The 576,716-nt window shown below is 42.6% G+C and overlaps 8 protein-coding genes, 1 long non-coding RNA gene and 1 pseudogene across 33 annotated transcripts; 4 read left to right on the forward strand and 6 right to left on the reverse strand.

Annotated features, from left to right (window-relative positions):
• Positions 1-3,693: 3,693 nt before the first annotated feature.
• On the reverse strand, positions 3,694-24,911 carry TAFA3 (TAFA chemokine like family member 3). Of its 2 annotated transcripts, none has more exons than XM_070463903.1 (7): positions 24,799-24,911; positions 13,075-13,243; positions 11,887-11,936; positions 10,435-10,550; positions 9,606-9,755; positions 8,554-8,678; positions 3,694-7,230 (listed from the first exon to the last, which is right to left on the reverse strand). In XM_070463903.1, exons 4-7 carry the CDS (start codon positions 10,547-10,549, stop codon positions 7,219-7,221), a joined length of 402 nt encoding a protein of 133 aa, XP_070320004.1. In that variant the 5' UTR covers position 10,550; positions 11,887-11,936; positions 13,075-13,243; positions 24,799-24,911; the 3' UTR covers positions 3,694-7,218. The 2 variants fall into 2 exon arrangements, with proteins under 2 accessions (XP_070320004.1, XP_070320005.1); XM_070463904.1 differs by lacking the exon at positions 24,799-24,911 and adding an exon at positions 12,108-12,170 and having other exon boundaries at positions 11,887-11,940; positions 13,079-16,775.
• Positions 16,529-22,198, forward strand: PPM1J (protein phosphatase, Mg2+/Mn2+ dependent 1J). The gene is made up of 10 exons (XM_020871542.2): positions 16,529-16,872; positions 18,411-18,525; positions 18,988-19,275; positions 19,569-19,681; positions 19,941-20,025; positions 20,809-20,927; positions 21,139-21,202; positions 21,358-21,465; positions 21,582-21,733; positions 21,878-22,198. The coding sequence occupies exons 1-10, from the start codon at positions 16,547-16,549 to the stop codon at positions 22,023-22,025; spliced, it is 1,518 nt and encodes a 505-aa protein (XP_020727201.1). The 5' UTR covers positions 16,529-16,546; the 3' UTR covers positions 22,026-22,198.
• A 307-nt stretch (positions 24,912-25,218) lies between the features above and the next one.
• On the forward strand, positions 25,219-31,402 carry RHOC (ras homolog family member C). 3 transcript variants are annotated; one of them, XM_020871539.2, is made up of 5 exons: positions 25,219-25,301; positions 28,662-28,825; positions 29,372-29,492; positions 29,821-29,951; positions 30,777-31,402. In XM_020871539.2, exons 2-5 carry the CDS (start codon positions 28,670-28,672, stop codon positions 30,948-30,950), a joined length of 582 nt encoding a protein of 193 aa, XP_020727198.1. In that variant the 5' UTR covers positions 25,219-25,301; positions 28,662-28,669; the 3' UTR covers positions 30,951-31,402. The 3 variants fall into 3 exon arrangements, with proteins under 3 accessions (XP_020727198.1, XP_020727200.1, XP_020727199.1); XM_020871541.2 differs by lacking the exon at positions 25,219-25,301 and adding an exon at positions 25,703-25,866; XM_020871540.2 differs by lacking the exon at positions 25,219-25,301 and adding an exon at positions 27,132-27,259.
• A 391-nt stretch (positions 31,403-31,793) lies between these two features.
• MOV10 (Mov10 RNA helicase) lies at positions 31,794-58,491 on the reverse strand. 6 transcript variants are annotated; one of them, XM_020871528.2, is made up of 21 exons: positions 58,412-58,491; positions 58,091-58,292; positions 42,460-42,723; positions 41,950-42,185; positions 41,505-41,763; positions 40,050-40,184; positions 39,259-39,427; positions 38,109-38,263; positions 37,667-37,843; positions 37,413-37,560; positions 36,598-36,756; positions 36,237-36,340; positions 35,970-36,067; positions 35,660-35,876; positions 34,429-34,546; positions 34,026-34,217; positions 33,734-33,808; positions 32,746-32,871; positions 32,574-32,662; positions 32,075-32,196; positions 31,794-31,990 (listed from the first exon to the last, which is right to left on the reverse strand). In XM_020871528.2, exons 2-21 carry the CDS (start codon positions 58,225-58,227, stop codon positions 31,899-31,901), a joined length of 3,072 nt encoding a protein of 1,023 aa, XP_020727187.1. In that variant the 5' UTR covers positions 58,228-58,292; positions 58,412-58,491; the 3' UTR covers positions 31,794-31,898. The 6 variants fall into 6 exon arrangements, with proteins under 6 accessions (XP_020727187.1, XP_020727184.1, XP_020727196.1 ...); XM_020871525.2 differs by having other exon boundaries at positions 58,091-58,322; positions 58,412-58,484; XM_020871537.2 differs by lacking the exon at positions 58,412-58,491 and adding an exon at positions 44,341-44,482 and having other exon boundaries at positions 42,460-42,663; positions 58,091-58,178.
• Positions 58,492-63,475: 4,984 nt separating this feature from the next.
• CAPZA1 (capping actin protein of muscle Z-line subunit alpha 1) lies at positions 63,476-107,565 on the reverse strand. Its single transcript, XM_020871524.2, has 10 exons — positions 107,483-107,565; positions 83,201-83,264; positions 81,197-81,248; positions 79,968-80,031; positions 74,833-75,039; positions 71,528-71,607; positions 70,867-70,945; positions 68,044-68,115; positions 65,942-66,004; positions 63,476-65,009 (listed from the first exon to the last, which is right to left on the reverse strand). Exons 1-10 carry the CDS (start codon positions 107,519-107,521, stop codon positions 64,869-64,871), a joined length of 861 nt encoding a protein of 286 aa, XP_020727183.1. The 5' UTR covers positions 107,522-107,565; the 3' UTR covers positions 63,476-64,868.
• Positions 107,566-107,569: 4 nt separating this feature from the next.
• On the forward strand, positions 107,570-248,805 carry ST7L (suppression of tumorigenicity 7 like). Of its 13 annotated transcripts, none has more exons than XM_070463900.1 (15): positions 107,570-107,693; positions 110,117-110,199; positions 113,295-113,457; positions 118,204-118,258; positions 121,451-121,566; positions 131,758-131,836; positions 144,657-144,811; positions 146,326-146,423; positions 146,806-146,920; positions 149,427-149,499; positions 150,417-150,519; positions 168,363-168,513; positions 171,945-172,037; positions 177,099-177,238; positions 208,393-208,488. In XM_070463900.1, the coding sequence occupies exons 1-15, from the start codon at positions 107,666-107,668 to the stop codon at positions 208,471-208,473; spliced, it is 1,533 nt and encodes a 510-aa protein (XP_070320001.1). In that variant the 5' UTR covers positions 107,570-107,665; the 3' UTR covers positions 208,474-208,488. The 13 variants fall into 13 exon arrangements, with proteins under 13 accessions (XP_070320001.1, XP_070319998.1, XP_070320002.1 ...); XM_070463897.1 differs by lacking the exon at positions 107,570-107,693 and adding an exon at positions 107,702-107,971; XM_070463894.1 differs by lacking the exon at positions 107,570-107,693 and adding an exon at positions 108,211-108,306.
• Positions 191,902-211,134, reverse strand: WNT2B (Wnt family member 2B). Its single transcript, XM_020871523.2, has 5 exons — positions 210,521-211,134; positions 204,408-204,628; positions 203,093-203,370; positions 202,147-202,411; positions 191,902-197,262 (listed from the first exon to the last, which is right to left on the reverse strand). Exons 1-5 carry the CDS (start codon positions 210,709-210,711, stop codon positions 197,033-197,035), a joined length of 1,185 nt encoding a protein of 394 aa, XP_020727182.1. The 5' UTR covers positions 210,712-211,134; the 3' UTR covers positions 191,902-197,032.
• LOC139033910 (uncharacterized) lies at positions 229,319-235,710 on the reverse strand. The gene is made up of 2 exons (XR_011486394.1): positions 235,460-235,710; positions 229,319-229,685 (listed from the first exon to the last, which is right to left on the reverse strand). It is a non-coding gene; the product is annotated as an uncharacterized lncRNA (long non-coding RNA).
• On the reverse strand, positions 237,218-294,327 carry CTTNBP2NL (CTTNBP2 N-terminal like). Of its 5 annotated transcripts, none has more exons than XM_020871504.2 (7): positions 294,244-294,327; positions 293,355-293,462; positions 287,705-287,779; positions 270,353-270,460; positions 246,215-246,445; positions 242,830-242,937; positions 237,218-241,536 (listed from the first exon to the last, which is right to left on the reverse strand). In XM_020871504.2, the coding sequence occupies exons 4-7, from the start codon at positions 270,449-270,451 to the stop codon at positions 240,055-240,057; spliced, it is 1,920 nt and encodes a 639-aa protein (XP_020727163.1). In that variant the 5' UTR covers positions 270,452-270,460; positions 287,705-287,779; positions 293,355-293,462; positions 294,244-294,327; the 3' UTR covers positions 237,218-240,054. The 5 variants fall into 5 exon arrangements, with proteins under 5 accessions (XP_020727163.1, XP_020727160.1, XP_020727159.1 ...); XM_020871501.2 differs by having other exon boundaries at positions 293,355-293,459; positions 294,244-294,294; XM_020871500.2 differs by having other exon boundaries at positions 294,230-294,283.
• LOC110123518 (small kinetochore-associated protein pseudogene) lies at positions 256,911-261,167 on the forward strand (annotated as a pseudogene).
• Positions 294,328-576,716: the final 282,389 nt, after the last annotated feature.

Consider the following 576,716-nt stretch of genomic DNA (forward strand, 5'->3'; position numbering starts at 1 on the left):
CGGCTTACTAGCAAGCAGCTTAATTTTTAAAAAATCAGTGACTAAGAGCAAACAGCATTTGCGCGTCTCATTTACTGGTGGTTGGCTACCCTGCGGGCGCTTCTGTAAACAGTAGGGTAAAATCGACCTTCCTGTTCAGAGCGATGGTGAGAATCTCCACCCTCCAGCCTAGAGAGCTGTCCTGGGTAACACACTCAAGGAGGAAAATTCAGCATCCCATCCTCTCGGTCTTCAGTGCCTCCTGACTTAGTCTTTGGCTAGTCTTTAGGGCAGGGTGGGAGTTGGCTGGTACTGCGCTGCTGCTCCTGCTGGCTTCCCAGGTGGAGTCAGTGGTAAAGAACCCTCCTGCCAACGCAGGAGAGGTAAGAGATGCAAGTTAGATCTTTGAGTGTGGAAGATCCCCTGGAGGAGCGCCTGTGCAACCCAGTCCAATATTCTTGCCTGAAGAATCCCAAGGACACAGGAGCCTGGTGGGCTGCAGTCCATAGGGTCCCACAGAGTTGGACATGACTTAAGTAACTGAGCACCTAGGCATGCACACTGCACCTGCAACTTGGTCTGTTGGCTTGTGGAGCTCTGAGGGGCCCAGGGATGCCTCAAAGGCGCTTGCTAGTCTTAGCCTGCTATGAACAGCTTTTTAACATCCACCTCTCAAGACTTCTCCAAAAAGGCATGAGAGGAGATGTTCCTTCTTGGCTGGGCCTAGTCTCTGGTTGGTACAGACCAACTTAAGCTGGGTCTGGGAGTCCATGTCCATGAAGAGACGTTAACGAGAAACTTGACCTGTGCCAGAACGAAAGGGAAGACCAATGCCCTCACCTCCTGGAAGCTGAAGGGTGGGCATTACTTCTGGCATGGACTCCCTGTACCAACCCAGCAGCCCATCCACCCTGGGCAGCGTGGCCTCCTCTTTTTCCCTAAAATTCCTGGGCATCTGGTCCCCTGGAATTGCCACAGTCCATCTCTAAACTCTTCTTCCAACCTTTCCTTGAAATTAAGTTTCAAATGGTGACTCCTTAAAATGTCATTAACCAAAAGCACCAGTTAGTGCTCTGTAAATGTTTGCTTTTGTATGGATATAGCCCAAAAAAGAGACTCCAGTGAAGGGGCTGCAGACCTGGAGAGGGCAGCATGTTGGTATGCTGGGCTTTTAGTATCTTTCAAGCAGCATATTGGCAATCACTGCCTTGTGCGTGGAATCATTGCTGGCGCTGAGACCTCTATGACAGTAGCAGGAAAGAAAAAAGCAACCATCCATTAGGGAATGGATAAAGATTTCAGAGTTTGAAAATATACTTGTTTTCCACCCTCTTCCCCCTTCTCTGCACACCGAAGCAAACAGCGCTTTTGATTTAAAGCGTTATTATTTCTTACCTGGATTATTGCCAAAACTGCTAACTAGTTTTCCTGTCTGCATATTCACACTGTCATCCGGTTTTACATCTGTCTCGAAGGTGGCAATCTGCCTCTTCCCTTGTCCCTGAGCCCTAGTAAACTCCTCCATTGTCTTGAAATAGAACCCAAACCACACTGTGTCCAGCTTTCTGAGCTTACCCTTGGCCGACCTTCAGCTTTATTTCTCACCATCTCTACTTACCCGCTATATTCCAGCTACAGCTAGCTATTTACCTGAACTTGCCTCCTTTGCAAATACTTTTCTTCAGCCTTTACTTCTCTTTTCCTTCCAACACACACACACATACACACACACACACAGCTTTTACATGGCTGATTCCCACGCAACTCTGAAGACTCGGTCCTCAGGATGCCTTCCCTGTGCTGGACCCAGTTTCTTTTCTAGATAATTCCTCCTGTAGCACAGAGGACACACCTCTATGACAGCACTTACTATCCAGTCCGTCCCCTGGCCCCTTTCATCTTCCCTAAGTATTAATTGTAAAGTATTTGGACTCTGAGCAGCTCAGTCCCTGAGATGATAAGAAAACACTTCATGTGTAGTGAAAGGATATGAGCTTTAGAACTAAGTGGACTTGGGTTCAAACTCTTGATTCTTTTGCTGTGCAATTTTTAGCAATTTACTTAACCTCTCTGAATCTTAAGATTCTTTGTTTGTAAAATCAGAATAATAATATCTACCTCATGGAATTATCGGAGAAGGCAATGGCACCCCACTCCAGTACTCTTGCCTGGAAACTCCCATGGACTGGAGGAGCCTGGTAGGCTGCGGTCCATGGGGTCGCTATGAGTCGGACACGATTGAGCAACTTCACTTACACTTTTCACTTTCACACATTGGAGAAGGAAATGACAGCCCACTCCAGTGTTCTTGCCTGAGAATCCCTGGAGAATCCCAGGGACGGGGGAGCCTGGTGGGCTGCCGTCTATGGGGTCGCATAGAGTCGGACACGACTGAAGTGACTTAGCAGCAGCAGCAGAAGCAGCATGGAATTATTGTGAGCATTAAATGAGACAATTCATATTAAAAATGTCTGCTCCTCAATTCTCACTTAAAGTGCTTTTCCTGGTTCTGACGACCTGGCTAGTGAGACAGCTATTGAAGGTCCTTAGACATTTTTTTCCTCTCTGAGCATCTGCATCTACAGTTGTTGATGACGTTTACCTTACAGGGATTTATGGAGATGAGATGATTCAAGGTATATGAAACCAGTTTATTAAATTAAAATGACATGGTAGGACCCAAGCAGAAAGCACTTTTATTCTTTATCATATCTTCACCTTTAATCTCAACACATGGAGTCAGTTTTTTGTGGTTCTGGATGAAGCTTCAGGCAGTTTCTGTGTATTTTCCTATTTACCTTCAAGTAGTAAATAGTCCCGATCACTTTCATGAGTGGGAAAATTGAAGAAAATAATTGGATAATATTTACATTAATATTCATATTAATGTGAGGAAGAAATACTTATAACTACTAGTCTTCATTTCTATAATGGGTCATGTAGTCAAAGTTGGCATTTTTAACTTCTCTGCTATTCACTCCATATTCATTTTGCTTTCAGCAAATACCTCATCTAATATAGTCACTGAAAGACACATATATATCATATTTTACTTATGTATAACTAATCTAGGCAGACAAATTAATTTCTAAGCTGGCAGAGCCCAAAGTTGTGGGTCTGGGGAGGAAAAATTCCCCTGGGGATCACTAAGAGTAACAATAAAGGAGCCATTCCCATTCCAGCCCCTTAATTTTCAGACTCATGAATCCCAGCTATGCAAGAAACAGCACTATATATTGGTCACTGATTCAGGGCATATACAGCATCCTGGGGACATTACCTAAGCCCTGCCCAGTGTTGGCACTCAGCTTGTGTTGTAACTAAGTCTCAAAAAAAAAAAAAAAAAGAAACCCACCATTCTTTCAGGCCATTTAATTCAAGGTGATCAGACATATAAGACCTGTCCAAGACGGTATTTTTGGCAGAAGCAGGTAAGCAAAGAAGGAAAACTCATGTTCAGATCAATAGCTCATATTAGGTGTCAGAGGATGTCTGCTCCAGTAAAGAAACCATGTCTGGGACAGAAACTGAAAATAGAGCCCGCCTGGTTAAGTTTACGATAACTCATTGTCATTTTCAAGATCTGTCTGTCTTCTGCACAGAACAAGCACAGAACAAAAACAAGTCTTGTTGGCCATATGGTTTCTCTGCAGTGACTTGTTCTGCTATAGCAGGAAAGAGTAGTCACAGACAATAATAAGCAAATGAGCATGGTTATATTCCAATAAAACTTTATTTACAAAGACAGGTGGTGGACCAGATGTGGCCCATGGGCTTTGGTTTGCAGACCCCTGTACTAGGCTCTAAAGAAGCCTAAAGCCATCAAAACTGGGTGCACAGGTCTCCCAAAGACTGATAAGGGCTCCATTCTCTCTCCTCCAAGAAGGACAGAAATCAAGCTTCATTTTAATTATTTTGTATAGTGCTTTGGTGTTTTGATGTTATTCTGAATGAGTGATCTCAATCCCCCCCTTTATCCCATTTCCCCTCTTTCTGTGTAGACATCTCTAAGTGCTTCCCATTCTTCTTCATTCTGTTCTTTTGAACTTACAGGGTCAAGCGATTTTAGAGTGAGGCTCTTTCACATTCATCCTTGCTAATATTCTGGTTTCTTTCCAGATCCCTCATCTATACCAGGGTAAGAGGCAATGTGCAGTAGGATAAAGAGCACTTGTCTGGATCACTGGGCAGGATCTGCCACCAGCTTGCTGTGTGATTTTGAGCAAATTACCTTACCTCTCTGAGCCTTCCTTTTTTCATCTTTCAAATGAGGGTGTTGGTTAATGATCTCTAAAATCCCTCCTAGCTCTAAGACTGTGATTTTAGGAAGTGGTGGCTTCAACTCCAGCCAACTGTCAGGGGCCATTAATTAGGATGTCACTCACAGACCTTAATGAAACTGCCAGGAGGCCACAGAAATTAGCCACATGATCTTCTGCAGTTGGCAACCTTCCTTCCAAAGCTGGGTGGGTAGGGTTACCAGCCAACTTCAGGAAATCTGAGAGCCCATCCCACTTAAGGGAGAAAGGGAACATAAAATGACTCCAGGACCTCTGTACTCCAGGAAAATTCATTTGCATTCCTGTACTTCCATTGAGATAGCTACAAAATGTGCACAAATATTTACTTAGTTGGAAGCAGGATCCAAGGGAGCTTCTGTTGGGAGATGACATGCTTTTCCTTCTCCACCAGATCCTGTTGTATGGGGCTCTCCTGGCCAAATAAAGAATACCCCTCAAAGCCCATCAAATAAACATATGAATGGGTCAAGAGGAAATGGAGGCTTTGAGGAGTTAAAAAAATGAATGAGCAAACTCCAGCATGTGCCAAAGGAAAGCAGTCTTCTCTGAAGCAAGGATGAGGAAGGTCAGGGAGGACCAAGGAGCCTGGATGAGGCAGGGGCTGGTGGTGGTTGGCAGCTCAGGTATAGTATCATCCCCCAGCTCACAGCCCAGTGACTGCAGATGCAGCAAGATGGGCAGGAGACTGGAGTCCTCTCCCTCCCTCCTGGACACAGTCTTGAGGGATGGGAAGGGAGTAGAGAAGCCCACATCCTGGCTTCAAGGAGAGCAGGCTCTTCCTCTCTGACTCAGTTAAAGCTGTCTCATTTGTAGTCTAAATAATTCACTTGCCAATCTCTCAAGGAACATTAGAAGAAAAACAAAACCCTACCCAGCCCTCCAGCTCAGGTTCCCACTGCACTGAAGGCAGGCCGGGAGGCAGACTCAAGCTGCAGAGATGGCCTGCCTTCAAAGGTTCACTGGGGCTGGCAACCTTCCAAAAATTGCCTGGGGCCTGGTTTTGTATAGGCCTTGAACTAAGAATGGTTTTCACATTCTAAAAGGCTTTTTTAAAAAACAACATGAAACAAAATAAACAACAAAGACAAATATGCCACAGAGACTGTCTGTAGCCTGTGAATATTTACTATCCTTTCCAGAAAGTATGCCAATCCCTTAACCCATTCCGAAACCTGAAGGAAGCAATGACCACCTTTGACCTACTCTTCGACTACCCCACCCTATGACCCCACTGTGTGCAGAGAGATTCGAAGTTGTCAGAATTCTGACAGTAACAGTCTAGCGTGAAGCCAGCATCATTGTTCATCCTGTTACCAAAAGCAATGAAAAGGCAAAAACAAGAAGATAAACCCCGGAGTGGGGTGAATGTTCTTGATTTTCCGACATGGGGAGGGAGGGAGAGAGAGGCACAGAGGGGCTGAGACTAAGCCCCAACCCTGATTTGTCTTCTCCGAGAGTCAGAATTTAGCACTGTCCCAGCTGTTCTCCACTGACACCCTTCCCCTCAAGGCCCATCACATCCCGCAGTCCTGGCGATCCCAGTCGATCCCCGTTGATGCCAGTAGTCATTGAGGCTGTCTGTGATTTTCTTACTGATGAGACATGCAAGTAATTTGCATCTCTGAGGCCTGTGTATGTGTCATCTCCAAACTATCTAGGGTGCCAATCTCACTGGCTGACCCTCAGGCCTGGACAGAGTCTCTATCCAGCCCACCAGGGGTTCCCTTGCTGCCCAGAAGGGCCTTAGAAGGAAGAGGACTCTGATGAGCCTACCCTGGATGCTACCCCAGACCCTCTCTTGGAGCCAGAGCTTCTGAGAGGTGTAGACTCCTAAGGACTCCGGAAGAGACAGGTTCGAGAGAACAATGAGGCCACCAGCTCAGAGTGCCCACCTGTAACTGGACTGTCAGGGGACTGTTTGGAAGTTTTGGGGCTGAGGGCAGAGAGGAGATCCAGTGGCCCCACATCCTGGTGAGTAGATGTTCTGGATTATTTCAGAGAGGAGTCACCTTTGTGAAAGTTCTTGCTCAGAATCATTTTGCTGTCCGGCCAGTTTTTTGCAGATTCCTGTTCTTGAGCTAAAAATAGCATGGAAGACCCAGGCTGCAATCCTAATATCCAGGCTAAGCGAAAGGTTAGCAGTCTTAGAGATTTAGGAGCCCAAGCACTAAGACCTTGGGCCAGTCATCTCATCTCTGTGGGAATCAGTTTCGTCATCTGTTAGAATGAGCAAACAAACAAAAACTTGCGGTACCTGGGTGGGGTGGATTTACAGTCCTGTCCAGCCCATACCCAGCATGCCCAAAGCAGGCAAGGCCCCTGCAGAAGCTTTTCGGGAAAGTTGTTCGGCTTCATCTCGGCTTTCCCTTCCCAAGTCAATTCAGTCCCATCCAAATGAGATACAGGTGGTCAAGCATCAGGGGAGAGTTTTCCTTTAGCAGGTCAGCACTTGCAGGGGATTCAGAGGGACGTGAAGTGGGGAAGTAGTGGGTGGTGAATATGACCTCTTGTCTTTGTGCCCTGTGGCTAGGGGGTGGCCGACGAGCTGTGGGAGTCTCCTCCTCAAACCCCAACATGCTCACAGCATATGGTCCAGAAACCACAGCCTGATACCACACACTTTAGTCTAAATTGTCCAGATTGCCTCTCGTCTGCTCTCCAACTTAACTGAACATTCCTTAAAGGGTAGGGATTGTATCTTGACTGTCTTCTGTCTCCCAGGAGAGCCCAGCATCACAGGTATGTGACTGGAGATGGGCCTGGAGATATGAAGTCTGGATCTGCTGAGAAGTTTGACTGCAATGCCCCTGGAAAGAGGACCGTGTACTGGGCACAGGGTATGGGTCAGGTAAGCAAATCCCAATATTTGCCGGCTGATAACTGGCCACCCTTCTCTCGTCCACAGCTCAATCAAGCTGTCAGGTCATGACCCCAAGAGCTATCGTGTCACCTAGAAAGCAAGTGATGCAAGAAGGTTAGAGAAGGGAATGCCTGTGCCATCCCAGCATGCTAGAGATTCCCCTGGATATGCAGGTCATCTAGCGGTCATTGCTGCTGACCCCTTCCCCTGTAGCAGCCCAGACTGGGAAAGCACAGCCTGGTGGCCCAGGCAAACTTAAATCACTCACATGTCACTCCTGTTTGCTTCAGAGTAGCTGACAAATGGCAAGCACAGAGATCTACAGGCTACAAACCCAAACTTATAAACTAGTGACCAACGTCAGAAGCTCTGGGGTGGGTCTCTCCTAGTCTTAAATCTACTCAGCATGACTGTGTCCCTTGCCTGCCTGAAGATAGGAAGCTTGACTCTCAGTCTGGCCACACCTTACTTTGCTGTGGCTCCTGTTCTATGCTCTGTGAAAATGTTGCTCTCTTCAGAACTCCAGAGCCCACCTCTCCTTCTCTGTTGTCTTGTTTGCGTGTTTGTTTGCTGGGTGTGATGGCAAAGGGGGAAGGCAGAAGGCAGGATTCTGGCCTCTCCCGCAGTGTTACTCATCTACTCAAATGGCCATGACAGAGTGATACAGCTAATTAACTGTGACACGCATGGAACTGCTAAGAGTTCAATAAAACTTTAATGACCCTTGCTCTGCGGGGTGGGCAGCAAACCATGAAAATAACCACCCACTCCGGGGGTATCAGCACAGCCATTCAACCAGAGGAAGGCAGGTGTGAGCTGTAAGGAGTGAATCATGGGAGCGTGGGGTGGGGCCTGTGGCAGGGGAGGGTGGGAAGAATGTCCACTGCAGATTCCACTTGGAATTATCTAGATTATTTCCTCGATTCTCTACTTTGTTCCAAGGACGTGACATTTTCTGGGAGGAAAACTCACTCAAGGCAGAGGGGGAAACCAAAGTTTACGGAGCAATGGAATCTGCTCAGAAAACACGCATGCATGCGTGCATGCTAAGTCACTTCAGTCATGTCTAACTCTTTGCAACCTATGGACTGTAGCCTGTCACACTCCTCTGTCCATGGGATTCTCCAGACAAGAGAATCCTGGAGAGGGTTGCCATTCCTCCTCCAGGGGATCTTCCCAACCCAGGGATTGAAACTGTACCAGAAGGACACACTGGATTTCAAACCCAGAAGACCTGACTCCAGCCCCCAGAGTCTAGACAAACCCAGCAGACTGTCTGGGATGAGCCCAGAGGGTCTGCCGCTCTCACTGTGGGAAACCAGCATCCTAGATCCCAGGCCTCTGTGCCCCCTTGTCCCACTGCTGGTGAAGGCAGAAGAGCAGGGGTGGGATGAAGGGTCCACCCCTGGATACCTTGGTGGTTCTGACTTTGTGTCCACTGCTGCAACTCCACCCCGACAGGTCCGGGAGCACTTTACACTCCTCCCCTGGCAGGCAGGGCTCCATGTGACACCACCACTTCTGCAGGACTATGGAGGCTGTGGGAGCAGGAGGCAGTGAGGGCAGATCTAAACACTCTGCATGCAGTGGGGGGGGGGGGGGGCGCGCTGGTCTGTGCAGAATGAAGGGCGTGTTCCCACATACCCTGGCTTTGAGCCCTGCATTTGTCTTGTCTTTTCCTGACTCTGAGCTGCCTGCAAGGCAGTGCTCAGGCTGAGGCCTGGGGACACAACCACACAAACCTCAAGCCTACTGACCTTCCATCTCACCAAAGCCAGGGCAGGGTGATGGGGAAGTGATTTCTAAGGCAACTCTTGACTTGAGCCACCTGGTTAATAGCAGAGAGGCACAGCCTTCGACACACACTTTCAGATAAGTGAGCAAGTGTGCAAGTCATCTGAGGGGGCCACAGGCCAGGAGTGCACAAGTAGGCACGTGTGTGTGAGAGAGGGAGAGAGCACAAGTGGGCGTGTTTGTAGTGCTGCCATGGGAGCATAGAAAAATGAACATGGGCAGGGCTGCGGGAAAGGCATGAATAGGAAGGAATCCACTGCTGAGCGACGTGTGTGGAGGGTAAAGGCGGGCTTGAGGATGAGAGGGGCTGTGAGAGGCCTGGGAAGGAGCCGTGGGTGAAGAAGTCGGCGTCTGGAGGAGTGGGTGTGAAGTAATGAGCCTGCCAGGAGGCTGAGAGGATCCCCCTGAGGAAATGGACCCGCGCCTGTGTCAGGCAGTAGGTGCGGTCTGGAGGGAGGGCGTGTGCATGTGAGGGCACTCTCCTCATTTCTGGGATGGGGATGGTCACATCTGTGCCCCTCCTCCCCAGAAGTGCTCCTTCATTTGAGACTCCCAGGGTGAAAGCCCTGAGATGGGCATGAAATTGCATCCCTAGCAGATGGCGAAGCCCGGACAGACCTTCTTATCTCTCTGACCAGGCCCTCCCCGCTGGGTCCCAGCCTCTCACTCACCATCCACACAGGAGGGCTTTGCCCGGGTGGTGCCGGCCACCTGGCCAGAAAAGCAAGAGCACTTAACGGTCTGGGAGCGCTCCTCGATGTGGTTCCGGTTACAGCAGCGGTGGGTGGCGATCACCTCGCAGGTGCCCTGCTTCACGGGGACTGGAGGGGCCAGCACAGATCCAGATCGGGTGGCCAGCCCAGGCCAGTGACCCTCCTCCCCTTCCCCGCAACTCCATGTCCTCAGCCCCTCCTCCCAGCTCGGGGCAGGGGTAGGTAAGAGATTTCCAATTGTGGGGGAGGAGGAAGTGGATGAAATCTCCCTGCCACGTCCCAGGGCTCCTGTCCTTCCTTCCTCCCCAGCGAGGCCACACTCATCACCCTGGCAGAGTCTAGCCCTTGGGCAGGAGAAAGAAGGAGTCCACACCAACCCCCACCTCCTGGCCTCCTCCGGGTGAGGCCAAGGGCCTCGGGGCTTACAATGCGTGGGGGAGGATGATCCGCTTACACCAGCTTTAGCCATCCCAGAAGGAAAACCACAGAATTAGGCCAGGAGGCTAGACTTAAGCCCTGACCCGGGGGCGCCTCTCCCTGCAGAACACCTTCCTGCCTGGAAGGGAAGATGAGAATGGATCTGCTGGTGCCTTTTCGGACTGGGATAGCAGACAGGGCAGAGTTCCTGGGTGAAGAACAGGTGCCAGAACCCCTAGAATCTGAGGGTTGTACTCTGCCTTAGAGATCTGCCTGCTGTGGAATGGGGTGGGGTGGTTAGCGTCCAGCTTTCCAGGCATCCTGGAAAACCATGTGCCCCCTGGGGTCGGTCCCACCACCTCCCCCAAACCTGTCGGAGTTGGAGGCTGCAAGGAAGCTGAGGCCAGGCGGGTCCACAGCCAGGCCAGGCAAAGTGCCAGCAGCCAGCCGCCCGTGTTCCAGGTCTGCGTGGCCCTCTCACGCATCCTGCAGAAAGAAGCACATGCCCTGCTTGACTCCAGGCAGGAGCCACCCCCCAGCCACCCCAGTGCCCAGTGCCACATGCTCTGGGCAGCACAGAGTGGGGGCAAGGCCCCCACCTTGTTCCCAGGCAGCTCTCAGCCTAGCACACACTCACTGTAGAAAGTGGTGAGTGCCAGAGTAGGATAGGGGGGAAGGAAAGGACACGTTCTGCTGGGAAACGCATGGAAAGCTCTGTGGAAGAGATGACACTTAGGAAGTGTCTTAAAGAATGATGTGGACATGGTCCCATGAAGGGCTGTGACATGGGAGGACTGATAATGCTAACTCCCATGTGTTGAGCACTTGACCCACACACTCTGCAACCACTCTCTTGAATCCTTCACAACTGTCCTACAATGTAGAATTATTTGTACCCATTTTACAGATGAGCAAACTGATACCAAAAAGTCTGGACACAATCTAAACAACCATCAATAAAGGACTGGCTAAATACATTCTGGGGCATCTGTGCAAATGCAGTCCCACAGAGAAAGCTGCAAAAGAAAGAGGAAATGCTGTATGTACTGAGGCACGCAGTGGTCTCCAGGAATAACCCATCATTTAGGGGGAAAAAAAGCGAAGTGCAGGGTGATGTGTATTCAGTGTAAAGGGGAGGGATTATATATGTTGTTCAACTATGAGTAAGCTAGCTCACTCTGGAAAATGTACCAAAAGACCCTAATAACATTGTTTGCCACCAAGAAGAGAAAGTAGTGGTCTGAGAGTGAGAAACTGGTTGGCCAAGAAGCAAAGGGAGAAAAGACATTTTTCTTCCTATTGCTCCTTAATCTTTTGGATTCTGAACCATAGGAATCTGCTAGCAATTCAACTTAAACAAAAATTAAATATAAAAAGGAAGAAGTGGTATGGAGGCTCAGAGAAGTCAAATAACTTGCCCAAGACCAGGCAGCATGTGGGTCGGAGAGCCCTGAGCCCAGAAAGCTGCCCCGTTCCCACCGGACCACTTTGCTTTTGCTCTTTTCCCCTTTCCTTCTCCTCCTTCATCCTGTTGGCTCACATCTCCCAAATCTTTCCCAGACAGTGGAGGGAGTCCCAGGGAAGCAGAGGCACAGAGCAGCTGGGAGCCACCAAGTGCAGAAGAGGCCTGAACCACCCTTTCTGCTGCCCTGCTGGCCCCCTGGGGCATCACTGGGCTCCCTCAGGTGCCAGCTTGGTGCTGGGAACACTAGAGGCCAAACCAGATGCCAGGACTCAGTTGCTCCCCTCTTCCTTTTGGAAACAGTGGTCAATCGATGTCTACCCATGTCCCCGCCGCCCCAACTCCCCCTCTTCAACTCACCTTTTTTGGAATCTTTTAGCTTCTGTCTCTTCATCCACTGGCTTCAGGCTCTACCTAGACAGGCAAGAGAGATTCTTGTGCTTTGCAAGGGACAGAGGGAGCCTGTGGTCCTCCAGGTGGTGGAAGAGGGCCTGGATGAGGGCTAGCGGGTAGACTGGGCACTGAAGTAGAACCTAATTCTAAGACTGTTCCCCAAGGTGCCAGGACAGGGGGTAAGGTACCTCCTCTGCCTTGGGAACTCGCAGAGGGCCTTGCAGACTCTGGGAACATGTAGGGTGGTAAGCCTGAAAAGAGAAGTGGGAGATGGTAGGAGGTGTCTACGAACCAATGCTATCACCTCTCTGGTCTTGGGAAGAGGCTGAAGGCCAGAGAAGTGTTTCTGAGCAGAATCTGAAAGACTCCTGCTAGGGAGAGGCTCCTGAGAATAACAACCCCGAGGTCCTGAATCCTCTTTGCTGCCCCTTCCTCCTCATCCTGCTTCGCACCTGCTTCCTGGACTGCCCAGGAGCCGGCTCAAATCTCCCACCCTCACCCCCATTCCCCCTCAAGGTTTCTGAGCCCCAGAGGCTTCAGCTCCAAAGGTCTCTTTAAGACCTCCCCTCTCTCAGCTTCCAAAGGGAGGTGGAACTGGGGCAGGTCAGATGGTGGGGCTCAAGAAGGACCGAGAGCCTCCTGTTGTGGCTCCCCAAGAGTGAGAGCCCAGAAAGGACTGTGGGGGCAGATGGAGGAAGTGGTGCCAAACCCCCCTGGGATAGGTGTGCTCCAAGAGCAAGGAGATTCCTGAAGCACCTCTTTCCTGAGTTTGTATCTCTTCTCCCCCCCATCTTCGGGAATATCTGCTTTGATGATCACAAAGGCAGCCCCCCCCATCCCATTTCTCTCTGAGCTGCCACATCCTCCAATCTGTTTTCATCTCTCTTAATGAACCTCAAAATCCAAAAGACCTCGGAGTGTATTAGGTGGGTTCTCTGGCATTCTGTTCCCTCCCTTAGAGAGAGCTAGAGAGAGAAGCTTCTGGGATTTGTCCTCGGGCTTCCACACACCTGCCTCAGTTTCCCAGGCTGTTTCCCCCAAACCCCTGCATGCCAGCATAGGGTCGAGAATGTGAACTACAAGATCCACCTTTCCCCACCTCTCCCGCCCCACGACGACTCAGTCCTCCCAATTCTGAGCCCCCAAGTACGGGACCTACCTGTCCCAGGCGGTGCCAGCTGGTTCTACCCGCGGGGCCGAGGTTCTCTTCACCTTTGAACCCAGGATGGAGACCCGAAAGGGGAACTGCGGCCAGATCCGGGGCTGTCCAGTCCGGAGCTCTGTTCCCCTCACCAAGTTGCTGTGTCCCCGAAGCCGTGGGGCTCTGGTCAAAGTGGCATCCCGATCAGGCGGGGCCCGCTCCGGGCACCGGGGAGCTCCGGGCCCGCCCGGCCAGCTCTGCAGAGCTCAGCCGGGGTCCCTCCGAAGCTCCCGCCCGCAGGCTGGGGAAGTACGCGGCCGCCGCCGCCGCCGCCGCCGCCGCCTCCTCGGCCCGGGGCCGCTCTCGCTGCCCCAGCCCAGAGCGGTTGTCGCCTCCGCCTCCCAGACAGCGCTCCGCCCGCCCGGCGGGCACAGCGACCCCTGGCGGTCGAGGCAAGACCAGGGACGAGGGGAAGAGAAGCCAGTCCCGCAATGCGGTGCCTGGTGTAGGCTGGGGTAATTCAGAGAGGTCCCTCAAAACTCTGGACGTCTTAGGGCTTGGGGTGGGGGTGCTGAGTGTGAGGACAGCTCAGACACTCAGAGACTTTGGGCCTTGAAGATTTCCGAACGGCACTGTCTAATAAGGTAACCATTAGTAGTATGTGATTATTTAGATCTAAATAAAATTACGTTTCTCATTTACACTCATGACATTTCAAGTGCTCAGTTGCCACATGTAGCTAGGGACTACTGCATTGGGCAGAAAAGACATAGAACATTCCCACGATGCACAAAATCCTATTTGACAGTGTTTTTCTGGATAGCTATGTTATCACTTCAGTGTTAAAATGTTGAAAATCCAGGAGGAAATAAGAAACGATCTCTACTTCAGGAGTGGTGTCCTTTGGGGCAGGAAGGACCAGGGGAGGTATGCGGGTAGGAGTCCAACTGGCAGGAGTGCTTTGGTAGGCCTCTGGGTGACCTCAACTTGGGAACTCTTGAGACCCAGTTTCTTCATCACCATAAAAACCGCAATGTAATTGCCATTGTACAGTGTATAATTCATTACAGATGATCTGAATGTGAAAGTATTAGACAAATGAGAGAGGGAAGTGGTGGTTGGTGTGTGAATTTGTCTCTTAATTGAAGGCTATTCCTCCTAGTTAAAGAGGGCTTTTGGGTTGGAGTAATGGGGAGGGGAGAGGCAAGGGGAATAAGCCCAGTCTGGACTCTGAGCCACTGCATGTGGCCCAGGAGAGAGGGACTTCTCTTAGGGATGCCCAGTTTCCACCCCTAGCCGAGGCCTTGCACACTCCTGGCAGGACCAGCCTCTGAACAGTTCTCAGCAGAGAAGAATATCCTACAAGACTGCTTCTTCCCACTGCATGCCCGCTTTTCCCTTTCACTCTATGCTGCCTTGGGGATGAGCAGAGGTGGTGACCTTTTCACCAGGTTCTGGGGCAGTCTGAGGATGGAGGAGGTGTGATGATGCCAGGAATAGGTGGTGAGAGGTTCAGAGAGAGGAGATCCTTAGGATTTGGGTATGGTCAGAAGGCTGTTCTGAAGCCCAAGGAAACTGTTGAGATCCCTGTTGACCATCTGGTGCTGAAACTAGGAGGTCTTTGGGCCCTGGCTCTGTAACCCACTTGCAATCACATCATGATGGATGTTGTGAAGAGCAGGAATTACAGAGCTGAGTGACACAGAGAAGTGGTAAGCCAAGTGTCCCAGAAACAATGAATAATAAAAATAGCCAGGATGTTGTATTTTTTTCTTCTGTCTTTGGCCTGCTGTGGCTGTTTATGCCATTTATCTGTGAGCTCGTTTCAGTTTTTCTCAAACAGGAGGAAATATCCTTAGCAGCAGCAAGTCCTTTATCTCCATCTTCCTTGCCACTCTGTGTGCCTTTGGGTCTGACTTTTGCTTTTTCTTTTCTTGTGACTTTTTTCTTTTCTTGTGACTTCTTTTTTCTTTCTCTTTGCCCAGAGTGTAGGTGTAATTATAGAAGTCTACCAACCTGAATGAACATTGTGAGATTTTTATTTGGAAGCTACCAGGAAAGTCACCCCTTCTGGGGCTATAGGCTAACCAGGAACAGAGTCGTGGTCAGGAAGCACCCACGTGACAGAGTCCAGAGGTGGAATACCCATCATGAACTGGGTGCCAGCGATCTCTGAGGACCACCCTAACTTGCATTAGGACCTTAAGGGCCATGTCCTCATTTGAACTGTGCATGTTCAAGGAAGGAGGACACCTCAAGGAAGGAGGTGTCTCTGGAAGCCCAATCAATTCCCAGGCTTAGGGACCATAGCTCTTTCAGCAGCCTGTCAGTACCGCCCGCCCCGCTCAGGTAGGCACTTAGCCTGGCCTCTGTCTCCCCCCGGTGGCAGTTACAGAAGTTGTTCACCTGGATTGCTCTCAGTCTCTGTGTTATGAGAAAGAGGGTGGGAGAGAAGGAACCCCCACTCTTCTGCTCTTCACCTGCCTCTTCTTAACCCTTCTTCTCTGAGCTTGATAAATCAGCTTGATTCGTAAGATAGTATCAGTTTAGGTGGTTGGGAAATGGACATGGGCATAAATTTCACACTGGGTTGTTGACCTCCTGGAACAAGTCATGTAAAATAACAGGAGCGTCCAGACCTGCCTCATCCATAAAAAGAACATAACAAAAACCTACCTTGCAGGGTTAGTGTGCAGTGTAAAGGGCCTGAAGTATAGAAAGCGCTTTGCAGAGGGACCATTATGTAGTTAGTCCTCAATAAACGGTAGTTATTGTTGTTATCTTTACTATCTTATTCTTCTGTGGTCAAGGGAGGTTTAAATATGGAAATATGGGAGGAAATTGGGTCCTGGAAAAAAAAAAGTGGAGTGGCAACCGCTCTGTCGGATCTAGAGGTGGTCTTCACGGGGAACAGTGCCTCTAGGAATCCAGGAACTTACCCAGCTCACCAATTCAGGATGACTAGCTCCAGCCTGCCTTGTTACCACCTCCACAGCATCCCAGCAACAGTTCGCTCGCCCTCATTTTCACTCTGGCAGCCCCAGCCAGAGGTGTTATCACACCAGAGTTTCACACCCAGCGGTCGCTGATGGAAGTCATCAGCTCTATCACCCTCTGGGCAGGCTGGCCACAATGAATCGAGGTCGAGGAGACACCCCCTTCCCGTCACAATGGGGAAGTTCTAGCTGATGTCTAATCTAGAGCAAGGCTGAAGTAAGATTTCCTTCTCTCTGTTCCCTCCCTACAACAGCAGACCCTTCTTCCCCTAAAAAGCGGAGGCGGGAGAAGCCGGAAAGAGGAGGGGTAGAGGCCACTAGCCAGCGGGGTCGGTCCGGGAGCCGGGAAGTTTTGCCGGGGACCTGCCTGGGGGCGGGGAGCCAATAGAGGGACCGAACCGACCGGAGCGAGCACCGCCCCTCGCGAGTCCTAGGGGGCGGGGCCTTTTCTGGGGCGGGGCCACGGCCGAGGGCGGGGCAGGGAGGCAGCATGCTAAACCGGGTGCGCTCGGCCGTGGCGCACCTGGTGAGCTCCGGGGGCGCCCCGCCTTCGCGCCCCAAGTCGCCAGACCTGCCCAACGCGACCTCGGCGCCACCCGCTGCCCCTCCGCAAGCTCCTAGGAGCCCTCCGGCCAGGACTGGGAGCGGGGGTGCGACGCCAGCGAGGACAGTAGAGGCTCGAGCAAGCTTCTCCCGACCGACTTTTCTGCAGCTGAGCCCCGGGGGGCTGAGACGCGCCGACGACCACGCTGGCCGGGCTGTGCAAAGCCCTCCGGACACCGGCCGTCGCCTGCCTTGGAGCACGGGCTACGCCGAGTGAGCGCCCCCGGGGGCACCCTAACCAGGATGGGACTCCCCCTCCCAACCTCCTCCCGACCTCGGCATCCCGGGCCCTGGGATGCATCCCCCTCGCCGCGCTCGGTGCCAGGGGGCTCCCTTTCCCCAGGACCCGCCCCCAGCCTTTTCTCAAGTCGGGAGCAGCTTTTTCTCAGGATCTTCTAGCTCGCTGACTGTCCTCACCCGCGCCGCTTCAGAACCTTGTTCTCTCCCTGAGCCGGGAGGGTGAAGGGCCCGTGAACGATGAGTTGGCCAGTTCTCAGTCGCGGCCCCGTAGTTTAGTGGCCAAGAGAGGGGAGGTGTCACGGGCCGGGGGTCCCTTGTAACATAGGAGATAGAAGCTAGAAAAACTCCTTGGGCTTCCCGACCCCAGCGCCCCAGTTCCCTGTCCCTCTTACCGTTCCCCTCCCCCTCCACACCCAGAAATAGCCCGCGACACCAGGCTGCCGCCGGCTTTCCCAGGGGCGGGAGGTGGGGGGGCGCCCGGAGGAAGCGGGAGGGCCCCCTTGAACACCCTTTGATGGGTGGACTTGCCCTGGCCAGGCAAGGAAGTGGACCCTCGGGCCAGAGCGGTCAGAGTGGCGGGAGCGGCCGGCTTGCTCCAAGGCCGCCTGGATTTTGTTTGTCTCTCTGTATGCCATGAGGGATCTTAGTTCCCTAACCAGGGATCTGGGACTGGCAGTGAGAGGACATAGCCACTGGATCGCCAGGGAATTCCCATAGGGCCCGTGGATTTTTAATGCATCTGCTGGGAAAGCAGAGCACTTAGGAAGCTGAAGGTGCCAAGGGCGGAGGGTGGTGGCTGGTGGACCTGTGGCCCCACTATCAGCTCCTTTAACTTCCTATTTGGAATGAGTTTGGGGTTGTGTGGCTTCAGCACAGTCCATGGGGTCTTCCACTCCTACCTTATTTCAATTCCCTTTCCTGATATGGGCTGGAACACTTACTCATTGCCAAAGCAGCAGAAACTGGGACTTCCATGTTAAGACGCCAAGCTTCCAACACAGGGTACTCGGGTTCCATCCCTGGTTGGGGAACTAAGACCCCACAAGCAGTCAAAAAACAAAACCAAAAAAACAAAGCAGCAGGAACTTTCACTGGATGATTTTAGGATAAAGGTGGGTGTGCTCATGAGGGTAGGGTGGGGTCTTGTGGACACAGCACTAGAACAGTTTGGGGGGAGGCGCACCAGGGTGGATGTAGGATCTTGGCAAGCCAGGAATTAAAACCTCCTCCCCTTCATCCAGGCCCTCCCCCCGTGGCACCATCAGGATGTCCCCTTAGCCAGAGGTGGGAGAACTGAGTGGGAAAGTGCTGCTGCGGAGCCCAGCACCCAGACTGTACTCCTTGTGACTTGCCCTGCCTCCCTTCTCCTCCTCCCTCTGGCCTGGTTCCCAGGTGGCTGTGACCTTTCTCAGCTTGGCCAGCAGGCCAGAAAGGGTATGTGTGTCTAAGGTGGGAGTTATTCCAGGACCTGGTCTGGTATCCAACCTGATGTGGTCACTCTGGCCTGACAGGGTCATCAACGCTGGCAAGAGCCGGCACAATGAGGACCAGGCTTGCTGTGAAGTGGTGTATGTGGAAGGCCGGAGGAGTGTTTCAGGGGCACCTAGGGAGCCTAGCCGAGGCCAGGTAAGCCCCCCCACCCCCTTTCCTGGCCTCCAGAAACATGGGAGACACCTCTCCCCAGGGATTCTAGGCATTTAGTTTTCATCTGAGCCACGCAATACCTCCTAAATCACTAGCTTTCTGCCTTATGGCACAGAACCTTTATCTGGCATTGCTCAGTTAGATTCTACCATGTCAGTATGAATATTTAGTTTTCCACTTAAATGTAGATGCTCATGTATTTATTGATGATTTAAGTAATTACCATTGCTTATGTTTGCATCTTTACCCTTTGAGTTTGACTCTTTTGCTACTTTGCTTTTAGACACATTGTAGGCCCTTGGTGAATGAATGAATAAATCTAATTTGCCTTTAATACCAAACTCAGACTTCCTCTCTGATATTTATATGGATGCCTAGAGTCTTGCTTTTTTCCCAGCACAAAACACACACACACTCACTCACCTCCAACTTTTCCTTCTCCAGGGACTCTGCTTCTACTACTGGGGTCTGTTTGATGGGCATGCAGGGGGCGGGGCTGCTGAAATGGCCTCTAGGCTTCTGCATCGCCACATTCGGGAGCAGCTAAAAGACCTGGTAGAGATACTCCAGGACCCCTTACCGCCTCCCCTCTGCCTCCCGTCCACCCCGGGGGCTCCAGGTTCCTCTGATTCCTCTCAGTTGGTTGGTCCTCAGTCCTGCTGGTCTTCACAGAAGGAAGTGACTCACGAGAGCCTGGTAGTGGGTGCCATTGAGAATGCCTTCCAGCTCATGGTAAGTGGTTGGCCCAGGCCAACGGCCTGCCAGGCAGACACTCTGGTCAACTATGTATAGGAGTCAGGTGGCCTGAGGAGGTGACTCTGAGAACCCACAACAGGTTCGAAAACCTGACCAGAACTTGGCTCAGAGGCGGGGAGGGAGGGTGTGTTATACAGATGTCTTCCCTACTCTCCACCAGTGTGGCTTGCCTGGGCCAGTTTATTTCTGCAGATGTGGGTGGGCTGGGTGGTTGTGTGTATGGAGTCTCTTCCTCATCCACCCCCCTCTGACCCTTCGTCATATGGCAGGATGAGCAGATGGCCCGGGAGCGGCGTGGCCACCAAGTGGAGGGGGGCTGCTGTGCACTGGTTGTGGTCTACTTGCTAGGCAAGGTGTATGTGGCCAACGCAGGTGACAGCAGGTATGGGGTGGGAGCTTTTAAAAAGGCTGTGGGGGGGGATGGAGGAACAGAAGAGAATGAAGTGGTGGGTGTTAAAAATCAAAGACTAGACGGGGTCAGGAGGGATCACAGACATAAGGAATGGCTTGAAATAACTATGAGGGGAAAAAAAAAACAAGGTCTGGGTGAGGGACTCTGAGGGCGGGCCTTGTCTTTTTGGAATTCTTCATGTGAGGGGGCTGAGGAGAGCCAAGTCCAAACCTTTTCTTTCTCTGGGCAGAGCCATCATTGTCCGGAATGGTGAAATCATTCCAATGTCCCGGGAGTTCACCCCGGAGACTGAGCGCCAGCGTCTTCAGCTGCTTGTAAGTAAGAACCAACCCCCCTGCTCCCATTCCTTGTGGAGTTTTGTGCCTCTCTGTACCACCAGGTCCCAGGGACTCGCCCACCCTCACCACACAGACAGAAGGCTCCTTACTGGAGCTTACTGGGAAGGCCCCTTCACAGACTAAGGAGTGCAGGGCTGGGCTGGTGTGGAGGACACAGGAGGAAGGAACATGGGCTGCCCCAAAGCTCCCACTGTGGCCCCCCACTGAGGAAGGAAGTGCAGTCAGAGGTGGGGAAAGGAAACAGCAAAGGCCCCTAAGCAACAGGATGGCTTGATGCTTTAAAGCAATGGCTTAGGAGCTGGGCTGCCAAGGATCAAATCCTGGTTTCAGTACTTTGCTAAGATTGTGTGATCTTCGACAACTCCCTTAGCTTCTCCATGCATCGGGAGTTCCTACCTTAAAGGCTGTTATGAGGATTAAATGAGTTAATACATGTTAATGTGAAAACAGAGCATGTTACAGAGTAAACTCCCCTTAAAGTAAAAAGTGTTAGTCGTTCAGTCATGTCTGACTCTTTGGGACCCCATGGACTGTAGCCCACCAGGCTCCTTCATCCATGGGATTCTCCAGGCAAGAATACTGGAGTGGGTTGCCATTTCTTTCTCCAGGGGATCTTCCCGGACCCAGGGATTGAATCCAGGTTTCCCACCTGAACTCCACTTAAGGGTCTGCTATAATTAACATCATCTGTACACCAGGATGTGCTGTAAACCTAATGCCCTCTGGCCCTCTGCTCTCTCTGGTGACTCCCGACCCCAGGGCTTCCTGAAACCAGAGCTGCTGGGTGGTGAATTCACCCACCTCGAGTTCCCCCGCAGAGTTCAGCCTAAGGAGCTGGGGCAGAGGATGCTGTACCGGGACCAGAACATGACTGGCTGGTAACACTTCCCTCAGAGCTGGGGCCCGTTTCCATGGCAACACAACCAGTCCCTGGCCAGTAGCAAGGTGGAAGCTGGAGGCCGGGCTAGGCTGGGAGTTGGTGGGGGGTGGTGTGTGGCCCTTCTTAAGGGGTTTGTCTAAGGGGTGTGGCTCCTAGGGGAGAGGGGCTTTGATGCCTGGGTGATGCCTCCTCTACTCCCCCCTCCCCAGGGCCTACAAAAAGATCGAGCCGGAGGATCTCAGGTTTCCTCTGGTCTGTGGGGAGGGCAAAAAGGTAAACTCCATGGTAGAGGTGGGAGAGGGCAGGAGGACCCACCACAACTTGTCTAGGGAGGTGGAGGTTCTACCTGAGGGTAGGGGTGGAGAGGGTCCATGGTCCCAGAGACTCGGAATGGGGCTAGAGCAGCACGCCCTCCTCATTTTCTTTAGGCTCGAGTGATGGCCACCATTGGGGTGACCCGGGGCTTGGGGGATCACAACCTCAGGGTCTGCAGTTCTACCCTGCCCATCAAACCCTTCCTCTCCTGTTTCCCTGAGGTGAGCCACACGGGAGCCTCCTTGGCCATACCCTCCCTCCTCTGGGGGTCTCGGGCTAGCTTTCCCCCGAGGTTGCTTTATCTCCACGCTCCCTCTGCGCCCTCTTTCCCCACCAGGTGCAAGTGTATGACCTGACGCAGTATGAGCACTGCCCAGATGACGTGCTGGTCCTGGGGACAGATGGGCTGTGGGATGTCACCAGTGACTGCGAGGTAGCTGCCACTGTGGACAGGGTGCTGTCGGCCTATGAGCCCAATGACCCCAGCAGGTAGGGGCTGTGTGGTGGCAAGGGGATGACGATGGGGAAGGAAGGGACAAAGGGGAGCGATGCTGGGGGACCCACATGCGGGCCTGTGCACCCATCTCCCCGTAGACGTGCTGGTACATGAATGTGCACCTGTGCTCCTGGCAGGTACACCGCTCTGGCCCAAGCTCTGGTCCTGGGGGCCCGGGGCACACCCCGCGACCGTGGTTGGCGTCTCCCCAACAACAAGCTGGGATCCGGGGATGACATCTCAGTCTTCGTCATCCCCCTGGGAGGGCCAGGCAGTTACTCCTGAGAGGCTCAAGCCCTGAACCTCCCACCACCATCCCAGCCTGTTCATACTTACACCTCTCCCAACCCAAATTCCGAAGTTGTTTCCCTGACCTTCTTTAGTGTCAACTTAACTGAAGAAGGGGTGCCAGTTAGATCTAAAGTTATAGCTCTTGGCAAATAAACCAGATGAATAAAGATGTGTGTCTTTATTTACTTTGACTTATAACTGAAAGGTAAGGAAAATCTCCTTGGGGTGGTGGAAAGAACTCCAGAAGAGCCCTAAAAATGTAATGTTCCCAGCCTCTTTCCTCTGCTCTTCCCACTTCATACACTTGCATCCTGTTCTGTGGCTTCATCCTAGAGCTGGTGTCTTCCAAGGCACCATTTCCAGTCCAGACTTTTCCTGAGCCTTAGACCTACATATCCCAGTGGTCTTCCAAACAATCCCCTAGATATCCCACAAGCACTTCAACATTCCTCCAAATGAATCCATCATTTCTCCCACAAATACATCCTTCTCCTGGCTCTATCTCAGGGGTCATTAGCTCAGCTACTCAAATTAGAATTCTTGGAGCTGATCACCTTTGGCTTCTGTTTCTCCCTCATCAAGCTAATCAATTGGCTTCTGTTTCTCCCTCATCAAGCTAATCAATCATAAGTATTGATGATTAAATATTTTACAACATATTTCTATTAGGTGGCCCAGTAGTAAAGAATCCACCTGCCAATACAGGAGACACAAGAGATGTGGGTTCCATCCCTGGGTCCGATACCTGGGTCAAGAAGAGCCCCTGGAGAAGGAAGGAAATGGCAACCCACTCCAGTATTCTTGCCTGGGAAATCCCATGGACAGAGGAGCCTGATGGGCTATAGTCCATGGAGTCGCAGAGTCAGACATGACTGAATGACTGAGCGCGCGCGCGCGCGTGCACACACGCACACACACACACACACACACACACACACAGAGTCACTACTGTAGTCCTTTAGTATATAAGCCTCCTAACTCATCTGCTGATTTTATTTCCAAGCCACTTCTCTGCTTCCCCAGTAAAGATTACACACAGCAGCCAGGAAGCTGTTTCCATCATGTGGATCTAAGTTGGTGATTCCTCTGAGAGACTACTTCAGTGGCTCCTTACTGCACCTGGACCAAACTCTTAAGTGTGGCATACAAGGACCTTCATGATCTGGCCACTGCTTCCTTCTCTAGCCCTGTCTTTCTCCACCACCACCCTCTTGGGATTTCCACAACTCTGTGGGTCTAGAGTAGCTCCAACATGTTTAAAATCAATGCATCACCCCAACTTGAACACTTCTGTTCTTCCACAGCCCATGCATGCCTGCACTATAGCCCTCGCCTCTTGTACTGTAAATGTCTATATGAGGACTTGGTATAGAGTAGCAGTGAAGTTGGAGAAGGAACTGGCAACCCACTCCAGTGTTCTTGCCTGGAGAATCCCAGGGACGGGGGAGCCTGGTGGGCTGCCGTCTGTGGGGTCGCACAGAGTCAGACACGACTGAAGCGACTTAGCAGCAGCAGCAGTGAAGTAGCAGGTTGTTGAAAGTCCTGCTGTTTGGTTCCTGGTGCCAAATCCAACCAAGAAGAAGTCTGCAATCTCTCTGAGCCTCAACTTGCTTTTTGGAAAAATGGGCATTACAGTACTACCTCACGAGGTGGTTACAGGACTAATGTAGTTCATGTATACATAGCCCAGTCTATGTAATAAGGGTTCAATAACTATTACCTATCTTTAATTTGTATTCTGAATTTAGATTGCAAGTTCTTTGAAGATAGAAACTGAGCTGAACTGAATACATAGCTAGGTCTATTGAGCCAGTTAAGAGGATTGGGACCAAACTGCTGTGGACCTGTTTCCTCATTCAGCAGATGTGTGGGTTGCTTGTCAGATCTTCAAAGTCTGTATGACTTGTAACATTCATTCATTCAGCAAACATTTGTTGAAAACCTATTACGTGCCACACATTGTGCCAGAAAGTGCGAAGGGACAGATTGAAGGATCACAGTGGGCAGCAGGGAGAGAGACCAGCTTTGGAGCCAGACAGGCCTGACTCTCTTGAGATTTTTGCTCTGCCATGTACATATGGCAAAATTTGGACAAGTCACTGAACTTGCTGAGCCTCAGTTTCCTTACAGGTAAAAGGATGTGTATACTTAACCCAAAAATCTGTGATGACTATTAAAAGCTATGTAGTGTACCCTGCACAAGCTAATAAAATGTAAGTAGACTTCCTCATCCTCCATTCACTTCCTCCTGTACCTTTCAGGGAAAAAGATAACGTGTTGGTAAATACCCAACACACAACTCAGACCAGGCTAGGTGTCCCTGTGCTGTGTGTGTGCTGTGCTCTGTCCTGTCTGGCTCTTTGTGACCCCATGGACCGTAGCCCACCAGACTCCTCTGTCCATGGGATTTCCCCAGGCAAGAATACTGGAGTGGGTTGCCATTTCCTCCTTCAGGGGATCTTCCTGACCCAGGGATCGAACCGCCTCTCCTGCCTGTGTCTCCCGCATTGGCAGGCGAATTCTTTATCACTTGAGCCACCTGGGAGGTGTCCCTAGAGGCACAGAAATAAGACAGTGAGGGTGCGAACTGAATTCTTAGCTGGGGAATCCAGAAAGATTTCCAAGGATGCCCTTTGAAGGATGGGTAGGAGTAGGAAATTCCGGGTAGGGGGACGGAAGGGAATTGCAAGGTGGAACCAAGTGCCCCTGAATCTCAAAGGTTCTGAAAGGTCTCCGAGGCTGCGGGATGATGGTGGGCTGTACTTACTGCGCAACGATTCTAAGAGGGTGGGGGTTTTCCGCAGCCCCTTCCTCCGGCGTCCCCGAAGCCGTCTTTCCCAGTCCCGCCTCCCACGGGACACCACCCAGGTGGTGTAGGCGCGGGTGGCCGCTCAGCCACGGGAGGGCAGCAGCGGCCTTTTCCTGACCCCACCCCGGGCGCCTCTGAACTTTCCCGACGCTGGTCCGCCCGTAAGAGCTGGAATGTGGCGCTGAGGCAGAGTCTTCCCCGGTCCAGTTCGCCGCGCCTAGCCCCGCCGCCCGCTTCTCCGCAGTCCAGGCATCTCCCGGACCCTGAGGGCCAGCGCTGGGCTACCCGCTGGGGCCGTGGGCGGGGGCCGGGGGCGGGCGGAGCCAAGAGCCGCTCGGCCCACCCCTCCCGGCCAGTCGCCCCTCCCCGCCGCGGCGCTGGGGGAGGGCGGGGCGGCGGGCCCCGCGGGTCAGTCTCTGCCTCCCGCACCCGCAGCGCAGCTGGAAGCGGCGGAGCGGAAGGTACCCTGGGTTGGGGCTGTGGGCGGCGGGGTCCTGGGCATTGGTCCCCGGCAGAGCACTTTCCCTCTTCTCCGCTTGGCTGGAGCTCGGGGCGCCCGCTGGGGAGGGGCTTTGGCCCGAGCGCGGGCCCCTTCCCTCCCCTCGTACGCGGCGTCTGGGCGGCGCGGGGATCCGGACGGCTCGGCCCCTCCCTGCCTTCCTGGGCTACCGTGAGGGGCGCCAGGAATTGTCCCGCAGGGCCTCACGCCTCTAGGTGTCCGAGTCGAAGTCCGTTGCCTTCTCCCGGCTTCCCAGAACCTGCTCGGCAGGGCGAGGAGAAGAGGGGGCAACTTGGGTCTCCTCGAGGGGGCTCCTGCGCAGATGCTTAGCTCTCAGGTCTGGCGGCCCGCAATGGACCTTGGCTGGGGTGTGAGTTGGGGCCCGAGTCCGGCTTGAGGTGGGAATTCCCCCACGCCGGGCCTGTGAAGTGGCAGGAACAAGGGTGGGGTGTGACCGCGGGGGCTGCCACTGCTCCGGGGGTCTGGACCTCGCCCAGCCTGGTTTCTGGAGCAGGCCTGGAGTGGAGGTACGGAAAATTGGGAAGGATCCAAGCTGTGTGTGTGTGTCTGTGTGTGTCTGTGTGTAAGCTCTGTGTGTGTGTGTGTGTGTGTGTGGCTAAAGAGTATCCTGGGGGTTTGGCCTGGGGGACCCGATGCCAACTCACTTCTGGTTTTCAAGTCGAGGAGGAGGTATCTGATTTCTTCCCTAGGCATCAGGGGTGGTCATCAGGGTACATCAGCCCCTGGTTCATCTGGAAAGCTTGAGAACGATTGAGGAGCTGTTTTATCCAAGGGAGGCCCCAGGAGTTCGACTCATACCAGGTCCTGTGGGGTTTGGTTGCCCCTCTTGGAGTCAATGGGGCAGTTCCTTGGGGTTGCCTCTCACAGGGAGCTGTTGTCGTTGCTGTCTTGGCCTTGGGCCTGGTGGCCTGGCCTGGGTCTAGGACTCCTCTGAGCCTGAAGGGAAAGTCTTAATTGAGCTGGGGGAGGGTGTGCTCCAGATCATTCCAGCATGCCCCTGCCCTGGAGTTCTGGCCTCTGACCCGCACCATCTGGTGCTACCTACACTGCCCTGCTGGGGTGGGAGAGCGCAGTGGCAAACTCAGAGCTAGGCAACTGGTATTCACCCCGGTGGTGAATGCCCTCCATCTGTCCATCAACGCTGCCTGTCCCAGATTGGGGCTCCCACAGCCTGTCTTCCCTCAGTTGGATCAATGGAACTTGTGGGAATATGAGAGGGAGTTGGTCACTTGGGTAGAATTTTCAGGAGACCCCCTTTTCTGAAGGATGGTTTCCATTTGTGGAGGAAATCAGCTGGCAGGGTGAACGCCTTCTTGCTTGCCTTTTGGGGTATCAGAGAGCCCCTGCTGTGGTGTTAGAGAGTGGCCGTGTGCTCAACTCCTATAAATTCCGTCTGATTCACATCCGCTTCCCCTCATCCCAGTGTTGTGCATGCGTGTGAGGAGGCGAGGGAGGCCACCCGGGATCCCACTGTTGAGGAGAACTTGCCTTGGGCTGTAATATTCGCTTCCTAAAAGGCAGGGCCAGGCTGTGAGGTGGTGGTGGTGGTGTGTGGGGAGTGCAGGAGCTCAGCCTAGTTTGACAGGATGTGGGACTGAGAGAAAAGGCCAGGTTTGGGGCAGAGATCAGGTTACTGTCCCCTTCTTTCTTAACCACTCCCTGTGTGGCTGGCGCTGGAATTGGCCTTCATTTGTCTCCCTTTTGGAGTTCCTCCCAGCGCCGGCTTCGGCTCCCGCTCCCGCTCCTCCCCACAGCCTCGATTTCATCTCAGGCCCGAAGCCCGCCCTCTCTTCCCCCCAGACTGGGGGCCTGGGAACTCCAGCCGGCTGGAGGTCAGCTCCTCTCCCCAGGGAAGGAGGAAGTGAGGCTCAGCTTCAGGGGCAGAAGCAAACTGGCAAGGTGTGGTGAACTGGGCAGCTGCCCTTCGGCGTGCGTTGGGGGCGGGGGACACATGGAAACCCCGGGAAGCTGACTCCTGGCCCTGAGTCACAGGGAGGGGTGGGCAGGGCCTCAGGGTGAGCTGGACAGAGGGGAGGAAGGGGCCGTCCCAGGGAGTGGGTGGAGGTGATTCCCTAGTGGACTATTCTCAGTCGCTCTGCTGTGGTAGATGTGTGGCTCCCTACAGTGTGGTCATTGTCCCCTGCCTGGGGCTGAGTGACCCAGTGTTGCTGCCAGGCCCAGGAGGAAGGGGGGAGGCAGGCAGCCTGCCCAAGTGTGGGCTGTGGGCACTGCCTGGACTGAGGCTCCTTTGTGTGATGCGGGGCCCTGGGGACTGGGATGGGGTGGGCCAGGGAGGCTGGCTGGCTGCTGCCGCTGCCCTCCGTCTGGGTTCCCCCTGCTCTGCTCTCCTTCCCACCTCTGGGGTGATAACGTAGAAAAGCAACAGACTAGTTACACAGCCCTACTCTGAGTGCCTTCCCTGCGATGACTCCGAATTCCTCTTAGCCTCCATGAATCTCACTTTCCTAGTTTGTCAAAACGGGAAGCTCACTACCTTCCAGGCTTCTGGGGACAGAGGTGATTTTTGTCAAAATGTCCACCATAGAACCTGGCACCTGTTGTTTGGTCGCTATGTATTTGACTATTTTGTGACCCCATGGACTGCCAGCCTCCTCTGTCTACTCCTCCCTCTGGAGTGGGTTGCCATTTCCTTCTCCAGAGGATCTTCCTGACCCAGGGATTGAACCTGAGTCTCCTGCATTGCAGGCAGTTTCTTTACCACTGAGCCACCTGGGAAGCCCTACCTGGCATCTAGGGTATGATAAATAGTCTTTCCTTACCCACCCATATCAGTCGGACTCTTTCAGTGGGCAGGCATGATTTGTGTTGAGGGACAGTGTGTTCAGTGTGTTCCAGATTGGACCTTTGTAATTATTAATCTTTTGAAAGTATTGAAATCCTGGTAACATTTAAGTCTGACTTGAAACTCTGATATGTAGAATAAAAACTGGCTTTTCTGGAGACACCCCTGGTCCCTGAGCACCCTTCAAGGTGTCCAGGGGCCCACAGTTGGTGAGTGGATTAGATTAGAACTCATGCTCTCTTGGCTCCCAAGTGGGTGGTTCTTCTTGTGTATTCTAACCCATGGGGGAGACCTGTCCCTGACCTTGAGATTAGGAATTTCAAGCTCAGTTGCCTGAACAATTGGTTCTTGGCAAGAACATGCCTGAGCAAGCTCTTTTCCCTCCGTCCCCTCCTTTTGTTGGATACCTCGGTTTCCAGGGAGGTCTTGGGGGCCCCAGAGAAGTGTTTTTGGATTCACTGGCTTTTCCCAACATCCCTGCTGCCTCTTCCCTGCCAGCCCTGGCCATGGCTGCCATCCGAAAGAAGCTGGTGATTGTGGGGGATGGGGCCTGTGGGAAGACCTGCCTCCTCATCGTCTTCAGCAAGGATCAGTTCCCAGAGGTCTACGTCCCTACTGTCTTTGAGAACTACATCGCAGACATAGAGGTGGATGGCAAGCAGGTAAAGGCAAACAGCCCCCTTCCCGTCTCACCTTGGAACCCCACCCGCCGCCATCACTTGGGGACCTAGAATGTCCGTCCTTACCACCTACCCATGTCCTGGTTTTACTCTCCGTGCTGGAACCAGTGAGAAAGTTAGGAAGTGAAGTTGCAGTCTTAGAAAATCCGGATAACCTCCTGTTTTTTTTTTTCAACACACTGGCTCTGTAATCGGTCCAATTCCTTTGCCTCTGGGCTTAAGTTCCCCCAAATGTAAAATGGGGAAATGGTAAGGTTGCCTTCGAAGGGTTTTTATGAAGATTAAGTAAAATAGTGGTGCTCACAATGGCAACTCAGACTGCACAAAGATCAGTCTGTCTCAGGATTTAAAAGACTCACCTTGTTTGTGGTGTGTGACAAGGATGAGCACTGTCCCTGGCACACAGTAGTGCTCAATAGGTAGATGCTCCGTGAACCTAAGGGACGGTGATCTCAGGACCTCCGGGTGGCGAGGCTGTGTGTGTGACTGGGGCCCTCAGGCTAGCTAAGCACTGGCCCTGTGTGTCAGGTGGAGCTGGCTCTGTGGGACACAGCAGGGCAGGAAGACTACGACCGCCTGCGGCCTCTCTCCTACCCGGACACTGACGTCATTCTCATGTGCTTCTCCATCGACAGCCCCGACAGTCTGGGTGAGGGTGTTGGAAGGAGGGGGCTGAGAACCTCTTGGAAACAACCAGAGGGAGCGCTTGCCTGGGCTCCTCTCAGTCATCTTCAGAGGCTGTGGGGGTGGGTACTGGGGAGCCCCTTTAGCCTCTGTGGTAGCTCCGGCCCTCAGAGGACTTGGGAACATGTGTACCGTGATGGGGAGGGGTTTTGAGCTGTGAAAGGGACTCTCACGCTGAAGAGCCTCTAAGACTCGGCCGTGGGGAATACAGGACTCAGGGAGAGCCTTCTAGCCTAAGTGCAGGCACAAACTTAGGTTTGTCTATCGTCCACTGTTGGGACATGTCTGTGCAGAAAACATTCCTGAGAAGTGGACCCCGGAAGTGAAGCACTTCTGCCCCAATGTGCCCATCATCCTGGTGGGGAATAAGAAGGACCTGAGGCAAGATGAGCATACCCGGAGAGAGCTGGCCAAGATGAAGCAGGTGGGTGCCACCGCCAGGCTGGGAGCCTTTGGGGAGGGAGGCACCCTCTGAGGGCGTGCAGGCTGGTAAAGGAGCCTCCCTCCTACTGACTGTTAGAGGTGATGGTGGGGTCCACTTCCTACCCCCTTGCACCTTGATGAGAGAGAACCAGTGATATTTGATGAAAGTGACGTGGACAAAGTGACTTGTCTAAGGTCACTTGGCATTTTGTCTGTTGTCCAGTTTGGCATTGGGGCTATTAAGATGAGTAAGAAAACTGCCGCCCTCAGGGAACTGGGTTCCTACAATAGATGTTTTGCTTGGGGTCTCCTGGGTTCACACCAGGAGGTGTGAACTGACATGGACATGGGATGGGGAGGGTATTGGAAGCAGCTGGGGAAAAGGCCCAGGCCCAGACTGAGGGAGCTGGCTCATTTGTGTACCTAGAAGTGGCTTTCCAGCCATAGGATGAGTTAATTAGGGAGAGCTGCCAGGATAGGAGTGTGGACAGTAGAATGAAAAGAATACTTTGAGGATAATTATGGCAAGATTTTAAACTGGGGACATATACGGTCAGGTCAGCACGTGAGAAAAATGATTCTGGCAGCCGTAGAGGATGGATGGGAAGAAGGTGAGAATGGAGTACCGTGGGATATAGGGCTGGCTGATAGAATTTTGAAGGTAAACATGAGTCTTGGGTCTCTTGCTTAGAAGCTGCCCATGGTGGCTGGGGCTTGGGTGCTTTGAGGGAAGGGGGCTGGAGTAATTATTTGTGCTAGTTATAAATACAGATGAGATGCACCTAACCAGCAGCTTCCTCTGACCGCTGTCTGTCTTCCTTCCCAGGAACCTGTTCGATCTGAGGAAGGCCGGGACATGGCGAACCGGATCAGTGCCTTTGGCTACCTTGAGTGCTCAGCCAAGACCAAGGAGGGGGTGCGGGAGGTATTTGAGATGGCCACTAGGGCTGGCCTTCAGGTCCGCAAGAATAAGCGCCGGAGGGGCTGCCCCATTCTCTGAGATCCCTAAGACCTCCCCTCCTTCCTTCAGGAGGTTGCAGAAACTCCCTCTGCCCTCTGTGACCCCACCCTATGAGGGATCCTTGCTGAAGGCTCCCTTTCCCAATTCCCTCCTGCCCAGGACTGCATTGAGTTTCCCCAGCCCTGACACTGGTGGCTGTAGGCACGCCCCCTCCCACCAGCACCCTGGGAACAGAGGGGTATGTCCTGCCCCTCGGAGCACAGGCCCTCCTCCTGTTGCCTCGGTCCTTGGGTGGGGCTCTTGATCCCTTTGGCCTTCCCCAGAGGATCATCACACCAGCACTTTATATACTTCCTGCTCACAACAGATCTGGGGTAGGGGACTTGGCAGGTGTAACCGAACCCCAGGCCCGTGGTGTTTCTGCTTTGGGCAGGAGCCTTGTCTCTGGCTATTCTTGGTGTGGGACATGAATAAAGGTCACAGGCTCCAAAGTGTGTGTGTGTGTGGCTTCCTGACTCTCTTCAGGTCCCTGTCTTAGCTGTGAGCCTGGAGTCCCATCTCTCTGAGATGCTCACCAGGGGGCCAGCCCCAGGTCTGCAAAGGCAGGACTCCCGGCTGGCAGGGTGGAGTCTTGGAGAAAAGGATGAGGTCATTCCTGGCTCTGGGCCTTGGAGGCGGGTGAGGGGAGTGGTCTGGAGGATAGGCTAAACTTAGAAGCCTGTGGGTGGCTTCTGTTGCCTCCCATTGGCTTTCTTCCCCTGGAAGGGGGTTGGGGGGATGGGGGTGGGTTTGGCCTTGGGCAGGGTGTGATAGTTCCACCTTCCCCTCTGGGGTCATCTTGAGAGTTTAGAAAGCCCGGGCCTGGCTGAGGAGACAAGAGACTTTGGCAAAGAATAACATTTTTTTTTCAGTGGTACTTCCTCCCCCTTCCCCCACTTGTTAGCAGCCTGTTGTGAGCAGCAGGGGATGGGGTCAGGTGGGCGGTCTTCAGAGCTCATTCCTCCATTCTGGCTCCACTTGCAGGGACAGGCCCCCTTCACCCTCCCGCTCCTGGGGGAGGTAGTCGTGACTTTTGGGTCCTAGAAAGAGAGGGGGTGAGCTTTGTCTTAGTCACTTACCCCGCAGCACTGCCTCCCTTCTGGCCCACCCTGGCCCAGCCATACCTGAGGTAGAGGGGCTGAGTTTGCTCAGATCTTGGAGTAAGTTCTGCCCCTGCTGCAGGTCCAGTTTGGCAGGGAAGGGGCACCCGGTATACCCCCCATTTTCCTTACAGAACTCCAGGAATCTGTGGGGTACGGGAGCATTCATACACAGCTGCACAGGGCTGGCTGAGTGCCGGCAGCGGCTGGAGGCCCAGCCTGGGTCCTGCACACTGGCCTATGTCTGGGGGCAAGTTGCTTAACCTTGGCAAATGGAGATGTTAAGATAAAACAGATGGGAAGATTACCTGAGCCCCAAGGGTGCTTCATAAAACTACAGCTGTCCTAGGCTAGGGGGTGGCATTACTGACTCAGTGGACATGAATTTGAGCAGACTCTGGGAGATAGTGAAGGACAGGGAAGCCTGGTGTGTTGCAGTTCAGGGGGTCTCAAAGAGTCGGACACGACTTAGTGACTGAACAGGCTTGTAGCCATCAAGAGGGACGGAGGGTGGGATGCTCACACTTTCCAGTCCGGGTCGTGGCCCAGCAGGAGCGGGTTGCCCACCACGATGAGCAAAGCCTTGGCCCGGGTCACTGCCACATTGAACCTCTGGTGAGAAGAGGTGGTGGGGGTCACAGCAGGGAAGGGCCCCCTGGAAGGAGGAGTGCCCACCAGCCCACCAGCCCTCCAACCTTGGGGTTCTTGAGGAAACCCAGGTTAAAGTCCAGATCCAGCTGCACGAAGCTCTGGCTGCTCCGCACGGTGGAGATGAGGATGACGCTGCGTTCCTGGCCTTGAAACTCTTCTACAGAACCCACCTAGAGGGGAGGGAGGCAGGGCCGGAGGCACTCAGCAGGGGACCAGAAACCTGCCCCGCCTACCAGAGCCTGGGGACAATTGTTACAGTGGAGGGAGCCAGCGAAGAGGAAAGGACTATGCTGTGCTAGCTGAAACCTGAAAAGTGAATCCAGTTACAGTGGTGGGAACTGGAAAGGCTTCTAAGCAAAGAGAACAGGATTCCAAAGAATACTAACTCGGCAGAGTTTTTCAGACTTTCCTGAAGATAATCACTCAGTACTTGTTTAAGTAACTCTAGTAACTTGTTAAGTAACTCTAGGCCCCAGAAAGCCTGAATCAGAATTTCCACCGGAAAGGCCTCTAATTCATAAAGTGCCCATTTTCAACCCTGATCACCTGAGGAGCCATAAAGGACCACTGGCCTGGCTCTGCACCCAGATAGCTGTGTTAATTGGTTGGGTGGAACCCTGGCGCTGGCAGCACTAAAAGCTCTCCAGGTGATTCTTATCTCAGAAAGAGTGGAGCTGGCTGTCAGCTGACTCAGGGTGGGACAGGTGAGTGAGGACGTCATCACAGGACAGGTCTGGCTGGATAGGGAGACTGGACTTTATCCTTAGAGCAAAGACTTTAAACCAGCCTGATCCTAAGAATCCTTCAGGGTAATTGCTAAACACACAGGCTTCCTGGCCCCAGCCCAGACCTGTAACTTGGGATCTCCAGCAGGGGAAAGCCCAAGTTGGTCTCAGGCAGTGAGGGTGGGGCAGGGACTGGGGCTGTTCCATCCCAGGAGCAGTAGGGCAGGGACCCAAGCAGGTGTCTGGAAGTGGGGGAGCGAGGGAAACAGAAGTCAGGGAAGGAGTGTGAAACAGTGGTGAGGGTCACCTTCAAGTCCTTGATGTCGTCTAGTCCCCGAAGCTCCTTGTCAAGTTTGGTGATGCAATAACGGATTTTTTCCACCTGGAAGATGGGGACAGGTGCCTTTCTCTCCTGCCATTACCCCAGCACAAGAGGGAGCCAGGCAGGAGGCCAGGGAGCTGGGGGGCAAAGAGGAGGTACAACTGACCTCTGAGCTTGTCTGAGATATGGGGCCAGCAGAGAGGCCTGAGCTGGAGCCCCTGCCTAGTGGTCTGGCTAGGTATGGGCAAGTTCCCTTGATGGGAACTGAGGGCCTGACCTGCTTCCGGTATGGGGAGATGACGCCCACACTTCGGGGGCTCAGACGGGCTTTGCCCTTCTTGGAGGAGGGGGCCAGGAGCTGTTTCAGGTAGGAAGTCACTGTGGCAGCCTCTTCTGGGTTGAAGAAGGACGGGCTGTTGCCCTCACGCTCATCCTTGCCCATTACACCGTGAAAGATGATGGGAAAGTCCTGGACACAGGGTTAGGGGAAACCTTCAGTTGGACCTCCCTGACTCCCTTCCCTTCCACCCCCAAACCCTTCCAGGGAATGGGGGATCCCAGGTAACAAAGGGCAGGGCTTGTGGCCTCCACTCAGAGACTCCTGCTACCCAGACCCTCAGTAAGAGGGAGGCTGGGGTACAGGTGGGAGGAGCCTGAGCCCCAGCCCCGCTCAGCCTCACCTGTCGAGGCAGACCCTCCCAGCGGCAGAAGCGCTCTCGGTCAACGACATCTGCACAGGCCTGCAGCTCCCCATCATAATACAGCCGGTTAGGAACGTCCAGGATGGTGGGGTGAGACCTGGGAGGAGGAGGAGGAGGAGGAAGGAAGAGCAATACCAGACCGGGGCAGGCTCTCCCCTCCACCCACTCACACACTATCCTGTCCTGCCCACTGCATAGCAGACTCATTCAGTTACAGCTTTTGCAACTGGGTACTAAGAGACCTGACTTCGATCCCTGGGTCGGAAGATCCCCTGGAGAAGGAAATGGCAACCCACTCCAGTATTCTTGCCTGGGAAATCCCATGGAGAGAGGAGCCTGGTGGGCTACAGCCCATGGGGTCGCAAAGAGTCGGACATGACTGAGTGGCTAACACACACAGAGTTAAGCAGAGAAAGCAGAACCAAATGTGGCTCCAGAAAGCATCCAGTCCACAGACTTCAAATTTAAAAGAAAACACCAAGAAATCAGGGACCCATTCTCAAAGTCTCAATTTTGCCAAGGAAGGATAACACAAAATCATGCATCACCGACTATCACCATTACTGGATGAGATCATGTGTTTAAATCCAAAAATATGGAGAAGGAAATGGCAACCCACTCCAGTATTCTTGCCTGGAAAAGTCCATGGACAGAGGAGCCTGGCGGGCTACAGTGCATGGGGTCACATGACTGAGCATGTGTGCATGAGGGTGGAGGGAGATGGGTTGGTAGCAATAAACTGGTAGAACTAAAAAAAAAAATCCCCAAATACAAGCAGCACTAACACAACAGCTAACATTTATTGCATTCTTAGTGGACTCATCTAAGGAACTAAAGATTCTTAGAGGACTCAGCTAGGAACTCAACTGATCATTTCAGATGCAAGAACTCACTGACTAAAGGAAGTATACAGCTCTTTAACCTGAATAATCATTGTCTGTATTATTCTCATTTCTCCTTGGATTGCCTAGAAACTTCTCCTGGGACCTGCCTCAGACACATTCCAGTGTCTGGGAACCCTTGACCATCCTCTGATATACAAATAGGCAAACTGCTCTGGAGTGAGGGCACTTGCTAAGTCACACCACCTACAAATAGCAGTGACGGGACTGCGGAGACCTTCCAGTTTACAGCCTTTCTGCACTGTGTAGTCTCTGAGCAACAGGACTGGGATGGAGGCTAAGCTGGGCTGGTGGGGGGTGTGGGCTACCTGTAGTTGCGCAGCAGCTTGGTTATGAACTGGGGGTTATAGCCATCTGGGCCCTTCTTGTACAGGGCGTTGAAGGTGAGCAGCCGCTCCAGCAGTGAGTACCCCAGCCCATGCTTCTGGGTCAGCGGGCAACGCAGCACAGGCCCCAGCTGCCGGGGGTCTCCTGCCAGCACCAGCTGCCCTCCTGGGTTGTCTGCTTCCTTGACTTCCATCAGCCCTGGAAAGTGGGGGGATGATGGGGAGAAAGGTGTGTGGTGGGACCTCTCTGACGCCATGTGGGGCCTACTTGCAGCCCCCTCAAGCCCCTCACCTGCTATGGCCACCAGGCTCTCTGGCTCCATGGCATGGCCAGCCTCGTCGATGAAGATGTGTGTGAAGTGATCGATGGGAAACTGGGCCGAGACCAACCTGGGAGGTGTCAGGCCAGGCAGGGGTCACACCCAGATTGTCAAACCTGAATGCTTACCTAGGCCAGCCCTCTCCGCAACTCCCCAGGAACCATCCTTCCCCATTTTCCCGGCCTGCCACCTCTTTACTTAACACACTATTAAGAGATACACACACACACACTTCCCACCTGCTGGCAGTGATGAGCGTGGTAATTAAGACGCGATATTCCTGCAGCTTCTTCTTTGAAGGAAATACAAAATCTCCCTTCTTTGCATCCCAGTTACAACAGGGCTGAGGGTTGGGCAGGGAAAGGAGTCAGCTTGGCTCCACCACCAATTTCACCCTCACTCTGGCTCTGGGGCCCCCAGGCAATTTTATTTACTTTCTCTCACTTTACACACAACTGAAACTGAAGCCCAGAGAGAGCACCTGACCCACCCAAGGTCACACAGTGAGTATCTCAGAATGCAGGTCTCCTAGTTTCCTGACCCTAGTGTTTACCCAGAGCAGCACCCGCTGGCCCTCGGCTGCTGGCCTTCCCCAGGTACCTTGATGTCCTCAGGGACCAGGTGGATATCCCTGCTGGGCGCCAGGAGGCGGTAGATGGAGCTGGGCAGGTGGACCCGGAGGCGCTGACAGAGGAGATCGGCCCCTGAGTTGGACGGAGCGCAGGCCAGGATGTGGGCTTTGGGCAAGTGCTTCACCACCTGGGGTGGGGATAAGCACAGTGTGGGAAGCAGCTTCTGGTCTCCGGGTGGGGGTTGAGGGGTGGGGGGCGGTGCACAGAAGTGTGGTTGTGACTCAGGCTGGCGCAGTGTGGCATCTCTCTCCCATTGCTAGGGAGGGAGTGACTAAAAAGGCAAGTTCTGATCCCCAACCCACTGCAGTCTAAACAGGACTTTATGCTAGAAAACTGCTGCAGTAAATATAAAAGGCTACCATGACTGATGCTGAAGCTCCAACACTTTGGCCACCTGATGCGAAGAGCTGACTCACTGGAAAAGACCCTGATGCTGGGAAAGATAGAAGGCAGGAGAAGGGGATGACAGAGGACGAGATGGTTGGATGGCATCACTGACTGAATTGACACAAGTTTGAGCAAGCTCTGGAAAATGGTGAAGGCCAGGGAAGCTTGGCGTGCTGCAGTCCGTGGGGTCAGTCCTACACGGCTGAGCGACTGAACACAACAAAGACAGAGACATGAACTGCAGCGTGAGCCGTGCAATATTAAACGTGCACACAGTGCTCAAAGCCACACTGGCCCTTGGTGCCAGCTAGCTGGAGGGAAGCAGAACCTGTGGACAGCTGCTTGGTTCCAGGGGGACTCAGAATGTAGGCCATAGACTGTAGGCTCAGGCCCCACCTGCTTGATGGCTTCCACTAGGGTGACAGTCTTGCCCGTGCCCGGAGGCCCAAAGATGATGTAGGGGGCGGGGCGGGTGGTGCCCATAACGATGTGCTTCATGGCCTGAAACTGCTCTGGGTTTGACTCCAGACTCCGGTCGTACAGCCTGGCAGAGTGCCACAAACATGATGTTGTCAAGTCCCAGAAGCCTCCCTGACCGCATCCCCTACACCCATACTTCAAGTGGCCCTGGAGCCCCTGCCCAGTCTCACTTGAGCTTCACATCTGAGGGCAGCAGCAGGACTCCACGTGAGGCCACCGGGAAGAGCACGGGCTCAAGTGGCCAGCGCCCCGTCAGCTCCAGGGCACGGTGCTGCACCCGCAGGGGCTGGCGGTTGAAAGTGAAGTTCACCTTGAAAGTCAGCCCATCCACAAAGCGGCTCAGGAGGCTTTGGGAAGGGAAAGAGAGGGGGAAGCATTCCAGTAAGGAGGGGTGGGCAATAAAAGGCCAGGACTCTGTCCATCTACCCCAACCCCACTCTCTTTCCTAGACCTCCAAGCAATCCTCTAGGAGAGGAAGCTGCTGAGGCACCTCAGGGTCCCCCCTGCTCTGTCCCTGGGGTCCCGCTCACTCCGGGGAGAAGCACCCTCCTCCCTTGGCCTTTGGGGCCATCTGCAGACCTTCCTATAGCTCAGGGTTCCCTCAACACCTACTTGGTGGAAAAACTCAGCTTGACCCGGTCCAATTCCACCTTGTGCACAAAGCCCTTGTAGGTGACAGGGTCCTCGTGATGTGTCTCGGAGGACAAAACAGCAAATAGGTGGTCACCCCGCAGCACGGAGGGGCGGCTCTCAGCCACCCCAGGAACCTAGGAAGCAAAAGCACCAGCAAGCTTCTAGCCCGAGATGATCAGTGGAAGGCCCACTGAGACCCCCGCTCCTGAGACACAAGGTCTGACGATCCACCTCTACCCTGGGGTTCAGGGAGCTTTGCTTCTTTCCTCTTCCACCAGGCAGGGCAGGAGTCAGGGGAGATGGGGAAGGGACAAGTTTGCCCAAGGCGCTCAGAGATGCTGAGAGGAATCCTGGCAACCCTCCAGGGCACGATTTCAAAACCCAGAGGTCAGCTTCCCAGTAAGTCCACCTGCCCTCTTGGCCAGTTCAGTTTCTACTCTGCCTTTAAAATCTTGTTAAAAAAAAAAAAAATCTTGTTCAAAAGTCAGTTCCTGCAGGAAACTTTCCCTGATCATCCTCACTTGCTATCTCTTCTCACTTGGTGCCTTTCTCAGCACATGGGTGCAGGAATCCGTTCTCATGTGCAATTCTGGACTTATGTATACACACTCAACATCTGAGAGCTGGAGAGGTCTCTAAGAATTATCTTCCGGACTTCCCTGGTGGTCTAGAGGTTAAGAATCCACCTTCCAATGCAGGGGACTCAGGTTCGATCCCCAGTGCGGGGAACGAGGATCCCACATGCTGCAGGGCAACTAAGCCTGCACCCTGCAACAAGAAAAGCCTGCAGACTGCAATGACGATCCAGCGCAGCCAAAAAACCCAAACAAATAAAAAGAACACGAACCATCTAGTTCAGCTCCATGCTTTTCAGGAGAGCGAACTAAGGCCCAGAGATAGCCAAAGACTTGCCTAAGGTCACAGAGCCAAGTGATAGCAAAGTCTGGGCTAAAACCCTAGTCTTCCCTATTACCCTGCTCTGACACCTCTTTCAGGGGTCCAGATGCCTACTCTGCTCCTTGCCAAGCCTTCTGGGACAGGAACAGCGTCATTATCCTTTTGTTCTGCCCACAGTCTGTGGGCTGGCTAACTTGAGTCCATCCTCCCTACTACCGATCCAAGCCCTGACCTCCAACGTGAGCAGACGGGGGTTCCGGTCTATGGGGTCCCAGGTCATGGGCACCGACTCCAGGTCATAGTGCCGGATGTCGTGCTCCATCTGTAGCTCCTCCAGGTGCAGCAGCAGCCGGAGCTTCACCTCGTAGTTCCTCCACTTCAGGGCTGTCTGCAGCTGGGCCCTGGCAGTGATGGGTGGGGAGGTGGGAGGGGAAGGACAGGAACAGGATGGGTCAGGCAAACCCCACGTCCCGGAGCACCTCTCCCTCTGCAGCCCCGAGACTATGAAAACGTCAGGAATCAGGGAAGACTAGAAGAGCAGAGAAGCAGATGGGGGTCAGGGGCCTCTAAGAAGGCAGTCCCTGCCCGCCAACCTCAGACCTGCGTTGTGGATCCTGGAGCCGGAAACATCCTCTCTCAGCGATCCTCCTATGACTCATACCCTCACCTCATTCAAATGTTATTCTCTGCTCAAATGTCACCTCCTTGAAGAGGCCAGGACGAGCTGTCCTCTGCAAAACAGGACAGCCCACCCCTTACTCTGCTTTAACTTTAGTTAGTTCTTCATAGTACTCATCACTACGCAAGATAAGATGAGAAATGCTCACTTTCCCCAGCTACAATGTCAGGGCCACCACGTCAGTGATTCACCTTGAATGCAGCCTGGCACATGGTGTGTTGGCCAGTAAGGGGGTGAATGAACTGAGCATGGGAGGCCGAGGACAGAGGCAAGGGGCAGAAGCAAGAAGTGAGCAGAAAAGAAACGCATAAAGAGTGTGGAGGGTGCAGAGGGATGGTACTTACTTGATCTCAGCAACCTCCTTCGGGGCAGTGAAAATACTTGTTCCCTGAAGGAGGAGGGGGAGCAGCTGTCTGAGGCGGGGGGGCGGGTAGTATGTTCCCAGTGGCAAACTGAACTCCAGGTCATAGTTCTTAGCACTGCAGGAGGGGGACAAGAAAGGCTATTACAAACACAGAGACCCCTCTCCTTCAGAGACTCTGAGAAGGCCCTTCCCTGGGGGATGCACAAAGCACTGCTTCAGTACTATTGCTGAAAGGGGTCAGTAGCCTTTGCCCTGTCTCATGAAGCTGCTCATGCCAAGACTGGACCATTTTCATTTTTAGAAAGCATGATACTTGAAAGCATTAAAAAAAAATTATATATAATATATGGAATTCCCTGGCAGTCTAGTGGTTAGGACCCCACACTTCCATGGCAGAGGAGGGTCTGTCTTTGATCCCTGGTTGGGGAACTAGGGTCCCACAAGCTGTGAAGTTATCTATATACATATACATATATAAACAATACATGTTCATTAGAGAAAAAAAAAATCAGAAAATAGGTAATAAATAAATGGGTAAATAAACAACATGCTCACCATCCAGGGATAACCACTGTTAACTTCTTGATATGTAGCCTTCCAGACATTTTTCTTTGTCAACATGTATTATACAAATATATTTTAAGTTAATTAGCCAATTAATTAACTTCTTGGCTGCACTGCATGGTTTGTGGGATCTTAGTTCCCTAGGACAGATAGAACTTGTGCCCCCTGCAGTAAAAGTGCGAAGTTCTAACCACTGGACCCGCACAGAATTCCCCTATACATGGGGGAATTCTGCTAAAATTCTGCTAAAAGCAGAAAGAGTGCAGTGGTCTCACAGTTTGCTTTTATAGCTCAGTATTTTGTGAACACCTGGACATGTTAAAAAGAGATGTCTACACATATGATTCCATTCATATGACATGTCCAGAAGACGGAAATCTATAGAACGTACATGAGTGGTTGGTGAGGGCTAGGAGGCGGGGTGGTGGCAAAACGGGGGATAACTAAAGGGTATGCGCTCCTTTTGGGGGTGATGAAATGTTCTAAAATGGATTGAGATGATGATAGGACCTATCTGTGAATATGCTAAAGAAATCACAGAATTGTACACTTTAAAGGAATGAATTGTATAGTATGCAAGTTGTTTCAACAAAGCTGTTATGAGGGGGAAGGGGAGAGAGGGAGAGAGAGAGAGAAACATGACCACCCTGGCTGCCTGACAATCCATCATACAGTCAAAAACACTTGGAACTTTTTCACACTGTCCTTGTATCCTTTCCTTCTTAGAAAAGGTCTCTGAGGTCTGGAAGAGTTAAGAACTCACTGTTAGGAAAGGGGGCTCTGTGTTCTTCTCAAATGCCCACACAGTGATGTGGGGAGGGGACCCCCCCCCCCACCCGACCCCGGGGTCTGGGTTGGATGGAGGACTTACCGGTCGGGTCTCTCTCCTTCCTCTATTCGGCTGGTCACCACAGGGTTTCTAGTGACCTGGCGCCGCTTGAAGGGAGTCGTGGGTTTCAGCTGTGCCGCTAGGGGACTGTGGGCCACGGCGGCTAAGAAGCGGGCGATGTAGAAAGTGCCAGCTCCTTCTGAGCCCGGCTCTCCAGGGCCCAGCAGCTCCCAGAGCACTGTGGCTGGGAAGTAGCCCACAAAGCTGGTCTTACAATGAACATGGAGCTCATAGCATTCACCTAGGAGAATACAGCTGAGTGAGGTGGGTTGGGGAGGGAGCTGCCCAGGAGCATCCCAACCCTGACATCCCCGATGGCCCCTACCCCAAGGCAAGCCCCACCAGCCTGCAACAGCACATTCCTGAAGCAACAGACCCTCCTAGGGCAGGCCTCCGCCCACCAGAGGCTCTTTGAGAACCCACTCACCTGGGCCCAGGAGGCAGGGCAGCTCCCGGTCTCCATTGCAGAAGGAAAACTGGGGGGTCCGGCAGAACGGGAAGAGGTGGGTGAGGGTGACAGGCTGGGTTCCTCCATTCCGAAGCCTGAGGGTCAGCACCTCCTTGCGGTTCAAATCCAGGCGGATAAGGAGTTGTCCATCTCGGGCTTCGTGGGGCCCCTGGACTTCCACATTCACCCCATGTTTCCCATGCATATACTCAGCCCTGGGGAGAGCAGGAGTCAAGGGCGGGCAGGGCTGGGGCAGGAGCAGACAGGACTGGGAGTTGCCCTCGGGAAAAATCACAGAATGGGGAGGATGGCCAAGTGCCAGCCATGCTCAGGAAACCCACTCCCCAACTAGCTCCTCCCCTGCCCTCCCCTCAATCCTTGCAGGAGGGAGCCCCCACCCCGCCCCCCACCAAGCCGAGGCAAGCCCCAGTCACACAGTTTCCCACACGCCCAGGCCCCTCTTGCACACCCCATCACACACAAGCACACCTGTCATGAAAGATAGTGGCTAGCAGTGACCTGTGGTGTTTGCTCATTTCCAACCCCGGCTTCATTCTCCTCTTTTCTGGGAACCACACGTCGGCCCAGCGGTCGAGCCCGAAGAACCTGACTCGGGTCTTGGTGACGTAGGCCAGATTGGCAATCTTCATTCCATACAGCATGGAGGAGAAGCCAGGGGCAGGGGTCCCAAAGCTGCCGGGAGCAGAGGAGACTGGGGAGTGAGGGCCAGGGGCGGCAAGCTGGGGAGGGCGTCTGTGTGGGACAGACGGGACAGCAGGACTTTTTAATGTTTTCAGGGAAGGCAAGCGGACCCTCCCCAAGACTAAATGTGATCATTTTAAACAAGCAGCAGGTGGTGGACGTTGCACTTCTGCGGAGAAAAGTCCAATAGTGGGCTGTTGAGATGGAGGACTAAGGGAAGAGAGAGTAAGAAATGAAGATCTGGGGCAGGGTGGGGGCAATTTGGGACAGAAAAGATATAATACTGAAGCAGAAAGAGTTAAGGCAGAGAGGGAAGCCGAAAAAGCTGATTGGTAGGGTGGTGGTGGGGGGTGCATCCCAGGTCCAGCCCGCTGGTGAGGAGTGAGAGGGGCAGAGAGTGCAGGTGTCCAGGGTGTGTGGGCAAGGTGGCTGATCAGACAGCAGTGTCCCCCCGAAGTCAGAGGGTGCAGGTAGAACCCAAGCAGGAAGGGAAAGGATCCTTCTCCAGAGATCAAATAGCTTGTTTGGGCCTAGAGAAGGTGAAGACAGGGAAAACTGGTCAGAAGGACAATAACCCCAAGGTTCAGCGCCTGGAATTCAGTTTAGTCAACTCGACAAACACTTACAGAGACCTGTTATGTGCCAGACACTGTGCTAGATGCTGGGGGTTCAAAGAGGCTTTGAGGAGCATGGAGGGAACACATTAATTCCAGCCCCTGCCTGGAGCTCAGAGGGGAGGAGCTCAGACTTGGCGGCTTCCCAAGGAAACCGCGTCAGAACTGAGTCCTGAAGGATGAATGGGTGTCATTCAAGTACAGGATGGAGCACAGCGTGTGAGCCGAGGTATGGGGGTGCGAGTGGGGTAAGCTGGGGGGACCACCCACTCTGACACTAACTGGGTCACCTTGGGTCACTGTACCTCACAGAGCCTCACTTTGCTCCTCTATAAAATGGGGATAACAGCAGACTTATCTCCCGGGGTGGTTGTGTGGATCACAGGAGAGACAAGCACTGCAGTGTCCACTTAGCCCAGTGCTTGGCACATAAGATCTCAGTAAGGCGCACTATGATTAGTATCACATCCAGTCTGGTTGTACTAGAGTGAAGAGTGCAAGGAGGGATTGGCAGGAGGCAGCAGAGGTGGGCAGGGACCAGGTCTCGCATAGTTTTGCATGCCAAGCCATGAAGCCTGCACCTGACCCTGAAGGCCAGCAGCTCTCCTCCTTTACAGGCAATTAAGGGCCAGAGGACATCCCCACATGTGACACGTCATAGACACATTCACGCTCTGGACAGCTGACCACCCTCCCTCCGTGCTTTGAGGGGAATGAAAGCAAATCCTAGTTCCTAGGAACCATGGCCATCCCTGTTGAACTATTAAGGCTCAACCAGCATGGTCACTCACCAGCATAAAATAAGATCATTTATGGTTATGGACATTTCCCTGGTGCCCCCTGCCTATAACTCTGCCCCTCTCCCTCCCTCCATGCAAGTGAGTGATGCCATTCAGAAAACTTTGAATTGGCTCTGATTTGTCTTACAAAGATAGTAAATCATGTGAAAACACAATAGAAAATGCTCAAGAAATGTTAGCTACTATTATTAGTATCCTATTAGTAGTAATAGTAATACTAGTAGCAGCAGTAGTAGTTAAGAGTAGTAACTTACTTCCAGCCTGCACCAGAGGCTACACTGTGGTTACACAACCACCCCATGTTGGTGGGTTTTAAGCAGGGGAGTGGCAAGATCATATTTGCATTTCAGATCACCCAGGCATCAGGAATGGAGGATGGATTTGCTGGAGGCAAGACTGTAGGCAGGGAGACCAGTTAGAAGAAGGCCATTGCAACCGTCCAATTCAAAGTTGACAAGGGTCCGAACAAGGCAGTGGTCAGGATGGAAGAGGAGACAGATCTGATATTTAGAATAAACAATTAGCAGATTTTGGTTTCAGACAGGAGAGCAAATGTAGGCTGGGAAGAGGGAGGAGTCAAGGACAATACCGAAAGCAGTGTCTTGGCTTCAGGGACTATTCCTGAGATAGGAGGGAGACACAGGAGGAGGAGGAGGCTGGAGGGACATATAGATCTGGAGGACATGGTCAATCTGAGATCCCATGGTCCACAGGCAGCTAGCTCCATGAATCAAAAGCTGAGAACTCGGGTCAAAGTCAAAGCATACCCTAAAAATAGGGAGATGTCAATAGTATTTACAACTATGGAAGTGTTCAGGATCTTCCCAGGGAGTGAGTCGTCTGAGGACCACTGAGGCCAGCACAACCCAGGGAGGAATAGAAAACAGAGCAGGAAGCTCCTGGAGAGGGAAGAGAACCAGGAGGAAGTCTTACAATCAGGTATCAGGCTCAGCTGCTGCTGAGGGGCTGAGGCAAAGGGGCTGAAATTAACCCTGGTAACTTTCACCAGGGCCCCGTGGCCAGTGAGCCATTAAGTTCCATGAATCGGCACACACTCAAATGGCAGCAGACGCCAGACTCCACACCTATCTTTGATACCTGCAGTCATCTCCGGTCCTCGTATAGGACCTGAGTCATTAGCAGAAGGATTACACACGTCCTTCTTAAGTGAATACTCTATGACTCTAACCAGGGGCTTCCCTGGTGGCTCAGGGGGCTTCCCTGGTGGCAAAGAAAGCAGCTGCAATGCAGGAAACATGGGTTTGATCCCCGGATTGGAAAGATCCCCTGAATGAAATGGCAACCCACTCCAGTATTCTTGCCTGGAAAATCCTGTGGACAGAGGAGTCTGGTGGGTCACAGTCCATGGGGTCACAGAAGAGTCAGATGCAACTGAGGGACTAAACAAGTCTAAACAAACAAAAGCTCAGGTGCCCTGAAACACCCTGGAGCTCTCAGCTTAGTGGTAGAGAGAAAACAGGACCCTGAGGGGACTGAGCAAACCCAGGAGCACAAATCCTGTCTAAAAGGAAGAAATGCTACTCATTTCTAGAAAGAGGTTACCAGGCCCAAGATGGCCAGATCTGGCTTTTAAGAGAAGCCCAAAGTACAATTTAAAGGTGAAACCGTCCATCTTTGGAAGCTTCTGCATGGACACATGAGCAGGAGGAACTCTGCAAGTTTTACAGCTTCTATGATAGGTGCTATGCCTGTGTGCTAAGTCACATTAGATGTGTCTGACTCTTTGTAACCCCATGGACTGTAGCCTGCCAGGCTCCTCTCTCCAAGGGATCCTCCAGGCAAATGGGTTGCCATACTCTCCTCCAGGAGAAAGGTATTACCACCTAAGTATTAATAGCTTTCAAATTATTCTTCATGTCTATTACCACTACCCAAGTTCACTTGGTCTAAGGTGACAACCATAAAAATTAAAAAAAAAAAAAAATAATAATTTTTTTTAGAAATCACAAACAGTACATACTTGTTGAAAAAAAGCACCAATTCTTGCATTATAAATCTAGTCATTTGGATTTCAAGGGAAAAAAAGATGAACAATTCAATAGAAAAACAGAATATTCAACTTAAAGAGCAAACTGATGACTCAGGGGTAAGAAAAAATACTCCAAAAATAGAGAGATGCAAATGAAAGTAAAAATGAAGTATCATTTTGTTTCCATGAGACTGACAAAAAAGAAGACAGTCACAACATATCTTACTATGTGGGAAAGAAAACTCTCATACACTGCTGATAGAAAGGGGAAATATTACAACCATTTGGAAAACAATCCAGCAACATCTATCTCCTAACATTTGATATGGAGGTATCCTTTAATTCACGGGAATGTATCCATGCAAAAGAAACATACCAACATATAAGAACATATGTGCAAGGAGGCCCATTCTAAAGTCCTTCATATTGGCCAAGAATTGAAAACAAATGTCCATCCATAGGGAGATAGCTGAATAAGCTGTAAACACTCGTACCACAGAATATCAGACAGCTATTTAAAAGAATGCATCACATCCATTTGAAAGACTAAAACGTAAAAGGTTGTCAACACCAAATGTTGACAAGGATACAAAAATACCAGAATGCTCCTGCATTGTTGGATGGACTATAAAACAGTACATCACTGTAGAAAAAGGTTTGATGGTTTCTTGTAAAGCCCAAACATAATACTCTGATTTTTAATAAAAATATTATTACATTGTTCATGAAATAAAAATTCATAAAAAATGTAACATCTAGTGTAGACCTACCACTGGTATTTATTCAGTAAGGACTTGCCCGGAGAATGGGTGAAAGAAGTATCAAGCAATTCCAGACTGTTATTTTATAGAAGAAACAGGTTAACAATGCAAACACTGAACCTCTGGCTGCCAGCAATACTGTGCGACGGCCTGGAATATCAAGTGTCAGGTTATATGTATTGTCCAAACTTGGACAGTCCAATCGCAGGCAAGGTCACACCAGAAGACCATTCTAAAGAAGACTTTGCTGGCAACTACCAAAAAAAGAGGTTAAGCAATTTGCCCAAGATCATAGTCTCCAGGACATGTATATCTATCAGGGTTTCAAGGTCATTGTTTTCAGTTTGGGGCTATTTTGAATAAAAATGCTATATATATATATATATATATACATATATATACACACACACATATGCTTCCATGTTGGCTTAGCGGTAAAGAATCTGCCTACAATGCATGAGCTATGAGTTTAATCCCTGGGTCAGCATGGCAACCCACTCCAGTATTCTTGCCTGGAGAATCCCATGGACGGAGGAGCCTGACAGGCTATACAGTCCATAGGGTCACAAGAGTCAGACATGATGGAAGTGACTTAGCATGCACGTGTGCATATATATATATATATATATATATTTTTTTTTTTTTTTTTTTCCCCCCACCTTGGCCAAGTGAGCTGCATGTGGGATCTTAATTCCTGGACCAAGGATCTAACCCAAGCCCTTTGCATTGGAAGCATGGAGTCTTAACCACTGGACTGCCAGGGAACTCCCTGTGATTTATATTCATATAAGATATACTGTTGGTGTTTAGTTGCTAAGTCCGACTATTTGCAGCCTCATGGACTGTAGCCCGCCAGACTCCTCTGTCCAGGGGATTCTCCAGGCAAGAATGCTGGAATGGGTTGCCATTTCCTTCTCCAGGGGATCTTACTGACCCAGGGATCGAACCCAAGTCTCCTGCTTGGCAGGCTGATTCTTTACCACTGAGCCACCAGGAAAGCCCATAAGAAATACTGCTGGTAAAAGAATACCAGAAGAATTGGTAGTAAAATATTGGTGATAAAAAGAAACCACTGATACACAGAACAACATGTGTGAATCTCAAACATATTATGCTGAACAAAAGATGCCTTACATAAAAGAGTATATACTATCTGATTCCATTAAATAAAGTTCTAGAATGGATAGTATCTCATAAAAAAGAAAAAAAGATCAGAGCAGTGGATACTGGGTGGGTAAAGGTGAGGACTAAATAGGACAGGAGATGAAGGAACTTTTGGGGGTGATGTTACGATTTATATCTTGATAGGGTGTTGCACGCAGGTATATGAATTCAGGGACCCTTGAAATCTTGCCTATTTCACTGTAGGTAAATTTTACTTTAAAAAAAAAAAAGGTAAACATGTGAATTCCCTGGTGGTCCAGTGGTTAGGATTTTGCCTTCTTACTGCCTACGGAGTGGGTTCAGTCCCTGATTTGGGCACTAAGATCACACAAGCTGTGCAGAGTGGTACAAAAAAAAAACCCCATTGTAAACAAATTTTAAACTCTTAGATCAATAGTTATAATAACAACAATCATGCTGAAGTGCTCAGGAGTGAACTGTACTGGTATCTGTAACTTATTATGAAATGCATCAAACAAATTAAGACAGCTAGATGGGGACATCCCTGTTAGTCCAGTGGTTAAGACTCCACAATTTCACCGCAGGGGGCACTAGTTCACCCCTGGTCAGGGAACTAAGATCCTCACATGGTGCAAGATAAATATAGCAAGACAGATGGATGGGCAGGCATGTGTCAAATACTAATCAAGAAATCTAGGTGAGTGGCCATTGCACCCCCCTGCTCTGCAGGCCCACAGAGTTGGACTCAGAAGCTGACCTCGGACCCTACTGTCCCTGAGTCTTGGCCGCCCTCACTCCGCCACCCGCTTTCAGAACCAGACTTGTTGGAGCAACTATGCCTACTGCCTCTGCCAATGGGTTACAAGGACCAGAAGCTAGCCAAACAGATGTATCAGGGAATTTTCTTTTTTCTGCAATAGTTGGATTTATCTATGGGTACCTGGCTGAACAGTTAGGGCGGACTGTCCACATAGTCATGGCTGGATTTGCTGACACTTCCTCCGTGGCCTATTTATCGCCAGCACCCTCTCAAGTGGGTACCTGCTCAAGACTCGAGCATAGAAGAAAAGAAAAAAGGGGAAAGAAGAGAGGCATGCTAAAGGTAACTGATTGGGGTTTTCATGACTCGGGTTTTACTACTGCATCTGCTGTGTTTCATCTGACAGTCTTATAACCACTGGACTGCCGGGGAACTCACTGTGATTTATATTCATATAAGATGTACTGTTGGTGTTTAGTCGCTAAGTCCGACTCTTTGCAGCCTCATGGACTGTAGCCCGCCAGACTCCTCTGTCCATGGGGATTCACATGTCACATGTGAACTAGTTTTCTGTGAGAAACATGCTCACCAGTCCAAACTCAAGAATGGACTTGGAGGCATGAGGTAGAGCGGAAAGCCAAGCTTTGTGGTGTTGCGAGATCAGGTGTCTGATGGGCAGGCACACCCACAGTCCTTACACAAAGCAAGTTATCCTAACATGGAAGCCCCTCTCCCAGTTCCTCACTGGAGTACTATGCGGTGAACAATATTCCCGGAAGTCACCTAGGTTTGTTCTCTCTCTCTTTATGGGCTGGCTCCTCCTTTCCTGTGCATGTCCTTCCGTTTTATGTTTTGAATTCACCAATAGGGTGAACCTCGGGTGAAAAATCCTAGGCATCCCACCTTCCCAGTTTTGTAACTGTATGGCTATTACACCAGCAATCTGTCACTCAAAGCTAGCTATTTTTGAAAATGGATCACTTTACATTTTTTAGTTCTTACCTTTTCCTATACAAAACATGAGCTAAAAAACACCTATGCTCAGCCGTGTATAGATTTTGTTCTCCCTCTGTTTCATTTCTCTGTTGGGTTTTAATTTATAAATAGTTTGGACCTTGTCTTCACAAACTTCCTCTGAAATGGAGAACTGAAAACAGAAGCATGCAAAGTTTCCTTCAGGTCTACAAAATAATGAAGGATAAAAGCTTCATAAATGACTGTACAATTTAACTATCAAAGTTTTGTAATTCATTATAAGTAGTCAGGCTGTTTTAATGTTTTCAATTAAAATTCAGTGCAATTAAAAACAACAAAAAAAGAAATCCAGGTGAGGTGCCCTCCAGGGCACAAAAGCCTGTGCGGCTTCTTTGTAGAAATAGACTTCTTTCAGCCTCCTTGACCTTCCCAGAGTTCCAAGGGGCAGATTCAAACAGTTGCTAATCAGGGAACAGAGGGAAATGCAGAAACAAGGTGGGGAAGGGGGGTGTAGGGGGATGTGGGGGGTTCCCAGTTTAGAAACAATAGTGCAGCCTCGGGGCAGGGTCCTATTTCCTCCTCAAGGAATACACATAACAATAGCTTTGCAAGCTAGGAACTAAGGCCACCACCCAGGTGGATGACAGTAGCTTCAGGCAGAGCATAATATTCCCGGAGCACCACCCCGTGACCTCACCACCAGCCAACCAGAAGAAAGTCACACACCCTGCAGCCCTCATTCCAAATTTTGCCTGTAACAACTTCTCCCAGAAAACCCTCAGGGAGCTGCCTAAATCACCTGTTTTCTTTTGCTTGGCCCTGTAATAACCCTTTCTCTGCTACGAAAGTTTGGTCTGTTTGGCGTCATATATGCGTGGGGCACACCAATCTGTGTTCAGTAACAAGCGTATATAGTTGTTAAATGTCAAATTATTTTAACTTTTCATTATGTTTGAAATCTGTCATAAGATGTTGAGGAAAAAAACCCAATAATGCAATTATAAGAATATACCAGACAATTAGGAGTCATTTCCATGATGTATTGACGAGTAAGAAAATCGGGAGATGGAAAATGTGTATAACATGATACTTTTAAAATACAACAATAAAAAAATAATAAAATATAACAATAACAAAAATGCCCTAATTGATATGAGTTACCTGAGTGTGGAACAGGATGTGGCAATGTAGGTGGGATGCTGATATCAGAGGTACCTGTGTGCTCAGTTTCAAAGTTGTGTCTGACTCTGCAACCCCATGGACTGCAGCATGCCAGGCTCCCCTGTCCTTCACTATCTCCTGGAGTTTGCTCAGATTCATGTCCACTGAGTTGGTGATGCTATCTAATCATCTCATCCTCTGCCACCCACTTCTCCTTTTGCCTTCATTACCTGACAAAAAACATTAAGGGTTCCCACTCTTTCACTCTCAACTATCTGCTTAACTGTTTGCCAGTAAAGAATCTGCCTGCAATGCGGGAGACCTGGGTTGGGAAGATCTTCTGGAGAAGGGAATGGCTACCCACTCCAGTATTCTTGCCTGGAAAATTCATGGACAGAGGAGCCTGGCAAGCTACAGTCCATGGGGTGGCAAAGAGTCAGACATGATCGAGCGACTAACACTTTAACTGTTTGATGTATACCTCTCCAGGCTCTTTTCCTTGCATTAAAAAAATATATATTTTTAACACATATATTTTGTGTGCTACATATACTATTCTGTAACAGACTTCTTTCACCACCATGGACACCAGGACAACATCTTACCAAGCCACCTGGCTCTTTTGAATGGTGGCAAAGGATAGCACAGTATGAATGCATTGTGGTGGGTTTAACTATTTGTTCAGCAATAGACAGCTAGGCTGCCAACGATTTTTGGCTATTTCAAATGTTACAATAACCATCCTTCTGGGTCAGAGAGAATGAAGCTTTACTTTGATGTGTGTGCGCCCCTGCATTTAAACTGTGGTCAACCACTGGACCACCAGCAAAGTCCTTGAGATTTGTATTCACATAAGAAATACTGTTAATGTTGTTAGTTGCTTAGTTGTGTCCGACTCTTTGGGATCCCATGGATTGTAGCCCACCAGGCTCCTCTGTCTATGGAATTTTCCAAGTCAGAATACTAGTGAATTGCCATTTCTTCCTCCAGAGGATCTTCCGAACCCAGGTATCAGACCCAGGTCTCTGTGGCTCCTGCATTGGCAAGCAGATTCTTTTCCACTGAGACAGCTGGGAAGCCCCCTTTACTTTGATAAGTTCTGCCAAATTGTGCTCTAAACAAGTTGTACAAACTTACATTCTCACTGAAAAGAATTGAGAAAACCCCATTCCTAGACCCTAACATCAGAAACCTTCACTCCTTTAAACTTTTGACAATCTGATAAGCAAATGAATGGTTCAGCTCACTTCAGTTCCTCAGTTGTGTCTGACTCTTTGCGACCCCATGAACTGCAGCACGCCAGGCATCCTCTGTCCATCACCAACTCCCGGAGCTTGCTCAAATGAATGGTACCTTGTTTACATTTTCATTTCCCTGATCACTAGCATAATCAAGTATCTTTCCTTCTGTTTATTAGTTATTTATATTTCTCCTATGAACTGCTTGATCTTATCATTTTCCCAAGCCTTATGAACTATTCCTCCTGCTTCTGACTCCACACCTCTCTAATGGTCTATTCCTTAAGAGTCAGCAGGAAGTGAAAGTGTTAGTCACTCAGTAATGTCAACTCCTTTGCAACCCCATGGACTGTAGCCCACTAGACTTCTCTGTCCATGGGATTTCCTAGGCAAGAATACTGCAGTGGGTTGCCATTCCCCTCTCCAGGGGATCTTCGTGAGCCAGGGATCGCCTCCTGACCCAGGGATCAAGCCTGGATCTCCTGCATTGCAACCAGATTCTTTACCATCAGGTCATTTCCCCCAACTAATGACTCCACAGACTACAGGACTAAGTCTAACCCTTTAATACGGCTCTCCTGAACGCTCCACCATTAACAACAACAACAAACATTTATTAAGCACTTACTACGTGCTGTTCTAAGAAGCAACTTGCATTATCTCATTTACTCCTCACAACAACCCTTTGAGGCAGCAACTATTATCATTCCATTTTAGGGAAGAAACTGAAGAACAGGTCCCCACACCACAACCTTTCTAAATGGCATCTCAGCCATCCCAGCTATTGTACCACCGCACTCCCCCTCCAGACTTTTCTGCTGCAGTTGGATATCCTGGGTGTGTAATGCCCTGCCCCTGGTCCCTGTTGTTTGTTAGGTGGGAGATGACTAATTTTTTAGACCTGGTTCAGGAAAGCCTACTAGCCTGAGGAATGGTATTTCAAAATACAGTATCAGATTGTTACTGGCAGAACAGCCATTCCTCAGTTCTTGTCCTCCTGAGGCAAAGAATTCAACTGAGAGACACAAAGCAGTTTCAAGCAGCTTTTGCTTAGGTGAAGCAAAAGTATACTCTCGAGAAGGTAGAAGAGTCGGCTGTCTGGGAACCAGAAGCAGCCCCGCAGTGAGGGTAGGGTAGATTTTAATAAAAGGGTGGAAAGTCCTTCCTGGTGTCCTGAGTTATCTGACTGAAAAATTGATTGATAGCTTTAGGTTATATAACTTTTCTCATGTGCAGGTGCTTACCCATAAGTACCAAAGCAAAACCTGTGGGGGGGGGGGGGAGGTACACAAAAATTGCAATGCTGATTTATTGTCACCTCTCAGGTCTTGGTGCACCTGAGCCAACTGGTGATGGTGGTTTGAAAAGCCCTACTGTGTTCCTGACATCTTGCTTGGTCCTAAAACTGGCTGGAAACTTAGCAGTTCCTAACGAAAAAAGGGAGGATGTCTGGGTGTGTTCTGGTCATCAGTATCCAGGTGTGGGGGGTGGGGGTGGGGGGGAGATGGCCCTATCCAGAATGGGGCAGGACCTGCTCTTGTCTGACTAGCTACCTAAGAAGTGATCTTAATGGGACTTCTAGTTCTATGTTTTACAAACTGGATTGCAACTCTCATTAATGGGTAAAGACCAGACCAGGGCTTTTGTACAATTGAAGTAAACTAGAATAAAAAATATCAGAAGGTAGGGAATGAGGCTAAGCTTTGTTTTAAGGACACATACTGTTCTGTGAAAGCTGTGTATACCAGACCCCATATTAAAAAGCAGAGACAACTGCTGTGCCAACAAAGGTCCATCTAGTCAAAGCTATGGTTTTGCCAGTAGTCATGTATGGATGTGAGAGTTGGACTATAAAAAAGCTGAGTGCTGAAGAATTGATGCTTTTGAACTGTGGTGTTGGAGAAGACTCTTGAGAGTCCTTTGGACAGCAAGGAGGTCCAACCAGTCAATCTTAAAGGAAATCAGTCCTGAATATTCATCTGAAGAACTGATGCTGAAGCTGCAATACTTTGGCCACCAGATGCTAAGGGCTGACTCATTGGGAAAGACCCTGATGCTGGGAAAGACTGAAAGCAAGGAGAAGGGGATGACAGAGGATGAGATGGTTGGATGACATCACTGACTCAATGGACATGAATTTGAACAAACTCCGGGAGATAGGGAAGTTTGGTGTGCTGCAGTCCATGGGGTCGCAAAGAGTCGGACACGACTGAGCGACTGAACTGACTGAGTGACTAAAAATAAAATGTGAAGTTTTACTGTGGAGAGAGGTCCAGAGTGATCTTTCTGAAAACTGAAAGATCACTGATTCTCTCGGTGTCCTGCTTTGCAACTTTCTGTGCTTTCCTATTTCTGTTAAGATTAAAAACAAAAACCTCGCATCACCTCCCCATGGCCCACAATGGCCTACCCAATCCAGCCCCTGCTGCCTCTGACCTCACGTCACCTGTTCACAGTTCACGCCCAGCCTTGGAGGTGCTACTTCCTCTGCCTGGACTGCTCTCCCCTTGTCTTACACCTGCTAACTCCATTTATCATTCGAGATTCTGCTCAAACATCACCTTCTCCAGAAACTTCTGGTTCTGCATCCTGGGCTTTTTCTCACAAGTACTTATCAGAACAGTAGTTAAATATTTTTTTTTTAAGTATTTGTCTTTAATTGCCTCCTTCTTCCTTAGTTAGGTTCTTTCTGTTTATCTATAGCAACTCACAGTTTTGCTTTGCTCATAGGAGACATTCAGCCAACATTTGTTAAATAAAAGAATGAGCCTCTTGCCCAAGGCAAGAATCGTCTCCTCAGAAACTTTTTCGTGATGCCAGTGCTTATTCCATAACGGACTCCTAACCAGCAATGTTAATGATAGCTGCCACTTCTAAAGCCCATGCACTCTGTTACTAGGGGAAATGCCTTACCTATGATATTTTATTTTGGCCTCACACAACTGAGAGAAAGGCAGTATTTTACACACTTAATAGTTAGGGAAATTTAGATACGTGGTTAAAATCAAATGCAACTAGTAGGTGGCAGAGTCAGAATTTGAACTCCAGCTACGGAAACATGATACTAGCTCCTAAAGCTCGGAATGACATGTTTATCTACACATCTGCCACTCCCTACTAACTAGCCTACACTCTTTAGAGGCAGGAACCAGGACTCAGGCAAATGGTAGAGCCCCCATTAAATATATTTGAGCAGGGTACTTCATAACATTATAAAATAACCTATTAATAGCTGGAAGGGACCTATTCTCAGTGGAGGCAGTGCCCCAGAATTCCTGATACAGGGTGACTTGCTAAAGCTCCCCTACAACCTTTTCTCTTGCAGATTAACTCTACTTACTAGCTCTATTAGATTCTGGAAGCATCTACTGAGCATCTAATACATACAAGGCTCTATGCTGGAGACTGAGGGAAGGCACCAACATGATGAAAGGCCTGTCCCTGTGTTCAGAGGTTCTACAGTCTGGTGGAGAGATGCGAGCTCTAACACAAGGTAGGGTGACATCCAGCTATAACTAAGCTTCGAAGAAGGAGCAATGAGAGCCCAGAGAAGCAATAAATTTCCATTGGGTGGATGAGGGTTGAGGTCACAGCACAAGAAAGTTCTCTCTAGTCAGAACAGAAGTCTCTTCCACCTCGTGGATGGTGGGGGTGGTTTTTTTTTTAGGGGGGGCTATGTGCTATGTTAATTCACTCAGTTTGCAGCATCTCACTTAACCAACCAGGGGCTGAAACTGAGCAAGTGCAGTGAAAGCCCGGAATCCTAACCACTAGGTCACCGAGGAATTCCCCGAGTAGGCCATGTTGAGTGAACTCAGTTCTGTCTTCTGGAATGACACCAAAGTATAATCCTTTCCCCTCAGGACAGTCTTTAAAATATTCACCAATAACTACCTTGTCCTCTCCAACTTTTCTCTTTTCAAGGCCAGCATTTCTCCATTTCTTTGACAGGGTTTCACAAAAAGAATGAATCAACATAGAAGCCTTTCCTCCTCCTCCAAGTACTAAAGTGCTATCTAGCCTTCAAAGCAAAGGACAAGGTCAATGCCACCTTCTCCATTGAATTCCCTAATAACTACAGGGGAGTTGTATCTTACTCGCCTAAAAACAAGTACATACTAAAAAAATTACTTTTGAAATCCCTTAGATTCACTCAAAATGTATGGTATATGTGGTTTCCTATATGCCTGTTTGTGGCTATCTGACAAAGCCGGTTTTCCCTAAGTTTTAGAACATATTGTGTAACTTTGATGTAGAGATGACAAAGACTCTTTCTTTAAGGAACCTTCAGTCAGGCCCCTCTGAACCCTCTTCTGCCTTAGTCTTCACCTTTGCCCCACCCCCACACCCTTAATGCTGTCTCTGAGTGATTCTTCATTCAAGACCCCCTCACTCTGCTTTTGGCTATAAATCCCAGCTGTCTTTGCTGTATTGAGAGATTGAGCAAGAGCTCCTCCCATGGCAGTACCTACTGCAATAGTCTCGAATAGTCTTCCTCACCATTGAAACAAGCATCAGAATGAGAGTCTCTTTAACAGAGCCCAAAGAAGTAGTCAACTTTTGTTCAGTCGCGTTTTACCTATTTTTTTGGACACAGGTAAATTCATGGATGTGAAGTGTTGATGATGTGACTCAATGGTAATTGTTCTCTTTTTATTTTCCTCCAGCATTTTCCTTATTATCTGTATTATAGTCCTCATGCTATTTTATTATTACAGCATACTGTATGTTTCACAGCCCCTCCTGCTCCCCTGGCATTATGTATTTTCCATCTTTATATTCCCCAGTGCCCAGCACAGTGTGGGGACATAAAACAGGTCAGCGTCTTTGCTCCTTTAGGTGCTAGTCAAACCCGTTAAATGTCCCTCTTAAACAAACAAACAAACAAACAAACAAACAAACAATGTCCCTCTTAAAACGTGACACTCATTACTGAAAACAATATTCCAGAAAAGATCCGGTAAACCTGGAGAATCACTTACCTCCTGCCCCCCACCCCAAACCACACTTCTATAAACACAGTCTAACACTTCTTTGGCTCTTTAAGCAGCCATACCCGCCTTTTGGTCTACTGAAACCCAAAGTCTTTTTCAAGAGGTCTGTTAGTAAGCCTAAATTCCCACCACCCAGTATTTATTTAAGTCTTTACATTTATCCCTGTTAAAATGTTTCTTGGTCTTCGGCCCAAGACCCCAAGACTGCAGCCTGTTGCTAGAGATGTTTTTGAAGCACAATTCTGTGGTTTGACAGGGAGAAGTCTCTTTGATTTTCAATTGAATGGGAACAGGAAAGGAGGACCAAACAGCCTTTAGCCACAGGATGAGAAGGGGCCTCGAGGAGACCGGCCCCGCGCGGGTCTCCATGGAGAAGCCACAGGTGCTAATGGAGGTTTGGTACGTACGCACTTGGTGCCCTTTCCTTCTTCCCCGAGCTCCCTGAGACTCTCCCTCCCACACTGGGTCTCTTCAGCTCTTTGGGATAGTGAACCCCCGAGGAAACAGCGCCTCAATGAAGGGGCGGAGGGCTCCGCAAAGCTCGCGCCAGGGCGGGCAGCCCCCAGCAGGCAGCTCGTTCCCCGCTCTTCTGCAAAGCCCGGGCTCCCTCCCGAGCTCCCTTCCCCCACGCCGAGCGCGTCCCACCCTCAGCCTCCAACCCCCGCGGGCGGCGCGTGGGCGCAGCACCCGGCTCCCCCAGACGTGTCCAGCGCCGCCGCCGGGGGAGCAGGCTGTGGGGGAGGTTCTCCGCCCGGACTCGGCGCAGGGGCCCGGCAGGGGCAGAGCGGGTGGGATGCTGGCGGCACGGGCGGCGCGGGCGGCGCGGGCGGGGCGTGGGCACCGCGCAGGAGGGGGCGCTGCGCGGCCCCGGGACCCGCCGGAGCCACTGGGGGAGCTGCCGTTCTGCCGCGCCCCGGGGCGGGAAGGGTGGCCCCGCCGCGGGGGTCGCGGCGGTAAGCTGGGCCCGCGTTTCGGGGCCAGGGAGTGGGCCGGCCCGTACCTGGTCTTGAAGTCCTGGTTATAAATGGTCCTCAGCCGCTCGCGATCTGTCTCCCTGTCCTGTCCCCGATCGACCAGGAAATTCTCGAATCTCTGGCCCGTCTCCCGGAGCTGCCGGCAGCTGAACTTACTGGGCATCGCGGCGGCGACTGCGGCCCAGGCAGGAGGGTTCGTAGAAATGAAACTGAAAGTCGCCGCCGCTGCTGGAAGTTGGCGGTCTTAGGGTGAGGGTGCTGCAGGGGAGAAAGTCCCAACTCCGACCCCAGATCCGGCAGGACCCCTTCTCCCCCCACCAGGTTTCCCTCTTCGGTTCTTTTCCTACCTGAGCCTTCCCTTCGGTCTCTTCGTCCTATCCCCTCCCCCTCTTCCTATTAACTCTTTGCTAAGGAGTCTGACCCCTCCCTCAGGGCCCTCCCCTTACCCCAAGCTCCCTCCCCTGGCTTTCAGCCAGAATCTGAACGTGGCTATCGCCTGGGGCCCCCTGAACAGTCCGGGAGGACTTCCTAGCCTCAGTTTGGACAACTCCCACGCCCATCTCCCAGGGCTTCGCGACTGATTGAAAAGCAGGGGAGCAAAGGGCAGGGGCTGGGACCTGGGTCGGCTGCGGCTGGACTGGGGCAGCTCATCCAACACCTCCCCCAGACGGCCTGGGACACAGGCAAGTACGGAAGCGAGAGGCACGCCCCCCTCCCCCATTTTCCCTTCTCCGGCTTGCAGACGCTAGGAGGAAGGCGTGAGAGAAGTTTGGGGGAAGAACCGAGTGTCTCTGATAAAGGTGTGTACGCGTGGGAGGGAGGAACAGGGGGATTTGCCGGGACGAAGAGTTCATTACTTTTTCTGTCACAAAGGCTTCGTTATGTGGAAAGGCTGGCGATCCCTAGCCTTTAAGCCACATATTTGGGCACTTAATGCACCCCATGCTGCATTACTTTTAATTGTTACTCGTGTTTAGCTAAGGATTGCCCCAGTCATCAAAATATTAGCTTCTGGAGAGCAAGAGACTGTTAGATTAGGCAATAAATGGTTAATAGCTACAGCATCGGTACCAGGAAGAGAAGTATTAATAAAAGAAGCTTCGGAAGAGGGATAGTTAAGACAAACTAAAGGGGGTGGGGGTACAACAACAAACCTAAAAAAAGCCTCATCATCTGCTTATCAACTGGAGTAACAAAAACACACTGACTAGGATCGGACAAAGATCATAAAAGTTACATTTAAAAAACCTTTAAACAAAAATACCGGTTTCCAATATATCCAAGGTGGTGGTGTTCTCCAAAGTCATTCCCTGTAGGAGGCCACACACTATCTAACCTAGTGTGAAGAATGCTCAGAACCCAGGTCATACTCCAGCTGGGCTACCCCTGTACCTTTTCTGAGGCCAACAACCAACTAAAGCCAAGAAAAACAGGCTTTAGCAACAGGAAATTCAGTGTCAGTGGGAACCAAAGCTACAGGGAGAGGGGGAGAACAGAACAGGGAATATGTTCTTAGAAATTGCTTATGCAAAGTGGAGGGAAAAACTAGGAATGTGGCCAAAGATTTTATCTTTTTTCTCCTCCAATTATCCAGTGAGGCCTGATACTAAAGAGAGTGAACTCCTCAGAATTGCACTATTACTTAACCACTACAAAAACCTACCACCCACCGCACCCAAACTGAACATCTGGCTCAATTCTGATCAGAAATCTAAGCTTCCATTATTCCTGGATACATAACCTCCCCCTTCTCGAATTATGCTTATTTCCTGGATGTTCTCAAAACATACACAAATAGCTATAGTAAAAACATGGGTGAAAATGTGATCTTATGTGGCTTTTGTGACAAGGGAACCTCTCTAAACCAGTTTCATCTGGAAAAATCCATTTCCCTTAGTTCAGTTCAGTTCAGTTGCTCAGTTGTGTCTGACTCTTTGTGACCCCATGGACTGCAGCACACCAGGCTTCCCTGTCTATCACCAACTCCTGGAGCTTGCTCAAACTCATGTCCATTGAGTCGGTGATGCCATCCAACCATCTCATCCTCTGTTGTCCCCTTCTCCTGCCTTCAATCTTTCCCAGCATCAGGGTCTTTTCCAGTGAGTCAGTTCTTCACATCAGATGGCCAAAGTACTGGAGTTTCAGCTTCAGCATCAGTCATTTCAATGAATATTCAGGACTGATTTCCTTTGACTGGTTGGATCTCCTTGCAGTCCAAGGGACTCTCAAGAGTCTTCTCCAACACCACAGTTCAGAAGCATCAGTTCTTCGGTGCTCAGCTTTTACAGTCCAACTCTCACAGCCATACATGACTGCTGGCAAAACCATAGCTTTGACTAGACAGACCTTTGTTGGCAAAGTAATGTCTCTGCTTGTTAATATGCTGTCTATGTTGGTCACAGCTTTTCTTCCAAGGAATAAGCGTCTTTTAATTTCACAGCCATAGTCACCATCTGCAGTGATTTTGAAGCCCCCAAAATTAAGTCTCACTGTTGCCATTGTTTCCCCCTCTATTTGCCATGAAGTGATGGGACCGGATGCCATGATCTTAATTTTTTTGAATGTTGAGTTTTAAGCCAGCCTTTTCACTCTCCTCTTTCCCTAGGAGTTTGTTATTTTCAGTCTTAGTTTTCCACTAAGACTGTACTCCCCAAGGCAACAGCGCTGAAACTGACTGAAATGCTTTAATTGGTCAGCCTACCGTTGACCAAAGGAATGTCTGTGGCAGGTAGAGTTGATCCTCATTATTTGCAGATTCTGTATTTGCAAATTCACCTACTCACTAAAATCAGTAACCCCCAAATCAACCCTTGCAGTACTTTTGTAGTCATCCATGGATGTGCAGAGTGGCAAAAAGAAAAATCTGAGTTACCCAATGTGCCTGTCCCAGCTAAAGTAGAACAAGGCCATGTCCTTCCTGCTTTGTTTCAGCTCATGTAATAAAAATCCTTTTTGTGGTCTATTTTGTGTGCTTTTTTTTTTTTTTGGTCACTGCTTAAAATGGCCCCCAAACCTATGTAGTCCTGAAATGCTGTCTAGTGTTCCTAAGTACAAGAAGACTGATGTCCCTTATAGAGAAAATTCCCATGTTAGATAAGCTTTGTTAACTTAGGCATGAATTATAGTGCTGTCAGCTAAGAGTTCAATGTTAAAGAATAAAAAATGAGTATTAAATAGTGATTTAAATAAAAATATATAAACCAAGATTGTGTATTGATCGGTTGACAATAATGTTATGACCAGAAGCATGCAGGAACCTAACCCTGGAGCAATGTTTCAATATGTGCTAATTCAATGTTTGCTGGCAGTTTTACAGAACATAACCACAGTAAATGAGGATTAACATCCATAACAGAATGCTTTTGGACACATTTGGTTTCTGCTCTCAGCGGGCTTAGATCAACTCTGTTTTGTTTTTGACTGTGCTGTGCAGCTTGCAGGATCTTAATTTCCCAACCAGGGAATGAACCCATGCATGCCCCCTGCAATGGCAGTGAGGAGTCCTAACAGCTGGACTGCCTGGGAATTCCCTACCCTGTTTTTTAACATATACTCTGTTCAAGGGAGAATTTTAGTTAGCTCAGTTTATTGTATGGGATTAGCCAGTTTTCTATATTCAGTCTTTTCTTTCTTTGATTTTCTAAGAAGTGGCTTGGTAGTTATATTTAAATTATAAATTCACATATTGGCATTCAAATTGTATCAGTCTTTTGTGAGTTTGGAGAGAATGTGCCAAGGCTTGCTATGTATCTCATGAACCAAGATGAATCTAGTGTCAACATTCTAGATTATAAAACAGAACAGGCACTAGAACTAGGCCAACTAACAGAAGCACAACCACCCAGGCACAAATGAAACAGTCTTCAGTAGTGTAATTTCAACTACAGGAGTGAGGCCTCAGAGGAAACTCCTTTTGGTTGGGAAACCATTGTCCTAGGATAGGCTGATTTCAGCAGTGTGATAAGAGTCACAATTCAAGCAAATATTCTGCTGAAGGAGGTTAAGGAAGTCTCTGCAGGACTTGGCAAGGAGGGTTGACTTTTGCCCAATTATATAAGAAACCAAGGGCTTTAGATGGCCAAGAGTCTTTACGAAAGTTTGTATGAGCTAAGGAAATCAATGAGGCAGGCTGATGGGGTTAATAAGCTAAAGGCAAAGGCCAGAATGCTTGAATCTGTACTACAAGGACATAGTGTAGCATACCTAAATGTCCCTCAAAAGGGTGGGAATGTGAACTGGCCATGAATGGAAGATGAAGCACTGAAACTCCTCTGAGGGCTTAGATCAACTGGGAAATAGGATAAAAGCCCTACCCCTATGTCTGTAAGTCAGACTCATACAGAAGGAAAGCAGTCTTTACAATTGATGTGAAATAGTACCCATGTTCATGGTACAGGGATTCTTTCACTTCTAAAGACTATGGCAAACCTAGACAGCATATTAAAAAGCAGAGACATCACTTTGCTGACAAAGGTCTGTATAGTCAAAGCTATGGTTTTTCCAGTAGTCATATATGGATGTGAGAGTTGGACCATAAAGAAGGCTGAAGAATTGATGCTTTTGAACTGTGGTGCTGGAAAACTCTGAGAGTCCCTTGGACAGCAAGATCAAACCAGTCAATCCTAAAGGAACTCATCCCTGAATACAGCTGAAGCTCCAATCCTTTGGCCACCTGATGCAAAGAGCCGACTCACTGGAAAAGACCTTGATGCTGGGAGAGATTGAAGGCAGGGGGAGAAGGGGACAACGAAGGATGAGATGGTGGGATGGCATCACCAATTCAATGGACATGAATTTGAGCAAACTCCAGGAGACAATGAAGGACAGGGAAGCCTGGCATGTTGCAGTCCATGGGGTCGCAAAGAGTCGGACACAACTGAGCAACTGAACAACAACCTAGTAACTAACTACTTGGGCCTTGCTTTCTGAATGACAGGTAGAGAAGCTAACTAGATTTTTCTGACAGAAATGGAAAACTCTAAATAAAACCTTTGAAAACACCAATAGCCACTGACGGTAAAGCAGTATGATCCATAGAGAAATTCCTGAAATTAAAAAAAAAAGGGGGGGGGGATACTTCTCTGGTGGTCCAGTGGTTAAGACTGCTTGTTCCCAACACGGGGGGCACAGGTTCAATCCCTGCTGGGGGAACTAAGGTTCGAAAGTCATGGCCACAAAAAAAAAAAAAAAAAAAAAGCTGGTCTTTGAATAGTCACTGAATCTACACTAGTTGAAACCCTGAACATTCTCATCAAATAAGAGCAATTCCACATCTTACCCTGAGAACAAAGGCTGAAGAGATGGCTCAAAAAGGAGAGACTCAGACAATTTAAGAACAAAACAGGTGTATTTCTATTGGACTACCTGATACAGAGGATAGTGTAGTATGGATGGATAGTATGAATGACAAGTTATACAAATATATTTTATTTGAAATAAACAAAAATGCTTACACAAATCAACGGGTCACTTAAAAATAAACTCTTGCTTGACTGTATTACTCAGCAAAAACAAAGCCGAAACACAAACACCCTTCTTTTTTGACGTGTATTTGGAGGAAGACACTACTTGGTTTTTAAAAAACTGACCTTCCCTTAAGGCCTGGTCGTAGAAGTGTAAACAATGTAAATGAATCCACCATTACCAGTTGTCATATCATATCTATGTCACCTGTGTATTCTGAGATCACACCTGTACCTGCCAATAAACCTGGGAAGGGTTGCTATATCACAGTTATATTTGAGTTGGCAGGCAGGACTGAGGAAGAGTAATTTGGAATAAGTTTTACATCCTATTTAGAACAAATCACTAGTATTCCCTTAAATAACAGGTTACAATAGAAAGATACTGCCTGAAAGTTATCCTTTTCACTTTGGTTCATTTTTAGTTTTTTGTTTGTGATGAACATAGTTGTTTGATTCATTCGCTTATAGTACAATCCTGCCACAAAGTATTAAAGCACAAGATACCTATTATTCCTTCAACATCTGCATTTCTTCAAGTTTTATACTCTACTATACCCCTAGTATGTCAGCAGTTTTCGAATATTAAAAAAACAGTAATAAAAATGGATAACACTCTTCTAAAAATGCACATGTCTATAATGGTACTAGGTGGGAAGGAGACAATGAGGGAAGGGGGGAAAAAGCAAACATGTTCATGTAGGGAATGTGGTTCAAGTCTTTGGATTTAAAAACAACTTCCCCAGAGAAGCTGGCTATGACGGAATTTCCAGAAAACTTCCTTGGCCTCCAAAATGGACCTGAAAAGCCCCAATCCAAACATATGAAACTACAGTTATGAGATGTTATAAATGATGATCAAAGCAACTGGAGGGAGAAGGATGAATGTGTCTTCCATTCAGCTACAGTTTGCAGCATAGCCTCTTTAGCTGTTGGTCAACCAGTAAAAACCACTGAACACCAGAAGTACTTTGAAGGATGGGGTAGAAAAGTACTGAATATATTACCTGTCTATGTCAGTAACAGGGCTTCATGGCTAGGAAAATTTTCTAAACAGTAAAATGACTCCAGGGTAGATATCTCTCTCCATCATTAAATGTGGCAGAATTAAAAAAAAAAAAAAGATTTACAAGTAGATATAGTGAAAACAAAATTACAAGGCAGAAAACACAAAAGAATCAAGACAATGCTCTAGGTTCAACAGTATTCCATTAGGCTAGAAAACCTGTTAACTTTGAAAGCCCTAGCAAAATATCACTCTTGTTTATAAATCACTTATTTATCATATGACCATACGTTGAATCCTTTCTTTCCATGTACTGAAGAATCCTACATTCAGCCTTTAAGCATTCTGCATTTCTTTGCCAATCTTGTAGCTGAGTATCTTGTTCCAGTCGACTTTGGTGCGAGTAACAGGAAGTTGCCGGCGCAAGGCTTTGAATGTGGTGTCTGACATTGTTTGATAGTTTTCACTAATTGCTGTCTGTAATAGATAATTGAAAATAAGTTGAACAAAAACTAGATGTAGTGAAAGGGCATGCTTGAGTCCCCTAAGGACTTACAGGCTAGAAGATTTCTAGTGAGCACCTCTCCAATCTCTGAAGCAGGTTAAAAAGCCCACCTGTATTATTTCTAAAACTGGGGCTATACAGGTAATCCCCTGCTTTTCCAAAGTTTGCTATACTTCACTTTGCTTCCCTGGTAGCTCAGATGGTAGAAAGGTAGCAAATCTGCCTGCAAAGAAGGAGACCTGGGTTCAGTCCCTAGGCTGGAAAGATCCCCTGGAGAAGGGAATGGCAACCCACTCCAGTATTCTTGCCTGGAGAATCCCATGGATGGAGAAGCCTGGCAGGCTGTAGTCCATGGGGTTGCAGAGTCGGTCACGACTGAGCAACTACTACTTTCACTTTGCTTTTAGCAAAGCAAAAAAAAAAAAAAAGCATTTTCAGCATTTGTTTGGCAGTGAGGCTGCTATAGGGACAGGGTACACCCTGAGCAGTAACAGTGGTCCCACCAAGCTCCTTCCTTGGGAACTACACTCAGCATTTCAGCATCAAGCAAGCCAGAGCTGTGAACTGTGTCTGTGAGGATCTGAGGAGTATCTCAATCATTCTGTGCATCTGATAGCAAGATGTGTTCTAAGGTAATTGCTTCTCTGCTTTACACCACTTGGCCTTGGAAAGGTTTCATAGGAATGCTTTACTTTGGGGTAATGGGGGATATATTTGCAGTACCTTCCAATGCCAAAACCTTGACTGTAAGCAGAATGCAAAGTTGCAAGGTCTGCAAAGTCTCCATACTTAGTATCACTGAATAATTATGTATATATATGTTCAAAGGATAGAGAAGTGTAACAGAACGTGTTAAAAGCAAAATCTATATAGATCTATAAATAACAGTTTCAAGTCATCTTACCTGATACTCATTTTCTGCATGCTCTATGATTTTAATAAACTCCTTGGCAGTCTGGGCTTCATTCTAATGGAGGGAAAAATAAGAATTTTTAAAAAAACCAGTGAATAAAATAAGCAGTGAATAAAAAAGATACTAAAAAGTAAGTCCATCTTAACTAACATTTGTATAACAATTTAGTTTTTCAAGTTTTCCTGTGCACATTATCTTCTTTGATTTTCAAAACAACCCTGTGAAGTAGATGTTATTATTGCCACCTCCATTTTGCAGATAAGAAAACAGAATTCTTTCAAATAATGACCAAAATTATACAGCCTTTGAATCATAAAGATGGGATCTAAATCCAGGTCCTCATCAAAACAAACCATATTTCTTTCCAATCTACCATAGTATGCCCAAAAGACAACAAAATGTCTTGACATTTTTATGCCTTGACAATATCTCTGGTTTAAGATGATATAAACAATACCCTCAGACACATCAATCATATCTTCTAAGTTCATGAGCTCCTCTATTTGCTACTTATGATGATAACACAACCAATCACATTTTGCTTTACATGATTTTGGTACAAAAGGAATTTAATCTCACTCTTCCTTTCACAATTTTAAGTAAATGGAATTAGAGAGGGTGAGATTTAATTTCTAGGGCAGCGTCCCAAGATTCTTTCAAAAGAGTCAAAACTACTTTTTATTTGTAATAATACTAAGACCTAGTTACTTGCCTTTTTTACTCATGTAGTTTCATAGAAGCTACGTAATGTGTGACAACTTCATTACTTTTTGAGGGCTAATGTGTGAAGCACATATGAGAATCCAGTTGTCTTTTATCAGTTAGACATTACACACTTTGTGAAAATGTAAATTAATGATATTCTTTTCACTAACTTTTTTTAACTCAGAAAAATACAGCTGTTTTTCATGAAAGTGAAGTTAAGAAGTAATGGGTTTGTTAATGCTATATTTTGCTTTAGATTTTTTTTGTCCACACCAGGGATCTCAGTTCCCCAACCAGGGATTGAACTCAGGCCTCCTGCAGTGGAAGCATGGAGTCTTAACCACTGGAGCACCAGGGAAATCCCTGTTATTTTTAAGTTAATAAATATATATTTTTAATATTCCACAGTTTTAATTTCTACTAAGGCAGACAGATATAACACACATAAACAAAAGCTATTGGAGAGCGCTCAGTAATTTCTAGGAATATTAAGAAGTACTATAAATGCATAAAAAATTATGCCCCTTTTTTCCAGATATAGTGCACAATACTACTATTGAACATTCCTAAAAATGTTGAGTTTCTCTAATGATATGAATGTATGATGATAAATCCTATAGGGTTTAGTTTGGCAAACTTTCCTTCCTCCTGGTATTTATCGATTGAAGGTATTACTGTCCTTGAGCAAATCTCACAAGAGAGAAAGAAAAAGCAGCATGAATTCTTTAAAGCCATTATCACTATTCTCAGTCAAGGTCTGTGAACTATCATCAACTAACCAACAAAACTGGTTGGTTATATACTAACAATTATAAGCTGCCAAAAATAAGGACCTACTGAGTAGCACAGGAAATTATACTCAGTATCTTTTAATAACCTATAATGGAAAAGAATCTAAAAAAGAATATATGTAGGTATGTATATGTGTGTGTGTGTGTGTGTCCACCAGGCTCCTCCGTCCATGGGATTCTCCAAGCAAGAATACTGGAGTGGGGTGCCATTTCCTTCTCCAGGGGATCTTCCCAACCCAGGGATCGAACCTAGGTCTCCCGCATTGCAGGCAGACGCTTTAACCTCTGAGCTGACACAGAAATCCATACACACACACACACACACACACACACACACATACATATGTGTGTGTGTATATGAAAAACTTTGCTATATACCTGAAACACATTATAAATCAACTATATTCAATAAAAATTTTTTTTAAAAAAGTCTTTTATAAAGTTCTTAAAAAAAAAAAATCTGCCAAAATCAAAGCAATGAAAACAACCTACATTTCTAGTGGCAGAATCAGTACTCAGGATCAAAAGATCTAATTTTTTTTTTTTTAAAGAAAAACAAGACACAACTGAGACATATATTAAATATTCCACACTCACCGAAACAGTTACTGCATCCTGTACATCTTTATGACTAACCAGCTGAACATTGCCATCTTCATAATAGTGAACCTGTGTGAGAAAGTTAAGAAATGTAAGTGCTTAGAGCACATAGAAACTTACTGCTTAGAGCACAAATCCATGCCTTTAGCCACCCCCAATCTCACCAACTCTGAGCAAACAATTAATATGGCCAATGGTAATTTATAATGGTGCTTAAAATTCACAGGACACTTAAATTTAAGAACTCTCTTTACTTAGCAGGAAGAACTGATTATTAGTTAATAAACATTTACTATGTGCTTATTGCATTCCAGACACTGTACTTGGCATTGTGAACAGAAAGATCATAAATAAGATTACGCTCTGAAAAGTATTAAAATAATTAAAATAAAGTCATTTAACATTAGTTTTTCTCTGTGAAAACCAAGAAATTTTAATGGGTCCTAATCTTTTACACATCTCTCCATTTATAATATCATCAGTTTTGATTAAGCAGATCTGACCAGGTGCAGGAAACTGAGGATTAAAGAGAGGATTGAAAAACAAATATTCTATTGGTAAATCAGGCTATAAAAGTAAGTAAGACAAAAGCAGTCCTGAATCTACTGTATAACAGAGGGAACTCTGTTCAATGTTATGTGGCAGCCTGGATGGAAGGGGAGTTTGGGGGAGAATGGATACATGTATATGTATGGCTGAGTCCCTTTGCTGTTCACCTGAAACTATCACAACATTGTTAATCAGCTATACTCCAATATAAAATTAAAAGTTTTTTTTTTCCCCTTTAAAAAGGCAGTCCTGAGGAGGTAAGGCAAAGTGGATACTACAATTATAACAATTAGCAAGAAAGAGGGTTATCCAAGAGACAGACTAACCATTCAACTAGATGTAAGACTAGGAAAGTTTTAGCAATTTACAAGACAAGTTCAGTCACAGTCACCAAAATTAACAAAATCTTTTCTAGGTTTCATCTGCTAATAAAAATTTCAACATGACTATCATCAACTTTAATCCTTAGAAACTGTCTTCCTGGAGCTATCCTTTTGCTTATAGAATAACCAAGGGTTAAATATCCTAATGACATGTCCAAGTAACTCTCACTCTGATTTTTAAAAGACATAAATGAAATAATAAGCCTTTCCTCAAAGTGTGATCAGAGAGCCTGTGGTTAAAAGGTATAGATGAAGTCCTGGACTTCCCTGGTGGTCCAGTGGTTAAGACTCTATGCTCCTAGTACAGGGGGCATGAGCATGATCCCTGGTCAGGGAACTTAAGTCCCACCTGTGGCACGGTGTGGCCAAAAAATAAATACAATAAAATGCACAGACTCATTCATTAAAGAAAAAGAAAAAGGGAAAAAAAAAAAGATTTAAATGAGGTCTGGGTACTGGGTCCTATTGTAAATGTTTCATCAGAAACTTGTGATGTGTTCTCTTAGTTTACAGGTTTGCCTTGGCAAAACTGAAACACACGTAATTTATTTCCTTCTAGAAGGAAAATAAATTTCCTTGTGTAAATTTATAGTAAGCTGCCAGGTTAATAATGCTGATGCCATACTTACAGGAAGTCTAGAGCATAGACATAGTCAACAGATATAGAACAATATATTATCTTAGGTTGGGTTCCCCCAGCAGCAGACCCCAGGATAAAGATCTGAGAGTTAACAGTTTATTTCGGAGGTCGTCTCAGGAAGCACTAGTAAGGACTGAGGAAGTGAGATACAGAAGGCAAGAAGTATCAGGTGCACTAATGAGCACATCACAGCTACCAGGCACGGGATTTTGGAAGACTGCAGAGCGTGCTTTAGAGCTGTCCCACCTGAACGGTGAAGAAGCTGGCATATTTCCTGACAACTTTTGAATGGCACTAAGGGCTGTGCCAGAGCTGTGGAGGTAACACTTCCAGCTTGCCTTAGCTGAGCTGGGCATGCTCCTGCGGTTAGGAAAATCTCCCGAGAGGTGCAGCTACTTGTAGCAGGAAATAATAGGTACGTAGGAAAAAAGTGATTATAGATGACATCTACCATGTATATTTTGATTAAATTATACCACTGAAAAAGGCAACACTTGCTAACTGTTATTAAAGCAAGAGTTGTAATACAGCTAAATTAGGTATTGACCTTCTTAGTTATCAGTAACTGTTTAATCTAACTTTAGAGTTAGTTGGGCTCAAGAATTAAATCACCATGAGTTTTGAAAATCAAATTTGTTAGGATCAGAAGACTTCAGTCTAGCTAGGTATCAAATGAGGTAATAAGTTCCTTATTCATCTGCATGTCCCGACACCAGCATTAGAACCATACTCTGCTTGGTTAATCACACTTGGCCATTCTCTCTATTCCTATTTATTTGGTTGAAAATCTATCATAACTATAAATGTAAATAAATAAATAAGTCCATTTATGAAGCTTTCTTCAGAGCTAAGAGTTAGCAAATATATGTAGACATTTAAATGAACTACATTAAAAACTCTAAGTAAGTTACAGTAGCCGCTCTATAGTCATTTCTTAATAACTAGTTATTTTCTTCTTTTCTATAACTGCTATTTGGTTAATTCCTGGGAAGATCTTAGGTTATTTTTGAAAGAGAAAAATAACAAGCAAACAGTATATGTCACATTACTGTCCTTTATCAACCCAGAAGAGCTGTTTAACTACAGTACTTCCCCAGGAAGGAGACCTCTGTTTCTATTTACCATCTAGCTCCCTTTCCCCTACATATAGTTGCTCCTTATTTCTAATGTCAGAGCAAATATCAACTTGCATGTTTGCTTTAAAGATGTGATGTTTTAACATGGCCTACTAACATACTGGGATCTCACCTGAATCTTAAGTACTCCAACGACCTGGGCTGTAGGTGGTGTGATGGTGAACTTCCATTCTGATCTCCAGCGACCATTCCTATGAAAACACACACACAACTGTAGAATTAGCAGTAAGAAAGAGGTGGTCTGACACTGAGGCAGAAAATTTGGGAAAGAAGAAAAAAAGAAACCAGTCATTTCCAGTTTGATAAATCCAAGGCTCTATCCACTCAAGTATAAGTTTTGTATCCAAGTGGCCTAATCATAAGCTTTCCCTAAGTTATTTGACTTTTACTTTTCATTGTTTTTATCTTGGAGTAGAAAACCACGCCTATTCTGCTCATGGGAAGCTCTTCCACAAACACATGCATAGGCCACTGAGTTATGCAATAACTCAAGTATTATTAAACAAACCCAAGTAAAACTCAGACTTTCCACAGGGTACTTTATTAATCACTTATTTTCACTCAATGTAACAGCAATATTGAAAAGATAAGTTATAAAATCTTAGAATTAAAAGAAATCTCAATGATGACATCCAAATGCCTCACTCTGCAGTAGGGAACAAATAACTTATTCTAATCTAGTTAGATTAGAAAACCAAGTCTCATCTGTTGGTTTGGTTTCTTTTCTATATAAACATATAGATTAAAAAAGAAGAGACTATCTACTTTCTTACCAGAAGTTTTTAGGCTGAAACTGGTGGCTTTCAATACATGCAATAATGGTCTGTTGCCCATCTATAGTTTTAGCATAAACCTATTATTAAAAAAAAAAGAAGTTAGATTCTTGAAAATATATTTAAGCAACGAACACTATACAAAAGCAATGTGCTAAATCCTTGGGGGCGATGAAGAGTCAAACAGGATGAGCTTACACACTCACAAGAATCCACGGAATAGGAACACAAACCACGTGGTAAGGTCTAGGGCAGACAGTGGTATAATGAATACAGAAGGAAATACTGCTCCTGGTTTAGGGTACAACAGAGGTGCCAGTTAGAATGGGCCTTACAAGACAGATGAGATTGTGATAAGGAGAGATGGAGAATAAAGATGAATAAGCAGTTCAGGAAGGAAATAGAGGGCTGATCCATGAATGACTAAATGGTAATTAGTTCTGTCAGGTCAGAGGATGTGTGTGAAGTCGAACTGTGGGAGATAACACAGGATTAGACTTAAGTCATGTGGTAGTAGATGTAAGGTTAAGAAGACTGGACTTTATTCTACATGCAGTGGACAGAAACCAAAACAACATGACCAGAACTGTTATTTTGGGAGAATAATCAATATTGGCATACAGGGTAAAATCTGAGAAAAGTTCAAAGTTAGGACGTCACAGAATTAATTTGGCAGTAAATTAGGATCCTATCAATGAATATAAGGATGCAGAAGTACAGTCAAAATTCTGGCAATATATTGCAAATGAAGAGCAAGAGAAAGGAAGACAGGCTTGGATGACTAGAAAGACTGGTGTCATTAACAGACTGGAAAGTTCAGATGGAGATGTCCAGCTAGGAGTTAGAAACACCAACTGTTCCTTAATGTAGGAGAAACGAACAAAAATGTGATCACCAAGGAAAAGAAACAACAGAAGCCTTTTTTACAGTCTACAAAACATTTTTATATTTATTTTCCTTTTGCTCCAATAAATACAGTGAAACACATTGTTATTATGTTTAAATGATAAAATTGAAGTTCACAGAGCTTCTTGCCCAAGGTCATGCAGAAAGTGGCTAAGGTAGAGCCCAAACTCTCAGGTTGTCTGACACCAAATTCTATAACTTCCCCTACATTAAATAAACTGTTAAGTTTTTGAGAAAGAGAAATACAGTGATGGGGAATGCCTACATTTACAAAAGTAAGGGGGAGGACAAGAAATAAGTAGAGACAGAATAAGAATAATTATAGGGAGACTTCCCTGGCGGACCAGTGGCTAAGACTTCTGCTCCCAATACAGGGGGCCTGGGTCCAATCCTTTGTCAGAGAACTAGATCCCACATGCCGCAACTAAAGATCCTGTGTACCACAACTAGGACCCAGTGTAGCCAGAAAATAAATAAATGGAAACTTAAAAAAAAAAAAAAGGAATAATTAGAAGGTACTGACATAGCAGTCTAAGGAAAGATAATTTCTAGAAGTAGCTGACTGGCCTCAGTGTGAAATGCCATACAAAAGTCAAGGACCAAAAAAAGGACACTGGGTCAGGTAATTCAGGAACCATTAGTTAACCTCAGAGAGCAGTTTCTGTAGAGTAGGGACTGAAGTAAAAATTCATAGAGTTAAGAAGTGGCTAAGTAATGAGGAAGGCACTAGTAGGAGCAGAACGCTCCCTGGTTTGCTTGGACAGCAGAGAGAGAGAGATGAGGGAAGGGAGAGGTAGAGGAAAGGGAGGAAGGGGAAAGTGGAAAGAGAAGGAAGAGAAGTAACTTGTAGGAATTACTATTTTGACTGAATAAATGTCCTCCCTCCCACCCTACTTAAGCACAGGAGAAATAAAAATATTTCTAGGTAAAGAGAACTATTTATCAAAAGAGAAAATGAAGTCACAATTAGACATCTTGAAGTAGCTAGGACTCTATGAAATCAAGAACATGGATCCTTCTTCCTCAGATGGAAGTACCTGAAAGAAAGAAGATTTCTGAGTGTGGAAAGAAGAGAAATAAAAAGATTTCATGTCATTCTTAATCCTATTAAAACGTGAGGGAGGAGATGCCTAAGGACAACAGGAAAGTTCTGGAACATAGTACCACTGATCCTTGAACAACACGGGTTTGAGCTACTATTTTATTCAACAGTAAATACTACAGTGCTACATAATCCACCATTGGTTAAATCTGTGGTGGGAAGAATAACTGTGGATACAAAAGGACCTTGGACATGGAGGGCCTCCTATAAATTATATTCAAATTTTCAACTGCACAATAGGTTGGTTATCCCAACCACTGCACTCTTCAAGGGTCAACTGAATACAGAAAAATACAAGGATTATTGAGATAAAATTAAGAATTATTAAGCAGAACAGCTGAGGATCTAAAACAGCAGACACTGTTAGAATACTTTCTGTAGCTTATTTATTAGCTAAGAGAAGTGAGAAGAGGACACGGTAGGGTTACTCAGTGTGGAAGCTCTCCAAATTAAGAAATGAGTAGTGAAAATTTTGAATAGGTAACAAACGATAAGTTGAAAGTATATTTAAGAACGAATAGTCAATTTCTAAAAAAGTGTGTATGTCATGTCTCTCCTTGCCATACTAGGTTCCAAAACTGAGTTCTGTGCTTATCTATCATAATGTGTTTTTTCTATTATTTAAAAACAAAAAAAATAAGAAAAAAACATAATGATAACCAGCATTTATGTACAGCATTATGCATTAATAATCTAACCAACATTTTTCTTAAAAATGTCACAATTTTACAAAGGGAAAATTGTTAGAACCAAAGTTTATCTTTTTTTCCCATCAAAAGATATTAAAATAAAGTTAAAATTACCTTTGATTTCTAAACAGCTGTTTGGTTCAAATAGTTTTGACTATCCAATTAAATCACTTATGCAGAAGTAGCTTTGTAAAAAGTTCTTTTCAATGAGTGTAAGGCCATTTCTTAAATAAGACAAATTTGAAATAGGATTCACTGAGATTTAAAATTTTTATGCACTAGGGAAGTCCCTGGTGGTCCAGTGGTTAGGACTTGTTGCTTTCACTGGCATGGTCTGGGTTCAATCCCTGGTGGGAGAACTAAGATCTTGCAAGTATTGTAGCATGGCCAAAAAAATTAAAAATAAATAAAATTTTTTGCACTGGGATTTTAAGAAAGAATTTTCCATGTAAAATGTCCCTTTTATACTCCTTTCAAAAACAATTTAGGGAATAAAATGCAGAAGAAACTGTAACTAAGAAGAGATGTCTGTGGCTGGCCAAAGCCTCCAAATGATAAGGTAAATATAAGAAATAAAACTCTAATAATGAAGCAGGCAGATACTTAACAGTACAGAAGCCGTTGGAATAATGATCTTTCACATAGGCCCTTAAAGCACTGTCACAGGATTCTCTCCAAGACTTCAGACCTCCGTCTACTTCTTCTGGCTGGGGGTCACTTGCTTCTTTTCGTAAGTGATCAAACTTAAAGGAAATTTTGTTTCTTGGATCTAAAAATCTGCTATTACCCAGGTCACCGTGTTCTGTAATTAAGACCTTCCAAAGAATAATTACAGAATTAAGTAACTGTAAAAAAAGACAGTTGTCACATTTTACAAAAGAAACAAAAATTCTAGAGGCGATTAACTCTTCATTTAGTCAGATGATGCTCTTTCATAAATTTTTTAATCAACCTGTATTTTTATAAAAATATGATCTTTGGGGTAAGTCAACTCTAAAGTGACATTTCCCCCATCCTAACAATATCCTTCATATTTTGGTTTCTATAATATACAACCTATACAATTAATATACAACCTATGCATACACACATAGCTGTAATAAAAACTTAAAAGTATACTTCTGCATTTCTTTTTCACATATTTCATGAATTTCTTCCAGTCATTACACTTAGCATTTAAAATAGGTAATACAATCAATCATATGATTCAAAAGTAAAAAAAAATTAATATACAGTGAAATCTTTTTCTCACCTTTATCTACCATTCACCAAATTCCCTACATATTCCCCCTTCCCCACAAAGGTAAGTGATTTTATTAATTTAGAGCAAGAGTTGTCTTTGGCAAACTATGTATGAAGTGCCATTTGTTTTTGTAAATAAAGTTTGTTGAATACATCCCCGCTTGATTTTTTTTTTTTTTTTGTATTGTCTATGGCTGCTTCCTGCTGCAGTAGCAGTGCTGAGTAGTCTAGGCTGACTCTTTCCCACAAGGCTGAAATATTTACTCTAACTCTTTACAGAAAAAATTTGCCAATTTCTGATTTAGATGATTCTTTTGGTGTTTCTTTTCTTTTTTAATGAATACAAATGTATTCTAATTCTCTATCCCTTTCTTTTAAACAAAAACTAGAAAACTATACTGTACTTTCTCTTTTTAAATTTGCTGTATCTAGGCAATCTTTCCATATTAGTGCTTATGGAACTTCCTTGTTTTTTTGTTACAGCCATGTATGATTCCATTGTATAGATATACAAAAATATATTCAACCAGTCTCCTATTAATGGATAGCTTGGGTAGTTTCTAATCTTTTGCTGTTATAAACAATACTGCGACAAATGTCCTTTTATGTACAAGTTATGTACATGTGCCAAGCAAAGCTGTGCTATAAATTCCCTGAAACAGGACAACTGGGTCAAGGGTAAACACATTCATAATTTTGATAAAGACTGACAAACTGCCCTCTATCACAGAATGTTGTACTAAGTTACAAGCTCATCATCAGTAGAAATCTTAACCTGTGTTTCTTTTCCCCTTAAAAAAAAAAAGAGGTCTTTTGTATTTCCACTTTGGTGAACTATTTGTACCTAAACTTTGCCCACTTTTCTACTGAGTCTTTTTCTAGTTGAACTATAGGGAGATTATCCTTTTGCCTGGGTTTTGAATTCCACATATTTCCCCCTAACTTACATTTGTCTTCTGACACAGTCACTATTTAAAAATAAAGTTTCCTTTAAAAAAAGAAAATTATTTGAAAAGAATTCCTACTCTTGAGATTTCTATCCTTATCACCAGCCTATCTTTAAAAAACCTTGATATAGAACAGACTTGTGGATTCTGTGGGAGAAGGCGAGGGCGGGATGTTTCAAGAGAACAGCATCGAAACATGTATATCTAGGGTGAAACAGATCACCAGCCCAGGTTGGATGCATGAGACAAGTGCTCAGGCCTGGTGCACTGGGAAGACCCAGAGGGATGGGGTGGAGAGGGAGGTGGGAGGGGGGACCGGGATGGGGAATACATGTAAATCCATGGCTAATTCATTTCAATGTATGACAAAAACCACTGCAATGTTGTAAAGTAATTAGCCTCCAACAAATAAAAATAAATGGAAGAAAAAAAAAATAAAAATTAAAAAAAAAAATAATAATAATAATGACAGTAGGAACCATACGTAAAACAATTTCCTTAGTCTTACCTTCATAAAGCTTTCTTATTATAATTTTACAACTTTTGTAACTCAAAGGCAAGCACATTCATATTAAAATTTTAATTTGTACTTCCTTAATTACTATTAGTAGGTGATCTAACACTTTTTAAAGTTTGCTTTGTATTTTCCAGTTGAGTTCAGCTGGTTCATATTTGTTGCTCATTTATCTACTGAACTCTTGACATCATCCTAGCGTACTTGAATAACCTTTTTATTATGTTTAAGACATGTTATTTTTTCCCTTTTACATTTTATTTTTAAAACTTTTTTATTTTGTAGAAGTAAAAAATACTTTCTTTTATGACTTTTTAAATGTTTCATCATTACTCAAGTTATGAATCTCTTGTCATTTCCTACTAAATTTTTATGTTTAAAAATTAGTTAACCTTTAGGATTCCCTAGTGGTCTAGTGGTCCAGGAAGATCCCACATGCCTCAGGGCAACTAAGCCTGTGTGCCACAACTACTGAAGCCCAAGTGCCTAGAGCCTGTGCTCCAAAACCCAGAGAAGCCACCACAAGAAGCCGGCACACTGCAACTAGACAGCAGTCCCCACTTGCTGCAACTAGAGAAAGCCCTGGCACAGCAATGACGACCCATTACAGCCAAAAATAAACAAATAAACATTCAAAAAACTACATTTGGAATTAATCTAGGTATACAGCTGGCTTTGGAAATCAAAGTTAAGGTTAATTTTATACATTTAATCAATTATTTCCTTTTCTGTTTTACAGTACTTCGATTAAGGCTCTACTATAATTTATGTTTTTATGTTTGCTGGCATTAATCTACCTTCGTTGTTGTTCTTGATCAGAACAATCCTGTATGGTCTATTACAATTTTCATAGGAATTGTATGGAATCTATTTGAAAAAGCTTCCCATATTATTTATATTTCTTATTCAGATAAACTTTCCATATTATTTTTTTCTGAAATGTGGCATTTAAGTCTATTTAATTTTCCATTTATTTCTCTGATTAAAATGTGTGGGGGTAGGTACATATAAACTGTATGACAGACTCTTGCTAGTTTCTATCCAATATCCATTCTTCTCCCTTTTCCTTACTAACAGAACCTTAAAGGTTTTTCAAGGCAATGAGTCCAACTAAAAAGAAAACACTTCTCAAAATGATAAAGTGATACGCATTCTGGCAATAATTTATCAGTGGAAGTTGCTTCTGGAACAGCCAATAGCACCTCTTGCACCTTCCTCCTTCTTCCTTCCTGGAACTTGGATTCAGAGTGCAGAGACGGATCAGCTATCTTGAGAACACAATAATGAAAACCATACATAAGGATGGCACAAGAGAGAGCTAGAAGCAACTTGGGTCTCTGATGACATGGAGCTGCCATGTGTGTCTGCATGCATGCTAAGTTGCTTCAGTCATATCCAACTCTGTGCGACCTATGGACTATAGCCTACCAGGCTCTTCTGTCCATGAGGATTCTCCAGGCAAGAATACTGGAGTGGGTTGCCATGCCCTCCTCCAGGAGGGAGCTGCCTTAACATTCCTAAATATTACCTCTGGACTTCTTATGTGACAAAAAGGCTCTATTAAGTTAACCCACTGCAGCCGATTTCCTATTATATGCAGTAATGGCATCTACTTTATTAACTCAAATGTCTTTCCATATTTTCCTTTTAAGTCTAGGTAATGTGTTGTTGTGGCTAAGAATGTGATCTCTTTTTGACTACATTTTTAAGCTGGCTACCACATGTATATGGGAATGTTCTTATATCATGTATCTGCAAACAAACCTTATTTATTATTTCAATAATCCTGCCATTATTAGTAAAGTATACAATATCAACTGTAAGAAATATTAATCATTTATTTTTCTTGTCTTTATACTTGTAAAGTATAAAGTAAATACTTGTAAACTAAAAAAACTTGTAAACTATACTTGTAAAGTAAAAAAAACAGTATTTTCTTGTCTTTTATACTTGTAATTAATCTATTTTCATTGAAAAAGATAAGCACAAATATAAACCAAAACAAACAACAAACAAAACAAATTACAGTAATCCTGTGATCCCAACATAGAGAGTTAACATTTTGGTATGTATTTTCCCACATTTCAATTTCTATGCACATCTATATACTACTTTATTTCTTTTCTTTCTTATTACTTTTATTTCTGAGTCTTAAGATGCATACATTCCCCTCATGATTTAACATCTCATAAAACGGGATGCATCGTATAGTGACAGCATCTTAAAACTGTTATAATTTAATTGACAGTATTTTCACTTTCTTAATGGCACATAAAGTAAGATGTACCTTTCACAGAATTTAAGATGCAAATTCTAATACAACTGTTCATTTAAATACTTATTTAAAAAATAAACTAGCACAACACTACATGATGCTTCATGTTTTAGCTTAATATATCATAAACATATTCCCAGTTCAATATTTCTATCAGTTTTTAATGGTTACATAGGATTTTGGCCTACAGATATTTAATTTAATGTTGGACATTTAGACTGCTCCCAATTTTTCACTATCATAACCTTGCTTCAAATAATCTTTTTTACACTTATATGCTTATTTCCTAAGATAAATTCTTTGGACTTGTGGGTTCAAAGGGGATTGACTGTGAAAAGGCATCTGCTATTTGATGCCATACTACCTTTGAAGTGTACATTAATGAATCTAAAAAGCCCTGTCATGTAATGTTAATAACTGTGGGGGAAAAGGGGGAATATGTATTTACTTTGTTCCTGTATCTGAACAGGAATCCTTGTTTTCCTATTAAATATAATGTCTTCTGTTATTCTTACCAAGGAGAATTAGGGACAGCTGGAAAGCTTGTGTAAAACTTAATTCCTTTTACTTGCATCGTTCTTTTGTTAGGGACAATTCTCTCTTCAAATAAACTCCTATTTTCAGAGGGAGGAAGAATTTCCTAGTATGTAGAATATTTACAAAAGCTAAGACATGAAGTTACTCAGCATCTTATCTTCAGACATCTGTTTTACAGTATTTCTACTACCTTCCAGGCACAGTATATCTAACAGAAATAACTATTACCTGATCTTCATATCCTTCTATCTTCACAGGTGTGAACTGATCCATGTTATACTGGGCAAACGCACTGTTTTTTTTTAAAAGGAAGAAGAGGGAGAGAACAGAATTATATATAAATAAGTATAACAGGTAGTTCAGGGAATTCCCTGGCAGTCCAGTGGTTAGGACCCCATGCTTCCACTGCAGGGGGCACGGGTTCGATCCCTTGGGGAACTACAATCCTGCATGCCATATGCCACAACGGGGGGTGGGGGGAGGTAGTTCACAAAACAGTGAAAGAGAATATGTAACTGGGGCATCATTCATTATAGAAATTATAGTGGTTCTGTGCAAATTTTAGGTTTGCAGAATCTGGTCCCAAAATGAATTAAAAAAAAAAAAACACAACAGTATTGGACAGGGCAGAAGATTATTTCACAAGCAGCAGTTCTTAAAATATTTTCTACAGCTAAAATCCAAACCAATTATATATCACACCAAATGCCTTTATAACAATTATTTGTTGCTCTGCATCAAAAAAAAAAGAAAAATAAAAAACTTGTTCCAGCTCCCCACCCCACCTCTGCTCAGTCATTATCCAACTCTGGTTTCCTATTTACAAAGGAATTGTGGGCCAGGTGGATAGACAGTAACTGAAAGAGTACTTTGTACTGAAGAGTAAAGCAGATAAAACCAGAGAACTGGAGGCCCTAATAGCTAGACAGTGTTTAAGATTTAAAACAGACAAGAAAATCAACCAACCAACCACAAATTTAATGTTTTTGAGGACAAGGACAATGATTGGATAGAATAATCATGTAATTATTCTTTGGTTAACTCTATTAAGGTACCTTCTCAGTATCTGCTATTCTTGGCAATGTGAGAAACATCATCACTTCTCAGTACCAGCCTAATTTTTCTACAACTGACAGTTATAAAAAAAAAAATATGCAGCATGAACAAAAAGAACTACAGAAGAAAGTGTAATAGCTAACATTAAATTCTGTTGAACAGAGAAAAAATATCTGAGTAAAAATAAAAATAAGACCATACATAATAAACTAAAGAAATAATGTTTGGAGGGAACAAGCTTTCTCCAAGGGGGGAAAAAAACAACTAAAAAAAAAAAAAAAACCATAATAAAACTGCTTTATTTTGAAGTATTTTAAACTGTTTTCAGGGTACTAGTTTATTATCAACATGGTTTACCCAATATTACAATAACAAGTAAGTGGGTTTAGAAAGATACGTACTGTGCCGCCCCTTCCCTGAGGAGATTATCATTATTAAGTAGTAGCCGGACATCTGAGGAAACAATGTTAAAGATGTTAAAATTCAAATGTTCAATAGAAGGCAAACTTGAGAAATTTTAGCAGAATTCTAAATTAGATTTCTAGAAAATCAGGCTTTGCAAGATTAGGTATGGATATACTATATATGTTGAAATTCTAAAAATGTACATACACAAACAGATGCTAATAATGTTCACAGATTTGCATAGATTTGTGATATAATAAAACAATAAATTCTCAAGGAGTTTGATATAGCAAATGAAAAACATGGTTTATAGAAACTTAAAGTTAGGACTGATAACTTATATCTAAAGAATCCTTGTAAAATAAATTGTAGGCTTTTCTGTAACAGATCAAAAGAGCTGGGCACAATTCAGTCAGTGGCAGCGAAATTGCTAAACATACTTTCCTCGGAGCATCTAGTGCAGGGCCTATAATCTTTTCAAAAGGCTGTGTGTCAAGAGTCCAGTCACTTTTCCTTTGGAAGAGGAGGGTCCCTGTTACTAAGAAACTACCAAGAATTAACTCCAAGTGTGTGTGTGTTCAATATGACTCTTTGTGAACACATGCACTGTAGTCTGCCAAGAGAGAAGGCTGATGATAAGGAAAAGGCAATTGACTCTTAGAGCTTCTGAAAGAAGGGGCTGGCAGACCTCAATGTGTAGCATACCAATAAAAACCAGCCGTCATGTCATAAGTAGCTTGCCAATTCTTAATCTAATGCTTTGGTATCAACTATTCTCATGATATTCCTATAAAGTACATTCAATTGTCAGAAATAAAACAAGGTACTTGTTTTAAAAAGGCCACTAATTAATAAGTCAAGAATTTATTTGAGCTAATCAGCTGTATAAAGTTCAAGTTGCAGGAGAATTTCTAAAAGCTCTGTTGTTGAAAATTTATACTTGGTCAATATGGAAGACAGACTAGGCAAAGAAAGGCTGCATTTGTTTTCCTTGTTAGTGCTCAAATAGTCAAAACAAGTCTATAAAGAAGAATGTCTTGATTTACTTCTTTTGTGTTATTTTACTCCTTGTAAATAACATTCATATTTCTCCTAGTTGTTTTTCCTCTGCATCATTAATTTTATCAGTGGAGATTATTGATTGTTCCACAATTTGTGGAGCTCTGAGCCAGGTGCAAATGAACATCATACAGTTCCCCTAACTAAGGAGGTAACCTTTTAATGTAAAAGTAGAATTTCAAAATAAATGTTTGCTAAACTGAACCAAGATGCACAAAGATTATGATTTTACTTAAGGGGAATTTTAAGATAAAATCGGTTTACAACTTAAAATGGGATTATGATGATAGACATTAATATAGTTATATTGCCTCATTTACATTTTTTTATTCTGTAAGCTATGTTAAGACAGTAAATAGTATGGAAGGTTGTAAATATATTGGAATAGTGGTTTTCAAAATGGCTGTGACTCAGAATCACCTGAAGGACCCGATAAAGCAGATTACCCATTCCAACCCAGATCTAACGAATCTTAGGAGGATGACAACACTAGAATCTGTGTATTTAACAAGCTCCCTGGATACAGTCAGTTCTGCCCCAGTGGCTCTAGAAAGTGTCCTGAACTATGGCACTTCTTGAGTAAAAGCACTGAAGAGATTTAAGCTATGATTTATAATGATAGATAACTATGAAATTTAATATTATTTCTACATTGATCAATACTGAACTACTTTAAATCTTTTCTCACATAAGATAGGTATCCTAATGTATTGGGGTCTTAAGAGCATGCTTTTGATGCAGACCTGGGTTTAAATCCCTGCTCTGACACTTACCAGCTGGGTGATAGGGTGATATTGGGTAAGTTATGTTAACCTCTGAATTCTGATTTCCTTAGCTATAGCTATAATGTTCTAAGGATTAAGAGAGACGGCAAACATTCAATAAGTGCTTGTAAGTGATTAAAGAGGGTCTGAAATAACTAAGTACTAATCTTTACTCACCATTGAACACTTCATTGAATTCTCCTGGGGGTGCATGAGTGATAAATTTAGCAGCTATGCGTACCTAAAGAGAAATAAAATTTACATTAAAAGAATTATGAAGAGTAGCATATAAGATGGGAAGGAATTAACAGACAACAAAATTTTTATCACATCCCTTGAAATATAATTTCGTTTAAATCTTACTGGTTAGCAGCCTTCAGATTCTCCTTTCACAAGACATCTCAAAGTGTTTATTATCCATACAGGTATGTTCTAATTTGGGGATATACATGCTGCTTTACTTCTTTTTAAAAAGCTGAAAGATCAATTTTGGTCAAGATATACTATAGTCACAAAAAGAGAAAGCTACAATCCTATTTATAAACCCTCAAGCAAAACTAAATTAAATTGGTTTTATACCAATTTATGTTTATGGTGTTTATCCCAATACAAGGATGATTCAATACTAATAAATCAATGTAACTTACAAATTAAAGAAGCAAAACCCTGTGATCATCTTACCTTACGCTGGAAAAAAAATTCAATACCCGTTCAAATATCATAATACAACAACAAAACTACTAGTTTTTAGTAGGAATAGAATAAACTTACTTAACTTTATAAAGGGTTATCTACCAAAGCTCTATAGCATACTCAATAATTATGAAACATAAGCAGTGTCACTAATTTTATAAGCAAGACAAAGATGATTCTTGTCACCTAGACTATTCAACACTAAACGTCCTAAAGAATGCTGTGGAAAATATTTATTCTATTATTTATTCTAAATTTCTCTCCTTCCCACTACTGCCAGTCTGTTACTGGGACTCTGATTAGAGATGGATGCTGAAATGTTAGGATCTAACCTGCGTATCTAATTGTTTCTCCTATGTTTTATCTTTTCTGTCATTTTATGCCTGGTGTAGGGAGAATTCCTCAGCTGCATTTTCCACCTCATTAGCATGCTCTTCAGTTGTGCCCATTTTGCTATTCAATTCTATTTTAACTTCCAAGACTTGTGTGTGTGTGTGTTGTGCGCGCGCGCGTGCAATAATCTCTGGTGTCTCCTTGAGGATATTAACTATACTTAAAGTCTTGTTCTATGGACTGTTTCCTAAGAATTTAGATATACTGTTGATTTTTGTACTTCTCTTTCATGGTACTGTTGCTTCTCTTTGAATTTATTTTAGTTTGCCTGTTCTGTTTAGCTGCAGTTTATCTCCTTGATTGTAGGGGAGGCAAACAGTAGACTTGCTGCTGAGAACGTGTGAGCAGATTATCTTCTGAGTGAGCATTCTATGGTCATAGGCTACCTGGGGCACTGCCCTGACTCTATGCTCCCAAAGCTCCTTCTCAATGCTATATTCTGAGGGCTAATGCTATTGTCTGCTGCTGCTGCTGCTGCTAAGTCGCTTCAGTCGTGCCCAACTCTGTGCGACCCCATAGACGGCAACCCACCAGGCTCCCCCGTCCCTGGGATTCTCCAGGCAAGAACACTGGAGTGGGTTGCCATTTCCTTCTCCAATGCATGAAAGTGAAAAGTGAAAGCAAAGTCGCTCAGTCGTGTCTGACTCTTCGCTACCCCATGGACTGCAGCCTACCAGGCTCCTCCATCCACGGGGTTTTCCAGGCAAGAGTACTGCAGTGCGTTGCCATTGCCTTCTCCGGCTACTGTCTGCAGCTTAGCCCAAATGGGAATGAGAGGAGTCGCCATGTGGTCCAGAAAGCTTAGAGACCAATTCTGCAACTAATCCATTCCAAAGTTGTTCTGAGTTCTTCCCTTCTTTCTCCTTAAATTGATGTTCTCCAGAAAAGCCCCTACTTCCACAACAGTTTTCTTCTTCAATGGGTTTTGGGTTTCCTCTGATCTTATTTTTTTCATGTTTTTGAACCATTTCACTTTTTATCAAGAACTGCTTAAGAAGAATCTGCCTGCCAATGTAGGGGACAAGGGTTCAATCCCTGGCCCTGGAAGATTCCCCATGCCACAGGGCAACTAAGCCTATGCACCACAACTACTGAGCCCGTGCCCCAGTCTGTCTTTTGCATCAAGAGAAGCCACTGCAATGTGAAGCCTGCACACTGCAACTGGAGAGTAGCCCCCTACCCTGCTTACTGCAAGCAGAGAAATCCTGCGAGCAGCAATGAAGACCCAGCACAAATAAAATAAACAAAATTTTAAAAATAATATGAATAAAAAATTAACGTTGTATTATTTTTAAAAATTGCTAAAGAAAAAAACCAAACAAACTTTGGTCCACTGATGACACGCTTACTAATTTAAACTATTACTAATTTATGCCTCTTCCCATTCCATTTTTTCCCTACACTTTCATAAAAAGTTTTGGCATAAAAGGTAAGGTAAAAACCGTGTATTTAATCTGCTATAGAAATCAACCTCTCATCTCTCAACAAGTAAAACATAAAATACAAGGAATGTAAGAACCTATATAATAGAAAGAAAACCATCCAACAATCTGGAGTATCATTTAATTATATCTATATATGTGTAAGTGTGTAATAATGTGTAAGTATAACAATGATGTTAGCAATGAAATACGACTGACCTCAAAGGGTCTCTCATATAATTCCCACACACTATGAGGCTACTAAAAATTCCCTAATATCTCATGTGATGAATATAAAGCTGATTCAAGTTACTGACAAGGGGCAAAGAGGAACATGTATACCTAACAATAAACTGAGCTCTACTTTCCAGTTAGGCATGCTCTGTTGATTTCTTCCATTTCCTTCAAACAACTTTAAGTTCCTGTTGACTAAAATAAAATTAAAGTTACCAAAGTCAAATCATTCTTAAGGCAGAGAAAAAAAGACACTGAGTCTTTGGAAAATAAAGCTGGGGTTGAGAATTTGAAAAAGAGGGAAATAGTTTACAACTTTGGCATCCCTAGGTTTATATGGAAGATCTTATATGATTTTGCCCTTATTTTAAAAGGAGTAAAAGAAAAGCTGCTTCATAACTAAACTTATCTTTTCAGGCAAGAAAGGCTGACTGACTCATGCAGCAAGGCCGAATGAAAACCCTTGATTCTAATTACTAGGATCTGTTGGTCCGTTAACTAACTAGATTTGTGATTCTGGAAGCTTTGCTAACTTTTTTTGATTCTGAATTTCCTCAAAATAATCCAACTCCTAAAAGAGATTAGGAGATCTGCAAAACTTCTCTGAGCTATAAAACTCTCTGTATCTTTAAGACTTAGAAGACAAACTTGTATATAGACCATCTGGAAGCAGGGTTGAGGAATCCATAATACAAACACCTTCAGGTATTCTTATGCACGTACAGTTTCAGAACTCTGATGTTGCAGGGTAATGGTAGATACCCTGTGACGAAAACTGATGAAAACTGGTGGAGATTAAGAGGAAATACTCCATAAAGCTCTTATATTAACTAAGCAACAACAATAAAAAGATATGAGTTTCTAATAAGGAAGTAAGAAGTGCTTCTCAACTCATGAGAATTACACTATACAGGACTACAGTTCTAATATGGATTTCCAATTGTGTATATATGCTTTGCAAGTGCACTTAATCATATTACTGTACTTGTTAACTGTTGTTATCAATCACTTATTTAAGAAATTAGCAAACCAAAAAAAAAAGAAATTAGCAAACCTATTTTGAAAAGCAAACCTATTTTTTTAGCCTATTTGTGGTAAGTCTGTTGAGCAGCTATGGTCTTTCTGTCAAGGTGCATTTCCCATAATGCTTACATAATTAAGAAACTCCCCAGTCAAGAAAAATTAAGTGCATGCAATTCAAAAATATATTCATATGCTACCCCAAAAGCAACTTCCCTTAAAAGAATAAAGCTACAGCCATATTTTACATACTACGTATTAATGTTTGAATATATAACAATAGAAGTTACCAAACTGAAAATTCACATTACTCATATTTCTGAAGTTACCCACAAATTTTCAAGTTACAAAATTTGATGGAAATGCCATAATTGAAAAAGTAATTTGGATAATGGAGAAACTGACACTGCATGTAAAAAAGCAGCAGTTTATCCATTCAACATTTACTGAAGAGCTAGGAAGAGTCAGTAAATAAAGATTAAATACTGAATAAGACACTGTCGCTGTCCTCAAGGAATCTGTCACCTAGACAGTAATATAGCAAGCATTAAAAGGCACACTGAAGCACAAAGGAAGATGCTGTCAATGCTGTCAACTCTACATATGTATTTAAGGAGGGCCTGGGGTGACTTTCAAAGGCAATGATGTTTCAGCTGGATTGGAGGATGAGTAGATACCAAGGAGAGCATTCCATGCAGAGGGAACAGTAGGTACAAACTAAGACAACATAGCTCGACAAACTGAATGGAGATATTTTAAAGATATGTATAATGTAAAACAACATTATTTTTTTCCACAGATTCTTTTTGCATTTTCAAAAATACAGGTTTTTAAAACTACATATGTATACCAATCATTTATGTCAAAATGCAATAAATTTTTATTATCATTATGATAAACTGAGTTGCTTGAAAAACTCTTTTAAGTTTTAATATCTAATACAATACATATAAGGGCTTCCCTAGTGGCTCAGCAGTAAAAAATCTGCCTGCAATGCAGGAGACGTGGCAGATGCAGCTTGGATCCCTGGGTCGGGAAGATCCCCTGGAGAAAGGCATGGCAACCCACTACAGTATTCTCACCTGGAGAATCCCACGGACAAATGAGCCAGTGGGCTACAGTCCATAGGGTCGCAGAGAGACACTACTGAAGTGACTGAGCACATACACACAATACTCAGAAGCCAAATAAATAAAAATTCAATTTTGGGAAATTCTCTGGAGATCCAATGGTTAGGACTCTGTGTTTCCACTGCACGGGACAGGGTTTGATTCCTGGTCAGGGAAGTAAGATCTGACATGCCACATGGTGCAGTCAGAAACAAACAAAAAAAAGAAATAACCAAAACGCCCTCAATTTCTATGTAAACATGAATAAAGATAAATGCGCCTCTATATTCACTGCAGCATTATTTACAACAGTCAAGATATGGAAATAACCTAAATGAATGGATAAAGAAGTGATGTGGAGTATGTGTGTACACATATAAACACAACAGAATATTAGACTTATGGACATGCAGAGAGGGGAGGAGAGGGTGAGATGTATGGAGAGAGTAACATGGAAACTTATATTACCATATGTAAAATAGATAGCCAATGGGAATTTGCTGTATGTCTCAGGAAACTCAAACAGGGGCTCTGTATCAACCTAGAGGGGTGGGATGGGGCAGGAGATGGGAAGGAGGTTCAAAAAGGAGGGGACATATGTATAACTATGGCTGATTCATGTTGAGGTTTGAAAGAAACAACAAAATTCTGTAAAGCAATTATCCTTCAATTGAAAAAATAAAATTACCAGGACTAAGTGCCACAAAGTAAATGCTCAAGTCATTAAAAAGCACTGGTACTCTGAACAAACATACAAGACATAAACCAAACTGATATACTACTTGGAAAAAAAAAGAATGAAAATCTGCCATCTGCAACATGAATGGACATAGAGGGCATTATGCTAAGTGAAGTAAGTCAGAAGAAGACAAATACTATATAATTTCACTCACACGTGGAATCTAAAAACACTCAGGGTAACGGAGCAGAGGAACAAAAAGGCAGTTGCCAGAGGGAGAGGGCTGGGTGGAGGAAAGAAATAAGTCAGGGAAATTAAGAGGTAAAATCTCTAGTTGCAAAATAAATTAAGTGACTAGTATGAAACGTACAGTGTGGGGAATATAGTCAATAACTATGTATCATCTTTGTGACATACCTTAACTAGACTTACTGTGGTAATTATTTTGAAATGTATAGAATATCAAATCACTATGTTGTATAACAGGAACTAACATAGTGTTATAGGTCAACTATACTTCAAAAACAAACTCATAGAAAAAGAATTTAGGGGTAGGGACAGATAGTCAAAAGGTACAAACTTCCTGTTAACAAGATAAGTACATACTAGGGATGTAATGTACAAGATAATACATATAATTAACTGCTATATATATGAAAGCTGTTAGTTAAAGAGAATAGGTCCTAAGAGTTCTCATCATAGGCAAACTTTTTTTTAAAAACTATTTCTTTACTTTTGTATATGTCAGATGGATATTCATGAAACTTACTGTAATAATCATTTCATGATGTATATGAGTCAAATCATACACTGTACACCTTAAACTTATAGTGCTATACAGTCAATTATATCTCAATAAAACTGGGGGACAACAACTTGATTTTTAAGAGTGTAAATGAGCTCTGCAAGCAAAAATGTTTGAGAAGTGTTCTGTTGATAACATGAGTTGACTTTTACCATGCTGTTGAGTGAATAGGGTTGCAAAATGTTGCATGCCTATCTTTTTTTTGAAGTATATATATATTTACATAAATGTACAGCTACTAACTTGTAACTGGGACCACCTCTGACAGTAGTATTATAAAAGCTTTTTTTCTTCCAATTTTAAGCTCATTTCTATGTTCAAAAAATTGTATACTAGAAATTATTTGTATGAAAAAATATTTTTTAAAAGGAAAAAAAGGGGCATGTCAACATTTCCTATACAGTAAATAATTTTTTAAAAATTATCTGAGAATATCAAGAACAGGAGAAATGTCCAATTAAAGAAAACAAGACATCTCCTAATTTTTAAACTGACGTGGGGAGACTTGAAGATATATATGCTATGGTAAGGTGAAGTTTTTTTTTTTTTTTTAAGGTGAAGTTTTAAATGAGCAGTTAAAAGAAATGTAATTATCATTAGATGCCAACATGGGGTCCTATCACTGTCATGGTACACGACCTCCTTTTTTTACTTCTGAGAGTTAGTAAAAAAGACAGATTAGTCAACTCTCTGTATTTGTGGGTTCTGCATATAAGGATCGAAAATATTTTGGGGAAAAAAATTCCAGAAAGTTCCAAAACTCAAAGCTTGAATCTGCAACACACTAACTATTTACATAGTATTTATATTATATTAGACATTACAAGTAATCTAGAGACGATTTAAAATATATGGCAAGATGTAAGTTATACACAAATCCTACACCATTTCACATAAAGAACTTGAGCATTCTTGTATTTTGTGATCTGTGGGGGTCCTTGAACCAATCCGCCTACATGAGATGACCATACTCAGTATTAGATAAACATCTGACAGTCTTTGAAGACAGGCTTTGAAGTGTTGAGCTGTTCTGTCAATATAACAATACCATAAAAACACCTTGAAGGAATACATGTAATATAAGTAGTAGTGATACATTCATATAATCACTATAAAATCTAAAGTGTGCTTGATGGGTCTCTTTTACAATTTCACCCCCTCTCATTCTTCTACTGTTTAGTTCCTAGACCTACGACTACACTCCCACCTTAGGGCTATTGCAATTTTTATTTCTTTTTCCAGAAATGCTTTTCTATCAGAGTTCACTTCCCTCTTCATTCAAGTTCAAATACCACCCACTAAAGCACCCTTCTCTGACTTCCTGACTTCTATAAATTACCTACTGTACCCCCCATACCCTTCATAATTCTTGTCCCTTTACTTGCTTTAAATTTCTTCAAAGAACTTGCCACTGAACATATGGTTATTGCTCAAGACCTCCAAAAGAATTCCAAGAGTGTAGAGCAGAGGCCTGCAAAGTGCTAAAGGTCCAGACAATAAATGTTTCAGAGCTGTGTGGACCACATGATCTCTGTCCCAATTGTAAACTAAAGGAGCCTGCATTCCAGTAAGACTTTTTTAACTGAGGTACAACTGACAAATAAAGCATAAAATAATTAAAGGGTACAATACGAGTGTTTTTGACATACACACACACATCTATAGTGTGAAAGGTTTACCCCTACTGAGTTAACATTATTTTAGATACTGCTATTTGTATTTCATGTAATTTTCACATCATGAAATATTCTTTTGATTTTTTCCCCCAGCAGGCCTTAAAAAAGCAGGCAACGGGTGAGATTTTCCAACTCTTGGCACAGGGCGTAAGAATTTGTTGTCTGTTAATTGCTGTATACCTAGGACTAAGACCTGGCACATACAAGGAATGTAAATGAATGAATACTATTTTACTGTTTACAAAACTCTTTCATAACCTCTCTTTTGATCTTAAAATAGTTTGTTAAAATAGGCAGGGAAGAGACTATTATTTCCATTGTAAATGAAGGAACAGGTTCAGAAGTTCCCTGTCCAAGGTCACATACTTAACAAAGGGGCGGCAATGCACTAGACAATCGACTACATTATGCAATACTAACAGGTATTAAAATTCAGGAGAATTTTATATAAAGTGGGATCTTGTGAGTTTGGCCTAATCCTTTTAGAATTTCTTTAAACCAAGAATTGAGACAAAACTTTGCGCATGAAAGCTGCAGTTGTCACAAAGTTGGGAGGGATAAATAGAATGAAAAACAACTTTAAAAGCCCAAATTTTATCATCCAGTCTCAAAACTAAGTCAAAACTAACAAGATGAAATTTAAGAGAGAGAAACAAAATCATGGGAACAAGCGAAAGGAGAAAGAGAAATGGCAGAGCAGCTGGCAATTGCAAAAATATTTTTGTTGCAATACAGATGAGGGATGGGACCTCCCTGGTGGTCCAGTGGTTAAGAATCTGCCTGCCAATGCAGGGGACGTGGGTTTGATCCCTGGTCCAGGAAGATCCTGAATGCCATGGAGCAACTAAGCCTACGCACCACAACTACTGAGCCCAGGAACAGCAGTTACTGAGCACACGCGCTGCAACTACTGAAGCCCAGATGCCCAGAGCCGGAGCTCTGTGACAAGAGCAGCCCAGGCAACGAGAAGCCTGTGCATTCAACTAGAGTAGCCCCCACTCACAACTAGAGAAAAGCCCATGCAGCAACAAAGACCCAGCACAGCCAAAACTAAGTAAAAACAAATTTTTAAAAAGCCCTTGTTTCATAAAGTAAGTTTCACTGTATATAACATTCATATGATAGTATCTGCAGTAAAGTGTGTATTTTAAAGGGGTAGAAGCTCAAGTCTCATATACAATGCCATCCCTTCATGTATTTAAAGATTCTAATAATGTTAATTCCATGGAATGCACTGTACTATATTTCTAACCTTAACGGGGAATTTAAAGTCTGTAAGTATCAATCAAAGATAAGTTTTCTTATATTTCAGTTTCTTCTCATTTTCCTTATCATCTTACTTTTCCAAAAAGGAAAATAAAGCAAAACATTCAATCCTGGCAAGATTCAAAATTTCATTTTTATATTGCTAATATCTGTACTGAAGTTTAACAATCAAACCAAGAAGGTAATATATCCTATTGTTTCCCAGAAGCTGCTAGTTTTAATTTTAGTAAGAAACTTTAGAAAATTATTAGAAAAATAAATTTATGAAAATTTTATAAAACTCAAATTTTTAGCTTACTAAATAATCTTTTTTTCCCTTGGCTCTGCCATACAGTTTGTGGGACCTTAGTTCCCTGACCAGGGATTGCACCCAGACCCTCAGCAGTAAAAGCAGACTCCTAACCACTGGACTGCTGGGGAATTCCCCCAAAACAATCTTTTAATAACAGACCTCATATATTTCAACACTGGGGGCTTCCCTGGTGGCTCAGAGGTAAAGCATCTGCCTGCAATGCGGGAGACCTGGGTTCGATCCCTGGGTCAGGAAGATCCCCTGGAGAAGAAATGGCAACCCACTCCAGTATTCTTGCCTGGAAAATCCCATGGACGGAGAAGCCTGGTGGGCTACAGTTCACGGGGTCGCAAAGAGTCAGACACGACTGAGCAATTACATGTATTCATAATCACCTTTTAAGATAATTTCCTTAACAAAAGAATTTCAAGTTGAATATTTAACAACTGTCAATGTTGGGAAAGTAATTCCAGACAGGCAATGAAGAAATTTTTCCCTAGATAATATCCATATTCCAATTATCCACAAGGCCCAGGTCAGTTTATACTGCCCAAGTTTCATATACTTCAGCAACGAAATCACTGCCAGCGAGTAACCTTTATCTCCTTCATTAGTCTATTAAGTGTATTAACAACTTTGTTTCTGGGCCTTTGCTCACACCGTCCTTGTGCCTCTCTTTTCATTTTTCATCTCTGTCTAAATCAGTCCTACTTTTTAAAGCTGGGCTATCTGTTTCTTTCAAAGATATCTTCTCCGTTACTAAAGCCTCAAGAATCCTGTTCCTTCTACCATACTTTTCAACATTTATCACAGCACCTGTGTCAAGACTGTGGCAAAACATTTAAAATATAACATGGATGCTCAGTAAATGTCACCTAGACAAGACTGCTAGCAAGACAACTATGCTTTAAGTTAACAAACTGAACAAACCCTTCAAATTCTGAGAAAATCATTCCTCTCTTTCAGAAGTTCTTTGGGTCCTACTCATCTAGTGTTCCCCATGACTACAATCTTCATCAGCACTGATAAACAGAAACAACTTTTTCTTGACCAAAAGTTTTTCAAAGTGATTATTCTGCTTCCCTTTAAACTGATAATACATCTTTCAAAGTTTACTCATGTTCTCAACTAGACTATACTTCAAAAAAGAGTAGTAAATTGTGCTTTCGTAAATGTTTACTCATTTTTATTCTACAACATTCCAGAACTATTGAAGGATAAGTAGCTGTATTCCCCCTCCAGAAAGAGATTTTACTTTATCTTAGTAAGAACTATCTGTACAGAATTCAATGTTATTTCTTAAGAGTTTTCCTATTTGAAGATACTTAGGATGTCACTGCTGTTGTTATTATTTTGTAAGACTATTTTTTCTAAGGGCAGTTTCAGGTTCACTGCAACACTGACAGGAACATACAGGGATTTCCCATAATCCTGTCTGACTCTTGCAACCCCATGGACTGTAGCCCACCAGGTTCCTCTGTCCATGGAATTCTCCAGGCAAGAATACTGGAGTGGGTTGTCATTCCCTTCTCCAGGGGATCTTCCCAACCCAGGTCTCCTGCATTGCCAGAAGATTCTTTATTGCCTGAGCCACCAGGAAGTCCAACACTGTCCCCCCATGTGCACAGTCTTCCCCATTATTAAGATCCCCACCAGAGTGGTATATTTGCTACAACTGATGAATATACATTGACACATCATTATCACCCAAAACCCATAGCCTACATTAGGGTTCACTTTTGTGGTGCACACTCTATGGATGTGTACAAACATATCCACCATTATAGTATCATACAGAGTATTTCCTAAAAAGCCTCTGCACTTTAAAACAAAACAAAACAAACATAAAACACCTCTGCGCTTTGCCTATTCATTCCTCTTTCCCCCAGGATGTTATCTGTTCTTGCTTTTTTTTTTTTATACACCTTGCCTCAGTGTAGTTCATTTTCTGGGTCTGGTTCTAAGGTTTTCAGAATATCAACAATAAACTCACTGGGGCAATTATTTAATAGATGCAAGTTTCAAGCTGTTGACATGCATGTATTTCAGTAACAAACTAGCTCCAGAATTCCAGTTTCACTGGCTTTATCAAACAAATCCCTGCTAGCTAAGAGTCCCCTGCTGCTGCTATAAGTCGCTTCAGTTATGTCTGCCTCTGTGCGAACCCACAGATGGCAGCCCACCAGGCTCCCGCGTCCCTGGGATTCTCCAGGCAAGAACACTGGAGTGGGCTGCCATTTCCTTCTCCAATGCATGAAAGTGAAAAGTGAAAGTGAAGTCGCTCAGTCGTGTCCAACTCTTCGAGACCCCATGGACTGCAGCCTACCAGGCTCCTCTGTCCATGGGATTTTCCAGGCAAGAGTACTGGAGTGGGTTGCCATTGCCTTCTCCACCCCAGAGGCTAGTGAGAATTTAATTTGGGGTATAAGTTGAGGGAAAAAAACACATTTTCAGTGATCTCCAGGAACTGGAATAAAGATTTCACTAAATCCCAAATAAGCTAAATGTTATCTTTCCAGTTTAGATCTGGAGATACTACAAAGATTCAGAGTGCAATTAGGGGAATTCCCTGGCAGTCAAGTGGTTAGGACTCTGTGCTCTCATTATCAGGGGCCTGGGAACTATCCCTGGTTGGGCAATTAAGATCTCACAAGCTGTGCGCCATACCCCCCCACCAAAAAAAGAGAAAATTTTTGACATATATAGTTGATTTTGATTTATCATTATCCATAAGGGCTAAGGTTTAAAAAGGATAGACAGGTCTAAATTATAATCAACATTATAAAAAATAGATCGTGACACTTTCAAATAATTTGTTCCATGCTTACTCTTTAAAAAGTCATTTCAAGTATTTCTTAGAAACTGTTCTAGTAGTACCAATTATAAGTTTGGGTATATGTAGACAAATAGGTAGGGAAGGCAGACACGTTTAAAGAAATTTCATTTTTTAAAAAAATTCTACTAACCCTAAAGAAAACTGCTTGAAGATTTACTAAAGTAATAATATAACACACATGAGAGTGCCAAAGACCTCCTCCTTGTCCAAACTAGTCAGGCTCCTCTGAGCCCTCTTTCAACTCAAGCCTTTCTCTTGGCCCTGTCGTGTCTATGGCCTGCCTAGCCCACTCTTAGCAAGAATCCTACTGTCAGTTTAAAGAGAATTCTCCAAACAAACAAGCAAAAAAACAAAGAATTCTCCAGCTCTGAATATCTGATCAAGTTCTATATCCCCAGCCTCTGATGTGTAAGTCCTTGAAATGCCAGTGAGCAAGAATCCTATAGGTCTCCTATTAGTACTTTTCCATTTATGCCCCCTCACCCCCGCCCCAGCCATGCACTTGCTTGTTGGCTATAAATCTCCATTAGCCTTTGCTTATTTGGAGCTGATCTCAATCTCTCTCCCCTAATACAAAAGTGTAAAATTAAGGCCTCTTATCATTCTAGCAAGTATCAGATTGGTTTTCCTTAACAGAAGTCAGCACTGTATTTTACACTGTATAATAGTAAGTAAAACATACTTCACCATAAAATTTACATTTAAAAACCAAAAAATAGCTATTTTATTTTCTAGTTATCTTTCCCATCCATTCCCTTTTAATTTACAACTTCTCTACGCACCAAATTAGAAGGATATCCTTATTCCCTAGTCCTCATTCTGGACTCTCCTAATAAAAGACACCCAAAATGTCAATAAAAAGATTTCCAAGTATATACCTTAATTGGTCATTTAGATGTTCAGTGTAAGTGATAAAGCCTTAAGTCACCATTAAAAAAAAAAAAAAAAAAGAATTGGCCCAATCTTAGTCAAGATTAAAAAACTATCTTATCTAAAATCCAAAACAACATTGATATATATATGAAAGGAGGGGAAGAACTCTATTTGGCTTAATTAGAGATCTGCCTGAATGTCTAGATCAATAACTGAAGAAATATAGAAGTCTGAGATATAATATTCTAATCAGTTAGGAAGAAAGATTAAAGAGAGTGAAAAGATCACATGAGCAACATGTTGCTGAGAAGCTTAAGTTTGTTAAAACCCCCAGACTGGGGAGATAGGTAAAAATTTCCAAGTACAATGGCCAGATACAACGAGCACTGTTTTCGAAATAATCAGGACCAAATTAAGAAATGCCAGGAAAATCCACACCGAACGCCTTGAGTTTCACGTGCCAGAAAGCAATGATGCAAATACCAAGTCCAAAACGGTAGAGTTCAGCAGTGAGAGACCACACTGGCTTGGAAACAGATGCAGTCAGAAGCAAGAAGCATTTCTCCTTTAAGAGCTGGTGCAGCTGGTATTTTAGTGTATTTCTATCCTAAAGGTGTATCTTTTTTTTTAACCAATTTTAACTTTTTTAAAAAAAAAATCACTGGGAGTCAGACATGGTTTCACATGCCGGCTTTAGCACTTAATTACTTGGGTCTTAGTCTCTTCATCTGTGAGTATAATACCTGCTCATATATATAGCACTACTTTGCCTGGAGAATCCCATGGACAAAGGAGCCTGGCTGGCTGTGGTCCATGGTGTCGCAGAAAAGTTGGTGGGACATGACTTAAGTGACTGAGCATGCATGCACTTTAAGAATCCAATGAAGTAACATGAGACAAACATAGCAGATACTAAACTTTCTTTCACTAAGCAAATGCCTAGATATTATCAAATCTTTGTGTTTACCAATTTGTTCATTCACTTGGACAAAAAGAATGGCAAAAGAAGTAAGCCAACAAATTCCCTTTTGCCTTAATCCTTGGTTGTGAACAACAGCTATACAATTAGAATCACCTGGGGAAGTTTTAAAATAACTGATGCCTGGGTTCCATTCACAGACCTTCTAATGTAATAGATCTGGAGGACAGCTTGGACACCGGAGTTTTTTAAAGATTCTTCGGGTGATTCTCAGGTCCTGTCAAGGTTGAAAGCCACTACCTTAGCTAATATTAAGTGTACATCTCCATGGTGGACACAAATAATGTAAGATATGCACATAGGCAGCATCCTGGCTTTTCAATTTTTGTAAATTTTACCAGTGTTAGCAAAACAACTTATACAAACAATAGACCTCAACAAAGATGTCAATCATTTAAAAATAACTATAATTCAAAGCAGCAAAACTGCCAAGTCAGTATTACAGACAATATACAGCACAGAATTTGAGAAGGAGATGGATATGGGTTGGGTTGGTTAAAGACAACTACAAGGAAGGGGAAGGCGAGATCTAAGCTGTGCTCTACAAAGTGCTTTAAATAGTAGGGGGAGAAAGAAAGACGGTATTACAAATAAGGGAACTGGTTAAGAATGAAAAAGGGTAGGAGAAAAAACTGTTTTGTCAGTTTGGCAGAAACACATTTATCTGTGGATAATAAAAGAGAAAGGAAGAGTAAGATGAGTCAGATGGCAGCAGTTATGTTAACATCAAATCTGGTTTTATTCTGTAGGTAATGGAGAACTGCCAAAGCCTTCTGAGTGGGAAGCTCCATTAACAAAAATTAATCTGGAAGTACAGGAATCCTCAATAGAGCTTCACAAAACTTGGAAATCAGTCTGCCCTCTAAGAATTAGTTAACTGTGAAATTAAGACAGATACTATCAAAGCAGTCATTTCTTTATCCACCAAATATCTGAAGGACTACTATGAAGGCACTATTTTAGGTAATGGTGATTCAACAGTACATGGTCCTTACAGAGCTACATTCTAGTGGGTAAAGAGACAACAGATAAGATTAAACAACTAAACTACACGGTATGCTAGCTAGTGATAAAAGCTAAGAAATAATTATAAAGCAGGGAAAGGGGATGTGAAAAGGTGGACTGGAATTGGACAGGGTGATCACAGAGGGCTTCACTGAGAAGGTAACTTTTGATTAAATATCTGAAGTGAGGGATAAAGGAAGAGAACTCCAAAGAACAGAGCAAACGCAAAGACGCATTAAGTCAGGGTGTTTGGCCAGAAGAGAACAGGTAGGAGATAAAGTCAGAGAAGCAAGCACTGAAGAGGTCTGTAGGGACTCGCAGTCAGAGTAAGAACTTTCATTCCGAAGAACATGGGAAGCAACTGGAGGATTTTGAGCAGAGGAGTGACACATTCTGCCTTACATTTTTTTAACCAGATCACTCTGAGTGCCTCCTTGAGGACACACTGCCTACAGAGAGACAAAAGCAGAAGCGGACGAGAGAGAAGGCCACTGCAATCAACTATTTGGGAAATCACAGTGTGTCCTTTGAGGCTCAGCTGGTAAAGAATTTGCCGGCAATGCGGGAGACCTGGGTTCGATCCTGGGTTGGGAAGATCCCCTGGAGAAGGGAAAGGCTACCCATTCCAGTATTCTTGCCTGGAGAATTCCATGGACTGTATAGTCCACGGGGTCGCAAAGAGTCAGACATGACTGAGCGACTCCGACTTTTCTTCCGGAGTGGTTGAAATAAGGGTATGGTAAAAAACTGTCAAGTTCTAGCTATGTTTTGAAGGTATAGCCTAAAGGATTTGCTAATGGACCTATGTGTACTGTGACACAAACAGGAATCAAAGACACTAAACTTTTTGGCCTGAGCAACTAAAGAATGAAATGCCATTAAATAAGAAGGGATTCCAACTGCAGGAGAAATTGTGACATGAAAAATTTTGAAATATAAGGGCTTCCTTCCAGTCTTGTAAAATCTGTCAAGAGAAAGTCCACTGCTGTTAAAAGTCAGAAGGTACCCTACAAAAAGATCAGACATGGTCTGGGTGTTGGGTATATATCCCTACAATGAGAGAAAATGCCATTAAAATGTTAGACTGTATAGTTAACTTCCCTGGCTCTGACTCCATGCTTAAATTGAAAAAATTGTAATTTGATTTCTTATGTACCTGATCTACCTGAAAAAAAATCTAGCCCCTCCTATATATTAAATTAGTTGCTACCCTCTTCTTAAACACTAGTTTCATCAGCCTAGCTAATAAAAGTTTATTCTTACTATCCTGACGAATCAAGCTTCTGAACTTAACCGGCAAAGGATTAAGATATGGATAGTGGCTCTCGAGTTGCACACTTATTATTGGGAAGCTTATTAAAAATAGATTCCCAAAAAGTTATCCCTCCAAATTCTGATGCAGTTGGTCTGAAAAGAATCCAGAAATCTTGCTTTTGAAAGAAACACGTTTAGCGTTGCAGTTGGAGGCAATAATGTTGAGGTTCTGAGACAGTGCCCTCGGCCTTGTCATGAGGACTTTTAAGATCTTTAAACTTCTAAAGTTATGTTTCTCGACACCTTGTTTTTTTTTTTTTAACACCTTGGTTTTATAACACATTTTAAACACTAGAATTCTTAGTGGCATATTTGTAGACGCTCAAAAGAGCACTATGCAAATGTGGTAGTAATTTTTTTTTTTTTTTGGCTGTGCCACGCACTTGCAGGATCTTAGTTTCCGGACCAGGGATTGAACTTGGGCCCACAGTAGTGAAAGCACAGAGTCCTAACCACTGGTAAATAAAACTGAAATAAATAAATTAAATTAAATAGAAAAGAGACTGGTAATATTGGCTGCCGCTCAGGGGAACTTGGTAGCTGGAAAGCGGGTGGGAGGGGACTTTTTACTCATGGAAAAAGTCTACTATTTTAATTCTATGCATCTGATTATAGCTCCTATATACTCAAAATAATTTTAAAAAGACTCATGGAAATAGAAGAATAAAGTCTAATGACAGAAGAATTTACAAGACTGAAATACTGAGCATGAGAGGAGAGGTTATGGGTCAAAAAGATGACGACAACGTTCTGAGTCTACGTGACTAAACAAGAATAATGGTGGAAAGAACAGAAATGCAGAGGATGGCAGGAGGTTCTGATAAAGGGAGAAGGGGAAATAACAGCAAGTATATATTCAAATCATCACCTAGTTCAGAAATCCCCAAGTAGTAAAACTGGTTTATCAAAAAATTATCCTGACTAGTTTCCCCTGTCCAAGGTTTTTACTTTCAGGAATCACTCTACATAAGGACTTTAATTTTTTTTTTTTTTTTCACAAAAAGATGAAGTAATTCGTGCACTTGAGACAGACAAGAGTAATGACACCTGATCCTATGTGTTTTTCTGAGCTCTAAAGGAAAGGACTTATGAAGGAAATACTTTTATTAGGGGTTTTGCAAGGTATACATAGTCAGCCCTTTGTATCCATGAGTGTAGAAACAGAGAACTAACCGTACTACTTCATATATAAGGGACTTGAACATCTGCAGATTTTGGCATGGGGTGGGGGGGTTCCTGAAACCACTCCTCCATAGATACCTAGGGACAACTGTATAGACACTAATTTTGATGTGCAATAAGGCTTCAAAACTTTATTGAATTTACTAGGGAAATGCTCCCAGGGGGATCAAAGATTCTTAGCAGTGCCATGACAGAGCACCAGTAATGGCAGTAGATGCTTAGACACTATGTATACTCAAAGAGGCACCCATGGTGTGGACATATTCCTGAACACAAGAAATACCTACAGATTACCAGAAATAATTGGGGAAGGGGAATGAGGGATCATGAGCTGGGGAACTACAAAAATGAATGAAGCTGTGACTGATTGGTGTCTTTCATACCAATAGCTTGGGCCTACACTATGTACCTGGTACTCTGCTAGGCACTAGATAAATCCTTGCAGTAACCAAGGATTTCACAGCTTCGTTATCAGGGCAAATGTGCCAAAGCAGATAATAACAGAAACTCCTGGAACATTTTAACATTTCAGTTTTTAAAAGAGTTTTTTTTTGTCGAAGATAAGGTGACCATAGGTTCGTGGATTTATCTCTGGGCTTTCTATTCTGTTCCATTGATCTATATTTCTGTCTTTGTGCCAGTACCATACTGTCTTGATGACTGTGGCTTTGTAGTAGAGTCTGAAGTCAGGCAGATTGATTCCTCCAGTTCCATTCTTCTTTCTCAGGATTACTTTGGCTATTCGAGGTTTTTTGTATTTCCATACAAATTGTGAAATTATTTGTTCTAGTTCTGTGAAAAATACTGTTGGTAGTTTGATAGGGATTGCATTGAATCTATAGATTGCTTTGGGTAGTATAGCCATTTTGACAATATTGATTCTTCCAATCCATGAACACGGTATATTTCTCCATCTGTTTGTGTCCTCTTTGATTTCTTTCATCAGTGTTTTATAGTTTTCTATGTATAGGTCTTTTGTTTCTTTAGGTAGATATACTCCTAAGTATTTTATTCTTTTTGTTGTAATGGTGAATGGTATTGTTTCCTTAATTTCTCTTTCTGTTTTCTCATTGTTAGTGTATAGGAATGCAAGAGATTTCTGTGTGTTAATTTTATATCCTGCAACTTTACTGTATTCATTGATTAGCTCTAGTAATTTTCTGGTAGAGTCTTTAGGGTTTTCTATGTAGAGGATCAGAGGCAAGGATATACAATGGAAAAAAGATAACCTCTTTAACAAGTGGTGCTGGGAAAACTGGTCAACCACCTGTAAAAGAAGGAAACTAGAACACTTTCTAACACCATACACAAAAATAAACTCAAAATGGATTAAAGATCTAAATGTAAGACCAGAAACTATAAAACTCCTAGAGGAGAACATAGGCAAAACACTCTCCGACATAAATCACAGCAGGATCCTCTATGACCCACATCCCAGAATTTTAGAAATAAAAGCAAAAATAAACAAATGGGACCTAATGAAACTTAAAAGCTTTTGCACAACAAAGGAAACTATAAGCAAGGTGAAAAGACAGCCCTCAGATTGGGAGAAAATAATAGCAAACGAAGCAAAAGACAAAGGATTAATCTCAAAAATATACAAGCAACTCCTCCAGCTCAACTCCAGAAAAATAAATGACCCAATCAAAAAATGGGCCAAAGAACTCAACAGACATTTCTCCAAGGAAGACATACAGATGGCTAACAAACACATGAAAAGATGCTCAACATCACTCATTATCAGAGAAATGCAAATCAAAACCACAATGAGGTACCATTATACGCCAGTCAGGATGGCTGCTATCCAAAAGTCTACAAGCAATAAATGCTGGAGAGGGTGTGGAGAAAAGGGAACCCATCTTACACTGTTGGTGGGAATGCAAATTAGTACAGCCACTATGGAAAACAGTGTGGAGATTTCTTAAAAAGCTGGAAATAGAATTGCCATATGACCCAGCAATCCCACTTCTGGGCATACACACCAAGGAAACCAGATCTGAAAGAGACACCTGCACCCCAATGTTCATCGCAGCACTGTTTATCATAGCCAGGACATGGAAGCAACCTAGATGCCCATCAGCAGACAAATGGATGAGGAAGCTGTGGTACATATACACCATGGAATATTACTCAGCCATTAAAAAGAATTCATTTGAATCAGTTCTAATGAGATGGATGAAACTGGAGCCCATTATACAGAGCGAAGTAAGCCAGAAAGATAAAGACCATTACAGTATACTAACGCATATATATGGAATTTAGAAAGATGGTAACGATAACCCTATATGCAAAACAGAAAAAGAGACTCAGATGTATAGAACTGACTTGTGGACTCTGGGAGAAGGCGAGGGTGGGATGTTTCAAGAGAACAGCATTGAAACATGTATATTATCTAGGGTGAAACAGATCACCAGCGCAGGTTGGGTGCATGAGACAAGTGCTCGGGGCCTGGTGCACTGGGAAGACCCAGAGGGACCGGGTGGAGAGGGAGGTGGGAGGGGGGACCGGGATGGGGAATACATGTAAATCCATGGCTAATTCATTTCAATGTATGACAGAAACTACTGTAATGATGTAAAGTAATTAGCCTCCAACTAATAAAAATAAATGGAAAAAAAAAAAGAAATTAAAAAAAAAAAGTTTTTTTTTTTTAAGAGTTTGAAAACGTTCATTAAACTTTGTTCAATCAGTTTGATCCAATTCCCCTTACCTATATTAAAAGAAAACTTTCGAGGTCCATTTATTTTAGAAGAAAACTTTCAAGGCTCAGAGACAAGTGATTTTTCGAAAATCACACTGTTAGCAAACAGCACAGCAAGAAGAGACCAAATATTCTGAGGCTTTTTCTTTCCCACTACCCCACAATACCTCATTTATAATTCATTAAATAGATGACTTCCCTGGTGGTCCAGTGGTTAAGGATCTGCCTTCCAATGCAGGGGACTCAGGTTTGATCCCTAGTTGGGGAACTAAGATCCCACATGCTGCAGGGCAACTAAACCTCTGTGCCACAACTAGAGAAGGCTATGTGCTGCAACAAAGACCCAGGACACACACCCCCCCACACACACACAAAAAAAAGAATCTAATATAATTCATTAAAAGAATTACTCTGATTTTTTTCATTCATGGATATGTTAAAAATAGTATAGTGAAAAAAGCAAGGCTTCTGAACCAGACTAACCTGGGGTCCGAATTTTTTGACAAATGCTTTGCTTAGTTTTAAGGCTGGTCCTAATAAAACAGCTAGATGTTCTTCAAGAAATTATAATAAACCTACACTCTTCACCAGAAATGGGCGCCTGAATTTGTACCTGCTTAGGCTTTGTGCTCCTGTCCAAGATTTTGTAACAGATTATATGAATACTACTCAGCAAACCCAACAGAAGATTTAAAAAGTGTAGTATTAATTCTAATGAATGACTTGTTACAAAATAGCCATGGCCATTAAGCTTCAGGGTTTACTTTATAAGAGTAATAACTCACCTAGTAAATTAAGGAGGTAACACATAATCAAGGAAATCCACAAGTATAAATATCTTCATGATCTCTAACAAAGCCTTCAAATTTCAGCGTCTATTTACAACATTTTCCACACCTCCCCTATATAATTTTGATAAACCCATTTCTCAAGAAGTGTCTTAAAAACGGTTTTATCTAAACTTAAAGCATAGAGATCCAATTTTCAGTTATGGTACTTTTGAAGCTGTACACAAATATTACACTTGTTAGGTTGAAAGAAAAAAATGTACCAGTGGCACTTTTTTCAATCCTAAAATTCTGTGTGCATTTATGTGTTTAAAATGTTGAATTATGAAATAAAGGAAACAGTCGGTGCAAAAGAATCCAAACAAGTAGTTTATCTCATACCTTAAATTTCCTAATTATGGCATCTTTTCATTTTGTTATTGTAAAGCATTTGGAACCATGTAACTGAAGACTCTAAGTACTAGATAAGTAGAGCTCATTCTCAGAAACTGAACTCTAGGATACAACTAAAAGTATTTATTTTTGCAAGTTATTACACTTTCAACTTCCTGTTTTATTTAGGCAGCTCATCATGACCATTTCAGGTAACAATGCAGAAGTTAAAAAACCCAACTTCCTCTTTATAAAGTGACAAAAACTTCAGCAGTTAGTTATGAGAATGGTTGATCTTACTAGCTTTTACAGAAACATTTGCAAGGACATCTCAGGCCATCACCACCAAATTCACCTCTGGGCTCACTGTTTTCAGAAAGTGTAACAAAGATAAAAAGCAGTATTAAAATATATTTGGCATCATGACACACGTGTGCTACAAAAAATAAAATCAAATGCAGTTGAGATCTTAGTTAAAAAAAGAAAAAAATGAAAACTATACAGCACCCTCAAGGAAGAATCAATATAGAAACTAAGGCTGAAAATATCTTTTTTGTAATAGTGCCTTGGTTGTGAAAGTTTTGTACAAGCATCTTGCTTAAAGGTAACTTTTTGTTTATGAATGCTAATGTATTCATATCAACAAGTCTTTTCGAAAAATACTTTTTCAGTTCATGAATTCAGTTAAAAGGCATCAGAAGCCTTGAGAAAAAGAGGTCAAATATAACGTTGAAGGAAAATGGAAGTAATCTTTCAAGTCAAAGCCCTTTATTTTTATCTACTGATCCACAACAGAGAAATACATATCAGTTCATCTCTAGGAATAAAAAATCTAACAAAATTTCAGTAATCTCAGTCATATGGATTTATTACATGAGATTTTTTAAAATATCAGCTATTCTTAATTATCTACTCTAATGAAGACAATGCAGTTAATCTAAAACCTGTTTACTGAATATAAAATTCATCAACATTTTTTGGGCAGATTTACCTTACTAATTATGATTTGCTTGCTATGTCATTATTAAAATTAGCAAAAGAAGTATGCTGGGAGATAAGAGAAAACTGGTCACAGATCTGCTGCTATAAAATTAAGGCTATTTTTTTAATGTTACTAATTTCAACACTGTCAATATCCAGAGACATCTTAATTTACACTTTGAAGTATGTATTTCTCCTCTAAGTTCAATTAAAAAGGCATTCTAAAAAAAAAAGGGGCATTCTAATCCTGTGTCAAAAACAAAAACCCAACACTGGTAAACTTCAAAGTTTATCATCTTAAATTCCTAGTGAAATTTTGCTTAAGTGGACCATCAGTTGGGCTAACAAATGCTTTGCTATCCCATGATTTTCATTATAATTTAACTTCATCTTAATTATAACTTTTTGCCTTTAGAATAAACACTTTATTATATTAATAGTTTTCTCTCTAGCATAAGTTCACATACAGTATAAAATGCCCTTGCCCCGCTAAATCTTATACATTTACGAGAATCAATTTCCAAGTAAGAGAAAATCTAATTCTGAAGTGTTGTTCAATGGCTTGTGAATGTTCAGCGCTTTCTTCAGCATTTCAAGATGGCATGGCTTATATGATATACCAAGTTATTCCATACAGAGGACTCTTGGATCATAAACAGTCCAAGAAAACCCAAATACATTAACAGAGAATTCAGAGGTGTACATTTTGTAAGAGTCACTGTGGGAAACAAGACATAATTCCTTGTCCTACTATGAATCATGTTGTGAAGTCATTGTAATGTTCTCAAGTTCTAAAATCTTTAACCTATTTACTGAAAAGCCTGACAAACTTATAAAAATTTGCAGTTGTCAGGAAAAAAATTATTCCACCTAAGGTGGAATATTCTCTTGTACTTAAGACACTTTTAAAGAAATAAGCATACAAATTACACACTGACAAGTTCAACTATAATCAGAGACATCACAGTGGAGCACCAAAGAAGGCAGGAAGCTTTGTCCAGACTTGCATATGTTAACATTAAGTTTATGTGCGACAGAAAACCTTTCTGGAGTTAAAAAAGAAAGAATTCGTTGGCTAATCTTAAGAAAAAAAATGGAAAACTGTTTTTCAAAAATTATTGTTGAAAGGCTGTAAGACCTAAGGGACAGAGTCACCGAGGGGGCCGTATACAAACAGTCGAAGGAGTGTTACAGAGAAAAGCGTGTTCAGATTCTGAAGCCAATCTCCCTGAGGCTCACACATTTATTATCGCGAGTTCGTTTAGCCGGTAGTATGTGGGAAAAGAGGTGTAGGAGGATAGGCGGCCAAGACATTAGAGACCTCTCCCTGTCGAGGAGTCGTGACACCAAAATCACTTCCTGAGGAAGGAGGAGCAAAAGGGAAGTTAAGAGGCCACCCTGACCAGGAAGTGACTCGCCCTAAAGTAGCCCCAATCATATCTAAAAATGGGGGGATGGGGTGAGCCCCAACAGCTAAAGGCGGTAAAATAATTGCTTCTTGATTCGTCACGACATCATCATCGCCCCCTTTCTCAAATACAAAATGGGTCCACAGTCACAATTCAATAACGGAAGGTCTCTTCTTTCGCAGGAAGACCACTGGGTAGTGCCTCAGGCCCAAGAGTAAAAGAGAGTTGAGGAATGGGGAACTGGGGCCACCGTGAGGCAGAGGAAAGCCCCTCAAGAGGGCAGCGGAGCGTCCCGACTGCGGAGACCGTATGCCGGCACAGGCCGAGAAGCTTCCTTCTCCTGGGGGCACTGCCGGGGTTCCCACCGCAGTCAGGTCGGGCCTCCCTTCCCTGTCCCGGGAAGAGGCAAGAGAGAGAGGCGAACCCCTTACCTTCTCCTCATCCGACACCCGATCCTCGAAGTCGGCCATCTTGGGCTGCTCTGGCCCAGCCCGGCCCCGGCGCGAGGGAGGCCGGGAAGAAAGCCGAATGATGGAATCATAGTGAGGGCCGTCGGAAGGACCCGCCCGGAAACGCCGACCGCGAGAGCGCCATGTCAGTTACGGGCGGGGGTGATGGCCCCGGGTCTCGGCGCCCAAGGAAGTAGGCTAACTTTAAATCTAATATCTTTCTCACTGAGTTACATTCATTTCCCCACTCATTTTTGGGACATTGGGAGCGTGTTTCGACTGGTATTGGCGCCCGGGCTCCAGCCATTTCCCTATTCATCTATGGGACGTTGGGAGAGTTTTTCGACTGGTATTGGCGCCCGAGCTCCAGCCGACCAAACTGCTGTCGCTACTCCTGTAGATTTTCCCAGTACCAGTGCTCTCCATGACAGCCGAGCCCAAAGGCCGTAGTGCTGGTCGGACTCTGGAACGGTTGGTGGCTTTTTAATCCTAGGAATGGGGTGGAAGGCGACCCTCACTCGTCTGGAGGCTAAAACACTTCACTCCGGGGTCACAGTTCAGTTCCTCCAGAACAGGTGCCGCCATCTGCCCTTTCCCTCCTTCGGAAGGAATAGGTAGCTCAGTCCTGGGGCACTCCTCCACTTTCCAGATCTCCGTCCCCGTTCCCTGGGGCTATCAGTTTTCACGGAGGCCAACTTTAAGTCTGCCACTATCCCAGGATTCCCGACTCCCGCTTTCTAGCCTTTCTCCCCTCCCAACTCCCGGCGCCAGCGGGAGCGGCAAGATGGCGGACAGTGACGGCTTAGGTGAAGCAGCGACTGCTGCGGCGTCTCCTTCTGCCCCTGCTCCCGGCCTAAGCCCGCCGCTGGGCTGGAGGGAGCGGCTGCGGGCTGGTCTGGCGGGCATTGGGGCCTCACTGTGGTTCGTGGCGGGTCTGGGGCTGCTTTACGCTCTGAGGGTCCCGCTGAGGCTGTGTGAGAATTTGGCAGCGGGTGAGAGGCCCAGAGCTCCCCGGGGACGGGCGGCGGTGCGGGGTAGGGGGCAGTTAGGGGTGCCTGGGGCAAAGGCCAAAGGGCAGAGATTTCCTTATCACTGGAGGGCCTCGGAGAATGAGTTAGTTTAAGCGACCGAGTGGATTCTTTTTCTCTGAGGCCGCAGCTGATTGTCAAACTTGAGCTGCAGCCGCCGGCTCCTCCCCGAACTCTTAAGATCCGCCCTCTCTCGTGTGCCCTCTTGCGCCCTAAGAGAAACCACCTGACAAGCTGTAAGCTTCAGGTGATAGGGCCGATGAGAGCAATTTCAGAACTGGATGCAGAATTTATACACACCCTTTGAGTCTCCCGCCACTCAGCTGAGAGAACCCACACTGAAACAACAAAACATCTAAGAGAAAACACCACGATCTTTGCCAACTATTCTCATGTTTTAAAATAGCTTTGTCAAGAAACGGTTTCCTATATTTTTGTCCGTTCTCTGTTTTAGGCTTTATCTTGAGTCATACAATAGAACAGTACAGGAAGTAAAGAGAAAGAGAGCCACAAACAGTAGTGGGTACTTTCCTTAGTTCGTTCTTTCAACATTCGTAGAGAGCTTGCTGTGTAGTGTGGGCTGAAGACCCAAAGACATCTACGAGGTGACGATCCCTTAGATTCTGCAAATATTCTTTAGCTGTAGCGGGGTCAGAGTGGATGGAAGCCAGGGCCTCTTGCTATTTCATTACAAATCGGCAACCTCAGATTAAAATGGAAGTATTTCTGTTGGGTGACGATTTTGACTGTCAGTGCTGTGTTATTTTTCTGTAGAAAGAGAAGGCAAGTGTTCCGTTTTCTATTCTGTGAGATAACATGAAAGACTGAGATAATGTTCTGAAATACTTTGGGCTTTTTAAGAACTGAGTACGTAAATCCAGATACTACTAACACACTAAAACAAGCTAGATGAATTGACCTTCTTATACTGTTTGAAAAAGCTAATTTGGTGTTTCTGTTACAGGTTAATGAAGTGCTTACTAGTGGTTGTACGCTCAGTGAAATGTTACTCATTGAGTTTATCTTTTTTTTACATATATAAACTATGCCATTCAGATGAGAGTCAATGACTTTACAGATTTTTATTTCTTTCTAAAACCCAAACTAGTTATGAGACTGTTATTTGAAGTGAAGAGTCTTATCCAGGTTTTCAGGGAATCAAATATAGAAAGCACTTAGTTTGCTGTTCTCTTTGGGCTATTTTGCCTCTCTAGGTGACCTGTCAAATACATACACTATTTCCTTCCTTCTAACTTGAAACACTGGTTTGGATCTCACCAAAATAATTAGGAAATAGTTTTAATCGGCCTTGGTAATATATGTGAAGGAACTGCAAAAGTTCTTGTCTAAATTATGATGTTCTTGGTTTTATTCTCAACAGCAAGCTGAATGATCTCCTTACATGTGTGAAGGCATTTTTAAGATATGATACAATGAGAATGCAAAGTAACTTTTTAAAAAATTACAACTTTCTCAAATGAATCTCATACTAGATATTAATCTACTTATGTTCCTTCACTCATAAAGACACCTACATATTTGTAACTTCAGTACTTTTAAAATTTGATTTGTTTTTTCTTTTTGGCAGTGACGGTATTTTTAAATTCATTGACACCCAAATTCTATGTGGCACTTACAGGGACGTCTTCTTTGATATCAGGACTAATATTTGTAAGTAGTTTCCATTTCCTTCATGCTTTGGTGTTTATCTAAAAATCAAATCTCTTTGAATTATTATAATAATTATAAATACTTATAGATTAGCATTCTTAAAATGTGAAAAAGCATTTTAAAAAACACTGCAACTTCCTCGCTACTTTTAGAGATTGGTAGTATCATTTGCCTATAATAGAGTGTATGTCGTGGGGAGTGTAGTGGGAGGTGAGTTCCCCAACTAAGTGCTCGTAAGCTTGGCTTAGTAACAAAAATGAGTAAAATGGGCAGAGTGTAAAAAATAACATTTTTATTTACTTTGAAGACTGGATAATCTGGACAGTACATGTTCCTTCTAGAAAAGGCTATGTTCCTTCTAGAGAAGGCTAAAGATAATTGTTGCCATGTAGATTTGCAGACCAGTATTACTAGAACTTCCAATTTTTTCAAATGATTTCAAGAAAACCTGGATATAAAGTTTTTATCTTAAGTCTTCCAGTACTTTAATGCTGGCAACATTGAGCAGACTAAAAATTTATGTGTCTTGAATTGGGCTTATAGTCTACCTGCCGTTTACCTCTCTAGAGTGTTTAAGAGTAGAGTAGACTAACCATCACTTTAGTTGTGTGACTTTGAGCAAATGAATTAACTTTTCTAAAGCTCCAATTTCCTCATCTGTACACTAGGGATTATAACAGTATCACCTTGGTAATTCCCTGGTGGTCCATTGGTTTAGGGCTCCCTGGTTTGACTGCTGAAGGCCCTGTTGGATCCCTGGTCCAGAACCTTAAGATCCCATGAGCTGCCTGACTTGGCAAAAAAAAGAAAAAATAGTATCAGTTTCATAGTTATGAGGATTAACTGAGATAATGTGTGTGAAAACTTGCAACAACATAGTAGCACTTGTTGAATTTTGGCCATGTTATTCTAAGAAGTTACACAAAAAAGAAACCTGTTTAATTCAGTTTTCTCTTGCTTTATTTAACCATGCTATCATTTTTAATTTAAAAAGATTTTTTAAAAGTTTGTAATCTTTATTAACATCCCTAGGAGCCAGTGTTTCCTAGTATAAACTTTGGAAAAAATACTGCTAAAGATAAAAATCTTAGGAAGTATTATAGCATGCATGGCGAATGAAATTTTTCTGAATTTTTTTCTCATCTCTAGGTGGTGCTCTGTAACTATAGTAGAAATGTAAAAATAATAACATTTGTATTGGAGTTGTGTTTTTTTTTTCCTATAGAGACACTTGACCATTTTGTTAAAGAGAAATGCCAGATGAAAAAGACTTTTCTCTCGACTTAAAAAAAATTGTTGAGGAATTCTGGATGAGAACTCTGTTTTTATTTTTATTTTTTAAATTTTTTATTGAAAACTCTGTTTTTAAAAGCCTAAAAATTTATTGATTTATAAATCCTTTTCATAGTTTAGCATATTTTTCCATAGAATAGACTGCAAGGAGATCTAACCAGTCTATCCTAAAGGAAATCAGTCCTGAATATTTATTGGAAGGACTGATGTTGAAGCTGAAACTCCAATACTTTGGCCACCTGATGCGAAGAACTGACTCATTTGAAAAGATCCTGATGCTGGGAAAGATTGAAGGCGGGAGGAGAAGGGGATGACAGAGGATGAAATGGTTGGATGACATCACTGACTCAATGGACATGAGTTTGAGTAAACTCTGGGAGTTGGTGATGGACAGGGTGGCCTGGCATGCTGCAGTCCATGGGGTCGAAAAGAGTTGGACACGACTGAGTGACTGAACTGAATTGATAAAAATCTAAATAAAGGAGATAAACTATCTTTAAACAGCTAATATAGTGGAAAAAGCATTGCTCTTGCAACCAGCAGATGAAGTTTTGAGTCTTGACTCTGCCATTTGGGCAAGTAACATGAATTGAGTCCTAATTTTCTTGTTTATAAGGAGGGGAGAAAACTTACACACACACACACACACATACACACACATATAATATTGATTCATAACATATAATATGTAAAACAGTTTTTAAAATTTGTTGCTTTTTTCAAATCAGTTTTAAATTTATAAAAATTAGGAATTCAAGTAACATTTTAAAGATTGAACTGTGTCATTACCCTTGAACTATTGATGAGTTTTTATTAGTAGAGTTTATCTATAATTTCTTTTACCACCTGAAATGAGGAAGCTCGTTGTGCTGTGTTATTTCTACCTGAAGAGGTTGTGTGCTTGGGAGCTTGAAGAATAGCAGCAAAGCCAGTTGTTTAGTTATTATGAGTACAAAGTTTATTTTGAAAGGAAAAAAAGAGCCTATGGGAGTACATAAAATAGTTTTTCATTCTGTGGAATCAGGAAAAATTCCTTTCGGATATGTCGTTTAAGCTCACACCCAGAGAAGCCAGCAAAGGGAGCTGAAAAGGCCAGAGTATCCAAATATGAAACACTCTGCTAATTCAGCACAGAGAGCGGCTTTTGATTTCCTCTTACAACAGTGATAAACCGTGGAAACAGAAAGAAAGGAATATCCTGATTTTTGAATGGTTCAATATGGGAATCAACCTGACTCTTAACCTACATTAACAGTACTGCCAAATACTGGATTAGTACTTTATTGTTCAGAAGAACTTCTAATTCTTGTCAACCATATTTGCTCAATAGGGCATTGAGGCTCTGAGAATTTAAGTGACTTACACAAAACACACAGGTAAAGTATGGCTGAATTGGGAGTCAGTGTGGGCATTCTAACCCTAGTGTAGTGGTTAAGCACATCATACTAGTTGTTTGAAAATTATTTTTCTTTTAATTGCACTACAGATAGACTAAAATGACATTGTAACGTACATATTATTTATAGCTTAAATACTTATTGTTTTTTAAATGCTTTATTTACAGACATATTTCTTCTAGTGTTGCCTAAGCTTGTCTGAATTTTATGACAAAGCTATAAAAAGGCATTTACCTCGGCTTGATATGTGTTATCAGGGAATCTTGTGTTTGGCTTGTTTTTTGGAAGGAAAGTACATTTAGAAGACTGAATTAAACAGGAACATCTTGAGAGAATGTTTTGATTTGAACTCATATCTGCTGATCAGTTCTGTTTTAAATGAAAGATGTTTTCTCTTTGTCACAGATATTTGAATGGTGGTACTTTCATAAGCATGGTACATCTTTTATTGAGCAAGTTTCTGTAAGCCATTTGCGACCATTGATGGGAGGAACAGAAAGCAGCATTTCAGAGCCAGGTTCTTCTTCCAACAACAGAGAAAGCGAAACCAGCAGGCAGAATTTGTCAGGTGAAATGAAATGTTTTCAGAGCTGTATAGTTAAGATTGTGTTTGACTGTGGCAGATAGAAAACATTTAACAATAGAAGTTTGTCTTTCCTTTAAATACAGATTTAATGGCTGATGTGGAGAGCAATGATCGTCAGAGACCTAGACTCCTTCTATTTTTTTTTTTTTTGACTCCTTCTGTTTTATTAGCCTGCCATCTCCTGTGCAGTTTTTCCTTGTGTTCCAAGACAGTTGCTCTGGGTGCAGCCATCATGCCCACATTCTAGTCAGCTGGAAGGAGAATAGGCCAGGAGAAAGACACTTTCCCCACAGCAGTCAAGGATACTTCGCAGAAGCGTTACATACTATTTTGACTTACTTTCTATTGGTCAGATCTTTATCAAATGGTTAGAACTAGCTGTAAGGGAGGTTAGAAATTGTAATCATTTTCTCAATGTACATGTGCCTAGGTGAAAAGGGGATCTTATTACTGATAAAGGAGAGAACAGAGACAATTAGCCATCTCTGCCAAGAGAGCAAAGTTAGGAAAAATATTTTTTCTTGTCAGTATATTTACAAAGACATCAAAATCTGTTGTCAATGTATGAATATTCTGTTGTCATACTTAAATTGTAGGCCATTCTTCTATATGTATCTGGTAATTATACAATTAGGAAAGTAAAATCTTTGAAGCCAAATAGAAATGACATTTTTGGATTATTGTTCCTTTCATTTGGTACGAAAATCTCATGGACAGAGGAGCCTGGTAGGCTACAGTCCATGGGGTCTCAGAGAGTTGGACAGGACTGAGTGGCTTCACTTTCACTTTCATTTGGTGTAGGTTATAATCATACAATAATAATACAAATGAGTTAATTCTGTAGAATGCCATAATGTCTCATTTGTTCAGTAAACTAAACTTGAAATTTATATTAGTTTAGTAGAAGAATACTACCTGAGTGAAATTGATGGCACTTTTATGTGTGGTCAGGGAAGTTCTCTGAGAAAGAACCATTTAAACTGAGCCATAAAGCTTGAGTGGGAGTTGACCAGGATTAGTAGGGATGGGGTTGACAGCCATTCAGGAAGTACGGGAAGGAATAATGGTAATTTTCTTTCCTCTTCTCCTTTCTCCCCTTTCATAAAATAATTATAGAACTCTTAAGAATAAGGCATATTGGATGTGAGGGCGATCTGGCTGCAACATCTGTCACCCCATTGATCATCAGGGTTGATTCGGCTTATCTGGCTGGCTAGGCAGGTGTCCCCTTTCTTCCTAACCACTCCATGTGCATCCCTTCCAAAGCTGCGTGCTTGGTGGAGGAGTATGACCATCCCCAAGAGAGAAGGACCAGTCAGTCTTCGGTCAAGGGTATACGAGTAGCTGCGCTCCCCTGCTAGAACCTCCAAACAAGCTCTCAAGAATAAGTCATGTTAAAATGAATATGACATAGATCTGTCATCAGGAAGCTCACAGTCCAGTTGTAAATAATTATAACAATAATGCATTATATAGTCTTACACCCTATTGTGAGATTGAGTCAAAGTTCTTTGGTTCCACTTTCTCTCCCTAGGTATCTGCATCTTATTCTATAATATTGTCATCCATAGACTTATATATTGGGAGAGCCAATTTTAAATTTCTGCCCTCAAGCTTTTATGTTCTAGACCCACAATTCTAACTCTGCTAGAAATCTTCACCTTTGATGGCCCTCAGCAATCCTAAGCTTACAGTCCAAAGTGAAGCTGCTAATTATCTTCTTTCAATAGATACTCTCCATAATCCTAAAATTTATTAGTTTCCATAAGAGAAATCTTTGAGTTGTTTTAGATAATATCTCTTTTATTTCCCCTTCCTTCTCTAGACTAGTGACCCTCATTGTTTTCCCCTCAAAAATTACCTGGACTCTGCTCTGCCTTCTTTTAGTTCAGCATTCATTGCCCCATATCTGGGCCTTAGATATCTCTTTCCTGGATTATTGCTGTGCATCCTAACTAGTTTCCTTGCCTATGATACTTCTCCTTTTAGCACATTTTCTCCCTTTACTTTAAGAAAGTGGTTCTCAAACTTTTTAGATCCAGGAATCTTTATACTCTTCAAAATTATTGAGTACCTCACAGAGCTTTTGTTTAAATATTGATTATATGCCCAGTATTTATCATATTAGAAATTGAAACAAATTTAAACAATATTTATCAATTGTTTTAAAAATAACAGAAACCCATTGCATGTTAACATATTTCTATGAACTGAACTGTATCTCTCCTCCACCTCAAATTCATGTGTTGAAGCTCTAACCTCTAATATAACTATGCCCAATCTATGGTGTTTAGTTATGGCAGCCTGAGCTAAGACACATATCATGAAAAATAATTATATTTCCCCAAATAGGAAATTTTAATCAGAAGACTGTCATTGCTTTACATTCATTTAAATCTCTTTATTATCTAGCTTAATAAAGAAAAATAGCTTATTCTCATATCTGCTTCTGGCATTGCCTGTTGTGAAATGTTGTTCTGGTTGACATCTGTGAAGAAAATCTGTTCTCACAGAGATGTGTAGTTGGAAAAGGAAAGAATAGCTTAATAACCTTTTCAGAAAGTTGTGGATATTCTTTTTTAATACAACAGCAAAATTTACTGAGAGATACTTTTTTTTTTAGATACTTCCTTAAAGTTTAGTTGCAGTATGAAATCTGACGCTATACCAATTAACTCTTCATGTTCTGTTACATTAAAATCCCTTGGTGTCCCATTTTGAATGGGTCTTTCATTGTTCATTTAGAAAATACTCATTCACTGAGGTAGGCATGTCTTCCAAATATTGATACATTGTTAGTTTTTTAAAATGAGATTTATTAATATCACCACTAATTTCACAGAAAAGCCTGTAAGTATTGGGAAATTGTCAAGTTCATGGTAACTAATATAAGGTTTTAAAAATTCTAATTGTACTTGAAAGTTCAAATTCTGTCATCAGCAGCGAGTACTGTTTTTTTTCTTCCTTGAATTTGACAGACCTACTTTGTTCACCATTGAGAAAAATGTCTGCCAGATATTTATCTGAATAATTATAAATTTGTCTTTTGGTGATTCTTTCAGATAAAAGTGATACTCCATGGGAAAAAAAAGTTCAGCTCAAAAAACAATTGCTTATATTGAAGACAACTTTCATATTTGGTTGCCTGTTTACTAGATTAGGGGTGAGGAATCCAATGACTACTAGTTTAAAATACCCGCAGTTTTACAAACCATTGATTTTGTACCATCAGCCCAACTTTGCAGGACTGGCACTAGTGTGAGGCAGTCAGATGCTTGGGGCACAAAATTTAAGGATGCCCTCACTCTCAGGGTGTCTCAGACGGTAAAGCATCTACCTACAGTGCGGGAGACCTGGGTTCAATCCCTTGGTTGGGAAGATTGAGAAGAGTCGGACGTGACTGAGCGACTTTACTCACTCAAAAAGTTAAAAAGGCAAATAATGCCTTCTCATTTATTATGGAATGTGTTGTTACTTTGCAGTTCCATGAATGGTAGTTTGACAACTACTGATCTAAACAAAGACCTGATATTTGTCATCTTTCTATTTATAAACATTTGATGGCTTCTTACGAAGAATAATATCTAAGCTCTTTATGTAGTATATAAGCTCCTTCATCAGTTTCCCCCAGTCTGTTCTGTAGCCTCATTTACAGCTCTCCTCACCTTCTTAGGTGTTAGTTACTCAGTCATCTCCAACTCTTTGCAACCTGTGGACTATAGCCTGCCAGGCTTCTCTGTCCATGAAATTCTCCAGGCAAGACTACCGAAGTGGGTTGGCTTTCCATTCTCCAGGGGATCTTCCCAACCCAGGGACTGAACTCAGGTCTCCCACATCGCAGGCAGGTTCTTTACCATCTGAGCCATCAGGGAAGCCCTCTCACCTTCTACCGTGCACTTTAATCTTCCACCATGTACTCTAATTGAACTATGCTTGTGGTTTTTTAATACTACTTCTGTTTAGAATGTTCTTCATCTGGCAACCTTCTACTCATTTTTTACAGTGGTTCAAGTTTAAAGGATTCAAGTTTAAAGCCTGGTGCACTGCAGTCCATGAGGTTGCAAGGAGTCTGACATGACTTAGTGACTAAGTTCAGTTCAGTCGCTCAGTCATATCCAACTCTTTGTGACCCCATGGACTGCAGCACGCCAGGCTTCCCTGTCCATCACCAACTCCTGAAGCTTGCTCAAACTCATGTCCATCGAATGACTAAACAACAAAAACAATGTTTAAATGTCACCTCCTTTCTAAAGTCTCCCCTTATTTCTCCAGAGCAAACTTAATCACTTCCTTTTTATTCTTAGAACAAAACATCTCTCTACCATGGCACTTTTCACACAGTTTGGGTGATAGTTTACATAACTGATTCTCAAGCCACATGTAATTCATTTAAACAAGTTAGTTCAGATTCTTTGGTAAGTTCTAGAAATACAAAAATGAGCAAAGTTTTGAAAGCTGGTATTTTAAAGGGAGAAACTGAAAACCAAACAGATAGTCACTTTGTAATATGGTAAGTGCTGTACTTCAATTGTGGACGAAAGGCTACAGAGGCAGAAATAAGGGAATAACTAGATTTGATTATATGCTGTGTGACAGCAGGGATGATCCATGCCTTATTCATCTTTGTGTTATACATGGCCAGCATTGTGCTTAGCATGTTGGCTGAATTAGTGTTTAACTACATTAAACTGTCTTAATTCCCCCTTTTTTCTCTTTGCTTTTTTTTAGAATGTAAAGTGTGGAGAAATCCTCTAAATCTTTTCAGAGGAGCAGAATATAGAAGGTATTACATTTTGCTTTCAGTATAATTATGACATTGGTTTTAGAGTAAAAGTATTATGGAAACATTATTTTTACAGATATATCATATCTCTTCTAGTTGGAGTTACGGATATATAATAAGGTAAAATGGTTAGCCCAGAGTTTAATTTTCTGCGTCTTGAATATGTTTACTTTTATCATGAGAAACATTGCTTCAAGCCATGTTTGTGATATATAATAAGTGTACATTTGCTCCTTGGTTTATGACAGAAAGCCTTTTCAAAGAATTCATGAGGTTAAAAAAAATTATAAATGTCAGTATATTCCTGTGCATATGTGCTCAATTTAAAGTTTGACAGTTATTTGACAGTTTACTAGACGATATCAATCTGAATGTGAATATAAATTTCATTTGTGCAATAGTACAGGGTATGCTATTTTTATATTGCATTTTATATTACCATTTCCTAGCTACACTACTGTGTCCATTGCTCTTTTGGTTCTTACTCTAAATGAGAAAACTGTTGAAACTTATGAAAAAAGATAACTTTATTTGTTTGGAAAGGGGCTTGTGTTTTACCTGGGGATAGCATGGGGTATGTTACTTAATTCACTGAACAAGAAATAGTTTATGTCTACTGTTTGTGGACATTGTACAAAATGACAGGGATACAAAATGATTAAGCAATAATCCTTGTGCATAAGTACTTGATAGTGTAGGACAGTCACATCCTGGGAAGTCAAAGCTAGCCTTTTCTGATAGATGCAATTGCCCTATATTAAGGGATTCTGCAAGAAACAGGTCCTTGAACTTCTCACTGTTTATTAAAAAGCTTTTAGGCTGTTATTCTTGTTATCTTATAGTATATATTTCATGAAAATCTTAAGAGAAATTTCTTATCTTAGTATAAGAAACTCTTTTTTTATAATTTTACTTATTTATTTTTGGCTGTGCTGGGTCTTTGTTGCTGCGTGGGCTTTTCTCTAGTTGTGGTGTGCTAGCTTCTCATTGTCATGGCTTCTCTCGTTGTGGAACACAGGCTCTAGGTGCACAAGCTTCAGTAATTGTGGCACATGGGCTCAATAGTTGTGGTTCCTGAGATCTAGAACAGAGGCTCAACTGTTGTGCTACACAGGGTTTATTGCTCTGGGGCATGTGGGATCTTCCTGGATCAGGGATTGAACCCATGCCTGCATTGGCAGGCGGATTCTTAACCAGCGAGCCACATGGGAAGCCCAGGATAAGGAACTCTTAGTGCTTCTGTTTGAATGATTAGTTTGTCTTAATGTGAAAGTCTAAAATGCATTGGTAATTATTGTGTGGTTCTGGGAAGCTTAGACTTGTATTATAGTCAACCATTAGCAAGTTTATAGAACTCTTTGCTATGGGCCATTTTATGGCCCAATCCTTGTTTTACTTTATTGAGTCTTTTAAAATTTGCTTCTAATTTAGGTTATTGATTTGTTGTTTTGTTGTGTAGTTGCTAAGTTGTGTCTGATTTTTGTGACCCCATGGACTGTAGCCGCCAGGCTCCTCTGTCCCTGAGATTTCCCAGGCAAGAATACTGGAGTGGGTTGCCATTTCCTTCTCCAGGGGATCTTCCTGACCCAGGGATTGAATCCACATCTCCTGCACTACAAGTAGATTCTTTACCGCTGAGCAACCAGGGAAGCCCTGAGTTATTGATACTATACATATATTTTTTAACTGCTTCAAATCATTTTGGGATTAATATAGAATGTTAAATTTTTTTATGATTTTAGAATGTGTACCAAACTTTGCTAAGTGAACAAGGACTTGCTTTTTCTTTTTTCTTCATGATAGTTTCTTGCAAAATAGCTGAAAACTTTAAATAGCAAGACAACTTATTAAATAACTTAAAATCTTTGATCATGTATATATAATGTGCTTTTAAAATGCCTTTTCTGATTGCAAAATATATACCTATTCACTGTAGAAAGTTGGAAAATAAAGAGATGTATGAAAGAAAGTAAAAAAAATCACCTTTTTGTCCCATGAAGAGATAACTACTATTAGTGTTTCCATCCAGTCTCTCTTCTATATAGGCATATATAGAAACAAAACTTGAACATCATTAATATATGAAATTTACCATATGTGAATTTCCCACAGAATTACTTTAAAACATGAATTTTAACAGTTGTACTATATTTTATTATAGAGGCACTATATATAACTTACCTACTGCTCCCCTCTCCAGATCACAGATTATAGATCACTGTTAACATTTACTCTAGAAGGATATCTTTATATATAAATATTTATTCACATATATGATTATTTTCTTAGAGTTGATTTGTAGCACTAGGATTACCGAATCAAAAAGTGTGAAGTTTTTTTCTTCCCTTTTAATTTTTTCTTCTTTTAAAGTTGAAAAAATTCAAAAATAAACAAAAGTAGAGTGGCAAAATGGAATTCCATTTGCCCATCCTCTAAGTAGGTATGAATGTTTTTAAGCCTCTTTTTAAAATAATTAATTTTGGTTACTCTGAATCTTCATAGCTGCGTCCAGGCTTTTCTCTAATTGTGGCAAGTAGGGGCTACTCTTCCTTGCAGCGCACAGGCTGTTCATGGTCGTAGCTTCTCTTGTTGTGGAGCATAGGCTCTAGGCATGTGGGCTTCAGTAGTTGTGGTACTAAGGCTCTTGATACTATATAATTGATTTCTGGAAAGAGAAATGTAAATACCAATTTATAACAGGAATATGTGTGAATTGATATCCCACCTCACTCTTGATGACATATATTTGCCAATTTTATAGATGAAACGTAAAAATTAGTTATTTTAATTTATTAGTCAGCTTGTTATCTGCTATTAGTTCCTGAGGGTTTTAGGGTGTTTTCTTCTAGCTTCTTTATAGTTTTACTTTTCATATTTAATTCTAATTCACTGAGCATTTAAGTACACTTAATGAGGTATATGTTGCAGTCAAATTGTTTTATCCCTTCAGATTCAGTGTGAAGCACTGTTTGATGAATAATCTAGCCTTTTCCCTTTTGGTTTTATATGTTTTATTATTGTACTGTAAGTAGTTTATGTAGGTTATCTCTTTTGTTTTATTGATTACAATAAGTTTTTGAAATGTCCTTAAATAAAATGTAGTAGTAAATTTTGAGTTTTAAGTAGTGTCTATTGTAACTGACTGATGCTCTCTCACGTTCAATTTACATATTTTCTTGTGTTTTGGTAAAGATACACTTGGGTGACTGGTAAAGAGCCACTTACATACTATGACATGAATTTGTCAGCTCAGGACCATCAGACCTTTTTCACCTGTGACACAGACTTTTTACGTCCTTCAGACACAGGTATGTGTCATATCTGTTCTTGGGGTAAATAGTAGTCATTACAATTATTTTTGAAGTTTTTTAGTGTAATTTATTATACAGAGTTATTTGGCTTGGAGTTGTTTGTATCATTGATAAGAAACCCAGAATAAATTGATTCTAATCAATTAAATCATTTAATCATTAGTATTAAATCATAATACTAATTATGACTGTAAACTAGGTTATTATACTATTTTGTCTTATACAGAATTTAAATTATTTTATACAAATTAATTTAGTTGCTTTTTTTTACAACTTAAAAAACCTTTTAGATCAAATCCAACAATTGCTTATGCAGAGAATAGTGTACCCAGTTTTGCTTGGGGAAATTAACACCTGAAATCATACATTAAAAAAAAAAAGAGTAAGGCAGAGTTAAACATTGGGGCACAGCATATGGAGAAAAATTGGGTGTATTTTATTCCAGTCATAATTCAGAGAAACATGTAAAGTTGTGGAAGATCATAGAAATGTCTGAGTTAGTTCTCTAATCTTTTCTGTAGAAGTGAGTATGGAGACTCTTAAATGTTTGGCTTAAAGTTGTTGTTTTGTTGCTGAATCATGTCGGACTGATTGACAGGGATCTTTATCACAGCTATTTTGAATGCCCTTTTCCACCTTATCTATGCTTCTACTTTTATCCTTCAAAATTAAAAGTCTTATTCTCTGGGAAGCCTTCTCTGATCTTCTCTGCAGTTCAACAGTACTTAGTCCAAACCTCAGTAAAATAATTTTAGTTAGTTTATTCAACTGTGAACACTTATTTGTTAATATTATGATGTTGCTTAAATGTTTGTCCTCCCTAATAATGTGTGAAACTTTGGATATAAGGGACTATACTTGTCATCTTTGAATCCTTATCATCTAACACACTGCCTGGTATACTGTAAATATATTTATTCTTTGATGGAAATATAAATGATTGAATAGCTTTGATGTTGCAGATGTCTTAAGCAGTTTCATTGATAATAGCTAACTCTTGTATAACACTTATTATATATGAAGCACCGTTCTAAGCAATTTATGTAAAGATACTAACTTTATCTTCCCAATCACTTTATGTTGTTTAGTTGCTAAGTCATGTCCAACTCTTTGTGACCCCACAGACTGCACCATGCCAGGCTTCCCTGTCCTTTACTATCTTCTGGAGTTTGCTCAAACTACGTCCATTGAGTCAGTGATGCTGTCCAACCATCTTATCCTTTGTTGCCCCCTTCTCTTCTTGCCCGGGATCTTTCCCAGCTTCGGGGTCTTTTCCAGTGAGTTGACACTTTCATGCTCCAGAATGTCTGGCTCTAGGTGAGTGACCACACCATCGTGGTTATCTGAGTCATTAAGATCTTGCCACCTCTTCTTTATCTCTTCTGCTTTTTGTTGTGCTTATCTTTGCATGAAATGTTCCCTTGCTATCTCCAATTTCCATGAAGAGATCGCTTGTCTTTCCCATCCTATTGTTTTCCTCTATTTCTTTGAGTTGTTCACTTAAGGCTTTCTCATCTCTCTTTGCTATTCTCTGGAATTCTGCATTCGGTTGGATATATCTTTCCTTTTCTCTTTTCCACTTTTCCACTCCCTTTTTTCTTTTCTCTTTCCACTTCTTTTTCTTGGCTATTTGTAAGGCCCCATATTTGTAAGACCTCATCAGACAACCACTTTGCCTTTTTGCATTTCTTTTTCTTGGGGATTGGTTTTGGTCACCACGTCCTGTACAGTGTTATGAACCTCTGTCCGTAGTTCTTCAGGTATTATTGTCTACCAGATCTAATCCCTTGGCTCTGTTTGTCACTTTCACTGGGGCTTCCCCTCTGGCTCAGAGGTAAAGTATCCATCTGCAATGCAGCAGACACAAGAGACCCAGGTTCGACACCAGGATTGGGAAGATCCAGGTGGAGAAGGAAATGGCAATCCACTCCAGTATTCTTGCCTGGAAGATCCCATGGACAGAGGAGCCTGGAAGGTTACAGTCCATGAGGTAGCAAAGAGTCAGACATGACTGAGCATTGTATCTGATCATAACCTGAATGGTTATGTGGTTTCCCTATTTTCTTCAATGTAAGCCTGAATTTTGCAATAAGGAGCTGATGATCTGAGCCACAGTTAGCTCCAGGTCTTGTTTTGCTGACTGTATAGAGCTTCTCCACCTTTGGTTGCAAAGAATATAATCAGTCTAATTTCGGTATTGACCATCTGATGATATGCATGTGTAGAGTTGTCTTTTGTGTTGTTGAAAGACTGTTTGCTATGACCAGTGCATTTTCTTGACAAAACCCTGTTAACCTTTGCTCTGCTTCATTTTATGCTCAAGACCACACTTGCCAGTTACTCCAGATATCTCTTGACTTTCTACTTTTGTATTCCAATCCCTATAATGAAAAGGACATTTTTTTTTTTGGTGTTAGTTCTAGAAGGTCTTGTAGGTCTTCATAGAACCAGTCAACTTCAGCTTCTTCATCATTAGTGTTTAAGGCATAGACTTGGATTACTGTGATGTGAATGGTTTGCCTTGGAAATGAACCAAGATCATTCTGTCATTTTTGAGATTGCACCCAAATATAGCATTTCGGACTCTTGTTGATTTTGATGCCTACTCCATTTTTTCTAAGAGGTTCTTGCACACAGTAGTAGATATAATGGTCATCTGAATTAAATTTGCCCATTCTTGTCCATTTTAGTTCACTGATTTCTAAGATGTTGATGTTCACTTTGTCATTACCTTCTTGACTATGTCTCATTTACCTTGATTCATGAACCTAATCTTCCACGCTCCTATGCAATATTGTTCTTTACAGAATCAGACTTTACTTTCACCACTAGACACATCCACAGTTGCACGTCATTTCCACTTTGGCCCAGTCTCTTCTTTCTTTCTGGAGCTGTTATTCTGCTCTTCCCCAGTAGCATATTGGACACCTTCCGACCTGGGGGCTCATCTTCTGGTGTCATATCTTTTTGCCTTTTCATGATGTTAATGGGATTCTCAAGGCAAGAATGCTGAAGTAGTTTGCCATTCCCTTCTCCAGTGGACCACATTTTGTCAGAACTCTTCACCATGACCTGTCTATCTTGGGTGGCCCTGCATGGCATGGCTCATAGCTTCATTGAGTTATACAAGGCTGTGATCCATATGATCATTTTGGTTAGCTTTCTGTGATTGTGGTTTTTACTTTGGAGACTATGGGATTGTAGTTCTTGTTTCTTCTGTCTGCCCTCTGATGGATGAAGATAAGAGGCTTGTGCAAGCTTCCTGATGGGAGGGACTAGCTGTGGGGAAAACTGGGTCTTGCTCTAGTGGGCAGGGCCATGCTCAGTAAATCTTTAATCCAATTTTCTGCTGGTGGGAGCCTGGCAGGCTACAGTCCATGAGGTAGCAAAGAAGTCAGACATGACTGAGCATTGTATAATCATAAGGGATTTGATTTAGATCATACCTGAATGGCCTAGTGGTTTTCCCTATTTTTTTTTCAATTTAAGCCTGAATTTTGCAATAAGGAGCTGCTCCCTCCCTGTTAGTTGTTTGGCCTGAGGCAACCAATTCCTGAAGTCAACAGGCTCTATGGTAGGGCTACTCAGTTCAGTTAAGTTTAGTCGCTCATTCGTGTCTGACTCTTTGAGACCCCATGGACTGCAGCATGCCAGGCCTCCCTGTCTGTCACCAACTCCCGGAGTTTACTCAAACTCATGTCCATTGAGTCGGTGATGCCATCCAACCATCTCATCCTCTGTCGTCCCCTTCTCCTTCCGCCTTCAATCTTTCCCAGCATCAGGGTCTTTCAAATGAGTCAGTTCTTTGCATCAGGTGGCCAAAGTATTGTAGTTTCAGCTTCAACATCAGACCTTCCAATGAATATTCAGGACTGATTTCCTTTAGGATGGACTGGTTGGATCTCCTTGCAGTCCAGAGGACTCTCAAGAGTCTTCTCCAACACCACAGTTTGAAAGCATCAATTCTTTGACACTCAACTTTCTTTATAGTCCAACTCTCACATCCATACATGACTAATGGAAAAACCATAGCCTTGACTAGATGGACCTTTGTCGGCAAAGTAATGTCTCTGCTTTTTAACATGCTGTCTAGGTTGGTCATAACTTTTCTTCCAAGGAGTAAGCGTCTTTTAATTTCATGGCTGCAGTCACAATCTGCAGTGATTTTGCAGACCAAAAAAATAAAGTCTGACACTGTTTCCATTGTTTCCCCATCTATTTGCCATGAAGTGATGGGACCAGATGCCATGATCTTAGTTTTCTGAATGTTGAGCTTTAAGCCAACTTTTTCACTTTCCTCTTTCACTTTCATCAAGAGGCTCTTCAGTTCTTCTTCACTTTCTGCCATAAGGGTGGTGTCATCTGCATATCTGAGGTTATTGATATTTCTCCTGGCAATCTTGATTCCAGCTTGTGCTTCATCCAGCCCAGCGTTTTTCATGATGTACTCTGCATATAAGTTAAATAAGCAGGGTGACAATATACAGTCTTGACATACTCCTTTCCTATTTGGATCCAGTCTGTTGTTCCATGTCCCGTTCTAACTGTTGTTTCCTGACTTGCGTATAGATTTCTCAAGAGGCAGGTCAGGTGGTCTGGTATTCCCATCTCTTTCAGAATTTTCTACAGTTTGTGGTGATTCACACAGTCAAAGGCTTTGGCACCGTCAGTAAAGCAGAAATAGATGGTTTTCTGGAACTCTCTTGCTTTTTTGATGATCCAGCGGATATTGGCAATTTGATCTCTGGTTCCTCTGCCTTTTCTAAAACCATCTTGAACAACTGGAAGTTCACGATTCACATATTGCTGAAGCCTGTCTTGAAGCATTACTTTACTAGTGTGTGAGATGAGTGCAATTGTGTGGTAGTTTGAGCATTCTTTGGCATTGCCTTTCTTTGGGATTGGAATGAAAACTGACCTTTTCCAGTCCCGTGGCCACTGCTGAGTTTTCCAAATTTGCTGGCATATTGAGTGCAGCACTTTCACAGCATCATCTTTTAGGATTTGAAATAGCTCAACTGGAATTCCATTACCTCCACTAGCTTTGTTCGTAGTGATGCTTCCTAAGGCCCACTTGATTTTGCATTCCAGGATATCTGGCTCTAGGTGAGTGAGCACACCATCGTGATTATCTGGGTCGTGAAGATCTTTTTTGTATAGTTCTCTGTATTCTTGCCACCTCTTCTTAATATCTCTTGCTTCTGTTATGTCCATATCATTTCTGTCCTTTTTGTGCCCATCTTCAAATGAAAAGTTCCCTACGTATCTCTAATTTTCTTGAAGAGATCTCTAGTCTTTCCCATTCTATTGTTTTCCTCTATTTCTTTGCATTGATGACTGAGAAAAGCTTTCTTATCTCTCCTTGCTGTTCTTTGGAATGCTGCATTCAAGTGGGTAAAGCTTTCTATTTCTCCTTTGCTTTTCACTTCAGTTCTTTTCACAGCTGTTTGTAAGGCCTCCTCAGACAGCCATTTTGCTTTTTTGCATTTCTTTTTCTTGGAGATGGTCTTGATCCCTGTCTCCTGTACAATGTCATGAACCTCCATCCATAGTTCATCAGGCACTCTGTCTATCAGATCTAGTCCCTTAAATCTATTCATCACTTCCATTGTATAATCATAAGGGATTTGATTTAGGTCGTACCTGAATGGTCTAGTGGTTTTCCTTACTTTCTTCAAAAGTAGGGCTACTGGCAACCTTCAAAAAGGACTTATGCCAACACACCCCTCCCAGAGCTGCTGCCGCCAGTGCCCCATCCCCTCAGTGGGCCACTCTGACCTGCGCCTCTGCCGGAGACTCTCAAACTCTGACAGGCAGGTCTGCCTCAGTCTTGTGAGGTCACTGCTCCTTTCCCCTGGGTCCTGGTGTGCACAAGATTTTGTTTGTGCCCTCCAAGAGTCTCTGTTTCCCCCAGTCTTGAACAGTTTTGTGTAATTTTTTGTTAAAAATGTAAGTTTCTTTTGCCCATATAGTTCTAAATGGAATCTTGTACTTTATATTTTTGTCAAATCCTTAGAGCTACATATTTGGCTCTTCCAGCTTTGAAAAAGGTCCTCCATATAACCTATTTGGCTGGGTGAGTTCTCATTGTTATTCCTGTCAACCAAATCAGACATACTTTGTGACAGAGAAGTTTGACTTCATTTTTTTTTTTTTTACTTCATTTTTTAAATTCAAATAGCCATGTTAGCATTCATCCCTATGACAACCATCTCTCTTCTGAATTCAGATTCTAAGATGAAAAGATAGGTAAGTCTTGGAGCCTTGCCTTAAGCTTATCACTTGGCCAAAACAAGATTCCACTGCCTTTACTATCCCTTACTAATGCTTTCTTTTGGAGAAGGAAATGGCAACCCACTCCAGTACCCTTGCCTGGAAAATCCCATGGATGGAGAAGCCTGGTAGGCTACAGCCCATGGGGTCGCAAAGAGTCAGACACGACTGAGCAATTTCACTTTCACTCACAGTGTGAGGAGGAAATGGCAACCCACTCCAGTACTCTTGCCTGGAAAATCCCATGGACGGAGGAGCCTAGTAGGCTGCAGTCCATGGGGTCGCTAAGAGTTGGACACGGCTGAGCGACTTCACTTTCACTTTTCACTTTCATGCCTTGGAGAAGGAAATGGCAACCCACTCCAGTGTTCTTGCCTGGGGAATCCCAGGGACGGGGGAGCCTGGTGGGCTGCCGTCTATGGGGTCGCACAGAGTCGGACACGACTGAAGTGACTTAGCAGCAGCAGCAGCAATGCTTTCTTTGCCTTATTATGAGACAACCTTCCCTTAGGGACAGTGCATGCTTGATAGTAAGGGGAGAACTGGTGCTGATAAATGGAACTGGCAAAAATTATTACTCCCTCTCCACTCTACAATATACTTGAATTCAGAACTTCCAGCAGCCAGAGTACTCTATTTCTGCATTGGCAGGTGGGTTCTTTACCAGCTGAGCCATGAGGGTCAAAGAAAGTGAAAGTGAAGTCTCTCAGTCGTGTCCGACTCTTTGCGACCCCATGGACACCAGGCTCCTCCGTCCATGGGATTTTCTAGGCAAGAGTACTGGAGTGGGTTGCCACCATGAGGGTAGCCCCTTGTATTTCTAATACTGAACTTTCCTGTTAAATAAGAGAATGGCACAAATCTCTATTATAGGTTTCTTGATTAAAAACGGTTGCTCCAAAACCCAGACTTTAACTTGTTCCTGAGGCACCTGACATTTTTACCCTCTAGGGCAATGCACCTTGATGATTCAAGATGGGTGAAAAGTAAGCTTTTCTATTATGAAGTAGGAATAGGTAATATATCTTTAAGGGAGCAGGGTGAGGCAAGGAGCCTGTGTTGAGTAGGAAAGAGAAACCAGTGTAACACAGACTAATCAGAGCAACATTCTTCAATTAGATCAAACACAGGAAAGAGTCATATAAAGTTGAAGCTTTAGAGGTTGATTCTCTTAGAATTAAGTGTCCCATTTTGGTCATTGCAGAGTTTTATGTAGTACTTCTAGAGGTATGCAAAATCCCAGTTTAAGACTGAACTAGACTTTATCCATGAATGATAATCCAGAAATGGACTATTGGTTCCACATTGATCTTTACAGATACTCGTATAAATATAAGATTTATGTCTGTAGTTTTATATTAAAAATAGAAAAGTGTGTCTATATGTGTGATGTGACAAATTTAACTGTTGTCATTAGTAATTACTAAATTAGTAGATTTTTGTTCTTACTCTATTGATTTGTTTATTTAGGATAGTGAACAGACATAATCAAAAGATTATTTAACATTAAACTCCAGATTTACAATTTAAGTTGGAAAATGTGGACTCACGTTTCCACTTGGCAGTAATCAGTTAGACCTGAACTGTGATTCTCTCTTTTAGACAGTGCATGTGCTTTTAGTTCTGCAAGGTCTCAAGGCATTTATATTTCTGACCTCTGGTCTTAGATTGAATGGTAATTAGTTCCTTCTGCTTGTTAGCATATTAGAATAGCATTTACCTTGAAAAATAGATAAATTTGATTGAATTGTTAACTGCTTATGTTATTCTTAAGCAAATCATGAATTCTTACAGAGAACCTTTGAAGACTATAATAAATCATCAGTTAAATACTCAATCAACTGTTGAATACTAAATGATTTCTAAACCTTGTTTTAGAGGGAAGTAAATATTTTCCTTCCTCTACTTTATTTCCCATTTCCTCTTTAGCTTAGAAGTGCATTGGTTATGAGGGATAATAAGGCTGGATAGAGCATTTGAAAACATATGAATAACAAAAAATGCTTAATGGTAGATTAGATGACTTTACTAGAAATAGAAGAAATACAAATGAAAGTGAGATAGTTTTCATGTATTAAATTAGCAAAGATTGACACTGCTCAGTGTTGTTAAGGAAATGGGGAAATAGTCACTCTCCTGCACTGCCTGAAAAAATATGAATTAATACAATCTCATTGAGAGGAATTTGGGAATATATATCCAAAGTCTTTTAAAAGATGCATATGTTATGGACTTTAGAAAGATGGTAACGATAACCCTATATGCAAAACAGAAAAAGAGACTCAGATATATAGAACAGACTTGTGGACTCTGGGAGAAGGCGAGGGTGGGATGTTTCAAGAGAACAGCGTTGAAACATGTATATTATCTAGGGTGGAACAGATAACCAGCCCGGGTTGGGTACATGAGACAGGTGCTCGGGCCTGGTGCACTGGGAAGACCCGGAGGGATCGGGTGGAGAGGGAGGTGGGAGGGGGGACTGGGATGGGGAATGCATGTAAATCCATGGCTGATTCATTTCAATGTATGACAAAAACTACTGTAATGATGTAAAGTAATTAGCCTCCAACTAATAAAAATAAATGGAAAAAAAAATAAAAATAAATAAATAAATAAAAATTAAAAAAAAAAAAGATGCATATGTTTTTAACCATTCCACTTCTAAAAATTGAATATTTGGACAGGTATACAAAGATAGATGTTAAAAGATGGTTATCATAGTATTTTTATATTAGCAAAAAATTAATTATCCATCAAAAGAGAACTGGTTAAATAAATTACTATGCATACTTAATATGCTAGAGTACCAGATAACCATTTAAATTGTTAATAAAATTCGGTGTCAGAATTGGAGCTGAAAATATCATGTAACTTATGGAAGAGAGCCTCATCATCAAAAATGGGCAAGTTAAGTATTATATTTTATTTTTAGGTAATATTTTAATGTTTTAGCAAAATGCTATTCTTTACCTGGTTATTATCATATGGGTGCTGACTTGCATCAATTTGTCAAGTTCAGGAAGCATTAGCTGTCAGCTAGCTAGTGACATGTTTGATATGAGAGTTGTATTTTTGTTACACAAGTAGAATATATTGTCTCCTTTTCTAAGCCAAGACTAATATTTTGTTTCCGAAGGAAAACTCAAACGTTTTCCACATTATTCTTTCTGGACAGTTGTAGGTTTCCTTCCAAAAGCAACAGTCATAGATTCTCTATTTTTGTTATCAAACTTGAAATAGGCCAGATAGTTTCATGGATCTTCTTTGTTTATTTGTTTAATTTTAAAGAAACTTTGCTTAATGTGAAATTTTCAATTTGGTATAGTAAATGATAACAAAACTAATATTGTTATTTCAGAGAGATCCTAATTCAGGCTTTTCTTGACTCTTAGTAGAGACTCATATTTTCCATAAATGTACTATATCCTAAATTAATTCCTTCCCCCCTTTAATATAAAATACAAATTCAAGCATTCTTTGTGGACTGAATCTCTGATTAGATAAAAACTTTGATTTCTAAGGTTTTCATGTATTTTTAACAGTTCCATAGAACCTTTCCAAGAGGATAAAAGAACAAGAATATTTCATTAATTATAATCTGATGTCAATTTTAATATATATTTAGATGTATAACTGTTCATGTATAATAATGATATAGTTAACTTGATTGAGTATCAACTATGTTATTATTCATATAAATCAGAGAAATAATATTTTAATTTCTATTTTATGTGAAGCTTCCAAATTTAGTGTAAACTTTTCATAAGGTTAATGTGAGCCATCACCCCAGTTTGTTGTTTATGTTTAAGAATATGTTATTTAAATCTTTGTTTATTCTTCTAAATCATTGTATGTTTTGCATAAGATAATTTATGTTTGCCATCTCATCTGCTTTTTGAAATGTTTTTCCTACAGTTATGCAGAAGGCATGGAGAGAAAGGAATCCTCCAGCTCGAATCAAAGCAGCCTATCAAGCTTTAGAATTAAACAATGAGTAAGTTTGAACTATAATATATGGCAAATAAGTTTGTTTTGAAGGAAACCCAGGCAAATGATTTGTTTCCTTTTTTCTATCCCTAAGACATTTGGAGTCATTAGTAGTCACCTTTCTCTTTTTGCATACTAGAGACAAAATTTGCAGTGCTCATTGACATTTGTTTTTTGCTTCTGAAATTGTAAACTTATCTTCTATGCTTTGGAATAGAAATTATGTGGAAATATTTTTCAAAAGGGAGAGTACTGATCTAATTGATGATAATACTTGATAGTTAGAGTACTAAAACACTATGCCACCCATTTTAATTTTGTTTTTCATTTATGTCATTCACTGAAAGCATTCATTCAGTCCTGAGACCTGTAGTTGCTAGTAGGATTGGAGGATTGGGAAGGGAATTCAAAATAAGAAAAACATGGCTCTAACCTTATTATTTTTAATGTTAGCAGCATATATTTTTTTAAAGTTCCTTCTATCAACTTTATATTTTAAAAAGTGTAAGTGAACTTAATATTTAAATAATACAGATCAATAAATATTGATCTAATATTAAATAAATGCCAAGAGTAAAAAATGGGCCTAGTTGGGATTAATCAAGGAATGCCTCCTGAATAATATGAATTTAGCATTGTCCCCATACTCCTCCTTTCTCCCCTACCACAGGTATATTAGTTCTTATTAAGAAGACTTACCCAAGGTAGAACAAAAATGGCAGTGTAGGGAACTCAACAAGCAGTGAATCAAGTTTATTGAGACTCTGAAAACTAATCAAAAGTTTATTGCAACCTGGAGAATGCTTAATCAATTTTAAGAAATAACTGAATTTCTTTAAGAGAGCTTTATTTATTTATTTTTCGTGTTTTAACTTACACTAACCCCATCCTCCACCCGCTAACTCAGTGGTAGCGTTAAAGACAACAGTCACGCTTCTGGGTATAATTGTCTATCAAAGGATGCAGACTGGATCATATTCTCAAAGAACTGTGGTTTGATGATCTGACTGGTCTGATGAACCCATGAAGGACCAGCTCTAAGGGCTTGCTTTTTTTACTTTGGTTAATCTGAAACTCTCCTAGCACTGACACAGCTATCCTGGGTGGAGGGGGTGCAGTTAGTGGGGTGCGTGGGCTGGCATTTGTTGAAAATATTTAAAGGCAAATGTACTAGGGCCTGCTGCCAGGAGCAAGGGGTAACAACAGACAAGCAATAGACAAACTAGAAAGCTTGGGAGGAAAGGCTGAGGATTGAGAAACTGGGAAATAAAGGTTTTTAAAAGCTTCCACGTATTCCTAGGAATCTCAGCAGCTACACACATGCCCAAGTGTAGGCACTTGATAAGAAAAGACTTAAGGCCCTAAGTTTTCACATCTGTCTAACTTTCAGGTTCTGCACAAACAGAAAGTGAAAGCTAAGGCAGAGTTGTAAACTGCCTGACTGAATGTTTAAGGTATGCCCCCATACACACACAGAACCCATCTACAAAGACTTGTTTTTTGGTTTCAGGGGTTTAGGGCAATCTCTATCAAGTCACTAACCTAACCATTATGCTAAAAGAGCAGAGACTTCACTAGTCACTCATGATAGAGAATATAAACTACAAAATCAGTTTAGAAGTTATTAAACAAATGACTATAAACAGCAACAACAGTCCCTGGGGAGGAGAGGAAATCTGATTTCTAGAGTTGCTAGATTATAATATTTTAAATTTCCAGTTTTCAACAAAAAAATTATAAGACATACAAAGCAGCAAAATATGCCTTTCACAGAGACAAGAAGGAAATGAGTAGAAACTGTCCTTGAGGAAGCCCAGACTTTGGACTTTCTAGACAAAAACTTTAAATCAGCTATTTAAAATGTGCTCAAGGAGGTAAAGGAAGCCATATACGAAGAACTAAAGGAAACTATGAGAATCTGTCTCAGATTAGAGAATATCAGTAAAGAGTTAGAAATAATAAAAGCTAAATAGAAATTCTAGAGCTGAAAAATTTAACTGAAATTTAAAATTTCCTATTGGGGTTCAGCAGCAGATCTAAACAGGCAGAAGAAGGAATCAGCAAACTTGATTTTGGTCAAAAATAAAAGAATGAAGCAAAGAGAACAGAGCCTAAGAAACCTGTGGGACACTGTTAAACATACTTACCTATGCATAATGGAATCCCAGAATGGTAGAAAGAGGCAAAAAAGACTATTTGAAGAAATACTGGCTGAAAAGATCCAAAATTTGATGAAACGTATGGATCTACATATCAAAGAAGCTCAATGCACTCCACAGAAGACATACTCAAAGATACCCACATGAGATACATTATAATCAAGCTTTCAAAAGCCAGAGATAAGGGCAGATACCTGAAAGAAGCAAGAGAGAAGCAACTCATCACGTATAAGTAATCCTAAAAAAGATTAACAGCTGATTTCTCATCAGAAACCATATAAGGCAGTGGGATAATATGGTTAAAGTTCAGGAAGAAAAAACCTGTTAGCTCAGGATTCTGTGTCCAGCAACCCATTCCTTCAAAAAAAAAAAAAGGAGAAGACATTCCCAGATAAACAAAAACAGAGTTTAGTGCTAGTAGCCTTGAGCTTCTCCTACAGGAGATGCTACAAGGAGGCCTTCAGGCTGAAATAAAACGATACTAGATAGTCTTGAGTCTACACAAAGCAGTAAAGAACACCAGAAGTGTAACTACATAGGCAAATAAAGTCAATATTAATTTTTTTTTGGTTCAAAGTTCCTTTTATCTATATGATTTAAAAGACAGCTGTGTAAAACAGTCTTTGTAAATCTATGTTGATGGATGTACAGTTTATATAGTTGCAATTTGTGACCATAACAACATAAGGGGGGAGGAGCTATATAGGAGCAAAGTTCTGTGTACTATTGAAACTAAATTATTATTAATTCATTCTTGGTTTTTGTAAGTTGTTAAATGTAATTGTTAACTGTTAACCACTAAAATAAAAAATATGATAAAAAGAAATATGGGAATCAAAATGATATACTAGAAAATATCTAACATGAAAGAAGGCAATAATGCAGGGAAAGAGAACAATAATAACAAAAAAGGCAGAATATATAGAAAACAAATAGGAAAATGGAGAAAACAGTTTCTTCCTTATCGCAAATTACTTAAAGGTAAATAGATTAAGCTCTTCAGTTAAGAGGCATTGATTAGCAGAATGGATAGGGAAAAAAAGTAGTCCAACTATATGCTATCTACAAGAGGTTCTTTAGATTCAAAGACACAAGTACAAAGTGAAAGTGAGGAAAAAAATATTCCATGCAAACAGTAACAAAAGAGAGATGGAGTGGTTAAACTAATACCAGACAAAATAGACTTTAAGACAAAAATTTTTACAAGACAAAGTTTGACATTATATAATGACAAAAGTTCAATTTATCAAGAAGATATAACAATTATAAACATGTACATCTAATAAGAGAGCCCCAAAGTGTATGAACCAAAAACACAGAATTGAGGGAGAAATAAAGAGTTCAACAATAATAGTTGAAGACATCAACACTTCATTTTCAATAATGGATAGAATAACTAGACAAAAGATACACAAAGAAATAGAAGACTTGAATGAACAACACTGTAAACCAATTGTATCTAACAGATATCTACCCAACAGCATTTCCATATACCCAAAGTGTACATGGAACATTCTCCAGGATACATCATAGTTAGGACATAAATAATTCTCAATAAACTTAAAATGATTGAAATCATATAAACTATCTACCCTCACTACAGTGAAATGAAACTATAAGTCAGTAACAGAAGGAAATTCAGAAATTTCACCATATTGGAATGTGTGGAAATTAAACAACGAACTCTATAGACAAATAATGTCAAAGGAGAAATCACAAGATAAATTAGAAAAATGCTTTGGGTCTTGAGAAAGAAGAATGGAACTGGAGGAATCAACCTGCCTGACTTCAGGCTCTACCACAAAGCCACAGTCATCAAGACAGTATGGTACTGGCACAAAGACAGAAATATAGATCAATGGAACAAAATGGAAAGCCCAGAGATAAATCCACCCACCTATGGACACCTTGTCTTTGACAAAGGAGGCAAGAGTATACAATGGAGAAAAGACAACCTCTTTAACAAGTGGTCCTGGAAAAACTGGTCAACCACTTGTAAAAGAATGAAATTAGAACATTCTCTAACACCACATACAAAAATAAACTCAAAATGGATTAAAGATCTAAATGTAAGACCAGAAACTACAAAACTCCTAGAGGAGAACATAGGCAAAACACTCTCTGACATAAATCACAGCAGGATCCTCTATATCCACCTCCCAGAATATTGGAAATAAAAGCAAAAATAAACAAATGGGACCTAATGAAACTTAAAAGCTTTTGCACAACAAAGGAAACTATAAGCAAGGTGAAAAGACAGCCTTCAGAATGGGAGAAAATAATAGCAAACGAAGCAACAGACAAAGGATTAATCTCAAAAATATACAAGCAACTCCTGCAACTCAATTCCAGAAAAATAAATGACCCAATCAAAAAATGGGCCAAAGAACTAAACAGACATTTCTCCAAAGAAGACATACAGATGGCTAACAAACACATGAAAAGATGCTCAACATCACTCATTATCAGAGAAATGCAAATCAAAACCACAATGAGGTACTATTACACGCCAGTCAGGATGGCTGCTATCCAAAAGTCTACAAGCAATAAATGCTGGAGAGGGTGTGGAGAAAGGGAACCCTCTTACACTGTTGGTGGGAATGCAAACTAGTACAGCCGCTGTGGAGAACAGTGTGGAGATTTCTTAATAAACTGGAAATAGAACTGCCATATGACCCAGAAATCCCACTCCTGGGCATATACACTGAGGAAACCAGATCTGAAAGAGACACGTGTACCCCAATGTTCATCTCAGCACTATTTATAATAGCCAGGACATGGAAGCAACCTAGATGCCCATCAGCAGACGAATGGATAAGGAAGCTATGGTACATATACACCATGGAATATCACTCAGCCATTAAAAAGAATTCATTTGAATCAGTTCTAATGAGATGGATGAAACTGGAGCCCATTATACAGAGTGAAGTAAGCCAGAAAGATAAAGACCAATACAGTATACTAATGCATATATATGGAATTTAGAAAGATGGTAACGATAGCCCTATATGCAAAACAGAGAAAGAGACACAGATGTACAGAACAGACTTTTGGACTCTGTGGGAGAAGGCGAGGGTGGGATGTTTTGAGAGAACAGCATCAAAACATGTATATTATCAAGGGTGAAACAGATCACCAGCCCAGGTTGGATGCATGAGACAAGTGCTCGGGGCTGGTGCACTGGGAAGACCCAGAGGGATGGGGTGGGGAGGGAGGTGGGAGGGGGGATTGGGATGGGGAATACATGTAAATCCATGACTGATTCATGTCAATGTATGGCAAAAACCACTACAGTATTGTAAAGTAATTAGCCTCCAACTAATAAAAATAAATGGGAAAAAAAAAGAAATATTCATTGAATGAGTGAAAATGAAAACATAATGTATCAAAAATAATGAAATACAACAAAAGCAGTACATGCTCAGAGAAAAATTTACAGCTGTAAATACCTACATTAATAAAGAAAAAAGATCTTAAATCAAGGACTTAGCTTTATACCTTAAGGAGTTAGAAAATGAAGAGCCAGCTAAACTCGAGGCAGAAGGGAGGGAGTAATAAAGATTCAGTTCAGTTCAGTCACTCAGTTGTGTCTGACTCTTTGCGACCCCATGGACTGCAGCACACCAGGCTTCCCTGTCCATTACCAACTCCTGGAGCTTACTCAAACTCATGTCCATTGAGTCAGTGATGCCATCCAACCATCTCATCCTCTGTCATCCCCTTCTCCTCCTGCCTTCAGTCTTTCCCAGCATCAAGGTCTTTTCCAAGGAGTCAGTTCTTCGAATCAGGTGGCCAAAGTATTGGAGTTTCAGCTTCAGCATCAGTTTTTCCAGTGAATATTCAGGATTGATTTCCTTTAAGATTGACTGGTTTGATCTTGCAGTCCAAGGGACTCTCAAGAGTCTTCTCCAACACCACAGTTCAAAGGCATCAATTCTTCAGCACTCAGCCTTCTTTATAGTCCAACTCTCACATCTGTACATGACTACTGGAAAAACTATAGCTTTGACTAGATGGACCTTTGCTGGTAAAGTAATGTCTCTGCTTTTTAATATGCTGTCTAGGTTGATCATAGCTTTTCTTTCAAGGAGCAAGCGTCTTTTAATTTCATGGCTGCAGTCACCATCTGCAGTGATTTTGGAGCCCAAGAAAATAAAGTCTCTCACTGGTTTCCGTTGTTTCCCCATTATTTGCCATGAAGTGATGGGACCAGATGTCATGATCTTAGTTTTTTGAATGCTGAGTTTTAAGACAACTTTTCCACCCTCCTCTTTCACTTTCATCACGAGGTTGTTTAGGTCTTTGCTTTCTACCATAAGGGTAGTGTCATCTGTGTTATCTGAGGTTATTGATATTTCTCCTGGCAATCTTGATTCCAGCTTGTGCTTCATCCAGCCTGGCATTTTGCATGATGTACTCTGCATATAAGTTAAATAAGCAGGGTGACAGTATACAGCCTTGATGTACTCCTTTCCCAATTTGGAACCAGTCTGTTGTTCCATGTCCAGTCTTCTTGGCCTTTTGGCTAAGATCAAGTGTAATACATATTAGATATAAACAAAACAGAGAATAAAAAACAATAAAATCAATAAAACTAAACTTTTTTTTTAAAGAGATCAACAGACCTGACAAACTTTAAGCTAGATGACCGGTTAAAAGAGGGAAGACTCAGCTTACTTAAAATCAAGAGTGAAACTGGGGACATTACTACTAATCTTAAAGAAATTAAAAATATTGTGAGAGAATGCTATGAACAGTTGTGTGCCAAATTGGATAACTTGAATGGAATGGACAAATGAAATGCACAAACTACCAAAACTGACTCCAGAAGAAATAGAAAATCTGGATATACCTGTAACCAAGGAAGAGATTTCAGTTAAAACTTCCAAAGAAATCCTAGAACTAGATTACTTCACCAGTGATTTCTACCAAACTTTTAAAGAGGAATTAATACCTATCCTTAATCTCTTCAAAGAAATAGAAGAGGATGTAAGTCTTCCTAACTTACTCTGTGAGGCCAGTACTATTCTTACACCAAAAGCAAAGAAAGACATCGTTAGAAACAAAAGCTACAGACTACATTCACTATTAATAAAGATGCAGAAAATTTCAACAAAATACTATCACAGCAGCAGCAAATTAAAAGAATTATACAAAAGAATTATGTGACCAAGTGGGATTATGTCAGGGAGGCAAGGGTGGTTTAATATGTGAAAGTCATTCAATGTAAGACACCACATTGATAAACAAGAACCATGCAGTCATCTCTGTTGATGCTAAAAAAGTATTTGACAAAATCCAACACCATTTTATTATAAAGACAAGGCATGTGAGGAAACTTCCTCAGACTGTTAAGGACATCTCTGAAAAACCTATAGCTAACTACATACTTAAGACTGAAAGGCTGAAAGCTTGCCCTCTAAGATCAAGAATAAGGCAAGAATGCCTGCTCTTGCCAGGCTTCCAGGTGTCTCAGTGGTAAAGAATCTACCTTCCAATGCAGAAGACATAGGAGATGATCCCTGGGTTGGGAACAGTCCCTGGGGTAGGAAATGGCAACCCTCTCCAGTATTCTTGCCTGGAGAATTCTATGGACAGAGGAGCTTGGCAGGTTACAGTCCATGGGGTTGCAAAGAGTTGGATGTGACTGAGCCCATATGCATGTCTGCTCTTGCCACTTTGATTTAACATTGTACTGGAAGTGCTAACCAATGCATTTAGGTAATAAGGGGGAAAATGGCTTTTGTATTTCTGTTCAAAGAGGACATGATCTTATATGTAGAAAATTTTAAAAAATTCACCATAGGAGAAGGAAATGGCAACCCACTCCAGTATTCTTGCCTGGAGAATCCCATGGACGGAGGAGCCTGGTGGGCTACAGTCCACGGGGTCGCAAAGAGTTGGATATGACTGAGTGACTTCACTTTCACTTTCAACCCTCAGCTGAGACTTTCAGCTCTTGTGTTTGCTATTGATTGTTTTCTTGAGTTCTCAAAGACCTGTGACCATATTTTTTTTTAAGTTGCCTGTTTTCTAATTGCATCACTTTACACACTGTTGTCTAATAATATGTGGTATTTAGAATGCCTTCTTAATTATTTTGAGCAGCCATTGCCTGTATTTTCTTAGCACCTCCTTGATTTTCTCACGTGATCTCATCTGACAGGGAAATGCAGCTTTTTTGTTTGCCCTGTCTGCTTACTGGACCGTCTGAGTCAGTGTTCTAACTAATCCCTGATGGTCTCTGAGCTACTGTTCTACCAGACTCAGTAGTTATGTGCTTCAGGAATTTTTTGGTAGAATTGGTCCTATTAGGAGACTCTTGGTGTCACCTTTGTTATCTTAAAAGCTGGTCCCTTCACTGAGGCTCTTAATTTTTTGAAAACTTGATGCTATTTCAGCTGAAAAAAATTGGCAAGGCTATTTAAAAAATTGAGGGAAGCCATTTAAGAAATTGAAAAGTAATCGCAAACAACATTGGGTAGTTGTGACTTTCAGTTCTGTATCAGTTGAATTTTTGTGCTCTTTTCCCTGTGTACATGGTGGTTCTATTTTTCTCCAATAAAACTTTTTATTAAAAAAAAAAAATCCACCATAGAACTATTGGAGCTACTAAAAGACTTCAAAAAAGTTGCAGGAAACAAAATCAACATAAAATCAGTTGTATTTTTATACAATAGCAATGAACAATCTGAAGAGGAATTAAGAAAACAGTTCCATTTATAGTAGCATCAAACATATTAAAGCATTTAAGAGTAAATTTAACCAAGGAAGTGTAAGACTTGTACACTGAAAACTACAAAGTACTATCAAAAGAGGTTAAAGAAGACCTAAATAAATGAAAAGACATCTCATGTTTATGGGTTGGAACACTTATTATTGTTAAGTTGCTAGTATTTGTCAAGTTGATGGACAAATTCATTGCAATCTCTATCAAAATTTCAATTGCTGGTTTTGCAGAAATGGACAAAATATCTTAAAATATGATCTTAAAAATATGGAATTACAAGAGACTTCAAGTAGATGAAACATGAAACAATCTTGAAAAAGAACAAAGTTGGAGGACTCATTTCCTGATTTCAAAACTTATTATGAAGTTACAATAACTAAATCATAAGGATAGTCTTCTAGATTAATGGAATCAAACTGAGAGCTCAGAAATAAACTCATACATCTATGGTCAATTGATTTTGTTTAAAAAATCCAATGTGTGTTCTCTCTTTTTTTAAAAGAAAAAAATTTATTTATTTGGCTGCCTCAGGTCTTAGTTGTGGCATGCAAGGTCTTTGTTGCAGCATGCAGGATCTTTGTTGCAGCAGGCAGGCTCAGTGACTCTGCAGTATGTGGGGTTCATGTTCCCTGACCAGGGATTGAACCTGCATCCCCTGAACTGCAAGGGAGATGCTCAATCACTGGTCCACCAGGGAAGTCCCAATGGTCAATTGATTTTTGAAAAGGTTCCAAGACCATTCAATGGGGGAAAGAATAGTTTTCAACAAACAGTAACAGCTTGATAACCACATAACAAACGTATGAAGTTAGACCCTTGCCTCACACTGTATACAATTAATTAATTGGTAAACAAAGAGCTAAACTTAAAAGATAAAACTATAAAACTTTTAGAATGTTCATCACTATCAATTTGGCAGTGGTTTCTTAGACATGACAGCAGAAGCACAAGCCACAAGAGGAAAATTCAGTTCAGTCTCTCAGTCATGTCAGACTCTTTGCGACCCCATGGACTGCAGCACGCCAAGCTTCCCATCCATCACCAGCTCCCAGAGCTTGCTCAAACTCATGTCCATTGAGTTGGTGATACCATCCAACCATCTCATCCTCTGTCATCCCCTTCTCCTCCTGCCTTCAATCTTTCCCAGCATCAGGGTCTTTTCCAAGGAGTCAGTTCTTTGCATCAGGTGGCCAAAGTATTGGAATTTCAGCTTCAGCATCAGTCCTTCCAATGAATATTCAGGACTGATTTCCTTTAGGATGGACTGGTTGGATCTCCTTGCAGTCCAAGGGACTCTCAAGAGTCTTCTCCAACACCACAGTTCAAAAGCATCAATTCTTCAACACTCAGCTTTCTTTATAGTCCAACTCTCACATCCATACGTGACTACTGGAAAAACATAGCTTTGACTAGATGGACCTTTGTTGGTAAAGTACTGTCTCTGCTTTTTAATATGCTGTCTAGGTTGAGCATTGGAGAAGGAAATGGCAGCCCACTCCAGTATTCTTGCCTGGAGAATCCCAGGGACAGAGGAGCCTGGTGGGCTGCCGTCTATGGGATCGCACAGAGTCAGACACGACTGAAGCGACTTAGCAGCAGTAGCAGCAGCAGGTTGGTCATAGCTTTTCTTCCAAGGAGCAAGCGTCTTTTAATTTCATGGCTGCAGTCACCATTTGCAGTGATTTTGGAGCCCAAGAAAATAAAGTCTCTCACTGTTTCCATTGTTTCCCTATCTATTTGCCATGAAGTGATGGGACCAGATGTCATGATCTTAGTTTTTTGAATGTTGTTTTAAGCCAGCTTTTTCACTCTCTTCTTTCACTTTCATCAGGAGGCTCTTCAGTTCCTCTTCACTTTCTGCCATAAGGGTGGTGTCATCTGTGTATCTGAGGTTATTGATATTTCTCCCGGCAATCTTGATTCCAGCTTGTGCTTCATCCTAGCCTGGCATTTTGCATGATGTACTCTGCATATAAGTTAAATAAGCAGGGTGACAATATACAGCCTTGACATACTCCTTTTCCTATTTGGAACCAGTCTGTTGTTCCATGTCCAGTTCTAACTGTTGCTTCTTGCCTGCCTACAGACTTCTCAGGAGGCAGGTCAGATGGTCTGATATTTCCATCTCTAGAAGGATTTTTCCAGTTTGTTGTGATCTACACAGTCAAAGGCTTTGGCAAATCAATAAAGCAGAAATAGATGTTTTTCTGGAATTCTCTTGCTTTTTCCAGCAGGTGGCAATTTGATCTCTGGTTCCTCTGCCTTTTCTAAATCCAGCTTGAACATCTGGTAGCTCATGGTTCACGTATTATTGAAGCCTGACTTGGAGAATTTTGAGCATTACTTTGCTAGCATGTGAGATGAGTGCAATTGTGTGGTAGTTTGAACATTCTTTGGCATTGCCTTTCTTTTGGATTGGAATGAAAACTGACCTTTTCCAGGTCCTGTGGCCACTGCTGAGTTTTCCAAATTTGCTGGCATATTGAGTGCAGCAGTTTCACAGCATCATCTTTTAGGATTTGAAAGAGCTCAACTGGAATTCCATCACCTCCACTAGCTTTGTTCATAGTGATGCTTCCTAAGGCCCACTTGACTTCACATTCCAGGATGTCTGGCTCTAGGTGAGTGATCACATCATCATGGTTATCTGGGTCATGAAGATCTTTTTTGTATAGTTCTGTGTATTCTTGCCACCTCTTCTTAATATCTTCTGCTTCTGTTAGGTCCATACATTTCTGTCCTTTATTGTGCCCATCTTTGCATGAAATGTTCCCTTAATATCTCTAATTTTCTTGAAGAGATCTCTAGTCTTTCCCATTCTATTGTTTTCCTCTATTTCTTTGCATTGATCACTGAGGAAGGCTTTCTTATCTCTCCTTGCTATATTATTTGGAACTCTGCATTCAAATGGGTATATCTTTCCTTTTCTCCTTTGTCTTTCACTTCTCTTCTTTTCTCAGCTAATTGTAATGCTTCCTCAGACAGCTGTTTTGCCTTTGCATTTCTTTTTCTTGGGGATGGTTAGATAAATTAGATTTCATCAAAATTAAAAGTTTTTGTGCAGTCAAAGGATATTGTCAAAAAAGTGAAAATGCAACCCACAGGTTGAGAGAAAATATTTGCAGGTCATATTTGATAAGGGCCTAGTATTTAGAACATAGAAAGAACTCTTATAACTCAGTAACAAAGACAACCCAATTAAAAATGGGCAAAGGATTTGAATTGACATTTTTTCAAGGAAGATATATGAATGACCAAAAAGTACATAAAAAAGGTGCTCAATACCACTCATCATAAGAGAAATAAAAATGAAAAACACAATTTGATACCCCTTCACAAGAGGGGTATAACAACAGTAATAGAACAAAAACGAAAAATAGAAAGTGTTTATGAATAACCAAAATTTGTTACCAAGTTCGACCTTGTAGTGAGTGCTTGCCATATGACAGGCCAATAATTGAGCAATGAGTTGTTGGGGCAAGGAATAACAGCTTTATTCTGAAAGCCAGAAAATCAAGAAGATGGTGCATTTATGCTTACAAAGAACTCTCTTGCCTAAGTTATAATTCAATCTTCTTTTATACTAAAAGGGGAAGAAGTGAAGTCAAACAAGGTTCCCTTCCACCTCTGGAGGAGTGTGTTAATTTCTTCCTCCCAGGTGGGTCTGGCCAAGATGTTTCCTATGAGCTAAATAAAAGTCTTTTAGCATAATGCTCATTACCTGGGAGGCAGAGTTCTGAGAGTTGGATTATTATGTATAATTTAAGTTTATAGGCAACATCCCTTTAGTGATTAATTTGTAATAGAATAAAAAATGTTCTTCCCTATTACAGAAAGTTTAGGTAAAGATAGGGAAATGTTATGTAAATAGACAGACCCCAAAGAAACTACTTGCTTTACCATTTTACTTAAAATCGCCTTGCTTGCTTTCTTTAAAGCTGTGCCACTGCATATGTTCTACTGGCTGAGGAAGAAGCAACAACTATTGTCGATGCTGAAAGGTTATTTAAGCAGGCACTCAAGGCAGGAGAAACAATTTATAGGCGGTCACAACAGTGCCAGCACCAAAGTCCTCAGCATGAAGCTCAACTGAGTAAGTGAATATGAACTAATTTTCACCTGTCTTTTCGTTCCTGCAGTTGCCTCTTTTATGTGTAAAACACAGAACAACAATAAATTTTAAAAAGCTTAATACTTAAAAGTTAGCTGCTCTTCATGAGATATAATAAATCTGTTCAAGTCAGCAAGACAGAAATGTGTATTAGCTAGAGAATGTTTGTGGAAGAGAATAGATCTGCTCTGGTTATTGAGAGATATGCTGCTCTGAAACTTAACAGTAATTTATTTCACGCAAGAATTGGGCTGGTCATTGGAGAAACACAACTCAAAAATATTCAAGATTCAAGAGAACCTTCTAGTAATGATAAACAGCTGTTACTTTTATCCACCCTTACCCAAGCAGTAGTAGAGGTATATGTATCATTTGGTTTGCTCTTCAGGCTGTAAAAATATCTTCATGTAGTGCCAGGGAGTGGCCCTTTAGCACAAAAACCAGACTTACACTTGGTATTGACTCTTTCTTTGGTGGTTTTTTTCTCTACAGTATGTTTGGGATCATACGGGCCATAGCAACTGACATCCTTTCTTTCCACTCTTAGGCATACTCTCCCAGTTGTGATTGAGACAGTTTTACCAAAGATGTTAGGATCTGTAATGTTGTTGCTTCCTGCTATATTGCGTGGCCAGAGGGTTTAATTTCATGATTTTGGCAGAGAACGGGCAATAAATTGAAGTATGTTTATATAATGCATTATCTGCTGGGAGTTAAGTTCTAAATCTTTTGTTTGTGGAAATTAAAATTTGGATAATGTTTTCTCTCTAAACTAAATATTGATGTATATAGGATGTTTCATTAATGCATGTTGTTATAACACACAACTGTGGGAATATATAATCTTGTAGTCTGGAACTAATGAAACTACATCTGTAAAAAAGTCATGCCATTTGTCCTTGTATAATCTCAAATTTAGTTATGGGTTAGGTTCAGAAATATTTGTTAGCCCTTTCTAGAAGTAGTTTTTCCCTTGAGCATAAATTTACACTAGTATATAAATTTTGTTTTGAATATCTTTTGTCAGTTAAGATAATAGATGATATTAAAATAGTAGATTGTTAATACAGAAATTTAATAGATTCATGTTATTTCTACCTATTAATGTATGTCTTTTATTTTAATAGTAATATCTACTTGCCTAGTGTACACAAGTTACTTTATATATGCTGTACTCAGATTACTTAGAATCAAAAGTAATCGTATATGTATATATATACATATATATTTTTTAAGCTTTTAATATAAAAAACTTCACCAAACAGCTATTAAAATAGAGCAATATAATTAACTTTCATTCATTGTTCATTACCCAAATGCAACAATTATTAATATTCTTCCATTCTGACACAATTTAATTTTAATTGAACCTTCCAGGGTGTATAAAATTATTTGCCTTCTAGGCTAATAAAATTGATAGATAAATATATTAATGAAATAGCTGGTCATAATATAAAAGTGATAGTTTTGGGTCATTTGTTGTTTTTTTTAAATAGGGAGAGATACCAATGTACTGGTGTATATTAAAAGAAGACTGGCAATGTGTGCAAGAAAATTGGGAAGAATAAGAGAGGCAGTAAAAATAATGAGAGATGTAAGTAAATTTGATGACTTAACCTTTATCTTTATTCTTTCAAAACTGAAAATATGTTTTAAGTTGCTGGTTAAGTTAATGCAAAATCACTCTGTGGCTTTTTATTTTGTAACATTTATTTATTGGTGGTACGATATGGCTTGTTGCATCTTAGCTCCCCAACCAGGGATCAAACCTCAGGCCCTGGCAGAGAAAGCGCCAACCACTGGACCACTAGGGAATTCCCCAGAATCTTTTTTTTTAGTTGATAGTTTTGTAACAAGATACTTAATATACACAAATTTCTTAGAGGTTGAGTCTCCAAAGTTTTAATAAAGAATTTATACTTCTGTATTGAGTTCATTTGCTATCATTTTAATCTTTTTTTCCTTTTAATATACAGTTAATGAAAGAATTTCCTCCTCTTACCATGTTGAACATCCATGAAAATCTCCTAGAATCACTTTTAGAATTACAAGCCTATGCAGATGTCCAAGCAGTTCTAGCAAAATATGATGGTGAGTGATAGTTCTCTTAGTTGATTCTTTACCAGCTGAGCTACCAGGGAAGCCCCTCTTAGTTGATAGCATAGTTAAAGTGGTTTTTTTTTTTTTTTTTCAATATAAAGTGGTCACAAATGGTATCCTACTCTAGTATTTTGACTTTCTCTTTGCATTCTTTCCAGTCAGTATTTAGAATCTGTGGACACAAGTTGCTGTTAAGTATCTTCTTCTTTTTGTAAATATTTGTTTATTTGGCTCTGTCAGGTCTTAGTGGCTGCATGAGGGGTCTTTGTTGCATCACGCCCGTCTTTTGCTGCAGTGCACAGACTCTCCAGCTGTGGTCTGAGGGCTCAGTAGTTGTGCTGCACAGGTTTAGTTGCTTCTTAGCATGTGGAATCTTAGTTCCCTGGCCAGGGGTTGAACCCACGTCCCCTTAAATTGCAAGGCAGATCCTTAACCACTCGACCATCAGGGAAGCCCCTAAGTATCTTCTTTATCAATACTTTTGATAGCGAAAGTCTGCAAGGATAAATTTTCCTTCTGTCAAAGTATATTCATTTGTTTTAGTGCCTGTGTGAGGCACTTGGAATACAGTGGGAAACAAAAATACATGGGCTTAACTCTTATAGGATTTGCAGTTTGGTAGAACATACAGACAAATGAATAATAGTTATACTGAAGCATAGTATGTTAGGTGAGGTAATTGGAAAAGTATGGAGTGCTATACACTTCATTTCTTTTGGAGTGATGGGGAAGGCTAACAGAAGTTGCTTAGCAGTATATATAAGAGTTAACTCAGAACAACATTTTACAATGCTTTTTAGTTACAAAATATAATTTATTATCTTATCTGATGCTTACAACAATCTTGAGAGATGGTAAGACAAGTTTTTTACTATTTCCAGTTAATAAATAAGGAAACTGGAGTTGAAGAAGGCGAAGTAATTGGGTAAGGTTAAGTGGCAAGCCTGAACTTAAATTTAGGTATTCGATTTCTGTACTAGTCTCCCCAAAGTAAAAAGTCATTATATATGGGCTGTTTTTATTATTGCACTGTAACAGTGCCAGTTTATCACAAATGGAGTTGAGATCATTTTTAAGAAGCAGAGTCTTTCTCCTCATTCTGAGTGAGGCATCGGCTTTTAACCTGAAACTGAGAACATCCTAGCTAGCGTAATATTTCTTGTCATATCTTTTACTATATCAGAACACATATAAGTCACTTATTCACACTGTCCTGTTGTAAGCTCCAACCCATTAGCTTAGGAATCCCCGTGACTTAGAAAGTTTGAAATGTATTACACTTGGAAGGAGAAGTTTATTTCTTTTAAACATCTGGAATTCTTAGGAAGTGCTTTAGAGTAGTATAGGCTCATGGAGAAATTTGTGAGAAATTCTTTCCATATGTTACTTATCAGATGTATAGCCTGCTTATGATACGTATGATGAACAAGCTTAAGGACTGAATATGAAAAATCAGAAAGGACTTATTCATTAAAAATAAAATAAAACTAGCAACTTGGATATGCCTCTGTGTTTTCAGTTATTTTTATGAGTCCCCAGTTTTTACTCTTCTAGAGTCCTGAAAAAGTTAAAAGCAAGTTTACTTCTTTAGTTCTCCATTTGCTAGTATCACTCTGGAGTCTGGAAAGAAAGTCCTGTAGTCTTACTCTCCTGATAACATTATATGGGGCATTCTTTAAGATAATTTCATTATAGTTCTCAATTTCTTTTTATTTTATAAAAGAGTATCACTTAAAATGTAGAAAATGCAAAAACATAGGAAGAAGAAAATGAAAATCACCCATGGTTATATCACTTAGATTCAACTACTATTAATTTTTTTTTAATCTTAGTTTTTCTCTGTGAATAGGTGGAGGTTTTATGTAGTTCTATCTATACAGTGCCCTTTTCCCTGGATGGTATTATTGTAAGCAGCCTTATTTGGAGAAGGAAATGGCAACCCACTCCATATTCTTGCCTGGAGAATCCCGTGGACAGAGGAGCCTGGTGGGCTGCTGTCCATGGGGTTGCACAGAGTTGGACACGACTGAAGCAACTTAGCATGCATGCATGCATTGGAGAAGGAAATGGCAACCCACTCCAGTATTCTTGCCTGGAGAATCCCAGGGACAGAGGAGCCTGGTGGGCTGCCATCTATGGGGTCACACAGAGTCGGACACAACTGATGCAACTTAGCAGCAGCAGCAAGCAGCCTATTATAAATATTTGTTGAGTACTTTCTAACATTGTGTGAGGACTTTCACAGACATCTCTACTAGAAAATTATCATTTCTCTATTTTGAGAAAACTGAGGTTAAAGAAGTTGTGGCTACTTCAAGGATATATAGTTGGTAAATAATAGAATCAAGATTTCAAACTCAGGTCTTCCAATTTCATGTCCATGTGTTTTTACTGCTTTATTATCAATATATCTGTTGAATTGAACTATGAATATTCTTACTAAAAATTCTTAAGATATTTTTGTGTTTCTTACCTAAATTAAAAATTATTATTATAGATATAAGCCTTCCAAAGTCAGCAGCCATCTGTTATACAGCAGCACTATTGAAGACAAGGACTGTTTCAGATAAGTAAGTAGTTATGAAAACTACAAGTTTAGAAAGACTGCTAAAATCAACATTATGTTTTTCATTCACTGACTTTAAAAATGCTTTTTTCCCCCGACTTCCTGCTGAATAACCCTTAGCTTACAGGGCTTTGAAGATTCTTACTATCTATAACTGTGGAAACAGCAAGGTTTTTAGAGCTAAGTAAACTTCGGTGCAAATTCAAAGTCTACAACATACCAGCTGTGGAACTTTGGTCAAGTTAATCACTTTGAGTTTCTTCCTCATCTATAAAATAAGAATAATACTATAGGATGGTTGTGTAAAGATTATGTGTGTTAAATGCCCAAAGCATTACTAGGTAGAAAGTATATTCAGTACATAGTAGCTGTGATGGTAATAATGATAAGGTTGTATGGAAGGGAAATAGGTTTCATGTTAATCTGTTCTGAGATTATAATTCTGAATTATTGTGATTTCCTTGTATTTTTGGCTGCCATTAATGAATTTCTCTTTATTCCACAGGTAAGATACTCAGGAACCAACCAAATGGCAAATGGTTTCTTTCACCTTAGATTACTATGCCTTAATGTGAATTAGAATGAAATGTTCACAGACTTTTTCCTCTCCATGAATATTTGCTAAGAATGTAATACTTTCATGAGATCTTCTAGATGTCCCTGTGTAGCATTTCTTATTTCATTACTTTGCCCAAAGTGTGACTCTGATGGACTTCTGAAGGCTTTCTTCACCTTAACTTGAAGATTTCTATCTCTTACGCTGCCTTCTTTTATATGTTGAACCAAAGTGTAGTAGCTATTTGACTTTGACTTTTGCCATCACCAGAAACCTCTGATTCAGGGGCTAGATGACCTTAATTAATTAATTAAAATATTTATGTATTTAAATATTTATTTATTCATTTTGTTCTGTTCTTATAGATTCTCTCCAGAAACAGCCTCCAGAAGAGGGTTAAGCACAGCAGAAATTAATGCTGTGGAAGCAATTCATAGAGCTGTGGAATTTAATCCTCATGTTCCAAAAGTAAGAAATTTTATGATGAAAATACTACTTTTATTTAAGTTAATCAGATTCATAACAGTGTATAGACCAAATTTTGGGTCTCCATAATTTGAGGCAGAATTGTTTTAGTCTGCTATATTTTGATGTTTGCCTTAAAGGGGATGTTTAAAAGTATTTAGAAAGGTGGATAGGAGCAGTACTTCACTATAGGGTTTATAATTGCTGTCAAAATAAAATTTGAGATATGTTCACTTAGCTGTTCCTTTTACTATAGTTACAGAGAAGAAATAAAATGACTTGGCCCTATGAAAGATCATTCATATTTCAGATCATTAAATCAGATTTCCTGTTACTTTAAAAGCTTTTTACATCTAGGCAGATGCCTGGGTTTTAAATGAGGCCTAGGTAGACAAAAACTGAAGACAAATAGATTAAAATAATCAGTGTTAGGAAACAGATGTGGAAGTTTCCGGAAAATTGCTGAATTGATGTTTACTTAGTCCCAGACGAAACTGTACTCATCTCATTTGTCTTTATTTTGTACACCTTGCAAACATATAGATTATTGGTTAATCTATGTGTGTTATCACTCAAGGTGAAATTTTGGGTTTTAAAAACCATGTTCCGAATTAGGAAGTATAGCATATTCAAGAATATGATTTTATTTAAAAATGTAATTGTAGATTCCAGGATAATGTGTTAGTGGAATTTGGAAGCTAGCAAATATTAAAGGATTAACCTCTAAAAGATAATCTCCAAGAAATATGAGTTGTAAGTCTGTTTAGAGTAAATAAAGACAGAGTCAAGAATACTACTGAAATCTAAGAATGAAAGTCAACAATATTTATGCCATTCTCTCATTAAGTGAAACTGGTTCCATAAATTTAAATAAAAATTTTGGTATAAATTGTAATACATAAAAAGCAAAGTGTAAAAAAACAGAATGTGCATCTTAATGATTTATTACAAAGCAAATAAGTGGTAACTACCACTGAAGTCAAGAAACAACATTGTGATTCCCCAGAAACCCACCTACCCTTTTCCAATTACAGCTTCTTCTCTCCTGCCTAAAGGCAACAACTGTTCTTTTTTCTTTATTTTAACTTTTTATCGTGTATTGAGGTTCAATTCAGTTCAGTTCAGTCGCTCAGTTGTGTCCATCTCTTTGTGACCCTATGGACTGCAGCACACCAGGCCTCCCCGTCCATCGCCAGCTCCCGTAATTTACTCAAACTCATGTCCATCGAGTCAGTGATGCCATGCAACCATCTTGTCCTCTGTCATCCCCTTTCCCTCCTGCCTTCAATCTTTCCCAGCGTCGGGGTCTTTTCAAATGAGTCAGTTCTTCGCATCAGGTGGCCAAAGTATTGGAGTTTCAGCTTCAGCATCAGTCCTTCCAATGAATATTCAGGACTGATTTCCTTTAGGATGGACTGGTTGGATCTCCTTGCAGTCCAAGGGACTCTCAAGAATCTTCTCCAACACCACAGTTCAAAAGCATCAATTCTTCAGCGCTCAGCTTTCTTTATAGTCCAACTCTCACATCCATACATGACTACTGGAAAAACCATAGCTTTGACTAGATGGACCTTTGTTGGTAAAGTAATGTCTCTGCTTTTTAATATGCTGTCTATGTTGGTCATAGCTTTTCTTCCAAGGACGCAAGTGTCTTTTAATTTCATGGCTGCAATCACCATCTGCAGTGATTTTGGAGCCCCCCAAAATAAAGTCTGTCACTGTTTCCACTGTTTCCCCATCTATTTGCCATGAAGTGAGGTATTGAGGTATAGCCAGTCAACAATGTTGTGATAGTTTTAGGTGAACAGCAAGGGGACTCAGCTACACATATCCATTCTCCCTCTCTGTCTTTATTTACTCTCATCTAGGCTGCCACATAACATTGAGTAGAGTTCCATGTGCTATATAGTAGGTCCTTGTTGGTTATCCATTTCAAATATAGCAGTGTGTACATGTCCATCCCAAACACCCTAACTATCCCTTCCTTCCATTCCTCCCACCACAACCACAAGTTCATTCTCTTAAGTCTGTGAATCTCTCTGTTTTGTAAGTAAGTTTATTTGTATCATTTCCTTTTAGATTCCACATATAAAGGATGTCATATGATATTTCTCCTCTGTCTGACTTACTTCACTCAGTATGATGATCTCTAGGTCCATCCATGTTGCTGCAAATGGCATTATTTCATTCTTTTTAATGGCTGAGTAATATTCTATTGTATATGTGTACCACATCTTTTTTATCCATTCCTCTGTCAATGGACATTTAAGTTGCTTCCATGTCTTGGCTATAGTGAACAGTACTGTGGTGAATATTGGTGGTGAATATATGTGGTAAATATGTATCCTTTCAGATCATATTTTTCTACATATACACCCAGGAGTGGATTTCAGGGTCATATGATAACTCTATTTTTAGTTTTTTAAGGAACCTCCATACTATTCTCCGTAGTGCCTGTACCAGTTTGTTGTTCAGTTGCTCAGTCATGTCCAACTGTTTGTTACCCCATGGACTGCAGCACGCTAGGCTTCCTTGTCCTTCACTATCTCCTGGAACTTGCTCAAACTCATGTCCATTGAGTCGGTGATGCCATCCAACCATCTCATCCTCTGTTGTCCCCTTCTCCTCCTGCCTTCAATCTTGTCTCCCAGCATCAGTCTTTTCCAGTGAGTCGGCTCTTCGCATCAGGTGGCCAAAGTATTGGAGCTTCAGCTTCAGTATCAGTCCTTCCAGTGTACTCAGTATTCAGGATTGATTTCCTTTAGGTTTGACTGGTTTGATCTTCTTGCAGTCTAAGGGACTCTCAAGAGTCTTCTCCAACACCTCAGTTCAAAGGCATCAAAATGTACCAATTTACATTCCCATTAATAGTGTATGAGGGTGACACCATCCTGACATTAATTATGTTCACTTCCTTCTTTTATTTTTGATCAATACTTTTCCTTTACTGATGGCTTTATAAACCAAATTAAGGAGTGAAAGTGAAAGAAGAAAGTGAAGTCACTCAGTCGTGTCCGACTCTTTGCGACCCCAATGGACTGTAGCCTACAGGCTTCTCTGTCCATGGGATTTTCCAGGCAAGAATCCTGGAGTGGGTTGCCATTTCCTTCTCCAGGGGATCTTCCCGACCCAGGGATCGAACCCAGGTCTCCCACATTGCAGGCAGACACTTTACCCTCTGAGCCACCAGGGAAGCCCAAATTAAGGAGTGGTCACTGTTATCATTCTCAGGAATAATTTGTGTAAAAATTAGAATTATTTCTGCCTTCAGTGATTGGTAGAATTTGCTGATAAAGCCATCTGATTCTGTATTTTTCTTTGTTAGAAGGATTTCCTTTACAAATTTCCTATTAATTACAAATTCAACTACTTAACCATTCCATCTGCTGCTAAGTCACCTCAGTCGTGTCCGACTCTGTGTGACCCCATAGACGGCAGCCCACCAGGCTCCCCCATCCCTGGGATTCTCCAGGCAAGAACACTGGAGTGGGGTGCCATTTCCTTCTCCAATGCATGAAAGTGAAAAGTGAAAGTGAAGTCGCTCAGTCGTGTCTGACTCTTAGTGACCCCATGGACTGCAGCCTACCAGGCTCCTCCATCCATGGGATTTGCCAGGCAAGAATACCATAGCTATTCACATTTTTAATTTTTTCTTATGTTAGTTTTTGGTAAGATATATTTTTCCAGGAATTTATTTCATAATTTTCAAATTTACTGGCATAAAGATTTCAACTTTGTTTGGCCCCATTTTATTTTTTTTATTTCATGTATCTTATTAAAGATACTTAACTCGTTAATTTTTAGTCTGTCTTTCTTCTAGTATATCCAGTTAAGTCTATTATCCTCTAATATTAATGTAATTTTAACTGCATTGTATAGCATTACTTTTTATATTATTTAGTTCAAAGTATTTTCTAATTTCCTCTATGACTTCCTCTTTGATTAGAGGTATATTTATTCCATTTAAAGATGTATTTAACTTCCAAACATATGAAGATCATCTTCTTATGAATGTTTTCTGGCATAATTGTGTTTTGGCCAGAAAACGTACTCTGTGTGATTTCACCTCTTTAAAACATTTTTTGATTCTTGAATTTCTGTTTATTTTTCACATTTCTTACATTATTTGTAGTTTTGAATTCTCTGCCAAAATTTTTAATGTAATCTACTATCTCTTTGAAAATAGTTTAAAGTAGTTATCTTAAATTCTTTCTCTGATAATCCTGATATGGAGAACTTTTCTGTATCTCTTTTTATTGTCTGCCTTTTTCTGTTGCATCATATTCATATTGTCTTTTCCCTTATGCCTTATTTTATTTGAAAAATTGTAGAAATAGCTTAAAACCTCGTAATACTATATTTCTTCAGAGAGAATTTTCTTTGCCCTTAGATGCCTGGAAGAATCACTAGCAGGTCATGATCACCTTAATTCATTTTCAGGGATTGATATTTTATGGTCTACCTGGATGACTAAACTGACTTCAGTAATGAAATATTTAGTTTATTTCTGGTTCATTCTTACTCCTAAGATGCAGCCTTCAGAGCCCAGTCTAATCCTGAGGGTTCTGCCAGGGCCCTCACTCTTGACAGGCCTTGAACTGCGAATTTTGTTCTTTAGTCTTATGAAACTGATAAAAAAAAAGGCTGAATAGCCTCCTCAGCATCTTTTCCAGAGTTGTCTAATGTCCCTATATTTTGTAAAAGAAGCCCCAGGTGTGGCTTACTTCTCTGATTTCTGCCTTCGCTGGACTGTGGGGTCATAATTGTTTACCCTTTGTTAATTCTCTAATGTATTTAATTCAACTTTTTAAAATCAACAGCTTTTCTAGTTATCTGGGAGATTTGATTTGAGTTACCCAGTCTTCCATTACTGGAAGCAGAGGTCTAAAAATCCTTTTCTATGAAATGCTCTGCTCTCTCATTCTGCAGAGTGGTTAAGAATGGTTTATAATTTCTATACATTTGTGCCAACAGTTATTGTCTGTCTTTTAACTATAGTTGTCCTAGTAGGTATGAAATGGCATCTCATTGTGATTTTGATTTGCATTTCCTTAATGACTAATGATGTTGAACATCTTTTAATGTGCTTATTGGCTGTTTTTGAAAATTTTTTCAAATAATCTTTCTTGGAATATAACTGTTTTACAGTGTTGTGTTAATTTCAGCTGTACAGCAAAGTGAATCAGTTACACATATATCCACTCTTCTTTAGATTCTTTTCCCATACAAGCCATTACAGAACATTGGGTAGAGTACCCCATGCTATACAGTAGGTCCTTATTAGTTACTTATTTTATATATAGTATATAGTAGTGTATATGTCTCATCCAAATCTCTGAATTTATCCCTCCTCCCTATTTCCCCCGGTAGCAATCAGTTTGATTTCCACATCTGTGATTCTTATTTCTGTTTTATAAATAAGTTCATCTGTATCATTTCTTTTTAGATTTTACATATAAGTAATATCATATGATATTTGTCTTTCTCTGTCTGACTTACTTCACTTAGTATGACAATCTCTAGGTTCATCCATGTTGCTGCAAATGGCATTATTTCATTCTTTTTTATGGCTGAATATTCCATTGTGTATGTGTACCACATCTTCTTTATCCATTCATCTGTCAATGGACATTTAGGTTGCTTTCATGTCTTAGCTATTGTAACTAGTGCTGCAGTGAACATTGGGATGCATGTATCTTTTCTAATTATGGTTTTCTCCAGATCCCAAGAATGGGATTGTGTATCTTCTTTGGGTAAATATTCAAGTCCTTTGCACATTTTTAAATTCACTCATAAAAAGTATTCTTTAACATTTTTCTGCCATTGACATTCTTGATTAACATGATCTAAAACCATTGTGAATCTCCATAGTTGAGAAATACCAGTGTAACATAATTTTACCCATGAAATGAAATCATGAGATTGGTCATGAACCTTACTGAGATGTGGATACTGCAGAGTCAGCTAGGGTTATCCCTTTGGTAAATTACTTACATGTAAACAAGCCTCAGAGCACATGATTCAGATTGTGCCTTAACAAAATTATGGCTTTATACATCATGGCTGTTTAGAGATTCCACAGATGATTGAAACCATAAATATTAAATCCCTAAATATCAGTGATTTACTGTAGATGTAATTGTTTTTAGTAAGACACTTTACACATCAGTTAGAATAGTATTGGCTAATTTAGGATGTAGCAATAGTTGGCTGTAATATTTCACTGAGTTTTTATTAGCATACTACCACAAAATTCTTCTAAATTTTATTATGTTTAGATTTAAATTTGAAATAGTTGCCTTAAAAAGTCCAGAAATATATCTATATGTATTTTGTGATTTCATTTTTGAGAAAAGCACCAGTGCAATTGGGTGGGGAAAGGAAACGCTTTTCAACAAATGGTGATGGAACATCTGAATGTCTGAATGGGGAAAAAATCATGAAATATTCTCATTGCATGCATAACCATTAATTTGAGATGGATCATTTACCTAAGTGTAAAAGCTAAAACTATACATTTAGAAAAAAATTCTAAGAATATCTTTGAAATTTTCAGGTACACAAAAATTTCCTAGGACAGTATAGGCACTTAACTGTAAGAGGAAAAAAAATTCTATATTGGCCTTTTCAAAACTTTAAAATTCTTCTCACTGATGACAGTGTTAAAAATGAAAAGGCAGGGAATTCCCCAGTGATCAAGTGGTTAGAACTATGTGCTTTCACTGCTGAGTGTTCAAGTTCTATCCCTGGTCAGAGAACTAAGATCCCATAAGTTGTGCAGTGTGGCCAAAATAAATAAATAAAATCTTCACCATCATTCTTTTTAAATGAAAATGCAAACTGCAAACAGGAAAATAGTATCTCCAGTTTGCTTGTTTGCCAAAGGACTCATATTCAGAATATATAAATATAAAATGACAACTTTAATCAAAAGCCTTAAACAAATACTTCAGCAAAGAAGATATTAGAATGTCCAATAAACACGTAAAGAGGTGCTCACCATCTTTGGTTATCAGGGAAATGCATTATAAAATTACAATAAGGTATTATGCCTGTAAGAATGGCTGTAATTAAAAATACTATAAAATATTGGTAAGAGTGTGGAATATTTAGAACTCTAATACATTACTGCCTTAGTGTATAAAATGATATAACCACTTTGGCAATTTCTTATAAAATTAGACATATATCTCATCCTGTCACCCAGAAGTTCTACACCAAGGTATGTATCCAAGAGAATGAAAATTTATTTAGCAATAAAAAGAAAAGAACAACTGATACAGCAAAATATGGATGAATCTTAAAAATACATTATTGTGCAAAGGAGTATATACTGAATGATTCCATTTATGTGCTACTCAAGAAAAGATAAAAGTGATCTATTGTGGTAGAAATTAGGACAGTAGCTTACCTCAGGTGGTCAGGGTAGAGGTATTAACTGGAAAGGAAACTTTCTGGGGTGATGGTGTTGTTTGTCTGTGTTTTTTAAAAGTCATTGAATTACATACTTCAAGCCTGTGCATTTTACTGTTTTTAAATTATACCTCAATAAAGAAAAAAAAAAAGATATGATTCAACGTGGAAAACACTGTCATGCCTCCTAATAAAATGAGATGATATTTGTGAAGTTCTTAAAGTTTGATCCCTGGGTTGGGGAGATGCTCTGGAGAAGGAAAGGGCAACCCACTCCAGTTTTCTTGCCTGGAGACTCCCATGGACCGAGGAGCCTGGTGAGCTGTATAGCTGTATAGTCTGTGGGGTTGCCAAGAGTCGGGGTTGCAAAGAGTCGGACACGACTGAGTGACTGACACTACTGCTACTAACAATGTCTGAATATCAGGTAACAGTATTGATTATTACAGCTATCATTGCTTTATTATGCTCTGTTACCATTTTCTCTTCCTGTTTAAGCTGTTCCAGTTTGTCCTCTTTCCGTGTAAATATTATTTTAGTACTTTAGAATGCATGAGATTTGGGGATTCCTTTGTTGAGAAGATGTGAAGGTGAAGATAGTTGGGTGAGACAGGAATTAACTAATTTGAATTACTTAATACCCTGAGGACAATTTATTTTATCTTATAAAAGAAGCCCTTGAGAGAAGAGTGATAATAGAACATTTAAAAACAAAACAATGACAAAAACTTGTTTAGTAAATCTCTACACATTGAGTACATATTTAAGAATATGTAATCTGTAGCTTTTAAAAGTTATTATTTCTTACTTTATATTAAAACTAGTTTTGGCATTGTGCTGCTAAGAAAGTAGACCATGCCAGGTGGCCTTTATAAGTATAAGGGGAATTTTAAAAATAAATTAATACGTAAAAGGTAAAACCCATTCTGGTTGGTCAGAAATTGAAGCTTGTAGGATGAGTCCCATCCATCAGAGAAGCTACTGGGTCTTTAGCAGCAGGCTTACATTTCTTTGGCCATACTACCTATATTATAGCAGCATGTGTAAAAGAGGAGGGGAAGGGGCACTTGATTGAGATTCTGAGTGGCATAGCAGGAGTACAGAGAGAAAAAGGAAGTGGTATTAAAGTCTGTGACCCATTCCTAGAGCACAGTGAACCTTTTGCTTTCCATTATATTGTACTGTGGACAGGCTGGCAGGATTGAGATATCAAATGCTTATTTCTTGAGGTGTTGCTCCATAGGATGATGCGCTGTTTAGCCCCCAATCCTTCTCTTTTTAATGTAAGATCACTTTCACTTTTCTCCTGAGGCTGTTAGGTAGTATCATGTTTTTTTCAGTTTATCCAGATAGCAGTTGTTTTTACTTTCTATCTTGGAACTTTCTTTAGTCTCTCCTATAATACATCTCTGTGTGGAATCTTTGCATTCAGCCTGCCTGTCCAATCTCATAGAATGTGCACTGAGAAAACTAATTGCAGAGATAAATTGGTTCTTGATGTGCATGACTGATCAAGAGCAAAGTACCTTAACTTCAGATGCCTTCAGAGAGATTTTTCTTTAACCTCTGCTTTTAAGAGGAAGATTATAAAGCATTATCATTACTTCAGGTCAGAATTATATTGCTTTTGGTCAAAAGCTGTTGTAAGATTTGCAGAGTAATAGAAACAAAGTAATCTAGAGATAAATTATAAAGATCAAAGCAATTCAAAATTAAAGTGAATTTGAGTGTAAGCATAGGTATAGAGTTATGAAAGAAACCATCCGACCATACATCATTATGTCTTTTTAACTATAGCTCTCAAAGTAGCTTTAATTTTTATTATTTTTAGTGAAAAGCAAGAGACTTGAGTGATTATTTGAGTATATTGTCCATAGTTGAGTACTAGTTAAAATTGGCCCCAGCAATTTCTGATTTATTCCCTATATATTGAGAAGGTGATTTGAAGGTAATCTGGAAAGCCCTGTAACACATACTAGGTGTTAGCTCTGGTTTATGTCTTTGACTGTATTTTATTTGCTGGTAATTTCCAAATATATTTCTTTTAACTCTGGCCTTCTTCCTTGTCTAAGAGACTTGCATTTCTATCTAGTTGTGGAAATTTTTACCTGGATAGGTACCTCAGACATTTCAATGTGTCTCAAAGTAGATTTTTTAAAAAAAATTTTTAGTTTCTTCTCCAACTTGCCTCTCCTTTCTATTTCTATATTTTGATTTATGACTTTATTATTCTCTTCTCTAATAAACCTTTACGCTGTCCTTTCCAAATTACCGACTCATATCCTTTGAAATGTCTTTCAGATCTAACCATATACTCCATCCCTACTGTCACTGCTTATTGTGCACCTTCACTGCTTGTTCATCAAAGTAATGAATTTTTTAAAAAAAAATTCACACTCTTTAGAAGTTATAAAGTAACATAATCCCCTGTTTTTCCTCTCTCAGTTCTACTTCTCTCACGTAACCACTGTTTCTGTCTGGTGTATTTGTTGCCAGACATTCTCTGCATTTTTTAAATTAATTTTTATTGGAGTATAGTTGCTTTACAATGTTGTGTTAGTTTTCACTGTACAGCAAAATGAATCATCTGTCTGCATATCCCCTAATTTTGCTTGGACTATTTAAACAAGATTCCTCAGTGGTCTCCATACCATCCATTGCTCTCTACTCTGGCTATTGCCAGAGTTATCAATCTAAATAGCAAATCTTACTCTGCCAAAGAGCTCTGTTTGTTCTGTTTTGCCTATAGGATAAGGACCAACCCCTTAGTATTGGGTGTATAGAAGCCCTTCATAGTCTGGGCCCAGTACCTGTCTCCAATCTTGCTCCTTGCCACTTCTGCTTTGTTGCTTACTTCTAGCACTGCTATTCCCTGAATTAGTTAGGTCTCATTATGACTCCCTACCATTATATATATGCTCAGTCTCTTCTCTGCTTGGCAAGTGTCATTCTTTGAGATCCTGCTCATCTGATGCCTCCTTTGTAGAGATGTCTTTTCCACTTTTTCCAAGCAGAGTTAATGTTCTTTCTTCTATTTGTTTAGTGCCTTAATCATATATATATATATGATTAAATATATATATATATTTGGTTTGTTTATATATCTCTCCCTTAGTTATTTGTGAGCTTTTAAAAAAAGCAGGACTTTTGTCTTAGCATCATTTTATGTCTGATATTCTACTTAGCACATAATGGGCATTCAGTAAATGTTTGGTGAATAGATATGTTTGTAATTTAGATTTGTACTACTATAAAGACCTATAGCTGAGGTAAAGAATATAAAATTTTAGATCCCATCATATTTTTAAGCCATTTAATATTTTGTGAATTTTGCTACATTATGTCACTTTTGGCCTTTTAATGACAGAGGTACAATTTCAGCATGACCTTATTTCTTATAAAAGAACTCAACTTTTAATGAAATATTGTACTATATTTTAAAATAATGAGTTAGAGCTATATACAGAAAAAGATACACAAGATATATTGTGAAGTAGAAAGTGAGTTGCATAACAATTTGATACTATATTTAAGAAAAGTAATGTTTTATGTTATGCTTAAAGAAATCCAGACAAATATAAATCAGATTATTATCTTTGTTTTCTTTAATCACCAATCTTGTAATATATTCTTTTCCATGTGACTCTGGAGTGTTTGCATTTTTGTACTGTAAATATGTCCTTTCATAAGCAAAAAAAAAAAAAAAAAAAAACAAATTACCCCTCAGTTTTTAACCTTTCATATTCTTCATTCTTCAAACACAAATAGTCTTGAATTTATTTTCACTTTGTTTTAAGTTTGCCCAGAGAGTTAGAAAATATCTTTAAGTAAAAACTGAAATACAGGTATGAGTTTGAAGACATTTTTGCTATATTTTTATATATATATATTTATATATATTTATATATATCAGATCCAGTCAGTTAATAATTGTTTTAGGGTCTGCCTTGGGTGGATAGTGTAGTATGCTAGATGCTGAAGTAGAATATAAAGGATATGATTCTATTGTGTAATAACTTACAGCTTTTTCTGGGTAGCAAAAATTCCTGAGTAGCACTTTGTGGAGGATATAAAATAAGTAATAATCCTATAATTGGCTTTTTAAAAAAATAATTGGCTATTTTAAGTATATTTCCTTTAAGCTGAAAGTTTTTCTTTATATTTTGAGGGTGAAATTTTATTTCAATGTCCTATTGGAAATTAAAAAGTAAGAATTGCTTTGCTTTAAAGTCAAATTGTAAAGGACATTTGCTGGTAGGTAAGATGTGATAGTAAAAAATAAGGTAACATAAGGAAACAATTTTTTCGTGATTAAATAATAAAGATTTTTAATACAAAATCCTAAAGTATCATTTTCTAATAAAGGTATCATATCTATTTGATTACTATCTGAATTGTCACTTAGGATATTGCTCAGTGTGAAGTATAGATATATATTAATAATTGCTAAAAGTATTTTTATGTATATTAAATTGAAACTTTTTATAAGTTTTACTGAATAATTGTTAATATAATTGCTGAGTGGCTTAACAAAGATAGGCATTACTCTAAAGCTTCAGAATTCTAAAACTGATTGAAAATAATTAGAAATGTTTTTATCTGTAAAATAAAGCAAAATTCTAATAGAAAGGACTTGGTTTAAGTATTGAACCTCTGTGAAAATAAGATATTCTTTTTATGATGGAGATTCCACTATGATTGCCTCATTTTCTTTGCTTCCTACCGAAGAAGCTCTTAGTGCACTTGCAAAGAGCATAAGGAGTCATGTCAGAGGTCAGGTATTTGAGTCCATTTTCCCACAGCCGCCTGGTGTGAGTGATCTTTTACTGTGTTTTAAAAAAAATGGGCAAGGATTAAAGAGGATTAGAAAGAATATTACCCTCCTGAATATAGGTCCAAGGCACTAAGGGTAGAGAACCCAGCCAGGCAGCAAATGGGCTTTGCTTGACCAGGACACAACCTCTGCTGCATTCCTTTAAGAAACTGAATGGGAAATGTTAAGTCCCCAAACTGGATTAGTAAATAATCTCATAGCTTGTGACATTTGCTAAAATAAATTGATGAGCAGACTGCATTCTTACACTTTGAGGAGAGAGCCAGAGACATCAAGACTAAGAGTAATTATTCTTTTATCTTTTTTGCTTTTTAATTTCAGCTTTATTGAGTTATAGGAATAAAGAGTAATTAAAAATGAGCACTAAGCCCAGTAAGTGTTGGAAAGGCACATTGCATAAACAAAAAAGAAAAATTACTTTATATGTATTAATGCCATGAGTCCATATGTATAGATTAATAATCTAAGTCTATAAATTTGAAAGCACTACACATTTTTAGTTTTATAATTCTTCCTGTTTCTAGTAGTTTTACAAAGTATTTCACAAATTCAACTGTTGAATTTATGCTGTTTATCTCATTATTGAAATGTAAGGATATATCTTTTAAGACACCTTTGGAATGTCTCTCTTTTTATATTTTATAATAGACATTAATGTGGTTTGCACCGTATGACACATAATTCGGTATCAAATTATTGAGACCCAAAAAGGTGATTTCAAACTTATTCTAGTACGGGAGGTGTACTCTGGTCTCAGTCTTTGGAAGAAGAAGCTAGCTATTTTTAAAAGATTTTAAGTTGACTAATAATAAAGGTGGTGTACAAGTTGGCTTCCCTGGTAGCTCAGTCAGTAAAGAATCTGCCTTCAGTGCAGGAGAGTGGGGTTTGATCCCTTGGATGGTAATATCCACTGGAGAAGGAAATGACAACCCACTCCAGTATTCTTTCTCGGAAAATCCCATGAACAGAGGAGCCTGGAGGGCTAAAGTCCATGGGGTTGCAAGAATTGGACACGACTTAGCAACTAACCCACCACTGTGCATGCGTGCTAGGTTGTTTCAGTCATGTCCAATTCTTTGCGATCCTATGGGCTGTAGCCCTCTAGGCCCCTTTGTCCATGGGATTATCCAGGCAAGAATACTGGAGTGGGTTGCCATGCCCTTCTCCAGGGGGTCTTCCCGACCCAGGGATTGAACCCGCACTAGCGCCACCTGGGAAGACCCCACCACAAGTAGTTAATTGTGCATCTTTCTTCATCTAATTAGTATATTTGAATAGTGCAATAACTGTGATTATGCTGCTTTTGATATGGATTATAATATTAAGGGAAGCATTTCTTCAAGAGTTTAAGATAGAATTTCATTTCATATGTGAATAAGAATTGATAGGTTATAACTTTAACAGGGAGAAGGAAATGGCAACCCACTCCAGTGTTCTTGCCTGGAGAATCCCAGAGACGGGGGAGCCTGGTGGGCTGCCGTCTATGAGGTCGCACAGAGTCTGACACAACTGAAGTGACTTAGCAGCAGCAGCAACTTTAACAGTCATGCTCACTTACTTGAATGCATCTTGTACTATGCTCTTTAGTCTCAAGAATTCAAGTTGGCCCTATACAATGAATATGTCTTCCTATTCTCCCCACCACACCTCTCAATATGCTATCCACTTTCCACCTTTCCATCACTTTCTGCCACTTCCTCAAAGCGAAAGTGAAAGTTGCTCAGTTGTGTCCAACTCTTTGCAACCCCATGGACTATACAGTCTATGGAATTCTCCAGGCCAGAATACTGGAGTGGGTAGCCTTTCCCTTCTCCAGGGGATCTTCCCAACCCAGGGATCAAACCCAGGTCTCCCACATTGCAGGCGGATTCTTTACCAGCTGAGCCACCAGGGAAGCCCATCAGTGGTTTAAAACATAATTATTGCCTCTTAAACATAGAATTACCATATGACATAGCAATTCCACTCCTAGTAACCCAAGAGAAATGAAAACCTTTGCTCACATAAAAATCCATACACAATGGTTCAGTTCAGTTCAGTCACTCAGTCATGTCCCACTCTTTGTGACCCCATGAACCGCAGCACTCCAGGCCTCCCTGTCCATCACCAGCTCCCGGAGTTTACCCAAACTCATGTCCATAGAGTTGGTGATGCCATCCAACCATCTTGTCCTCTCTCGCCCCCTTGTCCTCCTGCCGTCAATCTTTCCCAGCATCAGAGTCTTTTCAAATGAGTCAGCTCTTTGCATCAGGTGGCCAAAGTATTGGAGTTTTAGCTTCAACATCAGTCCTTCCAATGAATATTCAGGACTGATTTCCTTTAGGATGGACTGGTTGGATCTCCTTGCAGTCCAAGGGACTCTCAAGAGTCTTCTCCAACACCACAGTTCAAAGGCATCAATTCTTTGGCACTCAGCTTTCTTTAGTCCAACTCTCACATCCATACGTAACTACTGGAAAAACCATAGCCTTGACTAGATGGACCTTTGTTGACAAAGTAATGTCTCTGCATTTTAATATGCTGTCTAGGTTGGTCATAACTTTCCTTCCAAGAAGTAAGCGTCTTTTAATTTCATGGCTGCAGTCACCATCTGCAGTGATTTTGGAGACCAAAAAAATAAAGTCAGCCACTGTTTCCATTGTTTCCCCATCTATTTGCCATGAAGTGATGGGACTGGATGCCATGATCTTAGTTTTCTGAATGTTGAACTTTAAGCCAACTTTTTCACTCTCCTCTTTCACTTTCATCAAGAGGCTCTTTAGTTCTTCACTTTCTGCCATAAGGGTGGTGTCATCTGCATATCTGAGGTTATTGATATTTCTCCTGGCAATCTTGATTCCAGCTTGTGCTTCATCCAGCCCAGTGTTTCTCATGATGTACTCTGCATATAAGTTAAATAACTACAGTCACAATATACAGCCTTAACATACTACTTTTCCTATTTGGAACCAGTGTGTTGTTCCATGTCCAGTTCTAACTGTTGCTTCCTGACCTGCATACAGGTTTCTCAAGAGGCAGGTCAGGTGGTCTGGTATCCCCATCTCTTTCAGAATTTTCCACAGTTTATTGTGATCCACACAGTCAAAGGCTTTGGCATAGTCAATAATGTTTCAGATGTTTTTCTGGAACTCTTGCTTTTTCGATATCCAGCGGATGTTGGCAATTTGATCTCTGGTTCCTCTGCCTTTTCTAAAACCAGCTTGAACATCTGGAAGTTCATGGTTCACGTATCACTGAAGCCTGGCTTGGAGCATTTTGAGCATTACTTTACTAGCGTGTGAGAGGAATTCAACTGTGTGGTAGTTTGAGCATTCTTTGGCATTGCCTTTCTTTGGGATTGGAATGAAAAGTGACCTTTTCCAGTCCTGTGGCCACTGCTGAGTTTTCTGAATTTGCTGACATACTGAGTGTAGCACTTTGACAGCATCAATGTTTATTGTAGTACTATTCACAATAGCCAGAAGGTGAAGACCAAATATCCATCAAATGATGAATGGACAAATAAATGTGGTCTATCCATATAATGGAATATTATTTATACTATTATTTATATTTATAATATTATTTATATTATACAATGGAATATTATTTTGTATAATATTGTTCCACAAAAAGAATGGTGTCCTGATACATGCTACAACATGGATATATGCCAAGTGAATTAAACCAGTCACAAAAGACCATATATTAAATGATTCTGTTTGTATCAAATATCTGGAATGGGCAAATCTATAGAGACAGAAAGTATATTAGTGGTTGCTTAGAGCTGAGGGAGATTGGGAATGGAGAGGGTGATAACTAAAGAGTATGGTGTTTCTTTTTTTTTAAATTTATTGAAGTATAGTTAATTTACATTGTTGCGTTAATTTCTACTGTAGAGCAAAGTGATTTCATTATACGTATATATACATTCTTCTTCATATTCTTTTCCATTATGATTTATCACAGGATATTAAATATATTTACCTGTGCTAAATGGAACTCTGTTGTTTGTCCATTCTCTCTATAATCTTTTGCATCTGCTGATCTCAAACTCTCAATTCATCCCTCTCCCACCTCCCTTCCCCTGGCTTCCATAAGTCTGTTCTCTGTGTCTGTGAGTCTGTTTCTGTTTCATAAAAGTTCATTTGTGTCATATTTTAGACTCCACATACAAGTGATATCATATGATATTTGTCTTTCTGACTTAGTTCACTAAGTATGATCATCTCTAGGTCCATCCATGTTGCTACATTATTTCATTCTTTCTTATGGCTGAGTAGTATTCCATTATATATATATATATATTATATATATATACATATATATATATAATATATATATACATATATATATTTTATATATATACACAACATCTTTATCCATTCATCTGTCAGTGGACATTTAGATTGGCTATTGTACATATTGCCACAATGAACATTGAGGTCTGTGAATCTTTTCAAATTATAGTTTACTCCAGATATATGCCCAGGAGCAGGATTGCCAGATCATATAGTAACTCTATTTTTAGTTTCTTGAGGAATCTCTTACTGTTTTCTGTAGTGGCTACACTAATATACATTTGGGTTTCCTTTTGAAGTGATGATAATATTCTGAAATTGTGGTAATGGTTGCACATATCTGTTAATGTACTAAAAAGTATTGAATTGTGTACTTTAAGTGGGTGAACTGTAAAGTAAGTAAATTACATCTCAATAAAGCTGTTATTAAAAGCTAAATTAAAAAATAATACCTCCTATCCATATGCCTGTATGTATCTGTACCTATAGTAAAGCACATAGTCTGATTATAATTAATTTAAGGAATCTGTCTTTCTTGGGAATTCCCTGGTGATCCATTGGTTGGGAATCTGTGCTTTCAACTGCCAAGGGGCCAGATTTGATCCCAGGTTGGGGAACAAAGATCCCAGAAGCTGCATAGCACGCCCCCCGCCCCCCCCCCCACCAAAAAAAAATCTGTGTTTCTCAATACATTAGGAAGCTCCAGAGAATAGTGTCTTGGCATTCCCTAACAAGCATAGTGCTTTGCCGTGTGTTTAAGAATTGAACTTCTTAACAATTGAATTCCTTCACTGTAAAAGGACAACCCACTCCAGTATTCTTGCCTGGAGAATTCCATGGACAGAGGAGCTTGGCAGGCCATAGTCCATGGGGTTACAAAGAGTTGGACACAACTGAGTGACTAACACACACACATACAGTAAAAGAGAAACAAAGAAAAAAATGTTGCCACAACATGTTGTTCCAAAATTGTGTTTTATAATTTTTTACATTTATTCTTTTTTGGAAAAATAAATAATTTTCTCACACATTATTTCTTCAGCTTAGTTTCCATTTTGTATTTAAAGTTGCACATAAGTCATTTATTACCTTATTTTTACCTTTAGGCATATTCTGATCTTTGGGATTTGCATATATACAAGCATTTTATACACATTATCAGTAAGACCTTCTTGTCATTTCAACTAGCTTAATGTTTGTTTTTTAAATCTAGTTAACTTTATTAAATTTGAATCTACACTTTTGTGGATGTTTGAATTTAACATAATTTTCTTTTTGTGTGTGTGTGGTGTGTCTATGTGTGTATGTTATTTCTCTAGTATTTATTAGAGATGAAAAGCCTCATTTTACCTCCAGAACACATTCTGAAGCGGGGTGACAGTGAAGCAGTTGCCTACGCGTTCTTTCACCTTCAACACTGGAAGAGGATAGAAGGCGCTCTTAACCTGCTGCAGTGCACGTGGGAAGGCAGTGAGTGCTCTCTTCCAGATGCAGTGCTAGTCTTCCTGACTATTCATTGCATTCACAGGCAGTCTTTTTTTAATGAGATTATCTGGGTTTCCTTAAGGATTTATTGTTCAGATTGGTTTGAAAGTGAACTCCATGGTGTTTATTGGTTTATTGGTAGAAGAAATGTGTAATGTGCTTATATTAAAACCACATTTAGGAAAAGCAGAATGAAAAACTGTTTGGGTATTCTGCTGTATGTTCATGTGAGTTAAATATTTATAAGGAAAGAAAATGAAAATTTATATCCCTTCATTTATTTTTTAATGTGGCTTGCTATTCTAATATTTTTTAAATTGGACTTCTTTTGGTTTTGTTTTGAGATGTGTACAGTATGAAACTTTTTTTCATTACTGAAATCAACTTAGTTCTTTAAAAAAATTTTTTTTTAATATTTATTTTTTTTAAATGTATATGATGACTGTGCCAGGTCTTAGTTGTGGCATGTAGGATCTAGTTCCCTGACCAGGGATTGAACCCATGCCCCCTGCATTGAGAGCTGGAGTCTTAGCTACTGAACCAGCAGGGAAATCCCCCCCAGATTTTTTAATTGTGGTAAAATGTATATAACATAAAAGCATTTTAAATGTTTTAAAATGCTCAGTTCTGTGAAATACATATACATTGTTGTGCAACCATCACCATCATCCATCCTGAGTGTTTTCATCACCCCAAACTGAAATTCTGTACCAATTGAAATATAACTCCTCATTCTTTCCTCCTTCCCAGCCCCCTGGTAACCATTCTATTTTTTGTCTCTATGAGTTTGACTACTCTAGGTGTCTCATATAAGTGAAATCATACATTTGTGCTTTTATATGTGGCTTATTTCATTTACCATATTGTTGAAGTATGTGTAAGAGTTCTTTTCTTTTTAAGGATGAATAATATTCCATTATAAGTATATACAAAGTTTTGTTTATCCATTCATCCATCAGTGGACATTTGGGCTGTTTCCACCTTTTGGCTATTGTGGATAATGCTGCTGTGAACATCGGTGCATAAATACCTGTTTAAGTTCTTGCTTTCAGTTCTTTTCAGTGTACTCCTAGAAGTGGAATTGCTAGATCATATAATTTTGTGTTTAATTGTTTGAGGAACAACTGTACTATTTTCTATAGCAGCTGAACCATTTTACATTCCACTTGCAATGCACAGGGGTTTCACTTTCTTTATATCCTTGCCAGTACTTGTTATTTTCTGGTTTTTGGTAATAGCACCCTAATGGGTATGAAATAGTACCTCATTTTGATTTGCATTTCCCTAATAATTAATAATTTTGAACATATTTTATGTGTTAATTGGCCATTTGTATATTTCTTTGGAAAATTGAATTATTTTCCACTAACTACCGGATCTCTCATTTGTAACTTCTTAAAATTAGCTATAGATGAAAATTTAAAAATAAATTCAGTGCACATTCTAAATAACAACTAAAACTTGTTAACCTCCTCAGTTCTCAAACGTTGCACTGAGGTACTTTTGGATATTTTGGTAAATTCACAACAGTGCCATGAGATTTTAAATTTTTCATAGAAATGCAGCAATACACCATTCAAACTGTAGCTCTAGATAGTTAAAGATTTCAACAGTATTCTCTGTTTTCTTTCAGTGTTGTCACAGCTTTGCAAAGCTGGATTCTTGTTAGTTGTATGATTAAAGGAAGTATCACACAAAACTCAGTGTAGAACAGGAAATGAGGATGGTATTATTCAAAGTGATTCTGAGGTTTGAGAAATTGTGTGCTGTCCAACAGGATCATATATCCCATTAGGGAGAAATGATGGTTATTTAAAAATGAAATAACTTTTTTCCTTTAATTTATGTGTATTTTTTTCAACTTGCTGCTAAGCTGTTAGAACAAAAACTTTTGAAATTGATCAGAACCACTACTTAATAAGTGGAATTGTTAAATACTTCTTAAAGCGTTGGGGCATCATAGCAAATTACTGAGACATGAAGGGCACCATGTGTCCTTGAATCAAGAAAATTTGGGAACCTCTGTATAAAGTTTTGCTGAGCATTAGGCACTGTGCTTGATACTGACAATATACAGATTAGTGAAAGCGGAACTACTAAAACTGAGGAGTTCAATGTTTTGGGATACTTAGATTTTCTTTTGTTTTTTTTCTCCAATAGTTTGCAAGCTTCTCAAAACTACATAGTCTATCTTATTCACTTTGTATGTGTCGTCAATGCCTAGCCTACTTGGCACATAGGAAGTTCTCCATAAGTAGATGATTGATTCTATGTTTCATGAATAATCATCTTAATGAATGATTTCCTAGTGTCACTGATTTAATTTGCTCTGTGACTTTGGAAAAGTTGCCGTATTTTATTGCAGCAAAACAAAAATCTGTATTTTGACAAAAGTTCCTAGATCCAAGCACTAAAGGAAAAACAAAAACCTTATAATTTTGATAGTTGAATAGATCAATAAAGATTTCTTCTTTAAGAAGTCTGTAGGGATGGATGATAATCTAGATAAGGGATGCATAAACTTTTTCTGTAAAGGACCAGTTGGTAAGTATTTAGTCATTGTGGGCCATAGTCTTTGTCACAATTACCCAACTCTTACAGCATGAAAGCAGCCTTTTATAATATATAGTATATAAATGAGAAGACATGGCTATATTCTAATATAATTTTATTTACAAAAACAGATAGTGGTCCAGGTCTGACCAAAGCCGACCCCATTAGATACTTAATTTAGGTACTTTGGTGACCCCTGATCTAAATTAAGCTCTGCTTACAGAAAACTTTGGTAACAGCTCAAATATGAAGTTAGGATCCATTGAAAACTCTTAGGTTGACAGAAGTTATAACTACAACAGTTGTGTGATTTCCCTAAGAAGTGGAATTCTCATGTGGAGAGTTAAGTATTTTATGTTTTTAATGAGGAGACTGAGGCAAGAAGGACACAGCCAGCCTTATCTTGCACTACTCCCTTTAGTTTTATTTCAGTTAGAACATTCACTATTCTCTAAATAAATTTTATTCTTCTTATTTGTTCCTCTGCATATTTTGTTTCTTTCATGTAAAATGCGTCTCTAAAAAAGAAAACAAAATGCTGTGTGGGGGACTTCCCTGGCGGTCCAGTGTCTAAGACTCCATGCTCCCAATGCGGGGGGCCCAGGTTCCACCTGTAGTCCAGGAACTAGATTCCACATGCCGCTAAAAAAAAAAAAAGGTCCCCCATGCTGCCTTGAAGATTGAAGATCCCATATGCTGCAGTTAAGACCGGGCACAACTGACCAAATATTTTTTTAAAATAAATTTTTTAAATGCTGTGAGACATTTTAATAAAAATACATCTCCAAAATAGCTTTGATTGTAGTAGATGATGAAAGTGAGATTGAATTGCATGTCAACAGATGTATATTTTTTTCCCTCAGCTTTTAGAATGATTCCATACCCATTAGAGAAAGGCCATCTATTTTATCCTTATCCCAGCTGCACAGAGACTGCTGATAGAGAGCTATTACCTCGTAAGTAAATATTCACATTTTTCTAAACTTAAAATTAGTTGTGAGATTATTTTTCATAGTATTTATTCTCCCATTTTAAAAGTACCTCTGGTTGAAGTTCAGGATGCTGTTTAAATACTGTTTTAGCCAGTTCTTAGATATAGTTGCATTATTTAGTTCATTTTTTATATTTTTGTGGTTAAAACCTTGTACTTGGTGCAATGAAGGACACACAGATGAAAGTTTTTGTTTTTCTTTTCTTACAAGCAGTCATCTTAAAGAAGAAATAACACCAATCCTTCACAAACTTTTCAGCAAATGAAGAAGGAGCACTCTCCAGCTCATTCTGTGAGACTGACACTATCCTGACAACACAGTCAGACGAAACATTACAAGAAAGCTATAGAACAATATCTCTCATGAACATAGACACAAATGTCTTCAACAACATGTTAGCAAACCGAATCCACCAACATGTAAAAAGGATTATGCTCCATGACCAATTGGGATTTACCTCACAAAGCGAGGTTGCTTTAACATCTGAAAGTGTAAAGGACAATAGATGGAGAATAGCATTTGACAAAAATCCTATACCCATTCATGATAAAAATTCTGAACAAACTGGGAATAAAAGGGAACTTCCTCAACCTGATAAAGAGCATCTACAAAAAACCCACAGTTAACATCATACTTAATGGTGAAAGATTGAATGCTTTCCCCCTAAGATCAGGAACAAGACAAGAATGTCTGCACTCTTCTCTTCAGCATTGTACTAAAGGTTCTAGTTAATGCCATCAAGCAAGAAAAAGAAATAAAAAGCATTCATGTTCGAAAGAAAGAAGAAAAACTGTTTTTATTCACAGATGACATAATCTTCATGTCCTAAGAATTCCATAAAAATATTATTAGAACTAATAAACTAGTTCAGCAAGGTTGCAGGATATAATATTGATATATAAATATATAACTCAGTCATATTTATATACCAGCAATGAATAATCCAAAATGTAAACTAGAAAACAGACCCAATGAGAATAGCATCAAAGAGAACAAACAATTTAGGAATAAATTAAAAGAAGTATGAGATTTTTAAAATCCACTAAATACTGCTTAGAAGAATTAAAGAAAATCTAAATAAATAAAAAGCGATAGTTCATGTTTATGGATTGGAAGCCCCAATATTATTTTTATGACAATTCTCTTCTAATTGATCTATTAATTCAATACAATTCTTACAAATTGATAAGCTGATCCCAAAATGTACATGGCATGTTAAAGGACCCAGAACAGTCAAAATTATCTTTATAAAGTAGAGTGAAATTGGAGGGACTGTACTTCCCAATTAAAAAAAAAACAAAAAACAGTCCAAGAGTCAAGAGGAGAACCAGAAATACACAGGGTTATGACTGCTGAAAGTGTTTTTGTCTAGTTCCTGCTTTTAGGAAGCTAAACTTTTGAAAGAATAGTCTGTGCTTTTTGTCTCAGCTGCCTTATCATCCACTCACTCTTTTTCTCTATGAGCTGGTAAATTTCTGTCTAATTATCCTTTTTATGACTTAACTGATACATAAGGATGCTGACAGTTATAAACACTAGTTTCCTCTTATAAATCTATACCACAGTTTTTACAGTTCTGGGTCCGTTAGAACTAAAGTCTAGGAAGGAAAGTTGCAGTTTTACAGCCATCAGACTTAAGGACTGAAAAGTTCAAACAGATAGATAAAAACTTAGGAGAGCTTATGGAAGTTGAGTATGCTGATATTTTTCTCCCACAATTTTTATTTTTGAGTATGTTGCATATGTGACATGTCAGCCATACACACACATCCATGTGTGTGTTATATGTTTAAATATTTTATTATGTAATCTATTTAACATATACATACATTGCCTTTATATTTTATATCTCTACATACATGGGGTTAAGATATGTTTGCAAGTTATATATAATATGTATATTATTAAATAAATGTTTTATAAGTAGTAAATATTGTAAGCCCTCTTTGGGTATAAGAGAGCCACTTCAGGTTAGCTTAAAAATAAAGAGAATTTGTTGGAAGAAGGCTGAGTTCTCTCAAAGAACACAAAGGCAACAATTATAATTGCACCATGGAAGAGACCAGAACCAGAAGGCTATCAGGATTTCCAGGAGTCAGTTTTCTGTGTATCTCTGTCTCTGACTGCCTTTTTCAGTCTCTCCTATTCTCACTTTTCCTTTTCATTCCCCACCTCCATCTTTTCTTTGTATGAGCTTTCACTTCTGCTTTTCTCAGTGTATCTGCGTTATTTTTATCTTTCTCTTTGCAGTTTGGCTCTCCCTTTCTTAGACACTCATATAGCCAGACTTGATACCCCTGTGCAGCTCTGAATTTACATGTCATCGATTCATGAGGATAATATAGAATGAAGAATATCTCAGTCCTGCTTCTAAAACTTCTGGGAGAGTAAATCAGATTTACCCAGGTGTTCATCCCTAATCCAATCTGCTGTGGCCTAGCAGCAGGACTACAGGATCAGGTCATGTAAACAAAATTACCAAAATATCTCTTTCCCTCTACATCACAAAACTGACTTAGGGGTCATTATTTCCTAGGAGTGAATGAGATCACTAAGGGAAACTGTATAGAGTGTGAGATGTAAATTAAGGGTGAACCATGATGAAAATTTCTAAGGAATGGGTGGCCGATAAGGAGTCAGAAGATTCAGTGAAGGAATGGTGTGAGACAGGACAAGAACCAGAACTAGATATCCTAGAAACTAAAAGGAGAAAAAAAATTCCAAGTGAGGAGGAGTATCCAAGGTATTAAGTAAGGTAATTACTGAGAAGAATCCATTGACTTCGGCAATTAGAAGGTCATTAGTGTTAGAAATATTTTCTTTCCTCAGGAGAAGGTGATGATAGTAGGTGTTGTTTTTCTGTTTTAATGGGAACAAGGATATTTAAGGCAAAGGAATGAATCTTTAATTGTGGAACATCAGTATGCAAGAGTGTATTACATTAGGCTAATACATTTAACCTAAAACAATGCCCCCCAAATCATTACAGAGGTTGCCTGATAATATAAGGCAAGCTTTCATAGTAATGTGAATAAAATCATCACGTTATTATTTTGTATTGTCAGAGCCATAGCCTTTAAGAACAGAGACTTTATGTTTTGACAGGACTTTGTTATTTCTAGGGGTCTACTCATTTGCAAATTCTAGGAGCTGTGAGAGGAGGGATATTCTGGGGGGTTTAGTTTGATTATATTGTATATTCTTAGAGTATTTTTTCTGTCTTTATGATAAAATGAACAAATTTTTATTAATGTGGAGCTTTAATACCCAAGAGTACTTAAGGTTTTTTGCTTTCAATTCCCCTTCAACCTTGATATGACTTAAGGCATTCTGGAATTTGCTTATGAACCTCATAAGTTCAGACTTGAACTATTCCCTTAGTTCACATAGCTGTTTAGTTGTCTTTTATGCCTCCTGATAAATTTTCTCTACAAGCCAGTGATGAAATTTGAACTTTACTTCTAAGGGAGTGTTTCTGTACTAGTCATCCATTATTTTGATATATTAGCCAAACATTGACTAACAAATGAATCTACAGAAAGCAATCCAAAAAGAAACAATTGGATCTCTCCTACAGTATAAAAATTTCTTATTTTAGAAAATTATCCTATTAACACTATACAGTTTTCTACCTCATAAAGTAGGAATAATACTATCTATCTCCTAGGATTATTGAAAAAAATAATATAAATAAAAGCACTTTGTAAACCACAAAATGCTATAGTTTAATTAATAATATTAATTTTGCTGTCTTACACAAAAACAACTATAGTAACATTGGCATATGTAAGTATTTGTTCCCTGTCTTTGCGAATACCATGGTTTTTATCTTTTGATTTGCTAGAAGAAGTTGTCCTCTCATGGCTGAGCGACAGAGCAAAGGGGACTGATTTTTTTGGGGTGCTGAAAGCACAATGTTGTTCACAGCTTCTAATGTTTCCAACTTTAAAAAATTTCAGATTTGGTGTGCTTTTACTTTAAACATGACACAAGGCTCTGGGAATTTTCTGCAGTTTTAATGAGTTTGCTTTTTGGTATGTACTTTCTAAAGATAGTATATAATACATAAAAAATATCCTGTCTACTGAAGGAAACTTAGGTGTAATCTTCTCTGTGAATCATTATGTTTTAAAACATTAAATTTATAGCTGAACTTGATTCAGCACTGAATTAGTCATTCCTTACCTATTCAGGATATTACATCAGGAATTCTTAGGTCTGTATCCAACCCTGTGAGCAGCCAACTGAAGTCCCAGAATAGCTCTCAGTTTAACAGACATTTATTGAGCACCTACTGTGTACCAATCATTGTAATAGGCTCCTGTCATCATTGTTATTCAAGTAGTTTCACATTTCAAATAAGAAAAATACTTGAATACTATTGGTAATTAGATATTTAATCACTAGAAAAATAATACCTGAGTAAATGTGTAAATGTAAAAATAAGACAATAGACTCCATTTATGTTCAGAATCTAGGACTTTGATGTTCTGGTTAGATTTTTACAGTGCTTAATGAAATGCCACATATAGGACACTTATTAATAATTGGGTAAAATTATTAACTGATTGTTCTAGGAAATCTCCAACCACATGTCTATTTCTTTATCTCTGTACTCATGTCTGAGCTCCCCAAGATCAAAAATTAAAACAACACCTTTATAAAGTGCTTACAGTGTTCATCATAACAACTCCATGGCAACTGCTAGAGGGTTTAGCAACTTATTCAAGATCACACAGCTAGTAAGTGACAAAGCTCTTTTTCAAAACCACCTCAGCATGACTACAATTGCTGCTCTTTCCCACAGTGCCATCCTTTTCCCAGTTCCCAACAGTCATCTAACTAGATGTGCTGTTGATGCTATAAATAATGGATAACTTCTTTCTACCTTGCTTGGCCAGAGACTTCATGTTCTTTTTTTTTTTTCCTTTTTAGTTTTTAGAAATGGATTTCACTTGAAAATATTAAAACTGGCTTACACTATATTCTGAAATAACATCTATTTCTATCTTTTCTCTCTTGCAGCGTTTCATCATGTTTCTGTTTACCCAAAGAAGGAGATTCCTTTTTTCATCCATTTCACAGCAGGACTATGTTCTTCTACAGCAGTGATAGCTTTGCTTACACACCAGTTTCCTGAGATCATGGGTGTTTTTGCTAAAGCTGTAAGTATGATCTCAAGGACTTGTGTAGAATATTTGTAAAACACACAAGAAACCATCTCTGATCTGTTTGTGCTAAACCAGTTGAGCAGTGGAAGATATTTGTTATAAAGTAAATTACAGGAATTGATTTGTAAAGTTGCTGCCATAAATATGTCAAACATAAGTTTTTGGTGATTTGAGCTATATTTTTGTTGCTTAGAAGTTTTCAAAATACAATGTCATAAATTATAAAGCTGGTCTTTGTGGATCACTTTTGGTGGTAAACACAACCCTTGTTACTAGTTAAAGAATAATCCAGCCCTTTTAAATGCATTTTCTTTGGCATTTAAAAAAAAATTCCTTGTTTTGTACAAAAGCCTTTTGGTTTTTCCATTTAAATGAAATCATTAATTCTAAGGATTTGCTGAATGTTATATTCAAGAGTGCAGCTAGGATAGGGAATAAGTAGGTAAGATAGGACAGTTGAGACATTTGTCCTGGGTTCAGAATGTGCCCCTTCACTCAGAAGTCCTCATTATTATTATATGTGCATATTCTTATTGATCTTCCCAACCTTGGGTGTAGAACCATCTTCAGACCTTTATTTTCCTTTTTACCCTTTAGTTTTGAACTGCTTCCCCATTTCCTGTCCCAGGTCCAGAAAGTACTTGAGGACTGATTTTAAAGAGTATCTTGTGATTATTAATTTTTCTACATAAACCTATTAATTAATGTCACTGACTCAAAGCAAAATTACCAAAAAGAAGTCCCTTTTAAGTCTCTGAGCCTAATAAAAAAGACATGTCTTGTACATCTTTGCATTTTTACCAAGTAATGAGTTCAAACCCAAAAAGAAAATGTTAATTCATTATACTCCCAAATAGAAAAGCACTGAGAACCATAGAAATATTAGCCTTTATTTGGTAATGCAGTTTCTTTATTTTTCTCTATGTGCCTCCATTATAACTCCCTGTGTCCTCACACTTTCTTTTCCTGCCTTAAGAATAGTTTATTTTGTGCCTTAAAGATTAGCTGGTTTTCTTCTGGCACCAGTAGTGAGAGCACTGGTTTCTCTTTTTCCCTGAAGGTCAACTATTATAATGTGTTAAGTTGCCACTGGCTGTAGGCCTAAGAGTTTGAGACTCCAGTTGATTCTGGGTCCGGCTGCAAGAAGGATGACTTTTTACTGCTGCTCAGGGAGTATAGACATTCGGGTTGGAAGCTGACTCTTCTGCTTCCTCTCAGTATAAAAAGAAAGCTTACTAAGATAAAAAAATAAAAAAAAAAAAGAAAGAAAGCTTGCTGATCACACCATAACTCTGTTGCTTGCAGTGGTGCTGATTGGCAAGTGTGTGTCTCAAACTGAAATGACGTCACTGTGTAATCTGGCATGGAAAAAAGTGGACTAAACAGAGAATCCTGTCCATTTAACAAGCAGAAAAAAATACACCGCTGTGTATTTGAGATCATAGAAAAGCAGTGGGAGAAATGGTCTCTCAGGGCAGTGGGAAGGAAGTAAAATAGAGAGAGGAGGGAGGTCTAGAATCTGGAGTAGAGAGATAGTAATTGTTAGCAGTGTCCTTCCATGAGGTACTGGCTAAAATTAATGTGGAGTGCACTCACTGTCTGCTGTATCCATGTGTTGGTATATCGTGTCTGCCTTTACCTAAGCGATCTCTGATGCACCAAAAGAGCCTTTAGGATTACATAACACAAGCTCCTAGCAGTATCTGAGAATAAATAATTATCCATTTGAAAGTTGAAGCTCCTTCTTTAGGTCAAAAGTTATTAATTTACTGTGATTCTAGTTGATGAACAATAAACAGACATTTGTTTACTATCTTTTGGTATGTGTTGCTGGTATGTAGTATTTAAAATGTGCCTGACAGCAAACTTCTATAGCTAGATTTTATCCCTATGGCCTTTACATGTGCAGTTTAAATTCCTAAAAGTTAAGTATTTACTGAAAGTACCTGCAAATCAACATTCGGTATGCAGCAGTTCCAAGGGCTGTTTCCATTTAAGAATTAATGGGAAATGAAAGCAATATAGGCAGACTCCAGTTTATAAACTCAATGAACAATTACCCTAGTAGACAGACAGCAAGAGAACTAAAGGCTCACATGCTTCTTACCACTTAATATTGTGTGGTCTCTGCCCCAGGAGCATTACCATCACCCAGGACATTGTTAGAAGCAAGATCCCCAGAGGATTCTATATACATTTAAAGCTTAAGAAGCCCTTGCTCTACTCTACCCCCAGTAGAGGAATTTATAATTCCTGGATGGTGCCACCATGTCAAGGTGGAGAAGGGACAAGATTGTAGAGTCATTATGAGCAGAGGCTCTGGAGCCAGACTATTTTGCTTTGGATTTCAGTTGTGACACTTACTGGCTGTGCAACCTTGGGTAAGTTGCTTAACCTTCCCCACCCCCCAGTTGTAAAATGAGAATAGTATTACCTCTTGGATTTTTGTGAGGGCTAAATGAGTTTAAAATTTATCAAGAGTGTCTGCCCACAGTAAAAAGTAGGTGTTAGCTGTTGTTATCATCATTGTCATCATCATCACCAAAGTGCAGCTGTAGTGAGAAACCCTACCCTCTTCATGTTTGGAAGAGCTATGTCCTACTAATAAACCAAAAATGCATTTTTCCATAAAAATAGTAGTAGAAATGGCTGTTAGGTATCATTTAATCAATACTTTTAGTACTATACTTCTGGTCCATTATGTGCACCAGAAAGTGAAGAAATGTTTCAAATTCTAGGCACTAGCAAACTGCCTTATAGAGCAAAACTCATTGGTAAGTTGCAAACTGCATGTGTTAAAAATTTTTAGTTAAGTCAGATATTTGATAGCCAAGTACAATTAAATGTAGAAATCAATGAAGAATCTTTGAAACATATTTATTCTAATATTAAGTAAGGCAAAGAGGTTTAAGAAAATTTCCTAGTTCCTTCCATTGTTGCCATTGTCTCTCCTTCATCTAATAACTTCTTGTATTATTTCACATGCTAGAGGAAATTCAGTCTGAATTTGTTAAAATGCACTTGTTACAAAGATTGCTTTTTCGTGAAGCAAGGCGCTAGGGATTAGTAATTTGTAGTAATCCTCACTGGACATCAGATTTACATAAATGGAAGGGAACGAACTAGAATGGCTAGTGTTTTAGTGCCCCTTCTTTTGCATGATATAAAGCTATGGAAAAAGATTTCATCTTCAGCACATTAGGACTTTTTCTCCTGATTTTTCTCCTGGCTGAGATGAAAACTTAGCCTGACAGTAGACATAGAGCAATGGGAAGAAAAATTGCATAAATCCCTGGAGATGTGGAATGTGCTGATATCAGAGCTGATAGTCTCTTAAGGCCAGAATTCCTGAAAAAGGAAAAATTGCTTTTAAGTGGTAGGTCATTTTCTCACCTGCTTTGAAGCCTGCTGGGTTAAATATGAGAGTTCAAAGTAAGGGTAGCCAGCAAACCAATGAACTGGAATCTGATTCTGCTTATCTGAAAGGCGCTTCTTTATTTAAGAGCAGCACTGCCCTCTCCTTACAGAACCAATCTTCATCTACTCTGACTCCTTTCATTCCTCTCTTGCAAGAAAAGCTTTCTTCTTAGTAAGCCTTGGGAGGGCGTTATTACAACAGTGAAAAGACTGAAGATGGTGTTTGGAAATTTCATTAACTTACAGATAAATTCAGGCTTGTGGCATGTGACTTTAGTGCTTTTGTGTTTGAATATAAAAATCCCTAGTTGGGTTTTAACTTAACGGGGCAGCATTTGCAATGTTGGCAGATAAGGTGTTATGGGTAAAGACAGAAATTAAAAAGACTTCCAGATAAATTATTTGTTTCACTAAGGCAAAACTTGGTTAAAATTTTTTTCACCGAACACATATTGTAGCTGTGCTAGGGTGGGAATGGGCCCCGTTTCCACATATTTCTACTAATCTTTATGTGGGAAAATGTGGTTGGACATGCCAGTGATGAATTTCTGAGCAACTCATAATTGGCTGGCTTCACTGTAACTAGGGCCTAACAATCTGCTTGATTAATTCTTTAAGGACTACATTAGCCAAGTTGCATGATTTCCAAAGATATAGAAGGTCAGATGTTACACTAACAAAAGACCTCTCTACAGAATGTCTCACTGGGATTTCTTCAGTCCCTTCCCCAAAATAATTAACATTTCTCTCCCTAAAGTACATTTTAAAAAGTAATAAGCAGATATAAATGCCAAGTGTCTTTTACTGAATAGTAACGAGAACTTTTGAGAAGGTTTGTCCATTATTATAATTTTTTCCAGGACAAAGATTGTCTTTATAACTAGGGGAATAGATAGACAATTATAACCATGTATTGATAGACATCAGTTTAAAGGTTCCTAATTTTCTGTTGTCATAACCAGTGACATGAAATCTGTCTACAGGTGAAAGGTTTTTTATATTCTTCATCTGACTTTACTAAAACCCTAAGAGAGTTGCATTCTAAATACCTAGGGCCCCATTCAGAAATTAAACTGAAATTAAAATGTTTCTTCACTTTGAAAATGAATTATTTTCAAGAACTAATACAGTTTTAAAAACGTTTTGAATTGTAACTAAGCATAAATTCTGGGAAAATACTCTTCTATAACATGCTGTTTCCATAGTAATATATATGAGGTATTTCCCAGAGAATATCCTGATAACAAAGTAAATCTATTGTAATAGGTCAAAAATTTTAAATGTTTACACTTTTGTTCCACTGTTGGTACCACGAAAGTCTTTATTTGGGCAGTCTGGCATATTCCAATTTTGATTTTCTTAATTAACTGGGATATTTGTAGCAAGAGAAAAGTTGTTCTCCTCTTTTTACAAGGGTAATACTCATACTTCATCCTCATTGTTCTCCTTCAAAAAGAACCAGAATGAGAAATTTATGGAATTGCTAATGTTCTTCTTCATCCAAATTTTCTGAGTACTGAACTCTTCAAAGACAAAAGAGAAAGAATAAAAGTTAGGGCAATGTACTTTTTAATGCATGTCTATATCCTTTCACCAGGATTTAATTCAGTTTTGAAGTTTGTGGAAAGCACCCTGTTTCCCTAATAACACATGCTTAACAAGTATGAAATTCATAAAAGCTCTCCCTGAATTCATTTGGCAGAATATTTTAATCATCTTCGCCCCCCTCAAAGTGAAAGCCTCAGTGCCAAAGTCTAAGTTACTCTATCACTAACTGCTGTGAATATATTTATTATTATTCATTAGCACTTGAGGCAAATGGACTGCATAGCAGGTAGAAGAATTGTGCCCGGATATTGATGTAAATCACTCATTCCAAATTTGTAACACTAGTGGTATTAGAATTCATATTAGGAAACCTGCTGATTTTTGTTTTAGAAAAGATTTTTTGTAGACCCAGCATAGTCCTCTAAATGGAAAGAATTAATGGGGTACAGAGGAAAATTAAAATCTTGAGGAATAGTTATTTTAGCTTTTTTCGAGTGGAATTTTGCTCCTTCCCCCACAAATCAAATTTTTAATGCTCAAAAGAACTAAATTAGTACAACTAATTAATGTGTTATAATTCTATACCAGGAGTAATGTGGACTTCATTAGTTTTCTTTTTTAAAAGTTTATACTTAAACTCTCATTAGTTCTTACCAGAGGCATTGGAGGACAGATTGTGGTCTTCCAATGTAATAGATGAGGAAGTTTGAGCCAATCAAGTTAAGAATTCCTTGAAATCACACAACAGATAGTCCTTTAGTCACATATATATTTGGTTTCAAAAATATGTCACCTCTCAAGTTATACCAAAACAACTACAGAAGAATAAATTTCAAACCAAATATAGTAATCCTGAAGGAATTATAGACTGATGGAGTGATGACAGTAAAGTGGTCTTACTAGTGTCTTCCTATAGGAGATGAATTTGGAGAAGAATTTTAAACAAAGAGGCCAGTATGGATTGTCAGAAAGTAGAAAGGGCCCTTAGATTGCAGAAATGCTTACTGAAAAGATCTAAGTAGACAAATAAACTACCTGGAAATGTTCTTTCTTGTATAAGCCTATTTGATGAAGTCTGATGTTTTAAAATAAAGAATGCCCATTTGCTTTTTTGTCTTTAAACTGGTTCACTTTAATTTCATTCCTATTCTGGTTAGTAAATCACTTAAAGTACACTGATCGTTTATATCACATACTCATACAACCATATAAAGAATTTCAGCCTTTCTAATTGTCTAAAATGTGCAGTAATACTGAAGAAATAGTAGGCACTCATTTGTAGTGATTCAGAGGGAATTTAATTAACTCTTTGAAACAGTAAAAAAAAGAAAAAGAAGCTTAATATAAACTAAAAGCTATATCTTATGTTCCAGCATCACTCTACTTTCAAAATCAAAGGTGAAGTTTGTCAAGGATTGTGTGGGGAAGTTTAACTGAACAGAATAAACTTTTTGTCTAAAATAACATAACTCATGGGGCTTTTTTGTTTTGTTTTTCTAAAGTGGGATTTTTAGGTAACAGATGTACTTCTAGCAGTTGTAACAATACATTGGAAACTTCAATGTGTTCCTTAATGCTGATAAGGCCTCAGTGAAAGATTTGCTATTAATGGTATTCTATCTGAATTTGAGAAAAAAATAATCTCTCTTAGTTCTCTAATTAATATTAAGATTGCCTTATGTCTGTCTCGACTGCCAGCTTCAAGAAAAGAAATTATTTGGGCTTCAGGTGATGTTCAACAAAACTAAGAGAACTGATATTCAGAGAATTCAGACCACATAATCACCCTTTAACCTCATCCTGTAATTTCAAGCATTCTGGAAATGAAATGTATATGTACTATTCAAAGTGTAGAAAAGGGCTATATTCCTTTTGAGCACTCTTGCATATTATAAATAGGATATGCAGAGAAAGAAGCAGTTTGGGGAAGAATTTAAGAAGGGAACATACTCTCATAGTCTTTGTTAGGCACTTGCCAGCTCTTGTTTTCATCTATTCAGCATGCTGAAGTCCCTATTTCTTTCTGATGCCAGAGTTCAAGCTTTTACTCCTAGGTAGCAGCAGCTTTACTATTAAATTTTAATCCCTCAGTGTTGTTAAACTTCTATCTAGAGTATACCCACAACTATTCTTGGCAGGCAAATACACTGCTGCTTTTCCTTCAGTCACAGTGAGATAGAAGAATGTTCTCTGGCTGGGGTGTGGATGAAGGCACTTTACTAATCTTATACATAATTCATCCTTGGTTGCTGGGGTATTCAAAGTTGAAACTTTGCCCTCTGATAAAATTCAGATGGATTTTTTATTTACTTGACTCTGATCCCTTTGGGATTTAGCCCTTATTGGGAGCCCAGGAATTCTAATTCAACAAAGCTCTAGCTGTGTAGATTTTTCTTATTAATTTACTCTTGGTGTATTTTAGCTTTGTAATACTGACTCTTAAAAAAAAAACAAAAAAACAAAAAACAGCACTAGAACATGCAGTTCAGAGTCCTGGATACTCTGAAAAGATTCTTCTTTCAGTATTGGCTTATTGAATGAAAAGATTCCAGTAGGGCTTATCTTATTTTCAAAGTTTAGTTTTTAAAGAGTCTCAGCATTTAAAAATATGTTAACTATTGCTCTTTAACATGCTATAATATGGTGCTGATTATCTTGTAACATACCATAAGTTTTTAATGTTGAATTCATTGTATTAAGATGTTACTAATAATAAATTGGTTTGTTCATTCATTCAGTGAGCAGATATTTATTGGGCACCTTTATGAAATATAAAATGCAACCCATGTTCACAAGTAACTCATAGTCTAGTGGTAGGGGTTAGAGGTAGGCAAGAGATGTATAAGATAGAGGCTACTGCTGCACGAGTAAATTAGTTCATCCTTGCATATTCATTCATTTGACTGGAAGTGACTGATGAGTTATTAATATCTTCACATGCCTCACATAAGATTTAGTGACCCAAAAAGTAGATCTAGGCTGATAGAGGCTTTTTCCTTTTAGAAGATTTTATTTGGTTAGGATTCCTTTCAGTCAAACAAGAGTAAATAGAAGGAGGTCTCTCTCTTTATTATTTTTCAAATATCAGACATGAAAGACTTTTGTCTTTACACCCAACTGATGAAGTTCATGTTTTTGTAAACTGTGGTATTCATTATGTTCATTTAAGCAGTTTAGAATTTATTAAAAAATGAAGTGCTCCACAACTCAAGATTGAAATAAGAAATGTCACTCCTCAGATTCATATATAGTGGCTGCCGTAAGATTAAAGCCTACTATCAGTTCAGTTCAGTTCAGTCGCTCAGTTGTGTCCCACTCTTTGTGACCCCATGGAATGCAGCACGCCAGGCCTTCCTGTCCATCACCAGCTCCCAGAGTTTACTCAAACTCATGTCCACTGAGTCGGTGATGTCATCCAACCATCTAATCCTCTGTTGTCCCCTTCTCCTCCCACCTTCTCCTTCCCAGCATCAGGGTCTCTTCAAATGAGTCAATTCTTCGAATCAGGTGGCCAAAGTATTGGAGTTTCAGCTTCAGCATCAGTCCTTCCAATGAACACCCAGGACTGATCTCCTTTAGGATGAACTGGTTGGATCTCCTTGCAGTCCAAGGGACTCTCAAGAGTCTTCTCCAACACCACAGTTCAAAAGCATCAATTCTTTGGCACTCAGCTTTCTTTATAGTCCAACTCTCACATCCATACATAACTACTGGAAAAACCATAGCTTTGACTAGACCTTTGTCTAGTTTGATGGACCTTTGTTTGCAAAGTAATGTCTCTGCTTTTTAATATGCTGTCTAGGTTAGTCATGGACTTTCTTCCAAGGAGTGAGTGTCTTTTAATTTCATGGCTGCAGTCACCATCTGCAGTGATTTTGGAGCCCCCCCCAAAAAAGTCCGTCACTGTTTCCCCATCTGTTTGCCATGAAATATTGGGACCAGATGCCATGATCTTAGTTTTCTGAATGTTGAGCTTTAAGCCAACTTTTTCACTCTCCTCTTTCACTTTCATCAAGAGGCTCTTTAGTTTTTCTTTGCTTTCTGCCATAAGGGTGGTGTCATCTGCATATCTGAGGTTATTGATATTTCTCCCAGCAGTCTTGATTCCAGCTTGTGCTTCATCCAGCCCAGCATTTCTCATGATGTACTCTGCATATAAGTTAAATAAGCAGGGTGACAATATACAGCCTTGATGTACTCCTTTCCCAATTTGAAACCAGTCTGTTGTTCCATGTCCGGTTCTAACTGTTGCTTCCTGACCTGCATACAGATTTCTGAAGACGTAGGTCAGATGGTCTGGTATTCCCATTTCTTTCAGAATTTTCCACAGTTTGTGGTGATCCACACAAAGACTTTGGCATAGTCAATAAAGCAGAAATAGATGTTTTTCCGGAACTCCCTTGTTTTTTCCATGATCCAACGGATGTTGGCAATTTGATCTCTGGTTCCTCTGCCTCTTCTAAAACCAGCTTGAACATCTGGAAGTCACGGTTCACATACTGTTGAAAGCCTATCATACTCATTAATTTTTATCTTTGTTTTCTATAGCCTCTCATTCCTAATAATGACAGATTAATAAGAGCTAAGGGCCATCCTGGTTTAGAAAATGAAACAATATGATGCCATTGTGAAACAGAATGGGACAGCGAAGAGTCAGGACTAAAATTATGTGCCTCTGTGGACATGTGAGAAAGAAAGGGAAAGAACCACTCAGAACTTCCCAGAGCCCACTGTTCATGTCAAAGCTGCACCCTGCAGTGACTGCTTCTCAAACTGTATCAGGCTAATTAAGAAAAATAAAAATATATTGGGTTAAAGTACTAAAATAAGCTGCCTTTTCCCTCTCTTCCAAGCTAAATTTTGCTGCTCAATTCTGAATCCTGGACAATTCTACATTTTAATAAGGGGAACTGTCAAAAGATTTTCTAAGCAACTGAAAAAGCTTTCCTATCTTTATTGGGTTCAGTCAGTATATGTACTAACTGGACAAATGGAGATAGAACCCTGGAATACATATTAAAATATTCTTAAAAACAGGCACAGAACCTGTTCTTGGGGAGTTTATACTGTTAGGCATGTAATCATTAGATGTGGTAAAATGATGACAGTCTTTTGAGGAGAAGAGGAGGCCTAAGGTTGTACTGGAGGGTCGAGGAGTATACTGACTTAACTCAGTGGGGCAGCAGGAGGAAGTGGAATGATTTGAACAGACTTACAGGCAGAAGACTGAAGATCCAGCTTTGAGTTTACTTGTAATTGTTACTTCTCTAGTAATTTATCTGTTTGCTATATTTGTGGGAATAGGTGGAAATTATTATTCTTTGGGTAGGTGAACAAAACGTACATCTCCAAATATTGAGTTAAATGCCTGATGGCATTTTCCAATTCAGAAGTCTGATTTGTAACCTGCTGGTAAGGAGGTGTATTCATGTTTCTGGGTTGTAAGGAGCCCACTGTTATCCATTCATCTGTGTTCCCATTTATACTAGGCTGTGCTAACATTAGGTCTCTAGAGAAAGACTTAAGTAGACTTAAGGCCCCTTGAATTCCTATGGACTACCTCCTACTCCCATAGGACTTCAACAAACATAATGAACACTTAAAAAAAAAAACTTTTATCTTTTTCATAGTATTGAGAGTAATAATATCTCATTTGGTCTCAAGTTCCATATTGGATTATTTTTTTAAACATTGCTTTTGAGCAGTAACTTTTCCCTGGTTGCTTAGCCAGTCATACAAGTTGAGACTTCTGTTTCTATGCCTGTTTTATAATAGCTGCTCTGGGAGAACAGATGAAAAATAATAAGTTAGATATTTTATGAGTATTGAAATCCCTTCCATTCAGAAATGTAAATAAAATAACCAGCATGAGCAATCAGCTTATGTCAGATTCCATGGGTTTATGTTACATAGGGAAATTATAGTGCAACCTGAAACATGCTTCTTAATGAATTCATAGTGGTGTCACAGTTGAATGTAAACCCTTTAGCTTTTCTATTGTGAAGAATTTCAGAAATCACCTTTTATAAACTGTTTAGGGGAGGAGGAAAAAACAAAGATGATACCAACAAATGCTATCACTGTTAAGTGGTTGCTTCCCTTCCAGCACTAAATTATGCCAGTTAAGTAAAGCAGAAACTTAATATATTGCTCACCTTTTGGCTTATTCAGTGTTATAAAAATATTATATATATATATATATATATATATATACACACACACATACACACAAATGTATATATGTATACACATACACATTTCAATATTATGTTTTTGAAAGTGGCACCAGAAAAGTGCTTTGGAAGAACAGGGTTGCCTTTGTGGTTTTTATCCTCAGAGTTTAGGAAAGTTCAGTTAAAAAATGGCAGAAACCCAATAAATAGCTCTGTTTTTACCTTCAACAAGTGCAAGAAGCCAGAGACCTAATTTGAAGATTATGAAATGAGAATTTGTATCTTATCTTTGGTTGTTGCTCTAGCAGCCTGTTGCTGTCGTTTTCCAGTCTCTTAAGTTGTGTACGACTCTGCGACCCCATGGAGTGCAGCATGCCGGGTTACTCTGTCCTCCACTGTTTTCTGGAGTTGGCTCAAATTCACGTCCATTGAAGCAGTGATGCCATACAACCGTCTCATCCTCTACCACCCCCTTCTCCTCCTGCTCTCAGTCTTTCCCAGCAACAGGGTCTTTTCCACTGAGTCAGCTCTTCTTATCAGGTGACCAAAGTATTGGATCTTCAGGATCAGCCCTTCCAATGAATATTCAGGGTTGATCTCCTTTAGGATTGACTGGTTTGATATCTTTGCAGTCCAAGGGACTCTCAAGAGTCTTCTCTAGCACCACAGTTTGAAAGCTCCAGTTCTTCAGCGCTCAGCCTTCTTCATGGTCCAGCTCTCACCAGAACCGTCCTGTCACTCAGTGAATTGATTTTGTAGTCCCTAAAATTCTTTCCTAGCTCTTCTCCTTTTCACTGTGGCCTCAGCTCACTCAGCTCTGATGAGTGTGCTAGCCTCAAAAGCCCAATGTGCCAAATGTGGTATAGGAGACCAGTCAAGTTTAAGTTTGAGAGTCAGGGAAAGAAGCATGTATTTTCTATTTTTAAAGAACTTTTTTTTTTACATTCTAATTTCATAAGTGTTTGGCTTGATTTACACCAAGTTCTAGGCCTGTAAGCGGCACATTAATGCATCACAGTTCTAGATAGGATATTTGATAGCTCTTATTTAGCCTAGAATCTCAAATGATAGGGAGCTAGAGTGAACAATATTTAGCATTTTGTTGGGCTTCACAGTGTAGCTCTCTTCTAGTCCCTCTGTATGTAACAAATGGACTCATCCTTGTGTTTTCCCATAGCTGCCCTGGTATTTACTGACATAGATCAAGATGCTGTGTGGCTCTGTAGGGAACTCTGAGCCATTTGACAATCTGGGCACATGTAGTCACCTCACATTATTTAAGCCCTGATCTCAGCATTCTAATTTCTCTGTATTCCCCAGTGTATATAATATGTACTTGCTTGAAATTCCTTATATATTGCTTGCACATTCTTGCTTCTGAGTTTCAGCATAAACCAATTCCTTTTAGTTAGAATGCTTTCCTTTGTCTGTTCTCAACCAAAACATACTGTATCTTTTAAAAATCCTGCTCAAAAGCCACCTCCTATAGAAAGTCAGATTAAATCTCATTCACCTGATTCTTTATTCTGAGAATTCTGTTTCTCAGTATGTTGCTTAAACTGTTTTGTCCCTTTGTAGTTATTGATTCCATACATTGTCACCCAGTAAGCCTAATGGTTCTAGGAATGATGAGCCTCCTGCATCCCCATCCTTGTGTACATTATATTAATACACAGAGACTTTAAAGGCCTACTGACAACCTTTCAATTTCCCCTGAGTTCTAGTCCACTTTCCATACCCTTTCCCTTTCTTCATAGTTACAGTCCTAGAGAAACAGGGCACATGTTCAGGGTTTGGCCTCCACTTTACCATGTGTGTGGCAACCTGTTGAATAGGTTCCTACAGTTGAGCAAGATTTAACCCTTTGGTTTGACAGTCCCTGCATTCTATTCAAACACATTCAAGAAGTAGATGTGACACCAGGAATAGAGAAATTTCCACTGAAAGCTCAGTTAGCTCTTTATACAAGACTTCTGAAGCTGCTGTCGTCAGCAGCTCACTCGACACTCTCCTGCTCTGCCTCTTTTCCAGGAGTCAGGGTTAGTTTAAGAAAAAGCCTCTTGCTAGAAGCCATGACCTCGTACTTTTATCCCCTCCATCTGGTGTGTGGCCTCATGGGGCTGTGCTGCTATGCAGGAGGTGAGCAATGGAATTCTTTAGATGATGACTTCTGAGCCCACATGCAGAGGCAGTGGGGGTGGGAAGCAGGGAGAACAGTGAGCGCCAAGATCGATGGACCAAAAAGTAAGGTTTGCCCTGGAAGGAATCCTAACTATAGGTAGATTGTTTTCATGAGGTGTTCTTCCCCTAGCTCAAGTGGGGCCCGGGTCAGGGAGCTGCAGCATCCCAGATCTATGATTGATGAATGTTGTGTTCCTGCAGTTTTCCCTTCTGCCTTCACAGTTGGGGTACAGGAGTGGGATAGGTAGGGTATGTAAGGGCTTATGCTGTCTCTAATGGAATGCATTCCAGGGTTGAACAGGGAAGGGTTCCTCTTGCACACATTATCTCTTAGAGCTGCTTTGTCTCACAGTCTCGGACCTAAACAAGTCTGATTTTGAATAAGTGTGGGAGGAGCAGTTGAGGGCAGCAAAAGTTTTTGATCAAGTGAAAATCTGTTTTCTGCCTGGTCTTTTAAGGGTTTTTCTGCACGGTAGATACTCCTTGCCTTGGTATAGGTAAATAGCTTATCTTGGTTCGAGGTCTCAGGAGTTTTACTAGGCTGTGAGTAGGCATCTGATCTGGGATAAGACCATTTGTGTGTGTGTGTGTGTGTGTGTGTGTGTGTGGTTTTTGTTTGTTTAGCACTCTCATTCCCTGTTCTTACTTACCTAAGCCCAGGAGTTAACAGTAGTTTAAAAAAGATTGAAGTCTCAAAGGAAATTCTAATACATACTTTAAAAGCCCAAAGCCTTAATAACTTCCTCTCATGACTTCTCGTGACTGCTGCTCTGTCTATACATTTAGCATCTTTAAAAGGACTAGATTAAACTAAAACAAAAGATGAACTGTTAATCTGTAAAAGGAAAACAGAAAGAATTAGAAACCAGAGCTGATTATACATGGGCCGCTAAATGTAGTATAGTGGTCATTTGGTGGTGGTGGTGTTAGTGACAGAAATGGCAAAAAAGGGATTCATTGATGAGATTAAGGAAGGCCTAAGCTGTTGCTTTTGTAAATTCTGCTCATGTATACTCTCCTAGGATAATTTTTGTCCTAAAGGTGCTGGGATTCTCCTGCCTCCAGCCTAGGCACTCTCAGTTTCTGAGCAGAACACATAAGATTTGAAGTCAGAAGCCCTCAGTGTGAGTTCTTGCTGAGCCACTCAGTATCCACAGGACTTTGGACAAATCACAGAGCCTCTCTGAACAGCACCTGCACAATGAGCATAACTCCTATCACAGGGTTGGTGAGACAATTATATATAAGCAAAAGCGTTTATACATAAGAAACCTTTTTATAAACATCACAGTTATTCTTGGGGAAGCCCCACCTTGAAAGTTGTCAAAAAAGAACAGCTGTGGATTAAACTCTTTTTATTCAGTCAGTTGAGCTTTTTGGTTTGGTCAAGTCTGCTTACTGGGGTTGATGGGGTTGAAGTAAAGTCATCCTATTTCTGCTTGTTCTAGCCAAAGAAAGAGAACTCCAATGCCAAGCTGATCCATCTGTAGACTAGTAGGCAGAATGAAAGTGAGCAAAGGCAAATTATAAGACAGAACAGTTCAGAGTTAGAGGACAAAAGGGAGAGTGCTTCCCTTGCTTTCTCAAATCCAGGATGACTAAAACATCTCAAGTAACAGGGATAACCACAGTGATGTTCAGAGATCATTTAAGCCATAAAAATGTGCTCAGTTGTGTCTGACTCTTTGTGATTTCATGGACTGTAGACCGATAGGCTCCTGTCCATGGGATTTCCCAGGCAAGAATACTGGAGTGGGTTGCTGTTTCCTTCTCCAGGGGATCTTCCTGACCCAGGGATTGAACCCAAGTCTCCTGCATTGGCAGGCAGATTCTTTACCACTATGCTATCTGGGAGACCCTAAGCCAAAAGTGAAAAGTGGGAAAACACACCTATAGACTCCCTCTCTTCTATCCCTTTGACCTTTGGGGGCAGGGACAGGAATATTACTGACACCTCACTGGCCTCTGCCTGAAACCAGCCAATCACTAGCTTCTGGGAAAGCTCAGTCTAGTGCAGCAACTGTGACATATTTACCCTAGTAAAGCCACAGTTTGCTCCCCTCTAGTGCCTTTCTCTTGTGGTAATCATCTCTGGAACCCAATGTTATTCTGTTTTCTAATCCAGTAAGAATTAAAAACAATGACAACAAAAGCTCATGAGCAGCAGGCTTAGTAATCATACCTCATGCAGTCATAGAAGACTGCCCTCTCATGCACAGCACAGAGGACACAAATTGCACTCTCTCAAGTGTGAAACAGCCATAGGAAGTTCTACAGTCTCAGGCACACTGCCTGGGTGGGAACTGTCCACTCTTGATCTCTTCTTTCCATGCCCTTTCTATATCCTTCCCCTGCCATCTCCCAGAGGGGTACCAGTCCCCAAACCAACAGCTGCTTGCATGTTGATAATTTTAAAATGTTCCTTGGTTACAGCTGAACACCCTGTTGTTGTTATAATTTTTGACGTGTTTGATTGAAATCTAGTTGCCTTTTTTTTATTGTTGGCGAGAAGGAGGATGATGAAAACCCGAATGTAGCCTAAGAAAAGCTTTGTGTATGTGCTATATCTGTGCATATTTGTGTGTAAATACCTTCATGATTGTGCGCAGGCTGATACGGCAAAGAGAGAAAAGGAAACATCTCTTTCTTGTTTTCCAACACTGCTTCAAAGACGCCCAACCCCCATAGTAGCAGGCAGTTCCCAAGTGGAGGGCGGAGGCAGAGGGCTCACCAAGGCCATCAATAACCAGGTGTGAGCTACAGGTCTCTGTGTAATGTGAAGCTCTCCCGTATTTCATTTCTGCACCCAGGGGGCAGCTCTGCAGGATTGCTTACGGAGAGCTCTGTGTCTGGCACCTCTCTCCACAAGGCCCAGGCGCCCAGGGTCCCACCGACCTGTCCAGGAATGTATTACATTGTTCACTAGTGCTGTAATTTGGCTGCAGGAGCTAGGCCTCCCAGGGATAAGAAACATACTCTCTCTGGCTTCCTCCCTTGGGCTTCTGCCCTATGACCACTGAGGGCATTTAAATAAAACCTCAGAAAGGCTGAGAAAAAAAAAAAAATTCCTTGTTATCTTTCTTATAATCGGGTCCTGAGTGGGTCTGAGAATTTGGCGAAGAACTTAGTGGTTGATGTGCTTACTAAGGGGAGGTGAGAGAACTGAGAAGAAACTACTCTCTGTAACAGGGAGGAAGAGAAATGAGGCCGTGAGTGGTCATGAATCAGACCTACAAGACTTGCAAGCAGATCCTCAGGGCCAGGATATGTTTGATTCTTTGAAATAATCTGAAGTTCCTGATTTCATTTTTCTAGCATCACTCTCAATAAGAGTATGGATTCATGCTATTATTCAAGCCCAGCAATAATACACGTTGGCTTTTATCTGCAAGACTATGTTAAGGCTGGCATTCTTACTTTTACATAAGAGAAAGTGGCTTCAGGCTGTGCAAGTGAGGTGTTAAGGCATGTGCCTTCTCTAAAAGATTCTAAGATCCTTAAAGGATAATGTCTTTTAAGTTAACTTTGTATCCAAATAGCATTTTCTACAATGCATTATGCCTAAATATTAAAAGCCAAAAGAAATGAAGACCAACAGGAAGGAGTGAAAGACAGGAGGCAGGCTAAGAGACTGCTGATCTGAGGGACAGGCCCCTATTAAACAGAAGAGAGATGGGCAGGGGGTGGCGGTGGGGGACGGGATTAAAGGCAGTGAGTAAGTACCAGCAGGACTAATTGAGGCTCGGACTGCATCAAATAAAGTTCTCATTTTGCTGCTTGTTCCAAATAAATTTGTTTGTATAGTGCAGAATGAATGCCAGTTGTATAAAGCCAGTCAGAATGCAGAGGCAAGCTAAGGAATAAGAGGAAAAATTAATTGCTTGGCCATCATTCTTTTCTGGAGCCACATTAGCCTCTGTAATAGGGCTTACATGGGCCTTTTTCCCTCACTATCCACCTCACTTTTCAGCCCCCTCACTGTCTGGACAGCTTGCTCTTCTCAACCATTTATAGGAAATTGCAAAACTTGGTCTTTAGGAACTAGAACTAGGAGCCCAGGGAAAAGCACATAGCAGTACGAGATGCCAGAGAGGTCCACTTCCTTCCACAGGGTAAGAGCAAAGAGAGAATAAGGTAACAGCACAGGCAGATTTAGCTCAGGTTGGTTTCCCATGGAAGGCCGAGGCTATCATTTATGTGGAAACCTGGATATTCTTACGAGAGCTGAAGCTGCCTGGGACCTGAGAGCTCTTCCCAGTGGCCCAGCAGACCAGATGGCACCCCTTTATAATTCATTCAGCTCTGTCCTTGAGTCCAGCCTGTCTGTGACCCTTACCTTTCCACTACCTTAAAGCTTTCTTCCTCTTAATCCCAGCTCAAGATGTCAGAAACTCTTCTTTTCCCCTCCCTCTTCCCCCTCCCTAATCCCACCATTGGCTCATCAGTTATCCAGTTGACTCCATTCTGCAAGGAAGACATTCCCCTGGCCTGACTCACTCAGTCCTATTTCTCCACAGGAATCCCCTCACCACAGACCACAAGGGCCCTGACTAGCTCATGTTTTGTGTTAATGGATGTGAAACCGGAGCAAACCCCCTCACCAAAAGAAAAACCACCCTCAACTCTCCCACACAGGTCTCAGCAGGTTACACAAATATTAGTCCTATCATCCAAATAAATCTGCCCCCACGGCCCAGAGCTATGGCTCCCCCATCCTCTTGCTGCCTGTGCAGAGAAAGCTGCTCCACAAACATGTGAGGACCCCAAGGGGTGCCAGAGAGGAATTAAGGGAAAGGGGTGTGCGCGCGCTGTATTCAGAATTCCCTGTGTAGTCTCCTTAATCTGCAGCCTGCTGTCAATACCTTACAGTCCTGAACTGAAGGTTCTGAGAAGTCAGGATGTGCTAGACCAATTAGGGGCTTTGGTAAGAGGGTCTATTGGCTGGATTTGGGGGAAGAATTAAAACTCAATATCTGAGATAAGTTTATATCCTCATTTTAGAGATAAGAAAATAGAGGCTCAGAGAATTTGGGACTCTTGCTCAAAATATCATAACTGGTACAGCTGAGATTTTAGCCTAGATATGTCATAAGTGCAAATTTCTACACCACTCTGCTCCTTTAAAATACCAACAGGCAAGAGACAACCACTGTCCAAGTCACATAAAAATAGGACATCATGATTTTGGGGACTCTCTGTCCTACCCTCCTCTGGCTTACTAAGCCTGCTATCTCTGGAGATGCCACTTCGGCAAGCTTAGTTAGGCAGCGGGTAGTAGCTTAGAAGGAACTGTGCTATTTAAGCCAAATGTGGATTGAAGGATAATAATCACCAAGACTTGGAGAGTCACTAAATAAAGATTTGTTGAATAAATGAGGAAAGGCTGCTTTCTCAGCTATATACCCCTTTGGCCCCAAGCCTCAGCTCCCCTTCCCTCTGTAACCACTGGATTCTGCTCCCAGCTTCAAACGCTAGGATCCTCTCCTAAAAATTGCCAAAGCCAGGGATCTTTACCTACCTAGTATACACTGATGCCTCATGTGGCCCTTGAGATCAGTTTTGTTACCCTCTCTCACCCTCCATGAGTCACATATCTTTTACTTAAGAGTTTCCCAAACCTGGATGACCACGAGAATAATGCATGGAAAGTTTTAAAAAAAGTAACAATCCCAAGAATAACCAAATTACTCCTTCTTAGGAGTGCTCTAGGGTGTTCTAATGACCTGTTAGGCTGACACTGCATGCCACTCAGTTTACACAGGCAGCAAGGGAGCAAAAGAGGCAGTGCTGGCTGATACAGGTTGAAAAGGAGAGATTGGAAGAGAATGTATGTTTGTATAGTTGTATAATTTTTTTTCTCCTACAAAACACAGCAGTTTACAAACATATGAGCATGAGAATGGAACCTTGTCCACTATGGCTAACTCATATCTAGCAATCCCAGGGTCTTGATAATGGAAGAATTTGCAGAGTTTCTTTTGGGGTACCAGGCAGTTAGCTCACACTGACCCAGGGAAGAGATACGTGGTTTCATCTCTGTCCCATCTACCCTTGGCCAGGTAGGAAAAGAAGTTCTCTCCAGGCACCCTTTCTCTTGCACACACAAGAAGTATCAGGAAGCCAATGCAAGGGAAGGGGAGAATGAGCCTTGACCATGTGCTTTAGTGCAACTCATATCACTCTGAAGACTCCTACCTCTTCCACTCTCCCTTCTAGCCTCCAGAGTGGGGAGTCAGGGAGCCGCTCAGTTTTTTTTTTTTTTTTTTTTTTATAATACATCCCCTGTCAACTCCTTCCCAGGGCTAAGAAACCAGCTAGGACACCAGGGTCCCTCTGGAGTGTTCTCCAAGTCCTTAAATAGAAGCTGTAGCAGCCCAGGGTGGAGGGTGGAGGAAGGTGTGCATGCAAAGATCTTGTGCTTTTGAATCAGGAGGTTTGAAGTGGAGGGATGAGTGAGGTATTTTTATGTTCAGGTCTGATCCAGCCACTCTGCCTTCTTGGGGGCCTTGCAAGTATGGACGTCCACAGTGTTTCTGCACTCCTTGCACCGCACAGCACAGCACCAGTGGAATTTGCACTCACACTGGGTGACGCGGGTAACTCGGGTTGTGTCATACCCTCGGCCGCAGCACATGATTTCACAACCATCTGTCCCTTTAGATGTCTTGCTACAGACTCGGCCTGCAGTGCCTAGGGAACCTGGGTTGGGGAAGAGAGAGTGAGAACCAAGTTACCTCTTACTTCAGCTGCTCTGGGTTCCCTTACCCACATCCTCATGAGGAAACCATAAAGAATCTCGTTTCCTGAAAATATACCCACTAGCCAAAATGACCATCTCATTGCCCTCTGCACCAGGCCTATTTCCTCCCACCATCAAGGCTCCCCAAAGACCACTGACTTTTCCTGCAGTGCATTCCCTACCAATACATATCTCCATATCCCCTGCAAAACTTAGCCTGAAAATGTAACTGTTAAAGCTGGGTGAAGGTTCTCTACTTGATGTGTGAAATTTTATATAATAAAAAGTTAAAATAAAAAACGTAACCTATAATTTATCTTTTCTAAGAAATCTTGGTACAACTTAGTTTATATTTCATTAAGTTGTACTATACGAGAAAGTAAAATTAAAAGCATAGGCCTGATGTCAAATTGTCTAGGATTAAAACCCGATTCTACACTTCTTAGCTATGAGGTCTAGCAAGTTAGTTAATAGCACCTAACTCAGTAGATGAAGTGTGTGTGTAAAAGTTGCTCAGTTGTGTCCGACTCTTTGTGACCCCATGGACTATACAGTCCATGGAATTCTCCAGGCCAGAATACTGGAGTGGGTAGCCTTTTCCTTCTCCAGGGGATCTTCCCAACCCAGGGATCAAACCCAGGTCTCCTGCATTACAGGCAGTTTCTTTACAGGCTGAGCCACAAGGAAAACCCAAGAATATCTGATCATCTGAGGGACAAACTGATAAGCATTCCTGGGAGGAGGCTTCTCCCTAAGGAACTCCTAAAGACTGTCCCTTGCCTTACCCCTTGTGGTACCCCTTATGGTAGGACTCTTGAAGGGTATGGATGGTGTTACTCCCCCTGCAGAGAATGCTCACAACCTCATTCTGACTGATTTTTGCCAGAGATCCTGCCAACAGATCACAAAATCCTAGAATTTTGGATAGGATGGATCCTAGAGAATATCTACTTTAGCCCTTTCCTGGAGATGGGAAAGTGACTAACCTGGGGGTTCAAAAAGGGTATAATAAATTAACTGGTTTCTATTAGTAGTCTCCACATTCCACTGAATATGGATAGAAAATACTAGTACTTCTATATTTTTTTAAATATTTAAAATATCTGCTTTGTATCTTTTATGATGTACATGTTAGTACAGTGAAACAGACATAATTCATAAGTAAATATACATGTATTGGAGGTACACACTCAAATTTTTGTAATCATAGGAGTATACAAACCAAAACACTAGGGACCACTGCTCTAGAGTATGGAGTGACTAGATCTACTTTATACGTTTTCTAAGTAACTCCAGGAGTTAGGTCCTAATGCTCTTGTACACCAGAAGCCTCTTCAATATTCTGGAGCTGAGCTGGCCTATGTAGTAGCCATTAGCCAATTGTGATCATTTAGATTTAAGTTAAAATTAGGGCTTCCCCAACCTAGATGTCCATCGGCAGACGAATGGATAAGAAAGCTGTAGTACATATACACAATGGAATAATACTCAGCAATTAAAAAGAATGCATTTGATTCAGTTCTAATGAGGTGGATGAAATTGGAGCCTATTATACAGAGCGAAGTAGTCAGAAAAACACCAATACAGTATATTAATGCATATCAATACAGTATATCAATGCATATATATGGAATTTAGAAAGATGGTAACGATGACCCTATATGCGAGATAGTGAAAGAGATGTATGTAAAGAACAGACTTTTGGACTCTGTGGGAGAAGGTGAGGGTGGGATGATTTGAAAGAATAGCATTGAAACATGTATATTATCATATGTGAAATAGATCGCCAGTCCAGGTTCAATGCATGAGACAGGGCGCTCAGGGCTGGTGCACTGGGATGACCCTGAGGGATGGGGATGGGGAGGGAGGTGGGAGAGAGGTTCAGGATGGGGAACACATGTACACCCATGGCTGATTCATGTCAATGTATGGCAAAACCCACTACAACATTGTAAAGTAATTAGCCTCCAATTAAAAAAAAAAACACTCATGGAACTAAAAAAAAAATTAGGGCTTCCCTGGTGACGCAGTCGGTAAAGAATCTGCAATTCAGTAGACCAGGGTTCGATCCCTGGGTCGAGAAGGTCCCCTGAAGAAGGAAATGGCAACCCACTCCAGTATTCTTATCTGGAAAATCCCATGGACAGAGGAGCCTAGCTGGCTAAGTTCATGGGGTCACAAAGAGTTGGGATATGATGTAGCGACTAAACCACAACTAAAAGTACATAAATTTTAATACTTAGTTCCTCAGTCACACTAGCTATATTTCAAGTGCTCAGTAATCACACATTACTAAATGGCTATTGTACTGAAGAGCACAGATGTCGAGCATTTCTATCACAAAAAGTTCAATAGGACTGTATTGCTTTAGAGGGAAATCCTGGATCCATACTCCCTTCTAGGATGACTTGTACCCTTTAGATTCCAGGCCCCACTCGGGTTTTATAAGATGTAATTTTATGCCTCTGAGAACACCCCACACACATATGAGTCACCTTTCCTCCTGACGCCGAAGATCCTTCTCTAAAGGTGCATTTTAGGATGATAGCATAGGCTTACACCTGGGTGATGTGTAACTATTTCTAGGCATTTAGAGAGTAACTCTCTGAATTATACCACATGGGAAGAAAACAAACTTGGTGATAGGAAATCACGACAGATGACACCACCCTTATGGCAGAAAGCAAAGAAGAACTAAAGAGCCTCTTGATGAATGTGAAAGAGGACAGTGAAAAAGTTGGCTTAAAACTCAACATTCAAAAAACTAAGATCATGGCATCCGGTCCCATCACTTCATGGCAAATAGATGGGAAACAATGGAAACAGTGACAGACTTTATTTTGGGGGGCTCCATAAATCACTGCAGATGGTGACTGCAGCCATGAAATTAAAAGATGCTTGCTCCTTGGAAGAAAAGCTATGACCAACCTAGACAGCATATTAAAAAGCAGAGACATTACTTTGCCAACAAAGGTCCATCTAGTCAAAGCTATGGTTTTTTCAGTAGTCATGTATGGATGTGAGAGTTGGACCATAAAGAAAGCTGAGTGCCAAAGAATTGATGCTTTTGAACTGTGGTGTTGGAGAAGACTCTTGAGAGTCCCTTGGACTGCAAGGAGATCCAACCAGTCCATCCTAAAGGAAATCAGTCCTGAATATTCATTGGAAGGACTGATGCTGAAGCTGAAACTCCAATACTTTGGCCACCTGATGCAAAGAACTGACTCCTTGGAAAAGACCCTGATGCTGGGAAAGATTGAAGGCGGGAGGAGAAGGGGACGACAGAGGATGAGATGGTTGGATGGCATCACCAACTCGATGGACATGAGTTTGAGCAAACTCCAGGAGTTGGTGAATGGACAGGGAAGCCTGGCATGCTGCAGTCCATGGGGTCGCAAAGAGTTGGACATGACTGAGTAACTGAACTGAACTGACAGGAAATCACTAGGAGAATCAGAAGTGCTTCCTTAACCTTTTTTCTCCTGAAAATGAAAGTGTTAGTCACTCAGTCATTTCTGATGCTTTGCAACCCCATGGGCTATAGCCTGCCAGGCTCCTGTGTCCAAGGGATTCTCCAGTCAAGAATACTGGAGTGGATAGCCATTCCCTTCTCCAGTGGATTTTCCCAACCCAGGGATCAAAGCTGGGTCTCCTACATTGCAGGCAGATTCGTTACAGTCTGAGTCAACAGGGAAGCCCCTAGCACCCTTCAGAGTACACAGGCTACTTTTCTCTGTGACTTGGGTAGAGCTCCACCCTGCTTCTCTGCCCAGTTTTGCTCCTAGCCAATTGCCTGTCCAGGAATGACAGTGATAGGTGAAACAAATAGTGTGGGAGACAGCCAAGGTTTCGGCTTCCCCTTACTGAAATCCTGACTGCTGATACTACAGAGATGAGCCCAAGAGCCGTAAGAATAACCAGGGAAGAGTGGCTCTGTTACACTGCAGGTTGTACTTAGTTTAATCCATCTGAGCCTGAAATACAAGCCATGATGGTGACTTCCATTTTTCTAGGGAAATACTACATCACCTCCCAGCATTCCCAAGAATTCCACCACAAATATATGGAACAGATTCAAAAATGACTTGCTGCTTTCTGCTGACGGTCAGCCATTGGTAGGGATCTCCTCTCCCCTTGCTTCCCCAGTTCCACTTTAGAATTTTCAGTGGCAGCACACTGGATAAGCTTTCTCAGGGTCACTCATGGTCTATTTCCAGCCTATCTTTCTACCTTTAATCTCCCCTACCCCAAACCTTACTCAGTCAGGTTAACCTGCGTTCTGCTTGTGGAACAGATCATGTGCTTTTCTACCTACCAGTCTACTCACGTGTAGAGAATATCTGCCTGTCCTGCTCTCTAGCTATCCAGATAATCTCCACACTTCAAGAAACAACTTAAATGCGACACTTTCAAATAAACTTTATTTGATCTCTTTTGCAGTTGCATTGTCTACCTGTTATCTCTCATTTCTTTAGCTAGATTGTAAAGAGCCAAAACTCAGTCTGCATCTTATGCCTCTGCATAGCCCATACATTAGCTTGGTACTGAAATGGGTGAATTATTCAAACATTCACCAAGCAGTAACTATTGTATCCCAGATGCTGGGAATATAAATGATAGATGACCTCAGGTCTCAGGGAGCTAAGTGTCCTCTCCTCTCTAGGCAGCTTTGGGCCTGGCAGACTGAGGCATAAATCAATAATCTTATTATAAGATTATTCTCACATCTGACTGACTCCTCCAATTTCCATCCCTAACTCCTGATGCTGAATGGACCATGATTAGCTAGAGGTGCCTGCACTAAGACCTGGGGCTCCATGTCCCTACCTGCTTTCCTTACTCACCTGCAGCCTTGTCCAAGACACAGTAGTCTGGGGAGTTGTCAAAGTAGACCAGGTCAGTCCGGGTAGCACGGCGATAGCCTTGGCGAGCCGCTGTGAAGTTTGCACCATCCTGGGTGGCCGTGACTTGCACAGCCCCGTCATAGCGCCGCCGCAGGTAATCACCTGTGCGGCGGAAATCGGACAGCGCCCGCCAGCAGGTGCGCAGAGTACAGGAGCCACTCACGCCATGGCACTTACACTCCAGCTTCAGAAACCGCCGCACAGCCTGGAAGGTGGGGACGCAGTGAGGGGAAGAGCAGTCAGGATACTTTGTGGTCATCCCTGGGACCAAAATGAGGGCCCTGAGCTCTGCTGGCCCTGGTTGGCTGGTGGAGCCATCGGTGGTTCTGTTCTCTCCCCAGTCAGGTCACACCCATTCTTCCTGACCAGATTCTTCCAGGAAACCTTCCTAGAGCAACAGTGCTTTTATTTTCATGAAAGCCCATTTGAACTTTCAAGCCCCAGGATTCTGTTCATAGCTATGGGACATCCTCTATTTTTCTTATGTTTCAGAGTTCAAGGTACCAAGCCTTCTGCTTTTGTGGCATGTCATTTTCCAGCACAGTGCTAGGCATATAGGTGGTGCTCAAAGGCCAGTGCACTGACTGGAATAAGCTCTAATCCTCCTCAGACTTGAGGAGATGATTCTTTTCTTTCTTTAGAAGTTATTTCCCTTCTTTTCTCCACCTTTCCTTAATTCCCACCTATGTAAAGACTCTTTATGCTCCAGGTTGAACCTTGGCATTCCCAAAGGTCCCTTGCATTTACTGCTCCTCTTCCAAGGGTTGGGGCTTTTGGAGGTAATCTAGAAGCCTTCAGCCCTTCTACCTTCACATTCACTCCATGATCATAGATACTGGCCATCCCCAGCAAATACGAATGTACATGCAGAGACATGAGTACTGACCGTGCGACCACAGCGATTGTTATGTAAGTTCATGAGAGCCCGGGCATCCTTAAGCCTCTTCTCCTTGGCATCCACGAAGGCTTTGGCAAAGCGAACACCATAGTGGATGTTGTCACTGCAGCCACCCCAGTCAAAGTCCCCACGCTGGTCATGGTGTCGGCCACGGGTATAGGGGTCACAGCTGCACACACTCAGCTCACCCTGGCTACAGGCACGAGTGATAGCATGGACCACGCCTGCTGATGAGATGGCATATACAAATGCTGCCTCCCGGCTACCTAGAGAGAGAAAAGGAGAAGTGTATTTCAGGAAAGAGGCCGACGTCTGTCCCCTTCTTCAGCCCACACACCCTCCAACTCTAAAACCTCTTTTCCTTTTCTTTACCAGGGAAACCCCTATACTTCCTTTATTCAGAGTACCCTTCCCTTCTGAGAACATTCCCCAGAGTGTCTGACCTCTTCTCCTCAGCCCTCACAACTCTCTATCTGCTTCTTTGTACATGTGACCTCTTGGGCTGACCTGTACTCCTGCATCCTTCCAAACTCCCTGGGTCCAGCCATTGAAAACTTTCACAGTGAATCATTCCCTCCCACTGAGTGCCAACCCCTGCTTAGTAAAGTCAGCCTCAGTCCACATTCCAGGCCTTTTCAGGCCCACTCTGCTGGACAGTTCCCCTACAATGGAGCCCCCAGCCCAGGGGTCATCCTATTTGAAGAGATAGGCTACTTTCTCCAGCCAGCTTTCTTCCTTCCCTCCTCTTGGGGATTGATGAATCATCACTCTTGTCCCTCTGACACGTCCAGAGTCTCATCTCATTCCCTTTCTCCTAGTTTACTGTTTAGCTCTGCTTAGCTCTTTTGCTGAGCCAAGTCCAAGCCGCTGACTTCCCAAATATTTACATATCACCTTTCTGTTTATCTCTTGCTCCCATTACTATAATGTTGGGAGTGTTGGGCTGAGGGCAGTGATGGTGTTGGTAAGAACAGAGCAGCCATTTCTAGTCCTCAGTCTTACAGTTCATGGGTGGAGGTCTGAAGGCTGGGGGTTTGGGGAGGGAAGGAAAAGGGAGGATGAAGGACGGAGGTACCAGGGAATGCTATTGCTCTGACCCGTCATCCCAGAACCCTGGGATTTAGAAGGGCCACTGACTTCATATCTAAGGTACTGAGGGTCTGTTTCCAACTGTATCCTGGACTCTGCCCACAGTTTTTACTCTTAATTATGAGGTAGAATGTAGGAAAGAGGCATTCCACCCACTACCCACTCACCACCCCAACCAATCACAGGAAGAGAGGGAACGGGAAGAAGCCCCTACTTCTGAGCATGACGCGGCCAAAGACAGTGTGGTCCCGGTCCAGGGTAGTACAGTTCCAGCGATGGTGGCGGAACTGGTGCTGACACTCTCGGATCCATTCTCGGGCACCCTCGCCCACGGAGCGCATGATGTCTGGGTAACGCTGGCACAACTGCCGCTGCCGGCTCACCAGCCCAGGGATATTGTCACAGATCACACGGGCCCCTAGTGCCCCGATGTACCTGCAAGGTGGAGATGGCCCTGTCAGAGCATCCGGCTTTATTCTGCAATCCGGGGGCCGGAGGTGGGGGAGTAACGAGGGGAAAGGTTTGGCATTCAGACCTTTAGAGGTTCCTTCCCCCTCCTCTAACCCATATTCCCCAAGGCCTCAGGGAAGAACCAATCCCCACAAGCCTTCAAGCAATAATCTGTTGCAGAGAGAGTAATTGAGTGGTCTCCCACCATCACCAGTTCCCCAGCCAAAAACCAAAGGGACACACACTCCCAAAACACAGGCCAGGCATGTGTCACGTACACAGAAGCTATGGGCATGTCACACAAACCCCATTGCCTGTTTATCTAATCAACATTAAGAGCCTCATAGAGAAAGAACAGAATTAGCGTCTGAGACAGCATTGTTACACCCACATGTCAGAGGCATGTCCTACATAGCTGGCTCATAAAGCATGGTTTGGGGGAAGAAGAATGGAGGTGGGGGGGGGGGTCAATGGGAAGACAGATAAGTGGGCAGTTCTGAGTGATGTTTATAGCTCCAGTCAGACCCATATAGCTAAAAGTCCTCATTCCCAATGGTGAGGTCTGGGAAGGAAGACCCCCATCCCACTCTCTTCCCCATACCCTTTACTTCTATGTCCCATGACCTTTCTTAACTAATGAGTCTTTCAAAATCATCCTTCCCATTTTATAGGGCATAAGGTCCTGGATGAATTTGCATGGGCAGAGGGCTATTTGCAGTGGGAAACCAAAGGCCAAGATTAAGCAACAGAGTGACACTCCCCATATTCCAGTCCCCAGTCTGCCTCAGTGAACAATTATAAGAAGATCAATTAGATCAGGAGAGCTACTAAAAGATATGTAGGTTGCTAGAGTTGTTCTTAATTTTCTCCAGGAAGTGTCTTTTCTTCATTCAAACACAGTTAGCCCTAGACTCCACCACAAGCCTCAGGAAGAACTTTTCAGAGAGAAGACAGGAGTTCATCATCACCTTTTCTCCCCACAAGGCCATTAAATGAGATCTGACCCATACACTCATTCCCCACTCCCTTTCTCTGTTTTCAGCGCCCAGCACCGCCCTTGATTTGCTGGGAATTCTTTATTCTCCTGTCCTAACACATCAAGGGGTGCCTTCATGCTCCTTTTCTGCACAGGTGGGGGCCCTGGAGGGTTGTTGCTGCTACAGACAGAAAAGATTTGATTTGAGCCGTGAATGAGCCTGTGGTTTGGGAAAGGCCCCAGAATGGGCCTAGAAGTGGGTGAGGAGAAGGGACGGCAGCCAGAGGGGAGAGGGAAAAGCTGGACTGCCCTGGGCTCTGTCCTCTGCAACACTTCCCCCTCCCCCTGCACTCGCAAACCCAGCCCTCACCCACAGACTGGATCACCACTGGTGACACCAACTCAAACAAACACTAGGAGGGCTGATGCTTGCCTCTTCTGGAACTCAGCAGAGCTGACGGGGCCCATCTGTCCCGGGGAGGGGTGAGAGGGCTGGTCCACCACTAGCAAATCCCATGGAATCAGCGTCCCCAGCGCTGTCCATCAGGGCAACAGCTTCCAGGAACAAACAAAATAAACACCCTGGTCTGGGCCAGGCCGGAAAGGGCTGCCTGACGCACAGCCGGGAGTTACACCCACTGCCGCGGTGCTTTGTTTGGAGAATCAAGACCGTTGGAGTTGGAGCCTGTCCCTGTCTCACCACCATTCTGCTTTCCCAGTTCAGCCCTGAGTACTGCTCTAGGCAATGGGTGTTTGTTTTTTTAACTGGGGCTTGGGAAGAGGGGGGGTTGGACGGGAATGGGAGACCAGTAATCCAGCCCTCATGAGACAGTCTGGAGTAGGGCAGGCCAAACTCTGGTAAAAAGTCCTTCCTGTGGTCTAACTTAACTCCACTCTGCTGCAGCCCACATCGGTTCTTCCTTGTTACATCCTCGCTGAGCGTGGGAACATCTGCTCAGTATCTCCTATGGGAAGATAATTTCCTTTACTACCACTCTTACCCCACCAAGTAGCTGCTTTGAGAGTCTGCAGACCAGGGCTTCCAATGGTCAACACCTGTAGTCAGTGTGGGGGCCTCCAACAAAGCAGCCTGAGGCTCACCCACCCCTATCTTCCTCTAAATTCAGCGCGTGCCTACAAGATGCCAACCATGTGCCAAGCACTGAGCTCAGCTGTTAGGGGCACAAAGATATTTAAGGCATCTCCCAGCTGATGGGCCAGCAGAAATGCCCCTGACTCTCTAGCTCCGTTCCCCTTCCACAAGTTTTTACTTTCTTCTCAGCTTCCTGCTCCAGAATGCTCTCTTTGCCTGCCTTTGACCAGCTCCTATCCCTTCTTTTGACAAAGTGACTCATACCCTACTCTAGCTCCTTGCTACTCAGAGTGTGGTCCCCAGAACAGCAGCATCAGCATCTCCTGGGAACCTGTTAGAAATGCAGTGCCTCAGGCCCCATTCCAGGCCTACTGAACTGACATTTTACTAACATCCCCAGGTGATTAGGACACGCTGCTCTTTGAAGGCAGGGATGTGTTTTGTTCACTTCAGTATCTCTAGTACCTTGAACAATGTCTGGCACAAAGCAGGTACTCAATAACTTTTCGTTGAATAAAATAAAACCTGACTGCTCTGATTTATTCCCCAACTCCATACATAAGCATCATTTCAATTACAGCTTTACTCCTTGTTGACACTGGAGATGTTTTAAGTTTGTATCTTTTTAATGAGGCCAGAGATCCTCTTTTTGTTTACTGCCTTTCTTTTACAGTCCTTAGCGTATGTACATGGTTTAACCCAACCCATATTGGACTTTGAAGACAAGGATACAACTATTATCCTCCATGAATATCTTAAGACAGTACTTGACAGTTCACAAAACATTTTTCTCCACAAAAATCCTATGAGAGAGCTCCATTTTACAGGTGAAGAAACTAAGGTCAGGGAGATGAACAATACTCAGCGCTGTTCATCAGGGCTAGTCAAAGGAGAACTGGGGTGAACCAAGGACATCTGACTCCAAAGTCCAAGTTTATTTTCAATTCCAAGCATAAGAGAAGCACACGATGCTTAACCAGGCGTAGACCAATCAGGGTCCAAAATTGGTGTGAACTTGAATTTCTTACTATGCCCCTCCTATCCTTCAGTTTCTTCGTGTGTGAAATGGGGATAATATCTGTCTTGCTGGGTTATTTTAGGAATTGAAGAAGATTGTGCTTATAGGCGTTTGGCCATACTATCAAGAACTTAGGAAGGGCTCATTAAATAGCAGTTGTTGATAACTAATGTTAATGTTAGGGAATTCCCCAGGGGTGGGGAGGGTGCAGGTTGGGGAACTGAGATCCCAAAAGCTTGGTGGCAAGGCCAAAAAAAAAAAAAAAACCAATAATATTAATGTCACGATACCATTTTGTTCCTCTTTCTGTGAACCACAGTCCTGAATGTAGTCCTACTCTTGTGATTCCCGACATCCAAGCCCCTTTAGAATACAGAATAGTACAGGGAGGCACATGCCAGGAGACCCCCATTTCTCGTTCTGTTTTTCTTGGTTAGAAGAGATCATCCTCCACTTAAGTTTCCTCCTCCACTTAAAGATCAGAAGAGGAAGGGAGGTTGGAGAATAAGGGGAAGGGCTGTAAGGAAGATCAGATTGTTAACGGGTGATAGTGATGACATTCTGCTCCTGAGTGGAACATGGATACACACAGAGTCAACAGGCATCTATCTCTTCAGGGGGTTGTACAGAATATCAATCTAGCTAATTTTTTTTTTCCTAAGGGAAAGAGAGAATCACCTTGGGGGCCTGACCTGCCTTTGGAAAGCAGCTTTCTACTTTATCCCAGAAGTGATGACCACTGAGGCAGGCATCTGGGGCCTGCAGCTATGACCCCTATGAGGCAAGCAGAATGAAATGACCTTGCACTCACTGCCCATCCTGGCCCTGTTGCTGCCTTCCTCCATTTCACAGGGACTGCTGAATCCCTCCGTATCACCCACTCATCTGCTTCCCTCCCTCCCTAGCTAGCTCTTTCACCCAGGAGTTTTTCCAAAATCTTTAATATGAACCACATGGGGGGAGAGTAATAGAGGGAGAAGGGAAAAGAGAGGATAGCCAGTGGGACAAAATGGGGACTCTGAAGAGCCCCAGTTAGGTGTTTAGGAACTGCTTAAACAGGATGCTGAAATTACCAGAGTGACACTCTCTCACCTAAACAGCAAGTGGACCAAGGCTGCCTCCCAAATTGGTAGGAAGCAATCAAGAGTCCCTAAAAGCAAACTGTTATCCGGGATAGATAAAGATGCACAGTGATCACTTCATTGTCTGACTACAAGGCCACTGAAGGCACAAGTCTCCAGCCAAAACCGAGCCCATGAAAGTAAAGGGTGGCTTTGATCTCACACAGAACTTTGAAGGGCTTTTCTCCTCATCCCCTTCTTCCTTTTCCCTTTCTAAAAGAATGTTTCAAGCCAGATGTAAGATATGGGCCTCCCTGCTCCCCCATCCAGAACCCCCCTCCTTGCCTTCCCCAACACTGTAGAGATAAAAAAGATCCCAAGGAGAGATTTTTCTGAAACAGGAAAACAGGGAGAGGGGGGCAGGGCGGGGGAAGATGGAGATGGAGAAAGACGCATCTTGAAATGATAGGAATCTGCGGCCCAAGCTCGCTAGCCCTTCAGCCAGCTACCCCTCACCCTTCTTCAGCCAAGATTCCAAATCCAGAGAGAAGCCACAGGGTGCAAGGGGGAAAGAGACCACACTCTGTGGAGGAGGTGGAGGTCTGGGGGGAGGGGCGGAGTAAAGAAAGGAAGGTGGGCACTGCATGGGTAGAAAGGGGTAGCAGCCCAGTCCAAGAGGCCAGTTTAACTGGGGGGTGAAGTGGAAAGACAAGACTACTGAGTCATTTCTCAGTCCCACTCTCCCCCTGCTCAGCCCCTAGGAGGTGGGGGAGCAGAGAGAGCAGCTCGGTTCTGGGAGAAAAAGATGGGTGCCATCTAGACTGGGGGCGGTGGGGGTGGGGGGCAGGGGTGAAGAGAAAAAAAAAGATACCCAGTGGATTTGTAATTCCTTCTGCCTCATTTGCCCTCATGTGAAATGCCTGGCGTCTAAGGCCTGCAAGAAATCTGAGAAGAGGATCTCTTAACGCTTTGAGACTCTAGAAGCCTCTAGTTCTTAGAGGGGAAAAGATGGGAGATGGGCCCATCTAGAGAAGAAAAAGGAAGCAGAGAGGGAGATAAAGGTTCGATGTGATATCCTCAAAACAGAGGCTGAAGACAAAATGTCTAAAGTATGCAAACCCAAGTAATCTGTTTGTTTCAGTTGTGAGAGTTAATGGGGTAGTTTTTGCCTTAATTCCATTTCTAAACCTTGCACTGGGTACCGCTGCCTCACCCGAGCCTTACTGCGTGGTGGGGTGAGGGTCGACCAACGACCAACGAGAGGCTCGTCCGAGCTTGCCAGCTGCCTCTTTCTCTACCTCCCGAGGGCAGGCGGGGGACAACCTCAGGGGATCAGAGAGTTCTCTTGGACGGCCACCGCGGCCCCAGATGGGCGACTGGTCCCTTGAATCCATCCTGAGAGAAACTCGTAAGGTAGCTTTTGCCCTACGAGAACCGAGCTGAAATAGAGGAGGTCTGAGAAGCCTCGATTACCCCGCGTCCCTGCTCCAAACACCTAGCGCCCTCATCGCCGGACGGGGAAGGAGCGGCGCCGCCTTACCCACTCCCCATGCCCCTGCGCCCCTTGGCGACTTCAGTGACAGTCGAGCCCGGATCGTCTCTAATTCCCGTTACAGTGACAACCTGGTCTCCTGAGCAGCGGGGGGCCGGGAGCTGTATCTTCCCTTTGCGCGCGTCTGGCCTCTCTAACCCGGTACCTCACCCTCCCGAGCCCGAGGGCCACACTCACCACCAGGACGTGTCTACGCGGGCCGGCAGCGTCAGCAGCAGTAGCAGCAACAGAAGGCAGGCAAGACTTAGGGGGGCCGAAGCCCGAGAGCCGTCGGGGGCCGTGGATCTGGGAGCGGACTCGGGGACAGGGGCGCGGACGCGTCGAAGGGGTAGCTGCGCGGCTTCCTCCGCACCACCCGGCCTCAGCATAGCTCCCCGAAGACTCCCGCCACGCGGCCCGGAGGGGCGTGGACGGGGCACCGGCTGAGGGTACTCAGGCTGCTCCTACTTCACCCCCCTGGGGGGCCATAAGTCTCGCCGCCGGCCGGGGACCTAAGGGCACCTAGAGTCCAGAAGCCGGGGCGCCAGGTCCCGGAGAGGGGCGCAGGGAACGGTGTCTGGAAGCCGATGACACCGCGCCGAGCTCGGGATCTGGGGCGAGCTGCCCGGGCAGGGATGCGGTGTCAAGGGGTCGGCGGCGCGGAGTGGGGCTGCGGACAGAGTGTGCGGACAGCCCCTCCGGCCGCGGGCTCTCATTGGACGGCGCGGGGCGGGGCCGAAGCCCCGGACACGCGCGGCCCTCAGGGCGGCTCCGCCCGCGCCAGCTCCCGGCGCTCGGCGGCGCCCTAGGTGTGGCGGCCGCCTCCGCCCCTCGGCGCCCCTAACACCGCGCCGCGCCCCCACCTGCTCGGGACTCGACTGGGCGCAGTGGCGCCCTTCTGCGCCCCGAGCACCCAGCCCCTGCCCACGCCGCGCCACCGGGTCCTAGCGCCCTGCATTCGGCAACCCCAGCCTCCGTGGGTGATGGCCAGGGGGCCCGGGGGAGGGGAGCTGCAGACACTTTCCCCTACAGTCATCTAACCTACAGTGACCCTGGAGTGAGCCACAGAGGACTTCTGGTCCTCGGTTCCTCGGTTCTTGCGCTTCTGTGAAATGGGTAGAATCTCTGCCGCGGGGAGTTGAGGGAGAATCTTGATTCCCTTTTCCAACGCCGCCAACGCGGGCGCCACCGGCAGCCGACCTTAGGTAGGGGCTTCTTTCATCGACCACCCACTGCCCCCGTACGCACACACACACACGACCTCAGGTAGGGGCTTCTTTCGTCTACTACCCGCTGCCCCTGGTACACACACACAGCGTTTAGACGCGGGTTCCCCCCCCCAAACCCCCACACCCCGTTTAGACCCAGATCCCGCCTGCCGGCCGGCGATAACCAAAGCCAAGAAGCACACGAGCGGGCCGGACGCGAACCCCTAGCCCTGTGCTGCCCGGGTTCAGCGCAGCTCAGTCTCCCCCAGCTCTCCCGAAACTTCGGTCCCCCACCCCTTCGGGCGGGGCTGCGAGTACGAGAGAATCAGAAACAGCTGGGCGGCTTTCCCGAACCAGAGGCCAGGGTGGGGGTCCTGCTGAGAGAGTGGGAGCCCCGGAGCCATTTCTCTCCTTCGCCTTTCCACCCTTCCTCCTCCCCACTGCTCCCCTCCTCCCTCCCCCCACCGCCCCCCGCCCCCACCGCCAGCCCCCCAGCAGCCTGGAGGCGTGGTAAATTGTGAAGGGGTTGGGGGGCTGGCAGCTGTAGAAACTGACCCCCTTCTTCCCTCCGCACTTCTTAGGTTGGCAGGTAGAGCTTCTGGAGACAGGGTGGCCCTTACTGAGACCTAAAAATTCTTTTTGAAAAACCCTGGATCTTCCCGACTTCCAGAGTACACCTGGGGTCTGGCCCCAGCGGCTTCTCCAGCCTCAGTTTCTCCTGCCTAGCCCCTCTTTCCCAGGTGTCTTTCATGCCTCTCCCCGTGATTTATCTAAACTATAAAGCCCTGGTGTAAACAACGCGCTGGAAACTGCCCAGCCCCTTCAACCCCAAACTCATTGTCAGTTCTTGGTTGGGGGGGAAGGGGGGTCGGCGTTAGAGACTCCGGAGTGTGAGTCGACAGGGCGCAGCTGGCTGCAGAGAGGCTGCAGGCGTCCCAGAGGCAGACAGGAGGGAGAAGGGCTCAGGGAGACCTTTATCCCCTCTCCACATCTCTCACCCCTTCACCTCACTTTCTGTGGCAGGGGGCGGAGTGGGTTCATTAATTCAACAAATATTTATTCCCTACCATGTGCCAGACTGTGCTAGGCACATCAGTGAAACAAAGCAAAATGGACAATGTCTGCCTGTATGGAGTTTCACTTATACTGGAAGAAGATCGACAATAACCAGTAAACATCATAAGTAAAACACATGGCATGTTAGAAAGTGATAAGTAGAGGGGGAAACAAGAGTTGTTCAAGGTAGGCCCCATTAAGGGGACATTCAAAGCCTCATGCAACAGAGAAGGTGCCCACCCTTGGAGGAGGTAGGAAATGGGGGCTGGACAGGAATTGGATGGGAGTGGCAAGGGGTGAATACAGAGACCATGTTAGCATGCTAGCCACATTCTTCCCTGCCAACCGGACCCTTCCCCTCTCTTCTCTCTCTCAGTCTGGGAAGCTCCAGTCCATCCTTCTGTTTCCCCGAAAAGCAGCCAACTCTATACTGAGCTTCCCTGAGAGGGGCAGGTGAAAGAGGAGTAGGCCCAGGCTCTTTCCTGTCCAGACCCCTTTCCTTCCACCCTTCTTTCACCTCCTCCCAGCCCAGCCCCACCCTGATGCTGGGCAGCAGTCTGCAAGCTCTGCGAGCTCTGGCAGCCTCTCCTAGACTCCCCTGTGTGCGGAGGCCTGGGTGTGACTCTGGCCTTGTGTTTATTTCTACATATGGGCCTGAGGTTGTGGGGTGGGGAACTGGAGATGACCACATCAGCCCTAACCTTGGGTGGACTCGCCCACATGGGCCCCAAACTCACTTACGAGGCCCCTTCTTTGGCTTCAGCTGTCTTCATAGTCAAGTGGGACCGTGTCTTGGCACAACATAGATGCTCAACTATTAAAGCATATTGCTGAACTGAGGGGGGCCCCAGAAACATCAGCAGCTCCAAGAGGGAGGGAAGTGGGTGAGGGGACAAGACTTTTCCCCAATGCTTACAGGCTACCTCTGCCCTAGAGTGGACAACCAGGATGGGGCTTCGCTCCTTCTTCTCCCCCCTCCCCTCTGAGCCCCTAACTCCCCAGGAGGAACCCCAGGCTGCAGGAGCCAGCTGACTGCAAGAGCTGCACTCAGCCACTTAACTAGAGAACAAATACGGAGTCAGAGAAGAGGTTTTCTGGGATCTGCCACTTTGCAGTTCAAATCTCAAAATAAACTTCCAGTCTCAAGGTCCTAGACTCTACTGGAGAGCTCAGCTCCTCACGCAAGGGCCTGTTGTGGGGCTTCCAGGCAGAGGGTCAAGGCCAGAGGCTCAGGCTAGCGCCTGACCTGCTCCTCCCTCCCACCCCCCACCGCTACTCCACCATAATGGGAGCCAGGGGAGGAGTCACCGGCTTGAGAGTCAAGTTCTGCTCTGCAGGGTCCTGCCTGGAGTCAGGTCACTCACTGAGGTCCTGCTGTGCCCAGCCTGGCCAGGGCCTCCTAAATGACACTGAAGGAGTGAAAGGGTCTTACCCCCAGGGTATTTTCATGCAAATACAATAAAGTCATCTGAGGCCTTGGATGCTGGGCTTTCACTGCAGACCTCCCCTTCCCCCAGGCCTCTAGATTCCCTGGGGCCTCCAACAGGCCTGGTTCCACCCGACTGGCAGAGCCAAACTTTCCTCCTCCATCAAGGTGCACCAGAGCCTCCTGCCCTCTCTAAAGTGAGTGCCCCATAGAAAAGGGTCTCCCTCACCCCTGGACCTTACCCCCTGCTCCACTTCCCCCAGGGGGCCACTCAGAGCTAAGGGAGTAGCCACTATTCTCAGCTGTGTGTGGCTGAATTATTTTAAATTTTGACTGGCCCTTGGATGGGAGAGGAGATGAGCTAAGGGGAGCTAGGGTGTGAGTAAACAGCTCTTTCTCCACCCAGGCCTGCCCCCCTTAAAGGCCCCCCTTCCCTGGGCCCCTTTGGCGATGACCTTCTCTCTTTCCCCGTGGGTGGGAGGTGGTGTGGATGGTAACGAGCAGAGAGAAAGGCCGAGAAGGGGCTGGGGGGAGGTTTGGATAGGAGTCAAGGAATTCCTGAGCCTGCTGCTTGCACAAGGGGCCCTGAGACGCCTTTCCTGAGATTTCTTTGCAAACCTAGGCAAATCTCATTTGAAATGGGGCCAGGTTCACCCAGGCCCCTGGTGCACCCCCCCCACACACACACACTCCCATTTCTTTCTCTCCAGCCACCCCAGGCAGGTGTCTGGGGAACAGTGGGGAGCTTGGGAAGAACCCAGGGGCTATTAAGGGGTGTGGGGTGGGGATCTATGCTTTGTACACAGCCTGACCCGGCCTCTCCTTGGTATTTATGAGCTCCCAGGCGAGGCATGGAACATGTCTCAAAGAGGCCAGGCCAAGAGGGCTTTGGAGGAAGGAGCATCCGGCCCCAAACCAGGGAAGGGGGCTTGGTGGGACAGGGCTGGAGACCCTCTTCTTCCCAGCTGGTGATCAAACAGGGGAGTAGACAGCTCCCCTAGGGGGCCTGGAGAAAGGCAAAGAGAGAGCTAAGGGAGAAGGGGGAAGAGGAGGCCTGGGGAGGCGGAGCCATGGGGCAGGCCATGGGGGGGTGGCTGGGGCCTTGTAGCACTTTGGCTGTAATCAGACTGGAGCCAGGCAGTGGGCGGGCTGCCGGCCATCCTGGGCGGGTGGCCCAGGTTCTGTGTGAGGCCACTGGGTGTGCTGCTGGGATCCTGGGTGGTCACTGACCAGCCTAACCCCAAGGGAGGGTGGTCCCACATTGCCTCCCGCGCCTCCCACCCCCATCTCCCTGGATCAGATAGGCTACACTGAGCTCTCTTTCTCACCCGACCACCTGTTCTTGGCCCCAGAACAATCTGGAAGTGAGATTTGCTTCCAGTAGAACAATTTGCAGAGCCTGCTCTCTGCCTCCCTCCCACTCTGCCTTCCTCGGTTCACTCTGCCTCTCTTTCCCAGCCTCTTTTCTGAGCCTCCATCTCTGGGTCTGTCTCTCTCTGGCTCATACTTCCGTCATTCTGTGTCTGTTCCTCTTGGTGTTTATCTTCATTTGTCTGTGTGTCTATATCTAACAGTCTTCCCTCTTCTGCCGGAAGCTGTCTCCCTATCAATCTCTGTCACTCACCTCTTGATATCTCTGTCTCTCCATCTTTCTAAGAATCTGTATAACTGTCTCTTTCTTAAGGTTCTTTCTCTTACCTCATCTCTCTATGTCTTTTCTGATTCTCTCTTTCGCTCTGTGTCTGCATTCCTCTCTGTTTTTCTCGGTGTGTATCTTTATTTCTCTTTGTGTCTGTCTCTGTCTCGCCCTCTGCTTCACACCTTCTTCTGCAGTCCCTCCAACATAGTCAGTGCCAAGAGCACTGAAAGAAATCGGAGATTTTCCCCCCAGCTCAACAATTCGCATGACTCTGTAAGCCACTTGGCCACTCCGGGCCTCAGCTTCCTCACTGGTGAAACAAGGACAGTAGATATCTAGTTCCCCTCTGTCAGTCTTTATCTTTCCGCCTTTATCTCTGGTTTCTTGTAGCATGGCCCATCCTGTCTTCTGAGAGCTCTGCCTCTCTGCTATCTGAACTTCGCCCTGAAGTTAGGACTCCAGCCGCCTCAGATCCTGTCAGCCAGCAGGCCCCCAGAGGCCCCCAGCAGATCCCTCACTTCTTCACCCTCTTGAACATCAGGGTAGACAAGGCCCTTTCTGGGGCCATGTCTGGGATACAAACCAGATTAGCTCATCTCTCTAATCCTCTTTGTGCTGGGGCCTCTGCCAGGCAGGGACACCCACAGCGAAGAGCAAGTGTGTGTGTGTGTGTGTGTGTGTGTGTGTGTGTGTGTGTGTTCGTGTTCTTGCACACGCGCAGATTCTTGGAGAAGGCAGAACCAAGGTTCTCCTACTTCTATTACTCCCTCCTGCCTGAAAAGCCCAAATTAAGCCCTCATTGTATAAGAATCTCATCTGGCTTGAACCATATCAGGGTTTTCATAATCCCAGTCGGTTCCTCTTCTTCCCTGCCCCCATCTCTTTTTTCTTTTACAGCCTCTCTAGGGCTTGAGAAATCATTCCAGCCATCCCCCTGTTCCTGAACAGCCCAGAACCCACCCCTTCTACACATATATATTCTTCTCCAGTCATTTTCTGAGAAGGGTCTTTCCATCCCTTCTGTGAAAGTCTGGGTGTCTGGGCAGGGAGCAGGGTGTATGGGGGAGGAGGGGAGGCAAGCAGGTAGTCCTTGGATTTCACACTTGAAGTCAGAGGCCTCCAGCCCCCTCTCTGAAATTTCATTTGGAGAGGTCTTTCTTGGCTGATAAGATCAAAGCATTCCCTCTGCCAAATCATTACCTTATTCTCGAGGCAATTATAGAACTTATTGTATCAATTAGTCTGGTCTCCAGCTGCAGCCGTTTATCTCTGTCTCTCGTGCGCTTGCCGAGGAAAGGGTCTGCCAGCCGCGCGCAGCCAGCCTGGCCGGCGAGGGGAGGGCGGCCAGTAGGGCCGCGGCCCCGGGAGCTGTCCGGCTGCTTTCAGCGGGGCTGGGGTAGGTGGAGAACCTAGCGGGTGCGCTTTTGAGGTTTGGAGATCCGGCCAGCTCCTCCTTGCGCGCCCAGCCGCTGCCGCAGGCGCGCTCTTTCCCGCGGGCGCCACACCTGCACGCCCGATGTGGCCCTGGAGGACGCGCCAACACAGCCCGGCGCGGGGCTGAGAGCCATCAGGCCAGACCAGGGCGCGGGCTCCGCGGAGGGAAATACTGAGCCGGAGCCAAGATGCAGGCCCCTTCCTGACTCTCGGGTGGGTGACTCATTCTGTGAGCCGTGCGCCCCGCAGCGGCGTCTTCTGGAAAGGCGTGGTGGCGCGAGTTTCGCCTCCGTGGAGACTCGTGCCTTTCAGACTGGAAGAAAACCTTAGGAGGGGCTGGGTGGCACGGAGAAGTGGGTGCCCCATGGGTGTGGGGCCCGTGGCCTGCTTTGCCTCGGCCTCGGCTGCAGCCTCTTCCTAAAGAAGAACCGTGCCCACACCCCGGTGCTGGGGTCAGGCGGGGGTCCGTTAGGAAAGTGTTTCTTTGAAACCTTTTGAGTCTCAGCATCCCTTTACACTCTTCAAAATTATCCAGGACCCCAAAGAGATTTTATTTATGTGAGTTCTATCTATTCGTATCAAAAATTAAAATGAATGCAAGAGCCAAATTGAAGGTGATACCAGTGGCCAAGTGTTTCACTTGCGTCTCAGTTGGTAAAGAATCCGCCTGCAATGAGGGTTTTTAGACCCGGTTTTGATCCCTGGATTCCCAGGACGATTCCCGTGGAGAAGGGAACGGCTACCCACTCCAGTATTCTGGCCTGGAGAATTCCATGGACTGTATATGGTCCATGGACATGACTGAGCGACTTTCACCAGTGGCCAGAGCGGGATAATTTGAGCAACAGAATAGTTTTAGATTATAACCCAAAGTATAAAATAAATATGGATGAGTCCATATTGATATAAATAAATGATTGAATAAATAAATATATTGGGAGAAGAGACAGATCTCCCACAGAGAAGAATTCCAAATAATTTACTTTGCTTCCTTAAGGGAGGTGGTGTCCCTGGTGGCTCAGATGGTAAAGAATCTGCCTGCAATTCAGGAGACCCAGGTTCCATCCCTGGGGTTGGGAAGATCCCCTGGAGAAGGAAATGGCAACCCACTCCAGTATTCTTGCCTGGAGAATTCCATGGAGAGAGGAGCCTGGCGGGCTACAGTCCATGGGGTGGCAAAGACTGGGATAGGACTGAGCGACTAACACCTTCACTTTTTTCACTTTAAGGAGGTGAAGTATAACTCCCCATTCCTATGTGTGGGCTGCAGGTTGTGACTTCCTTCCAGAGTACAGAACAAAAAAAGAGGGGGTGTGGGGTTAGGGGACAGGGAGTGGAGGAGGGAGTAGCTTTACAGTGGAGAAGCCCTACGAACCTCAGTCAGGTACCAAGGTCAGCATCAGCAGTTGTATTGTTGTTGTGTTGTTAGTTGTATCCTTGATACATGTGATGAAAATGACACCACCTCTGTGGTTTTCCTCCCCATAACCCACACTTTCTTGTTTGTTTATTTATTTGGCATGTGGGATCTTTAGTTGCAGCATGTGTGAGATCTAGTTCTCTGACCAGGGATGGAACCCGGGCCCCCTGCATTGGGAGCACAGAGTTTTAGCCACTGGACCACCAGGGAAGTCCCCACACTTTCTAAGAAAAACATCAGACCAGTTCCATCAGAGGGACAGTCTACGACGTACCTGACCAGTCAGTACTCCCCAGCTGTCAAGGTCATTCGGAAATAGGGAAAGTCTCCCGACTTCCCTGGTGGTCCAGTGGTTAAGACTTGGAGCTTCCAGTGCAGGGGGCAGGGAAGTTCCATCCGTTGAAGGGGGACTAAAATTCCACATGTCTCATGGCCGAAAAATGTAAACAAACAAACAAAAACCAAGGCACATCCGACAAACTGTCATGGCCAAGAGGTACCTAAGAAGTCATGACAACTAGGTATAATGTTGTATCCTGGTTGGGATCCTGGAAAAGATAAAGGACATTAGGGGAAAACTGAAGAAATCTGAATACGGTATAAGGTATGGATTTGAGTAAATAATGATAATGTGTTGATACTAGTTCATTAATTTTGACAAATGCATCACACATTTGTAATGTAAGATGTTAATAATAGGGGAATCTGAGTGTGAGGTATATGGGCACTCTGTACTATCTTTGTAATTTTTCTACAACTATAAAACTTCTAAAAATAAAGTTTATTTTAAATGATTACAATATTTATATATTTTAATTAATTTAAAATTAATAATAAACCCAATACTTGCTAATATTAATGTCATGTTTTTATGAAAAATAACTATTGGGTTGGCCCAAAAATTTCATTTGGGATTTTCCGTAAGATGTTACGGAAAAACCCGAATGAACTTTGGGCCAACCCAATATAATTTTCAAAACAAAAACAGTTATAAGAATGGTATTATGTAACATTTCTGCAGCTATCTTTAAGATCTGGCTTAATAGCAGCATTCTCATATTTGCTTCTACATTCAAGCAGTTGTGACATTGCGTGTCTTATAGCCTCTGGAAAACTCCACTGTACACTCAAGACAGAATGAGTGTGAGAAGGTCAAATAACATCTTAGTATTATTATGAACCTCTTTGCCACCGTAGTGAGTTCATCCATTACTGTGATTCAAGATTCCCAATTCAAAATCCCTAACTCAATCTCTATTGAGTTCTCTGGTCACATTTGTCACCATACCCTTGTCTTCCCCTCACCCTCAATCATCTACCCTTTCGACCCTTCACAGTCCATGTCAGCGTGATCACATCATTCCTCTGGTCATTGTAGCTCTGTGAAGTTAATGTGCAAAACACTGTGATCCCATCCCATGGTGCAGAATCACTGAGTAATGGGACAGTTGCCTCTCTCATTTTTCCTAGACAGCTAAGTGTCACAAACCCTGAAATACCAAATGCATAGTAAATGATTGTTGGATGACTGTAGATGATTCCAGAATCAGAGCTCTTTCTTTCTGATGAAGTCTCCCTCTTGCCCCTGCATATCAGCCCGAGTTTCCCCTGTGAATAACAGTCTGTGATTTAGTAAGTTTGATATCCACTTTGATTTCTCTCATTGCCATAGTCAGGCCAAAATACCCAATTTGGACAAGGGATACACCTTGAGGGCAGATTCCTGACTTCAGAAATTAGGTTTGGGGCATTCAGTTTCAGTAGAGAGGTTTCCATCCACAGAATGCTATGCAAACCACAAAGGCTGCCGTCCTGTCACCCAAATAATAAGCATTGTTGGTCCGCTCGACAAATAGCTTTTGGGCTTCAGTCTCCCAAATGACCCAGATACCACTGTCATTTTTTGAGTCATCCTGTATACTTTTGTGCCTCAGATTTTATTACGTGGTTTTCTTTCAATGTCTCTCCCACATGCTGTTCTGTTCCTAGAGCCTCTGCCCTCTTAGCTAGCAGTCCTTAGATCCTCTTCCCTGAGCTGTCAGAGAAAGCCACACTGGATATGCTCAGGAGTTTCTGTGTCACCATTCAGGCAGTGGGAAACTAATGAAGGTTATTAATTATGGAGCAGTGTGATAAAGGCAGACATCTGGGAAGAAGAGTCTGACTGCAGGATGAGTTCAGTTATATTCTTACTGATTTTCTGCCTGCTATATTTGGCCATTTTCTGGTAGAGAGGTGTTTGAAGTCTTCCGTAATGGTGGATCCATCTCCATCTATTTCTCTTTGCAGTTCTATCCATTTTTCCTGCATGCATATTTCCCTTTCCCCTGTTCACTTAGGCTTCGAAAAACACCAATAGTTTAGGCTCAAGTGAAACAGTTTCTCCCCAGGGCAGGCATTGTTAAAAATGCTCTGAGGGGTGTAGACCAGATGGTAAAGTAGGAAGACCCTAAGCTCACCTCTTCCTCTGGGCACACCAAAATTAAAACTATTTACAGAACAACTGTTGATGAGAATGACCTGAAGACTGGCAAAAAAGATCTTCTGCAACTAACGGTATAAAGAAGGAACCACAACCAGATGGGTAGAAGGGGCAGAGACACAGTATAGTCAACACCCACAACCCCAGGTTGGTGACCCACAAGTAGGAAGATAATCACAACTGCAGAGTTTCTCTCTAAGGAATGAGGGGTCCAAGCACAGGATCAGGCTCCTCAGCCGGGGGTCCTGCACTGGGAAGATGACCCCCCAGAACATTTGGCTTTGAATGTCAGTGGGGCTTGCTTTGGGGCGAGCCAGCGGGTAACAGAGAATTCTCTCTTAAAGAGCACACACAATGTCTCACACACTCTGAGACCAAAAGCAGAAGAGGTCATTTGAAAGAAGCCTGAGTTAGACACACTTGCTGGTCTCGGAGAGCCTCCTACTGAGCCTCCCTCCTGGAGAGGCAGGAGGGAGCTGGAGCTCCCTCTGGGGACACAGACACTGTGGCAGGCGTTTGGGGGAGCTCAGTCTATTGCAAGGACACTGGAGCTGGCAAGCACCATTTTGGAATTCTCCTTCTAGCTTATTAGTGCTGGGACCTGCCGCCACCCAGCAGCCTGTTGGCTCCAGACTTGGATGAAAAAGAAGTGAAAGTGTTAGCCACTCAGTCATGTCTGACTCTTTGTGACCCCATGGACTGTAGCCCACCAGGCTCCTCTGTCCATGGGATTCTCCAGGCAAGAATATTGGAGTGGGTTGCCATGCCCTCCTCCAGGGGATCTTCCCAACCCAGGAATCAAACCTGCGTCTCTTACATCTTCTGCCTTGGCAGGCAGGTTCTTTACCACTAGCGCCACCTGGGAAGCCCAAATTTGATCCATATTTCACACCATATATAAAAATTCCAGTTTTATTGAGATATAATTGACATACAGCACTGTATAAGTTTAAGGTGTACAGCATAATGATTTGACTTACATACATCATGAAATGATTACCACAGTAAGTTTAGTGAACATCCATCATCTCATACAGATACAAAATTAAAGAAATAGAGAAAAAAATTTTTTTCCTAGTGATGAGACCTCTTAGTACTTACTCTGTAAACAACTTGCATATATAACATACCACAGTATTAATTTATTATGTTGTATATTACACCTCTAGTATTTATTGGAAGTTTGTACTTTTTTACCACCTGATCTAATTCCTTCCACCATCCACCCCTGGTAGCCACAAGTCTGATCTCTTTTTCTATGGATTTGTTTGTTTTTGAAGTACAGTTGACCTACAATACTGTATTAGTTCCTGGTGCACAACATAGTGATTCAGTATTTCTATGCATTGGAAAATGGTCACCATGGTAAGTCTAGTTAGCATCTGTCACCATATAAAGATATGGCATAATTATTGACTATATTTCCAACTGTACGTTTCATATCCACACTTGTTTATGTTGTAACTGAACGTTGATGCCTCTTAATCTCCCTCACCTATTTCTCCCCTTCCCCTGTTCCTCTCCCCTTTGGCAACCACCCAGTTGTTCTCTGTACCGGTGACTCTGTTTCAGTTTTCTTGTGTTTATTCATTAGTTTTGATTTTAGATTCCACATATAAGTGAGATCATACAGTATTTGGCTATTGTAACTAATGCTGCAACAAATACAGAGAATCATATGTCTTCGATTTCTTTTTCAGTTTCTCCCAACAATGTTTTGTCATTTTCAGTGTGTGAGTATTGCACATTTTTTGGTCAGATTTATCCTTAAGTATTTCATATTGTTGATGCTATTATAAATGGTACTATTTATTCATTACTATCTCCATTGCTAGTATAAAGACAAAGGATCAATTTTGTAATCTTGCTGAATTCACTTATTAGTTCTGGTAGCTTTTTAGGCAGTGGGATTGCACGTCATGTGTGATCTTAGTTTCCTGACCAGGGATCAAACTCACACCCCCTGCAGTGGAAGCAGAGTCTTAACCACTGGACCACCAGGAAAGTCCCTCTGGTAACTTTTTAAAGAAAAATAGAATTCATTAGATTTTCTACTTAGACAATTACGTTTTCTACAAGTAAATACAGTTTTACTCCTTCCTTTCTAAGTTGGATGCATTTATGTCTTTTTCTTGCTTTACTGCACTGGCTAATACCTCCAATATAATATTTGAATAGAAAAGTGGTAAAAGGAGGCACTCTTGCCCTATTCCTAATCTTGAAAAAGTTAAAGTGAAAATGTTAGTCACTCAGTTGTGTCTGACTCTTTGCGACCCCGTGGACTGTAGCCCACCAGGCTCCTCTGTCCATGGAATTCTCCAACTAAGAATACTGGAGTGAGTAGCCTATTCCTTCTCCAGGGGATCTTCCTGACCCAGGGATTGAACCCAGGTCTCCCGCATCGCAGGCAGATTCTTTACCACCTGAGCCTAAAGGTCTAGACATATTCCTAATCTTGGGGAAAAGTATTTAGTCTTTTATGATTAAATTTTATGTAAGTTGTAGGCTTTTTCTTTGATGTCCACTATTAGATTAAGGAAGTTCCCTTCTATTTCTAGTTTGCTGAGTTTTTATCTCAAATGGGTGTTGGGTTTTGTTAGATGCTTTTTTCTGAATCTATTTTTCACTAAAAATCTGCATTTATTTTCCTCAAAACCAAATGCTTTGACATGATTACATTTAAACAGTAACCAATTGCATCAGACATTGGATTTATTTATTTATAATTATCAATACAACAGATACATTTCAAAAATTTGTTTTTTTTATTGAGAGTAAACTGTATTAAACTTACGTTTCCAGAAGATACATTCAATAAATATATTCAGCAACAAACTTGGGCTCATAAGCCTTTGAAAATTTTAAGTAATCTTCAATGATATTGATCAGGAAATTCTTTCATTAGTGGAATCAGTTATCACCAGAATTGTACCACATGGGAATATTGACATTGATCATATAGTTTTTATTTTTTGAACTGTTAATATGGTGAATTACATTGCTTGGTTTTGAAATGTTAAACCAATCTTACATTTCTGAGATAAACCTCATTATGGTTGTTTGGTTATTATGTATTATATTTGTATACACTATTAGATTTGATTTGATAAAATTTTATTAAGTTTTTTTTGAATGTTTGTTCATGAGGGAAGTTGGTTTGTAGCTTTCTTTGTCATGTTATTGCTTGGTCTCGTAGAATGAGTTGGAAAGTGGTTTATCTCATCAATATTTTGGAGAAATTTCTGTACAATTAGTATTTTGTCTCTTTAAATGTTTGTAGGATTCATAAAATGAAACTATCTGGGCCTTGAGTTTCTTTTGAAGAAAAGCTTTAAATTAAGAAATCAGTTTCATTCATAGGTGTGGGTAATTTGTGTCTAATTTGTGTCTTTCAAGAGATTTGGTCATTTCATATAAGTTATTAAATTTATTGATATAAAATTTGTAATATACCTTATTCTCCTTTTAAAATCTGTGCAGTCTGTAATGATGGCACCTCTCTTTCCTGACGTTGGCCATTTGTGTCTTTTCTATTTTATTCCCAATTACTCTGGTTAGAGTTTTGTCAATTTATGGCTCTTAAAGAACCAGCTTTTGGTTTCATTGATTTTTCTCTATTGTTTTTGTTTTCCATTTCATTGATTTCTGCAATTCCTTTTCCTCTGCTTATGTATTTCTACTTAACTGACTTGAATCCTTTTTTTAAATGTAGACATTTAATATTATAAATTTCTCTCTACATATTGCCTTATCTGTATCCCACAAGAATTGATATGTTGTGTTTTCATTTTCATTTATGTACAAATATTTTCTAATTCTCTCCGATTTCCTTATTGACTCATGGGTTATTTAGAATTGTGTTATCTTCCAAATATTTGGGGATTCTCCAGAGATCTTTCTGTTGTTATTATTATTATTATTATTGCCATGCTGCCTGGCACGTGATCAGTTCCCCAACCAGGGACTGAACCCAGACACAGCAGTGAAATCCCAGAATCCTAACCACTAGGTCACCAAGGAACTCCCTCTGTTATTAACTTCTAATTTAATTCCATCATAGTCAGAAAATATGCTCTGTATGATTTAAATTCTTTTAAACGCATTGAGACATTTTAATGGTCTATCATAATACATGTTCTGTGTGCACTAAAAATAAAACATGGATTCTGCTCCATTTGGTTGGAGACTCCTGTAACAATTTACCTTATTTTTTGTCTGTATACTTAAAGCGGATTTCTTGTAGGCAGCATATATTTGGGTCTTGCTCTTTTATAGGCAATCTCTTCCTTTAATTAGATTGTTTAGATAATTTCCATTTCATGTGGTTGTTGAGATGGTTGGTTTTCAATCAACAATCTTACTATTTGTCTATCATCTCTTCTTTTCTCTCCTCTCCCCTTTTTCTTTTTGGGTTATTTTTTATAATTACCTTTTTTTTCACTGATGACAAGTTATTATAATCTGTTGGCAGCACAGAGAAAGATATTAATGAGACCAGAACTATGTCTACATAGAAGCGGGCAGTGATGTGTAGCCATTTCGTGGGGAACTGTGTGTTCTTCCTCCTCCTCCTCATTGTGTTTTAGTCTCTTTATTCCTTGCTTGTGCTGCTCAGTCTCTGCAGGTGCTCAGTCTCCCTTATGTGATGAGTGATCTCATCTTCACGGTGTTCTTCACGGCCGTCAGTTGTTCTTTAGTCTTGGTTCGGATTTATCCTTCCTCTTCAGCCTGTTCTCCCTTTCCAAAGGCCCAAAGTTCTGGATGACATCCTCGCTGGGGTGGAAATTTTCTGATCCCCTGGGACTGAGACCATTGGTAATGGAAGTCTAGGGCTTGCATGGTTCTGAGTCCCACATGCCGAGCAGCATCTGTGCCCGTACCTCCATGACTGATCTTGTCAGCGCAGTGCCTCTCCAGTTGCTATGATGCCACTTTTATCTTGTTCATCTTGTTTTGCTTCTTAGAGATTGCTTTAACTTATCACGTACTTCCTCCATGTCACACATCGCATAAGAATCCTACTTTCTCCTCTCAGTCTTTGTGCTATTGCTGTTACACATTTTACTTCTGCATGTTTTATACACCCTACAATGCATTGCTATAAATTTTAAAGAGATTTAAAGAATAATAAGAAGAATATTTCAAATTTACCCACATAGTTACCATTTCTAGTGCTCTTCATTTCCCTTTTGCCTTGTATAGCTAAAGGAATTTGTATTTCTGTATTGCAGATTTGCTGGTGATGAGTTTTTTCAGATTGTGCATATTTGAGAAAAGTTTCTTATTTTGCCTTTGTTTTCAAAGGTATTTTTTTTTTTAACCAGGTATAGAATTCTAGGTTGACAGTTTTTCCTCAGTACTCTAAAGCTATCACTCCACTGTCTTCAGGATTGTATTGTTATCGAAGAGAATTCTGCTGTAATTCTTATCCTTGTTCATCTGCATAGAATATGGTCTTTTCCTTCTCCTTGTTTTGAAGATTTTTTCTTTGTTTTAAACAATTTGATATGATGTTCTTGTGTGTAGTTTCCTTCATGTATCCTGTGCTTGGGGTTCTCATTTTTATCATAGTTGAAAAAACTTGGCTATTATTTGTTAATATATTTTCCTTCAGGGGCTTCAATTACATTTATATTAGGTAACTTTAATTTGTACCAAAACACACTAATGTTCTGTTCATTGTTAAAAATCTTTTTTTATGTTTTATGTTTCATTATTAATTTTTTATTGCTATTTTTTCCAAGTATTTCTTCCATAGTGTGTAATCTGCTATTACTACCATGCAGTGTTGTTTTTTTTTTCATCTTAGTGTGGTTTTCATTTCTAGAAGTTTGAGGTAGGCCTTTTCTTTATCTTTCATGTCTCAAATTAACAAACTCAATCTTTCCTCTATCTTCTTAAACATAAGGAATACAGTAATAATAGCTGTTTTATATGATAAGTGTGCTCACTCAATTGTGTCTGACTCTTTGCAACCCCATGGACTTTGGTTTGCAGCAGGCTGCAAAGCCAGCCTGCTGGGTTTCTCTGTCCATGAGATTATTCAAGCAAGAATATTGGATTGGGTTGCCATTTCCTTCTCCAGGGGGTCTTCCCGACCCAGAGATTGAACCCATGTCTCCTGCATCTCCTGCATTGGCGGGCAGATTCTTTACCACTGAGCCACCAGGGAAGCCCAGAATTTTTTGGCTGCCTCTTGCAGCATGCGGGATCTTAGTTCCCTGACCAGGGATTGAAACTGTGCCCTTTGCTGTGGAAGCTCAGAGTCCAAATCACAGGACTACCAGGGCTACCATCATGTCATTTTTGATTAATTTCCAGTTGATTGTTTTTTCTTGTAGTTATGGTCCGAATTTTTCTGTTTCTTTGTGTGCCTGGTAATTTTTGATTAGATGCTTTTTTATTGTGATTTTAGCTTTTTGGGTGCAGGTATTTTTGCTTTCCTATACAAATTCTTGAGCTTTGTTCTGGAACATAGTTGTTTAGAAATAGTTTACCCTTTTGAGTCTTTCTTGTAAACTTTTAAGGCAGGAGCAGAACAGCATTTAGTCTAGGGCTAATTTTGGCCCACTATAGAGATGAAAACCTTCTAATTGAATACTCTATCTCATGTTCCATGAATTATGAGATTTGTCATTCTGGTTAGTGAGAACAAAAACTACTCACAGTCTCTTGAGAGCTCTGAGTATTGTTCCCTCTGATCCTTTGGGTGGTTCTCTTATTGGCTTTTGGTCCTTTCCTCACATCCATATATTGAGTAGTACTCAGTTGAAGATCCAGAGAAAGCCTTTGAAGATCTCTGGACATCCCTCTCTCCCAGCGATCAGCTTCATCTCATCTACTTAGGGAGATTGCCAGGCATACCTTGATCCCCTTTTCACTGCTCAGTCAATCAGAGGACTCACTTCATTTGTTTTCCATCTCTATTCTTTGTCACCTGATAGCCAATCTCTTGAAAATTGTTTTTTGATATATTTTGCCCAGTGTTTAGTTGTTTTAGATGGAAAATAATTAATAGTTGCTATTATTCCATCTTGGTCAGAAGCAGAATTCTCTAAAAATTTAAAAAACATATTTTGTTTCCATACTCTAATTATGTCTTCATATTTATGATGTATTTTTATTTGTATATACTGCATTATTGAATATTTTCCTGACAAAAGGGAAATTTTGTTTTGACTAGCATTGATGAGATACTAACTTCCCATCATAATTTTACATATCCAATAACTGGAGGAATTTTCTAGAGACCAACTCTGACTTCATACATTTAAAACATAGTCCTCCATTTCAGATTTTACTTTTAGAGTCAGGTGCTTTAAGATATGGGCTTTCCTGGTGGCACAGACGGTAAAGAATCTGCCGACAATGTGGCAGACCCACAGCAATATAACCTTTGATGCTCCTCCTTCATGTCATTATGCATGCAAGGTGAGGAAGCACAGTGATAGGACCACTCCTGGAAGCCATTCCTACACTGGGAAAACTAGCAAAAACTTAACCATACATGAAAGTGACTGCAAACCACATAAATATATTTTACTCAAACATAACCCGTTATTCAACTTACTTTTAGCTGAATTCCCAAAATGCTTTGATTACCACTCCAAGATTACCCAATATACAGGAAAGTGTGATATAGATGCCAGTGTAAAAAGAGACAGCAGTCTTAACTGACTACAATTAAAATATCTTACTTTAGCAAATTTTATAAAAACATTTGACCATATGAACACATCGCTTGGGCTCTTTAGGTCTGGAGGGGGCTGTACCCTGATAGTCCTTGAAGCTTCACTTCATGGTAAATCTGCCTCTGCTCAAGATGCTGCTTCAGTTCAGCCTCCCTGTGGCCGACCAAAGTGAAGTGAAGTCACTCAGTTGTGTCTGACTCTTTGCGACCCCATGGACTGTAGCCTACCAGGCTCCTCCATCCATGGGATTTTCCAGGCAAGAGTACTGGAGTGGGTTGCCATTTCCTTCTCCAGAGGATCTTCCGACCCAGGGATCAAACCCGGGTCTCCCGCACTGTAGGCAGATGCTTTACTGTCTGAGTCACCAGGGAAATCCCAAACAGAGTCGAAATTCTTTCCCTTGGCAGATCTTGCCTTTCCTGAACTCATTTACTTTTCCAGATCCGCACTCCTACCCCAGAGTTTCCACCATGCAGGCTGGCAACTTGGTGCATTGTGTATGTTGTTCTCATTACCTGGAATACTCTTCACTGACTTCTGCTGGGAGCAGCTACCCCTCCTTCAAGACCAGGACAAATGTCATTTCCTCTATGAGTCCATTCCTGACTTCCCTGGGGATTAATTGTGTCAACACAGCCTATCGTATTTTTATTTTATTTATTTTTCAAGCTTTATTCTTTAAACAAAGAATGGAGAGTTGTGAGCTAGTGCTCCTGGGTACAAGATCTTCCTGAGAGGCCTTCAGCAGGGCTGTTTTGTAAGGATCTTGTCAGGAGAGAGGGGAGAGTTCTCGCAAGTCTGGTGCAGCTGTGCTCTCCCAGAACCCACCGGGGATCTCGCAGTGCCGGGGTGCACGTCTCTGCATGTGGCCTGCTGCCGCCATCTTGCATCATGGCGTGTGTGTGGCGGGAGGCGTCCCTGCACCTGGGCCACGGAGCTGAAGTGTTGAGCGCAGCATTTCACAGGAGTGCAGGTCTGAAGTGCCAGCCAGTGGCAGGGTCAGCACTCTAGGAGCAAGTGAAACCAGTGTCAGGACTTCCTGAAGTTCAGATTCTTTATTTCTCATACAGAAGAAATTCGGCAAGAGGCAAAGTGAGAGGTAAGACATAGATTTACTGAGAGACACACTCCGTAGAAGAGCGTGTGCCATCTCAGAAGGTGAGAGGCCTTGGGAGATACACATTCCATGGAATGTGGTCCCTCTGGAAAGACTCGAGAGCGGCTTCCTATTTTTATCATAGTCCGCATGATACCATGTTTTGTACTGTCTCTCCCACCATCATTTTTTTAAAAAAATCACTTTTTGAAATATATGTTTGTTTATTTGGCTACACCGGGTCTTAGTTGCAGCACATGGGGTCTTCGATCTTGGCTATGGCATGCGGGATCTGTAGTTACAGCACACACACTCTCAGTTGTGGCATGTGGGATCGACTTCTCCCATCAGGGATTGAACCCAGGGCCCCTGCACTGGAGAGCAGAGTCTTAGCCACTGGACCACCGGAGAAGTCCCCCACCATCATTTTAAACCTCTAAGGCCTGTAAACGCCATTACTTCTCTATCCCAGTGCCTAAGTCAGTGAGTTCTACCTAGTAGGAGCTAGTGTGCAGATGTTTGAACAAATGAAATCTCTTTGTTTTCCTCCCGCAGAGTGCTGGCTTTTGCTCACTTGTTTGGCTTAATAAGGTTTATCCCCCCCCCCCCCCCCCCCACCCCCAGCATAAACTGTATAGAGGAACAAGACATTTCTGAAGCATAATTAAATGGATGAATGAACATACAAATATGTATTGATAGAGTCATCCTGACCCCTGTGTAACAAATAGTTATGGATCACCTACTATTAGGAGGTATTATTAGTATTATTAGGAGGTAATTAGGAGTAGGAAATCACCTACTATTAGGAGCCACCTTGGTCACTCAGATTGTAAAGAGTCTGCCCACAATGTAGGAGACCCAGATTCCATCCCTGGGTGGGAAGATCCCCTGGAGAAGGGACTGGCAACCCACTCCAGTATTTCTGCCTGGAGAATCCTGTGGACAGAGGAGCCTGGTGGGCTACAGTCCATGGGGTCACACGGAGTAACACATGACTGAGCAACTAACACGTGTATATGTACTATTAGGAGCTACATAATACTGGGAACTTTTCTGAGTGCTTTGTGTGTTGGTGGGTCGCTAAGTTGTGTCCACCTCTTTTGCAACCCCATGGACTGTAACCTGCCAAGCTCCTCTGTCCATGGGATTTTCTAGGCAAGAATACTGGAGTGGGTTGCCATTGCCTTCTCTAGGGGATCTTCCTTACCTAGGGATCAAACGCGCGTCGCCTGCATGGGCATGCAGGTTCTTTACTACTGAGCCCTTTCGAGTGCTTTCTTATTCCTTAACTGGTTTGGAGTCTTAAGAGTTTCTCAGTTAAGGCACACAGCAACCCTAGGAGGCAATTTCTGTTGTTGGCTACCCTTCTAGGAATTTGGGCTTCCACGCCTAAGGCGGGGACTGGTGATTGAGCTGCAGGAGGCGGCAGGGCGCGCACGGGGGCCCGGGACACAACCCTGCCCACGCCAGCCAGTCTGAAGTGTCGCTTCCAGACCGCTGACCCGTCCTTTCCTAGGGAAGTGGGTGTGCGGCCAGACTTGGGTGCAGAGAGAATCTTAGCGACTGAAACACCAGGGGGCGCCAGCGATTCAGCTTCCCGATGTAGAGCCAGGCTGCCCGTGGCAACCTCTCAGCTTCCCTTCTAGGCCCTTTCGCCGGTTGCTCAGTCGTGTCCGACTCTGTGACCCCATGAACTGTAGCCTACCAGGCTCCTCCGTCCATGGGATTTTCCAGGCAAGAGCACTGGAGTGGGTTGCCATTTCCTTCTCCAGAGGATCTCCCACCCAGGGATCGAACCTGGGCCTCCCGCATTGTAGGCAGACGCTTTACTGTCTGAGCCACCAGGGAAATCCATACCCCAACGGTTGCAGATAATCTGCCTGCACTCACCATGTCCTACGTACTTTCGCGCTTTATCTCATTTAATTGTCAGAAAACCTCAAAGGAAGTTTCTCATAGCTTCATTACAGTGATGCTGAAATAAAGGCTAGCAATGTTAATTCTTGCTCAAGGTTACACAGAGGATGGCAAATCCTTGTTCTGAACTTTTCCTGCTGCTCCTATCTTCCCATCCCTAGGTCCTACATACCTATACCTCTACCGCTATCAGTACAACCCTGTATCCCTCTGCCTTCTGTTTATTTAAATCCTGAACTTCCTTAGGCACTTGAGGCCCAGCCACCCATTTGGGGAACTTGCTGCCTGACAGTGCCCTGGGATGTCACATGGGCAAGGCTTGTTCCCTCATCAGAGTGTAAATTCCAGCCTTTAGCATGAGGCTTCACACAGAGTCAGTGCTTAATAAACATAGGCTGTGTCAGTGACAGGCAGGCACAGCAAATGTCCAGGGGATTTGTGTGTGTGTGTGTGTGTGTGTGTGTGTGTGTGTGTGCGCCTGCGCGTGCGTGTGTATCTCCTCAGTATAGCTCAGGGTCTGCATAGAGCCAGCAACAACAAACACCCGTTAAAAATACGTGAATGAGGATTTAATAGTTTAACATTTCTACTTTGTTCTGCCTCATGTTGGTACCCAGCTGGGACTGACAACTCCCAGAAGGTGAGGATGAGGAATGTGGGTGTGTGTGTTGGGGGGGGAGGGGGCGGTATTGGGAGAAACGGAAGAGACACAGGGCAGGGAGCAGAGCTTTCCCATGCTGAGAATAAGGCTCACACAGAGAATGAGAGGGGGAGAGAGAGAGATGCCAAGATCTAAGTCAGAGCAGAAGGAAAATGAGCCCTGAATAGGAGCCTTGTGTGTGGCCCTGTGGTGCTGACTCACCAAGACTTGGGAGAGGAGAAAACACTAGGGTTGAAGAAGCGGCTTGTGTGCTGTGGCCACAGTCTGCCACCCCAAGGACACGCTGTCTGCCCTGAGGCCCAAATGGTCTTGAGAGGTTTTGATTTGGGTCAGGTGGGCTGGGGGTTGGGGGTGGCCACTGCAAGAAGGGAGATGGGGAAGTCTTTGGAGAATACAGAAGACCCTTCCTGGGAGAGCTGTGGGTCTGAGTTCAGATGGGCAGGCGGAGCAGGGGAAGGAGGTGTCTCTCCCCAAATATTCAGCTGCAGTCTCCTCCACAGGCAGGTGTGGCGGGTCAGACTCACAAGCTGGGAGAGGCAGGTGCTCATGGCTTCAGTGGCTTCTTGTCCATACCGGAAGAAGTCATGCCTTGTGAGTAACTGCTTCCCAGAGTGGATGCTACAGATGAAGGCATGGCCTGGGAGTAGAAGCTCTGAGATCCTTCCCACTCCTAGCCTCACCTCGGCTGTCAAACCGCTTCACAGACTTGAGGACAGGATTTTTGTGGCAACCAGGATGGCAGGTGGCCCTAGGCCAGCAGGCAGATGGCAAGCCCGGGTGGACGGGATCACAGGTCAGATGTTGTAGAGAAACAGGCAAGAGGAGGAAAGAGTGTCTGATGGAGTAGCCGAGCCTGGGCTAGGAACTCTGGTCCCAGGTCGGCTCAAGAAGGCGCAGGTGGCTGAAGCAGAAAGAGGGAGCCAGACTGACTCTTTAGAGCTAGGCTTATTCTCCCCATCTGCAGTGTAAGGGAGCTAGAGTCACGGGGCTCTAAGCTTCCTTTCACTCTAACATCTGATGACTCCCTGTGTTACCCCTCTCTCTTCTCCCTACCAAAGCCCCCTCTCTTTCAGTGTCCTGTTCCTAGCTCAAAGTCTCAAAAGAAAGCTAACAAACCAGTGGATTCATACTGAAATGTATTATTTTCCACAAACTAATATTCTGAACTTCCCAAATGTATTACATATTTTTTAAAAAAATTATTTACTTATTATTTACCTTATTACTGCATTGGGTCTTAGTTGCAGGATCTTCAGTCTTCCTTGTGGCATGCAGGATCTAGTTCCCTAAGGATTGAAACCGGGCGCCTGCACTGGGAGTGCAGTCTTAAGTCACTAGAAATCCCAAATGCACTAGATACTTTCTACTATAGTATGGCCACTGGAAGGAGAGTGGACTTGAAGGACTAATGAATGAAGGTTTGAATCCCAGCTGTGCCCCTGACTCTCAGCCCGGCTGACTTGTAGGACCTTGAGCAATGCCCTGGGCCTCAGTAGGCCTTCATTACTTTATGTGTCAAGCAGGAATAACCTGCCTCTTTCAGTAGTTGTGTTGATGAAGTAACACATGTAATATACATGATTGACAGCTTGGTACCAAATAAAATACTCAGAAAATGTGTCCACCCACATTTAGGGGACTTAATCACGCCCAGAAAGAACAGAGTCTGAGAGATTAAGGTGCAGGAGGCTTACCAGGAGCTTCCCTGGTGGCTCAGAAGGTCAAGAATCTGCCTGCAATGCGGGAGACCTGGGTTTGATCCCTGGGTTGGGAAGATCCCCTGGAGAAGGGCGTGGCAACCCACTCCAGTGTTCTTGCCCAGAGAATTGAGAATCCCCATGGACAGAGGAGCCTGGCAATGTACAGTCCTTGGGGGTCGCAGAGTCTGACGCGACTGAGCGACTGAACACGCACAGGCTCATCAGGGAGAACCCTTGGGGATCCACATGAAGGAAGAGGGGAGGGAGGAAAAAGAAGAGGTGGGGACAGCTGAGCTGCAGCAGTCTCAACGGAGGTTCAGTCAACCCTACAGGGAGTTTAGAAGCTCAGATGACCCTTCAGAGCTCTCTTGATTTGGGACTAGGGGGCCAGGTCTTTATGCTCCATATCAGCAGTCTTTGGATGTGGACTGCCCATGAAAGGAGATGTGACCTTGGTGTCAAATTGCTTTCCAAAGGGCTTACAGCCAAGAGCTGTTTCCTGTCAGCATTTCCTGCAGCTAGGAAAATAAATCCTTCATTCCTGAAGGGGGACCTGCGTGTTTGCCATGCTGAGTTAATTAGTAGGACTCTTGTCAGATTAAGTAGGTGACTCCCCAGGGATAAGGCCAGTCTGCTGCTACACTTCCCAGTAATTTTTCCAAGCCAGCCATTTCACAGTGGTGTGGGCAGAGCATGCGACCTTCCCAGTGCCCCTCCAGCCCAACAGCAGCACAGACATTCACACCACTGGGAGAAAAGGAGAAACTGCTTTCACATCCCTCCAAGGGAATCAGTCGCTTGCAGGTATCCCAGGACCCACTGGATTCTTTTCAAACCTTGTCATTCCCCTTTTGCTTATGGAGACTTAGGGGGTAGGAGGGGACATTTATGGGTAATGTGGTATTTTGGCAGAAGGTCCTTTCTCAGCTTGGCTTTTACACGTTCCTAGGTCTCCTCTACAGGTTACTTGAGAATGTTTTTGCAGACTGCTGTGGCCTGGGAGCTCTGTCAGTCTCCTTGAGACAGGACTCAGCTTTCATCCGAAGACCAAGCCAAGCCAACCGAAACATATTGGAAACACAGGGAGATAGTGTGGAAGTCCAGGTAAATAATGCTTTGGAGAGAGGAGAAAAGACATTTTGCTTCTTCTCTAGTTACCTTTTTCCACCCACAAGGAGCTGTTTTTGCTAGGACCACCTTTAGTGACCCTATATGGCATTTTCACCCCACCTGCATTATTCAGTTGTCTATAGTAACTTTTTACATTAATGTTGTGTCCCCCCCAACTGGATTGTGAGTACCTTGAGGTTTTTCTCTAATAGCTATGTTGGTTTCAGTCTCTATCCTAATTATCTAAGAGATCACAGTTGCTTGAGGGGAATTAATGTTTTTTGTTCCACTTACCTGAGCTGATAAATGCCTCTAGGTTAGGGTGGTGAAGCAGCAGCATGGTGTCCGGCAAGGTGTAAACCTGCCTCATGCCAAGCAGCAGCCCAGACACTTATCTTGAGCTCCACCTTGGTTCACTGATTGGAATCTCTATGGGGAGGGGCGTGGAACTGGCATAATGAGTGACTCAGGAGATTCTCATTTGGGAAACAGGTAGTGTGAAGGAGCAAAGCACTGGGTTTTCAATCCAGGCCCTGTCACCTACTAAGATCCCCAGTACGAATCTCTGGTCTTCAACTACTACCTCATGTGTACACCGGGGATAACACTTTAAAGCACCCTTGTGCAAATTACTAAGGGAAGATGTGAGTGAAATCATTAACATGGTCCTTGGAATCCAAATAGGCACTCCTGACTTCGAATACCACTGACATTCTTGCAAAACAGATTCCAGAGCTTTAAGTCATCTCCTTATGTTAGAGGCAAGTAAGTTCTTGTGAAAGAACAAGTGAGGGTTATGAGGAACTATTTCTCAAAATGTGATCTTCAAATCACCTACATCAGCTGGCCTTCAGGCCCAATCCCCAGGAATCTTTTTTTTTTAAGCAGGATTCCTGTAAGTATAACAAAGTTTAAGAACCATTACCCCAGTGTCCTTTCTCCTCTTTTGCTTTTATCAGTAAACTGGCCATTGATATGTGAGCAAATGGGTGGACAGGCTCTCAGGTTTTCTCAACTAGTTTTATAGCAACTAAATTAAAATTATTCTTGGGGAACAAATGATGCTCATTTCCTACCTCTGATGCATTATGAAAACATGAACTATTTTGAAGTAGGATTTTTCAAAAGACATTTGAAATTCTGTTTCAAGAGCCAAGCATCAGAAGTACTCTTTATAAATTACATATGCCTGCTAAGTTGCTTCAGTCATGTCTGACTCTTTGCGACCCTATGGACTGTAGCCTGCCAGGCTCCCTGTCCATTGGATTCTCCAGGCAAGAATACAGGAGGGAGCCGTCATGTCCTCTTCCAGGGGATCTTCCCGACCCAGGGATCGAACCAGCGTCTCTTACATATATATACACACACAAATTGACAAGGAAGCATTGCTGACAGTGAGCGCAGGCCATTATGAAAAAAATGGCTATAAGAAGTACTTGTTGAAAAATGGATATAACCAGTAATTGGCTTAAATGCTAGGAATGTAGATATGTAAACAACCACACTGTGTGAACATCTTTTGTACATCAAAGGATTTTAAAGTGCTTTTATCTGGCTACACTTGCATTTGCTAACAGTGTAGCAGCAATAGCACTGGACTGACAGACAAGAGATGCATATGAGTCATCTGTAAAATGAGAGGGCTGGACAAGATCAGGCATTCTTATCTTACAGTACATGATTTATGGATGGCTTTCAGGGTCTCTGGACACCATGAAGCCATCAACTGAATTTTGCACATGAGCATATACATTTTTATGGGGACAGTGTCTAGCTATTCTTAAGATTCTCAAAAGGTCCAGAACCCCCAAAATGATTTAAAAATTATGGACTGGACTATTGTGAAGGCTTCTCTCAGCTCTAAGAGTCTAAGGAAAACCAATGTCCCATGTCCTTTTCGGGTCTAACCTGGATGGGTCGTGTTATCTTTGTTTTTTTTAAAGCCAGGAGCCAGTGGTCCCTTTTTACCAACCTGCTCCTTCCCTAACAAAATGGGCCCCATTGTGCAACATTCTTCACTTGGTACAAACAAGACTATTTTTGCCCAGACAGTATGATTTAAGTTGTTTTAATGTAGTCTGCTATAAAAGTGGATGAAGACTTCTGCACGGTACATTTGGTTTTACAGATGTTAATAACTAGTTAGTGCTTGTGCTATGTGCTGCACATCATTATGACCTGTTGACCAGGAACAGCTCTCACAACATGGGTTAAGACTGGAACTGTGAATCATGGAACTTCCACTTAGCACACACACACAGTCTACAGCAAACTTAAATACTAATCTATAATACCTAACTGGATTATTTGATCCATTGCAGTATTGTGCTTGTTTATCTCAGAAGATAGGCAACTAGCAAAAATACACATTTCTTTTGCGCTTCCCCCACCCCCATATTACACTGTAAAAGTAATACATTATTCAGTGCACTTTCTAAGAAATAAACTTCCTTATAGTATCTCTCTCTATATATATATCTATGCCAAAACAAAAGAAGAGCACAATGCAACTTGTAAGATTACCATTTAAAGCAAGAGAGGTAACAATACTCTGGGATTATAGCCCCCTTTCCTGTTTAGAAAAGTTCCAGTTCATGTGACAATGCATGGGAATAAAATTTAATGCATGATTGCTCTGGGAAGTTTAAGATAACCTCTTTATCATTTGGTAGACATGCTAGGGCATTAACAGTATTTTCTTTTTTTTTTTTGATGTATTGGCTTTAGTCAAACCATAAGCTGTGCAGACACCAGTGTACTCCAGAGTGATTTATCTTGATTTCCGTCACCTGCTTTTCTCCCATCAACTCATACTGGGTTATGAGGAAGTAGGTTTAAATCGTAACAGGAGGTCATGCTGTGTTCTTCGTCACTCAGTTGAGTCCGACTCTTTGTGACCCCATGGACTGTAGCCCGCCAGGCTCCTCTGTCCAGGGGGATTCTCCAGGCAAGAATACTGGAGTGGGTTGCCATGCCCTCCTCCAGGGGATCTTCCCAACCCAGGGATCGAACCCAGGTCTCCCATATTGCAGGCAGATTCTTTACCAACTGAGCCACCAAGGAAGCCCTGCCTGCTGGGTAAAGTGTTGACTAGAAGAATGTATGTGAGACCTCTCCATCCTTGTGGACACAGAATCAGGTAACCACCATGTCTGAGGTGGACAGTCATACTCTAGGAAGTTTGTTGGTTGTGCTAGCCAACAAGTTGGAAAGCTTGGAGGCTTCTGTCCGCACAAACTCACTGTGATGGAAATGACAGAAGTTTCTAGAATGAAAGAGGCTGCAGTTCGGCAGCTTGTGAGCTAAATCCAGCTGCAGAATTGTTTAGCAGTATTTAAAAATATTTTGATCAGTTCTTGATATTTAAAAATGAGAATGTTTCTCATGAAAATTTGGATTTCATAAAAATCTTAGGAGCTGGTAATCCTGGTCCAGCATTCTTGCATAGCAGCAAGCAGCTGAAGCGGCACAGGAGGTGCCCTTTTCAGCAGGGCATGAGCACTTCACTTTGCTAGGGCTCTCACTGCTCCCAGCTGTTATATGTCATTTGAGTGAGTGACTGATTTGTTTTTCTCATTTATATAACCAGTTGAGCTTTGTGACACTGGGTTGGTTTGGCCTTGTCTTCATGATGCTAAAGACCTGATGTCATGTGAAATTTCCCCCTCCCCATGACAAGATTCCTTCTTTGATTGGGTCCCAGCTACGTCTAGTTGCTTTGGTAGGTAATCTTAACATGCATTTCTACTCATCCTTTACACTATATTGCAAACTCCAAAGATACAATCACACTAATATTTATGTGTTTAAGTGTGTGTATGTTAAACACGTAAAGGGGTGTGTATCTATACAGATATATGTATACTTTCATTTAGGTAAAAGTTAATTTGGTTCCACAGATACGGACACCAAGTGCTGGCAGCTTGGAGAATAAGTGTGTAACAATTTGCTAAAACCTGTTTAATTCTGACTTATAATATTACAAAGAGGGTGAACTTTAAGTTATTGCTTTTTGATTACAGAATAAAGATCTCATTCTGTTGCAAAACTTTTATACAGAATGAGTAACCATTTCCTATTCAAGTAATAGCAATTGGAATCAGAAATTCCTTACACAACAGTAGATGCCTGAAGACATTTTTGAAGGAGATGTGATTTCATTCTATTCAAGAACTTATGCAGGAAACTGGGAGTGATGAGGTTTTTCCAAAGTACAAGAAAATCAGCACCCCAACTGCTTAATGTTCAGGAGGGTTTCTCAAGGGCTCTATAAAGCTCACTTTGTGGTCAGTTTTCATTCACCTTTAGCATTCCCATTCTACTTATGCAGCCTTATTTCTGAACACAAAGCTTGTATTAAAACAGTAAAAGAGGATTAAAAGCAGTGTTGGTTTTTAACATTCAGAATTCACAGAGGATCTCATTTTTTTTTTCAGTTAAATGATCCATTCTGTGCTTTTGCTGCAGAATCACATTCATATGGCAGTCTAATTTCAGGCACTTTTAAAACATGTTCATCTGGAATAAAAAAATCTGCATGAACCACTTCCGCATAATTCAAAATGAGTGTTGAGTGATTCGAGTCCCCAGACAGCAAATCACAACCTGGTACTGAAGTTAGCTTTCTCCATCATAACGTGATGGTGACTGTGAAGCTTAGGTGTCTTTGAGGTGCCCTTCTAGCTTTAGCACAAAGATGGGAATCATAAAATTCCAAACTACTTAGTTTCTACTTATAAAATACAAAAAGGTGAAACACACTAAATGTATTATACAGACGGTTTCAGCTAAGATCAAAATAAATAACATGATCTGACTCAATGGTTTGACTCTTGAGCTCCTGGACAAAATCTGATGGAATGTCAAACGCAGAGACTCCCTCCTAGGCACTAGCTGCTGGTAGGCAAAAGTATCTCAACATCCTTGCCATTGGTGACAATAGCATTAGAAGAGCAGCTGCTGCCAAGGTCTTCTGCAGTGGCCAAAGAGGATGCCTGGGAGTGAGTTTTGGTCAGGGGCGTGGTAGTGGATGGAGAGGGAGTGAGGCCAGGCTTTTTGGGTGGGATGGGTGGAGGGTTTCCTCTCTCAGCTCTGGGGATGGTAGGGGACTTGATCCCTGGAGACAGGGGGCTCAGAGGACTGGACACCTTTCCTGGAGTAGGTGAATGGCTGGTGTCACCTCTCGCGTTGGCAGTGCTGGCCAGATTTCGGTAGTCTGTGCCAAAGGGAGAGCTGTTAGGAGACACGGGCTTGATTGGTCCTTGTTGGTTAGTAAATCTGGAGAGCACCTGAGTGACCGTGTTCCGGGCCAGCTGCTTGGCAGCAGAGTTGTCTATGAGGGTGGGGGACAGATCCCTGGATGGAGGGCTCTGCAGACCACTGGCTTGTTGGTCCTGATCTGCTTGGGACTGAAATTTGTGCCGAGCTGCATGGAACCGCTGGTTGATCCCTACTTGGTAGGATGACTGGTAGCCAGGGCTGCTGGCTGATGACCCCAATAAACGCTTAGTTAGTACTGGTGAAGAGCAAGGAGAGGATGTGAGAGAGGAAGAGGCAGTGCTGCTGGGAGATGGGGAGCTCCCACTGGAAGGCAGATGACTAGGCGCTGGGACTGGTGTCTCTATTCCCACAGGACACCCGCCATTCTCTACTGCTTTTTCTTGCGCCAATTCCACAGGCTTCTCTCGTGGAGGCACTTGGTTTTCTACATTGCTGCCTGCAATCAACTCCTTGGTAGTCTGCATTTCTGGGTCAAAATGTCCATTGGTTTTTGCATAAGAGTAAGTGGGAGTGGTGGGCCCAGGCAGCTCGGTGGTTGTCACCTTGGTCGTGCTGCTCCCATGTGTCTTCTCTGCCTGAAAACTCTCTGTTTGGCAAAATACAGACACTAGCACGGGCGGCTCAGTTACCGTGCCTTTAGACACAGTTACTGGTTTCTTCACTTGCTCGCTGGGGCCACTTTGCTGGTGCAAAGCCTCTAGATCCTTCACTACCTTCCTCAAACTCTCCATTTCTTCCTTCAGAGTTCTGGTCCGGTTCTCTTCTCGGTTCAGCTTTGCTCTCAGCTGTTCCCTTTCAATGTCAAACTCCGACAACTGCTTCTCCACCTGGGCCTCCGTCTGCAAGCCCCGCTTCCGCTCGGCGGCCAGCTCTTCCTCCAGCTTGCTCACTCGGCTCTTCTCCTTCTCCAGTTTCAGGCTCAGCTCTCCCGCCTTCTGGCCCTCCTCCGCCGCCTTGCTGGTGGCCTTCTTGCACTCACGGACCAGCATGGAGGAGAGCTGCTTGTGGCGGGAGCGCTCCTCTTCCAGCTGACTGGAGAGTTTCTTCTGCTCTTTTTCAAACTTTTTCACTTGGGACTTTTCAAATTCCAGCTACAAAAGAATGGCACCACACATCTTGATTAGAGTAAGGAAACAAAGAGACACTGACAACTGTTATCAAGTAGTGTATCAGGTTTGCTGCTCTCTGCAGGCACATGGGATTACCACACATGCCATGTGCTCACATCAAATATTTCTTAAGTATTACAACACCTAACATAAAAATGTACACATGACGACTTAATCTTGCTTTGATGATTTAGGAGGCACTTCTAGTTCTTACTGTCTAAGGGTTATTAGTGGGAATCTGAATCGTCATTGTGTTCTAGGTCTATGGAAAGTTCAGAGGATTAGAACCAATCAAAACAGAAAGCAGAAAGCCATATAAACTGGATTTTGTGATGAATGCTGATGAAAACAAAACCTTTAAAGCTTCAGTAATAATTCTTTCTGGTCTTAAAAACAAACAAACATAAGTAGCTGCATATGAATCATTCTTCTGCACAAATGCCATTGGCTTTAATCATCATCCCAACCCTACTTAAAGCACAAAATGAGAGGGAAAGGGTTTAAGGAACCCTTTTAGTCAGTGTTTTTCAAACTCTGAGACCCATTAATGGATGCAGAAACCATTTAGTGAGCCATTAAGAATTTGAACAAATGAAATAGAAGTGAAAATATCAATGTGTATTATAAGCAGTAAGGGTTATGTATGATTTCATGAGATTTTTGTTTCAAGCATATGATATATGTATATGTATTTGTGATGTAAAATGTATTTTTTACTAGGAGTCCTAAGTCAAAAAAAGTTTTGAAATCTCAAAGTTAGTATTGCCCAAAGTGTGTTCTATGGAACGAAGGTCCATAGCTGAATGATCTATGTTAACAGATTTTATGATTTGCTAAACACAGAATACCCTATATTGATCTAGAAGACTCACAGCATGCTTTGGCATACTACAAAGTCTAAATAGTTGAAGTTAGAAACCTCTTTGTGTGTTAGTCGCTCAGTCGTGTCTGACTCTCTGTGACTCCATAGATTGTAGCCTGTCCATGGAATTCTCCAGGCAAGAACACTGGAGTGGGTTGCCATTTCCTTCTCCAGGGGATCTTCCCGACCCAGGGATCAAACCCAGGTCTCCTGCATTGCAGGCAGGTTCTTTACCATCTGAGTCACCAGGGAAGCCTCTTTAACTTTGTTTAATACAGTAACTCCTAGAGTTATCTGACCACAAAGACCTTTTTTTTTTTTTTTTGAGTAACACCAATTTATACCCTGCAGAATAATCTTCAGGAAATGCTACTATAGGTAAATGCTGCTCCGAGCCCTTCCACCTTAATTACCTGTTGAGTCAGTCGCTCTCGCTCCTTCTCCAGCATGTAGGTGACATCATCGCCTTCAGCTGTGTCCTGTGCATGCCTTTGCCTTTCTTCTTCAAGGTCTAGGATTACCTTTAAGGAATTAAAAAAAAATCATTTCCAAATATAGGGAGTCACACTTAGAATACAATTTAACAGTAAGTGCCTATCTAGGCATCCAAGATCACATTCCATAGATACGTAAATAAGTAAGTAAATCTCAGTCAGGGCCATCAAGAGCACACTGTCTAGAAGGGTGAAAGATATGTGCTAGAAAAAAATACGTATGTACTTTACCTCACACAAAGTGGCATGGAAACAGAAAAGAGGAACTCATTAGCTGCAGGGACTGAAAAGGTTTCAGAGAATTAGTAAGTTTGGTGGGATTAGGGGACAGGTGTAGGTGATGAAGTAAGGCAGATTCATGGAAAGCTGAAAGCTGAGGCTTTCCCTGTGATGCTCAAATCACTGGAGGTACCAGAGAGTGAAGCCTGAAATTTAACATTTCAAAAAGGTGACATCCTAACTGTGCCTTGCTTAATTAATATATCCATCTTGTATACAGTTAGATAAGAAGTAAAAAGATTCTCTAGACTTCATCCTGCATACGAGAAGGCTCAATTATTGAGATCTGAAGTGGAGATTTTTCATAAGGCCTTTTAATTAACTGTCTACCCATTCCACTTACCCTGGTGGCAAGCAGTTAAGCCCAACTTTAAGGAGAGTACAGATTTAAAGGGGCACTTCCCCACATAACCCTGCCTACCACTGCATAATATTCCAATAATTATGGATTTCTTTGTAGCTTCTGCTCATGATTCAGAGGCGAGTTGGCCCAGACCTCCTCGAGCCAGAGCACTGTCATCCCCATGGCCATTTCTCATTGTTTCTCTTCACTAACAACTGTTATGAATGGAGAAAGAAGACTTTCTGGGACTCCTCTTTAAATACAAAAATGAAAACATTCTGGTGTATTTCCTTCTGGTTAAAAAAAGATTTTGGCTTCTCTCCAGCAAGTCTTCTAAAATTATAGAAATGGGATGAAAAGGAAAAAAACCCTAAAAAGAGAGACTTTGGCAGACAAATTTTAATATTCTGAAGAAAGAGTCTGGAGGGATGGTAACTACTTGGTACAAGGGAGGAAGCTGTTTTGCCCTGTAGGACCCCAAAGACATAGGGTACCTGCAGATGGCAGATACTGCAGAGAAGAGGTAAGGTGTAGGATGGAAGGCAAGGGAACTAGTTCCAGGTATATATTTTCAAGAGTTATCTGTCCCTTCAACCTGATTCCTGTACACAAAATGCCCAGCCAGGCATCTACTGCCCAGGAATACACCAGATGTTTATACTCTGAAGAAACAGAATGTGACAGCCTCCAGATTTGGTAATAACAGATATGACAGAGAATAAAGGTGAGGAAAGGGGATTATTTTTATTTTGGGAAGATGGCAGGGTGAAGAGGAAAGGAAAGTGGGGTGCTAATAAAATCCACATCTATAATAAAAGGAAGTAAATATAAGTGTCTAAAATTGATAAAGTGAGAGAGCAATATATTAGTTAGAAATATGGAAAAAATATATGGAAGTTAGCTAACAAAATAAACATTAAAAGAAGAAAAGTGGTTGTCTCTAATGTTGAAGAGGAGAGGGAATGGGAAGAGGTAGACTAGGGAACCCTATTTTTCATAATAAGCACAGTAACCATGTAACTGACTGTTTAAATCACTAATATGTCTAATAGCCAAAGTAGGTATTGTTAACAGCCCTGCCAAGGCACCAGGCTTAAACTGGCAATCTCTCAGGCAAACTGGGACTATATGCATGTTAATTATAAGTCTCTAGGTAGTATGTGATGTCTAATGAAGTCAATGTTCTACTTTGATAAAACACTTAAGAATAGACAGGCAGTGATTTAAAACATTTAATGCTATCTTACATTGCAATATAGTATTAGGAAATCTTGAAATTTTTAACTCTTCTTCTCCCCAATCACCTAGGACCATAAATAATTCCAACACTATTTCAACAGTGATAGCCAGTCAGCCCTTTAGTATCACTCAATTACTTTATGTATGAAATGGAAAACAGGCTTGCCTATTAAATAAAGAGATGTTGTATAGATTTTCTTATAATATTATGTAAAAGCCCCCAAATTTAGGCAACTAACCCTAACTCATTGACATCTTTTAAACTGGAGCATAAATGTCTTCATATTACTTCAGTCTAAACCAGAGGTTAAACTTTTCTGGGTCTTGGTCTTGGAGCAACTCTGAGAATTCTAGTAAGGATAGGGGAAAAAAAATTCATTTTCTATAAAATGCATAAACTTTTGCATTCATTGTATTTTCTGGGGGGTCACGGAACATCTGAGACCTGTTCGTGGTTAAGAACTCCCGTTCTGGCTTTTTGTTTGGACTCTGTGAAGGGAAAGAAAAATTGTGGGCAAGACCTAAGACCTTAAGCACTTTGTCAGATGCACTTTAAGCAGAGGACTCTCTAAAGCAGGTAACCATAAAGTAAACAAAGATCTATCAGACTGCAGCTGCTAACCCAAAATTTTTCTGAATAAAACACTTCCTACTAAATGCACTGATGTCCTCCCACCTTGTTGATATAAATCTAAACCAACAGTCCTTAAAAATGCATATTCTAGCCAAGCATCTTTTCCAGGCCAAATGTGAGCTATAAATGACGAGTCGGGGAATGAAATCACAAGCACTAGAAGAATTCCAATGAGATGAGGTAGAGGAAAGCACAGGTCCTATCTTAGATGCTGTAAGACCTGGAGACAGACAGACAGACACACACACATACACACACATTCCTAATACAGAACAGCTTTAAGGTAAACAACTGTAGGGACTGTTTATGGTTTCAGATGAGGTAAAATGCAATGAAACTCAAAACCAGAAATAAATAAAAATAATCCATTGGCTTGTATGTTTATAGTCAGGTAAATTCTCTCTCTGATACAGCATTCCCCAAATACCCAAATACCTATTAATCTTTCTATTTATCACTTAAGTAAGCAAATAGAGAACATTCTGTTCAGCTACAAGGCATGGTCAAGCCCCAGTTTGTTGCCAAAGTTTGGGTGATCAAGAGTTGAAAAAACATACCAAGTGTTTTAGAGTGTCATATCAAGAAGGAATGTCATCTAAAATAATGTGTCTGACATACTCCCTAAATTTAACATTTGGAATAAGCTTCATTTTTATCTCCTGGATCCTAGGTAAGCTACTTTTTTTTTGGACACCTGTGAGACCTCCCAGTTGAACTACCATGAGACCTGGCAGCTGACAGAGAAGTATCAGGCACTATTTAGAAAGCTGTCACAGGAGCCTGCGGGCTCGTGTCAGCCAGTCACCCACCTTGCGGTGTCGGCTCTCAGCAGCAGCCAGCTGCGACAGCATGCGCTCCTGCATGTTCTTGCACTGTTTCATCACCACCTTAAGAATTGAGAGCGGGTTGGTGCACACTGGCTGCTTCTCGCCATCATTCTTCTCTTTTAGGGTTTCAAAGTCTCTCTGGAGTGCCATTAAAGGATCACTGATGTTGTATTTTCCATAGCGTTCTTCAATGAAAGTATCTCTGTGTTGGGCCTGGGAAAAAAGGAAAAATAAGCATTTTGCTTTCAAACATTACTTAAGAGGGGATTTGCTAGCAGTTAGACATCAAAGGTGGTGGCGTTAGTGTGAAGTAACCTGTGGACTACAAATCAGACGGGCCATCTAAGTACAGACACAGCATCAGGACAGGGGCACAGCATACTAACGAGAACAAATACTCATACAGTGCTAATTACATGTTAGATGCTGCTCCAAGTGTTTAGATTCAGATTACCTTATTTAGGTTTTACTCTGACTTTTAAAGTAGTGCTATCATTTCCATTTTGCAGATGAGAAAATTACTATGCAGAGGTCAAGTGACTTGTTTCAGGTCACTCGGCTAGCAAGCTGTCAGAACTGGGACTTAAACCCAGGCAGCCTGGCTCTAAAGTCTGTGACCTGAACTGCCATGCTTACTGCCTCAGCTTATGAATGCTTATATTACCAACGGGTATAGCTTATCGTTCCTTGCTGAGTTGTGGCATTTGCATTTCTAAAATATGGTAAAGATAATATCTTTATGAGTTTACAGATTTAGAGACCTAACAAAGTGGCCACAGATAAGTAAAGGATGCTAAAAATAATTCTACATTATAACAGAGGACTGGTTGTGATTTCTCCACATAGAACTTCACTTGACTGCTGATGGGTCAAGAGGATGGAGGCTCTCAGCGCTAGGGGTGCAGACAGAATCCCTCCCTCTACCCCCTCTTCCAGCCTCCGTTTAGCTGCTATCTTTCATCTCCATTCTGTCCCCTTCAGGGCTCAGGGAACTTGAGCAGGGAATGTGGGCTGGTGCTTGGGGTCTGGCTGAGGGCTTTGGGCCTGGGCACCCAGTCAGATCAAACCATCAGGAAGGCAGTCGAAGGAGATTCTTAGGCTACTGTCTTGTCTCTGCTAGGAAAAATCTGAAGTACTGTTTCATTTGAGCATCATATATTACATAGAGGTGAACAAAGGACATTAATAATCACTTTAGTAAACAGACATTTAAATGTTTCCTAAGACATTTTACAAAAAAAAAAATGAAGTGTTCATAGAGGATTGAGGAAACTTCCTTAAAAGTCACAGCAAAGTACTGTATAATTTAAGCTTTCAAATGAAATCTAGTTACAAAAACTACTGTCATTTCTCAATTAAAAAAATTATTTTATCAGGAGCTATATATATATTTTTACTACCACTACCCACAAACGGGAACCCATTTGAAAAGAAAAATACACAATTCAATGACCATGCTTAAAAAACAGAACAAAAACCCTCAAGAAAATAAAGCAAACATGGGTTTCTTTGACACAGAAATAGGTTTCAGTGCTGAACATTTGATGCCTCCTCCTTCATTACAGACTGTCAAAGTTCAAGACTCAGTAATTAGCCTTGTGTTACAAATTTGTGTTGGTATTGGTTGGCAAATGCTTAAAGCAGAGTTAGAAGCCCTGGGTTTTACTTCTGGCTTGACTACAACCATATTAAGCAATGATGTTATTGGAGTATTTGGATAATATCTGTATACTAGAAGTTTGAAATTCATTTGTTGCTGTAAGTTACTGTTAACTAACCCCCTAACCTTATTATAAATATATATGTGTGCACATGTGAGCATGTAAATTAAAAGACAGAATCCTATTTTGAGGTCCAAATTAAAAAGAAAATTCTCAGTAAAATTTCAAAAATTTCAAAATCAAGTCCATTTAGGATGGAGAAAGACAAGACCAATTCCAAAACTGACTATCATCATCATCATTTTGGTTGTACCTTGTGGCATGCTGGGATATTAGTTCCCTGACCAGGGATTGAACCCATGCCCCCTGCATTGGGAGTTGGAGTCTTAACTACTGGACTGCCAGGGAAGTCCTATTATTTTTTAAAAAATCATAGCAAGAGTTGACAAAAAAGCTAATTTTAATTACATATATAAGAGCATTAATGTCAAACAAATGTGACTCATCAATGTTTTCATGAAGAATATCTTTTTCTTTTAAGTTTAGGTATAAAAACATGAGATTGATAACCCAGGATTCAATGAAAGTATCTATTTGTAGCTATTAATGTCCTACGGCAAATTCTTATTTAGCAAAACAGACAAAGGAAGCAAGAGAAAAAAGGGAAAAAAAAGTCTTTAAGGAGTTGAAATCCCACTTTTCTGTAACATCTTTTATTCATGATTACTATTTCTGTAAGATTAGCTATGGAAAAGAAACGATTATTGGCACTGAAATTGGTTTAGTAGGGCAAAAAGGAAAAAGCAAACTTGAATATTTTTATGACCTTTTCCTTTTCAGAACACCATGGAGAAAGCGGTATGGGAGAGCAGAGCTGGGAGTACAATTCAAGATTGATATGAGATCTGCTGAGAAGCTCCTCTCAGGTTTGAGTACATATTTAACTCACCCTTAAAAATATGACTTTTTAAAACCCACACCATTATTATCCTGTAGAATTAATAAGCATCACAGAGTTACAAGTAATGGATGCGGAGCTTCTGTGGTGAGGTCTCAGACTTCTCTGAGAATAGTTGTCAAGCTGTCTGTTTTCTCTTGAAGTATTTCACTGTAATACATAGTCACTTGCATAGTAATTACAAGTTATATAAAATTGGTAGCTTCAATATAAGTGAAAAGAATCTGTGAAATAATCGAAAAAAGGTGCCTTATCATTAAACAATTCTCTTAAGTACATTCTAACAAGGGCCCGAATATAGGAAAAGTGAATTCTGTATTTATTATACCAAACAGTAGATTGGAAAATGAGATGGAATATAGTATTTTCCAACCAACTTAATGTGTCAGTGAGGTGAACTGGATGGGTTACACACTTAACAACCTAAATAATAACAACAGAAATAAACAAAAATAGATGTTACGATTTGATAAATGAAAGAAGAGGTTTAGTGGAAGTATGTATGGTTATTTGGGCTTCCCTGGTGGCTCAGATGGTAAAGAGTCTGCCTGCAGTGTGGGAGACCTGGGTTCGATCCCTGGGTCGGGAAGATCCCCTGGAGAAGGAAATGGCAACCCACTCTAGTATTCTTGCCTGGAAAATCCCATGGATGGAGAAGCCTGGCAGGCTACAGTCCATAGACTTGCATAGTCAGACATGACTGAGCAACTTCACTTCACATGGATATTTATTCCTGTTTAACAAATTACCCCCAATTTAAATGTTTAGTGAACCATTTTTAATCTCATACAGTTTCTGAGGGTCAGGAATCTTGGAGGGGTTGAGGGCTGAGCTGGGTGGTTCTGGCTCAGTGTCTCATGAAGTTGCAGTCAAGATGCTGGCCAGGACTGCAGGCATCTGAAGGCACAACTAGGGCTGAAGGATCTACTTCCAAGCTTGGTTGTTGGGTTAGGCTTTGTCTCCTAGCATGTGCTGGCTTCCCACAGAGCAAGTGATGTGCGAAAGTGAGAGACAGATAGACAAAGACACATCAAGATGGAAGTCCCACTGTCTTATAACCTAATCTCAGAAGTGACTCCCCATCATTTCTGATGTGTTTTAGCAACCACACAGACCAACCCTGGTAAATGTGGCCAGTGGGGACTACATAATGGTGTGAATATCAGGAGCAGGATCACTGAGGGCCATCTTTGAAGCTGGCTATCAAGGTGAATGACTAGACATGCTACCATACCATTCACATTTCAGGTTAAAATTTAGACTTAAATACCTATTCTAAAAACTGTCAAGGCTGAGCTTTAATATTTTAATGATATCTCAGCTATTTTATAAGAACTTTAAAATGATCTAGATTTCACTTTTGGGGGGAAAAGATGAGGAGTGCTGCTAAAACCAGTCAGTTGCTTGCAATTTCATTATTTTCACTTTAGTGACAATATGTATTTTAACTGAACACAAATTCCTACATTGTCAGAAAACACAATGGTCTTTAATTCCAGACAACAATAAGTAATTGGCTTATCAGACAGATTCAATAATAGAGGATATTACTACAGCAGACAAAACATACTAGTCATCTATTACTCATTTATTTTTACTGTTACAGGCTGAATGAAACATGCCACTACTGAAAACTTGACACAAAGTAAGTACAATAAACATGAATTGATTTTTTCAATAGCTAAATTTAGAATACAGATTTTCCTTTATTTTACAGTCAGTGACTTAAACTCAACTCCACAGATTTAAGATTCTGTAAAACTGGATCAGGCTAGGAAATCTTCATTAAAAGCAAAACAAAATTCACCAATCCCAGATAACTCAAAAGTAACACATCACTAAAAATATATCAGGAACCTGGATAATCAATAACACTCTATTTACTTAGCAACCAATCTTCAACTAGTTTTGACATAATTATATAATGTGGTCAACTGGTATGTAACTCTTGTGTTGTTATAAACATTTCTCACTTTCCTGTCTTTATTTCATCCTCACTAGATTTTAAGTTATTTGAAGGAAAAAGCACTTATCATACATCTTTCTTCCTACATTCTGTATTTTGCCTTAAGCCTAAGACATACAATAGATGTTTATTTTCTAGCCTCTTTCCTGATGTCTTATCCTCTCTGTACTCTCATCATTTTAGTGAGGTCAAAATTTCTTTTTTTTTTTTCTGTTAGTAAAATCTAGACTAGTTCCAAATAGGAAAAGGAGTATGTCAAGGCTGTATATTGTCATCCTGCTTATTTAACTTATATGTACAGTAAATCATGAGAAACGCTGGGCTGGAGGAAGCACAAGCTGGAATCAAGACTGCCGGGAGAAATATCAATAACCTCAGATATGCAGATGACACCACCCTTATGGCAGAAAGTAAAGAACTAAAGAACCTCTTGATGAAAGTGAAAGAGGAGAGTGAAAGGTTGGCTTAAAGCCCAACATTCAGAAAACTAAGATAATGGCATCTGGTCCCATCACTTCATGGCAACTAGATGGGGAAACAGTGGCTGATTTTATTTTTTTGGGCTCCAAATCACCGCAGATGGTGATTGCAGCCATGAAATTAAAAGACACTTACTCCTTGGAAGGAAAGTTATGACCAACCTAGACAGCATATTAAAAAGCAGAGACATTACTTTGTCAACAAAGGTCCAGTCTAATCAAGGCTACAGTTTTTCCAGTAGTCATGTATGGATGTGAGAGTTGAGAGTTGGATTATAAAGAAAGCTGAGTGCCAAAGAATTGATGCTTTTGAACTGTGGTGTTGGAGGAGACTCTTCAGAATTCCTTGGACTGCAAGGAGATCCAACCAGTCCATCCTAAAGGAGATCAGTCCTGGGTGTTCATTGGAAGGACTGACGTTGAAGCTGAAATTCCAATACTTTGGTCACCTGATGCGAAGAGCTGACTCATTTGAAAAGACCCTGATGCTGGGAAAGATTGAAGGCAGGAGGAGAAGGGGGTGACAGAGGATGAGATGGCTGGATGGCATCACCGACTCAATGGACATGAGTTTGGGTAAACTCTGGGAGTTGGTGATGGACAGGGAGGCCTGGCATGCTGTGGTTCATGGGGTCACAAAGAGTTGGACACGACTGAGTGACTGAACTGAACTGGAAATCTAGGATTTACTGAGTATAATCACTTGAGCTAACACTGATCTATATATTTAGCAAATTGACTTTGAAGTAGAATGAGCTTCAAAGATTCCCCTTGTCTTTTCAATAAAACGTTCATCATGCTGGTTAAAAAAAAAAAAAGATCCTCCTTGGAGTCAGTTTTCATCCACAGATATTTATAAAAGCAATTACTTACATAAGTTCAGAGGATCATATTATTATCTGACTCCAGTGTAATAAATTCTTTTGAAGACTGAAAATGGTAAGTTTAGTACAAATAACTACTAGTACTTCTAGCTAGTAGACTACTTATTGATAGAATAAGAATATGGGTAAACAGAATAATGTAGCTGCTTCAACATTCAAATTCCAGAGAGTCCTGAGAAAACTAACAAAATTGAAATAAGTGTGTTGAGTTTTTTGTCTTTGTTCTGTTTTATTATTATAGACTATGTATGGGACTGAAACAAGTAACATATACATTCTGGACTGGGTCTACAGAAACAATTTTTTCAGGTGGGGAAGAAAATGTGTAAGGAGTTCTATAAGATCTGAACAAATTAATGGTCTAAATATAAATTAAGGATTTGAAAGTATAATTTTTAATGCCATATTAGAGCGTAATCTCTTTTATTTAGGGAACCATATATCTCTTAAAATATGAGAGTGAACACCTACCTCATACCATACAAAGCAGGAATGGATTACAGACCTAAAGATAAAATATGAATGACCAAAAAGCACATGAATACATGCTCAACTCATTAGTGATCAGGGAGATGTAAATTAAAACAATAAGATACTGCTATACAACCATAAGAAAAGCTAAAATTAAAGACTAACAACATTAAATACTGAAAAGGTATGGAGTAACTAGAATACTCGCACATTGCTGGTGGGCATATAGATGGTATAATTATTTTGGAAATTAACCTGGAAGTTTCTCATAAAGTTAGAAAATGCCTACCTCCAATTCCACTTCTAAGTATTTGTCTAAAAGAAATGAAAACATATTCACAAAGACTTCTACACAGTTACCCAGAGTAGCTTTATTCAAAATAGCCCTAAACTGGAAACAAATATCAATCACTAGTAGAAAGATAAAAATAAAATGTGATGCATTCAGACAATGGAACACTATTCTGGGACCTCCCTTGTGAAATCTGCCTGGTAACGCAGGGGACATGGGTTTGATCCCTGGTCTGGGAAGATCCCACATGCCGCAGAACAACTCCGTCCATGAACCACAACTGCTGAGCCTGCGTGCGGGAACTACCGAAGCCCAGGCGCTCAGAGCCCGTGCTCTGCAATGAAGCACAGCCCCCACTCCCCACAACCCATGCGCGGCAACACAGACCCCCAACGACCCCCCAGAAGAAATACTATTCAGAAATAAACAGGAACAAATTACTGATACATACAATGACACTGACGAACCTGAAAATCATTCTATCAAACAAAAAAAGTGCCAGACAAAAAACACATTCTGTGTGACTGTTCTAATGGGCAAAACTAATCTACAGTGAAGAAAATCAGAACAGTGGTTACATCTGGATATAGGGAGGACAAATGACCAGGGAGGGGCATATGATAACTTTTTGGTGTGATTAGAATGTTTATGTCTTGATAGGAGTATAGGTCAAATGGAGTGGAATTTGTCAAAACTTACTGAACTCAACACTTAACATCGATGCATTTCACTAGATCTAAAATATACATCTAGTTTAAAAGTATAAATATATATAATGAAAATTAAAGGGAAAATTAAGTTATATATAATATATACAGTGTTTCAGAAACATGGGAAGTTCAAACCAAAGTAACTGTAACAGTAATAACAGCAGAAACAAGAGAGGTGCTCACACTGGAGAGCTCATTAACCTGCGGAGCAGCGTGCTCAGCGCTTCACACAGCTCACCTCATCCTGACAGCCTTCCTCCACAGGAGACAGCACTGTATCTCTACTGTGCAGAAGAAACTGACCATTAACATGTGATTTTCCCAAGGCTTCAAAGCCAGTTAAGTAGTGGAGAAGAACAGAGTAAATGGTATATAGTAAGTACTGTGTATGTTAACTGAAAGAGTAATACACATAAACAGATATTCCCCAGTCCTTCATAGGAATGAATTGCAATTTAGTAGGTCATGATCAGCAGCTAAAAAATCAACTGGAACAGAACTAAAAACATCGCAGAGCGCTAAACATTATGGGCACTATTTCAAGAAACTTTTCTTTTGGCATAAGAATATAGAGGTGTGTATGAGGGCATGTGTGTGTTGGTATATCCTGTGGCTCATGATGCAAAGTCTATTTTTGACTAGGTGTCCCTGTCAAAAAAGTCTGAAAAACACTAGAACAGAAAGAAGAACGTAAGAACTATAACTCCTAAATCTATAATTTTAAGCAGTTTAAGCTATAATAAATATGTAAATTCTAAAAGAAATGATAAGGAATCAGCATTACTGTTTTAAATTGATGAATGTTATAAAAACTTACAAAGCAGGAGAAGTTTCACCTAATATCAAATATACAAAATGTGAAAAAAAAAAAGTCTGTGTTACTAGGGTTAGACAATCAAAAATGGCATTGGAGAAATCTGAGAAAATTTTCTGGACATATGGTTGGTTCACAGGCACATGCTTTGAATCCTTACATTGAATGCTTAATGTCTGCTGGGTACTTTTATGCTAAGTGATGTGGGTGATGTTAGGGGGATGTAGATTGGATTAAGCCCCTGCTTTCAAGAGCTTAAAATTTGCCAGACAAGTTGAAGGCCTGACAGCAGAAATAAACAAGCTGTTTCTGCTTATTTGAATGCTTTCTAAACAATACCATTAATGTTTAAAGGAACACCAAGTGCAATTTGTTTGATCAGAACTTTCTAAGACTCAGACCTTACACTCAAGGAGTAGGAAGGAAAAGGCCAACCCTGGAAGTGGGTGGGTTCTGGCAGATAAATGGGACTATCAGCAATTTAATGAATCACAGGAAACACCATGAGGTTGGGGCGGGGGATGGGGGTGTCACACTATCCAAAAATTGTCTCTAAAGTATTACGTAAGGAGACCCAGACCACACACTATAACTGTGTGCTACTTTAAGTAACTATGAACTTTAAAAGCATCTTTATTGGAGATGTGCTCTGGCTCTTTTACTCACTATGTATTAACAGACAATGTAGAAACTAACTTCAGTGATAAAATACTAAAAAAAGAGTTCATAAATAACATGTGAAAGGGTGTCTTCTTTCTCTAGTTGGGGGATTCTGAGGCGGAAGGATTTAAAGATGGATAACTGTGGGAGAGGTCTTAACTATCAATTTGATTTGAAGCAAGATTCTTCAATTACAAACACAGACTAATACTACAGGGAAACATGACAGGAAACAAGCTGCTCAAATGTAAGGCTTTGGGAAAGGCGTTCTTGCTTGGCTGAGAAGTAAAAGTGTTCACAATTAAGTCTATCAAGTAAATAGGAGTTAGAGGATGGTCAAAGGGAGTGCAGAGACAGGGAAGAATGAAAAAAGGGGACCAGTATGGTTTGTGAACCACACCTCAGTGAGAACAAGATGTCAGGGCAGGCAGACAGAAGCAAGGACAGTGCTAACTATACATTCTAATAAGCTCTGCATCACAAGTCAGAGGACGGGAAGATGGCAACTTCTATTGTCACTGAAGCCTTATGCAGAGGGAGGTAGCTAGTTACTAAGTTTCAACCAGCTGGCTTAGGACTCCAGTCAAAAAAGGATTGTATTTTAGAGAACAGGATGAGGAAAGGGGTAAAGAAGCCAGGAATGAAAAGTAAAAACTGGGCTCTAAGTGCATCTTGGGGTGTTTAATGATAATTTAAAATGTGAACTGGTAATGTTCATCACTAAAGTAAGGCACTGAATATATGGTGAAACCAAGCATGTATGTGGAAGTTGATCACTGCTACTATTAATTCCAAGTGATTCTGACCCAAGACTACTTTTATCTTCATGATAAAAGTGCACAGAAGGGGATTAGAGTATGCCTGGATCAGAAGAACAGGAAATCTTTGTTTGGAGATACATAAGCCCTTCCTTTTTGTTTTTATTTTAAAGAGTGCTGATACCATTAGGAAACTTTAAATGTTACTGAAGACAAGAATGATAAGCTAGACCCTTTCTCCATTTTAATCCACAAGGAACAGGAAAACCGGCTCTATTCTTAACCTAGAAACTTAGTTCTCTTTTCCTTTAATAATTTCTAGGATGAAAGATACTGTCAGGAAAGGAAGGACAGGAGACTGAAAGGAAGATTTTAAAGAGAAAGGAACTCACAGCTATCGATTTGGAAAGTAACTAAAGGAGGAATAATGAATGTTTTGTGAAAGCCAAAAACAAAAACCCTGGAGAAATGGGGGATAAAGAAATATATTCCAAAAGATAAAGGACATGTGTAATTTAGACAGATGCCCACAGGGGTCCTTAGTTGAAAAGTGTAGGAAACATTATTTTTTTAAAATATATCCAGACAGATGAAGAAAGACAAGCAATGCTGTACCCTTAAAAAAGTACTGTACTCTTTTCTTCAATCCTCTCAAAACTCCCATTACTAACCACTTAGGGGATGCAGATCTCAATTTGATAGGAAGGGACATGGAGGTAAAATGTCAGTTGACTTTTAAAATTTTTTAGTTGAATACAGATACACAGTGAACAAAGGTGCATATCCTAATTATTTGGTATCCTTTACTAAAAATATGGAAACAAAGCAATAATTTCCTGTCTGAAGAACAAATTGTTCTTTCTTTGTACAGGGGTGAGATGTAAATAATGTCCCTAAGTGGAAATTATCAGCAATAGTGAAATTATGAAACTTGTCAGCTGAAAAAAATGCACAAAGTGAGAATTGTGAGTTAAATTTTATTTGGGTGCAAACTGGGAGAGAGCCTCTCAGATAGCCCTGAGGAAATGCTCCAAAGAGGTAAGATTATATATGTGTAATTCTGGTATATATGCATGTATACATTCTGTATATATGATTCTGGTGATGAGGAAAACACAATCAGGCACACATTTTGGCAGAGGCTGCTGCTAGTCATAAGGAGCGGAAGTCTCCATTAATGATCTCAGTGGTTTTCTACATGAGAAGGTGCAAGAAATTGGGCTCATAAAACCTTCTCTTGACAATATCTACCTGAAGTTCTACTTTGCCAGTTTCTCCCAGGGCACAGAGTGCCTCAATCCTGATCTCTGTCTGCCTTGAACTCTCTTCAGGGTGTGTTGAAGGTCAGTGGCTGCAGTGGTTAGTGACTTGCAGAACCAGATGGCGAGTGACAATTTATAGCTGGCAAACTATATTACTATAGGTAAATCTCTTTTCTCAAAAATATGAATTAGTAAAGTGGCAACTTATTTTTTGAGGCTTGAATACATTCAAGTTAAACTTAAAGGGCCTTAACTTATCTTCTCAGATGACAAATATTTCTGAAGAACTTTCTAGGGTCTATTCTAGGGTCTATCAATAGATATGCGGCATGCAGTGCAGCAAGATAAAGTGCAAAGAAAAAGAGAAAAAAGTATGCTTTAACTGTACAAAAATTTATTAGGTACACTTACCTGAGAAGTTCTGTATATGAAGTTTCAAATCAAACAAGAGACTTCTGAATCAAATAATAATCTCGTACGCATGTCTACCAGTGAATTCAGTCTTTTGTTGAACAGACAACACATTAGGTATTGAATTAGATTAAAACTTTTTTTTTTTAACTTATGCATATCTTAGCACTGACTGGTGAAGTTGACTTTTTGAGGCAGAATATACTTTTTGTTGTTGTTAAATGACAAAATATTATGAACTACACATAATGGAACTGAAGACAGGAAAAATACTTTGAAGGGCAGTAGGTCTTTTGTTATGATATTAAAATTTCTTGGCTTCACATACATATGTTGTTAGCTTTACGTAATTTGAATCCATGACCTCTGAAAGAAACTGCTCTGGAAGAATAACTTTTAGGTATCCCACACAAAGGCAGAATTTGAAAATCAGTCAGAAATTTAGTCTGCTTTTTGGGGAGAAAATCAGGGATATAGAGGTAGCAAGCTCATGCTTGCCCCAGGCATGGTATACTTCTCTACTCTCTTAACTATATTTTTGAGTTAATACAGATTTCTGTGAGAAGTATAAATTACCTGAAGTTTAAAAAGTAAATGTTGTTCTTAACTCCTGGCCATCCCACTGCTCACACTGTATTTCTTAGAAATACAACTTTCATTTTAATTTCACCATTAGCAAATGACTATTTTTTCATAAAATTTTAACTCCGTAGATAAAGCTGAAGTCCTTCCTAAATATGACCCAATTTCTCTTTCTTTTTGAAGGTTCTTAGTATGATAGGCATCCTTCCAGACATTTTTCGGTCATGTACATGTGTGTAGGGTGTGTGTGTGTGTAATTACATAGATATTATTTTCTGTGAAACTATTCTGCAACTTGTTTTCACTTAGTTTGTTTTAGAGAGCTTTTGACGACAGTAAATACATAGCTTTTGCTTTCTATTAAAAAACATGTGATTATATAATATTCCATAATAAGGATGTATCAGTTATGTACCCATATTTTTACCTATATTTTTACTGATGGATATTTTAGGCTGTTTATATTTTTCAAATACTGTATTAAACAACACTGCAATGAGCATCCTTGTGCACACACAAGAATGGTTTCGTGGAATAGATTTATTGCTGTGCTTTTCTAAGGAAATAATTTCCTATATAATAAAATTCTCAGCTTGATTCTATACATACTTCTCTTCCATAAGGATTTTCAGCAAATACACAAGATAGTTTCCTTCTATCTTTCAAATTATTCCTACAACTGGTTGAACTGAAATACTAAGTGATGGACCACAGGCTTTAACTTTAGAAGCAACCTCTTCGTCTTTCTTTCTCTTTTCCTTATGGGGGCAACTAGAAATAACCTCTGATTAATCACAAATCACAAGGCTAACGCATGCAAGGAAGACACAATAAGAGGAAGTAAAAATAACAGGAATAAGCTGTTTCCCTTTTTTATTTGTTTTAGTTTCAGGCTGAAAAATGCAATGAAATTCCCCACTGTTGTAATCTTTTCTGAAGCTTTCTCCAACTACTAGACAACTGTCTTCTTTAAATAGGTAGGATTTTACAAACTGAATTCCCCCTTTCTTTCCTCAAAGACATAAGAAAAACAGCCCACAGGAAGATGTCAGTTAAATGGTAAATGGGCTTATTTTCCTGGTACCTTTATGCTTAAACATCCTAAATGCCACAATGTGTAATGTAAATGATGATATATGATTAAAAGGCTTTATCTTTTTTTACTTTTTTCTTAGAAAATAGCAAATCGTTGGTATCAGACAATGATAAATATATATTTATACATACTTTTTCAGATTCTTTTCCATGACAGGTTATTATGAGATACTGAACATAGTTCCCTGTGCTATATAGTAGGTCCTTGTTTATTTTTTAATCTATTTATCTATTTCATATACAATATTGTATATCTGATAATCCCCAATTCCCAATTTATCCTTCCCTCCCTTCCTCTTTGATAACTGTAAATTTGTTTTCTATGTCTATGAGTCTATTTCTGTTTTGTAAATAAGTTCACTTGTATCATTTTGATGTCTATTTCCTGTGATATGACATACTAAAATACAATTTAAATGATTTAACTTAAAAAGATAATCATTAAATTTCTTTCAAATAGATAAACTGCTTTTGTTACTCCTCAGAAAGAGGTAATAACATTCTGTCAGAAGGTAAAAAAATGTACATATTGTTTTTTCTGTTTGATAAAAGTATCATAAGAAACCAATAAACTATTAAAACTATTAAAGTCAAAGGATAAAAGTTGCTTTAAAGGACAGCAGTTCATTAAAGTAGCAGAGGGTTTTTTTTTTTTTTTTTTTTTTGGTTTGTTTCTCTTTTGGAAATGTTTATGATTTGATTTTTAAATTAAAATTAACTTTTGCCATTGGGGAAAATAATTTGATTGCTAAACTCTACTGCAGAAAATTTGAAGTTAAAGAATTCTAGTTTCTAAAATGCCATGTGAGTGAAAGTTGCTCAGTCATGTCTGACTCTTTGTGACCCCATGGAATTCTCCAGGCCAGAATACTGGGTAGCCTTTCCCTTCTCCAGGGGATCTTCCCAACTCCAGGGATCGATCGAACCCAGGTCTCCCACATTGCAGGTGGATTCTTTACCAGCTGAGCCACAAGGGAAGCCCAAGAATACTGGAGTGGGTAGCCTATCCCTTCTCCAGCAGATCTTCCTGACCCAGGAATTGAACCAGGGTCTCCTGCATTGCAGGCAGATTCTTTACCAACTGAGCTATCAGGGAAGCCCAGAAAAGTCATAGGACAAAGCTAAAAAAGCTACTCCACATCAATCTACTTGATTTAAGAGAAAGTCAGTAAGAAAGGGGATGAAATTCTTTTTCACACAATATTTCAGAAACATAGCAAGGACATAAAAACAATTAAGTGCTTGGATGAGGCGTCTGGGTGGAAGCAGCAGGCGCCTGGGCCCCAGCCACGCCACCTTGTTACAATGCCAGCATGGTTAAGATGGCATACACTTGGCAGCCCTCCTCGGTGTTAAGTAGTGGCCTGCCCACATACGCACAAACTCTAGACAGTTCTGAGAGCCTACTGTCTGTTCAGTCCAAAGAAGTTGATGTTTCCAGACCTTGTTCAGTAGGTTTGGAGAATGATGTTAGAAAAATCATCAGACCAAGACGAGAGAATGGGCAGGTGAAGGCTACAGACACTGCCAACAGGAGGAACATCAGCAAGAGCCACAAATCACTGAGTAAACTAAAATCAGAAGAAGAGCTCAAGGACAAGAACCAGCTTTTAAAGGCCATCAACAAGCAGTTACACCAGAAGGTGACTGAAACTCAGGGAGAGCTGAAGGACCTGACCCAGAAGGTGGAGCTAATGGAGAAGTTTTAGAACAACTGTTGGGCAGTTTTGGGGGTCAAGGGCCTCAACCCAGGCATTGAGACCCTGGTATCATACATACCTAGACTCCACTACGGATCACATGGACTCTACATTGCTGTTAGAAACTTTGCAAGATGAGCTGAAGCTTTTTAACGAAACAGTCAGAAAACAGATGGAGGAGTCGTAGGTCTTAAAGGTAAGGCTGAAGATGAAAGGAGACAAGAGGGCCCAGTTCAAAGAACAACAGACCTTACATAACAGTCAAGTAAATGATTTCACAACAGCCCTTGAGGAAATGGAACAGCTATTAGAAATATGATAAAAAGCAGGTGGCCACATGGCTCTCTCTTGGGGATAGACTCTCAGAGCAAGTCCCTTAGGAGCATCTGCTTCTTGGCCATCCTCTTCTAGGACTCACCACCCCCAGAGTGAAAGCAGTTTCTGCAGTGTGATTAAGGGCATTACATGCTGCCATGGCAGCTCCCCCTTCAGGCCTTCAAACTGGCGAGCTCTCCTGAACCTCACAGCATGTATCTGAGGCCTAATAAGAGATGGGGCCAGGAAGCGTGGATCAGTCTTCTAGACAACAAAGTGGCAGAGCACTAGAATCGGGAGATTAAACGGCCACAGCCAGAGAAAGGTCACATTCAGATGTGCAGGAACAAACAGCGGAGGACAGGTGCTCCCCAGGAGATATCACTGAGGAACTATGCAGTCCCCTCCAAACTTGGAATACATTCTGTCCCATCCTGGTTGGGCTCTATAGTGAAAGTGAAAGTTGCCCAGTCGTATCTGTCTCTTGCGACCCCATGGACTATACAGTCCATGGAATTCTCCAGGCCAGAATACTGGAGTGGGTAGCCTTTCCCTTCTCCAGGGGATCTTCCCAATCCAGGGATTGAACCCAGGTCTCCCACATTGCAGGTGGATTCTTTACCAGCTGAGCCACAAAGGAAACCCAAGAATACTGGAGTGGGTAGCCTATCCCTTCTCCAGCAGATCTTCCCAACCCAGGAATCGAACTGGGGTCTCCTGCACTGCAGGCGGATTCTTTACCAACTGAGCCATCAAGGAAGCCTGGGCTCTATAACCTCATTGTAAATTTATGAACTTGAAGTTATCTGAAATGGCTTAATAAGTGGGATGAAGATCTAACAGTAACATCTATGAAACAATACATGTTGGAGCTTTTAATCTAAAAACGAACCAACCAAAAAACAGACACAGAGAAAGCACATGACAAAATCTAAGTCTCAGCAAACTAGAAACAGAAGGACATTTCCTCAACTTGATAAAGAACATCTATGAAGACCTACAGCTAGCATATTTAATGATGAAAGGCTGAGTGTTTCCTAAGTTCAGGAACAAAATGAAGATATCCACACTACTTCTACTTAACTTTGTACTGGAGGTTCTAACTAATACAATAGGGCAATAAACGGATGGAAATCAGATTAGAAAAAAATAAGTAAAATTGTCTTTATCTGCAAACATGATTATAGAAAATTCAATGAAATTTATAAAAAAGCTATTAGAACTAATATGAGATTAGTAAGGTTGCAGGATAAACGATCAATATACAAAATCAATTTCATGTCTGTATAACAGCAGTAAACAATCATAAATTAACATTAAAAAACAATGCCAGTTATAATAATCATAAAACAATGAAACAGTGATAAATCTGACAAAAGATATTAAAGACTTATACAATGAGGACTATAAAGCACTGCTGAGTAAATGAAGAGAAATATCATGTTCATGGATTAGCAATTAGCTGATTCTAAAGTTCATATGGAAATGCCAAGACCCATGCATAAGCAAAACAATGTTCAAAAAGAATAGAAATTGGAGGATTAACATTACCTAATCCAGTACTCTTGCCTGGAAAATCCCATGGACGGAGGAGCCTGGTAGGCTGCAGTCCATGGGGCTGCGAAGAGTTGGACATGACTGAGTGACTTCACTTTTCATATTCATGAATTGGAGAAGGAAATGGCAACCCACTCCAGTGTTCTTGCCTGGAGAATCCCAGGGATGGTGGAGCCTGGTGGGCTGCCGTCTATGGGGTTGCACAGAGTCAGACACGACTGAGGTGACTTAGCAGCAGCAGCAGCAGCAAAAGGCCACAGTAATCAAGAAAATATGGTATGGGCATCAAGGTAGACAAGGGGAGCAATGGAACAGAACAGAAAATCCAGAAATAAGCTCAAAAATATATGGAAAATGGATTGTGACAAATGGGCCAAAGCCATCTACAAAGGAAGGATAGTCTTTTTAACAAATGAGGCTAGAACAATTGTCTATCCATGAGCAAAAAAATTTATTACTTGATCCATATATTTTACCATATAACAAAATGAAGTTGTATCATAGACCCAAGTGTAAAACTTAAACTATAAAATTATAGAAACACAAGAGAAAACATTTCTGACATCAGTTTAGGCAAAGATTTCTTATATGACACTAAATATTAGTTATGTGATACTAGAAGCAAAATCTATAAAAGAAACATTGATAAAATGGACTTCATCAAAATGAAAAACTTACGCTCTTCAAAAGATACAGTTAAGAGTATGAAATGATAAGCCACAGACAGGGAGAAAATATTTGCAAGGCATATATATATTAAAGTACTTGAATCCAGATATACAAGGAATGTTCAAAATGCAATAAGGAAAAAATCAACTCAATTTAAAAATGGGCAAAAGATTTGAACAAATATTTTACTGAAGAAAAACAACATAGATGGCAAATAAGCAGGAAAAGATGCTCAACATCATTAGTCAGCAGGGAAATTCAAATTAAAACTGCAATGGCATATTATATACCTATCAGAAAGACTAAAACTAAAAGGACTGGCCATATTAGGTACTGGTAAGGATATGGAGCAAATGGAACTCTTATACATGCTGGTGGGAATGAAAATGGTAAAACTACTTTAGACAACAGTTTGACCATTTCTTAAAAAGTTAAACATACATTTACCATGTGACATAGCCATTCTATTCCTAGGTATTCATCAGAAAGAAATATAAGAGCATGTCAATACAAAGCCTTGTGTATGAATGTTCATGGGAACTTTATTTGCAATAGACCAAAACTGGAAACAGTGTAAATGTTCACTATCATGAACTGACAAAACAAACTGTGATACATACATACAGTGGACACTATGCTGTGCTGTGCTTAGTCGCTCAGTTGTGTCCACTCTTTGTGACCCCATGGACTGTAGCCCGCCAGGCTCCTCTGTCCATGGGGATTCTCCAGGCAAGAATACTGAAGTGGGTTGCCATGCCCTCCTCCAGGGGATCTTCCCAACCCAGGGATCGAACCCAGGTCTCCTGCACTGCAGGTGGATTCTTTACTGTCTGAGCTGCCAGGGAAGCCCAAGAACACTGGAGTGAGTAGCCTATCTGTTCCCCAACAGATCTTCCCGATCTAGGAACTGAACAGGGGTCTCCTGCATTGCAGATGGATTCTTTACCAGCTGAGCTACTGGGGAAGCCCACAAGCCCACAATGGACACTTCTTGGTAATGAAAGAAATGAACTGTCAATACAACATCAACATGGATCTCAAGATAATTATACTGAGTCAAAGAACCAGGCCAAATAAAAGATTACATTCTGTATGATTATTCCACTTACATAAAATTCCAGAAAATATAAACTAACCTCTAGAGGATTGGTGGTTTTGAGGTGGGAGTTATGGGGAGGAGTTGGGAAGGTTAAGTTAAGGGGTTGCAAAGGGGCATGAGGAAAATTTGAGAGGTGATGGATATGTACACTATCTTGATGGTAGTAAAGGTTTCATGGCAGATACATATATCAAAACATCAATTTATATACATTAAATATATGCATGTCAATTTTATCTCAATAAAGCAAAATAAAAAGCCAAAATACAACAAATATGTCAAATCAATCCGTAGAGAAATAAGCAAAGAAATCAATGGAAAAAAATCAATTTGAAAAATGTTTGCACACTGTCTCTGTATTTCCTGTTTTCATTATAAAGGAAGATAGAAGGGAATGCAGTGTAACATCTGTTCCATGCCCTACAGTACACCCTTAACCCTTGCCAACTGCATCAAAATACATGTGTTAGGTTGTGAGGGTGGGCGTGGATCAGCTCAAAACCATCAATTCCCATAAGAAAAACAAGCTACAGAACAAGCCCTTCTGATAACAAAGATTTTAATTGAAAATGCTCATCTTTCTTATGAAGGACAGCATGCTATCAGTATATCTTGCTTTATGGAGTGTATCTTTATTCCTAAATAGATGAACTTTAAAACTTATGTTCTAATAATAACAACTAACAGTAAATGAGTACTGAGTACCTTGATCCATTTGCTGTCTCATTTAATTCTTGAGATAACCATGGCATTTTATTGATACAGGTTAACAGGGTAAGTAAATGGTCTAAGATCATACAGTTAAATGTCAGAATTCAAACTTATGTCTGTCTAATATGAAAGCTCATGCTCTTAACAGCTATACTTAACTGAAGGTTCTAGTTGATAATTTAGTAGAATGCCTAATAATTACACCTTTATGCCTCTTTTTTGAAAGCCAGGATTTTATATACGCACATTATTCAGACACTAGGAATAAAAACTATTAGCTATATAAATTCCAACTATATAAAACACATAAAAAACGTGTTTTTTGGAGGGCCAGTCGCCATGGCCCCAAATGGCGACTAATTCTCTTCTAAAATATATTTCATAGTAAAGGTTATGAATGTACATCTAAAAACCTCACAATTCAATTCCCTAAATAAAGTTCTGCTTGCTTCTTAATACCCTAATTCTTATATGGGCAGTAACTGGACTTCTCTCAGTTATAAGCTTATGTTCATGTGATCTTTTAGCAATGATTTAAATTACCTGCTCCAATTCTAAAATCTCTTCCTAAAAATCATTTATCCAAATGGGATCATTTTTGGTCAAAGAACTGTTAGGTCCAGGCTTATGGGTGACAAAGAATGCTTCAACTTTGAGTACATTTAAATATATTCACAGATCTGTTATTAAGCGAGTATATATCTGATTTTTTTTTCAAGGCAAACACACTTGACAAGCTTACTAGTATAGGACAATGAATGTTTTTTGCCAAATTCAACTTTACTTTCCTCATCTCAGACCAGCCTTCATAATAATCTGCTTCCATAAAAAGCACAAGGCCATGACCAAAAGCAGATGTCAGACTCAACTTACAGTGAACTTGTATTTGTGATTTTCTTAAGCCACAGCACCTTCCATGATAGCTTTTGTTTGTTCTATATTTTTGGCACTGCCATAAGATCCTTATTATTATTTTAAGAATATTTTTGGAAAAAGTAAATAATTTAATGTTAACAGACATATATGTAACATCAAATTTTTTATTTTTAACTCTGGCAGTTAAAAAAACTCCCAATAGTTAAATGTTACAGTCTCAAACTCTAAATATATTTCTAACTTTGTCCTGTCTACAACATTTTTGTCTGTAAATTTTCTTGCTTGGGGAATTCTGCAATGGCTTTTGGCCAAAACCAACAAAGTTATATCCTAGATGTTAGAAGAGTTATACCTGTTTTATGACTGAGGCATCAGTGGAAAGGAATTCAAGACTCTTAAAGCTTATTCTATGTGAAAGTTGTAATACTTCACCATTTATTATTGCAAAAGCAATTTAAAGAATGCTTTAAAATAAAATGATACTAATCAGGGTAGATTCTACTTAATCACAGTTAAGGGTGTCTTTGCATCAGATCTGAGACACGTAGATATAATATACACAACATGGAAGATTCAAACTATTTAACTTTTATTGACAGTCAAATCTATTTTCCAAATTTTAAAAATGAATGTTCCCTCTTCCTTCTCTAGAGTAATCAGACCCTTTTGGGAGGCTTTTCCTAGATTTTCTTAGAATTAATGAACTGAGCCTCTCCTGCTGAACTGTGTGGTTCCAATCCAACCTCTCCTGAACAGTTCATGAGCTCTGTCATCTGCTTTCACTGTGGAAGGGATTCCCATAGTGTTCTCATTCATGTAAATGAAGTGGGCAAATCAAAGGGAGAGATTTTCATTAAGAAGGCTTTTCTCTGACGTAATGCCTTCTAAAACAGAAAATCATTTTATATAAAGTTCATTTAGGATCAAATATGGTATAAATGGCCTCTAACAATTAGAGTTCAAATACAGAAGAGCTGAATATTACATTATTTTCTATTGAATTCCCTGGTTCTATGCCAAACATGTCTTGGCTGCAACAGAAGAGTGAGGAGGCTTTTATATTTTGGGGGAAAAAAGAACTATGAAGGCTCTGCAAGGGTGTAGTTGCAATCTGAAACTCTGCAGAAATTCTGGAAAATGAATGAAGCTCTTTTACAATTATAACTTTATAGATAGGATTTACTTACAAACTACAGGAACTTTTATAATACATCCCTATATAAATCTAACCCTTGCCAATGGGACTTACTATTTATTTAACAGCAACAGTGAACCATATGGTTTTGTTCAGACATGCAAGGTTAAAGAATAGATTTTATATCCAGGAAAAATCTCTCTTAAAGAGAAAAAAAAAAGCTTTAAAAACAAACAAAAAAAACAAACTTAAAACATAAAGGAAAAACCAATCATAGCTATTTAAGAACAAAGACCAAAACCTTTTCAACCAACTAAGCATGAATTAAGACAGAATACTAAATCAAAGAAAATTAGTGAGCTGTCACATTAGTTCAAGAGCAACAGTGTTTGTTGCTAAGCAAGAGCTATACAGAAAGAATGCAGTAAAATCTTGACATACTACAGAACCAAGAACAACAACAACAACAGAAAAGCCCAAGCAAAAAATCACTTCACAAATAAAACAAGATTTCATTTTAACTTTAAGAATCTGATAGGGCAGTTGCTTTTCTCAAAGGAATGAAACAATTTTGACCCCCCCGCTGCTACTTAACTTTATCTAACAATAGACCATTTAAAGATATATCACTTCTGGTGAAGCTATTCATTTCACCTAAACTACATATAGTTTAAATCTCAGAAGAGAACTTTACCACCTACAGGCTGTATGCACAGACTAAATACAACACTTGTGCCTGATTCTGAATGGTATCTTATTTCAAAATGCTCTCTTAACTATAGCTCTTGCTTCTCAAGCTGTGCTTTCAACTTGTCAGAAGCTGCCTACAGTAACTAAAATTGGATTCACACAGAAAAAAAAAATTTCTTTTAGGAAAACATATGCAGTAAGCACCTTAGCATCTGTTAATATTAAAACCAGAAGGCAGTATGTTACATAGGACAGGCTGTAAAATCTAATAATTCACAACATTCATTTTGAAATATTACAGCAATCTTTTAAAACAATGGCATACATTTCCTCTGTTCAACAAATATCTATTCAGAATCTATATGCCAGGTGCTGAGGATATAAGGATTAGCAAAACAATCATAAAGCTCCACAGGTTTTTAAAGCTAGAAAGCAAAGAGGTCATCTTCCAATTTTTCTATTAGAGGAAGCCATTCCTCAACCCCTATCCCAATTAGGAGAGGGCTGAGGCCCACAAGTGTTTGTGTAAGTCAGTTGCGATATTTATGGGAAACTTCTTCCTGGAATCCAGTGCAGCTAGCACAGATCCTCAGGTGAGCCTTTTTAACACGTTGCCAAACTATTGTAGTTTTCCAAATTCTGATTGCTATTTATAGTAATGCTGCTCTTGGGAAACGCTTTCTGAGTCCTAAGACGACATGAACAAAGCACTTTCTGGTTCAGCCCAGGCAGTGGAACCCTTCCAGGTCTAAGCTGGTAATTCCTATGGAGAGGAGAGCCAGAAGTCTCAGATGAGAACAAGGGAAGGAAGCAGGAAAAACAGCACACTTTAGGAGTAAGGATAGGGAATGAACTCAAACTTTCTTCAATCCTTCTTTTTCTTTTCTCTTCATTGATCAGATAAATATGTGATAATAAGTGGAAAGGTGTCCTGGGTATAATCAGGTTAGGAGGGGGTTATGAGAAATAGTTTTCAGGGACGTACAGGGAAAGGATGAGAAATCCCCAAGAGTAACAAAAGGGGAAGACCTGTGGATGTGGCAGAAATGAGTCACTAACCAGAGTAAACATTTATATGTAATATATGTTGGCGGGGGAGTCATTAAAAAGTTAGCCTGATGAGGGCACACTAGAAACATCCATTCGAATGATTAGCAACCATTGACTGTTTCTTGGATATGGGGTACATGATATCTGAGAGAATACAAATAAAGGGAAAAGAAATGAATCCTACACCACTGGAGCACTTATAATGCCATGCAAATTACAGTGTTACACAGAAATACTAGTTATTAATCATTTATTCTTATTACAGACAAGGAAGCTTTGTTTCAGACAGACTGAATGACTTGACCAAGGTCATACAGTCATGCTTAGTGGCAGAACAGGGAGACTTGAGCAATGAACTTTATATTTGACTAACATGTGTCAAAGCCATAAATATGTGATCTTCAGGTACACCATGTAAAATAAGACTGAAATAAGCGGGGAAAGGAAAATAAGTCAGAGTCCACCCCACAATCAGTGCCTCATGCACTTTGGAGAAATTAAACCACTGGAAACCACTCATCACACATTACAGAGCTACAAGAAAAAAAAAAGCAATAGTTTTCAGCAGAGACTATGCTTTTTTCAGCATGCCCAAGTCTCATCTTCTTTGGCCACTTCTCCCCTTTTGGTGTATCATCCTCCTACTACTCACACAGATACCCTTAAGGTCTTTTCTTCCCCTCTCCCAATGTGATTTCAGGACAGGTTGGAAAACATCCTTCCCAAGGTGTAGAAGATTCATGACACTTTAAAGAAATTATGCCCTTATATATTTTTAAAATTAGACTTTTAGATTAATTTTGGGTTCACAGCAAAACTGAAAAGAAAGTAGATTTCCCATAACCATCTCCTCCCCACTCCTGGGTATTTTACTAGATATCAAATACTGAAACAAAAGTAAGAATTTTTAATCTGGGGTCTAGGGAATCTATTCATGGTCTTAATGGAGTCCTTGATCTATCAGATATTATATCATGAATTATGGAATATGGGTGTATACAGATTTTTAAGAAAGCAGGTTTCATCAAGTTCTCAAGGGGCTGGCATTCAGAAACAGCTAAAGGCACTAAGGTAAAGAATAAAGTCCAAGTCCAGACATCAGGTAGGGAGACTAAAGGAATTATTTGGAGGCAGAAAGGGTTCATCACAGTCCCAAAATCATATCATATGGGTGGCTGCTATAGCAGCATAGTATCAATGTGTATATACCAAGGCCTCTTAACTTCAACTACGAATATAGAAATATCCTAGTTAACCAAAGAAATGCTTTCAAACATAAGATGGCCACTCTCTCTCTCTCTTTTTAAAAACATACCTTTAAAGCTTCTATAACGAGGTCCCTTGCTTCAAGTTCTCCTTCAAGAATACTGAATAGTGTTAGGAGTTCTGGCTTGCTGAGTTTTTCCAGATTCATCCTGAAAGCCTAAAACAAGGACAATAATCAGATAATCTCCAGAAGACAGAGGTAATCCGATACTATTTAAGAAAAAATAAAGTGAGATAAGAGCAAGAATCATAGTAGAAAATACTTTTAAGAAAGGAAATGGTTAACTAGGAATAAAACTACCATATGACTCAGAAATCCCACTACTGGGCATATACCCTGAGAAAACCATAATTGAAAATGACACATGTACCCAATGTTCGTTGTAGCACTATTTATAATAGCTAGGACAACGAAGCAGCCTAGATGTCTACTGACAGATGAGTGGATAAATAAGCTGTGGGACATATATACAATGAAATATTACTCAGCCATTAAAAGGAACACATTTGAGTCAGTTCTAATGAGGCAGATGAACCTAGAGCCAATTTATACAGAGAGAACTAAGTCAGAAAGAGAAAACAAGTGTCATATATTAACGCACATATACGGAGTCTAGACAGGTGGTACTGATGAACTTATCTGCAGGGCAGCAATGGAGACAGACATAGAGAACAGGCCTGTGAACACAGTGGCGGATGAAGAGGGTGGGACGAACTGAGGTAGCATGGAACATACACATTGCCGTATGTACAACAGACAGCTGGTGGGAATTTGCTGTGTGACACAGGGAGCTCAACCCAGTGCTCTGTGACAACCTAGAGGGGTGGGATGGGGTAGCAGTGGGAGGGAGGTTCAAGAGGGAGTAGACACATGTATACCTAAGGTGATTCATGTTGATGTATGCAGAAACCAACACAGTATTGTAAAGCAATTATCCTCCAATTAAAAATAAATTTTAAAAAAGAAAGGAAATGGTTGTAACTAAATGTAAAAATAAGAACTTTCCATAAACTGAGCAGTAAAAGAAAATAAAATTCATTTTAATTATTGACTTTATCACCATTTACAAAGATCAGATTTTCATTATTTTTCCCTCCTGGCATATAGTCAAACATCCTAGAAGGTCTCAGAAAGAATTGTTATTGTTCAGTAGCTAAGTTGTGTCTACTCTTTTGCAACTCCATAAACTATAACCTGCCAGAGTTCTCTGAAACAATTAGTCACTAGTTTTATTCACTAGAAGTTCAGGTAAAATTTTGTTATAATGAATACTATTTCACTGAAAAACTGTTATACCATAAAAAGATATTCTAGTTTTAGACAACCAAACTCTAAAACTGTATATAAAACACTCTGGGATCCCTCTGATATTGGTTGAAATCAATTTGAGCAAAGATAATGTTTGGTGGGAGTGCAGGAGAAATTTTTCTTTTAAATTGTCTACTTTCACAGGTAACATCTATCACAATATTTATATTTCACAGTAAAACAAGACTTAAGTGCAACCATGTACAAGTGTACTTTTAAATAAGTGCTTAAAATATATTGTTTAAACATCTTAATTGGCCAGGCTATTATAAACTGAATTTATTCAACTTAACAAGTTCACATTTCTATGAAGTCTTGCATCTTTTAAAATACGTTAAATGGCAAATTGCATGGCACAAATTCAACCCTTTAGATAAGATTAATTTCTCACAAACCACACATAGATAGAAGTTAGACTATGACACAATCTCTGAAGGCTCTTTGGCTAGTGTGTATGGTAAGACACATTTGATAACTTACAAAGTAGAACAAACACTGTTTTCCCTCTCCCACTCTCTACTTTTAAATTGCCACTCTCATGTACTTTTTTTTTTTCCCTAAGTGAATCACAACATGACTAGTTCACACACCCTCTAGTAACTCCCAATTCCTATGAGCACATTAAATTTTAGGAGGCACACAAAAGAGTCATTGATTCCTTCTAGAACTACTGCCTTTAAGCGAATGAGGGCATGTAGAAAATACATACTTCACTGTGTTGTTAGATATCCTTCCAGAACATGCTGTACGAATCTTTTGCCACATGGTAAAATATGTTCAATGTAACTTCAGCTCTAACTGCTAAATTTCTAACTGGTGAGGGTTAGCCACTAGTAAATAATTCTCACATAGGTATTAGATACTTCACAACAGTTACTTTAAAAATAAAAACTAAAAAACAAACAAACAAAAAACCCCAAACCCACAAACCTAATAAAGCTACACTTAAAGATAGTATATTGGAAAAACACATTACTTTGCAGTCAGATAGATGCCAGGTTGACATCTTCCTAGTTGTGTGACTGGGCAAGTGTTCTGATTCCCAGTTTTCCTATCTGTTAAAATTAAATGATATCTAACTCATAGGACTGCTGTAAAGATTGACTTAATAAATACAAAACATCTTGCCAAGCTCCTGATACAAGCTGATCAATGCTTTCATTATTAAGAACTACTATCCTCTCTCATTTTCCAAAAGCATTCTGAGAAAGGCATTACTAAAACTAGGGACAGTCAAGATCAGTTACTTTAGAAATAAGTGACTCTGGCTACCCTTTTGTAGTTGGGAACCACAGATAAAGAAGGATGATAGATAGCATCCTGGAGTGAAGAATTGTGAGGAATTTAAACTACCATTTGAGTCATTTAATGTTTCTTAGATGAAATCCTTCCCCCATTTCCTGATGGTTTCATGCTTTAAATCTCTCTTAAGGATATTATAAAGCAGAGGAATCATTTTATATCTTTCTTCACCTCTCCCCTGATGTTAAGTAGAATAATGAGCACTTGGTAAAGGGACTTTATAAATACTAACTGCACTAGTTGAGTAAATCAACTAGGAATGGAGCCAAAATGTATTTCCTTCAATATTTTTTTATTCCTTAAATATTCTCATTAAGAAATCTAAAACTGTGGTTTAAGGAAGCAGTGTGACAAGTGAAGAATGTAGAATTTCAGTCTCAGCTCTGATACTAACCAGCTATATAGTTTTGAGGGAAAAAAAAATTATCTAGCTGCTCTGGCAGTGAGTTTCCTCACAGATGAACTAAAATACACTAGATAATCTCTAAAGTCCTTCATGGTTCCATTCTAAGCTTTCATGAGTGAAAATCAAGAATTATTTGTTAGAGAAGTCAAGTAATTATAGGTAAATATACAAAAGGAACTCAAACAGACTATCCCTAAATCAAAGTTTTTGATTTGTTATGATAAATATACATCCTCAAAAAAGAGTGAAATTGAAACAGTCTTTAGTCCCTTTAATTACTGGGTTGGCGAAAAAGTTCGTTTAGGATTTTCTGTGAGATATTATGGAAAAACCTGATTAAACTTTTGGGCAACCCAATATAAAACAGTCTAGTCTAAGCAAGAAAAAATTCTGTTCTTTGTCAATGGCATAAAGAACAATATTCATGTTACATCTGCACTAGGAAATAACTTCTGCACACAAATTTTAATATCAGGAACATTTTGCTAATATGTACCAATTATTTAACTTGGTGTCTACAGGAAGTGAATGTAATACAAACATGACACAAGAGAGAAAGAAGGGCCCCAGCTGTGTAATTCAAACCCAAGAGATCTGTTTTTTGCATATTCCCACAACCATTCTTTGTAAATATTAAAATTTTCCAGGTTTTTTGTTGTCCTTTACATTTGAATCTAATTTCAACACACGACATACTGCAGTAACTTTTTGTCTGAAATATAAATGCATGATAGTAAAACTGCATTGAGTTTTAGTATGGCAGAGATATTCCTGGGGGTGGTACAAGGTGGGGGATGGGGTGGGGTGATACTGACCTGATAACTTATGGTCACACTTTAGTCCTCAAGTATGATCAAGTATAAATTCTTAAAGTTTTCTCCAGTTAAAATTTGGGAAAACTGACAAATACATTTAAAGTGTCATCAACATGGTGGAAAAATGTTCAGTGCTGCCAAATAATAGATTTATTGTCTACGTGACCACACTATGAACAATTAGTAAATCCTCAGAATGTCAACTGCCATCGTAGCTGCAGAGGCCTGACAGCTGTAGGCTGATACAGACAAGAAATGAGAAAGCAGCCGCCTCAAGATGAGGCTGAGCAACAGTGGAGAGACCACCAGGAGCCTGCCTTCCCTTTTGCAATTATAATTAGGGCAAGTGAGGCCTGTCCAAGTCTTTTTTGCTTTAAGATGTCCACTGCCATTTCCAGGACATCTTATGAATGTCACTAGAAGAAACTGACTTTCTCTACCTGAACTGACAAAAGCCTATCTGCTTGAATCACTATGACTTACGCGCAATGCACTCAGATTTAAAAAATAACGTGATTACAAATGAACTTTTCAAACTGCCAAATTCCGGTAAGGAAAATTCTCATCCCTTTATCTTCTGCCAATCAATAAACAAATCAATCTGTCACTTTGAAGGGCTTACTAATCATCCCAGCTCTACTTTTTCCCACTTATTTTCAAATATTAAATGCTGAATTATATGTAATTTTTGGTTTATGCTTTTCTAATAGTGTATTAGACACGGCAAACTTTTAAAAAAGATAGGCCCTAAATTTTATTTGATAGAACTTAATTTCCATCTTGCATTTTAAGCTTCTGAGTTCATCTGACTCCAATTTCTGCCTAATATGTAAATAATTTGGTCTGAGATTTTCAGAAAAAGGCTGTTTCTAACTCTATATTCATTATCAGAAATATGACTGCCAGATTTTTGGCATGTCACATCGTAGTCTACAGACTCATTCTCCACTTATTTTCTAAAAGACTTGTTACTTGTCATTGTCACTGTCCATTAAGTAACTGAGAAAAACAAGATCATTTCAACCAGATGCTCAGCTTGTTCCTTCCAGCAGAATCTCTCCAAGACCCAACTTTCCTTAGAGTTTAGATGCAGATATTTCTGCCTAAGGAATTTCTATAAATTTGAAATAAAAACCACTTGTGGACAAGTTGTCTGTATATATTATCATACACTGGGGTATAGCTAGCTGTAGCTATATTAAGCTTTATCGTTTTTCTCAATGAAAAAATACATATAAATATATACAGTAAAAAGATAAAGTTATACATACTACGATACCCTGGAAACATAAGCCTATTTATAGACTAAATATGAAGCTTAATTTAAGTTACTAATAAGTGATTTCAAACTGAGTTTGCCCGGCTTACCATGTGGTGCATTTATATGCTACTTCTCACCAAGTCAGGGCTAAGAGCCAGGAGCGCATGAAGGTGTTCTGCGTAAACTTTCAGGTGCCAGCAGCCGCGAGAACAGAATTACGGTGTCGAGGACGCTGGCCCCACCCCCGCACCTCCCCAACCCCGGTGCCGACTCTGTCACGGAGGTGTGCTGCTGCGGCTTGGCTCGGTTCGCTGCACTTTGAACTCCGCTCATGTCGCTTTTTACTTTGGGTAAAGGCCTTTTCCCTTTACCCAGCCTCCACTCATTGTGGTTCTGGCTCTGCCTTTTCCTTCTTGCTCTGGAACTCATTCTAGATGATAGCAGGCGTTGTTGCCTTTTTACCACAGAGAGACTGGGTGGCAGAAAAAGAAACACCCCAAACAGCTTCTATAGGTAAGTAAGCAGTAAGGCAGGGCAGGGTGGAGTGCGAGTAAGATGTTTTTCTATCTAGTATCTGGGTGTGTGTATGTCTTTATGTGGAGCTGAAGGCTTTATTTCTAAGTGGTGGGTGATATGGGACATGTAAGAGAAAACATTTTTAAGATGAGTCTTAGATATTCCCAGATATAGAAGCACCTAAAAAAAAAACACCACAAAACTACGTAAATCTTTTTTTTTCAAATCCACTTGTTTTTTTTTTTTAATTAGTTGGAGGCTAATTGCTTTACAATATTGTAGTGGGTTTTGTCATACATTGACATGAATCAGCCATGGATTCACATATCAAATTTAAGAAATTTACACTTAGGCTACAACTGACTGATACACAGGCCATTCAGTAAGTTTTCAATTATAAGTAATAGGATAATAGCAAATATGTAAAGCAAACTTGCTCCAATTATGTAAAGACTCTTTAGTACATATAAGCAAAACCAAATTTCAGGCCAGTGAATTCTAAAAATTCAAAAAATCAACACTGACATACAAAGTGGGTGTTTTGACAGCTTTCTACTAGATAATGTATTTCCTTAAAAACCCAGTATATATGAAATTTAAAAAAAAGTCACATTTATAAATACCAAGTCTAAAATAGATAAAAGTACACTGCTGTTTAAAAAGAAAATGTATCCAAAGCAACCTTCTATCTGAGGGTGGAAGGTGTTGACACATTACCTTGACTATCTCAAGATTTAAGTTTCCCCACCCTCTGGCACTTCTGGCTTTTCATAAAGGTTATTCATGCATTTGGGGGTGAGAGAGTGACAGCATCCCATATGCTGCTTTTGGCATTTTAGGATTAGGCTAGTAAAGAAAAACATGTCAAAATATTATCAGAAAATACTTTTCTAATTACGAAAGCAGATCTTTTGTACATTTACTAAAGAGAGTTGTTTTTGCTATTATTATTTACAAAGATTCTAAAATCAAGGTAGAAAAACAAATCTTCTTACTAAATTCTACAATAGTATGCGATAAAAGCTTTACTATAAAGTCAAGTCAATCTTCTTTCAGTTGAAGGTAAAAGATATTACTAAACTATTTGTATTCTTTGTACTTGTGTGTTATGATATGTTATAGGTTAATTGTGTCCTCTAACCCAAATTTATATGCTGAAGTCCTAATTCCTAATACCTCAGAATGTGATATATTTGAAAATAGGGTCTTTAAAGAGTGATTAAGTTAAAAATGAGGTCATGGGACTTCCCTGGTGGTCCAGTGGTTAAGACTCTGAGCTTCCACTGCAGGGGGCACAGGTTCAATCCCTGGTCAGGGAACTAAGATCCCACATGTCACATGGTGCAGCCAAAAAATAAATGAGGATATTAGGGTAGGCCCTTATCTAATATGCCTGGTGTCCTTGTAAGAAGAGAGATTTGAATAAAAACACAGGACAGGAAGAGACCATGTGAAGACACAGGGAGAAGATGTCTCCCATTTAATAAGTCAAAGAGACAGAGGCCTCAGAAGAGACCAGTGCTGCCGACACATTGATTTCTGATTTCTGGCCTCCAGGATTGTGAGAAAATAAATTTCTGTTGTTTAAGCAGCCCAGTTTGTGGTACTTGTTATGCCAGCTCTAGCAAACTAACACAACATTGTAATCATTTCCTACTGAAATTTTTAAACATTATTACTGCAATTAGATAAAAATCTTCCCCTTACTGTGAGAGTGCCTGAACAGAGAATGCCTTGCTTTGTCTTATCAGTCTGATGATCGGATTATGCAAAACGGAATGGTTTTGTAACAGTTTCGGAGAGTATAAATTTCAGGATACTGAAATATAAATATAATATACAACAGTGCTAAGGGATTGAGAAGCTTGTTTATCCAATACTTTCAATGTGTAACTTTGAAGTAGGCCTCAAGAAACCAGCTCTGTAATAATGCTAATACTTGTTAAGGTCAATACTTAAAATGCTTTCAGAATTCTACTCAAAGCTGATTCTAGGTTACCAGATTTTTTAGATTTATACTTAGGGCAGAAATTAATAATGATATAATTAAGCTTACCAATATTAGTCACCACTTCCTCAGAGTTTTATTTTTTAATCAGAGTTTTTTTTTTAGAATTCAAGCCATAGTAGTAATAATAAAACACACACACACACACACACACACACACACACACACTTACTGAGCTAAACTTTAATGTGTTCCAGGCAGTGTTCTAAGTACCTGATATGTATTAATTCAGTCCTTACAACCTTAGGTGATAGATGTTATAACCATGAACCAGGCAGTTCATCATAACTATCACCTCCATTTTAAAGATAGGAAAAGTGAGGTATAAAGACTAAATAACTTGCTCAGTCTTACATGTAGTATGTGACAGAAATAGAATTTGAACCTAAGTAATTTAACTCGAGGCTTCCTTAGTAACTACTGCTACTTGTATCAACTGCTTACATCTGATTTTCCCATTTTACCAGCTACAATGTGAGTCACAGAGCTGGAAGCAACCTCAGAAATAATCTAATTTAGGACTCTTATTTTACAGATGAAAATTGAGACCAGAGTTGTTAAGTGAATTACTGAAGATTACAGTTAAATAGTAAAACTATTAAGGTATAGTCTAACCTACTTTCTGCGACACCATGATGGATATCAGTCTTTTGCTTTGGTTAGCTCTGTTTTAAGACTCATGTATCTCCAGCATATCTGTGTGTGTGTGTGAATGTCTGTCTCTCTCAATAGGTGTGTACATCTGTTTCCACCACTGTCTCTCCTACATGTTGCCAACAACATTTATACAGATACAGAAGAAAAGGAGGAAGTGGCCTCATGGCCATAAACAAACATTCAAACATCTCTCCCCCAAAATGAGGATGTTTGGCACAATGCTATTAAAAACAGATCTGTCTACCTGGAGATCTTGTTTATACCTTTTCAAGTATTCTCACCTGGGACAAGACCAAACCAGAAGAGCTACATTAGTTAAGCTACTGGAATGTACATTAATGAAAATGAATAACAGTTTTTACATTAAAAATTTTGTCATTAAAATTAAACATATGTTTTCTATTGTTATTATCAGGAAATTACCAGGAGTATTGACTATTTCAGGTATATCTGTCAGTGGCTTTATTTCAATGAAATTATTAGCATTATTTCAGAGAAGTAAAAGTTTAGGGGATAGATGATATAGACAGATATATATATTTCAATGAAATTATAACATGATTTCACTGAAATACGTATATCTGTCTATATCATCTAGCTGTCCATCATCCCCCTAAATTTTTGTTTCTCTGAAATAATGCCACCATGATTTGCAAAATACTACAATGAAGGAACAATATGTAGACTGATTTTATTTCCAGTAAAATGATTCATGGGCCTCAATTCTACAGGCAGGCTGGGATACAAGAACGTTTCAAGTATTAGTGTTGGATGAAGTTGTTGACTCCATCAAGATTTCAAATCAGGAAGAAACAAGAGCATGTGGTATGGAGGACAAACCCTAATACAGTCCAGATATCTGTGTTTTAGCTATGCCCATGTCCCGACTCTTCCTGAACTGTATAAAAATTTCCCAAAGGACTGTAATGGAAAATTATAACTGATGATGCTTTTGCCTTTTAAATTTTGTCTTTTAAACCAGACCACTTATTTTTTTAAAAAAGTTTAACAATTTGATATCAGTTGAAAACGACCAAGAGACCTTGCTCCCAGGTTCTTTGGGGACGGTAACTCTTCTGAGAGGATGTATCTAAGTAACTCTTCTAAGAGGATGTTGCAGTGGAAAGGGCTTGGACATCTGAGTCCTACAGACCTAGGTTTATATCCTGGCTCTACAACTTCATACTTCCTTGATCCACTTAACCTTTGAGCTTTCCCTTCTTCTATAAAGTGGGGATGACAATACATACTCTTAACAGGATACAGAAGGGTTTAACAGGGTTAGTGACTGGTCAGCTCTCTCACTTGTTATCTCTGGAGAGCATATATTTGGTTGCATCTGCAAGGATGATGAAATTTTCCTTTTTCCAATGAGTAGTCATTTTCTACCATTCATGGGTGTAATTTAGAAATCAAAAGAAGTTTACTCTTAACCTGGCAGGTGGATCTGTTCCAGGAAGGTGATCGCCTGGCCAGTTCCTGGGGAAAATGGCTTAGAAACACACACAACATTTATTTAAGCCAATGGTATTTGCACACCACTTGGGAAAGAAAAAGGACAATCTTCTGTCTAGGCTAGTTTTTTGTTGTGACTTTAGGATATAAATGAAAAGCATGACTTTGCTTCTGCTGCATTTCTATACCTTTTAATCATAATTTTGACTTGTAATACTTATAAATGGGTTTTCTAAAAACATCAGAACTATTTTTAATATTAAATGCATAATGATATGTATCTATATTCATAACCCAGCAGCAGTTATTCTATTCTATTCTATCAATTCATCTATTTACATAGCTGTCTTTTGTCTCATAAGACTGCTCTTCCAGACGAATACTTTGTCTTATTCTACTTGATAAACTTAGTACCCAGCAGTCTCCGGTTCAAATGGGTATTCAAAACATGCTGGTTGCATAGAAATGTACCATGCAGTACCGTGAACTACATTCAACAAAACTGGACTTTATCTTTTAGGAAATAAGAAGCCATTAAACATTTTCAACAAGGTGAATCTCATAATAAAAGTATAGTTTTAAGAAGGCTAAAGCTTGAAGTACAGAGCTGATTTGACTGAAGAGAAACTGGAAGCAGAAAAAGCACTTGGGAGAATAACAGCACAGGTGTAAGGTTAAAATGTGTGAACGAGGACGGTGGCAGTTAAGAATGGAAAAAAAAGACGGATGTGAGAGACTGTACAAAATGTACAGTAACTTAGTACTGGTTCTATTTAAGGAGATAAGAGGAGAAATAATCCCAGATCAGCTGAGGTTTTAAGGCTGGGTGACTAGAATGATGATGCCTTTAACAGAAACAGGGATGTTAGAAAAGGAACTGGTTTTTCGGGGGAAATGATGACTGTGATGTGAGACAGACACTGAATGAGAAGTAATTAGCTCCCCCAAGAGGAACATGATCAGAGTCAGTGAGTGTGGTGAAGGCTAAAGGTTTAGAAGCAAGGAAGTCTTTAGGGGTGGAGCCTTTTCAGAAAATTTCCTCTGTGCCTTCAGTTTAGGAACAAGAGGCAATAAGAAGCTGATACACAGGACTGGACCAGATCTTGTTTGTACGGTCAAATATTAAACCGGTTAAGAACCAGATTGGTTCTGTTCTTACTCTAGTTCCACTGCTACAACAGAAAGGCCTACTTAGCAGAAACCAAGGAATGGGAACCTCTTCCTCCCCAAACCCCCCAAACTTAGTGCTTCTTTTCTCTGTAACTTACCCATCAGGTCATTCTCCTCCCCGTTATAATTTATAGCTCTTATCTCATTGAAACAACTCATCCCCGCTTGCTTCTCCCTGTGTACCCCTTCCTCCCTGGCAGACCCAGAGCACACTTCAGCCTCGCCTTCCCCAGTGGCTTTGCACAAAGGATCCATGCAGATGCTCCCAAGGCTCAGGGTCAGAAGCCTTTTTTGTCTGTAAGCCCCATCATCCTGTGCTCTTTTTGTTTTCCTTCCTAGTTTCTATTTGAACTCAGTAACAATTAAGGATTACATTCTTTGTGGCTCCAAAAGATAGAAAGGATTCATTTAGCAGCAAAGCATAATTTAGAGTGAAAGCTCTGGCTCTGGACCTGAAATGCAGAGCTTGGAAATAGCTGGCAGGGAGAAGTCATACTGCTACACTCTTTACGTCAAAGCCCGTTTGTAATCCTGTTTCTCTCAACCCACAAACCCCTGTCCTCCACTCCCCCGTCCATGGTTTCTTCTCATCTGTTTTGATTGTTCCTATGAACTGCTCCTTACATTGGAGGCAGCAGAAGAGCTGTCTTCAAAAGGCAAAAAATCACTATTAATCAAAATTACCATGGAAAATCCCTTAAATCTCACAGAAGGTACAACCCGGCACCATGATCACACTATCCATGAAACCATTTATATGACACTGAGAGTGAAGGTACTTGAGACAATTTGGAGTGGAATAACTGACAATTCAGAGAGAAAACATCAGATGGTTGAATCCCTTGCCTTTCTTTTTCCAGGGCCAGAAAGTTTAAGGAAGATAACGCACATGACAAAATTATGAAACACACACTGTAAGACACACACACTGTCCTAAAAATTCTTCTGTCCAGATGTCTGAGATCATGACATACACAAGCTCTGTCTCCCTCTACTTAGGAAACGTAGCTAAGTAGTCAAATATTTAAAACCAAACCAACCCATAGCTAAAATCAGATACTAATTCTTTACCTTTGTTTAAATAATAAAGGAGTAAAAGAATATTTAATATTAATTAACTCATGTGCAGTGCTAATAATGTCAATAATACCTACCAATTACTGAGTGCTTCCTACATGCCATGTTTCTGTAATCCTTTTTTTAAAAAAAGCCTCTAAAAGTCATTTTTAAGTCACAGCTGAGGAAACTAAGATATGGTGAAGACAGAAAACTCAGCCCTTCTCCTGGGTCATACAGCAAAAGAGCAACAGAGTTGGGATTTGAACTCAGGTTTGCCTTTAAAGTCTGTGCTGTAAATTAGCACACTTTATCGCCTCACCATAAATAACCTATTTCCTCACTGAAATGCTTTGAACTAAAACTAGGAAGATTCAATTTTTAGCTATTAGCGGCAAACATTCAGGAAATAAGAAAAAAATGGCCTTTGATAACAGGCTGACGCGTTATCCCTGGGGTCAACCACCACAGACTGGACAAACTTCCTCTAAAAATATCTCAGCTTCTTGTATCATGCCACTAAACACCAATTCAGTGGCCTAAAAATCCTTGTGTCAGGTATCTGAGATCATAACATGTACAAACTTTGTTTTCCCCTACTTATGCATCTTAGCTCTATGTTGAAATATTTAAAATTAAACCAACCAGTAACTAAAATCAGACATGAATTCTTCACTGGTGTGAAGAATTTAGCAAATTAGCATTTGCTAAAGGTGTAGAAGAATATTTAATATTAAATTATTTAATTCACATAAAAAATGAAACACCATGTCACTAAAAACACCCAAGAAACACCATTCTGCTCCACTCAGAAAAGTCAAGAATTCTAATCTTGTTCTGCAGATTAACTGGTAGTACTGGAAACCTGATTCTGCCAAGACACAAATCCACTGTAGACTGAGTGCATTATGCCCACCATAGTCAGTCTGTATGACCCATTCAGGGACCCAGTACAGTGTGTATCCTTGATCATGTACTTGGTCCTAGTTTAGAAAAGTATAAAGTAAATTAGAAACTCATTTTTTAAAAAAAATCCCAAAGTAGATCAGAAATTTGCCAAAACCAAACTCTCAGAAACCATTTTAAAAGAAAAAACAGTTCCTAGTGTGTTCTCCTAAATTCACTTCATTCCTCTTAGGTCAGATTTTTAGAAAAATAAAATCCTAAAAAGACTAGAACTGATTACATTCATAAGTCTGGTTCAAATTTCACTCATTACTGCAAAATTATACATCTAACCAGCAGACATCTTCTAATATAAAATTCAGTATTTTAGAGTCATTAAAGATACTGGAGCACCAAAAGACATCAGATCGGGAAAATAAGGCAAAAAGAAATGGACTGTTTATACCAACAAGATATGCCACATCTTATCAGTAAATTATCTTTCTAGTCTACCCGAAGGTGTCAGCTTCAAATGAAGTTCAACACTCATTAAGTCAAACTATATACTAGTGAAGTAGCTCAGTTGTGTCTGACTCTACAGACTGGTGGGCTGTAGCCTACCAGGCTCCTCCCTCCATGGGATTCTCCAAGGAAGAATACTGGAGTGGGTTGCCATTTCTTTCTCCAAAACTATATATTAGGCACTGTGAAAGGTATAAAGCTGAAACAAAACATACTAATACCTCCTGAAGATTTTATAATTTAATGAGATAGACTACACGTACATTAAAAAATCTCTGCATACGATGCTTTTCTTCATCTAACACTACTAAGAAGGTGTTGAAAAAGTTAAAGATTTCTAAGATTCAAATGTGTATCAAACAAATCTCGCTTATTGTGCCAAGGAATCAAAGAGCATTATTTGCTTTTTCCTTTCTGCTCATAAAGGCCTTGGCAGTCACCACAACTTTGTTTTCCTTAGTGTCTTACGTTGGTTTATTTTCTTTTCTCTCTTCATATAATAAGATATATCTTTGGGGGATTTCCTGTTCTGCTCTTAGTTTTTTTCTGCTGCTATTGCTGGGGGGCCCTTCCCAACCTATGGCAGTATGCTTCGTGTTTGCTGGAGAGACCCTCCAGTTTCTTCTCTGTGCCTTTTTATCAGAGATCTGGAAACAATCACTGAGTGCATCTCTGCAGAGGGAGACTGGCTCTGAAAATTTCCAACCTAACTATTCAAAATTAATTACCTTCATGACGTCTACCTTCAGAGACGCTTATCAGGAAAGTAAAAGACAGCCCTTATGATTGCCCCTCATGATTCCAACTCCTCCAATCCCATTGTTACTATCTTTGAGTACAGAAAACAGTAGTAAGACAGACTTTGGATTGAAAGCAAAAGAAACAACGCTAAAAAATACGGCAGATTTTAAGGCATGAAAGTGCTATGCGAAGGCCCGCGGCGGGTGTTGACGCGATGTGATTTCTGCCCAGTGCTCTGAATGTCAAAGTGAAGAAATTCAATGAAGCGCGGGTAAACGGCGGGAGTAACTATGACTCTCTTAAGGTAGCCAAATGCCTCGTCATCTAATTAGTGACGCGCATGAATGGATGAATGACGGGATGGGGAATACATGTAAATCCATGGCTGATTCATGTCAATGTATGACAAAAACCACTACAATATTGTAAAGTAATTAGCCTCCAACTAATAAAAATAAATGAAGAAAAAAAGTGCTAGCAATAGATGATTAATGGGGAGTCAATGGCATTAACATTAGGACAAAATTATCAACATTTTGCACCAGCTGAAATGAAGGTCTTTATGAGCACCCTATAGAGACTCTCCTTGGTAGTCACATGTGTCTGAATAGCTAGAGTTTACTTTGCTTTTATTAATCCTTGTCTCTGAAATTTAAAATGTGCTTTTAATTTTTATCTCCTGAATTTTGGTAGATGATACCGGTCTTGTAGAGCCAATCAACATCATCTATCTATCTACATATATATACACATCAGTTTCTCCTGGAGGAAAAAACCCACCATAAAATAGGGGCTAGAGAGTAACCAAAGGCTACCTGACCAGATTAATCATAAACCTAGACCACTGAACCTGAATTTTCTTCAAACACTTCCTGCCTTTTGTTTCAACAGAACTACACCTTCAAGGTTAACTGCAGTCTCCCTGAGCAACAGACCAGCCCACCCAGACTGGAAGTCACTCATTCCTAATCTAAAGCTCTTTATTTAGTTATCTGTACTGCTTCACTTGAGAGCATGCTGTTATAGACAGTCCAACAATACACAATGCATTCCTACAACGACAACTCTGTAGATATACAACACGCTCAATTCACTGTGAAATTCTAAAAGGGGATTTTTCATCAAATTTTCAGGAAGAAATAGGATGGAAAGCAAAAATGAAACGCAACTCAAACCTTAAAAAAATCCTTAGAGGTTGGGTTCTCCTTCAAAGAATAAAGGTACAAAGCGAGGTGGGGAAGGTTACTGTTTCTCCGCCTCCAGAGTCAAAAATTTCCGAAGCAGGGAACTCTCGACATTGTCCCCCCCTGCCCCCCAGCTCGAGGGGAACGGAGCATCCAGGGAAGGCTCAGGGTCACAGAGTGGGGGATGGGAGGAACCCGAGTTGGGGAAGGCCGATTCGAATCGTCCGTAGAGCTGGCTGTCTAGGTTGGGTCTTTGATTTTTGCATCGTCCCATCTCTCTTATTTTTGAAAACACTGATTTTTATCTTATGGGTGAAATTATCTCTGGTCCCTCCCTTGCGAGCAAGGACAGGTGTTGGAAGAGATGTCTGGCCTCCTAGGGGTACAAAATGGGGGTGGGGGCAGCAGTCTAAAGAATGGGAGCCTGTACGCCTTCTCGCAAGGTTGAGGGGCTAGGTGAGGGACCTTTTAAATGAGGGGCATCAGGAAATCGGCCCCTTCTGGGAAGCTGGGCTTGACGGGGGACAATAAGTAGCTGCGAGCACCCTCGAAGGATGAGGAGCCGCCTCCTCAGGGAATACCGGGAGGTAGAAGAGACGGCCCCGCCCCCTCAGGGGATGGGCGCGAGTGGCAGTTGGGACGGTGGCGGGAGGACACCGGTGGTTCTACCCCTGTTTTTCTTTCGAGAACCTGGCCTCCCATTCGCCGTCAAGCCCCGGCGCCAACGGCTCCTACCTTTTCCCGGCGCTCAAGGTTCCTCTCCCTGCCGCCTCCGCCACCCTCTCCATCCACAGCCCCTCGAGGCCCCGCCCCTCAACAGCCAGGCGGGGGCACTGGCATTCGGCAGAGCCAATGGCCTCCTCGCCTCTCCAGGCCAGCCACCAATCCGCGCCGGCTGGAGGAGGGGCTTCTCCAATGTCATTTAGGCTCCTCCCGGGGCCCCAAGATCCCTTTTGTTTGGGGAGAGCCAAGCTGGGATTGAGCTCGCGTCACTTCCGGGAGGAAACGCAGTTCTGCCCGGGCTCGGGGGTGGGCTTGCGCCCCTCCGGGCCCGGATTCTGCAACTTTCCACCTTCTATGGGCTTTCTGGACCAGATGGTGGCGAGTGCTTCGTGTGTACCCTCGTGGTACTGCAAGCTCAGGAATGGGTTTCGGGGGTCCTGACTGATTGGGCGCATTAACGTTTCATCCAAAATGTTAAATGAAGTGCGCTCTGGTGTTTAGAAAACCTGTTGTCGAAAACCTGGTAACGTGGCTTGCCTGCTTCCCGCCCCTCCTTTTTTTTTTTGGCGGGGGCGGGGGCGGGGGACCAAGCGTATGCTAGAGACAAGGGAGCAAAGATGAAAAACCCAGAGACCCCTCTTTTCACATTATATTTGGAAGAGAATAGTAGCTTCTGGAGTCCCTGGAACCCCTGGAGTGGGGACTCCGTCTAGCTTTCCAACCCGACTTCCTTCCCAGGTAGAAATCGAATGAATAAAATTTCTGTGTGTCAATGTCTTTTACGCTGTTTTCCAAATGAGAATTTTTGTGTCTTTGGCCCCATTGTACTGGAGCTGCCGCAGCACCGCTGGGACAAAGGACAGCGGAGGATGCAAGGAATGTCTGTACCTCGTGAACACAGGAATGCAGATCTCGCTGGCGGCAGCAAGCCCTTGTTAGTCGCTAAGTCATGTCCGACTCTTCTGCGACTCAATGGGCCCGCCAGGCATTTTTGTCCAGGGACTTTTCCAGGCAAGAATGCTGGAGTGGGTTGCCATTTCCTTCTCCAAGGCATCTTCCTGACCCAGGGATGGAACCTGCATCTCCTGCAGTGCAGGTGGATTCTTTACCGCTGAGCCACCTGGGAAGCCCCGCAGCAAGCCCTCCAGCACCAAATAACCCAGAGAAGGGAGAGGGCATATCCCTTCCTGAGGTCAAAGTTTCTGGATATCTTTTCCCAGTTCACATGTTCCAGTTCAACTGGTTAAAAGAACAATAATCACACTGTTTTAAATAAAATATAATACATGCTTACAATTGTTTATAATACATAATATGAATTAATTTCAATATATTATTTCCAATATTAACAATTATTATTAAGCAAGGCAGTACTGGGGGCTCCTACTCACCTAGGCAGACTGTCTCAAGACAGATCCAGCTCTGTCCTCATGCCGTTTGCAGCCAGGTGGAGGGATGCAGTCAGTCTGCAAACATAGGGAAGTTCGAAAGAAGTAAACTAGTGTTAATGTCATTTTGTTGTGTAAGTGCTCAGTCAGCTCTGACGCTTTTCCAACTGCATGGATTGTAGCCCACCAGGCTCCTTTGTCCATGGGATTTTCCGGGCAAGAATACTGGAGTGGGTTGCCATTTCCTCCTCCAGGGGATCTTCCTGACCCAGGGATCAAACCCATGTCTCTTGCATTGGCAGGTGGATTCTTTACCACTGAGACACCTGGGAAGCCCTATTAATGCCATTCAGTTCAGTCACTCAGTTGTGTCCCACTCTTTGTGACCCCATGGACTGCAGCATGCCAGGCTTCCCTGCCCATCACCAACTCCTGGAGCTGCTCAAACTCATGTCCATCGAGTTGGTGATGCCATCCAACCATCTCATCTTCTGTCGTCCCCTTTCCCTGCCTTCACTCTTTCCCAGCATCAGGGTCTTTTCAAATGAGTCAGTTCTTTGCATCAGGTGGCCAAAGTATTGGAGTTTCAGCTTCAGCATCAGTCCTGCCAATGAATATTCAGGACTGATTTCCTTTAGGATGGACTGGTTTGATCTCCTTGCAATCCAAGGGACTCTCAAGAGTCTTCTCCAACACCACAGTTCAAAAGCATCAATTCTTTGGCGCTCAGCTTTCTTTATAGTCCAACTCTCACATCCATACATGACTACTGGAAAAAAACATAGCTTTGACTAGATGGACCTTTGTTGGCAAAGTAATGTCTCTGTTTTTTAATAAGATGTCTAGGTTGCCATTCCTGCAAGTTATTTCCATATAATGATATTTAATCTTCACACAGGAGACATGAATTTGATTCCTGGGTCGGGAAGATCCCCCAGAGAAGGGAACAACTACCCACTCCAGTATTCTTGCCTGGAGAATTTCATGGACAGAGAAGCCTGGTGGGCTACAGTCCATGAGGTCGCAAAGAGTCGAACACAACTGAGCAGGCACGCACACATACATACCAAATGTAAAACCTTTCCTAACCTGTAAGATAGACCATTGGTGCCTATTTACAGAGAAGAGAGAAATTCAGAAAAATCAAGTAAAGCCATAGAACGAGTAAATGGAAAACAAAGAACTTCCGACAAGGATGTGGATTCCAACTCTGTGCTATATTCTGCTCCCTATGCGCTCGGCTCTCAAGAGGAGGGCTGGTTCAGAGTGGGTCTGGATGACTTCAAACCAGCATCAGAAACAGAAATGGGCTCCATGTCTCCCTCTATTGACTGCTGGCTTGAGAATGTCCTCTGTACGTATATATGAAGGACCAGAGAACTGTACCGAAGGGCTCAACAGCAGCTCAGGTGCTTCTGAAGTAACAAATAGGAAATACAGAACTTCAGAAAGACATCATTTCCTGTGTCCTGAAAGGCAAGATGAAGGGCCAGGGACATAGTAGGTGTTCAACAAATACTGACTTCACTTGAAAAAAAAAGTCTGGAATGGTTAAAAACACAGAGTTTAAGTGCTGGACTAGGTCCACGAATTTGAAACATTCCATTTCCTCCTCCGCCCTTTTGCCCTGCCTTATGGGTGTGCAATGAGGAAGTGCCTCATTGCCCGACAGTGAGGCAGATGTAGGAGAACAGGCTATTTTCTGCTGGCTTCTGAGTCACTCTAAGAGTTGTCCCAGTGAATCAGCTCGCCCCTCCTCCCCTCCTTCCCTTTGTTAACCCACCACTACCCATTCTACTCCCAGGCTGACCTGGCACCTACTTCCTTCATAGCAACTGGCGGCTCCCCAGATTTTCTGAGCTCCTGCTGACTTTCCTCTGAGTGTGGGAGGACCCAGCAAGAATGAGATCATCCCTGCCTTGTAGGATTGAGTCCTGAGGGTATTCAGATTATTATCCCTTTAATTCATCACCCCTGGAGCTAGTGCATGGCCGGAGCCTGTGAATTTGAAGTTCAGTGATTCTTCAACTGGATAAAATGTGTAAATAAATTTAGAGTCAGGCACACAGGTGTACAAAGAGGTAGAAAGTGGGTTTGTAATAATTTCCTAAAGTTGCATAACACAACATACAATTTTTATATCTATTATTGTATCAACTTGCCAGTAGTATTTATTAAAAGCCTACTGTGTGTCAGGTAACAATTTAGTAAGAAGCACTAAAGATTATAGTGTGTGTTAATTTTTCTCCAAATGAGTAAACCTCCTAGGTAGGTGTACTATGAATGTTTATTGCTGGTTTGGGGGAGGCAATGATAGAGTAAAAGAGGGAGAAACTGGAAATTTAAAAGAAAAATTTGTGACTTCTGCTGGAGTTCTCCGTCACAAACTGTAGTTTCTTAGGGCTGCTGTAACAAACTGACCTATAAACGGGGTGATTTAAAATAACAGAGATGTATCTCTCTCAGTCAGGAGGCTAGGAGTCTGAAATTAAGGTTTTGACAAGGTTGGTTCCTTGGTGAGGGGTGTTGGTGGGAGTGGGCTTATGGAGGGTCACACTGCTCTCCTAGCTTATGAGGGTTCCTGGCAATCCTTGGCTTGTAGCTGAATCGCGTTATTCTCTGCCTCTATCTTCACATGGCATTTTCCCCTCCGTGACTTAATGTCTCTATATGTCTTCTCCTCTTCTAAGGATAACAGTCATACTGGATTTAGAACTCATCCTAATCTAGGATCCTAACCTCATCTTACCTCATTATATCTGCAAATATCTCATTTCAAAGAAAGTTCACATTCTGAGGATTTGAGAGGGCAGGGATGGGAAACATTCAAACGGGTATGCAAAACTACTTCACAAAGTAACACCCCCCACTTATCTCCATTTAGCTTCACTGGTAATAGCATGAAATTAGCGACCTAATTCCTAAAGATCTTTCAGTTCTATAATTATATGATAATTATATATGCTAGAAGCATTTCTCAAGCCTTTACTATATGGCAGGCACTATGAAATTGCTTCAGAGTACATCTCATTTAACCCTTAAAAGAATTCCAGGAACGAGAAGTGAATATTCCTATTTTACAGATAAGGAAATTGAGGCACAAAGAGGTCCATGGTCATGGAATTCATAAGAGATGAACATGGAATATTTACTCAGACCTGACTCCTAAGTCCACCCTCATAATTACTATGCTCTATCATCTCTCTGTCATACTAGATGGGTTAGGAAGACAGGGAATGCAATGAATATTTTAAAATTTGATTTTTAGAATACTTGGAGCTGAACAGCAATCTTCTGGGGAAGGCAAGAGAGAAGAGAACAGTGGGTGGCAAGTGAAAACTTAGTAGGGAAGAGGCAAGATATTGGCACTTACCTGAGCCTTAGTTTCCTCATTTCTTAAATGGAATCATAGTTCCTTCAAGTGGTTGTGACTATCCAAGTGAGATGATGGGCATGAAAGTATTTGGTAAATTCTATGAGGGATGGTAAACTATTTGGAGATCTTGCTCAAGCTCTTTCTCCTCTCTGGGCCCCAAGCCCTGCAGCTGAACATCTAAGGGTTGGTTGACCATCTGGGGCTCTATAAGTCTCCTTCTAGCTGTGACCCACTGAGACTTACTAAGATGCTGGGTGAGCTAGATGTGAAAGTTGGAGTGACTGGGAAAAGTGACCTGGCGTGTCTCTTCCTACCTGCTGGTTCCTTATGAGCCCCCATCTGGCTTCTCCAGGAGGGGATCCTGAGGTTGCAGAATAGAAGCCTGAGAGAGCTCTTTCTGCCGGGACCAGGCTTAAGTGGGAAGGCTGGTGTGCTGTCTCCACGACTCCCTACGTTTTCTCCCATTACTTGTTCCCACAAAGGCCTTTCTGAGTAGTCCTTAGGGTTGCCTTCCACCTAGGATCGCCCGACCCGCTAGAGCGCAGGAGAAGCGGAGAAGTTTCCGGGCGTGGCCCTCACTGTCTTCTCGATCTTATTGTGCCCCCTAGTGCTGGGCGACGAGTCCTGCAGTTGTCGGCTTCCCTCTCGGCCGTCCGCGCGCACTCCGCGGAGCGCCTCCCTCGATGGTTTTTCCTTCCAAGGGCGTGGGCTGAGAGCGCAGCAGGTGGGGGGCTCCAAGGGCCAGCAGTCGGGAAAAACCCCCTTCAGGGGCAGATTCTTCTGGTTTTTAGCTAAGTGTTGGGGCCAGCTTGACTGTGCGAGAGCCAGGAAACTCTTACCTTGGACTTCACAGGGGGAGGTTGGGAAAGAAAAAGAATCTAATATTCTGGGTCTCCTATGTACCAGGCACTGTACCAGGTGCTTCACATATATTACATGTAATATAAAGTAATCCTTACATATATAATCCATCTATTCCTTTGAGACCATTTTAGGAGGTAATTATTATTACTTCTCATGTTTCACGTGAAAGCAAGTTTAGGCACTTCCTTGGTGGTCCAGTGGTTAAGAATCCACCTTCCGACACAGGTTTGATCCCCGGTCAGGGAACCAAGAGCCCACGCACATGACGTGGGGCAACTAAGCCCATGTCACAACCACGGAGTCCGGGCGCCGCAACAAAAGATCCTGTGTGCTGCAACTAAGACCCGACACAGCCAAAAATAAATTCATCTTAAAAAAGAGAAAGAAAGCAAGTTCAGGGAAGTTACGTGTCTTGCCAAAGGTCACATAACAATATGATGATAATGACATCAACCGGTTATTTAGTGCCTACTTCACACCAGGCACATTATTTCTTTTCATCCTCCCAGCAAATCTTAAAAAAAAAAATCATGATAACTTATTGATGAGATCACTGAGATTTAGGTAGTTTAAGAAAGGGGTCACTGAGGAGCTTGCCTGAGACCAAATAGTAGGTCCTCTGGTCTTCAATGCCAGCTCTTTCCATTCCACCATTGCCTCATGGAGCTGTGGGTGGTAGAAGTGGACTGAGCCCAGCACCATGTGATTCACCGTTCTTTCCATTACTGGCACTGCCTCAGCCCTTCCCCAGGACCAGGAAACTAGGGCCATGTGGTGTTTTTGGATCTCCAGATCCATAGATAGGCTCCTGACATAGGATGGCAATGAAAAATCCAAGGCCATAGGCCGTTGGATCCTAGGACAGTTTGCTTGGAGAGACACATAACAGGGCAGCTCCCTGGGAACCACACAACAGTATTGCTGTTAGGGGCCTTGGGAAGAGCACCCAGAGGACCCTGAGTCCTGTCTCCCTCATCCTCTGTGGAATTCACATGTTCCCCTAAAGCTGAAGGGCCTAGATGGGGTATACACAGCTCACTGAGGGGTAAAAAGGGAAGGTAAATGGGGTACAATCTAGCCCGGATAGAAAATTCCTGGAAATAGATGAGAAAAATCATGGAGTTCCCAAATCACCCACCAAATTTCCCAAAGATCTGAGTCAATTTAAACCCCTCCCCAGTGTTCTTGCCTGGAGAATCCCAGGGACGGCGGAGCCTGGTGGGCTGCCGTCTGTGGGGTCGCACAGAGTCGGACACGACTGAAGCGACTCAGCAGCAGCAGCAGCTTCACCCCCAAAACACAGATTAGTCATAGGTCCCTGGAAGAATACTGTGTGTCCCTTTGGATAAATCTCAAGTTTTCATTTTCATTCTAATCTTTGAAATTATTAAATTATAATTGAGAAGCACATACCTGATGATGAGTTGATGTTATGTATGATGAGATTCATGTTTTGGTTGTTATTTCCAAGTGTTCATGCAGACTCATGGTGGGCAGCGGGCAGGAGCTATCAACTGGCTACTGATTTTTATTGGTAAGTTGACTTATTTCATTAACGGTTAACTTCCCCCACCCCCCACCCCCTTCCAACCGTTCCCTTTTCTGTCTCCCTTCCTGTTTCTCCTCTGCCCCAGGTAACTTCTTCCCTAATAGTCTGGGGCCAGACCCCCTTCTGTCTCTTTTGGCTCCTCAGACAAAGCACTGGGCTGAGTAGCCTTGCCAGAGGGACTGAAGCTGGCTGGAAGGCTGGTCTTCCTTCCTGTCCTCCTTGTTCCCCCTTCTTCCTCACACATGGCCCGACATTAAGCAGTAAATAATTTCTGTGCTATGCTATAAACAGAGCTTCGGCTCAGCCGGGCTTCTCTCTGGTTTCAATCTGATGAAAGCCAATTACACATTCCCTTTCGTCTGTTATTTCAGCTGAGGCACCACAGAGTTGGCTGAATGGGTTCTTGTTGCTTACAAAAGGGAGAAATATGTGTAGGAAAAGTAATGACCTGGTTATGGCTGCACCATCATTTCTAGGCAATTTCCTAGAGGAGCCCTTTGGGGGAACCTGGTGCTAGAAGCTTCTATGCCCTGGTTTCTTGCTTCATGACATCTGCTGGTCCCTGGCAGGGTCTAGTCTGCCCTGAAAAAAGTGACCAGGAGATCCAGGGTACCTGCCCCATTGGGAGGAATCTGTACATTTCTCATCTCCTTTTCTTTTTCTGCCTTCCCCTTTATTTCTAAAACTATCCTTGAGTACCTGTTGTCATTACCACAAGAAATAACACACCATTCCAGACCTCAGGGCACTCACAGTCTTGAGGGGAGGTAGATTTGTATAACTAGTTGACTCAAGTTCTTCTTTCCATTGCCACACTTTCCAAATAAAATAACTCAACCCACTGTATTACATCATAATCAGGACTTCTCCAGATGTAAAGGACAGAAGTTCCATCCAAACTAGCAAAGGTAGTTTTTATTGGCTCATGTGATAAAAACATCCAGAATTAGACTGCCTTCACGTGAGGCTTGATCTGGCTCCTCAAAAGCGTCACCAGAACCAGGCTGCTCTCTTGGGAGTGTTCAACTTTACTTTTGTAGAGTTGGTTCTGTTTTCAGACATGCCTTTTTCCTCAACTGGCAATAAACATAGGAGTTCCAGCTTCATATCCAGTCATATTCAATAGGAAAGAGCATCTCCTTTGTCCTCAGAAGTCTGAGGAAAGTCCCACTCTGTCTTCTTGGTTCTGCTTAGACCATGTATTCAACTCTGAATCCGATCACTGTGGGCAGGGCATGTGCTGCTTTGGTTGGCTAGATGTGCTCTGTGTAGAACCACGCATTAAGTGTGGGGGAAAGCTATAACCACAGGCGAACATGCATTCATTCATCCATTTATTACCAAAAAAAATGGGCATGAATATTTCAGAAGCAAATCGTGTTTATTACACATTTGAGCATTTGTCTCACATTTGCTCTTGGGACCTTTTGAGCTGCAGCTGATTCTCTAACCTTGGCCTGGACTTTCCTTGCTGCTGATCATTGTCAGAAAGTCTGGAATGGCTGTCCTTTGTTGTCCAAAGCATTACTAACAAAAGATTGTTGTGTGCAGCAGCTGTTCACTGAGGATTTGGGGGCCTTGTGTGGTATGGGCAGTGTTAAAAAGGTTTTTAAAGATTTGAGGTTCTCAGATTTGAAGGTATATCAGAAATACCTGAGGGTCTTGATAAACCACAGATTGCTGGGCCCTAACTCAAGAGTGTCGACAAAAATATACACTGGCTCTGGTATGCCAGGTGCTAAGGTTACAATGATGGCCAAACTACCTGCTGTAAAATTCTTCTTTCTTATGCAGAGTGATTTAATTACTTACTGCAAGCCTTTCTCATCTCAGTTCTATCCAGGGGACCCTCAATTTTCATAGTCAGATAAGCCCATGAAGATATTTTCTCTAACAGAGGAATCTATTTGTACTGTCCTTGGAGGTCAACTGATTCAAACTGCAGCAGCTTCTGTGATAATATTTCATTTATTTTCCTACTGCTTAGGCAAATAGGGAATGTTGTGAGTGAAGTATGATGCTCAAGGTACTAACTAGGTGTAGCTTTCAAGGCACAAAAGGGAGTAGAACCTTCCACAAGGTTGACTCCCGGGTAGCATTGTGGAAAGTGAATAACTTGAGAGCCAGACACACTAGCTGTGTGGCCTGGGCATGTCATTAACTACTTTGAGTTTCAAATCCCTTATTATAAATTGAGAAATAATATTGTGTTTCACAGGGTTGTAGTAAAGAAGAAGCCAGATAACGGGAGTTTTATTGATAATTTTTCTCCTTGCCACCTATCTATCACCAAGACCTGTCAAATTTTTTTTTTAAAGACCTGTCAATTTTTCCTCCTGAATACTTCAACTTCATAACTTCTATTCCTACCTCCATCACCATCTTGGTCTGTCCATCACCTTGTTTCTTCAGGGCAGTGGCAGTCTTCTATGTGGTCTTCTAGCCTTCATTCTTGCCCCCTCCAGTCCATTCTCCACACAGCATGCTGTGCAGATCTTAGGAAAACATAATCTGATCATGTCACAACCCTTCCTCTCAATGAAAACTATTCAGTGATCTTAGGATAGCTCTGTTCACAAAGCCCTCATTACTTGGCTTCTGCTTCTCTCTCCAGAATCATCTAGATCCTCTAGATATATAATGTGTATAATTACACATTCTAGATGAATCATCTAGAATCCTCATTGCTCTCTATGCCCTGGACAACTGGGGACAAAAACTCTCCTTGAGCAAACTTTGGTCAGGCTTTAGTTTAAGTCTTGACATTGGTCACTCACTCTCACCCTTTGGCCATGCTGGGCCTGCACAGCCCAGTTTTAGCAAGAATCCTGCTAAGTGAGTCCATATCCTTCGTATCTGATGAAATGCTTCATCCTTCACCTTTGATCTTTAGTCCTTGGCCTGCCTTCAGCAGGAATCCTGTTAAGTCAGTTTAGCAAGAATCCCCCATCCTTGATGTCTCTGCTTAGTGATTTTCTAACCACTGAGTCCCTCACTCTGCTTTGGGGCTATAAATCCCTTTTCCTCCGTTTGATTTTGGAGTTGAAACTGATCTCTCTTCCCTGTTGCCGTAGCCTTGACACTTTCCTAGTAGTCCTGAGGGAAGTCTTCTCTACCATTTTAACAAGTGTCAGAGTTAATTTTTTTCTTCAGTGATGGCCGCTTTTCTGTTCCTCAGAGTCTTCACTAATGTTACTGTGTGTTCTTGGACTGTTCTTTCAACCCTCTACCTCTTTCAATCCTCAGACCTTATCTCAATGCCACCTTATCAGGAAAGTTTCCTTAGCCCAACAGAGTAAGTTCTAATGTTTTGCCTTCGTAGCATGTGTTATGATTTGTAATTATACACTTGAGCAGTTATTTTGATTAGTGTGGCTTTTCACAAGCCTTTTGTATGCTCCATGAGGACAGAACTCACCTCTATTTTGCTCATGATTCTTATCTCCAATATCTCAACACAGTACCTGGTACACAGTAGGTGTGTTCTATGAATGTTTATTGATTGAATGAATGAATGAATGAATGAAAGTGCACTGTTTATAAAAAGTGCTCTATAAATCAGTTTCTCCTAGTATCCAACTGTGGTAATAATCCTGAGTTCCTTGGTGGAAAATAAAGGCTTTTATGACCTATTTCAACCCACTGCAAACCCTCTTAGGGAAAACCTAGGTTCATACCCTTGGAGGTACCTGGAAAGTCCAGAAACTTCAGGTGAACCTCCTGAAAAGTCCACTTAGGATGATTACCCAGTAAGTAAAATGATTTACTCACTTTTTAATCCTTAATTCCTGGAACAGTGCCTGGGCCCTGGGAATTAATCAAATAAATGATCTTGAAGTTGAGGAAGTATCCAAAAGGGACTCACTGACCCATTTGGGTGGTCTCAGGAATACTAATAATCCACTTGAGACAGATGGTCTCCTACATGGATGCTAATGGAGATGAATGCTAGTTCTGCCCTGATGGCTGCCAGCCAAGCAGAAAATGCCATCAGGAATGAAGCCCATGAGGGGCTTCTTTAGGTGATTTTAGTACCATAAAACAGGAAAATGGTAATATAAACTTAGTGAGATTTCTTAACTATTTCTATTACAGCCATCTGTTTTCCTATAATATTTAAAAATTTAAAAATTTTATTTATTTTTGGCTGCCCTGGGTCTTCGTTGCTGCTCGAGAGCTTTCTCCAGTTGCGGTGAGTGGGGGATACTCTCTAGTTATGGTCTGTGAGCTTCTCATTGTGGTGGCTTCTCTTGTTGAAGAGCGTGGGCTCTAGAGCGTGTGGGCTTCAGTAGTTGCAGTGCATGGGCTTGATTGCCCCGCTGCACGTGGAGTCTTCCCAGGCCAGGGATCGAACCTGGGTCCCCTGCACTGTCAGGAGGATTCTTAACCACCGGACCACCAGGGAGGTCCTCTCCTCTAGCATTTATCAGCAGAACCGGGCAGGATTAGGGAGGGAGAGGACTCAGTAAGAAAGCAGGGAATTGGGTCTCTGATCTGGAACCTGACCCCACTCCCACCTCCCCCACTCTCTGCTTTCCTTTAATGCCAGGCTTTTTGAGACCCATCCTCACTTTCTATCCTTCCATCAATCATTATAGTCTCACTCATGCCTCACTGTGCAACTGCTCCGCTAAGATTTCCAATGACCATCTTGTTGACGAACCATGTGGTTGTGTCCGGGCCTTAACTGTGCTCCCTGCAGACGCCGTTCTCCTTCCCTTGGTGTCTATGATGACATCATCCTTTCTTCATTGGTTTCCTACCTCTCCTTCCCATTCTTTTTATGGCCATTTCTTTCTCTTCCCACGTTATACACTGACCTCGGTGAGCCATCTAATCTGATGTTTCAGTTACCACCTCTGCTTGGAGGAGTCTCAAATAAATGCATGACTCAAGCTCCAGACTCAGATAGAATAGGTCACCTCCATGGCATTCACCCTCCCTTCCTCCCAGTCACCTCATCCTACTAACCATGAAGTGTTGTCCGTTCTGCTTCCCTAATCCACCCTGTCTCTCCGCATTTCCTATCACTACCTTAGTTCAAGCTGCCTTCACCTCTGCTATGGATCCTGGAAGCAGCCTTCTGTCTGGGTTTCCTGCGTCTGCTCTGCCTCTTCCTCCTTCAATTCGTTTCTACATGGCAACCATAGTAATTTTTTTCTAAAGTGAAAGTTTGAACGGGTCACTTCTCTGCTTAAGTTCCTCTAGTATTCTTGCCTGGGAAATCCCATGGACAGAGAAACCTGGTGGGCTACAGTCTATGGGGTCGTAAGAGTCGGACATGACTGAGTGAGCAAACCACCCCTGCTTGAGTTCCTAGAAAGTCAAGAGTTTCCCATTACCTTCATGATAAAGTGTAAATGTGAGTATGACATCCCTTTTTGGTCCAGCCTCTGCTTACTTGCATTTTCAGCTCCAACTTTTGCTGCTGCCCTGGCCCCAGGCAGTATTAGACCTCTGTTGAACTATTTGAATTCTCTTACTTTATCTCTTTGGCCTTAGGCCTCTTTGCTGTGCTGTCTGCCTGCATTGCCTTTTCTTGGTTCTTCCAGTCCAGCTAACTTACTCTTTCTTTAGGACTCTTCTCAGATGTCACTTCCTCCAGGAAGCTTTCTGTGATCTCTTAAGGCCAGATTTAGATGCCGTGTACCGCGCCCACCTACTCCCTTCTATTTGTTCTCAATACACTCTGTACTCCCATCCTTTTATTTGTGTCTGTGTTTCCCATTACTAACAGTTCCTTGAAAGCAGGGAGTCTGCCTGGTGCATGGGGTATTTGTAGTTTGTCACATAGTGTCTGCACATAGTTGGCATGAATAATATTTATCAAATGAAAGAGCAAGTGATTTCTTAAAGCTTTGTCATAGCTTGCCTACTATTGTGGTTAAGAACAAGGACATTGATGCCAGCCTGGATGGGAGGGGACTTGGGGGAGAAAGGATGCATATGTATGTATAGCTGAGTCTCGTCACTATTCACTGGAACTACCACAACATTGTTAATCGGCTATACCCCAATACAGAATAAAAAGTTTTGTTTTAAAAAATAAGTAAAAGAAGCCAAACATCTCTAGAACAACAACAGAAAAAGGACATTGAAGCCAGACTGCCTCGGTTCAAATCCTGGCTCAGACACTGACTCTCTGTGCGACCTTGGGCAAGTTACTCAACCTCACTATGTCTTGGCTTCATTATTTTAAAAATGTTTCTTAGCTCATAGAATTGCTTTCAGAGTTAAATATGGTAACGTTTATATGCTTGATAAAAAGTAAGTAAATACCATATCAATAGAATAGCTTATTCTACTATATGACCGCACATGGATAATTTTGAGAGTAAAAAAGATACTATTAATCATGATATTAGGACAGGTGTAAACAGGACTGTCCTATGCAAACAGGGATGTTTAGTCACCTTACATACAAGGGCTCATTAGATAAGTAAACGATGTCTTCATTTTTGTTGGTTTTGTTTCTCTCTGTCCGTTGTCTTCTAGTGATGAGCAAACTCTTCCCACCATAAAAGCCCTGTGTTTATCTTCAGGGACAACAGGGAAAGGAAGGAGCGGCACAGTGTCCTAGGGGATTGAGTTTGTAGCGCAGCATTAAAGAAATGGAAATGAAGTGAAATTCTTAGGGTGGGGGTGCAGGAGTAAAAGAGAGCCTCCCCATACCCCACTGAGGCCTGTGGACTTGACAGAGGGTCCGTGTGCTCTCCTGATGCTGGTGTGATTTGACGGGGTCCAGCCTTTCCCAGAGCCTTGTCTGTGAGTGAGGCACTCTGCGCTGACCCTGCTTGACATGCATTTGCTGTTTGCTCCCTGAGTTTGCCGTTTCCTCTCAAAATGTTTCAGAAGCATGTGGTTCCATTTGCTTCCCCAGCAGGGAGGTTTTTTTTTTTTTTTTTTTTTTTATTACCTTGAAGTAGTGGTTTTTATGAACTGGGATAAACACCTGGTGGGCAGGAGTTTTATCTCATGGTCCTTCCAATTTGAATTCCATTATTTCTCCTGATTACCTGGGGAGGGGAAAAATATATTTTCTAAACACAGTGTTCCTTTTTCTAGTTTCCCTGACAGATGCATCATCAGATAAGAGCACCTCTGCAGATGAGTGCATTTGCCTGGAATACCAATGGCACACAGTTCTCTGGGTGACTGTGGCACTCGAGGAAGCGGGGAGGGGAGAACATGTTTCCTTATCTTGATATAAAGCCTGTCAGTCTGAGGAGGTGCCATTCAGAAATGCATGCCACCTCCGTTGTCCCTCCCTCTCCCTCTAGGGAGAGTGGAGGTGGGAGTGGGGAGTGGGAGGAGAAGGCACTCACGTTTAGTGACACTTCCTATGTTCCAGGCAGTGGTAACCTTCCATTCCATTAATACTCAGAGCAACCTTAAAATAGATATTAGTCTTTCTCCTTCATGGAAAAGGAAAGTGAAATTCAAAGACTAAAAAGAACATGCTAAAGATATATCAGCAGTAGGCAGGGATTTGAATCTGCCTCTATCTGGTTCCAAATGCATGCCTTTTCTATTTAATGCCTATGAGGCCCCGAGAGCATGAGAATTCGCTTAGTGTCTCACAGTCAGCCAAGAAGAAGGTTATATCTTTCTAGCTTCCCAGTGGGAGGGAAAGGCAGGATTAGGCAAAGCATGTTGGTTGTGTGCTTAATTAATATAGAAGAGGGAGATCTAAAGGAGTTTTTGACTGTTAGTAATTCCATCTTTCATTCATTCAACATACGCAGTGCTTACTGTGTGTCTAGCAGTGTATCAACTTATTTGAAGAATATAGTAGAACTGCCCAGGTGGCGCTAGTGGTCAAGAACCCGCCTCCCAATGCAGGAGATAGAAGAGATGTGGGTTTGATCCCTGGGTCGAGAAGATTTCCCTGGAGGAGGGCATGGCAACCTACTCCATTATTCTTGCCTGGAGAATCCCATCATCAGAGGAGCCTCATGGGCTACAGTCCATAGGTTCACAAAGAGTTGGCTACAACTGAAATAAATTAGCATGAAGCAGAACACAGCATTGTAAATCAACTATATGTCAATAAAATAAATTAAAAAAGGATATAGTAGAAAAGGCAGTCTTGAGGTTGTGTGTAGCAATCTTAGTTTTGGACATGGTGAGCTTAAGATATAGGTTTTTTATTATTTGGATATACCTGTCTGGTGTTCTAGGGGGAGGTCTGTGCAAGAAATATAGATTTGAGAATGATGGTAAAATAAGTGGTAGTTATACCATTAGCAGTGAGGGAACTACCTAGGGTTATAAGAGAGACAAGTGCATGGAATGGAGGATGGAAACCTGAGGGAATCTGTGTTTCAAAGGCAAACCAAATGAAGAGTTCACAAAGAAGATTCAGTAGGGCTATTCAGAAATGTAAACAGAGGATCAGGAGAGAGATGAATTGATTTTGTTTTTCTATTTCCTTTTAAAAAGAAACTACCTATTGAGGTGTAATTTACATATGACCAATGCACTCATTTAGAGTGTACAGTTCCCAGAGATACGCCACCATCAGATGCTACCACGTCAGCAAACAGCAGGGAGTTCTGGTGAAATTTTGACAAATGTAAACACTCATGGGACCTCTACCCCAGCCAGGATATAGAATATTCCCATCTTATTAAGATTCCCTTGTGTCCCTCGCCAGGTATTCCCCTGCACTCCCTGTCCTAAGCGACCACTGGTCTGATTTCTATCATCATAGATTAGTTTTGCCTATTTTAGAATTTCATTCAATGTAGTCATGCAGTATTTACTTAAAAAAATTTTTTTTTAATTTTAAAATTATTTATTTATTTAGCTGTGCCGAGTCTTAGTTGTGGCATAAGGGGTCTTTAATTTTCACTTGCCATGGCGTGGGTGATCTTTAGTTGTCGTTTGTGGGATCCAGTTCCTTGACCAGGGATTGAACCCCAGTCCCCTCCCTGCCTTGGGACCCTGGAGTCAGCCTCTGGACCACCAGAAAAGTCCCAGTACCTACTTTTTTGTATCCTGTTTCATCAGTGTTGCTGCAGTAACTTGTTCCTGTTTATTTCTAAAGTAAGATTTCACTGTATGAATATACCATGATTTGCTTTTCCACTCACCTGTTGGTGGATATTTGAGTTATTTCTAGTTAGGGACTATTAGGAATGAAGTGCTATGAATATTTGTGTACAAATTTTTGTGTGTAAATATATATATATATGTATATATATTTTTCACTTGCATATATATATATATATTTCACTGTCAAGTGTTTAGTGTATGTTTAAGAGAAATTACCTACTTCTTTCCAGAGTGGTTATATAATTTTACTCTCTAATCAGTAATATATGAGATTTCTACATGCTCCATATTCTTACCACAATTGGTATTGTTACTATATTTAATTTTTAGCAACACTATTAAGTGTGTAGTAGTATCTAACTGTGGTTTTAATTTGCACTTTTCTGACAACTAATGATTGAACATTTTATGTGCTTCTTGGTCATCCTTTGGGTCTATTTCTGGTCTATTTCATTTGTGTATTTGTCTATTTTAATGCCAATATCATATTATATTGATTTTTATACTTATAATAAATCTTCAAGCCAAGTTATTTAAGTCTTCCAACTTCTTTTTAAGTAATGGTTTGGCTACTTTAGATCCTTTGAACCTTCACATAAAATTTAAAATCACTTATTAATTTCTACAAAATAGAGCCTCCTGGAATTTTTATTTGAATTATATTGAATCTATCATTTTGGAGAGAGTTGACAGTGATATTATACCTTTCAGTCCATTTCTTTAGGTATTAATTTCTCTCAATAGTGTTTTCTAGTTTTCCGTGTATGAATTTTACATATATTTTGTTAAATTTATCCCTTCTCACTTTATGCTTTGATGAAATTTTATGAAGTGTTTTAGATTCATGTTTCTTGTGCTTGAGGTTCACTGAGATTTTTGAGTCTGTGGACTTATTTCCATAAATTTTTGAAAGATTTTGGTTATTATTTCTTCAATTTTTTTTCTGACTTCTCTTGTCTTTTTTCCTTTGGGGTCCAACTGCATATATAATAGGTTATTTGAAGTTGTCTCACTAATACTCTGGTGGTTTTTTAAAATCTATTTTCTTTTTGTGTTTATTTTGTAAATTTTCTGTTGCTCTCTCTTGAAGTTCACTAATCTTTAATTTTCCAGTGTCTAATGTGATGTTATTCATCTAAATGATTTTCATTTTTATCTTTGGAAGTTCTATTTGAGTCTTTTATATCTTTCATGTTTTCACTTAATATGCTTAATCTTTCCTTTACCTTGCTTAACATATGGAATATAGTTTTACCAACTGTAATGTCTTTGTCTACTAATTCTATCATCTATGTCAGTTTTCATTGATTATTTTTTCTCTTTATTATGGATTGAATTTTCCTGCTTATTTGTGTCTTATAATTTTTTATTGGATTCCAGACATTGTGTATTTTACCTTGTTGGGTACTGGATGTTTTTGTATTTCTACAACTATAATTGAGCTTTATTCTGTGATGTAGTTTTTTGGAAATTATTTGGTCCTTTTTAGGCTTGCTTTGTTAGGCATGACCAGAACTGTTTTTAATCCACAGCTAATACTGCCCACAAATGAAGCAATACCCTTGTGAATATTCTACCTGATGACCTGTAAATTAGGAAGTTTTCCATTCTTTTTGGGAGATGAATCCTGAGGATTGCCCCCACCCTCACTCCTTTCAGGTGTTTTCTTTTCCTTCAGCTTTGAGTGGTTTTCTCATATGAACGTACTGATCAGCACTAGGCCAAAGACTTGAGGGAGACCCTTTATGGATCTCTGGGGGTCTCTTTCAATGCAGCTCCCTCATCTCTGATGCTTTCCCTTGTGAATTCTAGCTGCATTGATCTTCTTGGATTCCTAGCATGATCTCCTAAACTGAGGGAGACTTTTGAGCTACGTCTGGGTTTCCCCTTCTAGCGCTCAAACTTGGAGACCCATTCCTGTCGCTGAGGACATCATAGGGCTCATTTTGGTTTTTTTTCTCTCTCTTATGGACCACTGCCTGTGCTGTCTGATCCCTAGTGTCTGAAAACTGTTGTTACATATATTTTGTCTAATGTTTTAGTTATTTCAGGTAGGAGAATAAATGTTGTCTTTGTTACTCCATCTTGATCAGAATTAGAAGTCTTGATGCTAATTTAAATGGCATTAAAATTAGAAAAATTTTTTTCAATTTTTTTATAGTCTAGAGAAAAACAATTGATTTCTTATATTTGACCTTGTGTCATGTAATCTTGCTCAATTCACTTATTAGTTTTCACATTTTGAAGTGTAGATTCCATAAGAATTTCTATATACACAATCATGTCATCTGTGAATAGAGAAAATTTTACTTTCTCCTTTGCAGACTGTATGTGTTCTTTCTCTTCCCCCACACCAACCTTCTACTGCTATCCTAGGAATTCTATTACAATGAGTATGACTGGTATAATTTCTTCCTTCTGTGAAGCTGTTTGACCTGGTGCTTTCTTTGTGGAAAGTTTTTAAACTAAAAATTCAATTTATTTAATAGATAAAGGACTATTTAGATTTTCTATTTCTTTTGTGTCACCTTCAGTAATTTGTCTCTCAAATAGTTTGCATACTTCATATCCCCCCTTTTCAGATTTATTGAGGTTAAAGATATTTCATATCATTTTAGTATCTATAAAATTTTCAGTGGTTTCCTCTATTATTCTTGAAATTAGCAATTTGTGCTTCTTTTTATCTTAATTTATCTAGATAGAGATTAATTTGCTATATTGCCAAATTCTACAATCTCAGTGACTTACAGCAACATACATTTATTTCATGTTTATGGCTTTGTAAATTGGCTCTGGCATCTCAGATCCAGGCTGTGAATTGTGTTAATGTCTATTCCATGTGTTTCTCATTCTGGGCTCAAGTTGATGGAGAAAAGGCTACCTTGGGCATTTTCTTTGTATGGTTGAGGGCTGGAGTGCAAGAAGGCAAATAGAAGAGTCTCTCTTGGGAACTGACCAATTGTCAGTTCAATTCACATGTCATTGGCCAGTGCAAGGCCCCGGCTAAGCCCAAAGTAAAGCGGAGCAGGGAAGTGTACTCTACCCACAGTGAACCATGGCAAAGTTGGAAGCGGGGAAAATTTTGAGCCAATAATATAATCTACCATAAAGAATGTCACAGAATGGAAGGAAAGAGGGAATTGTAACCAGTGTAAAGTGCTTAAATGTTAAATTAGAAAGGATAAGAAAAAACAATATCCTCTCAGTTTCATCCATGAGTCTGGCTATAGCAATTTCTGTGGATAGTGGTAGTTAGAGCCAGGTCAGTATTCTTGCCTGGAGAATCCCATGGACAGAGCCTGGTTGGCTATGTTCCACAGGGTTGCAAAGAGTCGGACACGACTGAAGCAATTCAGCATGCACGCATGTAGTAGAAAAATGAGTGAAAGGAATACGAAAGAGAGAAAACAATGAGTGCGGACTATATTTTCTAGAAGCTTTGCTTAGAAGGAAAGGAGAAAGATTGTCATAACTAGTGGGGAGCACAGTGATTGGAGATGTGCGTGTGTATGTTTAGTTGGTAATACTTGCACATATTCATAGGTTGAGTGATAGAAGATGGTAAAGCAAGGGAAGTGGAAGATACCAGTTATTAATATGTCACTTACCAAACTATTGCTTCTCTGCTCCAAATACACTCTTCATTGCCTGCTCTGTAGAAATGGAGCTGGACCTTATCATGAATGTAAGCCTTTCTCCTTTGTCAGCTGGCATAAGGTTAAGATATGTCAGTGCAGGGCATGGAGGGCATACCTGGAGGAAAGGGCTTCTCTACCTGCTTCCTGTGAGCTCTTTGCAGGCTCTTGGGGCAGAGCACAGCAGCATAAGGTGACCGGCTACGAGAGTGGTCTCCAGCCACATACATAGGGTAGCCAGTAGTACATGGTTCCTCCCCGTGGGCAGCTTCCTCAGCATACCAGAGTGTGGCTTTCTAGTACACCATCCTTACAGGTATTTTCCTAGCAAGCTTTGCAGGGCAGCACCTTCCTAGGGATGTCCTTTTGCATTGTAGATGACTTCCTGGGCAGTGTGTGGTGGGTGGCCTCGCAAGCGCTACAGCACAGACCTTCTATGTTGATGGCTTTCTTAGGTACCCCAGAGTGTGGCTTCTTGGTGAGTTCTGTTGGCACAACATCTCTGCCGTCCAGTGGGTCAAGGCCTCACCCTTTCCAACATAGGTTAGATATCAGCTGAGAGGGCAGAGCCTCTTCGGATTTTCTGTCTCAGTCCTAGAGGTAGAGGCTGCTCCCTATATTGGGTATTTATGTATCTTTTTGAGTTCTTTCTTTCTCTTTAGAAGATAAACCCTTGTTATAGCTAGTAATTCTTTAAGTTAAAATCCCTCTGTTTAAATTAGGGTTTGTATTCTGTCTCCAGTAGTCATGTATAGATGTGAGAGTTGGACCATAAAGAAGGCTGAGTGCTGAAGAATTGATGCTTTCAAACTGTGGTGTTGAAGAAGAACTCTTGAGAGTCCTTTGGACAGCAAGGAGATCAAACCAGTCAATCCTAAAGGAAATTAACCCTGAATATTCATTGGAAGGATTGATGCTGAAGCTGAAGCTCCAATACTTTGGCCACCTGATGCGAAGAGCCAACTCATTGGAAAAGACCCTGATGCTGGGAAAGATTGAGGGCAGGAGGAGAAGAGGGTGACAGAGGATGAGATGGTTGGATGGCATCACCGACTCAATGGATGTGAGTTTGAGCAAACTCTGGGAGATGGTGAAGGACAGGGAAGCCTGGTGTGCTGCAGTCCATGGGGTCGCAAAGAGCCGGACACGACTGAGCAACTGAACCACAAGTCTCCTCGACTCTGACTGAGATGCTGATAAAAGAAGGGAATAGAAACTTCAGAGGTGTGGTGGGGCGGGGGACAGAAGAGAATTTAGGCCCAGCCAGAAAGGCTGACTCTGAACAGGGAGAGGGGCCACCTCTGACCTGGAGACCCTAAGGAAGGCTATGTGGCAGGTAATCAGAATTCATTTATGAGAGAAGGGTGCGAACCTGAGGAAATTTTTGGCTTTAATTTTTCAGTGAAATAGGAAGAGAGACTATCTGCTGAGGCCTTGGGGAGAGTGAGACAGATTTGTAATGGTCCTTGAAGAACCTTCCAGAAGACCAATGTGTGCCAGAGTAGACAATTTTCCTCACCAGGACCCAGAAGTCCAGGCTTAAGGGCAGAACAGGCAGCTGTGGGATTGACTCAGGGTCAGGCCTTGGGAGTAGAAGGAAAAGGGAGTAAGGGGGCTTAAGAAGCTGACGAGAAATCACTCAGCTTATTGACCAGAGACCTAGCTTGGTTTTCCAAGTACTGAGCCCTGGGCTTGATGGAGGAGGGAAGATAAACTGTGAGGCAATAAAGGGGTTAAAGTGCTAGAACTCAGTGAGGTCAGGGAGTTGCAAAGTGGGAGGAACAGAATAAAGTTGGAGGGGTTGTGGTCCAAATGGGACACTGAAGTTTAAATTTTGAGAGATGGAGCATGCTAGTAATGGTCCAATTGTGGCCTTGAAACGCATGGCTGAGAGCAGCGCAGAAAGGTGTCTGAAGTGATTAGGATAAAGTTAGGGGGAGGTTAGCGTGTCGAGTGCATGGGTGTGAGCGATTTGTCTCAGGACCTTGGTGGAAGCTGATGTGTAGGGGTAAGTAGACAGAGCCCTCAGCGGGCATGGGCCGGGGTCAGTGACAGCAAGGGAAGAAGTAGGGGGCAATGAGCCATTCAGTCTGATGAAGGCTTTAAATGAGGGTAGAAAAGTCAGTGTGAAACTGCCGGCAAGGCGATGGCAGCTGGAAGACTGCTGACCCCAAGTGCACCCTTCTTGGCTGGAAAATGGAACTCATGCAGGGGCGGGGGACCTGCCTCCACTCAAGAGGGCTGCAAGGGAACTAATGTCCTTGGGGAAAGGCCAGGTTTTAGTTACAATGAGGGGGAGGATATAGTGAAAGTTCTTGGAGGGTGTTATGGATGTGGAATTTGTTTTCAGCAGAATGAGGGTTACCGAGAACACAGGTTAAAATATTCAGAAAGAAAACAGAGACAGGGAGGAGGAAAAGAAGAAGGTGATGAGTGGCTCAGCAAAGAGACTTAAAGTACAGTGACTGGGTTTTCATCCCTGTTTCACAGTACCAGGTACATTGTAGGGGACTCAACTAATATATCTGAGTGAGTAACCGAATAAATGAATGAATAAAGTCTGTTCCCTGCAGCTGCTTACTTTGATTTTCTGGGACTTAGTTCCTTCATTTGTTTACTGGGAATGCTGCTGCTTTTATCCTCGGAGTTCTCAGATTTGTAGCAGTTTCCTCTCCAAAGTCCCAGTTCTTTCCATCTGGCAGAGTGGGTGTCTTACGCTATTCCATTTCACCCTGGGAGGGCGGGAAGTCAGGCTGAATCCTCCTCTGATTACAACTTGGGAGAAACTGAAGTTTAGAGAGAATAAAGAGTATCCTAGATGAAGATTTACAGTAAGACTGGGAAAGAGATGCTTCCCTGGTGGCTCAGCTGGTAAGGAATCCACCTGCAATGTGGCAGACCAGGGTTTGATTCCTGGGTTGGGAAGATATCCTGGAGAAGGGAATGGCAAACCCACCCCAGTACTCTTGTCTGGAGAATTCCATGGAGAGAGGAGTCTGGCAGGCTACAGTTCATGGAGTCGCAAAGAGTTGGGTATGACTGAGCAACTAATACTAGGTGGGAAAGAAATAGGGGTACTTCCCCTCATTCCAGCCTGTTCTGTGGCCCTCAAGGTAGACCTGGGTGGAGGGGCTGGCGTACAGGATTCCCAAAGAACGGTATCCTGTGGATGGTCAGGATCTGTGCAAGGCAGTGTCCAGCAGGTGGGGGTGTGGAGCTGCAGAAGGCTGCCAGCCTTGAGCTGGAGAGGCTTGGACTGGGAGAGGCTTTTCCAGGTTGTCCTTGCAGTCTGTGCAGCCAAGCTTGAGAGAGCATCTTTGGCTGCCCTCTCACTCTCCAACCAGTAGTCCAGAGGTTAGGAGCAGGAAGCAACAGGAGATACAAACGTCCTATCTCTTTTTCCTCTTTGCCCTCAAAAGCAAAAGGTCTTGATGATGGTGAATGTAACCTAATGGAGAGTGCACAGCATTGGGGAGTTCGAAGTTGCAGCACACCCACATTCTAGCCATGTACTCAGCCCACTTGCCAGAAATCTACAAGTGAGTGATCATGGGGTCTGTTCCACCTCCTTCTTGAGCTTTTGTCCTAAAATATATGTGGCAGTCTTGGTAGAGACTTAAAATACAAAGATTTATTATTCATGGTTAGTTAACAGGTGGTACTAGTGGTAAACAGCTCACTGGTCAATGCAGGAGACAAAAGAGATGAGCAGTTAGATCCCTAGGTTGGGAAGATTCCCTGGAGGAGGGCATGGCAACCCACTTCAGTATTCTTGCCTGGAGAATCCCATGGACAGAGGAGCCTGATGGGCTATAGTCCATAGGGTCAGCACAAAGAGTCGGACATGACTGAAGTGACTTAGCATGCATGCAGTGGGTAGTTAAGAGTGAAAATATGCTCCTTAATCTATTCTAGAGAAGGGAAGAGGAATTCTGGGGAAGGTATGGGCTGAAGATTTTACTATATGCAGAAGAACTGGCCCTTTTGACGATATGTTTTCACCTCTGTGAGGTCGTGGAATAGAGGGGTAAGCATATTACGTATGTTCCAAGCATATTACATGTGTTGTGATTTAATCATCACAACAGTGCAGTTGGGATAGATGTAATTATCAACTCTAACTAGACTTGTAACTTCAGGATCTGAGAGGTTAAATGATAGCAGAAGGTTACACATGCTAAGCAGTGATGGCAGGACTTGAACCCAGGTCTGCTTGGCTGTGAGAGCCCATGGCTTTCCCACTGTAAATGTATGGCCTTGAACTTCACTAAATCTCCAAATGCCTTCTAAGGACCTGTCTTAAGCTGGTTACTTATGAACCACTCAGGGGAATTATTAAAATGTATATTCTTGTGTCCCACCTCAGGAAGAACATCATCAATAATTCATGTTTTTCCTTTTCTTTCTCCTTTCTGTCTCTGTCCCCCTCCATTTCTATAGTTGTTAATGGATCACAGTAATCAGTACTTCTGTCTCTTTAACACCTTATACTTTATACCTTCTCTTGAAAACGCTAGCAAAGACAAATCACCTTGTCCAGTCAGGGACCACTAAGTCTCTTCACCAACCAACATCTCCCTTTTCTACCAGTAGTACACTTTAATGCAACCTTATTCTGCAGGAGGGGTGCATAGAAGTCTCCTGGGGAGAGACTTCTTTGTGGGGAGGATCAAGCTCTGGGAGGGAAACTGAAGCAGAAAGCAGGTGGATTCCTGGGGTTTTCTTCACCCAATAGTAAGTATTTATTGAGTACTGTGTGATAGGCACTGAACAAGGTGTTGGGGATGGAGCAATGCTGCAAACAGATGAAGTCTCTGATTTCATGACTTTTACTCATTTGTGTTTGTGCCATGCAGCATGAGGATCCTAGATCCCTGTCCAGGGCTCAAACCTGTACCCTCTGCAGTGGAAGCGTAGAATCCTAACCACTGGACCACCAGGGAAGTCCCGCATGAGTTTTAGATAGGTGGAGAGAGAAGATCTCTCTTAAGAGGTGGCATTCGAGCTGAGGCCTATATAAAGTAAGAGTGAACCATGAATTTCTGAGGAAAAGCATACCAAGCAGAGGGAACAGAGAGTGCAAAGACCACAAACAGCGGTCCTTTGGATGTGCTTGAAGGACTGCCAGAAAGCCAGTATCCAGCAAGAAGCCTGGAGTGGAGTTTGCAGAGAGGAGCAAGGTAGGAGATTAGATGGGAGAGAGAGCGCAGATTGGAGTATGTATGGCCTTGTAGGCCATTGTGGGAGTTTTGGGTTTTGTTCCAAATAAGCTGGGGAGCCATTGGAGGGTTTTGTGCAGGAGTGTGACATGATTTAATTTAGGTTTTAATAGGGTCACTTGGGGTGCTGGGTTGAGAATAAACTCTAGAGGGGCAAGGGTGCTAGGTGAATCCCAAGGCATCACTGTTCTCACTGAAGACCGTTTGATTCCTGGTCTCATCTTTCTACCATTTCCTACCTTCCCCATGTCAAATGGGGAACACAGGCCCGCTAGGGTCCTCTACCATCCTTTCTGTTCCTCCTGCCCCTTCCCAGTCATAGCACCAGGATCCTCATGGTTACAAACTGATAACAGTAGAGAACATGACTGTGGTGGGGATACCGACCAAATTAGTGCTGGATACTGGATACATCCATCACAAGCTGGATACTGGATAAGCCAACCAAACACCTCCATTATACCAGAAAGAATTTTGGCTTCAGGAACAAAGTGGCAGAACCATAACTCACCTGCTTGCTGAGTCATCCACTCATTCTTTTAACTCTTGCTGAGTGCACACTGGAGACTTAGAAAAATTTTAAAAAGTCCCTAATAAACTGCTCCAGAGAAAACCCTCAAATTAATTATTAACATTTATTGAACACTTTTTGATGGGTCAGATACTGACTTGTGTTTTTTATATATTGTGTGTTTTATATAATGCTGAATCATTTAAATCAACTCTATTAGGCAGGTACTATTTTACTTGCCAATTAGAGATGAAGAAATCGAGGCACACAGAGTTTAAGTAAACTGTTCAAGGTCACCCAGCTATGAGGTGAACTGAGGTTTGAGCCCAGACAATCCAGTTCTAAACTCCAGACTACTGTACTTCTCAGACTAGAGGGGAGGTAGCTAAACTCATAATTGTAATGCAGTGTGATGAGTACTCAGCAGAGCTACTGGGAGCTTTTGATATCATTGAGGGACAAGGCCCAAAGCCTTTTCAAATTTCCAATCCTGTTAATGCCACTGTCGTGTGTAACTTCTTCCCATAAAATGCTGTAAAGTACAACTAAGAATTTTAAGTGATGCTTCCAGATTCTTAATAAAAGATTAAAGTAATTTATAAAGCCATTTTCTGGCTAAGAACCATGCCTTTCTTGGACTGCTTCACTCAGTCATCATTTCCATCAGAAGCTAATAGCTTTTTTTTTTTTTTTTTTTCAGGCAGTCCATTCTACATAAAGGGAAAATAAGCTTTTATAAAAAGCAGTGGCCAGCCAAGCTGGGTTGGGCTGTGAAGGCCTGGAGGTGGGTGGGGGTTTGGCTTAGCCATTATCTCTTCCTCTGTAGGGACATCACAACTGGCTGGAATTAAATTTGTGTCTCAGTAAAATGACCAATCAGTGCAAGTGGTGGACATTTAAGATTTGGGGGGAAGAGTTGAAACCACGAATCTTACATCCTAGACCAAGGGGATATATTATTGGATTCTCAGGTGCTAGGAGAGTGCAGACTGGAGAAGACAAGGAAAGCTTCAAGGAGTAGATGAGATTTTAGCTGGGCTTGAAAAATGTGTTGATGTTCATGGTGAGGGAAGGGTGTTCTAAGGGAACATTTTGTATAAAGGGTCTGAGAAAGGGTCAGCTTTCTGGGCTTTCTGGGGTCACTCCATCCTAAGGCACTTAAAGTCTTGGGGGCAGAATCTAAATGGGACTTTTCCCACTTGTAGGATATTGTACAATAAGTTATATATTCATTCATGAATGCTGTTTCTTTCTCTAGCTTTACTGAGTTATAATCAACTTAAGATAAACTGCACATACTTAAAGTTTACAATTTATACATTTTTTAAAAGACTAATAATTATTTTCTTGAAGTATAGTTGATTTACAATGTTGTGTAAGTTTCAGATGTACAACAAAGTGATTCAGTTTTACATATGCATATATCTATTTTTCCAGATTCTTTCCCCTTATATGTTCCTATTAATATAAAATTTTGAGTGAGTGTGCTATACAGTAGGTCCTTATTGGTTATATGTTTTATATATGGGAGTGTATATATGTTAATTCATGCTAATTCCAACCTCCTAGTTTATCTCTCCCACACCTTTATAAGCTTTAACATACCTTTGAAACCATCACGACAGTCGAGATAGTGGACACATCCGTCACTGAAAGTTTCCTTGTGCCCTTCATGTTCTCTCTTTTCCACCCTCTCTTGCCTCTTTCTCTTCTTGCTTCTGGCAGCCACTAATCTGCTTTCTGTTATTATAGGTCAGTCTGATATTATAGATCAATTTCTAAAATTTTATGTAGATAGAGTCATACAGTGTGTATCCCTTTTTGTCTGACTTCTTTCACTGAATATAAGTATTGGGTTGGCTAAGATGTTATGGAAAAACCCAAATGAACTTTTTGGTGCACTCAGTTTTTGAGATTCATCCATACTGTTTTGTGTATCAATAGCTCATGCTTTTTCACTGCCAAGTAATACTCCATTGTATGAAGAGACACCATTTATTTCTACATTCTACTAATGATAAGCATATGGGTTGTTTCTGATTTGGGGCTATTACAAATAAAGTCGCTATGAACATTTTTAAACAAGTCTTTTATGGACTTATTCTGTCTTCTCTTGGAGAAATATCTTAAAGTATGGTAGGAATATATTTAATTAAAAAAAACAAAAACCTGACAGGCAGACTTCTAAAATGGTTGAACCATGAAAGTTTCAGCTATTATGCATCCTTGTCAACACTTGTATGGCCATCTTTTACATTTTAGCCTTTCTAATAGATACATGGTGGTACCCTTATGCTTTTTAAATTTGCATTTCCCTAATGGTTAATTATGTTGAACATCTTTTCATGTACTTATTTTCCATCTGCCTATTTTTTTTTGTTTTTGTTGAAGTTGTGTTCAAATATTCAATCTATTTAAAAAGTTTGTTGTTTGCTTCCTTATTGTCGAGTTTTTAGAGTTTGTTACATATTCTGGACACGAGTCCTTTATTAGATACATGTTCTACAAAGAGTTTCTCCAAGTATGTGACTTGTTATTTTACTCTCAGCAATATCTCTCATATATCAAAAAATTTAATTTGATAAAGTCCAATTTATCAATTTTTAAAAAAATGGATTGTGCTTTTGGTGCCATTTCTAAAAACCTTTTCCAGGTTCATAAAAGTTTTTTTTTCTGTTTTCTTTTTGTTTTTCATTTTTACAGTTTTTAATCTCAAACAGTTTTAGGGTTCTTCTGGAGTTAAAATTCACATATGGTAAAGCTTTCTCTTTAAAAGTACACATTTCAGTGGTTTTTAGTATATATATAGAGTTACGCAGCCATTGCCACTATCTAATTCCAGAACATTTTCATCACCCCAAAAAGAAACCCTGTACTTGTTAAGCAGTCACTCTCCATTTTTCAACCCCCACCCCCTCAGCCCCTGGCAAACACTAATCTACTTTCTGTCTCTATAAATTTGCTTATCCTGAATATATAAATTGATATACAATATAAGTCTGTTTATGACTTCTTCACATAGCACATTTTCAAGGTTCATCCATGTTGTAGCTCATATCAATACCTCAGTCATTTTCACAGCTAAATAATATTCCATTGTATGGATATACTACAGTTAGTTTATTCATTTTTCAATTGATGTGCATGTGGGTTCTTTTTGGCTACAATGCTGCTATGAACATTTGTGTATGAGTTTTTTTTTTTTTTTGGCCTTGCTATGCAACATATGGGATCTTAGTTCCCCAACCAGGGATGGAACCTGCAACCCCTGCAGTGGAAGCTCAAAGTCTTAACCACTGGACCGCTGGGGAAGTCCCAAGGTTTTGTATGTTTTCCATTCTCTTGGATATATACTGAGGAGGTTAATTGCTCAGTTATCTGGTAATTTTATGTTTAACTATCTAAGAAACTGACAAACATTTTCCAAAATGGCTCTACTATTTTACACTCTTAGCAGCAATGCATAAGAGTTCCAATTTCTCAACATCCTCTCCAGTGATTGTTCTTCCTTCCTTCCTGTTCTTCCTTTCTTCCTTCCTTTCCTGTTCTTTCCTTCCTTTCTTCTTTTCTTCCTCCCTTCCTCCTTCCTTCCTTCCTTTATTTCTCTCTCTCTCTTTCTTTTTAAATTATAACCATTCTAGTGAAGTAGTATGCCATTGGGGTTTTGGTTTGCATTTTCTTAATGACTAATGACGTTGAACACTTTCATATACTTATCAACTATTTATATAATTTTGTTGGAGAAATATCTATTCAGATCTTATGCCAATTTTAATTGGATTATGTGTCTTTTTACTGTTGAGCTGTTAGAGTTCTAGTATCTTATCCATTATCTGCTTGCAAATATCTCTTCCATTTTGTGGGTTGTATTTTCATTTTCATAGTGATAGTGTCCCTTGAAGCACAGAAGTTTTAAATTAAAAAAAAATACTTCATTTTTATTCAGAGCAGTTTTAGGTTCACAGAAAAATTGAGAGGAAGATACAGAGTTCTCATATATTCCCCACCCCTCCAAAAATGCACTATGCCCCCATTATCAACATCCCTCACCAGAGTGGTACATTTGTTATAATTGAGGAACCTATACTGATACATCATGATCACCAGAGTCCATAGTTTACATTAGGGTTAACAGTTGACATTGTATGTTCCGTGCAAACATATAATGATGCTATCATATGGAGTACTTTTGCTACCCTAAAAATCCTTTATTCATCCCTCCTCACCTCTCACCCCTGGCAACCACTAATCTTTTTACTGTCTCCATCAGTTCAGTTCAGTTCAATTCAGTTGCTCAGTCATGTCTGACTCTTGCGACCCCATGGACTGCAGCATGCCAGGCCTCCCTGTCCATCACCAACTCCTGGAGTTTACTCAAACTCATGTCCATTGAGTCAGTGATGCCATCCAACCATCTCATCCTCTGTCGTCCCCTTCTCCTCCACCTTCAATCTTTCCCAGCATCAGGGTCTTTTCCAATGAGTCAGTTCTTCACATCAGGTGGCCAAAGTATTGGAGTTTCAGCTTCAGCATCAGTCCTTCCAATGAATATTCAGGACTGATTTCCTTTAGGATGGACTGGTTGATCTCCTTGCGGCAGTCCAAGGGACTCTCAAGAGTCTTCTCCAACACCACAGTTCAAAAGCATCAATTCTTCAGTGCTCAGCTTTCTTTATAGTCCAACTCTTATATCCATACATGACTACTGGAAAAACCATAGCCTTGACTAGATGGACCTTTGTTGGCAAAGTAATGTCTCTGCTTTTTAATATGCTAAGTTGGTCATAACTTTCCTTTCAAGGAGTAAGCGTCTTTTAATTTCATGACTGCGGTCACCATCTGCAGTGATTTTGGAGCCCCCCAGAATAAAGTTTGTCACTGTTTTCGCTGTTTCCCCATCTATTTCCCATGAAGTGATGGGACCAGATGCTATGATCTTAGTTTTCTGAATGCTGAGTTTTAAGCCAACTTTTTCACTCTCCTCTTTCACTTTCATCAAGAGGCTCTTTAGTTCTTCTTCACTTTCTGCCATAAGGGTGGTGTCATCTGCATAGTTCTGCCTTTTCTATGATGTCATATAGTTGGAATTGTATAGTATGTAGCTTTTTCATATTGGTTTATTTCGTTTAGTAATATGAATTTAAAGTTTCTTCATGTGTTTTTTCATGGTTTGATAACTCATTTCTTTTTAGCATTGAAAACGATTTCATTGTCTGGCTGCACTACAGTTTATTTATCCGTTCACCTACTGAGAGACATTTTGGTTACTTCTAAGTGTTGGCAATTATGGATAAAGATACTATAAACATCTGTATGAAGCTTTTTTTGTATGGACATAAGTTTTCAACTCCTTTGAGTAAATCCTAAGGAGCACAATTGATAAACTGTATGGCAGTAGCATGTTTAGTTTTGTGAGGACCACCAAACTGTCTTCCAATGTGGTAGGACCTTTTTGAATTTCCACCAGCAGTGAAAGAGAGTTGCTGTTGTCCTGCATCCTTGACAGTGTTTGGTGGTGTCAATGTTTTGGTTTTTTGTTGTTTTAATTTGCATTTTCTTGATGATATATCATGAGCATCTTTACTTATGCTTATTTTTCAGCTGTATATCTTCTTTGTAGGGTGTGTGTTCTGGTCTTTGGACCATTTTGTAATCAAGTTATTTGTTTTCCTGTTGAGTTTTAAGAGTTCTTTGTATGTTTGGATAGCAGTTCTTAATATATTTTTTCTAGACATTTTCTCCTAGGCTGTGACTTATCTTCTTATTTTTTTGACATTGTCTTTCATAGGACAGATATTTTCATTTTGAATTAAGTTCAACTTGTATATTATTTCTTTCATGGATCGTGCCTTTTATGCTGTATCTAAAAAGTCATTGGTATATCCAAGGTCATCTAGGTTTTCTCCTATGTTATCTTCTAGGAGTTTCTTAGTTTTTTGCTTTACATTTAGATCTATGATCCTTTTCTTTTTGGCCACACAACTCTGTGTGTGGGATCCTAGTTCCCCGACCAAGGATTGAGCCCACACTCCCTGCATTTGAAGTGCAGAGTCTTAACCACTGGAGTGCCAGGGACATTCCTATGATCCATTTTTGTTAATTTCTGTGAAGGGTGTAAAGTCTATGTCTAGATTATTATTATTTTTGCCGATGAATACTTATTGTCTCAGCATCATTTGTTGAAAAGACTTCATTTGCTCCATTGTATTGCCTCTACTTTATGACAGATTAGTTGACTATATTTTTGTGGGTGTATTTCTGGGCTTTTCATTGTGTTCCATGGATTTGTTTGTCTTTCTTTTTTTTTTGTCAGGGCCACATTGTCTTGGTTAGTGTAGCTTTGAGAAGTCTTGAAGTCAGGTAATATTAGTCCTTTGATTTCCTTCTTCTCCTTCAGTGTTGTGTTGGCTGTTCTGGGTCTTTTGCCTCTCCATATAGCTTTTGTGATTAGTTTGTCAACACCACAAAATAATTGCTAGGATTATGATTGGGATCGCACTGAATCAGTAGATCCAATTGGAAAGCACTAATATCCTGACAGTATTGTCTTCCTACTCATGAGAATGGAATTTATTAAGTAAATGGAACTCTCCATTTATTCGATTTTTCTTCCATATTTTTCATCTGAGTTTTGTGGTTTTCCTTTTATAGATCTTGTATGCTCTTGTGGAACGGAGCAGCACCCTGTTGTCCCCCCACCCCATGTCCTCTGCCTGCCTTTTGTCTGCGGAAAACTTTAGTCAAAGAATAAGTTTAATTAGAGAAGTGAGAAATGGGAAAACAGTCAAGGAGACTAAATAATAATGATGTAACCTTTAAGCACAGCCAAGGATCTGTAGCTCTTTCTCAAGGGCTAAAGATAATATTCTGAGCCATATCCTGTGAGCTGTCTTACAGACACCAAAACACCAGGTGGAGAAGTTAACTACATGATGACAATGCTGTACCCAGGACATGAGGTGCCACATTTACAAGAATTGGATGCAAAGCCCTGCTACTGAAGGTTAACTGCACCTAAAACAATCAAGATGCTGCTGCTCAGACCACTGATGACAGATGTGAAGATGACTGTCAGAGATGACTATGCTTTTTCTGCATATAACCGTCCTCCCCCCCCAACTCTGTCTATAAATGCTCTCATTCCCTGCTTGGTCTCTGGACAGATGTCCACCACCCTCCCCACCCCAGTTGCCAGCATCTGAAATAAAGCAAACTTTCCTTTCCACCAACCTGGCCTGTTTTTTGACTTTTGAGTGGCAAGCAATGAGATCCCACACATACACTTTTGGTAACGCTTATATACCTAATTATCTCATTTTTGGGTGGTGCTAATGTAAATACATCATGTTTTTAATTTCAAATTCTACTTGTTCATTCCTGGGGTATAGGAAGGTGGCTGACTCTTACATATGAACTTTGTATCCTGCAACCTTGCTGTAACTACTAATTAGTTCCAGAAGGGTTTTTTTTTTTTTTTTTTTTGGCCAGATCTTTCAGATTTTCTACATAGATGATCATGCTTTCTGTGAACAGGAACAGTTTTATTTCTTCCTTCCCCAAATGTATACCTTTTCTTCTCTTACTGCATTAAGCAGTACTTCCCTACATAGTGTTGAAAAGCAATGGTGAGAGGGGTCTCCTTACTTTCTGATTTTAGTGGAAAGAGTTCAAGTTTCTCATAATTAAATATAATGGGTAATGTCTTTGTCTGTTTTGGTATATATATATACACACATATATATATAATTTGACGAGGTACATTTTTTCTTTTTGCTTGTGCTCACCTGTTTTTTAAATGAAACATAGGAATCATAAAACATTCTCATTAAGCACAACATATAATAATATTGTATCTCAACCCCAATTTGTGGCAAATGAAGGGTTGGAATTGATATGGGAGAAATAGAGAAAGTGAGGGCAACTGTTTACTTGGACTTAAGAGTTCAAAGAATGGTTGAATGTTAGTCGCCGATTTGATTGAATACCTTAGTCGAGGGTAACTAACTGTTTGGGAACTCCTCTAATCCTTAAACCTTAGTAGCTTTCCTCTGAAATGGGTGAAACAAAGCTACCAATAGGAAGTTATTTTCTGGGCTGCAGCAATGTTACCTCAAGGTTGAGTGCAAGTGAGGATAAGGTGTTAGAATGAGCAGGAGCTTAAGAGTCAGATTGTTGGGAGTTCCAGTTGGGTTCTCCAGGAACCAGATGCTAAAATGGAGTTAATTGTACAAAAGGGGAATAAGACCTATTTAAAGGAAAAGACAGAAAGCAGGTTTGGCCGGGAGGAGGTCCCAGTCTGTGAAGCAAAACTGATAATGCCTCTGTAATGGGGCACCGTGGAGCAAAATTGTTTGTTAGCGGAGTTCCATGTTGGCAGAAAGGGCTAGGCTTGTGTACCACCATCTTGCTCACCCATTGGCTGGTGGCCGTACTTGAGAAAAGCATGACTGTGGCTTAACTGCTGGGGCAACTAGAACCAACAGTCTTGGCATCAGAACAGCAAACCCTTTACTGAAGGGGTGATAAAGGCAGTAAATTTCCATGTATGCTATACAGACAGACCTGGTGTTCAAATCCCAGCAACATGCAAACTTAGGCAACCATTCTGCCTCGTTTTCCTCAGCTGCAAGATGGAGAGAAGGCCTTCCTTACATGGCTGTGGATATGGGGGGATCAAACAAGATAAGGATGAACCTGGTGCCTGATACAGCCCAGGCATTCAGTAATGTTCCTCCCTTTCCCCTAGATGGAAATTAGCCAAGGGAACATCCTGTTCCATGAATCAGTTCCCACTCTCTTTATAAACTTCGTTTCCTTTTATTTTTCACTAGGGAATCAAGCCCCCTCTGGTAGACTTCTGCCCCTCTGGAGGTGTTGTCTCTGTGTCCCAGGGCTGGTTGTGTCCCTTGACTTGTTCCTCTCCTGTCTTTCTCATCCTGGAAAGTGAAAGACCTCTGTGGCTGTTGACTGTGCCAGGCGGGGGCCACTGGAGGATGCTAGTGTGAGGTAGAGGTAATGCTTCCTGGAAATAAGCAAATTGCACCATCTTTTTCAGCTGCCCGTGAGCACATTCCATTGATGGTTCCTCTAAGAAGAAACCATCATGCTCCTCTGTCTAAGAGCCTCATTAAAAGCCTGAGGACAGATTTCCCCTTCTTCACTTACGGTCTCTGCCCTGGGAGGTGGGACAGCACCTGCATGGGAAAGAGCAGGATGTGTTCTGTGGGAGTCAGTATCCTTCCTCAGGGTGTCCTGACCACAGGGACACAGATCTCCCATGTCCGTTTACTTCCTCTGCGCAGGTAATTGGGCCTGATTTACTGGGGAGTCTCAACTTGTTGGAGTATAAACACAAAGCAATTTTATTTCTTCCAGTAACTGCCCCTGGCTTTACCCTGCCAGATCTCTCTTTCCTGCTGGGGAGCAGCTCCTTTAATGATGTCTTGGTCTGGTTCCATAACTTTCCAGCCACTTTCGGTTACTAACAGTCTCATTCTGGTAATTAAGATTCAGTCTTTTAAATATTTAAAACTTTCATGGCAACCTTGATTCAAAACTTGATTCTTCTTTCTCCTCCCATTTAGCGTCAGTTAGAGCTGGGTGGGCCCTGATTGTTTGGTCAGAGGAGGGAAAGTGGGGACTGGCTTGATGGCACTCATTCTTGCCCTTTTCAAGGCCTCAGCAACTCTGTTTGAGGCTGGGAGGAGGGATGGGGAGGAAGAGGCCTTTTGATATGACTTATGGGGACAGAGGTTGAGATTCCCGGGTGGCGCAATGGTAAAGAATCCGTCTGCCATTGCAGGCGGTGCCAGAGATGTGGGTTCAATCCTTGGGTCAGGAAGATCCCCTGGAGCAGGAAATGGCAACTCACTCCAGTATTCTTGCCTGGAAAATTCCATGGACCGAGGAGCCTGGCAGGCTACAGTCCAGGGGGTCTGAAAGAGTCAGACACGACTGAGCGCACAGCACGTGGGGACGGGGAGGTGTGATGCTTCCTTCACTCCTTCTGGGTTCTTTCTGGTTCTGCCGGATGCTGAAGCTCCCACCCCAGCCCTCCCCCATCTCTGAGGACCACCCTCTCCTCCCAGCCCCACCCCCTCAGTTGCGCCTTCCTTTGGTGTCCCTAGTGATATAGGCCTGCTATGACTCCATCCTCTGGCTTAGAACTCCAACTTGTGATTCAGCCAAACCTGGGTAAACCTTTGGTTTCTGCCCTAGAACTGACTTTTGTGCATTTCCATGTGCAGTTACAGGGCCTGCTGGGGTGGCTGTTGTCTTCAAGGGCCACCTGGGCCTAGGATGGGAAAGCTGCCCGCCCTCTTCTTCCCATTCATGCTGTACCGAGTCTGCTGGGTAGGCTACTGCAGTGGGCCTCCTGCTTTCATAATCTACAGGTACCAGTCTTTACCTTCAAGTATAATCCTAGACCTCAGGGTGTGAATGTCAAGAGCTCTGCTCTTTTTCTTACAGTGGAGGGGTGGAAAAAAATAGAGCATTAGGCTGCAGTGCTTGGCTCCTGGAATCAAAGGACTCTGGCAATGCTCTGAGCCTGTGAGGCACGGTGGGCTCTGTGCATCCTCTTTACATTTGCACTGGGGGCAGGAAAGCCATCTCCTCTCCACAGGGGAGAGGAAGGCCTAACCTGTCCCCACGGGCCCTCTCTCCTTGTCTCTTGGTCTTTTTCTATCCTGACTGGAGGTGAGCTGGGTTGATTTGAGGGCTTCTGGTGCCTCCATCTGGAGAAGAAAATGGCAACCCACTCCAGTATTCTTGCCTGGAGAATTCCATTGATAGAGAAGTCTGGCTGGCTACAGTCCATGGGGTTGCAAAGAGTCGGACACGACTGAAGTGACTTAGCACGCACACCGTGCCTCCATCAGCTCCATGTGGAGGTGGCTGGCTCCATCTGCTGGCGGCTTGCTGGTAGCTGTCTGTGGGTGACTCGGCTCTCATAACCTTGGCTAGGGTTCAAGCATTAATGGGAAAATACATGAGGATCTGCCCAGCAGTACACAAGAATATCCTGTCTCTTCTCCTTTTAACTGTGTTGAAATTACTCTTCTTGGAAGCATTCCTTGATTAAACCTCATCAGACTGAAATTTTGTATTGTGTACCCAGGTTCTCAACTGGTAAAAATAAGCTCATACACGTTTGAGTGAATAGATCAGTTATCTGTGTCTTGCCTAATTTTATGTGTTATAAGAGTAGTTAGTGTTTATTGAACCCTTGCCATGTGCCATCTACTATCCTAAGCATGTCACCTACTTCATCTCATTCAGTCTTCACACCACAATCCAAGGAGCTAGATGCTATTATTATGCCCATTTTATAGATGAGAGAACTAAAAGGAGGTAAAAATGTTAAATAGCTTGCCTAAGGTTTATAGGCTTACAGTGATATAAATAGTTTACTTAAATCCCAAGTTAATACCCTCTATTAATATTCTGTTCTGCCTAATTGGTTTTATACTGTGGTTCTTCTGTCCCCTTCCCCCTGTGTCACCCCTAAAGTCCTACATAAGTACTTGTAGATCAGTGTGAAGTATTTCCCATGGTAATTTTGTTTGGATTAACAGAATTTGCCCAGTTGGGGCTTGTGCAAGAGCTGAACTAGCCACAGTAAGATTTCAGTCAAATTGTAAATGGGCCAAACTCTGTGGTCATGTTGAAGTCATCAGCACAGATCCTTTGGACAGAAGACTGAAACTCCCTCATCAAATCCCTTCTCTAACATTTTCAGATTAATTTTTTCCCAGGGAGGCCTAGGGTTCTGAACACACACTCCAAGGCTGTCTACCTGAGCAATTCTTTTCATCTAAAAAAAAGAATCCCCTTTGTTTGTGGAGCACATTTACTTCCACTGTCTCCTAGGTATTTGTAACCACTCTGAGTAGAAAGTTTATTATTATCCTTCTCATTTTAAGGGTGAGGAAACTGAACCATGGAGATTAGACACTTGCCTGAGTTCACACAGGTCGCAGGTGCCGGAACTGGGGCCTGGAACCAAATCACTTTCCTCCACTCTGCCATGAGGCATGCCCATCCTCACTGTCTTTCACCTGAGACCTTCAGGCCCCTGCTCCCTTGCTGAGGGCTCTGCTCACCGGTGGTGTCTCTTCTTCACCTGTAGCCCTGTCCACGCCCCTTGGCTCTGCCTCTTCCTCTAGCCTTCTCTCACTGGCCTTACCCATATCCTCCCTGCCTCTCCAAGGGCCTGGAAACACCTCCAGGTAGGGGGACTGGGCCTTGCAGTCTTCTGACTGTGACCCCTCCAACCCCTGGAGGAGTTGCTCACTGCATTTATCGTCCTTAGTCATGGCGGATGTTATTTATTGTCAGATGAACGCTTTTCCAAATAAAACAGAAGATGAACAAATAACCACAGTGACAGAGCTATAAAAAACTCTGCCGGCTTGCTCACTCGAAGAAAAGCCTGCACAACTAATTAACCTGGGCAGGCCTCTGTGGTGTTTGGAAACAAGCTTGGAATTAATACCACCCTTCTCAGCTGCTGGAGCCAGCCTCTAAATCTTCTTTGGGCGGTAGCAGTAGAGAGACACAGAACGATAGAGACAGTGAGAGGCCAAGATGGGTGAAGGCAGAGACAGAGTGAGATAAACCCAGTTAGCCATCTGCCTCCATACCCATACAGAGCATCTTAGCTAGACTCCAGCTTCTAGAAAGGAAGACAGACAGACAGACGGCAGCTTTTCTCAAAGCGAGAGGTAAGGGGAGAAAATGGAGACTGTCTAGCTCAGAGTACATCTTGTTTCTATACTACTAAAGTCAGAGAATCAGAAGCTTCTGGTCTGGAAGGGGCTTAGCAGAGATCATCTAATTCGGTGATTTAAAATTATTTTTAGCAGCAAAACCCTTTCCTGGAATGAAATCACACCCAGAAGCACAATGAAAGGAGCAGATGAAAGTGGGGCTCCATTTGGAGCTTACTGAGCCTCGGGCCCACCTGTGCCCCCTAAGGCGGCTGCATGCTCAGGATCCTCAGGGCTCTGGAGACTTTAGTTGGGAAACTAAAGCTGCCTGATCTCCATGTGACAAGGTTTGGGGAGCATCCCTATTTCTTCACTGGGTTCAGGCTTGCCAGATGGGGGATTGTGGCAGAGAGGATTCACCAGCTGAAGGGGGTGGGTTTCCTAAGGGTACACCTATTCTCTTGTCCCTGGACTGATGGGTTCTTGAATTCTGGTTACCCCCCTGAGGACCTTTGTTGGTAGGTGCAGAGGAGCAGGCTTGTTAGCCTTCAATGATGGAGTCTCAGTGGGTGAGCTTTGCCAAGTCATCATCTGACCCTGACTTTGCCTCAGGGAGACTCTGTGTATCTCCACATAAAGTTCAGGAGGGGGAGCCAAGAGTACAAGAAAGGTGCCTCCTTCTGGGAGAACATGGAGGGTGGTCATCTAGGAATGTCCTGTAGGGACACTGACAATCTATAGAAAAATTGTGTTGCATACACACACACACACACACACACGCACACACACACACATATGTGTGTGTGTATATATAGTTATTTTTTTTCCTCATAGAGGAGAAGGAGACAGTGGCCTAAGCCTGGAAACAATCCAACCAAGTGGTCCTGTAGGGATTTGCCTGGTTTTCTCTGAGGAGGCTGTCGCTTTTTCTGGAGGCCCTGTTCTCAGCATTAAGGGCAATGTTGGGTGAAGGCCCTCTTCTGAAGTCAGCAGTGGGTGGGAGCGAAGGATGGAGACCAGGCACTGTGTTTGGAGCCTTCCCATCTCCGATTAACCCTGAGTGTCCTTGGCTCAGGCCTAGAAAACAGCGGGGCACAGTAAGGAGGGAAAAATACAAATCAAGAAGTAAGGCTTTTTTTGAAGGAGAAATTATAAATTGCAATTTAATCACATAATCACTTTGACACTCTCAAGCAAGCTAATTTCTTCCCTTGCCTCATTTCATCCATTCGGTGAGATGAATCTTAATGAATAATGTCCTATGAATATTTAAATTTTTGATCAATTTGAATTTTCTCTAGCATACCTGCTGGAGACATAAATCAGTTCCTCTTCTGCCTAACCGAGTGGATTTGGACAGTGGCCTGGGTGGATCTCTGCCCACAACTGCAGAAGTGGTCTGCCTGAAGGTTTTGGGGTTCTGCCACCATCTCAATATTGTGACTTGGACCTTCCTGGATGCCTTCCCTAAGCTTCTCTAATACTGCCCCTCCAGTGGATGCCTGAAGCCAGGGAGTGTCCAGCCAGATGAGATGCATCTGGAAATGACTTTCCACAGGTGCCGCCTCTTGCTCCATCCTTTCTAATCAGTGATTTAAAGAAGCCTCACTCCTAATACTGACTTGATCCTTCCTGGCCCTGGGACAAGTGTCATCATTCAAAAGACTATCTAGAGGCAACATTAGAAGAAGTACTCTTTGCAGTTGTTTAAGAAGTCTTCCATCATGAGATAATACTTGATATTTTTACAGTGCTTTACAGTTGACAAAGTGACTTCACATCTATCTTTTCTTTTCATGTCTTAAAAATCCTTGTGTTTGATCTCTCTTTCCTGACTGTGAGGTAAGACAATGGCACTTGCGAGACCTCTTCTTATTCTGGGTCAAAGGGGTAAGTATAGGAACTCACATCCTGGAAGGACTGCTGAGTTTAAAACCAGGGAAATGAGTCCATACTGAGCTGCCTATAAAGGGGAGAAGATCGAGTGTTTGGAGTGGGAGGTAGAGGAAGAAGAGGAGTGTCTTTTTAAAAAATTCTTTTCCATGATAATTTACTACAGGATTTTCAATATAGTTCTGTGTACTGTAAGTAGATCTTTGTTATATATCCATTTCATATATAGTAGTTTGTATCTGCTAATTCCACACTCCTAATTTATCCCTGCCCCCTTCCCCTTTGGTAACCATAATTTGTTTTCTATGTCTGTGAGTCTGTTTCTGTTTTGTAAATAAGTTCATTTGTATAATTTTTTTTAGATTCCACATGTAAGTGATATCATATGATATTTATCTTTCTCTGTCTGACTTCACTTAGTGTGATAATCTCTAGGTCCATCCATGTTGCTGCAAATGGCATTATTTCATTCTTTTTATGGCTGAGTAGTATTCCATTGTGTATATGTACCACATCTTCTTTATCCATTCAGCCATCAATAGACTTTTAGGTTGCTTCCATGGCTTGGCTATTGTACATAGTGCTGCTGTGAACACTGAGGTGAGTATATCTTTGCAAGCTATGGTTTTCTCTGGATATAGGCCCAGAATTGGAGTTGCAGGATCATATATAGCTCTATATTTAGGGTTTTTTTTTTTTTTTCTTTTTGAGGGACCTCCATACTGTTTTCCAGAGCAGCTGTACCAATATACATTCCCACCAACAGTGTAGGAAGGTTCCCTTTTGTCTCCAGCCTTTATTATTTGTAGAAAATGATGGCCATGCTGACTGTATGAGGTGCTATTTCATTGTAGTTTTTTCTTTTATAGTTTTATTTATTCTGACCATGCTGGGTCTTCGTTGCTGGGGGCTCTCTCTAGTTGCGGTGCATGGGCTTCCCATTGCAGTGGCTTCTCTTGTTGCGGAGCACGGGCTCTGGGGAGTGCGGGCTTCAGTAGTTGTGGTTCCCACGCTCTAGAGCGCAGGTTCAATAGTTGTGGTGCATGGGCTTAGCTGCTCTGTGGCATGTGGGATCTTCCTGGACCAGGGATTGAACCTGTGTCTCCTGCATTGGCAGGCAGATTCTTTACCACTGAGCCACCAGGGAAGACCCCTCATTGTAGTTTTGATTTATGTTTAATGATTAGCGATGTTGAGCATCTTTTCATGTACCTGTCAGTTATCTGTATGTATTCTTGTGGAGAAATGTCTATTTAGGTCTTCGGTCCATTTTTTGATTGGGTTGTTTTTTTTTTTTTGTTATTGAGTTGTATGAGCTGTTTGTATATTTTGGAAATTAAGCCCTTGTCAGTTGCATCATTTGCAAATATTTTCTCCCAGTCTGTAGGTTGTTTGGTTTTGTTTATGGTTTCCTTTGCTGTGCAAAAGCTTATAAGTTTGATTAGGTTCAATTTGTTTGAGAAGCGATGAAGAGGGGTATCCTTAAAGGCAAGCTAGAGATGGGCTCGATAATGAATCAATGACAGTACTTTTTGAAAAAACACTTTAATTGCTTAAGAGGGATAGATAATATGTTTAACATGTGTTTTAAGTGAATATCTGTATATTGTAAATTTGTTTTCCTGGAGTTCGCCACCCAGGAAAGCAATGAGTTTTAGTTCTTCAGGAAAGGCAGGAACCATCCAGAATAAAGAGGTCATTTTTAGCTTTATGTCCCAAAGGCAACTTCCTGTTTTTGAGTCCATCAGGACAGAATCGTCTTCCAAGTAAGGCTTTTTTATGGAAAGAAAAAAAATTTCTAAATTCACTACCTCCTTTTCCCCAATAATATGATCGTGACATTTTCTTGCAAACAGTGCGGTAGAGATAATTCAGGCTATGGTGTGATGGAAATCATTCTTATTTGTTGGGATGCTGAGAGTTTGTAGTTGAGTAGAGGTCTGGGATTGGAACAAAGAATTCGCAGAGCAGAGAACTTTGCAATTGGAGGAAAAGGACCGGAATCGTGGTTTTTGGCTGTGTCATCCTGACAAGTCAGTCGGAGAAGTCTAGAAACCAGATTAGATAAACAGCCCAGTGGCAGAGGTCAGTTTTGACCATGCGTTAGTTCACCTTTCCCATTACTACAAATTATGTACGTGTCACTGTCTACTTAGCCATCATTAAGGAAGAATCAGGGTGGTGGTGGAGCATGGCAGGAGGGAAGCTGGACATCTGAACGTTTACTCTGAAGAGACTGAACCATTCACAGAAATGTTTATGTTGAGATCTTGACTTGACTGAAGTTTCTAGAACATAGAACTTGAGACAAAGCTTACATGTTAAAGCTTTACTCAGTAGTGCTGTCCTAGGGTAGCAAAGATAAAGGAGAAAAGGAGAGTGAGGCTGGGAAGGAGAGAAGGCATACTGATTACTGATTGTTGAGACACATGAGACTTCTTTCAGATGAGCTGCGAGGAACCATTGCATCTCGAGTCAGTGGATGGTTTGTTTGTTTACTGTTTTTAATTCTTTCCTGTATTTTAGTGGTCAACATTTGTCTCACTGGACTACAATATTTTGTTAACTGGTCCTTCTGGGAAGATTCTGAGGAGGTAGGAGATCTTGTGTCTTGCTGTGGTCCTTTGTTGTAGTTTAAAAAGGTCTTCACAAATGCTTTCATACTCTGCTCAGGTGATACGACCAATTCCTCTCCCAGTGTGCACTAGTCTTAGTGACTTGCTTCTGACAAAGAGAATAAAGTGAAAATGACAGTGTGTGATTTCAAAGAGTAGGTCATTGTGTCTTCCTCCTTGCTGTTACTTGTTCTTGGAGAATCCAGCTTCCATGTTGTGAGGATAATCAAGCAGCTTATGAAGAGACCTACATGGTGAGGATCCAAAGCCTCCTGCCAATATCCAGGAGAGTAAGCCATCTTGGAAACAGACCTCTAATTCCAACTTCACTGAAGTCCAGTCAAGCCTTCAATAACTGCAATTCCTGTCATCATCTTGACTACTATCTCATGACAGACTCTTGGCCAGAACCACTTAGCTAAGCCACTCGAAGATTCTTGACCTACAGAAAAATGTATGATAATAAGTTGCTTTAAGCCCCAAGCTTTTGAGTAGTTTGTTACTAAGCACTAAGTCAAAACACACCCTTTATCTGAGTCTGGAAGAGATGAGAAGAATCAGAATCTTCATGGGTCTTGTTGAGTCAGACCTCGGCACCAGAACTGCTGTGGTTCCTGCCATGGCAGGTACGAAGGAGCATCTGCTAAAGCCCTTACTTTGGAGAAGGCTGAGACAGCAGGCAGTTTTAGGATATGAGACAGTGGTGGTTAGAGCTATCCACTGAATACATGGTACATGGGAGAGGCAAATAGGACCAAGCAAATCTCGGGAGACCCATATACTGGGTCTGGTTCATCAGACTCCTAATCCTCTAATTCCCACTAAGATAGAGTTTCTAGAAGCACAGTTAAGCATGTTATAGAGAAATAAAGAATCCATAAATGTTTTGCATATCTGCATAATAGTGTGAGTAACATTGAGACAATTGTTTTGTTAACATAATAAATTCCGATCGCAAAAAAATTAAAACAGTATAGAAAGACAAAGCAAGGATCACCCAACAACCTATGATCCAAAAAGAACACTATGATATAACTTAATTTTCATCATCAGTCCTTATGCTGACATTTTCCCTTGTCAGTAAGTATAATTACAGTTATATTTTCATTAAATATATTAGAGTAGATGTTCCTTCAATCTTAGAAAATAAAAAAGTATAATCATACAAATGAACCACTCAATTATGTGATAGTAAACTAGACACAATTGAATTAAGAAGAATTAGTGACCTGGAAGTTTCTCTGAAGAATGACCTAGAATACAGTAGGAAGACAAAGAGATGAAAGAGTGAAGAGATATGGAGAACTGAGTGGGGAGACACAACATAGATATAATTGGAACATTAAAAGATGACAGAGGAAAGGAGAGAAGTATTAAAAAAGACAATGACTGAACAATTTCCAGTCCTGACAAAAGACATTATTTCTCAGCTTAGCAAGCCCAGTGAATCCAAAACAGGATAAAGAAAAAGAAACTCACATTTTGTAGAAAAATAGAAGAACACTAAAGGAAAAGAGAGGATCCTAAAAGTAGTCAGAGAGAAAAGATAGATTACCTACAGAGCAATGGGAATTCCACCCACAGGTTATTTATCAACAGCAACAACAGAATCCAGAAGACTAAAGTGCTAAGTGAAAATATTATGCTAAATTTCTATCACCACTAAATTTTCTCTTAAACATGAGGGTAAAATAAAAGAAAATTAAAAATGTTTTAAAAAGAAAAAATGATACAATTGATTACCTAGAGACAGTTGCTAAAAGAACTTATAAATATATGCACATGGAAGAAGAAGAATGATCCCAGGAGGAGATTTGGAGTACAAGAATGAATGGTGAAGAAAGAAAGTGAAAAATATATAAATAAATACTGATGGTATAAAACAATGCTAAACATCATAATCACTGTCATCATCATCTAATTTGTGGAGTTTAAAATCAAGTTAAAACTAAGATCATGGACCAATGTATACAAATTGACTATGTTTGAATAGAGATCAGAAATAGGAAAAATGAAACTTTTCTTAAGAGATACAAAGATGTATGCCAAAACTATAAAGAGAAGGAAAGAAAGGGAATAGTTAGCACAAAATTTTGGGTAGTGAGTTACTGAAGTGGGAGGAGAGAGATGCATGAGGTGGGACAGGGCATGTATGAGGCTTAAAGATATGGTGAATATTAAGATAGGTGTTTGGTACTTGACTTCCCAGGTGGTTTAGCGGTAAAGAATTCACCCACAATGCAGGAGATGCTGCAGGAGCGGTGGGTTTGATCCCTGGTTTGGGAAGATCCCCTGGAGAAGGAAATGGCAACCTGCTCCAGAATTCTTGCCTGGAAATCCCATGGACAAGGAGCCTGGCGGGCTACAGTTCGTGGGGTTGCAAAGAGTTGGACATGACTTAGTGACTGAGCATGCATGCATGGGTACTGGCTACGTATTTTTTATTATGGCAGTTTTTTAAAATGTAAATATCTATTCTTTTTTTTTTTTTACTGAAGTATAGTTGATTTACAATGTTGCATTAATTTCTGTTGTACAGTAAAGTGATTCAGTTATATATATTCCTTTTTTATATTCTTTTCCATTATGGTTTATCACAGGGTATTGACTATAGTTCCCTGTGCTATGCAGTGGGACCTTGTTGTTTATCCATCCCATATATAATAGTTTCCGTCTGCTAATCCAAAACTCCACATCCATCCCTCTCCTACGCCTCACCCCTCGGCAGCCGTAGCCTGTGAGTCTGTTTCTGTCTCATAGGTAGGTTTATTTGTGTCATGTTTTATATTTCACATGTAAGTTATATCATATGGCATTTGCCTTTCTCTTTCTGACTTACTTCACTTAGTTTAATAATCTCTGGGTCCATCCACATTTCATTCTTTTCTAGGGCTGAGCAATATTCCATTGCGCCTGCTCAGTCGCCTCAGTCATGTCCAACTCTTTGCAGCTCTATGGACTATAGTGCACCAGGCTCCTCTGTCTCTGGGATTCTCCAGGCAAGAATACTGGAGTGGGTTGCCATGCCCTCTCCAGGGGATCTTCCCCACCCAGGAATCAAACCTGCATCTCCTGTGTCTCCTGCATTGCAGGCAGATTCTTTACCCACTGAGCCACCTGGGAAGCCCATTCCATTGCATGTGTGTATACACACACACACACATATACCACATCTTTTTTATTCATCTTTTGATGGACATTTAGGTTGCTTGCCTGTCTTGCCTATTGTGAATAATGCTGCTATGAACACAGAAGTGCATGTTTCTATCTGAATTACAGTTTTCTTTGAGTACATGCCCAAGAACGGGATGGCTGGATCACATGCTAACTCTACTTCTAGTTTTTTAAGGAACCTCCATATTGTTTTCCACAGTGGCTGTACCAATTTACGTTCTCGTGAATTGTGTAGGAGGGTTCCCTGTGAACATCTATTGTACATACTTTTTGTAGGTAGGAAGTGATAAAGTGTTGTTGTAATGACCATTGTTATGCTGTGTATCTTATCACATACCTTAAGGTAAATTCCTGTAATGAAGATTTTGAGGAAAAGGATGAGTATAACGTTTTTTCTTTCAAACTTATTGCCCCCCTCTCACCCACACTAAAAATGATGTACCAGCTTGTACTCCTACCAGCAATGCACAAAAGGGCCCATTTCCCCACACCCTGGGAATACCTTTTTTGTGCATTTTTTTCTAAAATGTGCTCTTATCATGTATGCCGGTGTGGTGAGCTATACTTCTTTAAAGAGATTGGAATGCGTGAATAATTTAAGAAATAGGTGGTTTAAGTAATCCCATTATACAGATAACACTACTAAAAATCACCAGGGCTGAGTGACTGTTCCAGGGTCACACTGTGACCCAGCTAGTGAACTTCTCACTGTACCCACTGCTGGCCAAACTCCACCAAACCTTTGTTTCAGAGCAGTCTGTTGCTGCACAAGAAAATCTCTCCCAGAAAAAGAAAGCCAGCAAAGAAGGCAGAAGGAATGTGTTTTGTAAGGTGCTGGTGGATTTGGTGGGGTAGGTAGGGGCGATAGGAAAAGTTTTCAGTATTTATATCCTCAAATCTAAGCACTACTCCCTTTCTTGGTCCTTAAGTCCCTGATGATAAACTTTGGAGACAGAGGATTGGAGCCCAATTTAATCAGACCAGTGTCTGGCACATGGGACAATATTTACTAAATATTAGTTGGCTCTCAGATAAGCCCTGGTTGATATTTTTGTTACCTAATATGGAGGGAGAACTGTCCCTTTGGCTGGGCCAGATTTCTTTCTCTGCATGAAGCGAGTCTGGGCCAGGTTAGGAAGAGGGATGTACTGACCTTCCAAGGTCCCTGCCTGCTGGAGAGACAAGGACGGTCAGCAGGCGGTGATGCAGCGAACATCCGCCACCCTCTGCTCCCTCTAGTGAGCATTGGCTTTCTTTGCTCCAAGTGATTAGCAGGGAGATTGGCAAGCAGCAGTGGCAGTGGAAGTTTAATGTTCTGGAAACCCAGTCTTTTTTCCTTTTCTTCTGAGGTTTTCCCTGGTGAGTCAGGGAAAGGTCTTGCCACTTAATAGGCAGACAGGAATGGGGCCTGGGAGTTTTGCCATCAGAGACTGGAATTTATCACTGTGACACCAAACCCAGGCATGCCTGCATTTGTAGGGGGAAAGTGGCAGGTTGGAGGAGGGAACTGTTGTCCTACCTTGGGGACATTGTCCCTGTAAAGTCACTGGGACCTACGCCCTTGAAATTTGACCCATTTAGCCCAGGGTCAAAGGCAGGCCAGGAAGCCTTTGGACCATCACCTGGTTATAGGAAGAAGAATCAATTGTTTCTGCTGTTAATTCTCTGGCAGGTCCTAAATCCTTGTGCCTGTTAAACACAAGATTATGTGTAATTGCAGGAGCTGGCAGACCTGTGTTAATATCCTACCTCAGTTCTCTTCTTGCTGTTTGATATGGAGGAAGCTTCTCTGTTCCTCTGAGCTTCTGTTTTCCTCCTCTGAAAATAGAGGCAATAATCAATACCTTTAAAATAAGTGTGGCACAGGGGTGAAAACCCACCTGCAATGCAGGAGCCACCAAAGAATTGGGTTCAATTCCTGGGTCAGGAAGATCCCCTGGATTAGGAAATGGCAACCCACTCCAGTATTCTTGCCTAGAAAATTCCATGGACAGAGAAGCCTGGTGGGCTACAGTCCATGGGGTCACAAAGAGTTGGACACGACTGAATATGCGTACACTTAAAATTAAGTGGTGTATGCACCTGGACAGGCATAAGAACAGAGTGGTAAAGATCAGAGCACTGGAACCAGCTTTCCTGGGTTCAAACCTGGTTCTGACAGCTTCTACCTATGGAGACTTAGGCAACTAACAGCCTCTCTATATCTTGGTTTCCTCACTTGTAAGACGGGAATAATAATAATAACACATATCTTATAGGATCATTGTGATGTTTAGGTGAGTTAACATTCACGGCATGTTTAAAACCATGCCTGGCACATAGTGAGTGCTGTACATATTGTTTATTTTTTCAAGTTCCCCCTTTCCCCCTTTCCTTCCCTACCTTCTCTTTCCCCTATGTTGTTTGCCAGTCTATGTAAGACCTGATTTCCATCTTGGTTTCCTATTTTTTAATCTGTGCTTCTGGGCTTCCTTTGTGGCTCAAGTGGTAGAGAATCTGCCTGCAACACAGGAGACCTGGGTTTGATCCCTGGGTTGGGAAGATCCCTGAGTGAAAGAAATGGAAACCCACTCCAGTACTCTCGCCTGGAAAACTCCATGGACAGAGGAGCCTGGCAGGCTACAGTCCATGGGGACACAACTGAGCAACTAACATGAAGGTCACCCTTGTTGTCTGGGGCCCCAGCTCCTAACATTCTTACCATATCCTGCTCCTCGGGATTATAGACTTCCCAGGAGGCCTGGCTAGGTGGATCTGGCCTAGGCAGTTTTCAGAACCCACTGGTATCTTTCTGATTCTGTCACTGCCTTTGCACAAAGACCTCTGCTACCTCTAGCTGGGTGTGTCTCAGGGATCCTGGGTGCCTTCTTAGCTCAATACCTTCCTGGTTTCCCCTTGTTCTCTCCTAGATAGTGCTACCAGGGTGCCAGCAGGCCCCAAGGCTAAGTCCATCCAAGGGACAGTGAGGTCTCCCTGGGTTGGCCTTCATTTCCAGTGAGCCCAAGGTAGGCAAAGGCCCAGAGCTTCCTTGCTTTTAGTCCAACATTCCATCCAGATACTCCACATTGCCACGTATAAAAATCCTTTCTGGGACCTTGTGTTTTACGAGGCAGCCAATCTCATTGTTGAAGAGCTCTAATGAATAACAATGACAACAATAATAAAAATAGCAGCTATTATTTACTGAGTAATTACTGTATGTTAGGTTACTTTATATATATCATCTTTAATTTTTACAGCAACCCTGTAAGATAGGTTTTATTACTTCCATTTTACAGATGTGGAAAATGAGGCCTAGAGAAGATAAGTGATTTACCTAAGAGGTACAGTCAGCAGGTAACCCAAACCAGTAAGTTTCCAAAGCCAGCGCTCTGTCGTCTGCACTGAACTGGATTCTGCCTCCCTGTCTTCCTTCACTGGGGAAGGCAAGACACAATCTGTCTTCCTTCTTCCACATGTTCGTCTTCAGTGGATTTGAGAAAGCTATCATGTCACTTTTAAGTTTCATCTTCTTCAGGCTAAATCTCCTCAAATCTTTGTTAAATCATATGTCACTGTTTCTGGGCATCTTAGCATCGGGGCTTCCCTCTTCTGGACACCCTGTTCATTAATGTCTTCGTGATGTCTTGTATTCTGTATCCCAGACTCAGAGCTTGAGGCATTTTGACTCTCTCTCTGCAGCACACTGTTATTGTTTATGATGAGCACAGGCTTTGCATGTATGTAGGCTGAGCTGGGTTCAAATACTGACTCTACCCAATACACTAGCTGTGTAATTGTGGCAGACCACAATTTCCAAAGATGGTTGACACTACGTATCCCATCCCACACGTTCTTGCAGTGTGGTGACACTCTTCTTGTCAAGTAGTGGGGTCTGTATTCCTTCCGCTTGAACCTGGGCAGAACTTTGTGACTGCCATGACCAGTGAAAGGAGACAGAAGTGACGCTGTGTGAGGTGAGGTTATCAAAATACCATGCACTTCCATCTTGTTCTGTTCGGAATTTTCCACTTTGTAAAAAAGCCTAAACTGACCTAAGTGAAAGACCATATGGAGAGGCCAAGTGTGGGTGTTTGACTGACAGCCCAGCTGAAATCTCCGCCTATAGCCAGCATCAGCCACATGCAGGTAGTGAGGAAATCCTTTCAAATGGCTGCCTCTCCAGCTACCTCCTGACTTCAGCCCGAAGAACCATCCAGATGAGCCCAGTAAACACCCAGAATAAAACTGTTGTCTTAGGACACTAAGCTCAGAGATGATATTATTGACAATAATCAGAATGGTGATCTTAAACTTTACTCAAGCACCCTGAGTCTTAGTTTCTTTACTTGTGATGTAAGGACTGTGAAATGTACCTTAGGGGACATCACCAGATAGTCAATACTGAAATCAGATTGATTATGTTCTTTGTAGCCAAAGATGGAGAAGCTCAATACAATCTGCAAAAACAAGTTGACTGTGACTCAGATCATGAGCACCTTATTGCAAAATTCAGTCTTAAATCGAAGAAAGTAGGGAAGACCACTAGGCCATTCAGGTAGGACTTAAATCAAAACCCTTATAATTATACAATGGAGGTGATGAATAGATTGAAGGGATTAGATCTGGTAGACAGAATGCTGGAAGAACTATGATGTTACAGACATTTGTAACATTGTATAGGAAGCAGTGACCAAAACCATCCCAAAGAAAAAGAAATGCAAGAAGGCAAAGTGGTTGTCTGAGGAGGCTTTACAAATAGCTGAGGAAAGAAGAGAAGTGAAAGGCAAAGGAGAAAGCAAAGATATACCCAACTGAATGCAGAGTTCCAGAGAATAGCAAGGAGAGATAAGAAGGCCTTCTTAAATGAACAATGCAAAGAAATAGAGGAAAACAATAGAATGGGAAAGACTAGAGATCTCTTCAAGAAAACTGGAGCTATCAAGGGAACATTTCATGCAAGGATGGGCATGATAAAGGACAGAAATGGTAAGGACCTAACAGAAGCAGAAGAGGTTAAGAAGAGGTGGCAAGAATACACAGAAGAACTATGTAAAAAAGGTTTTAATGACCCAGATAACCACGATGGTATGGTCACTCACCTGGAGCCAGACATCCTGGAGTGTGACATCAAGTGGGCCTTAGGAAGCATTACTAGTAACAAAGCTAGTGGAGGTGATGGAATTCCAGCTGAGCTATTTAAAATCTAAAATATGATGCTGTTAAAGTGCTGCACTCAATATGTCAGCAAATTTGGAAAACTCAGCAGTGGCCACAGGACTGGAAAAGATCAATTTTCATTCCAGTCCCAAAGAAGGGCAATGCCAAAGAATGTTCAAACTACTATACAATTGCGCTCATTTCACATGCTAAGCATGTTGCAGTTCTTGGGGATGCAGAGTCAGACACGACTTAGGGACTGAACAGCAGCAACAAATGAGATTTAAAAGATAACAGATATAAATGGATATCCATTATGCACTTGCCACATAATAATTGTGTAATAAATAATTAATCATGATTAATGACATTATGAATGAGATAGGAAGGGGACCTTAGTACAAAGTAGAGACTGAAGACTAGGAAATTGAACTTGCAGTGGGGCAACCTGTGGGAAAATGCTGAGAACCGAGTCACAGGTTCCAAATGTGCAGTGAGTTGTGAGCCAGCAACATTAAGACTGGAGGTGAGAAGGCGGGAGCTGATTGTTGGGAGGTGTGAGCGGGACACAGAACCATTTTGCTGTAGGATGAAGCAGAGTTGGGATTGACCACACGGAGTGACCCACAACAAACCTCAGAGGTGAGAGGAACTTGCGTGAGCATCCTAGACATTCAAGGTTGCTGCTGGTAAAATTAACAAAGAACAAGGTGAGGCCCCAGGGAAGATGTCTGGTTAAGCTTGTGTGTGTGGTGTTTTGTTCTACTTGGCTCCCTTGCTTCAGAAGGCAAAGATCTCAGGGTCTGAAAGGCACAGCTTACTGAAGCAAGCGTCTGAAACATGCAGGCAATCATGAACTCTTAAATCTTGAAAACACAAACTAATTACCCCCTTGCCTTGGAAAAAAAAAACCCACCACCACAAAACCTCATACTCCACGCCCACAGATAATAATCTGCTTATTATAGAAAACTTATGTAAGAAGCAAAAAGGCAAGATAAAAATCACCCATATTCTTACAACACAGAGGTAACATTTTAGAGTACAGGTAGCCTTCTAGAGGGGATACAAAAATAAAATCATACTGTGCATACTGTGTAGTAACCTCTTATCACCTTTGATACACCTTGGACATCTTTCCTTGTTATGAAGTATGTGTCTGTAGGTCTGAATTTTTCAGATTGGGGACATGTACCAGTGGTCATGTATGGATGTGAGAGTTGGACTGTGAAGAAAGCTGAGCGCCGAAAAATTGATGCTTTTGAACTATGGTGTTGGAGAAGACTCTTGAGAGTCCCTTGGACTGCAAGGAGATCCAACCAGTCCATCCTAAAGGAGATCAGTCCTGGGTGTTCATTGGAAGGACTGATGCTGAAGCTGAAACTCCAGTACTTTGGCCACCTCATGCGAAGAGTTGACTCACTGGAAAAGACCCTGATGCTGGGAGGGATTGGGGGCAGGAGGAGAAGGGGACGACAGAGGATGAGATGGCTGGATGGCATCACCGACTCAATGGACATGAGTTTGAGTAAACTCCGGGAGTTGGTGATGGACAGGGAGGCCCGGCGTGCTGCGGGTCATGGGGTCGCAAAGAGTCGGACACGACTGAGCGATTGAACTGAATGAACTGAACTGAACTGTGTGTCAGGGGTTCTATGAAAACTGGTTCATCACACCAGAGCATCAGTTTTACTCAGTGGTAAACAGTTAAAAAATCTGGGTGCAGTACAGGAGACCTGGGTTGGATCCCTGGGTTAGGAAGATCCATTGGAGAAGGGAACGACTACCTACTTCAGTATTCTAGACTGGAAAATCTCATGGACAGAGGAGCCTGGTGGGCTGCATTCCATAGGGTGGCAAAGAGTTGGATGCGACGGAGCGACTAACACTTCCAATTTTTTCCAGCAGAGTGCCAGGGGTTCTGTGAAAACTGTGGTTCATCACTTCAGAGCATTAATTTTACTCAGTGGTAAGTTGCCTAAAATATTAATTTTATATTAAAACAAACCTAGAAATAGTATGAAAGAGAGTGCGAAATTTGCATGAATTTTTAGAGGGCACGAGACTTAAAGAAATATCTAGCTTGCCTCGTTTTCTGGTACCATCATTTTTGATTGGCAGATAGCCATCAACTTGTGAGGCTCAGTCAAATGGACTGAGAGAGAAGAGAGGGGAAAGAGATGTGACAGTTCTGGGCCAAGACCTCAAGGCCCTTCCATGAAGCACAGGGTCCCTTGTCTGATAAGCAGTAAGATGATCTGAAGGGCGATGTGAACATCTTGATGTCATGGCTTGGCCTTTAGAGCCTGGGTCTAGGTGGGTGACTTAATTTTAAGTTATGCCATCCCTAACCTCTCCCTCCTAACCTGTTGACAGAACAGTTGAAGGCTGAGGTGGCATACGGTTAGGGGCAATGTGGCTGTATTTGACATGGTACTCAGAACTAACCCAGTAACTCCAAATGTGGTCTGTAGTGTGCTCAGCTCTGCTATTTCTACCCCAGCTCTGCTAGTAATAAGCTCTGTGACTACAGGCAATTTACTTAACTTCTCTCTGCTTCAGTTTTGCCATCTATAAATTGGTGATAGAAGTAGCAGCTAATGGAGTCATTGGTGGCATTAAATGAGTAAAGTACAATACTTATAGTATCTCTTGGACATAGTAAATTTCAATATATGTTAATTATTATCATTATGTAATCTACAATTGCATAAGCTCCTCACGGTAACTATGTCCCACGCTTGCTTCAAACTGAGCTTGTGGCTAATTAAAACTCTTGGGTCTTTTTCATTGGAATTGTTATCAAGTTTGCATTCTCTGTGCTGTTATTAGTTTTTAATTGCATGGCTTATTAATGTACATTTACTTGATTCTGGTCTAATGTGCGGTAGCTATGCAACAGCTAAGTTTTCCTTTCCAGAGTCAATTGGGTTTCACATTTAATGACATTTATTACTTTGTAGTCCCCATTTTGCAGATGACATAACTAAGGGAAGGAAATTATTACTATTTACTGTGCCCTTTGTGCCAGCCATTGGGATAGTTGCTTTTCATAGGGCATCTCAGTTAATCCTCAGAACAAATTAAAGACTCAGGATTTATTACATGTCATCTTACATGTGTGAAAACTACAGTTCAGTGTGGTTAAGCAAATTGCCCAAGGTTAGCTGGCTGGCTCTGTAGTTTTTCCCTACCTCACACCACCCCCTAGTTTTGGGCTCAATTGTAAACTTTAATGGTGTGTTTCTGTTCAAGCTGATGAAGTAGATGTTTTATAGGACAAAGCCAAGGACATAGACAAATCACTGGAGAACCCCTTCTAGGTAGATCTTTGACTCTCACGTCAATTCATAAATCAATACTCTTTGTAGAGGATCATTCAACCACTGAAACTGGAATTAGATGCCGCTGTTGGAAAATGGGGTCCGGTGCTTTTTAAGAAATCATAAAGAAACCTCCTTCCATCACATCTTTGAGGGAAGAACCCCCTTGTCCCAGCTCTTTCCTTGTCCTTTCTCAGCTGGAATCCTGATGCTTATAGAGTCACATGTCCGGAATCAATCCCAGAAAATGTTCCTTTTCAAGCTGAGTATGAGAAGCTTTCAGAGCACCCTGGGAACAGCCGGCATCTGCCTGTGTTTACTCTTGCTGTCGATTAATGCCACCAGCTGGAGCATTGGGAGGCCAGACTACACATAAAGGACTTCTGACAGAGGAGGGAGAATCAATAGCAGTGGCCAGATGCAAAGAAACCCAGCCTCTTCTTTCCCACTGTCGCCACCCTTGACTGGACAAAGAGCAATCAGGTCAGGAAAAGAGGAGAAGGATCTGTCCATTGGACATTTCTCTCAGGATGGTCTTTGCCCCATTTTGACTTAACAGAAGCAGTGGAGTAGGTGGTGGCATGGAGGCTGGGCCAGCAGGTTCCAGGACTCTGCCCCAGGGTCTGCGCGCTGCAGTGTTAACTGCACTTTTCCTTAAGGGAGGAGGAAGTAGGGGTTACCTGGACCCTGGGCACTCTGATTAACTCTCTAACCCCCACTGATTAGAAGGAGAAAGGGGAGATGGGAGAGGAGGCTCTAACCCCTGCACATAAGATGATGGTCTCATCTGTAGTGGTTCCCCAAGCTCCCCAGGCTATCCAGCAGGTATAGCATATTAGGACACTGAGACCTGGGCTAAGCTTGATTTTCAACCTCCTGTTTGACCGTTCTGGAGGGAGGATGATTAAGGTAGCGACTCTGGGTCTTCTCTTCCTACCGTTTACACAGCTGCTCAAAATCCAAAAGGTCTCCCATTCCACTTAGAATAAAATCTGAGCTGCTCACTGGGGCCTCTGCATCCCTGCCCGCTCTGGCCTCTGCCTCCCTCTCCAGCCTCGCCTTGCCTCACCTGCCTCACAGGAGCCTCCATGCTGGGCTTTGAATATGCCAAGCCTTCTCCAACCTCGTGGTCTTCACACTTTCTGTTCCCTCTGTCTTATAGTTGCCAGCTTTAGCGAATAAAGATATAGGACGCCCAGTTGACATTGAGTACCAGATGAAAAATAAATAATTTTTAGTATGAGTGTGCCCTGTGCAATATTTATTTATCTGAATTTCTAAAGTAACTGGATGTCCTGTACTTTATCTGGCAGCCCTAAGAGCTTTCTGGATGCCAGCCCCTCGACACTTCCATAGTTCATCCCTTCACCTGCTCAAATCTCTGCTCCCCACACCAGGGGCCCTGCTTTCCCATCCTGTCTACAATTGCGTGTGTGTATTAAGCTGTTCAGTTGTGTCCGACTCTTTGAGACCCAATGGACTGTAGCCTGCCAGGCTCCTCTGTCCATGGGATTCTCCAGGCAATACTGGAGTGGGTTGCCATGCCCTCCTCCAGGGGATCTTCCTGACCCAGGGATCGAACCCATGTCTCTTATGTCTCCTGCATTGGCAGGTGAGTTCTTTACCACTAGCGCCACCTGGGATAGCAGCCCCATCTGTCTACTCTGGAATACTCTGCTCCATTGTGTTCAGCACTCTTACCATTGCCTGATGTGATGTTGTCCGTTTGTCTGTTGGCTTTATGTCTCCCCTGGCGTGTGTGGCCTCTATAAGGGCAGGGAGCCGCATCTTCGCTGTGGTTGTCTTCAGTCTCCAGGTGCACGGATGCTCAGTGAACATTTGCTGAGTAATTGAATGGCCTCTTGCCATTATGCATCCTTTGTTTTATGGCTCCATTGACCTCTTTGATTGATCTCAGCTCAGGCCGTTCACCTTCCCACAGGGCACCAATCATACGGACCTTCCCGTAGGTCCTCAGGCATGGCAAGCCCGTTCCTGACAACGGCCTTGGGGCTTTCTGCCCAGTACAACTTACCCTGCTATCCATAAGGCTGTTCTTCCTTGCCTCTTTGGGCTTCTCTGACCTCTCTATCCAAAGTAGCCCTCTGACCCTAGACCTTTCACTCATATGACTCTGTTTTATTTCCTTTAAAACTCTTACTGTTCTAGGAAAGCATGTGTTTAATGATTGGCTGATTTTTCCTGTTTGTCCCCAGTACAGAGGAATGTAAGTTCCTTGGAGACCTCAACCATGGATGGTTCATACAGCACTGTGTCCCTGGTACTGGTGTGGAATATGAAATTGATCAATCCCTGCTGACTTAGTAAGTGACAGAGTGATTTGGGGTGGGCAATGACCCCCAGCTCTGCTGCGCTTTGGGAACTGCAGTGAGGGGGGGATGACTGGCAGCCGAGGAGGACGGAGCCCCGGATCCAGCCTGGAGAGAGTGGTGGCTCCACTGTGACCGAGTGTCCATCAGTAGGGCTGGCAGAGGGTGAGGACGGCTGGCGGGGGCTTCTCACCTTCCTGCTTCCCTCGGCCTCCCTGGCAGCTGGGAGAGGCTGTCTCCTTCCCACTGGGATGTGTCATTCAGGCCCAGAGACTGAGAGTACCTCCCCCCATGCCACCTTGACGGTGATGGCATGGTGACCTTGGAGGCTGCCCCATGACGGGGGTGAAACTGAACATTTTCCTGAGCTGTCACATGAGAAGGAAGTCAGCTTCTCATGTTTCCAGTTACTGAAGTTTGGGGATTCCTTACCCATCTGTAGCCTTGCTAACTAATACATGGCCGTCTCCACTATGTCTGTTACACAGAAAGTGCTTGATGAGTGTGTCGTTGAGCTCCCTAGTGAAGAAGACCTGTTTATTCCTGAAAACATAAAGGGAACTGGCTATGTTCCTTATTTTCCCAGATAGTGCTAACATCCTTCTTAACCTACTCAGGTCATCACCTCTTGTGTGGGGGTCCCTTGCCCTGTATTTTGTTGTTTTGTTTAGTCACTAAATTGTGTTTGACTCTGGGCAACCCCATGGATTGTAGCCTGCCAGCTCCTCTGTCCCTGGGATTCTCCAGGCAACAATACTGGTGTGGGTTGCCATTTCCTTTTCCAGGGAATCTTCCCTACCTGGGGATCGAACCCGCATCTCAGGCACTGGATTTTACTGCTGAGCCACCAGGGAAGTGCTCCCTGCATTTAGCAGGGGACAAACAGGTGAAGAGGTGAGTTTTGAGACATATGCCAGAAAGAGTTTCTGAGGGCTCCCTACAGTAACAAACAGGTCGCTACAATGGTCTCTCCCTCTATCTGTGTCACCGGTAAGATGCCCTGGAGGTAGGTGTCACAGCCTGATGGGCTGCACCTGTAAAAGATCCCTGTGATGAATTTCCAAGGACTCTTTTAATAGAAATTCTCCTTAGCATTTTATTGCTAGATCTTCTGGGATCAACCATCTGCGTTCTTGACTCTCACTCTCAGACTGGTTTCTTGGCTATGTATTGAATAGCTTTTTTTTCCCTCAGTAGTCATGAATGGATGTGAGGGTTGGACCATAAAGAAAGCTGAGTGCCGAAGAATTGATGCTTTTGAACTGTGGTGTTGGAGAAGACTCTTGAGAGTCCCTTGGACTGCAAGGAGATCCAACCAGTCAATCCTAAAGGAAATCAGTCCTGAATATTCATTGGAAGGACTGAAGCTCCAATACTTTGGCCACCTGATGTGAAGAACCAACAACTCATTGGAAAAGACCCTGATGCTGGGAAAGATTGAAGGCAGGAGGAGAAGGGGACGACAGAGGATGAGATGGTTGGATGGCATCATTGACTTGATGGACATGAGTTTGAGCAAGCTCCGGGAGTTGGTAATGGACAGGGAAGCCTGGCGTGCTGCAGTCCATAGGGTCTCAAAGAGTTGGACATGACTAAGAGACTGAACTGAACTGAATTGAATAGCTCTTGGAATTTCTATAGCCTGAGGCTTAGTTGCACTCTCTTAACTAAGTTTTTCTTAAAGAGTTTTTGCGGGAAGCTCAGCAGTTTTTCTCGTGCAGCGTTCATCTCCCCTTACGATGGACCTTGGTCTTGCTTTCACTACTATCACTATACTTACCCTTGCACAAATCCCTTTCTCTATGGTTCAACAGAGAGAGGTTTTCTTTTTTTTTTTTTAAAGAAATTTTGCTTTGAAATTAAGTAAATAAGAAAAATGAAAGAACACAGACTGCTAAGTTTAGAAATCCTTGACTTCCTGGTGGGCACAACCTACAGTCTCCCAGTTCACAGATGAATCACTCAACAAATATTTATGGGGCTCCTCTCAGCCTAGCACCAGACACAGGGGATTCAAAGATAAATAGTGTGCAGGCTTTGGCTTCAAAGAACTCCTGATACATAAAAAAAATGAATGGGAAATTGTTTTAAAATACAATGTGATAAACGCAACAGTGGAGGAACACAGTGGATGGGATTTTTCAGTACAGTTAAGAGCGTCCCAGATCCCTTCCTTTACAAAGTGCTTTCTGAAGAGCTCTGTCCCAAAGTCTCCCTCTTCCGTTGTGGCTACCACATTCTTCTCTATTGAATAAAGGCATAACGCCATGTGATTTAATTTGCATATCTTTATAAGACTTTGCATATGAACAAATATAATACATCAGAAAAAGATCCTTTGAGTAGACTACGTTCCCCTTTTCTTGACTTGAGAAATATGCCTGCTCCTTTGAGTGAACAATAGGTGAAGAGTAGCCTCTACTCTGGGGCATCTACTTACTTCTGGAAGAATCTGTTCCGCAGGTTGTAACTAGTAGTCCCCAAGGTCTTCTGGGGGAGCACCGAGTTCTCTTGGGCCCCATGTTCCCTCCTGCTGGTTGTTCTCTGGCAGGAGAGAAGGAAGCCTGGTCAGTTCCAGAAAGGACACCTCCCCTCTGACCACCCTACAGAGAGGTCAGAGAACCTCACTGCAAATGTCATCTTTGGTCTTTGCTCTCTTGATCCAATCCTAGGTTGAAAGGAAGAATGGAACAGGGCCTGGTGCTGAGGAGGAGGAAGGTGAGGTGATGCTGTGGAGAAGGTGGCTGCTGCCCCAGTGCCTTCTGGGTCCCACGTGGACTTGTGGCTGGGGAAGATTGCACTCTCTGGGTCGTCTGCATCTGTCTCTGCTTCTGCCACTTCTTCTGTCTTCTGGTGGCTTCCTGAAGAGAACTACAGATGACCTGGGAGTGGGGAAGGTAGGAACTCTCCAGAACCAAGGAAGGTCCCTTTATTCCTCAAGTTGGGGTCCCCTAGGAACAGATGCTTAGAATTAGCTCTCAACTCCTTGTGTGAAAAGAGGAAAGAAAAAGAAGGGACTGTAAGTTACTGCTATCCATTTTAGAGAGGACCCTGATAGGGACACAGGAAAGACTCCTGAAGTGCCCCTCCCCACCATGCCCCTTTCCGCCAATAATTGAAAAAGCCCTAGTGTAAATGTCTGAGTTTTAGAGGACAGGGTCTGGGCTTGAGTTCTAGCCCTGCTGCTAACCTCTCAGATTTGTTTTCCTTGTATGCAAAATGAGGAGTGAAAGGAGCTAATGTGTGAAAAGTGCCTCTAAATAGCAGAGTGTTGTGCAAACGACAGCTAATTCTACTATAGGTAGGTAACAACCTTGACCTAGATGGAAACCCTGCCCTTTGGTTTTGTGGCATAAAAATCTTGGAACTCTCTCCAGATCATGACCCCATCTTCCTGGGGCCCCAGAAGAGGAAGGTAAGAGGGACTTTCCACAGCCACATGGGTTTGGATTTCCCTGTCTCCTGCGGAAGACTCCCCTGGGCATCTCCTTTCTCCTGCTCATGTCTGTTCACATGCTCCTGTCTGGCTTTGGGGCCTCCCTGACTCGTGACCCAGGACACATGTTACTGCTCTCTGACTGCCTGAGAAGATAAATTTCTGGCTCATCTGTGTTCCTTTAGCTCTTTGCAGAGAGCTCTGTTACTGTCTGATCATGTCTAGTTACAGCTGTTGCTTACATTTCTGTCTCTGTCATTAGATGGTGAACTCCTCCAAGTCAAGGACTGTGTTTCCTTGTGTGCGTGTGTGCTCTGATGCTCAGTTGTGTTCGACTCTTTGCAAACCTGTGGACTGTAGCCCACCAGGCTCCTCTGTCCAAGGACTTTTTCCCTAAAGAATACTGGAGTAGGTTGCCATTTCCTCCTCCAAGGGATCTTCCTGACCCAGGGATCGAACCTGCGTCTCCTTTGTTGGCAGGTAAATTCTTTACCACTGAGCCATCTGGGAAGCCCCCATGTTTCCTTACTCAGGACCGAAGATATAGGTGTGCTAAGGGGTCCTTATTTTCATGGCTGAGCCCCTAGAGGAGGGTTCAGTTCCACTTCCATGGTGTGGAAGGTGGAAGGGTTGATTGGGAAGAGATGTGTAGTAATGTTTCCCTCTGGTTTCTCAAATATTAAGGAGAAGAGGAGGGGGCATGGGTAGGACCTGGGTCTTTCTTAAGACACAGTAGCTTGCTCAGCAACTGGGGAGGGAGAAATTCTCCGTGAGATAAAGAATGAACTAGAATTAGAAGACTTGGATTCAAATCTTGCTTCTTCTGTACACTTACTAACAGTAATATGTCCACTGTCATTTACTTGAGTGCATCAACCATTCCAAACCTCATTTTATGCTCTGAGGAAAAGGTCTTTATCTTGTGGCTTTGTAGCCATGAAAGTGCAGTGCTCTTCAGCAAATCCTGTCTCCTTCCCCCCAAGCACCCAGCCTCCCTTGGAATTAGGTGGTCAGTGTGACTAAGTTCTGGCCAATGAGAGTAGGTGGAACTGATGCCCCTCACCTGCAGGCCTGGCCCATGGAAACCTCCCCTGTCTGAGCCCTAAAGTGAAGGATTTGGAGATTCTGTGGAATGCCACAGGATGAAAGGAGCTTGGATCCCCAGTGTCTATGTGGGATAGAGTTTTTCTCCTTTCTGCCCACTTGCATTGATCTGTGATGAGAACAAGAAATTATTTCATTATGTTAAGCTGTGGAATCATTTGTTGCAGCAGTTAGCCTTCTTTGACAGAGTTTAAATGGGCAAAAGTTCTGCAGAAACTTCAAAGTGCTGTAACATTACTGGTTATTATTGTGGCTTTTATTCTAGAAAATCTTTTGAGTGCACAGTTACAGATTTTTCCAGGCTCTATATAAAGCCTATATTTTCTCAAGGATACAGAGGGGACAGGGGAAACCCTTGGAAAATATCCAGTGGTCTGACTATATGGAGGTGTGTGTGCCCGGGTGCCAGGGAAAAGACCTCTTCTGGAAGGGGAGCCCTAGTTGCCCCTCATGCCTGGAGGAGCAGGCCTATTTCAGGATAGACTCTGGGCAGTGGTACCCAGCGCAGGGGCTGTCCTGTGGGCCTAAAGCTGGCTGTCTGAACGTCAGCTGCTTGAGGGGTAAAAAAGGGTGGTGAAATGAAATCAGTTGTTAACAGGCTCTAGGAGACCTTACTGACCATGTGAGCCATGCAGAACTCTGTTCCCTTTTTATGTGGATGCTCTCAGCATCTGGTTGCACTTGACCCTTAACCATAGTCTCCTGACCAGGAGAGGCCTGACTTACCCTTGATCTGGGCAGGGAGTGGGGTGTAACATGGATGGATCCAGACACAGTCTCCTGTGCTATTTCTCCAAGGAAGCCACAAATAACCTGGAAGCCACTCTCCTGGCTCACAGAAGGAGAGAGTAGGAAGAAGGATGGGACTCACTTTATTGATCAGCAGTCATGGGCAAGATACTTTATCACCATTAAGTCTTTGAATGCTTACAACAACTCTGGGATAGCTATTATTATTCCCACTTTTACAGATAAAGTAACTGAGGTCCAAGGAAGTGGAGTGAATTGCCCAGGATCACACAGCTAGTAAATGCTCAAATTCAGTCTCTCTGACTTAAAGCCTGTGTTCTTGACATGGTACCTTGTAGCTTTCCCAACAGGGTAGAGGTACAGTCCTGTCCCTCAGGACGGGCTGAGAAAAGTGACCCCCGGGCTCTGTCCTGGGAGTCCTCTTGGTGCTGGCCCCTCTCACTAGCAGTTCTGTCTCCTGAGTTTGTGAGGAACTCCTTCTGTGAACTTGCGAAGCCTTGGGTCAATAGGTAGAGGACCTATTCCAGGTCCAGGACCTATTCCAGGACCTATTCCTCCTCACCTCTTCCAGGTAGAGGAGATGGGGAGGCAGCGGGCTGGGTGTTGGGGAGAAGGGTGGGGAGGAGCGGGGGGAGAGGAGGAAAAAGAGAAGCTGGAAAGGTCAAACGCAGGATGGAGGGGAAGGCAGAGGGGAGCAGGAGGGAGCTGCTCCCCCTCCCCCTGGAGGGAGGAGCTGGGCGCGCCCACTGAGTGTCTTCATGTCCTTCAGCATCCGAGAGCCCGTGAGGACCTGATGCCTTCCTGGTACCTGGCTCGTTCTAATTTAGCCTTGCCCAGAAATTGAGAAGAATCTTAACTATTTTTCAGTTGAGCAACAGCTCATTCAAAACCCATCCTCATTTGAATCTCCATTGTGCCTTCAGCAGAACTTCTTGGGGTATGTGTGGATGGGCTGGCCTGGGAGGCCTGGATGGATACCACCACGTGGTTTTCTGGCAGCTCTGCTGGGGCCATCTAGCCAGCTCCCCCTCAGAGATGCCTGACATAATAATGCTATATTTGTCTTTTCCAACCGTCATTCTGTTATTGTTTGTGTCTAACCTCCCAAGCTTTCAGCAACAGCCAGCACCACTCCTCTGATCCTGATGGGGACGGAAAAAAAATGCCTTAAAAAGCAAATTGCTTCCCTGGTTGCTGGCCTCTGGCTCAGGAGGCTGCGGGCTGGACTTTCCCTGGAGTTCCTCAATGCTGCAGCCTGCCTGCCGGCTTTCCAGTACCTTTCCAAGGGGCTGAGCTCCAGGGAGGGTAATGAGGAATCTGGCTAGTGGTTTGAGGAGAAGTTGAATGTTCTCTATTTTTCTCAGACTTGGAGTGAAGCAGGAGGCATGAGCAGGGGCTGGGGCTCTAGAAATATACCCTGGTGACCTGAAGATATGCTCACATATTGGTATTAGAGAGGGAGAAAAATCTCTGAGCAGAGTCTCATTAAGCCTCCTTACAAGAGAATTCCCCAGTTGTGGAAAATCGAGATTCTGCATGGTATTTTGAAGTTAATCTGTTAGAACCACATATTTATTTTACTTTCAAAATAACCCTTTTTTTTTTTTTTTTTGGAGGAAAGGAATGCCTTTAGTCATGTTCCTAATTTTAAGAGGCTCTGCCGAGTCTTTTTCACTGGTTGAATTATAACAAGACCAGTGAGGTCATTGTCGGTGGATTAATTATAGCAAGGCTGGTGAGAAAATTCAACCTTCTTTGATAAACACAGCTTAGCTACTTTAAGTGAACAATTTTCTACAGCAAACATTTCAACACATGTTGTCTCCTATAACAAATATTAGTGGTCTCATGGTGACAAGTCTTTAGAATTCTAAACTAGTCAATATTTAGAAGAAAGTTCTTTGCCTTTTTTCATGAACAGACTTAAATGGAAACTCAACTTTATGATGATAATATGCAGAAAAAGTGTGAATTTAACCTAAATTTTGTATCTGATATGTAAATATTTTCTAACCTTTTTCACTTTGTCTAAGCAAAGGCCATGCCAACTCCAGGTTTTGCATCCTCAAGACACTTGTGTCAATAGTTTCTTTTTTAAAAAAGTTTATTTATTTTTTTAATTGAAAGATAATTACTTTACAGAATTTTGTTGTTTTCTGTCAAACTTCAACATGAATCAGCCACAGATATACATGTGTCCCCTCCCACTTGAACCTCCCTCCCATCTCCCTCCCCATCCCACCCCTCTAGTTTTTGTTTTTTTTTTTTTTGTGGAATATGCATTCAGTGGAATTTTATTTTTTTTTATTTATTTATTTTTCCATTTATTTTTATTAGTTGGAGGCTAATTACTTTACAACATTGCAGCGGTTTTTGTCATACATTGAAATGAATTAGCCATGGATTTACATGTATTCCCCATCCCGGTCCCCCCTCCCACCTCCCTCTCCACCCGATCCCTCTGGGTCTTCCCAGTGCACCAGGCCCGAGCACTTGTCTCATGTACCCAACCTGGGCTGGTTATCTGTTTCACCCTAGATAATATACATGTTTCGATGCTGTTCTCTTGAAACATCCCACCCTCGCCTTCTCCCACAGAGTCCACAAGTCTGTTCTATACATCTGAGTCTCTTTTTCTGTTTTGCATATAGGGTTATCATTACCATCTTTCTAAATTCCATATATATGTGTTAGTACACTGTAATAGTCTTTATCTTTCTGGCTTACTTCACTCTGTATAATGGGCTCCAGTTTCATCCATCTCATTAGAACTGATTCAAATGAATTCTTTTTAATGGCTGAGTAATATTCCATGGTGTATATGTACCACAGCTTCCTCATCCATTCGTCTGCTGATGGGCATCTAGGTTGCTTCCATGTCCTGGCTATTATAAACAGTGCTGCGATGAACATTGGCCACCTCTCTAGTTTGATACAGAGCCCTTGTTTGAGTTTCCTGAGTCATTTAGCAAATTCCCATCAGCTATCTGTTTTACATATGGTAATGTAAGTTTCCATGTTACTCCCTCCATACACCTCACCCTCTCCTCCCCTCTTCTCTGTGTCCATAAGTCTATTCTCTATGTTTGTTTCTCCACTGCTGCCTTGCAGGCAAATTCATCATTACCATGCTTCTAGATTCCATATATTTGTATTAGTATACAATCTGTATCTTTCTCTTTCTGACTTACTTCACTCTGTATAACAGGCTCTAGGTTCATCCACCTCATTAGAACTGACTCAAATGTGTTCCTTTTTATGGCTGAGTAATATTCCACTGTGTATATGTACCACAGCTTCTTTATCCATTCATCTGTTGATGGACATCTAGGTTGCTTCCATGTTCTAGCTGTTGTAAATAGTGCTGCAATGAACATTGGGGGTACATTGTCTTCTTCAATTTTGGTTTTCTCAGGGTATGTGCCTGGGAGTGGGATTGCTGGGTCATATGTTGGCTTTATTCCTAGTTTTTTAAGTAATCTCCATGCCATCTTCCATAGTGGCTGTATCAATTTACATTCCCACCAACAGTGCAAGAGGGTTCCCTTTTCTCCACACCCTCTTCAGCATTTATTGTATTCTTTTGATGATGGCCATTCTGACCAGTGTGAGGTGATATCTCATTGTAGTTTTGATTTGCATTTCTCTAATAATGAGCAATGTTGAGCATCTTTTCATGTGTTTGTTAGCCATCTGTATGTCTTCTTTGGAGAAATGTCTGTTTAGGTCTTTTCCCCACTTTTTGATTGGGTTGTTTGTTTTTCTGGTATTGAGTTGTATGAGCTGCTTGTATATTTTGGAAATTAATCCTTTGTCAGTTGTTTCATTTGCTATTATTTTCTCCCATTCTGAGGGTTGTCTTTTCACCTTGTTTATAGTTTCCTTTGCTGTGCAAAAGCTTTTAAACTTAACTAGCTTATAACTTTCTGTATATAGTTCTTTTGTCTCCTTAGGTAGATTTATTCCTAGATATTTTATTCTTTTTGTTGCAATGGTGAATGGGATTGATTCCTTAATTTCTCTTTCTGATTTTTCATTGTTAGTATATAGGAATGCAAGTGATTTCTGTGTATTGATTTTGTATCCTGCAACTTTGATAAATTCACTAATTACCTCTAGTAATTTTCTGATAGTATCTTAAGGATTTTGAAGGTATAGTGTCATGTCATCTGCAAATAGTGAGAGCTTTACTTCTTCTTTTCCGATCTGGATTCGTTTCTTTTTCTTCTCTGATTGCTGTAGCTAGGACTTCCAAAACTATGTTGAATAATAGTGGTGAGAGTGGACACCCTTGTCTTGTTCCTGATCTTAGAGGGAATGCTTTCAGCTTTTCACCACTGAGAATAATGTTTGCTGTGGGCTTATCATATATGGCCTTTACTATGTTGAGGTAGGTTCCTTCTATGCCCATTTTTTGAAGAGTTTTAATCAGAAATGGGTGCTGAATTTTGTCAAAGGCTTTTCTGCATCTATTGAGATTATCATATGGTTTTTATCTTTCAATTTGTTAATATGGTGTATCACATTGATTGATTTGCATATATCAAAGAATCCTTGCATCCCTGGAATAAACCCAACTTGATCATGGTGTATGAACTTTTTGATGTGTTGTTGAATTCTGTTTGCTAGAATTTTGTTGAGGATTTTTGCATATTTGTTCATCAGTGCTACTGGCCTGTAGTTTTCTTTTTTTGTTGTTGTCTTTGTCTGGTTTTTGTTATCAGAGTGATGGTGGCATTGTAGAATGAATTTGGAAGCGTTCCTTTCTCTGCAATTTTTCTTAATTTTTTCATTAAGTCCCATTTAATCATACTGAGTAAAATAATTTGATTATTTTATTATATGTTGATAAAATATATTATTTTATTATATAAGTTGATTATATAAGTATATATCCAGCTACTATTTGCTGAGCAAGCTACTAGGCAGTACAATGGGCTAGAATTGAAAAAGCTGGAAGCTTGCCTTGGAAGGCAGAAAATTAGGGTGGCAGCTCTCTTCAAATTTGATCCTCTCTTCTGTACCCCCCCCAAATATGGAGGACTTCTTTGCAAGGGAGCAAACCCTAGAAAACACTGAAGCACAGCACCTTAGAATTTGAATGTGCAATATGGTGTTTTGTTTTGTTTTAATTGGAGGATACAGACCTAACAGAATCAGAAGGTACTAAGAAGAGGTGGCACGAATACACAGAACTATAGAAAAAAAGATCTTCATGACCCAGATAATCACAGTGGTGTGATCACTCACCTAGAGTCAGACATCCTGGAATGTGAAGTCAAGTGGGCCTTAGGAAGCATCACTACAAACAAAGTTAGTGGAGGTGATGGAATTCCAGTTGAGCTATTTCAAATCCTGAAAGATGATGCTGTGAAAGTGCTGCACTTAATATGCCAGCATTGGAAAACTCAGCAGTGGTCACAGGACTGGAAAAGGTCAGTTTTCATTCCAATCCCAAAGAAAGGCAATGCCAAAGAATGCTCAAACTACTGCACAATTGCACTCATCTCACATGCTAGCAAAGTAATGCTCAAAATTCTCCAAGCCAGGCTTCAACAGTATGTGAACTGTGAACTTCCAGATGTTCAAGTTGGATTTAGAAAAGGCAGAGGAGTCGAGATAAAATTGCCAACATCCGCTGGATTATGGAAAAAGCAAGAGAGTTCCAGAAAAACATCTATTTCCGCTTTATTGACTATGCCAAAGTCTTTGTGTGGATCACAACAAACTGGAAAATTCTGAAAGAGATGGAAATACCAGACCACCTGACCTGCCTCCTGAGAAATCTGTATGCAGGTCAAGAAGCAACAGTTAGAACTGGACATGGAACAATAGACTGGTTCCAAATCAGGAAAGGAGTACATCAAGGCTGTTTATTGTCACCCTGCTTATTTAACTTATATGCAGAGTTGAGTTCAGTTCAGTCGCTCAGTTGTGTCTGACTCTTTGCAACCCCATGGACTACAGCACGACAGGCCTCCCTGTCCATCACCAACTCCTTGAGTCTACCCAAACTCATGTCCATTGAGTTGGTGATGCCATCCAACCATCTCATCCTCTGTCATCCCCTTCTCCTCCTGCCCTCAATCTTTCCCAGCATCAGGGTCTTTTCCAGTGAGGTCAGTTCTTCACATCAGGTGGCCAAAGTATTGGAGTTTCAGCTTCAACATCAGTCCTTCCAATGAATATTCAGGACTGATTTCCTTTAGGATGGACTGGTTGGATCTCCTTGCAGTCCAAGGGACTCTCAAGAGTCTTCTCCAACACCACAGTTCAAAAGCATCAATTCTTTGGTGCTCAGCTTTCTTTATAGTCCAACTCTCACATCCATACATGACTACTGAAAAAACCATAGCTTTGACTAGACAGACTTTTGTTGGCAAAGTAATGTCTCTGCTTTTTAATATGCTGTCTAGGTTGGTCATAGCTTTTCTTCCAAGGAGCAAGTGTCTTAATTTCATGGCTGCAGTCACCATCTGCAGTGATTTTGGAGCCCCCCAAAATAAAGTCTGTCACTGTTTCCACTGTTTCCCCATCTATTTGCCATGAAGTGATGGGACCAGATGCCATGATCTTAGTTTTCTTTAAGTTGAGCTTTAAGCCAACTTTTTCCACTCTCCTCTTTTACTTTCATCAAGAGGCTCTTTAGTTCTTCTTCACTTTCTGCCATACAGGTGGTGTCATCTGCATATCTGGAGAAGGCAATGGCACCCCACTCTAGTACTCTTGCCTGGAAAATCCCATGGACAGAGAAGCCTGGTAGGCTGCAGTCCATGGGGTTGCTAAGAGTCGGACATGACTGAGCGACTTCACTTTCACTTTTCACTTTCATGCATTAGAGAAGGAAATGGCAATCCACTCCAGTGTTCTTGCCTGGAGAATCCCAGGGATGGGGGAGCCTGGTGGGCTGCCGTCTATGGGGTCGCACAGAGTCGGACACAACTGAAGTGATTTAGCAGCAGCAGCATCTGCATATCTGAGGTTATTGATATTTCTCCCGGCAATCTTGATTCCAGCTTATGCTTCCTCCAGTCCATTGTTTCTCATGATGTACTCTGCATATAAGTTAAACAAGCATGGTGACAATATACAGCCTTGATGTACTCCCTTTCCTATTTGAAAACCAGTCTGTTGTTCCATGTCCAGTTCTAACTGTTGCTTCCTAACCTGCATACAGATTTCTCAAGAGGCAGGTCAGGTGGTCTGGTATTCCCATCTCTTTCAGAATTTTCCACAGTTTATTGTGATCCACACAGTCAAAGGCTTTGGCATAGTCAATAAAGCAGAAATAGATGTTTTTCTGGAACTCTCTTGCTTTTTCCATGATCCAGCGGATGTTGGCAATTTGATCTCTGGTTCCTCTGCCTTTTCTAAAACCAGCTTGAACATCTGGAAGTTCACAGTTCACGTATTGCTGAAGCCTGGCTTGGAGAATTTTAAGCATCACTTTACTAGTGTGTGAGATGAGTGCAATTGTGTGGTAGTTTGAGCATTCTTTGGGATTGCCTTTCTTTGGGATTGGAATGAAAACTGACCTTTTCCAGTCCTGTGACCACTGCTGAGTTTTCCAAATTTGCTGGCATATTGAGTGCAGCACTTTCACAGCATCATCTTTCAGGATTTGAAATAGCTCAACTGGAATTCCATCATATCCACTAGCTTTGTTCATAGTGATGCTTTCTAAGGCCCACTTGACTTCACATTCCAGGATGTCTGACTCTAGGTGAGTGATCACACCATCATGATTATCTGGGTCATGAAGATCTTTTTTGTACAGTTCTTCTATATATTCTTGCCACCTCTTCTTAATATCTTCTGCTTCTGTTAGGTCCATACCATTTCTGTTCTTTATCGAACCCATCTTTGCATGAAATGTTCCCTTGGTATCTCTAATTTTCTTGAAGAGATCTCTAGTCTTTCCCATTCTATTGTTTTCCTCTATTTCTTTGCATTGATCACTGAGGAAGGCTTTCTTATCTCTCCTTGCTGTTCTTTGGAACTCTGTATTCAAATGGGTATATCTTTCCTTTTCTCCTTTACTTTTTACTTCCCTTCTTTCCATAGATATTTGTAAGGCCTCCTCAGACTGCCATTTTGCTTTTTTGCATTTCTTTTTCTTGGGGATGGTCTTGATTCCTGTTTTCTGTACAACGTCACAAACCTTCATTCATAGCTCATCAGGCACTCTGTCTATCAGATCTAGCCCCTTAAATCTATTTCTCACTTCCAGTGTATAGCCATAAAGGATTTGATTTAGGTCATACCTGAATGGTCTAGTGGTTTTCTCCACTTTCTTCAATTTCAGTCTGAATTTGGCAATAAGGAGTTCATGATCTGAGCCACAGTCAGCTCCCGGTCTTGTTTTTGCTGACTGTATAGAGCTTCTCCATCTTTGGCTGCAAAGAATATAATCAATCTGATTTTGGTGTCAACCATCTGGTGATGTCCATGTGTAGAGTCTTCTCTTATGTTGTTGGAAGAAGGTGTTTGCTATGACCTGTGCGTTCTCTTGGCAGAACTCTGTTAGCCTTTGCTAATTCTGTACTCCAAGGCCAAATTTGCCTGTTACTCAATGTGTTTCTTGACTTCCTACTTTTGCATTCCAGTCCCCTATAATATATGCAGAGTACATCATGTGAAATGCTGGGCTGGATGAAGCACAAGCTGGAATCAAGACTGCTGGGAGAAGTATCAATAATCTCAGATATGCAGATGACACCACCCTTACGGCAGAAAGTGAAGAACTAAAGAGCCTCTTGATGAAAGTGAAAGAGGAGAGTGGAAAAAGTTGGCTTAAAGCTCAACATTCAGAAAACTAAGATCATGGCATCTGGTCCCATCACTTCATGGCAAATAGATGGGGAAACAGTGGAAACAGTGTCTGACTTTATTTTGGGGGGCTCCAAAATCACTGCAGATGGTGACTGCAGCCATGAAATTAAGACACTTGCTCCTTGGAAGAAAAGCTATGACCAACCTAGACAGCATATTAAAAAGCAGAGACATTACTTTGCCAACAAAAGTCTGTCTAGTCAAAGCTATGGTTTTTTCAGTAGTCATGTATGGATGTGAGAGTTGGACTATAAAGAAAGCTGAGCACCAAAGAATTGATGCTTTTGAACTGTGGTGTTGGAGGAGACTTTTGAGAGTCCCTTGGACTACAAGGAGATCCAACCAGTCCATCCTAAAGGAAGTCAGTCCTGAATATTCATTGGAAGGACTGATGTTGAAGCTGAAACTCCAATACTTTGGCCACCTGATGTGAAGAACTGACTCACTGGAAAAGACCCTGATGCTGCAAAAGATTGAAGGTGGGAGGAGAAGGGATGACAGAGGATGAGATGGCTGGATGGCATCACTGACACGATGGACATGAGTTTGAGTAGGCTCTGGGAGTTGGTGATGGACAGGGAGGCCTGTCGTGCTGCAGTCCATGGGGTCGCAAAAAGTTGGACACAACTGAGCGACAGAAGTGAACTGATTTGGAGGATAATTGCTTTACAATATTGTGTTGGTCTCTGCCAAACATGAACAGCAGTCAGTCACGGTTATTCATATGTCCCCTCCCTCTAGAAACTCCCTCCCATCTCTCTCCCTACCCCACCCCTCTAGGTTGTCACGGAACACTGGGTTGAGCTCCCTCTGTCACACAGCAAATTCCCACTTGCTATCTATTTTGCATATGGTAATGTATATGTTTCCATGCTACCCTCTCCTTCCCTACAAGTGTCCACAAGTCTGTTCTCTATATCTGCGTCTTCACTGCTGCCCTGCATAGTCCATGGAGTCCCAAAGAGTCGTACATGACTGAAGGGACTGAGCATGCAGTTTCCATTACAACCACTCAATGGAGCCATTGTAGTGTGAAAGTGGACGCAAAAGTCCAAGTGTTGGTAGCTTAGTCGTGTCTGATTCTGTGCAACCCCATGGACTGTAGCCCACCAGGCTCCTCTGTCCATGGAATTCTCCAGGCAAGAATACTGGAGTGGGTTGCCATTTCCTTCTCCAGGGGATCTTCCCAACCCAGGGATCGAACCCAGGTCTCCTGCATTGCAGGCAGATTCTTTACCATCTGAGACACCAGGGGAACCAGCTTGTAAATTCATCAAGTCTGAGAACCCCTGGCCTGAAAGTAGACATAAACAATAGGTAAACAAATGAGTGAGACTGTGTTCCATTCAAACTTTATTCATAAGGACAGGCCCATAGGCTATACTTTTCCTTTGACTGCGGAGTCATGAAGCAGAGAGTGTGTCTGTTTTTGTCCTGAGAGGGAGCGTTCAGTAGTGGTTAAAAGCACGGTCTGGGATCAGATAGTCAGTGTCACATCACTTCCTCACTGGAAGACATAAGCTTGTTGTTTAATTTTTCTGTGCCTCAGTGTCCTCATATGTAAAATGAGGATAATAGTAGGGTCTGCCTCATAGGGATATTGTGAGAATTAAATTATGTTAGCCATTCTTAGATTGAGTTCCAGTATTTAGAACAATGCTTGGCACAATGAAGATGTTCAATAAATATTTATGTCATGAGTCTGAGGCCTAGGAAGGCAGAACATCTTGTGAGGTCCCAGAGTTGGGTGGGAGCAGTGCCGTGTCAGGAACAGCATAGTTGACTTCCAGGCTTTTCTCTCCTGTTTTCCTGAATCCTTCAAAGCTGTGACAACCTCTTGTTATGAAGACTACATGTTATTTATAGTCTCATCATCCTCTATCTAACCTCTGTATAAACCTATATATAAGCTCAGATATGCAGATGATACCACTCTAATGGCAGATAGTGAAGAGAACTAAAGAAGAATTAAAGAGAAACTAAAGAGGGTGAAAGAGGAGAGTTAAAAATGCTGGCTTGAAACTCAGCATTCAAAAAGCTAAGATATGGCATCTGGTCCCATCACTTCATGGCAAATAGAAGGGGAAAAAGTGGAAACAGTGACAGACTATTTTCTTGGGCTCCAAAATCACTGTGGTGACTGCAGCCATGAAATTAAAAGATGCCTACTCCTTGGAAGAAAAGCTATGAAGAAACTAGATAGCGTATTAAAAAGCAGAGACATCACTTTGCCGACAAAAGTCCATATAGTTAAAGCTATGGTTTTTCGAGTAGGCATGTATGGATGTGAAGTTGTATCATAAAGAAAGCTCAGCACTGAAGAATTGATGTTTTTGAGTTGTGGTGCTGGAAAAACCTCTTGGGAGTCCCTTGAACTGCAAGGAGATCAAACCAGTCAATCCTAAAGGAAATCAACCCTGAATATTCATTGGAAGGATTGTTGCTGAAGCTGAAGCTCCATTTCTTTGGCCACCTGATGCAAATAGCCCACTCATTGGAAAAGACCCTGATGCTGGGAAAGATTGGAGGAAGAGAAGAGGGGATGACAGAGGATTAGATAGTTGGGTGGCATCATCGACTCAACGGACATGAATTTGAACAAACTCTGAGAAACAGTGATGGACAGTAGAGCCTGGCAATCTATGGGGTTGCAGAGAGTCAGACATGACTTAGCAACTGAACAACAACATCCTCTATAGGTCAATTTTTTAATAGGTTCATTGCCTTCATTTTCCCAGTCCTGGAAGCTATCTTCCTAGGGGGTGAGGGTTAGGGGGAAAATCTTCGACTTCTAGGCTGTTTTGTGTCCATCCCTTATCTCTTTTGTGGCTTCCATACCACCTTTTCCAAGGTCCAGCACAATAGCTGTGGGAGGGGAGTGGAATGAGGTTGGGTAACGGGACAAATGTAGTCAAAGCAAAGAGGTTTACGGTCCAGGAAGGGGGGGTGGTCTCACCCTCAGCTGAGAGCTTGCTGCCACACCTGCCCCATACCTTCCGGAGTGCCTGGATGGGGAGGTCCAGTGGGTGAGGACTTCCACTTCTGAAAAGAGAGGAGGGATGAATTTCATACCCTACTTAGCTCTCAGGGGCTTGCTATCTTTGCACCTGAGGAGCCGCTGATGATCCCTTTTCCCTGCCTTCCTCAGTTCCTGTCTGTTCAGCACCCCTCCCTCCACCTCCAGTCACCACCGTCAGAGGACTGGGGCAGGAGGTGAGGTGGGGGCTGTGCCCCGTCTGTAGTGTGTTGGCATCACCCCTGCCTGGAAGGTGTGGAAGCCTTAGGCAGCTGACAGACTGGGAGAGAGGTGGGGGGTGGAGATTGCCGGGAACTGGGGTTTGCAGCGTGAAAGGACTTGGATGAACTTGTGGAGGCCATGTGTGAATGGCACTGGGATGACCCTCCTGAGAGGATGCCACCTGTGTGTGTGTGTGTGTGTGTGTGTGTGTGAGTCTGTGTGTGTGAGTGTGTGTGTGTGTGTGTGTGTGTGAGTGTGTGTGTGTGTGTGTGTTAATCACTCAGTCATGTCCGACTCTGCGACTCCATGGACTGTAGCTGGCTAGACTCCTCTGTTCATGGGATTTCCCAGGCAAGAATTCTGGAGTGGGTTGCCATTCCATTTACCAGGGGAAGCCTGTGTGAGTAGGGGGCTCAGCTCTCACAGAGGCGAGCCCCCATCCTTCCATGCAGGCTTATGGTCACCCCAGGCGGAGCCATGGAGAAAAACATTTTCCTTGTAGTGCCAAGCTTCTCCAGGGCCCCATGTCAGGGGTTAAAAAGGTTCTTGCTATATTTCCTGTATAAGAGCCAATCCTCCTCACTCTCAAACATAATCAAATGTGGGCTTGCAGATGGTAAGATGCCAAGGAGCTTTGCTCTGAGGTGACTGTGATTGCTACAAACCAGTTCATTTCAATTGAGTAGAAGTTTTCGCAGCCAGCTGTATCCACATCCAGGGAAGTACACTGATCACACACTTCCCATGAGCTTCTTTGCAGGGCCCTGAGAGTTAGCATTCCATCACATTTTTTGCACCCCTGGTGCCTTACTTGCCTCCCCTACTTCCTGCTCTCCTCCTTTCTATGCCAAAGGACACATGCAGGTGGGCCACCAGCTGGGCCTCTAGAAGGCCTTCTGGGGTGGAGGGGAGTCACCACCATGGGGTGACTTTGCTGCAGCTGGAGGGCAGCTGCCACTAGGCGTGGTGAGGGCATGGGCAGCTCGTTCAGTCTGGTTCAAGTTTGCATGAGGTCAATGTGACCAGGGCTGGATGACCGCACCAGGCTCTGGCCACTGGTTCTCCTTCATTTCCTCCCCAAATGTCAACATAGCAAAGCACAGACAAGGGAAGAGCATAGAGAACTGGGAAGATAGGGACTGTGAGTTTGGGTTTTGCCTTGAAAAGGAAATGGCTTGTACTCTGCCCCTTGGTGCCCCGACAGGTTGACTACAGGCCACTCAAGTCCTTCTCTCCCCCATCTCCAGCAGGGCCTCCTAATCTGGGGTCACTGAATGTTGCATGGAATTTGGGAAGCCTGTGAACACCTGAAATGGCATGTAATGTGTGTGAGTGTGTGTGTGTGTGTGCATTTTCCTGGGGAGAGGCCTAAAGCTTTCATCAGATTCGCAAAGAGGTCAGTGGTCCCCAAAGGGTTAAGAAACACTGACGCTTTGTCTACTGAAGCAGAAAATTGTTCTGGGGAAGCTTGGCTGGAGAATTGCTTATCTAAGGACAGTGCTTTATCTTGGAGATGAGTGGAAATAAGGTGCGGGAGCCGGGGGACTTGTTAGAGTCATTTGGCCTATGTCCCTGGGCCTCAGAACTCTTACTGGGTGGTGTTTGAGAGTTCTTGTCACACTCACCTTTTCCTAAATATTTATTGCTTTTACCCTTTATTGCTTAGTTACTAAAGCAAAACAAAATAAAAAATGTCAACTTACCTCAAGAGAATGGGAAGAGAAGCCACAGACTGAAAGAAAAATGTTTGCAAAGGACACATCTGATAAAGAACCACTTCAAATAGATCAGGAACCCTTAAAACTCAAAAAGCAGAAAATGAACAACCTGATTAAAAAATGAGGAGAAACCTTGAACAGACATCTTACCAACAAAGATATAAAAGGCAAATAAGCATAGGTAAACATGCCCTGCCTCATACATCGTCAGGGAACTGCAAATTTAAACAGCAATGAGATACTACTACACATGTATGAGAATGGCCCCCATCCAAGACAATGCCAAATGCTGGTGAGGATGGGTGCAATAGGAACTCTCATTCATTGCTGGTGGGGATGCAAAATGGTATAAGCACTTTGGATGATAAGTTGGCAGTTTCTTATAAAGCTAAATACGCTCTCTCACCATATGATCCAGCAATCATGCTCCCAGAGTTGTTGAAAACCTATATTCACACAAAAACCTGCACATGGATGTTTATGGCAGCTTTACTCATAACTGCCAAAATCTGGAGGCAACCAGGATGCCCTTCAGTAGGTGACTGGATAAACTGTAATATAGCCAGACAATGGAATATTATTCAGCACAAAAAAGAAAATGAGCTACTGAGTCATGAAACGACATGGAGAAAACAGAAATGCATATCACCAAGTGAAATAAGCCAGACTGAAAAGGCTAAATATTATGTGATTCCAATTATACGGTATCATGGGCTTCCCTGTGGCTCAGATGGTAAAAAATCTGCCTGCAATGCAAGAGACCTGGGTTCAATCCCTAGGTCAGGAAGATCCCCTGGAGAAGGGAATGGCAACCCACTCCAGTATTCTTAGGCCTGGAGAATCCCATGGACAGAGGAGCCTGGTGGGCTACAGTCCATGGGGTCGCAAAGAGTCAGACACGACTGAGTGACTAACATATACTATATCGTGGGAAAGGAAAACTATGGAGACAGTGAAAAGATCAGTGATTGCCAAAGGATGGGGAGAGATGAATAGACAGGATTTTTAGAGCAGGGAGTATACTCCGTATTTTAGCTCACTTTAGAATCTCCTGGAAAGTTTGTTAAAACATTGATTACGGGGCCCCCATCTCTGGAGTTTCTGATTCAGTAGGTCTAGGGCAGACCCCAAGAATGTGTTTTTCTAACACATTCCCAGGTGATGATGATGTTGTTGGTCTAGAAACCACACTTTGAGAACCACTGCTCTTTACCAGACATTTCAGCATTTTAATAACTTCTAACGGGTTTCCCAGGTGGCGCTAGTGGTAAAGAATCTTCGAGCCAATGCAGGAGACAGGAGATGTGGGTTCCATCCCTGGTCGGGAAGATTCCCTGAAAGAGGGCATGGCAGCCCACTCCAGTATTCTTGCCTGGAGAATCCCATGGACAGAGGAGCCTGGCAGGCTACAGTCCATCGGGTCGCAAAGAGTCAGACACGACTGAAGAAACTTAGCATGTGCACAATAACTTGCACATACCTAGTTGAATGTCAGGCCTGGGAGTAAGCAATACTGTCACCTCCACATTACAGATAGGCAAACAGAGGCTTAGAGAGGTGAAGTAACTTGCTATGGGTCATACATCCAGGGGCAGAAGCTCCTGAATTCAGTCTTCCTGACTCCAAAGAGCAGCACTCTCCCAGTGCCCTCGGAGCCAGCAGAGATCTGGGCAGGTGGCTGACCATTTCTGGGAGCCCCCAGGCCTGTGGCAGGCTGGAGGTGAAGCCAGAGGCAGTTTGGAGCCCTGCCCACCCTCGAGGGTGTTCTTGCTCTCTCAGTTGGCCTAGGGAACAGTCCTGAATCCTGAGCGGCTTGGCACTGGTTTCCCCAGGCGCCCTCCCTCCCAGGCAGCAGCTGTGAAGTTGATGAATTACCCTAAACTGTGACGCCTCCCCGGGAGCCTGCTCTAGGTTGTGCTGTGACGGCTTCCCGAGAAGGCGGCAGCCGTGTGGTCTGCAGACGAGCCTCTCGCTCCCTCGCTCAGCACAGCAGCTGCTCGGAGGCAGAGTGGGCCCCGAGCAGCCCCTCAGAGGAGCCTATTAGAGCCGCAGCACCGAGAAAAGCGCAGCAGAGACGCTCCATTAAATCTGCTGGGGGGCCCTCTTAACAATGGGACCAGCCCCAGGAGTGCCAGCTAGGTCCACCCTGCCTCAGTCTCCAGACTGGCTCGTCCTGTCTATGCTGCTCCTGTCTCTTCCCAAAGGAGATTCGGGCCTGAGTGACTCTGCTTTGCTGTCTGGAGTTGATAAGAATGTAGCTGGACAGGTGTGTTGAGAGCCCAGGTGGGGAGCAAACCAGAGGGAGATGCTCTCTACACTGCCTGGGCAGGGTGGTGGCGGGGGTAGGGGGGTGAGGGGGGATGGGCATGGTGTTCACTGTGGGTCATGATGCTGATGAGGATGCAGGATGCTTTGGAAAAGAGGACCCCCGGTTCTGGACCTTGCATTTTAGAGGGTCTCACTTTTCCAGTCATGACTGTCATGAAAGGGCAAGGAATCCTTGTGCCATGAGGCTATGTCTATACAAGTCCCATGACTCCCTTTCTTTGCCATACTGCAGGTACTTTGGAACCTGCAATTCTCTGCTCAAATGACCCCAAGCCTGCTTATAGTCTCTGCATAACTTCTAACCCAGTGCAGTTTTTAAAGAGTGGGCTGTGTCATTGGCAGGTGTGCACAGATCTTGGGCTTGTGGGCTGGATGTCTGTGTGTGTGTGTGTGTGTGTGTGTGTGTGTGTGTGTGAGGTCCCTTGAGGGTGAGTCAAAACCCAATATGGGAAGAGGAGGAGGCAGTCTGGTAGGTAGAAGTCATCTTTCCCCATAGCTCTATGTACTAGAGCAGAACTCCAAGGAGCCTGAAAATTCTAGATTTAAACTTCCCAGGCTTATGAAGGGATATTTGTCAAGGATTGAGTGTTTTTTTTTTTTTTTAACCTCACAGTGTGTTAGCCTGATTTATAACTTTTAACTACCTTGTTCTTGGCCCTGTAAGTGTTAGGGGTGTGTCCAAGTGAAGGTGATGATGAGAATAAGCTCCCAAGGCCTCCCTGAAGCAGCCAGGCCAAGTGCCATGATTTTAGACTATCACATACAGTGTCAGGGAAAAGGGTGAAACTGGGTAATGCTCCAAGGCCTGAGGAAACACTCATTTGTCTTCTGGGATGAGAATGATGACGAGGGTGGATGAGCTTGCAGGAGCCCTGTGACCCACGGTCTTGTGAGGAAAAGGCCCTAATCTAGTTACACCCTCCTTGATGTTTGACTTTGACCTTGGCCACACTGTTGACCCAAAGTTCTCTCCCTTCATAATCTGGTTCTTTTGTTTTTTCCCTTTGCTAGTTGCTCTCCCTGTGTGCCCTCCCCTCTCACCCCACCACAGATAAACCATGAATTATACAATCACCCTCAGGAAGGAGCTTGTTGCCAAGGGAGGAAGACCCTTTCTCTGACCTGGGGGCCCCCTCCATGGTAAAGATCTCTGCTGAACTCGGCAGGGTTAAGAGCAGTGCTACCAGAGGGTCTATTTAGGAGGGGGAGTAGAAAAGAGAGTCCACCGCTGTGATTTCCAGGCAAAGAGTGGGAGAAGAGGGGAGAATGTGAGACGTCCCTTCTTACATTTATCAGAAACCAAACATGTATTTGAAGGCCTTTCCTGCCTCATGGTTGTGATCTTGATGTAAATCTCTATCATCTCTTCCTCTGTATCTCTATTGATCTGTCTCTATCACCCTTCTCTCTCTCATTTTTAACTAAAGGTGGGGTTTTAGCATATTACTGAATGCCTACTGTATTCTATTTGTCTTTTTAGACAAATAGGCATCACCCATTCAATGGACATGAACTTGGGCAAACTCCACCAGCCGGTGAGAGACAGGGAGTCCTGGCGTGCTGCAGTCTCATGGCATCGGGAAGAGTCGGACACGACTTTGTGACTGAACAGAACAGCTGTATTCTAGGCTGTGTGCTGTGTCATTGCCTTGTTTAGTTCTTATGAGAACGCTGCAAAGAAACCCCCCTCCCCATTTTATAAATGGAGAAACAGACTTTCAGAGGTGAAACAATTGGCCTGAGGGCACATAGCTCAGAAACGGGAGAGCTGAGGCCCACGTCCATGTCATCTGACTTCGAGTTTAGTGTTTTGGGGCTGTTGTCACTGAGGGAAGATTATCCCTAGGTGCTTTTTTTTTTTTTTAATCAGAAAGGAGAAACGCTGCCTGGAGTGTTAGCTTATCTCTCTCCGCCAGCATTCCCAGGGGTCCTGGCTCCCGGCTCCGAGGAGGGAGCTGGCAGCCAGGCACCATCTCTCGCGGAGCTGCCTGCAGACGCCCCATCTGCTCACGCAGTGCATTGCCGCCCGCTCTGCTGTCTGGGTGTGCCTGCAGTCAGACTGCACAGCCTGCTTTGACAAAGCGACAGAAGCTGTAAAAACAGCTGTTTGGCATTCCCTGCTGCTTTTAAAAACAGAACAACCAACAAAGAGGTTGAATGAATGCAGAAAGTACCCTTGTTTTCATGTGGATGAAAACGGTTTTACTTAGAGGGTATTTATTTTCCTCTTTCCTTTCTCTGGTCCCTAATTATTTACCTACCCAATCATTCCCCCCACCCTCTGCCCCATCTCTTTTCCTCTACCCTTTCCTTCCTTCTTCCCTCTTATCTTCTCTCTTTCCTGCCATTAAAAAAAATCTTCCTTCTTCTGTTTCTGTGTCTTTTCTCAACCTAAATTTTCTTCTCTCCAAGGGCAATCTTTAGATATTTCTCTGGGCTCCTAGCTTTTTGTATCTTCTGTGCTTTTGTCTTATTATTTCTTCTCTGTAAGCTTTGGGTACATCTCATCCCAAATGTGTAATCTGATGAATTCCAGTATATTTTATTTATTTTTTCTTAATATATATTTTTTATTGGAGTATATTTGACTTACCGTGTTTCAGATATACAGCAAGATGATTCAATTATACAATATACCCAAATATTATTTTTGAGATTATTTCCCATATAGGTTGTTATAAGATTTTGACTATAGTTCCTGTGCTATACAATCAATGTTAGTTTTATGATATTCAAGGTGTTTTCAGTTAGCCCAAGGTGGGGCAGGAGATTCTAAAGCAAAATGAACCAATCCTTCAATCATTATTTAATTTAGATAAAGGAAAGTATGCATGAAAGTGTGCCCGAAAGCACAGGCTGCCTGGAGTAAGTGGTAGTCCCCTCCAGTCACTTCTGTCACCTCCATCCGCAGAAGCTGGGATAGTTGCTCTTATTTTCAGGCTTTCACTTTGGGATTGTTGATGAGGATGCAGGATGCTCTGGACTGTGCTTCCTTCATGGTTCAAAAAAATATCTTCCTGTCCAACCAGCTGTTCCTCACACAGACTATTCTTCCTTACAGGGAGAGGGGTTCCAGATTTCAAGGTACCCACAGACAGGAATAGTAAATCCCATCCCAGGCACTTAGCTGAACAACTAAATGCAGTTTGGCCAAGCTTAACCTGCAAGATGGACTTTTACATTATGTGGTCAACCTTGGTCCCTGGAGTCACTGGGCTTTTCTTCTGGAATCCAGGTCTTCACTTCTAGGCAGGTAGTCTGGTCCCCTGGAGTCCTTTTAGGGTCCCTTGAATATTTTCTCTTCATGTCTGTGCCCTACATTAAATGCAACTAGTGCCATTCCCTAACCTTCTGTCCCTTTTCAATCCCTTCTTCCCTATATTCTCTCCAGACAAAGATATTCCCTTCAACTGTCATCTTCCTGGCTGCCCACTGCAATTTATTCTCTACCGTTTCTGATCCCTTGTTCTAGTTATCTTCTCTCCTAAACTGATAAAAAGTTTCTTTTCTCTTAATCGTGTTTTACATCCTGTTGTCTATTATCCATCAACCCCCCCATGGTTCCTCTCAGATGTGGCATGGCAGGAGTTGGCATGCATGTGATCCCGTGCATAAAATGACCTTGAGTCTGCAGTGAGAAATGCCTATGATTGCTTCTAGAATGGAGAACTCAGTCAGATCTATGGATTGCAGGCTTTCTACTCCTTCCTCCCTGAATTGGATCTTTAAACATACCAGTCACTGGATGGAGGAGCTTTGAGTGTCTCTGTTGATCCTTGCATTGGGGAGAGAAAGTGGTGGCTGCAGGCAGGTAGAGTGTCTAAAAGAGCCCAGGGAAGGCTGAGCTTTTTACAGCCATTTACAGACATTTCTTCAACCTCACCAATCAGACAAGTCTTTTCTCCTTCTTTGGGAAAGGAATCAGAAGGAAATAGAAAGAGGATGAGGAGGCTTTTGCTGTTTCCCCCCAGAGGATAGAGTGGAGGTGTGAGGTGTAGGCAGTAAGTAACCACTTAACATTTGGTCATTGTGCAGGGAATAGAAGAGGGCGGCATAGAAGCCAGTTGTGATAGCATGTCACAATTCCCGAGAGACTGGGAATATGTGGTGTCTTCCCCTAACATTTTCATGGTTCAGACAAGAGTAGAAATTGAAGTCTTCCAACTTGCCTTTGTGCTCTTTCCCTTCATCCCTCACTGTAAGTGGCCTCATGTATTTTGCCCACTTGTCTAAGCTCTATCCATACCTTCTCCCAACAGTGTATTTTTACCCACCCCTTAGTCCTGGGTGTGTGCATATTGGTGGCACTGTACATCCTTGGGAATATGGACTTGGAGAAGAGGTCTGTGAGGGACAGAGTATTCCAGTGTCCTAGATACTCAGAGTGTTGTCTGGAAGGGAGATAATAGAATCCTGGTGGGCATGTCTCTAGCCCTATGGTTTCTTCATCTTGTGGGGAGGGCCGTTACTAGGAGGAGGAGTGGGCATCAGAGGTCTCTACATGGTGGAGCTAAGGGCAGAAGCCCTGGTCACCCAGGTTCAAGGGTAGGACTGTGCATACCCAATAAATTTGATTTACCCTACACTTATCACTCAGGGTTTTACTAACTTCCTTTTCCTGGAGATATTCCCTTCAGGAGATGACAAGGACAGAACTGTAACCATATGCGGGATTGGAGACCTAAGACCTTTTATTTAGTTTTATCACCTTTCTGATTCTAGCCAAGAATGTGTCGTGATTCCAGAACACACTCAGCAACAATGTGTTAGGTCTATTCTGGTTTCTGCATTGATTCACTATGAATAAAAATTAAGTTGGTACTAAATTTTATGGACTCTCAAAAAAATTCCTCCTTTTTTGAGCTTTAACTAGATAGTGCCTATGAGACCCAAAGGCAGCTTTTAATTAGCATCTTACTACTGCAAAGAGAAGAACCTTGTTAGTTGCCCAGCAACCTCTGATTGTAACCGTCTCTCACCCTGCAGCAAGACTCCAAGTTCATGACTATGCATTTTCTACCCATCTTTTAGGGATCCCTTCAAGGCCCACTTTTATTAGAAAGCCTGCCCAGGTCATTGTGGCCCTAACTCTCCTTGTCTGACCTCCCATTTAAGTGCCAAAATAAAACATCATTCACCCTCACCCCCATCCCAGGCTGTCTTGTGTTATTGATGAACTCTCCACGTCTGCCTTCTGTCTTCCTACTAGGTTCTCCAGATAAGTATTTCGAGGGTAGAAGAAACAGCTCAAGAGGTCCTGATTAATCACGTGACGTTCCTTATATTTTAATGGGTTCTCAAGTATGAATAAAGGAGAGAAGTGAGAAAATTAAAGCACCAAGTAGCAGTTACTGACATCACTTACAGGGTGTGGAAGTTGATCTCTGGTGTGATGGCTTTCTAGCTTCAGTGGTCCTCAGACTCACCGAGCTGCTTGTGAAAACACAGGTGCTCAGTCATACTGATTCATAGTCTCCTAGGGATCCCGGTGCCAAGATTTGAGAATAACTTTCCAGGTGTGTGGGCTTCCCTTGTGGATCAGCTGGTAAAAATTGCCTGCAGTGCAGAAGACCTGGGTTCACTCCCTGGGTTGGGAAGATCCCCTGGAGAAGGGAAAGGCTACCCACTCTAGTATTCTGGCCTGGAGAATTCCATGGACTGTACAGTCCATGGGGTCGCAAAGAATCGGACACGACTGAGTGACTTTCACTTTCCAGGCGCATGACTTGCAAAACCAACTCACAGACAGGAAATATCATATGATATTTCTAGTATTCTGGCCTGGAGAATTCCATGGATTGTACAGTCCATGGGGTCGCAAAGAATCGGACACGACTGAGTGACTTTCACTTTCCAGGCACATGACTTGCAAAACCAACTCACAGACAGGAAATATCATATGATATTTTTTAAAACAAACATTTTTAAAGAAAAAGATGTTTCCTAATGAATGTTGAAAAATACATACAGAATACATTCTAAAGACAAGACACATTCACATGTACACACAAACATTGTATCTAATAAGAATACTCACAAATGTCAAATGCAAAATAGGCTGTTTAATTTGAGCTGGTAGGTTTCATTCATTTATAATTAATCCTAGGTTTATTTTCAGCTCTGGTCTCTCTGTGTTTCACCTTCGTACCTGTCTTCTAGTTCTCCGCTCATTCACCATTTTGCTTATTTACTATTGGATTTTTATAGCCTTGGGTAACCTACTTGAGTTCCCAGGTGAGGCTTCCTCACTCTGGTTGTTTAGGATTCCACCTACTGCCCAAGTGTTTGTCTTGACATATAGGACTATCCTTCCACTTCACTCCTTCAATCACGGTTTAAGAGGCACAATTAAACATTTAAAATAGCCTCATAATTTTCTATACTTATTTAAAATCCAACGTGTAAAGTAAACAAATAAATATATGCCTTTTTCCATATCCCAACTGACTCAAAATATCCTTTAGATGTTGGAGACAAGATTCGAAAGGTACCTGTGAAGTTGAAAAAACATGGTGAGTTTAGAATACACATAACTCATCCACTACGAGTTTGTGAATGTATTTCCAGTGAGTTTAGACCAGTTTGCAAATCTCTTCAAGAAACAAGGATGTCTCCCACGTTCTCCCAAATTAAAATGTGAGGAAGAGTCGTAGAATTAATGGCAACATGTTTAAAGTAATGTTGTCAGACAGGAGGTTGGGTACTGTCTTGGGTCCAGATACAAAGTGAAAGTAAAAGTGAAAGTCACTCAGTCTTGTCCGACTCTTTGCAACCCCATGGAGTCCATGGAATTCTCTAGGCTAGAATACTGGAGTGGGTAGCTTTTCCCTTCTCCAGCGGATCTTCCCAACCCAGGAACTGAACTGAGGTCTCCTGCATTGCAGGCGGATTCTTTACCAGCTGAGCTACCAGATACAAAGGAACCCCAAATAAGATTGATCTCACCACACACACCTGCTATTCCATCTCTTTTGTAGGTATACTCTTAGAATAGAGAAGGGCTACATTCATATAGAATATATGTTCCAGGACAGGACAAAATCTCTAGTAGAAAATTTCAGATTTCAAATTCTTTACTTGGCTTCTTGTTTTAAAAGTTTTTATTAGAGTAGAGTCTTTTGTACTCTACTTAGTCTTGTACTAAGTAAGTTTTGACTTCGTTATACATGTACCTGTATCCACTCCTTTTAGACTCTTTTCCCATATAGGCTTTAAAGAATATTGAGTAGAGTTCCCTGTGCTGTACAGTAGGTCCTAATTATACACTTGGCTTCTTAACCCAGCCCTGTGGGTTTTATTTCATTTATATTTTGTCTCAGATTTCTTGCTCCTCAGTCATTTTTCTGCACTTTTGTAATTATTCTGATTATCCATTGCTTTAACTTCTGTTCTGAGATTGGCCCTTGGGACTAGTCTCAATGTAAAATTCAACCTCTTAGAAACAGACAGTAGAATGGTGGTTGCCAGGGGCTAGGAGGTGGGGGAAACGGGGAGAGGTGGGTCAAAGGGTACAGACTCCCAGTTACAAGATGAACAGGTTCTGAGAATCTAATGTACAGTGTGGTGACTACAGTTAATAATAATGCACTGTATTGTGTATTTGAATTTTGCTGAGAGTACTCTTAAATTTGGTGAGATCTTAAGCATTCTTAGGTGGTGCCTGGTGGTAAAGAGTCCACCTGCTCAATGCAGGAGACACAAGAGACATGGGTTCTATTCCTGGGGTCAGGAAGGTCCCCTGGAGGAGAAAATGGAAACCTACTTCAGTATTCTTGCCTAGGAAACCCCATGGACAGAGGGGCCTTGTGGGTTACAGTGCATGGGGTTGCAGAGTCAGACACAACTGAGCATGCATATACTTAAGCGTTCTCATCAAAGCAAGAGGAAAAAAGTAAAAAGGTAACTATAAATGTAACTATGTGAGGTGATGGATGCATTAATTAACTTTTAATTAATGATTAATGATTGTGGGAGTCATTTCATAATGTAGACATATATCAGATCATCATGTTGTACACTTTGAATCTGTTACAACTTTGTTAATTATACCACAGTAAAGCCTGCACCCTCAGAAGTATAGTTTTACTATCTCCCTTTGCCCAGGTTTCTCACCTACAACACACGCGCTGTTGGCCAAGTCCATGTGAAGAGCGGCTCTTTGGAGTCTCTTGGGAAGAAGGCAAGGTGGTCAGCTTTTACTTTCAGTTCTAGAAATGCAAACCTTTTGAGAGCTGAGCATGCCTTTGCATTCTCTGGCCGAGGAATACAAGGAGAAGAGCCCCATTTGGAAGCAAGTGTTGGCCACAACTCATCATGAACAGCCATGTACTGATCTTCTCCCCATTCACCAGATAGGAAACAGTTTACAGAGGCTCAGGAACTTGTAGGTCTAATTAGAAAATAAGAAGCAAGGCAGACAGGGCCAGCTGGATAAGAAAATAATAGCAAGTATTTAAAAAATAATAAAACAAATAATTATTATAACTGTGGTGGTGGTTTAGTCACTAAGTTGTGTCCGACTCTTGTGACCCCATGGACTGTAGCCCGCCAGGTTCCTCTGTCCATGGGATTCTCCAGGCAAGAATACTGGAGTGGGTTGCCATTTCCTTCTCCAGGGAATCTTCCTGACCCAGGAATTGAACCCAGGTCTCCTGCATTGCAGGTGGATTTTTTACTGACTGAGCTACAAGGGAGAGGAATCAATTAGTATCACTAATAAATATGTATTTAAAAATGTTAACCCAACTTTGTTCTATGCATTTTTACATAAATTAACTCTCAAGAAATTCTAGAAGATAGGCACTAATATCATCATCATTATACAGATAAGGAAACGGAAACACAGAGTGGTTAAGCAGCCTATCTAAGTTCACACAGCTGGTAAGTAGCAGCACTGGGACTCCAACTCTGATTCCAGAGTCCACATTTTTGACCAATATGTTCTACTATCTCCTGTGTACTGTGGAGTAGAGAAAAGCAGACATTCAGAGTTATGACAGGCCTAGGGATTAGCCAACCTAGATATTGGGCTTAGAATACCAAGACCAGATCGGACCCCCAACAGATGCTAGGCTGATGCTGCCAAAAAGCTCCCTGCCCTAGTCAAGATGGGCCCTGGAGCCAAGAAGGCCTGAGGTCACAGGTGAAGGACAACAGTGCCTGGGACAGATCTAGGAAGGACATAAGCCAATCGTTTGAATCTTGTACTAAACAGCTGATGTGTAATTTGATTGACTGCTTGAAACCAGAGTTAAAAAATCTCAAGGGCAGTGCCAACATTTCTATTAAAAAGGGGTTTGCCGAAGACAATCGGTTTTAGCAGAGGAGGCAGACTAGGGGACGTATCTTGGAGCTATTTTGAACAGTAAATCCTGATTCTACTTTAAATTGTATGTTTCTTCGGTGTAGCTTGAGGTCTGATGGAGATTTTGGGAGACTAAAGTTCCTTCCTCAAGCCATTCCCTGGTCTGCCCTGATGTGAGCTGGGTGTGGCTGTTATTAATGTGTTTCCAAGTTCAATTGCAACCCTGTGCATGTAGTGTAATGGCAAGCTTGCACCCTCAGACACGTACAAGTCAGGCAGTCCTGGAACCTCAGAATTCTAGAGCTTCTCTTCTGAGAAGCAGAGGCATGGCTAGCTTGTCCCTGGCTGGGGAACCTACCAGGAGGAGCTGAGGAATCTGCACTCTGGGATGGGAGTGTGGTTAGTGATCAAGAGCGGATAAAATTCCATTAGAGGTAAATGTTGTCAGACAGCAGGCTGGAAAGATATATTTTAAGCTGAGAAATTACTTAATAAATTCAGACCAACACTCTGTGACATTTCCCACAAGACTTTAATGCTGTTTACAAATTCCAGAGAACACCCTGAGTCGTTTCTGGCATGGGCTTATGATTTATTTCAAAGGAAAATGGGACAGAGTGTGTGGGTTTGTGTTTAATGTGAAAAGGGATTTGGAGATGAAAAGTCAACTGGCATGAAAGATTGCAGGGCAAATGCAAAGTAGCAAAGCCTGTGGGTGGCCTTGGAGCATGTAATAGGGTATTGAGAAAGGAAGAGCCTCTCACCATTCCAGTGATAATCAAACAGTTCCATTTGCACAGGCCAATAATGCTTTAAAGAGGCTGGGTTTGGAGGGAACACTAGATCTGGGGTTTCTGAAACACTTCAATCCCAGACACTTTCAAGAACAGGCAGAACTTCTGCCCTATGGAGGGAGGCCAGGCATAGTTCATTCTCCACCCAAGTTGACATTTAGAGGACATGACCTTCATCTGCAGTGAGATGCTCTTAAGTGAGGTAGGAAGGGAAGGCAGTTCTAAAGAAAATAAGACTTTGGACCAAGGACATGAAGGAAGACCTGGGAGCAAACTTTCCATGTCTGATGCTCTGTGTTTCTCGGGAACACAGGAATGGATAGTGTGACCTGTGACTTCATCTCTGTGTGGCATAGAGATCACACATGGGTCAGGGAAGGAGACATACCCCCAGTCAGCTGCTGGAGTGGTCCAGGGGATAGTGGGTTCAGTATCGGATGATGAGGGAGGCAGCCATGTGAAGCCATGCTGGCTGGAAGAGGACAAAATGAAGAAGGATCTTCTTTCTCCTTTTCTGTCTCTTCTCTTCTCCCCAGGAAACTCCCAGGCCCATTCATCTTGCTTGCCATCGAGTATGTGGTTTGAATGGGAAACGAGAACACTGACATCCCCCATCTCTCTTGAAAAAAAAAATGACATTCCATTTGATTTTGGAAAATACACAATATTCCACTTATAAAATATTCAATCACTGTCATTAATCCTCCCGCCTGGGCTGGCCCTGCCCGACTTAGGCATGAGTTGCAGACTTTGGCTGTGGCCACAGGCCCAGAAACCACTCAGACTTCTCTGGTGTGGATGGTATCCTTAGAGGCTGAGGGTCCTCTGTTCTGAGAGTTGAACTTTCCAGGGTGGGAGTCTGGGTCTGCAGGGGCTTTCAAAGCAATCTCTAGACTTAAAGGCAAAGGGCTCCAATTGACCCGGCCTCCTGTGACCGGGTTGAGGATTTATGGAGAAGTTCTGGGCCTTGACAAATTAATTCCTCTTAGTGTAACAAAGGGTAACAGCTCCAGAAGTCCTATTCCACTCTCCAAAGCTCAAATGCTGTAAGAAGTGGACCAGTTTTCCCCTTCTGGGCTGGCCTGCCATTCTTTTTCTCCTTCTTCAAGCTTTTCTCTCACTCTTTCCTCTTTTGTTATTGTTTCTTTTTCCCCCTTACTGTTTCAACATTTATTTATTTATTGTTAAAAAATTAATCATAGAATCAAAACATGTCAGAGTGGGATGGGACTTTAGAAAATACCAAGTCCAAGACCCTGATTTGACAAGGGATGAAACTCAGGCCCAGAGAGGGGAGTTGTTTTCCCCAAAGCTTCAAATCAACAACTTCTATTCCCCTGCTTTCTAGAGGAGTCCCTTTGCCGGGAACCTAGGCTTGTTAGCTGGGGGCAGCACTCCCAGCTTGGCCTGCTGAAGGTGGCCCCCTGCAACCTGCTGCACTCTCAGATGAGCAGCTGAGCAATAAGTTGGGGCGAGCTGACAGATGGCCAATCCTTTCCAGCTCCTGGGACAGTTTTCCAGGATTACCCTGTTCTCTACTAAAAGACCCTTCTTGTCAAAGCCTCATTTTCCTGCCCAGACTCTCAGCTCTCTGTGTATCAGAGAGCTCTCCTGGTTTCATATCTTGGGCCGCACTAGACTGCCTCCTCTAAGACTCACCCCAGGATGGATGGTCTCTATGCTGGGCTCAGCGCTCTGTCCTCCTTCCCCTCCAACCCCCAGGGCAGTCTCCCCCTCCCTCTCACTCTGCCTGCCCAAGGCACCACTCAGATTTCACCGGGGCTCTAGATTGACTTGGATTTGGCATTTGGTCAATATTCCTCAGGAGCTGTTAGGAGGATCTTCAAGCTTAAAAAAGTAGAGAGAAGGGAAAGATGTTCTCCTCTGGGGGAGGGTGGGGATAGCACTTTGGTCCACCTGACTCTCCCTGAGCTCCAGGGAGAGCCTGACAGTCATGTTGCAACATTCCCTTCCCTGTTGGAGAGACTGCCAGGGACTGGGTAGAGAGGAGTCTGTGGGTGATGGTCCTTAGTGCCCAGCTACTGGTCCAGGCTCTTGCTAAGGGTGCGGACGTCTCCTATGGGGCAGGTTGGACAGATATCCCTGATGCCCTCCCTTCCACATCCCTTCGGGTTTCTCCCAAGGCCACCTGAGCCCAGGAGTCCTAGGGCCTGGGGTTGGGGCCAGCCCAGAATCAGTGTTGGGCAGAACTTAGGAGTCATCAACTCCTTCATGTCAAGGACAAGGACCCCGAAGGGCAGGGCTGTGAAGTTACTCCAAGTCCTGTAGTTTGCTGGTGATACAGCCAGAGTACGAGTGACACCTTTTCTTTGCCGGATGTAAGGGTCCATCACCAACACTGCCTCCAGGAGCTCTGGGAGGCCAGCAAAACAGGGAGGTCACCTCATTTTCTCAGATGTGGAAAGAGGCTAGCTCTGTGAGACTGGCAGAACAGGGAGGTTGCCTCATTTTCTCAAATGTGGAAAGAGTCCTGTCAGTGCTCTGAGACCAGACTTCTTGGTCTGGCTTGGGTTGCAGTACTGCTCAGAGAGGTGCTGAGGGTTGGGGAAGACGTGGGTCCGGGTTCCTCAGAGAGGTGCTGAGGGCTGGGGAAGACGTGGGTCCGGGTTCCTCAGAGAGGTGCTGAGGGTTGGGGAAGACGTGGGTCCGGGCTCCTCAGAGAGGTGCTGAGGGCTGGGGAAGACGTGGGTCTGGGCTCCTCAGAGAGGTGCTGAGGGCTGGGGAAGACGTGGGTCCGGGCTCCTCAGAGAGGTGCTGAGGGCTGGGGAAGACGTGGGTCTGGGTTCCTTGGAGAGGTGTTGAGGGTTGGGGAAGACATTGGTGCGGGTTCAGGACCAGCACTACCATGCCCTCTCTGGGGGTAGCTCTGTCCCTTTCTGTACCCCAGGGTTTCGGCCACCACAAGGACATGTGTTCTAAGTGGGCAGTTAATCCACGGTGGCTGGAAATCATGAAGTCCTTTCAGTCACGGAAAAGACCCAGAGTGGCACTGTAGTTTGCATCCTATAAAGGGGCTGAAGATGAAGAGGGGAGCGGGCTGGTTTGGGCAGAGGAGGACCTGATTGCGGATACTCATGGTACCCAGTCTTGCTCTGTCTCTCTCCTGTTCCTTTCAGCCTTGTGATTCCATGATTCTAAAATAAAACAGTCTGTTTTCTGATTATAACCTTTCCAATGAAGAGTTTGAGCTAGAGGCTCCAAGAAAAAAAAAAAAATCATGGGAGCTATTTGACTCTGCATCTGCACATTACCCAACTGACGTTGGGATCGAAAAAAGTGGCTAAAATCCACAATCCGCTTGGGTTGTTCACTTGAAACAACCCATCTACCAATGGGCTTCCCCCAAGGCCTGGTCAGCGAGCCCCTGAAGAGTCACGGGTAACTTGAAAAACCTTCCAGCAAGAACAAAGTTAAAGCTAATTAAGCCAAGCGGCCAGGACAGAGCTTCTCACTTATCACAGAGAGATAATTGCCAGCTCTGGCGTTGTCCTAATACCACCAGCAGCCTTCCCTCACAACGTCCCCACTGCTGCCACATCCTTTAATGATGAGGAGAGCAATTGATGTGATCTTGCTAACGAGGGCTTATGGATTGCTGGGGTGAGGGCAGAGCTGGGCCTTCCACAACAAACCTTTTCCTTCTGGAAGCAGCCCTTGTCCTAACACTGGCTCTGGGCTTCCTGCGATGCCCGTTCATAAATGATTCAGGCTCTGCTTTTCACAGAGCATTAAAGCTCTGTTTCTCCTTCCTCCACTCGGGGGCATGAATGGCAGCCCGATGCTGTGATTTAACCACCCAGTAAAGCTTTCAGGTTCAAGAATAATAAGGCAGTGCTGTAAAGAGCACACAAATCCCACGTCCAGCCAGCAACAGTTGTCAGCATGGTCGAGACTCTGGGGAGGTGGGGTGGGGGAGATGAGGCTGCCAAGGGCCTATCCGGGGGCTTCCTGGGAGAAGGTACCCTGCCCCTTTCAGAGGTACAGCAGAGAAGTGGCCCTGCTAGGATCCTGGGATGCAGCTTTCTAAGTTCTTTATGAACGTAGGACCAGCTGATGTGATCACTTCCGGGAAGGTCAGACACCTCCCGGGGCTGGTGGTCTCAAAGCCAGGCCACGGAGAAGGACTCCTGCTGTTATGCCACCTCCCACAGTTGAGGGGAAGCAGTGCCCATTCCTCAAGGCCTGCATATATGCTCCTGCTGCCACCAAGAGGCTGGAATCCTATTTCTCCGGCTTCTGTGAGTCTGAAATACTATGCTTCTCAGTGGCCTTATAAATCTCAGCCGTCACTCATGGCCCAGCCTGGACCCTTTGCAAAGCTTCTTCCAACACTTCAGCCCAGTTTTCAGAAGCCCCAGTGGTAGTAAATTTCTATATCCTGTAGCAATAATGGCGATGATATAGTGACAATAATCATGATAACAGCCAACATTTCGTAAGCACACATTTTGAGCCAAGTTCTCTGCTAAGAGCTCTTCTGTATGAACTTGGGTCTGTCCTCACAATAACCTCAGGCAGGTGGTCATGACAGTGAGAGAGTGGAGGCACTTGATTTTGGTTTCGTGTGTGTGTGTGTGTGTGTATGTGTGTGTGTCAGTTCTTCTTTCCTCTAGTGAACTCTCCAAGGGGGACGGGGTGTGTTACACGGCATGAATGGTGAATGTTTGGGCTCTGCTAGACAAGAGCTGATTAAGCCTCATAGCAGCGGCACAAGGGAGTCAGTGTCCTGCCGTTCATCCCATGAGGTTCAAAGAGGTAAAGCAAGTTGTTGACCGATCTCAAGTCACACAGATTCTAAGTGCCACAGTTGGACATAGACTACGGCTGTCTTGGTTCTTCTATAAGCTGGTGACTGAATGCACAATCCTACTACCACTTACCAGGTATATGACCTTGGGCTTAACCTCTCTATGTTTCAGTTTCATCTTTTGAAAAGCGGTAGGTAGAAATACCTGATCTAAAGTTGTGGTGAGGAATGAATGAGATAAATGCATGCATGGAGCTTAGAGGGGTTCTAGTGGTAAAGAAACTGCCAGTGCAGGAGATGTAAGACGCAGGTTCGATCCCTAGGTTGGGAAGATCCCCTAGAGGATGGTATGGCAACTCACCCTAGTATTCTTGCCTGAGAATCCCATAGACAGAGGAGCCTGGCAGGCTATAGTCCACAGGATCACAGAGTTGGACATGGCTGAAGTGACTTAGCATGCATGCATGCACATGGAGCTTAGAGCTGGTTACTATTATCATGTTCAGTGTAACACAGCAAATAGTTAATGAGCACCTTTGACTCTGGTTGGGGCCCTGTATTAGGGGCTTCTTTGCTTTATTCCTCTTTTTCACTCTCCATGATGCCTTGAAAAACATCAAGCACAGACTAGCTGATCAACAAATGTTTTCTGATGGATTTTTACAATATAGAAGAGCTCTTCTGCCTATTGTTGTGAATGTTTCCATCTGTCAGTATGTATCTTTCTCTTCCTCCCTCTTGCACCTGATTTGGGAAGAACCAATCCAAGACCTGATTCTGGGAGCCAGGTGACCAGGGTCTTTAGGTTCTAAAATAAATTTGACCTTGTTAAGTTACTTCCACCTTTGCACTTCTGTGGTTTGGCTTAGGTGGTGTCTCAGGTCCCTTGTAAGCTTCAATTCCTAGAGAGAGTGAATGGTAAGGGAGAGGACACCTTGCAATGCTCCCCAGTTCTTAGCACTGGGATCTCAGCTGTAGAACATGGCAGTTACTTTAAATAGCTTTCAATTGAGAAAGAGAATAAAAGTGTGTAAAAAACCTCTCAGTCATGGGGTCATCACTCTACTCCTAGCCATGACCATGCCCATGCTGGTCACACTCTGCCTGCCCCCTTTCCTTTTGTGACCCCAGCCCTGATTAAGGAAGGATTCTGTGAATATGTGTATGTGCACATGTGTGAAGTAGTTACTTCGAGAAAACCCAGGTTGCTGAGTTGGCCATTGGCAGCTTTGGCTGCAACAATGGGGAAGAAAAAACTGCAAGTATTTAAAATTCACTGGATTTGGCTAACGTTGATCCAATTGTTGGATTGCCTTCCAGGGAGCCTGCTATGTGTATATGTGATGTGTGTGTGTGTAGGGGGGGAGGGTTGTGTGGTGGAGGGAACAGTCAAACCACATGCTTCATCTGAACAAATGGAGAATGCAGCCTGGCTCAGTTCAGGAAGTTGGGTAGAAAAATCAGGGCAGAAAGTTGATATTGCTCAGGTGAGAGGGAAGAAGGGGGTCTCTCCATCCTAGACATTTGAGGCTTTTCATTTAGGTGTGTTGCCATGGAGAGAGGAGGCAGAGCCACAGCAAAGCTCTCCAGGCGCTTCTGAGACTCTGCAGGTGCCATGCTTACCTGGGAAGCCGGAGTTGGAATCACACGACAGGAAAGGGGAGGACATACAGTCTTTCTTAGAAATTTGGGATAAGTGATATGACTGTCTAACTTCTTCTCCTGCTCTCTTGAGTTCCTGGTTTTCAGTTCTCTTCAAAATACTCTCCCAAGAGATAAGGTCTGCTCATACTCTGAATTGTTATTGTTGTTGTTGTTTAGTCCCTCAGTTCTGTCCAACTCTCATGACTTCATGGACCAGCCTGCTGGGCTCCTCTGTCCATGGGATTTCCCAGGCAAGAATACTGGAGTGGGTTGCCATTTCCTTCTCCAGGGGATCTTCCCGACCCAGGGATTGAACCTGTGTCTCCTGCATTGGCAGGCAGATTCTTTATCACTGAGCCACCAGGGAAGCCCATACACTGAGTTAGCTGCTACTAAATCCTTGGTTGAAAAGGCAGTGGATGTACCTGGCCAAGTATGAGAGAAGGATGTGGGAGGATTAAGGGTGGGGAGAAGTCTTCCTCCTACTTTGCTGAGGGCAGGAGCGGCCCAGGGGCAGCTGGACATTTTTGTCTCCCCAATCTGAATTTGTACTTTATCCTAAGGCTTTATATCGTAAAAAGTGCATTGAAAGGATGTCTCCAAGAGTTGTCTTGTACCTGCTGAAACATGGCAATGAGTTGGCAGGGCAAATTCCCGCTGTGGAAATCTGGATGAGGGATGGTTTGAATTTCTGAAGTTCTCTTGTCACATACTTGGAGTACACCTTGTTCCAGCAGGTGGGGCCTGGGGGGTGAGACTTCCTTACCCTTAGCAGGGATTGTGGGGCTGCAGAAGGGAGTAGGAGAGAGAAGGGTGAAATCTGGGAAGCTTGTGAACTGGCAAATCTAGCCCTCTAGTGTGGGCTAGAGCATCTGTAACAGCAGACCTAGGGGAACCTTCTGAACTAATTTAGATGAGCAGGGCCAGCTCCAGGGCCTGGCTCCAGGGCCCACATTATTTCTCTGGGAAACCTTCCAGAAAGCCTTGGCACTGCCCGTAGCCCTGGTACATCCCCCAGGCTTGGCCTTCACCATATTATATGGAAATGACTTGACCCTGTGTCTCCCCAACTAAACCGAGGGATCCCTGGGACTGTGTCTGCCTTACCCTACGTCTCTGTGCCTGGCAGCTGCAAGAAGTCAGTCAATAAACTGACGCATAACACACAGTGGACACAACACAAAGGCTGTCTTCTTGCCCTTCTGAACATTTTCACAGTTGACTTCTGACTCTGTGAATGAAGACCATTCACTTTGAGGGTGCCAGTTTTCCAGCCCTTGTCAGCTTGTACCTGTCTCCTCCTGCCTTTCTGCCCACTAGCCCTTCAGTCTCCTGTCCTGGGCTCAAGGAAGGAGGCCTAACGGAGCTGAGTGTACCTATGCTCCATGTAAAAATTCCAAGCCAAGAGGGAACCCACCAGGGGGACCACCCACTCTGGGACGTTGCCCTCCATTAGCTCTCATTGCTGAGATCTGGCTGGGGAGCCCCACTCTTCGACCCCCTCTCCCTCATGATGAACCCCAGCTCAGGTGGAGCAAGGCAGAGCCACTGGGCTAAGAAATTATCTCTGATTCTTGCCAAGGAAGGAAAGCAGGAGCAGGAGCCTCTTCCTTGAGGGTGAATTATTTAATCACTTGTCTTTCCCCTGAATCAATGCAACTAACTAATGAACATCTTTTGCCTCTTCCTTCTTTCGCCTCTGTCTGTCAGCCTCTTACTCATATTTCCTCTTCCAGCTCTTGTGCCCTCACCAATGTCATCAGTGACTTACCTGGGCGAAGCAGGCTCACACTGCAACCCAGCTCTCATCTTCTTCTTCTCATCCTCTTTCCCCCAACCCCAGCCTCTCTCCCCTCTGCATCACAATCAGCCTGTTAAGGAGTGACACCAGCTCTGAGGACTGGAAGTGCCAGTACCTGCTCCTGTCACATGAAGGGAAGGCCCTAGAGCTACCTCTAAGAGGGAGACTTCAGAACAAGGAGGTGGGGCCCAGTGGAGAGAGAGGAGAGCAGCAAAGTCATTTATCATGGCTAAATAGAAATTCATTGCTATAACCCGAGGGCTATAGAAAAGCTTCAGCCATGCTGGCAAAGAGAACAGGAACTCCAGCAATTGCTAGAAAAACAAGCTACAGCTCCAGATCAATCTATTGGCTGGTGGTTCTTATTTCTAAGATGTGGGGGCACTAGGTCCCCTGGCTGCTCTGGGGCCTGGGTAGCCTGAGGTCAGATGGCATGAAGAACTGGGCTATCATCTCTCTGACATCCCTGGAGGTATCAGCTCTGGGTAGTTAGTGTCTAGGGGTGAAGTGTGAGTTCTGCCTGCCTCTTCCCCTTTCTGTAGGCTGAGGCAAACCCTCCCTGGCCATGGTGCTGACACGTCAGGGGAGCTCCATCAACAAGCCTGGATAGTGTTTACTAACTGCCCTACACTTCCCTAAACACCCTGGGGGGTGTGAAAGTGTGTGCTGTGTCTCTACCCCTCAAACTGCTTGCAATCTAGTTGAGGAAAGAAGACTAACCCAATGATTGAAGTCGAGAGGACATAAGGTCTTGAGTGTGCAAAACAGGAGTGTGAAAAAGAGAGGGCTCTAGCTGAGCTAAGGAGTCCATTAATGGATGAATTCATTAAACTGGATAATTCATTAACTTACAAAGTGCTTTTATAGAAATTTACCTTATTTTGGTTATTCTGATTCTTATGCCAACATTTCTATTGTAGGCAGTCATTATTTCACCATCTTAAAGATGGTGCAATTTGAGGTTGAGAAAATTTAAGCCATAAGTTGATTTGATCACCAGTGTGATTTTGAGTTCCTTACTCCTTTCATCATATTGTGTCAAGGATTTAAAGGAGACAAGACTCCAGGTAAGTAGGATTTAGATTAATGAAAAGTAAAGAAATGAAAATTCAAGGAGAAATGGCATGAGCAGGATGTATGCTTGGCATATAGCAGAGGCTTAAGAGTGCTGAGTGAAGGAATAAATATACAAATGAATTCAGAAGTGCTCCACATCCTGGGATGGGAAGGAGATGGAGAGGGGAGCAGTTGAGTCATTTTGATGGAAATTTATTGCTATAATTCCAGAGCTAGAGAAAGGCTTTTCTAATGTCCAGGGTATGTACTGCAGAACAGTGGGGGAGAAAGGTAAATGAGTGGAGTGTGCCTGGAGTATGGAGTCTTGGGGATCCAGGCAGAGGAGTTTGGACTGATATGAGAGGCCCAGAGAGAGCCACTGAGGTTCTGGAACTCTCTTGCATTTCCCCTGAAAGCAAGAGAGTCATGCCTACCTCTCCATATCCATTCCTAGCAAGATGGCCTACCCAGTGGCAGAGTGGCACATATGCACATAGATGGCACAGTGGCATAGAGGTCAGATCATGACACTAACAGTTCAAAGATGACAGTTCTGAGCCCAGATCTGTAGTGGCTAGACCCTGGGCAAATCTAAGAAAGTCTCCAAACATCAGCTTCCCTCTTCTTCAGAGCTCAGCAGAAATGTCACCTCTCTGGCACTCCGATTAAGTCAGGCCTCTGTCATACTTGATTTTATGGCACCTCTGCTTCTACCTTGTGGTGCTTATCACAGCTGTAATTACTTGTCTGATAGCTGCAGATCCAGGAGTTGTACCTGTCATGTTCAGTGCTGACTCCTTAGCTATGAGCGTGGGACTGAGAATAGTTCTCAAGAAATAATGGCTTAATGAATGAATAGATTTGTTGAATGGGTATAATAAAGTTAACTAACTTACAGAGCAGTTGGGAAGATCAGAGGTCATCTCATAAGTTCTTTGTAAAGCAGTAGGTAAGTGGCAAGATGACTGTTACTGGGACCTGGATAAAGACCATGTCAAGAGTCTAGAGGCAGGAAGGTCTTCTAGTGTCGGTCATCTAGGGGGATGTGAGGGTGGAGAGGGGATGAGAGGAGAAGGTGTGACATTTGGAAGAAAGAAGGACAATGTACAATGCTCAACTGTCTTTACATAGAATGGAGGAGAGGAAAATCTCTTCAGGTTTGCAGCCAGAACGACTAAGAGAATGGAATATCTTCCAGGAAAATAGTGAGGAGAGTCCCCTTTCTAAGGGGTTCTGCTGACCTCTCCCTCTCCAAAACTCCAACTGATCCTCCCTGTCTTCCCCTTCTGTACTACCTCTGTCCCATCTGTCTTTCTTGTTGTTGTTTAGTCACTCAGTCATGCCCAGCGTTTTGTGACCACATGGATGACAGCACGCCAGGCTTCCCTGTCCTTCATCTCCCAGAGCTTGCTCAAACTCAAGTCCATTGAGTCGGTGATGCCATCCAACCATCTCATCCTCTGTCATCCCCTTCTCCTCCTGCCTTCAATCTTTCCTAGCATCAGGGTCTTTTCTAATGAGTGCTCTTTGCATCAGATGGCCAAAGTATTGGAACTTCAGCTTCAGCATCAGTCCTTTCAATGAATATTCAGGATTGATTTCCTTTAGGATTGACTGGTTTGATCTCCTTGCAGTCCAAGGGACTCTCAAGAGTCTTCTCCACAGTTCAAAAGCATCAATTCTTTGGTACTCAGCCTTCTTTATGGTCCAACTCTCATACCCATACATGACTACTGGAAAAACCATAGCTTTGAGTAGACAGACTTTTGTGGGCAAACTAGTAGCTCTGCTTTTTACTATGCTGTCTAGGTTTGTCATAGCTTTTCTTCCAAGGAGCAAGTGTCTTTTAATTTCATGACTGCAGTCACCATCTGCAGTGATTTTGGAGCCCAAGAAAATAAAGTCTGTCACTATTTCCATTGTTTCCCCATCTATTTGCCATGAAATGATGGGACCAGATGCCATGATCTTAGTTTTTTGAATGTTGAGTTTTAAGCCAGCTTTTTCACTCTCCTCTTTCACCTTCATCAAGAGGCTCTTTAGTTCCTCTTCACTTTCTGCCATAAGGGTGGTGTCACCTGCATATCTGAGGTTATTGATATTTCTCCCAGCAATCTTAGATTCCAGCTTGTGTTTCATCCAGCCTGGCATTTTGCATGATGTACTCTGCATATAAGTTAAATAAGCATAGTGACAATATACAGCCTTGATGTACTTCTTTCCCAATTTGGAACCAGTCCATTGTTCCATGTCTGATTCTAACTGTTGCTTCTTGACCTGCATACAGGTTTCTCAGGAGGCAGGTAAGGTAGTCTGGTATTCCCATCTTTTTAAGGAATTTCCACATCTGTCTTTGACTCCCTATCATTCTGCGTCTTGGTGTTCCTTTGTCTTTCTTTATATTTTTTAGCCTTTGTCTCTCCCTGCCTCTGACCTTGCTCTGAGCCTACTACCAGGGTGGCCAAAAAGTTCGTTTGAGATTTCCCATAAAACGCTATGAAAAAACTCAAACAAACTTTCTGGCCAACCCAATATGCTGTCTACCATCTTCCTCTGCCTCTTTCCTCTCCATGTAGTCTCCCTGGGCCTTCTCCCTGCCTTTACTCCCACTCTCTCCTGAGTGCTTTACCCCTTTGGATGTTTATCTCTTCCAGCCTCTTTCCTACCACCTGTCTGCTGCTTCTGGCACACTGGCTGCATATTGAGATCTACCAGGTGAATCACTGTCAACACTGAAGATTTCTCTGGGTCCATCTTCTCTCAGCCCTTCCACCCTGCCATCTGCCTCTGATGTCCCCTGTTTCCCCTGCCTCCTTCCTCCTTGAATTCAGAGACGCACTGATCCCTGCCAAATTGTGAAGCAGACCCCAGGGCTGACAGTCCTTCAGTCTCTTTCCTATCCCTTGCCATGAATCTCCTTGTTTAAGCTGAATTTTCCATTCATCCTTGGGATTCAGCTTCCACCCCGACCTAGACTGTCTGATGCTGTCTTTTTGTCTGCCCTGCCTGGCTCCTGCCTCCCTCCTTCTTCCTAACCTGGTAATGAGGCAAATATCTCATTGCCTTTTTGTGCCTTGATTTAATGCCCTGTGCATCTGTCTTCACATCAGAATGCTTGTCTAGAATAAACTGTCAGGGGACATGGACCTAGCTAGTGTCACTCTCTTTCAGTCTAGCCTAAACTCTGTAAACACGTCTGATACTAGTGTTCATGATGCTGCTGATAAAGATGATGATAAGTGAGATGAATCATGGCAATGTTTCTGGAACCATGCCTGGCACATAATAGGTATTCAATAACCATTAGTAGACTCTTAATCTGAATGATAATGTTAATTGGTTTTCAAGGCTCCTTTTTTTTTTTTTAATTGTGAATAATGGAAACAATTCACAGGAGGTTAAGGAAGAAGGAGACTCTATGGGGATGTTGATGACCCTAGACCCAAGGGCAGGGCATAAATTTGGGCTTCATTAGAGTTGGGAACCAGGGGCTAGGAGACTGTCAGGGCCAGGGACAACTATTGCCCCCCTGTGTGGTCTCATCATTTTTTCTGTGTCTTTGCTTCCTTCTTCTCTTTCTCTGCAGACAAGCCTCCTCTGCTATTTTGTGTGCATGGCAGAATATGGTCACCCTGCCTCAGCATCAGTCTTCCCTCAAGCTACAGAGCCACCAACCTGTGTTCTGGTTCCTCAAGTCCATGTTTGTGGAAGAGAAATGTGATTGTCCCAACTGAGGTTTAGCACCTGCTCTGGCCCTTCAGCTGTCACATTCTGCAAACATAGGCACTGGAATGTTCTTCTCCGGAGTGATTCTTTAAAAGTTGTGTGTTAGTACACCAGTCAGGATGGCTGCTATCCAAAAGTCTACAAGCAATAAATGCTGGAGAGGGTGTGGAGAAAAGGGAACCCTCTTACACTGTTGGTGGGAATGCAAATTAGTACAGCCACTATGGAAAACAGTGTGGAGATTTCTTAAAAAGCTGGAAATAGAACTGCCATATGACCCAGCAATCCCACTTCTGGGCATACACACCAAGGAAACCAGATCTGAAAGAGCCACATACACCCCAATGTTCATCGCAGCACTGTTTATAATAGCCAGGACATGGAAGCAACCCAGATGCCCATCAGCAGACGAATGGATGAGGAAGCTGTGGTACATATACACCATGGAATATTACTCAGCCATTAAAAAGAATTCATTTGAATCACTTCTAATGAGATGGATGAAACTGGAGCCCATTATACAGAGCGAAGTAAGCCAGAAAGATAAAGACCATTACAGTATACTAACACATATATATGGACTTTAGAAAGATGGTAACGATAACCCTATATGCAAAACAGAAAAAGAGACTCAGATGTATGGAACAGACTTGTGGACTCTGGGAGAAGGCAAGGGTGGGATGTTTCAGGAGAACAGCATTGAAACATGTGTATTATCTAGGGTGAAACGGATAACCAGCTCAGGTTGGGTACATGAGACAAGTGCTCGGGCCTGGTGCACTGGGAAGACCCAGAGGGATCGGGTGGAGAGGGAGGTGGGAGGGAGGACTGGGATGGGGAATACATGTAAATCCATGGCTAATTCATATCAATGTATAACAAAAACTACTGTAATGATGTAAAGTAATTAGCCTCCAACTAATAAAAATTAAAAAAAAAAAAAAAATAAAATCCATTGGAAAAAAAAAAAAATAAATAAAAGTTGTGTGTTAGTGGAGGGGTGGTGCTGGTGGTGGGGGACAGGGAAGACACAAGAAGAAGTGTCTCTTATATAAAATACAGTAGAAAGAATGAAGTCTGTCTTCATGTTAGTCAACCTGAGCTCTCTCATCCAATTTCCTAGGACTCGGGCATCCCAGTGAGGGATCACTCCACAGTGTCTGGTCCCCAGATCAGTGCCGGAATCAGCTTATCCAAAGTGAGGAAGGTGGTACCAGCACACACCTACATTCTTCACCCTGGCAGGGTTCTTTAGGTCCAACCCCAACTCATTTCCTGTCTACTGCAAGGAAGGGAGGTTGTTCACAAACCCCAGCCAAGCCTGAGTGGCAGCTCCTTCACAGAAGTTGATTGCAAAGCCAAAAGCTCTTCTGCTCCTGGTGAAGATAAAGAGAAGCATCTTCCCACACTGGCTGCAGCGATGGATGGCTTCACCCTTCTGCAAGTGATTACTTTGGCTCAGATAAGGAGCCCAACTGGCTGGAGAACCAGCAGATTTCCTGTAATCTCTTTCCTGGGATTTGAACTTGAACAACCTCAATCATTTCTCCTCTCCTCCCCCTAACCCACGCCTTTCGCAATATCTACTTTGTAATATCCTCTGAGAAGAAACAAATGTTTGGGCCTATAAGAGCTCTGGAAACACTGGATTTTGGGATAAAGCAAAGTCCACCTAGCAATGGAGTATTGAGGTTAAGAACTCAGGATTGGAGTAGACAGAGTGGGGTTTGCATTCTGGTACATGCGTCAGATTCTCTGTGACCGAAGTAGCCTGCCAGGGTCCTCTGTCCTTGGGATTCTCCAGGCAAGAATACTGGAGTGGGTAGCCATTTCCTTCTTCAGGGTTGTATTCTGGTAGGTTAATCAATAATTTACAAAGTATTTATTATTATTATTATCTATATTTTTTAAAATCGTGGAGAAACTAAGAACTTTGTGAATTTCTTTACCTTTGTTTTATTGTCTAGTTTTGTTTTTCTTTTGCATTATATTTCAAGGGAATGCCATAATCTTTTTAGTGCCTTGGGCCTCTTAATTCCAGATTCTTCATTTATTCAATGTGTGACCTGAGTCAAACTAAGTAAGAGGGGGCAAATTATATATCAATTCCACTGGGTTATTCTGAGGGTTAAATCGGGATAAGGAATGTGAGCCTGTAGCCCAGCTCCTGACACATAGCAAGCACTCTCTGAATTGTAGCTTTTACTACAGTTTCAGAGAAGGGGTTTTAAAAATGTGAATCTGGAGCAGGCAAACAGCCACATCCAGATAAGCATTGTTCTGTGGGAGTGACTGGTATGGACTGTGCCTCAGACTGGGTCCTGTAGAACCTGGTGAGAAATACCTGAGATTTGGGGTGAGGTCAGGATCAGGGAGCAGAAGCTCCTGACCAGGAAAAGGGTGGGCATTCCTCATTTTCCTAATACTTCAGCATCTAGAAAAATAGGCTAAAAGTCAAATATTAACATCTTGTATCTCACTTAGACTGACTTTCTTGTTCAGTTTCTCTCCTTACTTTAGGATTCTCACAGTAGATATCATTCTGTTTCTAGAAAAGACTGTCCTCTGGCCCTGGCCTGACCTTGAGGAATCACCATGCCCTCCCTCATTCTTTATTCATCTGTCTTACTCTGCACTGTCAGGAAGTTCTTTTTCAAGTCTCCTTAAGAACTGGGGTTCTCTCTGAGTCTCCTGAGATTGTACAGTGCTGGAAAACTTTCCAGATTCCTTGCCTACCTCTTGGTAAGAGAAGTGTTCAGTTGATTCATTTATTCACTCATTCATTCATTCAGCTACCCTTGAGCCTCTGCCAAGAACCAAGCTCTGTGCTGGGCAATGGGTGCCTAGTACTTTTGAAAATAATTAACCTGTCATGACCCACTGAGTTGCCAGGGAAGGGGGTCTACCACTAAATCCTTCTCCAAGTGGTAAGGGAGAGGGGTTCCCACACCTTATATTCATTCCTTTTTTTTGGAGGGGGTGCTGTGCTGGGTCTAAGCTGAGGCACGCAGGGTCTTTGATCTTCAATGTGGCATGCGGGGTCTTTAATTGTGGCATGTGACATCTAGTTCCCTGACCAGGGATTGAACCCTGGGCCCCCTGCATTGGGAGCACAGAGTGTTAGCCACTGGACCACCAGGGAAGTCCCTCATATTCATTCTTGCTCTGAAACCCACTGATTCTCTAATTGAATAGTTTGCACACAGAGCAAATTTTGTTAATATCTTCAGTTCCTGCCTGGCTTTTTGGGCAGAGGATAATATTCCTTTATGTGCTAATCGGCTTTCCAGGATCATCCACATTTTCCAGCTTCTCAAATGATATTCAACCTGGATCCTCTTTGCAAGTAGAATCCTGGTATTTGCGTAAATGATTAAATGTGGCCTTACAAATCGGGCTAGGGTGTTTCTCAGCGCATTCAGTGCCCCTTCCTCATGGGACCATGTGACTGTGGTGCAGAAAAGAGCAGGGCCTTTGCCCGCACTCCCCGCCCACCCCCCCCCCACCCCCCCCAGCCTGGGGTAGCCAGAGGTTAATTAGGTGAAGAGCTCTGGGTTTAGAGTTCAGTCTCAGCTTTGTCATTATTAACTGTAAAGACTTGGTCAAGCTCCTGAATTCCTGTGTCTCAGTTATCTCATCCAAAGAAATGGGGCTAATAGTTTGGAACTGTTGTAAGGACTTAATGATAGCATGCAGGTATAGCACTGAACACAGTGTTTGAGCCATAGTCAACACTGGGAAAGTAAGAACAACAACAATAGTTAGTATTTTCACCGTGGAGAATGCAGCAAGGGCTTGGAAGCTAGCTTGTGTTCTGGGATTTGTTGTCAGGCTCTGTGAAGGTGGCTGCCTTGTGCTGTAGTGGAACGAAGGGGGAAAAGGGAAAACTGCATTTATTAAGACCAATGCATTATGCATTTTCTCACTTAACTTTTGAAAACCCCACAAGGTGGGTATTGTGGTCTCCCCTTTCTAGAAAAGGAAACTGCCAGAGACTCTAGTAACTTGTGCGACTATCACAAGCCTGGAATTGGCGAGCAGGATTTGAAACTATGTCTTCTTGAACCCACTTCCCCACCCCCATCCCACCAATGAGGTGTATATTTTAAAAAAATATTTTATTTTAAAAATATGGAAAAAGTATTTTATTTTTTAAAATATTTATTTGTTTTTATTTCCTTATTTATTCGGCCACCCTGAGTCTCAGTTGTGGCATGAAGGATCTTTAGTTCCGGCATGCCAACTCTTTATTTGTGGCATATGGGATCTAGTTCCCCAATTAGAGATCGAATTCAGACCCCTTCAACTGGGAACTTGGAGTCTTAGCTGCTGGACTACCAGGAAGTCCCAGTCTTTTTCTCTTTTTATAAATGGAGGTATAGTTGATGTACAATATTGTATAAATTTCAGGTGTACAACACAGCGATTCAGTTTTTAAAGGTTATAGTCTATAGTCTATTCCTACTATAGTATATTCATTACTATGAAATATTGCTTATATTCCCTATGCTATATAATATGTCTTGTAATTATTTATTTTATAGCTTATTTGTTTTTTTTTTTTTTTAAACAATAGTTTCTGCCTCCTAATTCCCTACTCCTATAAGGAAAGGAGATTTTTAAAAGCTAGTAGAGGTAAAGAGTAGATAAGTTGCTTTGCCTACTCAGGCCTGGACCCTCTACACATACCATCTGCCTCAACTGCCCACGTTGTTATTTCCCAGTTTTGCGGATAAAAACAGTGACCCTCAGAGGAGGCAAATGGCCTGGCCTGAGACAGAGGAGGCATGGGGCTGTCCACCTGCCAGACTGGCCCTCCCTCTCCTGAGTGGCTGGAATTGTTCTACTCTTTTCCGAGCTGCCTGTGTGACCTTGGGCAGGTCCCCTAACTCTTCTACACTGCAGGGTTTTTTTTTTAACCTATAAAACAGAAGAAGATAACAGCCAACCTGCCCGCTTCTCAGAGCTTCGTAAGGCTCAGATGAGATAATGGATGGGAGAGGGCTTCATAAACTGGAAAGCTCTGTGGAGATGGAGGGGTTATTACCACCACTCCATAAAACCTCCCACACGCACCACATCGTCCATCTCCCTCCTGATGCCATTGTCTGACTTGAGTGCTTTTAGAGGCTGCCGGATTGTCGTCTTGTCTCCTGGCACCAGACAGGAAAGTCCCCGTGTCTCACTACAGACTCTCAGAGTAGAATGGATGGTGGAGGCTTGAATTGGACAGGAACCGTGAGGGACTGAGCCCGCCAAAGCTCCCAGAGCTGACGGAGCCTGTATCCAGGTGGCTCTGCCCCCTCGTGGGCCTGCCAAACAGCTTCCCAGGGCAGGCTCTGCTGAGACCTGTGGGGTCCCCTCAGCCCCCGAAGCCCCAGCTCCAGCTGGATGGCTCCTATCATGGAGCCTTCCCTGCCCAAGGCACTCCGGCTCTGCCTTTTAAGTCGCTTCAATTGAGGGCTCAGAAGAAATAATCTCACACACTTTAACACCTCTTTTAAAAATAGTTTTCTGAGCCTTCCCTCTTCCTTCTCTCCTTCCTTGCCCTCCCATAACCCGTGACACAGCTGCACTGGCCTCCCCCTCAGCGTGGCCACATCCTGGGTCCTGATGAAGCCTTCTCATTAGACTTTCCTTTGAGAGTGGGTTTGACATCTGAGCGATAAGAGGCTGTGAACACTGTCTCATCCAACCTTAGCATTTTACAGATGAGGACACTGAGGCCAGGGAAGAGAGTGTTTAGTCAGGTGCAACCAGTTTATTCGTGCCCTGTATCCTTACTGGAGGATCTTGGTGGGATTTGGAGCGACGGGTTAGTGAGGTGGCGGCAGCAGAAGAGTGTGTAGATTCTTCTCGTTTGACAAGGTCAGATCTTATAGCCGTAGCTACCAAGTACCACTCCCCACTCCTCCTCCAAATATCAAGACGAAATGGTCTGAGGGACTTCCCTGCTGGTCCAGTGGTTGAGAAACTACCTTTCAATGAAGGAGACCCAGGTTCTATCCCTGGTCAGGAGCTAAGACCCCACATGCCACAGGGCAGCTAAGCCTGCTCAGCACAGCTAGAGAGCCCACGGGCTCTGCAACTAGAGAAGAGCCCTGTTCACAAAGAAGACCCAGTGCAGCCCAAAAACAAAAACAAGGCAAAACAAGACAAAAAACACCCAGACAAAATGACTCAAAAGTGAGAGAGGTGTGCACCTGTGTGTCTGTGTGTTGGGGGAGTGAGGAAGTGTAGAGTGGGACTGACACTAAAGAGAGAATTCAGTGAGTACAAGGCCTATTCCAAAATGTCCAGTAGGAGAAATGGCAGACTCAGCCCTATTCCTCCAGAACATTCTGGAATATTCTACATATATACCATGCAGAAGCACGCGTCCTGGATGAAATGACTTTGGGAGCGTCCCCTTTTCTGAAATTGGTTGTTTATTTGCTGAATCCAGTTTCTAAGCCAGGCGGAGAGGTTCCTAGGTGCCTTGAAACTTCGTGGGTACTCAGGAAATGTTAAATAGCCGTTATCATCAGTTGCGGCATAAAAAGAAATAAGCTGCATGAAATCCCATTTTCCTATCTGCTCCCATGATCAAAAAGACAAAGCAAATGAGGTTTCCTCCCTGCCCAGCGACAATCTCATTGCCTCTGCTCCATCGACCACATAACCGTGAGCAGCGTTATTGTCGTCATTTCATAACAGATGTGAAACAAACCTTACGAGAGGCGTGAAGAGTTGCTGTTCAAACTCAATTGTAAGCTCTGCAGTGAAATGAATCAAAGATTCAAAGCCTTCTTCTGCTCTGCCTCCAAGTTGCAGGTGCTCTCCCCAGCCCTATGAGGGCCAGGCAGAGGGGCAGTTTCATTCAGATTTTTGAAAAGAGGCTTGGACCCTGCTGTGACCCCACTGCTTCAGACCCTGAGCAGGTCAGTGGGGCAAGCACGGGAGGATGAACCCCCCTGCGCTAGGACTGTGTGGACACAGCTGTGATAAGCAGGGCCAGGCCCAGACAGGGTTCTTTTAGCAAGATCATGTTTGGATTCCTTTTCAGTTGGTACAATTTTTTATAGGCAAGTTTGAGGTGGGGGCGGGTAAGAGTGGAGGGGGCATAGTTGGTGGCAGGTCTTGCCTTCTCCCTGTTGTCCCCAACGGTTCAGTTCAGTAAGTCCAGACTTACTCATTCTACCTAGTGAAATAGAAGTCCTACAATTAAAGAGGATGGTCCAGTGAGTATCTATAAGTGGGACATGCCCCTCCTTTGATGGCTTTATCTCTGAGGTTTCTTCTTATCGTCTAACCTTTGCCCATCTCCCAGTCCCAGTGAGGCTCAGCAAAGTGCTATCGTCTCTTCTGGGGGCAGAGTTGGGGTGGGGGGTGGTTCTGGCAAATACATTCTCTGTGGCTTCTTATATCTCCAGGGATATTTTTATTTTTTAATATGGACCATTTTTAAAGTCTTTATTGAATTTGTTACATTATTGCTTCTGTTTTATGTTTTGGTTTTTTTGGCTGCAAGGCATGTGGGATCTTAGCCCTCAGACCAGGAATCAAATCTGCACACACTGCATTGACAAGCGAAGTCCCAACCACTGGACCGTCAGGAAAGTCCCCCTCCAGGGATATTTTAACTGTCTTTATAGATGGCATCTAGGGTAGTCATCTGGCTGGTCCTCCCTTGATTATGTCCAGCTTGCAGGTCTTGCACTTTGCTGGATCTGCTCTGGGATTCTGATTCTTGCTTTGAAGAGTCCAATTTTTTTTTTTTTTCTTTCCTGAGACTGATGCCAACCTGTTTCCAGCCCTTCCTCTTTCTGTACACGTTTGACTCTTCTTCCTGCCTCCATGGCACTGGCCTCCTGAGGTCCCAGGAAAGTTCAGAGTTTTGTTCTTCCTCTTCAAATCGCTCTTCTTCCTGTCACTGGTTTGTCCAGAGCACATTTCTGGCCAAAAGGGAGTAGCTGGGCAGCCTGCTTCCCAAGGGTTGGCGCTTTGCTGCCCCCTGGGGGCGACATTCTACAGGCCAATTAGGGAGACTCACCGTTTCCACTTCTGGCAAAGGAAAGCTTTGAGGTCAACATTCTTCTATCACAGCCTTCCCCATCTTTCCTCCTGCAGCAGCCTCTAAGCCCACAGATGTACCCTTCAGCTGCATGAGTCCCCTGAGGAGGCCAGGTGCGGATGCTGTGGTCTTCCTCCCAACTTGGGACTGGAAACCTATGGAGAGGAGGCTGGTTCCTTCCAGGCTGCCAGATCCTTTTATCTATGGAGAAAGCAGTCATTGTAGATTTGCTCCAGCCTGGGCTTCGCTAGAATAAACACACATGTGCATATAACACCCACATGCCAAAAATTCAATTTCGGCAAACAACCAGACTCTGCTAATTAAAATGTCTAATCCATTTAGATGCATCCAACAATTAATTTAGCCAGACAGTAATTGTGTGATTTGAATACTTTTCCTTTTTCATTCTCATCTAGTTGGCTGGAAGACTCAGTGGGGTCTTCCGGTGGGGTCCTGGGTGGGGTCCAAACCTTTTGATCTTTGAAATGGATTTCATGGCTCAGTTTCCCTCCACGGAAGACCTTCCTCCCAAGCTGTCACTGATGAGATGGACCCTGTTTTCAGGAAACATTGGCCTGTCAGATTACTTCTGGTTCAAACCATGATGATGGAGAGACATCCATGGCCTAGGTCAGATTTATCCTCTTCTTGGCCTGTTGCCTCTCCGCAGGTGCCTCTCCTTGAATTTCTGCCTGGGATGGGAAGATTCATGCTGTGTTTGTCTCCCATGTTCCCTTGTCTACAATATTAGCTCTATTACCATCAGGGCCAGAGACAGAATGATAGACTGATAGAGAGAAGGAATCAAAGAGACGAAAAGAGAGTTAGGGGTTGGGATACAGGGAAAGGGCTTTTGCCTGTACAATTTGAGTTTACAGAAGATAAACATCAGAGATGTACCTGTTGATATAAGCATGCAGACCCGGGGCCTACGGACTCCTCACTGCCTCTCTACCTGGTCTACCCTTCACCTCCTGATTCTCCTTCTGAAACATTTATTGAGTGTCTACTACATGTAAGGCCCCAAGGTGATTGCTGGAAAGAGACAAAACAGGAACCTAAAAAAGTAAACAACGCCGGATGCCATGACTGAGGTATGAGACACTGCAACCGTGGCCCCAGAATTCCCACATAATGGCATGGGGGGTTGGCCCTAGCTGGATGGAAGGAGACCGTAGAACCCTTGCATGCAAGAATGTTGTCTTATGGAAATTCAGGAACAGATTCAAATTTGGGGGATTCTAAAACTCATTAATTGATGAGGTTATTTAAGGAGAAGAAAATAAAGTTGTGAGTACAGAATTCAAAATAAAATCAAAGATTTATTTCAAATAAGAAAATAGATCAGAATAAATTATATATATTTAAAGCTGACAATACCACAAACATTACAAAATCCAGAAAAATAATAGAATTGAAAAGTGAATTAGCTGACTGACACACCTCTGTAGCACTGTCCCCCCCTGCAGTGTGTGGTGGCCTGCTCTTTGATGCTTTTTTCTATGATAACAGTTTTGCAATTTATTTTCTAAAGAGAGAGTAGAGAGAGGAATCTGTCTTCTGGCACAGTGATCAAAATTTGTTTTTCATTGTTGATAGTTGTGACTCATAAAACATGCGATTCTGCATACAGATGTACTTGTTTTCCAGATACTGCTTCGGGTTTGTGCTCTGCAACTTTAGAATTGTGATAAGTTCAGCATGAGAGCCACCTTGGGTCTGGTACCCTGTGTCAAGGTGCCTGGTGATGTGGCCCAGTGGATGCAAAGTGTCTCATCTATAAAGTGGGGATGGGAGAAGGCAATGGCAGCCCACTCCAGTGTTCTTGCCTGGAGAATCCCAGGGACGGGGGAGCCTGGTGGGCTGCCGTCTATGGGGTCTCACAGAGTCGGACACGACTGAAGTGACTTAGCAGCAGCAACAGCAGCAAAGTGGGGATGATAATAGAAATGATGTGACAGATAAATGTGATAATGCATGCAAAGTGTAGGGTACATAACAGGCAACACATGCTGTTTTCCATTTTTCAGAGAAAGGAGAGACACCTTCCAGCTTCCAGGACGGCAGACTGAGGGTGGAGAGGAGGGTTCACATTGATGACATGTTACCCTCTATCTTTCTGTATTCTTGATCCTCCTCTCTGCTAGGACTTAACAAATAGGAGAGCAGCCTGGAGGAGCTGTCTCTAGTACCAGGCTGAAGCAGTGCCCTTTCAGACATGCACTGGGTCCTCACATGACAAAACCATGCTCCCTGGGCCTGAAGGGTCACTCCCAGCTCTGGCTGCAGCTGGCTGACTTGTCATCACATTCGAGGAAGCTCTTTCTGGGAGCTGGTAGAAGCTGCCAGCAAGTGCTTGCTTCCAGAAGGCTGATGGGCAGTGCAATTTATTTTATGCTGAAATGACATGGAGACAACAATGCCTCTTACAGGAGACAATTTGGGTTCTGTAATTGCTAGCCTAGGGGCAAGGGAGCGGTCCCCCTCTCTCATCTCACACCTGCCAGAGCAGCAGGGAGTACAGCAACAGGCCCTTCTTCTACCCACCTGCCCGTGGCCTCTGCCCACAGTCTTGTGCAGCACTTCCCAGCCATGCAGGAGCCCGAGATGACATGAGGAGGGCTTCAAAGCACTAGTCAGCCTGAATGTGGCATTGCTCCCAAAGGCTTCTTCCTTGTTTGGATCCAGTGCTGTTCTGGAAGTTCCTGCCCATTGATTCAGGAGACTGTTGCAAACCCAGCAAATCATTAATGATAATTTTTACACGTCTATTTTCAAGATACAGAAAATAGAGGCATGGAGTTCTTCTGACTGGGCAAAATGGAACTTAAGGTCCACTAGTATACATTTCTCATGACAAACCACACCTCCCTCTCATTTGCCTAGATTTGTGCCTTCATTCCAGCTGCATAGTGCCTAATACAGTTTTTGGCACATCGATTAGTACTAATTTGTTGACTGGCTGATTGCATTCTGAGATGAATAATAATTTGGACCAGGTAATTAATTTCTATTATTTTACTGTGAGTAGGAGGAAAGAAGACAAGTATATGTCTTCATTCATTCATTTATTCATTCTACAAAAATTACAAAGTGCTTACCCATGTCCTAGACAAGTTCTGTGTGCTGGAGACAGAACAGCAAACAGCTCAGGAGAAACAGTATTATGAGAGACAGATAAGCACCTAGCACTGAAGAAATAGCCGATGCTATGGAAACACATTCCAGGGGGCACTTGACCCAGACCAGGGGTGCAGGGGGTGGTGGCCAGGGAAGGCTTATCAGAGGTGCAGACATCTCACGTGGGGTCTGAGCGAAGTGTGGGAGTTAGCCAGGTGGAGAGGGGTGGAAAGCGGAAGGTGAGGCCAGTCCAGGACACCACAGAGCTTCTGGTTTAGGGAAAGCACTGGGCAAAGAGAAAAAGGTAATTGGAGGAGCATGCACTGAGGTGGGGGAAAGATGGTTTGTAAGGGGACTTTTACCAATTAAATGCCTTTGGAGGCAAAGAACTGAATTAACTCCAGGCAGTCCAAGATGAAGGCCACCAAGATTGTTCACTGAATCAAAGAGAATCCTGAACAACCAGGGCAACTCTAGGGCCCTCACTAGCAGATCCTCCTGAATCTTGTCTCCATGCGATGAATGCCATGAGTTCCAACTGCCTGGTCCCTGTGTGCTCAAGTCTTCATCTTCCTGGGAGGAAGAATCTGATTGGCTCAGATTAGGTCAGGTATCTCCACCCTTGGACCAATCAGGCATGGGCAGGGAACAGGAATGTGTGTAGACATGGCCAGTGGAGAATCCCTTTGAATCTGACAATTAGTTCTGTGCTTTTGTTATTTAGAGTGGTCATAGAAAGGGGGTTTACATCACTAGGAGCAGGTGCAGCAGGGAGGTAGAAACTTAGGTTTCCCAGTGCCTTCACTGAGTCTTTACAGGGCCAGGAAGAGTCTGGCATTATTTCTGCAAGGCCCAGGGGTTTCTTTTTTTCCATGCCAACCATCCCTCCCCATGACTGGATCTCAAACAACTGCTAGACTTTATTATGTCCTCCTGTGTCTGTGACAAAACTCTGGAAACGACTGCATCCTGAGAATTTTCCAAGGCTGTGACCTGAGGAGGTGGGGGGAGAGAGGAGGGTGCATGTGGAAGTGTGGGGCAATGGAGAAACGCTTTAGACATCTGAGGGGCTAAGAGAAATGTGCTCCTTTCCTAAGTCTAATTTGAGTTTATCCAAGTGAATAATTTCTAAGGCAGCCAGGAGGAGCTATAAACCCCGTGAGACCAGGGCTGCTCAGAATTCAAGCTGTAGTTGTGACAACTTCAAATTGGAACCAACCTCAGCCTTGGGGCCGGTGGGGTCCCTCATTGCTTCATTTTATCCACTAAGCCCAGGGCAGAATTCCCAGAGGCTGAGAATTGCTCTGCCATGTCTTTGCAGATACATGAAAGGGGCGGAGGAGTCTTTAGCCACTCATTCCTCATCACTTACTTACCAGGCAAGTGGCTTGACACCCCATGGCTTGGAAAGTGAGAAGGAGCCTGACTCTGAATAAACACTTCTGCTTGGGCCGGACACCCTCTGGCCCCCTCCTTGTGCCCATGGGTGCTCTTGGCCAGTTGGGTGGCCAATTGCTCTTAATCTCTTAGAATCCTAGACAATCAGATCTAGAGGACTCCTCTGACATTTTTTTATTTAGTTCATCCATTAATTTTATGGGGCTTCCCTGGTGGCTCAGATGGTAAAAAGATCTGCCTGGCAATGCAGGAGACCTGGGTCTGATCCGAGTTGGGAAGATCCCCTGGAGAAGGAAGTGGCAACCCATTCCAGTATTCTTGCCTGGGAAATCCCATGGATGGAGGAGCCTGGCGGGGTGTGGTTCATGGGGTCACAAACAGTCAAACACTACTGAGCGACTGGCACTTCATTTTATTGAAAAGGAAGCTGTATGCAGAGAGGGAATGACACTTGCTCAAGGCCAACTAGTTAATCAGCAGTTAACAGAACTGGCACCAGAATCAAGAACTCTCAAAGTCCAGTCATGCCATCACTTACACTATCTCTCACACTCTATTTCATGTGGGAGGACTGGATGTGATGAGACCCCAGAGCCAGCTTTCCCTTTTGCTACCATGCTCCTTAAAAGCCAGAGTTGTTTTCAAGTAAACTTTTGGGTAAGGAAGAACTTTTTTTTCCCTTGGTTGTACTATGAGGCATGTAGGATGGTAGTTACCCAGCCAAAGTTGAACCAGTGCCCCCTGCAGAGGAAGCTGGGAGTCTTAACCATTAGACCATCAGATAAGTTTCTAAGGAAGAAGTCCCGAACCTCCTTCCCTTCCAATTTTCCTTGGATAGGGAGTTCCTGGGTCCAAGAGTCAGACCCAGGCTTTGCTGAGGAGAAGGAGGTGCCTGATTTTAAGAACATGCTCCTTAGAGCTTTACCATCAATTTAAGAAGCTCCTATTTCCAGACCCTGTCTGGTCCTGAGGACATATGTCCCATTCGCAGAAGGCGCCTCATCATGTTTGAACAATAGAAGAGAGCAAGAGGGACCGAACCTGCAGGCTCAGGCTCTTTGTCAGAATGGGGACTTGTACTTCTGGGCAGTTTTGTTTGGACAGGATCGTAACAGCAGTGGTCCAAGTTCCTATAGATATTCTGTTCATCCGGGGTTGATGTACATGTTCAAGGCCAGCTTCTTTGCTTGCCTCTCAGAGCCTGCAGGCCCTTCAGATAAGAGAGCACCTGAGCCTCTCTGGGAGAGCTTCTTCAGAACTTGAAATGCTTTCCTCACTTCTCCAGGGGCGATGGTTTGATCTCTTCGTTTAGGAGTGGTATATTCCACCCCTCTCTTTTTGAGAGCGGGGAGACAAGGGGGAGTGGCTTTCCTGGTGGCTCAGCTGGTAAGGAATTCACCTGAAATGGGGGAGACCTGGGTTTGATCCCTGGGTTGGGGAGATCCCCTGGAGAAGGTAAAGGTTACCCACTCCAGTATTCTGGCCTGGAGAATTCCATGGACTGTATAGTTCATGAGGTCGCAAAGAGTCAGACGTGACTGAGCGGCTTTCACTCACAGTGGGGAGTAATCAGAAGAAGAGAGAGAAGAGTTTTAATAATTTTTATATGAAAGATTTTGTGTGTTTGCATCCATGATGCTGAAGCTGATGCTGAGGGTGAAGTTCCAATACTTTGGCCACCTGATACAAACAGCTGACTCATTGGAAAAGACCTTGATTCTGGGAAAGATTGAGGGCAGGAGGAGAAGGGGACGACAGAGGATGAGATGGTTGGATGGCATCACTGACTCAATGGACTTGAGTTTGAGCAAACTACCAGGAGATGGTGAAGGGCAGGGAAGCCTGGCATGCTGCAGTCCATGGGGTCTCAAAGAGTCAGACACAACTTAGGGACTGAACAACAACAATAGTATGTGCATATGTATGTGCACAGAGGTGAGTGCACTTGTGTGCTTGCTCCAGGCCCACTCATGATGAGCAACAACTGTCAATAGACATGCCTCTTTCCATTTTCTCTGATAGTTTCTGGGTAAATGCAGTACCTATCAGGCATGATGAGGAGCCCCTTTTGAGGGTCAAACTGGGTGCCTCTTTAGGGATAAATGACAGTGACTTACTATAGGGACAAATGACAAAATAATTTTAATTCTTCACCAATCCTTCCTAAGATGATAATAGCTTACCATATTGGGCAAGTGCTCTGTGTTAGGCACTCTTTCAAGCTCTTTACACACTGAGGATTAACTCATTCATCCTCATAAAGACTCTCTGCAGGTAATTTTATTTGCCTCATTGTACAGGTGACGAAATTGAGGCAGTGAGAAATTAACTTGTCCAAGCCCCATTGGTAGTAAGAGGTGGAGCCAGGAATTGAACTCTGGCAGTCTGGCTCCAGGCCCTTGTTCTTAGCAGCATGTGATTCCCCTTCTCCTCCTCTTTCTCTTCCACTTCCTTCTTCTCTTCCTCCTCTATTCCTCCTCCCCCTTCTTCTTCTCCTTCTCCCTCTCCTCCTTCATCGCCTTCTTTTTGATGCTACTTCTAGAGGCTCACACCTGAAAAACGGCTCTGATGCCTACTGCTGTAGAATCTAAGGGTGAATAGGAGCCAAAAGTATGTCTAACCCGATGTCCGCTTGGGATGGATGTGTCAGGGAGAAGACTGCCCTACATACATCCTTCAACAACCACCCAGGTATGTAGTTTCTGGAATATTCAGTCACTGTGGTTGGCTACCCACCTGCCTTCCCCAAATTCCATGAGTCACAGGTCGTTCTTACTGACAGAGAGGTCAGTGCATATCTCAGGGGCAGTTTCCCTCTACAATACCCCTTGTGCAGGTGCGCAGGCCATGTTGAACCGCCTCCTGTGGTGGGAACCTTGCTGTCTCATATAAGAGATCCTTGCACCTTACGATGATTGTGATTATTGAGAGTTGTGGCTTGCACTGAACTTAAATCTGCCTTCCTGTAGCCACCTGCTCACAGGTGGAGCGGATCTTGGCCATCAACCACAGAACAAGCTTTTTAACATTTGGAGAAAGTCTTTACCTACATCCAGAATCTTCTCTTTTCCAGGTGACACCGTCTCAGTTTTGTTTTTTTTTTCTGTTAATATGATAGAATTTCAGGATCAGCCTAGCCTCTCAATGGCTTGTCCACTTTCCTGTTAAGGCATCACAGGTTTGCGCCGGTAATTACAAAGCATAGCAGGGCAGTCCCCTTCCACCTTGCAGAGATTCTATTAATGAAGCTTAAGGTGAAAGTTACTTTTGACAGTCTATATCCCAGACTACTTAAAGGGCTTATGATTTATCATCTGAGGCATCAGGAAATATCTGCAGCTCTACATAGGAATCATTTGGAGATCTTTATAAAAATACTAGAAATTCTTATTTAATTGGCCTGTGTATACAGTGGGGATATTAGAAAATTTTAATTCTCCGGATATTTCTAAGGTACAGCTGAAGTTGTACCACTGGTCTTGCTAAGACCACACTAGGAGGTAATTTTTATGAGATCAGAGGATTGCTCTTACGACTCACTGCTATATTCCCAGCAACAACAAAGGTACCTGGCATATAGGAGATCTTACTTAAAAACATTTGTTAATGAATTAATGAATCCTTTGCACATTGTTGTGCTAAAGTGATGATTGAAAGGTACCGAGAAACCATCTCTGCTGTGGACGGTGAGGGTTGGAGGTGACTATGTCTGGGCCCTGGCCAACACACAGTTAAAAACATCTAAGTAGGGCAGAACAAAGCTTATTGGCACATGGGAAAGGCTGTTGGGTCATACAGCCTGTGAAGGAGGGTGGACTGAGAACATGGTGACAATTTTGTGCTTAATTAACATGGCTCCAGAGGGATCAGGAGTGGAATTTAATGGAGGCTAAGATTACCCATAGACTGAGGAGAGGGTCAGCTCAGATCAAAGAAAGCAGCTGGATGCATAGGCATAAGGCCTTGTCGAAAAGAAGCAGGCAAAATACACCTTTCACAGGCTGAAATTTTCATGAGGCCTTAACACAACTGAACTTGGAGATGCATAGGGATACAGGCTGCAGCCTGTATCTCAGCGTTTGGGTGCTCTCTCGTGTTCAGGGTGCTGCCTCCATGGAGACTCAAGAAGCTCATTCTCGCCCTCCTCTTCTGCATTGTGGAGGAGCCGTATGGTGGCTTCCAAGGGGGAAGATTCAACACAGAACCCGTATAGAGGGAATGAAGGAAGGATGCTGAATACAAGAGGAGTGAGTATAACCTGAGAGCACGAGGGTGATGGGGATCCTGGGCACAGGCGTCATGGAGTACAAGGAATCTGTTAAGGAGCAGCATTCTAAAGAACAGGTCTTGTGGGAATATTCTAAACAAAGGAAGGGATGTGTATGGATCGAGAGGATTGGAATGTACATTTGAGATAGGCAAGATGGAAGGTCCAGAGGCTTTCCCTTGGTAGCAGGGAAGGGAGGTGCTAACCTGTACATTATCTAATTGAATCTTCACAACCTCATTGTATAGATAAGTATGCTGAAGCTCACAGAGACTAAGCACTTGCCTAAGGTCACCAAGCAACGTAAGTACAGAGTTGGATTACATGTAAATTCCCCTGTCCTGAAAGCCTGAGTTCAGAGAAGGAAGCATAGATGGTGGAGAAGGTTTAAAGTCTATATTGCTAAATATAATGTAGGGGATAATTCTTTCCTTCCCATTGTTTAGAGCTTCCCTGGTGGCTCAGATGGTAAAGCGTCTGCCTACAATGCGGGAGACCCGGGTTCGATCCCTGGGTCGGGAAGATCTCCTAGAGAAGGAAATGGCAACCCACTCCAGTATTCTTGCCTGGAAAATCCCATGGATGGAGGAACCTGGTAGGCTACAGTCCATGGGGTCGCAAAGAGTCGGACACGACTGAGTGACTTCACTTTCTTTCTTTTTTTCCCATTGTCTAGTCTATGTAGAAAAAATAGACTATCAGGAGACTATGGATTACTTGCAGAAGGAAACATGACAATTCCAACTCAACTTGCCAAGGTCTTGCTTTCTCGGTGCCCTTAAGATGGGATGCTCCCCTAAACAGGTGGTGCATCACTTCAGTCAAATCCAACACTGTGCAATCCTGTGTACTGTAGCCTCCCAGGCCCCTCTGCCCATGGGGATTCTCCAGGCAAGAATACTGGAGTGGTTTGCCATGCCCTCCTCCAGGGGATCTTTCCAACCCAGGGATCAAACTGCATCTCTTATGTCTCCTGCATTGACAGGTGGGTTCTTTACCACTAGCGCCACCTGGGAAGCCCTATTAAGGTGTGGCAAATCCTCCTAATGTAAGTGACTGGGTAGGCTTTGCAGGGTGTTAGGATCCCATCCCTCTTCCTTTTCTCACTTTGAATGTAAAGCAATTGCAGACAATTAGAGGAGTTACGGGGGTTCCAAGGTGGTGCTAGTGGAAAAGAACCAAACTGCCAATGCAGGAGACCCGGGTTCGATCCCTGGGTTGGGAAGATCTCTTGGAGGAGGTCATGGCAACCCACTCCAGTATTCTTGCCTGAAGAAGCCCATGGACAGAGGAGCCTGGCAGACTATAGTTCATGGGGTCGCAAAGAGTAGGACACGAACTGAGTGAATAAGCATGTATGCAGAGGAGTGACAAGAGCCCAGGCCCAAGGAACTCTTTGCAACCCTATGGACTGTAGCCCAGCAGGCTCCTCTGTCCATGGGATTCTCCAGGCAAGAATACTGGAGTGGGGTGCCATTTCCTTTTCCAGGGGATCTTCCCGACCCAGGGATTGAACCCAAGTCTCCCTCCCTGCAGGCAGATTCTTTATTGTCTGAGCCACCAGGAAGATATGCAGAGGTAGATAGTGAATCTCTGTGACTCTTGCATGGAGGAAGTCTTGCATTTTATTTACCATTTTGGTAACATGAGGGAACTCCAGGTGTTTTCTACTTGGCTCTTCCTGCCTAGAGACCTTTATTCCCTTGCTCTAGTCAGAGAGCCTGCGTGAGGTTGCTGCCAGTTACTAAATATGTCTATTCCATTCATATGTCCAGTAACTGGGAAAATGACCAAAGGATAGGGCTTGAGGTTCCACTGGTCCTACCCTGAGGTAGACTTAGATAAAGTTCCACGTTGTGCCTGTCTTCCTTTAGTACTCATTCTGACACCATAACAATGTTCTGGATCTTCAGATTTTGCTACTGTCTTAGAGCCAAGCCAGTCTCTAATAATTTTAAAAAGGATCCTGGGTATTTCCTTTTCCCCAGTACACAGACACTCTGGTAAATTGTTGCAGGGCAATTTGGGGGACTTCTAGGAAAAGATTCAGGGTATAATTGCTGTGAAATTGCAAGTTTCTTACTCAACTTCTCAATCATATCCAGAAAACTAAATCTGTGAGCTGTGAAGGTATGGGGACTGAGTGAGGAACACTGCATCGTTAGGAGGTTTCAGGCTTTGATAACAGAAAATCTGAACTGGAGAATCATTAAGAAAATGGTAAAAAAAAGTATCTCTTGAAATGAAAAGTCTCAATGCAGGGAAATTCTAGGGTTGGTTAGTTAATTTCGACAGCTCAAAAATATCATCAAGGACCCGTCTTTTCAGGTCTTTGTTCTGTCCTTCTCAATGTGTTGCTTTACTTCTCTCCATGATTACAAGTTGGCTGCCACCCTGCCACACACAGTCAGATAGTGTCCAACAGAAGAAGGACTTTCCTTCCTTAGAGTTTGGTTTTGGAGTAAGGAATTATCTCCCAGAAGTCTCATTGGACTTCAGTTAGAAGGAATGGGGGTAAACTAATGGTAATTGGGTGGGAAATACAGACTGTTCTAGACTGCAACTCAATCATGATTGTGTAACTCAGGCCTCTATTCACTAGGCTTGTCAAATCAAAATAAGGACCTTATTGCATCCATTTCTTTTTCTTTTGGAACACCATGAACTGCCATAAAGATTCCAATGGGTCAGACCAGCCTAATTGTCAGACTAGCCAAGCTCACTATGCATCTGGCAATTAAAACTGTTCCCAGACCTATGTTATCTTGTGACATCCTCAATCCAATTGAAATTTCCTCAACTACAGCTCATTTCCAACTGCAGTTTTTCTCTACCAGCATCCTTGGCTGACAGCTAACAGCCTCTCTAGCTTTCTATAAAGATGTTGGTGCTGCTCTCACTAATTTAGTTACTGTTGCCTTGACAAAGGACCCGTGTTTTGGGTCCTTTCGGGAGACATATGGACTTTCATGGTGGCTCAGTGTTTAAAGAATCTGCCTGCAATGCAGGAGCCTCAGGAGATGTGGGTTTGATCCTTGGGTCAGGAAGATTCCCATGGAGAAGGGAATGGCAACCCACTCCAGTATTCTTGCCTGGAGAATCCCCTGGACAGAGAAGCCTAGTGGTCTACAGTTCATAAGGTTGCAAAGAGTTGGACATGACTGAAGAGATTTAGCGTGTATGTACGGAAGACATATTATAGTCATGAGATGGTTAAGCAGTCATGATAAACACACTCCAAAATTTCTGTCTTGGTCTTTGAATTTACTTTCTCTAAATTATACCTTGTAATTTCTGACATCTTGACTACATTTTGTATAGAGCACTAATGAATCCAGTTTTCTGTCAACCCACTCAGCAAACAGTTTAAATGACTTCTAGATGCTCAAGCTAGTACATAAAATGTAGAATCACTGGCAGATGCCACCATATCAATAAACTCAGCTTGATCTAAAATTATGCTTTTCCCTTGTTGAACTAGCAACTTCAGAATCTACTCCCTTGTATATTCCCTCCAAGTCTCTGTTAATATTATTTATCAAGGTCGTGCACTTTCATCTATGAGCTTTTCCCTTTAGATGTTGCATATGCACTTCTGGTATGGACTTCATGTCCCCAGATCCCACCCCAACTCTTGCAGGGACATGCTGAGTTCTAACTCTAGCTGTAGGTATGGAGATAATGAGAGATAGAAGGGTCTGGCATGAAGGGAATTGGCTTCCCCTTGCAAAGTAACAACCTCAGTGTTAGATCACTGGGTTTTTAAATAATGTGGAAATAGATACATGAGAAGAGAAGGAGGGGCCGACTCGGCCAACAAGAGAAATGAAAATCAATGATATTGAGAAATTTAATGCTTTCTGAGTTATCTGAATTCTCTCATAAATCTCTGCTCTGATTCCCAGGTCTTTCATGATCAATTCTCTAATTTTCACTTAAGCAATAGTGTAAGGCTGCAAATTCAACTAATCTTATAATTCAGAAACCTGTAGGATCAAACTTCCTGTTTGATTTCTGTCTATCTCAGCACTGTGGCTAGAAGAAAAAAAGAGGTTCTTCTAGTACAGTCTTGGAAAATCCTTGGTTCATTTTGTGTCTTGAGTTGAGAAATTAAGAATTTGTGCTTTTCTTGTAAAAAACCCACCTGCTGCAACTGGAAACAAGTGTTGTATCCTACAGACCTGGAATTCTTATGCCCTATATATTGTTCTATGGTGGCAACTGTTGACCCTTGACTTCAATAGGTGTTTCATTCTGAGGGACCAAGAGTAAAAACTTAATGGTTTTGCTACTGTTTGCCATGTTTTTGACAGAGTCATGTCTCTTACTATTTGCTGAATTTTCACTGCATTCAGCCTTGACTCTGCCAAATAAATGGCCCCAGATTCCTGACAATTTCTAGATGTTCTGTTTCTGCTCAACTCTTGGTACCATTTTTGACACCAGTCAAGGTCTTTATTTGCAAGCTACAGAAAGAGGCTGTGGCTAAGTTAGAGAGTGAAGATTGATTGAAAGGCTATAGACTAGCTGATTGAATCATGGGTTTTACAGCCAAGAACAACATCCATAACCATGACCTCAGAGGAAAAATCTTCCTCTCTACCGTTTTCATTGAGTCACTATCCCCTGATCATGATATCATCATGTGGGCCAAGAACATCTGCTTGGCAAGAGATTAGGCCAAGTGCCTATATCCTGGCTCTAAAAAAAACCCCACCCAAACCCAACCCCAAACCAAGAAAATCCCCAGACACAAAACAGCAACAACAAGAAAACACACCAAAAACCAAAGCAACCAAACGAAAAAACCATAGGAAGTAATTATCTGGCATTTTTGATGACTATAGTGGGAGGTGGGCTCTGACCCCTACCAAGACCCTTAAGGCTGGGATTCCCTGAACAAAAGAAGGAATTGAATTGCTGAACACCGAAGCAAACGGTAGATGCCCGTTAACCTCTGGGTGAGTCACTCTTTGTTTCCCAGTTTCCTCAACTGTAGAAAGAAGAGTTTGGAATAGATGGTCATTAAGACTGCTTCCAGATCTGCCATTCTGAGCTTTGGCATCTATGCAGTAGGCAGTTCCAGCTTACACTGTCCAACTAATGCAATGAGCCCTTGTCCTGCCCCTAGTTGCAGGGTGGAATGGGGCAGGGGATAGAGGGGAGCTATCCTGAGGCTGGCCGCCTAGTTGAAGGGTGAAGGCCACCCACCCCCGGGCTCCTGGCAGCTGTTACGCTGAGCCCTGGTGCAGCTGTTTTTGCAGCAGTTTTCACACTGACGCAGAAAATAGAAGCAGTGTCAGGCCAATGCTGTGAGTGATCCAGACAACAGAGTCATTTTTCAAGACACTGCCCCGTTTGAGCACTGGGTGTCAAGGTGACAGATTTTGTAGACACGTTCCGGGGGAAAAAAAAATCTACCTTGAGTGATTTTTGAAGCCTTTAGAAATATTTGGCAAGTGTGAACAGTTGGTTCCCCACATTTTCTCTTTAATCAATTGCTTCTTTAAGAAGCGGCTGTGCTGAAGGGAGAGAGTTGTATGTATCTTCCGCCTCCCTTTGGCTCCCTTTCCAGAGCACTGGTTTTTCAATACGAAGAGGCAAAACTTTTTCCACCGTCCCTGAAATGCTGCCTGCATATTAAAAATACAGCAGCTTTCTCTGCTGTTTGCCCGTGGATTTGTTTCATTTCATACCCTGCTGAAGCCTCCTCTCTGTTCAGAACACACTGTACCCAGTTGTGAGGAGAGAGGTGTGGAGGGGAGGGACTTGAGAGAGCACTGCTTGTTTTCACAGCAAACTTAGAGGATTGTTGAAATTGGAGTTGAAGCTTTGGATGAACAGAAACCTGAGGTCTTCGGGAGGAATTTAAATTCACTGGCTTGCCTGGAGCTTTGATCCTGGCCTTCCCTTCACCACTCGTGGTGTCCATGAGTCACCTCCCGAGAGGTGGGTAATGGGATGTGGGGTCTGAATCACCTCTGCCTGTGGGCCTGTATCCAGCTGGGATCTGCAAGAATATTCATCCTGCCTAAGTGAGTGGAGCAAGGGTTTGTATAATAGGATAAGAGTCGCCATATCAGAAACCAAACCCTTCCCTCTTACATCTATTTATCACTTGTAGTATGTTAACATGCATCTCCCTGGAATTCATATCCACCCAGGACCTCAGAACATGACCTCATTTAGGAATGGAATCTCTGAAGATGTAATTAGTTAAGGATCTGAAGTCATCTTGGAGTTAGGGTGGACCCTGCACTCAGAGACTGATGGCCTGATGAGAAAAGACACAGAGAGATGAGCAGTGTGGAGTGTGAAGTGGAGATTAGAGCGATGCCTCTAAAAGCCAAGGGAGATAAAGGATGGTCAGCGACCACCAGGAGCTTGGAGAGAGGCCTGGGACTGGTCTCCTTCAGATCCTCCAGAGGGAACAAGTACTGTTGACACCTTGGTTCTGGACGTGAGGCCTCCCGGATTGGGGGAGCCGACAAATTTCTCTTGTTTTAAGCCCCTGAGCTGGTGGTAATTTGTCTCTGCAGCCTTGGGAAACTAACACATCACCTAGTGAATATCCCTTTGCCATCTTGTCCTTGGCAAGAGGCAAGGTCTTACAAAACTTTCTCCTCCTTCAAATGTCAAATGCTGTTTGTCCCCTCCTCTGTGATGAAGGCTCAAACGTCCCCTCTTCTGTGAAGCTCCCTAAATTTTCATTAGAAAGGAATCTCTTCTCTCTTCTGCGCTCTCAGCACGGACTTCGCTGCCTCTTGGCTTTGGCGGGGTGTACCGGAGTGTCGCGCCCTCCTAGACCATGTGCTCCCTGAGGGCAGGGATGGATCTCCTCACTCTGTCTTTCCAACGCACATGATGTGCCTGGCCCGTGGTGGGCATGAGCAGCTGCCTGGAGAGAAGGGAAGGAAGGGGACGTCCGCTTCCTCCGAAGGTGGCGCCCCAGGCAATGCTGAAATGCTGGAGAGGGGCAGCTGAGCCTGTGAGCGCTCACATCCCTGCCCTGTGTGGCGCCTTCCCTTCTGGTGCTGCTCTGGGCTCCAGGCTTACTCGCTGCCTAGTAACACAGTGTGTGCTCGGTCAGTGTCCCCCTTTGTGACCCTGTGGACTGTAGACTGCTAGGCTCCTCTGGCCAGGAAATTTTCCCACGAGAATACTGAAGTGGGTTGCCGTTTCCTCCGTCAGGGCATCTCCCCTACTCAGGGACTGAACGCACGTCTCTCGAGTCTCCTGCATTGGAAGGTGGATTCTACACCCCTGAGCCACCTGGGAAGCCCCTAACACACCTCTGCTTATGGTTCAAAGGATAATCTTGTTGTTGGCTGGTCCCAGTTGAAGTGCTTTCTTGGTATCACCCATACTTACAAAGTAGAAAAGCCCACACTAACGGGCATCCAGTGGCGGGGTAAGGGTGGGTGCAGATGGAGGGGTTCTGAGATGAGGGAGATGGAGGACATGAAGGGGCACAGGCTTGAAGCCATTTCTGGGACCCTGCCGACTCCTGGGACAGTGTCCATGGTGGGAAACTAACACATCACCTAGTGAATATCCTTTTGCCATCTTGTCCTCAGCTCATAATGTCCTGCAAAACTTCCTCTGCCCCTCTGCAGTGTCCACTGATGCTCCTCCTGCCTGCCTCTCCATCTCCCTCCTACTCTCACCCCATTTCCCTGCCTACTCCCAAATGATCTAAGGAAAACTCTGTCTTCCTTGGACTAGCTTTTTTTTTTTTTTTGGTGTGGCTGTTATTGCAAAATACAACCCCAGGAATTTGACACAATGAAACTAGTTTATCATCTTTAAATTTTTAAACAAAAGAAAGAAAGGAAAGGAGAGGTTCTGTTGAGACAATAGCCTAGGCACACAGCAAAGAGAGGTGGAGAGGTGGCAGGGCCCTGTGAGGAGGGTAAAGACCCCTGTCCCCCAGCGATGCCGTGAGCCTCCCCTGTAGCGTGGACCCACGGCCTCGGATGTGTTCACGGGGAGCTCTGCCGGCGTGGCTGGGCCGGTGTGGGGTCTGGGAGAAGGAAGCAAGGGACAGCTGTGTGTCTGTGTCTGTGTCCACACCACTGTGTCTGTGTCCCCCCGAGTCTCCCGCCGACTGATGGGGTGCGGTCTGCCAGCTCACCGGAGGGAACCCTGTCCTGCACAGCTGCGTGGGGAAGCTGCCGAGGAGGCCAGCGATGTGGGACCACAGCAGGCTCTAGTTCGGAGGCCACATGCTCTGAGGTGCTGGATGATTTATGAGGGAGGCTCGGATTCTCTTACTTCAGCTCCTGCTGGACTCTCTAGAAGGTTCTGGTCATTTTATTTATTTCTAAATCACCAGATTGTCCTTCACCCTGAGTTAAGTCCTGGGACTTAACAGGGAGCCACTTTGGTGGAGTCATTAATCACAGAAGCCTGGCGAGGTCTTGGGGGAGGCTCTCTGCTCACCTTCCTCGTTCTATTTAGGCAGCAGGTCCTCTGTCCTTTAAGTGTTCTGTCCTCGTGATTTGGATCTCACTGTGACCATGGGCCAGACCTAGTGCAGGGAAGGCTTTAGGAGGAGAGAATGAGAGAGAAACTGGCTCCGTCACTCCTTCATTCATTCCTTCCTTCCTTCCGATCGAGTATATGCTTTGTGCCAGGCCCTTTTGTAGGCCCTGGGGATATAGTCATGAGTAGGACACACAAAAGTCGCCCATGAGAGGCTTCCCTGGTGGTTCAGACGGTAACGAATCTGCCTGCAATGTGGGAGACCTAGGTTTGATCCATGGGTTCACAAAGAGCTGGACGTGACTGAGTGACTAAAACGAGGAGCTTACATTCTAATTCTAGTCAGACTTGAACGGTAGCTGTGCTTCATTTTCCTTTTCCAGAAGGTAGAAGCAAAGCAGAGGATAGGAAGAGATTACTGCCAAACTGAGGTGGAAAGTGAGTTGGAGGACACAGTCAGATATTTGCATGCAGGAGTCTTATCAAGGAGTCCTTGTTTCTCAGAGGGGTTAGCCCAGGCTTTAGGGGATGTTGTTGAACATCAATCATTTAATCAAAGAGGTCATTTTTTCCCTCTACTCGGAGTCAGAGGGGTGAGAACGAGACTGGATGGCAGCATGGCCAATGATCCAGCCTTTGCAGGCAGGTCGCAGGGAAGCCACATGCCATCCTGGGAGGAGACCCAGGGCAGGAGGGAAGCGTATGTGTGTGTGTGTGTGTGTGTGTGTGTGTGTGTTATATTTATGTAACAGCAACAATCTTTCTGAGCAACATGAAACCTTCACTTTAGCACTGGTTTTCTCTGGTGTGGTGTGAGCCCCCACTAGATGTGAAAGATTCTGGTTGGATTACAGAGGTGATATCCACATCTGAGTAAGTTCTGAAGAGATGAAGTTGTCTAGATAAGAGAGTCTGTGTTTACCTTATCCTCAGAAAGAGCCAAGGTATCTCACCAGCCTCTAGGGGGCTGGCCAAGAGAGCTCCTGGGAATCTTGGGGAGAAAAAAGGAGATCAGGAGGGTCAACCTGGGTGGGAGGAAGTCCACATATCCTGGCCCATGAGAAGTCTGAGGGAGCCACAGTCAGGGACTCCACACCAATTAGAAAACAGACATTTCTCAGTGAGCTTACAGAGCATGGCTCTCTTATCTATCTTTCCAGTATGTGCGGTCTCTTACATTCAAGAACCAGCCAGGCTGAGGTCTCATGGGGGTACGGAGAAGTCCCTGGTGGAGGGGGCAAAGCCGCAGAGCAGTCAGACCCTGGGGCTGGAGGAACTGCCCAGAGCAGCCACAGGAGGGAGGAACTGACAGGAATCCGGCGTCCCCAGGCCAGAAGGTTGCCCGGTTCCAGAGAGAGAGAGAGAGTGCCCTCAGGGCCTGCGCCCTGGGGACCTCTGCTTGGCAGTCTGACAGCCGATGTGTTTGCTATAGCCTCTGCACAGCCATTCTTAGTTCTGGGCAGGAGTCTGACTCCTAACAAACTCCTAAGTCTCTTTATCTCCAAAAATAGGACCTGGATTTAATCTGTGATTTGCAGCTTTTTTTTTTTTTTTTTAAAAACCAGAGAGCTACTTTTTAAACACAAATTTATAGGGAACTTCAGGTTTTGAAACAACTTTGAAAAGCAGAGCTGTTTTGTTTGAAGCTGGGCAGGGACTAGAGTCTCACCTGCTCTTACCCTTACCATCCGCCCCCCTCCCCAGGCTCCCCACACCACGAACCTTGAAAGATTCACAGAAGCTCAGGTTCCTCAGAGCCAAGTTTGGGAAATACAGGACACAAACTGCAAGATCCCCCTCCCCTATGATATTCGTGGCTGTGCAGCTGGTCTTCCTAGGGACAGTCAGGCGAGCAAAGGGCCTATGGAGGTGAGAACAGGTGTTCCTTGTTCCTTCCAACTGGTTTGCATCATAAAGTGTTCTCCCTTCATAGCCTTAGTTACTTCTCAGTTGATTTTTCCCCCATTTCTTTTCATCTCTGTTTTTCACATTAGGAGGCTCTTGTCAGATGTCTGATAATGTTGGGGAAGCTCTCAAAATATCTGCAGTGTGCCTCCCTGCGTAAACTACCCTCAGTGGTGCCAGGAAGCCCTTGGGTTCACCCTCTGCAGACGATATGCCTCCAGTCTTCTGCCAGCCTGGAGGACTGGTGCTGAGCAGATACCTGAAGTGGGGAGGGGATCCAGAAGCTGCTGCTCCTTAAACAGCTTTCTCCCTCCTCTCCTTATTTTTACCACCCCCTAGAGCTCCACTAGGGCTTCCCTGGTGGCTCGAAGGTAAAGAATCCACCTGCAGTGCAGGAGACTCAGGAGACACAAGTTCGATTCCTGGGTTGAGAAAATCCCCTGGAGGCCGGCAGGGCAACCCACTCCAGTATTCTTGCCTGGAGAATCCCATGGACAGAGGAGCCTGGCAGGCTGCAGTCCATAGGGTCTCAAAGAGTCAGACATGACTGAAGCGACTGCACGCACACACCCATGCAAAACTCCACCACCTTGACTTACAGAAATCCCTGGTGCTGCCAGTTCTAGGCCTTTTGAAGATTCTATGATATAAATCAGGTTGCCTTTCAGCTTTCCTCACTACTGGCAGTGACTTAGATTTCTTGATCTGTCAAGTTCATTATCCTTTGCCCATCTACTTTGCAGCTTCCAAAATTTTATCGTTATTTTCTCCTTTCTCATTTTGGCTTTGTCCTTGTGCATTTATGCCTTTGTAAACAATTCCTTTGCTGTAGTTTTAGTGAGGCTTGGGAAGGAATGAAATCAGCTGTGTGTGCTCACTTCAGCACCTTTAAAAGGAATTCTGACCTTTTATCATCTAAAGAATTTTCCAGTTTCTCACTATGGCAAGGGCCCAGATTCCTGGCACAGGCTGTGTTTGTTGGCAGAGAAAGAAGCTATTGTTCCTGTCTAGATGCTTCATTGGTCACTGATCTAGGCCCAGCATCTTCTCCCAGTTCTGATGGTACCCTTGTCAATCATACTTCTCCACTTGCCATATTTCATTATCTTCCTTAAATCACTCTTTCCACTTAGATGCCCTTGGGCTCTTGTCAAGATACTTTCAATCCATCAAGAAAAAAAAAAAAAATCAATGGATTAAAAAAAAAAACTGAGCACCTAGGTAGACTTTATGAGTATGGGAATCATATTTTCTGAGTTCAAAAATGGAATTTTTATTATTTGTTGCTCAGTCGTGTCCAACTCTTTGTGACCCCATGGATTGTAGCACACCAGGCTTCTCTGTCCTTCACCGTCTCCTGGAGTTTGCTCAAACTCATGTCCATTGAGTCGGTGATGCCATCCAACCATCTCATCCTCTGTTGTCCCCTTCTCCTCCGCCTTCAATCTTTCCCAGCATCAGGGTCTTTTCTAATGAGTCAGTTCTTCACATCAGGTGGTCAAAGTATTGGAGCTTCAGCTTCAGCATCAGTCCTTCCAATGAATATTCAGGACTGATTTCCTTTAGGATTGACTGGTTTAATCTCCTTGCAGTCCAAGGGACTCTCAAGAATCTCCAACACAACAGTTTATAAGCATCAGTTCTTCAGTGTTTAGTCTTCTTTATGGTCCAACTCTCACATCCATACATGACTACTGGAAAAACCATAGGTTTGACTAGATGGACCTTTGTCAGTAAAATAATGTCTCTGCTTTTTACAGTCTAGGTTTGTCATAGCTTTTCTTCCAAGGAGCAAGCATCTTTTTATTTTGTGGCTGCAGTCACCATCTGCAGTGATTTTGGAGCCGAAGAAAAAAAGTCTGTCACTGTTTCCACTGTTTCCCCATCTATTTGTCATGAAGTGATGAGAACAGATGCCATGATCTTAGTTTTTTGATGTTGAGCTTTAAGCCAGCATTTTCACTCTCCTCTTTCATCTTCATCAAGAGACTCTTTAGTTCCTCTACACTTTCTGTCATAAGGATGGTGTCCTCTGCATATCTGAGGTTATTGATATTTCTCCCAGCAATCTTGATTCCAGCTTGTGCTTCACCCATCCTGGCACTTCACATGATGTCCTTTGCATATAAGTCAAATAAGCAGGGTGGCAATACACAACCTTGATGTACTTCTTTCCCAATTTGGAACCAGTTCGTTGTTCCATGTCTGGTTCTAATGTTGCTTCTTGACCTGCATACAGGTTTCTCAGGAGGCAGGTAAGATGGTCTGGTATCCCATCTCTTTAAGAATTTTCCACAGTTTGTTGTGATTCACACAGTCAAAGACTTTAGCATAGTCAATGAAACAGAAATAGATGTTTTTCTGGAATTTTCTTGCTTTTTCTATAATGCAATGGATGTTGACAATTTGATTTCTGGTTCCTCTGCCTTTTCTAAATCCAGCTTGAACATCTGGAAGTTCTCGGTTCACATACTATTGAAGGGCCTAGCTTGGAGAATTTTGCTAGCATGTGAAATGAGTGCAATTATGTGGTAGTTTGAACATTCTTTGGCATTGCCCTTCTTTGAGATTGAAATGAAAACTGACTTTTCCAGTCCTGTGGCCACTGCTGAGTTTTCCAAATTTGCTGGCATATTGAGTGCAGCACTTTAACAGCATCATCTTTTAGGATTTGAAGTAGTTCAGCTGGAATTCCATCACCTCCATTAGCTTTGTTTGTAGTGATGCTTCCTAAGGCCCACTTGACTTCACACTTCAAGATGTCTGGCTCTAGGTGAATGATCACACCATTGTGATTATCTGGGTCATGAAGATCTTTTTTGTATAGTTCTTCTGTGTATTCTTGCCACCTTTTCTTAGTATCTTCTGCTTCTGTTAGGTCCCTACTGTTTCTGTCTTTTATTGTGCCCATCTTTGCAAGAAATGTTCCCTTGGTATCTCTAATTTTCTTGAAGATCTCTAGTCTTTCCCATTCTATTGTTTTCTTCTATTTCTTTACATTGTTCACTTAGGAAGGCTTTCTTATCTCTCCTTGCTACTCTTTGGAACTCTGCATTCAAATGGGTATATTTTTCCTTTTTTCCTTTGCCTTTCACTTCTCTTCTTTTCTCAGCTATTTGTAAGACCTCCTCAGACACCATTTTGCCTTTTTGTATTTCTTTTTCTTGGGGATGGTTTTGATCACCACCTCCTGTACAATGTCACGAACCTCCGTCCATAGTTCTTCAGGCACTCTATTAGATCTATTTGTCTTGAATCTATTTGTCACTTTCAGTGTATAATCATAAGGGATTTGATCTAGGTCATACCTGAATGGCCTAGTGGTTTTCCCCACTTCCTTCATTTTAACTCTGAATTTTCAATAAAGAGTTCATGATCTGAGTCATAGTTACCTCCTGGTCTTGTTTTTGCTGACTGTATGGAGCTTCTCCATCTCCAACTGCAAAGAATGTAATCAGTCTGGTTTCGGTATTGGCCATCTGGTGATGTCTATGGGTAGAGTCATCTCTACACATGTGTTGTTGGAAGAGGGTGCTTGCTATGACCAGTGCATTCTCTTGGCAAAATGCTGTTAGCCTTTGCTCTGCTTCATTTTGTACTTTAAGGCCAAACTTGCCTGTTACTCCAGGTATCTCTTGACTTCCTACTTTTGCATTCCAGTCCCCTATGATGAAAAGGACATCTTTTTTTTGGTGTTAGTTCTAGAAGGTCTTGTAGGTCTTCATAGAACCGTTCAACTTCAGCTTCTTCAGCATTAGTGGTTGGGGCATAGATTTGGATTACTGTGATATTGAATGGTTTGCCTTGGAAACGAACAGAGATCATTCTGCTGTTTTTGAGATTGCACCCAAGCACTACATTTTAGACTCTTTTGTTGACTATGAGAGCTACTCTATTTCTGGTAAGGGAGTCTTGCCCACAGTAGTAGATATAATGGTCACCTGAATTAAATTCACCCATTCTGGTCCATTTTAGTTCATTCCTTCCTAAAATGTTGATGTTTACCTTTGCCATCTCCTGTTTGACCACTTCCAATGCTTTTGAACTATAGTGTTGGAGAAGGCTCTTGAGAGTCTCTTGGACTGCAAATAGATCACATGAGTCAATTCTGAGGAAATCAGTCATGACTATTCATTGAAAGTACTGATACTGAAGCTGAAACTCCAATACTTTGGCCACCTGATGTGAAGAACTGACTCATTGGAAAAGACCCTGATGCTAGGAAAGATTGAAGGCAGGAAGAGAAGGGGACGACAGAGGATGAGATGGTAGGATGACATCATGGACTTGAAGCACATGAGTCTGAGCAGGCTCTGGGAGTTGGTGATGGACAGGGAAGCCTGTCATGCTGCAGTCCATGGGGTGGCAAAGAGTCAGACATGACTGAGAGATTGAACTGAACTGAACTGAACTGAATTTATCTTGATTCATTGACCTAACATTCTAGGTTCCTATGCAATATTGTTCTTTACAGCATCTGACTTTACTTTCACCACCAGACACATCCACAACTGGGTGTCATTTCTGCTTTGGCTCAGCCTCTTCATTCCTTCTGGAGCTATTTCTCCACTCTTTTCCAGTAGCATACTGGGCATCTACTGACCTGGGGAGTTCATATTTTGGTGTTATACATTTTGCCTTTTCATACCATTCATGAGATTCTCAAGGCAAGAATGCTGAAGAGGTTTGTGATTCTCTTCTCCAGTGGACCACATTTTGTCAAAACTCTCCAACACAATCCATCTGTCTTGGGTGTCCCTACAAGGCATGGCTCATAGTTTCATTTTTATTATAGTCCTATATTAAAAAGGTTCTTTGGATGATGTAAATACTAAAATTTTCAAAATTCAGTGAGCACCAGGGTGAAATACTTCAAATCTGATCAGCCCCAGAAAGTCTGGGATGTCATCATTGTAGGTGGAGGAAAAGTGAGAAAAACTCTTTTTCTCTTGTAGAATATAGTCCAGTTGGGTTGGACCAATGGAAGCATTCTTACAGACAGTACCAGGCATTTTGACCAGTGCCAAACAAGTAAACAGGAAGTGCCTGAGGAATTTTGAGGAGGGGAAATCTTGGAGGTGCTGAGCTGGTCAAAAGGGGGAACACTTCCTGGAGACAGGTTTTAAGATGGGCTTTGAAATCTTCCCATGGATGTCTGAGGCTGTCCTGTGGTAAAGAAACTGGGAGATGATAAAAGGAAAGCATTGCTTTTGGTGTCCACTTTTCCTCTATTACCTTTTATCTCTCATCTGCTAACCTGCCTCCACCAACCACAATCACAGACAGCTAGCCAATCTGATCACACGGACCACAGCCTTGTCTAACTCAATGAAACTAAGCCATGCCATGTGGGGCCACCCAAGACGGTCGGGTCATGGTGAAGAGTTCTGACAAAATGTGGTCACCTGGAGAAGGAAATGGAAAACCACTTCAGTATTCTTGCCTTGAGAACCTGATGAACAGTATGAAAAGGCAAAAAGATAGGACACTGAAAGATGAACTCCCCAGGTCGGTAGGTGCCCAATATGCTACTGGAGATCAGTGGAGAAATAACTCCAGAAAGAATGAAGGGATGGAGCCAAAGCAAAAACAACACCCAGTTGTGGATGGGACTGGTGATAGAAGCAAGGTTCGATGCTGTAAAGAGCAATATTGCTTATAGGAACCTGGAATGTTAGGTCCATGAATCAAGACAAATTGGAAGTGGTCAAACAGTAGATGGCAAGAGTGAACAGCGACATTCTAGGAATCAGCGAACTAAGATGGACTGCAATGGGTGAATTTAACTCAGATGACCATTATATCTACTACTGTGGGCAGGAATCCCTTAGAAGAAATGGAGTTAGCCACCATAGTCAGCAAAAGAGTCTGAAATGCAGTACTTGGATGCAATCTCAAAAACGACAGAATGATCTCTGTTCGTTTCCAAGGCAAATCATTCAATATCATGGTAATCCAAGTCTATGCCCTGACCAGTAATGCTGAAGAAGCTGAAGTTGAACGGTTCTATGAAGACCTACAAGACCTTCTAGAACTAACACCCAAAAAAGATGTCCTTTTCATTATAGGGGACTGGAATGCAAAAGTAGGAAGTCAAGAAACACCTGGAGTAACAGGCAAATTTGGCCTTGGAGTACAGAATGAAGCAGGGCAAAGGCTAATAAGTTCTGCCAAGAGAACTCACTGGTCATAGCAAACACCCTCTTCCAGCAACACAAGAGAAGACTCTACACATGGACATCACCAAATGGTCAACACTGAAATCAGACTGATTATATTCTTTGCAGCCAAAGATGGAGAAGCTCTATACAGTCAGCAAAAACAAGACCGGGAGCTGACTGTGGCTCAAATCATGAACTCCTTATTGGTAAATTCAGACTGAAATTGAAGAAAGTGGGGAAAACCACTAGACCATTGAGGTATGCCCTAAATCAAATCCCTTATGACTATACAGTGGAAATAAGAAATAGATTTAGTAAGAAATAGTAAGAAATAGATCTGATAGACAGAGTACCTGATGAACTATGGACAGAGGTTCATGACACTGTACAGGAGAGAGGGATCAAGACCATCCCCAAGAAAAAGAAATGCAAAAAAGCAAAATGGCTGTCTGAGGAGGCCTTACAAATAGCTGTGAAAAGAAGAGAAGTGAAAAGCAAGAGGAGAAAAGGAAAAAGATATTCCCATTTGAATGCAGAGTTCCAAAGAATAGCAAGGAGAGATAAGAAAGCCTTCCTCAGTGATCAATGCAAAGAAATAGAGGAAAACAATAGAATGGGAAAGACTAGCAATCTCTTCAAGAAAATTAGAGATACCAAGGGAACATTTCATGCAAAGATGGGCTCAATAAAGGACAGAAATGGTAGGGACCTAACAGAAGAAGAAGACATTAAGAATGGGTGGCAAGAATACACAGAACTGTACAAAAAAGATCTTCACGACCCAGATCTTCACGATGGTGTGATCACTCACCTAGAGTCAGACATCCTGGAATGTGAAGTCAAATGGGCCTAAGGAGGCATCAGTATAAACAAAGCTAGCGGAGGTGATGGAATTCCAGTTGAGCCATTTCAAATCCTAAAAGATGATGCTATGAAAGTGCTGCATTCAGTATGTCAGCAAATTTGTAAAACTCAGCAGTAGCCACAGGACTGGAAAAGGTCAGTTTTCATTCCAATCCCAAAGAATTCTCAAACTACTGCACAATTGCACTTATCTCACATGCTAGTAAAGTAATGCTCAAAATTCTCCAAGCCAGGTTTCAGCAATGTGTGAACCATAAACTTCCAGATGTTCAAACTGGTTTTAGAAAAGGCAGAGGAACCAGTGATTAAATTGCCAACATCTGCTGGATCGTGGAGAAAGCAAGAGAGTTCCAGAAAAACATCTATTTCTGCTTTATCCACTATGCCAAAGACTTTGACTATGTGGATCACAATAAACTGTGGAAAATTCTGAAAGAGATAGGCATACCAGACCACCTGATCTGCCTCTTGAGATACCTGTATGTAGGTCAGGAAGCAAAAGTTAGAACTGGACATGGAACAACAGACTGGTTCCAAATAGGAAAAGGAGTACGTCAAGGCTGTATATTGTCACCCTGCTTATTTAATTTATATGCAGAGTACATCATGAGAAATGCTGGGCTGGATGAAGCACAAGCCTGGAATCAAGATTGCCGGGAGAAATATCAATAACCTCAGATATGCAGATGACACCACCCTTATGGCAGAAAGCGAAGAAGAACTAAAGAGCCTCTTGATGAAAGTGAAAGAGGAGAGTGAAAAAGTTGGCTTAAAGCTCAACATTCAGAAAACTAAGATCATGGCATCCGGTCCCATCACTTCATGGCAAATAGATGGGGAAACAGTGGCTGACTTTATTTTTCTGGGCTCCAAAATCACTGCAGATGGTGATTGCAGCCATGAAATTAAAAGACACTTACTCCTTGGAAGGAAAGTTATGACCAACCTAGACAGCATATTAAAAAGCAGAGCCAACAAAGGTCCTTCTAGTCAAGGCTATGGTTTTTCCAGTGGTCATGTATGGATGTGAGAGTTGGACTATAAAGAAAGCTGAGCTCCGAAGAATTGATGCTTTTGAACTGTGGTGTTGGTGAAGATTCTTGAGAGTCCCTTGGACTGCAAGGAGATCCAACCAGTCCATCCTAAAGGAGATCAGTCCTGGGTGTTCATTGGAAGGACTGATGTTGAAGCTGAAACTCCAATACTTTGGCCACCTGATGTGAAGAGCTGACTCATTTGAAAAGACCCTGATGCTGGGAAAGATTGAGGGCAGGAGGAGAAGGGGGCGACAGAGGATGAGATGGTTGGATGGCATCACTGACTCAATGGACATAGGTTTGGGTGGACTCCGGGAGTTGGTGATGGACAGGGAGGCCTGGTGTGCTGCAGTTCATGGGGTCACAAAGAGTTGGACATGACTGAGTGACTGAACTGAACTGAACCAATCACTGTCTACCATCTGCCTTTACGAGCCTCATGATAATTCCTTCTAAAGCTTAAAACTTTGTATCATTTAAGATTAGGTTCTGATAAGTGACAGAGTCTTGAAATCATTGGCTTATATATGAAAATTATTTTTCTCTCAGTGGAGGTCCAGAGGGATATAACTTGGGATGGGTAGAGGCATTTCCGTTCCTCTGTCATGAGGTTATTTTCAGTTCACTGTGGTTCTTACCCTAATGGACCAATATTCAGGTTATTGTTTCAGCCATCACAGCCACATTCCAGGCAGCAGTATGGAGGACAGAATAAAGAAGGCGAGCAAAGGATGATCACTAACTGTCTTATAAGGAGGGTCCCCAGAACCTGCCACACATCACTTTTTTTCTGTCTTATAGGCCAGAACTTAATCAAGTACAAAGTACATTGGTATCTATAGCTTTTATTCTAGGTGGCCAGTTGTTCCTATGGAAGAGGGGATACTAGGACAACTGGAGATGGTGGGTACACTATCACCATCAGTCACTCTCAGTCCACACTTGTCTACTCCATCTTCTTGTCCTTCTCTCATTAGTACATTCCTCCATTCTTTTATCTTTTTCTGCATGAGCATCATCACTTGGAGTTGATGAATATCAAAATTGCAAGGAAACAAAGTCATTCAGTCTGGTCTTTTCCGAGTACAGTTGAAGAAATGAAGGTGCAACTCGTCTAAGGTCAGTCACACTGCTGGGTAGTTAGAGAATCATTGTTAAAATCACCAGGATAAAGATTTGTCCAAGTTGGGTACCCAAGAGCTGAGGAAATGAGAGAAATAAAAGCCGGGTCAGTTAACCAGGGATGTCTTCTGAGTGAGGTGAGAATTGGGATGACTTTGGGCAAGGAGAAAGTCATTTAGAGGGGAAGAGAATGTTTACAGGGGGTAAATGACCTAAGTAAATGCATAGAGTCAAGTTAGAACATTTTGTTAGAGCTTTTGGGTTTGAACAAAATGGAGGGTATATTGTCAGTGCTGATGAAAAACTGAAGAGTGAATTGCAGTAGGGGATAGGGGAATATTGGTTGAATGGGTTTTGAACTATACCCAAGAGCTTGGTATTGATAAAGAAGCAGAGCCATTTCAGGCTTTTTAGGTTTAACAGAATCTGGTTCAGTACCGTCTCCATCCATCAATATTGCTCCTCTTCATTTCTGTCTCCGACCCTGTCTCAGTTTCCATCTCCCTGTTTCTCTGTCTTGTTTGGTTCTTCTCTCTAGCCTCTGGCAGCAGCTTTTGTGCTTACAGAATGTTTCCTCAAATCCTCTAAATAACTGCTGATGAGTTTTTAAACTCTATTCAAATGGGTGCCCAATATCCACTCCTCTGAGGCCTACACTCCCTTAGCCTCCATCCTATTCTTTATGGAAACAGAGTCATCGGGTTTCACCCTGGCCGGATAAGCCAGGGCAGTGGCAGATACTCTAAAGCCTGGCTAGTTGCCCCCTCCTCCGCAATGGGGCTTGGGAGACATTCTCACTGCACAGTTCCTGTGGACTAAGAGCCTCTCCTGCTCCCTTGAAATCTACCAGCTCTGAAATTTATGATGAATTCCCTGTCCCTACTCCCAGAGGTAACTGCCAAGGAGACAGGTTAAAAGCCTATATTTATGGCAAGTGACACTTTCTGAACAAGATGTTGATTAAGGAGTGTGTTGTGTTCTTACTGTTCCACAAGCTCCAGAGGCTGAGCTGTGGGTGTGAAGACCATGTGTGGGTTAGGACACTGACCATCCCCCTAAACCTGGAGGCCGTCAGAGGCCAGGGGTGAGGGGTGGAGTCAGGGGGACATGACGTGCTATGCCGAAATTAACTCACACTGGCAGGTTGTTAAATGTTCAGAAATTTCCTGAGCTGGCTGTTAAACTGTTGGTAGCTTGAAACTGGCCATGATGGGAATATTTGCACCATGGCAATTATAAATGAGAGTTGGCTCCCCTTCCCCAGGGAACTGGTTTACCTCCATTGCACTGGGTCACCCCCATTTTGGGTAGGTACTTTGTGGGGAGAGTGGCAGCCATCTGAGATTCTTGAGACTTTGTCCAGGGATCTGTCCAGATTGGAGGGGTTGGAGGCCCCATGGGGGAAAGTTGCTCTATCTTGGGGGTGAGAGGCTGGTTTTAGGAGATGAGCAGAAAAGTCAATGAAAATAAACTTTGTTCTGCCAAGTGAGGCAGAACTGTGGCTCAGTGACCAATCTGGTCTAGGATCCAGGCCACTGGGCAAATGCATCACAGTGACTCTGTTTGTTTACAGTGAAAAAAAATTAGCTCAGTTATACATTTTTAAATTGTTTTTTAAAATCTGTTTTAATTTATTATTTTTTACTGGGGTATGGTTGCTTTACAATATTGTGTTCATTTCTGCTGTACAATGACACGAATCAGCTGTATGTATGCATATGTCCCGCGCTTCTTGGACCTCCCTCCCGTCTCCACTTCCCTCCCACCCATCTAGGTTGTCACAGAGCTCTGCTGAGGTCCCTGTGCTATACAGTAGGTTCCCACTAGCTATCTGTTTTACACATGGCTGTGCACATATGTCAATCCTAGAACTACCACATGACCCAGCAATCCCGCTACTGGGCATATACCCTGAGAAAATCATAATTCAAAAAGACACATGGACCCCAATGTTCACTGCAGCGTTCACAATAGCCAGGACATGGAAGCAACCTAAATATCCATCAACAGATGAATGGATAAAGAAGATGTGGTATATATATACAATGGAGTATTATTCAGCCATAGAGAGGAACAAAATTGGATCATTTGTAGAGATGTGGATGGACCTAGAGTCTGTCATACAGAGTGAAGTAAGTCAGAGAAAAACAAATATTGTATATTAACGCATATATGTGGAATCTAGAACAATGGTCCTGATGAACATATTTGCATGGCAGACAGAAGGAATGGAGGTGAGTTCAGTTACACTTTTGAGTTAACATATTCCTCTCTTGGTTACGTTATCTCCTGCATCCTTGTCTCCTTAATGCTCATTTCTTTTTCAAAGGGAAAGGGTAGCTTTGCAATCATAAACCCTATTATATAGATGTCTAAACATGTTTTGACTGACATTTAACAGCAGGTTGACAGCTGTATAGCTACTGCCAATGTGTGCAGTGCTGCAAAGGGCCCATTTATGTCCAGTTATCAACGTGAACCATGGAACAAGAAAATACCTCACATGTGAAGCAAATACTCAAGTGCATCTGGTCAACTGGGGTCTTTTGCAGGCGTAAGCCCCTACTTGTGAGCATCAGGTAAGTGTCTCTTCTGCTCCCTCCAGTGGATGTTTTGGCTTTAATTGAACATTAAGTCACAGATAGCCTGCTGGGTTAATCCTGGGCATTAGCCAATTGGTGCACATCAAGCACCCCAGACTCTTTCTTATGTATAGCTATTACAGAGCGCACTGAAACACACAGACAGAACATAGATCCTCACAGACACATGGGGGAAGCCTTGGAGAGTCAGTATAGGAGAGAGACACCCAGAGCGATGAATATAACTGCTGGAAACAGACCCAAAGAAAGTAATGTAATTGCCATTAACCAGAGTGAATGGCCTGGCTGATGGATGCCAGCAACGTGTGAAGGCTTGATAATCGCCTGTTCATCCCAGGATGAATGTGATGCTTTCGTTCCTCTGCAAAGTATTTATTTGTACGAGATTAGATTTGACTGGGGAATGCTTTTCCCTTTTCTAAATTATTAACATCTAATAAAAGGTTATAGCCAAATTCCCTGGCAACCTCGCATGTGGAAAGAAGACCATCATTTTTATGCAGCTGCCATGCATTTTCCCTGCATGATTGAGGAATACGGGAAAAAAGGAGAAAGAATTGAGGTTATATTCAGTTCAGTGGGGTGTTTCTTTCTCCACTGACATCCCTTCTGGGCAGTTTGTTTACTTTGCGGGGCAGGGGGAATTCTAGTTTTCAGTCTTTTCCACTTACAACTGCAAAACTGGGGCTCTTTCTGATCATTTTTCTCTCACTGTTCTGCTCAGTTTCAGGCAGTACTGCCACTGTGGTTAATTCTGAAGGAGGAGACTTCTGATGGAGGTGGGCTTGTGGTTTGGAGGCCGCGTGTCAGTCAGTCAGTCAGTCAGTCTGTCAGTCAGTTAGCAAGTCTTTATTTATCTCAGTGGGTGCAGAGCTGCCTATTAGATGACTGGGACACGACGTGGTCTCCGCGCCCGCAGTCTCTCCCCTCGCACCATCCTACACACAACTGTCATGTTAACTCCTTCTCAGACAGAGTTCCCATCCCCTTGGACTCTGCCCAAACACTGTTCATGGCTCCCCATCTCCTTTAGAAGAGAAATCCATTCATGGCTCCCCATTTCCTTCAGAAAAAAAAATCCATGCAGTTTAGGCTGATATTCTGGGGTACACTCGCTTTAACCTATCTTCAAAACTTTAACTCATGTCTCCCAGAAGCCTCCTAATAACCCCAACGGGAATTACTTGTTTCCATCTCTATGCCTTTGCTCACACTTCCCTTTTCCATCTCATTTTTATGTGCCCAAGTTCTTTTCATCCTTCCAGGTCCAGTTCAAATGGTACTTCCAGGTACTTCAAATGGTAACCATGGAGGCTTCTCCGGTTACCACAGCCAGAAGGACCTTCTCCACCTCGACATTCTCATAGAATCTTTACTTGGGCCTCATTTCTTGCACATCAAGTTCTACCTTGTCATCCAGCCATGGTGAGGCAGGACGATAGGTTGATGAGGAACACAGATTCTACAACCAGACTGAGAATCTGAATCCCAGATCTGTTACTTACTCCCTATGTGAGCTCTCTGAGTCTCAGTTTCTTCCTCTTTAAAATGAGAATTATAGTACCTATATTTTGGAGTAGTTGCAAAGACTAAATGGCTTAATTTAGATAAAATGCTTTGAATATGGTCTGCTGGATAGTAAGTACCATAGAATTATTAGCCGTCATTATTTGAAAAAAGAAAGCATTATAATTCAGTAAAACTAATCTATAAACTAGGCAAGAATGGTTCCAACTCTACGAATCTGTAACAAAAACATATAGAATTTAACTCTTTACAATAGCATATCCTCATCCATAATTCAGTGCCACCAATATTCATTGAGAGCACCTGTGTGCCAGGCACAGTGTCTCACCTTAATTCCTTTTTATATTTATTTATTATTTTTAAATTTTTGGCTGTTCTGGGTCTTCATTGCTGCATGGGCTTTTCTCCAGTTGTGGCAACTGGGGACCTGCTCTAGTTGTAGTTCGCGGGTTTCTCATTGTGGTGGCTCCTCTTGCTGTGGAGCAGGCTTTAGCAGTTGGAGTAGGCGTGCTCAGTAGTTGTGGTCCATGGGCTTAGTTGCTCTGCAGCTGTGGATCTTCCCGGACCAGGGAATAAACAATGTCCCGCATTGCCAGGCGAATTCTTAACCACCAGCCCTCCAAGGAAATCCCCCCATTTTAGCTCTTAACATGAGTATCATGTTGTCCATCTTCAAGCATAAAATACTGAAATTCAGCACATTTCAGGGTCTTCCCAGGGAGACTTAGCTCAGATGGATGAGAACCAGTCTCTGACTCCCAGACAGAGCTAGTCGTTACTGCTGCCCTGTCTAGAATTCATTAAGAAGGCCCAAGTTGCTATTAGAGACATTTGGATTCTCAGGAAAAGGATCATTGAGCCACTGTGCATCAGTAAGGACCTGCTGTGTCCTGAGCCATCTTCCTTATGTACAGACCCATGATCTTACAGACTGAAATGTCAGGCTCAGGCTAAAGTAGGCAGTGAACTATGGTGGGTCACATAGAGGCGATCTGCTTCTCACCCCACATGCAGAAACACTGGAGGCCAGATTTCTCTGTTTCTATCTCCCAGGCAGCAAAAGTGTGTGTGAACTCTAGGAATATCAACTCCCTTCACTAATCAGTCTAATGGAAATTAATTAGGAAGGCAGATCTACTGCAGAAATCCCCAAACAAAACACAATGTATTGTCTAATCATGCATGTGAAAGCCAGATAGAAATGTTTTAACATCATTTGTAATTATGAATGGTCTGACCCATCTCTTTCCTCCACCTTGTTTGGAAACAGAATGTAGGCTTTTCTAGTTGTTCAGCCTTCTATTCCCAAATACATTGACTTCACCTCCTTGGATGCCCCTCCCCCGGCGTTGTTCAGCCAGGTGTTGGTTTGGGTTGTCTCTGCCTGGTGCATGTACTCTACAGAGTGGGTCGCGTCAGTGTGTGTGATGCAGCATGACCATTCCTGGAAGGCAGAGCTTGTATTCTTATAATTCTTTCTCTAAGTGACCCAGCCCAGTGGCACTTAAAGCTTTGACGGTGATGACAATTAGCATGTCTGTGTCTTGTAGCAAATTAAATTTTCTAAATTATTCAGTCTCAGACTCTTAGGGTTTTAATGATCTGGGTTCTAGTTTGGGTCCCAGCACTCATTTGTTGTGTGTCCCAATCACAGTCCTGGTAGGAAGCAGTGGGCACATTTAAGAGTCGATGAGAAGGGTTAAAGGGAAACCAGCAAGGCATGGTGAAGCATCCTGAGTTTAGCAGCAGCATCTACCATCCCTAGACCTGCAGGACAAAGGGAGGGGCTGATCATCGAACCTAGACAGACCTGCAGCTGTCACCAAGGACAGGGCCACCTGGCAGGAGCTGTTGTAGGCAGAGGAATAGCCATTGCCACACCCTGGCTGGACAGGGAGGGAGCCGAGGGGAAAAAGCTCCTCAGTTTCTTGCTCTTCCACCCTCTGTGTTTTTGCCATTGCTTCCCACTGGTCCAACTTAATGGAAAGTTGGAGGGTAAGGGACCCGTTGATACACCCCACAGAAGCCATTCTCCTGGGGCACAGAACACAGTGGAGGGTGGGGGGAACACACAGACCACCCCACAATCTTATACAGGTTCCTTTAAACATTCTTTGAGGCTCAGTTTTTAATTTATAAAATGAGGAGAACTATAAGACATACAAATGTATGGGATTGTGATTGCTTTTTGGTACTAGCTTAGCTTTCATGTCATTCATTTGGGTCCATTTAACCCAAGACAGGTGATGGGAGATGCAGGCCTAGAGTAAAAGAGAAGACTTGAGCAGGCACACCCGGTGGACCAGGGGTCACCGAAGGACCCAGGCCCTTCACTGCTGCTATATGCACAGGGTAGGACAGAAATTTCAGGTTTGCTCTTGATTCATATTGAAGTAATCTTCTTTTCTTTGCTGCAATTTATTCAGGTTTATGGAGCACATAAAGATCTACAAAGGCGGCCTTTTGATGTAGTTATGCAGCTATAAACTTATACAGTGTAATAATTGCGTTTTAATGATTTCTTTATATTGCCATAATTGGTAGAGTTAATGATCATGTCAGCTGGACAGTGAAAAGAATGCTCTTTGCAGCCAATCCTCTTCTCAACCTCTTGGGCTGTCTAGGGAGTGTGGAAAGATAGATGTTTCCTGATTCCCCTTGACCCACACCGAATGGACCCCCAACGGATAATTACTGAACCTCCAAAGTTCTCCTTGCCAAATGCTTCCACGTGATACATATATTTAATTTGCCCTGTTTCATGAGCAAACTTCTTCACCCCGTCTCCAGAAGGAGCCAGGCTGGCACATTGTCTATTTCTCTTCTTGTTGTTACAGTTTCCCTGCACAGTAGTTTTCCATTTCAGGCTTCATTACTGAAGAAAGATCTGGGAAATAAAAGCGTTTGGGGCTGGTGTGTGCACGTGTGCCTGCTATTTAATCATGTCCCAAGTGCTGAGAAAAAAAGTCCATCTGAGATCAGAGCTGGGTGAAAGAGCTTGATTTTAGCTGGAGGGGAAAGGGGAAGCTAAAAATCAGCTTGACTGAAAATTCTCATAAAATTTGCAAAATCCTGAAACTGAAAGTTCTGCAGTGCAGTCTTTCTCAAACATTGTAAACAGGGTCAGTTAGAACCTCTTGGAGCTGGTCTAAGGTGGAGGCTATTGTCAGTCACACTAATGTTGGGCTTTGGGTAGGGGTGGAGGATACTGACCCTCAGAATAGAGATTGCTTTGGGCAAGACTAGAAAATAAATAATCCCCTTCCTCCCACCTTTCCCATCTGCTTCTGGCAAAGAGGAAAAGGAAGCCGTTAACTGTTTCTCTGGTTTGATATGCATTGCTGAGATTCCGGACAACTCCTGGGGTGGGGGCTGTCAACTTGATTCCTGGTGACAGTGATGATAGTGGTGGTGGTGGTAGTGGGGTTGGGAAGAGGGGGTCACAAAAGAGGCTGTGAAGAAGAAGTGAGGGGTGGGTATTCTGAGCACAGCATAACCAGAGCTGGCTGATGTTCAGTAAATAACTATTGATCGATTTGATCATTTAAATTAGTTTTACAATGAGTCAGTGCCAGCAGACCACTTCATTTCCTCATGCTATGTTGAGGCTAATCTGAAAAATGGATTTTATGCTCTGAACACTCACCAACCCATGGTGTGGAGAGGAATCAGGGGAACAGCCAGTGTGGCAGGGGAGGCCAGCCTAGCACGAAACATTTGACAGAGGAGCTGTATAAAATAGTCACTCTCATGGAAATGCCGTGGAATTGGCTGCAAACTGGTCTTGGATAGGGAGGGAATCTTTTCCATTCCAAGAGCTATCGGCACAAAGAACCAACTTCTGCATCCTCCCTGGAGATACGAGGGGATAACAATCCTCTGGGTGGATTTACGTCTGGCCTCTGGTTTTGAATTGGGCTGGGAGGAAGAAGATTCACAATGTGACCATTTTGGCCTTATGTCAAGTCTGAATAATCTGTTCCTAGGAGCATTACTTGAGGGCCTTTAGGAAAAGCCTCTCTTCTGCCTTCCTCTCTCCAAATACCTCCTCATTTACTTTTCATGAAATACCATCTGAAGACATTAGAGCCAGTGGGCACCCTTTTGAAAATTAGCACTCCGTGATTAAGGGAACAATGAGGCTACACTATACCTTGGTGTGAATTATCCATATCAACATTGTAAAAGTCTGACAGTGAGGCAATATCAGCAGCATTGGAAGAGGAAGAAGATGATGCGAAACTTGGAAGGGTGGACACAATTTGATCACCTTGGAGCACTGGCCTTTGGAGGAAGCCTTAGATGAGGAATATTTTTCTTAAGGATAAGGAGAAATATGCCAGGGGGTGAGGGAACTGAAGAGACGCTTTACCTACTTTGGTAATTTTCATTAATTCAGATCTGATCAACGGCAGCCCCTTTCCTTACAATGAATTCTGGTTGCTCTCTTAGTCTACATAGGAACTTTTGCATTCTGAGTTTTCAGAAGACAGGTCCATCCTATATGATGGACATGGGATGACAATCCAGCTAGAAGGTTTTAGGTCATGTCTATGTGAAAAACTGACTGACTATAAAACAAATGACGTTGTGGTATTGAGATTTACCGGTTTTACTTTTCTTTCACAATCATCTCCTCTGGTCTTCACAAAAATCTGTGAGGACAGAACCAAAAATCTTAGACTCAGGGAAAGGTACTGACTTTCCTGTGGGACTCAGCAGGTAAGAGGCAGGGCCTGGAGCTTGAAGTCTCAGTGCTCTCCTATACCACAGAGTCAATAGCTGAGCTGGAAATATCACTTTTATTGAGCATCTTTCAGTTTAACCCTGCTTATCAGGGGGATGAACAAATGGCCTTGGGATGACTTGGTCTCTGAATTGTTAATTATTCAAGACAATATACTCAGAAAAAGAAGGCAGGATTCTGAGAATGCAATTGTTGAAAATCCCCAAGAACCCCAGAGGCTACAGTTGTCTGGCCAATCAGGTTCTTTCCAGTCCAGAACTGTAGCCATTTGGCAACTTTTTCAAGTGTATATGACTGAGAATCAATGGTGATGAGGTTCCTTCCATTACATCTCCTTCTCTTTGCAGAGACTCAGGCATAATAAATGTGATGGATATGCCTGCCAGATGGAAATTAGAACTGTTTGCCACTAACACACCTTCCCTCCTGGCTGCTGCCAATGTAGGAAGAGATCTAGAAAGAGACTGAAGGGATAAGTGACTCAGTTCAGATACAACAAGGAACAAACTTGACAAAGTCCTCCTCTATGTTTGGGCTTTTCCAGCTACTGAATTCTCTTTCAGATTGACTTGTGTCAAACAGCTGTTCTAAATTCCTGGCCATTTTTGCAAGCCTCTTAGAATCACCTTTTTATTAGTTCTTTTGGAATTTACTCCTCTATTTTCATTCATTTAATCATGAAGATCTTTTCATCCTTTTATTTACCTAATCATACCATCATTCATCTAGCTAATCAACTATCTATTCATCTGTCCATCTAACAAATACTCAGAACTCACTCATAAAATCACTATATCCGGTGCTGTGGGAGATGCAAAGATGAATAAAATATAGTCTCTGTATTAGTCAGGATCCTAACTAAAAAATAGGGAGACCATTTAAAGAATTTATAGCAGAGGGAATTTAGTATAAGGAATTGGTGATAGAAGCACTGGGAAACCAAACAAGAGATGGTGTGGCAGTATAGAACTTCACAACACTTGGATGATGCTACTGCTGTTAAGCTGAGGAAACAAAGGAGAATGAAAGGTTACCAGAGCCCAGGGGCTGGGGTCATCAGGTGGAAGTAGAATCATGATGGATGTCTTCGTGGGAATTTGAACCAGGGTAGATGTGTCCAGTAGGGGCTGGAACCATGGAGGAGTCGCAGCAGCTGCAGAGATATGGGCTGGAGAAAAGAGGGATGGCTAGAAGCTCCTAGTCTTCTCTCTTCCTCCTTTCCTTTTTCCTCCTGATAGTGCTTCCCCTTTGTGGGACCCTGCCAGAAGCCGGGAGATGCAACTTGCAGGGACCAATTTCCTCACTATATGATACAGAATTGAGCAAAGGAAGGGTGCCCAATGGATCTGAGGTAAATGGGTCCAGTGCCAGCATAGCTCAGTACTGGAAGGGGGGAAGGAGAATCTAGGGTCTGGTTCATTCAGGCCCTAGTAAAATCTCTGATTTTAGAATTGCTTCAGGAAGGGATCGGAACTTTGGTAGAATGACTTAATGATCCTTTCAGGAATCCAGTCAAAGACTAGGTGCTCTTTGCAACATGACCACCCAATGGAAGAGCCAACTGTGAGTAGGGAAATTTAGGTTGAGTGTAAATACAACAACATGTTGCCTCTGTGGTCAGGAAATGGTTGTTTCTTCAGCTGCCACTCCAGTCCACGTGCACGCCACATTTGAGTTAAACAAAGTCAGCCATGCTCTTTCATATCATTTTGCCTTGGTTGGAGCTGTTCCCTTCATCCAGAGTCCTTGTCCCTCTTTTCTTCTTGGATAATTCTTATTCCTCCTTTGATGACCAGCTCAGTTGTCATGTCTGTGGAGACTGTATCCTGCCTCCATGCTCCGCTAGCACATTCTTGATATCTCTGTACAGAGCCCAGTATAATGTGTATTGCTGGTTAATTGTTGTCTGTTTATCTCTCCCACTACTCAAGAATTCCTGGGGAGCAGGGATTAATCACTACTCATCCATACTCAAGTCTAGCACAACGTCTGGCATAAAGTAATCCATAAATATTAGTTGAGGAATTGAATGTGTTATCATTGCATGTGTCTAAAAACAAATAGATAAATAAAACATCTGTTCTCTGAGGGCCTCAACCTTCCCCACCTCCCACAGGGGTGATGATTACTAGTTATTGAGGTGGCAGCAGTGGGTCAACCAGGTGAATCTCCAACCCTTGCTTTCTCATGCATGAGACCCTTGAAATATCCCCTTGGAAAGAAATTCCTAGCGGAGCTGTGTCTAACGGCTGTGAGCAGCTACTGGAACTTTTCTTTTGATGTTTTATAAATGTGTCTTCTCAGCCCAGCCCAGCCCGACATGACTAGGCAGAGCTCTTGTCTGTTTTGAAAGACTCAGACAGCTCACACAGCTTGATCACTTGGGTGAATTTTTGGATGTAAAAAACAGGATCTTTTCTCCCTTCCTTCTCCATATTTTAATCCTTCTTTCTTTTCTTATGCCAAGTGAGAGAACTCCTCTGCCCTACACCTGGCCCGACCCAGATCTTTGTGTATTTGACCTGGTCTGGGGAAAAAGCACTGTCAGCTTGTCTCTTTAGGGCATCTGACCCCCTATATGAGTCCTAGAACTTCTGAGCTTATTTATGGACTCTCAGGCCACTCCATGACCCCTACAACAAAGAGGGCAGTGGGTCTGGATGAGAACCTCCTATTGTTCAGGTAAAATGTTAATGTCAACAGTGACAAATGCCCTTCCTTCAAGAGTGCCTATCTTTTTTTTTTCCATCTTAAATGCTTCCCAGGAAGTTCTGTAGGCTAGAAGGAGATGCTGGTAATCATCAGTCCCTTTATGATGAGTAAAATAAGGTCAGAATAGAAAAAAAAAAATCACAATAAGAGGCAGTGCGCAGAACAGGAAGTCATGATGGGGGTCCTGCATGCCAGCCCTGGATGCCACCAAAGTCTGTGGATGAGGTGAGACCCCTCCTGAGGAGAGGTGACATCAGGGGCCGTTGGGAGAGGAGCTTGGACCCACACAGGGGACTGGTGAGGCCTCTTGGCTGCTAACAGGATGGGGACCTGGGGTCCTTCTGGGGCTCTGTACAGCTAATCCTCTCACATCTGCTTTCTCTTGCCTGCTGGTGAGAGGTGGGAGATGAGCAGTGAAGCTAAGATTTTCACTGGAACCAACAGCCAGGGTGTTTCTGAATTTTGGTCTTGTTCGATTTTTGTGGCCTTGGGCAAATTACCTAAACTCTCTGAAAGTTGGATTTCTTACCTGTAAATGGAGAAAATTCCTGCCTACAGCTGTTTTGAGGATTAAATGAGAGAGGGAGTTTAGCCCTATGCCTGGCATATAGAGATTCTATGACTATAATGGCTTTTTTTTACCCAGGCTCATTCCCTCTTACTTTTCCCAGCTCTGCACTCCACTTTGGGGCTGGCTTGTCCTCTTGATTGTGACCAGCTTCTCAGAGGAATGGCAGCTCCAGCCAGAGAAGCCTGTAGCCTCTGAGGCTAAACCCACAGCTTTCTTCCACTGCCTTCCCTTTGCCAGCTTCTCTGCCGCTGATGTCTGGTTCTATTTCAGAGGGATCCCCCGGAGAGAGGTTCGGAGGAGGAGGAGGTGTCAGGGCTGAAGAGAGGATGGATTGACTCTGTGAAAAAAATGTCAGATGAGGGCAAAGATCTGGTCTAACCCAAAGGAAGGAGAGGCCTGGGGTCGTTCTTTGGAAATGAATGGATAAGTGGAGTAAGGAGTGAAGGGGAGCCATGAAGAAGGTCTTAGAAATGAGAAAAGAACAACCAGAAGCCACAGCTGAGAATTAAGTGAGAGAAGGATCATGTAGGACTGAGGGAAGGGAAGATGGCCAGATCCAGTCTTCCTGCACAAGGTGAAGCAGCTGGGCCTGAATCCAAGGCCCCTCTCCCCTTGTCACCCCAGCCCCTATCATCCACCAGTCATCTCTGCTCATCATCTCACATCGGGGGCTTCAAGGTGGTCCAGCTGCTCTCCCTCCGTGTGACTTCCTGCGTAGCTTCTGGACTGAATCAGGAGGTTCTCTTCTCTGTTGTATCCCTGTCCCATGTGCTATTTCTCCTGCTTGCTCCTGGGCCGATTGGAGCTGAGTTTTGCTGCTGAGCAGGGTTGGCCTTCACTGCTGTCTGGGAAGATTGGACCTGGCTGCTGGCAGACATTTCCAGGTCATTTGATGAATGGGCCCATGTAAAAGGGGCGTAGCAAGTGGCTGGTGGGGAGGGTGGGAAGGAGACAGAGTGCCAATCTTCTTACCTTCCCTGAAAGTTTGGGAATTTCTGCAAATGTGAATTCTACTTTTTCTACTCTAGTCCTCAATGCCCCTTCCTCACTGTCACTCCCTCTTGCCTCCACTTCCAGCAATGACTTGGTGGCTCTCAAATAACAGGCATCTTTAGGGACGCCTATAGCTAGAGGAGACCTGGTTCTTATGGGCTCGAGTGTGCCTTGCAGGTGAACCTGAAATTGGTGAGCAAGAATACTCCTGACCTGCTGCTTTGACCAGGGTAAGGGGAAATGGCAGGGATACCCCAAGAAGGGCTAGGGTGGAGCCACATACTGGCAAAGGAAGAACTCATGCCCCAGGGAGCTGGCTCACTGTGTTTTTAAGAGAAAGTCTAAGGACAGAGGTTTCAGGGACTGCATCTGTACTGACAGGGGAAATGGGTGGAAAAGTCACAGGCTGGCTCGTTTATATGGCAGGGTCCATAGTTCCCCCACACTGCACTGTTCATATATGCTGATTTCCCCTGTCTTCTAAGGATGCAGCATGTTTCACTGACATGGACTTTGAGCAAGTGGATTGGAACTTACCTGTTGGTCTACACAATGCTGTGTGTGCTGTCACTTCAGTCGTGTCTGACTTTTTGTGACCCTGTGGACTACAGTCTGCCAGGCTTCTCTGTCCATGGGATTCTCCAGGTAAGAAAACTGGAGTGGGTTGCCATGCCCTCCTCCAGGGGATCTTCCCGACCCAGGGACTGAACTCGCATCTCCTGCATTGGCAGGCGGATTCTTTACCACTAGTGTCACCTGAGAAGCCCCTATACCCCACTAGAAAGATCCAAGTTTGTAAATTTAATAAAGATATTAGATCCTTTCCCCACCATGCCCTCAAACTTTGTGCTCCTCTAACCACACACACAGTCCATAGGAATCCTCCAGAGTTGAAATTCTCTGGGGAATAGTACTTGCTCCCAGAACTTGAAAAGTTTCCCCACTGAAGGAGATTAATCCATCCATCCAGGATTGAACATGTGAGAAAGTGAGTCTGTGAGCAAGACCCTCCAATGAACTTGCATCTTATACTGTAATCTAGAAGCTCTGGGCCTATGAAAGGAGGCAGATTGCAGTGGGGCAAGGGAGTGGATGGCCCTGGACTCAGACTCTCTTTTGTCTCAGCTACTCACAACAGACTAGGGTTTGAGCCACATCTCAGGACAGAGTGACCCGTGCAGGCTTGTGCAGACCCTGGATGAGACCCACCTGTGGTGTGGGACGTGTCTGAAGGAAACAGCTTTAAGCACCTGAATGGTAGGGAGCACAGCCCATGGGTGCAGTCAGTGTGGGTGATGGTGTTGATCAGGGAGGGAACAGGTCTGATGGGAGACATCCTGGCAGGTGGCTTTAGCAGACAGACAAAGAATCCAGCTCGTGTGATTCTTAGAAGTCAGGCAAGCATGAGGTTACCATCAAGCCCATCTTGTTTCTTACAGCATTTGTTTATTTACAACACCTTGTTATTTCAAAAACAATCTCATATCACTTTATTATATAGATGTTACTAAAATCATTCCTGAGCTTTTGACCATTAATTTATAATATGTAAAATGAACAGCATAGACTGTGTACTGCAAAACTGCTATAATGGACACATTGAACCAGAACTCTACTCCCAGAAACTTTAATTTTGATAGAATTTTGCACTTAGAGAAAAGTTGTTATCCTTTTGCAACTGCTTTATTATGCTATCAGGTGTTGGTGAATGAAGGGAGCCATCAGGCTGGGGAAAGTGGTGTCAGCCTCCAGGGGACATGCAACCACAGGCAAGGTGGCCCTGGGGAGACAGCGGGCAGAGGTGGTCAGCAGGGCTACAGAGCACGTGCTGAACTGGCCATGGTGTAATTGTGCAGAGGCATGGAGTTCTTAAAGCCCAGTTTAGCCACCTCTAGTTCTTCTATCTTTGGAAAACTGCTGACCCTCTCTGAGCTTCCAGTTCTTCCTGGGTAAATGGGAATGTAGTAATGTCTTGGTAAGTAGTCATATCTACTATAGCAGATCTCTTATGAAGATGGAATGAGCTGATGTGTGTAAAGTACCTTACAGAGCCTGGCACATTAGTGCCAGTTATTGAGTTAGTGCTTAATAAACAGTAGTTATTATTAAGTTTGATGATGGTGATTAGAGTAATAAAGAGGTTGAGATTGGAACCAGAAGCCTGGCTCAGCTTGATGTGGCAGGTGAGGCCAGCGGGTTGGGCCTGCAGGAACTGGGAAGGGCACAGTGATATGCGTTCCAGACAGGACTCGTGGTCCTCTGGGCTTCATGTCGTGACTGCTGGTGTGGGGAGGACCATGTGAGGAATTCTTCTGCTTGAGAAACCGAGTTCCTCCGGTCAAACTCCAGGGGTTGGGGGAACGGAAAGGGTAAGGAAAGATGAAAACTGACAGCCATAGAATGCCCCTCCCTTGGCCAGAGGAAGGATGAATGGAATATTTGAGATGCTGGAAGCCCTCCTACATGGTAAGTTCAAAGAAGTGTCTCACTTCTCTGAGGATTCCAAACAGACTTTGCAAAAATGTAATTAAGTTCCAAGTCCCTGGAAATCAATCATGCTCCCAGGAACTAATACCTTGTCTTGTTGATTAGAAGTGAGGGGAGCCAGGGGCAATTACTCTCTGATGAAGGAAATTCTTTGCTCAGAGATCCTAGGACTCAGAGAGCCAAGGCCAGGGAGTGGGGATAGGGGAGGGGGTGGGGGTGGCAAGGCAACCTCTGGGAACCACGTCTAATTACACATGACCTCTTTTGCTGGGCCAAAGTCCTCCATTGGACACAAAGTCCATCTTCGGATCTGTACTGGAATCTCAGCAGCTTCTCTTCATATCAGGGGAAACTAAGAAGAAACAGATTGGATCTCAGGGCTCACCAAGGCGATCAGTCACTGTTTAGTCCATTTCCCTACTGCCGGCAACTGGGGACAAAGGACAGCCTGCCACTTAGCCACCCCTGCAGAGTGGTTTCTTGTAGCCAGCCCAGTCCTAGGCACCGGGAATGGTACTTGCTCCCAGAACTTGACAAGTTTCCCCGCTGAAGGAGGTGAACACTGAACAGGAAGTAAAGAGCCCAGAGCCCAGACACAGGTCTGCCTCTAATCAACCTGTGGAATGAAAGAGGAGGGTGGTGCAAACTGTAAGGTCTCCTCCCAGCTCAGAGACCCTTCTCTCCAGTTCTCTGCTGCGTGGGAGGAAATGGAGGGCAGCCTGGAGGTTGAGAGGCAGGGTGAATACAGAGAGAAGTGGAGGAGATGGAGAACAAAGAGATGGGTGAGGTGCAAGTGGGGATGATAGATGAAGGGCTGAGGACTGTGCACACGGGGAACAGTCTGCTGACAAAGCGATGCTGGCTCTGCAGCTGAGATCTTGGAGGGCTGAGACGATGGTGGGGAGAAGGGCAGTGATTCAGTCCACCATAGATTTATCTCAAACCAGATAACCCGACCCAACCTGTTTCCACACCAGCCCCAGATCTCTCTCCTCCCTGCTCCAGCAGATCCCAGCATATGCTGAGGGGAGTGAAGGTGTAGAAAAAGAGATGAAAGCAGTCAGAAACCTTTGGAAACAGCTGCCTCCGTATCTGCCCCTTGAGTTCTGGGGCAGCTCCCAGTGGGTTCCAGACCTGGGTGTCTGTGAGCGACCAGCAGCAGGGCAGCCTGAGACCCAGAGGGGCTGAAGGTCAGAGGTTGCGCTGCGTGGAGGCCATAGGATACGGAGAGCCCCCAGTGTCAGTGGAACGTTTGCCCCAGGGCCTTCCACTCTCTAGGGCGTGGCAAGTGTTAGTCGCTTAGTCGCATCCAACTCTTTGTGACCCCATGGACCTGCTCAGGGTCCTCTGTCCGTGGGATTCTCCAGGCAAGGATACTGGAGTGGGTTGCCATTCCCTTCCCCAGGAGATCTTCCCAACCCAGGGATTGAACCCTGGTCTCCTGAATTGTAGGTGAATGCTTTACCTCTGAGCCACTGGAGAAACCCAAGTAAGAGAATAGCAGGCATCCCAGAGGGTGTGTGTGAAAGCACCTCGAAGGCCTTTAAAGACTTTGCTGTAAAAAATGTAAAAAGAAAATCATTATTCTCTTCTCCAGCCCTCCTCCCCTCTCTTCTCTGAGCCCTCATCTCTCCACTGAGCAGGCTGACCCCACCCAGTAGGCAGGACACAGGAGGTGGCAACTCCCATTTCTGGCACCAACGGGCCCACCATCCAATTTAATTCTCTTTCTGAGTTTCCCACACAAGTTTGGGCTAGAAATTCTTCACAAATCAAGCAACTGAGCTTGTTCTGCTGAAGCTACTAGCCCAGAGGAGTGGATAAAAGCAGGTACTTTGTAATCACAAGGACATTGGTTCAAATTTCAGATCACCTACTTATTAGCTGGGTGATTTAAAGCAGTTTCTTTACAGATGGACACTCATTCCTTCATCTGTACAATGGGAAAAAACAATATCTTCCTCATGAAGCTTGTGAGGATTAAATGGGATCACCCATGTAAAGAGCTTAACATAGTGCCAAGTGCATAAGAAGCTGTTCCAATCACCGCCACCACCACCACCTCCGCTACTGCTACTTCCACTACTATCCAGCTCACCTTACCCTAGGGTAAGTGTTTTCCTGAAACTTCACCTTGACCTGATTTGGTTCCTTGACCTGTTTTGGGTTCTCCAGAGGCAGAGGGATGGCTGAGATGAACTCTGGAACTCTGGGGTCCAGAACAGCCCTCCCAGTGTCTTCACTCTCACAGCCCACCTTGGTAGCTCTGTATCCCTTCTCCCATTCCCCGCTTCTTTGACTCATATCCGAGTGGACTGAAGATCTTCTGCCCTCCGCTTTTCCACATGCAGCTCCAGGAGTAGAGGTCCCGACCCCTGCAGGTCCCTCCTGGCACACTGGGGCCTCTCTCCTGACCTGGTGTTTGTGCTGGGCCCCTGAAGGCTGTTTGCTTTCCCAGCTGCTAATGGCCAATTTTCTTTATTGAATCATAATTGCTCTACCCCATTAGGCAGGATCATTAATGGACGGTGGGCCTGTTGGCTCAGCACACAGAGGAGCTGACAGCTGTCCTGGGCTCTCCCTAGTCCTCATCCACGGCTTCAGCTGCCTCCTCCCCTGCAGCCTGGATCATTCCACTCCAGGGCCATGGAAGGGCTGTAACCTGTCTTTAGCCCCTGGGGTCCTGTGATGAATTCCATAAGATGCTATTGAGCACTCATTGCAAGAGGCCAGCTACCCATTTTACTGGCATTAATGTACATCCATTGAATACTTCCCGTGTGCCTAGCCTTGTGCTAAACACAACGTATAAATGATTTCATTTAATCCTAACAGCAGCCTTAAAACTGTGCTACTGTTATTAACCTCAATTTACAGATGAGAAAACCGAGGCTGTGAGAGGTTACATAAGCGCTTGAAATCCCCCTAGTAGGAGACAGAGCTGGGATTTGAAATGTGAGCAGTCTGACTCCAGAACCTATGTTCTTAATCACCCCTCCGTGGCCTGTGTGTGGAAAGGACAAAAATTTGACTGTTTTCCTTCTTTCTCACTTCATTTTTCATTCTCCTTCATCATATTTTCATCTTTATAAATACCACTCAGGCGGTTCTGCATTGCAGGGCATGGTGCTGAAACCTTGGTTGTTGTGCAATTAACAGAAGGTTATAGATCCCCTAGCTCTCTGGCTATACCCTGAAGACAATTACATGCAGAAACACAAACAAATTGAGGGGAAATAATCCTGCATTATGAAACCAAGTAGAAATCATTTGAGGTATCTGTTGTTTTTGGATTATCCACGAGTGTGGATAATCAAGAGTTGCTGTATTTTTTATGCACAACTTAATCTGCAGCTTCTAAACAACTTCTGCAGTATAATTTTGGACAACAAATTAGTTTCAGATGAGAGACTCTTGCTCCTCCTTGAAAAACATTCTTCATTTCAAATTATCCTTGCTGCCAGCCATCAGGGCTGACAAGAAAGCAGAGAATTAAGCTGTTGAGCCAAATCCTGGCTCTCGGTTGCCTCTCGTTTCCCCCGTTGCAGATCCTCTTTGCATCTTGGCCTTCAGGGGACATCTCCAGCAGGGAGGAGGAGCTGGTCCCACGTCACGGCTGCGCCTCCACGCTTGTTGGGAGCGCTCCTTTTCCCTTCCTGGTGGCTTTGCTCCTTTGAGGAGCCCTCAGCCAATTCTGGAAGCAAGCCTGGCTCAGAGGGGCCTCTGAGCTGCTGGGGTCGAACTGCCAGCTTCCCCTCGGGGAAGAGTTCCCTGGTATGAGATCACATCAGGATGGCACAACTGCCTGCCAGTTCCCCTGAGCCAGGCAGCCAGCGGGGAATAAGGATCTTTCTCCAGGGAACAAGAAAGTGAAAGGCACAATGGCATACATGAGAAAGCAAGGTCAGTGTTAGTGTCCATAGACCTTGTCTTACTTCATCTCTGTTACAATGCCTGGAAAAGGGTACAGGTCTTTCTGTCTTACCAACGAGGACATTGTAGCTTGTGGGAGATTATATCCTAACTCCTAACTAGAAGAAAATCATATCAGAAATATTATAGGACCATCTTCAAAAGAAGATAAAATGGGTCGTGTCATGTTGAAGCATTAAGTATAGTTCTGTTTATTATGCAATAGTCCAAAAATCTCAAGATTTTCATTAAATATGAAAACACAAAGAAAGGTTGCTTTGGTGTCACTTGGCTGATAACCATTAATACTAAAATCACATACTTTCCCGGTTAGCACTGTGCTCTTCTGTCCATACAAATTTGTTCTTTCATGAGGGTGTGCATCCTCAGTGATCAATGCAAAGAAACAGAGGAAAACAATAGTAAATGGGAAAGACTAGAGATCTCGTCAAGAAAATTAGAGATACCAAGGGAACATTTCATGCAAAGATGGGCTCAATAAAGGACAGAAATGGTATGGACCTAACAGAAGCAGAAGATATTAAAGAGGTGACAAGAATACACAGAAGAACTATACAAAAAATATCTTCATGACCCAGATAATCATGATGGTGTGATCACTCACCTAGAGCCAGACATCCTGGAATGTGAAGTCAAGCAGGCCTTAGGAAGCATCACTATGAACAAAGCTAGTGGAGGTGATAGAATTCCAGTTGAGCTATTTCAAATCCTAAAAGATGATGCTGTGAAAGTGCTGCACTCAATATGCCAGCAAATTTGGAAAACTCAGCAGTGGCCACAGGACTGGAAAAGTCAGTTTTCATTTCAATCCCAAAGAAAGGCAATGCCAAAGAATGCTCAAACTACTGCACAGTTGCACTCATCTCACACGCTAGCAAAGTAATGCTCAAAATTCTCCAAGTCAGGCTTCAACAGTAAATGAACCATGAATTTCTAGATGTTCAAGCTGGATTTAGAAAAGACAGAGGAACTAGAGATCAAATTGCCAACATCCGTTGGATCATTGAAAAAGCAAGAAAGTTCCAGAAAAACATCTGCTTTATTGACTATGCCAAAGCCTTTGACTGTGTGGATCACAATAAACTGTGGAAAATTCTGAAAGAAATGGGAATACCAGGCCACCTGACCTGCCTCCTGAGAAATCTGTATGCAGTTCAAGAAGCAATAGTTAGAACTGGACATGGAACAACAGACTGGTTCCAAATAGGAAAAGGAGTACGTCAAGGCTGTATATTGTCACCCTGCTTATTTAACTTATATGTAGAGTACATCATGAGAAATGCTGGGCTGGATGAAGCACAAGCTGGAATCAAGATTGCCGGGAGAAATATCAATAACCTCAGATATGCAGATGACACCACCCTTATGGCAGAAAGTGAAGAAGAACTAAAGAGCCTCTTGATGAAAGTGAAAGAGGAGAGTGAAAAAGTTGGCTTAAAGCTCAACATTCAGAAAACTAAGATCATGGCATCCAGTCCCATCACTTCATGGCAAATAGATGGGGAAATAGTGGAAACAGTGAGAGATTTTATTTGGGGGGGGGGGCTCCAAAATCACTGCAGATGGTGATTGCAGCCATGAAATTAAAAGACACTTGCTCCTTGGAAGGAAAGTTATGACCAACCTAGACAGCATATTAAAAAGCAGAGACATTACTTTGCCAACAAAGGTCCATCTAGTCAAAGCTATGGTTTTTCCAGTAGTCATGTATGGATGTGAGAGCTGGACTATAAAGAAAGCTGAGCACAGAAGAATTGATGCTTTTGAACTGTGGTGTTGGAGAAGACTCTTGAGAGTCCCTTGGACTACAAGGAGATCCAACCAGTCCATCCTAAAGGAAATCAGTCCTGAATATTCATTGGAAGGACTGATGCTGAAGCTGAAACTCCAATACTTTGGCCACCTGGATGCGAAGAACTGACTCATCTGAAAAGACCCTGATGCTGGGAAATATTGAAGGCGGGAGGAGAAGGGGATGACAGAGGATGAGATGGTTAGATTGCATCACTGACTCAATGGACATGAGTTTGGGTAAACTCCGGGAATTGGTGATGGATAGGGAGGCCTGGCATGCTGCAGTCCATGAGGTCCCAAAGAGTCAGACAAGACTGAGTGACTGAACTGAGCTGAACTGAAGTGCGTGCATGCTTAGTTGTATCTGACTCTGCAACCACAGGGACTGTAGCCGCCAGCTCTCCTCCATGGAATTTTCCAGGCAAGAATACTGGGATGGTTGCCATTTCCTGCTCCAGGGGCTCCTCCTGACCCAGGGATTGAACACACATCTCCTGTGTTTCTTGCATTGGCAGGCAGATCCTTTTACCACTGAGCCACCTGGGATAATAGCAAATCATAATAAAAGCAAATGTACATAGCACTTATGTGCCAGAAACTGTTCTAACGGTTTTTGCTTCATAACTTACTTGCTTCATGGCTTGTTTAGTCTCTACAATAAGACTGTGAGATGGGTGCCATATTGTCCCCAATATATAGACAAGGAACTTGAAGCCCAGAATGGTTAAATAAATTTGTTCAAGGTCTCACAGAAGGTAAAAAGCAGAAGTAGGATTTGAACTTGGGCAGCCTGGTACCAGGGTCTGTGCTTTTACCACACACAAACATACTCTTCCACAGTGCACACATTTCTTGCTCTCCTTTGGCAGTGTGACCCTTTAGCTGTGGTCTCCTGCTTGGTTCTCTGGGCCTCTGGGAATCATGCTATGTCTGTGTCCAGCATTTCTGTCTGGAGACTGTTCTTACCTTAATGATGGAGCTCTGTACTAAGTCCTGCCCGATTCTTTGCGACCCTATGGACTGTAGCCTGCCAGGCTCCTCTGATCATGGGATTTTTCAGGCAAGAATACTGGAGTGGGTTGCCATTTCCTCCTCCAGGGGATCTTCCTGATCAAACCCGGGTCTCCTGCTTGGCAGGCAAATTCTTTACCTATTGAACCACCAGGGAGGCCTGTAGCTCTAGGGGCCCTGGCTTCCCCGCCCTCCCCCCATCCCCACCACGTGGAGCTCAGTGCAGCACCATGCAAGGAATTTGCATGTTTGCTCCTCCACTCAGGAGTGGTATTGCTTATTTCTTCACTTGCTTATTTGATAAATGCACATTGGCTGCACACCCCGTGCAGGCACTGACCTTAGGTCTGAGAGGTACGGAAGCAACACAAAATCTACCTGGAAACTCCTCTCTCCTCCACCCTCCACCCTATTCCATCCTTACCTAGGGGGTGGAGACAACTTGAAGATCTAGGATAGCCTTGAAGGGAAAAGTCACGGCACAAGGGCAGCCCAAGAGGGGTGTGGGAAGGGGGAGCAGTCCAGCCTTTGGCTGCAGTGAGAGCCGAGTGTGCTGGGGCATCCCAGTCCGCAGGAGACTCCAGATAATGGTTCCTTAATAACGGTCTCCCAAATAAAATGAACTCATTCTAAGTGGTTCCAATGACAAGACCTCAATGAAGGATGGGTTTCCAGAGGTGAAGGCAGAGTTGAGGGAAGAAACCCAGAGTGGTGTGGCTCCCGGGGCCTGGTGGCACTCTCCCTCAGGCTGAGAGGGGAGGGTGCCCCCAAGGGGACTATGTAAAAAGGACCACAGAGCCAGAGCTACCGTCACAGATGGTTAGCGCTAGAGATGTGGCCCTGAGGCAGGCAGGGCTGGGGAAGAAACGTCCCACCTTTCTCTCTTCCCTCCCTCTGAACTCTGCCAGGGCCTGCCGTTGCCACCCCCTACTGGAATCTGCAAGGGAGTCGGGATGACACAGTCTCCGGGGGTTAGTCAGCCTTCTGGGGCACAGAAGAGTGGAGAACAAAGCTGTAACATAAGCAGAGCACAGCCCTTCCCTCCTGCCCAACCCCAGCGGCATGGGGCCTCGGCCTCTCCTCTGTAGGACGAGACACCCACGGGAGCAGTCAAAGCCTGGGGCTCAGCCTGGTGTGGAGCAATCAATCTCTCTGCCTTCCCCTTGTAATGGGGAAGGGTTAATTTTGAATTCCTACTGGATCTGCTTCTGTGTAAGAGACCAAACCAGTCAAACATAAAGGAAATCAACCCTGAATATTCACTGGAAGGATTGATGCTGAAGCTGAAGCTCCAGTACTTTGGCCACCTGATGCGAAGAGCTGACTCATTGGAAAAGACCCTGATGCTGGGAAAGATTGAGGGCAGGAGGAGAAGGGGGTGACAGAGGATGAGATGGTTGGATGGCATCACTGACTCAATGGACATGAGTTTGAGCAAGCTCTGGGAGATGGTAAAGGACAGGGAAGCCTGGCGTGCTGCAGTCCATGGGGTCACAAAGAGTTGGACACAAATGAGTGACTGAACAACAACAGCTTCTGTGACTTGAATCCTTATCTTCCTGCTTTTGTTATTGTAGGTATATATAATGGCCTGCCTCAGGGAGATATAGTGACTTCCCTGGTGGCTCAGATGGTAAAGCGTCTGCCTACAATGCGGGAGACCTGGGTTTGATCCCTGGATCAGGAAGATCCCCTGGAGAAGGAAATGGCAACCCACTCCAGTACTCTTGCCTGGAAAATCCCATGGATGGAGGAGCCTGGTAGGCTACAGTCCATGGGGTTGCAAAGAGTCAGACACGACTGAGCGACTTCACTTTCTTTCAGGGAAATAGCTTGACCCTGCCCACCTGTGAAGGGTTGTAAGGAAGTGAAACTAACACATCCCTCTGCCTGAGGCTTGCCCTCCAGGAGATATTTACAAGAATTAAATGGTCTTTCTTTGTTTCCTCACCTCCCCCCATCTCTGACCCATTAAAAAAAACCTGGCAATCAGATTGACAAGATGGTTATTTTGAGGTGCTAGCCTGCCATCCTCTTGGTCAGCTGGCTCCCGAATAAAGTCCCTTCCTTGTCTCAACCCCTCGTCCCTTGGATTTATTGGCCTATCCAACGAGCAGAGTGAGCTTGGACTTCATAATACCTCTGTCCTCTCTCATTCCTTCTCTCCTCTCTTTCCCAACTTATGCTCCAAATTTTAGAATCCTCAGGTTCTAGGCATCTGGCATTTCTTTTTTCTCCTTCCCAGCCTTTCTGTCCCTCCTAACCCACTGGAAGAGCCTTAGCAGCTGGGCCAGCCCAGAGCCGGTGGCTGAGCCTGGATGGGAAGCTGCTGCAAACCGAGGTGTTTGTCTGCGGGGGTCCGTGTGGGGCCTCTGGGGTCAGGCTCTGCTGCTCAGCCTCCCACTTCTCTGAACCAAGGCCACCGACCTTCTCTGAGGAGCACACGGCCAGTAGTGCGATTCAATGCTGGGCTCCTGGCCCGCCCCTCCCATGTGAGAAGGAAGTAAACAGTTGTCTACAGACTTTGCTCGAGGAGATTTTTCTGAGGCCAGTGTGGGGTCAGCAACCTGACCCAGCAACACCCAGCAACCCTCCCTTTGAGGAATTATGGCTTTCCCATCCCCAGGGATCCTAGTGAGGCTGTCAATCACAGATGCCCTGCCTCCCACCACTGGTGCGTGATGCAGCTGACAAATAGGAGTACCCCATCTGCCTTGTGCAGCGATTCATCTGAATGTGGGTGTGAAACCCTACAAGTTATCAGTACATTTTCCCTGGTTGACCCCTCCCCTCCTCCAAACCCGCCTTTATTAGCCTTTTCCATCTCAGTTAATGACAATTCCATCAGTTCTTGTTGCTCAGGCAAGAAATCTTGACGTCATTCTTGACAGCTTTCTTTCTGTCAATTCACATATGATTCATCAGGAAGTCATACTGGCTCCATTCCAAAATATGTCCCGAATCTTACCACTAATTTCACTCTAGTTGAAGCCACCAGCCTCTCTGCTCTGTATTACCACAATAGTCTTCTAATTGGTTTCCTCGTTTTAATTCATGACCCCCTATAGTCCATTCTCAACACAGTAGCCAGAATGAGCCTTTTAAGATGTAAGTCAAATTACATCGTTTCTCTGCCCCAGTGCTTTCAATGACAACCTATTTCTTTCTCTGTAAAACCATGGATAAAATATCCCTCACAACCTTTCCATGACAACCCATTCCTCTCTCTTTACAAGGCCATACTTAAAACGTCCCTTACCTCTGGCGTTCTGTGATCCTATCCCCTCTACTTCCCCCTTCTCCGCACTCTGGCCACACTGGCCCTTCTCTGCCGCGCATCACGCCAAGCGCACTCCCACCTCAGGGTCTTGCCGTGGCTGTCCCCTTTGTCTGACATGCTCTTCCTTGCCTTGCTCACTTTCTTTCCTCCTTCGGCTCTCTGCTCAAGCACCACTTTCTCAGTGAGGCCTCTCTGCCCCTCCTTCCAATTTAATAACATACCATCTGGCATTTCTATCCCCCTTCTATTTTATTTTCTCTGCAATTATCACCATGTAACATACTATTTACTTCACCTACTTATCTTGTTATTTATTTGTGCTTCATCTTTCATGCATTGGAGAAGGACATGGCAATCCGCTCCACTATTCTTGCCTGAAGAATCCCAGGGACGGAGGAGCCTGGTGGGCTGCCGTCTATGGGGTCGCACAGAGTCGGACACAATTGACACAACTTAGCAGCAGCAGCAGCAGCATCTTGCCTCCGATAGAATGTCTGTTCCATAGGGCATGAGATTCACATTTGCTTTGATTATGGCTGTATCTCTGAGCCTGACCATATACGTGCTCCCTAAATCCCTGTAGAATAAATATATGGACTTAGTGTATTGGCCTCCACCCTATTCTGCATGATTGGCCCTCAGAATGCAGGCTTGGGCTGTTCTCTTTCCCACCTCGTAGAGAAAAACTCCCAGAGGGTATGGCCTTCAGACAGACGGGGCAGAGACAGAGACCTAAAATCCTGAGGACACTGAGTCCCTGGATGCAGCCGTGTCTCCACTAGATCCAGCCCATTCCCCCCTGGACTTCCCAGTCCTCCTAGAACCTCCTCCTTGGCTTAGCTGGTTTGAGATAGGATTGATTGCTTGCAACAGGATGAACTTTAGACAACAAAGTCTGGTGCTTGGAGACCGTGCGGCCAAGTACTAGAGTCAGGCACTTGGGAGGCGAAGCTAGCCATGGAGATGCGGGCTGGCATCTTTTCTGCTGAGTTCACCCCAGATAGGCAGGGCAGAGTATTCCAGCTAGGAGAGAAACCCCTTTGAGAGCAGGAGCTGAATTTCGCCAGCTCTGCCCTTTGCAAGTCTAATGAAGGCAGACCTCATCCAGGGTCACACAGGAAGGAAAATGAAGACTGATTCCAGCCACCTTGGCTTTCTTACTGCAGTTGGCAGCAGGAAGCGGTGCCCTGGGCTTTTGAAAGATCTTTAATCATGGTGTCTGAAATCCTAAGCCAGAATCTTGGCTCTGCCATTTCCCCTGGGCAAGTCATCAAGTACTGTTGGCCTCAGTTTCCTCATCTTAAAGTGAGATGGTTGAAATAAATGACTCCTTAAATTCCTTTCAGCATGATGTTCAAAGGTAGGGTAAGTGCAATGTGATTAAGTATGCAGGCTCTAGGGTCATGTTGTCTGAGGGCAGTTCTACTACTTACTGTATGCTGGAATTTGAGCTTCAGTTTGTTCAGATTTAAAATGGGATTCATAGGGAATTCCCTGGTGGTTCAGTGGTTAGGACAGGGTGCTTTCACTCCTGGGGCCTGGGTTCAATCCTTGGACTGTGAACTAATATGCTGAATGCCATGAGGTGCCATCAAATTTTTAAAAAATAGTAGCACTTCCCTGGTGGTAGAGCGGATAAGAAACCGCCTGGTGGCGCTAGTGGTGAAGAACTTGCGTGCCAATGCGAGAACAAAAGAGATGCAGGTTCAATCTCTGGGTCCAGAAGATCGCCTACAGGAGGACGTGGCAAACCATTCCAATTTCTTGCCTGGAGAATCCCATGAACAGAGGAGCCTGGTGGGCTGCAGTTCACAGGGTCGCAAAGAGTCAGACATAAGTGAACTGCGCCCACACCAATGCAGGGGACGGGTTCTTCTGGTGTGGGAAGATCTGAGAGCAACTGAGCTCGTGTGCCACACCAACTAAGCCCGTGAACCTACAGCTTGTGCTCCCAACAAGAGAAGCCACTATGATAAGCCCGTGCACTGTGACAAAATAGCCACCACCCACCTTAACCAGGGAAAGCCCGCACAGCAAGGGAGACCCAGCACAACTACAAATAAATAAATACATTTAAAGATAGGATTCATAACAGTACCTCTCTCTATTCTGTACTATAGTAGTACCTGTCTCTATTAGTACTAATTTATAAGAATTTAATTAGAACACATAGAGGGCTCAGAAGTGTTTAAGGCACATAGTAAGTCCTCAAAAATATCGGCTATTGTATTATTATTCTTTGCTATTATTACTGTTATTGAGAACATTTTTCCTGGATCTTGGAGTGATTTCTGCTCCCATCTCTAAGACTGACCCTCTTCAATGGCAGGGCTTGCAGCCACCTCTGAACACTGACCATTCCCTCCCTCTCTCTGCAGTGACTGGAAACAGCACTGAGACGGCGGCCCCAGGGCCAGAAGGGTCAGCTTCCCCTTCTCCTGTGGAAAGCTGGGGCTGGCATCACTCACTTAATTTGGAGAATTTCCATAGCACTTTTTGCACATTTTGCTTGGGTTAGCTTATTTACACCAACCATACATCTTATCACTGTCATAAATTTTTATTCCTATGGACATGTCTAAACTTATGGGCTGAAATAACATAATTTACATGCTGTTTAGTATGCAGATTGGGTTAATCCGCTTCTATAAATTCACCACCAGGCCTGTGCAGCTGCCCTTTCTCTGTAGGACCTCAACCTGATTTGAATATCACACTCCATTGTGTGGTTGGTGGTGTGAAATGCTTGGGTCAAGAGCCGCCCCCTAGACAGCTGAGCACTGACCCGACGGACTGCTTGCACCTGCAGACCGTGGGTGCAGCACATCCCTTCCCCCGGCAGAGGCCTTCCCTGTGGGCTGCTCCCCCTGTCCTCTGGCTGAAAGCTGAAAAGTCACAGGAAACAGGTGAGCTCTTTTCTGTCTTAGGGTACATCCTGAGATAAGGACTTCAGTGAGTCCAAGGAGTGGGAAGCTCGGGTAGGTACAGAAGGGAGGAAGGCAGGTGCACGCTGTTGTTGAACCTGGCATGACCCTGGTGACCGATGTGGGCGAGCGGGCTCAGTTCTCTGGGAGCCGCTCGTGAACAGGCCTCAGACTTGCCCCACCAGGAGAGGAGGGAGACTGATTCCCCAACTCCCTGCTGACGTTGTCCCAGAGGCTACAACGCCCCACATGTAGCCAGAGAGGACTTCAGGTGAGGGCTGCTGCACTCGATGAAGGATACCCCTGGCTTTTATCTGAATAAAGAATGATGAAGTCGTGGGGGGGACTTCCCTGGTGGTAGAGTGGCTAAGACTCCATGATCCCAATGCGGGGGGCCTGAGTTCCATCCTTGGTCAGGGAACTAGTTTCCACATGTCACAACTAAGATTTCTCATGCCACAACTAAGACCTGGTGCTTACAGAAATACTGAAAAAGAAAAAAAGAATGATAAGGGGCTAAGAATGGGGCCCTGTGTTCACAGCCTCTTTCTTGTTTCCAGTTCGGTTCTGTCACCTGGTTCTGTCACTTCCTGAACATTCCCTCAGGGAGGCCTTTCCTAATGGCCTGTTGGAAACAACACACTCTCATGTTCTATTCATATCCCCTATTTACTTTTCTTTATAGCACTTATCACTACCTAATGTATTATGTATCTGGGTTTACGGGAAAAGACAGCAAACAAACAAATATTTAATACATCAGGCAGTCAAGAGTACAACAGAGAAAATGCAAGCAGAGGAGGAAGATGAAGGTACGTCATACGGGGCTGGGTTGCTATTTTATCTGTGGGGTTGTGTATACCAAAGGGGTTCTCTTTAGTGAGCTGTGGTTGAGCTGAGAGAGACCTTTAGAAAGTGAAGGAGTGAGTCACGTGGGAGAGATTTTCAGGCAGAAGAAACAGCAGGTACGAAGGTCCTGAGGCAGGAGCATGTTTGGCTTGAAAGAGAAAGTGTGAAAGTCACTCAGTTGTGTCCGACTCTTTGCAACCTCATGGACTGTAGCCCTCTGTCCATGGAATTCTCCAGGCAAGAATAATGGAGGGGGTTGCCATTTTCTTCTCTAGGGACCTTCCTGATCCATGGATCGAACCCAGGTCTCCTGCCTTGCAGGAGGTCAGTCAGTGATGGGGAAGTCTGATAGATGTGAAGGTCTAAATTAGAACTTGGGATTTTACTGTGTTTATCTATCAGCGTTCTCCAGAACCCTTGTTTATTGTTTGTTTACTATAAGGAATTAGCTCTTGCAATTACAGAGACTAAAAAGTCCCAAGATCTTCTGTTGGCAACTTGGCAACCCAGGTGAAGGTTCCAGTCTGTGAGTCTACAGGCTTGAGACCCAGGAAGAACCAGTGTTTCATTTGGAGTCTGAAGACAGGAAGACCATGTCCCTGTGCAAGCAATTAGGCAAGAGTTCCCTCAGCCTTTTTGTTCTATTCAGGCCTTGAAGGGATTGGATGAGGCTCACCAACATTAGTGAGGGAAATTTGCTTTACTTAAGATTCTACTTCTATTGATTCAAATGTTAATCTCATCCAGAAACACCCCAAATTGACACAGCCAAAATAATGTTTGACTGAATGCCTTGTCTTTCTGTGGCTCAGTCAAGCTGACATAACCATCACACCCCAAGTGAGATAGAGAGACATTGAAAGTTTTAGTCTGATATGATCAGACATGTTTTTAAAAGATCACTCTGGATGCTTTATGAAGAAGAGTCTGCAAAAGGCAAGCATTTTTAGTGAATTAGACTACTTCAGAGACTATTGCGATAATCTAGGCAAGAGATGTTTGATAGCTTGGACCAGGAAGATACTGGGTGGAGGTGGTGAGAAGTGGCTAGATTCTGAATATATTTTGAAGGGAAAACTCATAGGACTCACTGATGAGTTGGAATGTAGGATGTGACGGGAAAGGCACCAGTATGATCCCAAGTCTTGGGTCTGAGCAATCAAGAGGTAGGGGTTCCCATTCATTGAGATGAGGAAGACTACTGGAACATCTGGTTTGATCAGGATAAATTAGGTATTAGTATTTGGACATGCCAAGTTCAACATGTCTTGTTCACATCCAGGCAGAAACGTAAATTAGGCCATTGGATGTATTTGACTGGAATTCAGAGGTTCAATTTTGTTCAGTTTGGTATTCAATAGATACTCGTTGAATGAATGGCTGTATGACTGATCAGGTTTATCCCATGAGCCTCTAACAGCCTTCTGTATAACACTAATTTCCTTGGTCCAGCAGGGGATATCAAAGTCTCTGCTCCAGAACAAAAACCCATCCAGCTGCTGGTCACGATGCTCTCGCTAAATCTCTGTCCTGATAGAACAAGTGATTCTCATTGATTTGATCCTTCTTCTTCTTCACGTTGCAGCCACCTGAAAACTTTTTAAAACATTCTATTACTCACTCTCTGGTTCTGACTCATTTGATCTGGGTTGGGTCTGTATATTGGTAGCTTTAAAAGATCCTCAGGTGATTCAAAATCATATCTAGAGGTTGAGAACTATTTTTTTATGCTTTGACTTAACTGTGTGCTGGGACTTAAAAAAAAAGTCAGCTCTTTTGTCAAAGCCCCTAGGAAAATACTGAAATCTTAGGCAGAAATGTTTGAAAAATACCATCAGTTAGAAGAAGAAAAGCTCTATGTGAAAATATATTTGGCATAATATTTAATAGTTGTAACTTAGAAACAACAAAATGGAATATTATGTAGCCAGAATAGATGATTTTGTAGACAGTATAGTAACTTGGAAAAATGCTTATGAGAGATGGTTAAGTAAAAAAAGCAGAATGTGAAATTGTGCCTACATTATAAGTGTAACTATGTAAAATTATGCATGCATATAAATAAAGTGCTAAAGATGAACAAAGAAAAATGAAAGCAGTTAGATTTGTTAGTTTAATAGGATAGTGGATGTTGCTTCTTTCTTTTTTGAATTTTTGTTGTTGTTGGAGGGGAATATGGTATTTATTTTATTATTATGAGTCTGGATTTTGTTCTGTTGTAGTAAGTAACAGAAATTTAAAAAATGGCAACATCACTCCAAGCACACAACCAGATTCCCAGCCTCCCAGGAGAGGCTTTTTTAGAGCCTGAAAGTCCTTAGGCTCTTTTGTTTTACCATCTCTGTGACACTGGGATCAACGTCTGGACCTGTTTGGGAATCTCTTTGCCTGTTAAGTGCCTAACGTGTGCCAGCATAATGCTAGATACTGGGGCCAGGGGATACATAAATCAGTCATTGCTCTGGGAGAGCTCACTGTGAAGAGGGAGAGATTAACACATAAGCAAACATTATAATAGGGCTTCTCAGGTGGCTCAGTGGTAAAGAATCTGCCTGCCAATGCAAGAGGTGCAAGAAATGCAGGTTCTTGCAGGTGCAAGAAATGGGTCAGAAAGAGTCCCTGGAGGAAGAAAGAAATGGCAACCCACTCCAGTATTCTTGCCTGGAAAATCCCATGGACAGAGAGCCTGGCAGGCTACAGTTCGTGGGATCGCAGAGTCAGACAGGACTGAGCGACTGAGCATATGCGTGCACACACACGCACACACACACACACATACACACACACATCACAATGATTGTAGGACAAGACCATGAGCGTGATAATACGGTTGTGAACAAAGTTCTGTGTAAGCTTAGATAAATTTGCTTCAAGGGAGCCTGGGATGGTAGAAAAGAGGAGATGATAGTTGTTCTTGGTCTTGAAGGATAAGTGGCAGCTCACCAGGGAGAAAATGGGTAGGTGTACAGTGGGGTGGGGAGGAGCCAGCTTTCCAAACAGAGTGTGTAAGAGCAAAGGGTTATAAAGGACATGGAGTGTTTAGGAAACAAAATAGATTTGGATGGAATACATTCATTTATTAATTTACTCAACAAGTGATTACTGAGTATATTTTGTGTCTCAGACATTGGGCTAGATATTGGGGAAACCAAGAATTATTAACCTTTTCTGTGCTTTGAATACTGGTCATAATAATAGCAGATATTTTCTGAGTGTTTAATATATATTAACTCATGTATTCCTCTTAAGAATTGTATTTTCACTTACAAGTGATGAAATTGCAAATTAGAGTTTCAAGCACTTACCCATGGCCACACATTTACCATGCAGTGGAGCCCCTCCTTGAACTCACAGTCTAGTGGAGGAGACAGACAAGGAGACAAATGATCACAAAGTGATAAGTCTAGAATGGAGGTCAGGGTAGAGCTTCGGAGAAGGTGACTTAAGTTGAATCCTGGAGGATGAGTGGGCAGTGGACATGGAAGTAGGTAGGTAGAAAGAGAGGGGCTCCATGGTGATGATGGATGATAGAGGTGGAGAGATTGGTTAAGGCCAGTTCACAAAAAGTCCTTGAATGTCCTGCTAGAGAGTTGAGACTTCATTCTCTAAGCAATGGTGAATTAACAAGTCCTTTTTCTTCTTTTAATCTGAGACTGAGTCACTTGGGCAGTGATTCAACCACACCAACCATGAACTCTTAATGACTTGGCCTAATGAGAAGAATGGCATGGATAATCTGAAAATAATGGACAATGGGAAAGGACTTGAGCCTGCTCATGGAGTGTGCCAGGTCATGATTTGCTGTGATGGAGGAGCAACTGATTTCTTTGTTCATTAAAGAGTATATTCTGGCTGATGTCAAATCTGCTGTTTGAGAGCACCTGTGGCCATCATGCCAGTCTCAGTATCACAGGGAACTGGGGAAAGAAATTCCCTTCTGACCCAGAGTAGCAGAATAAAAATGTAACTGAGTGTCTGATATGCTAGGGTTTTTCACCATCATAATCTAAGACATCAACAGTACCTAGAAAGGTAGAGGTGAGCTTGCTGTCTCCCAAGGGGCTGAAGTTGCAAGGATGGTGAAGCAGAGAGAAACTTGGAAAGTTTCAGGAAAGTTCTGGCTTTAGAATGCGGGTGCGGAGTGATTAACAGTTCGAGTTGCACAGAGCAGCCAATGGAGAAAGCTATAAAGTTGGAGTAGTGCAGGAAGCATTGACCCTGTAGACCACATGCCTGCAGAGGGGATTTCTTCTGACATTTTTGTGTGATGATGCAGAGACATTCTATGAGTAGAATTCATGGGGCCGTCAAGTCTGTATTCAGGTGGCTGTAAGGGAAGCAAGGGGTTTTGACCCTGCTCTGAGAAGGCTGTCTTGGGACTCAGGCAGAGAGCATATTACTGTTAGAACCCTTAGTAGTTAAGAGGAAGTTCTTGGTTGAATTGGGATAGGGACCTATAATAATCATAAAATCCTGAACTAACTGTGCCCTCTTCTGTACAAGATACAGTCCTGTATACGGAGCCCCAGAAGACTTGAGGTCAAGACCAGCGCTGCCACTAACTCACATCATCTCTCTACACTTGTTTCCATCACTGTGAAATGAGAGGGTTAGACCAGACGTTGTCTAAATCTCCTCCAGCATGGGTTTATATGTGACCCCCCTGCCGGCTCCCACCCAGAGATAGCTTTCAGTTGTCTCCCACTTGTGGATGCCATTTTATGAATAGAGAAATCAAAGACTTGATAAAAACTGCAGAAGTGCAAATTTGCTCATACACAGAAAGTTTCAGAGAGCCAGTCAGTACCAAGGGGTGTTGGACTGGTCTGCTCTGGGTGCAAGGAATAAGGAGATGCATTGTCTGTGGAGAACTTTAAAACAATAATAGAACCAAAGACAAGTCAGCCTGCTTTCTGTTATAATCATGCAGTTGACAATTCCAAATACTCCTCCTCACCTGGGGGGACCACTCCTCCACCCCCCTCCTCAATTTGCCACTATTTATCTATATAATTCTTTTTTATTCTAATTCTTTTTTCATTTAGTGCTCTTTCAAGTCCTCTGACTGCGTAGGGGGAGAATCTCTTCAAGGTGTTAAGCTTTTCACTGCCACCTCTTATCGGTGATTTGTGTCCAGTAAAGAAGAGAGAAGGGGTACTCTGAATCACTTTTTAGCAAGGAGTGTGTACTCTAGCTGTGGACTGGAGTGACAGCAAGGAAACGGGGACAGTAAGAGAGGCCAGAACATGTAGTGAGGTGTGGAATGGATTGAGTGGTTGGCTTAAGAAGTCCAGTCCAGAGCATGTGGCCTGTGTACCAGATAGGGAGAATTCCCTGAAGGCCTGGGTTTGACTGGGCATGTGGTGCCTGAAGACAGAGCCCACCTGCATCTCAGTTCTGATTTCTCAGATCCTGCCACTTTCCTGAGGCTTCTCCTGGCCACATCTCAGACAGATTTCTTAGACATGATCTGCTCTGCACTCCTCACGTCACACCACCCACCATCCTTCTCTGGATTGGTTTCCTCCCTGATCGGTCCTGGTGTCTAGAATATGCAGGGAGTTTGCCAGCCTTCTGGGAACTCGTGAATTCTGCAGGCTTGGTCCTTGGTGCCCAAGCTTCTGCGAGATGGCCCTGCTTCAGGGTGTGTCTACACTATCCCAGGAGCCGTTCTTTGTTTTCTTTTTAAAAATTGAAGGATAGTTCATTTACAATGTTGTATTATTTTTAAGTGTACAGTAAAGGGATTTACATACATATTTTTTCTTTTTTCGATTCTTTTCTATTATAGATTATTACAAGATATTAAATATAGTTTTCTGTGCTATACAGTAGGTCCTTCTTGGTTATCTATTTTATATATAGTAGTTTGCATCTGCTAATCCCAAACTCCTAATTTGCCCCTTACCTTCCCTTCCCCCTTTAGTAACCATAAATTTGTTTTCTATGTCTGTGAGTCTGTTTTGTAAATAAGTTCCTTTGTATCTTTTAGATTCCAGAAGCCATTCTTGATAGCAGCAAAACCATCTGCACACATTCTATGGAGCTTGATGGGCTGCTCTGGAGAGGAGAGGAGTCTCCCAGGAAAGTATGAGTGTGATTGGGGAAGGAGACTGGAGAAGAGATATAGACCCTTAAAGAGAGATCCCTGACAAACTAAATAAAAAGTTTTGTTTTTGTCTTGCTTTGTTGCAAAGTGAGAGCCCAGTTTGGAGCAATTAAATTGACCCAATTCTCAACCCAATCCAATTCTCACCTAATCATGAGGACTGAGTTCTGGTTTCTCCCAGGTGTATAATTTGCTCAGTTTTGTCTTTTACATACACACAGCAGCAACATATTCCCTCTTGTCCGTTTAGTTACTAATTGTTATCCTAAGATGATTTATTTATTCTGGCAGGAAGAGAAAAGGAAAGGACAGTTTCCACTGGAGTTTGCTTGGCTTCTTTAACCCTTTCCTTCCTGATTATAAAAACCACACATGTTTAATGTAGAAAGTTTGTTATTGTTGTTCAGTTGCTCAGTCTTGTCCAACTCTTTGTGATCCCATGAACCACAGCATGCCCAGCTTCCCTGTTCTTCACCATGCCCTAGAATTTGCTCAAACTCATATCCATTGAGTCAGTGATGCCATCCAACCATCTCATCCTCTGTTGCCCACTTCTCCTCTTGCCCTCAATCTTTTCCCAGCATCAGGGTCTTTTCCAATGAGTTGGCTCTTCACATCAGGTGGCCAAAGTATTAGAACTTCAGCTTCAACATCAGTCGCTACAATGAAACTTTAGGAAATGAATATTTCAGATTAAAAGTGCAGCTTCCTGCACCAGAGACCACCACTGCCACCCTGCAGCTGTTGTTCCAAGAGTATGACTGGGGGTGGGGGGTCCTGGTTGTGAGGGTTTGCTACCCCTGCTCAGTTCCCACTTACACTGAAGGCCCCTGTGGCATGAACTTCTCTGGGCCTGGTGGAAGGGAGGTTTTCAGTTCTTGCCCAGGCCCTGTCCCAGCCCAGGAGCAACCCCTGGCTCTTTCTCAGCTGGTTCCCCAAGGTTGGGATATAGTGTTTGTTCTGGCTCTCGGGCCTCTGTGCTATAGTCTACGCAGCTGTGACTTTTTAATTTCTTTTGAAATCTTCCTTCTTGCTCGCTGTTGGCAAACTTCATGTTTACACACACTCACAGACATACAGAATTTCTTCATTTACTAACACAGAGTCAGTTCAAACACATTTCATTTACAGATATTGATTTATAATACCACACAGTATTAGAAAGTCATAGTAGACATTTATCATTTCTTAGGGCAGCTCAGCAAGCCATATCCTGATTCTAGTTTTGGGAAATCCTGTCTTGGGTGCAGTTCATTCTTCCTTCATGATGGAAGGCAAAAGGGAGACTCTCTCTCAGCCCCAGGGCCAGTAGGGAGCTGGACTATGACCTTGGATCTGTTGCCCGGGCTCTACCATCTCCCATGCCGGATCTTGAGGGAGCCATGCTAAGGTTCAGGAATGGTTCAGACATGCTTTATGGTGCTGACAGAGATTTGGCACTGAGCCGTTGGTTTTTTGTATCTCTAGGTGGCAGTGGCCTGTGACAGCAGAAACATTGGCCCGGCCAGATGGATCTGAGGATGACCTGGTCATTCCTGCTGGTCATCCTGGCTTTTGGACAAGTTTTAGAGCCTGTTTCTCTAAACTTCTGTTGATTCTGAGGGCTATTTGATATTCTTCAAAAATATTAATTTTCTCTTAACATTAGCCAGGCTGCTTATAACAACCCTAATTTATACCATTTGATTTTTGTCTTAAGGATTCAAATGCTACTTAGTAACTCACAGCATAACAATTTGAATTTCTTTTGTAATTTGTAACCTCTGCTTCCTCAGGCCGCAAAAGTGGGGCAGAGGGAGACAAATGGAGGGGACAAAAGTAAAATGACAACAGTACTCCCATGGCTTCTCCCTTAGCTGTAATGGCAGGGAACTCCAGGCCTTCCTTCCAGGATCCTCCACAACACTTCTGGGCTTTTAGCTGCCTGGCACTTAGCCCTGTGTCTCCTCTGTTGACCATCCCAGAGCTTCCTTGGGACTCTTGTGAGTTTTTCTTCTTCTACCCCTATCTGTCTGTGAGCTGCCTGGTTTTCTCAAATTATATTCACTGATCAATTACTCAAGCTGGTTCTTCTTTTTGAAGAGATCTGGCTACTTCAAGTGTTGTTCTGGGCTATCATCTGGGCTTCAGAAATGGCCATGAACTCAGTGGTGACTCATGGGCGAATGCTACCATCTCTTTCTGGAGCCTGTCTGCCTGAGTCTTTTGTTCTGTGTCATTCCATTTCTATCCATACCCAGGGAAATTATTTTCAAGTCTCACGATCTTATCTCAAGTCTTACACACTGTGATCTGGCAAAGTGCAGGGGAGAGAAAGAGAAGGTTATCTGGTAGTGCATCTAAGAGTTGGAGCAGGAGAGATGCCAAGAGATCCACCCATGCACAGTGGGGAAAGCCAGTGCAGCAGACGAACACAGCACTAAAAGGGTTGTGTCAAGGATAGTGGGCCCAGAAAGACCCCACTTCAGGTCAGAATAAGGGGCAAGAATGTGGCTTTCTCCAAGCTCCTAGGTCTCACAAGGTCTCTGCAGCAAAGAACAGGAATCCAGGTAGGTAGACAGCGAAGCAGTGTCCTGGACACTCAGGCAAGTTTTGCAGCCAAGAGTGTGGGAAGTGAATAATCCTGGGTTGGGATGAGAGGATTGCCATGCAACTAGGACAAATAGACTCTTACTTAAGCCATGTCTGTATTCTAGGAATTCCAGCTCTGAATAGTTCATGGTTAAAAAAGTTTGGGAATCATGGAATTCCAAATCTCTCTTTTGGATGTTTCTATTGCACATTTCTATACTGGAGGTTCTGAGTCATAGAATTGCAAACAAAACAAAACCTGTTTGTTGTTTTTGTTCCATCGCTAAATTGTGTCTGACTCTTTGTGACCCCATGGACTACAGCATGCCAGGCTCCTCTGTCCTCCACTATCTCCTGAGTTTGCTCAAATTCATGTCCATTGAATTGGTGATGCTATCTAACCATCTCATCCTCTGCCGTCTCCCCTTCTTTTGCCTTCGATTTTTTCCAACATCCAGGTCTTTTCCGATGAAAAAGAGAGTAGTAAAATACGTTACAGAGTAGAATATTAACCATCCTTCTGAAGTCTCACTATGTGCCCCTCCTGGCTCACATTCCTCTCCTTTCTTCAGAGGTGACTCCAACATGAATTTTATCACTATTGCATGTATTCTCAGACAATATATTGTTTAGTTTCACCTGCTCTAATACTGTACCAATTTGGAATCATCCTCTTTGTAATATTCTGTGAATTGCCTTTATCTTATCTTCCCCACCCTTTTATCTTTTTTACATTTTGAAGATTTTTTTCCCATTAAACATTATATTGCTGAGATTTATCTTGTTGATGTGTTCTGGAGTTAATTTTCATAGTCACTTAAAATTCTTTGTATGAATATATCATAGGCTATCCATTTTCCTGATTGAATATTTGGGAGTACTTCCATTTTTCCCTTTTTTGCTATTACAAACTATCCTTCTGAGAACATTCTCATGCATTCTCCTGTGTGTATGGGCAAGTTTCTCTATGATAAATCCCACAGTGTGTATATTGCTGGGTATGGAGGGATAGATATCATTGCCTTTACTATTAGAAACTGTTTTCCAACAAATTTGTACCAATTTACACTCCCACTGCTATTCACATACTTATCAACACGTAATTTCAGAATTTTCATTTTTTTATACCTTGGTGGGTGTGAACAATCTCATGGATTTTACTTCCATTTCCTGTATTTGCCACCCTCACCCCCATTTTTCTAGGCTTCTCTATATATGTGGCCTTGGAAACAGAGGTACCACTGAATTGAAATGAATATCGTGTGAGTTACTAAAAAGGCTTTGTAACTGAAAGACAAAAATACCAATTATATAATTCACTCTTCTTTGTTACAGGTGACTTTGGCTACCTTCAATGGAAAAGGAACTTGGGGTGGGATATCAAAGTAAACACAGTACTCACAGGAAGCCTGGAGGACCAGGCTCAGGGAAAGGACCAGAAGCTGAAAAGACCAACAGGAAGCACAGACCTGTGCTTCACCTCCGCAGGACCCGCCTGGTTATGATCCACCACTGCGTACACCGTGGTGCCAGGCGGCATACAAAGGTAATACTGTTGAATGCTGCTGCCTCTGGAGTTCCAACAACTCAATTTCTCTTCTATTTTATGCCAGGGAATTTGGGCATATCAATTTCATTTATTATACACCACTGTAGAGTCCATATTTCAGTCAACACTGCAAATTGTAGAGGCATTTCTAACTACTAAAGCTAATGCATTAAATAAAGAATCTCAGCTAAGTTTGTCTTATTAAGAGTTATAAAATAATTAGCCTCCAACTAATAAAAATAAATGAAAAAAAAAGAAAAAGAAAAAGTAACCTCAAAAATATATTAAGTGTAAAAAAATAAGGTATGGAGCAGGATAGACATTCATATATGTGTATATATAGATATATACATACGTATACATGTGTATATGTATATCCATACGTGTATTATACACATATCTGAATAAAAGAAAAAGCTAAAAAAAACAAACAAAAACAAACAAACAAAAACAGAGTTAAATACCATTCTCCTTGATCTTCACTCCCATACATATTTCTTGGGTTTCCAATAATATAAATGAACAGAAACATGCAAGACTTTCGATACATATACACTATTGTCTCTTGTATGAGACTTTTACTAAGGTGTGATTATATTTACGAATCTGGAAATAATAGGTGTGTATGGGATGAGTTTTAATAGTCCAAGAATCCCTTGAAAGGCAGCTTCCTCAATGAGGTTATTACAAGGGTTGGCTAGTCTCCCTGGGCAAGGTAGAAGTAACTGTTTCTTTAGCAAGGGTGACTTGGGGGGTGGCAGTGGTTTAATTCCTTAGATTTTTCCAAGTCCACCACAATGTTTCCATTCAAAGTCAAGTTTTTTTTTCTTTTCTAACACATTAAAATTTTTTTATTCATTTATTATTTTTGGCGATGCTGGTTCTTTGTTGCTACACGGGCTTTTCTCTAGCTTTGGCAAGCACTACTCTCCAGTGCAGTGTGCAGGCTTCTCATTGCGGTGGCTTTTCTTGCTGTGGAGCTCAGGCTCTAGGGCGTGCAGGCTTTGGTAGTTTCCGTGCGTGGGCTCAGTAGTTGTGGCTAGCAGGTTCTAGAGCACAGGCTCATTAGACGTGGCGCATACGGCCGCGTTGCTCTGAGGCATGTGGGATCTTCCCGGATCAGGGATCAAACCCATGTCTCCTGCACTGACAGGTGGATTCTTTACCACTGAAGCACCAGGGACATCCCAAAGTCTCAAGTTCTACTCCTTCAGAGTCAAGTCCTAGTTTTTACATAGGAGAACTGGTGAAGCTATGAATTAGACTTGTATTGTAATTCTGCAACATACACATGACATTTGGAATTTACTTTCTGGCCACATCTGCTCTGTGGTTACAAGAATTTAGAGATAATATTAGTGGTGCCATAGACCCTCTCTAGTTCTCTTTCAGCTTTATGCTGGAAGTTTCAATCTTTAAATTTATCGTTTTCTCTGTGTAAACTCTCCAGTGTGGGTCAGAAATAGCTAGCCTACCTCAGTCTCTCTAAGTCATCATCTCTGTCCTAATAGTCAAGTGCAACCTCCTATCCTTCTAAACCCTGCCCATTAATAAGCACAGCATTCTAAACAACCATGAGTGATGATCTGAGAAATTGCAATGGCACTGCAAGCTGTGGATTTACAGTAAGAGATTGTGGTTGCACTTAAGCACAAACAGGCCAGCAACTCAATTCCAAAACTTCATTACTGAAGCACTCTTCCTAGGAAAGAGAAATAAAGAAACCACTCTAGGTATTTTGAATAAAGGGAATTCAACTTAGGGAACTGGCTGAACATTTGCTAAAGGTGCAGAAGGAGAAGTAGAGGTCCTGGAGAAGTGTTGAGGAAGAAGGGGGTGATATCTAAGGATAAGAAGCTTCGAATGTCCCTGAGTTGAAACCCGTTATAGTACCTGCTGCAGTGCTATTGGAGAAGCTGTCTCAGGTGGTTCTGGGCCAGCTGATGGTTGGTCAAAAGGCGCTGTCTTGACCAGGATTGGAACCAGGAAAAAAGATGGTGCTTTGGTCCAGGCTTCAGGAGTTAAAATTCTCTCTGCTTTTCCTGTTCCCACAACCAACGACTGCCGCACTGTTGGAGCCCAAAGTGAGAACCTTTCAGCTTGTCCTTTCTGATTTTCCAACAGTAACTTTAGATTCCCAGTAGCTGATTCTAAAAGACAGCCAGCTGGCAATGGAAGCTGGGAAATGTGGTTTGTAGACTTCAGGCCCCAGCAGTACAGAACACAGTATAAAAGGGCAGGTGTGGAGTTGAGAAACATGAGTGAATCAATGGCACATATAGTCATGAGGGAGACCAGCTTGTAATTTTCATTCTTATGCTACATTTGTTAGTTTCTAATCTCTTATACTCTGATACAATACAAATAAAACAAGGGAGAGAAAAACACACACACACACACACACACAAACAAGCAAAAAATAAACTCATTAGTTTTTTTTAAACGTTTCATTACTGATAATTTCAAACATGTACAAAGTAGAATAATTTAATGACTTCCCATGCTTCTACCAGCTAGTTGGAAATGATCAGCTCATAAGCAATCTTGTTTTACTTATGTACCATACTAATCTCTCTGTGTTTTTGCAGCAAATACCATCCATCATATCATTTAGTAACACTAATGAAAAAGTGAAGTGAAAGTGAAAGTCACTCAGTCGTGTCTGACTCTTTGTGACCCCATGGACTACACAGTCCATGGAATTCTCCAGGCCAGAATACTGGAGTGGGTAGCTGTTCCCTTCTCCAGGGGATCTTCCCAACCCAGGGATTGAACCTAGGGAGCATCAAAATCCAGTAAGTATTTGGATATCTAACTTTCTCTCAATGTCCTCCCCAATAGTTTGTGTGGATTCAGTTCAGTTCAGCTGCTCAGTTGTGTCTGATTCTCTGCGATCCTACGGACTGCAACATGCCAGGCCTCCCTGTCCATTGCCAACTCCTGGAGTTTGCTCAAACTCACATCCATTGTGTCGGTGATGCCATCCAACCATCTCATCCCCTGTCGTCCCCTTCTCCTCCTGCCTTTAATCTTTCCTAGCATCAGGGTCTTTTCAAATGAGTCAGTTCTTTGCATCAGGTGGCCAAAGTATTGTATGGGTTGTATGAATTAGGATTTAAATTAAATGCATACATTGATACTAGTTGGAATGTCTTTTAAATTTAGATTTTCTCCTCCATTCTGTACTCCCACCTCCAAAAATTTCTGTGTCTCAAGAGCTGGGTTGTTTGTCCTATAGATTTTATCACAGTCTGAGTTCTGGTGATTGAATTCTCATGGTATAATTTAGCATGTTCTTCTATGCTTATATTTCCAGGACATTGGTAGATGGATATAGAGATTTGATCAGATTTATATTTTATATCTTTGGGAAGACTATCATGGGTTTTAAAATTCATTATGAATTCTAAAATTTATCTTTTTCCTTTAATTTATAACTGAATTTGTGCTCAGAGAGCACTGTCTGTATGTACCAATTTTCTAAACATTTTGAAGGTTGCTTTTTAAACATATACACGGTAAATTTCCATCACTGTTTCATGAATATATTAGAAGAATGCATGTTATCCAAATGTTGAGTGCAATGTTTTATTAGTTATTTATTAGATTAAGCTTTTAAATTATATTGCTTGCTGATTTTTGGCTGTCCTATCAATTTTTTGAGAAGAGTATGTTGAAAACCTCTCATTATAATAGTGAATTAGTAAATTCCTCCTTAAAACTCTTGCAATATTTGTTTTATGTATTTTGAGTTATGTTTTCAGTGCCTACAAGATTAATTTGTAATGCTTTCTGGTGAATAAGAATTTTTATTAACATATAGCAACTCTCTTTACCTCATTCTTCCATGTTCTTATATTCCAGTTGCATCTCTATTCAAAAGAATAAAACTGAATTCTTAAAAAATTGGGAGTTATACTCTTTATTCCATTTACATTTGGTGTGATGAATGATATACTTCAAATTATTTTTGCCTTCAATTTTGTTCCTATTTGTTTAGATTTTTAAGGATTTCTATATCAAATTATGATTTTTTTTTCTATTCTTACTTTCCTTTGAATTATTATCTTGGAGTTTATTTAATTTTTCCCCAGAGACTTTTAAACCTACTAAGATGAGCCTATTATTTTCTTCATTAATCTGTTAATGTGATGAATTGGTAGATTGATTTTCCAGCGTTAAACCAGCTTTGCATTCTTGAAAGAAACTCAACTTGGTCATGACTTTTCACTTTTAACTTTTATCTGTGCCTCTTTTCTCTCCTTTTTCTTGTTTGGAGGTTTATTGACTCTAAAAAAAAAAAAACAACAAACTTTGGCTTAGCTTATTCTATTTTATGTTTATATTTTATTTTATTGATTTTGACCCAAACATTTATTATTTCATCTCTTGTCCATTAATGGGTTAATATTAAAGAAAATAACTGTAAAAAACTTCTTGTGGTAATTAATTTAATTAATGTTTAGTCTTGTTTTCTAAGCTTTTTTTAGAGGTGTTGCTTTAGCTGTATCTTGTTAATTTTGACATATAGCATTTTCACTATCATGAATATTAAAATATTTTCTGAATTGCTATTTTAATTTTCTTCTTTGATCTACAGACTATTTAAAAGTATACTGCTTAATTTCTAAACATAGTGATTTATCATTCTTACTATTGATATCTGGCTTAATTGCACTGTGATCACTATCTGTATGGTTTTAATTTTTTGAAATTTTTGAAACTTAACTTAGAGCCATCATATATTCTTGAGCTTTTGTAACTCTTTCATATATGCCAGGAAAGATTTTGTATTATGCAGTTATTGAATACAGTGTTCTGTATATGTCAGCTAAGTCAAGCTTCTCAATTAACTATTAAACTATTTTACAGCTTTACTGAATGTATTTGTTCAATTATGGAGAGAGGAATGCTAAAATATGCTATTATGATGTGATTTGTCTTAGAATTTCTCTTGTAGTAGTGTCAATATTTACATTCTGTATTTTTAAAATTTTTTAAAAAAAATCTATTTTTTCAAAAGCAGACCTATGACAGATTGAGAAGACTGTGTGTTTCAGAAAAAGTGGAGGAAGGAATCAGCCTATTATTTATAGATACAAAGACTATCCTTAAATGTTTAAATTTCAGTTGAAAAGTGTCTGGCCCACTTCACTAATGTTACCTGGCTGATCTACCTTGGGTTAATATATTTGTATATCTCTTTTAGGAACTTCAGAATAATGTAAAGTGCTTCTTTGACTAATGAAAAAGATTTACTTCAGGGATCTGCTTTGTACTTTGTCATTACCAGGTAACAGTGATACAGGACACACTCAGTTATTCTTTCACTTTTCCTCTTCCGTCTATTTGGGTCTCCCTGGTTCTTTATGTGCACATTTCCATCTTTATCCAGATAATTGCTTATGGCTGCTGAAGTGCAGAAGGAGCAGGGAAAGATGTATGGCTGAGTCCCTTTGCTATTCATCTGAAACTATCACAACATTGTTAATCGGCTATACCCTAAATTAAATAAACAATTTAAAAAAATCGAGAAGAAGAAGAAGAAAAAGAAAACCAAAGGATTTTGCTTTGCCAAAACCTTGGGGAGCTTGAGATGTTTAGGGCATGAGCCACTCGTCTCCTTGCATGGCCTTGGAATAAACCTTTCTTTGCTCCCCGCCCCCCCAAAAAAAGAAGAAAAAAAATCTTAAAAATGAATATACAATTATACACTGCTTAATAAATCCTCAGTGAGCCAAGCATTCTTTAACAACATAACATGAGCAGGAAAGAAACTGACTGACAATTCAGTCTTCTCAGCGCCAAGAGTAGTAGTGGCATCTGAGAAAGGAACCATAGTGCCGTTTGTTTCATGTCTTTGACAGATCAGTCTGAACTGAAATCCTGCTGAGGAATAGACCAGTTCTCATCACTACCACCCACCATACCTGTTCCCCACTCAGCGTTTCCCACACACGTACATAGAAATGCGCACAGACAGTCTAAAATTGGAAGAGGAGAGCCTGAGTCTTAGAAGCAGGAGTTCTTTGTGTCAGTGCATTCTGTTTTGAGACCATGTTATTAGGTACACACAAATTTAGCATTATATATTTTTTGTAAATTGAACTTATTATTGAGTGCTGCTTACTTTTTATATTGCTTTACATATTAAATTTATTGATTAATATTCACATAGTTACACTAAATTTGGGAGTTTTTCAGCTTTATTGAGGTAAAATTAACATATAAATTGTTCAGGTTTAGGGTGAACAAGGTGATAATTTGATACACATATAAATTGTGATATGATTACCACCATAAGGTTAGTTACACATCTATCACCTCGCATTAAATTTTTAGTGTGTGTTTGGTGAGAACATACTCCACTAACAACATTCAAATGTATAATTCAGTATTGTTAACTACAGTCACCTTGCTAAATATTCAGTTCAATTCAGTTGCTCAGTCGTGTCTGACTCTTTGCGACCCTGTGAACTGTAGCACACCAGGCCTCCCTGTCCATCACCAACTCCCAGAGTCTACCCAAACCCATGTCCATCGAGTCGGTGATGCCATCCAACCATCTCATCCTCTGTCATCCCCTTCTCCTCCTGCCCTCAATCTTTCCCAGCATCAGGGTCTTTTCAAATGAGTCAGCTCTTCACATCAGGTGGCCAAAGTATTGGAGTTTCAGCTTCAGCATCAGTCCTTCCAATGAATATTCAGGACTGATCTCCTTTAGGATGGACTGGTTGGATCTCCTTGCAGTCCAAGGGACTCTCAAGAGTCTTTCTTTGGCACTCAGCTTTTTTTATAGTCCAACTCTCACATCCATACATGACCACTGGAAAAACCATAGCCTTGACTAGACGGACCTTTGTTGGCAAAGTAATGTCTCTGCTTTTTAATATGCTGTCTAGGTTGGTCATAACTTTCTTCCAAGGAGTAAGTGTCTTTTAATTTCATGGCTGCAATCACCATCTGCAGTGATTTTGGAGCCCAGAAAAATAAAGTCAGCCACTGTTTCCACTGTTTCCCCATCTGTTTGCCATGAAGTGATGGGACCAGATGCCATGATCTTAGTTTTCTGAATGTTGAGCTTTAAGTCAACTTTTTCACTCTCCTCTTTCACTTTCATCAAGAGGCTCTTTAGTTCTTCTTCACTTTCTGCCATAAGGGTGGTGTCATCTGCATATCTGAGCTTATTGATATTTCTCCCAGCAATCTTGATTCCAGCTTGTGCTTCATCCAGCCCAGCGTTTCTCATGATGTACTCTGCATATAAGTTAAACAAGCAGGGTGACAGTATACAACCTTGACATACTCCTTTTCCTGTTTGGAACTAGTCTGTTGTTCCATGTCCAGTTCTAACTGTTGCTTCCTGACCTGCATACAGGTTTCTCAAGAGGCAGGTCAGGTGGTCTGGTATGCCCATCTCTTTCAGAATTTTCCACAGTTTATTGTGATCCACACAGCCAAAGGCTTTGGCATAGTCAATAAAGCAGAAATAGATGTTTTTCTGGAACTCTCTTGCTTTTTCGATGATCCAGCGGATGTTGGCAATTTGATCTCTGGTTCCTCTGCCTTTTCTAAAACCAGCTTGAACATCTGGAAGTTCATGGTTCACGTATTGCTGAAGCCTGGCTTGGAGAATTTTAAGCATCACTTTACTAGCATGTGAGATGAGTGCAATTGTGCGATAGTTTGAGCATTCTTGGGCATTGCCTTTCTTTGGGATTGGAATGGAAACTGATTTTTTCCACTCCTGTGACCACTGCTGAGTTTTCCAAATTTTCTGGCATATTGAGTGCAGCACTTTCATAACATCATCTTTTAGGATTTGAAATAGCTCAACTGGAATTCCATCATCTCCACTAGCTTTGTTTGTAGTGATGCTTCCTAAGGCCCACTTGACTTCACATTCCAGGATGTCTAGCTCTAGGTGAGTGATCACACCATCATAATTATCTGGGTCATGAAGATCTTTTTTGTACAGTTCTTCTGTGTATTCTTGCCACCTCTTCTTAATATCTTCTGCTTCTGTTAGGTCCCTGCCATTTCTGTCCTTTATTGTGCCCATTTTTACATGAAATGTTCCCTTTGTATCTCTAATTTTCTTGAAGAGATTTCTAGTCTTTCCCATTCTATTGTTTTCCTCTATTTCTTTGCATTGATCGCTGAGGAAGGCTTTCTTATCTCTCCTTGCTATTCTTTGGAACTCTGCATTCAAATGGGTATATCTTTCCTTTTCTCCTTTGCTTTTTGCTTCCCTTCTTTTCACAGCTATTTGTAAGGCCTCCTCAGACAGCCATTTTCGCTTTTTTTGCATTTCTTTTTCTTGGGGATGGTCTTGATTCCTGTCTCCTGTACAATGTCATGAACCTCCATCCATAGTTCATCAGGCACTCTGTCTATCATATCTAGTCCCTTAAATCTATTTCTCACTTCTACTGTATAGTCATAAGGGATATTAGATGGGCCAATTTTTTTAAAAAAGAAATTTCCTGAAATATAACTTACAGTGAAAGTGAAAGTTGCTCAATCATGTCTTGACTCTTTGTGACCCCATGGACTATATAGTCCATGGAATTCTCCAGACCAGAATACTGGAGTGGATAATCTTTCCCTTCTCCAGGTGATCTTCCAACCCAGGGATCGAACCCAGGTCTCCTGCATTTCAGGCAGATTCTTTACCAGCTGAGCCATAAGGGAAGCCAAAGAGTGCTGGACTGGGCAGCCTATCCCCTCTCCAGGGGATCTTCCCTACCCAGGAATTGAACTGGGGTCTTCTGCATAGCCAGTGGATTCTTTACCAACTGAGCTATCAGGGAAGCCATAACTTATAGTAAACTACCCATAGTTAAAATGTATAATTTGATGTGATGGTATTATATAAATATCCATGAAATCATCCCCACCTTTAGGATAATTGATTTTTATATGATTTTTGATTCTTTTTCTCTCCTTTTGTTTTTGGGTACTTTTATTGCTATGTCTTCAAATTCATTCATCTTTTCTTCTTCAATGTCTAATCTGCTCTTAATCCCACCCAGTATATTTTCATCTCACATATTTCAATTTTTATTTCTAAAAGTTCATTTGGGATCTTTTTTATAGCTTCTATGTCCCTAGTTAGCTTTTAAAATATATGATATACAGTTATAACAACTATTTTAATGTCCTTTTATGGTAATGCTAACATTTATGTCAATTAAGATCAGTTTGATTGACTAACTTTTCTCCTCACTATGCATTATATTTTTCTGCTTCTTTGTATGCCTGGCAATTTTCTTTAGGATGCATAAAATACATTATGTATTTTCCCTTGTTTGATATTGATTATTTTAGTGTTTCTGCAAATATTCTTGAACTTTTCTCTAAGATGCATTTAGATTACTTGGAAACCAGTATTTTCAGATCTTGTTTTATGATGTATTAGTTGAGAACAGAATGATGCTCAGTCTAGGGTTAATTATTTCCCTCTATTGAGAAAAGACTCTTCTGTGTACTTTACCCAGTTCCCCATGACATTTGAGGTTTTCCAATCTGGCTAGTGAGAATGAGCACTATTCTCAGCTCTATGTGATTGCTGGGTACCTCTGATCCTTTCTGGTGGTTCTTTACCTGACTCTGGGTAGTTTCTTCACTGTGTTTGCTGATCAGTACTCTTTTGAATGCTATAGGAAAACCTTTTGCAGGCCTCTGGAGTTCTCTCTCTATGTAGCTCTGCTCTGGTACTTTACCTGCTAACTCTCTCTGCACTGACCTGCCTGCATTCCCAGCTTTATTTCCTCTCCTCAGAGAGTGCCTTGGGTCTGCCTGGGTGTCATTTCCCTTGCTGTGGCCTGGCAACTCTCAGGTCAGTATTTTTGGGCAATCATAGGCCTCCTCTCCTTTGTTTCCATCTTTCAGGGATCTCTCTCCTTTGTTACATTATGTAGAGTGTTTTGGCAACATTTTCTTCCAAGTCAGTTTTTGGTTGTGTTAGCTAAGAGAAAGGACTAATGCCGAAGCTGAAGCTCCAATATTTTGGCCACCTGATGAGAAGAGCTGACTCATTGGAAAAGACCCTGATGCTGGGAAAGATTGAAGGCAAAAGGAGAAGGAGGCAGCAGAGGATGAGATGATTAGATAGCATCACTGACTCAATGGACATGAATCTGAGCAAACTCCAGGAGATAGTGAAGGAGAGGGAAGCCTGGCATGCTGCAGTCCATGGGTTGCAAAGAGTTGGACACAACTTAGCGACTGAACAACGACAAGAAGATAAATCTGGTCACTGTTACTCCATCTTAGTTGGGAGTGAAATTCTACCAGCTTTATTTTGGCTAGTATTTCCCCCAGTTTCAGTCTTTCTCTAGTCTTATGTTAGTTAGATTTTATTTCTTCATCTAGTCCGTAGTCTTTGTATTTCTCTTTTAACTGGACAATATAGTCTATTCACACTCAATGTTATTACTGATATATTTCATTTTAAACTTACCACTTATTTTGAGCTTTTTCTTTTTATCAAATATTGTTTTTTTCTCTCTCTTTTCTTTCACTTTCTTTTGGATTGATTTTTTTTTTAAACATCTTTTCTTTTTAAACCTCCACTAATTTAGATAGCACACATCCTATTTCTATTATTTGAGTGACTATGCTTAAAATTATAACACGTATACTTAATTTGTCAAAATATAATCTTAATAAGTAACTTTATCCTTTCTTATTTTTATTTTTCATCTTTGACAAACATACTTATTTTATATTCTGTCCAATGTCTGAAGTCTTTATGGATCTAATTTATGAATTTAGATTATGAAATCATGCTCACTGGAGCTTAATTGTGAAAATCCTCTGAGCCTGGGTTTAAGGTGTATTACTCTAGAGAGAATTTGCATTTGCTATGTTCAGTCTGGGATTATGATCCCCTTGAGGCCTCTTTAGCTTATTATTGGATTTTTTAAAAACCTTTCAAAAAGTGTGGTTTCCATGCATATTCTTCCTGAGCTGGTTATGTCAAGGGAGACTTTTATATTTCTTCCATTTTTCAGTCTCAAGACTCAGACAGGCAGACTTCTTTTTGTCTCCCTTTGTGGGGTTATTATCATTATTTTTTAGTTCATCCTTTCATTGAGGAAATCAGTTTTTAATGGTCTCAGATTCATGCAAGGGTCTCAGATTCACCTTCCTATCTTACATAGGCCCAGGTCTTTTCTCCAGGAAAACCCCATAGTTGTCCTCAGGGCAGCTGGCTGCTCAGAATTTGCCTGTCTGAGTTGCTGCTTTTATCTCCTTTTTGGGTTATAAAGAATCTTGTTTTTTAAAATATTTTTTTAACTCTCATGTCACCCCTTCTATGCATTATACATTTAAGAATATATTTAAAAATAATTCATACAGTCTTCTTGGTTTCTTTGTACCTGGATGATTTTTTAAGATCTCTGGTCTGAACTATTGTCAGAAATGGAAATCAGAATCTTCATTTTATTGTCTACTGAACTGCTAACGTCCCTCAGAATTCTTTTCTATTAACAATTGTTTGGGAGCTGCTGTGCTGTGGCAAGCTAGATTTCAGTTCAGTTTAGCGAGGAACTTTTTGTTAGAGTGTCCAGATGGAGTGTGCTGAGGAGGTGGTGAATTCTTTGGAGGTTCTGAAGTGCAAATGTGATCTTTTCATTGGTAATTTTCGACAGCAGTTTATGTACCATGTACAGCTGAATGTGGAGATAAACAGCATGGACATTTGTTAAAACTCACGATTTGTTGGTATTGGCGGTACCCCTAATAGTGAGTATAGTGGAAGAAACACAGTAACATCTGCTAAGTATCTATTTTATGTGTGCATACATTGCACTGGAAACTTAAATAAATTTTCTAAGTTTTTCCTTATAGCAATTTTATTGTGGTAGGTAATTTTACTGCTAATGTACAGATGGAAAAAGTGAGCTTATAAGAAAATTAATTTCCTAAGGTCACATGTTAAGTCACTGACTCAGAGTTAAAATTTGAGTCCATTGGCTTCAAAGCCAAGGTGCTTTCCTCTGCACCACAGTTGGTAGTCCCCGCCACATACTGTCAGCAGTATGACTGGTTGAGCAGATTCTCTGCTGTTTTAAGCTCCTTCATGCTCCTCTGCTTAATTCCCCACCATTCAGATTCTCAATTACTGTTTGAAAGGAAGAATTATACACAACCTCAAATCAATTTTGGCTAAAAAAAAGGAGAGCTTCCAAGTACATGCCGCTGGGGGATCACATAATGGCATCAGTTTGATTTTTATTGCAAATGCTTAGGGATAAACACACTAGTAAATATGCTATCCTGTTTAGCAATTTAAATATTCTCTGCAAGCTCATTAGGTTCTGTCACCTCTGCACATACATACAGCTGCTCCTTGTGTGGGAGTGATATTCTACCCCAAACAAATGCTCTTCTCAAAGACAGATGTTGCTGGGGTGGTTACCTGGTAGATGTTCCTCACGCTGGGGGTGGAGACCAGGGAGGCAGATCTCTGAAGGAATTACTGGAAGTTGCCATCCTAGACAGCCTGACTCCATTTTTGATGTTCAAATGCTGACAGCTTTTCAAGCCCACTTCCCTTTCTCCTGGGAAAATTTATAAGAAAGCTAAGGTGCTTGTTGCTTTGGCATCAGTGGCAAGTTCAAACCTCCCAAGCTCAGGTCTTTATTGCAATGCCATTCCATAATCACTGTAAAACCCCAGTCCAGTTGTCCTTTTTTCTGTTTTTCAGCCCAGCTTTCCTGTTTCTCTAGTTTTGGCCTCTTGGGAGCCTATCTTGCTCTTCCCAGAAAGTCTCATTATGTGACTAACAAAGCCTTTCATACATATGCCTGTTATCATCAATTTTTACTAAATTTTAAGTTAGCGTGGTCCATTCTGCCTCTGTGGGGTGATCATAGCAGTTTGTAAGGGGAAAATTGAGTGAGAGGTGATAGGAACCTAGGTTTCTGGGTTCTTGGCTGTCTATGTGAAGCACTGATAACTCTGTAATGTTCCTGAAAGCAGCGTATACAGAAGGCAAGGTCAAACAAATGCCCTAGCTTTATCACTAGGAGGCTTTTGCACCAGACCCCCACATGTTCCTCTGGTTACATTTGTGCCAGCGTGGGCAGCTCCTTAACCCTGTGCTGGAGGCAGCTTAGTACCAAGAATCAAGGCAAGTTGAGCTGCTGAGCCTCTTCCTCCTTCATCCACACTCAAATATCATCTATCGCCCACAGGACATTGAGAGCATATTAGCCAGCAAAGAATAGTTTGATGTGTTAACTATCTAATGCCTAGAACTTTTCTCTTTCCTGCCTTTTCAGGATGAGGAAACTCTCCAGCATAAGCACATTCTGAGACAATTTTGCCTATCTGAATTCTTAGAAATGAGAGAGGGTGTTAAAGACGAAGAGACATGGATGAACATCCTCAAGCACGAGCTCCGCGCTGACTTCTTTAACTGTTTAGTCTTCTGATTCCAGGAGAAAGAAAGAGAGAATAAGAAGAAAGGAGGGGGAGGAGGGAAGGGGGAAGAAGAAGGAGGGAGAAGGGGAAGAGGGAGAAGAAGAAGAAGAAGAAGAAGAAAGAATTAGGAGAAGGGGAAAAGGTTGATCAGACCTTAGCACTGATATCAGAATGGAAGTTCCTGGCTGTGTCTAATCCAAGCAAGTCCTCCAGATGTCAAAAAGAGGAACGGTAGCCAAAGGGGCTGAATGTGTTAGCTAGTACCCAGCAGATAAGTGGACTTTTCCAAATTCCGTTATGCCAGGGTAATGAGCTTATGCACTTAGAGAAAGTAAATTTCAGGATAAAAAGTTTTATTTCTCCTTTCTAGCCTGGATGCCTTCTATTTCTTTTCTTGTTTTTGCTGAATGGATCTGAATAGTACCTTCAGTGCAATGTTGAACAGACGTGGGGAGAATAGAGAATCTTTCCTTGTTCCTAATCTTAGGAGAAAAAGCATTCCACTATTTAGTGTTACAATAGCTGTAGTTTTTCTGTTGCTCAGTCACTAAGTCGTGTCTGACTCTTTACCACCCCATGGACTGCAACATGCCAGGCTTCCCTGTCCTTCACTATCTCCCAGAGTTTGCTCAAATTCATGTCCATTGAGTCAGTGATGTCATCCAACCATCTCATCCTCTGTTGCCCCCTTCTCCTTCTGCCCTCAATCTTTTCCAGCATCAGGGTCTTTTTCAACAAGTTAACTCTTTGCATCAGGTGGCCAAAGTATTAGAACTTCAGCTTCAGCATCAGTTCTTCCAATGAATATTCAGGGTTGATTTCCTTTAGGATTGACTGGTTTGATCTCCTTGCTGTCCAACGGGACTCTCAAGAGTCTTCTCCAGCACCACAGTTTGAAAGCATCAATTCTTTGGTGCTCAGCCTTCTTTATGGTCCAACTCTCACATCTGTACATGACTACTGGAAAAACCATAGCTTTGACTGGCAAAGTGATGTCTTTGCTTTTTAATATGCTGTCTGGGTTTGTCATAGCTTTCCTTCCAAGGAGCAAGTGTCTTTTAATTTCATGGCTGCAGTCACTGTCCACAGTGATTCTGGAGCCTCCCAAATAAAATCTATCACTGTTTCCACCTTTCCCCCTTCTATTTGCCATGAAGTGATGGGACCAGATGCCATGATCTTAGTTTTTTGAATGTTGAGTTTTAAGCCAGCCTTTTCACTCTCTTTCACCTTCATCAAGAGGCTCTTTAGTTTCTCTTTAGTTCCACCATTAGAGTGGTATCATATGCATATCTGAGTGTAGTAGTAGTGTTAGTCTCCCAGTCGTGTACAACTCTTTGTGATCCCATGGACAGTAACCTGCCAGGCTCCTCTGTCCATGGGATTCTCCAGGCAAGAATACTGGAGTGGACTGCCATTCCCTTCTCCAGAGGATCTTCCTGACCCAGGATTGAACCTGGGTCTCCTGTGTTGCAGGCAGATTTTTTACCATTTGAGCTACAGGGAAGACCCTAAGGCATATCTGAGGTTGTTGATATTTCTCCTGGCAATCTTGATTCCAGCTTGTGATTCATTCAGCCTGGCATTTCACATGATGTACTCTGCATAGAAGTTAAATAAGCAGGGTGACAATATACAGCCTTGATGTACTCCTTTCCCAATTTTGAACCAGTCAATTGTTCCATGTCCAGTTCTAACTGTTGCTTCTTGACCTGCATACAAGTTTCTCAGGAGACAGGTAAGGTGGTCTGGTATTCCCATCTCTTTAAGAATTTTCCATAGTTTTTGTGATCCACACAGTCAAAGGCTTTAGCAAAGTCAATGAAGCAGAAATAGATATTTTTCTGGAATTCCCTTGTTTATCTCTATGATCCAGTGGATATTGGCAATTTGATCTCTGGTTCCTCTGCCTTTTCTAAATCCAGCTTGTACATCTGGAAGTTCTCGGTTCACATACTGCTGAAGCCTAGCCTGAAGGATTTTGAGCATTACCTTGCTAACATATGAAATGAGTGCAATTGTATGGCAGTTTGAACATTCTTTGGCATTACCCTTTTTTGGGATTGGAATGAAAACTGGACCTTTTCCAGTCCTGAGACCACTGCTGAGTTTTCCAAATTTGTTGACATATTGAATGTTCTTTAATCAGTTGAGAGAGTTCCCGTCTATCATTACTTTGCTGAGAGTTTTTGAATTTTGACAAAAGATTTTTCTGTAAGTATTGGGATTAATTATAAGAATTTTCCTTTTTAGACTGTTAATGTGGTTGTTATACTGGTTGATTTTTTAATGGTAAATTGACCTTGCATTCTGGAGATAAACTCTACTAATCATGATGTATTATCCTATTTTGCTTCCCTGGTGGCTTACTGGTAAAGAACCCACCTGCCAGTGCAGTAGACACGGGTTTGATCCCTGGGTGGGAAGATCCCCTGGAGAAGTAAATGGCAACCCACTCCAGTATTCTTGCCTGGGAAATCCCACAGACAGAGGGGCCTGGTGGGCTACAGTCCAAGGAGTTGCAAAGAGTCAGACACAACTGGGCAGCTAAGAACAACAGCAATCCTTTTTCTACGTTGCTGGATTCAATTTGTTTAAATTTTGTTGAGAATTGTTTTATGTTAATGTTGGAAATTAGCTTGTAGTTTTCCTAAAATAACCATTTGGTTCTGTCATTGGGGTAATGGTGGAATCAGAATGAATTGGGAGTCCACCCTCAAGTTTTATTTTGCAGAAGAGTTTTAGGTGAAATAGACATTATATCCTTATGTTTTTGGTAGAACTCACCAGGAAAGCTGCTTATGCCCATAGTTTTCTTTATGGGAAAGTTTTTATAAACAAATTTCTTTCATAGATACAATGACTATTCAAGCTACTTCTTATGTGAGTTTTCATAACTTGCCTATTAAAAAAAGTGTCCATTTTAATCTAAGTTTTATTTGTTGGCTTAAGGTTTTAATAATTTTTGCTTTTTCTTTTATTTTTTTATTATTTATTTATTTATTTTTTTTTTGCTGGGCCATACATCTTATCTTAGCTTCCTCTGCGTGCGTGTGTGTGTGTGTGTGTGTGTCTGTATTAGTCACTCAGTTGAGTCTGGCACTTTGTTTCCTGACCAGAGATCAAACCCAGGCCCCCTGCATTGGAAGCTTGAAGTCTTAACTATTGGACAGTCAGGGAAGTCCCCCTTATTCTTCTTTTAAGGTCTGTAAGATCTATAGTTGTTTCCCCTCTCTCATTTCTGATATTGGTAATTTGTTCTCTCTCCCTTGCTCCCCATCAGCCTGCCTAGAAGACTATCTGTTCTTATTTTTATGATTTACTTCCTTCTGCTTACATTGGGTTTGCTTTTATTTTTCTAGTTTCTTAAGACAGAAGTTTAAGTCATTGATTTAAAAACATTTTATTTCTCTAATATAAGGTTTTCAATGCTATAAATTATCCTGGAAGTTCCCCACTCTCGAAAAACTTTAGCTTCCAAAAAAAAAAAGAAATTTTGTTGTGTTGTACTTTCATTTTTTTCAAAGTGTTTTCTAATTTCCCTTGTGATTTATTTTTTGTCTCCTGGTTTATTTAGAAGAGAGTTATGTAGTTTCCAAATATTTGGGCATATATCTTTCTGTTATTAATGTCTGCTTTAATTCCATTTTGGTCTGAGAAAATTCTCTAAGTGATTTTAATCCTCCTAAATTTATTGAAACTTGTTTAATGTCCCAAAATATGGTCTATCTTGGTAAATATTTTGTGTGTGCACTTGAAAAGAATGTTTTCTGTTGCTGTTGGATAGAATATTCTATAAATATCAGTTTGACCAAGTTGGTTGATAGTGTTGTTCACGTCTTCTATATCCTTATTCCTTTTTTATTTATTGTTGTATGAATTATTTAGAGAGCAGTGTTGAAATTTTTTATTAGAATTGTGGATTTGTATATTTTTTCCACCTCTTGTATTTTTAGAGCTCTGCTTTTAGGTATTTAGTATTGTTATATCTTTTCAATTAATTGACTTCTTTATCCCTGATAATATTTTTGTTTCGTTTTGAAGTCTGATTTGTCTCTAATGTAGCTATTTCTACTTTCTTTTGATTACTATTAGCATAGTATATCTTTTTTCATTCCTTTAGTTTTAATATATCTGTGTCCTCATACTTAAAGTGTTTCTTGTAGACAACTAAGACCTGGATTTTCTTTAAAAAAAAAAAATTCACTCTGGCATCTCTGTCTGTTAGTTGGTGTATTTAGACCACTCACAATTGAAGTGATTATTGACATAGCTGCATTAGTATCTGCAAAATTTGCAACTGCTTTCTATTTGTTGCACTCTTCTTTTCTTCCACTCTTTATGCCTTCTCTGGCTTTAATTGTGCATTTCCAATGACTCTATTTTCTTTCAGCATATCATTATACTTCTTAAATTTTTTTTAGTGCTTGTGGTAGAGTTTGCAATATATATTTACAATGATTCTGAATCCACTTTTAAGTAACATTATACTACTTCATAGGTAGTGTCCATACCTTATATGAGGGAATTCTCAATCTCTCCCATCTTTCCCTTATACTATTGCTGTTATTCATTTCACTTATTCATAAGCTGTTCACACGCATTGTTGCTATTGTTATTTTAAACTGTCAGATTTTAATTTTGCTTTCATTTATTCCGTCTCTAATATTCTCCCTTTCTTTAGGTAGAGTCAAGTTTCTGACCTGTATAACTTTTCCTTCTGAAGAACTTCTTTTAACATTTATATCAAGGCAGATTTGCTGGTGACAAATTCCCTCAGTTTTTATTTGTAGGACACAGAATTCTAGGTTAGTAGCTTGTTTTTATTCTCTCTTAATGCTTAAAATATCTTAATTTAATCTGAAAGTTCTACCTTTTATACTGGTATATTTACACAATTTATATTTATGTGGTTTTTGATATGGTTGGAATTAAATTTTCCCCAACACTATTTATTTCCTATTTGGTGCATTTGCTCCTGCCCTCTCCCTCCCATCATTTTTTACCTTAACTGGCTTCTTTTTATTAATTGCATAATTTTAATGATTTCATTTAATTTTGTTTATTGATTTATTAGTTTTAGTTGTTGCTCTAGGGTTTGTAGTGTATACTTTTAACACAGTCCACCTTCAAATAATATTGCATCTTTACATAGATTGTATGAGAACTATGCAATAACAGGATATGACTTTGTTTTTATTCTCCCCTCTTGACCTTTGTATTTTTGTTGTTACACATTTTACTTTTACACATGAAACATATTCTCCAAATGTGTAAATATATTTACACAATTATATTTTAAAAATATTAAAACATTAAAAATTCATGTTCACTCTCATATTTGTCATTTCTAGTATCTCCATTTGGTGCTTTCATCAGTGATGGTCTTGGATTGTTACTCAACTGTTTCCTGTTATGTCTTATCTCCTCAAACACTTGTGAGCTTTTGTTCATTTACTAATGGAATACTAGCCCCTCATGGAAACTTTTGGGTTGCCTCATCCAAACTCTTCACCTTATAACTGGGTAAATTGAGGCTGAGAAAGGTTGTACAGTCAAAAATTATCTGACCTGATATTAGAACCAAGGTCTCTCAACTTATAATTCAGCACTCCTTTCACATTCCTGAGTGTATGGTAATGAAAGTGAAGTTGCTCAGTCATGTCCGCCTCTTTGTGACCCCATGGACTGTAGCCTGCCAGGCTCCTCTGTCCATGGGATTCTTCAGGCAAGAATACTGGAGTGGGTTGCCATTTCCTTCTCTAGGGGATCTTCCCAACCCAGGGATGGAACCTGGGTCTCCTGCATTGCAGGCAGGCTCTTTACCCTCTGAGCCACCAGGGAAGCCTATATGATAATGTGTCATCAGTTATTAATATGTAAATATCTTTGAGTATTTGCTAATATACCTCTAGTGAATAAATAGTCCAGGGAGACTCTTTGTAAACACAAATGGCATTGCGTAGAGGTCTACAGTAACACAGGATGTGATGAAGACTTAAAGATCCATTCATACAATAAACTGTGAGTAATATATTTTATGGGACTTCCCAGGTGGCGCTAGTGGTAAATTTAGAATCTGCCTGCCAGTGCAGGAGATGCCAGAGATGAGAGTTTGATCCTTGAGTTGGGAAGATCCCCTAATATCTGTAAACAAATATAGATTTATATATGTTGAAAAAGACTAAGTATACACTTTAACATGTTAACATTTATTATCTCCTGTTTGCAAAATTAAGAGTAATTTTTAACTTACAGCTTTATTTTTTAAAAGCAGTAAATATATATTAATCTGTGTTATTTTAAATAAAGGTAAATCAAATATCTAGTTCCATGAGCCATTTCAGAATTGTACTGCTCTTTAACATCCCTGTGACAAATTATTTATCCGCTCCATATGTAGCCTAAACCATCTTTGGACATCACTGCCTCTTGGAATTTTCTTATATTATCCTGGAATCTATTTCTCTATAATTTTTGCTTTTGATCTTATTTTCCTCCTGTGGTCATTCATTGGAAATTTTATCTTAATTCAATATGAAAGCCCTTTACATGTATGAACACAGTTAGCCTATTCACCTTCTAGCCAAACATCTCTCCTTCTTTCCTCTTTTTAAATTCAAAATATTTGGTGATGTCCTCAGTCATTAAGAACCACCTCAAGTCACACCTTAACTGGTCTCTTGGAGCCCCAGTCAAGGAAAGATTGTTAGGTGGGACCAGAATGTTCACTGCTGGGTTATGTACTGAATGAACTTTAATCAAGTGCTCAATGTGTGTACCGTGGTTTGAGCTGGTGTTATGGGAATACATGTTAAGATGCTTCCTCTGCGATTCATAGTCTAGGGAAGCAGACTACGAATTTAGGTGTGAAAAGAGATCAGTGGGACCAACTCTCCTGAGGGGAGTGCAGAAATTGTTTCAAAGGAGATGGCTTCAGAGCTGTGTTTTGAAGGAAGAGAATGAGTTTGCCCTGGTTCAATATATGGATAGATAGGCTGAGGCCAACACACTTTGTTAGGGAGTTTTGCTTCTCAAAATACAGCAACGAGTTTCTTAGTGACCCCTGCCAGGCACAGAGTTTGTTGGCTGTTTTATTTCTTTGGCATGGTGAAGAATGGATATGGGAACATGGCAAGGGCATAAAGCAAGAGAGAGATGTTGTAACCAAATAAATTAGTCTCAGCATTTTCCTCTCCTAGCTCCCAGTATAAGCAAGACTTTGCTTCAAAGGAAGGTGAGAGACTAAGTCAACTTCTCCCACAGCACTTAGTAAATTAGATTTAGCCCAGAGTGTGGCTTTCAGCCAGATCCTCTGAACTGAGTGTGTCGATTGTTTTCTCCCCATGTCACCCCGTTCTTAGAAAACCTGCTCACCCACAGTCTATAAAAGGTGACTCTAATTATCATGTGTCACTACCCTTATAATATCTGATTGTGCTAGCATAGGCACCTAAACCTCATTGAACTAATAAATGGTTCTTTGCAGAGAATATAGCATGAGACTACAAAGACTTAGACATTAACCCAGAGGAGCTAAGCTGCAAGGTTCTATCAATAGGATTGGGGCGGTGGTGGAGTGAGGCCACTATTTCAGGGCATTCATGTTGGACCATGTAAAAGTGGGTGAATTAGCACAGAAACTGTCCTGAGGAGAGAGAAAAATGAAGAAGATAACAGAAGAGCTGAAAAACATGCAGTTTAGGATGGAAAGAGGATAGAGGGAGAAAGATAGAACACATCAACCTCCCATTTCCTATAAAATCCACCGTATTTTTCTTCTTCAAGAATTCTGTTCTATGATATCCCCCTGGGTCCTCACAATAAATTCCATTTTATTCAAGTTGGCTTGAGTGAACATCTGTTCCTCGTAACCAAAATGTTCCGAAGGCACCTCATTTACTTAGTTTACCTTTTAAATTTCTGTATGATGACTAGAATAATTAAGTTGAACTGACCCGTTTTCCAGGCCCCTTATTGTCCTAGCTGTGAAGCAAGAATCCCCTTTGTGAGAAAAACCAACTTCTATTGGGGATTGGAATTCGGCTAATAATGATTCATGGCATTAATTTGGAAATGTGATCCTGGCTATTGCTGCCTGCTTTCTGCTCTCTTCAGGTCTGTTTGGTCCCACAAGAGGCAGGAACTAAAGGCAGCTGGCCATGAGACTGCTTGTGGCTTTTGAGAACGGCAACAATGTCTGCCTGTTTTCCCTGGCTGGAGCCCTGAGAAGGCAGTCGATTTTCTCAGAAGGTAATGCCTGAATCTCACCCTGCAGTGCGGGAGTCAGAGAGTAGTCACCTACCATGAGGACAGAAATGTAGAAAATATGCTCAGTGTCCCTTGAGCCACATTTAACTTTAATGCTCTTCTGCCCAGGTGGTTTCAATTAATTTGCACATATTTATTGAGCATCTACTGTGCATCAATGATCTCCTCTTTCTTTTCCTCATTTGTTCCTCTTCTGACTCCTATTCCTTAATTTACATTCTAAGAACCTTTTCCTCTCCAATATTCCCTTGGGTTACGAACTCATTTCTCGGTTTTACGGCTGAACTTTCTTTAAAAGCTATCCACAGTCACTATCTCTTCTTCCTTAACCTTTCACTAACTCCTTATCTCTGTGCCATCTATCTTCTGCTTTACCCTTGATGCAATCTGGTTCTCTGAATTTTTCGTATCTTTACAATAAATGCTTCTCTTGTTAAGTTAGTTGAAGTGACTTTTGGTTCCTTGTAACTAGAAAGTTTCTGAGGCATTCTCATTTCCTCAGTTGACCTTTCTGGCCTCTACATAAGGACTAGTGTATTCTGACTCAGGGTGTTTTGTCTTCAAGAACCTAAGTGAATGGAGATTACTCTAGTAAAACCAAAGGGACCTAGGGATACCCAAATCTTGTCCTGCCTTGGCTACATATTTTCCTTTCATGTTCTCGTGGTGGCTGTGCACACACATGGCAAATGGGAAACCATGAGCCACTCTGGTTTTTGTTGGGCTGGGGCTTGATTCCTCACTCCAGGGATTTTGGTAAAATTGGTTGGGACATGCATCTTGGGCTTAAGCCAGAGGAGAACAGGTCTGTAGCTGTCTTCCACCTGGAGCAGACAGACAGAGGCTCAGGGACTGCTCCTGAGACAGGAGGCAGAGAGGGGGCCCGTCAATGGCCCGAAGTTGACCAGGGAGGACAGCACGGGACTCATTGTCTACTGGGGCCTTGGAGAGGAGGTCAGGGAAAAGGATACCGATAGTGGTGGAGACCTTACTTCCCACAGAGTCCTTGGAGTGAATCATAAAAACTGTTTTCCTCTAAGGTTTGGAGACATACAGGTAGCTAAAATGGAGAAACATAGCCCTTAACAAAATTTCAATACTTATCACCTATTGACCATAGCCCACTTTTAGTATGTATACTAATATATTTAACCCTCTATTTGTATTTCAATTACTTGTGCCCCATCACATAATTATTCTCAAAGTAATTTGTTATATAATTGTTAGGTGATTCATTCACAAAATTGTTACATTATTCATTCACTCAGCAAATGTTTATTGAACCAGTCAGTGGAGATAAAAAGGGAATCTGTAAGGCAATTTCTCCTGTTTAAGGAGGTCATAATCTATGAGATGGAGGAGGGGATGAGAAACAACAATTTAGAAACAAGCAAGTGTCACAGGTGTTGTGAGAACAGTCTGAGCATTATACAAGGAGAAAATGAAGGAGGGAGGCTCTGAGCAGCTGGGTCCATTTTCCAACTCCCTTTTTTGTGTTTACCTTCAGCCTAGGTAAAGCTCTTTGACTTTTTTATCAATCGGAGAAAGCAAGGAGATTCTGGCTGGGCTCCTCAGGCTTGATTTTAAATGATCAGCCCCAGATACAGGTCACTAGTGCTGGAAGAGCCCAAGAGGACATTTGACCAACCTCTGGGAGGACATTTGTCCAGTGTGACCAGCCAGCTGGTGTCACAGCAGGCCCAGAACAGAGCAGTGACCAGATCTGCAGTGCCTGTATTGGGGGGGGGGGAGCTTTAATTCACCTCCCCACCCCCCCACCCCCACTGCTGGTTACAGGATGAGGAAACAGATCCACCCAGGGAAGGAAGAAGATAGGACAAAAGTCGCAGAGCTGGTCAAAAGCAGGGCCTGACTCCCTGGCCTCTCAGCTCAGTGATTCCCTCACTGATGCCCTGCCCCAGGCATCCTTATACCCAGCCTGGGAGTCTTTTCTGGAAGATGTGCCTCAGGGTGCCCAGCTCAAGTGAGGCTGTTCATAGACCTCTTTCAGTAGTGTTCCTTGGACTCCTGTTTCTCGACTTTTCTCTCTAGTCTTCCTTGGCTGTGAAGCCCTGGCTCAGCTCAGAGCTCTTCATTCTCCTCTGTTCTCAGTTATAAACTTTCCATAGCTTCTTGCTTCTCTTGACCTTGACTGGTTCACCCTTGGTCTGATCAAATCGCCTAGCCAGCTCCCCTCACCCCTTGGCCGTGTTTCCTCCAACCTTCTTTCCCTGGCCAGCTTCTGTGTCCCCAGGAGCTTCCCCTTCCTCAGAAACCATCTCTAGGTTCTCCCATGGTCTCTTAATTTGTTTTGTGACTCGGAGTCTCTGGCTGTCTGGATGATCAAATCTATTCTTTCTCACAATAATGCTTTCAAATACATTAAATAAAATGGAGCAATAAAGGACATAAACATTTATTTAAACATAAAAGCCCAAATTTGTACTATAACAATATATATGCTTTTAATTCTATGTGTTCCATAACAAGATCTAATGGTGAGCCCAATGACTTCTATAACGTTCAGGTAGTGATGGGCACAAATGATATTACAAAGTATCTGTAAAAGTTGTAATGTGATATGAAAATATCTTTAATTTTTATTTCTGACAAAGTGTCACTGGTACGTGTATAAGGCTGTAATTTATTGTTTATGTTCATAATTGAAAAAAAAACCCCACTACATTTCACTTGGAATTTACTGAAAATGAAAATGAAATATTTTTCCCATCAAAATTCATGGAAACCTGTAAGTCTCTTGGCCATTGCAAACTTCAGGTCAAGACATCTCATCCTAGATGATTCCATGAATTGAAACACTTTATGAGGGTAGGTATTATCTAAATTTAAATCTCTAGACCAGAATTTCCATATGGATATCTCATAGGCATCTATGAAACTCAACCTGTCAAAAAATGAGAGTTTTGCTCTTATCCCCCGAAACAGTCCCTCTCAATAAATGTCACTTCAATTCTCCTTAATGCTGAAGCCCTCATCCTAAAATTCATTCTTTATACTTCTTTTTCACTTTTACTTCTAATTTATAAATCATTCTACCATAAGTTTATTCACCAAATATTTACTCAGCACTTAGTATGTGCCAAGCAGCATTATGGCCTTGGGGATTCAGTAATGTTTAAGACAAGTCCTTGCTCTTACAGACCTATGAGATTGCTGTTGACATTGACAACAAGAAAATATAATATATTTGCTAAATTGTGTGTTAATAAGTGGTTCTGCATCATTATATACCTTTAAAGCATCTCTTCAATCTTGCTGTTTCTTTCCATATCCACTGCTACCCCTTCAGTCTAAACCAGTCTAGATAGACTCTTGCTTGCTAGAGTCACCCAACTCCGGTCTCTGTAGCCAGTCTCTATAGACAAAGATTGCTGTGCCCCAATTCTTTTCCCGTGCAGCAGCATTTGTGAGGGGAGGATCCTCTACCTCCACTGCTGAAACCCTTTGATGATTCTCACACTTGGATTGACCCCAGACACCTTACCCTGAGGGCCCTAAGCAAGCACTGGACGCACTATCCTCTTCTTCTAACAATCCTCTACCTACACTTGGACACACCTGGCTGCGCAGTTCCTTTCAGGCTCAATTTCCTGCCTTAGGACCTTTGTCTGCCTTCTAGGCCTGGCTGACTTCGAATCACCCTTCAGATCTAACTCATTTCCATGTGTGCATGCTCAGTCACTTCAGTTGTTTCTGACTCTTTGTGACCCTGTGGATTGTAGGCCACCAGTCTCCTCTATCTGTGGGATTTTTCAGGCAAGAATCCTGGAGCAGATTGCCATTTCCTTCTCTAGGGGATCTTCCCAAGCCAGGAATTGAACCCAAGTCTCCTGCGTCTCCTGCATTGCAGGTAGATTCTTTACCACTGAGCCACTCAACTTTCCCTAAAATGCTACTTCCTTGGAGAGCCCCTTCCTCATCCTTCAACCTCAATTGTGTTCCCTCTCTTACTTTTGCTTAGAGGAACTTCTTTTCCTTTATGTAACAAGCTACTAGGTAAAATTATTATTTTATATAATATTCAGGTGTCTAATGTCTGTTTCTCCCACTACATTGCAAGTTCCAAGAAGTCAGAATCTTGTCTATTTTGTTCATCAGTGGTGTAACAGTTCCTGGCATGTTGTTAGTGCTTAGCAAATGTGTAGCTGTTGAATGAGTCATGAGTTACTATACCTTTCATCTCTGACATCTGCCCCCAAACTCATCACATAGTCAGGTTAATGCTTCTTCTTTTATGCACAGGCATATTAAAAGCTCTACCTATACTTAAATTATTCCTGACCTAATCAGATACAGTTATTCTCAAATCCATCCATCCATTCATCTCTTCATTAATTTAACCATTATTTATTGAGCACCTCCTAATTATAAGGCACTGTGCCAGGCAGTAGATAAGATTAAAAGATGACTAAGATGTGGTCCTTGTCCTGAAGACATTTACAACTTAGAAGAGAATTTAAGAAGTTATCCAACAGTTATAGTGGGGAAAGATGCGGGCTATGTGCAATGATTAGCATAGTCAGCGGTGATGGAGGTACTGAAGCTGCTGCTACTGCTGCTGCTTCTAAGTTGCTTCAGTCGTGTCTTACTCTATGTGGCCCCATGGACTGCAACCTACCAGGCTCCTCCGTCCATGGGATTTTCCAGGCCAGAGTACTGGAGTCGGGTGCCATTGCCTCCTCTGGGACGTACTGAAGAGGTAGCTAATATTTCCAATGAAAACTTTAGGAAAGTTTTCATGGAGAAGGTGGCATCTGAGCTGGTTCTTAAAGGGTTGGCAGGATGCAGCCATCCAGAGGTGGCATAGGAGGCATGGTAGATGAAGAAATGAGTCACCAATGTGCAGGAGGAGAAAACACAAGTGGTACAGAGGTCTCTATGAGGGACCCGCAACCTAGGTAACCTGCGGAGTAACTGTGGAAGACAAAGACTGAGCAGGTGACATTTCGTTCTTTATTTTATACGACCAGGGAATCAGCAAGGGTTGTTGGAGAGAGGAATAAAATAAGAGTTAGGAGGGAGCACTGGAAAAGACTAACTGCCTGTTTGATTTTAATTTAGATTGATTTTTCTTATTTAACATAAGATAAACCAAACAGAAGGGCAGAAAGAGCTCATGGAGAAAATGTGGTTGGAGTGGAGGGGGAAACTCTTATGGAGGAAGTGGTACATACCTTGCCTTCAGGTAGGACACTGACTTAGGGACATGCAACTACTCTCGTCCTTGAACTGAAAGGCCACCAGTTCTACAACTGAACTTTATTAGTTTGCCAAGGCTGCCATAAGCAATAGAACAGACCAGGTGGCTTAAACAACAGAAATTTATTTCTCAGTCTGGAGGCTGGGAAGTCCAAAATCAAGGTGCCAGTTGATTTGGTTCTTAGTGATCTCCCTGGCTTCCTGACAACATCTTCTTGCTGTGACCTAACATGAATGTTCCTTGGCCTCTTTCTCTTCCTTTAAGGACATCAATCCTATTAGATTAGGACCCCACTCTTAAGACCTCATCTAACATTAATTATCTTCTAAAAGTACTATCTGTAAATATAGTCATATTTGGGGATTATGGTTTCAACCTATGAATATGGGGGTACATAGCCTCCATATGGGGCAAATCAGCCTCCATTCCTTTAGAATCAAAGTCTATACAGGTTTCTAAATCAGTGGTTTCTAAGTTGTTTCAAGGAGCATTAGGCATCCTAAGGAGAGCATTCTTGGAACCTCCATCAAGGGACAAATTACAGGTGGACTCTATTTGTTTTCTCTATTAGGCCTTCACATAAGATTTCCTCCAAAGAAATGATTATACTGTTAAAAAAATACTAGGAAACCCCTGGTTTCGTTTGATGGCTTCATTTTACTAGAGGAAGAGAAAGTGCTGAGATTCAGAAAGATAGAGAGACCTGCTCACAGTCTCACAGCAAGGGAGGGACGGGTTCCAGTAGCCAATGGGCAGAACCAGAATCCTTGCATGAACTCCTAGTCCAGATTTTCTCCTTTGTTCTCCAAGTGGGCCTTAGGAAGCATCACTATGAACAAAGCTATTAGAGTTGATGGAATTCCAGTTGAGCTCTTTCAAATCCTGAAAGATGATGCTGTGAAAGTGCTGCACTCAATATGCCAGAAAATTTGGAAAACTCAGCAGTGGCCACAGGAGTGGAAAAAGTCAGTTTTCATTCTAATCCCAAAGAAAGGCAATGCCAAAGAATGCTCAAACTACCGCACAATTGCACTCATCTCACACGCTAGTAAAGTAATACTCAAAATTCTCCAAGCCAGGCTTCAGCAATACGTGAACCATGAACTTCCAGATGTTCAAGCTGGATTTAGAAAAGGCAGAGGAACCAGAGATCAAATTGCCAACATCTGCTGGATCATCAGAAAAGCAAGAGAGTTCCAGAAAAACATCTATTTCTGCTTTATTGACTATGCCAAAGCCTTTGACTGTGTGGATCACAATAAACTGTGGAAAATTCTGAAAGAGATGGGCATACAGACCACCTGACCTGCCTCTTGAGAAACCTGTATGCAGGTCAGGAAGCAACAGTTAGAACTGGACATGGAACAACAGACTAGTTCCAAATAGGAAAAGGAGTACGTCTAGGCTGTATATTGTCACCCTGCTTATTTAACTTATATGCAGAGTACATCATGAGAAACGTTGGGGTGGAAGAAGCACAAGCTGGAATCAAGATTGCCGGGAGAAATATCAATAACCTCAGATATGGAGATGACACCACCCTTATGGCAGAAAGTGAAGAAGAACTACAGAGCCTCTTGATGAAAGTGAAAGAGGAGAGTGAAAAAGTTGGCTTAAAGCTCAACATTCAGAAAACTAAGATCATGGCATCTGGTCCCATCACTTCATGGCAAACAGATGGGGAAACAGTGGCTGACTTTATTTTTCTGGGCTCCAAAATCACTGCAGATGGTGATTGCAGCCATGAAATTAAAAGACGCTTACTCCTTGGAAGGAAAGTTATGACCAACCTAGACAGCATATTAAAAAGCAGAGACATTAGTTTGTCAAAAAGGTCTGTCTAGTCAAGGCTATGGTTTTTCCCAGTGGTCATGTATGGATGTGAGAGTTGGACTATAAAGAAAGCTGAGCGCTGAAGAATTGATGCTTTTGAACTGTGGTGTTGGAGAAGACTCTTGAGAGTCCCTTGGACTGCAAGGAGATTCAACCAGTCCATCCTAAAGGAGATCAGTCCTGGGTGTTCATTGGAAGGACTGATGTTGAAGCTGAAACTCCAATACTTTGGCCACCTGATGTGAAGAGCTGACTCATTTGAAAAGACCCTGATGCTGGGAAAGATTGAGGGTGGGAGGAGAAGGGGATGACAGAGGATGAGATGGTTGGATGGCATCACTGACTCGATGGACATGGGTTTGGGTGGACTCCGGGAGTTGGTGATGGACAGGGAGGCCTGGTGTGCTGTGGTTCATGGGGTCACAAAGAGTTGGACACAACTGAGCGACTGAACTGAACTGAAATTCCCTTAGATTCCTCCAGGTCCAAGAGAGGAGGTCATGGATGTCCCCATTGTGTGCATGGAGAATGGGGGGTCCTCCTGGAATAGAATACTTGCTTACTGATGAGCTCATCAGAAGTGACATGGGACTCCAGCAGGACATTGGTCTTATATCTGTTCTTCCTTCCCCACTTGGTCTGCATGCCCAGGCTTGTCTAATGAATTGACAGGAGTTACAGACTATTACATATTTAGTTGTTTTTCTTAATCAAATGTGCCCAGAACATTGTGCCACAGATGCCTGTTTTGCCCTATGTGCTGTCAGCCACCCAGAGGGGTCAGGGGAGGAATCTGGAGTGGGGAGAGAGAGACACTCATTACACAGGGAGAGGTTGATGTGTTCAGAATAGTCAGATCAGCTCTAATTCTTTAAGCAGCTAAAGATATGAAATGAAGACCAAGAACAAAGCTGTTGGGACAAAGGAAGAACATGTCTGGAGCTCCTTCTGAGTTCAGACTTGGACAAAATTATTTTTATTGAAAAAAATTTTATTTCTTAAAAATTCCATTTCCCTTCTGTCTAAGGGGGAGTATGAGAGAGTGGCAAAGAGCTTCATGCTTGTGCCCCCTACCCCCGGCCCCTGAAATATGGGCCCCTTTACATCCAAGGGGACGTCAAGATGTTCACTGATACTTTGAGAGTCTAGCCAACCAGATGGCCAAAAGCTTTCCCCTTAGGACCATCTCCCTTTCATTACTCACTCATCATGTGGCAGATCTCAACTTAAATGACCACCCTGCATCCCTCATTGTTATTCTCAACACAGCACTCTTTCCCTCCTTAGAGCACTTAACCCAGGGTATAATTATGCATTTTTATGTTTGACCTTTGCCTCTCCCAGACTATAAGCACCACTCAGAGGCTGTGATAAACATCAGTATATTACGAGTGCCTGATCAGTATCTGGCATATCATAGGCACTCAGCGAGTATTTACTCAATAAATGAGTGGTCTCTTTGTTTTGATGCTTTGTTTTCCCCCCTTTTTTTTTGACGTTGTTGAGGATCAAGTACCTGTGTCTTTATGTTACATTCAATAATCTTAGTAGACATGGATTTTCAGGGCCAATAAAGTGAAGGAGTGTGAGAAATGATTTTAGTCTGTAATTGGCCAATGAAAGACCAAATCTTGGAATGAACTTCTTGTGACAAATTCACTCATTTAATCTCTTAGCAAATGTTTATTGATCAAATACTATATTACTTGCACTGTAAGAGTGCAAGGGTATAGCGTGAATAAAATAGAAATGGTCTTTCTCTATCATGGAGCAGATAGAGAAAAGTCAACAAAAATCAAAAAGCTATTGAGAGTATAAATAGGCTGATGAGCTAGAGTGGGGACAGGTTACTTGGGGAGGGGGCTGAAAAATGGTGCTCTATACCCAAACTGGGGATAGGGGCTGCCAATGCACTAGCTACGTAAAACATAGGCAGAGGAAACAGCAAATGCAAGAGCCTGAAGATGGAAATGAGTTTAGCAAGTTGGAGAGATAGAAGACAAGAACGGCCAGGGTAAAGCAAGCAAGGAGGAGCATGGGTGGGGATGAGAATGACCAGAGAGCTCCAAAACCATGATAATAAGCAGGTATTTTATTGTAAGAGCAACAAGAAGCCTTTGGAAGATTTTATACAGAGGAGTAACACGATTTAGTTTATGTTTTAGAAAGGTTGCTGGGTGGAGAGTGGATTGGAGAAGGACAAAATAGAACCAAAGAGACAAGTGAGTCTATTGCAATAGTCAAAGAGAGAAGAGATAGGGCTTGACCTTGGGTGATGGCAGTGGGAATGAAGAGAAGTGGACACTTGAAATTTATTGGAGGTAGAACTGACAGGTGGTAGTGATGGATTGAATGTAGAGGGTGAGAGAGAGAGAGAAATTGAAGATGACTCTAGTATGACAAATGGCCCTTTCCTTGAAGTCATGCATCTTTTCAATTTGCTACTGACTTGACCCACCCTGCTCTCTATCATTATAAACCATTAAGGCTTTCACTTTCCCTCTTTGGCCTCACTTAGGCTCCATATTTAGCATCTTAATTCAATAATGTACAATCAGTATGGCTCATATCTTGATCTTCACAGCTCACTGAACCTCTTTAAATGGTCTGCAACACAAATGAATTAAACATGGTGGGCAAACAGAGAGACTCTAAGTGGCAGACTCTTAGCCAAGTGTTCTGAGCAGAATCCAGGTGGGGCTTATAACTACAAGGTAATGCTGATGGCTGGTGTCTCAGCACTTATTTTCAGGAAAAATGGAGAAAGTAAAATATCTCAAGGAGAGAAAGGTATGGGGAAATGATATGGTTATAGAGAGAGAAAGACAAAGTCTGAAATACGAGGGACTGACAATCAAGTGTCTTGACTGATTTGTGATGTTGGGCTAGATGCAGTGATCAGTGGTTTATTAAGCCAGATTGTGTATGTGTGTAGACACAGAGCCAAAGGGAAGGGAACACGAGGGAGCTGGGGGTGGGGTTGGGAGGAATGAGACTAGGAATGGGAATAATAGTGGCCACCATTTGCTGATTTCTTACTGGTTGTCTTGTATTGTGCTAAACCCTTAAATGGCATATAATGGTAATTTATATATGCCATTTAGTCCTCACAATGCCCCTCTCAAGAATTATCTCCATTTTACAGATGAGAATACTGAAATGTAAGGAGGTATGGGGAGCTTGCTTACAGACAATCTGCAAATAACTGATAGAGCAAGGAATTAAACCCAGATTAGTGTGACTGCAAGCCTGTATGCTTAACTATACTATACTTCCTTCTTCAAAGTGAGAAGGACTAGATGGAAGGCCAGGGGTAGAGGGAGGGAGAAAATGTCTTAGAGAACAAATGTACTTGATCTTGCAAAAAAGTAGTTGACTAAAATGAAGGAGAATCTAACCTGAAGGAAAAAAAATAAATTAGTATATGACATGAGAGTGGATCAAATCTTATAAAATTTCAGATGGATACGGTGTGTTAGCTGCCTCCCATTCTATTTCCCTGCTGGTGATAGTCTCATAACTTCTGTCTTTATTGCCATTTCTGCTCTCAGCCATGAAACTCTCTATCTTGAGATGAGCCAATAGTCCCTGATGCTCCTGACCCACCCTGGGAATGGAGGAGTTGGGGAGGAGAGCAGTCTGAATGTCGATTCCTGAGTGAAGGAAATTCATGCTAGATGGAAGATCCCAAAGGACCAGAGTTGTGCTGTAATTAGCTGATATTTTTAACTTGGCACAAAACCATTCATGTTAGCTATTCAATTTCCCTGTTCTTGCTCCATGTTTTCAAAGAAACTCCTCTAGTATTGCAGTAGCTCCTGGAACCCAGAGCACATTCCAGGAAAAGGCCATTTTACCCCTCAAAGAAAGAGGACTAGAATAAATGAAGGCTCAAAACTTCTGCATCTGCATTACTGCTTTCAGTCTATTAAAAATATTTATTGAGACCCAATTAGATGGCAATTAACTGATTAGTCTATATTACTCTACTGTATGATTGTTAGTACACTTGATATTGATGCCCTGTACTAGATAGCTTACTTACATGTGGTGCTAGTGGTAAAGAATCCGCCTGCCAATGCAGGAGATGTAAGAAACATGGGTTTGATCTCTGGGTCAGGAAGATCCCCTGGAAGAGGGCATGGCAACCCACTCCATTATTCTTGCCTGGAGAAACCTATGGCCAGAGTAACCTGGTGGGCTACAATCCAGAAGGTTGCAGAGAGTCACAACACAACTGAGGTTGGACCATGAGTAAGTAATTTTTAATCACTGTGAGCCTTAGTGTCCTCATCAGCAAAATGGAGACCATTCATTAATGTAATGTTTATTGAACAGCTTTGGGATTACTTTGGCTTGAATGACAAAGAAGGCTTCACTGGAAATGGTGTTTGAGCTGAGATTTGACTGGTATAAAGACATGAGTCATGTGGAGCTTGGTGGTGGGGGCAGGTATTCCAGATGCAATTCCAGCTACAAGGGCTGTGAGAGGGGAATGAACACAAGCTTGCCCTCCACAGCCCAGAGGCAGAATGCTGTCAACTGTCAAGCCAAGAATGACTTATTGTTTAGTCCTCAACATTTTAAGATATGGATTTTAATCCTGAGATCCGTCTAGTCAAAGCTATGGTTTTCCCAGTAGTCATGTATGGATGTTGAGAGTTGGACCATAAAGAAGTTGAGCACCAAAGAATTGACGCTTTGAAATGTGGTGTTGCAGAAGACTCTTGAGAGTCCCTTGGACTGCAAGGAGATCCAACCAGTCCATCCTAAAGGAAACCAGTCCTGAATACTCACTGGAAGGACTGGTACTGAAGCTGAAACTCCAATACTTTGGCCTGACTCCTTAGAAAAGACCTGACTTATTAGAAGAACTGACTCATTGGAAAAGACCCTGATGCTGGGAAAGATTGAAGGTGGGAGGAGAAAGGGATGACAGAGGATGAGATGGTTGGATGGCATCACTGACTCGATGGATATGAGTTTGAGCAAGCTCTGGGAGTTGGTGATGGACAAGGAAGCCTGGCTGTGCTGCAGTCCATGGGGTCGCAAAGAGTCAGGCATGACTGAGTGACTGAACTGAACTGAACTGATTATTCTGAGAATCTCAAGCCCTAACCTCAACGAGTTTCCTTTATAATTAAGGAGGGAACATTTGGAATTTTTCAGTCAGTCAGTCACACGCTAGCAATGTAATGCTCAAAATTCTCCAAGCCAGGCTTCAATAGTACGTGAACCATGAACTTCCAGATGTTCAAGCTGGATTTAGAAAAGGCAGAAGAACCAGAGATCAAATTGCCAACATCCATTGGATCATAGAAAAAGCAAGAGAATTCCAGAAAAAACATCTACTTCTGCTTCATTGACTATGCCAAAACCTTTGACTGTGTGGATCACAACAAACTGTGGAAAATTCTTAAAGAGATGGGGATACCAGACCACCTTACCTGCCTCCTGAGAAATCTGTATGCAGGTCAAGAAGCAGCAGTTAGAACAGGACATGGAACAACAGACTGGTTCCAAATTGGGGAAAAGAATACATCAAGGCTGTATATTGTCACCCTGCTTATTTAACTTATATGCAGAGTACATCATGCGAAATGCCAGGCTGGATGAAGCACAAACTGGAATCAAGATTGCTGGGAGAAATATCAATAACCTCAGATATGCAGATGACACCACCCTTATGGCAGAAAGTGAAGAACTAAAGAGCCTCTTGATGAAAGTGAAAGAGGAGAGTGAAAAAGTTGGCTTAAAGCTCAGCATTCAGAAAACAAAGATCATGGCATCCAGTCCCATCACTTCATGGCAAATAGATGGAGAAACAGTGGAAACAGTGACAGACTTTATTTTTGGGGGGCTCCAAAATCACCACAGATGGTGACTGCAGCCATGAAATTAAAAGATGCTTGCTTCTTGGAAGAAAAGCTATGACAAACCTAGACAACTTATTAAATTGCACTTGTGCGGTAGTTTGAATATTCTTTGGCATTGCCTTTCTTTGGGATTGGAATGAAAACTGACCTTTTTCTAGTCCTGTGGCCACTGCTGAGTTTTCCAAATCTGCTGACATATTGAGTGCAGCACTTTAACAGCATCATCTTTTAGGATTTGAAATATCTCAGCTGGAATTCCAGAGTCTTTAGAGAAGAATTTAAGATGATAACAAAGTGCCAAGCAGTGGGACTGGAGAGAATGTATGTCAAAGGTTAAGTTTTGTGAGGGAGGGGAGAGGGAGGTCAGTGTGGGAAAGGATAGGTACCCTCTTTGTCATGGAGATTTAGCACTCCAAAAGGTGACTGTGGTCTGTGTCAGAAATGCCCCAAGCAGTGGAAATCACTAATACTGCACAAATACCTGCAGCTCCACTCTCCTCTTTGGAAGAAAAGCTGTGACCAACCTAGATAGCATATTCAAAAGCAGAGACATTACTTTGCCGACAAAGGTCTGTCTACTCAAAGCTATGGTTTTTCCAGTGGTCATGTACGGATATGAGAGTTGGACCATAAAGAAGGTTGAGCACCAAAGAAATTGATGCTTTCAAACTGTGGTGCTGGAAAAGACTCTTGAGAGTCCCTTGGACTACAAGGAGATCAAATCAGTCAATCCTAAAGGAAATCAACCCTAAATATTCATTGGAAGGACTGATGCTAAAGCTGAAGCTCCAATACTTTGGCCACCTGATGCAAAGAGCTGACTCATTGGAAAAGACCCTGATGCTGGGAAAGATTGAGGGCAGGAGGAAAAGGGGGCAGCAGAAGATGAGATGGTTGGATGGCATCATCAGCTCAATGGACATGAGTTTGAGCAAACTCCTGGAGATAGTGAAGGTCAGGGAAACCTAGTGAGCTGCTGTTTATGAGGTCACAGGGTCAGACACGACTGAGTGACTGAACAAGAGCCACCCTCTGTTACTAACCCTGCCCCAGGAGGGCAAAGGCCGTGATGTTGCAGTGGTCTGGGCTCCCTGTGGAGCCACTGGCCTGGGGGAAAGCCTGTATGAAGGATCAGGAGCAGAGGAAGAAGTTGGAGGGAGAAAGTGAAGATTTGAGGGGGCCAAAGAAGCAGCCCCCAGTGAATAGTAGGCTCCTGGGGGTCAGAGTCCCAGTTCTCTCCTGCCTCCTGCCCTGCCCAGAGCAGTCAGAACTGTGGATGACAGATTTCGTGGATCCGGCTGTTTAATTCTGGCTTTGTTTCAACTCCAAGATTGAATTTTTTGCTGAAACCTGTGTTAGGGACCATATGGGCATTTCAAAAATCCCATGCACCCAAACCAATAAATACAAATGAAAACAAATCAGCTCCAAACATGTCCTCTCTGTCCCTTGCAGGCTGGGCCCCAGTGGCGACAGGCGCAGGAGAGGTGTGCTGGCCCCTCGCTGCGGCCCAGTGGCTGTCCCCCGAGCTCCTCCTGCCATGGCAATTCTCTGATCACGTGGGCACTTTCTACGAGGAAACTGCTCCATCCACGGCAGGCTTCTCACCTCTGGAAGGAGGCCGGGAAAACTGCAGTCTTTGCCTCAGTGTCAGGAACTAGAGTTTTTCTCAGCAGTGTTAGGTGGAATGTCCCCTCCAGCGGCATGTGGCCCAACTGCCCACGGAGGAAGAAGTAGGCCTTTCCCATCCTGGGTAAAACAGAATCCTCTGTCAATGTGGTGGCTTCATGAGGAGAGTGGCCTTGTCTCTTGGTGAGTAGTTAGCCAGCGCTGGGGGAGGGGGCACACTTGGACCTAATGCAGATTGTTAGTTCTCAGTAGAAAAAAAAAAATTGACAGGTGAACCAAAGTAGGAGGGAGCCTTCCTGACATAAATTAAACCCAAGACCAGACAATACAGGTAAGAGTGGAATCAGGTTTTCTATGAAACTGTAATTGAAGAACTATTTATTAGTGCTGCTGCCTAGATTCAAGGAAAAGGACAAAATGACCTCTAGATCAACCCACACATGCTTATTGAGCACTTACTGTTTGCCAAATACTCTCATTTAAAGTCTTTTTCCCCCAGAGCTGTGCTATTCCTCTAGAGCAGGGTTTGTCAAAATACAACCCTTGGGCAAGATACAGTCACTTGTTTTTGTCGATAAAGTATTATTGGAACACAGCCATGCCCATTCATTTACCTATTGTTTGTATCTGCTTTCACACTACACGGGCTGAGTCAAGTAGTGTGACCGTCTGTATGGCCCACGGAGCTTGAAAATACTTAGCTTTTCCCTTTAAAGAAAAAGGTTGCCATCTCTGCTCTCCATCTTTGTATCCTAACGAAGAATTCACAGTGAGGGGTAGCTGGGAGAGGTGATTAGGAAGGGAGAAGGGAAGTGATGCTCATTAATGAGACATCTGTGTAGCCACAAGCCCTGGAATCAAACAGACCTGGGTTCAAATCCCAGCTCTGTCACTTCCTATGTGTGGGTTTCGGGCAAGTTACTTAGCTCAGTGTATCTCAGATTACACATCTGTGCAATGGCTCTGATAACTGTACTTATCTCATAGGGTGGTCATGAGGACTGGGGTGATTAATGTAAGCACTGCCTAATGCACAATAAGTGCTCCATAGAGAGAAGCTGTTATTTTTATGACTAATGCAGTGTTCCAGGAAATAGGCTAAAACACATCATGTATATTAGCTCACTTAATTCTTACACTGCCCCTATGAGAAAGGTATTACTAATTCCACTTTTCAGGCAGGTGTCTGTAGCACAGAACATTGCCTTAGGTCACAGGGCTTAAGGGTGACTGAGTGGCCAATGTGAACCTACATCCTGTGGATCCTCCAGGAGGGAAAATAGTAGAGAAGCTCCAGGAAACACAGCAGGGGCTGGGTAAGGGCCCTGGAGAGCCAAACCACCACTCAGAGCTCATGTCAGCACCATTCCTTGCCCCAAGTGGAAACTGTGATGAGCTTTCCCGAGGAGGCACAGAGAAGTGGGGCTTCTGCAAGGATGAAGGCAAGGTGCACCCACCAGCCTGTGAAGGAAATGGATCACTGATGACCCCGGGTCATTGGTGTCAAGAAGTTAACAAGGTTAGCTTTGGGACATGGGAGGGAGTCACATCCATCTCTTGTTGCCCTCACCTCTAATTTCCACCACGGTCTCTTCATGGCATCCTGGGACTGCACAGAAAGTGCCTGGGTAGGAAGGGGAGAGCAGGGCCGAGAAGAGGATGGTGTTTAATAGGTACAGTGCATGGAGGGTGAGGGAGGGAAGGGTGGTGAAGCTATCAGTTTGTGTCTTGAAGCTAAATCATACATATTTCAAGGCAAACTCCGGAAGCTTTATTCAGTTACCTGGGTCTATTGATGTCACCTGGACTGGATCAATATATCTTCCTGGAGAATTCAGAGGAGAAAAATCTATGTGGGGCTCACTCTGCAGGGAGATCACGTTGGTGCCCGAGTGACAGCTCTGTGAGGAGAGTGTTAAGCACTCAGACACTGATGTCTCTGCCATCTCCCTGGCCAGAGCCTGCCCATACCAGCGAGGTGGGGCAAGTGACATGAGGGAAGACTGAATGAGTGAGAAACCATTATACATTCACACACAAAAGTGTGCAGCATTTACCGAGCTCCTAGGGTGTGCCAAGCTCCATGTAGATACCAGGGTTTTAAGACTAATGGGACACCATGGCTATCCTTAGGAACAAGCTTTGGGTTTGCTTTGCCAGTGGAGCTGGCCCTGAGGGAGAGGCCAGCTCCAGAGCCCCTGGTAGAGCAGGGGTGTGACTTCTTTGCCAGCTGCCTCTGAGATGCTTTATAGGATGATGAAAGGGACAGGTTGCTTCTCCCAAACCAGCCCCCCAACCTCACCCCCGTCTCCCAGGGTACAACACAACACCCAAGCCTGAAGCCTGAGTCATCATGGTTGCATAGTCTCACATTATGATTTTTTCTTTCTCCTTGCTCCTCATCTCCTTTTTTTTTTTAAACCCACAAGTAGGAGGGCTTCATTAAGCTAATTAAAAAGGCACCAGAGGAAAAGGATGACAGAGAACCACTTGGGCTTTCCTGAGTGCTGCAGGGCAAGCCTTGGCTTTGCTTTCCTCTCTCACAGTCAAGCTGCCTTGGGGGCCTGTGGCCACGGTCGGCCAGGAGGGAGGTGTGGGAGGAGACACAGCAGCAAGGAATGGGGCTGGGGAGAAAATACCCTTTCCAAGCAGCTGAGCTAAAACCCATGCTGCTAGGCCCTACGGCCATCTCCACACCCCCACATAGGCTCCTGGTTGCTCCACTCAAGCCATCTTCTAATAAACTGCAAAAATTACAGTCTGAAAATTGCTGGTTTGCTTTGGAAGAAGCATGTCCATATAAATCTGTTGCTTTAGGACCTTTATAAAAGGGGAAGACATAGATTTCTTTTCCAGTATGTGGTCCACCCAGGCATGGGGACAGGTCATCCTTATATCTGTGTGTGTGTTAGCTGCTTAGTCATGTCTGACTTTTTGCGACCCTGTGGACTGTAGCCTGCCAGGCTCCTCTGTCCATGGAATTCTCCAGGCAAGAATATTGGAGTGGATTGCCATTTCCTCCTCCAGGAGGATCTTCTCGACCCAGGGATTGAACCCAGGTCTCCTGCATTGTAAGCGGAAGCTTTACTGTCTGAGCTACTAGGGAAACCCTTCTTGTATCTAGTCCAAGTTTTTTGTTGTTGTTGTCTAAAGCCACAGCTCTAGACTGGAGGGGAAGAACAAAATAGATATTTGGGATCATGATCATTGATCTTCTGTAGAAACATCTCAGGCTGGAGATGGAGAATTTGCTCCATTCCTAATATGACATAGACTGTGTCCTATTGAGGTTCACAGTTTGTAATGCAACCCATCTCCTGGGTCCTACGGGATATGCAGAGGAAAGGGATGCAGTTCTTGTCTTGGGACAGCTGGAAGCAGGTAGAGTGTGGACTCAGGGCTGACATGGGGTTGCATCCTGCTCTTTGATGGCTGAGCACACAATGTATTTTCTTTCTCTCAGCTTAAGACTCCTCCTGGGAAAGAGTGACTACTCTCTTTCAACCTCTCTTCTACTTGCCCTTAGAGCAACAACTATCTGATGTTTGATCCCTGAGGGACGCAGTTTCTGGAGGGCTTCTTTCTCCACCCATGGAGGAGCCCACACCCACTCCAGGTCTCTGGTAGCTAGGGTACCAGAAGAGAACTGCTCCCAGCATGATAAATTAATTAGTTAATGTCTGCGACATCCAATGGTCAACATTTTCAACCTCCCTTAGTAGTCTCTCTTTTTTCAGGAGGAAGAAAGAGAGAGAGAGAGAGAGAGAGAATGAACACACGGGTTAAACCTATAAATTACTATATGTTCTTTAAAGCAAAGTACTCAGACACTAGGGTTGTTGTTCAGTCACTCAGTCATGTCTGACTCTTTGTGAACTCATGGACTGCAGCACGCCAAGCCTCCCTGTCCATCACCAACTCCTGGAGTTTACTCAAACTCATGTCCATCGAGTCAGTGATGCCATCCAACCATCTCATCCTCTGTCATCCCCTTCTCCTCCTGCCTTCAATCTTTCCCAACATCAGGGTCTTTTCCAGTGAGTCAGTTCTTCACATCAGGTGGCCAAAGTATTGGAGTTTCAGCTTCAGCATCAGTCCTTCCAATGAATATTCAGGACTGATTTCCTTTAGGATTGACTGATTTGATCTCCTTGCAGTTCAAGAAACTCTCAAGAGTCTTCTCCAACACCACAGCTCAAAAGCATCAGTTCTTTGGCACTCGGTCTTCTTTATGGTCCAACTCTCACATCCATACATGACTACTGGAAAAACCATAGCTTTGGCTAGATGGACTTTTGTTGGCAAAGTAATGTCTCTGCTTTTTAACATGCTGTCTAGGTTTGTCATAGCTTTTCTTCCAAGGAGCAAGCATGTTTTAATTTTGTGGCTGCAGTCACCATCTCCAGTGATTTTGGAGCCCCCCAAAATAAAGTCTGTCACAGCTGTGCGGTGCTTAGTCACTCAGTTGTGTCAAACCCTTTGTGACCCTATAGATTGTAGCCTGCCAGGCTTCTCTGTCCATGGGGATTTCTCCAGGCAAGAATACTGGTTATGTGTTGCCATGCCCTCCTCCAGGGGATCTTCCCAACCCAGGGATCGAACCCAGGTCTCTGGTATTGCAGGCAGGTTCTTTACCATCTGAGCCTTCAGGGAAGCCCCAGACACTAGGGACACACACTCTAATTTCCCCCCAGCATTTTATTATGGGAATTATTATATTTTTGAACATACATTGAAGGTGAACACCTGTATACCCACAGCCCAATTTCTGTCATTAGCATTGCACAATGCTTGTCTCAGTGAATAATCATTGATTTTTCCATTCTCCTGGCAATTCATTAAACCATCTCAGCTCCCACCCCAGACTACAGACCAAGTGAATCAGAAACTCTGGAGGTGGGCTCAACAATGTGTTTTTAACAAACTGGGTGATTCAGATCCTTGCTCAATTTAAGAACCACTCTAATTTTTGGATGCATTTCAAGATAAATTGGAGATGTTGGTTGCACTTCCCCTAAATATTTCATTCAATAAGTATTTATTGAGCACTTACCAGGTGCAAGGCACTATTCTTAATGCTAGGGACACATTCTTTTACAGCTGATAGATTCAAGATAGCTATCATTAAGCTGAGATACAGAGGAGAGGGAGGAAGGAGGGGAAAGAGAGAGAGGCATTTGTAAAAGTAAGGCAGAGCTGAAAACTTTACATGTGATTATTCTCACATTCAACTGACCAGCAACTGACTAGAAGCAAATCAAACGTAAGCCCATCAAGTTTTTGAGGGACTTGCACTATTAAGAGATTTCAAAATGTTTGCCCATTGGGATTTAGGAATGTGTTGTATTTCAAGAATTGCTGTGTGTCTTTTATTCTTCCTCCTTTTCACTGGGAATGATTACTGCAATTACATAGTTCTTGTTCAGTCACTGTGTATAGCATGGAGTCTGCTCTCCAGGGTGCTGAAGTCAGAGCCCATCAGTCTCTGCCAAGGACGGATCCAGCACAAAGCAACCCTTGCTGCTAGGTAAACATTTGGACCTCCAGGCAAAATTTTAGAAGTGACCTTCTCAAGCTTTTTTTTTTTTTAAACTGCTCTCCAGATTTCATCAATACAAAGAGGAAAAAACGAAAGATAAAGGGAAAGAATGAGAACCTGAAAATGAGTTTCATTGTGCTACTTTGCTTTACACCAGGTCAGGCAAATACTTAGACCTAAATAAGCAGGATTCTCTGAGTCACTGAGTGGTGTTCCCTGTAAATGTACGGAGTTTAGCTGAATTGATTTTGATGTGTATGTGAAATGCTTTGTGACACTTGAGGACAGTGATTTTTATTAAAGTGTGGTCCCTGGATTAGCAGCATCAGTATTACCTGAAAACTAGTTATAAATGCAAAATCTCAGCTCCTACTTGATACCAACTAAATCAGAAACTCTGGAAGTGGGTTCCCATATCTATTTTTAGCAAATCCTCTAGGTGATTTTGGGACTTGCTGAAGTTAAAAAGCTTCTGTATCTAGATCAATGGTTATCACTTCTGGCTGCATATTAGAATCACATGGAGCTTTGTAAAATATTGAGGCTAGGTCCCACTGCTCTGCCCCTCCCAAAGAAAAAATAAAGCAGAGTTTGTGGGAAAGATGTTCAGATTTTCCTTTGTTTTAAAACATCCACAGGTGGTTCTAATGTATACCCAGTATTGAATTACTCCCTTAAAATTTTAGAACACACATAGAAATATACATTGAGTAATGGTAAGGTACAGTCCCCAACAATATGACCTCTGGTTCATCAGCCTTGCCCTTCTGGTCCCTGAAACCTTTCTAGAGTTCCTTGAAGACTAATTAGACCCATCATAGCTGCACAGGGACATCTCACTGATATGAAATAGGCAGATACTGAGAATATTTGCATAGAATTGGCATAATAAGCAGAGTTTTGCTCTCACAGATTATAAGGCCTCATTTATGGCATTGTTTAGATTGACACTATCATATTACAGCTCTCTGATGTGGGCACCACATTTGGTTCTTCTCTGATTCTGCCCCCCTCCCCACCCACCCCACCCTGTCTCCCTCAATTCCCTGATTCTGAGTGGATGGGGAAATACAGCCACGTGGAGTAGAAATCATGAAAACAAAAGATGTTGACACTTTCTTAAACTATCCTGAGGAGTGAAAGTTGGGAGCTCTCAATATATCACCTCTCCACTATTAATGATTTATAGTTGGATCTCCAGTGAGACAGGATAAAATGGAAAAAAAAATGTATGGCTGTGCTTTGTAAACTGCAAAGTATTCTAGAAATCTAAGACAGTATTAAAATGTCTTTCTTCTAAAATTAATAATGAGGTAGGTGGGGATCCTTTAGTAGTATTAGTCTGATTCTAGAGGAATCTGAATGCTGCATGTTGACCACAGCATCTTTGCAGTATTTCTGCTAGATTAGAGTTCTTGGGAGCTATGAACTCAGTTGAAAGTTTAATTTTTAAGACCAACCAATGTTTTGTCTATTTATCCTTTCTCTGGGTTTTATAAAACAATTCAGATCTGAAGTCCTATAAAATTCTATCAGATTACATCTTTTTAAGGGCACATAAAGTGGTATTGTAGAAGGGAGGAGGACATATTTGGGTCATTTGGGGGCCGATTTAGCTAAAATGCTTTTCATCTGTCTCACTTGTTTTTTCCTTCCATCTCAAAGACACATTTTAATCAATGTTTAGAAACTAGATGGCATTTAAAGAAGCTAAGATTTCAGTCATATCAGGGCTGGTGTTGGCAAAATTTTTTTTAATAAATTTATTTTACTTCACTTTAAACAGATGCCAAAAGGTACTTCTTCATTCTGGTGCAAACCTATTTGAGAGGCATTGAAAACTGCTGCCTTCCAAAGTTGCTTCTGGATCCTCCATGCTATTCCCCTGCATGATTTACCATGATGAGCACCCAAAATAGGATTAGCCTGCAAATATAAGACATAGGGTAGGAGCTAGGATTGGGCAGGTAATTACCCAGCCTATCATGGAAGTTGTGTCTGAGTTAAATAAGAAAGTTGAGCTCCTTCTTCAGGCATCATTCAAGTTGGAAGAGATTTCAGATCATTTAATCTTGTAAGCTTTAGATCACTCTGGGTGAGTTTAGAGGTTAGCCTGGCAATATAGCCATTTTCTCTGCCCTACTACAAAATTCAAGGGAGAGAAAAGGTGATGGGGTAGGATAGCTCATATCTAAGGCTTGTTCTTGGCATTATTGCGGAAAAGAATTTTATCCTTCCCATCCTTGTCCTTATTTCTTGCTGTTAGTCCCTTTCTGCATCCTCTATCTCAGGGCCAAGACTATGGTGAGGCAAGCACAGCCCCTATGGTAAAAATTTTAAGGAAGCACTCATTCAGGTTCAAGTGACAATTCCATAGCTATATGAACCTGAGAGTGATTGCTTCCTTAAATTTTGAACTCTGGACACCTTACCTGCCTCACCCTAGCTCAGGTCTTGCTCCACTCTCTTTAAATACCTAGTGTTTACATACTACCTAAGACAAGGAAGTGACCTATATCCACTGAAAGATGAATGGATAAGGAAAACATGGTAGTATATACAATGGAATGTCTTTCAGCTTTAAAAGAGAAGGAAACTCTGTCATTTGTGACAATATGAATGAACCTGGGGGGCATTATGCAAAATGAAATAAGCCAGACACAGAAGGACAAGAAGTATGTAATGCCACTTTTATGAAGAATCTTAAATAGTCAAACTCATAGATGCAGAGACTGGAATGGTGATTTTCAGGGGCTGGAGGGAGGTGGAAATGGGGAGGTATAAGTCAAATAGAACCAAGTTTTAGTTTGTGCAAAGTGAATAAGTCCTAGAAATACACTGTGTATCATACTGCCTGCACTTAACAACACTGTATTGTATACTTAAAAATTTGCTTAGAAGATAGGTCTTATAATGTGTTTCCCAAAATACATACATAAATAAAGAGGGTGGTAGAAACCTTTTTAAGGTGATGGATATTTTTATAGCATAGATTGCTTCATGGCTGTATACTTATCTCCAAACTCATCAAATTTATACATTAAATATATGCAGCTTTATCGTCTCTCAGTCATATTTTAACAAAGTGTTTTTTTTTAAAAGAAGAGAGCAATGCTAACAAGTATGAAAGAGAAAATTAATAGTAACACAATAATAGTGGGAGACTTTAATACCCCACTCACAACTATGGATAGATCAACTAAACAGAAAATTAACAAGGAAACACAAACTTTAAATGACACAATGGACCAGCTAGACCTAATTGATATCTATAGGACATTTCACCCCAAAACAATCAACTTCACCTTTTTCTCAAGTGCACATGGAACCTTCTCCAGAATAGATCACATCCTGGGCCATAAATCTAGTCTTGGTAAATTAAAAAAAATTGAAATCATTCCAGTCATCTTTTCTGACCACAGTGCAGTAAGATTAGATCTCAATTACAGGAAAAAATTATTAAAAATTCAAACATATGGAGGCTAAATAACATGCTTCTGAATAACCAACAAATCATAGAAGAAATAAAAAAGAAGTCAAAATATGCATAGAAATGAATGAAAAAAGGAGAGAGCACAGGATATACATTATGGAACAAGAGATTCCATTGACTAAAGGGAAGGATTCATGGAAGTAATAAAAGATAAAGTTGGAAAGAAATGTTGGGGTCAGATTATGAGATAAAGTCTTTGAATGTCATCCTAAGAACTATGAACTTCAGGTCACAGAGAATGATATAACTAGATTGAGTGTGTTTAATTTGAGGAACATGGTAAAAGTTCCATCTACCTGTAATATTCCTCCCTTTAGCCCAATATAGTTTAATTTGAGTTTCCAATATAGATTAATGCATTTGGAGTAATAGGCCCTGGTGATTGGACAGCTCCTGAATATAAACATTAATTCACGCTTCAGTGTAAACTAGTAAAATGACCATGTTCCTTGTAATAATTCATGAAAATCAGGCAATTTGGGCTATGTTTGTGAAAAGAGGCACAGTCCATCGAGGGCAGACTTTGAGACCATTCTCCAGTATGGTACTCGGGGTAACAGGCTAGGATCAAGAAATGATAACACAGGAGGCAGCCATGGAATAACATATATCAAAGATGATAACTGACTTACAATTCACAGATCAGCTTCACTGCCGTTATTTAGTTTTATCCTCATAGAGCTCCAAGAGAGGGATAAGACAGTGGTTATTTTTATCAATGGGGAGACAACATCACAGAGCTTCATGGCCTAGAGTCACAGGTCCCTAGAATCCAAGCATTCTTTTCACTGCTCTCTAAAGTTCACCTATTTCACTTTCTTGCCAAAGCCTAGCCCTTTAGGAAGTTGAACCTTTGGTTTTTCTATTAAATGCTATCATGTATCTGAGAATGCAACCCTCAAAGCCATGAACAATGACAGATCTGTACTTGATAATATCAAGGCAGCTCAGCTGACCCTAGTCTTGACCTTCTGTCTTTGAACTTCTATTTATGTTCTATTAGTCAGTGGACTTTCAGAGTAAATGGAGTAGAGAGAAGGGATATGAGTGGTTACAGAGATTGAAAGAGTATTACTATTTTTATAAAAATGAAGAATGTTGAATACTACTTAGATGTGTTGCTGGAACTTTTAGGGAGAGAACTCTGAGCCAAACCATTGCTAGAGTCCTTATTGTGTGGTTATAAATACTGCATGACTGATGTGCTCATTACCCTCCAACTCCCAGCAACTCGTTTCCTATTGAGTCTCCATTTGACTCTTCTCCCCCAAAAGACCCTGGCTTCCTGAGGAGCCAGGCGCTAGGAACAGACGCAAGGGGACCTCACTGCAGCTCCAAGGAGATGTCTGAAAGCTGGGGGTTGGTGTGACCAGAAAAGAAGCCCTTTGTTAAACTCATTCTTGCTCTCAGGGAGGCAGAGAGGAAGGGATCTGCCAAAACAGAGAGGAACTATGACTCAGAAGTTGACAGATAATCCCAAGTGGATTATCTCATCAAGTTTTCAGGACAACCTGAGAAAGTAGGCAGAGAAGACAGCACCTTAAGTAAATGGAAGCTGAGAGAAGCAAAGTCCTTCTCTCAGAGCTATCTGGCTGAAGAATGTCCAGGCTAGTTCCTGAACTTAGAGCCCCTGAGACCAGGTCCAAAGCGCTTTCTGCCATACTACCTACTTTCTGGGGGAGTGGAAAAACTTCCAGACTCACAGAGCACTCTTGTTCAATTTCAACCCCTTCTGACCATTTCCTTTTTAAAAACAGTGGCAGGATATATCCCTTTAGTTCCAAGCTTAAATAACCAGCTCTTGTGTCATTATTTCCAAGTTCTCCCCTTTGATCTTGACCACTCAACCTGGGTTTATGTGCCCCTCCACTGGATCTCACCTAATCTTTACCTTGATGATATCACTTGTTACTTGTTTACTTCTCACTTGTTTGTTTACTTGGTCTCAGCTGCTGAGCTGTGAGCTGTTCTGGATCTGGATCTTATTCATTGTCTCTCCATGGTGCTTAGAACAATGCCTCAAACATAGTTGGTGGGCCACACAATTTGAACTGAATAGCCTTGTCCAAGTCCTTTGTTCCTACATGAAGTTAATCCCTCTCTTTTCTTCTTGACATTTTTATGTCTCCTACTCCCTACTCTCAAGAAAGGATCGTATGCTCCCACTCATCCTGACCTTTGAGTGACTCAGAAGCTGAGCACAGGATCCTTCCTCGAAATATTTGCCTTTTAAAAAATCAATTGACCTTACCTTGGTAAGGTAGCCAGGGGTGGGAAACCAGTAGGCATTATTTGCTGGTAGTGATGGTAAGGGTGTGTTGCTGAGAAAATGTTGTTCTCTGATACATCACTGCAATGCAAAGTGTTCAGGTAAAGGGGAAGTGTGTTTCTGAGACCATCAGTCGCTTATCTGTGAGAGTATATCTATGTACATCTGTGGTATGCATCTATCAGAATATGAGGTGTATGTGTGTGTGTGAGAGTATGAATATGCCTCTACACATCCTTGAGCTCCCAGAACAAGAAGGAAAAAGAGAAGATGAACCACACAGTCAATTTCTCCCCCAGAGACAAAGTCATCAAAGAAAGTGTCCCAGAGGGAAGAAGCCTATTATAGTTGGAGACAGTTACCTTCTCCTTTATCTATCTTTTGTCTCTTCTGAAGCATTTGAGAGGACCCTGGTGAGCCCTCCTTGTCTGGAATTTAGGAATGCCTAAATAAGATCACCATCAGGCTTCTGGATGGACCTAATAAGTTTCCTCAGAATAGACGGCAACATGGGCACAGAGCAGGCTGGAGGAAAGGACTGCACAGCTAAGCAAGGGCAGAGAGCGAGCATGCCATTTATTCACTCTCCAAAACACCACAAAATTTTAATGCTCACAAATGTGTGCTCAGGGCACTCGGTCTCCTGTCCTTCTGGTGTACATGCTTTCTTAGTCACAAGCACACTTGTTCATTATTGGGTCAACCACCCTTTGGGGTGTGCTTACCCCTGCCAGGCCCTGGATGGGATACTGCATGGGGGATTTGCTGAGTAGCCCCAGGACCACATCAGCACCTCCCTTCCTGATTCCTATCCCATATCCCAGGTTATGGACTCTCAAGGACAGGACTAGGTCTGTCTCTAAATTGTCTCTTGAGCAATATTGGCCCATAGATCTTGCATACACACTTCTTGAGCAAAGAAATAAGTTAATTAAGGGATGAGGCAAGATATGACCTCTATCTTTAAGAAGTTTGCAGTCTATTAAGGGACAAAATACTTAAGAAGACTTCAAAGATCTCTTCCAATTTTGTGATTCTGTCTTATGAAATATCTACAATACAATGCAGAATGAGCACATTCCATGTGAGTATATATGCTATCGGGCTTCCCAAGCGGCACTAGTGGTAAAGAACCCGCCTGCCAACGCAGGAGACATGAGAGACGTGGGTTTGATCCCGGGATCAGAAAATACCTTGGAGGAGGGCATGGCAACCCACTCCAGTATTCTTGCCTGGAAAATCCCAGGGATAGAGGAGCCTGGTGGGCTACAATCTAGGGTCATAAAAGAATCAGACATTACTGAAGCAACTTAGCACACGCGCACATATATGTTATCACAAGAGAGAAGAAACTCAGCTCTAGATTCAACCAATTATTGAGTATCTGCTATTTGTCCAGCTGCATTCCAGACACTTCTGCATCTAGCCACATTTCAATTGGACAATAATTGTCTTATTCAGAGTGCAATAATAGCTTGATGACAATAGTAGCTATTGTTTATTTGGGGTTAGCAGCATGCTAAACCACATAGATTCCCTGTAGGGGATCTCGTTTAATCCCCTACAAGCCTGTAACTAGTGAATTATTTTTCTCTTTTAGCAATGAGGAAACTGAGGCAGAAGGAGAGTAAGCAGTGTGTCCAGAAGACATGGTGCTAGTTACTGGCTGCCTTGGGGCTTGACCCCATCTGTTTTGTTCAATATCTGAACTTTAAGTCACTTTGTCTGTGATGCATGTGGGCTCTGGGGACATGTTCTATGTTTTATTCTTGGCCCATCACTTTCTGGTTATGTGATCTTAGGAACTTCTTGCTCTCGGAACTTCAATTCCCCAGTTTACAAAAGATAGTAAACACTGCCTCAAAAGATTGTTGTAAGGATTAAATGGGAAGATGTATGTACATACCTGTTGCATAGTAGGTATCAATGCAGGTTAGTTCTCTTCTTTTAAAAAATAAGGTAACTTGAAAAATGGACCAAACAAATAAGAGCTTGTCCTTCAAACCTGCCCTGTTGGATCACCCTTCCCTGCTCCGGGCCAGATTCTATAGCTTTTCCAGTCACTTTCAGATATTAGAAGTTTTATTTTCAGGTATTAAAAAGGCCAGGTGGATCTAAATCAATACTTTCATTTCACATCTAATTTGAGCTCTTCTCTTTCTTCCCTGCCTCTGCTCAGTGGAGGTGAGGGGCTGGTTGTTTGTTTCTTTAAGCTCCCTGTTGCCTCACATCACACCTGCTGGCCAACTGCCTGGGACTCCTCTAGGGTTGGAGCTGGAGAAGGAATTGATGTGGGTGATGGGGTGAAGATCACAGATTGATTTTCCCTATTTCTTGGTAAGCCCTCCAGAGAGTGTATGTCTAAGCACCCTCTTTAGAATATATGGGGACTTCATCATCATTTTTTGACAGCAGATCTGACTCAATGCTACCATAATTTGGTAACAGGGTCCTCCATGCGCTCTTTGGGAATCTAGATGCTGGCTCTCCCCCTTGAGGGGTGTTTTTGTGGGTTCTTTAAAGGTTTCCCTCATGGTCCTCCTACACTGGGCTCTCTGGATAACCTCCAAAGACTTCCCTAAAGCTCTTTATCCAGTGTCACTTCCCCCCGCCCCCAGGGTCTACTGGGGTCACTTCATTCCAGCAAGTGGTCCTCTAGGTCAGAACCCCCTCTGGACAGCTCAAGTCCAGCTCCTGTTGTGACATCCATTTATCCCAGAGAAGGCTCCACCAGACTCAGGACACTCAGACTTTCTTACGTGGCTCCAGCCCCCCTGTTGCCTTCTGACTTTGCTAGGTGAGCCTCTGATGCCAGTCTCCAATCTCTGTGCCCCTCAAGCTCCCCAGGTTCTCCAGAAGCTCTTGCCCTGGTTTACTCCTGTCTCAAGGAGCAAAGATTTCCTTCTCCCCCTTACAGTACTTTCTAGAAGTGATTCTCTTTAAGGCTGTGGTGAGGGGGCAACAATCAGGACCCCTCCCTAAGCCACCAGCTTCCAGTGAATCCCTGTCTGACTGCCTTTGATTAACCTCCCACCTTCTCTTATATATGAGGTTGAGGCGGATGATGAGATGAAGGTCACAGATTGAATTTCCCTATTTCTTGGTAAGCCCTGCAGTTTGTGTCTAAGCACCTCTTTAGAATGTATGGGGACTTAATCATCATTTTTCTCAGCGTTGGGAGCTCAGTGCAAATGCCAAAACAATAAAAAAAATTCAATTCGACATACAGTTATAATTCTCTCTGTCCCATGTACAGTACACCCGGTGTTCAAAGTCCAATTATATTCCAAGAGTAACAACAGAAAAGAGCAATCGACTCCCATCCATCCTGTCTCTGTGTCCCTTTTCCCAGAGCAACCACTTCCAACTTTTTGTGCTATTTATTTTGATAATTATGTGCTTATTTCTCAGCAACATACATGTGTGATTATTTCTCAGTTTCTAAATGTTAGATATTATTGTTGTCTTCCTAATGCAGGAGAGGAGAATTCAGATCATCCATTGCGCTTCCTCCTTGTACCCACCCCTACTACAAATGTTTCCTTTCCCCCAGTTTCCTAATGTAGTTCTATCACATTTTTGGATTAAATAGTATATTTGTTATTGTTGCTATGTAAATGTTAACAGTCAAGCCACATAATGTACCAACTGCATTTCTGTTCTTAAATAATTTTCCCCCTAGAATCAATCTTCATTCATTTCATTGTTTGCTTAGTATGTAATATATAAATAATTCATCTTCAGACTCTTTGGCAAAACTAGCAAACCCCTCTTGATAAAGCTGAACATATGAAATAATCTGTTTGTTCCTTTTTTTTTTCTCTGGGAAAAATACCTCAAAAGACTTCATCCATCCTATTCCCTCTGAGCTGGCTGCTCTCTAGGGCCCACGACACTGCTATTATCTTGAGAATTCCTTTCACCAAGTCAAGCCTTTCAACTGTGTTCAAGGTTCTCTTCCCTGATTTGATATCTTTCTTGGGTTTCGTTTTTGTTTTTCATTTTGATGGAGTGCATCCTTTGGGAGAAAGTTCATAATAAGTAAAGTTTTTCAGACATTGTTAAGAATATCAGACAGAATAAGAGAGAATTTGGTTGGATGTTGAATTCTAGGTTAGAAGCAATTCTTTTCTATCAGAATTTTGAAGGTGTTGGTTTATTCTTTCTTAGCTTCCAATATTTCAGTTTCTAAAGCTAATGCCATTTTGATATTGATTTTTATGTCTATTTTTTCCTCTTCTTTACCTTTGTCTTTGTACCTTTATCTTCTCTTTATCTTTGCTGTTCTGAAGTTAAGTGTCTTGATGTGGTTCTTTTAAAATTCATTATACTAAGCATGTCCTCTCATTTTTCCTCTGGAATTTTTATTAGCTGGCTATTGGACCTTGAGAGTCCCTTGGACTGCAAGGAGATCTAACCAGTCCATCCTAAAGGAAATCAGTCCTGAATATTCATTGGAAGGACTGATGCTGAAGCTGAAACTCCAATACTTTGGCCACCTGATGCAAAGAACTGATTCATTTGAAAAGACCATGATGCTGGGAAAGATTGAGGGCAGGAGGAGAAGGGGACAACAGAGGATGAGATGGTTGGATGGCATCACCGACTCAATGGACATGAGTTTGAGTAAACTCTGGGAGTTGGTGATGGACAGAGAGGCCTGGCATGCTGCAGTCCATGGGTCACAAAGAGTTGGACACGACTAAGCAACTGAACTGATTGGACCTGTAATAGCCTTCACATATCCCCCCCCCAAGTTTATTAAAACTTTTATTTCCATTCTTACAGTTTTAATTTAAAAAAATTCTCTTATGGTTTTTCAATTTTTTTAATAGTACTCTGCTCTTGTTCCATGGATGCAATATCCTCTCTTTTAGGAAATTACAGTTAAAATTTTTTGTTGTTGTTTTCTATATTGTGTATTTCCTTAGAGCTTACTGTTTCCATTTGTTTCTTTGGATTCTGTCTTCTAGTATTCAGACTCTCAGTTATTAATCTTCAAGTTTTCAGTAAGATGATTCAGTCCTGCCCTCAGCTAAGCTGGGTGTCCCCAAGATTCTTATTTAAACATATTTAAACTTCTTATTTAAACCTCTCCAATGAATAAACTTTACTCAGGGCTTATGGACGGTGTGGGATGTATAGTCTCTTGGCATCTTGGACTGCAGGTAGACCTGGGGTTCTGGAATTCTTATGTAATAATATAAATATCCTCCTTTCTTTGACCATCCCTCACACTTGCCTTGAGAGGTACCTAGAAACTGCCTATTCTCTTTGTGGTTTTGTGTTGATGTCTCAGCTTGCTTTCCTCATAAACATAGCCTTTATGTACTGCATTTTACCAGGCAATAAAATCCCGGAGATGCTGGAGTAAGGAGAATGGGATGGAGGCCGGGAAGGAGGGGGAGTCAACGCAAACATGTGTTACTGTGCTGGCCACCACTTGGTTCAGGAGCAATGGGTTCCTCAGTCTCACAAGACTGGCTTTCAAATACAAACCTGTGCACTTTGGGACGATCTCTTTGAAAGCGGGAAGGGAAAAGAATGCATCCACTATAGTCTTTGCTCCTACTGGTCAGAGTTTCATCCCATAGTGAGTTATCTTCCCCACAGTTAGGAGGTTGCTCCCGATGGGCACTGAGCCAGTCCCATAGTGCAAATGGAAAAGCTCCAAGGGGGCAGCTTGAGGAGTATAGTGCAGTCTTGAGAGCAGGCGCTGTTGGCTTGGACCCCATATGCAGCTTGTCATGGTGCATTGGATGGTGAGGAGCAGTGGTGAAAGGCAGAACCAAGATGCTTGAGAGGCATTTTATACAGGTGGGAACCAGCTTGCCTCTCATTAACCTCCTCACTACAGGAGTTCAGGTTTCTCTGCTCTGCTAAATCAGCTCTTTCTCTTCCATCTGCTTTCCAGTTTTGAAAATTATGTCATTCTTTCTCACTTGCTGTGCTCTCTACTGACATGTTTTTTGTCCATGTGGGTTTATATTTTAACAATAATTTTTAATCATTATAGGGAATTTGAGAAGAAACAGATACACACTTCGGTGTTTATTCTGTCATGAATCAAGGTCCATAGCCACTTATGTGGAATGATATTTATGAGCATTTTGGTCTCCTCTGAACACTCTCCATTCTGATACTTAAAAAGTTCCATATATTTTTCTTTTTGTCCCTGATATGAAAGTAATCCTTTATGCCTATGTGTGGTGGGGTCCATCATTGAGCTTCCTTGGTCACTTGGTCTTTTAGAGAAGCTAAGATCACTTTCAGATGTGTGGTGGGGGATTCAAAGGAAGCTTTCTGAGACAGTGGAACTCTAGCTATGACTCAAGGAGTCCATATGATTTCCCCAGAGAAAGAAGGGATGTGGAGGCCGGTTGGACTTACAGCACAAAGAGGAAGGAGTAAAGATAGAGAAGTAGGAAAGGACACTACATGCTCAAAGACTGGCAAGTAGCTTTGATTGACTGGTGTTTGGGGAATTGCAGTTGGAGAGGTTGCTGGTGGAGGGATTTGAATGCCAGGTAAAGGAGTTGCGACTGTTTTATATACAATGTGAATTTTAGAGCAGCAAGTGACCCAATCCCATCAGTGCTTTGAGAGGATTAACCCAGCAGTCATGGGCTGGGAGCTCTAGGAGGAAGATGTGGAGGCTGTGAACAACTTGAGGAATGTGCTAAAGACTTTGAAGAGCTGTTCATGGACAGAACTGGAAGAAACCAACAGAAGAGTTAAAGTAATACTGAGCAGTTCTAAGGCCTGAGGGTCAGCTTGCACGTGCTCCCTTCATATGGCTAACCTCCTCTCATCTTTCAAGAGTCATTTCAAAGCTCATCTTCTCCAGGAGGCCGTTACTGCCTCCTCTCCCTAGGCTGACTCAGGGCCTACTCCTCTGCGCTTCCGTGGTCACTGGGCTTGGATCCACTGTAACACTTATTATTAGTAGATTTTACTGTAGGTGTTGAACTTGTCTGAAAGCCCCTGGTGCACAGAGCCTCTGTTTTGCTACATGCCCCCAAAGATTAGTACAGTCTTGCCCATAGTTTATGCTCAATAAATATTTGCTGATTTGATGAATGAACAAGTCTAAAAGTGCCCTGTTAAAATGTGCTCCCTAACTTTCTCTGGCAATGGTCAGTAGCTTGGAGTGAGAGTAGGGGAAGTGGTCAGTGGGTCAAGTTCTGGAGCTGATGTGGTGGCTCTGAGGTCAAGGCACTGTGGGTCTAAGATGTCAGAAGGGCAGCGTCAAAACAGCCTCAGTCTATATCAAAAGGTACCCTTCACAGACAAAGATGACAGCTATAATTCTCAATTGCATCTATTGGTTACAAGGGAGTATTTCTGTTCCTTGTCTCATGAACCTCCTGACACCCTCTGAGGTGTGGGGGACCTGCATCATCACGCCCACTGGGCAGATGAGTCAGCGAAATCAGGTCCCACAGGGGTAATAAATATCAGAGTGAGAACTCAGACTCATGTATGCAACCTCTCTTTCAAGGCTCTTTCAGCTTTGTCACACATACTATTGACATGCGCGTGTGCACGCGCATGCGTGCACACACACACACACACACATGGCAGATGCACGGGGGAGCGCATACAAGTCCATGCTCACAGAAGTGCACACAGGTGACTGGACCTGAGGACTGGGTCTGTAACACATTTTTCATTGTGGATCTTCGCATAAACCCTTGTCTCTGAGGCTGTCAGGCTGCATAAGCTGCTAGAGAAAGAGGGGGAAAAAAATCAAAGAATCTCCTTGACAGCTCCCATTATGTGAAATATGAGGTGAAATGGAATGAAATAAAATTGGGAATGAGATGACAGGGTTTTTCTATCTGACGGAAAGCGTTTGGAAGCCATTGGCCTGATTGCCACCCATTCATCACCTGCCTCAGCTGGTGCAGACCCTCTCTGCTCGTCTGTCCCTCACCAGAGAGAAGACTTTTCGGAAAGCGGTGCCCCTGCCAAGTCAGTTCAGAAAGGCGCTATGTCCTCGGTGGGCTTCTAGCCTCCCAACCACGACGACTTTTCCAGCTGTACCGGCTGAGCTCCCGTTCCAGCATGTCTCCTGCAGTTCCTCTCTAGTCCCCATTTCCTACAGTCTCCATATTCTTGGAGCAGCCCTGTCCTAGCTCTGTCTGAGCTCTGGCTCTGAGCTTTGTTATCTCCTCTCTCCAATTCTACTCTGCCACCTGCTGCAGACAGGTTTTCCTGGCACAGTGACAGAAATGGCACCCCAGCGTCGCTTCCCATGCTCCCTCAGTCCTGGTGCTGAAAACCAACCAATCTCTGAGTCCTGACTCCAAACCTGTGGGAGAAGGAATCTGACCAATGCCCTGTGCCCAGTTGGCCTCCTGTCCCTCCAACCACTCTTTTGATCCTTCGCAGGGTTATCCCCCTTCAGCCTTGTCTGTTCTCCTGTGCTGTCTCCCCCAGGGGACCTGGGAGGAGCATTGTCACTCCCATATCTTCATGATCGCATGGATAATCTCAGACCCCTCATCTGAGCTCAACACCCACGAATCCACTGGCCAGCTTGATATCTTACTTATATTTTTGTCTCAGAGACACTCGTAATTTCATGTGCTAAACAAATTTGGGCTCTTGCCACCCACCCCACCCCACCCCATCCAGTTAGGTGCTTTTCCAATGTTTCAAAGGTCATTATCCATCCAGGCTGCATGCTCTGTCATCCTTGTCACCTTCCCTTCTTTCATTCCCTGTATCTAACCCACCATCAAGTTTATAGATTTTACTTCCCAAATATCTCTTGATTCAGTCCTTCTCGCTCCATCTTCCTTGACACCCTCTTTGTTCAAGCTACCATTATCTCTTGACTTGATTACTACTGCTACTGCTACTGCTAAGTCACTTCAGTTGTGTCTGACTCTGTGCGACCCCATCCCTGGGATTCTCCAGGCAAGAACACTGGAGTGGGTTGCCATTTCCTTCTCCAATGCATGAAAGTGAAAAGTGAAAGTGAAGTCGCTCAGTCGTGTCCGACTTTTCGCGACCCCATGGACTGCAGCCTACCAGGCTCCTCCGTCCATGGGATTTTCCAGGCAAGAGTACTGGAGTAGGGTGCCATTACTACTACAGCTTCTTAACTAGTGTCCTCAGAGCTATTCTCACTCTTTATCTCATATACTCATAGTCTGGGCATTCTCTATATTGGGCCAGAAAGAACTTTAAAAAAAAAAATCTGATCAAGTCCTTCCTTAAAACCCCTTAATAAATTTCTCATGAGGGCTTCCCTGGTGGTCTAGTGGTTAAGAATCTACCTGCCAATGCAGGGAACATGGGTTTGATCCCTGGTTTGGGAAGATTCCACGTGCCGCAGGACAACTAAGCCCATGTGCCACATCTACTGAGCCTCTGCTCTAGAGCCTGCAAGTTCCAACTGCTGAAGTGCTAGCACCCTAGAACTGTGCTTTGCAGCAGGAGACGTCACCGCAATGAGAAGCCCTCGCACCCCCATGACAGAGTAGCCCCTAGAGAAAGCCCACACACAGCCGTGAAGACTCGGTGCCGCCGAAAATAAATTTAAAAAATTCCTCACGAGTTTAGAACAGTTGTAATTATCCTAAATAAAACTTTAATTTATCACCTATCCTAAAATCAGAAATCCTCAGTCCTTGACTTTCTGCCATTTCTGGCCTGCCTGTCCCAGCAACTTCGCCCTTTGGGGGGCTCATTCCTCTCTCCATTCCTGCCACACTAACTTTGTTATAGTCCAAGCCACTGAGAACAAATTTAGTGGGGAAAGTTTCTGGGCAGCCACCCACGCCTTGTACTGGTTTCTTCTCTTCCTTTGCCTTTCTTTGTCTTTGCTTTTCATTTCTTAAAAGTGGCATGCTTCCTCCAATGTTGGGTCTCTAATCAACCCATTACATTTATTTTTTAATTAATTAATTAAATTCGTTGATTGTAACATTTCATTTTATTGAAGTATAATTGATTTATAATATTGTGTTAGTTTCAAGTATACAGGAAAGTGATATATATATATATATATAAAATATATATTCACATATATATTCAATTCTTTTCCATTATAGTTTTTACAAAATATTGAATATAGTCCTCTGTGCTATGCAGTTAAGTCCTTGTTGTTTATTTTATATATAGAAGTGTGTATCTTTTGATCCATACTCCTAATTTATTCCTCCCTCCCACCCCATTATGTTTAAATCCTACTCAGTCCTCTGCTCTCAGCTAAAACAGCTGTTCTTTGAGGGAAGTCTTTCTCAGTCCCTCCAACTTTGTCCAATGCTCTCAGCATCCCACCCTGTGACCAGTCTTCCAGAACACTCAATTATCACAGTTGAATTTTATAATTTCAACACCATTGTATGAATATCTTTCTCTACTAGAATGTAGCTTGAATGAAAAGAGGTCGTGTTTATCTCTCACCATTGTGTCCTCACTGTCAAGCTCTGTGTCTTGCATTACTAGGAATTCAAAATGTTGTGTGCTTGAATGGCCCAGCTTGGGTTGGGTCTGCACCTGATCTTTTCAACTGGAGCCATAGATATTGGAATGTAAGGGAACCCAAGTCTATCAATTTCCCTTGGGCAATAGATACTGGCCTGGGAAGCTACCCTATAAATCACTGGACACCATGCATGTTGGGGATTTTAAAGTTATTAGAGTCTGTGTATCTCTCTAGATGTTTTTGAGATTCATCAAATATGCAATTTGAAAATAAAGAGAATATGACAGAAATTAGACTGTAAGAAAAGGACCCATCATTCTTTAAGTTCATTGGTACAATAAAGGTTCATTCACTCATTCAACAAATATTTATTGAGCAGCTACTGTAGTCTGGCATATAGTGTTAATCTGCAGGAAGCAGGATGTATATAGATTTTATTTGGTATAATCTTGTTTCCACAATACTGGATCTGTCAATATTTCCCAATGTGTCAGCCTGACAGTTAAGAATATGTTCTTCCTATAAACTCATTTCCTTCTTGACTCTGAGAAACATCCATCTCTCTTAAGTAACACCTCAAACCCTATAAATGGCACCCTGATGCACCTCCAGGCCCCACATTCTGAGCAGCAGAGACAATGGGTGAGACTGCCACCAACTCGGATGACAGCCTGAAAAGCCATTCGCAGCAAGCCCTCACTCAGGGATTCTCTAGTAGTCTGGGGGAGGGCACTTTCCACCTGGGCCACTAAATTTGCATGCTTGTGGAAGGAAGGAAGGGAGAGAGAGAGAGAGAGAATAGGAAAAGGAGGGGAGGTGAGGGAGGGAGGGGGAAGGGGATATGAATGTAGGGAGGAAGGAGAAGGAAAGCAAGAAGGCAGGAAGGCAGTCTTCTTTATTCCTGAAGGAGGCTGAGCTATCCCCATACCTCTGCTCACTCTCATAATTGTGATTCCTGTAATGAACCTTCCTTTGCCGAGAAGTTGCTCAGAGCATGTGGCTTTTCTTTTCTATAGTGGTGTCTCATTTGTCTTTCCTGTCTGAGGTGAACATCTGTTGAACCAAATTGATAACAATAGGGGAGCTGTTATTGACACGGGGCAGGATGCATCATCCATCCAGATGCTTAGGAGCTCAGTCCTGGGGATGTTTCCTGGAGGACGGGGACGAAAGAGCCAAGTGCGCAGGCTGGATGATGGGCTGGGAGGATTCTTAGTTGTTCAGCCCATTAGCTCTTGCTGTTCCCCTTTTTGCTTGTCACTTCCCATTTGTTTTCCCTTTGTCTTTAGTCAATTCATATTACTGTGTCTTCCTAGCCAGGCGTGATGTTACCTGGTGCCATTCCAATTCTGAACCTGCCTGCATATTAATCTTGACAATGCACCTGTGGTTTCACTCATTCTTCCTTCAGCTGCTGATCCGAACGATCCCATCTGTGCAATGTATTGGTTTGTTTATATCAAAAGAAGAGTTGGGGAAAAGGCACACTGATGCACACTGCCATTGACCACTGGTCAAGGTAAACAGTTCGTTAGGTAAATTGATTTGAGGGAAGCCACGTGGTTTGTGCGATGGGCCATCAGAGCTTTAACTTTTGTAGCCACCTGGACCCTTTGTTCCTCTAAAGTGTGTGTGTGTGTTTTCTTATTTGGGAATGTTTTACAAGTGCTTATGTTTTACCAGAGGGCTTCCCAGATGGCGCTAGTGTTAAAGAACCCACCTGCCAATGCAGGAGACATAAGAGATGTGGGTTGGATCCCTGGGTGGGGAAGAATCCCCTGGAGGAGGGCATGACAACCCACTCCAGTATTCTTACCTGGGAAATCTCATGGACAGAGGAGCCTGGCTGGCTACAGTCATAGGGTCACAAAGAGTCAGACACCACAGAAGTGACTGAGGACGCATGTACCTTGCACCAGGAGGCAGTTTAGAGCTGATAGGGTCCTGGCACTTGCCCTTTGCAACTTTTCTCTTAGCAAGTGTTTCTCACTGTGTGCCCAGAACACCTAAATTGGAATCTCCTGAAAGGCAGTGGTTTGGGGAATGGGTGGCATGCTTGCTAAAATGCAGATTCACAGGTTTCCACTCCCACAGACTCATGCAATGTGAGTGTCCAGGGTGGGGCTCAAGTCCCTGGTTTTACTAAGCTTCTCAGGGAATTCTGATGCAACCCACATTTTTTTTTTTAATTTTTATTAGTTGGAGGCTAATTACTTTACATCATTACAGTAGTTTTTGTCATACATTGACATGAATCAGCCATGGATCCACATGTATTCCCCATCCCACTCCCCCCTCCCACCTCCCTCTCCACCCGATCCCTCTGGGTCTTCCCAGTGCACCAGGCCCGAGCACTTGTCTCATGTACCCAACCTGAGCTGGTTATCCGTTTCACCCTAGATAATATACATGTTTCAATGCTGTTCTCCTGAAACATCCCACCCTCTCCTTCTCCCAGAGTCCACAAGTCTGTTCCATACATCTGAGTCTCTTTTTCTGTTTTGCATATAGGGTTATCGTTACCATCTTTCTAAAGTCCATATATATGTGTTAGTATACTGTAATGGTCTTTATCTTTCTGGCTTACTTCGCTCTGTATAATGGGCTCCAGTTTCATCCATCTCATTAGAACTGATTCAAATGAATTCTTTTTAATGGCTGAGTAGTATTCCATGGTGTATATGTACCACAGCTTCCTCATCCATTCGTCTGCTGATGGGCATCTGGGTTGCTTCCATGTCCTGGCTATTATAAACAGTGCTGCGATGAACATTGGGGTGCATGTGGCTCTTTCAGATCTGGTTTCCTTGGTGTGTATGCCCAGAAGTGGGATTGCTGGGTCATATGGCAGTTCTATTTCCAGCTTTTTAAGAAATCTCCACACTGTTTTCCATAGTGGCTGTACTAATTTGCATTCCCACCAACAGTGTAAGAGGGTTCCCTTTTCTCCACACCCTCTCCAGCATTTATTGCTTGTAGACTTTTGGATAGCAGCCATCCTGACTGGCGTGTAATGGTACCTCATTGTGGTTTTGATTTGCGTTTCTCTGATAATGAGTGATGTTGAGCATCTTTTCATGTGTTTGTTAGCCATCTGTATGTCTTCCTTGGAGAAATGTCTGTTGAGTTCTTTGGCCCATTTTTTGATTGGGTCATTTATTTTTCTGGAGTTGAGCTGGAGGAGTTGCTTGTATATTTTTGAGATTAATCCTTTGTCTGTTGCTTCATTTGCTATTATTTTCTCCCAATCTGAGGGCTGTCTTTTCACCTTGCTTATAGTTTCCTTTGTTGTACAAAAGCTTTTAAGTTTCATTAGGTCCCATTTGTTTATTTTTGCTTTTATTTCTGAAATTCTGGGATGTGGGTCATAGAGGATCCTGCTGTGATTTATGTCGGAGAGTGTTTTGCCTATGTTCTCCTCTAGGAGTCTTATAGTTTCTGGTCTTACATTTAGATCTTTAATCCATTTTGAGTTTATTTTTGTGTATGGTGTTAGAAAGTGTTCTAGTTTCATTCTTTTACAGGTGGTGCAACCCACATTTGACAACCACTTGGACTGAGAAAGTGCTGCAGCATGGTGCAAAGCAGGGGTTGCCAACCTTGGCCCTCTTGGCACTCTTCTGTGCGGGGGTAACTCTGTTGTAGGGGGCATCCTGTGCATTGCATAATATTGAGCAGCATCCTTGGCCTCTACCCACTAGATGCCAGTAATACCCCCTCCTATGGTTACAACCACCAAAACTGTTCCTTGACATTACCAAGTGTCCCCCACAGGGTGAATCCCCCTCAGCTGAGAATCCCTGATGTAGAGGAGAGAGCAGAGGACTTGCAGTTGGAGTGAAACAGTTTGAATCTGGGCTCTTCCACTGACTGCCTGAGAAGCTTTGGGCCTCTTGCTTTGCTTCTCTGCACCTGGGATTCCTCATCTGGAAGAAGAGAAAAATGATAACACAGGCCTCGCAGCACTGCTGGCATCACTATCATGTGTGCTTAGTTACTCAGTCATGTCCGACTCTTTGCAACCCTATGGACTACAGCCCACCAGGCTCCTCTGTCCATGGAATTCTCCAGGCAAGAATACTGGAGTGGGCTGCTGTTTCCTTCTCCAGGGGATCTTCCTGATCCAGGGGTCGAACCCAGGTCTCCTATGTTGCAGGCATATTCTTTACCACCTAAACCACCAGTGGGAAGCCTACTACCCTGAGTACTCAGCAAAGATAACTTTCTATCTTTCCTTCTGGAGAGTATAGTAGCTCTGGATGGCTGGATATTTGGGTCTGGGTGGAGGGACAGTAAATGTCTTCCTTCCAGGGACACAGAAGCATCGACTTGTGGAATAGAAGTGTTACTAAGCAGATTGAAGGCAGCTGTAATCTTAGGGGAAACAACAGGCATCAGGCGGGGAGCCCATAGCTGAAGAAGCCCTTCAGTTCTCCCAGGCATCCAGTGTTGACCTCCTGCCCCCGGTGGTTCTGGGGGTCATGGCCATGAACCATCTCACCGTCCGTGTGTGCTCTGTGGCCGTGGCATCTTGTGGCTGACTCTGTGGTCTGCTGTGAGTTTGCTCCCAAGTTGCTGATGGGTCTGCAGGCTGGTTCTGGTCTCTGCTTGTTCTCCTTCCTCTCCTCTTCCCCCGCCCAGCCAGAGCTGTGCAGATGCAGACCCCAGGGTTCTGAAGGCCCCTGCCCTGCCAGTCTCAGCCTGTGGGGCACAGGAAGATTGCATTGTGAGGAGCATATTTTTAGCTGCCCTGGCCCCGATGCCTATTTTTAGCACCTAGCAGAGGGCTGGGCAGCTTGGCTCTGCTCAGTGGGAGGGTGGCAATTGGCTCTTGACTGGCACTCTGCTCTGCCAGCCCAGCCAAGTTGGCTCCACTTCAGGTGGGATAATTACAGTAGTAAATTCTGGATTTCTCAGCTTGAGTTTCACCAAGGTGTTGGTGATCACCGTTCAGGAGAGTTCATTTTTCCCCATGCACGGGATTTGAAACCCGCTGATACCATAACGCTCCAAGTCCAAGGAATGGGAAAGGAGCCTAGGCTTGCAAGAGATGTTGAACAGCCAAGAAGGGAGACAGAGCAAGAGATGGAGTCCTAGAACGGAGGGAACCAGGGATGCCAGAGAAAAGAGTGAGAGAGATTAAGCAGAGACAACTGAGAAAGACTGAAGTAGGGGACGGTTTAGAGATGGATCTGTGGGGACGGAGGCACAGACTGAAAAAGAAGAGCGTAAAACACAGAGAGAAGAGAGCGGATACACAGCCCCGGTGGCCGGACTTACTGAGTGTTTCCAGTGTGCTGGGGATGGCTCTGAAATCCTCACTGCGTATGTCTTGAAATGTTTACACCCTAATACCTGGCTTGTTGTTACTGTTTTTGCAGAGGGGTGAAGGAATGGTTAAGCATCTTGCCCAAGATTTCATGGATTGAGTGGTGGAGGCTGGGCTGGAGCCCATGGCTGATCTCTGCTCACTGCAAGGAAGAGGCACCTACGGACTCAGGATAGAGGACTGATTCTATCTACCCCCAGGATAGAGGACTGGGGTGAGATACACAGCCCACTGCTGCAGTCTGCTGAGCTCTTGGAGGTTAATACCTTGTCTGTTTCCCTGGGAAGACAGCTCTCTGAAATGGGTGCCATTGATCCCAGTGTCACGGCTGAATTACAAGCACTTCCCCAGAAGTGTGTGTCAGGCTGATTGGGTCGCTGGGCTGCTGCTGAGCCTGCCTGACAGGCTTCGTATCAGCCACCAGAGGATCACAGCTCAGCCGTGTCGCTGTTTGGAAACACCATCTCCCACCATGTCATTAAGCTAATTGAACGGGTCAACTTTTCTGAGGACAGAGGTGGGGGCAGAGGGGAGGGAGCGATAATAGCTTTGTATTTGCTCATTGTCATTCACGTCCTGATCTAAAGCTGCCCACTGCTCTTCTCTGGAACCACCAGAGCTGCCCAGCCCCCACCAAGGGAAGGGATGATAAACCCTATGCGTGGAGAGGAGTTATTCTTGCTAATGATCTTTACTGCAGAAAATCTCAGCCCCTGATGGGAGACCCCCAGTTCATCTTTCTACATTTGTTGAGGCTTCAACCAACAGAGGCAACAAGAAAGCTGTTTCCAACAACAAGGGCCTGCCTGAGTAGACAGCAGTCATAAGTCATTCTTTCTGTTCCTGGCTCCCGCCCCTCCCACCCCTGCACAGTCATCCGTCTCCATAAATCTCCTGAGCAGGTGGAGATTTATACAGAAGCTGTGCCTACTCCTGTCTGTGTGGCCCTGATTGCCTCTGACACCTTCAGGAAGAGATCCATGTGGTTATATGATGTTCTAGTGTATTTCATCATATTATATTTCTAAATCAGAATATATTAAGGGTCAGGTTGGTGTTTATAGTGGAGGAGGCAGAGAATGGATACTGGACCCTTTACTGATCTGGAGGTGTGTTGGGAGAGGGAGAGTGTGGGGATTATTTCTGAGGCATGATGTGCTGGCAAAACAGCTGTGTCATACGTTGCTCTTGTGAGGCCCTTCGTAGATTTGGTGTCCCTGCCGACAGGGGCAGATGCATTCTAGAACTCCTGTCCTTAGGGACATGATGGGGATACGTGGGGAGGCAGGTTATGTGAATACACTGGCACAGGGAACTGGTTGTTGAAAAATCAAGCCAGTTCTGCGTTAGGTGGTGGTCTTCCCAGGTGGCTTAGTGGTAAAGAATATACCTGCCAATGTAGGAGACGCGGGTTTGATACACCCATGGGTCAGGAAGATTCCCTGAAGGAGGGCATGCCAACCCACTCCAGTATTCTTGCCTGGAGAATCCCATGGACAGAGGAGCCTTGTCCTCCCACGTCCTCTCATGACAGAGGACAGTGGGCTACGGTCCACGGGTTTGCAACAAGTCGTACACAACTTAGTGACGAAGCAACAACAACATATTAGTTGGTACAAAGCATAGGTAGTTGAGACCATAAACCTGCATTTGGGGTTGGCCACAATGGTGGGTAATGAGGTCTGGGAACAGTGGGGAGCAAATACAGGGGACCCCCAGTAGCTGCAGAGCAAACTGAGGCTGGGGGTTTTACACGGCCTTCTCCGCCTCCTTCAGAGTGGTCTGGCGTTCATGGGACATTGGCACAGATGCAGGGTAGGCAGGGCTGGTGGCGGCATGGTCAGTGAGGCCCGGGACAGGTGCCCAGATCTGGGCCTCATGGGGAACGTCAGCATCAGGTTTGTACCCAGCACCCAACTGTGACTTCTGCACGGAGCTCACACCCTGGGGACCTTCTGACTAGCAACTGAGTAGGAAAATCACTGGAAAAGTTTGATGCAGTCCCTGTGTCTGATCATAGTCAGAGCCATCATTTAGCTAGTGACAGCTGCATCAAATAAAAGATCACACCAGCAATTTTTAAAAATAAAAAAACGAATGGATATGGTTTGATGAGTGGCCTGAAGTACAACTTCCATCACTTGGCAGATGGTTTTAGTTAGAGAGCAACAGGGAATAGATCTAAAATGTTTTTTATTTATACATTGACACATGTTTTGATTTATATTACTATAGTGATAATTATTAATAACTACTTTGAATATTACCCTTGCCCAGATATACACACTCCAAATCCAGGAAAGTCAAAACAGCCGACACAAACCCAGTGCCTCTGTGGCTGCAGTAACAACCAGCATGCAGGAAGCAGGACCCCAGAAAGGGTAGCAGGCCGTCACAGTCAGAGAAGGCTTCCCAGGAAAGAGGAGTTTTGAGTCAGACTTGGAAGATCAGCAAGAACATTCCGGGGCAGAACGTTGTGTATGTGGGACGAGGGAGCAGACACTTAGCACAGGGCAACTCCCAGTCTTAGCGGGTAGAGCTTGGAACGTGGGCACCTTGGAGCCTGCCGGTTAACTACACGTGACCTCCAGTGGCCCTTTGAAATCAAAGAAAAACCTCATTTGAATCCTTGAAAGGCGGGGAACAATTAGAGTGGTTACTGCCACCATAAAGAAGGAAATGGGATGAAGGAGCTAGTGAGAGAGTCTTAATTAATAGTTTCTTGTGGCTTATTCCTGTGTTGATCACGAGGCTGATATTTCCGCAGTCTATTACAAACTTCATTAAGTTTATTTGCCTGCCAGGAGCCTGCCCTTTCTCCTGTCCCATCCTGTTTAAGACAAATGACTTCAGTGGCTCTGCTGATCCCTTCTAAGCATTGCTGCAGACTGGGTGCTGGTGGAGGACACCTGAAGGGAAGCCTGACCAGGGGAAATCAGCCAGCAAGTCAAATGGTTCTCCCCAGTTTGGCTTTTACCACCAAGATGGTGCTAGGCATTCAAAGCCAGGCTACTGATTAGAATTGCATTCAAAGTGCTTATGCATACCTGTGGGTTTCCCAGGTGGTGCTAGTGGTAAAGAACCTGCCTGCCAATCCAGGAGACTTAAGAGATGTGGGTTTGATCCCTGGGTTGGGAAGATCCCCTGGAGGAGGGCATGGCAACCCACTCCAGTATTCTTGCCTGGAGAATCCCATGAAGAGAGGAGCCTGGCGAGCTACAGTCCATAGGGTCACAAAGAGTCAGACAAGACTGAAGCAACTTGGTATGCATGCATGCACACACAGCTGTGAGGTTCTTCCTAGAGTTGAAAGTGAGCCAGAAAATATGGCCCCAGACTGGCTAGATGGTGGTTGTTTTTCAGCTGCTAAGTCGTGTCTGACTCTTTATGACCCCATGGACTGTAGCACTCCAGGACCCCATGGACTGTAGCATACCAGCTCCTCTGTTCTCCACTATCTCCTGGAGTTTGCTCAAATTCATGTTCATTGAGTCAGTGATGCTATCTAACCATCTCATCCTCCACCGCTCCCTTCTTTGGCCTTCGATCTTTCCCAGCATCAACTCATCTTTTCCAGTGAGTCGACTTTTCGCATCACGTGGCCAAAGTACTGGAATTTCTGCTTCAACAATAGTCCTTCCAAAGAATATTCAGGCTAGATGGTAGAGCAAGCAATTTATCATGACAATCATGGAATCTCTGCCCTGGAAAGGATCAGAAAGGTCACCTCCTCTAGCCATCCATCCGAGAAGCTGGAGTCCCTTCTGCTCAAGCGATTGCCAAGACTATGCTTGAACTCCTGAAGTGACAGGGAGCTCATCATTCTAGAGGCAGCTCATTCCACCCTCGACAACTTTTACTGGGGTCCAAAATTTGTTCTCTAAATTCAGCCTTATAGTCCTAGAATCTCAATTGGCTCGATAAGTTAAAAAAGATAAAAACTAATTTATCTTCCACAACCCTCACCATATTTGAAGAGAGTCTGTTGTTTTGAGAGTTTTCTCTTAAATCTGGCTAAGCATCCTTTAGTATCTTTAATAATTCGTCACATGATGTAAGTCATATCTCCTAAAATATATCACTCCAAGAGTTGACAAAATGCTCCAAGTGTGGCTAAACCAGCAGCCAGGCTATCCCCTCCCCTGTTTCAGACATTATGCTTCTAACAGTCACACTGGCTTTTGTGTCAGTCACATTGTTCTGTAAATGAGCCTTCTGAGACTTACACATGGGCCAATAATAATACACTATAAGGTGTTCTTGTTTATCAGAGCCAAGAAGTAGCTTAATGGCTTTGGTAAGGCAAGAATTGTATGTTACTGATGCCAATGGCAGATGAACAAACCCCAGAAAGTTCTGCCAATTTAACTAGGGGATTGTGGCATAGTAAACTGATGATTATTTGTTATGGTTTTAAATTATATTAATTAATCCATTAATTGATCACATTTAAGAGATGATTTTAGTAATGTGCTGAATCTGTTCAAACCAGAATTAACAGGTAACTAGTTTGCCATCAGGACAATCACCCAAATAATAAGCTATTAAATGAGCGTTAACATACAATAATTGTGTAAAGAATAACTAGGCAATTAATTAACATTTAATGAAATTCATAGAAAATTAGATAGCAAGACTTATTAAATGCCAATTAGCCATATTAGCTACTGACACCTAAGTGATTCAACATACTAATGCTAATTAATTTCTTATTTCTTACAAGCTTAATGACTGAACAAAAATGTATTTACATATTTAGAGATTCTTAACATCACCAGACGGCAAGCGATAAGAGTGGTTGTCTGCATGAAAGTCCATTAGTGTTTAATTTAGCACCTCTTCTCAGCATCCGTTTTTACTGTATTCTTCTTGGGAAATTTTTTTAGAGAGAAAGAGTGTATGGGAGTTTATGTAGAGGTGATCTCAGGGTGCACTGTATGGGAATGGGACTGAGTCAGAGAAGGGACAGAGCCTATTAAAAAAATGCCTTCATGGGCTGAGAGCAACCAAAGCTCATTCTCCATGGGACCCTCAGAGAGACCATATGAAATACATTAGAGGCAGTGTCCTCTCCCTGAGGGGTGAGAAAGTTCTGCTTATGCAGACTGCCATCCTATCTGTCTGGTTCTGTCTGATGGTTTTGTCCATCTGACCCACTACTCTTGTGCCATGGAGGTTTAATGTGACTATCCTTTGAGGGCATCTGTTTATTCAGTCACTAAAATGAACATAGCACAGCTGCTGGGAGGCCGAGAATATCTTGGCTGCAGGAACACTCTGAACCAGGAATCCCTCAGGCCACCAGAACTCTTCATCCTGTTCTCATTCATCCTAGACTGGCTTTCTCCACGCGAGAAACAGGACCTTGAGCTCCAAGTTTTGCATTTTTGAGCTCCAAGCTGCCAGGACAAAATGTTTCAAGAGTGCTCTCTGTTCTAATTCTGAAAACCCAGAGAACGGACTGAGGACCAGGTCAAGGGCCCGCACCCAGACCAGCCAGGGCACCAGTGCCACTGTGGCCGCAGTCTCAGGAGAAGAGCAGCTAGGGGCTGGTTAGTTAATGTATTTTTGTAACCCTTGGCATTGAAAAAAAGCCTTCCATAATAAGAAAATTTTTTAGTGAGTTAATCAGTTTGGACTCTCAAAATGTATTCCGTTGGTATCTTCGTTCTGAACTCTGCATGAGTTGTATGCTCTGGTTTCTTTGTGCATCCTCGGTTGCTAAGTCATGTCCGACTCTTTGTGACTCCGTGGAGTGCAGCCTGCCAGGCTCCTCTGTCCGTGGAATTCATTCATTCATTCATTCATTCATTTGACAATACTGTATAATAAGCACTGTGCTATAAATTAGAGATACAAAAGACCATTGCCCTGTTCCAGCCTTCAGATGGTTGTAGACTATCTCCAACAGTGAGAAAAGTGCTTGGTAGAGATAGAAACATGGCCAATATATAGACATAGAAGGACACAGAAACCAGTTAAGTGTAGAGGTCACCCAGGGATGGTAATGTGTAAATTCAGATCTAAACAATGAGTGAGCACTCAGCAGACAAAGGGGTGTGATAAATGTATTTTAGGTGAAGGAAACAACTTCTACCACAGCCTGGAAGAGAAAGTGAGCAAGTGATCTCTTTGGAGCATTGTGGGAGTCAGGGGGTAGGGGGAGGCTCTGATATTAAGAGAAGAGAACATGCATACTTAGTTACGTATGACTCTTTGCAACCCCTTGGACTGTAGCCCACCAGGCTCCTCTGTCCATGGAATTTTCCAGGCAGGAATACTGGAAAGAATACTGGAGTGGGTTGCCATTTCCTTCTCTAGGAGATCTTCCCAACCCAGAGATCAAATCCTCATCTCTTGCATCTCCTGAAATTGGAGGCAGATTCTTTACCACTGAACCACTGAGAAGCAAAGAGAACATGGAGTTAAAATTACAAAGGGCCTAAAGGTCATTGTTACCATCTTTCTAAAGGGATGATTTGAGAGAATAGCATTGAAACATGTATATTATCATATATAAAATAGATCACCAGTCCAGGTTGGATGCATGAGACAGGGCACTCAGGGCCGGTGCCCTGGGATGACCCAGTGAATGGGATGGGATGGGGAGGGAGGTGGGAGGGAGGTTTAGGATGGGGACACATGTGCACCCAGGGCTGATTCATGTCAATGTATATTGTAAAGTAATTAGCCTCCAATTAAAATAAATTAATTAATTTAAAAAAGAGAAATATGTTAAAAAAAGGGGGGGGCCTAAAGGGTCTTGGTGAGGAGCTGGACCCACGCTTGTGCCACTTCATCAAAGGGCCTTTGACCCAGTTCTGGATTCTGGCCTGAAGGATATAGTTGGTTGACAGGATTGCAGAAGTCAACACAAGAAGTAGAGGAATTTGAATTTGTAAGCTCCCTTCTTCATACAGACAAATGGTCTTTAAGATGCCACTCAGTGCATATGCCTTGAATGACCACACATAATGCATATGGAAAATAGAAGGCAAGAGCATGCTGTGTAAGAGCAACAACAAACTTTGGTACAAGTCTTGGTAAAAAGTCTGCTATTTACCAAAGGTGACGTGGGGCAGATTTCTCTTCCTTGTCCGTGAAAAATAGAAGACTGGGCAGGGCTACTATGTGAATTAGATTATATGTATAAAAGCGCCTGACCCCTGGCAATAAACTCAGTAGGTTTTAGTTTGCTTCTCCACAATCCTTTCAACATTCAGAAATCACAAGGCATACACACCAATAATTGTCTACATAAATAGCAGGAAAGCTATACAACCGTATCTTCAGATATTCAAAAGCAATTGTTTGCCTATTAAGCCTGCTCTTCTCCAGGTGAAATGTTGCCTTGGGTCAGTCATTCTTCACATGACATGCTTCCTAGACCCTTACCATTCTGAACATCTTCTGAATAATTTCTAGTTGGCAGTTGTTTCCCCCACAGGTGTCTTGGCTGAAACTAGACCAGAGTCTGGTTGTAGCCTGAGGAGAAGAGAGGTCGGCAGGGCCGTCACAGCCCTTGTTCTGGGGTCCATATTCCTCTGGGAAGGGCCTCTATTACCTTCTCAGCAGGTATTCATACATCTAAAAAGAGGTACAGAGGAATTCCCTCACAGTCCAGTGGTTAGGGCTTCATGCTTTTACTGCTGAGGTTCCATCCCTGATCAGGAAACTAAGATCCCACAAACCACGTGGTACAGCAAAAAAAAAAAAAAAAACCAGAATGGAGGTATATATGAAGTTTCTGACCAACTCTAACTTTCCCATCCACCTTATCTCCCTACCCCCCAGCCCCAGGTCTTGCTTATTTAACCGACGAAACTTCCAGGCTTTGAGGAGAGGCTCAGTCTTGTTCAGTCTGGCTACAGGCTCAATGCCAGTGCACAGTCCTGGGCTTTTATGTGACACGGAGCCAGTGCGGTACCGTGGAAAGCGAATCAGCCGCTGAACCAGCTGTCTCTGTTCAGTGTCAGCTTTGACATGTGCCCAGTTGCTCAGTCGTGTCCAGCTCTTCGTGACCCCATGGACTGTAGCCCGCCAGGCTCCTCTGCCCGTGGGATTTCCCAGGCAAGAATACCGGAGTAGGTTGCCATTTCCTACTCCACAGCTTTCAAAGATAGGCCACAAAACCACAGGCAATTTCGTTAACACCTTTGAACCTTAACTTCGACATCTATAAAATAAATATGGTGGGATTGTTGTAAGAATTAAACAGGTTGTGGATAGAAAAGTTCTGGCTCATTGAGGGATTTGAGAAAACTTTGCCATTCTCTCTACTTTGCCTTAGGCTCTTGGATGCAAAGATGAGGCTCACTTTCTCACCTAGAAGGAAAGTAGACCTAGTTTTAATAAAACATTCTAGATACAGTGATAAAGCTCAGTTCAGGGAGCTGTGGGCTTGACCTGTATCAGATTCTTAGAAAGCAAAAAATTATTGGTTGAACAAATAAATATCTCTGCCATCAGTCTAGGTATCCCAAACCTTGGACTTATACAATTAGTTTTGAAATCTAAAAGTAGGGCTTAAGATTTATCTGGTTAAATTGATCCAACTGGTTTTTAACCATGTTCCAGCCTGTCAGAATATTTTTAGAGTCATTATTTTATCATGTAACACATTACCTATTGTATTCAGCTTTGTGTACCCTAAAGGTCTGGCATCTCATCCAATTTATCACAAGCATGTTGAGCAGGATGGCACAGGAGAGAGACATGTGGTAACTCGCTAGAGTCTTCCCTCCAGGATGTTTCTTTGTGCCTAGGATATCTGGGCATTGATAAAGCTACTTGAAAAGCTCTCTGCAGATTCTGCCAGAAGTCCTTTCAGGGACCCCAGCCTGGTGTGTGACCAAGCAGCCATAACTTCTAAACAATGATAACTCTCAGTCAGCATCCTGGTTAAACCATAAGCTAAGGGCTGGACATGCCTCCATGCCTCCTCCAGTTGCTATCAACTTACAGAGAACTGTATACTCTCCATCTTTTTCCTGATTCACTTGCCACACGGCTGTTGGAGGGATCCATAGTTAAACTATATCACTTACTTGCTTAAAGCCCTTCTGGAGTGGATTGCCTGAAACATGAACTCCAAGCTTCTTAAACAGCACAAAAGGCCCTCCATGGGTTAGCTCTTGCTTATTTCTCTGCCTTATTTCCTGACACTCCATTCTTCATAATTTAAGCTCCTGAAATCCTTAATTTGTCACACTTATCCACATAGATCTCAATATTCTATTGCCATACTTTTGTTCATGCATCTTCCTGCATGGGATATTGTTTCCCTGGCCTGCTCCCTTCACCTTATCTATTATACTCAGTCCTCCAAAGCAGGGGACAATTCCTTTGCCTACTGCCTGCATCTGGGACTGGGTTAGATAGTTCTTTTAGGATCTCATATACTCCTGAGCATAATCTATTATTGATGCACTTAGTACACTGATGATAACCATTTGTCTTACTAGACTCAAAGCACCTTGCACTGAAGGACCATGTTTTTAGTTATCTGAGAGCCTCTATCTACTATCTTCAGGCCCAGCAGATGGTCAATGTGCAATGCATAATTGTTGAAGTGTGTGTATGTTCTCAGGGCTTTTTTTTTTTTTTTACTGGGTTATAATGATTTCCTTGAGAGTTAGAATAGAGAGAATTTTTAGGTGAAAACTGAGGCCTAAAGAGGTGGAGTGACTTGCCCAAGCTCTCCCAGTGAGGATTAGAATCTAACTTGACCACCTAACAGGCAATGTCCACTAATAGCAGTACTGCCTTCATGCCTCTGTAATATCCAGAACTTATTCAGACCTGTATCTGTTTATAGCCCTGGCTTACCTGGGAATGCCCAGGCACTGTTTTGGAGAGTAGAAATGAATTTACACTGGGATATAAATGACAAGCCACTAGTTTATCTCCGGCAAGGTTGTTTTCACCCTGATGGAGTATTCCTGGAGACACTATCCTATTGAAATGTGTCTTTTAAAGAAAATTTTATTTATTTATGACTGTGCTGGGTCTTCAATGCTTCTTGGGCTTTTCTCTACTTGTGCCTAGTGGGGGCTACTATCTGGATGAGCTGCAAGGGCTTCTCACTGCCATGACTTCACTTGTTCTAGAGCGTGGGCTCTGGGGTGCACAGGCTTCAGTAGTTGTAGCACATGGGCTCAGTAGTTGTGGTTCCAGAGCTCTAGAGCACAGGCTCAACAGTTGTGACACATGAGCATAGTTGCTCCAAGGCATTTGGGATCTTCCTGGACCAGGGATCCACTCCATGTCTTCTGCAGTGGCAGACAGATTCTTTACCACCGATGTACCAGGGAAGCCCTCCTAGAATATGTCTTATGAGTAATATTTTAGATAACTGGCAACTAGCTCAGGAAGTACCACCAAGAAATGGATCTTTTGGTGACTGAAATCACACAGTATAGGGAACAGTGTTCTCCAACTACTTGTAGAGAAAATCTAGGTAGTCTTGTGGAGCTGGCAGCATGCTAGATTTAAAGGTTGGAGATCGTGTTGGACTGATAAGGGGGAAGAGAAGGATGGGCTGGGGAGGAGAGAGCCCTAGTGTATGGCTTTTGAGAGTCAGAGTCAAAGGTTCCACCTATACCTCCAAAGATTTACAGAAAAGATGGGCTACAGATGATACCTCACACCTGTTTAATCCAGACTGCACCATAGATCTCTTAAGGATACCAAGCACAGATGAACTGCCCTCTGTGGAGTGATGGTGCCAGCAACCTCTCATGCAGACAGAATACTTATGAAGTGGCCCCTTCCATCTTCAAGGCAGGTTTTGAACTCAGGTTTTTTCCTATGGCAGAGCTTTTGATTGCAGCCTGGGGCTGCTTCCAGCTTTGTCACTGGAGGTGGGTTTAGTCCTGCTTGTCTCCTAATTGTGATGTCAGTCAGACACAGAAGCCTGCCCTGGAGGCAACTGGCCATCACCTTCAGGTAGGAAGCAGAGTTCAGAGCCCAGGGATTGCCAGCCAAGAGAGATCAAATGCTCAGTCCAATATGGAGGGTGCCAGGCAAAAATGAAGTCTGCAGAGAGAGTGAGGTGAAAAGAGCCCAGGGCAGAGCCTGTGTCGATCATTTAAAACCAAGGGAATTATATGGGACATTACCCTCATATCTTCAGGCTGGCAAAGGCACCTCAGGGACTGGCTATAAGATGAAGACAGATTGTTGGTGAATAGCTTCCCTCTCTACATCTCTGCCCCCACCCCCAAACCTCAATCGTTGCCCAGTTCCCTGGCCTCCTGAGATGTGAGTCACCTTCATGTCATAATTCAAGTGCTAATCTCCACATCTTGTATGCTGAATTTCTCCCAGCAGGAAATGTTTCTGGGGCTTACAAGTCCTGCTGGCAATGCACAAGGAGGCAGCTGGAGTGGGTGGGCTCACCCCTATTCAGCCTTCAATCCTGTTCCCCACTCTCTCAGCTGGCTGTCAGAGACTGTACCCTTCTTACCTTTGTTCCCTCCTATTTCAGCTCAGCCTCTCATGACTACCTTTCTTTTGTCCACTCCCACTCCCCCACCACTCCTTCTTCCACCCAAAACCTTGGAAATGGATGGGGGCTTCCTGGTCAGGACCTGGGAGAGCTCCAAACCCATCCAGCATCCTTGGAAATGCAACCACTTCTGGGGTTGGTATTCTTGTTTGATGGGGCTCCTGGGCAGTGCTTTAGGTGCCCCCTCCCCCAGTGTGTCCCCTGCTTACTAAAGATACAGGACTGGGGTTTCCCTTGCCCTCCATTTCCAAGTCCTGTCTTTGGACATAGTCCATGGGGCCTAGGAAGCAGTGTGATTTTATGAGTAAGAAATTTTCCACTTTATTTGGTTTATTCATTCCCTGTCCCCTACAATTTATTCTATATTACTTTACCCTGCTTCAGTTTCCCTGATAAGTATGGCCAACAGCCTCTCACAGGCCTAGATTCTTCACATTATAGGCTGGGTGTAAAATGCACTTATGATTTTGGAGGGGTGGGAAGAGGTGGAAAGTGCAGTTACTGGTTTGAAATGATTAAACACCTCCCAGAGATGGGACAAATGGGTGATTGGCCCTGATTTCATTTTAAAGACCCCTCCATCCTGCTTATGGGCAGAACAGGGTTTAGGCAACATGTGTAGCACTTTCTTATTGGGAACACATGTGTGGAGAAGGAAAGATGCTAAGCAGAGGGGAGGGAAAGTGAGGGAGTGAAAAACAGGTTTCTAGGATTAGAACTGGTCTGTCTGCAAATGACTTCTGGTCACAGAAGAATGAAAAGGTGATGCTGGAGGGCAGGGAGCAGTGAGGATCCGAGCTCCTGGCATCCCATTCATGGTTTTGTCTGGTGTTAATTGGCTGAGTACTCTACAAATGCTATACACATGTCCTCTCCCGTGAATCTCACAAAGACTGTTGAGAAAGGCACCGTCATGCCCACCTGCTTGTGGCTCAGTAGGGAGGAATGAGAGGTAATTTTAATAAACACCAGAATAATGATAATAAACCCCTCATCTCTGAACAGACTTTGCAGTTTACAGAGCATTTTCATCTTTTTTTTTTATCCTCATGACAGCATTGTAAACTATTGAGGGAGAATGTGTCCATGCCCATTTTATAGATCTAATTATGGATTTCTTGAATCACTATGTATTGGATGCAGAAGAGTATTTCCTCTTCCAAGAGTCTGTGATTTAGGTGCTGTTTTCCACAGAGTAGGTAGGGTAAATCCTACAACAGAGATTAATTGAACACAATATCCAACACTTCAGACTGCTGCTGGGACCTCACACCCCAATATAGGCTGGAAAATTGAAGTTAAATAAAATCAAGGCATGGCAATGGGCTCCTCGCATTCCTCTAAGAAGTCTCAACTGCAGCCTTATGCAGTACTTCCAAAAACACTTAATAGGACATGCGGACTCAGACAGATAAAAGGGCATCACCAAAAGGTGCACAGCTACTCGTGGCTGGGGGAGGACAGGAAAGCAGGTCTTCTGTGTCTTGGTGCAATCGTTTTTCCATTCTGACACCCTGTTGCTGAATGCTCAGGGGCCCGTACACTGGCTAAGGCCCCAATGTCCTTAGGAGAGTGACTTTTGTCCTGTCAGGGCTGGGTTTGGTTACTGTGCTTGTCCCTTTATTCCTTTCCCCCGGCCCACGGCCACTGCCCACAGAGATGTCCAGGGTCCTCACGATGCCCCAGTTTGCCTTGAGCCCGCCATAAGCTGCCACAGCAGGCATCCCTCTCAGTCGGGCCCTGCGGCCCTGGGCTCGGCTCTCTGAGAACACACAGCTGTTGGTGCTGTGATCCAGGGCCTGACCCACTGGCAACCACAGTCGATGCCGAAGTCTGAGTTTGGGTCTTAAAGAGGCATGTACTTCTGCCAACCCCGCCTGCCTCCCACCACTGTAATGAAGCCTCGGGGCTTGGAGCTTTCAGGGCCTTGCAGATGTACACAATCTCTGTCCAGAGATTTCTAAAGGTTTGTATTGCTTCGTGTTTGTTTCTGTTTATCATTACTGGGTTTTAAGACTCCAGATGTCTTGGGGGCTCAACCCTTGATTGTAAGTGGGAGCAAAGGAAAAATGAGACAGCCTGTTTAGGGAGGACGGGGGGCAATTAAGGATTAAGATGAGTAAATGGAAAAGACAGACATCTTGTCCTCTTGCCAGGACTAAATTAAACATCTGCCTTTCTTGATGACTCTTGTACATCCTAGAGAAGAGCGAGAGGGGTGGTGAGAGGATGTTCTGTGACTAGTAGGACTCTTCAAATGGTTTTCAGCTAATTCTCAGGCTTTTTAGGAAGGCAATCATGGCATCTAATGGCAAATAATCATATTCTTGCTTATCAATATTTACTGCTTTTACCTACCTCAGTAAATTATTTAAACTTTTTGTGACTTGTTTCCTTATCTATAGAATGAGTGTAACAATGGTACCACCCCTGATGGTACCAATAACCGAAGGGTTATTGTATGAATTAAGCAAAACCTGAAAAGCCCTTCAAGCAGCTCCTGGAATATAGTAAGCATATAGTAAAAAGTTAGTTATTTTTTATTATTGTTTGCATATCATATTTTATTTAATTAGCTGGGGGCTTTCAGAACAGTGATATACAGTAATGTTGATAACAGGAATCCTTATGTTGTTTCTGAAACTTAATGAGACTATATCTAAGACATTATAATCAAGTATAACATTGACTATTAGTGTGGGACCAAAGGAAAAAGAAGCTTTCTGAATCTTCTGAGGGTGCCTTTTCTATCCTCTGGAACACATATGACTAACCACAGGCCCCTGTGCACCAGCCATCTCTTGCTCACACTGTCTAATCAGCATGATGTCATCAACATAAGGGATCAATGTGATGTTCTGTGGCATGAACAGAATGTTTCAGATCTCCTTGGACTATATTATGACAGAAGGTAGCAGAGTAAAATAGGCCAGGGCAAAACTGAAAATTAATATGATCCATTCCATGGAAGTGTGAACTGTTTCTGATTCTCTTTCTTCGTTGAGGCAGAAAAGAATATATTTGCCACATACATTCATTTGTATTATTTTTTAGATTCCACATGTAAGTGATACCATATAGTATTTGTCAGACTCTCAAATATAGAGAACAAACTGGTGGTTACCAGCGGGTAGAGGGAAGTGGGGGTCAGATAGGGGTAGGGGATTAAGAGACACAAACTACTATGTATAAAGTAGATAAGCAACAAGGATATAATATACAGAACAGGGAATTATAGCCATAAGCTTATAATAACTTTAAAAGGAATGTAATCTATAAAAAATATTGTATCCTGGAACTAAGAAAATATTGTAAATCAACTATACTTTTAAAAATGCATTTGCCAAATCAGTGAGAGCCTCCTCCATGCCTGAGACCTTAGTACTCTGCTCTAGCTAAGACGTTTGACACAGCAGCTGGGGTTCAGCCTGTGGGGGTCCACAGTCACTCTCTAGGATTCATCCAGTTTCTTCTGGGGTCAGACTGGAGAGTTAAATAGAGATATGAAACGGACAACCACCCCTGCATCCATTAATCTTTGCCATCCCTCCAGGGATGCTGTCTTATTTACTATGTTGGCTGAAGGGAAGAGTTTCAGAGACTTTCACTTGGTCTTCCCCTGACATTACTACTTACCTCACAGCCTAAGGACCCACTGTGGAATTTATTCCAAGTGCCAGTTACATCAATTCCAATGATACATTCAGTGATCAGGGAAATGACCACCAAGTAGGCCCTGAAAGACCCAGTGGACCACTAGAAGCAGCTGATCAGATTGCACTTATTACCTGGCCCCTCTGCGCTCCCACCCTTACAGGGGGCACGATGAAGGTACAGATCTTCTTCGGCTTAGGATGGGGTTACATCCCCATAAGCCAATGAGCTGATATGTGTGTTTGCTCTGTTGTGTCCTGACTCTTTGTGACCCCATGGACTGCAGCCCACCAGGCTCCTCTGTCCCTGGGATTTCCCAGGCAAGAATACTGAAGTGGGTTGCCATTTCCTCCTCCAGAGAATCTTCCTGACCCAGGGATGGAACCTGGGTCTCCTGCATTGATAGGCAGATTCTTTACCACTGAGCCACCTGGGAAGCCCAGATCTTGATAAACCAATAGTAAGTTGAAAATGCATTTAATACACTTAACCTATCATAGCTTAGTCTAGTCCACCTTATAAGTGCTCAGGATACTTACATCAGCCTACAGTTGGGCCGAATCATGTAACACAAAGAGTGCCTTATAATACAGTGTTGAGTATCTCATATATAGTCATATCTTATTTTATTGTGCTTCACTTTATTGCACTTGGCAGATACTGAGTTTTTATAAGTTGAAGGTATGTGCTGATCCTGAATTGGGCAAGTATCGATGTCGTTTTTCTTTTTTTTAAACTATTAATTTTGTCCTGGGGTATAGACGATTAACAAGCAATGTTGTGATAGTTTCAGGTGAACAGTGAGAGGACTCGTCTTTACATATACACGTATCCATTCTTCCTCAGCTGATGCCACTTTTCAGACAGCATTTGCTCATATTGTGTATCCATGCCACATTTTGGTAATTCACTCAATATTTCAAAGCTTTTTATTATTATATTTGTTATGATGGTCTATGAACAGAGATCCTTGATGTCACTTTTAAAAAAATTTATAATTTGCTGAAGGCTCATGATGGTTAGCATTATTTTGCAACAAAATATTTTAAAATTAAGGTAGGCACATTATTTTTTAAGACACAATACTATAGACTTAAAAGGCCACAGTACAGTGTAAACATAACTTAATATGCACTGGAAAACTGGAAAAAAAGTTTGTGATACACTTTACTGTAATAATTGCTTTATTGCAATATCTAGAACCAAACCCACAATATCAGTGAAGTATGTCTGTAATCTACCATACACTATAAAGTAAAAAAATGATCAGTGGAACCATGGTCAGGGACCATCTGTATAGGTCTGGGTGTCATTGTTAACTTGGACCTAGTGTCCAGTGGGCCTCAAAATGTTTGGGTATTTACCTTTTTCCAGGGTGTAGATGCTCATGTAAATGTCTCTGGGTCCCTTTGGGGGGAAGACTCAGGACCTCTTTGTGGCATATACTTACCATGTTGTTTCAGGCTCCTTCATCCTGGGGTCCCACCCACATCATCAGAGAATTGCCAGTTATGAAAATGAGTTCTGCAGGGAATCATAACATTTGTCTGGAACAGTTGACCTCCTCCTCCTCCTGATAGTACATTCTTACCTTCTTTTGACTGCATATTCTAAGCAGAGCCCTTTTGTCTGCCCATCCCTGTCGCCCCTAGGTACACCGTGTTCTCCTGCCATCTCCATAACTCTCTAAGGGTAGGATACCTTGGCTGCCACCCTGACTTTGTGGTAACTGCAACTTTTTGGCTTCTGGCGGTTAAACACTGTCACCTAATTCTATTGCTTGGTGTGAGGGTACTCGGAAGGCACCACCCTTACCGCTAATCCACTGAGCTCTGTGGTGACTTCTCCTCCCATCAGCACGGGCCTGCAGAGGGGAGTGACAACTGAACTTCAAGGTGATGCAGACACCTGTCACCAGGACGCTCCTGATGATCTGAGCCCTCCCAAGTCACATCATCCTGAAGTGGGTCTTCTGATCTCACATCCCTACGTCTTTTATCCCTGCCTCTGTCTGTCATAGCAGTGTATGCATTTCAGCTTTGCTCAGTGTGGGCCTCTACTTTTTCTAAGCTTCTAAGACTCAGCCTAGTAGATAGTTTGTCCTGTCCCCTGGAGTCCTTACCAGGGTGTTAAATTCCATTTCCTGAGAGAGTGCCCCAAACTCAATATATCTTTGGGTATCTGGTCTTATATCCTGTCGAGCACGCATCCTAAAATTTCAACCCTGTAGGTACTTCCTGAGCTCCGGCTGGAACATGTCACCTAATTCTCACAGCTCCTTCAGAGCGCAATCTCTTTCCTCCCTTTTTGGGTCCAGCATTTCCCTAGGTGGTCACTCTGAGATTTACCCCTAGTTATCAGAATGGCAGCCAGGAGGAAGTGGGGACAGCTCTGGGAAGGGGGCCCCGTTGCCTTGTATGAGAGAGGCCTCTGCAGTGTCTTCACATGTGGAGGAGGTTCCACCTCTTAACAGGGAAGGCGGGCCCCTCTGCAGACTCTGAGAGTTCAAGAGAGGCCACAGAGACACAGGCCTCTGAAGGATCCACCGGAAAGCCTCACCCCGTTTTTCAGGCTCCCAGGTTTTCCCGGGAAGGGCCCTAATCTTAGCATAACAGAACTGCCTTGACTAAGCCATCAAATTGTCTTTGAAACCTCATGACCCTAACCATGAGTTCCTAAGATGGATCCATTCTCTCACTGCAAGAGATAAGAGCCTCTATCAAAGAAACCCCCAGTTGTAACCGAGTTTTTAGCCGGAAACCCTCAGGTATGCAGTGTGCCTCTTCAGGACAACAATGCAACTTGGTAATAGCCAGACAATCCCACTGATCTTGTGTGTCTTCCTCCTCTGCACCCTTTAAATGCCAGGATGTCCCCTCCCTTGAGATGTTTTCCCAAGTCAGCTGTGAAATTTTTTAACAATGGAGCTCTTACCTTGTGTCAGGAGCTATTCATGGCCCCACATAGCACCCAACAGGATCCTCCCTTCCCTCTGACCAGTGAGAGAGCCAGTATCAAAGCCCCATCTCAGCTGCTGTTTCCTTGGACCACTTCTGGAGTCAACTGTGTCATTTGGATTCCAACGTGGGTTAGAAGTGCCACAGATGACTTGAAGGCGTGCTCCTGAAAGACACAGTGAAGGGCGATCTGGAGTAGACAGGAGAAGCCTTTCCATCACGGTGCAGACGGGACCGCGAGAAGGAAGAGGGAGGATGGGAGACTGGATGGGAAGAGTCTGAAGCTGTGGAGCAGCTCCAGAAAAGTCTCCGCCAACGCCACAGGAGGTTTGGTGCGGATTGCTCCCAGAGGAGTCCTGGACTGGGCAGAAATGGCCCAGCCTTAGGATTCTCTCTGTTCTCAGTGGCTGGTCACTGCTCAGGGAGAGCACGACCTTGGCGCAAACAAAGCAGGGCCCTGAAGGTGCTGTGGCTGGAGGCTGTCGCCAACTCTCAGAGATGCACCTCAATTGCCACCACTAAGACATAGCAGAATCCCCAAGTCAGATATTTGTGAATATATAAGTGTATATATGCATGGAGATCTAGAAATATACATACCAAGTACTTGGCAGAGGTTACCTCTCAGGAAGGGAGTAAGAGTAGGAGAATAGAAAGAAGAACCTACACATTTTATTCCCTATATTTTTGTATTGCTTTAATTTTTTATAATAATTTATTCTCATGGCAATAATTTGTGTGGCTAAAAATAAATCAAAATATAAACTTTTAATCTATGAGGCCTCTTAAATCCTTCTTTTAACTTCAACTTTGACTAATATTAACATCCCACCTTTGCTTTTTTAAATTTGCACTTATCTTTACTAACGCTTTTATGTTTTATATTTCTGAGCTAATGTGTTTTAAATGTTTTTCTTGAGTTTAAAATTTTTAAACTTGTGTTCTTCTGTCTTTTGAAAGGGATTTTAAAATCTATTTTTGTTTTGATAGCATCTATTTGAGTTCACTGCTATCATTTTGTTCTAGGCTATAGCAGTTGCATTCCTACTTGTACAAAAAAGAAACCTCATCTATCTAACATGGCAGAAAAAGCATGTATTGTGGGATGACTGGGAAGATAGAGAACCAGGCTTAGTGAATAAGTAGGAACTACATAAGGCATCACTGCAGATGGTGATTGCAGCATGAAATTAAAAGACACTTACTCCTTGGAAGGAAAGTTATGACCAACCTAGACTGCATATTAAAAAGCAGAGACATTACTTTGCCAACAAAGGTCCGTCTAGTCAAGGCTATGGTTTTTCTAGTGGTCATGTATGGATGTGAGAGTTGGACTATAAAGAAAGCTGAGTGCTGAAGAATTGATGCTTTTGAACTGTGGTGTTGGAGAAGACTCTTGAGAGTCCCTTGGACTGTGAGGAGATCCAACCAGTCCATCCTAAAGGAGATCAGTCCTGGGTGTTCATTGGAAGGACTGATGTTGAAGCTAAAACTCCAATACTTTGGCCACCTGATGTGAAGAGCTGACTCATTGGAAAAGACCCTGATGCTGGGAAAGATTGAGGGCAGGAGGAGAAGGGGACAACAGAGGATGAGATGGTTGGATGGCATCACCGACTCGATGGACATGGGTTTGGGTGAACTCTGGGAGTTGGTGATGGACAGGGAGGCCTGGTGTGCTGCGGTTCATGGGGTCGCAAAGAGTCAGACATGACTGAGCGACTGAACTGAACTGAACATAAGGCAAGACAGAGAGGAGATCATGAGATCAGACGTAGAGACATGTCAGGGCACTGTAGCTGGATCTCTGTTACTGCTGCCTCTGAATGGCACTGTATTTTGTCACCTCCACTGCTGGACTCTCGACTTCATAGCTGCCACCCCCCAAACATTCTTGACATAACCTGCACTTTGTGCTTCAACTTTCAGCATGCAAAGTTGGAGTGTCGACTGCCTAAGACCAAGATTCAAGCCTGGCCAGATGCCAGGGAAAGGATGCTCTGACCCCTTCAGCTTCCATCACAGGAGCCAGAGCCCAGCCAGATGCTGAACAGCCAAGAAAAACAAAAATTCACCATGTATGTTTTGGTTGTGTGACTTCCTTTCCCATCTTTTGGTATATATATATATATATATATATATATGTTTTTTTTTTTCCATTTGCTTTTTAAAAAATCATCTCCAGTGTTTGAAAGCATAGGTACTTCACTGAATATTCTTAAATTTTCAAACGTACTGTTTATTTTTATGCTTTTGACCCTTTTACTTTTGTGTCTCATTGAGTGTTTTACATCAACAGTGAAACATTATCTTTAGGTGTTCTCTCCTTAGAACTAAAATTCTAACATTCTCTTACTCATTTTCATCCCTAATCCATTTCAACACACCTGTCTATGGTGTTCTTTAGTCCTCTGTCATTTTCACGTCTTTACCCTTTTCCTCTAAATTCTATGAGTACCTCTCAAATCTGTCCCTCACATTCTACAATTTTTTAAAAAATCCACATTTTTGCTACCTCTAATGTAGACTCTAATTCTTCTAGTATACGTTTTTTACCCTCCTTCAAATTCTTCCATATGGCATTCATCTCTCTTTTAATCATATGTTTAATTTTTTCATTGTGCATTGAGTTTTGCTCATGTTTCTTAAAAGCATTGTGTTGTTGCATTCTATTAAACATGTCAGATCATCCTGGAAGTTTTCTTCTGAGTCCTGTAGTATATCATTTTCAGAGGTGTAGAGGGAGAGTGACGAAATGTTTGGTTGAGCACAAATTATTTGGATATGGAAGCGGTGGGCTTTAATTTTCTGTCTTGAAGAGAAGATCGTAAGTCATATGATTGTGGATTAAATAGAGTAATAAATCATTGGTCGTATTTTACAAATGATTTGATGGGGAGCTGCTCTCCAGGTGTGATGTGCAGGCTTCTCATTGAGGTGGCTTCTCTCCTAACAGTGCCCGGGTTCTAAGGCACATGGGCTTCAGTAGTTGTGGCACATGGACGTAGTTGCTCCACAGCACGTGGAATCTTCCCAGACCAAGGATGGAACAGAGTCCCTTGCCTTGGTAGGTGGATTCTTAGCCACTGAACCACCAGGGAAGTATTGATGTACATTTGATAATTTTGTCACATTTCTAGCAGGAAAAAAAAATTGATCTGCTCTCCCTTTTTCTCCCTCCCTCCCACCTGGGCCTCAGAGCTCTGACGTGTTCACCAGTCTGCCTCTCTCTGAGTCTTCTGGATTGTTTTCCTTTCTCCCCTTTCCCCTAGGGTCTCTAACCAGCGTATTCTTCCACTCACGTTGAGTAAAACAAGGTCTCCTGGGCTTGGTGTTTTCCCACAGGCAGGGTGTGTGGACCACATCAGCTTCCTTTCTGTGCACTGAGGCGAGTCAGTGGACAGATCCACGTTTATGATTTATAGTTTGATTCTCAGTGACATAGCTTCCCTGTCTCCTATTTCTGATTAAGACTGTACCAGCAGGGGTTGCTGGGAGTCGGACACGACTGAGCGACTTCACTTTCACTTTTCACTTTCATGCATTGGAGAAATGGCAACCCGCTCCAGTGTTCTTGCCTGGAGAATCCCAGGGACGGGGGAGCCTGGTGGGCTGCCGTCTATGGGGTCGCACAGAGTCGGACACGACTGAAGCTACTTAGCAGCAGCAGCGGCGGGCATACTAGATCTCACTTCTTTACAGTTTAGGTGAGACATCCCCCGTTTCCTGCCCACCAAGGTGGTTTATAATGTTTCCTTCCACAAATGCATTCATTCTAGTAATTATTTGCTTCATGTTTGGTTTGTTTCCCGAGACGGACATATCTACAAGGGTAGGGTCTTTGTCTATTTTATTAACTGCTATATCCCCAGGGCTTCCCAGGTGGCGCTAGTGATAAAGAACCGCCTGCCAATGCAGGAGACATAAGAGATGTGGGTTCCATCCCTGGGTTGGGAAGATCCCCTGGAGGGGGGCATGGCAACCCACTCCAGTATTGCCTGGAGAATCCCATGAACTGAAGAGTTTGGCGGGGGCGGGCTATAGTCCATGGGGTCGCAAAGAGTCAGACATGACTGAGCACACATACTTGACTGAGCACACAGTACTTAGCACAGAGCTTGGCAATAGCATATACATAATAAATATTTATTGAATGAATGACTGGATGGAAAATTGCAATTAGCATTATGTACAGCTGCCAAGATTTTTCTTGTTGCTTCTAGCTACAACTCTCTCTCACTCTCTCTCTCTTTTTTAATGTCTGCTAATAGTATCAGTTAGGAAGCAGAGAATGACAAATACATCATGTTCTCTAAACTCTTTAGGTCTTCTCCATTTTGTGAGTACATCACAGGGTGGATTATATTCTACAACAAACCACTCCAAAATCTCAACTTATTAATATAGTTGAAGATCATTTTTCAGTCACATCCCAATTCAGTTTGCATTGGTGTAGGAAGTGGGGGAGGGTCTAGATTTCCTACTCACAGAAGGACCTGTACCTGTTCTATCTTGTGTCTCCACCCACTTCTGCCTGTTTGGGACCCTCTTCACCCAATCAGAGAGAGGATGGAGAAAAAGAATGTGGAAGATTGTGCTTGAGTGGTGCTTATGGGCCAGTCCTGAGGTGGCCCGCATCGCTCTGCTCATTTTGCACTGACCAGATCAGGCATATGGCTGTATCCAACTGCAAGGAAGGCTGTACAGTATAATCCATCTGTGGACTCTGGAAAAAGAGGTGAATGCCAATAGGCTCTGCCACAATGAAACAAAACCTCCCTCCATGTGACATGAGGTTTAACCTGGGAAGAGTTTTACATTTCAATTCTGCTTGCCTCATAGAAAGCAAGGATTCCCTCCAGATTCTGTCTTTAAGCCATCCATCAATCTTTGTCTTCAACATTGTGAATTTGTACCCTTATCTATGTTTCCATGGGTGTTTTAGTGAGGAAGTTCATGAAGGCTTCACTGGGGAATGTTAGGTGCAATTTTAAACTGGAAGGTCTCTTTGAATCCTCTCTGGTAGCTGTTTCATTTTGTTTTGGACCTAAATGAAAAATTGTACATTTATTTCCACTAAGGTTCATTTTGTTAAAGTCGGACCATCCTTTCAACCTCTCAAGACTTCTTCATACTGTCCCCAGGGATGGTGTTGGAGTTTCTTCAGGAGGCTGCAACCCGTATAACCCAGATCATTTTTTTAGGGCAGAGGGAAGGGAGTGAGGGAGGTAATGAGGACTGGTCTCTCTTCATGACTTGATGGCTGGCTGACCAAAGTATGTGTAGCTCCTTCATTCTAAAATGCAGTGCCCACTGCCCTCTCCTGCACGATTCCTCTTTTTGCTTGGTGACGTTATTAAAGGGCTGCAGAGAGGGAAGAAACCTCAAGTAGGGAAAAAAGGCATGAAAAGACCAGTCACTGTGCCTTAAGGGCCAGCTATGCTGCTTCTCCTTCCTTCTTTCTACCCCTGACTGCACTGAGGTCAAATTTCCAGGATTATTTATTTATTTATGCTTAGGTGGGGAAAACTGTGCTCCTTGCCTCAAAGGCTCTGGTTGGACAATGAGAACATTTTTAATTGATTAATTAGTATTTGACTGCACTGGGTCTTCATTGCTGTGCACAGGCTTTCTCTAGTATGAGCTTCTCATTGCAGTGGCTTCTCTTGTTGCGGAGCACGGGCTGTAGACATGCAGGCCTCAGTACTTGCAGCTCTTGGACTCTAGAGCACAGGCTCAGGAGTCGTGGCACACGGGTCCAGTCACTCACAGGCATGTGGAATCTTCCCAGAGCAGGGATTGAACCCATGTTCCCTGCACTGGCGGGTGGATTCTTAACCACTGGGTCACCAGGGAAATCCCAACAGATACATTTAAATTGGAAAATCAAGGGTAGGTGTCATGGTTAATTTTATGTGTCAGCTTGGTTAGCCTGTGGAACCCAGATATTTGGTCAAACATTGGTTTAGATGTTTCTGTGAAGGTACTTTTTAGATGAGATTAACATTTATGTGTTTGACTTTGAGTAAAGCAGATTACCCTCCTTTGTTGTTGTTGTTCAGTAGCTCCAATACTTTGGTCACCTGAAGCAAAGAGCTGACTCATTGGAAAAGACCCTGATGCTGGGAAAGATTGAAGGCAGGAGGAGAAGGGGGCGACAGAGGATGAGATGGTTGGATGGCATCACCGACTCAGTGGACATGAGTTTGAGCAAACTCCAGGAGATGGTGAAGGACAGGGAAGCCTGGCATGCTTCAATCCATAGGGTCATAAAGAGTCAAACTCGACTTAGTAACTGAAGAGCAAAAACAAACCAGATTATCCTCCATAATGTGGATGAGTCTCATCCAATCAGCTGAAGTTCTTAAGAGGAAAAGACTGACTTTCCCCAAGGAAGAGGGATTTCTGTCAGCAGATGGCTTTTAGACTCTAGTTGTAACATCAAACTCTCTCCTGGGTCTCCAGCCTGCTTATCTACCCTGCAGATTTTGGGCTTTCCAGCCTTCATAATCACACACTTAATTCCTCAAAATCTCTTCCATTCTCTCTCTCAACTCCCACTCACCTCTATTCCCTATTGATTCTGGTTCTTGGAGAATCCTAACTAATATACCAGGCAATCTCCTTCACCTCTCCTCTGGAGATGGAGACAAAGCACCATATCAAGAATCCCTCTGTCCCTTTCCTTCACCTATTTCTTAAATACTCTTCCTCCTCCTCTTCCTCATCTTTGTCATCACCATGATCATTTATGAAATACTTTTGATGTGTCAGATGTTGCAAGGTGTTTATATGTATGACATAATTTATTCCTTGCAATAATCTTATGAGATAGAAATTATTATTATCCTCACTCTGTAGAGGAGAAAAATATGGTACCGGGAACAAAAATGATTTGCCCAACGCCATATAGCTAATACGTGAAAAAATACTTTTCAAACCTGAAATGTCTAACTCCAAAGTCCTCACTGAATAATCACAGATCTATGAAAGTTTAGAAACCCTATTGTACAGGTATTACATGAATTAAAATTTAACATGCAATGACCTTCAGAAGCTGAGTACCCACTAGGACCAGGATTTAGAGAGTATCCCAAACACAGAGAAGCTAATGCAGTCAAGAGTCAATTAGAGTCTGTGGAGTTTGGTCAGATCTAGGGTCAAGCTCTGCCTCCATTACATTTACTATCTGTATGAACTTGGGCAAGTTTCTTAGTCCCCATGTTCTCAGATTCTTCTTTGGTAAAATGGAAATAATGCTACTTATCCATGTGGTTTGTTGAGGATTAATTGAGGCAAAGATGATAAAGAATCTGCCTGCAATGTAGAAGACCCAGTTTGATCCCTGAGTTAGGAAGATCCCCTGAAGAAGGGAATGGCTTCCACAGTATTCTCGCCTGGGAAATCCCACAGACAGAAGAGCCTGGTGGGCTACAGTCCATGGGCTCACAGAGTCTGACACAACTGAGCGACTTTCACTTCACTTCTTTGCAAAATACATGTTTTTAGCAGTCATATAATTATAGCCTCTCAATAAACAAAAGTAATCATTTATTTTAAAAAAAAGAAAAAGAAGAAAAAAAAGACAATTAAAGAATGAAAAGCACAAGCCATAGATGAAAGAGAAACTCAATGACCAGGAGAACAATGCCCATGAGGGCTCTACTTCTGCTTTTGAGGTTCAGGGCCAGTGACTCACTCAATTACTTGCTGCCATGAGATTTGCAGCACTACCCAGATGAGCACCAAGATAGGAGAGAGGAGGCCACAGCCAGATGAGGTTGTTTTGACCCTTCAAGTGGTAGCATTCTTGATACTGTTTCATTGTCACTTTGTCCTTGGCTCTGGCTCTAAAGTCACTTTCAAGATAACTCTCTCCTTGCCCCATGCTTTATAGCTTTGACCTTCAGTAGAAGGAGGGGAGGAAAACAGCTCTGAAAACAGCATTTCCTCTGTTGCTGCAAATCTTTAGAAAAATCTACAAGAAGGACAATCAGGGAGATAGATGAATGACCGCTAAAGGACCCGGTTGCCCTTCTTTTGGTCTGCGGGAGGAAAATGATGTATTCTGGCACTATCAAAGGGCTTGCTGAAGGATTCTAAACACTTAACTTCATTAAAATCTCACCACCAATTCTATTCCATCCTGGGGGAGCAAATGAAGGGGAAGCGTCATTTAAAAACCTGAGCTGATGTGAGCTACCCTGGCTCCCAGTGGAGAAGATATAAGTGGTTTGTGTCAGCTGGGTGGCCTTACAGAAAACCCAATCTCATAGTCAAAGTCTCTGTAATTCAGTCTCAATTACTCCGTGGTATCTCACCACTCCAGCCAGCTGCAAAGATAGTTCGTCATTTGGTGAATCACCCATCTCCCTCCAAAGAGTCACACTAGAGGAATTTGACTCCATTTACCATATGCTGCCTCTTTTTTCCATTTGCTGAGAAGTGATTTCTGAATTGGACCTGCTCATTTCTCCTGCAACCTTGAGATTCCAACCGGAGCCCAAAGAGGGAAGCACTGGCAGAAAGTCTCAAGCTTATAGATGAAGATCTTCATATCTGAGCAAGTATCCAAGTAACCAGAGTGGCTTCCCTGGTAGCTCAGTGATAAAGAACACACCTGCCAATGCAGGAGATGTGGGCTCAATCCCTGGGTTGGGAAGATCCCCTGGAAAAGGAAATGGCAATTCACTCCAGTATTCTTGCCTGGAGAATCCCATGGACAGCGTGGGCTGCAGTCCATGCGGTGACAAAGAGTCAGACACTAGTTAGTGACTGAGCACACAGCACGACAAGTATCCCAATGGCCAGAATGGAGTTGGGTAGGTATATTCATCCCACTCCCTGACCAATGAGCAGTCTCTTAGGTGCCTGGAGGCCCTGAACTTTGGCCGATTGCCCTGGGTTTATGGTTCTTCCAAAAGGACAGGACCATAATTTTAGTTTAGTAGGCAGTGAGACAGACATTAAATGTGCTTTTTGTCTGTTATTTTCTCAGAGAGATTGGGCAGCACCCAAGCTATGTACTAGGATCTTAGGAAAACCTTGAATATCCCTTTTTCCTCTCAACATGACTGGTTTCTCCAAATGGTTAGAAACATATCAAATTTGCAGCTGGATGCAGGATACAAAAAGAAAGAAAAGAAGCTATCCACAGGATGGATCAAGTTTAGCTTAGCGTGACTTAAGGGTAAAAGTACTCAGGACTCAAAAGTACAAAGTGAGTTCCAGACCCCCTAGTCTAGTGCTGGAAGGCCTCAGATCAGATGTCTAACTCTCTTAACCTTAGCTTCTTTATCTGTAAAATGGGGAAGACTACACTTGCCTCACACAGTGATGAGGGAAAAAAATGAGATGCACTTTGTGAAGTGAACTTTGTCAATGCTAACAGGCTTTACAAATATAAGTTATTTTTGGGTAAAATAAAATATTAGACCAAAGCTTTGTTTGCTACATTCCTCTTACTTCTCCTGATCCCAGCTATTTAGAGCAAATCTCTTGGTTCTAAAGTCAAATGTCAGAAAAGGTCCCCGTTGTGCTCTGTGACTTGCAAAACAAATTCCTCAAGTAGAAGAGGCCCATTCTTTTTTTTTTTTTTTTTTTTGTCTCTAGGAGCTACATGCAGAGCAGTGGCTACTCCAATTAAGAGGGGTGCATAAAAGTTTTACAGTTTAAAAATCAGTTTTTGCAACTGATTGTGTGCCTCCGACATGTGCCCCACAATAATACTAGGGCAAAGCTTTTGTATGGATGCATGCCCGTTTTATAAAGAAAGACACTGGACTCAGAATCATGTAACATTTAAAAGGCAGATCCAAGACCTGAATGCAAGTCTTCTTACCACAAATGCTGGTCTTTCTAGTACTGTTACCCACCTCACACTGACTCCCTGTGATCATACTTAGATTGTAGATCAGAAAGGAACTTGGGTGAGAGTGCAGAAGAGTTTGTGCAAATAAGCACTACTGTGCTAGAAAAATCTGCCATTCTGAGGGAGGATCAGCTGCAGAGCCTAGTAGTTAATATTTTACCCACCCCAAAGTGAGTTCACATTAAAGTGTGAGCACAAATTCTGCTCTCAGGGAACTCACATATAATAAATACATAAGACTAAGTTCTAGTCAACAAGGGTCTCCATAAAACTATGCTCTCAGATTGTGTCTCTTGGTGCTGGTACTGATCACCACGGGGTTGGAAAAGGAGCTGGATAAATCCAGGAGACTTCCTGGAAGAGGTAGCCTTTGAGATGTAAGGAGGGCAGGTGGAGTGACAAATATTCTTTAACTCAGGATGGGTAGGATTCAAAGAAATGGACTGGAAGTGGAGACAAGCAAGACAGTATATGTTTACTCAATCTACAGCCTACAGGTTTTTCTATGCCATTACAACTGTAATATAAACTGGAAATAGAATCAGCAACTACAAGCTAATATTTACACAATGTGCTAGTACATAAAGTGCTTGCATAGCACTTTGATTTTTGTTATTTTTCAAAATTTAATCTTCACAGAAATTTTATCAAGTATTAATAGTATCTTCAGCTATGTTTCCCAGAAAGCAGAGCTGAGATGAAGGCTCAAGCAGCACCTACTTATTAGGGCATCAAGCCCAGGAGCAGGAATGAGGGAAAATGAGAGCTAACCAGGGAAAGAAAGAGCATCAGTATATGGATGCAATATTAGGCTGGCAGCTGTTACGTGTGACTAACTGATTTCATGGCATAGCTTGCTGAGAAAGTAAAAGTGAAAGTCACTTAGTCATGTCTGACTCTTTGCAACCCCATGGACTACAGCATGCCAGGCTTCCCTGTCCTTCCACTATCTCCCAGAGTTTGCTCATATTCATGTCCATTGAGTGAATGATGCCATCCAACCGTCTCATCCTCTGTTGCCCCTTCTGTGTTCTCCCTGTATACCCCCTATTCTCATTATTTAGGAGCAAGTCTGGCTTGCAAGTTTGATTATCTTCACAAATGCAGGAATTCTACTCTTTGGCTGCTGGCTTGTTGGCATGAGGTCCCCAAAGAGTGGGTGGCAGTTACAGTTTTGAGTTCAGTATAGTCCTTACTGTGTCCTTGAGTGGATGTACACTCCATTGTCTCTGGATAAGCAAGTCCTTCAACCTAGTAGAACCTAAGGCTGCAGGGTGGAGTCAGTGAGAGTGAGGGTGAGAGGGCCAGTCCTACTTCCACCTCTCATATCAAGGGTCCATGTATTACAGCTGTTGGATGACAGTAACATAGAATGACCTTTGGTTCAACATATACCACATGAGTTTAAGCAAACACCTGGAGATAGTGAAGGACAGGGAAGCCTGGTGTGCTGCCGTCCATGGGGTCACAAAGAGTTAGACACAATTTGGCGACTGAAGAATAATACCACATTCTGAAGGAGAATGTTCCAAATTTATAAGTATTAATATTATCTCTACACAGGAGCTTCAGATAAGCCTTTAAAAGATTTTTCCCTCAACCTACTAGGCCAACAGCTTTGGCTGATGGGGTTCATAGTAAGAACAATGAATCTAGTGTTCCAATGCCGTTTGTCACATCTTGTTTGTTGGAAAATAAATCCTTTGTCATGTGAGGCAACATGTTGGTAAGTTAGACATGTGTAAGTTCTTGGTGCTGCATTCAGAAGGAACTGACCAACAATGATTCCTGTCCCCTCCAGGGTGGAAAGTGTCCAGTGTAATGGATCTGCTACCATGCACTTGACTAATCTCTTTGAGAAATACTATCATATCAAGTGATGAGCACAGTGGCAGTACACAGATCAGCCTTGGTGAGTGACAGCCCATATCGCCTTATGTGTAACCTCTCTCCCTGCCACTGTGTTCACTTTGTTAGTGGGATCATTGTGTCAGCACTGGAGTGGCTGAAGAGAAACCTGATGACAACCACAAGATGAAGCACCCATTCACCTGATTGTTCAGAGACTACTCTGTGGTGAATATTCTCTGGTGGGCATTAACTCAGACATAAAGATCTGCATGCCTTGCTCTCATTTCTTAGGCCTTCTTCCCCTAGTTTTCCAATCTTCCTCTCTTTTGATGGAATATGTCAAGTGTTTTTTTTTTTTTTTAACCAATGCCAAGAAATATCAGTTCAGTTCAGTGGCTCAGTCATGTCTGACTCTTTGCAACCCCATGGACCACAGCATGCCAGGCTTCCCTGTCCATCACCAACTCCTGGAGCTTACTCAAACTCATGTCCATCAAGTCAGTGATGCCATCCAACCATCTCATCCTCTGTCATCCCCTTCTCCCACCTTCAATCTTTCCCAGCATCATGGGTCTTTTTCATGATGAGTCAGTTCTTCGCATCAGGTGGCCAAAGTATTGGAGTTTCAGCTTCAACATCAGTCCTTCCAATGAACACCCAGGACTGATCTCCTTTAGGATGGACTGGTTGGATCTCCTTGCAGTCCAAGGGACTCTCAAGAGTCTTCTCCAACACCACAGTTCAAAAGCATCAATTCTTTGGTGCTCAGCCTTCTTTATGGTCCAACTCTCACATCCATACATGACTACTGGAAAAACCATAGCTTTGACTAGACGGACCTTTGTTGGCAAAGTGATGTCTCTGCTTTTTAATATGCTGTCTAGGTTTGGTCATAGCTTTTCTTCCAAGGAGCAAGCGTCTTTTAATTTCATGGCTACAGTCACCATCTGCAGTGATTTTGGAGCCCCCCAAAATTAAGTCTGTCACTGTTTCCATTGTTTTCCCATCTATTTGCCATGAAGTGATGGGACCAGATACCATGATCTTTGTTTTCTGAATGTTGAGTTTTAAGCTCAACTTTTTCACTCTCCTCTTTCACTTTCATCAAGAGGTTCTTTAGTTCTTCTTCACTTTCTGTCATAAGGGTGGTGTCATCTGCATATCTGAGGTTATTACAGATGATTCAACACAGTATATTGGTACTAACAGAAAATGAACTGCTGTCACAATACAGCCTCATTCAAGGATGGCTCTAAGTGTGATAGAGAAGAGAAACTGTCCCAGAGGACACACGTGAGAACAGTATACTTTTCTCCCTTTATCCAAATGGATGAACAAGTATACTGCTCCCATGTGTGTCCTCTGGAACAAATTCTCTTCTCCATCACACTTAGGGCCATCCTGGAATGAGGCTGTATTGTGACAGCAGTTCATTTTCTGTTAGTACCAATATACTGTGTTGAATCATCTGTGAACCTGAATGAGTTTTTCCTCCTCCATCAGCTGTCATAGAGAAACTCCCATGAGGCCATAGGTCTGAGCTGAGGAAGAGACATCAGTGCACTGGAGGTAAATGATATGGAACTCTGGGCCATATATCCCTGTGACTTATTTAGGCCTTTTGAGCTTGACTGATTATAAAAATATAATTTCTACTAGACAATTGGTTGTTGAGTTATTCGCCTGGCCTTATGGGTTGGTGAATACGATTATGTTCAGCTCATGATGGGTATCTCAGGTCACATAATCACTTGATCATCCAGGGTTGGGCATTTAGTTTCTGCTAGAATCCAGTAACATACTAGAGGCTATTTTTCAAGTGGAGGGTAGTTCTCTAATACTGAGGTTGTGGCTTTGTTTTCCCCAGAACCTTAGGCTTTGCGTTTTTCTTCTCCTGTTGAAGTTTGCCGACAGGAGTAACCTTGTCCACCATGGGTGTCTTGAACACCATCAGATCTGCTGAGTCATATATCCCCAATGACAAGTAGGTTATTCTGCCACTGAGGTGGCTACAGAGCTCTTTTGCTCTTGGCCCTATTTGAGAATTGCAGCCTTCTGCAGTCATCCAAATTTTTGGCCAGTGTGATACATTATACCCTAAAATCCAAAGAAATCTACCAGCACTGGTCTATTTCAATGGTAAGAGGTGCAAAGTGAGCAACTTGACTTTCACCTTAGAGAGAATGTCCTGGTATGCCCCAACCCCTGAGCTCATAAAACTTTACCAGTGTATCAGGTCTTTGCTTCTTCTTATGGTTTATCTTTTGTTAGTATGCACATGTCTTGCTAGGGCATCTAGAATAGTTGCCTCTTCCTGCTCACTGAGTCCAGCTAGAAAGATCTCATTAATATTGAACCATAATAATATTCTGTAGAATTTTAAGATGATCAAGATCTCTCTGGACTATATTGTGATGGAGAGTTAACATAGCCTTGGAGAAAGACAATGAATACTTATTGCTGTCCTTCTCATATGCAGATAACCACTTTCATCTTCTTATTGATGGGGATTGAGAACTATGTATTTGCCAATTCAATAGCTGCATGTGAAGTGAAAGAGTGAAAGTGTTAGTCGCTCAGTTGTGTCTGACTCTTTGCCCCATAGACTGTAGCCCTCCAGGCTCCTCTGTCCATGGGATTCTCCAGGCAAGAATACTGGAGTGGGTTGCCATTCCCTTCTCCAGGGGATCTTCCTGACCCAGGGATTGAACCCAGGTCTCCTGCATTGCAGGCAGATTCTTTACCATCTGAGCCACAGTAGCTGCAAACTAAATACCAAAGGCTGTGTAAGTCTGCCTCAATAAATACATCACATCCAGCACAGCAACTATGACTGGGACTACCACTTACTTAGGGTAGTCTACCGTCAAATGCCTATACTCTTCTGTTTTTGTTGGGATCACCCAAGTAAACTAAATGAAGATATAGTGAGACTATCACTCTTACATTTTTTAATCTTTTGATAGTGGCACTAACTTCTGCAATGTCTTCTGAAGTTTCTTCTGATGACTATTTTGGTCAGTGCAGAAGGCAAGGAATTGGTCAATTTCAGAGGCTTCTGCTTGGCCATACTAGTGTAATGACCCTTACGTCACAGGACAAGGAATGTAAGGACTCAGCCAACTGCCGAGGACATCTATCCCAAATATATTCTTGGAGACCAGGGATATAACCATGGACTGTAGACCCAGTGGACCCACCATGAGACAGACTAGGGCCAGGATTCTATTTATCACCTGGTCTTCATGAACTCTCTGACTTTAGGACTACAATGGCATTCCATGTCCCATGGGTCAGTGTCAGAACCCATAGAGAAGAGTTCTTGAAAAGACAGGGTACTTGCCTCTCCCTAGTGCATATATACTTTAGCAAAGGGCCACAAGTCCCTCTGGGGAAGAATCAGAAAAATATTTACCACATTTGCTTGCAGTGGCATTGCTCGGTTCATACTCAAGAGATCCAGTCTTATCTTCGATCAGTGGGTTCTGTGTCTGTGTCCTGCCTTAGATCAAGAAAGTATATAGGGACCATGATTTTCCATTTTGAGGGCTGAATGATAGCCTTCTGCTCACCACTCCTTGAACTTTTTTATACACAGGTTGAGAAACACTCTAGGAGACCCTGGGTTCACCTTGATATATGAGTCACTGCCCGATAGTGTGCTGAAGCCAGTTCATATCAGTTCATAATATTTGTGCATATCTCTTCTCGGTTCCATGTTAAGTCAGATTAGTAGAAGTAGAAGTCAGATTAGTAGCTTGAAAATGGCCATGACTGGAGTATTTATACCCTGGAAATTGGTAAATTTCTTTTTAAATTTTATTTTTGGCCGTATTGGATCTTCACTGCCATGCAGACTTTTCTCCAGCTGCCATGAACCAGGGGATACTTTCTTGTTGTGGTACATGGGCTTCTCTTGTTGTGGAACACAGTCTTTAGGGCACGTGGGCTTCAGTAGTTGCAGCTCATGGGCTCAGAAGTTGCAGTTCCTATGCTCTAGAGCATAGGCTCAGCAGTTGTGGCATACTGGCTTAGTTACTCCTCAGCAGGTGGGAGCTTCCCGGATCAGGAATGCAACCTGTATCTCTTGCACAGGCAGGTGGAGTCTTTACTGCTGAGCAATCAGGGAAGCCCTAGGAGTAAAGCTTTTGTTTTTCTTCAGAGAACTGGTTCTTAAACATCTGCCAGCATATCACCACCTTTGCCATAAATCCCTAGTGTTCAAAGCACCTTGGTTTCTACTCTGACCTTGTTGCCCAATACAGTAATCATGTCCACCATGCCTCTGATGATTAAGTGCAGTCACTTGACTTTCACCATTTCTTTATCCTATCAAATCCATTGATACTAGGAATCCTAGTTCTATGGCAGCATCTCCCACCAGCAGTTTCGGTTTACACATGGAGGAAAACTACTACTAAGCTTCTTAAAGAAGCTGATGCCTCCCTCATCCCAGAGTTCCTTGGTGCCTTAGTGAAGGGGCTGTCCTCTGGGACATTCTGGAGGACATGGTCAAGTAGTAGGTCCTCAGGTCTTATAAGGAACATTGAGTCCAACTTTCCTGCTTTCTTGATCCCTTGTGATCCTTTCTTCAATACCATACCCACGGAGTTCTAAAATCTCCACCTAATTTACTGTAGCCCAGTGTCATGTCCAAAATAAGAGTCATCCCAACAGATTGTGAGAATATGGTTCAGGTGGCTTTTTCAGAATATAGGTGAGATCCCAGCTTATAGAGTCAAAAAATACTTCCTATATCAGTTGAGTGCAGGCAGTTAGTTGTGTCTGACTCTTTGTGACTCCATGGACTGCAGCACGCCAGGCTTCCCTGTCCATCACCAACTCCTGGAGCTTGCTCAAACTCATGTCCATTGAGTCAGTGATGCCATCCAACCATCTCATCCTCTGTCATCCCCTTCTCCTCCTGCCTTCAATCTTTCCCAGCATCAGGGTCTTTTCAAATGAGTCAGTTCTTTGCATCAGGTGGCCAAAGTATTGGAGTTTCAGCTTCAGCATCAGTCCTTCCAATGAATATTCAGGACTGATTTCCTTTAGGATGGACTGGCTGGATCTCCTTGCAGTCCAAAGGACTCTCAAGAGTCTTCTCCAACACCACAGTTCAAAAGCATCAATTCTTCAGTGCTCAGCTTTCTTTATAGTCCAACTCTCACATCCATACATGACTACTAGAAAAACCATAGCTTTGACTAGATGGACCTTTGTTGGCAAAGTAATGTCTCTGCTTTTTAATATGCTGTCTAGATTTGTCATAGCTTTTCTTCCAAGGAGTAAGCGTCTTTTAATTTCATGGCTGCAGTCACCATCTGCAGTGATTTTGGAGCCCCCCAAAATAAAGTCTGTCACTGTTTCCATTGTTTCCCATCTATTTGCCATGAAGAGATGGGACCAGATGCCATGATCTTAGTTTTCTGAATGCTGAGTTTTAAGCCAACTTTTTCACTCTCCTCTTTCACTTTCATCAAGAGGCTCTTTAGTTCTTCTTCGCTTTCTGCCATAAGGGTGGTGTCATCTGCATATCTGAGGTTATTGATATTTCTCCCAGAAATCTTGATTTCAGCTTGTGCTTCATCCAGCTTGGCATTTTGCATGATGTACTCTGCATATAAGTTAAATAAGCAGGGTGACAATATACAGCCTTGACATACTCCTTTCCCAATTTGGAACCAGTCCATTTCCATGTCCAGTTCTAACTGTTGCTTCCTGACCTGCATACAGATTTCTCAGGAGGCAGGTCAGGTGGTCTGGTATTCCCATCTCTTTAAGAATTTTCCACAGTTTGTTGTGATCCACACAGTCAAAGGCTTTGGCATAGTCAATAAAGCAGATGTTTTTCTGGAACTCTCTTGCTTTTTTGATGATCCAGCGGATGTTGGCAATTTGATCTCTGGTTCCTCTGCCTTTTCTAAATCCAGCTTGAACATCTGGAAGTTCATGGTTCACGTATTGCTGAAGCCTGGCTTGGAGAATTTTGAGCATTACTTTGCTAGCGTGTAAGATGAGTACAGTTGTGCGGTAGTCTGAACATTCTTTGGCAGTGCCTTTCTTCTGGGATTGGAATGAAAACTGACCTTTTCTAGTCCTGTGGCCACTGCTGAGTTTTCCAAGTTTGCTGGCATATGGAGTGTAACACTTTTACAGCATCATCTTTTAGGACTTGAAATAACTCAACTGGAATTCCATCACCATTTCCTATATAGTCTTCTTTTTATTCCCCTCCCACAATGATTTATTTCTATACATGCTACTCTGGTTTTTGCCAGTACATATTGTCAAGGTTCTATAATTCCTTCAGCATGTAAACTGTTTCCTCCCAGATCAGAGACTGTACTTCACAGCTCAACTGGGCTGAGATCTGATCCTGATTATTTTCCTGGAGACACTGAAGAACAGCAGAATATTTTGAAGAGAACAGACTTCATTTTTCAAAAAGAACACCTGCTTCAAGTGAAGTCATTATAAGATATCTAGGCAAAAAGAGGCTGTTCTCCCCAGACAAGGGAGAAGGAATGACTTTTGCCAACTTGCAGGGTTCAGAAGAATCTGAGGATTCAAGATTCTCAGACTTGTCCACTCAAACATCCCCAGTTCAGTTTTCACAGTCCCTCTCTCTTCCTACCTGAGCCCTGACTCTAATGTAGGAGAGTTGAAGCTGGGCCTTTATTATTGACAGCTAACACACCCTTACAATTAGACTTGATTCTGGGCTTGATTCTTAGCATTGTGTGTCCTGAAGCTTTAGGAGATGAGTCTCCTTAAAGCTGCCACAGAGGCCTCTGGCTTTCACGTGGTGCTTTGAGCTGGCAGTTAGTTTCCCCACCCTGTAATTTTCTTTAGTCAAGGTTTCCAACGCAGTTAACAAAAGTAGTTCACTTCATGTAATTATCAGTGCTCCTATGCTTTTTCAGGACCACAGCCCTCACGTATTTCAATACCTCATCCTGCACTTCATCTCAATTAACATGAAGTATCAGCTTAACGTTTTTATACCATGGTATGGTACGGGTTATCACTATCCTCACTGGTTAGCAGTGAGGTCTTTATTGGCATCAGACCCTGACTAATTCACCTCCAAGATCTTATCCTGAGGGTCTACTTTTTAGGGGCAAATTTCCACCCCTGATACCAGCTGTCTCAGGCTGGGTTAAGAGAACAGAAACTGGAAATAGGAAGTGGAGGTGGATGGGCAGATTTATGTGCTATTCCTTTATTAGAAAGTTTGACTCCAGGGAGCAAGAGAGACCAACAGGGGTGAAGCAGAGAAGAGGAGAGTTACTGTGTGGATTTGTCATCAACTGGCTTCTACCAAGTGTGACTAATTACTTGACTTCACAGAACAGTCCTCTGAAAAGCTGTGTAAATGACATCTTAGCAACATTCATCCAGAGAGAGCTGGGGAAGAATTTACCCATGAACTCTACCTCCTACTGGTCAAGGTTTCACTCCCTTGGAGCACTAATTTCTCTATATTTCTGGGTTGCATCTGTGCAGGTGCCAGGCAGGGTCCTGAGATGTTCCACGCTGCGGTGTCAACAGGACACCCTAAGGCAAGAGCTGTGTGGCAGGGACGGAAGGCAGGACACGGTCGGGCTGTGCCTACGTGAAGTCAGGCGGAGTCGTGTTAATCTGGAAGCCTCAGTGGTAGATGAGACCAGGGAGAGGTGAGGCCAGGGTGGTCTGAAATGGTGCCTAAGAGGGTCTGATACCAGTAGGTAGACTGGACTGTAAGCTCCTTAGGGCAGATATTGCGTCTTGCATTCATGGGGTTGCAAAGAGTCAGACATGATTTAGCGACTGAACAACAACATTCATCTCAAAATCCTAAAAATTGTTCCTGGCACATAGTTTTACTGGTCAATAGATTCTGTTAGCATCAATTAAGTGAATGGCATTATCTTCTCCTTTTTTTTTAATCTTCTCCTTTTTTTTTAATCTCCTTTTTTGTGTGTGTGAGAAACAACTGACATACATCACTATGTAACTTTAAGGTGCACAGTATAATGGTTTGACTTACACATATTGTGAGATGATTACTACAATGAGTTTAGCTCGCATTCATTGTCTCTTGCAGATACCGTAAGAAGAGAAAGCAAAGGAAGAAAAAACATTTTGTGATGAGAATTTTCTCTATTTCACAAATGCAGAAGACAAGGCTCAGATGAGTCCGTGGACGTTTCCAAATCGAACATACTTGGTAAATAGAGAACCAGAGGCATGATTTCCTCACAGCCATGCTGAAGGTAATCAACTCAATCAGCCTTTGAGGGGAGAGTTAAAATTTCATTCGACTTTCCCAAGTCAGCTCCTTCCAGAACTCAAATAAGCATTGGAGGGTAAATTGGCAACCAGTCATTGTTTCACGTGATGTTTTCCAAAACATAAGATCATCCCAATCAATGGGCCTGAGAGCAAACATAATAAACTTTAGTTCAGACCCTACAAAGTAAGAAACCTTGGGCTGAGTGCGTTTGCGTGGCCTCCAAACAAGAGGCTTTTCCTGCAGGGCTGACTTTGCGCCCCTTGCTGCCCCTCAGATGCCCAGCTGACAGCATTTTCCTCTCTTTGTGAAACCACAGGCTTCTCTCTCTCTTCAAAGGCCTCGTGAACATGAATGGATTTCAACCTTTCCCAAGACCTGGCAGGGGACAGGCAGCATCTACTTCTTAATAGGTGTCACCAGAGATGAAAGATGATTCTGCAAAAGCTAGGAGCATCTCAGCTTCCCAGCTTGGCAAGTGTAGGGAGGGAACAGGGCAGGAAACAGGCGGGAATTACCCTCCATGACAGGTTCCTGTGGACCCAGCAGGAGAGCCAGCCACCTCTTCTTTCCTTCCTCCTCCTCCTTCCCTTAAACATTTCATCAGTGATATCACCATGTCTGCAGTGGAGTGAAACTTTTAGAAGTCTTTTTTTTTTTCTTTTTTTCCCAGCAAGACAATTTGGTGTGTGGTCTGTGGTGCAACATATTCCTCTTTGCAGCAAGTGGCAGGTGAATAATATTTTCCAAGTTGGATGTGACAGCACCATACATAGAAACAGATTTCCCAAAGCCCCCAAACACTTTGCCCTCCTGAGCTGGGAGGATCAACATCCTACTGTGTAGATGTCCAGAAGATTCTACCCTGCCTCCTCATTGGACCTCACTTTTCATACTGAAAGCTCAGTAAGGTGATGGGCTTTCACTTTTGTAACTACCAAGCTGGTTACAGGTTATTTGCATACAGGTACAACATACAAGATCAGATAAAATATTTGGAATCTGTACCTGTAACTATTTAACCCTCAGGAGGATAATCCCTCTCCAAGCCTTTCCACCCTCAACCTCAAAAGCTCTTAGACCAAGAAGCTGGTACTAATAACTTGTTTTCAGAGTTTTGAAAGGGTAGAGCACTGTGCTAAGCATTCTATAGATAGTATTTCATTTCACCTTCACAATAATCCTATTTGGTAAATTGTTTTTGTCAGTCACAAGAAGGAGATGTTTGAAGCCCAGAGAGCTGAGTGATTTACATGACGGCATTCAGTCAGAAAGTGGCAAAACCAAACTTGGATTCAGGTCTGCAAATTCTGTATCCCATTCTCTTCCCATGACCATAACTCTACCTTTTAGGCAAATGAATAAATGGACAAACACTAACCGAACATCAACCATGTACCAGGCTTTGAGCCAGGAATTTTCACATAGTATTCTCATCCACCTGGTTTCAAGTTGGTTTTACAGGGGAGGACAATGAAGTCCTGGCTTTACAGGGGAAGAAAGTGAAGTCCTGTTTTTATTTAGCAATGAACTGAGATTTGAATCCTGCCTAATTCTAAGACTTCTCTTTTTCTTTCCTTCTTTTTCTTTTTTCTTCCCTCCCTCCCTCTCTCGTCCTTCCTCTCTTCCAACCTTCCCTCCCTTCCTCATTCCCCAACTGATCATGCATCAGTTTGGCTAGGGTTAGAATCTTATCATTGCATGTGTGCATGCTAAATTGCTTCAGTTGTGTCCAACTCTTTGCAACCCTATGGACTGTAACCCACCAGGCTCCTCTGTCCATGGGTCTATCCATGAGATTCTCCAGGCAAGAATACTGGAGTGTTGCTGTTGCCTTCTCCAGGGGATCTGCCCCACCCAGGAATAGAACCTGCTGCCTGTTGTGTCTCCTGCATTGCAGGCGAGTTCTTTACCACTAGCGCCACCTGGGAAGCCCTATCTTACCATTACTAAGAGATAATTTATGCCTTGTGCTTAACTCAGCATTTGACACAGGCAGGCACTAAAATAATGTTAATTCCCACTCTATTCCACCCCCAAGTTACAAGTTTTATCACTATCTCCTCTGTTCTCCCTTGTGAGTAAAAAAGGGACAGCTCTTTTCTAGCTCTGCAGGGGTCTAGAGCTGTCTCCCAGCTTGGCTGGAGATTCCTCTGCCTGGAGAGTGGTGCCTTATAGATACTATAGCTGGGCCCTTCCAGGGACACCTAGTAGACCTGAGGTGTCCGGTCAGCACCTGGGCTCTTTCGTCTAGTTTCTGAAGAATTAATGAAAAGGGAAACTTTGCAAGATCTCCACACACAGGCTTTATTTTCCGTTCTTTCTTGTTTTGCAAAGAAAGGCCCCTGCTGGCCTTTTAAGCCCAAGAAAAAGTTAACAAACACTTTTGCTGCAAACCACCTTGCTTTTTACCCGCATTAAATAACCTCCCCCACTCTGGAGATTTGCGTTCCAATCCCTGCAAAGGAGCAGCCGAGGAAGCAGGATATTGAGTCTCATTAAGTTTCTTTGCTGTGTCAGTCCTCTTTCCCAGAGGGGGATGTAAGACTCTCTTCATAATACTCAGCCCCTCTCACAAGTTGGCAGCTTCTTTCTCTCAACTTATATTCTTGGCTAAGAATATGTTCACAGGGATTTCAAAAAAGCCTCCCCAAATACCTGTTTACTGACTTTCTCTGAGCATTTCTGAGACGCACCAGGATGTGTTGGCTCTGAGGCCGGCTTCCTCTTGCTAATGAGGCTCGGCTGAGCACCTTCCGGAGCCCTGGCGGAGGTGGGGGTGGTGAGGGTGCTGGGGTGTTCAGTGCTGCCCTGCTTCATTTACCTGGCCTGACCCTCACTCTCTGGTCCCCACTGGAGCTGGTGGTGCCCCTCCAGTCCACCCACTCAGACGCCTCCTCTGAGTCTCCTCCCCAGATCGGGACCCAGTGTGAGTCTCCACACTTGACCTTGGAATCTCAGGAGCTCTTCGTCCACTCCTCTGGGCATCTCCAGCCTTGCCATTCCACTCCCCCACCCCAACCCCAGTGCTGTTTTGTACATCTTTGTTAAAAAAGTAAAGCAGTATTTTCTGAGGTAGGTCTCCCAAGTACTGACATTGATCTATTTGATGAATTTTATGGTGCTCAGTATGGCACCCTGGTTTGGGGATCTCCCCAGGAATAATAAAATCATTCACTTGTGTGGCTCAGGTACTCTTCTGGGGGTTCCTGCATTATTCATTTAATCCTATAATATTGATAACCCTATAAAGTAGGTAATATTGTTCTCCCTATTTTAAAGATGAGGAAACTAAGACACAGAGAGATTAAATTACTTTCCCAATGCCACATAAACTAGGAAGTGGTAGAGCTGAGATTACAATCTGGTCACCGTCATGCCCTGACCATAACATTGAAACTCCTCTGAGTCAGTGGTACCTGAGGTTAAGCTGAGCAATGGGCCCTGGAGAAGAACATCTCTGATTTGCTTTGCCTGGCCTTCAGGGCTCATTCATGAGCCTTCACTCTCATCTCGACATCCTCATTTCTTCTCACTTCCATTATACAGAGTCTGCTCCAGCCAAGAGATTCTTCTCCCCTCCACCATCACAGCACACCACTCCCTCTGCCATTCTGTATCTGTTCATCTGCCACCACTTTCCTTGAAGCCTTCTTCCTCTACCCCCATTGACATCCCACCTTGCTTTCCTTCCAAAATTATTCCTAAATCCTATCTCCAGGAAGACATCTTTGTTTTACTCAGTCATTTCCATTTCCCAAGTCAGATTCATTTATTGCTTTCCTTGAGGGCTGGGGAGGAAAGGCAATGAGTGTTTTGTCAGAGAATGACACTGGAGATCTCACCAGAAAGCATCCTGATCCAAGGTAAGACATCCTCCTTAAAGCCTTAGGAATCTATTCTTCTACCACTTCCTCCACAGCTCCATTCTTGTATAAATAAGTTGTGTTAAGACTGGCTGTGTGCTGTGCTAAGTTGCTTCAGTCATGTCCAACTTTTTGCGACCCCATGGACTCCTCTGTCCATGGAATTCTCCAGGCAAGAATACTGGAGTGGGTTGCCATTTCCTTCTCTAGGGGATCTTCTCCACCCAGGGATCAAATGTAAGACGTGTCTCTTACGTCTTCTGCATTGGCAGGTATGTTCTTTACCACTAGCACATGGCCAGATTCCTAAGACTGGGTGGGGGGTGGGGTGGTGTGTGTGCGCTAATTTATCTTTTTTCCCTAGACAGACTTGCAGACTAGCATTGGATTGATGTATAGATACATAAATAATTACAATGTGAGAAGCAAGTTGTCAGGGTCTCAACAGAGGTATCCAGTGCTTGAGGGTCCTGAGATGGGAGAGATTTCCTAGGTGGAAGCAAGGAAGGAAGGCCAAATGACTGAGGTGGCATTTGAGTTTGACTTTGAGGAATATGTTCATTATGCAGACAAGATTTTCAAGGAGAAGGGGCAATATTAAAATGGCCATGCGGAAGGAATATTTAAGACCAGATAAAGGAATCTGTGTGAATTAACATGAGAAATAAGACTGGAAATGTAAATTGTGGTCAAAATAGAGAGAACATTTTGTATTAGAGAGCATACTTAAAAATCACAGCTATTAGAGAATAAAGAGTCAGGATTTCACAGTGCACGCAATCAGGAGCCTTTGTAGGTTTTTAAGGTGGGGGAGGGAAATAATCAGAAATAGCTCTTAGCTGTGTAGAAGAGTTGAGGTGTTTCATGACTACTGTAGAAGCCAACATGCCTCTGTGGAAATCCAGGAAAGGGATCACAGCCGAAGCAAAGGCAATGGCAGTAGAAATGGACAGGAAAGGCTGAATGTGAGAGGCAGTTCCCTGGTAGATTAAATGAGAGTTGCAGTGTGACTAGACACAGAAGGGGTAAAGCGTAAAGGAGTAAAGATGAGATACAATAACAGATCTATGAAACTAGGAGGAAAGGGAGATTTTGGTATATGGGAGTGGGATGGAAAAGAGTGATAATGAGATCAGTTGGGACCTGCTGGGTTTGAAGTGCCAAAAGAACCTCTAGGAAAGTTGTTGGCACACAATTCAGAATTACAGCAGAATTTGGGGCAGTGTCGGTAGTCTGGTGGTCCCAGAAGAGGGTATTAAGAACGTGGAACCATTAAGTTGGGGCCATTAAGGACTTGGACCTCTGCTGCTACCTCCTACCCAAGCCAAGGACAGGTGCGTCCTGATCTACTTCTCATTCAGGTGGAAGCCCATGTGGTCCACAAGCACCACTGCCTCAATTTAACAACTGGTCATTTCTTCCCAAGGTCAGCCTGGCCTCTCTGTCGGGATCCTGGACCACAGGGGAAAATGGTCCTGGCTAGAGATACTGATACCCAATCTTTCCTCCAGTTCCCTATTTTTCATACTGTTACAGAGCGACTTTTTCCAATGTATTAGGGGAAAAAAAAAAAAGCCCTTCCTAATTGTTCTCTATTTTTTTTATTAACTAAATCCAGAACTCCTGCCCCTTCACCAAAAAAGTGTGGAGTCAGGAACAACTGTTTGTCTCTCCATTGACATTGCTGATCTTGACACTGAAATTAGTGAGAGACTTCTTCTTGAAGCTATTGTCCCATAATAAGGTAAAAATGATACTGATTTCCTAAACATGTTGGGAATATATCTTTGATAAATGTGCATCCTTGGTAAGAATTACTCACTCCTCTACCTTTCTAGAAGAATCTTTCTGTGTTTCTGACAACTTTGAGGTGTGCCACTAAATTGTTTAGGGGTTGAGGAGAACCAGGATGAGAATGAAAGAAGAAGGATGTGGGAAGCGGGAAACCTACTTATTTTCTTTCCAGCAATATTGGAAACATTTTAGAGTTAGTTGTCATTCATGAAGAACACTCACAGATAATAGTTCATTTGATCCTCAGCCCATGGGGAAAAATGATCAGTTCAGTCCCAAAGCATTTGTTAACCATATACTATTAGAAGTCAGAAAATTAAAAGCTTAGAAAACATGAAAACATATAAGATATAGACTAAGACTCATAAAGAGTACATAGTCCCAAGAGGAAAGACGATAAGTAATAAGAAACAATAGGATCCCATAAGAGACACAAAAGTGTCCAAGCATGTAGAAAGTTTAGAACCAGAATGAAGACTCACCTCTCTGGTATAAGGCAGAGAGTCCACAAACGGATAGGCTTCTTAGTAAGATTTTGAAAACAGAGATTAGATGAAATTCCAGGCAGAGGATACAAGGGTGCCAAGGCATGTAACAGCATGGTGTATTTATAGGATTGTAAAGAGTCATCTTGCTGGAGGAAAAAGATATGGGGAAGTGCTTCAAGATGGGTAGGGGGTCAAGTGGTTTTCAGGAGAGGTAGACAGAAGCTGAACACAATTCCACGAAATGCCTGGTAGGACACGCTACAGAGCTTGGTCTTTGTCCTGAAAGTCAAAAGAAAGACAATAAGAGATCCTGAAAAAAGAAAACAACTTTACATTTGTAGGTTCTGGGAGAAAAATATGAGTTTGGCTTGGGACATATTAAATTAAACTTCCCATCTGTATTTTTATAAATTTAGTTAATTTAGATAAGGAACTTATATAAACATAGATATGTATATATGTTAACATATATATATAAGTTAAAATATTAAAAAACTAGTACAGCCGCTATGGAGAATAGTGTGGAGATTTCTTAAAAAACTGGAAATAGAACTGCCATATGACCCAGCAATCCCACTTCTGGGCATACACACCAAGGAAACCAGATCTGAAAGAGACACGTGCACCCCAATGTTCATCGCAGCACTGTTTATAATAGCCAGGACATGGAAGCAACCTAGATGCCCATCAGCAGACGAATGGATAAGGAAGCTGTGGTACATATACACCATGGAATATTACTCAGCCATTAAAAAGAATTCATTTGAATCAGTTCTAATGAGATGGATGAAACTGGAGCCCATTATACAGAGCGAAGTAAGCCAGAAAGATAAAGACCGATACAGTATACTAACACATATATATGGATTTTAGAAAGATGGTAACAATAACCCTATATGCAAAACAGAAAAAGAGACACAGATGTACAGAACAGAATTTTGGACTCTGTGGGAGAAGGCGAGGGTGGGATGCTTCGAGAGAACAGCATCGAAACATGTATATTATCTAGGGTGAAACAGATCACCAGCCCAGGCTGGATGCATGAGACAAGTGCTCGGGCCTGGTGCACTGGGAAGACCCAGAGGGATCGGGCGGAGAGGGAGGTGGGAGGGGGGATCGGGATGGGGAACACATGTAAATCCATGGCTGATTCATGTCAATGTATGACAAAAACCACTACAATAAAAAAAAACTTAAAAAAAAAAAGGATATATGGAGTTGGGACTTGGGATGGTTTGGGGAGGAAATAGGGGAACCATCACGTAGATGGCAGCCGAAGCCAGTGCAGAGGGTGCGCTCCCTCCAGGAGAGTACATGGAGGCAAAGCTCTGGACAGCACCTGAACATCAGCCTGCAAAAGCAGGCAGAGAAAGAGAAGCCCGTGGGAAAGATCAAGAAGAACTGTTCCAAGCATTAGAGGATGACAAAGCTAAAGTGGGGCCAGGAAAGTCAAGGCAGGTTTCAAGAAGTGGTGCGGTCATCAGAGTTGACGTAGAGAGGGCAAGCAAATTACAGACTGGAAAGAACCCCCTGGATATATCAAATACAAGGATCTATCAATGGAAACAGTAGGAATCTCAGTGGAAGACTGGTAGGTGGAAGCCCAAATAGGAGGTGAGAAAATGGAGATAGAAATAGGAGTCTACTCTTTGAAAAATAACTGAACTATAAAGAGAAGTGGAGGTGAGGGAAATGTTGAATCAAGGGAGTTTTTTATTTATTTTAAAGTATGTGAGGCTTGAATATGACTTGATATAAGAGACTTGTTTGTGTGATTGTAGAAAGGAGCCAGTCTTAAAAGAGAAGATGAAGATAAAAGAAAGAGAGGAGCTCATTGAAGGAACAAGTTTCCTGTTTCCTGAGGAGGTTAGGGAGTGTGGTTTGGGATAAGATGAAGAGCACAGAAGGAGGTGGGCCAGAGAAAGGGCAGCCCTTCCTCCAAGGGAGATGGGAAAGCCAGAAGGTCATCGACAAAACAATCGCTGAGGAAGTGGAGGAAGAAACAGGAAAGGAAGTGAAATCAATTGTTTTGAAGCTAACATGAGCTGATTGGGTGAAATCACATTACAACTATTTGGCCCAGCATCACCATGATGGGAATATCTGTATATGCAATAAGAGCTTTCTAAATTCTGGCTAGAAGCTAGCATATAAGACAAAGCCAAATCTTGTGGTCAAAGAATATGGATGATTCTTGGAGGTAGTATTAAGGAGATATTGCCAATAATGGAAGTACTTCCAAAAGAAAGTACACATAATTTTAAAATAAAAACTGGTGTGGTAATTATTGTGTAGGTGGACAACCCAAGGGCTCCCCTGATGGCTCAGTGGCTGAAGAATCTGCCTGCAGTGTAGAGATCACCGGAGACAGGGGTTTGGTCCCTGGATCTGGAATTTCCCCTGGAGGAGGAAATGGCAGCCTACTCTAGTATTGTTGCCTGGAGAATTCCACGGACAGAAGAAACAGAGAAGTCCATGGGGTCACAAAGAATCAGACACAACTGAGCTACTAAGCATGCAAGCACAGACAACCCTAACACTGTATTGACTGAAAAAAGATGTACAACCTGAGAGTTGTGAGTTAAGTTTTATCTGGGGCAAAATGAGGACTGCAGCCTGGGAGATAGCATCTCAGATAACTCTGAGAAACTGCTCCAAGGAGGTAGTGGGGGAAGGTCAATATACGTGATTTTGGTGAAGGGGGAGTTCAAACAATCAAGCACTTCATCTTACAAAAGGTTTTCTGCTAATCACGAGGAGCTGATGTCACATAAGGGAATTAGTGCTTTTCTATATATGAGGAGATGCAAGGATTGGGATCATGGAATTAGTTCTTGAAAATAACTATCTACAGATCTGTTTCACCAGTTTTCCTATAGCTCAAAGTGCCTCACTCTCCACCCTGAACTCCCTTCAAGGCATGTTGAAGGTCAACAGCAGCAGTAGCACCCAATTCAATCTCTGCAGAGGCAGATGGCAAACACTCAGAAAGTGCCAATTTGTCTTTGACAACTGCATCTCTCAACTTTACCCCAATTTCATGTGCAACTCAGTTAAAAATTAACTCTGGTTAAACCCATTACCCCCCAAAGCCAATTGGGCACAGTCTAACATTCCATGGATAATCAAAAATCCTATATTGCTCCCGCCTCCATACATTTTAGCCATTCCTTGGCCTTAACAGATATCCTATTCCCAAAGGAGGCTCTCTCTAGAGTTAAAGTCATTTCAAATACTGAGAAATTAATTTGGCACGACCAGAAGATATCTCAATATATATTGATATCCTTCCCAAAGAGTTAGGGGGTTTGTATCCCCTTGGAAATGGCACCAATTCCAAGCCAGAGGGTAAAGTTATTTTGACTTTGTTACCTTCTTTCATGCTTTTTCTTTTCTTTTTCTTTTTGGCAGCTGTATTCTCTTCTCTCATTTAGGATGCCACCTCCTGATCTCTACCTTTCACTTTCCAAGAAAACTCACTTTCAGTATAGGATCTTAAATTATATTAGTCATTTGCACCATAATGTAAATCTAGGGAACTGTGTTTACTCACTAGGGGACATGGTTACATAACAATTTCCGTTTTAATTGTAGGCCTTGATCTCTGTTTAAAGAGTTGGACATTCAGAAGCAGGACACAGATACTTTTAGGGGCCCAAACTTTTCTTAGCAATGAGAATCTCCTCTATGTTTATGGCTGATTTCGCCTGGAACTGTGGCTCCTACCTGTGATGGGACAAATGGAGGCCACTGGGGTCACTCACATCCCAAGTGTAAACCAGCCTCTGTGACCATTTGTCCTACCTTCATCCTGCCCTTGTTCTGCCCTTCCAAATCTTCCAGAACTGAGGCAGAACTCCCAGGTAATTTTCTCAAATGAGAGCCCAGCAATGATGAGAACTTTTGAAGATTCCTCTCTCTGACATTCTGCTACTTTTCCTTCCTCACAGTTTTTTGTTAATGGAAAGTGAACATAATATAGTATGAATACACGGAAACAAACAATTTTTTTGTTAGTCAAAACATGGTCTTATTTCATTACTTTCTCTGAAACCCTTATGAGGACCCTTTTCTTTTGTCTCCTCATTGAAGCCAGTGGCTGTTGGGTGGTCCTTGCCTTTGTAATTGTTCCTGAGCATCTCTGCTGCTGCTGCTGCTAAGTCGCTTCAGTCGTGTCTGACTCTCTGTGACCCCATAGACAGCAGCCCACCAGGCTCCCCTGTCCCTGGGATTCTCCAGGCAAGAACACTGGAGTGGGTTGCCATTTCCTTCTCCAACGCATGAAAGTGAAAAGTGAAAGTGAAGTTGCTCAGTCGTGTCCGACTCTTAGCGACCCCATGGACTGCAGCCTACCAGGCTCCTTCATCCATGGGATTTTCCAGGCAAGAGTACTGGAGTGGGGTGCCATTGCCTTCTCCGCCTGAGCATCTCTGGATGCCTACAATGCAGGTGTTGGGGCAGTGTCTTTGTATAGGCTATTTTACTCAAGCCTCATCTTTAGGCAAACAACTGTATCTTGGAAAAGTCCTGTATCTCTAACCTTCTTCCATGTATACTTCACCAAATGATGAAAAATTGGAGTTGACACCATGTGGATTATTTATGTGGGTAAAATCCCACCAGGCTGCTCATGATGTACTACAAGCACTTGTGCTTCTGCTGCTTTGGCCCTAGGAAAACCAACTGCACTTAACAGAAGAATCAGTTGCCCCTGAGAACACGATTCCTTTAAAACTTTCAGAGACTCCAGTGGAAAGATTGTGGAGCTTTGAGGTCTGGGTCCAGTTCCTAGGGTGTTGTGATTCAGCATTCTTCAGATAAAGGTTTCACCAAACACTAAAATCAACATATGAAATAGACTCTTGGTTAGAATGAATCTTTACTTCACCCTCAAATAATCTTTGCCTCTGTTATTGAAAGTGACTCTAGCACTAGAGCTGCAGGATGGGGTAAACCTATACCAAACAGGGGAGGATCTTGGAGAAGGACACTCACACAGTGAAGTTTTTGTATATTTTTCCTGATTATATAAGCAACATAGTGATATATGCCCTCTGAGGAAATTTTGGAAGTAAAGACAGTCATAAAGAAGAAAATTAAAATTACTCATTATTCTATCTGCTCATAACATTCTGGTGTATTTCCTTTAATCCATTTGTATATTTTATAAAATTGAGGTATATCACCTGTACAGTTTAATATTCTGATTTTTGCAATTTACATTATATCACAACTATAGCCAGTTTGATTATAAAGCCTCAAACTCATCAAGATATACACCTGGAATATTTTAATTTTTCCAATAACTGTTACTACCATGCTACGTCAAATTTTCTTCTCCCACTGGGTTAAAGACAGCCTTGACAACAGCTCAATCTGACTATAACTTTCAGTCCCATTCAGTTATTAAAAGTGTCTCATTTCATTATTAAGCCTAGTATTTC

The sequence above is a fragment of the Odocoileus virginianus genome, unplaced genomic scaffold (genome assembly GCF_023699985.2).
Source record: "Odocoileus virginianus isolate 20LAN1187 ecotype Illinois unplaced genomic scaffold, Ovbor_1.2 Unplaced_Contig_8, whole genome shotgun sequence".
NCBI classification, from domain to species: Eukaryota; Metazoa; Chordata; class Mammalia; order Artiodactyla; family Cervidae; genus Odocoileus; species Odocoileus virginianus.

What these genes read in the sequence shown, in the direction of transcription:
- RHOC (XM_020871539.2), top strand. Translation starts at nt 28,670, where the DNA reads ATGGCTGCCATCCGAAAGAAGCTGGTGATTGTGGGGGATGGGGCCTGT. An exon ending in TAGAGGTGGATGGCAAGCAG is followed by an intron (nt 28,826 to 29,371) that starts GTAAAGGCAAAC and finishes CCTGTGTGTCAG; the next exon opens with GTGGAGCTGGCTCTGTGGGA. An exon ending in CGACAGCCCCGACAGTCTGG is followed by an intron (nt 29,493 to 29,820) that starts GTGAGGGTGTTG and finishes ATGTCTGTGCAG; the next exon opens with AAAACATTCCTGAGAAGTGG.
- WNT2B (XM_020871523.2), bottom strand. Translation starts at nt 210,711, where the DNA reads ATGCTGAGGCCGGGTGGTGCGGAGGAAGCCGCGCAGCTACCCCTTCGA. An exon ending in CGCGTAGACACGTCCTGGTG is followed by an intron (nt 204,629 to 210,520) that starts GTGAGTGTGGCC and finishes TCCACCTTGCAG; the next exon opens with GTACATCGGGGCACTAGGGG. An exon ending in TGGCCGCGTCATGCTCAGAA is followed by an intron (nt 203,371 to 204,407) that starts GTAGGGGCTTCT and finishes TTCTCTCTCTAG; the next exon opens with GTAGCCGGGAGGCAGCATTT.
- CAPZA1 (XM_020871524.2), bottom strand. Translation starts at nt 107,521, where the DNA reads ATGGCCGACTTCGAGGATCGGGTGTCGGATGAGGAGAAG. An exon ending in GGGTGTCGGATGAGGAGAAG is followed by an intron (nt 83,265 to 107,482) that starts GTAAGGGGTTCG and finishes ATTTCTCTTTAG; the next exon opens with GTACGCATAGCTGCTAAATT. An exon ending in AGGATGCAGTAACTGTTTCG is followed by an intron (nt 66,005 to 68,043) that starts GTGAGTGTGGAA and finishes TCCCTCCATTAG; the next exon opens with AATGAAGCCCAGACTGCCAA.
- MOV10 (XM_020871528.2), bottom strand. Translation starts at nt 58,227, where the DNA reads ATGCCCAGTAAGTTCAGCTGCCGGCAGCTCCGGGAGACGGGCCAGAGA. An exon ending in AACCAGGACTTCAAGACCAG is followed by an intron (nt 42,724 to 58,090) that starts GTACGGGCCGGC and finishes TGTCCCACACAG; the next exon opens with ACGCCCTCCCCAGCTTGCCG. An exon ending in AAGGAGGTTGCTGAGATCAA is followed by an intron (nt 39,428 to 40,049) that starts GTAAGTACCATC and finishes CATCACTGCCAG; the next exon opens with GGCCCAGCTGCAGACAGCCC.
- TAFA3 (XM_070463903.1), bottom strand. Translation starts at nt 10,549, where the DNA reads ATGCGTGAGAGGGCCACGCAGACCTGGAACACGGGCGGCTGGCTGCTG. An exon ending in GCAGCCTCCAACTCCGACAG is followed by an intron (nt 9,756 to 10,434) that starts GTTTGGGGGAGG and finishes TGGCCCCTCCAG; the next exon opens with TCCCCGTGAAGCAGGGCACC. An exon ending in AAAGCCCTCCTGTGTGGATG is followed by an intron (nt 8,679 to 9,605) that starts GTGAGTGAGAGG and finishes CTGCTCCCACAG; the next exon opens with CCTCCATAGTCCTGCAGAAG.
- CTTNBP2NL (XM_020871504.2), bottom strand. Translation starts at nt 270,451, where the DNA reads ATGAATCTGGAAAAACTCAGCAAGCCAGAACTCCTAACACTATTCAGT. An exon ending in CTGAGAGCCGACACCGCAAG is followed by an intron (nt 242,938 to 246,214) that starts GTGGGTGACTGG and finishes AATTCCTTAAAG; the next exon opens with GTAATCCTAGACCTTGAAGA. An exon ending in GAGAGCGACTGACTCAACAG is followed by an intron (nt 241,537 to 242,829) that starts GTAATTAAGGTG and finishes ATTCTTTTGTAG; the next exon opens with CTGGAATTTGAAAAGTCCCA.
- ST7L (XM_070463893.1), top strand. Translation starts at nt 108,285, where the DNA reads ATGGCGGACAGTGACGGCTTAGGTGAAGCAGCGACTGCTGCGGCGTCT. An exon ending in AGAGGAGCAGAATATAGAAG is followed by an intron (nt 118,259 to 121,450) that starts GTATTACATTTT and finishes GTTTTGGTAAAG; the next exon opens with ATACACTTGGGTGACTGGTA. An exon ending in TTAATCCTCATGTTCCAAAA is followed by an intron (nt 150,520 to 168,362) that starts GTAAGAAATTTT and finishes TTATTTCTCTAG; the next exon opens with TATTTATTAGAGATGAAAAG.
- PPM1J (XM_020871542.2), top strand. Translation starts at nt 16,547, where the DNA reads ATGCTAAACCGGGTGCGCTCGGCCGTGGCGCACCTGGTGAGCTCCGGG. An exon ending in GCCAGCGTCTTCAGCTGCTT is followed by an intron (nt 20,026 to 20,808) that starts GTAAGTAAGAAC and finishes TCCCGACCCCAG; the next exon opens with GGCTTCCTGAAACCAGAGCT. An exon ending in TCCTCTCCTGTTTCCCTGAG is followed by an intron (nt 21,466 to 21,581) that starts GTGAGCCACACG and finishes TTTCCCCACCAG; the next exon opens with GTGCAAGTGTATGACCTGAC.